Source organism: Sorex fumeus, unplaced genomic scaffold (assembly GCF_029834395.1).
Source record: "Sorex fumeus unplaced genomic scaffold, SorFum_2.1 ptg000169l, whole genome shotgun sequence".
Lineage (NCBI taxonomy): Eukaryota > Metazoa > Chordata > Mammalia > Eulipotyphla > Soricidae > Sorex > Sorex fumeus.
In genome coordinates, this window is record NW_026606226.1 from 1,396,112 (window position 1) to 1,950,780 (window position 554,669).

Below are 554,669 nucleotides of genomic sequence, written 5' to 3' on the forward strand. Positions count from 1 at the left end.
CATAAAACAACCAAAAAAATACTCTATTAAATATCTCTGTACTGTTATATAAATATCTCTATACTGGTGTGGGTGAGGGCTAACATTTGAATTGGCCATGGGGCGGGAGTGGGAGGACTGATATGATTCTACTTCCAAGTAAAGTTGATGATTATCTTTTTTTTTTCCCTCATTGATGCTTAGAGGCCCTTGTGGTTCTGGGAATTGAAACCAAACCTCCTCCATGCAAACTCACCCCTTTGAGTTTTCTCTCCCTGGCCCCATTTTAATTTTAATTTTTAATTGAATCACCATGAAAAACACAGTTACAAAGTTGTCCGTGATTGGGTTTCAGTCAAACAAATCTCTGACACCATCCCTCCAGTGTACATTTCCCACCTCCAATGTCCCCAGTTTCCCTCCTGTCATGTCCCCCCCCCCCAGCCTGCCTCTACAGCAGACTCTCCCTCCCCCACCAGCTCTCTTTCTCTTTGGGTCACACCTGGCGAAGCACAGGGGATACTCCTGGCTCTGCACTCAGGAATTACTCCTGGAAGTGCTCAGGGGACCATATAGGATGCTGGGAATTATACCCGGGTCGGCCGCATGCAAGGCAAATGCCCTACCCATATGCTGTGCTATGACTCCAGCCCCCTGCCCCCCACCCCAAGCCCTTTTGGGCATCATGGTTTGCAATACGGGTACTAAAAGCTTACCATGTTTGTCCCTTTACCTACTTTCAGCACCCAGTTCTTGCCCAGTAGTTAATCCATTTATTTCTTGAGCCAATAGACTAAATTTTTAAGCTGATAGTCTAAATAATTTAGATCAATTTCCCGGTGATCTGGGTCCCGAGATGCTGGAGTCTGGCCAGAGGTATGGTGGCGGTTTTAGAGTCTGGGAGTAAGCAGTTGTCCGGGCTCTATTTGGGCAGGTATTGAGCACTGCCCCAGACGTCTAAGCCTTAAGCAAGTGTGCGAATCCTTTTGACGGTGGTTGGTCCCTTTTGAGATTTATTTATGAGTCTCTGGAGCAAGACTGGCCGATGAGCATAGATGGTGCCGAAGATGTTAGTATTACCTTATTTTTCTGTTTGAGATCTGAATGTTTCTCCCTCCCTTCCTCTGGGACTTCCTCAGAGAGTTTTTACTCTCATTTGTCCTCAGCAGCTTCACTATGATTTTCTGGGTCTAGTTCTTGCACGAAGCGGTTGAGTTTATTAGGAGGTTTGTTCATTCACTAAGACACATGTTAGTTCCGAGCCCTCCTAGTTCCGAGCGGTGGTTAGAGTCACCTCGTCTGAGTGTCCTGTGCATGCTTGCTCTAGCTGGCTCCTTAATATTTGCTTGAAGGCCTGTTCTAGGACTAGGCAGAGCTAGCAAAGCCTGACATTTGGAAGCGCCCCTGGAGCCAAAGCAAGGGGGTCCGCAATGGTCTTGCTTTCCAAAATACTCATGTCCTCTGCCAATTCATAGATCTGGGATCAGATCACAGATCACAGATCATCCTGTTATTCGTTGATTGCCTCGAGCAGGCCCCAGTAACGTCTCCTTCATCCTAGCCCTGAGATTATATTCAAGGCTCTTTAGGAGAATGAGACCCATCATTGTTTCTGGTATTTGGCATATTGGGTACGCCACGGGGAGTTTGCCAGACTCTGCTGTGTGGGGAGGCTACATTCGGTAGATCTGGGATAATCCACAAATACAGGTTGTATTTCCAGTTGCTTCTGCCGGCAGTATCCTGTAGTTTTCAGCTTAGAAACCTCTTTGATTGAGCATTTTTTTGGTTTGTCTTTTGCCACACCTGGTAGTGCTCAGGGCTCTGCACTCAGTGATCAGAGGTGCCGGGGATTGAACGTGGGTCGGTTGTGTGCAAGGTAAACACCCTACCGGCTGTACTATTGCTCCAGCCCTTCCTTGGTTAAGTTTTATTCCTAAATATTTTTTTTACTGTGATTTTCTTTTTGGGGGGCCACAGATGACTGCTGGTTTGATGATGCTCAGGGTCACGCCCAGTGGTATTCGGGGAACCGTGTGGTGCTAAGGACGGAAGCAGGCACTCCTGCCCTTTAAGCTGTCTCCCCAGCCCCGGGAAGACTTCATTCATCTTCTTTTCAAATAATTCATGTCTAGAAATGCTGCCGAGGGCTAGCAGAGAGCATCCGGGGCTCAGCGGAGGCTCTGCGTGGGTGGGTGGGTGGGGGGCTGAGTGCCACTAGCATTGTGTGATCCACAGAGCACCACGCTGGGAGCACCCCAGGAGCACTGTCCGGCGTGGCCCCCAGAGAGGAGCAACAGCAGCAACAAACAGAAGTGCTGTGGATTTTTGCTTGTTAATTTTGTATCCTGCAGCTTTATTGAATTCACTGATGAAATCTAACTGTTTGCGTTTGGGTTGGAGTGTCAGGAGTTTTCTCTGTGTAAAATCATGCCACCAACACATGAGACAATTTTATTTCTCCCTTTACAATTCTGATGCATCTTTAATTCTTGCCTCCCACCCCCACTCCCCACCCCTCCACCCCCACACACCAACCTTACTTGATCTCTCTGGCAAGGGCTACTAGCACTCTGTGAATAGGCCAGAGGAAACACCCTTGTCTTTTTTCCTGATTTTCGAGGAAACAGTTTTAACTGTGCCCCCAGAGTCTGAGGCCTGTTGAGTCACTTTCCTTCTGCACCTCAGCTGCTGTGAGCTCTTTGCTTGCAGATATTGAACCATGACAAGGGTTTTTCAGCGTCCATTGAGACTGTCCTGATTTCTCCATTCATGTCACACTTCACGATTTTCATGTGCATCCCCAGGGTTCAGTCCCATTTGACACGGCTGTGGGAACCCTTCAGTGCATGTTGAACTCGGTTTGCTGGCATAGTGAGGATGTTCACACCCTTTTGGGGTCTAAACTTAACTTGTCTTGTTGGCCCTACACCCGGCTTTAATGTTAGGGAATGTTGGTCTTGTCTAATTTTGCACACCCTAACTATGTTTGAAAACCTCACTCAGGGGGCCAGAGCGATAGAGCAGCATGTAAGGTTCTTGCCTTGCACACTGCCGACCTGGGTTTAATCCCCAGCATCCCAGATGGTCCCCCCCCGCAAGCACCACCAGGAGGGATTCCTAAGTGCAGAGCCAGGAGTAACCCCTGGGCATCACCAGGTGTGACCCAACCAACCAAACAAACAAAAAAAGAAAATCTCACTCTGACGGTCTCTGCTGTGTGGATGAGATCTGACAGTGCGGCTGGTGCTACTCTTGGTGGGGTGAGGTGTGCCACCCGGGCGTCTTTTGAGGCAAGGCCACATCAGAGGTGGGGGTTCATGGTGCCTTGTGGCTGAGAACAGGGACAGGCCCGCTGCCTGGGGTCCCTGCCCAGGAGAGGCTGGAGGCTGGCTTCTGCAGGATGGCAGAACAGCCTGCTGTTGGCGCCCGGCCAGGCTAAGTTTCCCTGGGACATCAGGGCAAGGAGTGGACTCAAAGCTTGTGCTTGGGGACTAAAATTGAGGAAGAATAGGCACTGAGTTCCCCTGCCAGCCAGGATTCCTGGTTTCGCAGATGGTAGGGTGGGGGGTGGGGGGGGGGAGGAGGTGGAGAAGGAGCTCTTCACTGGGGGCTATGGGTTGCAGGGCCACTGGGCACCAGGGCGAGGCTGCAGTGTTGCTGGGCCCCAGGTCCAGCGATGCATTTTGTCTGAGACCTGGTTTAGACGGTGCCCACGTGTGCGGTTGGCCCTGCAGAGTGCCAGGCCCTGCCCAGTGTGTGGGACTCTGAGGGGCGCCCCCTGCTGGGAGCAGAGAGCCGGTGTTCATCCTGGAGCTCACCTAGACTGGTGAGGTGCCCTGGTGGCAAGGTCAGGGCACAACTCCGCCTCTGAACTCTAATACTGTCCATCTTGGGGTGCCTGGGACCTCACCCCCTAATTCTGGGTCAGCACTGTCCTGTCCAGGAATAGCTGCCATTGCTATAAGAGAGATCCAGGTCAGGCACGCCCCAAGCCAGCACCTTGGGGGCGTCACTCATCAGCATCTTTGTGTTGTGTGAGTTAAGCATTAAAAAAAAAAAAAAGTTTTTGACCTGAGCAATATTAATAGTGTGTAAAGCGTTTGCCTTGCATGTGGCAGGCCTGGGATTTGATCCTCACCACCCCTATATGGTCCCCCATGCCCTGCCAGGAGTGATCCCTGATTGCTGAGCCAGGAGGAAGCCCTGAGCACTGCTAGGTGTGGCCCCAAACAGATGTTTTAAAGCAGCTGGGACATGGCATGCAGGACAGGAACTAAAACCCAGAACCTCTGGGAGTAACCCTCAAGCACATTCAGTTCCACAAAAAAAATACATGTTTTTAATCATACCATGGACCTAGTTTTGTAGTTGGCTTTGCTCTTTCATATTACCTCTATGTTCCAGGGACGTCTCTATCTGTCTCATACAGTGATATATATATATATATATATATATATATATACATATATACATATATATCTATATTATATCTTTTCTTTTTTTATATTAACAGTGCCAGTTAACACTTACAGTTTGTTGAGCACTGTGTTTGTCTATTTTTTTTTAAATTAACTGCTTGCCTCATTCTCATCATATTCGTGTAGAAACTATAATTATCCTCACCTTACAGACAGGAAGTTGAGGCTTAGAAAGGTCAGCAGCTTCTCTGGGTGTCCGTGAATCTGCTGCGTCCAGCCCGGGTCCACTGCAGAACACAGGCTTTCAACTACTGTTCTTTGCCACAGTCACGTTAAGAGAAAAAACAGCTCACTTACCACCGAGAGGCATTTCCACTGAGCTGCCACATAGTGTGGTGAGTTTTGGTAGACGTGCAGTTTTGCCAGTATACTCACTTTTTCTTTTTCCCCATTTTTTTTTTTTATTTATGAAGGCACCATGATTTACAAAGTTCTTCACATCAGAGTTTCAGACACACAGTGTTCCTACCGGGCCCCACCACCAGTGCTGCCGTTACTCCGCCCATGTCTCCAAAGCCCCAACAGCTTTGAGTGTGTGTGTGTGTGGGGGGGGTTGTTAAGATGGATTGTTGTAGTTTGGGCGTGTCTCCTGCTTGCTGTGCTGTTGTTGGGATCCGTACCTGTACCTACACACCGAAGGCCCCGGGCCCCGCCTCCTCCTCTCCCGCTGCCCACCCCCCATGTCTTTCCTCGCCTGCCCTTCTCAGTCCTGTAATCCAGGGTCCGAGGTCAGTCATCTCGGTATCCCCGCTTTGATGCCTTGCATTCCCTCGCCCTGTTGTTCTGTATTCCACAGGCAACTGAGATCAGCTGGTATCTGTCCTTTATTCCGACTCACTTAACATGATACCCTGCACTTCCATCCATGGGGCTTGCCTGGCTTTATCGTTTCATGCAATCATGTCATCTTCTGTTGGACACTTACACCGCCTGAGCGGGACAGGACATGGGACTGTGGGGTGATGGGCACGGGCCCTGACGCCTACATCTCGGGCCCCCGGGTGACCTGTTGCCTGCTCACATACGCAGTCTCATCTCTACTGACGTTTGGGGGAGCCCCGAGGGGTGGCAGCCGTCCTTGTCTGTGGTCTGTTCCTTTGCTTTTCCTTCCGGTTCACAGGAATGTTCTTAGACTTGCACCGGGGGAGGAATCCCCAGGCACGTGTGGCCTTCCCCTCTGGCCCTCCCCCTGGCCTTTTCCTGGGTTTCACTTCTGCCCTCTGGGAGACAATCTCGGTTCTTCCCTTGATTTCCACCAAAACCAAAACAGAAACAGTCGTAAACTCCTCCCGCAGAAGACGCCCGGGGGCTGGAGGCTGGCGGGTTTACGGGAAGCCAGAGGGTCCCCATCACCCCCCTGATCCTGGCCATGGCTTTCGAGGCTCACAGGCCACCTTGCTTGGGGTGGGGGTGGGGGTGTCCCGAGGATTCTCCTCAAAGGTGAAACGTTTCTCTGGCTCCCCTCCCCTCCCTGCTTCTCCCCTATCTCTGTCTGCTTGGGTCACAGGTCAACATGCCTCCTTCTTGGAGACGTCCTTCCTGACAGCCCCTCCTAACCCGCCTCCTTGTCTCAGCCACTTCCTCCCGCTTCATTCCCCGCCTGAGAGCCGGTACAAGGGGTTAAGGCGATTGCCTTGCACATGCACTGTAGCTCTGTCCTCCCATTGTTCATCGATTTGCTCCAGCGGGCCCAGTAACATCTCCGTCGTGAGACTTGTTGTTACTGTGTTTGGCATATCGAATACCCCAAGGGTAGCTTGCCAGGCTTTGCCGTGCGGGCGAGATACTCTTGGTAGCTTGCCGGGCTCTCTGAGAGGGGCGGAGGAATCGAACCCTGCTCGGCCAGGCCAGTCGCGCACAAGGCAAATGCCCTACTGCTGTGCTATCACTCCAGCCCTGACCAAGTGGTCTAAGGCACCAGACTCAAGCCTTGCACGTGATCAACCGGATTTGACTCCCCGGGGCTTCATATAGTTCCCTGAGTACTGCCAGGAGTGAGGCCCGAGCGCAGAGTAAACCCTGAGCACTGCCAGATGGGACCCCAAAACCTAAAGCAAAGCGCCCCCGCCCCGCCCCGTGATTAGCCCTGGATTCTATGTTATTGTCCTTCCTCCCTTCTTTCCCGATCTCCCTCCCCCTCCCCTGCGCATGCTGGAGGCCCGGTGTCCACACACACTTGGGTGCCGAGCTGCATCCCAGACTTAGCATGGGCGGGGGTGGGGGGCGGGGGGGACAGCGCTAGGGATTGGGCTGCCGGCTCCACACCTTCAAAGCAAGAGCTAAAGCCCGAGCTCGCCCGGACACCTCCTTTGCTCTGCCCTCCGACACTGGTCACTACAGAAGTCACCTGTTAACTCCTTGTTCTGCCCACCGTTTCTCGTTTCCCTCCCCGAGTGTATCCGCTACAATAGGGCAGGACCTGCATCTGTCTGTCTGTCTGTCTGTCAACGACCTGTGTGGTCTCGGCACCCGAGTTCCCAGGTTCAGCACGGTGCCACTCAGTGTGTGAACGTATGTGGCATCTCACTGCCCTCAGCTCGCCTCGTGCTTTCACCTGGGGGCTCGGGGCCCCGCTGTTTGTCTGGGTGACTCCCCAGTGACACACCCAGAACTTCCACAGGTGGCGCTTTGGGGAGCCCAGAGATGGGGGTGCTGCCTGAGGGGGTACATGGGACAGAACAGGGAGGAATAAGACCAGGTAGGTCCAATCAGAACCCAAAGCAAGAGTTTTGACTCCAGCCCTAGGGATCCCGAGATAACCCTAGGAAAGTTGTCCTCTGCAGCCCTGGGAGAACCGAGCCCTGGAACCTTCCAGAAGTGGGCTGGGCAGCCCAGGACACAGTCATGCAGGAGGAAGGTGGGGCTGGGCCTTTGAAGAGGGAGCTGTGGGGAGCTGGGCCCGTGGGATCCTGGTTCATGGATGCAGCGTGAGGAGGGTGGAGGAAAGAGCGAGGGCAGGGGCTCAGCTCTGAGAGGGTTTGGCAGGCAGGAGCCCCGGGTCCCATCCCTGGCACAGCAGAATGTGGGTCCTCCTCCGAAACCAAACACCCAGGACTTCAGGAGCAGGGAGGTGGCTCGGCACTAGAGCACCAGGCCTTGCAGGTGGAGGGTCTGCCGCTCAGCCTGACCCCACGACGCACCAGGGAAACCCCCACGATGCACCAGGGAAACCAAAAACCGAAAACCCAAACAACAGAAAACCAAAACCGAAAACAACAAAAAACCAAAATCGAAAACCCAAACAACAAAAAAAAACGAACACCAGGTGAAACTTTCCTCAGCACGCCAGCAGGTGGCGCCCAGAGCCAAGCCGGCTAGGGCCGCCCCCGTGGGAGCTGGTTGTGCAGGCCACTTCTGGGGAAATGACTCACCAGGTGACCTCATCACTGGGGCGAGACCCAGGAGGCCTGTGTCGCCTCATCACACCGGGGTGCCGGGTGCTGTGGGGTGGGCTGTCCCTGACTCATCCTGTCATTCCTGTTATCAATATTCTGATGAGCCTCCTGGAGAGACATCACTGGTCACCCGAGCTTTCTAGTCACCGGCTCTTTCCTATTGACTTCGAGTGGGAGGGTGAGGAGTGGGGACCGAGACTAGCATCTGAGCATGGACAAGGGGGTGCGGGGTGCCCCAACCCGGCCCCCTCTGTCCTCTGGCCCTGGGCCCCCTGGTCCCTGTCCGGGCACCTCGATTCCTGTTGCCTGATCCATGGGCCCTGATTGTCTATTTATCTTGGGGGAGTGGGGGCGGGCCTGAGGGCTGCTCAGACCAGAGTGCCTGGGGAGATGGGGCTGCCCAGGCCAGGCAGAGCTCAGGGGCCACTGGGGACTCTCTGCAGAGCTGGGGGAGGAGGCATGAGGTGTTGGGAATCCCGCAAGGAAGTCTTTGTCCTGGTTCCCGGGCCACCCCCTGGAACCCTGAGTCCAGGTCCTGTCTCCCCACCCCCAACGGGGCAGTTGTGCCCACTCAGGAGTGCGTCTCGTTCAGTGCTGCCCCCAGCACTCAGCATAGTGCCCCTGTCAGGGAGTTCAGGAGCCTCTGAAGACGTGAGTAGGAGTGACTCAGCAGCCCTGTCTCGGGGGCAGGCAGCAGTGGAGGCCACTCTGCAGGACATGCCCACCATCCCATTCCCGGGCTTCCCCGCACACATAAACGCGGATGAAACACACTCCAGCCCGGGGCTCCCTGTGAACTAAACACCAGCACTTCCTGGTTTGGAACTCCCCAAGAGAGACAGGGGAGAAGGCAGGGCCTCCCCTGAGCACAGCGAGAGGCAGCAGTGACGCTGGGTTTCATTCGTTCATGCATAGCTCAGGTCTGTGCATTTATGTCCATGGGCATTCATGTGTATATGCACTCATTAATGCACACACACTCGTGTGTATGTGCACATGTATTTATGTATGATCACAATGCCCTCATGCATTTATGTGCACAGACACACGTGGATGCACAGGTGAACTCATGCATGCACCCTGCACTCGTGGACACTGGCATGTATACACATATGCACTCGTGGGCTCTTGCATTTATATGGGCACTCAAGCCCACTTGCTCACATGCACCCAGACATTTATGGACACATGCAGTCATGTACTGATGCTCTCATGCATTTGTGGAGCACCTAGCAAGTGCCAAGTGACACACCTGGCCCTGGCATTCACTGGGACAGCTGTTACATCTGGTCCTTTGAGCCCTACCAGGAATGACCCCTGAGCTCAGAGCCAGGAGCAAGTCCTGAGCACCTCTGGGTGTGAGAAAAGGAAGCAGAGAAGGAAGGAAGGAGGGACAGAGGGATGGAAGAAATGAGGAAAGAAAGGGAAACACTGTTAGAATTGTAGCATATGAATTTTCATGTGGACATGAAAACTGAAGGTTTTTTTTTTTTCAGTTCTCTTGGGCATATGCCCAGGAGTGGAATTGTTGTATCCTGTGGTAACTATGTTTAATCTTTATTCTAATTTTTTTTAATTTTGGGTCACAACTAGCTGTACTCTGGGGGTAGTCTCAGCTCAGTGATCAGGATCAGGGGTTGCTCCCAGCAGTGATTGGGGGACCATGCGGTGCCAGAGATCGAACTGGGCCTCCTGCATGCAAAGCCTGTGTCAGATCTGTGCTGCCTTCTTTTTTTTTTTTGTGCTCATCATCGTCATCATTTAACATAAATGCAGGCATTTGACAACTGTACCTCAAAGAAGACATTTGCCATCAAGGAGTTTGAGGGCCATAAGAGTTTTTGAAGGCCTAAACAGATTTTATTTATTTATTTATTATTAGTGATTCACCATGAGGTACAGTTCTGTGCTTACAAACTTTCATGCTTGCGTTTCAGTCATACAATGATCGAGTACCCATCCCTCCCCCAGTGCTCGTTCTCCACTACCAATGATCCCAGTATCCCTCCCACCACCCCCACCCAATCCCCCCCCTCCCCACCCCGCCTCTGTGGCAGGGCATTTCCTTTGGGTTCTCTCTTTCCTTTTGGGTGTTGTAGTTTGCAACAGAGGCACCGAGTGGCCATTGTGTTCGATCGAGAGTCTACATTCGGCATGCATCTCCCAGCCCGAGCGGGTCCTCTAAGCACCCTTTCCTTGGTGGTCCCTTCTCTATCTGAGCAAGGTGCAGTCTTCTAAGGAACGCTGAGCCAGGGTAGGCTGCATGAAAGGCAGAACTTTCCCTGTTGGGTCAGCTCTCCAGCCCCTTTCCTTTTGGAAAACGAGTGGATCTTTTGTGGTGGTGCTGCGGTTCACAGTTCTTTTGAGGTCGTTGTTGTATACTTGTTGAGCTTCTCCCCCAGACCCCCCACCGGTGGGTCGTGCCACTGTTGCCCTTCCTCTTGCCACACCCCCAGTTGCCTCAATTCCCCATTCTACTGATCATGTCCCAGGTTTTCTCTGCTGCGGGACCACCTGATCCCTGCACAGACAGCGTTTTCGTACTATCCCTAAAGCAAAAACAACCCAAATGCCCACCAACAGATGGATGACTATGTTTAAATGTATTCTAACCACAAGATGGAATATTATTCCCTTAAACAAAAAATGGAGGAGGCGCCCACTCAGGATAGAGCGGGGATGAACCCTGACCATCTTGTAAGTTCCAGCAGCCAGTCCACAGAGCCCACATCCTGTCCGCGTCCATGTGTAGGAGATGCCCGGAACAGATGGTTCATACCAAGACGGGAAGTGGGGCAGCGAGGGCCTCTGGCTGGGTCAGGCCAGTAGGGGGAAATGAAGAGTGACGGCTAAGGAGAAGGATATTATGGGATGGGAGCTATAGCACAGCAAGTAAGGTGCTTGCCTTGCTCATGGCCTACCCAGGTTCGATCCCCAGCATCCCATAGGGTCCCCCGAGCACCACCAGGAGTGATTCCTAGGTGCAGAGCCGGGAGTAACCCCTGAGCATCACTGGGTATGACCCAACAAGAACCAAAATGAATAGGATGCGGGGGGGGGGGGGGGTGGAGTGCCAATAAACTAAATAAACTGGGAATAAACTAAAACCATTTAATGGTACACACAAATGAATGAATGTGTAGCAGGTGAATTCTGCCTTGATGGGCCCTCTGTTGAATGGTTCTTGGTGGAACAAAAGGAAGGAATCTTCCCTCTCTAAGGACGATGGACCCCCTGCATGGTCACCAGCCTGTGGCTGGCTTGGTTTCTCTCACTCCCAGCACTCGGGTGCTCGGGCCTTCTGTCCCGGAGGTCCTCAGGACAGGACCCAGGCTCTGGTGGTCTCCTCGCCAGCTCTGCAGCTGGGGCCAAGCACACTCTTGGTCAGCGGGGCTCCGCCACCCCACCCGGGGAATCGCCCCTCCTCGGTCCCTCTGAGTGCGTCATGCGAACACATGTGTGATTAAACCGAACTTGGCCCATGACTGGGCCACATTGCCTCATACCAGCCTCGGTGCCCGATGCAAATGGGAGAACTGGTTCTTCCGGTCACAGCCCAGGCAGCCGACAGCAGAGGAAGAGGGCAGAGGGTTGGTGCTGCCCAGGAGTGCTCTCTGCACCTCCTTCCTCCTCTTCCCCAAAGGGTACCTGCAGTTGGTGGGGGAGGGCAGTGCCCACTGGGGTCAGCAGGCAGGTGGACCTTGGTAAGGGGGTTGCCCTGCAGTTTTCTATGCTGCACTGTAGCCTGTGGTTGGGGATTGGCACACTTGGGAAGCCTGCAGATTCGGAGGTGAGGACTCGGCATGGGAGGTGGGGCTGGGGGCGTCCAGGCCACTCACAGAACCCGTCTGAGCCCACCCTCCCCGCTAAGGGGCAGAGTGAAGGGCGGGATGCAGAAAGGAGGGCTTCTTTTGTGCTTCCTTCCAGTCTGGCTCCCAGTGGGGCCCAGTTCCTGGCGGAAGCACTGGTGCTCTGAAGCAACTCCTGGCTGGTGCGTGGCGGAGATGCGTTAAAGGTCTGTTGACTGACTAACTGGCAGCTTAGACGTGTGCCAGGCATCGCAAGCAGCTGCAGAGGAATCCTGCGCATTAATGAGCGCTGAGTGTGCCCTGCCGGCCACCCCCGGAGGGCAGGCTTCCTTGGATCTTGAAACGTGGGCAGCAAGCTCAGAGAGAGATGGAGCACTGTGGGGGGAGTTCCGGCAAGAGCGTGGGAGGGGAAGGAGCCCGCGAGATTCTGGGTTCCCGACGGCCCCATATACGCCACAAAATAATGCATGTCAAGGCCACGGGGCCCTGAGAAAGCCCTGACCACTGAGGACAAGCATTGGAAGGGCCCCCTCTGACTGGTCACCAAGTGCCATGTTGGAGACAAGTGACACTAAGACCCATCCAGAGGGTTTTAAGCCAATAGCAGCCATGTCCAGTGTCCTGGAAGGACTTTGGTTTCCCAAGAGCCAAGCGACTGTATCGTGTGTGCACTGAGGCAGGGAAGGCAGATGTGTCTGCTAGGGCACAGGAGCAGGCCAGACTGAGTGACCAGCCAGGGTCCCGCTTCCAGAAGTGGCCAGACTCGGTGGGTCAGGTTGCTCCATCCCCCCGGAAGAGCTTCAGGGGACATGAGGTCACAGTGGACTACTCAGGGCCTAGAGGGCTGTTTGGGGTATCCGAGATCTGTCCTGCAGCTGACGTCTATCAGCTCCAGCCCCAAACTGAACCTCGCTCAGCGTGATCGGTATGGTTTCCTGTCCTGTCTACCCAGGAACTTTGTCCTAAGGGCCAGCAGAAGTCAGCAAAGAGAAGACGCTTTGGAAATGTGGTAACTCCAAGTCTCTGTTTACTTTTGGACCATCCCTAGCCCTATTTGGGGAATGTTCCCAGCTTTGTGTGTGGGTTACTTGTGGCACTGGGTGGCAGTGGGTGGGGTGAGTGTCATTCAGTGCTGGAAATTGAACCCAGGGCTCACACATGCAAGACAAGTGTCTTCCACAGGGCCAACTCCTGTCCCCTGATTACTATCTTAGAAAAAAAAATCCTAATCTGCTTCCTAAACTAAGAATTTGTTTGAGAGCAAAAAAGGCTTCTGGAAAGACCCATGCGTTTCCGCTGAGTAACCCGCAGGAGGAATGATGCGTTCTGTTGTCGGCTCTCATGTCAACGAGATGGAGAGTCTGGCCAGCGCTGTCTCTTTCCCTTACGTATTCGTATCCAAAGAGCCAGACATTCAGAATACATAACACTTCCCTTTCACCAAGCAGAGACGGAGACGTCTGTCTCTCGGTGACAGTTGGCACAACACACGATGAAGAAGTGGGAGACCTGCTGGGGGTCCCCTCTTCACAGGGATCATCCGTGCCCGCAAAAACACAGCTGAGACAGCTGAAGGATGGAAGCGTGGGAAAGAATCGCATGCAAATAAAGCGTTTCTTTCATGAAACTCAGAGCCCTTCAAGGCTGCAGCGATGGGCCCTAACGAGAAAGCACACCAGGATGCCTGAAGCCGTGTTATCAAAACAGTGAACTGACATTAAGGGGGAGGGGGGGAATGGAACCACGACCACCTGTACTACAGCCTTGCTGTGACAACAGACCCAGTGAGGGCATGTGCAGGCAAAACTGTGGCTTTGAGACTTCTCTGTCCCGCGTGAGATGCAGACCCAGGAACCGTCTTTGGCAAAGCTTCTATGGTGCAGGTGTGTCACGAGATCACACTGCATCTGTTTTTCAAGCACGTAGGGAAGTAGTACACATCCAAGTGTTCTGCAAAGGGAAGATATGATTTTCAGTTCTTGTTACTGACTATTTCGGGGGCCTCCCTGGATGCTGGAGGAAGGCCTCCAGGGCAGTGCTCAGGGACAGTGTGGTGCCAGGGACAAGACCCGGGGCCCTGTGTATGCCAGGCATGCACTCCAATCTTTCGAGCTGCCTCCCGGCTCTTTCTTTTTCTCTTGTGGCTTTTGGGGCACACCTAGCAGTGCTCAGGTCTTACTCTCCTGGCTCTGTGCTCAGGGGTCACTCCTGGCTGTACTCAGGGGGGACCTTATGGGATTCCAGGGATCAAACCTGGGGCAACTGCATGCAAGGCCTTAGCTTCTTGCCCTCCCTTATTTGTTTCCTCTGGGGGCCCTCCCAGTGGTAGTTGCTGGATGATGCAGGCTGATGCTACAGTGCTTACCTGAAGCTACGGTGCTGGAAGGGGGTGTTGAGAGCCGGACTACCCTGTGAGGACATAGGGCCTGGACTTGGGGTCTCACATATGCCAGTCATGTGCTTCGCCCTTTGATCCTTCTCCCCAGGCGTTTCTCTCTTTCTTCCTTCTTTCCTTCCTTCCTTCCTTCCTTCCTTCCTTCCTTCCTTCCTTCCTTCCTTCCTTCCTTTCTACCATACCTGGTGAAACACATAGTTTTCACGGTTAAAAAAATTAAAAATGGGGCTGGAGCAGTAGCACAGTGGGTAAGGCATTTGCCTCATGTGGCTGACATGGCCAACCTGGGTTTGATTCCTCCGCCCCTCTCGGAGAGCCCGGCAAGCTACCGAGAGTATCTCGCCTGCACGACAAAGCCTGGCAAGCTCCCTGTGATGTATTCAATATGCCAAAAACAGTAACAACAGGTCTCACAATTTGTTGTGAGATGTTACTGGTGCCCACTTGAGCAAAGGGATGAACAACGGGAGGACAGTGCTATCTGGTGATGCTCAGGGCTCATTCCTGGTGGTGCTCAGGGGACCCTATGGGGTGCCGGGAATCAAACATGGGTCAACTGCGTGTAAGGAGAGCGCCCTACCCACTGCACTATCCCTCCAGCCCCATTTTTAATTTTTTGAACCGTGAAAACCATTTGTGTTTACATAGGCAGTTTCTTACCGTTTTCCCTGATGGTACACCACACCTTTGCTTTCTCTCTGGCTTCTGCTTGTCCTTCTGTTCTGACTTCCTGGGCACATTTCTGTGTTCCTGGCTTTGGCACATTTTCTTCTGTTCCCTCTGTCCACGTTCCTGCTTCCCATCATTGGCAAGAAGCTTCAGGTACTGGATCACCTTTGGGGACTTGTCTCTTGGGCCAGGTCTGTCCACTGAGTGGCCTGCAGGCTCCCCAGAGTGGAAAGGCACCTCAGTGTCCGAGGTGACAGGACTCACCTGTCAATGTGAGGAGTTTTGTCTTGAGGAGGTGACAGGACTAGTCCCTCAGTGTGAGGCAGGGTATCTGGGAGATGACAGTACTCTTCCCTCAGGGTGAGGAGATTTGTCCTGAGGAGGTGACAGGACTGTTCCCTCTGTATGAGGCAGAGTATCTGAGAGATGACAGAACTGTTCCCTCAGAATGAGATTTGTCCTGAGGAGGTGACAGGAATGTTCCCTCAGTGTGAGGCAGGGTATCTGGGAGATGACAGGACTGTTCTCTTGGAGTGAGGAGATTTGTCCTGAGGAGGTGACAGGACATCCTTCAGTGTGAGTCAGGGTATCTGGGAGATGACAGTACTCTTCCCTGGGAGTGAGGAGATTTGTCCTGAGGAGGTGACAGGACTGTTCCTTCAGTGTAAGGCGGGGTATCTGGGAGGTGACAGGACTGTTCCCTCAGTGTGAGGCGGGGTATCTGGGAGGTGATAGACTGTTCCCTCAGTGTTGGGAGAGTTATTTAGGAGGTGACAGGGCTGTTCTCTTGTGTTGGGAGGTTGGCCTGGGTACTGGTTTGTGACTCCTGCAGTGTGCCCCTATGGATGGACTCAAACCCCAGAAAAGGAGCAGCGGTGTCTGATCTCTGGAAACTGAGGCATTTCTCCTTCCTGCAGCCACGGTGCGCAGCTGGGCAGCTCCTGTGATGGGGGCCACAGAGAGGATGGGCTGCTTGGGTCTGGGGTCTCCTGGAGGGCAGCTGTCCGCGTTGCCCACTGACACAGCCCCTCTGCAGGGGTCTTGATCCCCTCATCGGTCCCTGGCCGCTTTGGCTGTGTCCAGCTCTTGGTCATTGTAAGTCGTCCCCCGTGGACAGAAGCAAGTGGTCACCTCCTCAGACGAGGGCTTCTCCTCCTCCGCCTGTGTTCTCGCGCGTGGGGCTTCTCCCAGCACACCTGCTTCCTTTCCTGGCTTTATTTTTCTCCAGCCCTTCCTCTTTCTATCACGTGGCCTTATTCTCCAGTCTCCTCATTTATTCTGCCGGCCGTCTGTTTCCATCTGCCTTGACCCACCACACTGAGAGCCAAAGGCAGGTTCTGGGCCCTGACCCAGAGCATGCCAGGGGCCCCCAGAACCAGTCCTGAAGGCAGGGATGAGAGCAGGAGGGAAGATAGGATGTCGCCAGGGCTGGATGCCTTCCCTGTGCCAGGCACTTGGCCAGCTCTGTCCTGGGGCAGCTACTGGCTCTGGGCTCTGTCCGCCCCATCCTAGGGTGATCTTCACACACCCCTCGTCACTCGGAAGCCCACACATCTCCACCCTGTGCCCCACTGGCTTGATCAGCAAAATTCTCCCCAAAGCTCCATCTTTGCGACCCCTAGTTCCAGCGCTGTGGGGGACGCTGGGGCTCTGCCTCTTCTTTTTTTTCTTTTGCCTTTTGGGTGACGCCCGGCGATGCTCAGGGGTTACTCCTGGCTCATGCACTCAGGAGTTACTCCTGGTGGTATTCAGGGGACCATATGGGATGCTGGGAATTGAACCCCGATTGGCCGCGTGCAAGGCAAACTCCCTCCCCACTGTACTATTGCTCCAGCCCCTCTGTCTCTTCTTTTGAGGGTGGGTGGGACTGGAGAGGGGTCCTGGCTGGGCACATGGGTGCGTCAGCCCGAGCTGCTCAGGACAGATGTTGGGATACTGCCTCCACCCAGTTCATCATTCCCGCAGAGGCCACCCAGGCAGTGCAGGAATTTTCTCAGAATTTGAAAATTTAAATTTGAAAATCAACTTTGGGGCGGGGGGGGGGGGGTGAGAGTGGTGGGAAATGTGCCAGGTGCCCGCCTGGATTGGGGATTTGGACACGTGTCACCTTGCCCTGTGGTGGGTGGCACCCGGATCCCTGCCTGGGACGCGCCCCCTCCCGGGCCAGCTCCTGCCTCCGCAGCCTGGAGAAGCGCTTGCTTTAGGGGTTCAGGGGCGCCCCACCACGGTATTCCTCACAGGGTCCGGTGCTTTCTCCCAGGAATCCCCTCGGCATGGGGAGCCCCCAGTCCCCCCGGCTGTGCTGTGGGGGCAGTTTCAGGGCTGAGCTCTTCTGGTATCTGGTATTCGCTGAGTGACTGGGATGGCCCGGGAGGAGGGCCGAGGGACAGGTCGGGCTAGTTCTGCTGTGTTGTTTATACTCGGGATTACCTCACACCTCCCAACCTGCCGCCCCGCCCCGCTGTGCCAGGGGGCTGGCCCTGGGCCCTCCAGCCCCCTTTTCCACACATGTCCGGGAAGCCGGAGTCCAACATGGACCTTCCCGTGGACACCAGCTGAGCCTGGCAGCTGAGCCTCCCTGGAGACCATGGACAGGGACAGCAGCCGGGTGAGTGGGGTCCCGAGCCTGGGCCAGGAGCAGGGTCGGGCGCTGGCTCGGGTCTGTGTGTGTGTGTGTGTGTGTGTGTGTCTTTGTGTGTCTTTGTGTGTCTGTGTGTGTATCTGTGTGTGTATCTGTGAGTGTGTCTGTGTGTCTGTGTGTGTATCTGTGTGTGTGTCTGTGTGTCTGTGTGTCTCTCTGTGTGTCTGTGTGCATGTATCTGTGTGTGTGTCTGTGTGTGTGTGTGTATGTTTGTGTCTTTGTGTGTCTGTGTGTGTATTTGTGTGTGTATCTGTGAGTGTGTCTGTGTGTCTGTGCGTGTATCTGTGTGTGTGTGTCTGTGTGTGTATCTGTGTGTCTGTGTGCATGTATCTGTGTGTGTGTGTGTGTGTGTGTGTGGTGGGGGGGAACAAATGGGCCTTTTCCAGCTGGTTTGCCTCCCTTCATGGGCTCCTAGAAGCAGGTACCCTGGGCAGGGGACTCTGGGCACTTTCAGGGCTGCCTCAGCCAAGCCTCACAGCACTCACAGAACGTTCTAGAGAAAATGGGGGCTTTGTAGGGGCGAGAGAGCTCTCCCTGTGAAGAAGGGGCGTCAGCCTCTCCCGCTCTCCTATTCAGGGGCTCACTTTTAGCCCCCAAGGACCTGCCGGGGTCAGGGTCACTGTCACCCCCTCTGTCCAGCGCAGGCAACTTCCTCTGTTCTTAGTGGTGGAAGCAGCTAGGATGTCCCCAGAGAGACCGGCCTCCCGCCAGCTGGTCTCCACAGTCTGTCCTGCTGGGCCCCGCTTTCTGCCCCCTGAGGACGTTCCTGTGGTGGCCATCAGGCTCAGGTTTCCTCTTCTGGTGCCCACTGAGCCGCGGAGGGGCTGGTGCCGGCCCTGCCACAGGCTCCGTGCTCATGCTTGCAGTTCACCCTGTGGCCCGTCCCAGCTACTCTCGTCCTGCTCTTCCCGCCCACTCTGAGGGTCTCTGCCGCCTCCCTCTGCCCTGTCCTCATCTGCCCTGGGCCCCTGGGTCCTCCTCACCCAGGCCCCTTGGCTCCAGGCCTCGGGGAGTGCGTGGAGCCCCTGCAGGCAATAAGGTGAATGCCTAAGTGGCACTGGGTGGTTGGGGCGGGGGGACCCACAGCCACAGCCAGGGACCCAACGATATGGTCCCTGTACCCGGGCCCTCTCCCTGGAGGGCACAGCCTGCTGGGGTCGGAGGGCCAGGCCTGAAGCTGGGGGTGGGGGCTTGCAGGAAAGACCCTCCCACCCCCGAAAGGCCAGGAGAGAGAAGAGGACAGACTTGATGTTATTGATGGACTCCGGGGCCTCCCACTGAACCCGTGAGCTGAGTGTCCAGGGGTGTGGGAGGAGTGCTGGGCCTTCCGGGAGCCGCTCCCGCCACAGAAGGAAAAAAGGTGGCGACAGCTGCATCCCTTTTGAGGGATCTTGAAGGCACCCCTCATCGGGGCCCCCCTCCAGTCTTGGAGCTGGGGGATGGGGAGGGAGCGGCCTTCGTTCCTGTCAGCAGCTGGGGTGTGAGCTCTGGCCTGTCCCCTGGGTCTGCAGGGAGAGGCTGCCCCTTCCTCACTTCCTTGGGCTCCAGCACCTGTGGGGATGGAGTGGGGTGGGGGCCACAGAGGGGCGAGGAAGGAGGGGCTCTGAGCGCCTCTGAGAGGAGCCGATGTGCATTGGGTGGGCGCTCAGGGGGCAAAGAACACAGAGCGAGTCCCAGGTCAGCTGTAGCTTTCGTCCCCGAGTGTTCGCATCCATGAAGGAATGAGCTGCCGTCCACCTCAGTGTTCCCAGAGGGAGACGGTTGACCACTGCGTTTGGCGCCAGCTGGACACGGCTGTCGGATACTCAGAGAATGTCCACTCTATGGGCCATGAAGGCAGCAGCAGGCACCCACTTCTGGCCCCTTCAGAGGGCTGGACCCACACTTCTGGGTCTCTGTTCGATGTGCTTCTGGAACATTCAATGTTCTGAGTGCTGAGCAGCTTCAAAGAAGTGCAGTGTTGACCAGAGCCACGAGTGGACGGGCCGAGTGGACTGCACGCCTCCAGGGGGGACTTCCCACAGTGGAGTGAGGGCTGCTCTCAGCGGCTGTCAGCGGGTCACTCCCCACAGGTCACTCTGCTGTCCCCCTGACCCCCAAGTGCAGGGAACCTCGGATCCTGGCTCCTGCCCACCTCATGTCCCTGCCCGGCTGATGCCAGGGCGCGTGGGAGTGTGTCCTGGCGGCCCTGCTGATGTAACAGGATCCACTTAGCCTAAGTGTCTTGTTTGGCCACAACAGTTTCCTCCTGGCAAGGCAACACGGGGGTGGCCGGTGCCCAGGCAGGTGGGCAGGTTGCTGGGGGGTGGAGGTGAGGTACCCAGGAAGCCGGGACAGGGAGCCCAGGGCTCTGCCAGCCAACGGGAGGCGGGTGTCCAGGCTCAGAATGTCCATGGAGACCCCAGCACGGCCCAGCCCTGAACGGCGGCCTCACCCCCGCGGGGTCAGAGAGGGACAGAGGGAGACAGTTCCTGGAACGGGCTGTGGCTTGCCCAGCACCAGAGCACCAGCTGGGGTTGAAGGACTCGGTGGGTGACCGTGAATGAATGAACAAAGGACACTCACCGGAGGTGTGTGCGACGGGCCCGCGGGGAGTCCAGAGGCCTCTGGCTGCATGGGCGCTTTGTGAGACAGGTGCCAACACCGCCGGGAGGAACTCGAGGTGGCACCATCCCGTCTGGAGAGGATTGGGGGTGAACAGTGCCTCAGCCCTGGGACTCCCCACCGGGGCTTCTCAGAGGCTGTTCCGCGGACCCCTGTGTGGAAAGAGCTGGTTCCCCCTGCCCCCCCCCCCCACTCTGTGTCCTCGTGTCCGAGGTCCGAGTGAGGCTCTGTGAGGAACGGGCCCGTGCCTTGGGCTGGAACAAGTCACACCGCGACAGTCATTCTTCTGGCCAGGCTGCCTGGAGCATGGTAGGGGACAGAACAGGGTGCTGGGAGGGTTGCCGGAAACCCATCTGCATTTGTGGGTTTCTGGGGGCACAAGGTGGGCGGCAAAGCATGCCTGGTTCCTGTAGACCGGACCCCACCTTCCTGGGCCATCATCACCTTGCTGGGGGCAGTTGGGGTGGGGGGGGGAGGGGGTTCTATAGGGCTGAGCAGTGCGGCTTTGGCTTCTGAGATTTGTGGTGGGCTTAGGTGGACGCCCCTGGCTGCAGCCTGGAGTTCCAGGTACCCCCCGACCCACCTCTATAAATTCTGGGGCTTCGTCAGGCGGAGGCAGAGACCCCGGGGAGACTCGCTCTCACACAGCCTCCATGACCCTCGCAGCCATGGTCTGGCGGGCTGGAGGCCGCAGAGCCAGGAGACCAGGGCAAGACTAGGACAGCATCCCAAGGGACCAGTGTCTGTCCCCAGACGGGAGACAGATGTCCGCTTCTCAGGGGGCTGGGACACCCCCCCCCAGCAGGGGGAACACGCCAGGTTAGGTGTCAGGGGGCTCAGGTCTGCTCTAAGGTCAACCTAGGTCACTTTGGGCCCAGCGTGTAGGGTCTGACCTCTCCTTCCTTATCTGCAAACTGAGACCAATAATCCTTATCAGGGTCGGAGGAGAGGCCAAGCCCTGACCCCGGCCCCGCCCTGTCCACCCACCTGAGGGCCCGGGGAGGGGACTGTGGGGTGTAGGTGGGTGAGGAGCCCCGGGCCCGGCCCCCGGAGGCGAGTTCCAATCCTCTGAGGGAACGGCCACTCCTGGTTCCTCAAGTCGGGAGTCGGACAGGTTCTGGTCCCGGCTCTGCCCTGTGGCTCTCGGGACCTTGAGCAAGGAAACTCCTCCCTGGATCCCTGTGTCCTGGGCGCTCTCCAGGAACCAGCCGGCAGCACCCGGGAAGGAGCTGGGGAAGGCAGCCGGGCAGAGGCCGAGAGGGCCACCGGGGACATGCTGGGGGACAGACCAGGCCTCTCTGGCGGGGCTGGCCCTCCACCCCACTCCCTCCAGTCTGGGTGGGCCTCGCACTGCCACTTCTCCATGGGGAGACCTGACCTCCCCACCATGGGCAGCATGTCAGACCCTCTCCTGGCCCCCGGCTCTGACTCCGCGGTGCTTGTCTCATGGGTGCCGACCGGAGCTGCCTGACTTAGTGGGAGCTCTGCCCTCTCAGGCCCCCAGACCCACGATTCTGCCCCCTAGCATGACCTTTCGGGGGACTCCAGAGGCCAAGGCAACTTCTACAAGTGTGGCCGGGAGTGACTCCCCATTGCCTCACTCTCTGGGTGCAGAGCCAGAGGCTCACTACAGTCTCCCCCAGACTCAGCTGACGGCCCCAGGACTGTCCTTTGCCTCCTGTCTGAAGGTTAGGGATGGCACATCTGCCTCTGGCAGAGTCAGTACCAGGCAGGACTCAGCTTTTGGGACCCCCCCGGGCTCCCTGAGCTTGCTCGACCCACCCCACTTCCTCTGCTCCCCATCCCACCCCACCTTCTCCTGTACCCCCCTTCCCCCACTGTCCTCTCTCCTCTGGGGTCAGGGGTCCTGCCTCCATGCTCAACTCAGGTTGGAATCAGGGGGTATCCCCATGAGACCCGTCATCAGTTAGGGGGTGCACTGGTTGGTTTTTGAACGCCGGTTTCATTCTCCATAAACTGGGACTTAAGTCACTTCTGCTGCCAGATGTTGCCACCTCACCGGCTGGTGGGGTGGGTGACAGCTCCCTGCAGGAAACCCCCAGGGAGGAAGGGGGGACTGTGGGTCTGGGAGGCCACTTGGTCATCTGGTTTTCCCCTTGGACACTGTGCTCAGGTCCTTGCCCTGCCCTCACCAAGAAAGAATGGGGGGTGCCCTTGGCCTCCTGGGGGTTCAAAACCCTCCCCAGCTGCCCCTGTCCTGGGCATAGTGCCCTGGGTGCTGTCACCCTGCTCCTGGGGCTTCCCAAGTGACAGGGTGGATCCCATAGGGTTCATTCCACAGGGATCCGGCCCACGGCACAGGTGAGTGGCATGGCTATCAATCACTTCCTTCCTCACCACCGTCCCTCAGAAACAGGCCTAGGGTATGCCACACATACACACCCACGCCCTGGCAGTGGCCAGCCACTTGTCCTGGTGCCCAGCACACAGCCCTCACAGATGTGTGCGTGCAAGCGGGCAACTGAGTCACCTCAGATAAGGAAACAGGCGTGAGGAGGCCCCATCTGGTGGCCGTCACCAACAGGTCATGAGCCCTGGGTCATGGGCTGGCTGCCCTGTCCCCAGGTTAAGTTCCGCAAGACAAGACAGTCCCTCAACCACTGACACTTCACAGCAGTCCTGAGCCATAGTGGCCCCCTCCCGGCTCTTGGCCCCATGTCCTGCGTGAGGCAGAACCCAGGGGCCCATTTCAGGGACAGGAACTTGGGTGACCCCAAGGTGGGGAGGGTGCTCTGTGACGCCTCAGTTTCCCCATCTGTAAGGTGGGCTTCTGAAGCCCCCAGCCGCCTAGAGATGGGACGAGCAGCAGGTCATGAGACCCCTGATGTACAATTTACATCAAATTACCCCTGGTGGAATTCTAAAGCAGTGATTTAGAATAAAAAGGTTGCCAATTGCTGGTCTTTCTAATTGGAGGTGGGGGGGTGGTTTGGGCCCCACCTGGCAGTGCTGACTCCTGGCAGGTTCAGGGGACCTGTGGGGTGCCAGGGATTGAACCTGGACCGGCTGTGAGCAGGGCGGTGCCATGGTCCTGTACCGTCTCTCCCGCGGCTTTGTCTTGCACACACAAGACAAAGTGAGCTTTTGTTGCGTTGTATTGTGTGTGCCCCCCCCCCAACTGGTCTTTGCTCATGCCCCCTGGCCGTCCGACTGGCATATCTCAGCAGGGCTGTCTCCGTGGGCTCCACAGTCGGGGACAGGGTGCGGCCACTTCCTGCCCCGTGCCAGGCCCGCACATTCTTCCTTTATCTTATCAGAGCCCCCGGGATTTTCAGCCCCAACAGTACATACTCAAGACTAGACAAGGGAAAGTGAGGCCACTGTCTGGGCACGGAGCAGGGGCCCCATCTGCCTGTGGTTCCCAAAGTGGGCAGCTGATCGGGGGGCACTGTTGCAGTTGGGGGGCACTTTCTCTGTGTTGGCATCATGAAGTTAGGTTTCCTGGAAGAGAGCACCGAGGGTTTTTTTTTCCTGAAAAGTGAGTGGCAGGCCCCATGATGGAAACTGTCCCCCCACACATCCTCCCGCTCCCTCGTGACTGCCCCCAAGTCCAGCCCTCTGGGAAGTGGCTCTGCTGGATGAACCCCATTGCCTGACCCGGGTTGTGAACTCTGGTTCAGGGGCCAGTGGCAGCTCTTGGGCTTCTGCCCCTAAGCACACGCACAGGGGGTTGTCTCTACACAGCTGGCTGGGAACAGGGGCGCCACCAGTGGGTCTCCAGGCTCTCCCCGGGCCTAGCTCTCCTGGTCCCTGCCTCTGGCACCCAAGTGGGGCCCAGACCCAAGATTCCTTGAAGTCTCCCCACCACCCCTCACCCCCCCCCCCCCCGCAAAAGCCAAGGGGTGACCAAATCCAGCACTGCTCACTCTGGGGACAAAGAATGGGCACAAACAAGTAACCCGAGCAGGAGCCGCCCCCTCCCCCAGGCCCTGTGGGCACGAAGCCCCTCTGCATCCTAGGGCCAAGCCGGGTGTCAGTGAGTGAATCGTCTGGGGGCGCCGGGCTGCTGGGTCACCCCTGGCCTCTGCCAGGAACATGCCTGGCCGGCACGGGTGCTCCTCCTCCATGTCTGTCTCTCCAGTTCCCATGTAGACGCCGTGTCCAGGCACAGAGAGTGCAGAATGTGCACATGCATCTGTGAGTGGGGAGGGGGGCAGTGGGTTGAGCACACCTGTGTGGGTGCGGGGATCACATGTACATGTATGTGCATGTGGGTGTGTGAGCACGCCTCTGTGGGTGCAGGGATTGTGTGCACATGTATGTGCGTGTGGGTGTGTGAGCACGCCTCTGCGGGTGCGGGATCACGGGCACATATGTGCATGTGGAGACGTGTGAACATGCACCTGGGTGGTGTGGGGAGTGAGTGCACACGTATGTGCGTGTGGCCTCTGCAGTGTGCGGGATGGCGTGCACGCGCCCATGAGCAGGAGCTGTGTGCGTGCGTGTGGCCTCTGCGGGCTGGGGAGTCTCCAGAGAACAAGCTACACCTGGTCTGAACTCGGGTGCAGTTGAGAGCAGGAGTCCGAGGCAGGACAGAGCTTTCCCTGAGGCTCGTCCCGTGTCATCAGTGACCAAGCCTGTGAGCACCGGGGCTTACAGTGGCCACAGCTGACCAACGTCCTTGAAAGGACAGCGGCAGGTCCGGGGACAGCAGGTGCCAAGGGGAGAGGAGGGAGGCGTGTGCCCCGTGGGGGACCCTGTCTGTTTGAGCCCCTGCCCCCTTGTCTGAGGGGCCCTGGGCACTGGCAGATGCCCCCTCCCTCTTCAGGGCCTGGTGTGGGGGGAGCTGGGCCCTGAGTGTCCATCCCAGGACGGCATCTCTGGGGACACTTTCCTTCTGGGGGCTGCTTGTCCCGGCCCTGGCCACGCTCCCTCAGGAGCTGCTTGCAGTGCTCATCCTCCGCTCTTCTTCCAGAATGGCTCCCCCGCCCGCCCGAATCCCACTCGCCCGGCCCCGGCCCGCGCTGCCCCCGTCTCGGCCCTCCCCGCCCGGACGTCGCCCTCCAGGTCATCGTCCAGCAGGTCATCGTCCACCCACTCGGCCTCCACGATGTCCTCTCCGACCAGAGCGTACCTCGTCCGAGCGACCCCCGTGGGGGCCGTGCCAGTGCGAGCAGCTTCAGCCGGGCCAGCGCCCACCCCCAGGGCCGATGGGGCAGGTGAGCTGGACTCTCTGCCCTCAGAGAAGGGGTGCGGGGAGAGGGTGCATCAGGGGCAATGAGGGAGGTAGAAAGGCGCCAACACAAGGCAGAAGAATGGGGACCCTGGCGGAGGGAGGAGCAACCGCCCCTGGGGTCAGAGTGCAGACGGGGGGCCCCGCCAGGGGAGTTGGGTTCTATGTGGGCACCAGGCCCCGGTCAGTGGGTCTGTCTGGGGGCAGCAGGAGGGGGGCCTCTCTGAGCAGGAGGGCGTGCCTCACGCTGAACACCCCAAATGGTGGCCGGAAATCAGAACTCCCCAGGGGGCCCGGGACCCTTCCCTGGTGTGAACAGTGTCCACGCCCACCCACACTGCCCTGTTGTCTCCCTGACACCACAGGGCCCAGGAAGTGGCCAGGCTCGGGCCAGGCTCACAGTCGTGCCCTCCCCGGGGGTTGAGGGGAGGCAGCCTCTGGCGGCAAGTACACTCCACTCACCAGCCACGTAACTCCGAGTGCCTTCTTTGAATATCCTTCCACGGGCCTCACTTTCCCTGTTTGTGAAATGGATGCAGGCATACCCAGTTTACTGCTGATGACCTCACGTCAGGCCTCAGGGTGAGCCTGTAATGACCACCAAGCCTCACTTTCCCCGCCTGTGAAATGGGTATAACGACGCCATTTTACTGTTCATTATCTCAGCTCCGGCTGCAGGGTGACACATGCTGAGGCCTGACCGGCTTCTGGTGGAGGCACCACCGGGAAGGAGGCCATTGGAAGCAGGGAATGGGAGTGGAACCGCACTCAGGATGCGGGGGGGGGGGGGTGCCTCCCCCCTGGGTGGCGCTGGGCTCGTTCCCTGACCGCTGCCCCTCACCCACAGGTGCCCGCGTGCCCAAGTTCAGCTGGCGCGAGGGCAAGAAGCGGCTGCCGCTCATCGGGTGTGTCCTGCTGCTCATCGCCCTGGTGGCGTCCCTCATTGTCCTTTGTGAGTGTGGCCACTGATGCCGTCGGGCAGGGTGGTTGGGGGGGGCGGGCGGTCTCCCGGTGTGCAGACGGACATTCCTGCCAGTGACCCCTGTGATCCTGGGGCTCTCGGAGGCAGGGGAAGTGGGATCTGGTGGCAGGTCGGGGACCCTCTCTGAGCACGGCTTCTGGGCCTTGGGATGGCGTCCTGCTGTGTGCCCCGGAAGGTGACAACCGCCCCTGGTCGTGAAATGGGAGAAGGGGACAGAGTGAGGTGGGGGGAGGCAGCTGCCTTAGCTGAGGCCGCCCGGGCTTGATGCCCAGCACCACATGGCCTCCAGATATCACAGATGCAGCCCTGGAAGCTTCCAGCACCCCAGGGTGGCCCAGCACCGCAGGGCCCAGTAGCTGGCACCCTCGGTGGAACATCACTGGGAAGGGCCCCAGACTCGGGGACTGCTGGGAGAGTCGGGGACGAACCCTCATCCCCAGAGGGGCGGACGGGGCCTCAGTGTTTCCGGTCAGTGGGATCAAACCCTCAGGAGCTTAGCATTCTTTTTGGGGTCAGCCATGTCCGGGAGCCACTGCCCTGGAGTCCGCTAGGAGCCAGGGTCTCGGGGGCGGGGCCTGATGGGCCAAAGGAGGTGGTTTCTGGGGACACAGGGTGGCTGTGGGAGGGAGGATGGGAGGCACAGGGAGGGGCAGGCTGGGAGCAGGCACCCGGTGAGCGGTGGGAGTGAGAGGCTAAGGGTGAGAGCACAGGAGGGCCCAGCTGGAAGGGCGAGCCGGCAAGTCGCTCCAGACAGAGAAGCTGAGCAGCTGTCCCTCCCCGGAGGACCTGGGCCAGGCTCCGCATCTGCCCCCAACAGTTGCCTGGAGGGCAGGGTCCCAGAAAGGCCGAACTTCTCACTGGATCCCCCTCCTCGTCCTGACCCTCTGGGGCCAGGAAGCTGCTCTGACACTGTGTAGTCACATGCTGGCATCACTTCCAGAACCCTGGTCCCCACCCTGGACTTCCTGTCCAGTGCTCTTCCCACTCGCCATCCAGGGGACCCTCCCACCACCGCCCCTGGCACTGCCCTACCAGGCAGCTTCTCTGGGTTTCTGAGCAAGATCCTGAGAGCACTGGGTGGCCGAGCCCAGGGTGAGGGAGGGGAAAGGCCAGGAACCGAGAGTTAGCAGCTCTGTGGGGTCACCAGGGACCAGTGGGAGAAAGGGGGGCACAGCTGAGGACTGGGGGGGTGGGAGTGAGGCCTAGAGCCTGGCCGCCCAGGACGGGGGAGGGAAGTCTTAGAAACAGGCTCCAGGGAGTGGCTTCAGGATGGGGAATCAGGCCCCTGGTGTGGTGCCTGGGAAACATTTACAGGCCTTGGGCCCAGTGAGGGGCAGAGCTGAGCCCTGGGGACACCCCCTGTCCAGAGACAATGTGTGTGGGGGGAGAAAACCCTGGTGCTCTGGGGCCCGAGGGCCCGCCAGCGGGGAGTGGGCACAGTTGCCCCTTGCCCGCCCAGGTGCCGGGAGGAGGGACTGCTGTGACCAGGGCCACCGAGACAAAGGGACCCCAGTGGGTGCCGGGCAAGGGTTCCTGGCCGGGGGAGTTGATCCTGCTCTCCTCCTCCCGCGCCCCACTTTGCTCTCAGGGTGGCCGGTGCTGCCCTGCTTGCAGGAGCCCCCCGGCACCTCCTGGAGCCCCCCTGAGCAGCTTTTCTCTCCACACAGATGGGGGACGAGAGCCCCAGAGTCCCAGAGGGATCGCAGGTCGGTGTCCGAACCCCCCAGGGCCTTGGGCTGCTCCGGTCCTGCCTCTCGGGGGGCAGGCGCTCACCCGGCTCTCGGCGTCTCTTGTTGCAGTTTATTTCTGGCGGGGCCACACGGGGATCGAGTACAAGGAGCCGGTGGAGAGCTGCCCGCGGCACGCCGTGCGCTGTGACGGGGTGGTGGACTGCAAGCTGAAGACGGACGAGCTGGGCTGCGGTGAGGGTGTGGCTGGCGCGTGCGCTGTTCGGGGTGCGCCTCTGTGCGCGGTACACGCAGGGGGTGTGCGTGTGTGGTCGGCGCATGGTACACGGGTGGTGCGCGCAGGTGCCTGTGTGCTCTATGGCAGGGGAGTGTGTGAGGGTGTATGTGTGCGTGGTACATGCCTGGTGTGTGCGTGTGTGGTCCACGGGTAGTGCATGCATACACATGAGTGTGGAGAACACGCATGGTATGTGCAGGTGTGCATAGTACAGGCATGGTGTGTGCGAGTGTGGTCCACGGGTGGTGCGTGCGTGCCCATGAGTGTGGAGAACTTGGGTGGGGTGCGCATGTGTGCATAGTACATGGTGTGTGCATGTGTGCATAGTACATGGTGTGTGCATGTGTGCATAGTACATGGTGTGTGCTTGTGTGGTTCATGCGTGCACATGAATGTGGAGAACACAGGTGGTGTGTGCATGTGTGCATGGTCTAGGTATAGTGCATGTGTGCATGGTTTCAGGTGTAGTGCATGTGTGCATGGCGCGGGCATAGTGTGTATATGTGCATGTGTGGAACGAGGGATTGCACACATATGTATACACCTGTGTACACATGTGTGGCGCATGAGTGGTGCATGCGTGATGTGTGTACCATGAAGGTTGCACACTGGAGCCGGCCCCCTTGGGAGGGAGTGGACAGAGAGTCGCAGCTTCTGCTGTGAACCCAGCTCTGAGTGTGGTGGGCCGCAGGCAGGTCACACACCTCTACGCCCCAGGCTTGTGGCCTGCGAGGCAGCCCAGTGACTCTGAGGGACGAGTCCCGCCACTCCCAATGCCAACCCACGTGGAGCTGCCGGAGCCAGGGAGGCTCCACCGCCCCACCCATGTGCCCCCCAGCGTCTGGCCCTGCCCCTCCATTGAGCCTTCCTGAAGGCGAGTCTGCAGGTGGCTGCCCAGAAGGGGCTCTCCCTGCGTGGTCTGCTCCTGGCACCGTGGCCCCTGCCCTCTGACTGGGCTGCCCAGACTGCTCCCATCTCAGGCCTTCCTCCTCATGCCCTGTGGGGAGGGTGCCCGCCCCCGGGTGCCCACTCCTTGCCGTGCTCACTATTGGTGCCTGGATGGAGGCCTCGGGCCCTTCCCAGCCCCAGCCTGCCTTTGGCTTCCCAGGCATCCGGGGCCCCTGGGCATGGCTGGCCACTCCTGGGCCTCAGTCCGAAATCCCACCTGGCCCTTCTCAGCGCTGAGGGCGCTCTCCTGCCTCTGCTTGCCCCGCAGTCAGGTTTGACTGGGACAGGTCTCTGCTCCGGGTCTACTCTGCCGCGTCCCACCAGTGGCTCCCGGTCTGCAGCGACAGCTGGAACAGCAACTACTCCGAGAGGGCCTGCCAGCAGCTGGGCTTTGAGAGGTCAGTGCCCCCCACCTGCCTCGGGCAAGTGCGGCTCAGGGTGTTTGCAAGACCCCCTCCCCCATAAGCAGACCCTCAGAACCAGAGAAATAGTGCCGGGACTAGGGCACTTGCCTGGCATGAAGCCTGCCCAGGTTGGCCCCCTGGCACCATGTATGATCCCTGAGCACCGCCAGGAGTGATCCCGCAGCTCTGCTGAGCTCTGCCGACCTTCCCAAAGATTCTCAGGGACCACCAGTGAGGTCAGAACACCCTGGAGGCTCTGAAGGGGTGTCGCCCTGGGATACCAAGGCAGGGCTGAGTAACCCCAGGATGTGGGCTCGCCTCGCATGTCCCTGTGCCCTGGCACCCTCGTGCTCCTCGTCCCTAGCTGTGGGCCCCAGGCTGGGCCGGTCTGCACGTCCCTCCAGGAATGTGCTGCAGGGCCCAGCAGATTGTTCCGTGGACCCTCACAAGCTAGGTTTGGGCCAGAATGCCCCAGTGGGGAAAGGGGGGAGGTGCTATGGATACCACTCCCCTGGACCCCAATCTAAGAAAGACGTGGAACCCAGAAACCATGACTGGCCAGTGGAGCAGGGCGGGGGCTGACAGCCGCCTCCCACTGGGATGGGTCTCGGGCACACAGGCCTTGGTGCCCAGATCCTCTCTCTGGTCTGAAGGTGTAGGTGAGGCTGTGGGGAAAAGGGCCAGGGGTCTCTCTGTAAAAGGGGTAGGTAGAAACCCAGCAGGAGGTGAGACTGGGGGCCCAGGAATGGGGGATGGTGTGGGGGATGGTGTGGGGGATGGTGTGGGGGGATGGTGTGGGGGATGGTGTGGGGGGATGCTGTAGGGGGATGGTGTGGGGGGATGGTGTGGGGGATGGTGTGGGGATGGTGTGGGGATGGTGTGGGGGATGGTGTGGGGGGATGGTGTGGGGGATGGTGTGGGGGATGGTGTGGGGGATGGTGTGGGGGATGGTGTGGGGGATGGTGTGGGGGGATGGTGTGGGGGGATGGTGTGGGGGATGGTGTGGGGGATGGTGTGGGGGATGGTGTGGGGGATGGGATGGTGTTTCGGGGATGGTGTGGGGGATGGTGGGGGGGATGGTGTGGGGGGATGGTGTGGGGGATGGTGTGGGGTGGGCACACTCTGGGGTCTGCCTGTGCCTGCAGGGGAGCAGAGAACGGAGGCGGCTTGAGGGAGAAAAACGGGGGCCTGGCGTATGCCGTGGGCTAGCAATCCGCCTGAGCATGGCTTCCCGGGTCACCCTGCCAGGGTCACCACAGCCAGAGGCTCTGGGTTTGGGGCATGGGAGCTGCCCAGTGGACACCTGGGCTGATTCTGGTGCCCATGAGCTATGAGAGCTGGGAACGAGGCTACCCCATGTCCCGAGTGGGCCCCTTGCCGGCCTCCTTCCAGTGTCCTCCGTGGGGTGCTGTTTGGAGAGATGGGGCTCAGCCACAGGACCCAGAGGTGGGCCGGAGGGCAGCAGAAGCTTCCGGCCTGTCCCTGGCTGTCCCTGCGGTCTCACGGGCTCCTCCTGCTTCCCCTCTGACCCTCCCAGCGCGTACCGGACAACCGAGGTGGCCCTCAGGGGCATGGGCATCAGTCTCTCTGTCTCGGAGTACAACACCACCATCCAGGAGAGCCTGTCCAGGTAGGACGGGGGCCCTGGGCCATCAAGGCCCCGCCCTGCTCGCAGGGACCCAGGCTCTGGGGTCTGTCGTGAATGTCAGAGGCAGCTCCGAGGCCCTCCCCCTGCCCGCCCCTCCCCTGCCTCTGGGTGCGGGGAGCACTTAGGTTGGGGTGCTCCCAGCAGAGCTGCCTGGGGCCCGAGGCTGGGTGAAGCGGCACCTCCATCCAGCTCCTGCAGAGTGAGGTGGGGTGGGGAGAGAGAGCGGGGGGTGGGGTGGGGGTAACATGCCTGCGGCAGGACGGCTGGGTCCCCTGGCCTCCTCTTGAGGGGTATCAGGAGGGTCCCGGCTCCTGCTGTGTTGGCCGTGGGGAGGGAGGAGGAAGCAAGTCAGCCCGGCCAAGATGCCCGCCCTGTGCTCAGCCATGCCCGGGGCATCCGGCCGTCACCCGGGACAATGCTGTCCTAGGTCCCCAGGGTCTGCTGCAGGAAAAGTGGGTGGTTGGGGGAAGAGTGGGCCATAGTGTGCTCTGAGCCACCAGGGCAGACAAGGCCAAAACCTGTGCCTTGGGATAAGAACCAGGGGGGATTCAAGCCAGGAGGACTTTCTGCAGGAGGCAGTAACAGTCCCTTTCCCTGTGACCCCTGCAGGTCTCTGTGCCCTTCCCAGCGATACGTCTCTCTCCAGTGCTCCCGTAAGTGGACTGTTCTTGCTGGATTATAGCCTACAGTGGGGCAGGAGATGGGGGACAGTGGGGTGGGCTTTCCTCTGGGGAAGACGGCTAGTGCTGGCAGGCTGAGCCCGGAAGAGGGGTTTAGCCTGCAGAGCTGTTTCTGGGGTCGGGGGTCCCGGAAGGCCTGGGCGCCGCTGCAGCCAGCTGTCCTCTTTCCTGACTGCTCAGGCCCGGAACCGGACTGCTGCTTCTCCAGGACCCTCAATTCTGGGCAGGGCCCAGCGGTCTGGAGAGCAACCTGGGGCCAGTTTACAGGGAACCCCATGAGACAGGGAGCTCGAACTGGAACTGATGTGGGGTCGAGGGAGAGCGAGGGGTGAAGCCCAGACTTGCTCCCCAGCACCCAACATGGTCCTCTGCAGAAGTGAGCCCTGAGCACGAGCCAGGAGTAAACCCTGAGCACCTCCAGATGTGACCCAGAACCAGAGAGACAGAGAGACAGAGAGACAGAGACAGAGAGACAGTCAGAGACAGAGAGATGCAGAGGGAAGGAGGGAGAGAGGGAAAGGGAGGGAGGGAGAGGTGCCAAGGGAGCATTTCTGAACCTCCTTGCCTCTTTGCATTCTGTGGGCAGGGGGCAGACAGATAAATCATGCAATGGGTCCCCCCTACCCTGCCCCGCCCCGCTCACCACAGAGATGGAACCGAATCCTGGCTTGAAGCCTCTTCAGAGCGCGAAGTCAGAGAGCCGGTCGCTGAGGGGCTGGTATTTGGCCTTGAGTCTGACCCCCAAGTCCTGGCTCTTAGCAAAAGCACACGTCCTGGGTTCTCAATTACAAGGGGGGGGGTAAGGGGGGGTGTCCCCTGCCCAACTCCACGGACGCCTACTTCCCCACTCATTCCCTCGAAGGGAAGACACACATGTGAACAAACTTGCTGACCCTGATTTGGGGTGGAAGGGACTCACCCCCGACCAGGCTTAGGAATGCCCCCTGGTGTGGGGTCCAAGCCCGGCTGATGAGCCCTACTGTGCATTGTGGGATTTTATTGCTCCTTCACAGGGAGGGAGGGTCTCCAGGGAGCCGTCTCAGCTCCATGGGGTGTGACCCATAGAGATAATGTCTGTTTGTCCAGGGGCTGCGGCCCTCATGCTCAGTGCAGTGCTCACATGGGGGCATTTTATTAGATTTGTGGACTCAGTGAAATAAACGGTGTGGGGGCTGGCGTTGGGGGGGCAGTGGAGTGGGGCATTTGCCTTGTATGCAGCTGGACCTGGGCTTGATCCCTGGTGCCACACAAGGTCCCCTGAGCCCTGCCAGGAATGATCCCTGAGCACAGAACTAGGGGTCAGCTCTGAGCACCCTCAGGTGTAGCTCCCAAACTGAAAACGATTGTATAAGTGAGAGAGGAGGTTGTTCTCGAACCCTCTGTCCTCCCTGTGAGTCCAGAAAGCTAAACACAGCCGGGGGAGGGCGATGCCCTTTCAGATGCAATGAGCACAGCGGGGTTCACCAGCATGGGGGGTGCCCCCCCCAGGACCCACATTCCTGACCGGTCTGTGTGCTTTGTCACAGACTGTGGCCTGCGGTCCTTGACGGGGCGCATCGTGGGAGGGGAGCTGGCCCCCGAGAAGAAGTGGCCCTGGCAGGTCAGCCTGCACTACGGCTCCTCCCACATCTGCGGGGGCACGCTCATTGACGCCCAGTGGGTGCTCACGGCCGCCCACTGCTTCTTCGTGTGAGTCTCAGGGTGGCAGTCTGGGGGGTGTGGGGTGGGGCCAGCACCAGGGCCACCAAGAAGGAGCTCACAGCCTGTCCCCGATGCCTGGGGATTCTGAGGGGAAGGAGAAAACGCCGTGGTGAGGGTCCGTAGGGAGAGGGGGTGAGCTGGAAGCAGGCGGGGCTGCTGCTGGCGATGGCGTTCACAGGAGAGTCAGAGGCATCGTCCCGGGGAACCCAGGAGGGCGGGATGTTCCCAGTGGACAGTCCAAGGCCAGTCTTGGCCTATGCTGTGGGTGGGCGCATCTGGGTCAGACCCCAGGCACATGAGCTCTACAGAATGAGTCCTAGCAGCTGCTCTGGCACCTTGGAAGCATCTGAAGTTTCGGCTGAGGGCCATACCGGGCCGTAAGCTTCCCCCATGTCTGGGACTCAGGGAGAAGCTCTTGGCAGCCGTGCTCATCCTCTTCAGTGTTAGTTATTCTTTTTTTGGGGGGGGGTGGTCACACCCGGCATTGCACAGGGGTTACTCTGGGCTCATGCACTCAGGAATTACTCCTGGCGGTGCTGGGGGACCATATGGGATGCTGGGAATCGAACCCAGATTGGCTGCCTGAAAGGCAAACGCTTTACCTGCTGTGCTATTGCTCTAGCCCCGCCTTCAGTATTATTCTCAGGCACAGTATGCAGCTCAGGTTGCCTTCCATGTCTGTCTTGGGAGTCGGGGGTGGGGGGTGGGGAGGTCGCCTCAGTCCCTGGGCTAAAATAGAGCCACCCCCAACCCAGGACTTCTCGTCTTTCTCCCGCCTCCACTCTTGTGCCAGGGCTATACCTCCTTGCCCTGGTCACTTGCAGCTGGCCGGACCTGCCTGGTGGGTAACAGACCACACTTTCTCGTGGCTCATGCAGGACCCGAGAGAAGATTCTGGAAGGCTGGAAGGTGTACGTGGGCACCAACGACCTGCAGCGGCTGCCAGAGGCCGCATCTGTCTCTCAAATAATCATCAACAGCAACTACACAGACGAGCAGGATGATTATGACATTGCCCTGCTGCGGCTCTCCAAGCCGCTGGTGCTGTCGGGTGAGCGACCCCCCACCCCCATTCCCGTGCGGGGACTCCAGAGCTTCACAGGGGGGAAGTCAAGGCCAGAGGTTGGAAATAGCTGCCACAGCCAGAGGCTGCCCCACAGTTACAGATTGCCCCCCCCCACCAGACTCACTGAGCCTCATTGATATGGATCAATTGCACCCTTTCCCTAGTATTGATTGACGAGCTCATCCCAGAGGCCAGGCGAGCTCATCCCAGCGGCCAGGCGCTGAGAAGAGGCCTTCGGGCTCTCCTGTGTCACACAGCCTTTCCCTTCCCGAGGAGGCAGGACTTTCACTGGGCCTTTATTCCCCAGGGGGTCTGAGTGATGAGGGGCAGCTTGGGGACTGGCCCCGGATGGGGCTCCAGAGTACCATTTCCATTTGGCACTTGATGGACAAATGGCTGGCACTGCAGTGGACATCAGGCAGGTCCAGCCCTTGCCGGGAGCTAAAGACCAAGAAATGCTGAGAACCTGGGAGGGGAGTGGGGGTGGCGCTGCGATGTGGCTCCATATGCTGACTCGTTAGTGCCTGGTTGCAGTTGCTCACAGGAGAGACACACAGAGGCAGTGGCGGTGGGGGGCACAAGGGGGACTTGCGAGAGAGCCAGAGGAGCTATTGGACGGGGGCCCTCGCGGCAGGCATCCCCAAGGGAGCAGAGCCAAGAAGGACAGGCAGTTCTGGAAGCCTGGGAGGGTCTCTGGTTAGTCCAGCCGTGCTAGTACTGGAGCTGCCTCAGAGCACTGAATCATCCAGGTCCTGTGAGCATGAATCAGAGCGGGCTCAGCAGAGAGCATGAGTGAACAGGGCAGAGCTTGGGGGGGCGGAGCCGGAAGTTTACCCACACTGAGCCCCGCCCATGCATGGACACGCCCACACCGTGCCCCGCCCACGCGGGACACGCCCGCACAGAGCCACGCCCACCTATGGACATGCCCTACGTGGCCACGCCCACATGGGCACGCCCACGCAGAGCCATACCATGGGGCACACCCACAGAAGGACACGCCCACACGGAGCCACGCCCACACGGAGCCACACCCCCAGTAGGCAAGCTCTAGACCTCTTCTTTCTCTTCCTCCTCCTCCTCCTCCTCCTCCTCCTCCTCCTCCTCCTCCTCCTCCTTCTCCTCCTCCCCCCTCCCCTTTGCCTCTCATGCCCACAGGAAAGGGGGCACTGGGTCTGCAGGGCCAGAGCATATAGTGAAACCTGTATCTGCTGATCCCCCAGACTGCTGGGGCCCCAGCCAGCCCCCTCGGAATCCCAGTCCTGTTGCAGGGGAGCGGAAGGTACTGCCCCTCCTGCCTGCTTTTCAGATGAGATAGCCCAGTGCCTAGACACACCAGGGCACGTGCCTGAGCGGGTCTGGTAAGCCAAGACCTGGCGGCAGTGTCAGAGAACAGCCTGTGCAAAGTCCTGATGCACTGAATTCCACCCCCCCCTCCCGGTCAGAGTCGGCTGTGTCAGTGTTAAACCTTGTGGAAGACTTCATGTCTCCGGGGTGGATGGAGACTATTTTAAGAAGTCAGACTCTGCGGCTGTTGACAACTGATGCCATCAGTCATTTGTTCTAGTTGGTTTACTTTCGAGTCAAATTTGTTAGGCAGCAGTGCTTAAGCCCTCGTTCACTGGAGAATGAATCTGCACCCTCCTTCCCTCCTCACTCCCTTCCTCCCTCTCCCTCTCCTCCCCCTTCCTTGCTCTCTGCCTTTCCCTGTGAGGAGGGCTCCCCCGACAGGAAGCCAGGAAGCCGCAGAGAGTGCAGGAAACATGCATGCAACACACCTCTCTCTTTCTCCGGGATTTTCCTCTCGAAAATTGCAGCTTTGTGGGAATGTGCTCAGCACCCCGGGACCCGGGTGGTCAGAGGTATCTGTGCAGTGGCACTTAGAAGCACCTTCTCGGTGCCCCCTGAGTGTGGGCTCAGCCAGCCAGTGCCCCCCAGTACAAGCTGGACCATGCTCTCCCCTGCTTGCCCGCCCTACCTGACCAACACGGAAGCTCTGGGTGGGGGAGTCCCCATGTCAGCTTCACACCGGGTGGCTTCTAGGCACGTACTTCTCCTCTCAGCAGCTACAGGGGCTAGAGGGTCAAGACATGGCAGTTGAGTTTCTGTCCTGTTCATGCAGAGCCCTGCAGTGTTCTGAACCATCTTGGGAGCAGGGAGGGGTCTTGCTCCTCCTCCCCCTGCACTCATCCCCCCCAATCTCTCTCCCCCGCTCCCCCGCCTCACTCCTGCTCTGATGCTGAACCCGTTGCAGCTCACATGCACCCTGCCTGCCTCCCCATGCACGGGCAGACCTTTGGCCTCAACGAGACCTGCTGGATCACAGGCTTCGGCAAGACCAAGGAGACGGATGGTGAGCAGCAGAGAATACCAACATGCGGGGTGTGAGCACACATTTATGTGCCCTGCATACATGTGTTTGTGTACGCGTGGGTGTACCTGTGTGTGCACTGTGTTTGTGCAGGCGTGTGCAGGGAGGCATGACGCGGCAGAGGTCAGAGGAGGGCTCCCAGCTGTGCACACAGAGTCACAGGCCTGGGGCTGCCCTCACCGTGACTGTGTCCTAGTGGCAGGGGAGGGGGGTTCTCAGGAGAGGGCGGGTGGGTGCTGGCTTCCCAGCCTGCCTGAGTCCCTCCCAAGTCCATGCCAGCCTGGGCAGGAGCAGGGTGGTGGAGGTCAGCGGGGCCCGTGACCCTGGCAGAAGTGCCCAAAATGTGGAGACGGGGAATGGTTCCCAGCCGCGCGTACCTCAGCCCTCGCTCTCTCACCCGAGGGACGCTGAGGCCCTCCACTCCCTGTAATGTGGCGTCCCCCCTCCTCCGCCTGACCCCCACTCCCTCTCCTGAGGGCCAGCTTCCCCCTTTCCCTTTGGAATAAGCATCCCTGGAGGTTCGCCTCGGTCTGGTCATATTGGGTTTTTCTTGGCCAGTCTGTGTAAGAGCATTTTTTTTTTACTTGAGTTACCATGAAATTACAAAGTCATTAATACTTGAGATATATTTGGATGACTGGTCCAGTCAGAGATGAGCCAGAGGGGTGGCGGTTTACCCTGCACCCCTGCAGCCTCCAGGATAATGGGGTCCTCCAGCCAAGACCCCAGGAACAGCCCAAGAAACAGCCCGAGCATGGGGGCTTCTCCCTAAGAGGCTGTTAGAAGGACCCCACCCGCAATCGGGGCCTCAGAGCATCCGAGCTATGCTGTCCTGTGGTGCAGTAGGATGCATTCAGGAACGGGGCATGTCAGGAGCAGGAACCTTTATTGTTTCTCCACGGATAACGCAGCCTGGGTTTAACGCAGCAACAGGGCGCATGTGACAGCCACCTCTCATGGCTGGGAGAAGGGGTACCAGGCACTTTGGGGTACACACACTCACTGCCTTGGTTCCCATCCGCGGGGTCTCGCTTGGCCTCACTTCCGGGCCTCACCGCGGGGCCCGATCTGGCACTGGGCCACCTCTCCAGGGGACAGACCAGGAGCACCTCACTTTGATCTTGGGCACACCCCCCTACCCCATCACCCAATTGTGCCACTATGGGGTGGTGTCTGGTCTTCAGCCTGTGGTTCCTTCCACGCGAGCCTTGGTGGCAGCTGCTCCCAGGGAGGCGGGGTGTGGTCACTTGCAAACAAAGACAGAGACCCGAGGGGACAGGTGGCCGGTGCCAGGGGTGCCCAGTAAGGGGTGCCCAGCCTGGCATGAGGCTTCTGCTCCTGGGACACCCCAGGGCTGCATGCCTCACTGGAGCTGCCGGAGTCTCACGCCACCCCATCTCCCCCAGAGAAGACGTCCCTCTTCCTGCGGGAGGTCCAGGTCAACCTCATCGACTTCCACAAGTGCAACGACTACCTGGTGTACGACAGCTACCTGACGCCCCGGATGATGTGTGCCGGGGACCTGCGTGGCGGCCGCGACTCCTGCCAGGTGAGGCCTCGGCGCGGGGTGGGGCTTGGGGGCCTGGCCCCCACCCCGCTGATAAACATCTCCCCCATAGGGTGACAGCGGGGGCCCGCTGGTGTGTGAGCAGAATAACCGCTGGTACCTCGCGGGCATCACCAGCTGGGGCACGGGCTGCGGGCAGCGGAACAAGCCAGGCGTGTACACCAAAGTGTCCGAGGTGCTCCCCTGGATCTACAGCAAGATGGAGGTGCGGGGCTGGGGGTGGGTGGGCGGTGCAGGACTGGGAGGGTGCGGGCTGAGGGCCAGGGCTCAGGGAGGCTCAGGACCCTGCTCAGAGACCTGGGAGAGGGACCGAAGCTGGCCCAGTGCGACACCCCCTTGCTCTGTGCCCCGTCTGCCCTGGGCAGCCTCTGAGCAGTAAAGGGGGGGTCTGTGCCTGCCCTTCTCTGTCTGCAGGGGGCAGGGCAGGGGGCATCTTGGGCTCCAGAGCTCCAGTGCTGGGCCCAAGGGGGCTGGCAGACCCTCCCCCACCTTTCCCATGGGCAGCACTGGGGGACGCCTGGCTGAATTTTAGGCTCTGAGCAGGGCTGGGTGCACCCACCTTCAATACTCACCCTGTTTTTCTCTCTATCTCTGTCTCTCTCTCTCTCTCTCTCTTTCTCTCTCTCCTTCTCAGAGTGAGGTGCGCTTCCGGAAGTTGTGACCGGGTCCTGCCTCTCCCTGCGAATGGACAGGCCACACGCTCCTTCCTCACGGCCACTGCCACCATTCACTGTGTCTGTGAATAAGCACATGGGTGTGTCTGTGTGTGTACCCCCCTGGTGTGTCTCTGCGGGTGTGTACACACATGCTGCTGTGCTCACACTGTGTACCTGTATAGGCGTGTGTGTGTGTGCGTGTGTGTGCATGTGTGTGTGGGTGTCCATGTCGTGCGTGGCTGCGCTCCTTACCCCTTCTGAGACCAGGTTCGCGTCAGCTCTTCACCGCCACCAGGTGCTCCCTGGGCTGGGGTGTCCTTGCTGGACGGTGGAGGCGGAGCCCTGACAGCCCAGGGAGGGCCCAGCCAGGACTCTTGCTCCCAGGAACCCACCACCGCGGGCAGCACAGCGACACTGGCCTGGCAGGGACAGACAGTTTCTGGCCAGCCCTGTGGACACGACTCCCGTCGGTCCCAGCTGCCACCTGCCACCTGCCACCCGGGCACCGCCACAAGGACGCCCTGGCCTGGTCACAGGCGGTCACCGCGTATTTTATTTTTAATTTATTTTTGTATTTAAGAAGCGGATGTGTGTGTGTTTTTTTTTTTTTTTGAAATATTCGGGAGCCCGGAAGGCTCCTCATGGTCCTGGAACTCACTTGCAAGCCCTGACTCCTGCCCTGGAGATGAGAGAGCAGAGTCCTCTGGGCACAGAGACACTCAGGGAAGCGGCAGGCCCAGCATGCTCAGAGCCACGGCAGTCGCAATGCCAGGAAGCGCCAGGCTGTCTCCCGCGGGCCGGGGGCCCTGCACGCCAGGGCTGTCCTGGGACTTCAGAGCTTCTCCTCGGCTTCCCTCGCCTCAGTTTCCCCACTGTCCTGGAAAGAGAGCACAGCTGGGAGTGCAGCTTTGGCAACGAGGCTGGCATGCGCCCAGGCCCCGCACGGCCCACAGAAGGACTGGAGACGCTTTGCCCCTGACAGGCAGCCGTGGCCCTTTCCACCTTTCTCAGGGACACCCATAGCCCCCCACCCCGTCTCCCACTTCCCTTGGACCCCTGTAGTGCCCTCTCTGACCAGCCAGCCCTGCTACCGGGTAGCTACTTGTGCCTTAGCCCCGGCAGAGCCTCTGGGGTTGGCTGGCCAGGCCGTGCCTCACGGTGCTGGGCCCCCCGAGGTGCCCCAGCAATAAAAGTTGTCTAATCCGAATATTTGGTCTTTGGATTCTTTCTGGCGATGGGCTATATTTCATAGGGGCCTCCTCCACAGTGCTGGGGTACAGCGGACCATGCGCGGGCCTGTTGGCGGGGCTCGGGGAGGGTGGAAGACACCAGGGACGCACCCCAGGGTGCTCAAGAGGTCACTGAAGGTGCCTGAAGTCCAACCCCAGCCCTTTGGGCACCCGGCCTCTGGGGAGATGCTGACAGCCCTCCTCAGGAGCCCAGGTGGCTTCAGCTGTGGGTTTGCTTATATGATCTCTCATTTACTCACTCACCAACCATATCGGTGCCTTTTCTGTACCAGGCACTTGCCCAGGAGAGACAGAGACCTCGATAGTGTCTCCAGGAACTGCCAGTTGTGACCTCCAGCAGGGGAAACTGTGACTGTGTGGGACCATCAGATTGAGGGGGCGAGGGGACGGAAGAAGCTACCAGCTGCCCTTCAAGAAGTCAGGGAAGGCTTCCTGGAGGAGGTGAGATTGGTCAAGAGGCAGGGCGAGTGAGCTGGGGCTCTGCAGGGCAGGGAGGGCGGGGCAGGACACTATCCTCCTCTTTTCTTCCTCTCACTGCCCCTGCCTTTGCCAGCTCAGCTTGTTTCCAGCCAGCTGAGTTTTCCCACCTCACGTGGGTGGCTGGCTCCAGACACATGTGTTTCTCATTCCGCCCCCCCCACCCCCCCGCCTAAGCTCTGGAAATAATGCCCGCCCCACTCTGCCCAGGATGCAGCCCCAAGGGCCCCCGGCGCCCCACAGCCCAGCTCTCCGGGCTGGACTGGAGAGATCCTCCCAGCTCTCTGGAACTGCTCCTGGCTGGGGGTGTGGACGTGCATGTCGCCCCTGGAGGTGCTTTCATACTGGGGGGTGGGGCGGGTCCCCATGAAGTCCTCCTCCTTAGGAGGCTGTGCAGAGAGCACAGAGAAATTGGTGGGCTGCCTCCTTCACGGCCCCTTACCCAGTGCTCCAAGTGCTCGGTGCACCCCTCCCCACTGCACCTCTGCCGTCAGGGGCCACTGTACGTCCCCTAGCGTCAGAGTGTGGCCAGGCGGGTGGGCGGCCACAGTGAGCATCTCCGTGTGTGTTTGCAGAAAGGGGCCGTCTGCGTCTGTCTTCCTCCCAGACCCGGAACCACAGGCTGATCTTCTGTGGAGGTGGATTTGCACCTGGGGAAGCTGAGTGGTCTGACGAAGGACAGACGGACAGGCCACAGACAGATGGACATCTCCGAGAAGTTTCTCTACGTCACGGTTCTCTGAGATGTGCCACTATACTGTCTTGCCATCCAGGGAACAAGGATAGGATCCTGTCCCCAGCCCTCCTGGTGGCCTCTGACAGCCCCATCCACAGACACCTGCGTCCTGCCCGCCCTGTCTGCAGGACCAGGTGGACAGACATGAGAATTTGTCCTTCTCTTCCTTCACCTCTTGGCCACCTTTTCTGTCAGGCATGCCCAACTCTGCCTCAGGAAACCACTTCCAGTGTGCCCAGCTCGGTGAGACCCCTCTGTCCACTCCCTGGTGACAACATGAGGGGTCCCTCCGCGAGATGCCCCCCACCCCCACCTCTCCTCTGTTGGTAAGTGCTCCCCCAGGACCTCCTCGTCCATTCTGGGGGGTTCCAGCAAACACCAAGGAGCCAGCAGGAACCCGCCCCACGTACCTGACATATCGGCCAGGACACTCCTCTCCAGCGAAGAAAGATCGAGACCCAGCTTTGAGCTGCCGCAGTCAGGCTAAAACAACACGTGTGCCCTGTCTAGTGACTTCCCTGCCCAGGTCTGCCCAGGGTCTGGCCAGCAGCCTGCTGCTACCCGGTGCCCGAGTCTCTCCCATCCGCAGGGTCCCACTCAGGCCGTTCTCCCCCCATTACCCCCAGAGGCCTGCCCCTTGCTAGCCGCTGGTGCCTATTTCAGGAACACAGCACACAGGCCTGTGCCTCCCCGGTGGGGTCAAAGCCATCCTGTGCCCATGAGATCAGTGCAGGGCAGGGATGAGGCGAAACGTGGGTAATCGCGTACGCGTCACGGCACGTCAGTCCCTGTCCTCGTTCCTCCCGGGTCAGTGTCGCCGGTGAGGCTGTAGGTTTGACTTCGCAGAAGCGTTTGGGCTCCTGGGGCCGGAGTGATGGCACAGCGGGTAGGGCGTTTGCCTTGCACGCGGATGACTTGGGTTCGATCCCCAGCATCCCATATGGTTCCCTGAGCACCGCCAGGAGTAACTCCTGAGTGCAGAGCCAAGAGTAACCCCTGAGCATCGTTGGGTATGACCCAAAAAGAAACAAAAAAGCGTTTGGGCTCCTTATCGTAAGCGGGAGGTGCCACCTGCATTCCGGTGGCTCCACGTTCAGCTGGCGTGATCACTGCTGTGTACGGTGGCCGCTCTGCCTGTGAGCGTGCAGTGGGAGCTCGCTGGCCCCGTTTGCGTTTCTCTCCTGACTGTTGAGGCAGGGAATCTCTTCCTGTTGATCTGCCCTCGGCACTTCCTCCAGTTTGCTCTCGGCACCTCCCCTCTGGGGCTGTTCATCTCCCCAAGGACGGCTTCAAGCTTTGTCCAAATTTTCCAGATACCAGTTTGAGTGTGTGAGTGCTTTGTTTTCTGGATGTTGGCTTTGTTTTTGGGTCACACCTGTCGATGCTCAGGACTTACTCCTGGCTCTGTACTCAGAAATAACTCCCGGTGGGGCTCAGGGAACTGTGTGGGATGCCGGGGATTGAACCTGGGTCAAGCCAGGTGCATGGCAAATGCCCTCCCCACCGTAGCGTCGCTCCGACCCCCAGCAGCCTGTTAGCGGGGAGAGATGTTCATGTCACCGCTGCATCTGGAGGAGTGGAGAGTGACTGGGGACTCGTCACCCTAACTCTGGGGGCTCTCTCTGCTCCCACATCAGTGCTCTGGTTCCAAAGGGAGACACGTTGCTGGTTCCGGGAGAGCAGGGGGTGTGCCCACGCCTGCAGTGGCACCAGGAAGCCGAGTGGGCTCCCCTTGGGTTGGGACCAGAGATCAGGAGAGCCCAGATTCTACTCTGCTAGACTCCCACCGCTGCGGGCACGGGTACCCCGAGAGCAGGCCCTGAGCGCCCTGGATGTGCAAAGTCAGGCCCAGGTCTCACCAGGGGCCACCTTGGTTGGAACTCTGGGGCAGCTGTATGTTAGGGGACAGTTGGAGGAGTCCAGGCGGCTTTCGGCCAGGACAGCATCCTCTGACCTCTCTAGCCTTGCGCCCAGGTGGTGGCCTTTGGCTCCCATGTGTCTATGGCAGCTGCCGAGCACGCCGGGGCCCTGTGTCGGAGAGCCCCCGGCCGGCATCTGGGGAGGAAGAAGCATCTTCAGGGCTGAATGTTTGTCTCTCTGGTTCGGTCCCAGGCTCAGGGGTTCTGGGCGCTGCTTTCCTGCCTGGACGCCCTGCTCTGTCCTCTGAGCCCCTCCTCCCCACGCAGGAGGAGATTGGCCTGGAGAGCACCAAGCAGCCTCCAGAGGCGGGTCTAAGAATGCAGAGAGGGGACAGAGGCTGCAGGAGGGTGGGGGTGTCAGACCTAGGCGTGGGGGGGGACACCCACTTCTGCTGCTGGGGACTCTTCGTGTGAGGCCCACGGGTGAGGCCCAGTGCCTGGGGCAGTCACTGGACACAGTCCAGGCCCCATGCTCACTCCCATCCGGCCCCTCCCAGAGGCCCTGTGCGGTTGGGGATTATTTGACTCCAGGTGGACGTTTGCATCTCAGCCGGCACGGCAGGAAGCCAGCTAGCTCCTCTGCTCTAGCCGCTGACCTCCCAGGCCAGGCCCGCAGGGCACTGAGCTGCTCAGAAGCTTCTGCCAGTAATGGGTGGCCAGATACATCCCCAGCTGCGCCCCGTTTCTTGCCCCAGGGAGAACGGTCACGAGGCGCCTTCTTGTTCCCAGAGAGAAATCTAACATCGTGATGGCGCAGGGAGCAGCCAGCCCGAGGTTGGGAGAGCAGAAGCGGCCCGTCTAGAGGGAAACCGCCCAAGCTTCCCCTAAATTGCAGGGGACCACGAGACCGTTTCCTGCCCATCCCTGGCTAATGGCTAATGGAGAGAGATGGGAATGGAGGGGTGGCCGAGGTTGAGGGTGTGGCAAGGTGAGAGCTGGGGTGGGGGAGGGTAGGATCCCCTCCCAGAAGGACTGGCCGTGCAGTGAGTGCCATGTACCAAGGTCACATCATGCCCCATGTCCACCCCCTGTCAGCAGGGGCTCTGCACTCAGCTTCCGGGCCGGGCTCTGCCACCCAGTTACGGAGAGACTTTGAGGAGGCTGTTTCTGTTCTTCGGCCTGGGAAGCGGGGGTGTCCTTAGACTCCCCGGGAGCTCTCCGTCGGGCGGTGGTGCGGGTCAGAGGCTTGATCTGGAATTCTGTGGCACGTGTTGGTTAAAGCTGCTGTTTCTGCATCTCCTTCTTGGAGTCTCGCCTGATTGGAGGGTCCCCCAGGTCTCCTGCTCCTCTCCCCGAGTCAGCCCAGCGATTCTGTTGAGTAGTTTGGGGCTCCCCAGAACTGGCTGGAGCAGGGTCATCCCTCTAGTGGCCGCAGAGGGACAGACGTCAGGGACCATGACTTTTCCCCGTGACCCCACAGTACCACAGACGATTTGTGACTGCAAAGGGTACCCCCCAGAGGGACCTAGAGAATGGGCACAGGTGATGCCCGGTGGACACAACTCTTGGGGCAGCGGGCAGGTACCCATGATGTCCATTTGTCTGGTTGGTTCTGGGACCAGGAGGGAACAGGTGTCCACAGCAGCTTCTGTCTCGGGCTGGCTACATGTGTGTGACCAGTCTACAAAGTCCAGACGAGAATGTTCTGGTGGCCGAGGCAGGCCCTGGGCCAGGCCTTTGTGTGTCCACTTGACTGTCTTCCCTCCATCTGGGGCCTGGACCCCTCCTGACATTCCCAGTCACACCCATTTCCTCCAAGAAATACAATCCTGGGAGAGCACAACCAAACACACTTCGGATTCAGGGCATGGATTTGGTTGGACTTTTTGCCTCTGGTGCCTTTGGCTGATGCCAAATTTTCTGCTCCCCTCACCTTCAGGTAGAAGAAGAGGGACTGGAGAAGGTCACTGGGGACTCAGTGAACAGAGGGGGAAACTGAGGCTCAGAAAAACCCACGCTGCGTCCCAGGCCCATGGAACATTCTTTTTATTTGGGGGGGGGGTGTGGAATGGGCCACTCTAGTCTGTGCTGGGGGCTACACCCGACAATGGTTGGGTCCATCATGCAGTGGCAGATATGGAGGCAGACCCCCGCCTCAAGGCCAGTGCTCAGCCCCTGAGCCGGCCCAACCTGTCCTGTGTCAGAGCGAGAGTCGGCGGCTCCCCACCTCTCCCAGAGCACAGTGCTCTGCCTCTGCTGAGCAACGAACCTGCCCTGGGCGGCTGCTCTGTTTGCTTCCTGCCCCCCCCCACCTGTCTCTCCACTGCCTGTAGCAGAGAGGGACCATGCAGGGAGGGAGCAGAAGCCAGAACCCCAGCCAGGCTCAGGGAGCATCTGCGGCACCAGCCTGGCCCCCTGGGCACCCACCAGGCCAGGCCAGGCCAGGCCACTCCCCCTCTGCCTGGGGTGGGTTGAACCAGATAGAAAGGCCAGCCCACCCGGGGCCTGGAAACTTCTCAAGCCTCATTCCTTCCCTGCAGGACATTCTGAACCTGCCAAGTCCAGCTGCCCTCGCCTCCCACACATCTCATTCCAGCCTCCAGGCCCGGCCTGCTCTTCCCTCCCCACCCCCGCCCCCAGGCCCACTCCTCCAGGAAGGCATCCCTGACTAATCTCACCTCACACTCTTTCTGCCTCCCCAACCCTCTGTGCTGGCTGAGAAAACCAGGGGTCACACACACGGGCTCAGGGCTCACACAGTGCGCTGTGGGGCTCGCAGGGCTGGAACACACTGGGTTCTTTTGTTGTGGTGCTTGTAGCAGTCGTGTGTGTGTGTGTGTGTGTGTGTGTGTGTGTGTGTGTATGGAAGCGGGTGCACACTCCCTGGTCCTGGTCAGCTATCTTGGCATTTCTGGTGCTGGCTAGAGGGGGTGCCACTGGGGATCGCAGGACGCAGGGCTGCCCAAGGCCAACGGCAAGAGCCCGGGCCAGGCCCAGCACGTGCTGGGCATCAGGGACTAAACGAACGCTCGACCTCCTGCTGGCCAGAGGAGATGTCTCCAGCTCTCACTCGGCGCCTTCTCTTACTTCGGATGCTTTTGGCCTCTCCACCTCAGTTGGGATGCTCGTTGTCAGTGCTCACGTGTTCTGTCGCTGGGTTCATACTGCAAATACTTGGGACTGGAGAGATAGGTAGCGAAAAAATGAGGGCACCGGCCTTGCTTGTGGTTGGGGTTCATCCCCGGCACCCCATGTGTTATCATAAACTCTACCCGGAGTAACCCCTGAGCTCAGAGCCAGGAGGAAGCCCTGAGCACTGCTGGATGTGGCCCCCAAACCAAAACAAAAAGACAGTGGAAAAAAAAAACAAAACGTGTCCTGCATTTGGGAAACTTTTTTCTTACTCCTCAGTTAGGACAGGGGGAGGCTGAGAGGTGGAGGGGGCCAGGCCTGGGGACTCTGTCAGCAGCCAGGAGATAGGGTCGCTGTCACGTTGGGGCCCCAGGCAAGCTCTGTGGCACGGCCCAGTCATGGTCTCCACCTTCCCATATGTGGAGGGGTCTCAGGCCATGCAGCGGTCCCATGCCTGTTGGTTTCCCTCCTCGCCCGCGCTGCTGTCACTCCCTGTCACTCCCTGTCACTCCCTGTCACTCCCTGCTCTTCCTGTGGGGCCGCTGCCGTTCTGGGGCTGCCGGATCCCGAGTGTGCCCCAGCCGGGTTCAATTTGGCCCCACGGAAGTCATGCGCTGCTCATGCACACACCTCAGCGGGAGTCCCGATACCACTTCTTGGTCCAGGGAAGGTTGGTTAAAGTGCTGAGGCCGGGGATGGAGTGATAGCACAGCGGGAAGGGCGATTGCTTTGGACATGGCCGACTCGGGTTTGATTCCCAGCATCCCATATGGTCCCCCGAGCACCGCCAGGAGTAACTCCTGAGTGCATGAGCCAGGAGGAGCCCCTGTGCATCTCCGGGTATCACACAAAAGCAAAATAATAATAATAATTGTCCTCCCGTTATTCATCGATTTTCTCGAGCAGGCCCAGTAACATCTCCATTTTAAGACTTGCTGTTACTGTGTTTGGCATATTGAATACGTCACGGGTAGCTTGCCAGGCTTTGCCATGCGGGCGAGATACTCTTGGTAGCTTGCCGGACTCTCCAAGAGGGGTGGAGGAATCGAACTCAGGTCGGCCATGTTGGCTGCGTGCAAGGCAAAAGCCCTACCCACTGTGCTATCGCTCCAGTCCAATAATAATAATAAAAATAAAATAAAATGCTAGGGCCTCGGGGTTCATCCCGGAGAAACTGACTCATGGGCCCCAGGGTGGGGTGCGGTGGGGTCTGATCACTCTGTTTCAGTCATTGTCAGGGAAAGGGGGAAACTCCCTCCCACTGGGTTCCTCTCGGGCCAGTGGCTCAGTCAAGTCAACCTTGGAGAAACTAGTAGGAACTACTAAAAATAAAATGTAGGGGCTGGAGCAGTCATACAGCAAGTAAGACGGTTGCCTTGCATGCGTCTGACCCAGTTTGATCCCTGGTCACCATATACGGTTCCCCGAGTCCTGCCAGGAATAAGCCCTGAGCATCACGGGGTATGGCCCAAAAATTAAAAAAAATAAAAGGAAAGAAAAGAAAAAGGTAGGTGCAGGACAGCACAGAAGTTAGCCCACACTAAACCCTTCGATACAAACAACTGGCAACTGGCTTCCAGGAGGAGGTGTCCCAGACACCTCGGGCTGGGTGACTGATCTCTTTGGGGCCCCCTTAGACAGTTAAGTGGTGGTTGTTCATTCCTTGTTTATGAAGCCCTGATGGAGGGGAAACACAGAGTCCCTCTCACTCACCCCAGCCCCAGCCCCAGCCCCCATGGGAGGGAGGGCCAGCTTCCCCCTCCCAGGAGCCCCAGGCTGCGAGGCCATCTTCGGGAATAGAAGTCAGCCTCCGCGAACAGTCTCCAGACCCACGTTCCGTGGTCAGGCCTGCCCACGCCTTCTTGGGAGAATGCGTTTCGTCTCGCCAGCCCTCCTCCCTGTCAAACACAGGGCAGGTGGTTTGTGCGGGAGGCAATTCTTGGTGCCAGTCTGGCACCCAGCGAAGACTCATCAAGGCATCAGCCCTGAGAGTGTACAGACAGGAGCCAGATGCCCCTCTCCATCCAGGACTGACCCTCCCTTGACCATAGCCTGGTTTCAGTCACTGCAGCCCTTGTCTCACTCAGCCGTGGAAAATTCCAGTTCCTCTCCGGAGGATGGCGGAGAGGGTCTCTCTTCGGCAGCAGGCGGGGAAGGAGTCACCATCTGTTCCCAGGTGAAATTTTTCAGGCCATCCTTGAAGTGGCACAGATGCAGCTGTGACGACCAGGGGGAGCACGTCCGTGGGCTCGGCCTCTGCTTGGGAAAGCGGTGGCACGGACTGCGTTATCCAAGAGAAGGACAGTTGGTGTGTCTATCAAGGGGCAGTAGCTGTCTGGCCATAAGCAATCTGCTGCCCGGCCCCGTGTCCCCCAGTGTCCTCAGAGATGACCCTTCTTCCCAGACAAGCCAAGTGCTGGTCCGGGCTGTGCCTCCTGGGGAGAAATCCCAGTTTGCCCACAGGAAGTGGCCAGCAGGCAGGCTTCCCCGGACCCCAGTGCTCGCCTCAAACCCAGAGCGACTGCCTCGGTGTAGGGCTGGTTGGAGGATGTGATGGGGGTGCGGCTTCGGATGTCGCCTCCTGCCTCTGCTCCGGGCCTGGTGTTGTGCTGAGGCAACCAGCAGGTGCCTCTCGGAGAGTGCTCAGGCCAGGCACGCCGGGAGGGCGGGGAGCACAGGTGTCCACTGAAACTCGCGGCGTCAGCCTGGACGCTCCTCTGGTCTTTGTCTGGGGGGCTATTGTGTGTGACATTTCCAAGGGCATTGGCTCAAAGGTCGATGATCCACCTCCTCGCTCCCATTTGTATCCACTGGGAAAAGGAAAGTCGGGGGTGCATTGGCCGAGCAGCCCGGGGTCCCCCTCATCCGTCCATCAGGCAGTCGCAGGTCCACGCTGTGGTCAGAAAGGGCCCCCTCCTTGCTCCAGCTCACTGCATGACTCCTCCTCTGGGAAAGGGGGGTCCCCGCTTCCGCCTCCGCCTTCTGCTCTTCCGGTCCAGACCCTGAGAGAAGGTGTTGACCAAGGAGTGTAAGGCCAGCTCTGACGGGACAGGTTGGTGCAGGTCTGTGTCCAGGTGCTGACTGGTACCAGGGCAGCTAGTGGGACTCAAGGTAGGGATGGGGGCCTTCTGGGGGAGGAGGGCTGGGGCAGACTTCCTGCTTCCCTCCTCGCTGCTGTCAGTTAGGGAGGTGTTAGCTGCATGGAACAGGACATCAACTCCAGGGAACTAGTGTGATGGGACTTGATAGGTTCAGGTCCCAGAAACCCTGATGGGGATGCGGGGGAGTTGGGGGGGAGGGGGTTGTCACCCTTGCAACTTTCTCGCTTCCTGCTCACCTGCCTTAGACCTAGCTTTCCTCGTGGTCACAGGATGGCGGCTTCCCTTCCAGCCATCACATCCATGTTTCTGATCAAGAAGAAAGATGAGAATGGAGGAGAGAAGGAAAAGCAGGGGAAGGAGAAGAGAAGACCGGGAGGGAAAGAGAAGAGAGGAGATAAAAAGGCATGGAAGACATGTTCTCTTGTGAGTCTCTCAGACTTCTCAGAGAGAGCAGCTTCTGTCTCCTTGGTCAGAAGGTGGCCAGAGGGCACCTGGCTCTACCAATGGGCCTGGACAGTGTGTGGTTTGAACAATACCTCGCCGCTCAGTTTGGAAAAGAGTTCTGCTGCTCAGGAAGGAGAGGAGGCCGACTCTGCAATCGCCCCCTGCCCCCACCCCAGGACCAAGGAGCACCCCGGATGCGTCCCGAGTCCTCCTTGGAGGGGAGCCTGCCCACGGGCCGCCTGGTCATGCCCTTGACTCTCCTGGAGGCCCCCACTCCCTCTGCCCATGGCTGTGTGACCCAACACATAGGCCAGGACTATTTTTGCCATTGTGGAAGGGAGCCGGGCGCTGCCGAGGGGTTAGCTGCTCACAGGAAGCACTTAGCCAGCTTAGCACACGCAGGGGGGAGGGGGAGAGGGAGACGCAGGCCTGCCCAGCCCTGCCCCCAGGTTCTTTGGGGAACCTTTATTATTGTTTGTTTGTTTGTGGGGGTCACAAAGGCGGTGTTCAGGGATTACTCCTGGCTCTGCACTCAGTGCTGGGGGCCCTTATGGGATGCTGGGGACCTAACCCGGCCAGCCACGTACAAGGTGAGCGCCCTCCCTGCTGTCCCATCTCCCGGCCCCTCCTTGGGGTCCCTTTAGAAATCCTCCCGGCCCTTTGGTCCTCTTTAGCCCAGGTCCTCTCACGGCTACCCTCTCCCTTTGCTCCTGGGGTCCCTTCCTGGGCAGCCCTGCTGGGTGGGCCCCACCCTGGCCAGGATGCTGACTGCAGGATCCCTGAGGCTCCAGCTGCCCCCAGCCCAGCCTCGTTCTTGCTTGTGGTCCTTTTCTTCATGCCCCTCAGGGGCTGCCCATCGTCCAGAGCTGGACACCGAGGAAACCTCTGGGTCCCGTGCACAAGCATCTCTGCTGTCTTCTCTTCCGGGTCTCTGCCCTCCAACCCCCCCTCCCCGCCCTGCTCTCACTGCCCTGCCCCAGGGCTTCTGCTCCTTCTATTCCTGGGACAGAACCATTTCCACCCGGCTGTCACCCCATCCCAGCTGAAAGAATGGGGCAGCTGATGACACAAGTTTCCCCAGGCCGCACATTCCAGGGGATCCGTCAGTTTTTTCCCCGCCCTGGCACTGGCTCTGGGTCCTCCCCCCCCCCCCCCCCCCCCCGTGGACCCCAAAGCCCAGCAGCAGAGCCTAGATGGGTTGTTGTTGAGTCCCTTTGAGGCCCAACCCGCCTTCGGGTGGATGCTACCACCACCCCTCACCCCCAGCAGCTGCTTCGAGGCACCAGGCAGGGGCACCTGGGAAATCATTTAGCCAAAGCCCCTGGCATCCCGGCCACAGGAACAGGTGTCTGCTGCGGGCGCTGGCTGCCAGCCTGCAGCCTGTCCTCGCCCTCAAAGCCCCGTGGAAAGTTCAACGTTCCTCAACTCAGAATATTTCCTAAGAGGGGCCAGGTGAGATTCGGGTCAACGGGGCTGGGGCATGTCTCAGGGGGACAGAGGGGCCGATGGAAGGACAGAAAAGAGGCTAGAAGGGTCCATGGGTCAGCGGGCGAGGGCTGAGGGGCACCCATCTAGTTCCTGGGTCCTTCCTGACCGGAAGTTCTCAGAGCAACAGAGGGGCCAGCGAGAGGTGGGGGTCTCTGCTCTCCCACCTAGCGGGATAGTCGTCCCCCCCCCCCACCTCATTTATAGAGGGAAGGGCAGGAAGTCCACGCCCTGCCTCTTTAGAATTACACAGTGGGCTGTCTCAGGCTGTGCCCTCAGTGCTGATGGACCCGGGGGCAGAGGAGGGGCCTTGTGCCCTTGGAGAGGGGTCCCACTGCTCAGCTGCCCCCGCCCAGGGGGCCTCCCTTCTTAGGCCACAGACAGATCCTGTCTTGGGGATCTGCGGGCCCCATTGTTTATTCTGAGGATGGCGGGGAGCCTTCTTGTCCCCAGGAAGGGCCTGGCCGCATCCTCCCGGGTCCCTGCCCAGCCAGGCAGCTCGGAGGGGGCTGGTGCCATGTTCATCTGGGGAAGGCCTGGAGTCCTCCTGCAAACACGGGGGACAGCAGGCCCCAGGCCCAGTGACAGAGCTAGTTGGGAAGCCTCAAATTTGGTTTGTCATCTTGCATGGGGCAATGTGGTGCCCTGGCATGAGGTCTCGGAAACGGGGTTCCTGCTAGCCCGGTGCCCGCAATGCCCACCCTGCCGCAGCTGGGAACTGCAGTTAACAGCAGAGCATGCAGCGCGGGCGCCCAGCAGCCTCTGAGACCGGGGGTGCACCGGGGTGCACAGTTCTCAGGCACTGCCCTGCTGGCCCCTTGCGGGGGCGGGGGGGTCTCTCCCCTCCTGTTTCCCCCGCCTGTTGCTGTCTCCAGGAGAAGCCCCCCGCGGCTTGGTGCGCGGCCGATCGGGTGTCGCTCTCCCTAGCTCTCCATCCTCACTGGCCGAGCACCCCAGGAGCAACAGCTGCCCCGGCGCGGCCGCCTCCTGTTGCTCGCGTCGGGCTGCGGGGCGGGAAAGCGGACGGACCGCGGGGGGGCAGGCGGAGGAGGCGGTGGGGGGCGCGGGGCGACCCTCCCCGCCGCGCCCCCCTGAGCGCCCGCCCCGCGCGGGAGGCGGGAAGGCGCCCAGGCCGCGCCCACCGCCCTGCCCCCGCCGCCACTCCCTGCTCGCCGCTGGACGCGCCTGGTCCAGTCCGTCGTCCCTCCGGATCGGCCCCGCAGGTGAGCGCGCGCGGCGCAGGGGGGCTCGCGGGGCTGGGGGCGGCCGGGAGCCGGGCTGGGGGGTCTGCGCGCTGCCGCCGTGGGTGTGAGCGCGGTGCCCCCGGGATGGAGCCCCGAGCGGCGGCGGGCAAGGGGCTGCTGGAACTCGGGGGGCTGGAGGAGGGCGGGGGCTACCCCTCTCGGGTGTGCGGTCCTCGGGCCGGGGCTGAGCGCGCCCTTTGTTCCTGGGGACCAGGGAGTGGGGCTTGGGGTGGGGGTGTGGCTGATGTGAGTGGGGGACAAATAAACCCTGGGGGGAGGGTGCTTGCACCCTAGGGGGTCCGGGGGGCTGCCCTGAGCAGGGTCCAAGGAGGGGGTTTGGTCAAGAAGGGCCCCCGCTCCAGGCAGGCCCAGGGGGGTGGTGCTGGGAACGCCGCCCCCTCTCCCCTCTGCTGCGTTCATCCTGTTTTCTTGGTGACTCCCATCCCGGTCCTCTGTTCCCCAGACCCCAGGCCCCCTTTCCTGGCGGGGTCTCCCCCTTTGTCTCCCGCTTCCTTGGAGACTTGGGACAGAGCCCTGAGCTTCTGGCTCTTACAAGTGGTGGCTGGCAGAGAGTCCCCCGGCTGAGGGGGCCCCAAGCTCCTGCTTGGCAGCCTGGACCCCAAGCCCAGGGGTGGGGGGGGCGCTTCAGCCCACAAATGTGGCCTCTCCCCCTTTCCTTTGTCTCTTGGCGTTGGCTGGCAGGCTGGGCCGGGGTCTCCCAGATTTAGAGCTGGAGCCGGGGCCAGCCCCTGTCCTCAATGGAAGCTCCCCGCCTTGGGGGGGACCCAGCACCCTCACATTGTGTATGTGGTTATCTGTTTCCGCAACTTAGCCTTTGGCACGTGACCTGCCTGGTGGTTGCCATGGAAACCGCTCCTTCTCGCCCTCCTCCTTTTCCTGCCCATTCCTCACCTCCTTGGTGCCTCCCCTCCCCCAACGTGGGTTGCCTAGAGACCGGTTACCCCTGGCTTCGGCGGGTGGGAGACCCTGGATGGCAGCTTCCACCCCGCCAGTCACCCGCCACCCAGCCACCCCAGCCTGTGAACCCCGGCACGTCCACACTGCACACGCCACCACGCACACACGCATCTTGCCCGTGCAGGTACCCTGGCCCCGGGGAATGCATCTGCCCTGGCCACACAGTGCAGTGATGCGCCGTCGTGGCTCACGCACACACTCAGATATACGTCAGGCACACTCAGCTGTACACAGCACACACTCCCATCCCTCACCCACACACCCCTCGTGCACACACGCAGCACATCCCCTCAGCCACACCCCCTGCAACTACACTTGCGCACACACTCACACCTGTACGCACACACAACCCGCTCCACACTCACACTCACACACACAGAGCACCCCCTTCAGGGCCACACACACCCTGCTCGGCATCTGCCTGCTCACGGAAGTAGCATGCACACTCACGCTCATACCTGCACACACGTCTATTCTCATATACTCACACACACTCATCCACACACTCTCATCCACACACAAACTCTCATCCACACACGCTCTCACACTCACTCTCATACACAAACTCACACACTCTTACACACATACACACTCATACACACACTCCTCGACACACTCTCACACACCCACACTCTCACACACTCGTACTCACACTCACACACACTCATCCATTCACACACACTCTCTCTCCTACACTCACACTCTCACACATCCACTCCCCTACTCACTCCCACTCTCTCCTACACACAGACTCATACACACACACTCACAGTTCTCTCACGCACTTACACACGCATACATTCCCATCCACTTGCACACACTCTCACAGACTCCCACCCATACACACACTCACGTACACACTGTCACACTCTCACATACTCTCACGCATCCTCACTCTCACACACTCTCACATATACTTACACTCGCTCTCACATACACTCGCACATTCACACTACTCACACACTCACACACACACACACACTCATTCAATGCTCTCACACACGCAGAGCCAGGCTCTCACAAACGCATACCCACACTTTCGCCCACACTCTCACACATGCACACTCTCACGCACACGCATACTCATGCACTCACACTCACTCTCTCTCCCTCTCTCTCTCTCTCTCTCTCTCTCTCTCTCTGCCCTTGTCTCTCTCTGAGCCTACCCAGACCCGGGCTTGAACACGCCCCTTGCCTGCAGCCCTGCAGGGCCTATGTGGGGAGCAGAGACAGCGCCTCTGCCCGGAAGCTGCCAGCAGGGAGAGTCCGTGCCTGATGCTCCCGACCTGATTCTCAGCCCCCCCCCCCCCGCCCCCCTGCAGGGTTCTCCCTGCCCAGGCCCCACGGAGCTGCTCTCTCCGGGGCGGTGCCCCAAGAAGCTGAGGCTGTGGGTGCTGCCCGGTCGGGCCGTTGGGTGCAGCATGAAGGAGGCTCCCCCTCCAGAACGCCACCCCAGGCTGTTGGGTGGCTCCTGGGCCACCTGGGGAGGGGTGGGGCGGCCGCCAGCACTTTCTGTCCCTAATGCAAAACTCTCTGGCCGAGACAAAGGCTTGGCACCTGATTTGGCGGCCTCTTCTGGGCCCTGGCCTGCCGCAGGGGAGGGCCCGGCCGGGATCATAACAAGCACAGAAACGGGCTTGTTCCAGGGAGACTCAGAGGAGGTTGGCCCGGGGCCCTGGGGACCAGGCTGGCCATGGAAATGCGGGCCAGAACATCTGATGGGGGGCGCAGGGACAGGCCCCCACGTCATTGGCATGTCCCTTCCTTTCATGCCCCCTCCCGCCCTTCTTGTGATGGGGGGTACCATCACAAGGTACTCACCGGTATCCCCGCTTGTCAGCCGTGGTGCCTGTACACACACCCCTGAGTGAGGTTGTGCTTTCCCAGAGATGCAGAGGGGCTCACACAGCTGCTTGCCGGGAGCCAGACTCTTGGCCCAGTGCTCACATGTCTCAGGGCAGCCTCTTCTTCTCACCTGGCCTGTGTATGCTCTGGGTCACTCAGTGCACGTGGGCTGCTCCGGGGACCAAACTCAGGGTCTTGGGACTCGAGACATCGTGCTGGGGTTCAGGCACTTCCTTGCATGACGCCCACCTAACCTTGATCCTCATACCCTTGAGCACCTCTGGGAGGAAAGAAAAAGAAAAAGGGAGTGAGCACAGAGCCAGGAGTAGCTCCTGAGCACTGCCAGGTATGACCCCCAAAATAGCAAAAACAGCCTGGGTCTGGAGCGATAGTACAGCGGGGCAGGTACTTGCCTTGCATGTGGCTGACCCAGGTTTGATCCCCAGCACCCCATAAGTCCCCCGAGCCCTACCAGGAGTGATCCCTGAGCACAGAGGCAGGAATAAGGCCTGAGCACCACCAGGCGTGCCCCCCACCCCAAACTTACAAACAGACCTGGGGCTCATATCGGCAGGGCTGTTGCTCTCTGCCACAAGTCTTTCCTGTTCCCCCAAACTTCCGGGCACGAATGCTGCCCAGGTTCCTGCCTGCGGCCAGACCCCCAGCCTCTCCATATCCCATTCCTGGATCCTGGGAGAGGTGAAGTGACCTATCCTCTGTGCCCTGTGCTGGCCTCAGCTCCAGCCCCCGGGAAGGTCCACACCTTCTTGGGTACTGTCTCCACTCGCCTTCCACACCCCACGCAGGCGCGGACTCACGGGTTCCCGCGTACCATCTCACCTCGCGGGTTGCTGTCTGTCACCCCAATCGCCCCGCTGAACTGCCAGCCCCTCACCCCCATCCCGCCTGCCTGCTATGGGCCCCACTGAGCTGGGTGGCCGCGTTAGGACCCTCACCCTCTGCTCCAGTTAATGGTGGTCTGGGGAGGGTAACACTTAGGCCCTCATCACACCTTTCCCTTATGGTCCGCCCCTGCAGTCTGGGATTCCTTCCCCCATCTGTGGGTGTCTTTGGCCGCACACACACACACACACACACACACACACACCATGCTCAGCTTTTAATCTGGATTCTGACGCTTGTGAGTTTTCAGAGCTCACCTGTGCCTCAGTTTCCAGTTTCCCTATCACTCAGTACCCGTGCACTTGAGGATGGAGCTATGTCCCGCCTGCGAGAACAGCCTGGCAAGTTCTTGATCAGGGAGATGCTGTTCCCAAGGGCCCAGGCCCCGTGGCCGTCCCGTACGTGCATTTCCTGCCCACTCCCTGTGGCCATGGGCTTTTCTTCTTGCCTGGGTGCTCAGAGCCTCTGAGTCCACATGCCTCGCCCCGTCACCCCAGCTCACCTCCTCGAAGGCAGAGGCCCTTTGATCTCCTGGGACGGTGCCTGACTCGGGGGAGAACGCAGGAGAGCCAGGGGAAGGCGGGAGCCACACGTGGGTGGGGAGGAACATTCTAGTCAGCAGGGCTGTCGCAGACCCTTCAGATCAGCCTGCTGCTCGTCCTGCACCCCGGGACCTCCGGGGACACACGGCTCGCTGTCCTGCCTCCTCCACTCTGCATCTCCTCTGCTCTAAACACGAAGCACGTGAGCCCCTCCGAGCTCGGGAGGTCTCTGTCACGGCCTTTCAGGATTGGGTCAATGCGGGTGCCGAGACCCTTTCCTGGTGGTGTTGGAGGGAGCCTCCTGGGTTGAGTCAGAGTTCCATCCTAGCACCGCCTGGGAGCACAAAGCCAAGAGTAGCCCTTGAGCACTGCCGGGTGTGGCACAAAAGCCAGAAAAAAGAAAATTCCACGCAGAGCTTTCGGGGGCTGCGGGGGTCCTGACACAACCTTGGTTCAGGTGCAGTGTTCGGCTTGCACGAACTGCCGCCATCCTGAGGTGCCTGGACATCCCGGTGTGGCCGGGGCATGTTGCCTGAGGAGCCGTCACTGCAGGGGCGAGGATGTAGAAGGGAGAGGGGGGAGCGAGGGTGTACAGGCAGAGAGGGCGCACGACACGTTCCCTGACACACACTGGCAGCCCAGCCCGCCAGCCCCGTACACAAGCATCGGCTCCCCCAGGAGGGCGGATCTCAGCCCTGGGTGGTCATCTGTAAGCCAGGCTCCCACCAGATTGAGCAAGCAGTGCTGTGGCCAGTCGCTGGGCTCTGATGTAGGCAGCGGGCAGCGTGGCGTGGGCCTGGCCCCGGGGCCTGGCTGGCGGCCACTCCAGATTGTTGCTGTTATGTCCCCTCAATGGGCCTTTGTGGGAGGCTCATGGGGAAGGGCCGGGGCCAGGCGGCTCTGTGCTCAGGCTTGCCGGCCGCTGTCCCTGACCTGCAGATTCTCAGGAACCAGACAAGCTCCCCAGATGCACGAGCTCGGGCCCCTATACTGGCAGCACCACATCTGGGTACCCATTCCTGGCTCACGATGGGCTCCGGGCATCACCAGCTGTGCCACTGCTGAGCGCCGAGACACTTTCCCATCTGCAGGGCTTGTCCTTCTGCGTCCCCTTCCCCGGCAGCCAGGGGTGCTCGAGTCCTGGACCTGTAGAACCAGCCAGGCAGCCCCCCTCCCCAGGGGAGGAGGGCATTGGGTGGACTTGGGGAGCGGGGGGCATCTCAGGGGCACCGGTACTGGGGCCTTCCCCAGTGTGGGCAGCGATGACCAGGCCAGAGGTGTGTCCTGCTTTGCTGCTGTCCAGTCATGCAGTGTTCCCAGCACCCGTGGACCCCTGCACCAGCTTGAGGCAAACCGGCTTCTGATCCCCCTCTTCCCTGGCCCCGCGTCCTGCCTGTCTCCGGAAGCTCTGGAGGGTCCCCCTCATTTCTAGGTAGGCTGTTAAACACGCCCCTCACTTAGTCTAGGGGGCTGGTCACAGAGCACGCAGGTGAAGGCACCTGCCTTGCATGTGACTGTCCCCCCTGCAGTTCCCAGCACGACAGAGTGTCCTGTGCACTGCCGGGAGTGAGCACAGAGCCAGGAGTAACCCTTGAGCACAGCTGGGAGTGTGTGTGTCCCCTCCCCCCAGCTGCAAATCCAGAACATAGTTCCTCCCAGTCCTCTTTCTGCCCCCAGGTCCCACTCAGGACCCCATGTCCCTTGTCCTCCCCAGCTGTGCCAGCTCCTCAGGCGCCCCTGGACTTCCGTGCCTAAGGGTGGCCTCACTGCCCAGGCATTTCGTCTATTCCCCACTTTCATGGGGCTATTTGATGTCTCTAAGCCGGGTTGGGGCTTCTGCGGTTGGTGAGGAGGAGGACGAGGAGCGGGGTTCCTTACCCCCTGGATGTGAGCTGTCAGCCGACAGCTATGCACATAGGAAGGGCTGGGGTTCCCCAGCCCCCACGCCCCACCGGTTCCAGGACTGCTAATAGGAACTGTGCTCTGTCAGAGGGGGCGCAGGCTGAGACGGCAGTGTGTGTGCGTGTGTGTGTGCATGTGTGCGTGTATGTGATGGTGCAGCTGCTGTGTGCGTGTGTGTGCTGGTGGGGGAGCAGATGGAAATCATGCAGTGTATGTAAATGTGTGTGCATCTGTGTGTGTGTGCATGTGTGTAGTGTGTGGGGGGAGCAGATGGAGACTGCAGCGTGTGTGTGCGCCTGTGTCTATGTGTGCGCGTGTATGTGCCTATCTGTGTGTGCGTGCAAGTGTCTGCGTGCGTATATGTGCACGTGTTTTAGACATGTGTCTGCATGCATGTGTGTGCGTGTGCGTGGTGTGCATGTGTATGCGTGTGTGTGTGTGTGTGTGAGTGTGTGTGTGTGTTGATGCGGGGAGCAGATGGACACTTTGCAACCCGGAGCACCTTATTATAGCATTGAAGCTGAGTGTGTTGCGTGCAGGGTGGGGGGTGACATGCCAGGCTTCTGCGTGTGGAGGGAGGCATGGAGGCCACGGCTGAGTGCCCACTGGACACGCACCTACAGAATCAGGGGGAGCTTCCCCGTCCCCGCCGCCCGGACCACACCCTCAGGACTCAGGCACAAACGGGCTTCGCTGCTTCCTGGCACTTCTAGTGGCGGGGGGACTGGTCCTGAGTAGGGTCTCCACGCGGCGCTCAGTCGCAGCTGCTCCCCGGGCCTGGCCTCAGAGTGGAGGGAAGGGAACAGACTGGACGACGAAGGCGCGGGTGGGTGGACAGCAGTGGCGGGAGACGGGAGGAGACGGGCTTGGCTGGAAGGAGAGGAAACAGTCGCATACGTGGGGGCCAGACTCGAGGACGTGTATGAGCTCCAATGGCGGGGCCTGGGAAGGGGCCGCCCAGCTTAGTGTTTGGTCCTTGGTGACGCTGATGGGAGTTTCTGGGCACCGGAGTCCCCAAGGCCCCAGGGTCCAAACATCTCCACAGTGCTGAGCAGAGCTGGGCAGTACCAGTGGGGTCTGAACAGGGCAGTCCTGGGCACTCTCTAGAGGTGGCCGGAGGGACAGGAAAGCTCATGAAGGCAGACTGCTCGGCTCCGAGGCCCCCGGCACTGCCTCCACGATGACCAAGTCCTGGCCTCGGGACCACCGTCCAGTGCTGGGTTACCAGAAGGACAGTGGCCTCCTTCTATCCAGAACCACCGCCGGTCCCCACAGCCCCTCCACAAACATAGATCTCAGCCTCCTGGACAATCTTGACTCAAGATCCACAGGGGAGGTGGATCCTCCGTGACCCTTGGCCCCTCCTTGGGTGGGTGGGGTGCCTGTGGCTGTATTTGAGACTCGGGGTGCTTTTTATCTCCCGTCTACATCCTAACTTTATTTTGTGTTGTCTAAGCAACGACGATCCCTCCACCTTGCTCGGTGGTCCCAGACACAGTGGGCTGGGGGTAGAAGCCCTGCTGTCCCTTCTCCCGTCCCCTCTCAGGCCAACTTTGCAGCTGTCCGCCCCAACCGCCTCCCCTATATCCCCCAGCTTGTCCCCCGTGGCCCCCGCAGTGAGGACAGGCCGCGGTGGGCCGTCGGTGGGGGAGATCAGTGGAGAAGGGGGGTCTCAGGGGCGCCGGCAGACAGGCTGTGATTGTCCTGGCACAAAGGCCCTTTCATCCGCGGCTCCGGGCTGACTGCTGGGACCAACGGATCTTGGCCATCTCCGAGTTCCCAGAAGCAAAGGTTCCCCGAGGTGGGGGGACCTGCCCAAGGCCGTGAGCTGTCGGTGATAGCCCAGAGGGGGCGACTGTTGCAGGTGGGGGGGGGGCGGCTGTCACCGGGGGCTCAGGTCAGGCTCCGCTTTTTCTCCAGTCTGGGCTTTGGGTGTGTCACTTGCCCTTTCTGACTCAGCGTTGCCCTCCGGATGATGGGAATGTCACTGTGTCACAGCATCACTGCCCTACCAAGGCCGCCATCCCAGACACTGTGGGAACGGGGCATGCGGCCTCTGTGGAACGGGGGCTTCGGGCCATCAGCAAGGCTTCCCCTTCACCCTCCCAAAGCAGTGGGGGGGGAATCAGGGTGTCGGGGTTCAGACGTGTGCGGGTGGAGTGGGAGTGGGAGGGGGTGGCACCTCCATATCTGTCCAAAGCTGTAGTTTCTGAACGTGAGGTGAGTGTGGAGGACCCCCCCCATCTCCAGGTGTGGCTTGGGGCAGGGGTGGAGCAGGGAGGGGCCCAGCAGGCTTCCTCCACCCCAGGCACGGAGAGCATGCGCAGCTGGGGAATCTCTGGGTCAGCCCTTCCCCCCAGACCCTGGCGCGAGGACGGGCTGGAGCAGGAGCTGGCAAGAGACTTTCGGGTGCCAGGGAGGCCTCGTAGGGGGCAAGCGGACATGCTTCAGGAAAGCATTCCAGCGCCTGTGGCCCGGAGACGTGGGGCGCCTGCCTCCCCGGGAGGGCTGACGGGGCCCGGTGCCCCGCCCATGGGTCTGTACTGTCCCCACCAGGCTGTTTTCTCAGACCTGGGCAGAAGAGACCCGTCAGGCTGGCCCCGTCTCCGGAAACCACTGATGCCACTAACCATGGGGTCTGATTCTCTTCTCCCTGGGCAACCCGGCTAAGACACGTATCCGGAACATGAGGGATAGAAACCATCCGGCACCATTAGCTTCCATCCTGGGCCTCCCTCTGTTGTCCATCCTCAGCTTGGTGGGGCCCTGCAGGCCCCCCATCTGCCAAACTCACCTCCCAAAACACAGCGGATACTCAGTGAGAGCAGAGGCACGACGGCTGTGCCTTCTGCAGACTTTTCTAGAAGGTTCCATTGCTTTCCTTCCCAGAAGCCTGTGCTGTGGCCCCCAGCACCACGTGTGTGGCCCTGGTAGTCCCAACACTTCTGGGCCAATATCCCCCAGATTCACCACACTGTTCCCCCACTGAGCCCTGCTGGGAAGACCCCTAAAAAAAAGAAACATGGGGGCCCGAGTGATAGGACCGTGGGGAGGGCACTTGCCTTACATGCAGCCAACCCGGGTTCGATCCCCATCACCCCATATGGATCCCACACACCGCCAGGAGTGATCCCCAAGTGCAGAGCCAGGAGTAAGCCCTGAGCACCACTAAGTGTGGCCCAAAAATAAAACAAAAAGCGGTTAGTGTGAGCTGTTAGCCTAAGCAGGGAGCTCCGAGATTCTGTGACCCCAGGAAAAGGATGTTCCTGGCAAAGCCTCTCTGGTCATCTTTGGGGACCTGGGCATTGGTGAGCCCTTGGGGTGAGGCAGGAAGAAGGCTGGGAGTGGAGGGGGTGAGAGGCAGGGCTTTGGGGCTGGGTAGAGCTCGGTCAGGTCGGGGGCGGGGGGCGCTGGCTGGTCTTCGAAGGACCCTGGTTTCTACTCAGTTTTTTTTTCCTGCTTTTTGGGTCACACCCAGCAATGCTCAGGGGCTACTCCTGGCTCTGCAGTCAGGCATTACCCCTGGCAGTGCTCAGGGGACCCTATGGGATGCTGGGAATCGAACCCGGGTTGGCTGCGTGCAAGGCAAACGCCCTCCCCGCTGTGCTATTGCTCCAGCCCTCTACTGAGTTTTGTGCTCACTGTGGATCTCAGCTTCTCATGGGCTGTCACTTGGCCAGAAATTGCCAGAGAGAAGCTGCCGGTGAGGTGCCTGTGACAGTGAGTGGTTCTCCAGAGCCCCCCAGTAGAGGTCCCGGCACCCCCTCCCGCAGTGGAAGTTTCTGGACTATTCCTGGGCCCCCTCTCCAGCCGGGCCGGCTGCTCCTCCTGCAGCTCCCTCCGCTTCCCCCTGCTCCTTAGATGGCCTGGAATCTAGATTCATCTCTCCAGCCGCCTCTTGGCACCCTGCTTCCTTTCTGGGAGAAAAAAATGCGTGGGGGTGAGGGGGAGGCATGGGGGTGCTGGTTCTATTAGAGTGGTGTGTATCCTCAGCCCCTCTGCTCCGGCACCAGCCCCTCCCCCCAAGATCTTTAAAAACTGGAGTGAGGGTCTCTATAGGGGCAGTGCTGGTGCTAGGAGGCAGCTGGGGGGCCGGCCGGCCAGGCTGCAGTTCACGGGAGGCCAGGGGCACCTTCACCCTGACAGGAGAGCTTCCTTTCCGTCCCCTGTTACCCCAGGAGCTCTCCCCGGGCACCAGTCGCCCCCCTCCAACCTGGATCTTGGTGCCCCCAGGCCCACCCCACCTGGTTCCAGCCACACCCCTGGGCCATCTGCACCCATAGATTTGTGAACAGGATGCCGCTTGGTGGGGGATGCTGCGGCCTCCCGGAGGGCAGCCTGCCCCCCACTCTCCCCGCTTGCCTTGCCCGAGCAACCCTCCTGCCTGCGCCTCAGAATCTCACTCCGCTCTAGGCTTCCCCCGTGGAAGCCCCCAGATTCTCTGTGTCCCCCATTCCCGTTCACCCCGGCCCGCTCTCATTCCCATGGGCCTCCAGCAGAGGCCCAGGTCCCCCGCCTGCCTCTGCGCTGGAAGTGGCCTCTTGGGGCCAAGTGGAGGGGCCGTGCAGGGGCGCAGCGTCAGAGGTAGGGGGCGCTGCGGCACAGGACCTGAAATAGGTCTCTGCGGTTCTGGTTCCGCCGGTCTTCCACAGCACAGAGATACTTAGATCTCTTTCACGGGAAATACTTACATCTCTTTCACGGGACCAACAATATCCTGAAATTCTGCAACGCCACAGAGATCAGAAGGGCCCCTGCGTGTCTCAGGAATGCCTTAGCTCATCCTTTAACTTTAGGGCTTATTAGTCTTTATTATTGGGCTGGAGCCATAGCACAGTGGTAGGGCATTTGCCTTGCACGCAGCCAGCCCGGCCGAACCGGGTTCGATTCCTCCGCCCCTCTCGGAGCCCGGCAAGCTACCGAGAGTATCTCACCCGCATGGCAAAGCCTGGCAAGCTACCCGTGACGTATTTGATATGCTAAACACAGTAATAACAAAGTCTCACAATGGAGACGTTACTGGGCCCGCTCGAGCAAATTTATGAACAACGGAAGGACAGTGACAGTGGCAGTCTTTATTATATATGCTGACTTATCCTGCCCAGATTCAGTGGCTGATAAACAACCAATTATTTATTTCTTACAAGTCTTTTTGTCTTCCTCTCCCGTCGTTTCTGCGGTGCTGGGGCTGAAAGCCGGTGTTGCAGGGATTTAGTTGGGAGATCGGCCGAGTCACGAGTCACATCTCGGCCGTGCTGACATTTCTGGGCTCTGGGAAGCCCCCAATGCAGGGGGGTGGGCAGCTTCTGTCTGACGAGGACCTCTGGGGCCCCCTTCCTAGGCCTGGGGTCACTTTCAGCCTGTGCATGGCCTAATCACCTCCAGAGCCCCCACCGCCACCCCCCACACCCCCATCTGGGACCTTTGGTTCCACATGGGTTGAATCCCACCGTAGTGGGTGGTTCCTGCCCAGTTCCAAAGGGAACCCAAAGTCTAGGAGGAGCACGTGCAGCTTCTCGACCACTAGAGGGCGAGAGTGAGTAAGGACGAACCCCAAACAAATACCAACTTCATCCTCATTTTCTCATCATGGGCGGTCACCTCCATGTACCTTATGCGGGCTTTGACCTGGTGGCAGGATTCTTCCTGGGTACGATTGCGTATCGGATCACTGTATTGTACACCCTGAGTTCTCTCTCCCTGTTACCCCAGCCGTGCAGCGCGGCAGGAAGCAGAGACACGCAGTGTCGGAACTGGGCAAGGCAGAACACTGTTCTGTGTCGTTGCCAGATGATGCCTGTGGAGAGAAAACTCAGAGGAATCAATAGGGACATTAGTAGAAATGACAATAAAATTTAGCCCGAGCACTGGATTTTTAGGTCAATGGGTCCACATCAGTTGTTTTCATTCTAGCAAAAAAAAAAAAAAAGAGAGAGAGAGAGAGAGAAAACACGAGATGGATGGCAGTTGTTTTTTTTTTCCTTTTTGGGTCACACCCAGCAATGCTCAGGGGTTACTCCTGGTTCTGCACTCAGGAATTACTCCTGGCGGTGCTCAGGGGACCATATGGGATGCTGGGAATAGAACCCAGGTCGGCCACGTGCAAGGCAAGCGCCCTACCCGCTGTGCTATCACTCCAGCCCCTAGATGGCAGTTTTTATATTAAATTGGGGGGGGCAGAATGACAGGACAGTGGGGAGGGCATTTGCTTTGCATGCAGCCGACCCAGGTTCAATCCCTGGCATCCCATATAGTCCCCTGAGCACCGCCAGGAGTGATTCCTGACTGCAGAGCCAGGAGGAACCCCTGAGCATCAGCTGGTGTGACCTGAAAAGCCAAGGAAAAAAATAAAATAAATTGTGTGTGTGTGGTTTAGGTAATGCGGTAACTGTAGTGCTTAAGTGTATCGTATCGATGGGCAGATTTATTGCAAACCACCACCACAAATTGGCCTTGGCCTCCTGCCACCATGCTGCGTCTCCTTGTTCCAATATTCATCCCCTCCATATTCCTCTGAACAGATCCATGGGTGTGAGAAGCATTTTATTCGGCGTGGGGGCCACAAACCAAATGCTCAGGGATTACTCCTGGCTCTGTGCTCAGGGACCACTCCTGGTGGCGCCAGTGGTAGAATCAGGCTTGGTCCCATGCAAGGCAGGCTCTGTGCCCGCTGTGCTATGTCTCCAGCCCAGGAAACATATTTCTGCAACGAACAGAGGGACTGGGTGAGAGAATGCTCCATGGGCTGTGCATGTGTTTTGCCTGTGGGGGGCCTGGGTTTGTTTGATCCCAACACTGCATGGTCCCAGGAATGGCCCCGCACAGAGCTGGGAGTAACTCTAGAGCACTACCAGATGTGGCTAAAAAAAAAAAAAAAGAAGAAGAAAAGGAAGAAGATGCAGCCCTGTAGTGGGGTGTCAGGGTGTCATTCGCCCCATAAGAGGAATGCTGGCGGGAGCCTGCACATAGGCCGGGTGGGATTTCCAGCCACGCCGAAAACGTGGTCCTGCTCTCACGGGTCTGCAACGTCCAGCGAAGGCTGAGGCAGAGGCAGGAAGCAGGCGGTGGCGGGGGTGTGTGTGTGTGTGTGTGTGTGTGTGTGTGTGGCATTGTAAGTGTCCAGCACTCGGTGTTTCTCTCTGGAATCAGGAACATTTGAATTCTGGAATTTGAGATAATGGGTGTGTAGCCTTGATAATGTACGAGGGCTGGGGACCAGAGCGATAGGACAGTGGGGAGGGCGTCTGCCTTGCACATGTGGCTGACCCTGGTTTGTTTCCCGGCATCCCAGAGGGTCCCCTGAGCGTTGCCAGGAGTGATTCCTGACTGAGCCAGGAGTAAGCCCAGGGCATCGCTGGGTGTGACCCTCAAACTAAAAAACAAAACAAAACAGGAGGGGGGGGAGAGAGAAACAGAGAGACAGAGAGACAGAGAGAGAGAATGTACTCGGAGGTGTGGAACTGTGTACTTTAAGAAGGTGAATCACCGAGTGATGTGGTTTAAAGCGGGGCTGTCCGGGGCTGCTGCGGTGTTTCTAGACCTGGGCACCTGCTTACGCCATTGCCCTCACCACGGGCCTCATTACACGTATGACCCACCCCCTGTGTATTCAGGAGTCTGGGGGCATCCACACAGACTCCCACACCCGCACTGTCCCCAAGGCCGCAGTGCCTTAGAGTTCCCTCCCAGCCGTGCCCAGGGGCCGCACCCGGCTTCCATGTACCCCCAGACTGTGTTTTTATATGGAAAAGTCATGTGATGCCTATGGGCAACACCAGCGTCTGTGGGTGGCCTGAGAGCAGGCGGTGGCCTTTGGGTCAGCCCGTCCCGAGTCTCCTGCAGGTTCCAGGCCTTCAAGGGGAACTCGGGGTGCTGGAGTGCCCTCTAGTGGCCGTGGCCTGGAGCGCAGCAGCTGGGGGTGGGAGGGTTTGCAATCTGGGTGGGACAAGACGATGAGGCCAAGAGATTCTGGACGGGGTCCCCACCGTGGCCAGTGTCACCCTCTGGGGCCACAGCCAGCCCTGGGCGTCCGGCCTGCGTTTCCCATTTCCTCCCAGCAGTGAAGCTCAGAGTCCTGCCAGGTTGGGACTGGCTCTGCCTCCTCCCCTATCCCCCGGCCTGTCCCCAGGCCGCTGACCCCAGGAACCAGGACTCGTGAGCTCACGAGCAGCAGTGGGGGCCCCTACCTGGAGGAGGAGTGGCGGGGTCCCACCCTCAGAGCTGGGCGCCACACCCCCGTGCTCTCCCCTGCTGCTCCCAGGACAAGTCCAGAGCCCCGGAAGGGGGCCTGTCAGAGGGGCGGCGGGGGAGGAGCCCCTTTAGGGGACACCTGTCAGCATTTGGCTCTCACCCAGAGTCTGAACAGAGCCGCACCCCTGCCCTGCACCTCTGGTTGGACCACGTGAGGGTGTGGTAGAGGGGCACTGATTCACCTGTCTGCTGTAGGTGGCAGAGGGAGCCAGCCCCAGGGGGGAGTGGGGTTCCAGCACCGTGACAAAGGAGACAGAACCAGAGAAAAGAGGGCACCCCAGAGAAGGAGGGAGCACCCCCAGAGGAGGGAGCACCCTTGGAGAAGGAGGGAGCACCCCCGGAGAAGGAGGGAGCAACCCCTGGAGAAAGAGGGAGCACCCCAGAGGAGGGCGCACCCCCAGAGAAGGAGGGAGCATCCCTGGAAAAGAAGGGAACACCCTTGGAGAAGGAGGGAGCACCCCCAGAAAAGGAGGGAGAATCCCCGGAGAAGGGGAAGAGTCCCAGAGAAGGGAGCACACCCTGAGAGGACGGGAGCACCCCCAAGAAGGAGAAGTGCCCCCAGAGAAAGGGGAGCATCCCAGAGTAGGAGGGAGCACCCCAGAGAAGGAGGGAGCACCCCCAGAAAAGGAGGGAGAACCCCCGGAGGAGGGAGCACCCCCAGAAAGGGAGGGAGAACCCCCGAAAGAGTGAGAACCCCTGGAAAAGGGGAAGAATACCAGAGAAGGGAGCACCCCCTGAGAGGAAGGGAGCACCCCGAGAGGAAGGGAGCACCCCAAAGAAGAAGTGCCCCTGGAGAAAGGGGAGCACCCCCAGAGAAGGAGGGAGCATCCCCAGAGAGGGAGCACCCCTCCAGAGAAGGGGAAGCAACCCCAGAGAAAGAGGAGCATCCTAGAGGAGGGAGCACCCCCCAGAGAGGGAGGGATCACCCCAGAGAAGGGAAAGTGCCCCCAGAGAAAGGGAACACCCCTGGAGAAGAGGAGCAGCCCACAGCCCAGGTTGTGCAGCGGGTGAGGGGGCCACTCCTGCAGGCTCCCGGGGTCCCTCACAGCCCCTCCCCTGCAGAGTGGGTGAGCACGTGCCCTGGTGGTGCCCCCCAGCTCTGGCTTCCGCTCTCGTGAATTCTGGCAGCTGCTGTGCTGGGGGCGCGGGGTGGGGAGGGGTGCCTCTCGGACTGACACTCGCTCACGGCCCGCTCTGTCCCCAGAGCCATGGAGATGGTGCTGATCTTTCTCTGCAGCCTGCTGGTCCCCGCTGCCCTGGTCAGCGGTAAGTGCCCCCTGAGGTCCTGGCCAGCCCCTCCGGAAGCGTCCTGGGAGTTTGGTGGAGTGCTCCCGTTTCTTTATGTCTGATTAGCGACTCTCCCCCCTGCCCACTCATTTAATGAACAGGGAAAGTTCTAGAAAGCGATGGCTATTCGCGGTCCCTCACTGTCCCTCCCACCGCCCCCCACGGTCTCTAGTAAAGCCCCCCTTCCACCCTCCGGCCTACTGCCCCCCTCCCCCCCCAGCCTTTGCTTCAAGCCTCGGAAGCCGGATCTGTCCAGCAGCCTGGGCCAGAGACTGCAGGGTCCCGCTCAGCGCCTGCCGTTGGCAGCTACCGGGAGGATGGGGGTGTCCCTGTGAGTCCAGGGACCCCTGGGGTGGCTGTGGCAGGCAGAAACCCCCTTTCCTCCTCCTCCTGGTCTCGCTCCCCAGGGCCCCCTCTGGGGGTGCAGGCTGAGTCCTCCCCACTGTCCCCTGCAGCTGCCGCCGAGCAGGAGAAGGAGAAAGAGAAGGACCCCTTCCACTATGGTGAGTGAGGTGGGGGAGGGGGCCAGGGGCAGGCCCGCGGGGGGGGGGGGGGGCAGTATGCACACCCTCCTCTCATCTCCCGCAGACTACCAGAGCCTGAGGATCGGGGGGCTGGTGTTCGCCGTGGTCCTCTTCCTGGTGGGGATCCTGCTTATCCTGAGTAAGTGTCCTGCTGTCCCCCCGCCCCCGCCCAGCTCCTCTCCTCAGGTCTGTGCCGGGCACGTAGTAAGTGCTCAAGAAAGCAGCAAGTCGTGCACAGCACAGGGCCTGGTGGGAGAAGCGCAGAGCAAGGGCCGGTGCTGGTCCCGAAGCCTCGGGGCTCTGGGCGGGGTCCCCACAGGCACTTCCTGGGGCTGCCCCATTGTCCCCATCCACGGGCCATCCCTGCATCGTCCCCCAGGCTCAGAGAACTGACGCCAGCCTCGGGCGCTGCGTACAACTGTGGGCGCTGTGCTGGTACCACCTCGACCCTGCACAGTCGGGCAGCTGCTGCACCACACTGGAGCATGACCCTGGGCTCCAGCGGGTGACCCTGAGCTCCAGAGGGTGACCCTGGGCTCGAGCAGGTGACCCTGGGCTCCAGTGCGTGACCCTGTCTGGTTTCTTTGCCTTTCAGGCCGCAGGTGCAAGTGCAAGTTTAATCAGAAGTCCCGGTAAGGACGCTGGGACAAGGTCCACAGTCCCGGGGGATGGGGGTGGGGGCGTTGGACATAGTGGTGAGTGGTCCCCGGGAGAAGTCTTGCCCCTGCTGCATGTGCTGGGGGGTCTGAGGGCTGCCTGGCAGTGGGGGCCTGGGATGGGGCGACCCAGGGTTCAGCATCTCTCTGCGTGTCGGACAGTGGGGGCAGAGCTGCCCCGGTCATGAGGGGACCGGTGATAAGCTCCCTGCTAGGCACCATTTCCTGGGACTTTAAAAAAGACTCCTAGTGGGGGCTGGAGCAATAGCACAGCAGGGAGGGCGTTTGCCTTGCACGCTGCCGACCCCGAGTTCGATTCCCAGCATCTCATATGGTCCCCTGAGCACCACCAGGAGTAACTCCTGAGTGCAGAGCCAGGAGTAACCCCTGTGCATCGCCGGGTGTGACCCAAAAAGCAAAAAAAAAAAAAAAAAAAAGACTCCCAGAGGCCACTCCTGACAGTGCCCAGCGCAGTTTCATGGGCCTGATGGCTGAGTGCTCAGGCCTGGCTGTGCCAGGAGCATACGGTGCCAGGGATTGAGTCCAGAGCTCACCAGGCTGTGCCCAACCAATCAAGCCTCTTCCCACCCAGGGAGGCTGAGTGAGCAGGGGCTGAGCCCCACCCCCTGCGCCCAGTGAAGTTTTCCTGTGTGTGCTGGCCACCTGCCCCTACAGGCCCTAAGTCCAGCCTAGGGTGGCACGTCACCAGGCCCCAGATGGCCCCAAAACCTGATTTTCTGGGGGCTGTGTGTCACTTGGCCCTGCTGTCCTGGCCCCCCCGTGTGACCCCACAGCCACTCCCGGGGCCAAGCCTGATGGCCTTCTTCCTGCAGGGCACCCGGAGAAGAGGAGGCGCAGGTGGAGAACCTCATCGCAGCTAATGGTAACTGTCAGGGGAGCGTGGGGGCAGGGCGTCCTCTGGGGAGGGTCTCTTAGGAGGGGAGGCAACTTCCAGGTGTGCTGACTCAGCGCCAGGGCAGGGGTCTCAGGGCCCCCACAGACCTGAGAGTGACAGTTCACAGGGCATTGCTGGGTGCTGGGAATGGGGGCTGGGCACCCCGATCCCCCTTCACTAGGACACACAGCCCGTGGTGGTGTTGGGTTCTCAGCACCCACAGGCCAGCAAGGCCTCAGGACGGTGAAGGGGGCGCCTGGGCCCAGCAGAACTGTGGTTTGTATCTGACTTAACATCCCACAGGGGTCCCCAGCACTGGGTGGGCCGTGGGGGTGGGTGAGGGGTTCACGGAGGCTCCTGCTTGTCTTTCCAGCCACCGAGCCCCAGAAGGCAGAGAATTGAGGGGTCACCGTCCTCGGGGAAGGTAGGAAGCTGCGCCCGCGTCTCCCTCCTCTGCACAGGTCCTCCTGGCTAGGGCCCCAGTGTGGAGGCATTTGGGAGGGACCTTGTGTGCAAGGCGCGACCCCCTGCATACACGCGCGCGCGCGCACACACACACACACACACACACACACACACACACACACACAGACAGCGCGCGCACAGGCGCACACGCAGTGAACCCCCCACGCAGGCAGCAGCCGCGAGTCAGCGAGCAGCTTCGGTCCAAGCAGCAAGGGGAGAGCGGCTGGGAGCGGCCTGCGGGCCGCTGTGTCCAAGGCCCTTTCCCGATTCCCGCCCCTCTGGGTGGTCCTCGCGGGGTCTCTGCCCGCGTCCTACACACGCACCCCCACCCCCTTGCAGTCAGAGTGTGGGGCTGCGCCCTCTGGTGGCCGCCCCGCCGTCCTGCAAGCACTCCCCGCGCAGTCGCCCGGCCCTGGGGACCCCCGAAGCGCAGAGCTGCTGGGACTGCCCTGCGGAGGTGCGGGGGCGATCTGGGGGTCCCGCCTCTCCCGCTGGGCTGTGCCGGGGCCCCGCTGCCGTGTTCGGGGTGGGAGTTTCCAGCCCTACCCATCGCCGCCTTCTCTGGTCCGGGCCTGGGGGGGCGCGGGGAGACGGGGCGGGCAGGGGGCTACATTGCAGCGCCCAGACGTGCTGCCCCACCCAGAGGCGGCACCGCGTCACCGATAAGCAAATGGGCTCAGGGAGAGCGCGGGGGGGGGGGAGCAGCAGCCTGACGCCTCCCACCTGCCCGGGCAGGGGGTCGCGTCGCCCCCTCCCACTCCCTTCCAGTGCAGACCGTTCGCTGCTCTTCGCTCAAATGCGCCCAGGGTGGGCCTGGCCGTCCCCCCGCCACGCCCACGAGGGCCTGCTCCCTCCCCTGCCCTCCTGCACGTCGCAGGGACCCCCGAAGGCAAGCCCCTCCGAAGGCAAGACCCTTCCAGCTGTGATTCCTCCCTCTCCCCCCCTCCAGACCCCCAGAACGGGAGCCGCTGCTGGAGCCTGGGAAGCCCCTGCAGGCGACGCTTTGGAAAACGGCCCCCCGCAGACGCCGCCTCCTGCAGCCTGCCCCTGCGCCGTCCTCATGACGTCATCGCTAACCCCGCCCCATCCCCGGGCTCGTGACGTCATCGCCGTCCTCGTGATGTCATCGCCGCCCTCGTGACGTCACCGCCGAGCCTCTGCCCTGCAGCCCCCCACCCCCGTGGCCATCCTCATGATCTCTCGCTAACCCCCACCCCCTGCAGCCCCGCCCCTTACCTTCGCCGTCCTCATGACGTCATCACTAACCCCCACCCACCTCCCTGCGGCGGCCCACGATCCCCCTGTCCTGTGCCATGTCTGTGCGCGCTGCCCCGTCTCCGTGGCTGCTTGTCCGTGGATAACGTGGTATTAGTGAATCCGGGCGCAGCTGAGCCCCGAGGCCCCCCTGCACCCCCCCAGCGCAGCCCCCACCCTGCTCTCCTCTCTGTTTGGGGGTGGGGCGGTGGGCCTCTCCTTCCGGATCCTTCTCCAGACGGCTCTGCACTCCTTGGAGGAGCCTCGCTTCCAGTGCTCACGCCACCCCACCCCTGTCCCGGGGCTTCCTCCAGGTCTCTGTCCACCCCTTTGTCCAGCCCCGTGGCAGAGCGGCGGGGTCCCGGGACCCCAGCTGCGTGGCCCTCGAATATCTTCTCAGCAATAACCCGGGGCTGCCCCTGGCCGCGGGCAGCAGCGCCCCAGCCAGGACCCGCCTCTGGTGGACGGGGCTTGGGTGGGGGAGGGGGCCCATCGCCGGGCCTGGAGGAGGAGTCAGAGGGGGAGGCCCTTGGGGGTGGTGTCCACTCTCGCCCATGGAGCGGCTCGGCGAGGGAGGGGGACCTGCCAGAGGTCAGAGTCGCAGAGTGGACGCCGGATGTCAGGCCCGCCCCTCCCGTTCCTTGTGTTCTCGTGGGAGCAGCCTGTGTGATCTCTCCTGACGCCCGGGAATAAAACGCTCGTGTTTCCTAGTGGCTCCCGCTGCCCCTCTGTGAGCACCCGAAGGTGGGGCCTCAGGGCCCAGCGCTGCGGTTCCCGCCCTCACCCCGAGACAGGGAGTCCTGGTGGCCTGATGTGGGCTCCACTAGGCTCTCCCTCTGGCCAGCCCTGAAACTTCTGCCAATGGGCGTGGGCTGTGCTTCAAGCCTTTTGTTTTGCCCCCTCCTCCGTGAAGCCCTCCTGGGTGTCAGGTCGACCACACGGTGCCCATCGGGCCCTGCCTTTTCCCCCTCACCTTGGGTATGAAGCCAGACAGGCTGCTGCTGGCAGACTTGGGAAGCCGCTGGAGGAGCAAGGGGGTGGGTAGAGGGGCCAGGGGTCCCCCCTGCAGTGCCCTCGCAAAGGGGTTGGGGAGAAGACCATGGGATCAAACAGACACAGCTGCTGGAGAGTCCCTGGAGCCAGGCCCAGCCCACAATGCTGGTTCCTGTCCGGTTCTGACCTGGAGCCCAGGAACTCTCCAGAATTTCCAGGAGCTTCCCAGAAGGGAGCGCGGCGTCCCCACCCTCCCCCCACCGCAAGACCCCTTGCGCCCTGCCCGGGCCTGTTTGCCACCTCTTCATTTGTGCGACTGGGCACGGGAGGTCCCTGCAGTGCGGGGCTGGACCGGCCCCTCCCTGCCACTTGGGGGCTTCCTGCGGGCTGAGGCTGGGAACTGGCCACGTTGTTCTTGGAAGGGAGTCAGAGGCGTGGGGTTGGGCGGGCACAGCCCGGGAACACTCAAGGTCGCCGGCCCCCCTCTCGGGTCAGGCCCCAGGCCGGGTGGGGGCACAGTTCGGCTCCGGCTGGTTCTCTCACCCTGTCCCGGAGAGAGGGAGCCTGCGCGGGGACGAGAGGCCCCCACCCCCGAAACCCCCGCCTGCAGCCCTGGGCGGTGGCGGCCGGCTGCAGCTGCCTGGCCCCGCCTGGCCGCCTAACAGCGGGCACCTGGCGAGGCCAAGCAGGTGGTGGCCAAGCAGGTGATGCTGGATCGGGTGTCCCTTGGGACTCAGGACCCGGCAGGGGAGGTCCTGCCCGGCCACACCATTTCCAGCTCCGTGAACTTGTCCACATGAGGTGTTTCTGTCCGTTTCCTCTGCAGAGCGGGCGTCTGCCTGGCCTGCAGTAACCTGGACGCTGCTCGCGCCCACGCCAGCCTCAGTTTCCCCGGCTGTGTCTTGCTCAGGGGCCACGCCCGGTGGTACTCAGAGCTGTGCCAGGCTGTCCCCGGGTCAGACGGGCCCTGTGTGTCTCCTCACCGGTGCTCCTGGGCCCGCCCTTCTGGACCCTGTCTTTGGTAGCGGGGTCCCCTTGTGTCTGGTAGACCCGGGTTCAAGTTCTGACGGGTCCACAAGTCCCCGACTCCCCCCGCCCCCCCCACACACACCTGTGTGGCCGAGTCCTGTTGAGGAGTCAGCGTTCCTGCAGGGCCCCTCTGGGTCTGTCGGAACCGGGCGCTGCTGGATGGAACGGGATTACAGGGGTAGAGTGGACCCCCGCCAGGGCCCTCCTGCTTCCAGGTGGCCTCACAAGCCACTGGGCCTGCTCTCTGAACCCCCAAAGGTGGAGGACAGGAGGCAGCAGTCCTGGGGGCTTCCTGGAGGCGGTACACCAGGATGGGGGGAGTTGTCGCTGCGGGGTGGGGGTCGGGGGACGTCTGTGGGAGCCAAACAGCCTTGTTCTCCTTCGAGCCCAGACACGCGTTCCGAGCAAGTGGAGAATGCCGTTCTCCCCGGGGCATCGGCCAGGGAGCAGGGGTCAGGCGTGCTTGCCCTTGTCCCTGCCGTAGGAACTGGGCACGGCCCCCGTCTCGGGCCCGCGCCCGCAGGTGACCTTGACAGAGAACATTGCCCTTGGGCGTCTCCCAGGCCCCAAGTGCCCTGCGCTTGGCCATCTTGAGGCTGGCACTTAAGGAACGGACCCCCCCGGACCCTCCTCCTCCCGGCCGTGCCATATAAGTCCCCCGTGACCCTGGTTCTGCGGCCACTGCAGAAGCGGCTGTACCTTGGGGTTTGGGACCTGGGCGCGGGCAGCACGGGGCCCCTGAGCCGGGATCGGGGTCCGAGGGGCTCCCCGCCTTGCTCTAGCTATGGCCAGCGAGGGGTGAGGGACTGGCCTGTAGCCGCTGTCCGGCGAAGTTTGGGGAAGCCCACCAGAGCCGGGGAGACCCCCACCTCTCGGCCTGTTACCCCAGCAGTGCCGACCCCACAGCTGCTCAGGCTCAGGAGTCGGGACGGGCGGCCTCGCTGCCCCCAGCCCTGGGCACGGCAGCGCGCTCCTCTTGGTGGGGGCCGGGACAGAGTTGGGTGCTTTCCCCCCCTGAAGCGGACAGAGTTCCTCCTCTCAGCCCAACTGGGCTGAGAGGCAGGAAGAATGGGAAATGGGGTTCCACGCCTGCTGGGCAGGGGTCCGAGGAGAGGGGAGGCTGGGGGGGTGCAGGAGGTGCCAGGGCTGTGGGGGCTGTCCCTGACCCCAGTCCAACGGGGACCCAGTGGGGATGGGCCACCCAGGGTGGGGGCTCAGCGGGAATCCGGGACCACCGTGTGCTGCTGATCCAACACTGCAAGGTAGGTGCCCTCACCCCTAATTCTAGGGAGCCCCCAGTGACCCTGTACTCCGTGCCCCCTGGGGACCCCCAGGCAGGCTCTCCTGGAGCTGTGACTCGGGCCAGGGCCAGCGTGAGCGGAGCAAACCCACTCCAGAGCTGGAGTGTACGGCCTGCGCCCTGAGGAGAGTTTAATGTGGGGCTTCCGAGCACGGGGTGGGGCGTGAGAGGGCACAGCCGGGGGTCCTGGGTCTGGGGGGACGGAGAAGGGCCACAGGAAGTCCCTGTGCTGCTGCCAAGTCAGGCTCGTCAGTTTGTTTCTGGGTCACACTTGGTGATGCTTGGGGGTCACTCTTAGCTCTGTGCTCAGGGATCACTCCCACTCTGTGCTCAGGGATCACTCCTGGCTCTGCTCAGGGATCACTCCCAGCTCTGCTCAGAGATCATTCCCACTCTGTGCTCAGGGATCACTCCCACTATTAGCTCAGGGATCACTCTCAGCTCTGCTCAGGGATCACTCCTGCTCTGTGCTCAGGGATCACTTCCACTCTGTGCTCAGGGATCACTCCTGGCTCTGCTCAGGGATCACTCCTGCTCTGTGCTCAGGGATCACTCCCAGCTCTGCTCAGAGATCATTCCCACTCTGTGCTCAGGGATCACTCCCACTATTAGCTCAGGGGTCACTCTCAGCTCTGCTCAGGGATCACTCCTGCTCTGTGCTCAGGGATCACTCCCACTCTGTGCTCAGGGATCACTCCTGGCTCTGCTCAGGGATCACTCCTCCTGCTCTGTGCTCAGGGATCACTCCCAGCTCTGCTCAGAGATCATTCCCACTCTGTGCTCAGGGATCACTCCCACTATTAGCTCAGGGATCACTCTCAGCTCTGCTCAGGGATCACTCCTGCTCTGTGCTCAGGGATCACTCCCACTCTGTGCTCAGGGATCACTCCTGGCTCTGCTCAGGGATCACTCCTGCTCTGTGCTCAGGGATCACTCCCAGCTCTGCTCAGAGATCATTCCCACTCTGTGCTCAGGGATCACTCCCACTATTAGCTCAGGGATCACTCTCAGCTCTGCTCAGGGATCACTCCTGCTCTGTGCTCAGGGATCACTTCCACTCTGTGCTTAGGAATCACTCCCAGCTCTGCTCAGGGATCACTCCTACTCTGTGCTCAGGGATCATTCCTGCTCTGTGCTTAGGGATCACTCCCAGCTATGCTCAGGGATCACTCTCACTCTGTGCTCAGGGATCACTCCTGCTCTGTGCTCAGGGATCACTCCCAGCTCTGCTCAGGGATCACTCCTACTCTGTGCTTAGGGAATCACTCCTGTTCTGTGCTCAGGGATCACTCCTGCCTCTTCTCAGGAATCACTCCCACTCTGCTCAGGGATCACTCCTGCACTGTGCTCAGGGATCAGTCAACTCTTCTTAGGGATCACTCCCACTCTGTGCTCAGGGATCACTCCCAGCTCTGCTCAGGGATCACTCTCACTCTGTGCTCAGGGATCATTCCCACTCTGTGCTCAGGGATCACTCCTGCTCTGTGCTCAGGGATCACTCCCAGCTCTGCTCAGGGATCACTTCTGGGTCTGTGCTCAGGGATCACTCCTGTGCTTAGGGATCACTCCCACTCTGTGCTCAGGGACCACTCCTACTCTGCTCTGACTCCAGGTGAACTGTGTGCATGGCAAGTGCCCTGCCCTCTGTTCTGTCTCCCTGGCCCCAGCCCAACGTTTGAGCAGGAGTGAGGGGTGCCCCTTCGTAAAGTGGGGGGCTGCATGCAGCACCTGGAAAACTTCTGGGCCTCCTCCACCGAACTAAGGGTCGGGAGGAAACTGGGGGTTTGACCCGGAGCCCCGCAAGGAACCCTGAGTTCTTCTCTGAGCTGAGCCCCGGCGCTCAGACGTCCGGCTGTGGCTGCAGGTGGACACAGGCTGTGCCCAGCAGGGGAGAGGAGGAGGGAGCCAGCTGGGTGGGGCCACAGCGCCCAGCAACCCCCCCCAACTGTCTGCCCTCCCCTGCCAGGGCGGGCACCCCAGGACATGACTTGTCACGAGTTCGGGCAGGAAGTGTAGCCTAGGAGGGACCCAGCAGAGGCGGTTGTCACCATGGTCAGCGCCTCCCCACGGAGCTTCTCTGTGTGTGTGTGGGGGGGGGGTACGTCCCCTCATGACAGCACAGGCTTCCGGCTATGACACCCCCCCCCCCACTGCTCCTCCACCTCCGGGGCCGGCCGGTCCTCAGAGACCTCATTAGGCTCCGGGTCTGACTCTGCACGGCCCTGGGTGCTGACATCACACGGAGGGGGGCCCGGGGTACCTGCTCCCTACAGGGGACCCCTACCCTGCCCGGCCCGATCACAGCAGCCAACAGGGCCCCGGCTGAGCACAGCTTCAGGGACCCACAAAGCCCGGAGTGGCGGGGTGCAGGGCTGACCTTGGCGGGGCGCTGGCCCCCCTTCCCGCCCCCTCTCACGTGGGCGGGCCTGGGCAGGCCCAGGTGGGCGGCCCCGCCTCCGGCTGCACCAGGTGAGTGCCGAGCCCAGCGCCATCATCACTGTCCACCCCCTCCTCCTCTGCAGCGTCCACCAGCTCCGCCGACGCCCGCTGCCCGGCCCTGCCATGGACAAGTGGTACCTGGGTGAGTCCCCTAGCCGCCCCAAAGGGCAGGGAGTGCCAGGGTCCTCTGCTGGGGCATCCTGGCCAGGGGGGACTCTGCATCCAGCCCTCTGGGCAGTGGGACCCGGAGGATGGCCTATCCCCCAGCTCCTCCCTGCCCGGGGCAAAGCCTGGCTCCCACTCACTGCCTGGCCCCTTCCCTCCCTCCCACACTCCCAGGAGGGGGGAGTTACACTGTGTGTAAACTGTCAACGGTGTCCAGAGCCTAGAGCTCCAAAGGCGGCCACCACCCTGCCTCTCCTCCCTGTCCACTGTCCGGCATCGCCCTGTCTCGCCGTCTGTTATTTGTACGACAGTGTCTGTTATCTGTCCGTCTTCCTCCATCCCCTCCTGCACACCTCCCTCTCTTCTTCCTCCTATGTTGCTGCCTTTTTATTACATCAGGAATCTCCCACCAAGGGGGCTGGAGCGATAGCTGGAGTGACAGAGGGGAGGGAGTTTGCCTTGCGTGCGGCCGACCTGGGTTCGATTCCCAGCATCTCATATGATCCCCTGTGCACCGCCATGAGTAATTCCTGAGTGCAGAGCCAGGAGGAACCCCTGTGCATTGCCGGGTGTGACCTAAACAGCAAAAAAAAAAAAAAAAAAAAAAAAAAATTTCCCACCACCGGCCCTGAGATTCCAAGAACATCTGCACCCCCCCCCCCCGCCCCATGACCATGAGTTGGGGGGTACCTGCCTGGCTCAGCCTGGCTTTGTCACTCACTGACGTGCCTTCCTGGCGGGGACCCTGGCTCTGCCCCAGCCATCTCTTGGGGTCCGTGTGTGTGTGTGTGTGTGTGTGTGTGCGTGGCAGGGGCTCAGCCTTAGTTTCTCTCTCTCTATAAAATGAAGCAGCCAGAGGGGCGTGTCGACAGCCCAGCGGTTGCTCTGAGCTGCCCCTTTCCCAAATGGTTGGGAGGCGGAAGGGGGTCATGGTCCTGGGTGCAGGCCGAGACTCAGGGTCAGGGCGCCCTGGCCACGGGCACGAGGGGGGCCTCTCTGTCCCCCAGTGCAAGTCTGCGGACGCCTAATGCTGCGGTTCCCCCAGCCAGCAGCGACGTGATGGGGGGTGGGGGGGGCAGCCCTGACCAGTTTTCCCATCACAGCGCCCAGGGGACATTGTGTCCCCCCTGGGCAGGCGACAAGCACGGAGCTGAAGGCAAGTGCCAGGCAGCAGTGGGGGGCCCGGAAGCGAGCCCCGTCCCCTCCCCCGTGCTCCCCACCCAGAGCGGGCCCCACGGAAAACCCCCTGCCACCGCACCTACTGCTGGCCATCGACAGGAGCCCAGCGTAGGGTCCTCGAGGCAGGGGCCACAGAGGAGAGGTGGTCCCTGGTGGGGGTGGGGTTCCCCAGCTCCCCCGCTGCAGGCAGGGGTCAGCCTTACCACGTCCCTCCGCTGAGTGACTTTGGGAAGGGGTGTCCTGCAAGTGCTGGGAGACAGCGGGAGAGAGATGTGGGGTCCCCCCACTGGATGGAGCTACCGTAGGGGGACCCCCATGGGCACAGGAATCGGGAGGGAGCCCTAAGTCAGGGAAAACGGGGTGCACGGGCGGGGAGAGGCAGGACTGGGGTGCAGGGGTGCCGGGCTGCTAGAGGCCAGCCCCGTCCATGGAGGGACAAGAGGGAGATGACCAGGCATCAGAGGTGGGGTGTGGTCATCCAGGGGGGATTCAGGAGGGCCTGAAAGCAGATCCCACAGGGGTGGCTGACCCCTCCCACATTGCGGGGGGCTGTACTGGGGCAGGGGGCCTCGTATTTCCAAGACCCCCACCCCCGGGGCAGCTGTACTTCCCAGGGGGGCTGGTTGAACACTGGTGACTGTCGCTTCCGCCCTGGAAATTTCCTCCGCGCGGGTTTGGGAGGCGGCGCCCCGCCCTGCTGCCGGCACGGCACCCGGAGCCCCTCACACACACGGGGGCTTTCTTGTGACCCGGGTAAACATTACCTGGCACGGTTAATGTTTAATGTCCCCCTGCCCCCCGCCACCCCAAGGCCGGCGCAGGCCTGGAGCCCAGGCAGAGGGCAGCAACCCATCCACGGGGGACATGGCCGGGCAGTTGGCGGGGGTTGGTGAGTGCCGGGGTGGTCTCTGCGGAGGGCTGGACCCCAGGGTCCTGGTGTGTGGGTCCCCGCCCCGCCCCTCTCAAGGAGGGTCCTGCCCGGCCCCCCAGAGAGATATGGGGGAGGGACCAGGGATGTGGGGGCCGGGTTGAGCTGCCTGGGCTTCCCTACCACCTGCCTGCTTTCGGGGCTGAGTTCAGAGCAGGTGGATGGAGTACTGGGCTGGGAGGGCTGCCCCCCAGTTACCCTCTGGGGCCTGTGACAGACACCCCCCCAGAAGCCTCCTGTGACGGGGCAGGGGGCTGCGGGCTGGGCTGTAAGCTGCTTCTTGGGAGGATGGGGAGGGGTCGAGGGGACCCCTTAGGGTCCAGTGAGTGACCTTGATGGTGACCCCGTGTGGATCTGAGGAGGCCAGCAGGAGGAGTGTACCTGGGCCATTCTGGCTGTCCTGCGCAGCCATGCACTGGCCTGGCCTATTCCCGGGCACAGTTCAGCACAGCTTGGAGGTGCCGACTTGCACATTCCTTCCCTGCTGGCCATCAGCAGCCAGGGGGGACCTGAGCAAGGCAAGGGCAGGGGCCGGCTCCTGCAGCCAAGGCCAAGGTGATGGGGCGGGGCAGAACAGCGCCACCTGCCGGCCACCGGGGGAACCACCAGGGGCAGCCTGGACTCCCAGTACTCAGGTTCAAGCCCCGGCTGGGCTCGCGCCCTGCTGTGTACCTCACTGACCACCCCCCACCCGGGTCTCACTGGGGTGAACTTTTCATGCCCCCTTTGTTGTTAGGGTTCCTCCAGAGCTGATCTTCTGTTAGGCAAGAGCATGACTGGGCTGCCTTCCACCAGAGGTGGCAACGCTGGACAGAAGGATCTAGAAACCCTGTATGGTTGTATTACTGTCATCCTGTTGTTCGTTGAGCAGGCACCAATAACGTCTCTATTCGTCCCAGCCCTGGGATTTTAGCAGCCTCTTCTTACTCGTCTTTCCCAACGATTGGAGGCTCTTTCAGGGTCAGGGGAATGAGACCTGTTATCGTTACTGTTTTTGGCTTATCAAATACGCCACAGGGAGCTTGTCAGGCTCTGCCCGTGTGGGTGGGATACTCTCGGTAGCTTGCCAGGCTCTCCGAGAGGTATACACACACACACACACACACACACACACACACACACACATACTTATGATTTGTTGCCTACTGTCTGAACCCCATCAAATATGATGTGGTAATTATGGAAAATGGGTAGGAAGTGTCTTATGATGTGTCTCTGGCCGTGTGGTCTGGAAAGCAACCTGGAGCGTGGCGGCGGTTGGGCAGTGGAGGTCGGCTGCCGGGGTGCCCCAAGTAAAAACAGCCTGGCACGGAGTCCAGAAACCCAGACGGATGATTTAGTCTGCTTCTAACTTTCACGGGGACTGTGGGAAGATCTAAAAACAGACCCCAGTTTCCTCCAGCTTTCAGGGAAGTTCAAGGTTCTAGACTGTCTCCCTCTCTCCCTTCCTTCCTTCCTTCCTTCCTTCCTCCCTTTCCGTTCCTCCCTTTCCCTCCCTCCCTCTGCCCACTCATCTATTTATCCTAAGGATGTAAGCTGGCAGTGGCTGGCCCTATGGAGACTCTGAAAATCCGAGAACGCCCCCACCCCCCAGCTCCGCCTGCCCCTGTTGTGATGCAGGAAGATCCCATGACTCCCAGAGGCCCTTGGAGCTGAACATTTTTTGGGGGGGTGGATTTTGGATCACCCCCGGCTGGATCCAGGGTGATCCCTGTGCTCTTTCCCACTGGATGCTGAGAGCCTGCCCCAGATGGCACCAGCTTGGGAGGATGTGGACTGGAGCCCTGTGCCCACCGGCCCCGGGGGATGCTGGGAGGGCAAGTGGGGCGTCCACTCTTCCTGTGCCTCCCCTCACCCTGCCTCTGGCACATTCCACAGGAGGCAGCTCCAAAGGAGAAGTGGACCCATTCCACTATGGTAAGCTGGCGGCCCCCAGTCCCTGCGCCCTGCACTCCCTTTCCCAGGCATGCCCACCCCTCTCGCCCCCTCTGTCCCTTCACAGACTATGACACTGTGCGGAAAGGGGGCCTCATCTTCGCGGGCATCGCGTTTGTGCTGGGCCTCCTCATCATCCTCAGTAAGTGGGGGCGGGGTGGGAGCGGGCGGGGCTCCCAGAAGGGACCCAAGGGGGCACCGGCTTCTCAGGCGCCCTCCAGTGGCCACAGCGGGTACTGCCGAGCCAGGCGGGGTGGGGGAGGGGGCATCCAGCCCACCCTAGATCTGGGTATGTGCTTGCCTTGAGCCACACCTCGGTTCCCAGGTGCTCTGGGCAACACTGACCTGGCCAGTGGGACGGAGCTGGGCTCAGCTGAGCGCAGGGTGCCCCTTTTCCACCCCCAGGAGCATCCTAAAGCCCCAGGTTGAGCCTGGTGGTGACCTCAACTCCTGATAACAGGGACGAGTTGCTTGCCGCCGCCGGCTGGAGAGATGGGCTGGGAGGTCCCACTGGGGGGGGGGGTTGATGTGGACACAGCTGGAGGGTACACAGACATGCCCCTCTGGGCCTGGGGTCCCCCACAGCAATGCTGCACCTCTCCGAAGTCTGCTCATGACGGGCTGCGCCTCACCCCAGCCGCCCATGGCTATGGGCAGCACCATGGGGGATGCCCAGGGGCCTGAGCACAGCCGGGGACCCCCAGCTCCGCTGCTTAGGGGTTCCATGGGAAAAAAACCCTTTCTCTCTCAAGGCAAGACGCTGCGATGTGGAGGCAAGAAGCATCGGTGAGTGTGGGGTCCTGATGGTGGGCCTGGGTCTCCCTCCCGTGGGGTCCTGATGGGGGGGCTGCCTGGGTCTCTCTCTGACCTTTTTCCTTCCTCATTGCAGGCAAGTAGACGAAGATGACCTGTAATAACAGGTACTTTGGAAGCAAGGTGGGCTCTAGGCACCGAAATCTCACTGGCCCACCCATGATGCATTTCCAGTAACGGTTGAGAGAGTGGCATTGCATGGGGTGGGGTGTGGGGGTCTCACACAGGGATTCGGGGAGCTGAGACCCCCCTCAGCCCCATCCTGCTTTGTCTTTGCAGAGCCGGCTGAGCCCTCCACCGCCCCGGGCCCCTTGGGACACCTTCCCCTGGCCATCATCCTCTGTCCCCAGCTCTGCCGGGCCCGGGCTCCCTGCCACTCTGGGTGGGCACAGCCTCTCCCCGCCTGCTCCCTCCTGCTGCCAATAAAGTCACTTCGGACCGGTCCTGCGCCCTACCTCCTTCTTCCCTGTCCCCCCACTTGGTCTGGGCTCAGCTGGTGACCAAGGTCTCACACCCAGGCCTGGACCCACCTCAAGTCCAGACTCATTGCAGCCCCAGAGGGCCAATGTCCAGATGCAGAGACTGGCCCAGAGTGAGCAGGGGACCAGAAGGTCAGAGGTCACTGCCGAGGGGGGTGTGCTGGATCCTGGGAGGACAGGGGGTCCTGGGAAAGGACAGGGGGTCCCGGGAGAACTGGGGGTCCTGGGAGAGGAGGGGGTTCTGGCTGGTGACCTCTGGACTGTACTTGGACACCTGCTCCTTGTGGTGACAGGTGATATGTGTCGGCACCTGAAACAGTGCCCTGGATGGTGGGGGAGGAAGCAGGAAGGGCAAGGCAGGGGCCCTGGGGTCCTGGAGGGGGATGGAGGGGCAGCTAGGCCCCAGGAAGCCCGGGAGAAGGAATGCGCTGGAGAGGTCCCGTTACTAGAATGTTCAGGCTGAGCCTGCCGCCCGCCCGGAGGTGCTGTCCAGCCCCGCAGCGCCCAGCAGCCCTAGGACATGATTCGTGGGTCCTGGGGCCCCCAGCGCTGGGGCGACCAGAACATTCCCAGGCCCTTACTCACACTTTCCCCTCCCGCGGGGCTGGCGGCTCCGGAGCTTTCGCTTCCCTGTGGAATTTTCCACCGTCCATGCTGGGTGGTCACCGCGCCCGGCCGGCCACCCGGGGATTGGCGGACAAAAAAAAAAAATCCCAGCCCCGAGCGGCCGGGAGGGCGGCAGGGCCCGCGGCGGCCGCCAGAGGGCGCCTGAGTCCGGGCCGCGCCCGCACGTGCTGGACCCGGCGCCGCGCCCTGGACGCAGCGTCGGGCAGCAGGTAGGGAGGGGGCAGGGGACCCCCACCCTGGGGCCTCCGAGCCCGCGGACTCGGGAGCAGCAGCTGAAAGCCGGGGTCCAGGTGTCCCGGCTCCCAGCCCGGGGCCGGCCCGGCTGTCCGAATGCCTCGGCCCACCAAGTCCAGGGCCGAAGCTCGGAGACAGCGGGGAGACGCCCCAAAGTCCACTCCCCGGGGAGGAGTGGGGCGTCCGCGAGCACTGAGCGGCCGAGCAGAGGCCCCCACGGTTGTCCTTGGGACGTGTCGCTGGCCGGGGGCAGCGCCCGGCTGGACTAGGGCAAGCCAGGGGTCACTCCAGCCTGGGGAGGACCCCCCCACTCGGCCCCCGGGGACCCCTCGACGTGACATCCGTGAATCCCCGCTTCCTCAGGACCGTTTGTGCCTGGCCGGGGGTGTCCGGGAGGCCAGTTTCTGGGTGTGGCCGTGCCCTGGCCTGGAGGGACGCTGGGTGCCCGGGAGGCTGCTTTCCCAGCTCTCATTGGTTTGTCTGGCTGTCCGTCCCCCGTGGCCTCACGTGACCTTCCGTTGTCCCGCCCCCAGATTTAGCACTGTAGTGCTGTGCTCCCGTTGTTCATCTATTTGCTCTAGCGGGCACCAGTAATGTCTCATAACAAATTGTGAGACTTACTACTGTTTTTGGCATATCGAATACGTCACGGGGAGCTTGCCAGGCTTTGCCGTGCAGGCGAGATACTCTCAGTATTTTAATTTAATTTTGTGTGTGTGTGTGTGTGTGTGTTTTTAATTAAATCGCTGGTGGGGGCTGGAGCAATAGCACAGGGGGTAGGGCGTTTGTCTTGCACGCGGCTGGCCCGGGTTCGATTCCCAGCATCCCATATGGTCCCCTGAGCACCGCCAGGAATTATTCCTGAGTGTAGAGCCAGGAGTAACCCCTGTGCATCGCCAAGTGAGACCCAAAAAGCAATAATAATAATAATAATAATAAATCGCTGGGAGATAACGAAGTTGTTCATGGTCGGGTTTGAGTCGTGCAATGCGCCAGAGCACATCTACCACCACCAACGCCTCAGTTTCCCTCCCACCGGGCACTTTTCTTCTCTTTCTCTCCCTCTCTCTCCACGGGGCATCACAGTTGGCAATACTGTTACTGACAGGTTACCCTGTGTGTCCTTTGTCTCCTTTTAGCACCCAGTTCTTGTACAGAGTGACCATTTCCTCCCCTCCCCTGCCCCCAACTTGTCGCAAATTTCTTTGATCCCTTTTCAAGGAATCTCCCAGAGGCGACTCTGAGACTGGCTTCCTCTGTGTAGCCCAGCGTGGCGGGAAGGACTCAGCTCACGCTTGGTTCTTGCCGCTTCTGGCTCAGCCTGTCCCATCTCTTCACTTGGGCTTTGGAAAGAGCAAACAGGGCAAAAATTCCAGCTGGGGGGCCCAGGCCAGGCCAATGGGAGACGGTGTCTGGCTCCCCGTTGCTCCCTGCCCCTGTGGGAGCCAAGGGGTGCAGCCTGGTACCCCACCCCCCTGGGTTCAGACAGGGATGCGGGTGCGAGACTTCATGAGCACAGGCGTGAGGTGGGGCACTTAAGGACTCATTGATGGTGCCAGCACCCAGGGGCGAACAGACCCCGCCCCCTCCTGGGCCCCTCTGCTCCACACAGCCCTGAGGAGTGGACTGGAGCCTACCCACGACCCCTGGACTTCCAGGACCCTCTCTCTTGCCTTCCTGCCTCCCCAGCCCATGCCGGGCCGAGGCTTCCTTGCCAGCAGCTGCAGGGGCACCGCCAGCCCCCACGGGAGCCATGAGGGACGGCAGCTGTGCTTCTGCCCCGGCCCGGGCTCTGTGACGGTGCCACTGGACACCAGGCTCACACCAAGGACACAGGCCAAGGCTGGGTGGGGACCCCAGATGCGACTGAGGCTTGGGCTACACCAGCCTCTTCCGGGGCCTGACCTGCCTGGGGGTGGGGCTTTCTGGAACACAAAGCACCCAGGAAAGGGTCGGGGTGCCTGAGCCCCCAGCAAAGGGGTCTCCACCAAGGGTGAAACTGCCGGGCCATCTACAAGTGACAACCGGGACCAGGCTGGGTCTCTGCATAGGCATCGGTGCGTCCACCTGTGGGGGGTTTCTCTGTGACTGCCTGTGTGAGGTTGTGCACGCTGAGGGTGTGTGTGCGCGTCTGTGTGTGCATGTGTGCCCTGTGTAGGCTTGTGCGTGCTGAATGTGTGTGTGTGTGCCTCTGTGTGTGCCTTGTGTGAGCATGTGCATGCTGGGTGTGTGTGTGTGTGTGTGTGTGTGTGTGTGTGTGTGTGTCCTGTGTGGACATGTGCATGCTGAGTGTGTGTGTGTGTGTGTGTCCTGTGTGGGCATGTACATGGATATGTGTGTCGCCAGTGTATGCATGCATGTGTGAAAGGGTTTCCCGGGATCTGTAGCTCTGCGCATGCCGAGGGGTGGACACACACACACACACACACACACATACTGTGTGAATGTTTGCACGAGTGTGCCAGTACGTGCGTGCGTCCGTGTATTTGGCACTGGGAAGCAGAGTGGGAAGCAGGGCGGTGGCTTCCCTCACACTGTCCCCCTCAGATGACATCACTGACCTTTCTGGCAGTTTCAGAGGTCGAGTGGACACAGCTGGGACACGGCGTGAACCCCAAGTACCACCTGGGGTGAAGGGCAGGAAAATTGGGCTGAGCCGCGTCGCGCATCCTTCGCCACTAGGGGGCAGCAGATACCAGGTTTCCCGGTGGCTTCTGCAGAGAAGGTCGTGGACAGTCCAGCACAGGGGAAGCAGGAGAGGGAGAGCAGAGCCAGTAGTGTGCCCAGGTCAGTGGCTGCCTTCCCAGAGTACCATGTCAGTCCCGTGAGGACCGGAAAGCTGGACAGAACAGGCAGTAGAGAGACCCCCTCAACCCTCCCGACCACCCTCACCAGCAGTTTCTGGGGCTTCTCTCTGGGCGCCACCTGCTGGCCACAATCGGTACCGCATCTCCTCTCGCCACGCTGGGCAAACTCCCAGTGGCCATCTGGAGGCTGACCGTAATGACCCACTTGACAGAGAAGGACAGTGAGGCGTAGTACAGGCACCGAGGGGCACGGTGGGACCGGGTGCAGGGGCTCCGGCCTCTTGTTCTTACCCAGGGCCAGAAGGGGATTGTTCCCATGCGGCCGGGGCTGAGGCTGGGGTGAGAGGTGCGGCCAGGGCTGGGTGCTGGCAGCTGCACCTCACCCCCGCCCCCCCCACCCGCAAGGCTGACCACCTCCTCCTGTCCTCCTTGCTAGAGGAGCTAGACTGATGGCAGGGGCTGCGGCTACAGGAAGATGGTCAGAGTAGGTTCAGAGGGGGCGTCTGGTCCGGCTCTGAGTGGCCCCAGGCATGCTGTCCCATGAGTGGGTCACCTCTGTGGGTCAGGGAGCATCAAAGAAGCCGGGCGCGTGATGCTTCCGGGCTCTGCTGGAGGGCACGGGAACAGCCCCCGTTCAGACCCATGTGCGGCGGGACCAGTCTTGAGGGTCCCTCTGTCAGGTGGGGGTGAGGGCGCGCAGCCCAGCTCATGGTCGCTTTGCGGGTGAGTAGGACCATTCGCAAGCGCAGGACCCTGGTGCCGGCCAGGACCTGGCTGGCTTGGGCACACCATCGCCACCGGCATCACTCCACGGTTGCCCCTGGTGAGTTTTGAGTCTGAGCCTCTCAGAGGGTGTGTCCCAGCCCACAGCAGGTGCCCCGACCCCAGGAGCAAGGTCCCTCCCCCAGCACTTACCAGCTGTCTGCGGAATGGGGTCACTTGGGCCATGGAAGTTTCTAGAAGAGCCTGGGATACATTGTGCCAGGTTGTGCCAAACCACCCAGTCAGTGCCAACCTGTGCCAGACAGTGCCAGTCTATGTAGCCATGGCCAACTTGTGCCACCTGGTGCTGGCAGTGCCCGTCTATGCCAGCCCATGCCAACTTGTGACAGACCGCACCAGTCTGTGCCAGTCTGTGCCACTCAGTACCAGGTAGTGCTTGACGGGTCAGGCAGTGCTAGCTTGGCCAAACCAGGTCTGTCTGTGCAAAATTTTGCAAACAGGTGCCTGCCCCAGAGTCTGGGACCATGCTGGGAGGGGCTGGGTCCCAGAAGACCAGCCTGTCCACCGCTGTGAGGCCCAGGCCTGGTGTGAGGTCAGGCCAGGCGCAGCCCAGGAAGGCCTGTGGAGCAGGGAAGTCAAGCTGGCCTCTGAGACAGCTGGGGGGGACAGGACACACACAACATGGGGAGGAGGGGGGCACCGCAGAATCCCTCCACCCCCCAGCAAAACTAAAATCGAAAAAGCGAGCAGACTGGCATAGAGGCTTTCCAGGGACACGACCCCAATTGCATGCCTGGAAGGCCACCTCAGTGGTGTCAGTCCCTGCTTCAGAGTGACCAGGGACAGAGCCAGCGCCCTGGGGGTGTGCTGCTTCCTCCCCCGAGTCTCCTGCTCCCCTGAAATAAGGCAGTTCGAGGCTTCAGCTTCCAATCCTCTGGCCTGGGGTCTTGGGGGAGGGAGAGGCAGGGGAGGGAGGCCATTCCAGAGTCTTTGCCCCTGGACAGTAGCACCCCAAGACCCGACGGAGAGGGAGGACCCTCAGGGCCTTTGCTCAGCATCAAGCATCTGTGAGAAAGGACCGGGGCTTGGTGGACCATGGAGAATTGGGGTTTCGGGAATCTCGGTGGGTGCGGTGTGGGGGTGGGGTGCAGATGTCCACTCGCCATGTCCCAGGATGTGGCGAGCCTGAGGTGCATGTGCCCATGTCTGGTGCGGACACCAGGTCTGGCGGGGTTGGTTTGTTTTGGGGTGATGCTCAGGACTTCCTCCTGCCTCTGCGCTCAGGGATCAGTCTGGGGGTGCCAGGAATGGGACCTGCGTCGGCCCCGTGCAAGGCAGCCGTCCTCCCCGCTGCGTTGTGGCTCCAGTTGTCCTGGGGACCCGTGCACGGGCATCCTGGATTCATGCCGTGTACCGCCAGGTGGGGTGGGGCTGGTCCTCTGTCCTGCCGTGCCCAGCTTGCCTCTGACCTTGGGCCGTGGCGAGCATTCGAGTGTGACTCGCAGTGACAGGTGGGGATGCTGAGGGAGGGAACCTGACCCACAGTCCCCAGATCACAAGGGCGGCTGGAGGCGGCAGAGAGACGAGAACCCAGATCAGGATGTTTCTCCAATGTGACAATGACAGTGTGACCAAAAAGGAGAGAGGGACCGGACTCTGTTTGCTTGCCTGCTCCCGCTCAGTGGGGCAGTGCCGAGGCGGCCAGGCCTAATCAGCTCCCCGGCCTCAGCCTGACGTGGGGCCGGTGACCGGGTTCCGTCTCCATCCCTTGCGGGGGCGTCTCTCCAGGCAGCCGTGCTGCGGTTTCCAGGCCCTTCTGACTGCAGAGAAAAGCAGCCAAGCTCCATAAGCTGTGGGTTGGGTTCAGCATCAGAACATCTGCCGGCCAGGGAGACCCCAAAACATCCACGATCAACCCAAACTGGCGAGGGCACATGGCACGGAGAATCCAAGCAACACCACACACTGGGTTCATCCCCACCACACGCACAGACACCCCCGCGCCCTCCACACACACCCTCATAGACTCCCACAGACCTCCATAGACCCCCAGACACACCCACACACACACATACACACCCACACACAGCCCCATACACTCACCAATACATACTCCCATCATACCCCATACACCCATACACACACACATACACACCCCCACATGCCCCCATACATACCTCCATACACCCTCCATACACACACCCACACACCCCACCATACATCCTGCCACACACACACCGATACACACACTCATACATCTCCATATACACCTCATACATGCATCACACCCATACATGTACCTCCATGCACACATACCCATACACGCACACCCCCCCTATGCACAGATGCATGTACCCCATACACTCACAGGTACCTTCACATGCACAAATACACACCCCATATATATACACCACAGCCATACACACGCCCATCATACACACACACCCGTACATGCATCACACCTGTACACACGGATACACGTACTCCCATGCACTCATGGATACCCCCGTATACACAAATACCTCCATATACTTACACCCCACACCTCTGTATACACACACATAGCTACAGAGACACACAAACCCATACACACCACACCACATCCACAACATAACACTGACACTCGTACACATACACCACATAACGCACCACACACACATACCCATACACACACCCCATACACATACATCGCAGCCCCCCGTACACACTACACAGAACACACATCTTATCTGTGCGCCATACCACATGCACACCACATACATACCACACACAGCATACACACACATATCACAGACCACACCCCACACATACATAATTCCTCTCCATCACCCCAACACTTACCTGTAAGCAGACAGGCAAGCCCCGTGGTGCCTGGCCTCACTGTGTGGGCACCCATGATGGCAGGATGTGCCCACCGGCACACTGAACACTCTCGCCTGGGTGCCTGGGCCAGGGTGGGGGGTGGGGCCCCCACAACCCTCTGTCACACGCTCTGAAAGTCCTGTCCAGAGGCCGGCGGTGCCCCCCCCCCCCCTTGGGGCTCCCTCCCAGGGTTCTTGCTGACTCGGCCCAGCCAGTGCCTCCCCCCGGGGTTAAGAGGGGATTGGGGGCACCCCAGGTCAGACCTGGATTCAGTCCAGGAAGAAGCAGGAGGCTCATTCTCCCGCTCCCCACAGCACCCCCTTTGCTCTGATGCCCCCACGTTGGGGCAGGTGGTCTGCTGGACGCGTCCCAGTGCTGTCCCCTGCCAGGTGCCTGCTGGGGCCTTGATGCTGGCTACGCTCTGGGGGCGAGGAGTACCCAGCGGCACTGCAGGCTTTGGGGTGTCAAGCTTCCGGGGGAGCTGGCCTTCCCGCCTCACCCTCGATGCCCAGACCCCCACGAATGCTGGCCTTCAGCGGGCAGCGAAGACCCTCCTCATCCTCATCCTCAGGCACCTCCCAGAATAGGGGCCCTGCGGTGTGAGCCACGTGAAAGGGTGACTCACATCGAAAAGGCCCGTCGGGGAACCAAGGAGGAGGAGCCCCTCTGCTCCCCGCAGGGGGCTCACGCAGCCTGCAGCCCCTCCGTCCCATCTGACTTAGGGCGTTATTCTGGGGCAGCCTGGCCGGGTGCTCTGGGTCAAGGGGCTTAGTTTGAGATAACTGGCTTCTCGCCTCCTCCGCAGGGGAGGGAGAGATGGGGCTGGGCGGGGCCAGGGACAATCTGACCCAACTCACTGCCCGCCAGTGACCCCCGCTTCTGGGCCTGTGACCCCCGCTTCTGGGCCTGCTCTCTGTTCCCTGTTCACAGAACAACCAGGAAAGAGGCAGCTGCTCCCGTGTGTGCATGAATGCGTGTACTCATGAGTCAGGAGACCTGGGTTCTAGTCTCTTTTGGTCTGTTTTGGGGCCACACCCAGCAGAGCTCCGGGCTTACTCCTGGCACTGTGCTCAGGGATCACTCCTGGCGGGGCTTGGGGACCCTATGGGGTACCAGGGATAGAACCCAGGTCTGCCGCATGCAGGGCCAACGCCATCCCCGTTGTCCTATGGCTCCGGCTCCTGCTCTTTTTGGGGGTGGGGTGGGGGTCACACCCGGCAATGCACAGGGGTTACTCCTGGCTCTGCACTCAGGAGTTGGTCCTGGCAGTGCTTGGGGGACCACATGGGATGCTGGGAATCAAACCCGGGTCGACCGCGTGCAAGGCAAACGCCCTCTCCGCTGTGCTACTGCTCCAGCCCCCTGGGTCCTACTCTTGATGTGAGTCCCCTGGGGGCCTTGGAGGCAGGACTTGGAGGAGACATTCAGACATTCACACGGTGTGTGTGTGTGTGTGTGTGTGTGTGTGTGTGTGTGTGTGTGTGTGGACTGCTCTTGGCCCACACCTGCTGCGTTCAGGGCTTAGTCCTGGCTCTGTCCAGAGGTCCCTCCTGGTGCTGCTGAGGGGACCTTACGAGGGGGCAGGGATGGGACAAGGGCCGGCCACAGGCGCGGCCCCACTAGCGACTCACACTCCAGTGTGACCAAATCAGCACAAGATGGCAGTGCCAGCATCAGCGTGCCAGTGGCACGTTGAATGTCTGGGATGATGGAAAGTTCTGGAAGTGAGGGTGTGTGGATGCACAAGACACTGGGTGGGCAGGTCAGAGCTGACGGAACGGTCAAGCTCATGCCTCCGTGGGTGTTTCCTCAAGTCAACACAAAGCCTGAAGCCCACCGTCACGCCTTTTTTGGGCAGCATCAGGCTGAGAGCAGGACCCCAGGCTGAGGAGTGCTCCTCGCTGCGGCCCCACCCCTGCGGGCAGGAAAGGAGGTGGGGCTGCAGCCGCCCGCTCTGTGCACCCCTTTTCTGGCCCCGTGGGGCTCTCTGTTCTGGAATGACCGCTCACGGACCTCCCATTCACAGCAGCCTCGTCACTGGCCTGACAGCCTCGCCTGATCCCGGGTGCCCACCCCTGTGCAGTTGCTCACCTCTGGGTGAGTGAGTGGGGTGTGGGGGAGGGGAGGGAAAGGAGGCAACTGCCTGGCCCTCAGGGCCCTCCCTGCCCCAGGGCCGCAAGACTGAGCTGGAGGTGTGTGTGTGTGTGTGTGTGTGTGTGTGTGTGTGTATGTGTGTGTGCGCACGCGCGCGCACGTTTGTGTATATATGTGTGACAGGATGTGTGTATGAGTACGTGTGAGTGTATATGAGTGTGGGTGTACTTGAGTGTGTATACGCATGTGTGTATGTGTGTATGTATGTGCGTGAGTGTGTGTGAGTGCACGTGCCTGTGCGTATGTGTGTATGCATGCATGCATGCGTGTGTATGAGTGTGTGTGTGTGTGAGTGCATGTGTCTGTGCGTGAGTATGTGTGTGAGTGTGTGTGAAGTCTTAGCTGGGTCTCCCCAGCAGTGCTTGGAGAAGTAACCAGGGGGTGACTAGGAGGAGCTGGGAGGGGCAGGGAGGTACCAGAGGGTCTTGGTCCGGATTTTCCTCGGAGCCGCCCGCTCCCCTAACCACGAGGTAAACTGAGTCTGAAAGAGTTGGGAAGCCTTGACCTCCCGGGTGACTGGGCCAGGAGATGGGGCGTCCTTGACCCGCGCGCTCGGAGGGGGGCCCCGGGGGTGCCAAGACCCCCACCCCCCGCATCTTGCAGCGGGGTCGCGGGCGTGGGGGGGGGGCTGCCCCGCGGCCGGCCGGGCCCCCCTCCCGCGCGCAGGGGGCGGGGAGAGCTGCCGCCTGGCCCAGCCCCGCGGATGACAGGAGCCGGGGCGCGGGAGGGAGGAGCCGCGCGGCGGAGCGCGGGGCTGGAGCAGAGAGCGCGGGGCGCCGAGTGCGGGCGGCGGGCGGTGCGGAGCGGAGCGGGGCGAGGCGGCGGCCACAGCACCACCTCCCCGGAGAAAGGGCCGCTTATGGCATGTGGCTGGTAACTTTCCTCCTGCTCCTGGACTCTTTCCGCAAAGGTGAGCGGCGCGGGCGGCGGGGCGGGCCCCGGGCGGAGTCCGCGCCTGCCCTTTGGGGGCGCGCCCGGAGGGGCGGCGGCGAGCGAGCCCCCCACCACCCCGGCCCTGCCCCAGGCCGGGGTGAGGGGCGCGCGCGGGGGTCCCCGCGGCTCCGCGCCGCGTGGCTGGGGGCAGGGCCGGGGCGCTGGGGGCCGCGGGGCCCCCCGGAGCAAGTTTGTTCCCCGCACCCCGAGGTCGCCTCCCTGGCCAGCGCCGCCCGGGCCCCAGGGCGCTCGGTCCCCGGCGGGGCTGGGCGCGGGGCCGGGGCCAGGGCCGGGTTGGGGGGCGTGTCCCGCCCCCCGGACGGCCGGCGTGGCCAGGGGTGGGTCCAGCCGGCCGGCGAGCTCGGACCTGCTGCGGGGCGCGCGCCGGGTCCCGGGGGCGGAGGCGCCGCGACGCACGGGGCTGGCCGCGGACAGGCGTTCCGGTCACCGGTCACCGGTCACCGGTCACCCGGCGCCGTCGCGGACCCAGACCGGGGCCCGGGCGCGCGCTGGGCAGGCGCCGGCGGCCAGCTCCGCGCCCCGCGCCGCGGGCACACCTGCCCAGCCGGACTCGCGCCCCTGTGCGGCCGCGAACTTTTCTCCTTCTCGCCTCGGTGCCCACCGCTCGCTGCCCACCGCTCGGTCCCGGGCCGGCCACCGCCTTCACCTCCCCCCACCCCCACCCCGGGCGTTGGGGGAAGGGCGGTCCCGCAGCGGGTGGGCGCCCCACTCGGGGTGGGGGTGGGGGCCCAGCTGGCCTTTGTAAGGGGTGACCACAAGCCCCGCGGGCCGGGACGCGTCACCTGCCCCGCTGGCCACGGGGTCTGGCGCAGCGGCCAGTGTGTGTGGGGGGGTCTGTATTTTATCTCTCAGCATCGCCCCTGAGATAGGGGCATTGCCCAGAGACCGGTCCGGTGGGTCAGCAGCGGCCTCTGGGTCCTGGACATAGTAGTTGAGTTTCTCAGACTCAGTGGGGCCCGGGGCATGCCCCTCCCAGGCCGGCCGGGCTAGGTCGGCTAACCCGGTCCCCCACCCCACCGACCCTCGTCTCACTTGGGGGCACTGGAAGCCTGCCTCCCGTCCAACCCCCACCCCACCCCCAAGTCTTCCTTCCTCTCCCCTCTCTTTCTGCCTCCCTCCACCCCCGCAGGCTGGCTGCCTCACAGCTTTAATTACATTAATATTAAAAATACATAAGGTGAGGAGAGGCAGCTCTCTCTCCCTCTCTCTCCCTCTCCCTCTCTCTCTCTCTCCACCCTCCACCCCATTTCCATTTTGTCAGGCGAGAAAGCACAGGCCAAAGTAGCCAGCATGCCCCATTGCCCTCAACGCCTTCCCCCTTCACCCCTTCTCCCTCTTGCAAAAAAAAAATAAGATTAAAAAAAGCCAGGGAGTCCCTGGAGCAGGTTCCCAGGCGGTCACCTGAGCCCCCCCCACCACCCCGTGTCCCCGGCTTTAATAAATGAAGCCTCGGCCATTTGATCCGGCGGGAGCAGATGGGGTGGGGGTGGACAGAGGCCCAGAAGGCCCCAGGACCACGGCGGAACAAAATCCTTTCCAACTCCAGAAGGAAGTTGCCACAGCCTCGGGTCTGGGGGCCAGGTGAGCGCCCCAGGGGCCTGTCCGCAGGGCTGGGCCACCCCGCCTCGCTGCCACTCGGGCATCTGTGCCCGGCGCCAGGGCGGCCCGCCAGACGGCCTTTCTTTCCCTTCATGCCTTAATTGGGTCTCAGGTGCCAGGCGGGTCCCCGGGGTCTGTTCTGATTGGGGTGGCACCGGGGCGTTGCGGGGCGGGGGGTGCTGGTAGGGAGGGCGTGCGGCGCGCCCCCAGGGAAGACGGGGTTCGGGAGAGGCGGGGAGGATGGGGTTTGGACGTGTTCTCCGTTGCCAGTCACCCCCACGGGCACCAGGGAAAATGTAGATGGGAATGTTCGAGCCGGTTACAGAAAACAATATCCTCTCGCAATAATTTGTCCGTCCATCTGTGAGGATCCGGAGGAGGCAGAGCGAGAGGGAGGGAGGGAGGGGGGAAAACCAGAAGAGATGGCGTGTCCTCGGGATGGAATTAAGCAGTTATTGGATGTGTTCTAAGCTTCTGTTATTTCCATTCCTCTTGAAATACCCTTTTTTTTTTTTTTTTTTTGGATGAAGCCAGAGCGCAGGCCGATTCCCCAGAACCAAACCGGGCAGGTGTTTTAATAATCAGTTATCAGGTCTCCAGTAACTGCCTGGTTATTGGCCAGGCGGGGCCAGGGTTGGGCAGTCGAGGGGCCCAGGCACAGCTCACCCCTCGCTCCAGCCAGCATATGCCCGCATCTGTGTCGCCCACATTTGCATTTTTACTGTGTAAAAAGAACAAGCTTCCCCGGCACTAAAATCCCTGTTTTCTAAAAGCCAAAATAATGGGTTGCATTGATTGTTTCATTTCCCACCCTAGCCTCTGATGGGGACTGGTGGTTCTTCCCTCTCGAGAAGACCAAATTAAAAGCCTTCGTCGAGCCATTAAGAAAATCTCTAACACTCTGTTCAGTGTCTAATTAAAAAGGGGGAGGAAGAGAAGCGGGGCGGGGATGGGGGGGTACGTATTTTTAAAATTGAGAAATGGCAAACAGAACCGGGGGGGTGGAGAGGAGCACCTCAAGAGAAGAGGAGGACCAGGGGCCCCGGGGTGCTAGGGAGAATCACAGAGCTGCCCCATAATCCTTCCGCCTCTCGTTTCTGGGCATCAGAGTCGCTGCCGCTAATATATCTCTGCGGTAGGATGGGGCGCTCGATTAGGAACAAAAAGCGAGTAAGCAGTTGACCCTAAGGCTTAGGTTGAGCAGGTCCGGGAGACCAGGAGAAGGGCAGGGGGTGGGGGTGGGGGTCTCGACCCCTGTTACTTAGCCAAGGAAGCAAGCGCCCGGGCTGGCAGGTGGGGGACCCCCAGACACGAGGCCAGGGTCTGCTCCGGGTCCACCACGACCGTGGGCTCTGCTTGGGGGTGCACATCCCCCGTGGCGCCCTGCGTCTTCGGGAATTTCATCCTGTGGCTCGCTCGGTTCCCCGCGTAGCCGGAAGGGGATCTTATTCGTGGATGAGTGGCAGGAAGGGTGGCAGTTCCGGAAGGCTTGCTGGGGAGGAGGGGAGAAAAGGGTACAGGTGCCAGGCTGGCAACCCCGCCTCCCCACCAGGCCATCTTGGGGGGGGCCTGTTTCCCAGGGCTCGGGGGGTCTGCCAGGAGAATGAGCCCCCCGGCCGGCTCCCGAGGCGCCTTCTCTAGCCCTGGAGGTTCCAGCCGGCACCCAGAGATGGCAGGGTGCCAGGGACCCGAGGGCAGGCCCTCGATTTGCATCGGATTTGCATACAGATTTGCATGTTCACCCAGCCAGGCCCTGGTGAAAAGCCTCCTGCTTTGGTAGCAGCCAGACCTTGGCTTTTTCCTGCCTGAAATGGGGGCCCTGCAGGAGCGGGGAGGGGGGGCGGATGTTTCACCTGTGCGGGTGTGTGTGTGTGAGTGTGTGTGTGTGTGTGTGTGTGTGTGTGTGTGTAGGGACACACCCATTTGGACCGGGCTGTGGGGAGTGGGCGCCGGGGAACCAGGGCTGGGTGTCCGGCTCTGCCACTGCCTGGCCCTTGCGGGATCGTGGGTGGGCCTGCTCAGTTCTCAGTGGGGGGGGATGGGCCAGGGCACCCTAAGCAGACCAGACTAGGGGCCGTTATCACTTCCTGTGTTGCAGGAAAGAAATGGGGGGGGGCGCGCCACACCAGTCACAGGACTCTGGGACCCACTTTAGCCCTGGGTGTGTGCACCCCCAGAATGGGGGAAAGGAAATGATTCAGGAGGTAGAGAAGCAGTGCGGAGTCACCCTCCTGGCTGGACGGTACCCCACTGAGAAGGGAGGGGCTGGGACTAAGTGGGATTAGGGGAAGAGCCCCCCCTTTTCTCGCCATTTGTCAGGTTCATGGTCCTGGGGGTGGGGGGGTGACGTCAGGGGAAAACGGGCAGGGGTCACAGCAGGAGGGAATGGGGTGGAGAAAGTGAAGGAGAGAGAACTTGGGGTCCCAATTCTGGACAGTAGGGGCATTCCTCGTCCGGCTGCTGGCTGGGGGCTGCCGTGGGAAGTAGTTTGGGGGTGCTTTGGTCTGTATTCCCAGCGTCCCCTGCAGGCAGGCACAGCTCCAGAGGGTTTTCCTGTCTTTCCGGAGGGTCCAGCTCCCCAGGCTCAGGGGCTGTGGCCTGGAGCCACGGTGGGCAGCAGTGGGCAGAGCTTCCCACTCTCAGTGTCTGTGGCCAGAACATCCCAGGTGCTGGAGCGGTGACGCCAAAGTGTACCAGCTTCGCGTGGACATTCAGAGTCCACAGTCCTCTTCCTGTGGGCCTGAAACTGAGGTTCCCCTCAGGGCTGTTGAGCCCCTTGATCTCCTCCTGGGGAACGAGTGTCCGGACAGGAGGTGATGAAGGGCTGCACGCGCCGTCCTGAGGCCCGCTTCTTTCTCTTGGAAACGCTTTCCCCTTCACCCCCTGCTCAGACCCCCGTCCTGAGCATGGGGCTGACGCTGCTGCAGGGGCGGCCAGAACAGGTGGCCACCTCCCCTTCTCTTTGTCACGGTGAGCCCACGGTGGTCCCCGATCTGTCCAAGGAGGTGGGGTCAGCTGGGATGTCACCTCCCTGGCCTCAGCTCATGACTTCCAGGGACCTGGAATTGCTTCCCCATTAGGACCGGGTCTGACGCCGGGAAGCAGCAACTGAGCAGAGACCGTGCAGAGCCCGTGGCAGGGTGGGGGTTCAAGGGGCCTGTGGGGGTGGGGAGGCTGTGGGCACAGTGCCCGGTGCCCCGTGGAGCAGTTGTTTGCCAGGGGCAGGGGCTAGCATGAGCCTGGAGTGCTACCGGGCTGCCCAGCTGCTGGTCTCATCTGCATCCAGCCTCCCTCCCTTTCTCCTTCCCCCGCGTGCCCTTGACCGTTACCAAGGTCAGCATCTTGGGGATGTGCAGTTATTCCCATGCAAGTTACAAGACATCCCAACTCGGGGTGCGTGTGTGTTGGAAAGAGCTTTGTTCGCAGGCCCAGACGTTCCGGCTCAGCCGGTCTCAGCCGACAAGTGACCTCGGGATTCTCGGCCTCCCATTGCTAATCTGTAGATGCGTGACATCTTTCCCCTCCTGGTGTTGTGAGGATGAGGGGGTGAGGCTCCGTGGGCAGAAGGCCACAGCCAGCCCGTGCCGGCTGTGTGCGTGCGTGCGTGCGTGTGTGCAGCAAGGGGACAGCTAGGCAGTGGGGCCAGGGCCAGGCTGGCCACTGTCCTCTGGGAGCTGGCTTGGGAGTAGCCCCGCCGGCCCCGCTCCCAGGATGAGTGCCTTAAAAGTGGGGTCCCTCGGATGCAGGTCATTCCGTGACTCCCCGCAGTACTCCCCCTGCAAGGACCTGATCTTTGGGGGAGAGAAGGAGACACAGGCTTGAGCTTCGGCCAGACCTCCTGGAGGTGGCACCTCAAATCCACACCCCAGGCACCCCGCTTCTGGCATGCCCCGCAGAGCCCGGGGCCGTGAGATCAGATTCCTGGCCTCCACCCCAGAGGCCCACTCTCTGCACCCCACTGCGAGCAAGCCTGGTTCCTGGTCACCCTGCGTGGTTGTAGCGCCCTCCCTGCCCTTCGGCCAGCCCCCCTCAGCTGGCCACTGGGACCCATTCCTCCTGTCCATCAGGTCACAGAGACCCAGCCAGCCCACGACCCCTGGGGAGCCATGCCCTGTCCATTCCTATGGCAGGCCCACTTCCTCCTGGTTGTCTGCCGGGCTCTTACCTCTGGCTGTCTCCGGTGCCTCTGTCACTGGGGTTTGGGGAAGGGAACAGACAGAATGGAAAGAGCCGGGGCGCTGGGGGTCTCTGGGGGTCGCTGGGGGGGCAGGGTCCTCCCGCCTCTCTTGGCCTCTTTCCTGTGTGTACGTGGAGGAGATAAAAAATAATCTCTTAAATCCCTCAAGCGTTGGCGGGTCTCAGTCTCGGCTCCTCCGCGGGGGACAACTGGGTCGCTTGAGCCTAGGCCCCAGAAGGGCCCCCTGCCTCCCAGAAGGGGCTGGAAAGTCCCGGGTCTGTCCAGCTGCTGCTTCTGGAGTTCCCGCGGTGACTCATCATCTTCCCTGGACCCCAGAGGCTCCCCGGGGCTGGCTAAAGGGGCTAGGCATCTCTCTGTTTGTTGTTGCTGGGTCACACTCGACAATGCTCAGGGGTCACTCCTGGTCGTGTTCTGGGGACCAGATACGGTGCCAGAGATCACACCTGGGTCTGCTACGTGCGAGGCAAGCGCCCTCCCTGCTGTATTAACTCTCTGGCTCCAGTGTGCTAAGAATTAAAAATAAAGTAAAAAAAAAATAATAAAACAAAGCACATCACCCCTCACTGTTCCCCCCTTCCCCCCCCCCCCCGTCTTCCTGCTGGACAAGGGAGTTGTACTTGGGTCCCAGCGTCTGGATATTGGGGGCGGAGGTGCCGCTTGGTGTTCGCCGCCTTAAGACTGAGCTGCTCTGCCTTTAGTTGGTGAGGGCACGGGTCAGTTTCCTGGGTCAGTCCTGGCCACTTCTGGGTGACCCTCCCCGCAGGGGCCCCCCTTTGTCATCTGACCCCCCTCCTGGGTCTTCCTAGGGTCAGTGGCCTCTAGAAGCATTTCCCCATGAAGGCACCAGCCAGAGAAAGCCCAACCGGGGGTGGGGTGGGGCTGGCGGCTCCAGGAGGGTGTTTGCCCCTTGGAGCTGTGGGGTCTGAATCAGGAGCCCATGTCACGGCTGATGGGGGTTTCTGGCGGGCAAGGGGCCTAAAACCAGCGCTGCAGAGAAAGGGGTTGAACAGAGCCAGGGCCAGCAAGGTCAGATGTGGAGGCGTGGGGGGGGGGGTCCCGCCTGCTCAGGCTCCAGCCGCGCCCCTGGGACCCCTTCAGGGAGACACGCGCTTCTCCCCCGCGTGCAAACTGTCCTCGCGGTGCAGACGCCTCGTCCGACGTCAGCATTGCTCCCGCAGGAGCTCCAAGCCTGGCTCCTTTCTCGGCCTACCGCTTCAGCTGTTGGACGAGGGCCAGCAGAGGCAGGAAGGACAGGACGGCCTGCGAGCCCTGGGCATGCACCCGCCGAGCTTGCAACCAGCCCCTGGTGGTGTGGAGAGGCCGGGTACAGGCCCTGGGGACTTTCTGTGGCACTCAGGGATAGGTGGCCTGGTGCAGGTGGGCAGAGTGGTGCCCGGGCCCTGCCAGCTGAGCCCAAGGGTGTGGGAGGCTCTAGGCCAGAAGGGGATGCCCAGTTCACAGTGCGGCCGGATCTCCTGCCCCTGAGAGCATTTCCTGTCTGAGGCCCGGGTGTGGGGGCGGGGCAGACTCTCGGGGTCTCAGACAAAATATCCAGGGGTTGGAGAGATAGCACCCACTCCCAGGCATCTCTGGCAATACCCCCCCCCCGCCGCAGCATTATTAAGTGTAGCCTCTGTGGTCCCTGGGCACTGCCAGGGTGGCCCTGGTGAGCCCCAGATCCTTGGCTGTCCCAGTGGACTGAGACCTGGCCCAGAGGAGCCTCCAGGTCGCCTAAGCACCCCCCCACATAGAATAAAACTCTGGGGCCAGAGAGATAGTGCAGTTAGACCCTTTGCACCTCCAGTGGGCCCCCGAGCCCACCAGGTGTGATCCCCAAGTACAGAGCCAGGAGTCAGCCCTGAGCACCGCCGGGTGTGAACCCAAACCCCAAATAAAGAAATGAAATAAGAAAGTTGTCTGGGTGAATCTTTTGAGGGTGGTAGGATGGGCCATGCCTGGGGGGTCTTCAAGAGCTCTTCTTGACTGTCTGCTCAGGGGTCGCTTCTGGTGGTACTTGGGGGGATGCGTGTGGTGCCAGGGATCAGACTGGCACACCCCAGTGCTCAGGGATCACTCCTGACGGGGCTCAGAGGACCATTGATGGCACTGGGGATCGAACCAAGGTTGGCCATGTAGAAGCCAAGCACCCTTCCCGCTGTCCCATATTTCCGGCCCTCATCCAGCTGATTCTTATCTCACATCGTACTTGAGAGTTGCTGTCGGAAGTGGCTGTTACTTTTATTGTAGGTGAGAGGTAAATATTTGTGGCGGGCACATTTATCCCGCCAATATTTACTATATGCCTGCTGCACGGATAATACGACCGCACTTAGCTGGGCACCAGGGACTCACACGCCCCAGGAATCATCCCGTGTATGTGCCCATCCAGCTACAATGCTTCAGCGGCAGTATGGTCGCCTCCAGTTTACAAGACAGGGAAACTAAGGCACGGAGCCGGGAGGACATGGAGCTAAGTGGAGCTGAGAGGCAGAGCGAGAATCCAAACCTGGCAGCAGGACGCTTGTGTCCAAGCATTTCCTTGCCGCGTTCCCCAAAGACGCCCCCCCCGTGTCCACGTGGCGGCCCCGCTGATGGGCTCTCGGAGGCTGGCTGGGGGGAGGGTGGGTTCCAGGGGCCTCAGCGAGAACACCGACCGAGGATGCAGTGAATGAGCGGAGTAAATTTTGGAGAAGAAAATGACTCACTTCTCCCGTGCAGGTGACGCGCTGCTCAGATCTCGTCCCCCCTCGGGTTGTCACAGTGATTGGAGCTGATGATGACGTGGGGTTTATCCAGGGCACCTGCGAGGGCGCCTCCCTCCAGCCAGAGACCCCCACCCCCGTTTGCGCAGCCCAGCAGGAGGGATGCCACCCCCACCCCACCCCGACCCCCGCGGCCCCTCCTGGCTGGGTCTTACACAGCGCCTTCCGGAGAGAAGTCAGTTCCAGCCGTGACCCTGGGGGCAGCCCACGTGCCTGGGGTGATTTCGGGTTTAAAAATATCTGCGCTATTTCCACGCTTGTGATCGCCCGACGATTTGGAGCCTGTTTTATGAAACACGGCACTGGGGTGGTGCTCGCTCTTCCCGGGAGCGGCGGCGAAGATTAACTGGGTTTAAGTCCCCGCGTCTGTCACTTCCGCCCAAGCCCATCACTCCCAGTCCTATTAAAAATCTGTCCCCGCCGCTTGCTTCCCTGGCCTGGGCCCGAGCAGGCTGCGTCTCGGAAGCAAGTGGACTCTCCCTGTTTGCGCGTGTCCCCCGCTCTGCCTCCGGGGGGGCTCAGGACCACGCAGGCTGCCCCGTCCCAGGACTGGGATTCCTGGGAGTGAGGGAGAAACCAGGGAGACCCCCGACTTGGAGCATGGCCGGGTGCTGGTGGGAGCCAGACAGCCCCCCTTCCCACCACCTGCCATTTCCCTCCGTTCCCCTCTGAAGGACCCGTGTCCCCGTCACCCGTTTTTTTTTTTTTCCTGGAAGTCCACCACACACAGTGCTCGATCACTGCTCGATCGCCAGCTGACTCAGGGGTCCTGGTTCTGCCCCTTGCTCTGGAGCATGGAGCGAGCTGCAGGGAACGAGAGCTTGGAGCCGGACCCCACACGAGCTCAGCGGCCTGTGTCCATCTGTCTGTATATCCGAGGCCTGACCTCTTGCTTTTCCCGAGTTTTGCAAACTCCCCCAAAGCCTTTCCGCTGCTTTCTTGCTGACCCCCTTCTGAGTCTGGACCTTAGAGCCCTCACTCCACTGTTCCACTGCTCTGGTCGGTGTTAACCCTTTCCTGCTCTCCATTGCCTTTAGGGCTCTGGAAGGCTGGGGTGGCTTGTGGGGCTGGGGTGTGGGGGGGATTCTCCCTGGTCTTTGATCTAATCCCAAACCCATGCCCAGGATCTGCGGCGCCACTGGTACTTGGAAAATGTTTTCTGGAGGCCCGATTTCTCTGTACAAGGTCCTGGGGGTTGGGGAGGGGGTGGGAGTGGAGGAGTCAGCTGAGAGGAAGGGAAGCAGGTAGGACATGGTGGCAGGGCTGTGAAAAGCTGCTCCTAGCAGTGACCTCAGATGCCCTCGGGCCCTCTCTCGGGGAGCATGATGAGAGCTGTCCCTTGTCTCTTACTCACACTTCCTCATTCTAGGGGCCCCAGGACTCACCTCCCCTGGTGAGGGCTGGGCGGCCTTGGGGGGCAGGTGAGAGAGATTGACCCCACCCTTTCACAGATGAGGACAACCAGGGCTGGAGCCACAGTCCAGCCGGCAGGGTGCCTGCCTTGTGCATGGCCGACCCTGGGTTGCCTCCCAGATGGTCCCCTGAGCATCTCCAGGAGTGATATCTGAGCACAGAGCCAGGAGTGAGCTCTGAGCTCTGCTGGGTCTACCTCCTTCTCTCCCCCCCCCCAAAAAAAATGAAAGAGGACACCCCATGTCAGAGGGACAGTGTGGCTGGCCTGGGGCCACACGGCAGGTCAGGTGTGAACTGGGAGGGTAGGTGATGCTGGAGTCCTGTGCTGGACCCCTTCACCCTCTGAGTGCCCCGGACTCACCAGGCCGCATGGGAGGGTCCCAGGGGCGAGTGCCGCCCCCAGGTCCTTGTGCTCCCTCTGTGCCTGGGGGTCACCCTCAGGAACCCCCTGCCTCACTCTCTTCCTGCTACCTGGTACCAGAGACTGGCGCGGCCTGGTCAGGTGTCTGGGCCTCAGTTTCCCTTGTGTGGGTCCGCGCACCCTTTCCTCCTGGCAGGTGGGGTGCGGCTGCCTTAATGTTTATTGAAGGGCTCCTGCGTGCCTGCTGACAGGGGCCTTGAGCTGGTAACAAACGAGCCCGCCATAAGAGCCAGCGCTATTGTTTACACCCAAGGGTGATGTTTCATGACGGCAGCGCACTGTCAGAGCTGCGGCAGAGACGAGCGCTTTGTCTGCTCCCCCCCACCCCCCTCTGCTCCCCCAGACCCAGGAGACGGTGGTTCCCGTCCAGCCACGGAAGCGAGATGAGGCTACTCACCGTCGGCGATAAATCTGCCGTTTCATCAGCCTTGACAGGTGGCCGGAGCATCCTGGCCCATTCATCAATGAAATCTCCCCCGCTCGGCGTGGCAGAGACCTCGTGTCCTTGGCTCCGGCACGACCCGTGGGCCACAGTCGGGAGGGCGGTTGTCACGGAGGCTGGCACTTCGGGCACCCGGCCAGGTGTCCCGGGGGGAAGGGGCTTCTTAGCAGACAGGAGGGTGGGAGGAGTTTGCAGCCCGGAGCGGAGGCTGGGACTGTGTGTTGGGAGGGACCAGAGGAAGAGGCCCAGCCAGGCCTGGCCTGTTTCAGGACTGACCAGTTGTGCCTGGGGCTCCCGCAATAAAATCGCTCCAGTGGGGCTCCGAGGCCTGGCCGGGTCAGTCTCCTGCCCCACAGCGTGCCTGGCTGCCGCGTGGCCGTGGAGAAGTTGGTTCCCTTTGCAGTCCTCATCGCCCCACTGGTCAGATGGGGCTAATGACAGCAGGGTTCCCTGGGCCTCCTGAGTGACGGCCTGGCCTCATTGGGGCAGCTGGCGGGGGGTGGGGTGGGGGCCAGTTATCACAGCGGCCACAGCCACCCTCAGACAAGCTCCTCGGCCTCTTCTTGCTCTGCCCCTTGGAATCAGGCAGTTCCTGGATTCCTCTCTTTCCCGGCCCTTTCTCAGGCTTCCGAGTCCATTCATTTGTCAGGCGCAATGCAGAATCCTTCCGTTCCTTGATGGGCTTTGACTCCCGGGATCCATAAAGCTGCCACGGGGAGGTTGTCTGATGAGCACCGTGGTCTTGGGGCGTGCTCAGCCCTCCAGAGGGGGCCCCCACTCCGCAGGCTGGGCTGTCGGGTGTCTGAAATGTTGCATTCCACAGGGACCCACCCAGGAGACGTGAAGTGTGTGTGTGTGTGTGTGTGTGTGTGTGTGTATTTGAGCATTGTGTGCACATGTGCACACATGCGTGTTCCTGTGTGTCTTTGTGTAGGGGGTCGATTGTGCCTGTCCATTTGTGCATGTGCAGGCTTGATTGGAGGCACGCATGCATTGTATTGCCATGCAGACATGTAGAACCGTACACAGACTCAGGTGTGCATGCACGCTCGTGCATACACATATGCACCGAACAGTATTCACACAAATTCATAGACCCGTATATATGCGTGTGTGTTCATACATGCATGCAGTTGTGTGTTGGTGTGCCCAGCTGGGTGTGCTCACAATGTGTTCCAGTGCACAAGCACACACGTTGTGCATTTGTATATTTGTGTCTGGGGATGCGTGCAATCATGAACCTGTGCGAGCTTGCAAATGTGTGTGTGAGTATATACAAACCCACATGTGTTCGTGTGAGTCTGTGAATTTGTATGAACACCGTTCAGTGCATATGTGTACGCATGAGTGTGCGTGCGCACCTGAGTCTGCGTACAGTTCTACGTGTGCATGTGTGAGTGCACACACAAGTGTATACATACTACATGCATGCCTGTGTATGGGTTTAGGTGAGAGCCACACAGACTAGAATATATTTTCATGGGGTGCACACATATGTACACATGTATGAGCGGTGAGTCCGTGTGAGCCCAGTTGTGTGCAGGTGTGTGGGTGTGGGTGTGATTCTGTGTGTGCATGATCATGTGCAAATGTTGGAACTGTTCTTGCCCAGATGCTGGGGCAGCCTGTGGCCAGGTTGTGTCCGAGGCAGGTTGTTGGATCTGGACCGTGTCCTTGGCCAGGTTGTGTCCAAGGCCATGGAAGGCACTGAATTGTGTCCAGCCTCTCAGGCCCGGACCCGCTGCCACCTCCTGCTCGCAGCCTTTACTTGCCCGGCGTGTGGCCTAGGAGTGCTTCTTTGCTCTCCCAGGCCTTGTCCCCTGTCCCGTGACTGGGATGCCAGCAGTGCCTGTCGGGGTGTTCAGAGCGGAAAGGACAGGTGTCCCCTAGCGCCCACATGGGGAAGACGCTGGGCCGATGTTTGCATCTCGGTGGGGTCAGTTCTCAGGAGTGTGGGGCTCTGGGTGAGTGGGCCCCAGAGAAGCCCTGTCCTGAGTGGCTCAGTGGTCTGAGCCTCTCCCAGCTGCTGGGTCCCTGGCCCAGCATCTGGGAGAGGGACCCTCAGGCCCCTGTGAGCTAGGCCTCCTTTGGGAGCGTCTGAACGCCCCCAGCTGCACCCCTCAGCTGCTCTCCTGACCCACAGAGCAGCTGTGCTCTGCCCATCCCCCCCCCTTACGGGCTGTCACAGGGAAGGCTGTATGTGGGCACACAGGGACAGACCTTCCTGCCATGAAGACAGTGGCCTGACGTGCCCTCCACTGTCCCTCAGTGCTGCTGCCCGGAGCCTGGCAGCAGCCTCTGATAAGAATCATTTTGAACTGTGGGGCCTGGGTGACCTCCAAGAGCTGCCGCCCCTTGTCCCTCAAGTATGGCCTTGCGCAGACCCCCACCTGCCTGTGGAAGTTTGAGGTCCAGTTGGGACCACTCTTTGACGAGATGGAGAGGGCTTGGTTTGCACCACGACCTTCCTGGTGGGGACTGGGCAGTTCCAGTAGCAGCCGGGACCAACCAGCCCCCCACATCTGGATTTTAACACGGGGGCTGGGCGTGGTCCCAGTGAGGGGGACAGGCCCTTGGAAAGAGTGGGGCGCTGGGGTCCAGCCCAGGGCTGCTCTTTGGAGGTTGGAGCCGTGCAGTCCTGCTGGCCGAGCCGTCCTGTGCTGGGCGGTGTCACCACAGCTGGTCATGCCCACACCGATATGGTCTTAGCCAAGGTGGAGAGAGGGAAGGAGGTTCCGAAGCCCAGTGCGGGGGTCTCCGAGCTGAAGCTTCTTCCACTCCAGCCCCTTTCCTGGGGCCAGACATTTTCCAAATGGACGTCCAGGGCCATGAGCCAGTTTCCTTCTGCTTCCTGGACTCGGTGTTCCGTGAGAGTACTCCCAGTCCCAAAGCTGTGAGTACTGCCCCTCACAGGGTCCTGGAACAATGAGGGGACAGCAGAGCTGTAGCTTCCGGCCAGTTGGGGGGCACTTCCTGTTTGCTCTCTTAAGGTGGTTTCCGGGGGGCGCTGAGTGATTTTATTTTTCTGGGTAAGTCTGGGAACATCTGCTCTTGGCTCATGGCCTTCCGCCTGACTTCCAAGGCAGGGTGTCTTTAACCCTCTCCACTCTCCTCACTTTTGCCCCAGACACTGTTATGTCGCCCTGGGCCAGCAGGTCAATGAAAGGAATATCAAAACCAGACATTTGCTGATGCTAAATCGTAAAGGAATGGGTTTCCTATTTGATTTTATTAGGGGGTTACACCCAGCGGTGCCCAGGGATCTTACTCCTGGCTCAGGGATCAATCCTGGAGGGGCCCCTGGGATCCTGTGGGATGCTGGGGAACAGGATTGGCCACGGGCAAGGTAAGCACCCCATCTGCTGTAGTATTGCTCTGGCTCAAGGAACTTATTTTTAAATTTTGTTTGTTTGTGGGGGTTGGAGCGATAGCACAGCGGTAGGGCGTTTGCCTTGCGCGCAGCCAGCCCGGCCGAGCCGGGTTCGATTCCTCCACCCCTCTCGGAGAGCCTGGCAAGCTACTGAGAGTATCTCGCCCGCACGGCAAAGCCTGGCAAGCTCCCGTGACGTATTCGATATGCCAAACACAGTAATAAGTCTCAAATGGAGACGTTACTGGGTCCGCTCGAGCAAATCGATGAACAACGGGAGGACAGTGACAGTGACAGGAGTATTTTGTGACTCACCCATGTAGTTTCTAGAGGTTTAATAAGCAGGTTCCGTGGTGTGCTATACAGGGCTTCGTTGGTGCCCCGTCGCCAGTTCTCGGTTCGGTCAGCGGGAGAGCTGTGACCTGCCATGGTCGATGATCTCCTCCCCCAGACAGCGCCACGCGGGTCCAGAATGCAAGCGCGGGGGCTCACCTAAGTGTCTGGCACACCCACGGCCCGGAGCAGCATCCCTGCAACCACGTGGCCCCATGAGCACTGCTGGGTGCAGCCCTCGTGGCCCACCAAGTGCTTCTGAGCCAGGACACCAAACCGTCGGGAGCATGGCAGGCTGAACTCTGGCAGTCCTGAGCACCCCTGGGGGAGGCCCTGATAAGGAGTGGGTGCTAGAAAAGAGGCGAGGTGGGGGGGGGCTGGGAGTGTCTGATCTGCTGTGTCTGGGGGAACTGGGGAACCCCACATTCTCCTCGGCAGAGCCTCTCCTGGACACAGCCGGCAGGGGAGGGGGTACCAGGTGCCTGCCTCCTCTCCCCACTCTCAGAGACTGGCCAAGCCTGGGACAGACCGGAAGTTCCTGCCAGGGCCTGGGGTGGGGGTGGGGGTGATGTGAAAGGCTGGGATTGTGTCTTGCATGTCACCCCCTGGCTCCCCAAACCCTACAGGCTGTGGCCCCCGAGGCCTCTGAGCGGGGCTGGGTCCAAGCAGTGGTGAGTTATCCTGCCTGCCGAGACTCAGTTTCCCGGGAATGCTCCCCCACACCCCCACAGCCTCCTGGGCAGTGCTTGGAGGGCCCCCTGCCTGCCCTCCAAATGGGAAATTTTGACTGAACACTGCCCTTGGGCTGGCAGGGGCTCAGTCCCCCTATGCCCGTGCCCAGCACCCTGTCTGAGCCTTGCCCCTCACCCCGCCTCCCCTGCCTCCCGCAGCCCGCCCCGAGGATGTCGGCAGCAGCCTCTACTTTGTGAATGCCTCGGTGCAGCACGTGACCTTCTCCAGCTCCGTGGGCGTGGTGGTGCCCTGCCCGGCCGCCGGCTCCCCCAGCGCGGCCCTTCGATGGTACCTGGCCACGGGGGACGACATCTACGACGTGCCGCACATCCGGCACGTGCACGCCAACGGCACGCTGCAGCTCTACCCCTTCTCGCCCTCCGCCTTCAACAGCTTCATTCACGACAATGACTACTTCTGCACCGCGGAGAATGCGGCCGGCAAGATCCGCAGCCCGGACATCCGCGTCAAAGCAGGTGGGTTCCCGGGGAGGCGGCGGCAGGGCAGCGTGTGGGGGCAGCGTGTGGGGGCAGCTGCGCTGTCCTGAGCAATCAGCCTTGAGACCTTGAGATACACAGTTGCAAAGTTGTTGCTATTGGGTTTCAGTCATCCCACTTCCCAACACTGTCCCTTCGCCAGTTGCTCATTTCCTGCCGCCAGGCCAGTGTCCGAGCAGATGAGCCGGTAAGGAAACTGGCTCAGCTGCACCCTGGAACACTGCTCAGCCGCTGGGGAAATGGAGCCATGGAATTTGCTTATATGTGGACGGACATGGGAGTGTCACGCTGAGTGACATGAGACAGAAGGAGAGGGGCAGACGTAGAATGATTCCGCACTCATTTGTGGGATATAAAAAAAATAGTAGGAGACTATTATCCATAGGTCATAGAAACGAGGGCCAGGAGGATTGGGCCGCGGAAGGACGATACGCTTCTGGGCCTCATCTGCAAACTAGATGCCAACACGGCCCTGTTCATTCCCGCTTCTGGTGGGAGCATCTGAGTCCCTCTTACCTCCCTCCTCCTTCCTTCCTCCCTCCTTCCTTCTCTTCCTCCCTCCCTTCCTATCTTCCTCCTTCCTTCCCTCCTTCCTTCCACACTCCTTCTTTTCTTCATTTCTCCTCCCTCCCTCCTCCCTCTCTCTTCTCTCCCTCCCTCCCTCCTTCCCTCCTTCCTTCCTTCCTTCCTTCCTTCCTTCCACACTCCCTCCCTCTTTTCTTCCTTTTTCCTCTCTCCTTCCCTTCCTTCCTCCCTCCCTCTCTCCCTCCACCCTCCCTCCTTTTCTTCCTTCCTTCCTTCCTTCCCTCCCTCCCCCTCCCTCCCTCCCTTCCTTCCTTCCTTCCTTCCTTCCCTCCCTCCCTTGCTTCCTTTCTTCCTTTCTTCCTTCCACACTCTCTCCCTCTTTTCTTCCTTTCTCCTCCCTCCTCCCTCTCTCCCTCTTCCTTCTCTCCCTCCCTCTCTTCTCTCCCTTCCTTCCCTTCTTTTTCCTGAAGAAAGGGGTCTGACTCTCTGGACACTCCAACCCCCAAGAAATCTCAGACCTTAGGGGCTTGACGTAGGGGCCTGCTGGGCTGGGAGGGGACAGGAAGTGTTCTTGGGGCAGCTTTCCTGGTGATGCCCAAGCAACCCCAGAGTGCGGGTCCCTGAGTGTGCCCAGGGGCTGGCCCTGCAGAATCCCTGACTGCAGGTCCCAGGGGGCAGGTGTGTGGGGGCAGGGGAGGACATGGGGTGAGAGCTTACTCAGGACTTGATGTGCACCCCTGTGCCTGGTGTGGATCTGAGCTCTGGGAAGCCAGGCTGTTTGTGGGGTCTCCCTGTGACTCCTTCCAGGGCTGGGTCCTCTGCCCTGTCCACCTCACCCATGCCAACTGCCGATCTCACACCTCGCTGGAGGTTCCTTTGGGGGTCCTGCAGGAAGCCTTAATGCCACGAGATTTCTCCTGCCTGGCCCTCGGGGTGCTGCTGAGATGCTTTCTCCTTTTTGTTTTGAACCCTACCCAGTGGTGCTCAGGGCTGACTCCTGCCTCTGTGCGCAGGGGGTCACTCCTGCTGGTGCTTTGGGCACCATACTTGGTGCCAGGGGTGGGGGCCACATGCCAGGCCAATGCCTGTCCTTGGACTCTCCGGCCCCTGTTTCTTTTTACAAATGCAGGCACTCAGCCTTCCGGTCACTTGGGGACCCGGTGAAGGGATGCCTTGTTGGATACTCGTGACCTCTGACCTCCGCAGGCTTCCTGAGTTGTTTTGGGGTGAGGGGTAAGCACCTCGATTCCAGCCCTTTTTTTTTTATTAGTGAAGCACCATGAGGTACAGTTGTAGATTTACAAATCTTTGTGCTTGGGTTTCGGTCATACAATGATCAAATACCCATCCCTCCACCAGTGCCCATTTCCTCCCACCCCCCCTCCCACCCTGCCTCTGTGGCAGGGCATTCCCCTTTGTTCTCTCTCTCCTTTTGGGTGTTGTGGTCTGCAAAAGAGGCATTGAGTGGCAAACATGTTCAGTCCATAGTCTACTTTCGACATGCATCTCCCCTCCTGGGAGGATCCTCCAAACACCCTTTATTTGGTGCTCCCTTCTCTATCTGAGCTGCCCTTTCCCCTAGAATGCCCGACTGGCCACTCAGCTATGGAGTTATCCTCCTGGTGCTGATCTCAGCTATTCTTGGGTATTAATCTCATATTTTGTTACTTTATGTCCCCCAGATGAATGCAATCTTTCTATGTCTATCCCTCTCTTTCTGACTCATTTCGCTTAGCATGATACTTTCCATGTTGTACCACTTGTATGTAAATTTCATGACTTCATCTTTTCTAAGAGCTACATAGTACTCCATTGTGTAGATGTACCAAAGTTTCTTTAACCAGTCATCTGTTCTTGGGCACTCAGGTTTCTTCCGGTTTCTGGCTATTGTAAATAGTGCTGCAATGAACAGACAAGTGCAGATGTCACTTCGACTACACATTTTTGCCTCTCTGGGGTATATTCCCAGGAGTGGTATCGTCCAGCCCTTTTTACTCCTGGGCGGCCACCTGAGCTGTCCCTGTTCATTCTGCACAGCGACATGGTGGGCACCCTCCCCCAACACACACACATACACACACACACACATCACACACATACAACTGCATCTCCTGGGCCCCGAAGATAGGCTGGTCAGGAGGCCCCCTGTGAGGCCCAGCCAATTAGCCACTCTCTTTTTTTTTTCTTTTTGGGTCACACCCATCGATGCTTGGAGGTTACTCGTGGCTCTGCACTCAGCAATTACTCCTGGTGGTGCTCGGGGGACCATATGGGATGTTGGGAATCGAACCTGGGTTGGCTGCGTGCAAGTCAAATGCCCTACCCGCTGTGCTGTCCCTCCAGCCTTCAGTTAGCCACTCTTGACTGAGCCCAACAGGTGCAGGCGCCCAGCCTGAGGGGCTGTGGGGCCCTGCATCACCCGGGCCACCCAGGCACAGCCCCAGGAGGCTGCCGAGTGGGTCTGGGTCGGTGGCCGATAGCTCTTCTCTGCAGAGGAGGGGGTCATGGGAGCTGCTGGGGGCCACGCAGAGGAGGACGAGGACTGGCAGGGCCAGGGACACTCAGAACTCCAGAAAGAGCCCCGGGACAGTGGGCGAGTGGGGTGGGGGGGCAGAGGCAAGTTGGGATCAGGAGCGGGGAGAGGGGCTGGGCAGCTGTGACCTTTATAGAGCCTGGCCCCCTTAGGGGGCCCGGGTGTGTTTGCCCAGAGACACTGTTTCTGAGACCCTGCGGCACTGTGGCCAGCTCGGAAGACGCCCAGGAAGCCATGGACGGGTCATGTGCCCCAGTTTTTAATGCCACACAATTACAGTCTCAGGGGCCCTGGACTCATGAGTTCCGGGTCTCTGGGGAGTGGAGTTCTGGTCTGGTTTCCTAGAGGACCCCTCACAGGTGCCCCGAGGTGGGGTGCACAGCCCCTGCGGCTGCAAAGGTGACAGCTTGGCCTGAGGGTCCTGCAGAAGGAAACCGTTGATTTCCAGGAGATAAAGGGGGGGGGGGGTGGGGGGCAAGGGAGGGGATGTCAGGTAGGAGAGGGAGATGGGCTGGGGAGGCTGTGGGGAGGGGCCGGGCTGCCTTCCTCGCCGCCCCCCCCCCCCCCCCCCCCGTGGCATCTCAGCTGAGCCAGCGATGCGCTTTCTCTGCAGTTTTCAGGGAACCCTACACGGTCCGGGTGGAGGATCAAAGGTCAATGCGTGGCAACGTGGCCGTCTTCAAGTGCCTCATCCCCTCCTCCGTGCAGGAATACGTGAGCGTGGTGTCCTGGGAGAAGGACACGGTCCCCATCGCCCCAGGTAAGGGGGGGGGGGCGCCGCTGCTGTGGGTGGGGGCGCTGGGGAGCAGGGGGCAGGTCTTGTCAGAGCATGACGTCGGCGCTGGTGCACGCCAGGGTGGAGCTGTGTCTCGGGGGTCCGCGCGGCCGAGACCACTGTCGCTGTGGGAAGGACAGACACCGGCGTGGAGGCGGGCGTCTCTCTCCTCCCTGGCTCCTGGGCCTTCCGGCATCTTCTCTGCAAAGCTGTCCATCTCCTGCGTGCCCCCGTGGCCTGGCCGCACCCGCATCCCCGTGGGACCCCGGCAGCCGCGGGCAGGCTGGTCGTCAGGCCCGCAGAATCCCGCCGCCCTGGCCTGCCTGCTCTTTCTTGGTTGCGATGGCGCGTCACTGTGGCGTCGAGATGCCTCACATGGCTGGTGGAGTGTTGGCGCGACCCAGATGCAGTAGCTCTGTCGGGTGGGGACTGCGGGGACCACGCCATGGGGACCGCTGAAAGGCGTGCATTGTCCAGGTGTCCTCGTTCTCTTATTGGGTAGCTGCCAGCCAGCCCTTCTCCGTCACTGCCCTGGCCCTCTGTGGGGGTGACCCTCCAGGAGTAAAGCTGACCTGGGAACCCCGAGAATAACCCCCATGTCCTCAGCACACCCCTTGGCCTCAGTTGCCACACTGGGGTTTTCCCCAGCGCTTCAGCATCCTGGAGTATTCGGGGACGCTCCCCTTTCTCCTTCCTTTTTGTCAAGCATGGGGTTTTGCTCCTATAAAATGGGGGGCCTGGCCCAGGCACTCTTCATGGGCCCCTTGACATGGCTGGGCATCAGCTCTCTCTGACAGGCTCCCGTGCTTGGGTCTGGGATGAGGGTGCAGGGTGTGAGACATCCCCCATCCCCCCTCTGTTTCTAAAGCTTTCCTGAGTCTGGGACCTCGCTGGGGGACTGGACCGGCCCTTCTGCGTCTGACAGCGAGTGCGACGGGATCCTTCCCGGACACGTTCACCCTTGCTTTGTTCTTGGTTTCTCTTTGCCTTCTCTCAGGTGGGAACCCCTAAATAGGTCCTGTGTCTGCTGGCCATGGTTCCAGGGTGCTGGCAGGTGGCTGCTCCTGCCTCCCGTGAGGCCATGAGCTGGACAGAGAGGCTGGCCAAGGCGCCGGGGTTTGAACCCAGGGTCTAGTGCACGTCAGAGCTACTGTTCAGTCCCCTCCCCCCCACAAGGTGCTGCTTTGGAGTGGGAGGGACGACCTCTGTGGGCACAGAAGGGCGGATGGCCACACGAAGCAGGTGGACCCCACAGTGGCGCTCTCTGGGGCTCGGCTTGGCGCTGAGACCGGGCTTCTTGTGTCCAAAGAATTGCGAGCAGCCCAGTCTGAGACCCAACGGGATGATGCTGGCCGGGCCGTCAGGCCGCGGAGGGTGGGAGAGAGTGGCCACCGGCTCCTCCCCGGGCTGTGCTCGTGACAGGGGAGATGGAGGCCTAGGCTGTCCACGGCGCCAAGAACACATCGGGACTCAGCATTTCTTCTGCTGCTTTGTTGTCATGGCAGGCCGGGGATCGAACCCGAGGCCTCCCGCACACGCGGCAAGTGCTCTGCCCCTGAGCTCCGGCTTCAGCCCCAGTACTGGAGCTTACGGGCCATCTCGAGGATGATGATGGTGATAGAAGAACAAACATCATTTTTTTTGTGTGCTCACGCTGTACTCCAGATACTGGACTAAGACATTCTGGCATGTGAAAAAGAGCCTCCCCCACCCCACTCCCACGCACACACGCCCCTTTGCGAAAGAGGAAACGGAGGCACAAAGCAGCGAGGTAGCTTCTAGCGTGCACGTCTGACGCTCGGCAGGCAGGGGCTCCCATGTGTTTCTGGGGCTCCAGCTTCCCACGGGGCGTCACGTACCCCAGAAGGTGTTACTCTGCGCCATGGAGACTTTGGGTGTGGGCGGCAGGGGAGGGGGGCCAACTTGCTGCCGGTTTGTCAGCGACGTTTCACGGGACCTTCTGGAGTGATTCTCCCTGTCAAATCAGATGCTGCGGCTTGGACTCGCAGCTCACCCCGTTGCTCACTAGCCAGGCCAGTCATTTCCCCCTGGCGTGGTGCCTCAGTGTCCCCGAGTGTAATCAAGTTGGGAAGATGATATCTTGGGTAATGATATCGAGCAATAATGTGTCAATATATACATATGAATCAAATTTCCACACTGCCTGGCTCGCATGAATGCAGCACTAGCTATGAATTCTTTCTTGTCAGGGCCACACCCAAGGGTGTCAGGGGGCTCCCACATGCCAAGTAGGCAGGCGGCCCCCTTCACCCGGTCGTCCCCCTGGCCCGTAGCTGCATTATCATTAGCCGGCGGCATCCTTGGCCTCCTCCTGTCTATACCCCTGGATCTGCAGTGGTGGGTACATTTCTACTTCTCACCAGGGTCCGTGTCACCTCTTGACCGTCTGTTGGGTGCCAGAAAGGGTGGCGGCAGGAGTTTGGGTGGGACAGGAAATGTGGGTGGCACAGGTCTTGCGGGGCAGGACTCGGAGGGCATGCAGTGGCCAGGAGTCGGGTCAGACGGGGGAGCAGGGAGGCTGATGGGGTCCAGGCCCACGGGGGCGGGGGGTGGGCGGGCAGCGCCCTCCCCTGCGCGGCCCTGCGCTCGGCGCTGCAGGGCTGTCTTTGATGTAGACTGGGCAGGGGCCCACCGGGCATAATTACCAGGAAGGGGCTTGGTGCTAATCCGCTGGGCTCTGTCGAGCCGGCTTCGCGGGATCCCCTTGCTTTCTTCTCGCCTTGGAGATTTTTCCCTCCCCAATCAGCCCTCCAGCCCCATCCGTAATCATTCTAGATCCTTCGATGCTACAGAGAAACAAACTCCAGAGAGGGGGCCGGGGCTCCTGCTGGCTTCTGTCAATGAGAACCCAGGATTTGGGCCCACAGGCCATATGCTTTGGGTTTTGGAAGATGCAAATTGATTGCTTTCAGAAAAATAGGATCCTTGGCCTCTGTATGCTCTACCCACGTGTGTGTGTGCATGTGGGTGTGTGTCTCCACGTCTGTGCCAGTGTGTGTATGTCAGTGCTGGCGTGTGTATGATGCATCTCTGTGGCTGTATGAGTGTGTGTATGTGTGTGTGTGTGTGTATAGTTGTCTGTGTGTGACGGTAGGAGTCAGTATAATGGTATGAATGTGTGTGAGTGTGTTTTCTGTGACTCTCTGAGTGTTTGTATGTGTGTGTGAATGTGTGTCTCTGTGACTATGTGAGTGTGTGTGTAGTTGTCTGTGTGTGACTGTATGAGTCGGTATGATGGTATGAATGTGTGTGAGTATGAATGTGTGTGTTCCTGTGTCTATATGAGTGTGTGGCTGTGTGAGTGTGTGAATGCGTGTGTCTCTGTGACTATGAGTGTGTGTGTCTCTGTGATTATATGACTGTGTGAGTGTGAGTGATTGCAGGTGTGTGTGACTATATGAGTGTGTGTGAGTGTTTGAGTGTGTGTGAGATTGTAGGAGTGTTTGTGTGTGCGTGCTGGGAGGTGAGGTGCAGCTCACTGGTACAGGTGGGAGAGAGTGATGGAGGTTGCAGGGCCCATGGGACTGGCGTCACTCCCCCGACATGAGGCAGGCCCTGGCACACGGGGGGCTGCCAACATCCCAGGCAGCTCCTCCGTGAGAGCAGGGGCTGGATGGAGGGGCATGTAGGGGGCACAGCCCCTGGGAATGTGGTGCCTGCCTTTCTATGCCCCTCTCTGGGGAGGCCAGGGCTGGGACTTGTCCAGCTGTCCCAGTGAGCCGCAGTCGCTGTGCTGGGGCCCAGGGCCACTCCCTGGCAGAGCTGGGGTGGGGTCATGTGGTTCTGGGGATCCAACCCGGGGCCTCACGCCTGCTAGGCATGTGCTCCACCACCAGAGCCAACCCCAGCCCTTGTGTGGGGTAGTTAGAGGCTGGAGGGTCGTCCGAGCGCCTGCTCTTTCCAGAGCTGCCCCCGCCCCATCTGCCTTCCCCAGAGGGTCCTCTTCTTCCGGGGACCTCATTCGGGGGCCGGAGCACAGCCCTCTCACCTGTCCTCTGCCCGGCCTTGGCCTGCTCCCCAAGCCAGGCGGGTGGGGCTGGGAGGGCAAAGGGCTTCGCACGAGCATAAATTAGAATTAAGGCCTCCAGTGAAGCCGAGATGGGTTTAATTTCCCATCCCCGCTATCCCCATTACAGAGCATGTTACTGGATATAAAGATAAATCCAGCCCTGCTCCTAATGGCTTTTCATCTCGGCAGCCCTGGTTCGATTGAGGCAGGCTCTGGGGGCGTGTTACCCCCTGCCCCCCCCACTCGGCCCCAGCTCCTCAGTGGCCCCAGCGAGGACTTGGGGTCAGAGGCTTCTGCGGGCCTGAATGGGCCAGGACGGGTGCCCCAATCCATGCAGAGGGCTTGGGGTGGTGGGGGATGGGCGGGTGGGTGCTGTCAGCCTGCCCTGGCCCAACCGGGAGTGGGCAGGGACCTCTGTGTTGGGGCAGGGGTGACACTGGCCTGAGGTGTCCTTCCTGGAAAGGCCCCCACGGAAAGAATTCCCACCCGGCAGCCTCCACCCCTGTCCACACTGGCCTTGCGTCCCAGCCTGACTAAGCCCAGGTTGTCAGGGTCTGGCATCTCTGCTGCTGGCCCATTTCCTCCTCCACCAGACTGAGGCCTGTGGGCAGAGCACCCCTCCCCTCTCTGCCTCTGCTCCTGAGAACCTTCCCTGGAGGTTGCCTGTGGCAGGTGGGGATCCAGAGAGGCTGTGTGTGTGTGTGACTGTGTGTGTGTATAAGAGTGTGGACTGTGTGTGTGTGACTGTGTGTGAGTGTGACTGTGTGTGAGTGTGTGAGTGTATAAGAGGGCATAAGTGTGTGTATTAAAGTGTGTATGTGTGTGTGACTATGTGTGAGTGTGTGACTGTGTGTAGTATGTGTGTATAAGAGTGTGTGACCGTGTGAGTGTGTATGTGACTGTGTATGAGTGTGAGTATGTGTGAGTGTGTATAAGAGGGCATAATAAGTGTGTGTATTAAAGTGTGTGTATATGTGTGTGTGACTGTCAGTGTGTAAGTGTGTGACTGTATATGAGTGTGTGTGTGAGTGTGACTGTGTGAGTGTGTATAAGAGGGCATAAGTGTGTGTATTAAAGTGTGTGAGTATGTATATGTGTGTGTGGCTGTGTGAGTGTGTGTGACTCTGTATATGAGTGTGTGTGTGTGTGTGTGTGTGTGTGTGTGTGTGCGCGCACACATGCGCACCTCTTCTGGTGGTGCTCATGCCTGGCAGTGCTGGGATGGGAGGTGGGCATGTGCCCAGGAAACGAATCCCCCGTGTTGGCCAAGCAGTGCCTGTCCCTCTGCTCAGCTCTTTGAGGGTCTGGCAGGGCACCTCCATGCTCCCAGGCTTGGAGCTGTCCTGGCCACAGGCCCGCCGTGCCCGGGTGGGGCACGTTTCCCAGCCGGTCACGGCCACCCTGCCTTGACCCAGACGCCTTCCTCCCCTGTCTGTCTGTGCCCAGCCCGGCTTTCAAAGCCTGGTTCAAAGACGGCGGCGCCTGTGATGTCTCCCCTCCGCTCTGCTCGGTGCGGCTCTCACAGCCACCCAGACCCACCTCCTCCTGGGGGACCCACTGGCAAATTCTCTTCCCGACTCTCTCAGTTCCCTGCTTGGGATGTGAGTTGCCCATGGCCCGGCCACACTTTAGATCTGCGCTTTGCTGGCCCCACGCGCACACGACCACCGCGGCAGGAGCCCGTCCATCAGACGCTCGCGTGCTCGGAGAAGGCGAGGAAGTGGTGATGAAACAGCAATGACCCTGCCCCCTGCGCATACAGTGCCATGGAGGAGAGCTGCCTGGGGTCCCCCGGGAAATGGGTATCCTCATCTCCATGTGGCTGGATGAGGGACAGACTGTGTCTGCGGGTGCAGGTGCCTGTGGGATGCCGGTTGGTTCCGGGGCAAAATTGAGGGCTCAGCGCCGGGTTGTTTAGTTGTATGGAGTGGCTGGGGTGGTTAGTGAGGGCTGACGTAGAAGGGGCCAGGGGCAGGGGTAAATGCAACACCAGGCCCTGCAGAGGGATCCCTCCAGATCAGGCCTGTCTTCCCTTAGCTTTTGCTGGCAATGGGCTGATTCTGGCCCACTCGGGGGTCTTTCCAGGCGTAGCCATGCAGCAGCCTCATGGGAGAGAGAGGCCCAAGATCAGCCTCAGACTCAGTCTCGGGCCGCGGGAATGACCGGGGCTCGTGGCTGGAGGGGTGTAGACACACATGGATGTGTGCTGAGCTCGCAAAGACATGTCCTCCAGGTCCTAACCAGGTCCAGAATAGCATAAGGGCACTGCTAATGGTGACCGGTACTCGGGGGTCACTGCATGCCACCTGGCTCTGTTCTCAGCATTTCTGCCCATTTAAGCTGCACAAGCAAAGATGCAGAGGATATGGGGTTGGCGGGGGTGGGGGGGTGGGGGAAGCAGTGGCTCCTGGCTCAGATGCACAGACTTGACACAAAGAGGCTCAGTGAGGGCCCAGGAGGTGGTTCAGTGGTCAAGTGCAGGCCTTGCATGCCTGAGATCTGGGTTCACGCCCTGGCACCACAAACAAAATAGAACAAAAATAGAAAGCAATGGAATGAAGTGTCAGTTACTTCAGACCTGCATTCAGACTCCATTATTCACGCTCCCAAGCTCCGGAACCCGGTCTTGCAAAAAATCAAATAACACATCAAATGTATTTGAGAAAACAAAACTGCAGTGAACACATTAGCAGACGTCTCCGCGCGCCTGGGAGTTGGGGGGCTGATCTGAGCAGGCACTGTCTGGACGAAGGGCAGGAGATGGCAGTGAAGCACATAAGGCGGTGGATGGTCTCTGCAGTGCCCAGGGCAAAGCCTTGGACGCCTCAGTTATTGGCCAGGTAAGTGGGGACATTGAGGCCACGGCACGTGGAACCCTCCAGCTGGAAATGCGGTTCAGAAATCTTAGCTGGGGGATGATTCGCCTAAAGGCAGCAGGGCTGGGCTCCCCGGCTTCATCACCCTCTCAGGCCTCGGCAGCTGTTCCTCTTCCCTCCCCATGGCAGCCCCAGTTCTGGGATCACAGACCCGCCAGCAGCTCCCCCCCCCCCCCCGCCAGCCCCTGGTGCTGGATGGAACCCTCAAGCATTCTAGTTATTTGATTCGATTTTGGGGGGGTTGGGTCACACCCAGCGATGCTCAGGGCTTACTCCTGGCTCTGCACTCAGGAATGACTCCTGGCAGTGTTCGGGGGACCATAAGGGAGGTCGGGGATTGAACTTGGGTCGGCTGCATGCAAGGCAAACGCCCTCCCCGCTGTGCTGCCGCTCCAGCCCCTTCTAGAACATTTTAAATTCCACCCGTCCGTGCTGATATCTAGGCTGAGAGGGGAAAAGAGCTGACTGTTGACCTGGATATAGTCCTGGCCCTTGGCTCCAATCGAAATATACCAAGGGAAGGAGCGAGGTTGGTACCGACACTTGGCACTGTGGCCTGGCGTCCCTGCAACACTGCTGTGCAGACTGAGAAAGTGCTTCCCAGGAATCCCCCTGGCGTTCCTGGTTTTACACAGCCTGACCAAGGCCTGAGAGTGTGCATGGTATGTGTGTGTGTGCGTGTGTGTGTGTTCAGCCCCTCCTTCAACTGGAGGGAGGCAGGTGATCCCCATTCTTAGGTTGGTAAGGAAATGAGGTTCAGAGAGGCCTCTGTATACCCAGGTCACACAGCTTCTCAGGGGCAGGAGGCATCAGGGCCGGAAGCCTTGTCTTCCTCTGACTGCAGAGAGAAGCACGCAGCCTTCGAAAACCACACGCTCAGAGATGCCCCGGAACGCCCAGTAGCCGCCAGACACGCAGAAAGGGGCTTTTGGTCTGGCTGCAGGGTCGGAGGGCCAGAGCCACAAGACCCTGAGAACGGGTTGACAGACATTTCCAAGTGCCTTTCATGCCTCACTTCCTGCTTGGGTGCCCTGCTCGCTGGCGGGGTGGGGGGGTAGCGCCCCTTCACGGCAGTGGAGACCGAGCCTGGAGCACTCCACCACCTGCCTGGGAGGGCACAGGTGCCCCGGGCGCCTGGTGTCTGCTCTCAGAGATGACGCGGGTGGCATTCAAGCTGTGACCCGTGGGGGTACCCACTTTGCCTTTGCGTCGTGCCTGCCAGTTTCAAAAGCTCATCCCCAGGAAGGATGGTGTCTGGCCAGCCACTGATAAGGGGGTCCGTCCACACGCAGGGAGACTGGGGCTTGGGCCGTGGTGGGGTGCATGGAATCCAAGGCCCGAGGCCTGAGCCTCAGTGCCCGCCGCCCACCGCCCCCTCCCCCCAGAGGCCCCTCCAAGTCTCCCTCGCCACGCCAGGCGCTTGCTTCCAGAACCTTCCGCCGCAGCCAAGCAAGCAGGCAAGTGGATTCGCAGGTGGCTCTGGCGGCGCGGGCATGTGTCATGTTTTGCTTTTCCATTTAGTGCCTGGCAGGCGCCGTGTTTGCCGGGCACCCACTGGGTGAATTGCGGCCGATTGGAGACAGTGGAGGCAGCGTCGCGGCCCGGGAGCTCGTGGCGGCTGTGGCTGGCTAGCAGGGCCATTGTTTGCTTAAGTTGGCCTCTCCGCGCGTTACCCTGAAATCAGAGCGGGGTTCTCTCTAGAAGGTTATCCTACACATAAATCATCATTAGGCTCCCTCATTTTTGTTTAATGCCTACCTAACTGTGCTGTAGTCGAAAAATGTGTGTTTAGGGAACTCAAGGGTTGCAGGGAAATTATAGGGTTTTCAAAAACCCATTTGCTTTGCTGGTGCTCACATCAGAATCAATCTTGCCTCTCGTTCTCCATCTCATCGCAAACACGCAGTGAGGCTCACCGAACTCTGGCGTTTCCTGTCGGGTGGCGTTTATGCAGAAGGAACCAGCGGTGCTCACAGACCGGCGGGGCTCTGCGTGCCTGGCACTGCCTGCCAAGCCGGTGACTTTCAACTCTGTCGAGTGTCAATGAGATTCTGCGGCCGGAGCCACGTGGGGACCCGGGGCTGGGGTCTGGAGCAGAGGCCCCCTGCCGGGTGGTGAGGGGGAGGTGGGCCTCTGCCCTGTCACCCCCTAGGGCGGGTCCGTGGAGGGTCCAGGGGAGAATTAGCCGGGAGCGTGACCACCGTTGAAACAGAGGGAGGGGAGGAGAATGGGGTCTGCTCAGAAAGGCCCTCGTCTGCCCACTGTTGCTTCAGATCAGCCCCACGTGCTTGGCACGCCCCTTTGGGGTGGGGACAGTCACCCAGCCAGCTGAGAGGCTGTGCTCGGGCCACCTGCTTCACATCCGGACCCTCACCTCCCCTGCTGTGTGACCCTAGGCCAGTCCTTGACCTCTCTGAGAGTCCCGGGCCTGTCTTTCAAGGATGTAGAGAGAAATGAGCACGTGGGCTTCTCTCGGGACACGTGCTTCCTGCAGTGATTCTAAACATAGAGGTTTTCCGTTTTATTCCAGGGCCCGACCAGGTTCATGGTTAACTGTCCCTGGCTTAGCCACTGTCGCCTCTGGGCCTGGAAAATCCCCGTGTGGGGGGAGTGAGGATCGGGGTGAGCACCCGGGCTCCAGGCCCACCCCCGTTACATGGGGCGTTCACCTGGCCTTCAGGCAGGGGAGCAAATGGAAGCTGTCCCGCCCTTGGCTGTCCCCCAGGATGGCTGAAGCCCCCTTCCCTGGGGGCTGTGACATGGGCCTTGAGGCTCCCCTGGGGTCTGGCTGCCATGGACACCTTGGGGAAAGGCGTTTGGGGGACAGGGAGGCTCTCAGAACAGTTTCCTTCCATGCCTGGGACTCCTTCTGGGACTCCTTCTGCTTTCTGGGCAGAGGAGTGATGTTGTGTGCCCCCAGCTTGTGGGCCACAAGAAGATTCCGGAATCTTCTGGAATCCCGGAAGCATCCGGGAAACTGAAGGCACATGGGGAGTCCCGGAGGGGGCTTCACTGGGGCGTGGGCTCCCAGGCAGCTGCTTGGCTATGGGCCGGTGGGGTCAGCTGAGGGCACCCCAGAGCACTGTCTGGTCAGTTCCAGCCTTGGGAAGTAAGTACGTCCTCCTGAGAGCCCACCATGTCCTCCCCCCCTCCCCCATTGGAGCAGTCCTTGCTAGGGAAAGGCTCTGGGGTCTGGAATTTTCCAGAGGTTCCTGCCTCTGCCATGGTCCTGGAGAGGCCAGTGCCCAGGAGGGGCCTGACTCTACCTGGGCTGTTGGGGTCTGGAATTGGTGGTGTCCTTTGTGCCTCTCATCTAAGTGACCATGTGTCCTCAGCTGCCGTGGTGGGGGCTCAAAGGGCCCCTGAGCACTGCCCATGTGCCAGGGAATGATGTTCAGTGACTCCGGGGATCTTTGCTGACCGCTCTCCAGGGCTCTGGAGACATTTCTCTCCCATCCACCCGAGAAACACACACCGTGGTTGAGGGTCCGCATGTACCGAGTGGTGGCCCTGGACGTCTTCCCTCTGACCCCCGGGCAGGGAATCTCACAGGTGTGGTCCCTCAGGCTTGGAGGTGGAGCCAGGGCCCCATGTGTGTGACTTGGGATGGTGTCCAGGGGTGTCCAAGCAAGGATCCCTGCCCTCCTCGTCTTCTGGGCTGGATGAGGTGGCCCCCGAGGACGCGTGTTGGAAGATGACACACCTGCCTGTGTTTCGGGGCCTGCATGGTGCCGAGGACTATGGGATCCCCGTGTCTGTCTGTGAGAGGGAGCTTGGGGGTTGGAGGAATGGAGGGTGCTGGCCCTGGCCTCAGTAGATCCCCCGATCTGTTCCTATCCCCCCGCACCGGCCCCGGCTGCCCTGAACTCCTTAGGCTGGGCCAGTGTGCAGTGGCGGTCAGACAGCGGGCATGGTTGAATAATGAATGCTGCTATTCGATAAGGAACGATCAGGCAGAACTCCGGGAGAGGGAGACAGCCCATCTGTGCCACCCTGGATTCTGTTTCCCGTTGCTGCGGGGGCCTGGAAGTGAAGTCAGGGACCCAGAAGGGACGGGAAGACCCCCTGCACATTGGTGGGGAGGGCCGCTGGACTCTTGCACCCCAGGAAGAGGGGCCTGCCCGCCATCTGTTCCTCTATCCCGGGGCACAGGCAGGCTGTGTGGGTGGCCAGCTAGGGAGGGACAGGGACCTGAGGACAGGTGAGGACAAGGCAGGGCTTATGAGGCCTTCAAGATTCCAATTCCAACTCAAATTTCATGAGAGAAAGAGAGGAAGGGGGAGAGAGAGAGAAGGAGAAAGAGACAGACAGACAGAAAGACAGGGGGAAGAGAGAGGGAGAGAAAGAGGGAGAGAGAAGGAAACAGAGAGGGAGAAAGAGGAAGAGAGGGAGAGAGACAGAGAGGGAGAGAGAGGGAAAGAGAGAGACAGGGAAAAAGAGGGACAGAGAAAGGGAGGGAGAGAGAGACACACAGAGAGAAAGCACATAGATTGTACCAGTGGCTAAGTTCTAGCACCCAGGAAAACCTGAGGTTAGAAAGGGGGGACAGACCCACAGAGGAGGGCAGAGAGCATCAACTGTCTCCATCTTGGAGCCTGGGAACATCTAGTTTTATCCCGGTGTACCCCCAAACAGTGACTGCTCCTGCCCGACCCTTCCTGGTTCCCCTGCCCACTCAGCCCCCTCACACGTCCAGGGTCCCTGGGATAGGAATTGACCCATCTGGGCTGGCCCTACCCCCTCTCCCCCACCTTCTCCGTATGGGCCACCCGTGGTGTGTCTGGCGGCGGGGGGTGTGTGGTGTGGGGATCGTCCCCCAGGACCGGGTACCTGCCGCAGCTTCCCAGGGACACGGCAGTCGCTAGCGTGCAGTGGGGAGCGTGGGGCTGGCATCGACGGTTCCTCGGACACCTCCAGTGAAAGGGCCTCCAGGCCAGGCGGGCACCCCAGGAGGCACGCGCCAGGCACCCTCACCCATGGCTCTCACGGGCCTTCCCGGAAACCCGCTTGGCAGCCGAGACCTGAGGCTGTGGGGGCCGAATCCTTGCAGCTGTGTTCGTGCAGGAGACACAGGCGGGAGCAGCCGGGCCCTGCTCGCTCACGCTGTGCCGCTCACAGGGGCACAAACTCCAGGTCAGGGGTCACCCCGCCGAACCCGGAAACGTCTTTATGCTCTGGTGAATGAGGCTTGGGAAAAGGGGTCCCCACAGACCACTAAGCGGAAAATGCCTTTGACACCTCGAAGACACACGGAGCGTAGGCGTGGACGGAGAAAAGGCTGTGGCACTCGGCTTCCTCTTCCCGAGGGGCCCTTTCAGCCCTTACTAGCTGTCTAAGTGTGTGTGTGTGTGGGGGGTGTGTGCGGGGGGGGGGGGGGTGTCTGTGTGTGTGCGTGTGTGTATGTGTGTGCGTGCGTGTGTGCATGTGTGTGCGTGCATGCATGTGTGCGCATGTCTGTACACATGTGCTTGTGCGTGCATGCATGTGTGTTTGCGTGTGTGTGTGTGTGTGTGTGTGTGTGTGTGTGTGTGGAGATGGAGTAGGTCTTGGTTGGAACTGAGCATAGCCTCCCTGGAGTCCTGGCCCCTGGCGAAGGGCCTGGGGCTTCTGCTTTCGAAGGAAGGTCCTGGTGGGTTGGAAAGTCCGTCAGGCTGTCCCTGGTGTGGCCGGCCTGTGGAGGTGCTCTCTCTGTCGACTGTCCTGCTCTGAGGTGGCAGGGGGTTGGAGGTCACCTGCCCATCCCCGCAGTGACGGGCTGTGCCCAGCAGCACCCACCGAGACTCGAGACTCGTGTTCCCCGCCTCCCTGCCCAGGCCCAGGTTTCTGGAACTTCACTGCCCTCTCCTACGGCATTGCTCCTTCCTCCACAAAAGAATAATCAGCCTTTTTCTACCCTCTCTGTCATTCTGATGGCCCCTGCTTCCCGGCTGTCCCTGTCATCAACAGTATCGTAAGACATGGTTCCCCCAAATAAAACGAGAAACAAAAAAAAAGGTGCAAAAACCTCCAGGGAGGTGGCCCAGTGGTGGAGTGCCGGCCTTGATCCCCAAAAAAGGTCACGACCCAAGACCTGTGGTGGCGTCCAGGGAAGGGGTCAGTGTGCCTGCACTCTGTGGGCCCACACTTTGCTGGAAGCTCCCTGTTCTGGTGTGCAGGGTGCTGAGGACTCTGATGCTCACAGAGAGGCCCTTGTCCTACTTCCTGGGGAGCCCCCGCCCCACCCAGACTTCTGCTGTGTATCCCCTGTGTGTCTGCAGGCTGCCCTGCTGGCTTCTGGGGGCAGAGACCAGGGGGCTGCCCTGCGCCCACCACCCCACAGAGGGCCACCCTCCCTGTCCCCAGCTCTGGGCTGTCCACCCAGAGCTGTTACTCCAGGGAGCCAGACGTCCCCCTCTTGCCTTTCCGGGGCAGAGTGGGAGGGAGGCAGGGGTCTTGGTGGGGGGCACACGGCACAGTTGAGGACACGGGGCAGGGGTCACCTCCTCTGGTGCTCGTCCCCATGCAGGCTGGGCAGGAGCTGTGGTTGCAGGGGCAGGAGTGGAGAGGCTTGCTAGGTGCCCCTTTGCTTCCGGGGTGTCGGGAGGCGAGTGGGGAGTTCTTGTAATCTGTGTTCTTGTGACTTAATAGAAAGGAGTGGTCAGAATTTCTTCAGCAATCCGAGAAGCTTTTTAAATAGTCTATTGTCTTTTTGGGGGGAAACTTTTTTTTTCCTTGCTGGGAAGGCTACTCCCGGATGTGGGGCCACTCCCAGTGGTGCCGGAGGGATGGGGGGGTGGAAAGGGGGTTGTCCAGGGGCTCCGCCCCAGGAGCAGGGGAGATAATGCAGGGGGGAGCGGGCTTGGTGTTGGCCTTGCATGTGGCCGGTCATCGCTCCATTCGCGCCATTGCACACGCATATGAGCGAAGCCGCCGGGAATGACCCCTGAGAGCAGAGCCGGGAGTTAAGCTTGGAGCACTGCCCTGGGTGGCAACCCCTGCCTTGCCCCCGCAAACAAAAACAACCAACACATACTCCAGCCCCCTGAGCTGTCTCCCGACCCCTCGCCTTGCATTTTGGGAGGTTAGTTTTTGGGTCTTACCTGGCAGTGGTCAGAGGTTACTCCTGGCCCTGTGTTCTGGAGTTACTCCTAGCTTGGCTTGGGGGGAGAGTTCACATGGGATGCCAGAGATTGAATCTAGATTGGGCGCATGCCAGGCAAACATCCTCCCCACCGTACTATTTCTCTGGCCCCATCTTTCTAATATTATTTATTTATTTAGTCTTTTTGGGTCATGCCCAGAGATGCACAGGGGTTACTCCTGGTTCATGCACTCAGGAATTACTCCTGGCGGTGCTCAGGGGACCCTATGGGATGTTGGGAATCGAACCTGGGTTGGCCGCATGCAAGGCAAACACCCTCCCCTCTGTGCTATCGCTCCAGCCCTTTGGCCCTGTCTTCTATTTTTGTCGACTCTGCATTGCATCCTGGTCGTGAGGAGCCGTCCCTGGGGGTCTTCCAAGGAAGGGGCCGGGGTGCAGGGGGGCGAGGGCAGGAAGCAGGCGGGGGCTGGGCCAGGTCTCCGCCGGGTCCATGCTACTGAGCTCTGAACTCCTTTCATCAAGGGGGCACAAGGAAGTGGCGGCTGGTCCACCAGGCAAGCGGCCTCTCCCAGGCCTTCCCTCCCTTCAGCAGGGGCCGAGTGACCCCTCACCCTTCCCCAGGAGGGGCAGGCCTTCCTGGAACCTACTTTCCCATCACACAGAAGCACCCTGGAATCCCTGCTCTGTCCTGGGGTCTCGAGTGCCCTCTGTGCCCATCGCTACCCTGGGGGAAAGACCTCGAATGCCGATTGGAGGACCCCGTCCCCAGCGAGGGCTTGGGGCTGGGGAGGATGTGGGTTGGCAGGGCCAGGGTCGTCCTGGGCTCAGGGTAGTGTCAGGGACCTCCCGCCCATGGGGCAATTTTTGCTCCTGGGAGACTGTGGGGAGCAGGCAGGCAGGTGACGGGCCCCTTCGGAAGCTGTGATTTTTCCGAAATTTTCTCTCCTTCCTCCATCCCACGTGACAGTCTGGTTTCAAGGAGAGCTCCCCTCCAGAGCCGTCGGCAGCCTCTTGCCCTGCTGGCTGGGGCCTGTCCGTGGGGGGCCTGTCCCTGCCCTGTCCCACACTGGGGCTGTCCCTGCAGCCCTCCACACCCCAAGTCCGGCAGGCAGGGCTCAGGCAGCCCTTTGGACATGGAGGTGGAGAAGATCAAGGAGCCCTGGCTGCCGAGGGGAGAGGATGATGGAGGCAGAGTGACGGCAGGGAGTGAATTAATTCCCTGGTGTCGGATTTAATGATGGGCTGCCTCGTGCGCGACGCCGAGAGACGTGTGGAGTGACGGGTGCGGGAGGCAGGCGGCTCCAATTAAGAGTTCCTGCACCTCCTGGGGCGGGTTGTGGGGTGGGGGGGCTCCGACTCCAGACTGGGGGGCTTCTCGGCCCCATTCAAGTCCGCACAACCTGGCTCTGGGAGTCGGGCAGCCCTGCTCCTCTTAAGGGGGACGCGTGGGGGCTCCTCGTCCTTGTCCGAGGCCCCAGCCTCTCTGCAGACAGTGTCCAGGCCCCCAGGAACGAGCCCAGGTGTGGTGGGGGCCCAGCGCCAGGAGGAAGCCTTGGAGGGTATCTTGTCCCAGGCTGGAGCCGGCCTTGGGACCAGGCGCTCACTCAGCAATGGTCTCTGGCCTCTCGCCTCTATGCAGGCCGCATCCCGGGCCCAGGCTAGACTGCGTGTATCCATCCCACGGTTGGTCACCCGCTGCCTGTCGCGCTCAGCTCAGGGAGGGGCCCTGGCCTCTAGGTGGGTCCCCGCTGAGCCCCTGGGCTGTGGCTTCATGCGCAGCCCCCCCGCCCCCCAGCGACACTGAATTTTCTCATTGGAGACTCAAGATCACTGACACTGGTAGACTCACTTCTCCAGAGTGGAGGAAGTGACACGTCCCCAGACGCAGTGGGGACCCACGGCAGAGGGAGGCCAGCACGCATGCCCGGCATTGGCAGGCCTTTCCCTCCTGCTCCTTCCTTGCCTTCCTCCTTCTCCTCCTTCTTAGTCTTTGTCCTCATCATCCCTCATCCCCATCATCCCCCTCACCCTCAGCATCCGCATCCACTTGCATCCCTGTCACCTTCACCCCACCTTCATCTCCGTCTCTCCCACCCCCCTCCCCATCATCTCCATCCTCGTCACCATCATGGCCTTCATCCCCGTCACCTTCATTGTCCCCTTCACCTCCGTCCCGTTCGTCGCCACCGCCGTCATCGTCCCCATCGAGGCCATCATTACCACCCAGCCTGCTACCTGCCTTATTGATTTCATGCCACTCAGCCCTGGCAGTGACCCCGCGGGTTGGCTTCTCTCAATCGATCCCCGTTTTGCATTTGAAGAAACGGACACTTAGAGGCGGGGGGTGTTGTTCGAGATCAAGAGCAATTCAGTGACTCCTACAGGACACGTGGCCCCTTACACGCAGTCAGCACTATGTCCCCACCGCTCCCACCACTGGCCTGGGCTCAGACAGGCGTGGGCCAAGTGATGACAGAGCTGGATGGTTCCTTCTTGCTTCCCACTGGGGCCTTGTGCTACTCTGGGGCATTTCCCAAGAGTGGAGGAGGTACACTGCCTCAGTGAGGGAAACTGAGCTCCAGGGAGAAACAGTACTCAGCAGGCTCCCAGAGTGTCCCTATCAACAGCCCTCACTCAGGGCCCGGAGCTCTGTCATTCCCCCAGACCACTCTGGAGGTTGCACGTGTCCTTGGAGGATATGCTGGACCTTGGAGGATATTCTTCTCCTTGGAGGGTGTGCTGGTCCCTTGGAGGATATGCTGGTCCCCTAGAGGATGTGCTAGTCCTTGGAGGATGTGCTGGTCCTTCTGATGCTGTGTTGGTCCCTTGAAGGATGTGCTGATCCTTTGGAGGATGTACTGGTCCTTTGGAGGGTATTTTGGTACCTTGGAGGATGTGCTGCTCCCCTGGAGGATGTGCTGATCCCTTGGAGGATATGCTGGTCCTTGGAGGACGTGCTTGTCTCTTGGAGGATGTGCTGGTCCCTTGGAGGATGTGTTGGTCCCCTGGAGGATGTGCTGGTCCCCTAAAGGATGTGCTGGTCCCCTGGAGGATGTGCTAGTCCTTGGAGGATGTGCTGGTCCTTCTGAAGCTGTGCTGGTCCCTTGGAGGATGTGCTGGTCCCCTGGAGGATATGCTGCTTCCTTGGAGGATGTGCTGGTCCTTGGAGAATGTGCTGGTCCTTAGAGGATGTGCTGGTCCCCTGAAGGATATTCTGGTCCCTTGGAGGATGTGCTGGTCCTTGGAGGATGTGCTGGTCCCCTGGAGGATGTGCTGGTCCCCTTGAAGATGTGCTGGTCCCCTGGAGGATGTGCTGGTCCCCTGGAGGATGTGCTGGTCCTTGGAGGATGTGCTGGTTCCCTGGAAGATGTGCTGGTCCCCTGGACGATGTGCTGGTCCTTGGAGGATGTGCTGGTCCCCTGAAGGATATGCTGGTCCCTTGGAGGATGTGCTGGTCTTTGGAGGATGTGCTGGTCCCCTGGAGGATGTGCTGGTCCCCTTGAAGATGTGCTGGTCCCCTGGAGGATGTGCTGGTCCTTGGACGATGTGCTGGTCCCCTGGAGGATGTGCTGGTTCCCTGGATGGTCCCTTGGAGGGTGTGCTGGTCTCTTGGAGCAGTTCAAGATTTGCAGGTAGTGAACAGTTCCCTTCGGGAACCTTTGTCTAGTGACCTGCTCCCAGCCTAGGGCTCTGCTATGCTGGCATGGAAGGATCTGGATTGAGCCCTTCCTGGTCCTCTTACTTAGCTCACCAAGGGGCGAAGATCTCTGTGATCTCTTAGATGGCACGTACCCCTGAGCCCTTCCTCTGCCCGCGGTGCCACCTGTGAATCTGGGGGAAGGCAGGAAGCACCAGGGACGGTCTCACTCTGTGCAGGACTGATGCAGTGACAGGGGAGGGACACTTCCACTTCTCTAGTCAACTCTGGGTCACGCTGGGGATGTGTGTGTGTGTGTGTGTGCGTGTGTGTGTGTGTGTGTGCATGTCACACACACAGACGCACTCACACAGAGCAGCATTATTGGATCAAACTTCCCATCATAAACCACCTCTATGGATAATTAGCCCCCCAGAGAGGGGAAACCCGGCTGGAAAGTCGGATCAGAGGCTGCCCTGGTGCTGGGCGCTGCCTCTCTGCTCCTCAAGGAAAACCTCCTGCCTGGTTCTGCTCTGGGGCAGAACTCTGGTCCTGAGTCTCTGTCTGCCGCCCCCATGGCCGTGACCTTGAGCGAACCAAGACCCCTTGCCCCTAGGAGCTGCCAGTGGCTGTGGGTGGCTACGGGAGCCGGGAGCAGAGGACACAGCCGGCTCAGTGGCCGGGAGCACCGATTGGCACAGGAGCCTCTGTGGAAGGCCAGCCCCCGCGATGCCCCGGGCTTCCGGGGAGGTGATCACCGCTTGTCTGTCTTCCTGTCCGCCCCAGAGACGGTGCCCAGGCATGTTCCACAGAGAAGTAGCTTGAGAGGGGTGAGAACCGTCTGAAATCATTCCAGCCTTCCCCAGAGACTTGGCGTGAATTTTATCTAATCACCATGGCAACAGATAAAAAAAAGGGAAAAAAGGTGTGAGCGTATCGCCTTTGCTGTGATAATTCAGATTTATATATTCAGATCAGATTGGAGTCGGAGATTTTTTTTTTAAGGGAGCAGATGCAGCGGAAGGTGTGACTGCAAAGACTGTAGCCCCAGCGCGCGACGCGCCTGCCCTTTAAGAAGCGGAGCGCGGCCTCCTGCAGTTTGCCCAGAATATAATTATTCCATCAAACCCATTGCAATGAGGACTCATTACGGGCCCGGGGAATGCAGAGTCACGTCCGTGCCAACAGCACGCCTGCGCACACACAAACACACATAAACACGCACAAACACGCATGCACGGGCGGCCCCAGCCCCCTCTCTCTGCTCCTGGCCTCCCCACCAAGGGAAACCTTGGGGACCCTCCCCCAAAGCCAGGGGCCCGAGAAGGTCGTGGATGGAGGGCCAAGAGGGGCCAACTTTGCTCCACCCTGGAAGAGGGACAGGCCCTCCCTCCCCGCCACCTGCCCATGTGAGCACTGGCTACTGTGTCCACCCGAAGGGTAGGGGCTGGGCTGGGCCCTTCCGTTGGACATCTCTGTCCCTCTCAGAGGAGTGATTCTGAAATGCCCCTTGGGTTGAGGGGTTTTGCTTCTTTGCTCCAGGACCCAGGTGACAGGCCCTGGAATCCCGACCCCCAGGCCCAGGGCTTTGCCGCTAGACTGGAACGAGGCAGAGATTGGCCACCTGTTTCCTGTCTGTGGCCTTGCTCGCAGCCTGGGGGACACTGTGATCTGACCCACACAGGCCCTGTGGGGACACTGGTCAGCAGCTGGCACTCTCCCAGGGCTTGGTCTGAAGCCCTCTGAGCTCCCCCCCACGACACCTTGCTGATGTGAGGGGTCACAGCCCCTCCAAGCCCCCCTTCCCTAGGCCTCACACAGGACTCGGCAGCCCAGCCCAGCCCTTCCCAGCTGCCCTGGCAGTGTGGGGGCAGTGCCAGGCCAGAGACCCCTGAACCCAGAGGATTTGGCACGGGGTGCCTTCTATGCTGCCTCTGCTCCTTTTTTAGGGGTGAGGGTCATACCATGTGGTGCTCAGGGATCACTCCTGGTGTATGCTCCGGGATCACTCCTGGCTCTGTGCTCAGGGATCACTCCTGGCTCTGTGCTCAGGGATCACTCCTGGTTCTGTGCTCAGGGACATTCCTGACTGTGCTCAGGGATAACTCCTGGTTCTGTAGTCAGGGATCACTCCTGACTGTGCTCCTGATTCTGCTCATGGATCACTCCTGATTCTGCTTAGGGATAACTCCTGACTCTATGCTGAGGGATCACTCCTGGCTCTGTGCTCAGGGATCACTCCTGACTGTGCCAGGGATCACTCCTGATTCTGCTTAGGGATCACTCCCGGCTCTGTGCTCAGGGATGACTCCTGGCTCTGTGCTCAGGGCTCACTCCTGACGGGGCTCAAGAGAACATATGGGTGCCAGGGACTGGACCTGGGCTCAACCACGTGCTACTCAGTGGCTTCCCCGCTGTCCTGTCGCTCTGGCCTGAGCCTCCACCTTCTGAGAGGCTCCTGTCCCTCCCAACAGGAGCCCCGGGACCACCTTTTCCCAGTGAGCACAGGAGGGAGGACCACCTGGCTTGGGGGGACAGGGAGCAGGAGCACACAGGACCTCAACCTCTCGACTCCTCTGTGCCTCCTGCCCATGAGGCCTGAGCCTGCCGTGACTCCCCAGACGTAGCCTACCCTGCTCGTGGCCCCCAGCCCCCAGACTTCCAGGATCTCCAGCTGAGGGGATGTCTTGACCCCTCCCCCCCACACACCCTCTGTGCCCCTGGGAGCTGGTTCAGCCCTTGGGAAGCCCCCATGACCGCCCTGGGTCCCTCATCTCTGGACAAGCGGGTCCTGGGGTCACAGGTCCAGCCCCCGCCAAGCCTGCCTGCAGATGCTTCCCACAGTGCTGGGGGCAGCGGCTCACCCACGTTCCCCCAGGCCCAGACACAGGTGTCCCGAGTCAGGCAGGGGTGCAAGCAGCCAAGAGCCCCAAGACTGCTCTTCTGCACCCCAGCCTGGGTCGGAGGGCTGGTGTCTCCATGAGGTCAGCAGGGCCCCAGACTGTGGGACAGAACAGCGACACCCTGGGGCCTCCAGCAGCACGGCCCAAGGACACCCCAGAGCGCCCATGAATTCAGGCCTGCTAGGTCCAGAGGGCAGTAGGGCAGGGGCCAGGGGCCACAGTGCGAGTCAGAAGAGGAGGGACACGAGTACATGGGGGAGCTGCTGGCACGTTCGCCGAGAGCTGGTGGCTGCGTTGGGCCCTACAGGTCACTGGCCATGGGGAGATAACTGGGGACAGAAGGGACTTGAGGCCTGGCCCAGCTCCTGTTGCCTCTGTGACCCCACCTGTAGTGTGTGGCTGGGTGGGGGCTAGGCTTGTTTAGCCCTCGGGAGGGCCAGAGGAGGAAGGCTGCCGTTCCCTGTCCCAGAGAATAGTAGGGTGGCCCCAGTGTCCCTGGAGGGAGTGACCAGGCTGGGGCTAAGGCGGCAGCAGACACCCCCTCCCCAAAGCCCGGTGCATGTGGTGACCTCCTGTCCTAGATGCCTGGAGGGCTGGGGGGACACACGCGGCTTGGTGGGAGTTGAGGGGATGGAAGAACAGGGGGCAAGGGGACCATCACAGGCGGCAGGTTCCTGCCCTGGCCCCTCCCAACCTTGTCCCCGCTCCCCTGGGGCGCTTGCCCTGGTTTCCTTTTCTTTTTGGGGTTTGTTTTGCACCTGTTTTTGTTGTTATTATTCATTGTTGACTTTTCAGTGAAGGATTATGGTTCATTAAGGTGCACAGGGAAGGAACTGGGTGGCGGGGGGGCTTCCCACAGTCCTGCACCTCCAAAACCTCCTCTATTGGGGTCCTCGGCTTCCCTGACCCCTGCAAGCCCCCTCGTCCCCGAGGATCCCCTTCACTCCAGATGCCGCAGCCTGGACTCACGTGCACTCTGCATGGACGCAGCACCCATCCTCTGTGTCCGCGCCTCTTCCCCCGCACCAGGTCTGGGGACCCCCGAGAAGTGGGGGTGGCCTTTGGGCCTGTGATCACCAGCTTGCCGGGTTTGGCTGGCCCTTCCATGGTGGGGTGCACGGGCCTGGGGCATAGCCGGAAGTTCAGTGTGCAGGGTGGGGAGTGGAGCTCCGAGCCCACTGCCCTGATTCTGGGATGGGCTGCGGGATCACCCCGAGTTCCAGGCACTTTCCTCCCTCCCCGCCTTTCCTACGAGTCCTCTGCCCCAGAAGGAGGCAGAGGGAGCCGGTCAGGCCAAGACACCTCAGCATGGGCTTTGGGGTCGAACCCACTGGGTCAGCAGTGCTGGGTGACCAGGAGGAAGGGACGGTGTGGCCAGTCCCAAAGGGAGACTCAGTTCTTGGCTCTCGGGAGCTGAACTGACACATGTCTGCGCGCCGTTGTGGCGCCACACGGTCTGGGTGCGGAACCTGGTCCCCCTCCCCAGCCTGGTCCATAGCTAGGGCTGCGGTTGGTGAGGCCTCTGCCCTGCTCAGCCCCTTTCTCCTGCTCCTGTCTTCGCCCTGCGTGCGGGAAACGTTCTCACTGGGACTCCCAGCTCACTGCCTCTGCCTCTGCCTCTGGATAGCCCCTAAATGCAAAAGCGGAGGGTCTAGTGCGTCCCACTCCCAGACACGTGTATCTGTGGGGGTGGGGGGTTGTGGGGGAGGATGGCCTCAGGCCACCCTCCTTCTGATTTTGCAGAACGCCTACCACATAGCGGGCTGGAGCGATAGCACAGCGCGTAGGGCGTTCGCCTTACAAGCGGTCAACATGGCCGACCCGAGTTCGATTCCTCCACCCCTCTCGGAGAGCCTGGCAAGCTACCGAGAGTATTCGATATGCCAGACACAGTAACAACAAAGTCTCCAATGGAGACGTTACTGGGCCCGCTCGAGCAAATCGACGATCAACGGGAGGGCCTACCCCATAGCAGCAGAGAGTCGGGACACACTGGGGGTGACTGCAGGGAGGGGTCTGCCGCAGGCTGGCTCCCCCACACGCCCTGTGGGGCTGGAGGCTTAAGGCTTCCGTGTTCCCTGGTCAGGGGTGTCAGACTTGCATCTGCATCTGAGTCAGTGGGTGAGTGGTTCACACGCACTCCCTGGGGCCCCCCACGCCCCCACCCTGCCGACCTGCTTCAGGAGGGACCTGAGACCTTGCATTTCTAGCAAGAAAGATCTCAGAGGATGGAGGCTCAGACCCCACTGACCTCCACGCACTCCAGGTCAGCACTGTTCAATTCCAGGATCGTCTAAGGGAGACAGGTAAAAGTCCAGCCAGTGTGGGCTCACTGGGCGAGACTCAGGGGGTCAGCCAGTAGGATGAGGGGGATGGGGGGCACAGGCAGGAAACAGGGTCCGAAGGGGCTCATCATCAGGAAAGTGGGGGTCGTGCGTACTAGGTCATAGTGCAGTGGTTGTGTCTGTTCTCAGCAGGGCTTTTCTCCCCGGGTCCTGGGGGTCACCATGTTTGCGGCCGACTCTTCTTTATTTTTCCTTCTTTTGGGGCGTGACCATACCTGGCGCCTCTTGGGGAGGAACTGTAGCAGACAGGGTGCGCCTGGTGACCATGTCCAGCCTCCCTCTGTTCACGCTCCTGTATCATAGCTTCAGACAGTACGGCCGGGGTTTCTGGGCATGACACTCGGACACACGAATGAACAGGCTAGGAGAGGTGACAGACAGTCTCTGGCTAGGGCTCCTTCCCCAGGGCACAGGGGGAGCAGCCATTGGTGAGCAGGTGGGAGAAACCTCCAGAAGTCCCACCTGAAGGCCCAAGGGCTGCCCCCAGTAAGCCAGACACAGCTCAGCAGTCCCTGGGGAACTTGGCTTCATGGACCATGGCCAACAGTGGTCCAGTACCATGAGACCTCCCAGCCAGACCTTCCCCCCGAGCCTTGAGCCCCGGAAACTGCTCTCTGAGAATCTGGGGGTCCTTGGTTCTGCAGTGGTTGTGGATGCAGCCCCCCCGGAGCCAGCTGTGACTTGAGGGTGAGCTCACAGCACCCCGGATCGGGATGGGGTCGGGGTGCAGCCGTGTTCTGAGAAGCAACCGTGTTGTGGGGGCCTGTGTGGGTGGACTCCCCTGACACACACCCAGCTGGGCTCTGGGCCTCTGCACCCTGCTTCCCGCACCTCCCTGGGTGCCCCCACACAGCGGGCACAGCCCAGCCTCTGTCTCTGCAGCGTGGCAGGGCTGGGACCGTGGGCACGGCTCCGAGCCAGCACAGGCGCTGCTCTGTCCAGGCCTCTGGCACCTTCTGAGCCGCTTTCACTGGTGCAGGGGCAGCTGGGGTGAGGGGGGGCTTGGCTCCCGGAGAAGAAGGGAGGTCTGTGCTTCCGCTCTCGCTGTGGAGGGCCAGGCTCCTCCGAGCTCGCTTTTCATGTGCTTCCGAAAGGGGTGATTGTCCCTGGAGAGCACAGCCACCCATGCACAAAGGCATCCATGTGCCCAAGCACGTACACACACGGGCACACATGCACTGTGGCACATATACACAAGGCACCCTTGTATACACACAGGCACTCATGGACACAGGAATGTACACACATAGGCACCCATGCACCCAGGCACATACACACACACTCATGCACTCTGGCACCTGTGCACACAGGCACATATACACACAGGCACACAAGCACACAGGCACCCATGTACACTGGCTTTTATACACACAGCCACCCACGCACATAGGCACATACACACACAGCACCGGTGCACACAGGCACGTGCACACACAGGCACCTATGCACCCTGGCATATATGCACACAGGCACATAGGCATGTTGTACCCAGGCACCCATGCACCCAGGCATGTACACACGCAGGTACGCAAAAGACACCCATGAACACAGGCATCCATTAACCTTGGCACATACATACACAGGTGGCACCCATGCACATAGGCATGTTGCACCCAGGCACCCATGCACACCAGCACCTATTCACACAGGCATCCATGCACACACACACAGGCACCCGTGCACACAGGTGTGCACAAGGCACCCATGCACACAGCCACCATGGACACAGGCACCATGGACACAGGCATGCACACAGGCATGTACAGGGCACCCATGCACACAGGCACACACACATAGCGCCTCCCCCTCCACCAGCGGGTGTCTGAGACCTCTGGCCTTTTGAACCCACCGCCAACAGCTTGGCAGTGTGGGGGAGGCAGAACACGCTCTGGAGAGGAAGGAAGCCCTTGGCACCTGCTATAGTCCCACAAGGCAGAGCCGGTCGGGGTCGGCTGCTCCAGCTTCTGGCTTTGCCCCGCTCCCGATGGGGCTGCCATGGAGCCCTCCCTGCCCCAGGGAGTCCCAGGGGCCAGGCCTGAGGGCTGGAGAGTGAGCTCTTCCCCCACAGCCAGTGTGGACCCCAACTCCTCCACATCTCCTGGGCCGCCTCCTCATGCCACAGGCCTTTCTGGCCCCTCTCCTGCCAGTTCACCCCGTGATGATATTCCTATTTAAAAATAAATCGCTGCGATCTTTAATTGCAGACTAAATAATTGCTTCATTTTATTTAAATGTGGCTCTCGGAGGCTCTGGGAACAATCGGAAGAAAACACGGGGCGGAGCTGGCTGCATGTTTCCAAGCATATAATCTTTTTTTTTTTTTTTATGATCATATACTGATGGTGGCAGAATCTGGAAAAAGAAAGCGCGCCCCTCCCCCATGTTAGTCATGCACAATTCCAATGCAATAATAACAATGACAGTAATAATAATAATGAGCTCTGGAGTCTTCCGGAGTCCACGCCTGGCTCCCAAGATGCAGGGCAGAGGCCGTGTGGTTTCCGGAAGGGCAGCGGGCAGACCACCCTGAGGGGCTCCAGACCCAGAGAGGACCTGCCTCAGGGTCAGTGGCCCAGGGCCCTGCACTCACTCAATACTCAGCCTGTGTGCCTGCAGCTCAGTGCTCGGGGTCGCTGAAGCACCTGCTGTGAATGGGGGTTCAGAGTTCAGCGATGCCACCCTTCCCCTCACATCCCAGCTGGTGAACGGGAGATGTGAGAGGAGAATGGGGCTCCCGGGAGGTGGAGAACTGGGTGCATGGCCTTTCCCAAGTATATCTCAGGGCTTGCCTCTTGGGGCAAGTGGTTCCCGGTCTTTGCTGATTGTGAGGAGTTAAGTGAGGAGAGACCGGGAAGGTGTCTCAGTGGGCAGAGCACAGGCTCATCCCTGGCACTGCATATTCCCCAGAGCACAGTCTTGAATGACTCCAGAGCACTGATGCGGGAGTGTCCACTGAGTACTGCTAGCATGCCCTCGAGACTACAGTGGGTAGATACCTGTCTTGTGTGCAGCCGAGCCAGAATCACTCCCTGACATCCCATAGGGTCCCCTGAGCACTGCCAGGAGTAACCCCTGAGCATCGCCAGGTGTGACCCCCCCAAACAACAGCCACCCAAAAGTGGTCAGGCGCAGATCCTGGGCAGCACAAACGTGTAATCCTGGCTTCCAAAGCCCCCCTGTCTCGAGGAGGGTTGTGGGGTGCAGCTTCTAGATGTGGGGCAAGGGCACAGTTGGGGGTGCCCACGGGAGGAGGGAAAAAGGCAGGACGAGAGCGAACCCCGGGCCTCACGAGCACCAGGCGCTTACACGCTCTCTGACTGCAGGAGTCCCTGGCCCGACGCTTCCCTTCCTCCCCGCTGGCTCAGGAGACAGAGTGGCCTTCGGGCTCTTGGATCCACTCACCGAGGCCCTCGGATGGGCCAGACACACTGGACGCCGAGGCCGCGGGGATGTCGGTAGACGTGGGCTCAGTGGCCCTGGCAGGTGCGGGCAGGCAGTGGCACCACCCTTGCGCTGCCAGAAATCCTCTGATCTAAGACTATTGTTGAATTCCCATCTCTGTCCCTGCACCTCTGGGGCTTACGTGTGGCCAGGAAGGGGGCGCCCTTGTTTGCTTGCCATGCTGGCTTTTGTTCTGGTGGGGCAGCTGGCTGGGGGGTCACTGCGGTACTCACACACACGCTCGCGGGGAGCCGGGTGGTGCTCGTGACCACACACTCTGGGATCACGCTGTCCACTGGGGGTAACGCGCTCTGCTGTGATGTTGGGGTGGGGGGTGGTCCCAGACTCGGAGCCTGGTGCGTGCGGATGATGCTGGGGACCCAACTCAGGGCCTCATGCTTGTCAGGCAGGCCCCCTCATGGCCGTTGACTCCCTCCAAACTTTGACCTAAATTTGCTTAGGTCAAGTCCACGGAAGCTCATGCCCTTAGCCACATCCCCAGACTCACGGTTGCTAGGCCTGGGAGTGTGGAACCCATGAGCAGAACCCCTCACAAGCCAAACACATCCGGAAAAGGACTTACCCTTCTCCCAGTGAACTAACAGAAAGCACCCCCAAACTGCACCCCTGTGTCCCTCCTCTATCCCTCCCATCCTTCCAGCACCTACTTTGGCAGACACCGGATTAAATGACAGGCATTGCACCTTCAGGGAACTGGGTCCCAGAGGGTACATGGAGGTTTGCAAATCGGGAGGGTCCAGAAAGTGCCCGAGTGGGATGTTGAAGGATATAATAGTTGGAGGGTGGAGATTTAGGGTTCGAGGGCGGCTGGCTGCGCAAAACGCGTCCGTGGTTCTGAAGTTCATCTTGGATTCTGAGACTAGAACCGCCAGACAGCTGTGAGGTGAGCGGGAGTCTTGATGCATGAATACCCTTGGGGGAAAGAGGTGCCGTGGGACCCCAAAGCTGGCATCTCTCTCCTGGGTCTCAAGCAGGGAAACCGAGGCAACAGAGCTGGGTCTGAGACTGCCTCCTCCTCCACCGCCAGGAGGGCCCCGAGTAGGCAGTGGAGCTGATTCTCTACCATTTTCTGCTTTGCCGGAGGTTGATTTGGGGCTTGGGGGGACCACCCCTGCTGTTGCTCAGGGTTTACTCCTGGCTCCTGTGCTCAGGATTCACTGTAGGCAGAGCTTCAGGACCTTCGCCACGTGTGCGAGAGATTGAGCCCTAGTCATTCGCAGGCAAGGCAAGCCCCTTCCCCACTGTTGTTTGGAACATTTTACTTACCTTACGATTCCATGATTCACGACTGGAGGGTGCGGTTGGAGGGGCCCCAACATGCGTTTAGTGAATGTTTCCATGATGCCAGGGATGGACTCTGGCACCTTACCCAGGGGAGACTCCTGTGCCACCCAGCCTGTCCCCGCGTCCCCGCATGCACGCTCCATCACCTTGCCTCAATTCCCGTCCACGCCATGCCTGAGGCAGACATGGGTTGGTGCCTTTCGTGGGCAGCTGCCGGAACTGGACCTGGGCAGCCTGACGCCGGCCCCGTGACATAGAAACAGAACACGGTGCCTATACCCAGTTCCCCGCCCGCCACGAGTGTGGAACCTGTTCCTGGGTGTGTATTGGCCACGTGTGGGTCTTTGAGGAAACGTCTCTTCAGATTCTTTGCCCACACTTGAAGTGGGGCCTTTGTCGTTTCATTGCTCCAAGAATCCATCCTGTATCTGAATCCCTCATAGATACTCTCTCCCGCGCGGGGGGGGGGGGTGGTCCACTGTTATTATTGTTGTTGTGGGGGGGGGCTCTACGCTGCAGTGCTCAGGGCATCCTGTGGGGCTGGGGTTCAAACCTTGGTCCCTTCAAGTAAAACTTGTGTTCAGCCATCGAGCCGTCATTCCACTTTGATGACGTCCTCCACCAGGTAGGACATGAGTCTTGGTTTAGGGTCGTACTCAGCGGTGCTCAGGGCTCACTTCTGGCAGGGGATCATGTGAGGTGCGGGGGGTTGATCCAGGGTCAGCCGTGTGTGATACAAGTGCCGTCTGTGATGTCCTTTCTCTGCCGCAACAGTGTGGACTTTGAAGGTCCGCACCCAGTACCCTCCGGGATACTCCTGGCATGCCAGCTCCCCCGGCCCATCTCTCCCCTTTCCAGCCTGGCACCGCCCCTGGACCCTACATCCTCCCTTCTCTGGTACTGGACCTGTGAAGTTCTCTTGGGCATGGGGAAGGTGGTCGGGTCCACACCGGGCTGGCTGGCTTCAGGGGTCCGGCTGCTCCAGGTCCAGCTTCCTCTGGAGGGAGTGCATCTTCTCCATCTGTACACCCATGCTCTGCCCCCTGGCCTCCCCCAGAACCTGAGGGGTCACTGCTGGCTGGTCGCTGGCTGGGCGCCTCGTTGCACCCCATATCTCTGCAGGTCGTGAGGTGTGGGCCTTTGCCAAATGCTGGCATTTGGGGGCGGGCTCTGATGGGGGTCTCTCTGCAGGTGCCTGTCCAGGTCAGACGGCTTGGGGGACCTGGGACCACTCTCCCTCCTGGCCTCAGAGGCCCCCAGGCTCCCATGAGGTGTGTGTTGGGGGTCAGCTTGGACTTGGTGCCAGTGTTAGCCCTCAATGTCCTTCGCTCTCCCGGAGTGTCAGAGGTGAAGACGGGGCCGCGGGGCTCTCCTGCCCGCCTGAGTGTGGGTCTCCCGGGTCTCAGGACAACATCGTCTGACGAGTCAGCGACCCCGCAACCCTTGGCTTGGCGTCTCCTCCTGCTGCAGGAACTGGCCGGAAGCCCTCTCCCTGCTTCTCAGATGTTTGTGTGGAAATAGTCTCTTTCCTTTTCTGGGTTAAACAAAACCCCTCCCCCCTCCCCCTGCCACTTCCCTTCTGAAGAAAAGCAGTGGGAAGCTGACGATCTTTCAGTATAAATAGTTCAGTTCAAAACCCCGAGATCTTGCCAACAGCACTGAGAGCCCAGGCTGCCAAGGTGGGGGCACGGGGGGCAGGGGCTCTGGCACGGGGTGGAGGGGTACGCTCACAAGGGCAGGGGTGATGCCGTCATGGTGTCAGCAGAGAAACAATCATATGGAAACTGCTGTTACCCATAATACCTCAATTAAAAAAATGTCAACTGATCAAACAATCAGAAGCTCAGGTCAGCCCGCAAACATGTGCTGCTTCATGTTGTGTGGGTGGGCAAAGTGTGTGCACACGTGTGCGTGTGTGCATGTGTGTGTGCATGAAGGCATGTGTCTGTGCACATGTGTGCATGCGTGTGTGTACGAGTGTGTACATATGTGTGCGTGTACAAATGTGTGCATGTACGAGGGTGTGCATGTACGAGGGTGTGTGTGTGTGCGCGTGTGTGCATGCATGTGTGCATGTATGTGTGCATGAGGGCATGTGTGCATGCATGTGTATGCACGAGTGAGTATACGTGTGTGTGTGTGTGTGTGTGTGTGTGTGCATAAATCTGTTAGGTGGGACGGCACCATCTCGATGCAGCCTTGCTTCTCTGGTTTTTTTTTTTGTACCATTGACATCTGGTCCAGAGCTGCAGCCTTCTCGGTGGGCATGGGCATCTACCTGTAGGTCTTTTGAAGATGCTGGGGATTCCAGCTCCTGAGTTTGCTCCCACTCTGACCCATTTTTGCATATGATGGGCCAGGGTGGGGGGGGTCCCTTGTCATTCTCTGGTATGCGATTGTCTGGCGCGGTTTATAGAGAGGCCCCAGCTTAGGGAGGCCTCCAGGAGCTGGGGACTTGCATCTGGGGGCTTGGGGGTCAACCTCCCCTGAGCAGGGCTCAGAAAACAGAAAACCCAAGAAAAGATTGGTCTCCCCTGGCTTCCGGCTGTTTTATTTCATGCCTTTCTGTTCCGTTCACCCCAATCTTTTTTCGATGTGTGAGGCGGCACCCCAGCAGTTCCTGGGAGACAATCTGCAGTGCCAGGGACCCGCTTGGGTTGGCCACTCACAAAGTAAGCGCCTTGCCTCTGTGCTCTCTCTAGCCCCTAAATTCAGCCTTTATTCAGTGTGACCCTGTCTCATTTCCTTCAACCTTGTAGCTGGCTTTGAAGTTGGAAAAGCCGAATTCCCCAGCTCTGCCCTCTCTCAAGAAGGTTCCGGATCTTCCGAGTCCCTTCCAGGTCCTCGTTTCTGGACCTGTCCACATCCTCAAAGGTGCCTGCTGGCCTTCCAAAGGGGACTGAGTTGGTTGCAGATGGCTGTGAAGGGCACCCCAGCAATACCCCCCCGACCCCGTCCACGGATGGTGTCCAGGCCTCGACTAAATGTCCATGAACATGGGCTGCCTCCCCTCTGAGTCCACGCCTTCGCTGAGGCGCATCAAGGCTGTTTTGTCCAGGAGCCTGTGACTGACCGTCGTTCTCTGTGGATGTATGTGAGTGGACAGCTCTGCGTGCAGAGCCCAGGCTGAAGGTCTCAAGCGCCAATGTCAGTCCCTGGGCAGGGCAGAGCAGAGGTGAGCGGGTGGTGACCAGTGCTGGTTGGCACAGCTGCAGGGTGCCAGGCACCACTGGACAGGACGAGGGGCCCAGGGCAAGGCAAGCCTGGGAGCAAGGCAGAGCCGACTGGCCAGGTCACCTCCAGCTCACCCACCTCCCTTTGTATTATTATTATTTTTTTATCAGACCTTGATCTGTTGCCTTACACAGGGTCTCAGCTGTCTCCATGCTATAGAGAACCTCCCCCGTGAACTGGGGGTCCCCGGGAGCACCCGCGACCTCAGCAGCCCCATTTGCCATGAGGGAACCGGAGGGGCCGTGTCTTAGCCCTACAGCGGCTGGCCTGCACCGACGAGGCGTTTCACTCTGGGGGTTCAACAGCTCGGCTCGGACAGGGAGAGGAAGCGGGAGAGATAAGTGGGGAATAAATCACACACCTTAATTCAGTCATAATAGCAAGGAGAGGGCGACTGCTGAGCCGGGAGCAGAGGCGCGGGGGGCAGGGCCACGGGTGGGGGTGGTCCCCTCTGTTCCGCGCCAGCAGGACGAGAAGCTGCTGTGTCCACAATGGGCAGGAATGGATGGGGGTCACTCAGAGCCTCAGGGAGCCCTGGACAGCCCTGGGGGGAAGTCCACAGAGGGTGGATGCCCAGCCGCAGTCCACCCCCTCCCCTGGGGCACCTCTCTGCTGTGCTAGGGAGAGAGGGGAGAACGTGACCCCTCTTATTATTGGGGGCCATCCTGGAGGTGCTTATTCCTGATAGGGCTCTCCTGGCCACATGGGGGGTCGGGGATGGAACCCAGCTGGGGCTGTGTGCACGGCAGGTCACCCCCCATCTCTCCGACCCCCCCCCCCTTATGTAGGGGTCACACCCAGCAGAGCTGACCAGTGCACCCATGCTGCAGCAGGCCACACCCAGGGGTGCTGGGCCGCCACCTGGGCTGACCCCGACGGTGCTGGGTGGGGATCAGGGGAAAGGGCCGGTGGTGGCGGGCATTGAACTTGGGGCCTTGCCTGAGCTGGCCACGTGCTCTCTGAGTCCCCCCTCTGGCAGCCTGGACGTTGAGGGGCATCCAGAGACATCACGTGGTCTCTCTGTCCCTAATCCCCATTCTGGGGGGACGAGCACGCGGAGGGCACCCCACCGCGTTCCCGGCCCACACCCAACTCCCACCGAAGCACTCCTGGGATACGGGCTCCAAGCAGAGCTTGGGGGAGGGCCCAGCTCCCCAGGGGGCCCGGCTCTGGCAGGTTCTGAGAGATGCTGAGCCCCTCACTGGAGCCACGATGAAACCAGACAAGCTTTCCATCACGCTGCCTGTTGTTCCTGCCTCAAGGTCGGCGAAATAAATACTGAGCAAATAAAGTTAGTCGGCAGCTGAACACTTTAATGAATAAAGAGTAGAAGAAGGGCCTGGTGGTAGCAGGAAGCTGCAGTGGGCCTGTTGGGGGTGGGGGTGGGCCGTGGGCTCCGCCACACCCACCAATCACTTCGCCTCCCCCAGACCCTCTTTCTGGGCACAGTGGGGGCCCTTCCACCCCATGTCCTGCAGTGACCACTCAGCAGGTCTCCCAGGCCTCGGTCTGTGTTCCCCCACCCACCCCACGTTTGTATCCTCAACAGCGGTCAGCTCATTGCTGACCATAGGGCCAAACCCAGAACCCTCCAGTCCCGATGGGGGGTGGGCACCGAGCCACCTGGTTCCCCCAGGCTGTCTGGGAGCCGCCCCAGATTCCCCAGGCACTGCTGGGGAGGCTTAAAATTCCCTCCAACTCTGGGGCTGGAGCAATAGCACAGCGGGTAGGGCGTTTGCCTTACACGCGACTGACCCGGGTTCGATTCCCAGCATCCTATATGGTCCCCCGAGCACCACCAGGAGTAACTCCTGAGTGCAGAGCCAGGAGTAACCCCTGAGGAGCGATAGCACAGCGATAGGGCGTTTGCCTTGCACGCAGCCGACATGGCCGACCCGAGTTCGATTCCTCCGCCCCTCTCGGAGAGCCCGGCAAGCTACCGAGAGTATCTCGCCCTCACGGCAGAGCCTGGCAAGCTACCTGTGAAGTATTAGAGATGCCAAACACAGTAACAACAAAGTCTCCAATGGAGACGTCACTGGGCCCGCTCGAGCAAATCGATGAACAACGGGAGGGCCTTTACCTTACCTTAAGTGTGACCCAAAAAGCAAAAATAAATAAATAAATAGAAATCCCTCCAACACTGCCAGATGGGGGTCCCTCCCAAAAGAACAAGCAAAAATGCCCCCCAAACGTGGTGATGGGCAATTATTGTGATTGCCGACTTCAGCATTTGAATCCGGAACCTGGCGGGTGTGTAAGTCTGAGCATTTCCCCCTTCTGAGTCTCCAGGTGTTCTCGTCTCTAAAATTGGGGTTCGAAGGTCTTTGTGGATTGGGGGTTGAGGTGGATGTCAGCTGGGGTCACCTAGGGAAGGGCCAGGGGCCCGTCTCGCCCTCCTGAGAGGCAGGAGGTGTCTCTGCGGGGACGTTTTGGCAGCAGAAGACTGCTGTGGCACGGTGCTGTGGGGCTCCCGGGGTCTCTGCTCACAGCCCCCCGCAGAGCTGCCACCAGCTTGGGCCTGCTCTGTGCCAAGCACCAGCCGGCATCCATCCCACGTTCTCCCCAAACCCTGCTGCCCACCCGTGCACAGGTCTGGACCCAGATGTGACTGGCCAGTCCGCGCCTCTGGCCGCTCGGGAACTCAGCTGATGCCTGGGAGACAGAGGTGGAGAGGAGGTGAGGGGAATTCCAGGTGCCAGGGCCTGGCCCAGCCGCCCCTCCCCCATCACCCCCCCCTACCCTGACTCGACTCGGGCCACTCTGAGCCCAGCCTCTCCCTGTCTCTCTTCGTCTCCGCGCACTGCCCGGCTGCTCTCCAGGCTGGAGGGCGTGGCACGCTCGCTGCCTGCTCAGCCCCTAATTAGAAGTTCCTGACAGCATGTTTGGGGACCTGTCAGCCTCGCTCACTCGCCGCGCACCAATAAGTGAGAAGGGAAATGACTCTGCTCTGAGCTGGGGGCCCGCGTGTCAGTCTGCGCGGCACGTGCCGGCGACCCCGCCTGCCAGCACTTCTTCCAGGCCAGCAGGCGCAACACACCGCACCTCTGGGCAGCCGGGGGTGGGGGTGGGGTGGGTCTGTCATGCCGGGGTCTCGGGGGCCCCGACACAGGAAGCTAGAGGGAGGGTCACAGCTGGGAAGGGCAGGCAGGCAGAGCTCCTCTGCCTGGGGCCAGCGGCCTCACCTTCTCCTGGCCTGTTGGGGGACCCGGGCGAGGGGGGAGGGGGCCAGGGTGTGATGCAGCATCTCATCTGCTTTTTTTTTTTTTTTTTTTTTTTTTTGCTTTTTGGGTCACACTCAGCGATGCTCAGGGGTTCCTCCTGGCTCTGCACTCAGGAATTACTCCTGGCAGTGCTCAGGGGCCCCAATGGGATTCCAGGGATTGAACCCGGGTCAGCCGCATGCAAGGCAAACGCCCTCCCCGCTGTGCTATCTGCCCTGGGAGGCAGCCCAAGGTCCCACCTGCTCTTTTCAGCCAGCACCTCCTGCCTTCCGGGGACATCCCGAGGGTCAGGCAGTTAAGACTAAGGCGTGGCCACAAGAAACCCAGGCTGGTGGGTCTGGCCCTTCTCCCCTCTGGACTCACTTGTGTCATCCGCGAAAGGGGTCGACGGCGTTGTCCTTCCTGGCACCGCCAGGATGGCCCCCAACCCTAGCACGCACTCTGGGAGCACTCTTCTCCCAAGGATCTTTATTGTGACTTTGGGGTTCTCCCAAGCAGTGCTCAGGGGGCCCGGGAGTCACCCCTGGGGATTCTCGGCTACCTGCACTGGACTGTTTGAGGCTGGGGTGCCGGGTGTGGTGCTGAGGGGCCCTCCAGGACCGCCCCCGCGATGCTCGGGGACCTGTGGTGTGCATCAGCTGCGCGTCACGCTGACTGTGGCAGGGCCAGCAACCGAATCCCGCCTCGGCTTCTGAACTCCATGTTGCGACAGTGGCCATCCCCGGTGTGGTTCTGAGAGCTGGTCACTGAGACTGCGAAGCCCCAGGCGTTTTCCAAGGGGCATCGAAGGCTGCTGTGACCCCCGTTCTGGCCATGAGCACTGCCGGCCACCAAGGCAGATTCAATCGGACCTGGACCTAGGAGGCCTTCTCTCCCATCTTTCAAATTTTCATCTTATCTATGGTTGGTCTCCCTCAACAGTGCTCATGCGGCCCAGTGTTTCCTGTGGTCCTGCACCTGGCAGCGTGGGGCTCAGTGCAGCTCAGGGGCCACGTGGTGCTGGAGAAGGACTCAGCCTCACACGTGCTGGACATGTGCTCAGCGACTCTGCCAGTGGCCTGGTGTGTGCAGCCTCTCTCCTCTGACCTTCCTTGCCCAGCCTAGTGGCCAGCCAGCTTCCATCACTTACATGCTGGGGGTGGTTGTTGGTCAGTAACTGGCCATCAGATACTGGGTGTTGTCACTGATCAGCCACTGACCATCACATGCTAGGGGTTATTATTGATTACTAGCTGACCATCTCATGCAGGGTATTGTGACTGAGTAGTAACTGCCATCAGATCCTGGGTACTGTTATTAACTAGTAACTGACCATCACATGCCGGGTGTTGTTACTGACCAGTCCCTTGTGGGGAGTGGAGGCGGACGGGAATGGGTTAACTGAGACTTAGAACCAAGGAGTTTCTCAGAGTTTCTTTTGTCCAGGGGGAGGACTTGGGGAACTTTTGGAGGCTCCATCCTGAGTATGTGTGTTTTGGGGAAGAAAGGGGGCCCCCCGCTCCTCTTTGGGGCAGCCAGACAGGCAAGCCCCCACTTCCTGTCTGCTGGGAGACATTTGGGTGCTCAGTTCAGCTTCTGATGAATTCTGCCCATGAGGAAACCAAGAGGGGTCCACTGCACCCCTCTTCCCAAGAAAGCCCTCGCCGTGCTCAGAGATAGTAGAGTGACTGAGTGGACACCAGCCAGGGTCATTGTGTTCTGTGGACGGCTTGTGGTCAGCGCGAGTGGGCCCCCCACAGTGAACAGTGCTCGGTTGACCGCTTGTGGTGGTCAGCACAAGTGGGCTCCCTGTGGGGGAGAGTTCTGGGGGCGATGTGGAGCCCCCGGGAGGCAGCCCGAGGTCCCTGAGCCCAGAGGACCTGCTCGTTCCCAGCCGTCCTGAAGACAGCCCTGCGGGGAAAGATGAGGTAGCCGCACTGCCCCACTGACCTGAGTACAAGCGGCCTATTTCCACACCATCTTTACACCGGCTCTCGACACCGCGCCACCTGCCACGGGCAGGCAGCCGTTAAAATATTAATGTCTGCCACGTGGCAAGCATTTAAACTATGCCGGAACAGGGGAGCCATTGGGCTGTGCCACTGACAGGCGCCCTCCCGGGGTACGTCTGCTCCGTGAAGGCCAAGGGGCCACTCCCAAGTGCCCCCTTTCCTGCCAGAGGCTTTGTTCCCTGAGACCCCCACTAGCAGGCTGTAGTTCTGGTTAGCAGAAGCCGTTCGAGAAGGTGGGCTCAGGACATGGGCCATCACTCACACCACACCACCCCATCCACCCGGGGATATTCCAGGCCAACGGCAGGCAGTTGACGCCGTGGTGTAGTGCCCGCCATCCTTCCAAAGTCGGAAGGTTCCAGAAGGCGCCCTCCCTGCTCCCGGGCCCAGGGTTGCCACCACTGGCCAATGGGGACCACTTTCCTCTCCTTGCTCACCCTCTGTCCCCATGCAGGAAGCCCCTCCGATCCCTCGTGACCAGCCTGTGATGAAATTGGTGCTGGGCTGGGTGAGGAGATGCACGTGGCCGAGGGAAGCGGCCGAGAGGGCTGAGGACACCGACGAAGGGGCAGGAGTGTGTCAGAGGTGAGCCCAGGCCGCCTTGCTTGGCTCTGATGGGGGCAGGGGCAGCACAGGGCTCTCCCCTCCCTAGAGGAAAAAGTGCTCGGTGAGGTTCTCCAGGACAATCTCCGTCCCACTCACTGCAGAAAGCCAGCCTCAAGCTGGTCAGATGCAAGCTGGTCAGCCTCAAGCTATGTGGACGGTCCAGGGAGTAACGCTCGGGCTTTGCAAATCAAGCCTTTTCCCACCCTGCCACAGCCACTGTGGGTGAGGTGCCAACAGGTGGGCGGGCGGTCATCTCTCTCCAGACTTGAGATTTGAGTTTCTGGTAGAATGTATGTGTCACGGAGTATCATCCTTTAGCAATCATCCCAGGTGTGGGGTGGGGGGTGCTGCCGGGTCCCACGGTGCCAGGCACGTGCTTGCCCAGGACCCTGAAAACCGTTCTCCTCTCCGGGCTAGACACACCAGCCCCTCGGATCCTGTCTGGAATCTGGACGGCGCTTCTGGCTGCTGCCGGCCCGAGGCTGCCCTCCCCCCGGCAGCTGGGCATGTGCTCTGGCCGATGATAACTGGGGTGGGGGTGGGAGGGGGGACAGAGTGCGTGTGCGTGTTGTCGGGGTACGGCGGGAGCTCTGGAGCAGGGGCAGCCGTGCCACCCAGCGCTGCACTTGCTGGAGACCTCAGGGTTGGGGAGGTCGCCTGGGGAGAAGCAGGGGCCAGGAGAAAGGCCTTGGTGCGTGCAGGGGGGGGCCCGCGGGTTAACGGCAACGGCCGTCCCGGTCATCTGCTTCCCCCGCGCCAGCGAGATAAAAGGGTCTATAGGTTAAGTGTCTCCTTGCCCCCCTGCTCCCAGCTCTGAGGATGCAACCCCCCCCCCCGCCTCGCCACCCCCGCCTTCCGGCCAGCCCTGCCCCGCATCTGTGGCCGAGCACCATACCAGCCCACAGGCCCCAGCGAGCAGAGCCGCGCGTCGGGAAGGGAGAAGCAGGCTTGATAAATTGCCACTAATGCTGCTGGGTGACGGAGATAAAGGCCTGATTGTTTGGGCAGCATAAATCAACACCCCGAGCTGGCCGGGAAATAAAGCGATAATTTAAATCTATTTTCAGGGTCTTGGGGGCTGAGTGACCAACCAGAAATTGATATCTGAGGACAGAATAACGGATGTGTGTGTATGTGTGTGTGTGGGGGGGGGGGTGCTGTTGGCATCGATGCCCTCCTTCCCCCCGCCCCCACACAGACTGTTACAAATCTGTCATTGGGCTCCAGGCAGAACCAGAACTCCCGCACTGCCCAGGAGGGACACCGCCGATGGGCCTGGGCCAGCCTCCTTCCACCATCATGCACCTGGAGGGGCTATTTCTTTGGCAGGGCTCCTGAGCACACACCGAAGAGTTGGGGGATGTGAAAAGAAAAGGTGGTGTCTCTGCTTGGCCCAGAGTAGGCGCTCAGTGGACATTTGTGTGTGTAAGTCAGGGAGGAAAGGAAGGAAGGGATGGAGGGAGGGAGGAAGGAAGGAAGGAAGGAAGGAAGGAAGGAAGGAAGGAAAGAAGGAGGGAAGGGGGGATGAAGGGAGGGAAAGAGGGAAGGAGGGAGGAAGGGAGGGAGGAAGGGAAGGAGGGAGGAAGGAAGGAAGGAAGGAGGAAGAAAAGATGAATGAGAGGGAAGAAGGGAGGGAAGAAGGAAGGGAAGGAGGGAAGAAAGGATGGGAGGAAGGAAGGAGGGAGAAAGAAAGGGAGGAAAGAAGGGGAGGGAGAAGAGAGGAAGGGAGGGAAGAAGGAAGGGAGGAAGGAAAGAAGGGAGGGAGGGAGGAAAGATGGATGAGAGGAAAGAAGGAGAGGGAGAAGAGAGGGAGGGACAGAGGAAGGAAGGAAGGGAGGGAGGGAGGGAGGGAGGGAGGGAGAGAGGGAGGAAGGGAGGAAGATTGGTCGCATGGAAAGAGAGGTAACTTTCTTTTTATTGAATCACCGTGAGAACAGTCAAAAAGCCTTTCAGTTCAAGTCTTGGTCGGTCATACAATGATCAAACACCCATCCCTTCACCAGTGCACATTTTCCACCACCAAGAACCCCAGTATACCCCCCTCCCACCCACCCCCGCCTGTGTGGCAGATTTCCACTTTACTCTCTCTCTCTCTCTCTGTTGATCACATTCAATATTATGACAAAAAACCCAATATTGTTATTTGGAATTTTCTCCAACATCCAGACCTGAGTAGCGGCAACTTTTTAATGTAATATATGAAGCTTTTCCCAGAAGGTGTGGGGCACAGTGGGCTGGGGCACGGGGTGCCGGGCAGAGAGGAGAGGCAGTGGGGGAGGGCTAAGGAGATGGAGAGGGAGGGCCTCGCTTGCTCTGTGGAGGGCACAGGTGGGCACAGGAGAGGCAGGGGCCCTTTCAGGCTGAGGGACAGCCCCAGACACAGCCTGGAGACACGTTGATGCTCTTCTAACACCAATGAGCACCAACTTTGGGAGGAAAAAAGTGATGCCAAGTCACGGGACCAGCTTCCACGGCACATTTGTCATATTTCTCTGCTTCCTGGTGGGGTTGGTGTAATCCAGGAGGGTAGGATGGTGGGCATCACTGTAGGCAGTGCAGCTCGTGGCTGGCGCAGGTCCCTTCCTATGGCTCTGGCACAGCTGGCTGCCCCTGGGTACAAGATGCCCCCAGGGAGGAGTCCGAGAGTGTCATCTCCCATTGGGGACAAAGTCATGTGGGAGGACACACACCTGCTGAAGCCAGTGCTCGGCCAGTGCAGAGACTTCAGTGGATCCTGGTGTTCGGTTGGCTGGCATAGTGTGATGATTTGTTGCTGTAGGGCAGGAATCGTGGCCCCAGGCTCCAGCCTGCTGTAGCCTGCAGGTGGATGGATGGACGGACGGATGGAAGGAAGGAAGGATGGATGGATGAATGGATGGATGGATGGATGGATGGATGGATGGATGGACGGACGGACGGACAGGTGGACGGATGGATGGACGGATGGATGGATGGATGGATGGATGGACGGACGGACGGACGGACGGACGGATGGATGGATGGGGGAGGAGCCCATGTCTTTCTTCAGAGAGAGAAAGAGGAAGTTTCCAGGAAGGACTGGCCCTGGAGGTGACTTCGAGTCACTCTCTGTGGAATACTGAGGCCGCTACAGATGGTGGGGCCCATGAGTACCATGCTCTGGGCCTCAAACTCAGACTTCTTTATTTTAATTTAAAAATTTTTCATTTAATTTAATTTTTATAAAGTCACTGTCATTGTCACTGTCCTCCTGTTGTTCATTTATTTGCTCAGCCAGGCCCAGTAACATTGTGAAACTTGTTACTGTGTTTGGCATATAGAATACATCATGGATAGCTTGCCAGGCTCTGCCATGAGGGCGAGATACTCTCAGTAGCTTGCCGGGCTCTCTGAGAGGGGCAGAGGAATTGAAATCAGGTTGGCCATGTTGGCTGTGCAAGGCAAACGCCCTACCCGCTGTGCTATCACTTCAGCTCTTTTATAAAGTAGTTCACAATATTTGATTACATTTAATATTCAAACACCAATCCCACCACCATTACACCTTCCCAACACCATATTTTGGATGTTTCCATCCAGAACCCCAATCCCTGCCCCAAAGCAGAACTGAAATAATTTATTTTGTATTGTTTGCTATGAATAAACCACGGAGAATGCTCCAAAAAAAAACTTTCCTTAGAGTGGGTGAAGATTGTTGTATTTCACCCAGGGGCCATTAAGCTTTCTATAAGAGATTACTAATATGTTGATATGGGTTGAACCTTGTGTGCTTATGTGTGTGTGTGTGTGTGTGTGTGTGTGTAAAAATGTACTTCCCTATAAGATTGGTTGCCTTCTCCTTTAAACCTCATCAAATGTGGTGCGCTACTCTTGGAGTATGAGTGGTATGAGGTATGAGATGTCCAAGGAGAGGCTTACTCATGGGTGAGGCTCGGCCCGAGCATGTGGAAAGCAGCCGTGAGCATGGTGGCGGTTCAGTTCTGGAGGTTTTCAGCTGCCAGAGCTGGGTCCCTTGGGTCAGGGAGGGGCCTTGCCTGCCCCCCTCCGGGTGCCCCGAATGAAACAGCCTGGTGTGGGGTCCAGCAGCATGGCGATGGCGTGTCATTTTATAGACTTCGGCTTCTTAAACAGTGAGCCATGTGTGTGTGTGTGTGTGTGTGTGTGTGTGTGTGTGTGTGTGGAGTGATGTGACTGAACGCGGGGGCGGGGGTGTGTCAAGAACAATTTGGCAATGGTGAGCGGCTTCTGTGTATGCAATAACCGAAAATGGTTCCAAACCCACCTACCTCCTGGATCCCAGATGTTTCTGTGACGCTTGCCCGTCTCGCATTCTTGGGCGGCCAGACTCCAGGATGGAAACCGTTCAGACCATCTTAGAGGCGCAGCAGCTCTCCAAGGTGCTCTGAGCTATTCTCTGCTCTGTGCTCTGGGTGCAGAAGCAAGCCCAAGACAGGGGCTGGGTTGCCACATAAAGCCAAGATTGGAGGAAGCGGCCCCAGAGGTGGTGTTGCTGAGCATGATGGATGTGCAGTGCGTTGTGTGGGCCGTGGGGCTGTGTGACTGTGTGGACCATGTGGCCCTTGTGGGCTATGTGAGCTCTGGGTCTGTGTGGGCTGTGTGGGTCATGTGATTATGTGGCTGGGTGGGTCTTGTGTCCATGTGGCCCGTGTGGCTATGTGGGTCAGGGGCTGTATGGATTGTGTGACTATGTGGCTGTGTGGGTCTTGTGTGTCCATGTAGCCTGTGGGGCTGTGTGGGTCATGGGACTGTGTAGGCCGTGTGGGTCATGTGACTGTGTGGCTGGGTGGATCTGTGTCTTTGTGGCTCAGGTGGGCTGTGTAGGTCATGGGGCTCTGTGGGTCACGTGATTGTGTGGCTGTGTGGGTCTTGTATCCGTGTGGCCCTGTGGCTGTGTGGGTCATGAGGCTGTGTGGCTGTGTGAGTCTTGTCGTGGTGTGGGTGGTGTGGGCTGTGTGCCCGTGTGGGCTGTGTGGGTCATGTGGCTGTGTGGGTCTTGTGTCCGGGTGGCCTCTGTGGCTGTGTGGGTCATGAGGTTATGTGGCTTGGTGGGTCTTGTTGCCATGTGGCCTGTGTGACTATGTGGGCTGTGTAGGTCATGTGGCTGTGTGAGTCTTGTGGCTGTGTGGTCCATGTGCCCATGTGGGGTGTGTAGGTCGTGTGGTTGTTAGGGCTGTGTGAGTCTTGTGGCCATGTGGCCTGTGTGCCCTTGTGGGCTCTATAGGTCATGTGGCTGTGTGAGTCTTGTGGCCGTGTGGGCTTGTAGTCGAGTAGCTGTGGGTTGTGGGCAGCAGCCTGCCGGACAGATGGCCTGGGGGTGTCTCTGGGTACTTCCCTCAGCCGCAAAGTCTGGGGTGCTGGGTCGCTCCGCCACTGCCAGCCCACGGCCATGGGCACTGGGCCTCCCAAGTAGTGATGGATGGGTTTCGGAGGCCCTGTCAGGGCCTGACATGGGGACAGGTCTGAACTGGTGATGGAGGTCGTAAATTTTGATGTTCATTATGTTTGTTTTGTTTGGTGTAATTAATGGATCCATTCAGCTTAATCAAGCCTTGACCTCTTTTTATAACCATGATAAATTAGCTCTAGTAGCTCTGGGATTGGGGAGGGGGATATCGTTCGCAGGCATTCCTAGGTGCGAGGTCTCAGAAATGAGGAGCCGGGCCAAGGGAGGGGAGGGCCTTGGGGGCCCCCAAGGAGACTGAAAGCTGTGCACAGGGCGCTGGGAAGGGAAGGGAAAGGCACCCTGGGGAAACTGAGGCTAGGAATCACGAGTGGAGGCATCTCTCCTCCCCACCCATACCCGTCATCATCCAGGGAATCTTCTGGGCACTGGGGGCTGCAGAGAAGGGTGTGGGCTGGAGCAGGGAACAGTCCCATGCCCGGGTCTCTTCACCCTAGCCAGCCGAGTGACGGAGTGTGACGGAGTGAGCTGGGCCTGTCGTCGCGGTGTTCTTCGCAGCTCTAAGGGGGGCCTAGGCCCGCCTGTTCGCGAACAATGACAATAATGATCATCAGAGAAACCACAGAATGCCATTCCTCGTCATTAACATGCAGAAGCCGCCCAGGAGCAGCTCCTGACTAATCACCAAAAATTCTTATTTCCAGAAAAAAAAACAGCACTTCAGACGCACGCCGACCCGAGCCTTTCTCTCCAGGGAAACTGGGTTTCTATGAATATAGAAATTTGGTAATTGTCCCTGAAACGGTGCTTTTTCTGTGTGAATGAATCGAGGCACTGGTTGCTGCTTATGGCCCCCAATGGAACCAGGCCCTTCACCCCTCTGGGTACCCAAGAGCAAACCCCTCCGCTCCCGCCACCAGCCCCATTAGCCCCCAAGGGTTTGAGTTTCCGGGGTAGGAGGCATTGGGAGAAGGTCTGCCAGCCAGGGCTCCGACCTCCCCAATTCTCTTCCCCTCGCTGCATTCATGCCCTTCCTGATTGCCACGTGCCTTTTTTTTTTATTCCACTGCAGTGTGATTGGAGGCTGAGGGGAGGGAATCAAATAAATGCACTATTAGATTAAAAAATATACAGCATTATATAGCTCATAATGCCACGGCAGAATTTGAACCGCTAAAAGCGTGTGCATTAAAGCAATTTTCTAAACTAATCGAGCGAGGGTCCCCCCCAAACCCGGCCCTCTGTGCTAATCGTCCTCAGCCAGAGGACAATGGTGTTAACAAATGTAATGGGAATCATGAGTGGAGATTAAAAAAGCTGCTTTTGTTTAATTTTTTTTTGTCATGCAAATCCAGATGGGGAATGATGGAGGGGGAAGGGAGGATTGGGGGGGGGGCGTGAGGGAGTTAAAAAAAAAAGAAAGAAAAAAACAACCTTATTTGAAATGAATCTTAATCCCCACTGGTGAGAGGCCAGTGGTGAACCGAAGCGCCTACATTGTAGAAGAAAAAAAATCCAGAGCCGCGTGGAGGAAGGTGATGGGGGGTGACTGGAAACGTGGATCAGTGGGATCTCGGGGATTGGAGTAGGCTTGGGGTGCGGCCTGTGTGTCCCTGATGTCCCTGTCCCTGGGCGCAGAGGCCCTAAGGCTGGCCTGGCTGGTATCAGGAGGAGGAGGGGATGGTGACAGAGGACTTGAGCAAAGAAAGGGTCTGCTCCTCTTATGGGAACCGGGCATGCCACGTGTGCACACAGCTCCTGGCCCTCCCAGCCACCTGCTCCCTCCGCCTCCTGGTTCCCGCCCTCCTCCGTGGACCCAGGCTTCCGTGCCAAACTCCCTGAGGCTCGCCAGCCCCCGGGGAAGGCTGCTGAGCTTTCTCTGAAGCAGGCCAGGACAGCAGCGCTTGAACCCCTGGAAACGCTTCTCCCCGCCAGGGAGGGCACCTGGGGGTGCAGTTTTGCCTGGTTTGGGTTCCATGACCCCGCTCCAGCAGTGCTGATGGCCGGTCCCCCGGGGCTGAGGGGCGCCTGCAGGCCTCCCCTGCCCACTGACAGAAGCTCCTTCTGGTGCCGAAGAGGTGGGAGGTTATTTTCAGGGCCTGACTTTTGGTTGGAGCGATAGCACAACGGGTAGGGCGTCTGCCTTGCACACGGCCGACCCAGGTTCGATTCCTCCGCCCCTCTCGGAGAGCCCGGCAAGCTACCGAGAGTATCTCGCCCGCCTGGCAAGCTACACGTGACATATTCGATATGCCAAACACAGTAACAACAAGTCTCACAACGTGAGACATTACTGGTGCCTACTCAAGCAAAATCGATGAACAGCGGGAGGACAGTGACAGTGACTTTTGGTTGTTCTTGTGTTGAGACTGTGGTCCCAGAACAGTGCGCAGGGCTTACTCCTGGCTCTGCTGGGGCAGGAACCCAGGTCAGCAGCACACAAGGCAAGAAGTGGACTTGCTAAAGTATCTCTCCAGCCCGTTTGAAGAGTCTGAAGATGCTCCCTCCATTCATCTGTGCGGATTGTCTTTGTTTTCCGGGGACGCTTTAAAATAACCCAGTGCAGAGCAGTGGCTGGCTTTTGATTGTGGGGTGAGGGCACTGTATACATTTTCTTCCTGAGTGTGCTCCTGGCTGTCCAGTGTGGAGGCCAGGGACCCTGTGGGGGCTGAGTTTCTGCTGTGCCGCTTTCCTAAGAGCTGCATGGAACTCATTTCATAACTCAGCACAGCCTAGCAGGGAGGTCCCATCATGTCAGATGGGGAAACTGAGTCACGGGGTGACATCACACAGGTTGGAGCTGGAAGTCAGCTTTTCTGTGACTGCTGCAGCCCAATGAGGGTCTGCAGATGCCCCCACCTCTAGCCAGGAAGCCGGAACTTGAGGACACCCCTGGGGAGGAAGGCCGCCTTCCGGGCTCGGAGGGGTCTGGCTTCGGGCAGGGCTGGCAGCGAGTGGGGGATATGATGTGCAGAGTGTGACTCGCTTCTGCGGTTTACAACTTTAATTAATCTGAAATCGCAACATAGATTTTTATGAGTCGCCGGGACGTCTCAGAGAACTGAGCAGGAGCCCCTCGGGAGGTACCGAGATGAATGTGGGAGATGAGACCCCAGTGATTTCCAAGGCGGAGTCTGGCAGGAAGACCTTCTTGGCCCCGACAAGCGGGAGAGGGGGGTTCGGAATTGATGTCAGAGGGAGAAATGCAGAGCCAAGGATGGTGTGTGTGTATGTGTGGGGGGGGCTCATAGGAGAGAGACAGACAGACAGGGGCCAGAGAGACAGAGGGGAGAAAGACAGAGACAGAGAAAGACAGACACACAGAGAGACAGAGACACAAGAAGAGAGACAGACAGAGAGACAGAGACAGGAGAGAGAGAAAGACAGAGACACAGAAAGACAGAGACACAGAGAGAGACAGAGACACAGAAGAGACAGAGATGGGGGGGGGGACTCACTCTCACTCCTCTCCTGCCTGACCCACCTTGGCCTGTCTGGAGGGGACGAGAGCTCATGACATTGACCATGAGCACCTGCTCGCTCTGGCCAGCCCCACTGGGTAGCCATCTAGCTGCACCTGGCATCATCGTCACAGCCTGGATGAGGTCCCCACCACCATCCCCATCCTGGGGAGCCCTGGCCTCAGGCAGGAGTGAGGGTTTTGCTCTCTGTGTAGGTAGAGGAAAATCAGTCCTGACCTTCGCCTGGGCGCATTGTCCAGCTCTGCGGAAGAGTTTCAGGAGAAGATGAATTGCACAATAAGATAATACGATAAGATAGTTTTGCTTGGGCTATGCGGGGGGGGGGGGAAGGTGTGTGTGTGTGTGTGTGTGTGAGAGAGAGAGAGAGAGAGAGAGAGAGAGAGAGGAGATAAGTGAGAAAAGAGAAGGGAAAAGAGAATTCTCTAGAGGGGTGGGAGGGAAAAGAAAGGAATTATACTTCCCAAATGGAGATCGTGTGTGTGTGTGTGTGTGTGTGTGTGTGTGTGTGTGTAGGGCCACAATGAGCAATGCTCAGAGCTTACTCCTGGCTCTGTGCTCAGGGATCACTCCTGGTGCGGCTTGGAGGACCATATGGGGTGCAGGGATTGAGCCCTGGTTGGCCGTGTGCAAAGCAAATGCCCTCCCTGTTGTACTGTGCTCTTGCTCGGGTCCCCAGAACTGTTGGCTCTGGGTGGTCTCCTTTCCATGTTCCTGTCCCACCGCTCCTCCTCTTGGGCCTCTCCCGATGGGTTCAGCCTTCTCTGGGGTGGGGGAGCCACTTAGGGTCCTGCCAGGTTCATTTCTGCCTCCCCACAGGACACCCTGCCCTGGGTGCAGAGTCGCTGTCACTCCTTGATGCATCTTCATTTTAGGGCCTCCGGAGACAGCGCCCAGGCTCCCAGCCTCCTGCCCACTCCAGGTGGGTGGGCCTAGCGATCGACACCACCAGCCCCCTACCCCTAGCTGCCTGGTCTCCCTCACGGCTGCTGCAGAGGCTGGCGGGTCGGGGAGCAGACCCTGGGTCCCGCCCCCGCTGGTCTGTGGCTTCCCTCTTCATTTGCTCGAGCGGGCCCAGTAACGTCTCCATTGGAGACTTTGTTGTTACTGTGTTTGGCTTCATATTATGTATTTATGCTTTGGGGCCCCTCCTGGCAGCACTCAGGGGATCTCCTTCTGGGGATCGGGGCGGGGTGGGGGGATGCTACTGCAGATGGAGCAGCCCTTTGGACCCTCTCTTCCGAGCCCAACTTCCCTCTTTAAAAGCCTCACCCTAAAGTCAACAGAAAAAAAGGAAGGGGTGCGGCGGGGTGGGGCGGAAGGCCAGAGAGGGTTGTGCTTGTCTAACCGTTTCCTTTGTGGCCAAATGAACTCAGATCCCCATTTGAGATCCCCGGCTTGCTGCTTTTATCGACTGTTGATGAAGGGGAAGAGGAAGATGAATGCCTCCACCCCTCATTGTAACTGGATGGGCAGGGGAAGTAATTCAGCCTCAATGAGGTGATGGCCTGGGCCCTCTTCCCAGGGAAACTCCGGACTCTCCACTGTCCCCGAGGCAGCCCTAGCCTCTTCATGTGCCTGGTTGTTGGCACAAGGAGGACGAGCCGCGGCTTTGGGCAGAAGGGGCTGCTCCCTGGATGGTTTCCCGAACCTCGCTGCCCACTCCTGCAGGGGCCAGGAGGCCTGGATGTGGACAGCAGCCGTCCATGTGCAGACACAACGGTTGCCTCTGATGCGCATGTCTCCCGGGGTTCCCGGACACCCACCCTCCCGGGCCTGTCTGGGTGCTGGACGTGCCCAACCCCACCACTGAATGGATGTCTGTTTCTGAGACTGAGGTCGCACAAGCTGAGATCTTGGGGTGTGACCCCCTCCATCTGCCGTTCCCTTCTTGTTTCCCGGCTCCCGGCACGTGGGACCACCTACTCATACTGAGCAGATTCTGCGGCCAGCCCTGTGTCCCTCGCCCGTCTCTGTGGATCCAGAAGCGACGTCTGGCCCTGGACGTGAGCTACAACCCCACGTCCCCATGGAGAGAGGGGAGAGGACGGCTTTTCCGGGCGCCCCGGGTTCTCACCAGGGTCCGAGCGTGCTAGGCATGAGGCGCCACCCCAGCTGGGCTTCAGGGACATGACAGGGCCCCGCGGGCAGGCTGTGAGACCCCATGCCCCCACCCCAACCCAGTGCCCTTAGCTTCTTGTGCCTGGTTGTTGGCACAAGGAGGACGAGGCCGCGGCTTTGGGCAGAAGGGGCTGCTCCCTGGATGGTTCCCTGAACCCTCGCTGCCCACTCCTGCAGGGGCCAGGAGGCCTGGATGTGGACAGCAGCCGTCCATGTGCAGACACAACGGTTGCCTCTGGTGCGCATGTCTCCCGGGGTTCCCAGGAGGTGCCCATGTCACGATGCTGACAGTGCCGGGGACGTATTAGGAGTGGAGGGTCAGGGCCATCCCTCAGGAGGGCGAGACCGTGCTCTATGATGACGGTCTCTTGGGGGCTCTCGGTCTGTTCTGGCCAGCGGTCACTCCTCCCATTGCCCCTGCAGAAGGAGAGAGAGGCGGAGCAGGGCCGAGAGAGGGACTCCAAGAGGTCGGGAGTGGGAGGGGGGTTTGTTCATTGACTGGGGTTGAGCAGGAGGTCATCAGTGGGCAACCAGGAGGTCATCAGCAGGGAGCCAGGAGTTAATCAGTGGGCAGCCAGGAGGTCATCAGAGTGCAGCTAGGAGGTCATCAGCGGGCAGCCAGGAGGTCATTGCGGGCACCAGGTCATCAGAGGGCAGCCAGGATGCTCACACTCCTTACTGTCGAAGGGGTAGCTGGGGGTCCCAGGCTGTTCCATGGTGGAAGGCCGGTCATGGGGTGGGAGATTCTCTCTGGGTGGAGACCATGTGTCCACTGTGGAATCTGGGATCACCCTACAGAGGCTTGAGGGCTCTTCTGACTCCGCAGTGACCATGGGAGCTGCATCCTGTGGGGTCGGGTTGCTGGAGGGACTCAGGTGTCCCTGTGTGCCCCTGAGGTGCTCCCTGGCGGCTGGACAGATGCCTAAGATGGCCCCTGCCCTGGGGCAGCTCAGGCCTGCCTGTGCTACCCTGGGTTAAGGGGGGGGCCTCCCGGCACCCAGGAGAGACTGGCTGGGGGCTTAGGTGGGCATGCTTGGGGGGCTCTCAGAGGCTGGACAGAGGCTGTGACCATTCGTATCTCTTCCTTTCCCAGGAAGCCCAGACACTGGTTCCATTCATGACTCCCGTTTTCTTAACATCTCCAAAGGCATTTAGGGAGACCCGTGACATGTGAGGGCTCCAGCCGGGCAGGGAGGTCACCGCCCCTGACCACAGCTTCGTACTCCCTGGCTACATATCCACTGCCACCCTCCCGCTGGTCATCAGGGGCCGCATCATTGGAGGACTTGGAGCTCTGGACCCCCTAAAATACAGACTTCACTATGGGTAACTTGTGATTACTGCTTGGTTTTGGTCTTTGGTTTGGGGCCACCCCCGGCAGTGCTCAGGGCTTACTCCTGGCTCTGCGCTCAAGGACCACTCCTGGTGGGCTCAGGGGACCCTGTGGAGTGCATCTAGGCTGGCCAGGTTCCAGGCAAACACCCACCTTGCTGACCATCGCACCCATGCTGTGTTAGGGGTAACTTAAAGCCTGCTTGGTCCATGCTAAACAAGACTGCGAGCAGACGTGGAGGGAGAGGGGGGTCTGCCCTGACCCCGGGGCACACATGGTTCATGCTTCCCACACATGGCGGGTCCCCCACACCCTTTCATCATGCAGAGGAGACAGCAGAGGCCTCGGGTTGTCACGCACTCTTCATCATCCGAGTCGCTCTGTTCCCGCTCCGCCGCTCTGGGAAGATGGAGGGTCCTGCCCGGCGCCTCAGGTTCCTGGGCTGTGTTTGAACTCCAGGGCGCTCACGGAATGTGTACAGAGGGACTGGCCCAGGGGCCCCCATGGTGGAGCCGGGGCCCAGCGCTAGAGAAAGCCCCCTTGGTGTGAGCCACCGCAGGAAACCTCAGGGACGCATGTGACCCAGGGGTTGGGGTCTAGGATGGGATCAGCCCCCGCATCCTTCGCAGCACTGGACGGCACCGAGTGAGCCAATTGGGCCCAGAAGGTCAGTCTGCCTCCCTGGCCGGGCCCCGGGGGACAGGATGCCGTGCCCCACCAGGCAATAATGAAGTGCAGTCAGGACCTCTGTGGGAGGGAGGCTGCGCCCCCCCCCACCCCCCAAGCCAGCTGCAGGGCCCCCTACAGCATGTGTTAGTTGAACAAGCTCACGCTGTTGATTTATTCTGTTTGGTGCCATCGGGGATGGACCTGGCGCCCCACGCATGACAGGCCAGTGCTCGGCCGCTGAGCCAGAACCCCCCCCCCCCCAATCCCGACGCAGGGAGCTGGGCGGCTCCGTGCCCATGAAGCAGGGGAGGGGGGCGCAGAGAGCTCCATCCCTGCGCTCTCCCCCAAGTAAAGCTCATCAGGCCCCCCAGACTGCCTCCAACTATCTATGAGATAGATTCCAGGTGCGTGCCAGCCATCGGGTCCCAGCGCGCCCCCTGCAGGCAGTGCGGGGAAGGGCTGGCTGCAGCCCTGACTGCTTCCTGCCTCCCCAGCACGGCAAGGCGTGGAGCACGCGGGTACTTAGCATTCCAGACGTCAGCACTGAGAAAATGTTCTGAGACTCCAGGAGGCGGGGGGTGGGGGGCAGGGGGGAGGGTTAGAAGATGCAGGCCTGGTGGAGATGATCTAATTCCGCTGCAGGAACGGGATACGTGGGCCGGAGGTGGGGGTAGGGGCCTGGACCCTCTTAGTCTCCTGTGCCCCCCCTCCTATCCATGGTAGCTCTAAGCCCCAGATTTGCACTTCCTGTTCATTATGGCAGAGGGGTGGAGGGGTGGTGAGAAGAGGCATTTTTAGCAAGGAAACAAAATCCCACCCACCCCCCACCTCCCCCCACCCCTGCCATCTCCAGAGGGTAAAAATGTCTTACTCCTACAAAAGAGAAAAAAAAAAGTTGCATTCTCTTAAAAAAAAAAAAAACAGTCTTCAGGCTGCATCTCGTCGTTGGCTTCTCCGTAGAACAGTCCAAGTTGCGTTCTGATTCCCAGGTAGGAGGTACCTGCCGCCAGGGTGGGTGCCGGAGCCCCCCGGAGTGCCTGAGAAGGCAAACTCATTATAACAAGAGCCTCGGCAAAAATAAAATTAGAACGAGGATGCGAGGCCCGCGGAGGAGGCAGTGCCAGTCAACGCAGAGGCACGCTATTTTTAGAGTTGGCGTTGGGGCGGGGGGGTATCAGCCGCCTTCACCGCGCGCCCACCCCCTGCAGCCCCCAGGGCTCCCGTCTCGGGCGTGGGGATGGAGTGGTGACACCCTGCACACACGTCGGGTGCACCGGGGGCCCTCACCGGAGCTCCACCCGGCTGCTCGCTGCCTCCCGCCCACCCCGGGGCCCAGGAGAATGGGGAGCCGGCCCGCTGTGCCTTGAATGAAGCCACTTTCTCTATTAGTCACCACCCGGCTGGCTGGCCCCCCGGGAGAGCACCCCGCCCCCCTGCAGTGTCAGATTAAATGGCTTCTGAGGCACCGCGGGAAATAAGCGAGACGCACACACAATTAAAACGGTTATTAATACTGGCTTTGTTCCTGGGGCGTGGGTGTGCGCACATCCACCTTTCCCTCTGGCTGGAGCAGAACAAGAGAACATATGTTCTCCCGTGGGGCTCCCCCAACCACCACCTGGGGGAGACCAGGGGTGTCAGAACCAGCCCGTCTGCCCCGCTGGGCCCCAGGCGGCCTGCACGGTGGGGCTGGATGGTCCAGTTGGAGCAGTAAGATTTTGCCAGACTTGAACTTCGCAGCCATCTAAATAAAAGTGAGGGTGGAGGGGCCGGAGCGATAGCACAGCACGGAGGGCGTTTGCCTTGCATGCGACAGACCCAGGTTCGATTCCCAGCATCCCATAGGGTCCCCCGAGCACTGCTGAGAGTAATTCCTGAGCATATGAGCCAGGAGGAACCCCTGTGCATCTCCGGGTGTGACCCCCCAAAAGCAAAAAAAAGTGGGGGTGGAGTTGGGGGCGGGGGAGAGGTAGGACAGGAGTTAAGGCACCTTCCTTGCATGCATCTGGCCTTGGTTCCATCCCTGGCATCCCATAGGGTCCCCAGAGCACCTCTAGGACTGATCCCTGAGTGCAGAGCCAGGAAGACACCCTGAGCATCGCCGGGTGTGGCCCTCAAACCAATAAGTAAATAAATGGGATTTCAGAAGTGGAAACTTAAACAAGGGGGTGTTTGCAGTGGAGCTGGTGTGTGGCTGCAGGGTCAGACAGGCTTGGCTCACCTCGTGGGGTTGTTAGGAAGAGGACGAGCAGGTGGGGAGGTGGCACGAGGCCAGTCTTGGCCCAGGCACCGCTGCATGCAGCCCTGGCAACCGCCATGCCCACAGGGGTGCCTGCCCAGCAGGCCTGGGGGGCAGTGACGCTAGGAAGAGAGAAGGAAACAGGTGTGAGAGGACAGGGGGCATCTCTGGGAGTAGTCCAAGGGATGGTGATTGTCTGCCGGCCTTCCTTCCTGCGTCTTTCTCCCTCTTTCCTTCCTTCTGTCCTTCCTTCATTCCTCACCTTTGTTCCCTCTCTCTCCCTTCTCTCCTTCCTTCTCCTTCCCCTTCCTTCTTTCCTTCCTTCCTTCTCCCTTCCATCCATCCTTCTTTCTCCTTACTTCTCTTTCTTTCCCCTTCCTCCCTTCCTCCCTTTCCCCCTTCCTCCCTTCCTCCTTCCCTCCATCCCTCCCTCCCTCCCTTCCATCCCCTCCTCCCTTTCTTCCTCCCTCTCTCCCTTTGTCCCCCTTCCTCCTTCCCTCCCTCCCTCCCTTCCTCCCTCCCTTCCTTCCTCCTTCCTTCCTTCCTTCCTTCCTTCCTTCCTTCCTTCCTTCTTCATTCCTTCTCCCTTCCATCCATCCTTCTTTCTCCTTCCTTTCTTCCCTCCCTCCCCCCTAGCTACAGAGGCCTTGCTTGCCGTCCCCCTCCCCCATCTGCCCTTGCAGAGCCCAGACTGTGGGTGGAGCCTGGCTGGGGTGTTGGGAGGGGATGGACTGGACAGGACAGTGCCCCTCCTAGTGCTTGACTGAGAGGAGAGCTAATGGCCTCGGAGCCATTTGTCACCTGGGAGCCGAGGTTTCCTGGGACCTGAAAACTAGCAACCGCACAGCGGGCCTGGCTGCAGTGTCAATATTTACTGCGGGCAGGGAGTAAACAGCCGCCTGCCAGCCTGGCCCGGGGTCCTGGAGCCCGGAGGGGGCCAGAGTACAGCCAGGGCTGGCCCTGAGGAGCAGACAGCAGCGTTTCCAGGGGACACGGGACAGACAGACAGACAACCGCATATGCACCTTCCAGCTCTCCTCTGAGGATGAGCAGGTTGCAGCCACCCTGGCGTCCCTGACAGTAGGGGGCTCCCAGCCAGGGGCCTTCCATACCCCACTCCGGCAGCTCTGGAGTCTCTGCAACCCCCGATTCACACCTTGCCGCCCCCCCCCCCCCCCCCCCGCCAGCCCCTCCGATCTCTCTGGAATGAGCCACTAGCGGGCTTCCATTTTTAGAGAAAGTGCAAGGGCGCGACACCTCCTGATTTAAGCTTCCAGGGTGGCGAGGACAGATGAGGAGGTGAGGCTGCACCCCAAGGTGAGGGCTCCAGCAGCCCCTGCTTCTCAGCTTGTGCTCGGGCACTTGTGGTGGGCCGGGGAGGGTGCTGGGGATGCATGGTTCCCCCAAGGCTCTGGGGAAATGACGGAGAAAGTTCAGGGTTCTCGGGTGCTGCCCTGGGAAATGCCGCTTGACTCACAAAAGTTCCAATGTGTTTCCGAAGGCTCGTTTCCGCCCCATCCCGAGTGCCTGCCAGGAAATGGGGTCTGAGGAAAGGCACCATTTGGAATGCAGGGAGCACGCCCGCCAGGGGAGCAGTCAGGTGGGCTTCCTGGAGAAGAGGGAATCTCCTCTTGGGTGAGTCAAGCACTCCCCAGCCAGAGAAAGAAGCTGCTCTCCTGGAGAAGGAATGTTCTGGAACATGGTGCAGGAAATGGCATATTCTTCGGGGACACTGGGAGGCAGGAGGTGGAAGGTGTGTGCGTGGGGGACAGATGAAATTGAAAAGGGTTCAGCCAAGGTCACCAGCCGAAGCTTCTTGAACTTTTCCCTAGAGGCGATGGGGGCCGTGGGCTGGTCTCAAATGCAGCGACAAGGAGAGAGGATGGGCAGGGGGGGTCAGGGGAAAAGGCAAGAAGCGGGCACAGGAGAGAGGGGGACGCTGAGGACCGAGGGGGCACCCGGCTGACGCTGCCAGCTCCCAGCTGCCATCCCTCCACCTGGCACCAGAGCGAACCTGGGCATTAGGGGGCCGGGCCCGGGAGGACACCCTCTGGAACAGGATGGGCAGGGGCTTGTGTCCACCTGGCAGCAGTGGGCGCCCCAAGGACCCGTTCGTTCAAAGAGGGCGGGAAGGGGCTGGAGTGATAGCACAGCGGGTAGAACATATGCCTTTCACACCGCCAACCTGGGTTCACTTCCCAGCATCCTATAGGGTCCCCTGAGCACTGCCAGGAGTAATTCCTGAGTGCATGAGGCAGGATTGACCCCTGTGCATTGCTGGGTGTGACCCAAAAAGCAAAATAAATCAATAAATTTAAAAAACAACAACAAAGAGGGCAGGAAGCGTTTGGAAATTGGACTGGGCTTGAGGTGGGGGGGGGTCTTCCCCACTGCCCCCCCCACCCCGCGGCGAGCAGCTCAGTTCTCCCTTCTCTCTGCCCCCCTGCCACCCCCAGACGCAGCTCCCCACTGCGTGCCGTGGCAAATATTGAACTATTTTTCCAGAAGTGTTAATTGGGATTTTTAATTGACCATAAGCGGGTTCTCAAAGCGCGATTGTCTCTGGCGGTTGTTTATTCTCCGGGGAAGCGTTTTCCTCCCGGAGTGGAATATCACTCACTCAGCCGGCACGCGCCCCCCTCCCTCGCGGGCCCCCCAGCTGCCTCACTCCTTTGAGGTTCTCCTTCCTTAAAAGGGAGAGAAAGTGGGGTGTGCGCAGTCCCCCCGGGGGAGGGGAGGGCGGGGGCGGGGCCTGCAGCACCCGTGTGAGTGAAGGCGGAACGGCTCGTCCCTGGAGCAATCTGGAACATGCTAGAAAGGGCTGCTCTGCGTCTGGCCCGGAGCAGCAGAGTCCTCATCCTCTCCAGGCTTCTGCTCCCAGTACCCATGTGGCACTGCCTGGCACCGGGGAGCCTGGCACCGTGGCCTTGTGGCGGCCTCCGTGGCTGAGGTGCCCCGCCCCACCCCTGTGCCCGAGCACCAGGCTTAAACTGGCTACTGCCAAGTGCCAAGTGGCTCATTTGCTAGCCAGGGGGCTCCACGCTGGCCCACGCCAGAGCGGCGGCCTCCCTGGGCATGGCCGCAATGCCTGGTGCTCACGAGGAGGCCAGGAGCAAGGGCTACACGTACCTGTCCGGGGGGACTTCGAGGGGTGGGTTTCCTAGGCAGGTCGAGGGTCCGGGCACTGTGGACTGAGCATCTGGGGAGAGCTGCAGGCGGCAGGCAGTGACTTTTCTGGGGACCTGCCGCGAAACCCCAGATCTCGCTGCCCAGTCCCCTCCCCAGGGCATAGAGGGGGAGGGACAGGGTCTGGTCCGGAAGGAACAGGGTCTCTGCAGGGTGCGGGTGGGAATAGAGCCCCTCTCCAACATCTGCTGGGCATGGCCAGGGCCCCCGGCTTCCAGGGTGAACACAGACAGATTCTGAACTTCTCCCGGGGGAAAACAGGGACCCTCAGGTCCTGGCAGGGCGAAGGCAGGTCCTGACTGGGCAGAGGTAGGAGAGAAGGAGAAGGAAGGAGAGGAAACCAGGAAGAACGTGTCTGTGCAAACAGGTCAGGCAGTGGCTGGGGTGGAGGGGCAGAGTGGTGAGCACAGGCCCAGGAGTCAGCTGAACCGGCCTGGAACCTCCAAGTGACTCAGTGCTGTGTGACTTTGGGCCAGTGCCTTGGCCTCTCAGAGCCTTGGGATGAAAAGGGGGAGCGACGGCCCTAGCACCCGCAGCTGCCGTGAAGCTGAATGCCTGCTGCCCATGACTGGCACCCAGCGGCCCCTGCCAGCCGCAGCCCTGGTGAACTGGGTCTGGGGTTTCTGTGCTCGGCTCTGGGGCTCATCGGCCCCGTGTCGTGTCTGGTGGCAGGAGGGAGGCTGTGCCCTTTGTGGGCGTGAGCAGGAGGCTGGTGACTGTGACACGGGGTGCTGGGTGACCAGATGACTCGGGAAGGGAAGTGCCACGTTGGTGTGGGGCGCAGGGTTGGGGAGGAGCCCGGGAGGCCGAGCCCCTGACTTCCGCTCGTCTGCAGTGAGCATCCTCAGCCCTCACGGCATCCTGGCCCTGTCTCTGGTCTGTGCTGTGCTGCCCCCACCCACCGAGGCCAAAACCCTACCCCGGAAAAGAGGGCAACCGGGATTGCCTGCCAGACCGTCCCTCCCGTCCTCTCCAACTGCTGGGGTCGCCCGCCAGTCCATCCCTCCCGTCCTCTCCATCGTTCCTCGGTGGGTCTGAGGAGCAGACCCTGAGTTGTGTGGTTTTGCTTTCATCAACATACAGAGTTTTGTTTTCTTCCAAGAGAGCTGTCCGCTCCCAACCCACTCGCCCCTTCCCTGCCTCGCTGCACACCTCCGCCGATGTTCATGGAGCGCCTGCCTCAGGTTCCCTGTGCTGGTCTTGTGTTTCTGTACCTGCGCTGATGCCCGTCTGCGTGTAGCCTCTCCCTGAGGCTCAGCGGTTCAGTGGCTCCTGCCCGTGGCTCCAGGGAAGAGCTTTCATCACTTTCATCACCGCCGACAGAATCTCCCGGGGCCCTCCCAGGGCCCTCACATCTTCAGGTCTCTGCATACCCGCTTTGTAGCTCTTGGATATGCTCCTCTGGGTGCCAGGCTGCCCCCAGCCCCCTGGGCGGGATGCATAAGCTCTTGGTGTCCCCCCAACCCCTGCTGGCTTCTTCCTGTCTCTGTCCTGAGCCGCTGTCTGGTTGTCGGTGTTCTCTTTGGCCAAGTGTCCTCATGCCTGATTCTAGCATCCCCACATGCTGATGGCTGTGAACAGACCTACTCGCCGCTTTCCCGCCTCACTGCACACCTCCGCCGACGTTCATGGAGCACTCGGGAGGGGAAGTGCCACGTTGGTGTGGGGCTCCCATGCTCGGGGGCTCTGGAAACACCCCAGGAGCCCCCCACTGCTAGCTGGAGCCGCTGCTCTTCACCTCCTGACACTGGTCAGCAGGACCAGCATCTACCCACCACACCCACCAAGCCACAGCCTCTGCGCTGACTTGCCCAGAGATGCTGGACAGCCTGGGAGGGCTGCCCAAGCTCCCCCGAGTCCACTTTCTGGACAGCTGTGGGTCCCTCCTTTCCTCCATCCCTCCCTGCGCTGGTTTAAGCCAAAGCTTATGGTCAGGGCGGTCGCGGGAGCAGCTCTCCGAGCACTTCCTGACTCCCTCCCTCCAGCCTGACCCAGCCCCAGCCCCAAGGACCTTCCCTCGAGGCCCGTCTGTTCTCTCTGAACACCCCATCTCCCCGAGAACAGGGTTTCTCATCCTGGAGCCCCTTCCTGTCCCTACTCCAGGATATTCCAAGGTGAAAATCATGTCAATGAGGAGTCGCAGCTTGAGACTGGGGAGGGGCGCACGGGAAGGAAACAAGCCCAACGGGACCACAGTTGGAAAAGGTTGGGAAATGCTCACCTCAAGCATCCTTCCCTGAGTGGGCACGGAATAACGCCGGGGAGTGGGCTAGGGGCGGGGAAGAAGCAGAATCTGGTCCCAGAGTTCGGTGTGACTCCCCACCAGAGCGGCCACACCCGCAGCCCCAAGCGCCCCAGCTAGGCCTGATGGAGCCCCGGCCGGAGGCTTGTGAGGCTTTTTGGAGAAAAGGGGAACTTCCGGTCCTCCTGCATTTCGGGGTCAGACTTGAAAAGGCGACTGCCCCCTTTCCCACCCCGCCCCCGCTCCGTGCTGAGCAGTGATGGAACCACAGGGAGAGCTCGGGTGCCGGGGGGACGTGCCTGCATGCACGAGACCCCAAGTATAACCCCCAGCCCCACAGTCCCCCCTCCCCCGCCAAGCACTGTCAGCCACCAAACCCTCAGGCCTGAACTGTTTGGAGGAGTTGTTGGCTTTGTTTTGGGTCACGCCCAGCGATGTTCAGGGGTGACTTCTGGCTCTGCACTCAGGAATCACTCCTGGCGATGCTCAGGGGACCATCGGAGGTGCCAGGGATCGAACCCGGGTTGGCCCCGTGCAAAGCAAGTGCGCTCCCCACTGTCCTGTCACTCCGGCCCCAGGCCTGAACTATTGGACTGAGCATTGCCAGGAGTAACCCCAGGGCCCCCCACCCACTCTGTTGGCTGTGGCCCTGGCATAGAAATATATATATCATGTTCCTGTATATGATAATACTTAACTGAGAGAAAGTCTGCAGCTACTCAGTGAGCACTGCTGGGGAGAGTCCACTCCCAAGTGACTCTGGTGGGGAGGGGCACTTGGGCCGCCCCTGACAGTGCTCAAGGTCTACTCCTGGCTCTGTGTTCCAAAATGACCCTTGCAGGGTTTGGGGGGACATTGTGGGGTGCTGGGGATCGGCCCAGGGTTAGCTGCATGCAAGGCAAGTGCCTCCCGCTGGACTCTCTCTCCACCTGCCCCCGCCCCCCAGTGCCTTTTATGAAGCTGAACAAAACTCGCTTATTAGCTGACATGGGAACGAGCGAAGGAACAATGTTCTTGGGGGCTCACGGGTAATTCACGCTCTCATTCAGCAGGCAACGGATACCTGCAATTTCAGCCTTCCATCCGGCCTTTTTAAACAAACCACTTTGTCAAGGCCCGAGTGATGGACAGATTCCACATGCCCGGTGCTGAATTTGAAGATGTGTCCGTCCCCGCCCCCTCCACCCACAGACCCTTCCCGCTAGTCTGCCAAGAGCTCTGCCTCCCCCTCCCCATGGCCTCCCCTAAGAGCTTTCGGAACTGGGGTGTGGGGAGTTGGGAGGGTGGGAACTGCAGTATCAAAGGGCCGGATTCCTGCCCCATCTCTCAGAACCGCCCCCCTCCCGCGTTTCAGAGGGTGCGGGTGGGGGTGGGGGGTGGCAGGCCCAAAGGGTCTCTGCTGTTCCCAGCTGCCAAGTAAGCAAGAAGGAGACAAAAGGGGCTGATTTGGTGCTGAGGAAGGGGAGCTGCAGAACGCCAGCATCCGGGGTGCGGGGAGGAGAGGCCCGGTGCTGTAGGAGCAGGGTACAGAGCCCCTGGGCTGAGGTTTGCGGGGGTTGTAGCGTGGAGACCCTCGCCTGAAGCAGAGCTGTCCTTCACAGCTTCTTGACGCTCCCCCTCGTCCCTCCAGCCCCCTCGTCTGCAGAAATGGACATGTTTATTTTTGAGAGCGACCATCCGAGGTGGCCGCGTTTTCAGACGCTGGTATACTCATAACTACTTTTCCTTCTCTCGGTCCTTGATATATTTTTTGGCAAATAACGGAACCCTTAAGAGCAGATCTGCTGGCCCAGGGTGCCTTGTTGGGGAGATCGTGCTCAGGGGCCAGACGGGGCTCAAGTGCCCCCACCCGGCCAAGCTGTCCCCCCTCCCCCACACCACCCCCCCCAAGCACCTCTGACACACACACAGTGCCTTGAGGACGGCGGCGGTTCTTAAACAATGTTACGCACACTTGTCGTCCAAGATAAAATGTTATTAAGATTAAATGCCGAGCAGGGAGCGGAATCCGACTCCGCACTGCCATATTTCAGCCCCGGTGAGTGATTGCCTTTCGGTAGCCCCCGCTCCTAAGCAGGGAAAAGGCATTATTATCATTAATAAGCCCATAATGGGGAGAGGAATTAGCAACACTTCTGCAGCACGCGGCCCCCCGTGTTAATATTTTATGAGCACACAGAGACGCCGGCAACAGAATGTAAATAGCGGAATTACATGTCACCCTAATGTAAACACGTGCAAGGGTCCAGCTTCCGTGGGAGGTGGGGGCGGAGACCGGGCAGCGTGACCCCTGGGACCCCGGGTGGGTCCCCAAAGGCAGGGGGAGGCAGCGGGGCCCCGAGGCCAGCCTCCAGCCTCCCCCACCTGGTGTGCAGGGAGCCAAGGCAACTTCCACCCCCTCATCAGCCTGGACACTGGTCCCCTGCAGCTCGCTTGCCCTGAGCATGGCCCCTCGGGGCCCTGAATGAGTTTCTTGGGGTGCTCTGGTCTGTCCACGCACGGGAGCCCCATCGCAGGAGGACCAAGCAGCGCAGAGCCCTCGGGATGCTCACTCGGGGGTGGGTTTGGGGTCTAGTTGGACTCCTGGGTGCCTTGGTTCAAATCAGCTTCAGCAGGAGCTGATCTGAGGGGCCGGGCGGGCATGCAGACAGAGTCCCATTAGTCAGCTCCCCTGATGCCTTAGGCGCTCCTCAGAGCTCCAGTGCTCTATGTGAGAGCCAGAGAAAGACCTGCATGTCCCCAGACTCGAACCCGAACCAGGTCCTGTCCTGGGGTGGAGGGGGGAAAGCACAGGCAGAGGTGCCCACCCTCAAGGCCCCAACTCTGCCATGAGCTGGAGGTTGGCTTGGGTGAGTCTCCCCCACCCCTCCTCTCCGAACCCCATTTTCTCATCTGCGAAATGAAGGAGACAATCAATGACCACGACGCCCCTTCTGATAGGGAAATCTCAGGAAATGGCCATCAGGAAAGGACCAGGTCCACTGCAGAACCTCCCGGGGGGGGGGGGGGCGATGTCATTCCCATACTACCTGGGTTGAGCACTGATGCTTCCTGGGGGAGGAAGGGTTTGGTGGGGACGCCCCCCCCCCGCTGGAGGGGTTTGCCAGGAGGGCAGGGACTGTGGTGCCCGGGGCATGCCCGGCCCCCTCAGTGCCCAAAGGGCTAGTGGGATGAGGCGCCCCCTCTGTGCCCTGGGGGATGTGCAGTGGCTGCTCTGACTTCGGCTTTTGCCGTTTTGTCTTCCTGCGGCAGCAGAGTGAGGGGCCTCACGATGACTGTGTGAGGACCAAGTCTATGCTGGTGCTGGCGGGGATGTCGAGGCAGAGCCGCGCGCTCCTCCTCGGGCCGGAAGCCCGGCGGCGTGTCCCCTCCCCCGGCCCCCCGCCTCCCTGCATTTCCCTTCGCTCCCATCATTATTTCTCTCTGCAGTTATGTTATTATTGGCCTTGGCAAAGAGTTCCAGGGGTGTCGTTTGTCTGAGCAACATTATGCAGAATTAAGTTCCAGGGTAATTTCGGATGCAAATACCTGTCCTCCCGGAGACTGTGAATTAAGTCGCGGCTCCCCGCGCAGCAGAGGCGGCAGCACTCGAATCCATGATTCCCGCACTTGGAGCCTCTGGGGGCCGCCCCCCGGCTCCTCCTCCTGGAGGGTCTCTGCCCCCCCTTCCCCAAACACACTTTCGCACCGGCTGGCAGGCTGCTTCTCTTCACGGCTAACATGCCACCTCCTTAGGGGTCCTCCTTTAATTTGGGGGGTGCTGTCTGGAGCCCCCCAACCCTGGGATCTCACTAATGCAGCTTCTGGGCGGGGCCCAGGCCTCTGCATTTCCCCCCTGCTCCTGCGCCAGGCTGCTGTGTGACGCAGTGAAGCTGTGGAAGCAGATGGTGGGAAGGCGAGAGAGGCGGCAAGAGAAGCCGAGAAACCAACACCAACTCGCCCAGCGCATCCTGGCTCGCTGATGTGCGTCCGAAGCGTTCTGCGGAGAGCCGTTACTCGGCAGAACCCCCTCTTCCGGTTCCTAGGGGCTGGCAGCGGGGAGCATGTAGCAGGGACCCTCTGTGCCAACCCGGGAGGAGGGGGTAGGGTTGGCTGGCAGGCGTCCTCCTAGGCCCACGGACCAGGCGGGCGGGTTCGTGCCCCGCTGGCATTGGGCCCATCCCGGACCACGGTCCCCCTGGCACTTCATGGTCCCGCGCTGCGAGGTTCACTTGGTGTCTCGAGCTCTGGGGGTGCCCACAGTTGGCTCAGTCACCCTCCCGCTGTGTCTCAGAGCTAGTGTGGCCACAGCCGGTGGGCATCCCCGGGGTGGAGACGGGGTGCTGGCCCAGGGCCTGCTCTTCCTGTTCACCCTGAAACACAGTACCTGTATCCTCCCCACTGCCCCTTGCGGTCAGACCCAGGCCATCACCTGTGAGCCCAATTCCCTGCTGTCACACACACTCCCCGCCCCCTCCCCCCTGCCAACCCCGGCTTGTGAATGGCTCGAACATCTGTCCATCCTGGGCTGCCGCCACCACGTCTTGCTCTGGAGAGGCAGCTTCTGCGGGAGGACTCCTCTGCCTTGCTCCCTCCCCGACGCCAACCCTGCGTGGTCCCTTGGGCGGGCGTAGGAGTACAGGAACTTGGGGAACCACCCCCATACACACACCTGCACTGCTCTCCAGAGTGATCAGTCTACCCGGCTTAGGAGGAGGGCACTGACCCTAGGACTGGCCTCAGCTGAAGGAAAAGGCCCCTGGGGGTTTCCCGTCCCAGGGAGGGTGGCTGTGTCTGACCCACTGCGTGGATGTCTGTGACTTCCTATTCCGGGGTGCCACGCTGCCCGACCCAGCACTGCTGTGCTCCGGGATACACCTCGGTGCCCCCTGCTGACTGGGCATGTGCTCCAGCCGTGAGCCGTCTCTCCCTGGCCACCGACGGAGACCTGAAACGGGCGCGTGTGGCCCAGATGCTGCTTGTCCTGTTCATGGCTGGCGGGGGGAGGACATCGCCCCCACCTCTAGGTGCCCCCGGATGGATCTTAGTGGAGACCCACAGCAGGCGAGCCCTGGAGCTCCGGGCCAGACCGCCAGTCCCACAGAGGCGGGTCTGCAGTGCCAGCCTCCTCTTTCCCAGTGTGCTGGGAGGCCTTAGGTGGTCGGGGCTCCCTCTCTGGGCATCCATACTGGACTCCCAGGAGACAGAAAGACCCATCAGGGCACTTGGATGACTTTGAAACTTGGGGAGCCAAGCGCTGCCCTCGTCTGCATGGCACAGGGGTCACATTCTTGCCGTGGGTGCTCAGGGCTCACTCCCGGCTCTGTGCTCAGGGATCACTCCCAGCTCTATGCTCAGGGATCACTCCTGACTCTGTGCTCAGGGATTACTCCCGGCTCAGTGCTCAGGACTCATACCCGGCTCTGTGCTCAGGGATATCTCCTGGCTCCGTGCTCAGGGATCACTCCCAGCCCTGTGATCAGGGATCATTCCTGGGACCATATGGGTGGTCACATACAAGGCAGGTGCCCTAACCGCTGGACTGTCCCGAAAAAGGTATTTTGTGTTGCATTTGGGGGGAGGGGTGCCCCCAACAGTGCTCATGGCTTACTCCTGGCTCTGTGCTCATTGAGGTGGGTTTTTACTAAGGCCTTCCACCACAAGCCACTACTCTGGTCTCAGGCATTTGAGTTGGAGCAAGGAGCCAGCAACCCATCCCTGCTCAGTACTCCACCTCCCCATCCTCCTTGGAGCCCACAGGCCCTCAGAGCCCCCTGCATGCAAAGACCCCACCAAGTGCTCCCTGACTCTGGTCTCTTCCCTGGCTGGGTGGGGGGGGGGGGTGGAAGGCTCAGGCTTGGTACTCCCCACGCCCCGTGCAGAGTCCAGATCCTCCTCTTAGAAAGGCAGGTTGTGGGTAGGGGGTCCCTTTCCCTGGAGCCAGAACTCTGGATCTCCCGAGAAATTTCACCCGCAGGCGTGTTCTCTCTGACCACCTGTCCTGAGCGATTTGGGTGTCAGAGCGGAGAGGAAAGGGACCGTCTCCTGGCTCAGAGCTTCGGGGCTTGCAGGGAGAAACCAAGATCCAGACAGAAGCGATCACCCCAAGAGCCCCCAAACCCAGCAAAGGGCCCAGCGGTGCTCCCTCTGCCCTGCCCCCCTGCCCTCACCTGTGGAAGTGGGACCCACCGGTCTCTGGGTCCCAGAGACTGTAACCCTGCACCCCGTGGGGTCTGTGGTGTGGGGTGCAGCCCCCAGAGTCAGCCCCCTGGGAGCCCACAGCTGCCCCAGAGACTATAAAGCAGCTGGCTCTGCCTTTGGCCCTGACTTGGGGATCCTCAGGGGGCAGAGAGGAAGGAGGACTGGGTCCAGGAACCCCCCTGCATGTGTAGCTGTGGAGGGGACCCCCATGCCTGACTGTGGAAGGGGTTCCCAGCCAAGCCCCCCTTTCTTCCCAAGTGCGCTGGGGACCGGAGTGACACCCAGGGTCCTCGTGGGTCCCAGGCTGTGAGTGGCAGGCTTCTGGCCCAATCAGAAGGCTTCTCCAGACCCAGGTGGCACTTTCTCCCGCCCACCTTGTGAGGTGGAGAGGAGAGTGCTGGGCCCTGGGGCCATAACCATCTTCCTAACACTCTGGCTTCCCACCTTGGATTTGCAAAAACCTCCCAAGCCATCTCTTCTCTGCCAGCTACTCCTGTAAGCCCCTTATGACACGGGCTTCTTTTTCTTTCTTTCTTTCTTTTTTTTGGGGGGGGTCACACCCAGTGATGCTCAGGGGTTACTCCTGGCTCTGCACTCAGGAGTTACTCCTGGCAGTGCTCAAGGGACCATATGGGATGCTGGGAATCGAACCCAGGTCGGCCGTGTAGAAGGCAAACGCCCTACCCTCTGTGCTATGGCTCCAGCCCCCTTTCTTTCTTTCTTTCTTTCTTTCTTTCTTTCTTTCTTTTTTTTTTTTTTGTTTTTGGGCCACACCCAGCAATGCTCAGGGCTTACTATCACTCCGGGCAGGGCTTGGGGGACCCAATGTGATGCCGAGAATGGAAGCTAGGTAAGCCGCATACAAGGCGAGCGCCCTCCCTGCCGTCCCACCACTCCAAACCCCACAATGGCTTGTTTTAGCTAATCAAAAGGAGCAATGATTTTTTTTTCCTCACCAGCCAATTTGGGAGCGACTATTGCCAGGCCTTTAATGGGCTCTACATTATCGTTGCAATCCTAATGAAGTTTTTTATGAGAGAAGCTGCTTTGGAACCCGTTAGGCAGCCCGCAGCTCGGAAGCTCCCTTCCCCTCTCTCCCGCCCCCCAGACCCCCACCCCTCAACCTCAGCGCTCGAGGGAGCGGCTTGGCTGGGAGAGAGCATCACTGTGACACGAGTATGACTTCATAGGCACTTTGTACTTCTTAGCAGATGGGCTGGAGCGATAGCACAGCGGTAGGGCATTTGCCTTGCGCGTAGCTGGCCCGGCCGAGCTGGGTTCGATTCCTCCGCCCCTCTCGGAGAGCCCGGCAAGCTACCGAGAGTATCTCGCCCACGCGGCAAAGCCTGGCAAGCTCCCCATGACGTATTCGAAATGCCAAACACAGTAACAACAAGTCTCACGATGGAGACGTTACTGGGCCTGCTTGAGCAAATCGATGAACAATGGGAGGACGGTGCAGTGCAGTGCAGCAGATGGAAATCCCAGGAGGGAGGGCGGGGAGCAGCCGGGCATCTGCAGGTCCATCTCAGCTGGCAGGTGGGTGGACGGACAGACTCTGCACGTGGCCTTGTACACACACAGAAGCGAAGCTGGAGGCTTCAGTTGGGGCCCCGTGGGGCAAGTGTGAGTGCCGGAGAGAGTAGCAGAGGCCGCCCCAGCTGGTGTGGTCAGCTTGGACACCTCTGCAGCTGGGAGTGGCTGGGTGGGAGGTGACAGGCTTTCCTCACTCTGCTTTATGAATGAGGAACCCAAGACACAGAGAGGGTGAGCTCTGACTCCAGGTCACACAGCAAGGAAGCATGACACAGCCAGGCCGGCCTCCCAGGCATTGACTCTGGCTTGTTCCTGGTGCCATAGCCCTCTCTGCCTGATGAGAGGCCCCCTGGTCCTTGTCAGGGCCATTTGCTCCCAGGTGTGGCTCAGAGGGGTCATCTGATTTGCCCCGGGACCCGTGGCAGGCAGCTGCAAAGACTCAGCACCAGGTGGGCGAGGTTCCTAGCGCCCTTTCCGTGACGGTCCCAAGCGTCATTCCGACCTCCAGGCCATGTGGAAGGAAGGGGGGTCCCGGGTCTGCAGCAGGCTGTTCGCGTTGGGTGGGAACAAGCTCATGGGAAGCTCGCCCCCAAGAACGAGGGCCCGTCCGTGCCCATAAGTCGGGCCCTGGCTTCGCTGGGGCCCTTGGCAGGTCTCCGTCCTCCGGAAGCGTCTATCCAGGGAACTGCTTCTGCTCCCGCCCCCACCAAGTACCCCAAGTAGCCTGTGTCCTAGAGGGGCCGGGCCCTGGCGTCTGTTCTGGAGCCTGCAGTCCCTGGGGTCAGACCTGACTGAGAAGCCTCTGGCTGCCCCCAACTCTGCTGGGGACCCTCCATAACAGATGCGGCCACACAGAGGCACGGGCGGAACACCCAGGCTGCCAGGCACCCCTCGCTCTCCTTGCCCATCTTGCACGGAGCGCCTGAGGAGCATGGACAGGAAACCGTTCTGATAGCGAGGTGCAGGGGGCTTTCGGGAACCCGAGGTGTGACAGGAAGCAAGGAAAGGGGGAGTGGGAGAGAAGACGGCGGAGTGTCGGCTCCTAACTAGACCCATTTCCCGGGGCTGACTTTCCACTCCCGGTCCGACCCACCCGTGTACACAGAGATAAGGTGATAAAGCAGTGGAACCGTGGGGCTGCAGCGGCAGCACGGCGGGGTGGGCACTTGCCTTGCACGCGGCAGACCCCGGTTCTCTCCCAGGTATCATCCCACCTGGTCCTCCAAGCCCCGCCAGAAGGAATTCCTGGGTGCAGAGCCAGAGCACCATGCCCCTGGGCATTGCCAGGTGTGACTCCCTTCCTTCATTTTTTTTTTCCCAATTTAAAAAGGAGCTACCTAGAAGGTTGGGGAGTGAATCTATGCTCTCCCCAGGCCACTGTCCGGAATGAAGTGTGAGAGTTACACAAGGTTGATAGCGTGCACACAGCTGGGTCCTGCAAACAGGGCAAGCAGCCCCCCAACCAGGGGCTCATCCTTCTTCCGATCCCCCCGCCCCCAAGCAGTGATCACAGCTGGATGGAATCCCACATCTCGGGGCTGGAGCAATAGCACAGGGGAAGGGCATTTGCCTTGCATGGATCCTCAGCATCCCGTATGGTCCCCTGAGCACCAGGAGTAATTCCTGAGTGCATGAGCCAGGGGTAACCCCAGTGCACTGCCGGGTGTGACCCAAAAAGCAAAAAAAAAAAAGAATCCCACCTCTCCCTGCAGCCCACCCAGTTGTGGGGGTGAGGGGTGTCCCAGGTAGAGATGCAAGAGGCTTCTCAGCCTGCACAGAGCACCTGAGGAATCACACCGTGACTTCCTGCCCTGGGTGTGGGGTCAGGGGCAGAAGGAGCAGGCGTGAGGACCAAGGACCCGCTCTGACCCATTTGTCCTGGGAGAAGTCCATGTGGAAAGGGCTCTGGCGAGCACTGTGGGAAGGAGGAGGAGGCCGCCCCACACCCCCGGGGGGAGCTGGCCAGCTGCAGGTTGGGGACTCCGCACGGGTTGGCTCAGGAAGGAGCTTAACGTAAACAGAAACACCCGCTCAGATCTTACAGAGGCAGAGGATCATTCAGCAGTCATTGATATTTGGCTTTGGAATGTATTGATTCTCCGCCCTGAAGATTTACCTACCTAATGCCGCTTGACTTCAGCAAGTAATAAAAATGTGTTTGCCTTTCTTGATCACATTTAGACTGGCAGCCAGGGGCAAGGGGGCTCCGGATCCCGCTGACTGGCTGGGGGTGTGTGTGGCGGGGAGGGGGGACTCCGGGCCCACACTCTGTCTGTCCGGAGCCATGGGAGAATGGGCCTGGGAAACTGCCCGCCTGGAGGGGTCACCCTGGTACATGATTGAGACAGAGGCAGATTCAACGGCCTGGGGCAGGTGGGGGCATGGGGAGGGTCCCAGGCTGCTTCCTGGTGGAGTCGCCACCTAACTTTGGAAGCCAGCAAGGAAATTTAGAGCCACATCCTTCCAACATGGTTTCCCACCTTCTGCTTCCTACCTCCAAGGGCAGGTGACTCCGAGGTCTGGTGCTCTTATGGGCCATGAAGGCTGCTCAGACTTCGTAACTGGGCCCTGTCACCTCTGTCAGGGCCCAGAGTGCTCCCAGTCCAGCCCGAGGCTCTTCCATTCAGGAGCTTCCAGTGAAGGGGATAGAGCCGTTGTACAGTGGGCAGAACATGCACCTGGCACCCCGCATGGTCCCCTGAGCCCCACCAGGAATGATCCCTGTGCACAGAGCCAGGAGCAAGCCCCGAGCACCCAAAACCAAACTAAATAGAGCTCCCAGCAACGCGACCTTTGACAAGCCCAGAGTTGGGGCTGAGAGATTTGGGAACCCTGTTCGGCTCAGATAGGGGGACAGAGATGAATAAATTGAAAGGAAATAGGAGAAGTTTATTGGGGTGCTCTTCCGGGCGAGCTCCACGAACCTTGGGTGAGGCTGGGGCAGAGCTGTGCCCTGGGAGAGACTAAGGAGGCTTTTAAGTTGTCTTGGGCAGGAAAAGAGGAGAAGGGGAACCGAGACCAGGGGAACAGGTGTGCGTGGTCTGGCCTGTTATCTGTAGGGATGGATGTGAGGAAGCACCACATGCAGCCTGGAGGCTTCCTGTCACCAGCTGGGCCATTAGTCCTGTCTTCCACGCGGGGACAGCGTGCCCCCCATTCTGGGAATGTTACTGTCTCATTCGCCGGTTGCCATTTGGTGCCGGTTTCCATTTTGTCCCAGCAAACAGTGGCCAAGAGTGCAGCCCGTGTGCTTCCTGCTCTCCTGGGTTGGCCTTAGGGTGGGGCCTTACTCCCAGCCCCCTGCCGCACCTCCCGGGATCCTCCTAGTAGCCTCCGTGTAGCATCCCCCTTCCCTTCTGCCTGAGCCAGGAGCTGCTGTTCACGGCCTCTCCATGCGCCTGTGTTGGTGGACACACCCGCTGCGGGGGGTGGGGTGGGGGGCGTGGAGAGAGAAAAAAGCAGCTCTGTGGAATGCCAGCGCGTGCCCACGATGCCAGGACAAGACTCCCACTGCCCCAGCGGACCCCAGAGCCTGTCTGCCCCTGACCAGTGGACTCCTTCTCACATTGATTCTCACCAACTGATTTCCTGGGGTCAGTTCCTCCATCCCCAGGAGCTCTGATGCCCCCCATATCTAGTACAGAGGCGTGGGGGCCGTGGAGCCCCCAGAGTTTCTTTTGACTGTGAAGTGTTGCTGTGAGCTGGTTTAGCCCCTGGCCTCAGCTTCTGCCTAATCCAGAGCCCACCTCCCCCTCCCCTCCCCCTCCCTGCCTGCCACCGCCACCCCACCTCTGTCTCTCACTCTCCCCCATTCTGAGATCTGCATCTCGCTTTTTGACTGACTGTAGGTGTAATAGAATTTGTACTTTGGCCGAATTTAATTACTCGCAGTAAACAATCAATCCATTGATTAACTACTTATCGATTCCCGCCCCCGCCCTTCCCCTCCCCCGCGGCTCCTGACATGGCCCAGAAACAGTTAGGCTGCGTTTAGAGCACAATCCTTGGGTAATTGGCTTATTCTGCCAGGCGCTCGGCCTGTGTTAAAAGGCCTTTGGGTCTGGGGAAATGGCTTTTGATCTAAGGATTTATTTCTGGGTTCCCAGGTGCTGTTGGAGACGTTTTATGTGTGCACTGGGCTTAGCAGGTAAGCCCAGAGATGTAAACACAGACTCCATAAGGCAGCTCCGTGTCTGTGCCAGGGAAGTGCCCCGCACTTGGGATCCCAGGACTAGCCCCTCCCACACACACACACCTCAGGCCACCTCTGTTCTGGAAGATGGGGGAGCCCAGACTCTTGGGGTTGCAAAGGTCTTACCTAGACTCTCACCGACTCTCACTCCCCCTTTCACAAACAGGCTCTCTTAGAGACGAGTGATTTGCATATCAAACGCCCCTGCACACACTGCAGGTTGCCTGAGCTGCCCTGTCTTAGGGGACAGTGAGGCTTTGAAGTATTGGAGTGCAGGGCCAGGCCCAGGCCAGGGGGAATAGGCCTCTGGGTTTCCAAGTGCACACACTTTCCAGGCTTTCAGAGGGCAGCCAGCTTGTGGAAAAGAGAGGGGAGGGAGGGATCGGTCCCCGCCCACCCACTTGTCCGTCCCATTGTTGCATGCCCAGGAAGGCGAATTTATCTCCCGAGCAGCCTCACAGAGCGCAGGGTAGTGGTCGTTGGCTGGCCCCTGCAGAGTGGACCAGTGCTGGACCTCAAGTCCTGGAGCAGGGCCCGTGAAAGGCAGGACGGTGGGGACGGTGGAGACTCTAGGATTGGAAGCCACCCGGTTCTTGTTCTGGTCCTGGGAAGGAGACAGACGCCTCCGGGAGAGAGGTGGGCTCCTGAACCTTCAGGGATCTGGGACTGTCGCCTCGGGGCCCCTCCTGGCGCCCTGGTACCCTAGTGCAGCTCAAAACTGTGTCTGTTCCACCCTGGTTCCTGAGAGCAGGGGCAGTGGGTCTCCAGGCACCAGAACCCAGCCCAGACTCCCCGCCGCGGGAACACACAAGCTGGACTTCCCAGGTCCAGCCACACCGGCCATTTCCCTGCTTCCCACCCCCAGCACTGAATTCCTGGGTCCTTTGCCCTGTAAGTGCCTGCCCCGTGTCCTCGGCTGCTCAACCCCACTGCAGGGAGGAAGTGAGGAGTGAGCACATTTGCTCTTGGCCAGGAAGGGAAGTGGAGGCTCCTGGAAGGGGAAGGGGGAGAGACAGAGACCCAAGAAGCCCCCTCTGCTCCCCGCTTTCTGGCTCTGGAGAACGAAGACCAGAAGATCCCTCCCCACTTGGAGAGGGTCAAATCCTGGCATAGATCTTTCACACACACACACACACACACACACACATACATACACACGCATGCACACACTCAAACACTCACATGTTAATACACACATGTTCACACATATACACATTCATACTTATACCCACTCACACTTATGCACACACGCACACTCAAACACTCACATGTTAATACACACACGCACACACACTCAAACACTCACATGTTAATACACACACGCACACACACTCAAACACTCACATGTTAATACACACACTCACATGTTCGCACATACACATTCACACTTATACACACTCATACTAACGCACGCACACACTCACTCACATGTTAATACACACATGCATGCATACACTCAAACACTCACATGTTAATACACGCACTCACATGTTCACACATATACACATTCACACGTCACACGCATACACACATGAACACACACACTCAAACACTCATGTTAATACACACACGTGCATAACACATGTTAATACACACATTTACACATACACACATTCACACTTATACACACTCATACTAACACACGCACGCACACACTCACTCACATGTTAATACACACATGCATGCACACACTCAAACACTCACATGTTAATACACGCACTCACATGTTCACACATATACACATTCACACATCACACGCATACACATGAATGCACACACTCAAACACTCATGTTAATACACACACGTGCATAACACATGTTAATACACACATTTACACATACACACATTCACACTTATATACACTCATGCTTACCCACTCACACATACACATACACTCACATGTTCATGCACACACACTCACACACATTCATACGCACTCCTACTTGCACAGACTCGCTTACACCCACACATGTGTCCCCCCCAACCCCCCCATGCCTCCCATCTGCTTCCTTGTCCTGCTCCGGGCGCCTGTGTCCTCCTGTGTCTGCCCAGCATCTCTCCTGACAGTCTGAAACAGCCCTGACCCTCTCCACCCGTCTCTCGCTGTCCTGCCTCCCGGCCCACATGCCCACTTTGGCCTTTCTCTGAGGCCCACACTCGTTGGTCTGTGAGGGCATTGGTCTGTCCCTGGGCCTGGCATGGCCTTTGTGGTCAATTCCGGAAGGGCCCGAAGAGCCCCGGGCATGTGGGACCCGCCAGCTCTCCCAGGGCTGATGCTGCCTTTGGCCATGGGCTCTGTCCCCAACCATCTGCCCGGCTCATTGCCGTCCCTGCCCCCTGGAGAACACGGCAGCAGGACAGCGGAATGCCCTCTGAGGCCTTCATTTCCCAGCGGGGGACCCTTTGGCTTTCTCCTTTTTCTGGGGGTTCGTGGCTGCTGGGTTGATGGTGATCGTTGGATTTGCATTTGGTCCACCTCAGCAAGAGGGCACAGGGGTACCTGGGCCTTTAGAAACCAGTAGGAATAAACAAACATGGGCCCTGGAGGGGGAGCTGGCAAGGAGGGGTGACCAGAGAGGAAGGGATGAGGCCACCTGAATGCCCAGCGGGCCCCCCTTCAGCCCGCCTCTCGGCTTCCCTCTGTGCTGCCCGCGCCCGGGCCGACGCCAGGCTCCATGCCCGAGTCCCCGCCTTCCTGAGCTACAGTGAAACCAAGACTGCAATTTCGAGCCTGAATGGGGCGTTTCTCTGTATCGGCTTGAGCAGGGGCTCAGGCAAGTTGTCTATTGTTGGCGGGGAGGAACTGAGCCACCGGGAGAGAACAGGTGCGGCAGGTGGGCCCTGGAGAGCAGCAGGACTTCGGGGCGGGAGGCACCCCTGCTCTGCCCGCTGGTCAAGTGGGACCCAACCAGCCCGGTCTATGGATTGGGTCAGCGCTCAACGGTTTACAAGAGGCACCTTTACGGTTCTACAGGTCCCTACCTGGGGAGCACCCCCAGCCCCCAAGCTGTCCAGCTGCCAGAGGCGGGGAGCCGATCCAGCCTGAACTGACCCCCCTGGGCTCTGGAGTCTGCTGAGCACCTTGCAGGGAGGGGTCAGGTGTGAAACCAGCACTGGGCTGAGATGGCGTGGGCATTGGCCCGCCATGTGTGGGACTCTGTTTCCCCATCTGGACCCTATGCTCTGGGGCACGTGGCTGTCTCCTTCGTGACTGTGCTCCTTCCACCTTACCTGGCAGTTTGCTGGCATTTGAAAAGATCCAAACATAAAGAAAAAAAAGAAAATGAAAGAAAGAAGGAAAGAAAGAAAGAAAGAAAGAAAGAAAGAAAGAAAGAAAGAAAGAAAGAAAGAAAGAAAGGAAGGAAGAAAGGAAGGAAGGAAGGGGAGGTCAGGGGCTGAAGCGATAGCACAGCGAGTAGGGCGTTTGCCTTGCATGTGGCTGACCCAGATTCGATTCCCGGCATCCCATATGGTCCTCCGAGAACTTCCAGGAGTAATTCCTGAGTGCAAAGCCAGGAGTAACCCCTGAGCATTTCCGGGTGTGACCCCCCCAAAAAAAAAGAAAAGAAAAGAAATGGGGGGTCAGACGGCTCCCTCCCTGGGGTTTTCTGTGAATCGAGGTTTGGAATATGTTGAGCTGTTCCCCTGCCCTCAGTGACCCACTTCCTGCCCACTCCTAGTGGCTGGCAGTTTGGTGCGACACGGCAGATCCCAGCTTTCCAGCTCTGGCAGGACCATGTGTCTCTGGCCTCAGGTGTTGCCTACCCAGGCGGGGGTGGCCCCTCCTGCAACGGGCAAGTCCGCGGGCACTGCCAGCCAGCCTGAACTATCCAGGCCGCACATCTGAGGGGCCATGTGCAGGCTGATACTTGGCGCAGGGGTTTTTTTAGTCATAGTGACATTCACAGAAAAGAGCTAGGCACTTTTCTGTTTTGCTTTGTTTGGGGACACACCCAGGGGGAATCCGGGCTTCCTCCTGGCTCTATACTCAGGAATCACTCCTGGCAGCACTCAGGGAACTATCTGGGGTGCCAGGGATCGAACCCGGGTCAGTAGGGTACGAGACAAGCACGCGTTCCTCTGTATTGTCACTCCAGTTCCAAGCTTGGCACTTCTGGTTTCGGTTTGGGGCCTATTCAGGGTTTTGTGTCAGGGATTATTCCTCACTCTGTGTCCAAGGATCCCTCCTGATGATCCCAGGGGCCAGGCTTGGGTTGGATCTTGTGCCAGGCTTGCTCCTAACCCACTGCACTCTCTCCGGCCCCGAGGCACTGCTTAACATGACCAAACAGCAGTGCTTGTGGAGTGGGTGGCATCTGCGCGCCGTCTTCTGCAGAAAAAGGGAAACTGAGTCAGAGGAATCAGGTGATTTGTCCCCCTGTACCCAGCGGGAAGGTGTCCGGGAAGCCCCAGATACACCGAGGCTCAGAGGTGCCTAAATCTGAAGGCTGGGCCCTTTCTGTCCTACTCCAAGAGGTCCACATCACAGCAGTAGGGCGTTTGCCTTGCACACGACTGACCTGGCCGACCCAGGTTCTATTCCTCTGCCCCTCTTGGAGAGCCTGGCTTGCTAGCTTGCTACCGAGAGTACCTCGCCCGCACGGCAAAGCCTGGCAAGCTTCCCGTGATATATTCGATATGCCAAACAAATATGCCAAGTCTCACAATGGAGACGTTACTGGGCCCGCTCAAGCAAATCAGTGAACAACGGGAGGACAGTGCTACAGTGGAATCTGTAGCACTGATTTCTGGTGAAGAGACACCCCCCAGGGCCTTCTGGGCATGACCAACCTGGGCCTGGGCCTCTGGCTTGATGGCCATGGAGACCCCTTCCCATTAGCCACTGCAGCCCAGAATTGGGCGAGGGGGCTCCATCCCTCCCCTCTTCCATCCCCCATCCCTTCCTGGCCACTGGCAGGCTTCACCTTTGCCGAGAGCACCGGGGAGGAGCAAATGTTTGGCATTGGCTCCTGGCGGCTGGGCTGTGCTTGCCGGGCTGGTGGAATAAATGTTTCAGTGTCGTTATAAATAATGGAGCGGGAGCAGTGGAGTGAATGTGGCTGGCGGGGGTTGCCAGGAGGTATGTTTTCTGTCTTTGTATCTGTTACCCCCTCCCCCCTGCCCCCCCCCTCGGCTCAGACCCGTGCAGATGTGCCTCCCGCGGGGATCAGAGGCAAACTCTGATCTGCTCCCCGGAAGGAGGAGATTAAACTGTTGAAACTGAACAAAACAGTCCCTGTGGACAAGGGCAGAGGGGAGGGGAGGGGGGTCGCCTGGCCTGGCCGTGCACTTGGCGGTCCTGTGGGGGTTGAGAGGTCCTTCTGGAAGAGGCTGGGCCTCATTGATTCTGCGGTGGGGTGGGAGAGGTGCGGGAAGCGAGCACTGTGGCCTGGGGGCTGCCCGGGGTGGGCCGGTGGGGTGAGTCTCACCTTCCATTTCTTTCTGAGCCTGTGAAGAGGGGGCACCCAGGGAGAGCCTAGCAACGGGCCGATGGGGGTCCCAGAGTCCAGGCTGGGGGAGTGGGAGCAGAGTCCGGATCCAGTAAGGGTGGGAGCCAGCCGGGACCCCGGGTGACCCCATGGAGGGGACTGCGAGAGACGGGCCACACTCGGCTGAGTCAGCAGTGGCCACCCGTGGGTCGTCTCAGCCTGGCTCTGAGGCCGGAAGGCGTCTCCCCTCCCATTGGCAGCTGGGGGCACAGGCGGACGGGAGGCCATCCCTGTCTCCAGGGCCAGCAGGAGTGGACGTCGAAGGCAACAGTGAGTGGCTCTTTAGGGGAACCGGAAGCGGCTCTGGGCTTCCCGCATGCGTCCCATAGGTTCGTGTCAGGGCCAGCAGGCCAGGCAGAGAGACCATCTGGGCACTTTGACTTTTTATGTATTCATTTGGGTTTGGGGACCACACCTGGTGGAGCTCAGGGATCACTCCTGGTGGGGTTTAGAGGGGGGTATACGAAGGTATCAGCAAACAAATGTGGGTCAGCTGCATGCAAGGCAAGTGCCCTCCCCCTCGTCTGTCTCTCTGGCCCCTGGGGAGCTGACTCTAAGATACGGACTTTGGGGCTGGAGTGATAGTACAGTGGGGAGGGCACTTGCCTTGCATGTGGCCAACCTGGGTTCAACCCCCAGCATCCCACAGGGTCCCCAAGAATGACTGGAAGTGATTCCTGAGTGCAGAGCCAGGAGTAACCCCTGAGCATCGCCAGTGTGGCCCCAAACCAAAATTAATTGATTGATTTAATTAGATTAAATTAAAACAGACTTCTTGGGCCAGAGAGATAGTGCAGGGTCACACATCTGCCTTGTGTATAGAGAGGCCAGCTCAGACCCCAGCGCCACATACGGTCTCCCTGAAACAGCCCCTGAACTCCACTGGGTGTGACCCCCCAACTGACCCCTGCCCCATGCCAATAAATAAGATTCAGACTCCTTGCCTCCCTCTGTTCCATCTGCATCTACTCTCTACTGCACCAGGCTGAGCCTTGAGCCATCTGCCCCAGCAGTCCCCCAGGTGACTGGCAGAATCGATGGACCCTGATAAGGCACTAGGGCTGCAAACAGGCTCCTTGGAAAAAGCCGCCCCCCCCCCAGTCTTGAAGCAGAATATTCTCCTCCCAGCAGCCTGAAAGCACTGTTCAGGCCCGTTGACGTGTGTGAGGGGCTGATGCCTGAGGCTGAGGACCTCACAGACCCTCTGCTTCCCCCACCCCACCCTCGAGAGCTTCTTCCCGGGCCCGGATGCTTCATGACCCCACTCTGAGACAGCCGCAGGCACGGCTGGCGGGATGGGGGTGTCCCAGCTCAGGCAAGCCCCCCTGAAGCCTGGCCTGTGGGAGCCATGGCTTCTGGACCCCTGTCTGCGAATATGGGGTGCCGGGCTGTCCACCCCCAGGGCGGGGCGAGGATAGACCCTGCCTCCTCTTGCCTCAGCGAGCTGCTTTGGAGAGAGAAGACACCACCACCAGATGCCCTTTGGGGGTTCAAGAAAGAAAGGAACAAGTTCTCCCTCCCCACCAACCACGCTCATGGACCCCTTTCATGGGCCAGAATCTGGTCCCAAGCTGCTGCATGCCTTGCTTCACCCAGACCGGGGAGGGCGCGCCCCTAAACCATGCCAGAAAGCACACTAGCGGCACCCTGCTGGCATGATCTGTCCCCGTGCGTCACGGTCGGTCTACTCCAGCCACCCAGGACAAAGCTACTCTTAAGCAGGGATGGGCCCTTGGGTGGAGCTGATCGCCGCAGGGTACCGTGGGCTCTGGACAGAGGTGGGAGAAGAACCAGTGGCGGTCGGGGAAGGTGATGTGTGGTGGCATTTGGAACTGATTGGACGGGGAGAGGGTGAGTCCTGCAGCCTCATTATAATCTTTACGACCTTGCAAAGTGTAACTCCACGTGGGTCATGAGCCCTGATTAGCCACCCCAAGTTGCAGTGAGTGGAGCGGGTTGGGGGTGGGGGTTCCTCCCAGAGGTCGGCACCTGCTGCCTTCTTGGGGACCCCCTCTCATGTGGCAGGAGCTCCAGGAAGACCTTCTGTCGTGTGTGCCATGTCCCGTCTCCAATTCCTAGGACCTTTGGTCCTGAGAAGACAGAACAAAACGCGAGTCCCCAGGCCAGATCCCCAAAGCCCCCACAACCCTCCTGGGGCCCTGGGAGCAGGGCCCTCTCCCTGTTTGGAAGGAAGAACAGGACCGGGGTTTGTGACTTCCTCCTGGGGTGTGACCCGGAGCAGAGTGCCACCCCTATTCTGCACGATGATCGGGGGCACAATCTCTTGCTCTGGGCCCCCAGGATGGGGTTTTATGTGACGTTCTCAGAAACAGGCCTATGGTGGGATGGGGCAAGGTGGTGGAAAGACATTTGCCTTTCACATGGCCTTCCAGTTCCAATCCCCAGCATCCCACATGGTCCCCTGAGCACCACCAGAAATGGAAAAAAAAATCTAGCCACCACATCACCTGTAGACGCACAGGTAGACACGACGTCTCCCCGGCCTGGGCCTTGCACGACAGCCAGCTCCCGTAATAGAATCCACGGGGCACCTGTCAGTGCTAATGACGGCAAGTGGGGCCCTGACCCCTCTCTGCAGCGGCCCCAGCTCGTGGGATGGTGCAAGTTTGAATGCTGACAACATTTACATTTTAATTAAAAGCCTCTTTGGACTCTGCAGAGTTGCCAGGAATCTGGCGGCCCCCAAGGCAGCCTCCGTGGAGGTTTCAGAGGACGGAGCCTCGATGAGGCCAGTGCTTCCTGCCCTCGCTGCTTCCAGGAGGACACAGCAGGGGGCCTCAGGGCAGTGCTGGGCCTTCAGGGGGCCCGGGGACAGCGCCTGGCCCTCAGAGCCCCCATCAGCCTTCGGGAGCCTGGAGCCTTCCAGAAGCCAAGGGTGGTGTCCGTCTCCCCACATGGGGGGTGGACGGGGCCTCTGAGCTCTTGCCAATGATGGTCAGTGCCTGGCAGCATCCCCCACTCGTAGGCAGTGACCATCACTTCCTACAGAGAGGAGAGGGGAGAGGTGGAGGGAGGGAGCAAGGGCGAATACTGTGCTCTGGGGGGCTCTGGGGGGCAGTGCAAGCGGGGACGGGGGCTGTGGGGGGCACTCAGGGACTAGGCCCTAAGCAGAGAGCCAAGATCTGGACTCCCTGGAACTTTCTCCCAGCAGGACCAGCCTCAGTGCACAGACCCAGGTTCCCAGGGCCTCAGAAGGGCCCAGCCATCCGGCGCCTTCCTGCCCAGGTTGGGGGCTGGCCGGGCCCAGCTGCGCTGGGGGTCCGACTCCCATCAGCAGCCACAGCTGGGGGGCTGGTCCCAGCATCCTCGTCCACTCTGGGTCTGGGCCTCCAAGGTGCCAAGGACTCAGCGCCCTGAATCCAGCAATGCCAAAACTGTCTCCCGCCCCCCTCCACGCCCACCCCTATCCCCCCTCTCCCCATCTAGCCGCGGGAGGCCCAGAGAAGGATGCATCTTGTCCACTGTCATAGAGCAGACCAGAGGGCGGGTGTCAGCCCACCCCTCCTGGTTCTTCTTTCACCCCGGCTTGCTCTCAAGACCGTTTCAGTCGTGGCTCTGCAGACAGGCCTGATGCCGGGCCCGTGTGCCGCACTGCTGGGTTCGTGGTGGGGCCGAAGGAGGGGGAGGCAGCTGGGAGGATGCAGCATCTTCTCTGAGCGGAGATGGCGCCAGCCCTAGGTCTTGCCCCCGTCCCCGCCCGTGCTGCTCCCCTGTCCCTGTGAGGGGAGTTGGACGTGGTGACCTCTGGCCTCTGGCTCCTTTCCTTGTAGTCGCAGTGATGTTTCCACGGTCCCTCTACACGGCTCCGCGTTCCCCCTTTCATGCTGCAGGTGCTCCCGAGGAGGCTGGGCGCCCTTCAGTGTATCTACTCGTTCCTCCAGGTGGGGCTGCCCCCAATAGTTCTCGTCTTCCAGAAGGACACTGTGAGCATCACCCTGTCCGGGCTTTTATGTGAACCTGGGTTTCCATTCTTCAGGATGGTTAGGGAAAGTACGAAAGGGAGTGGGGGATCAGAGCCATAGGACAGCAGGGAGGGTGTCTGCCTTGTACATGGCCAACCTGGGTTCGATCCCCGGCTTCCCATAGGGTGCCCTGAGCACTGCCAGGAGTAATGCCTGAGTGCAGAGCCAGGAGGAACCCCTGAACATCACCAGGTGTGGCCCAAAAAGAAAAAAAAAGAAGGAAGGAAGGAAGGAAGGAAGGAAGGAAGGAAGGAAGGAAGAAAGGGTGTGTCTGGGCCTGGGGCTTAGCCTTGGGAGGACCCCCCAGCCTCTCCCCCAAAGTGGGGGCCATCCGCATTCCCTCTCTTGCTGCCCAGTGGGCTGGAGGCTCTGGGGAAGGAGGCAGAGAGAGACATGGCTGGCTGGGGCAGGGCGGGCCGAGCTTTAGAAATCTCTTCTCAAAGGCAGTGTCCAGCCTTCTGGGGCATGCTGGGCCCAGGCTTGACTCCAGTTCCGAAGAGCACCCACAGGGCTGGCTGGTACCTGAGTGCCCGAGTCACTGGGTGGCCAGGGAAAGCCCCATGCTGGGTAGCCTGGCTGTGTGTGTCTGCGTTTCCCTCCCATCCACGGTGCCCGGGCTCTTGTTTGCCAGGGATGTCACCACCAGACTTCCAACGCCTAGGCTGGCTGGGGGGGTCCCCAGAGCGGGAAACCAAAGCGGGTTCATTCACATCTTGTCTGCTCACTTTCTACTTGTGAGATCAGAGGGATGCAGAGAGAAACTCACTTCACACTGAAAACAATGGAAGAGGAGGTGGCAGTGTGGAGCAGGAGTTGGGGGGTGCTCCCGTAGCAGTGGACGCGGGGGGAATGTGGGGGCAGGTCCCTCAGGAGCACTGCCCACCCTCCTCCCCCGCACATACAGGCACATGCACACACGCGAAGCAGGTAGATGGCCAGACTCCAAGGACACCTTGGTTCAAGGTTGGGGATGGCCTTCCCTCAGCTCAGACTGTCACAGGGGCTGAGGCCCCCCTATGTCACGTGGTCCTACTGGCTTTCTCTCTCTGTCTGCTTGTTCTGGAAAACTGCAAGGGAGGGCTTCTCTTCAGGGCGTTCGTATACCCAGCCAGCCATCATCCATCCATCCATCCATCCATCCATCCATCCATTCATCTGCCTATCACCCATCCATCCGCCTGTCCCCCATTCACTGTCACCTATCCATCTACCGTCACTCACCCCTCCACCTGTCACCCTTCCATCTACCCACCATTCATTCATCCACCTATCACCTGTTCAGCAACCTGTCACCTCTCCATCGACCTCACCTATCCATCCACCATAATTCAGCGGCCCATGCACCCATCTTCCATCCATCTACTCTACTCCCATCCACTAGCCAAGAGTCTTCTGGATTCCACAGGAGAAATTCATGGGGCCAGATTGCAGGCTGAGAGCCTTTAGGGCAGGACCCCCCCCTAGCTGGCTGGGCCCCCAGGGCACCCCTGACCCCACCCTATCCCTCAGGCGGCCCCGGGTGGAGCCTGGGACTTTTCCTTCCTACAGGTTCCCAGAGGAGGCCCAAGAGGAACCTTCTCTGGGGCCCAGGACATAGTCCATGCCCTGCTCCCCCAAAAGAGGAAGTGACACCCAGAGAGGATTTGTGGCATGGCCCTTGGCTGACCCTTTCCCGTGCTCATTCCGTGGTATCCTGCCAACCAGTGGGAGGAGGCATGAGCCAAGCAAGGAGCTCTGTGCAGACCACCCCGAAGGGCTGTCCAGGCGACAGCACTGTGTATCAGAGAGGCGGGTGGGAGGACTGGCCAGGGACTTTGCAGGCATGTAGGGAGCAGAAGGGAGCAAAAATGCAGGGGTGAGGATTCCATTGGCAGGAGGATGCAAGCTTCTGCAGACAGACTCACAGTAAGGGGAGAGCTGTGTGATCCCCAAGTTCGAGTTCCTTGGGGGGCAACTCAGAGCAGAGGGTGCCAGTGGGCGACAGGGGCTTCAGATGAGGAAGCCAGGCCTTGTGTGTGCCTGGTAGGGTAGGCATGTCTGCCAGGGAGTCCCTTTTTACCCAGGGCCTTCCCGCGTGACCCCAAGTTTACGGGGACAGGAAGTGGGTGCACAGATCCAACTCTGGGGCTTCACTCATGACGAACTAGATTTCGGAGCAATGTTGCAGAAGGCGCCATGACCCCCCTGGGCAGTCACGACCCCCCCCCCCCCCCCGTGTAAGAAGCTGGGCTGTAAGTGACACTTCAGGTGGTACCTGTGGGACTGGGCCTTCTCGGGGACTCTCAGGGTCAGAATCAGTTCCTCCCAACCCCCACCCCACCCTGTGCTTGGACTTTGGAAGCAGCTGCTGACTCTAGGGAGGCCCGGGGGCCCCTGGGACCCACAGTTCACCCTCCCCAACCCTTGTTTCCAGAGTGGAAATGATTCACCCCCGGGACACCCAGCTGGGCAGCACCCCCAGGCAGCCCCCAGCCTTCCAGGTCACTGCGCTCCCCCAGAGGCGAGGAGCGGATACAGATGGCACTCTGTGTGTGTGTGTGTGTGTGTGTGTGTGTGTGTGTGTGTGTGTGTGTGTGTCGGTGGGGGGGGGCACGTGCTGGAAAGGCAGAACATCCGGCCCTGGCAGGGTCCCTCAGTCTGTGCACACCCAGGGGGCGGAGAAGGGGTAGTGGGGTAGGGAAGGGAGGATGAGCAGGACAGGCCCCGCCCTGGACTCCTGGACCCCTCTCCCTTGCTGCCCGCTCTTTCTCCTGCACTCACTGTCTTTCTCGATCCATCCCCCCAGCATCTCCCCTCCTCCACCCCAGCAGCTGGGGGGGGACACTCCCAGGCACCTGTTACCCCCTTCTCTGAGCTCTTGCCTCCCTCTCACACCTCGGCTGCCCCTGATCCCCAAAAAGCAACTTTCTGTCCTGACGTTCGACTTGTGCTTTGTGGTAGTGAAGTGAACTGTGTTCAGTGAGTCCGGAAATGTCCACAGCATCATCAGCACACCAACTAGGATCTGTTTCACACACACCCACACACTCACACACACACAGCCACACACTCACACACACACACACACACTCACACACACACACACACATGCACACATGCACACACACATATGCGCACGCACGCACACACACACACGCACGCACGCACACCCCTTATGAAGAGGCTTGTGTCAGGGATTCTCCAGTTTGGAAATCTTTTTCTTTCTTTTTTCTTTAATTTTGGGGTCACACCTGGCTTTGCTTCGTGGCTACTTTTGGCTTGGTGCTCAGGGGCCATTCCTAGCAGTGTTTAGGAGACCACGTGGTGCCGGGGTTTGAACCCGGGCTTCCTGCACACAGAGCCTCGCCCTGCCCATTGGGCCTTCTTCATGGCCTGGGGACAGTTCGGAATTCAATAGCAGTGACCCCCTGGTGAGGCCCCAGCCCCGGGGTTCCAGCCCCCAAGCCCAGGGTTCCTGGAAACAGCGAAGGCTCTTTCCCCCTTATTTTTAAGTTTGATTTTATTTTTGTTCAGGGGTCACACTCTGTAGTACTCAGGGCTTACTGCTGGTTCTGCGCTCAGAGATCACTCCTGGTGGGGGGTTGGAGGCTGTTTGGGGTGTGGGGATCCAGCCCGGGTTGGCCATATACCTACCCACTGTGCTATCGATTGTTCCAGCCTATAATGTTGAGTGTCTTTTAATGAAGTCTTCCCGAGCCAAAAAATTAAATCTCGGTTATACTTTTAATAAAATGCCCTTATTAAAAGGAATAACAGCATTTTCCATTGGAAAAGAGCTAGAAAAAATTCAGCACAGCGCACAGCAGCCAATACTGTATTTGAAACTAGAAATCACTCATGTTGCTGGGATGTGTCCACCCTGGGCCACCCAGCCACAGATGTGGACTGTCGAACGGATCTTTCTGCTGCGCTACCTCTGTGAAATCACTCGCCATGCACAAGAAACGGCATAAGCAAACCTGAGCGTGGCCCTCCCGATCTCGGTCCCGTGGTCTGTCGGGTGTTGCGGCCCCCTCTGAGCTCCCCAGGAGGGCGAAAGCCATCTCGTTCATCCTGGGGCCTCAGGTGAAGAGATTCTGAGGGAGTCTCGGATGGGCAGAGACAGGAAGCAGGCCACGGAATCAGCGGGTGGTCGCCTACAACCAGCTGATCCCTGCAGCCCAGAGCCCCCCACCACTGGGGTCTGGGGCAGAGTGGGGGGGGGTGTGAAGATGGCCCTCCTCTGCTCTCGGAACGGGGTTCCCGTGCGTGGGAGGGGCGCGACTTGCTTGGTGAATGATGTCACTTTTGTGGCCGTTTGTAGAACAGCCTCGAGAGCCTGAGGCTGAGGATGGGAGCAACCGTGTCAAGTGGCAACGCCTCCAACAGATTAGTGCCCTTCCCCCAGATCCCCAAGGCTGAGTCACAGGCTGCCTAGTAAGAGCCCCCCTTCCCACCTCCCTATCCCCCCACTTAGAGTGGCAGCGACAGTTCACTTCTCACCCTGTTTCATAAACCCGGGAGCGAGTCTTGGTCTCGACTGCCCGGGAGGGTGATGGAAGTCATCACAGGGGGAGAGGAAGGAAAGTTTCTAATTGGGGTCCTTTGGGGGAAGGCAAGCCACTGGAGGGAGCGTGGGGGCGGGGGGCTGCACGCGGGGGGTGTGGGTGCAGGCATAGGGGCTCAGACATCAGCCACCCGCAGGGAGCAACTGCAACATCCCCGACGCGCCCTGGCCTGGCACCATTTGGAGAACCAGGCAGGACCCAAAGCATCGTCCTTCCCTCTGGCCTCGGGACAGCGGGGTCCGGGAGCGTCCCAGTCACCTGACCCCCTATACTGTCTCCGTCATTGGACAAGGTGTGTTTTTTGCCCGGAGCTTTTGAATGTCCTTCTTCTCTCCTGTCCACCCCCAAATTAACGGCAGCGGCGATGAATACTAAGCCCTCCCCCATTTCTTTCATTTATTTCCCCCCTCCTGCGCCACGGCCCCCTCCCCCTTCAAGGGGCCTGTTCCTTCCGAATCTCAGCTCTGAGCCTTCCAACAACTCTCCAAAGTCAACAGGAAGTTCAAGATTCTCAAAGGAGGAATCAAAGCTCAGAGACATCGGGAGTCGCCCCTCAACTCACACAGCTAGAAATGGAGGAACTGGGTCTGGGGGGGAGGGGAGGGGCAGGACCACCTGACTCAAGGCCAGGAGCTCGGGGTCCAAAGAGAGGGGTTGGGGTGTGGTTTCCTGTGGTGTCCTCCTGGGAAAGAAGAGAGTCTGGTTTTGGACGCGGGGCAGTCTGGGGCGCAGGGAGGCGACAGAGCGGGCTGGGGTGTCCCTTCGAAGGGGGAGGAAGTCTGGGAGTGCGTTCACCCCCTGCAGGGTCCCGGGCCTCAGGTGCTGGCCTCTCCTAATCCCAATACCTGGGGAATTGTTTCAGAGGATTTTTTTTCCTTTTAATTAAAATATGATAATGAAACCAGCTGCCTCCCGCTTACTAAGGAAAGCTTGGGAAGGTTCACCTAGCCCCCGGCCAGGAGAGATGGGGCACGTGATTCAGTGGGGCCGTGTGCAAGGCCCGTGCTCTCTCCCTTTCCGAACCCCCCCTCCCTCACCTGCCATGGCGGGACCCCCACCTCAGGGAGCAGGGCTGGCGGATTTGGGCATGCAGGGGACACGTGACCACCTCTGACTCGACTTGGTCTTGCTTGAGAAGGGGCGGGAGGAGAGGAAAGAGGCATGGGGGGTGGGGGACAGGGGGCTGGAATGGGGGGACACGGGGCTAGAACGGGGGTGGGGGACATGGGGTTCGACGCTTGGCCCACACGTGCACAGATCCGCCCATCCGCTACTCCTCGACTTCCCCACCTTACGGGCTTCATGGTTCTAACCCAGTTTTGGCTAAAGCCACACCCCCAGGTACCAGGAGATTTTTATTTTTTATTAGTGAGACACCATGAGGTACAGTTGTAGACTGACAAATCTTTGTGCTTGGGTTTCAATTATACAACGATCAAATACCCATGCCTCCACCAGTGCCCATTTCCCACCACACGGATCCCAGTATCCCTCTCACGCCCCAACCCCCCATCCCACCCTGCCTCTGTGGCAGGGCATTCCCTTTCGTTCTCTCTCTCCTTTTGGGTGCTGTGGTTTGCAAAAGAGGCAGTGGGTACCCGGAGATTTTGGAGGTTTTGCTACTCAGACCCCTCCTGCTTTTGTTGTTTGTGTCTCTGTGCAGCTCAGGACTGACTTCTGGCTCTGTGCAATCACTCCAGAGGGCCATAGGGGGTGCCGGGGATCGAACCCAGGTCAGGGGTGTACAAGGCAAGCGCCCTCCCCGCTGTCCTACGGCTCCGGCGCCAGATTCCTGCCCTTTTGCAGGGCAGAGGTGGGTCCACTTTTCTCTGTGGTGTTCTGCCTAGACCGCGCCCTCCCCCTGCCCCCTCCGCCCCTCCGCCCCTCTGCTCTCCCGCTTCTAGACCCTTCCTCTCCCGCATCCCCTTCTCCCTTCTGTCCAGACAGAGGCCTCCTGCCAACACACCGGCGCCCCCTCCCCTCCACCGCCCCCGGGGCACTTTGGGAATGGGTGGCTGGACAAGTGAGTCAGAGGATCTTTGTGGAAAAAAGAAAAAAGGCAAAACTGCAGTCGGTGCTGCGTGTCAACCCATAAATCCCGGCCCCAGGCGACGTAGCTTCGGCAGGATCCCTGGGATTCTGGAGAGACAGCCCACAGCTTGCGGGATTCCTGAATTCCTGACCAGTCAGGGATGAAATGATGAAGGGGAAAGTGCCTGGAAAGAAGGGGTGGGCAGCTGGGAAGGGGGCGGGGTGGGCAGCGTGCACTCTCTCTCCCTTTCTCCTCCCTCCCTCCCTCTCTCCCTCTCTTTTTCCTCTTTCTTTTCCTCTCTCCCTCCCCCTCTCCCCTTCTCTTTCTTTCCCCCTTTCTCCCTCTCTCTCCCCACTCCATCTCTCTCTCCCCCTCCCTCCCTCCCTCTCTCCCTCTCTCTCCCTCTCTCCTTCTCTCCCTCTCTTTCCTCTCTTTCTTTTCCTCTCTCTCCCTCTCCCCCTCTCTCCCCTTCTCCTTTTCCCCCTTTCTCTCTCCCTCTCTTCCCTACTCCATCTCTCTCCCTCTCTCCCCCTTCCTCTCCCCTTCTCTTCTTTCTCTCCCTCTCTCTCTTTCTCTCTCTCTCCCTCTCCCCAGCCTTTCCCTTCCTCCCCTGCTCCGCGCTTTCTGTGCACCAAACCCAGAGGGTTTGTGAGGGAGACAGCAGGACATCAAAGCACGCAAATGCTTTAAGAAGAAAATTCTGGGGTTCTGCCTTCAGAAGTAGACGCTGCCGCTTCAGGTAACCTGGTGGGAGGAGGGGCTGCACCCCTGCCTGCACCCCCAGATCCCCAAGCAGTAAGCCAGTGGCGGTGCCTGCCAGCGAGCAGAGAAGCCGTCTGATGTGGCCCTGAGCGGCCCCCGTGCCTCGCCACGGCACAGTGGCAGAGATGCGACCCGATTTCAAGGCCCGCTTGTTGTCAGAGGCCTTAGCCGCACTCAAGCTTCTCCTCCCCCCTGGGCCCCCCAAAAAGAAGACCTTAGAGGTGCAAGGCCCGCCAGGCTCCCAGCTGTGACCCCGCCCGAGAAGTCAGCCTGGTGGTTGGTGGTGGCCCCCGTGCAGGGGAGGACGCAGGAGGGCCCGGCCAGCAGGCAGGCAGAGGATTTGCAACTGGATAAGGCTTTGGGGTCCTGCTGATCCGCTTCTGCCCCCAGCATTAGAGAGAAATCACTAATGCAAATACCACGCAGCACAGTCTCCTCTGGGGCCCCCCGAGCGGCTGGACCTGAATCTCTGCCCAGGCCAGCATGTCCTCCCCCACCTCCCTGCTGGCCCTCACCCCCTCAACTCTGTCCGTTTGCCACCTCCTAAGCTCCTGCCAAGAGCCGAAAGGGGCCCTGTGGACAGCTTGTCAGGGTGGACCCAGGTCCCAACGATGGGGTCATTGTGGCCCAGAATCCTTCCCCTGCCTCCTGGTGGCACCTGGACCCTTCAGCCTCTGCAGGCATCCCAGCCTCCAGAACCGCCTGGAGGGTCTCCATCACCCACCCCCTCCACCCGCCACCCCCGGGAAACCCAGCGAAGAGAGCAGAGTCGCGGTGCCCCTCTCAGTCCCTGCTCTGCCTCTGTCCCCAGGGGCCCCGGTAAGAGGGGGATCCCCCAGCCAGGCCACACAGAGGCTCCTGCAAGGCCAGGCCTGGGCATTCGTCACTGTGGCATCCTCCCCGACCCCCGCCAGGCCGGGCCCACACAGGCAGGTGAGGAAGATACATTTGTGGAAACTCGAACCCACCGAGGAGGTTGGTGCCAATCAGGTGTGGGGCCCACCCCACGTCCCCACGTCCAGGACCTCGGCCCCCTCCTGTACTCCAGGCCAGGATGGGTGCATCACAGCCAGGGGCCCATGCCTTCCACACCACCCCCCCCGGGAGTTTCCAGCTGGCAGACATCCACGCTCCCCCGCCCCGAAACCCCTCTCCACCCCTAAGAGGGCTTTGCGTTCTTGATGGTTTTTGAAAGCAGGTTGTGTAAAATTTGCTGGGGGAAAGCCATCTTCTGCAGCGCGGAAGGACCGAGGGTCCCTAATCCCTCTCAAATCGCCCAGACGAGCCGTGTTGCCATGTCGGGAGCAGAGCTAACAAAAGGGATTAGCGAGGAGAATTCGGCTTGAAAACCTGCCCCGTGCGCCGGCTTTCGGCGCAAAGCAGATAAGGTGGGCGCCGCCGCCGAGCCATTTTTAACCCAGATTTTAGTGCTCCCAGGGTACCCGCCTGTGCCGGCTGCAGAAAGGGCTGGATTGAGCGGGTCTCCACACCCGCGTCCCCCCAGTCGCCAGGCGGGGAGACGGGGTCACAGAGCGAGCTCGCTGGAGGATGGCTGGATCCCCCCAGTGCCCTGAGCTCCCAGGATCTCACACAGTGCACATGGGGCGCCCCGAGGCAGGGGGACACCCGCTGTTCCCAGCTGCCGCCCTAATCCCAGGGGACCGAGACCTGGCTCGGGTTGTTGTCCTGTTCACACACACTCACGTGTGCCACGCCAGTACAGACATGCACCATGCACACACATGGAGGCTGAGGTCTGAGCGCGTGTCAGCATCATACACGTGTACAGTATGTGTAGCCGTGCCCATCGGCGTGCCCACACACAGTCCTCCGAAGGGCAGTTCTGGCGTGTCGCCCTCGAGGGGCACCGTCTGCCCCAGTATACGGCGGGTCTCCTGGAGCCTGTCCCAGACACCAGCTGTGGGTTCAGGGGCGAGGACACATAGCCAGGTTCCCAGGGCAGCCCTGGATGGAGAAACGGGGAGGCCAGGAGGGGCTCCCCTTTCCCCGAGCCCGTGAGCGGCTCACCAGGGTACAGATCTGCGGAGCCACAAAACTGGACCCCGCAGGACTCCCAGGAATCCACATTGGGGTTCTCCTGGGTCAGAGGATCTGCATGGGCAGGTCCGCTATCCAAGAGCTGACGTGGTGGCCGGTGGTTTTCCCAAAGGCCCCTATCTCCTTCCTGGGTACCCGTCTCCCTGGTACCCACCCCCAGCACTGCCTTGCTCACTCCTTCCTTGCAGTCCTGAGCATCCGTGTATGGCTCTGTCATGGGTACCGAGGGCCTCTTCCGGTCCCTGCCCTGCCCTCAAGGGCCTGCCATGAGGTACCAGACTCTCTAGTGCCATCTGCAGTGACCCCACAGAAAAGCCCCTCTGTGCCCCTAAAGCATCTTCAGACCCATCCTGGCGTCCTGGGACCTCAAGCAGCGATGTGCCATGCTGTGAGCTGGGGCCTTGAAGCCCCTGCCATGGGGGGCAGGATGGGGGAGAACAGAGGTTGGGCTCCTCAGGGCCCCCAGGCTGTGTCCCCTACAGAGAAGCCCCTTTGCATGAGGCGTTTGTTGGTTTGGGAGCTGTGAGGTGCGTCCGGAACCTCTGGGTGGGAGTGAGGTCCTCTGGTGCCCGCATCCATGTCTCCCGGCATCGTCTGCCCCTTTCTCCCATGGCCCTGAGTGCCCGCAAGGACTGTCTGGTTGCTGTCCCTGGGAGGTCCTGCCCAAGGCCCCAGCTGGCCATACTGCTGACCACCCCTTGCCCCAGCCCCTCAGCCCCTCAGCCTCCTGACATGAGGCTGTGAAAAGCTCCAGCTGCCCCTGGCCTGTTGGCAGTCACCACCACGCCTTCCCGTCTGTCCGTCTGTTTGTCCCCAGATCTGAGGGGTTATGTTTTAAGCCCCAATTATCGCTGATAGACCTGCCATTTCTCATTTGTATGGGAGTGTGGGGACTGCGAATGGCGTTCGGGACACCTTGGCCTAACCCGTCCCTTCCCGGAGCCTCAGTTGCCTCTGACCCTCCAAGATGAACCCAGGGCCTGCGCTTGGAGCACTCGCCTGGCCTGGGTGAGGCCCTGGGCTCGCTGTCTACTCTCGCATCAGATTAACAAAGACAGCGCAGCAGGAGAAAAGTCAGTGAGATGCATAGTGCCGCGGCCTTGCTCCAGGCCTTCCCGATCTGCTCACATGGGGTCCCACTGCCCTCAGCGAGGGGCTTCGCCCAGGGGTCAGGAGCTGGAAGCAGAAAAGGGTGTCCTTGGGGCAGTGAGCACCCCTCATTTGGCCGTATGCTCCCCATGTTGAGCAGAGGCCTCCTCAGAGCCTCCAGTCTGACCCCTGTGCCAAGGCCTGAGGGAAAAGGGAGGTGCGGTCAGGAATGACCCTCAAGGGCCCTGGGAGACACTGTTCAGGGAAGCGTCTGAGAGTGACATGGGGGGTCCGGGAACATCTGAGAGGGGCATGAGAGGGTCAGGGGACATGGGGGGCTCAGGGGGCATCTGAGAGGGGTATAGGGGTCAGGGAACATCTGAGAGGGATATGGGGGGTCAGGGGGCATCTGAGAGGGATATGGGGGTCAGAGAGCATCTAAGGGGGACATGAGGGTCGGGGAGCATCTGAGGGGCCCTGGAAGCTCAGGGAGCATCTGAGAGGGACATGAGGGGTTGGGGGACATCTGAGTCGGGCATGGAGGTATTCTCTCTCACCTCAGAAGGCTATTGGCCTGAGGAGATCAGAAGGTTTAGGGGTGCAGGGGGGTGGGAGGCCCCAGAGGGAGGGGTACTGATTTGTCCTCCTGAAAGGTGTGGCACCTACAAAAGAGATTTTCTCCTTCATCGTCCACTGTGATTCCTGTGGTGAACTCTGCCCCTAAAGGCTGTTGCCCAGAGACAAAACTTCCCGCCAGGAAGGGGCAGCGTCTCCTAACTGGACAGGCCGTTGACCAGTCGTGCTGGTAAAGGACACTTGCTCGTGGACCTCTGAGGGCCCCAGGTAGGAGAGATGTGGGGAGGGTCCTGGAGGATGGGGTATTGGATCTGAGAGGGTCCTGCCCTGCCTCCCACATGGTGGAGCCCAGCTTCTCCCCTCATGTGTGCCCAAGAAGAAAGTGCCCAGTCCAGGGACAGCTTGGCTTGCTGGTGATGGCCAGCAGGGAGGAAGGGGCAGCAGGGACCCTCCAGGGGTGTGTGGAAGTGCAGGCTCGCTCCTGAGGGGCATGAGTCTGCAGGGTGGAGGGTCCTGCCGGACGCCCAGCCTGGGCCTGGGGGGGTCACCAGAGGACCCAAGGCCTGGGCAGGGGCAGATGGTCCTGGAAGTTGCCAGCTCTCCTGTTAGCAGATAGGGGGTCCAGCAGCGGGGGGCACCACTCAGGTAGGATTATTGTCCCCTCAGACCTGAAGCTGGCCTGGGACTGTCCAGCTCGGCTCTGGGGGGGCGGGGGCAGAGCTGATTCTCACAGTCCACAGAACCCTGACCCTGTGGCATTCGGGGGACAGGTGACATCTGGGTCTATGCCACACCCACGGGCTTTGGGAACTGCCTCCAAATGCCGTGGAAGCCAGCCAGGGTCAGAGGAGACCTGTCTGGTAAGGGGTGTCCCATCTCAAAGGCCAGGCAGTGTCCAGGGGACAAGCCGCCCTCCACTCCTGTCTCCACCAACGCCCTGCTGACCAGATGGCCTCAACCAGGCCCTGCCAGCCCTCTGTGCCCTATTTCCTCTCTTCTGAGACTCAGTGACCCCTCTGCTTCCTCCCTAGCCTTCACCCCCTCTTCTCCCTCGAGCACCCCCCATGCATCAGAACCCCCTGTTCTCTGCCATCAGCCCCCTGTCTGTAATAAATACAAAGCTTTGTGCCCATGAGAGAAGCTGCAGGTGGCAGGAGTGGGGACAGGGGCTTTGAACGCCAGGGGCACATTCCCAGCACCCCCAGGCCCCCTGTTCTAACAACAGTCTCCCAGTGAAGCTGGGGCTCCCCTTCCCAAAAACACCCTGACTGGGGCTCAGGGTGTCCAGTAACTGATTCCACTGGAATTCCAGTCTCCTGTCTGAGGGGCTAACAGGTGTGTGTACATGTGTGCACATGTGTGCATGTGCGTGTGTCTGTGTCTGTGTGTCTGTGCATGCATGCGTCTGTGGGTGTGCACGTGTGTGCGTGTCTGTGCATGCATCTATGTTCGTGCATGTGTATGTGTCTGTGTGTGTCTGTGTGCTCTGTGTGTCTGTGTGCATGTGTGTGCATGTGCCTCTGTGCTCTGTAAGTTTGTGTGCATGTGTGTGCATGTGTCTACGTGCGTGTGTCTGTGCGCATGCATCTGTGTGCATGTCTGTGTGCTTGTGTCTGTGTGAGTGCTTGTGCGTGTGCATGCGTGCGCGTATATCAGTGTGCACCTGTGCGTGCAAGTGAGTGCACATTTGTACACACTCCCAACATCTGATTCGGTGTCCGGGCTCATGCTTACATTCATCATGCGCCCATCTGGCACAGGCCCCTGTGGAAATGAAGTATTGAAACCTTCGCGTCACATGTTTTAGGAGAGCACAGGGTACTGAAGTGTCTATAGTTACGATGAACTTGAATTTGACCCTGTTGGCACTCTTGCTGAGGGCATCCTGGCATCCCCTGCGGGGATCAGGCCCTAGCCACAGAGAAGCACCTGGAACTCAGTTCCCTGTGTGCAGCACGCGGCCGAGGGAGTGGGCACCCAGGGTGGGTCCGTGGAGCTATTCCGTGGGCCGTTGGTCAGGGAGACGAATTTCCAAGATGCACACACTGGGGCTTCCGGCGCTGTACCCGCCGTCTGGGGGAGCCAGGAGGGCCACTGGGAACAGCCCGCACCTGCTCTGGGCAGGCAAGTCAAAGCTGCCATCTTAGATGCTGGTCACCGGATGCTGCTGTCCTGCTAGAGAGGGGGTTTCCTGGCCAAGCCAGTGCATGTGCACAAGGCTGCCCACTCAAGTGGCAGGGCATGCAGGCCGCTGGCCTTTGAGCGTGGGAAAAACTAAATATGAAGCTGGGAGGGAAAAAATCCTCCGGGCAGATTAGTTGGCTGGGTAGGTGATTCCCATTAGGGGCTCTTCTCTTGGATTTTGGGGTCACACCCAGCGGTGCTCAGGACTTACTCCTGGCTCTGCTCAGGGATCACTCCTGGAGGGTTCAGGGAATCTTACACAATACTGGGGATTGAGCCCAGGTCGGCTGCATGTAAGGCAGGAGCCCTCCCTGCTGTATTATCACTCCCATCCTAGGGTCTCTTCCTTGAAAGGGGTCCTCACCTTGGCCAATGACTGTGCTGGTGGCAGCAGGTGACCTCGAATTTCACTCAAAGTCCTTTCACCCACCAGACTCTGGGGTAGGGTCCTGTGAGCCGCAGGCCTTGGTGCTCCTGGCCACTTACTGAGAGCCCACTTTCTAGATCAGAAAACCAAGGCTCAGGGAAGCTGCCTCTCCTCTCCCACCCATGCTCCTGGGGCTCACGGGGGACTGGGACATCTCCGTCGCCTCATCTTCCTATTCAACCTGCCCTGGGAGGTTCCTCTTCCCCAGGGAGTGGAGGAAAGGAGAAAATCTGAGTGATGCCACCTCAGCCCCCATGACAGCACCCCAAGGACTGATCCCACTTCTATTTCCATGTCTAGATTCATTGACTGAAGAACAAGATGTGGCCTTACTTGTGGATTTTAGGTTTCAGTTGGTTTTAACAACAAGGAGGAAGGCCAATAGAAATCCAGAAAGTAAAAAGGCCAGCAGATTGGGGCTGGAGAGATAGCACAGCGGGTAGGGCGTTTGCCTTGCACGCGGCGAACCTGGGTTCGATTCGATTCTCAGCATCCCATATGGTCCCCTGAGCACCGCCAGGAGTAACTCCTGAGTGCAGAGCCAGGAGTAACCCCTGTGTATCACATCGCCAGGAGTGACCCCAAAAAAGCAAAAAAAAAGCTAGCAGATTCTCTTCTAAGGCCTCACTTTCCCACCTTCCCTCTTGAAGCCCCGTCCTCTCTGCCTTCTCCTGGGGTTACGACGTGTGTGTCCAGGGGCCTGGGAGAAAGTACAGGGGTTAAGTTAAGGTGCTTCCCTTGCATGCAGCCAACTTCGGCTCTGTTCCTGGCACCACTGCGGTCCGCCAAGCACTGCCACGAGTGACTCTTGAGCACTGCCGGATGTGGCCATCAAGCAACAAACAAAAATGGAGTCCAAAAGAGCTGGCCTGTGGGCCAGACCCCAAGGACGGGTGTCATTCCGCGCTTTGCTGCTGGAAAACGGCTTTCCGCGCTGGCTTTCCGACCTCAGCCAGTGACTGTTTCTCGCCGCCTGAGGTCAGACCCTCCACCACCATCTCCCCCGATGAATGCGTTCTCTGTGGCGTCTGCGTGTGTGCTGGAACCCCGCCGGGGAGCCCCGTAAATCCGAGCATTTTGAGCAAAGAAGGTTTTCAAACGGAGGTAAAGCATGAACCGGGCTTTAAGCAGTGAACAAATAGACTCCACCCGGCAGCTGAGTGGCCCAGATGCCCTGTGCGTTCCACTTAGTGGGGCAGATGAAAGTCCTGACCCCCGGGAGGCTTTTCTATCCCTACCTCAAAAGCTCGGAGTCACGTGTGAACTGGTAATCCACCCTCAAACCTCGAGCTCGGAGACCGATACAGCACAGAGCCCTCTCGACCCTGCGTCTTCTTCCGAATGTCACTGTTACCTACAAACGTTCTTTGACGCCTCTCCTGCTGTTGGAGCCCCTTCTGTCTCAAAGCCACAGCCCAGAAAGGTTCCGTGATTTGCCCATGATGGCTCAGCAGACACGGTTCCTCTCTCTCTCTCTCTCTCTCTCTCTCTCTCTCTCTCTCTCTCTCTCTCTCTTCTCGCTGTCTATGCGCCTCTGAATGATGTGCCTCAGCCTCCCCCCTGGTCCCTGGGGCTAGGTCCCCCACCACCCCAGCCAGGTCTGAGGTGACGGGAGGGTTCCGGCCCGTCCTCGGAGACACAGGGAAGGAGTGGAAGGCCTCGAGAGGAGGTGGGGACATGGTGGGGGGGCGGGAGGAAGGGGAGGAAGGGGAGGAAGGGCTAGGGGCCAAATTGGAGCCAGCAGACAAGACTGTGTGACCAATGGCTTGGAAATCTCCCCTCTGGAGTTCATTTCAGTCCCAGTGTCTTACCTATTAAATCGAGCACTTGGTTGGCTGTAGGTGTCAGAAAGGGCTTATAAAACTAGAATCCAATCTAATCTTGGGGAGAATGATGTGTGTGTCTGTGTGTGTGCGCGCGCGCGTATGTGTGTGCGTGTGTGTGTGCGTGAAAGAGAGAGAGAGAAAGAGAGAGAGAGAGGAGGGAGGAAGGAGCAGAGGATCGAGGGGGAGCTGGCAGTGTGTGCAGGTACTGATGGGGTAAAGAGAGCAATTTGTCAGCTCCCCGCTGTTGGTGGCTGATGAGATTCAGACCTGGTTCTGGTCTGCGCGGAGAGGCAGGTCCCCACCCTCCCTTCTGCTGGTCTGAGCTGCTTCCCCGTTTCCCTCCGGCCCGCGGCCAGGGCTGCGTCTGCTGGACGGGAGGAGCCAGGATCTGGTCTTGGCTCTGCCCCTTTGGGGCCTTCACGCCCCAGGGCTGTCGCCGATCAGCTCGGTCTCTGCTCGGAGCCATTTCATCGCTGCCCATGTGCCAAGTGCGGTGCTGGATGGGTCCCACCCATGTGGGGGTCGCATTGGCATCCCATTGGCATTCTACACCTGGCTTAGGGTGCCCAGACCTGGCCCAAGGGCACACACACCCAGTCAATACAAGAATCAGGATGTGATGAGCCCCAGGGTCTGCCCGCCGGCAACTCTCTCGTCGTGCCCAGCCAGAAAAATTTGCAAGGGAAAGTGGGGGGAGAAATCGAGAGGGTCTGGGACCTGCCCCGGGTGCCCGTGCAATTAATTACCAGGGTGGACCAGCAACTCTGTTTCCCCAAGTGTGGCCTCATTTCTCAAATCCTTGTGTCTACCCCTCTAAGCAACCCTGCCACGAACCACTCAGAATGAAAACCTTCCCCATAATCCTTCTCTAGCTCGGAAGGGATGACCTACTGGCACAGGGCATAGAGACCCGCCATCTGTCCATTGTCCTTCCTGAATGTCTTACCTCGGCCCCACCCCCGTCCCCCTCTGCCCGGGATTCCCCATGCATGGGGTCCCACGGCTCCTCTGGGGCTGGGTGCCACGAGAGGCGATACCCTGGTGCCCGCGAGGCACCCCCACCAGCAGCTTTGGCTCACGGCGCACTGGCACGCATAGGCTCCGCAGCAGCCGGACCGTTTCCTAGCGACCAGGCTGGACGGAGAAGGGCTCGGACCCGGCCGGGCTGGGGGGACACAGTCCTGAACATGGGCCCTGCTTGGCAGCCCTTGTGGGAGGCATATGGAGCTGAACAGATGGGCTGGCACGGGCGCCCCGAGCTAGGACCATAAAGGCCAGCATGGCGCTGGGGAGGGAGGGTCAGGAATTGGCTGGCTGAGCCCGAGGGGCCTGGGGGCCTCTAGCTGGGGTCCTGCAGACAAAGGAACAGAGCCCAGAACTCTGTCAGCAACCCTGACTGGACAGTCTGGAAATGCGGAGAGCACTGTCCTAGCCGGGGGGGGGGGGGGGGGGGGGCGCGAGGAGTGTCGCTTACTTATCCCCAGGAGACCAGAACAAGGGGACGCGCCTGAGGCATGTAGGTACAGGCCACCCAGGGTGGCCTCCGAAGCGCCGGGTCCATTCCTCAGCCCTGCACCCTCCGACGCCCCCATTCATAGCGCTCCCCATTCTTCATTTCCTGCTGTACACTCAGAAGCTTCTATGGGCTTGCAGTGCTGATAGGTTTTTATTTTTTTTTCAACTGCAAAGAGGATCCCAGTCAAATGAGCACTTTTCTTTTTCTTCTGTTTTTGATTTTGGGCGGTGCTCAGGACTTACTCCTGGCTCTATTCAGGGATCCCTTCTGGTGGGGCTCGGCGGGGGGTGGGGGGCTTTGGGGAGGATATGGGGTGCTGGGGATCAAACCCAGGTCAGTCAGGTGCAGGCAAGTGCCCTCCCAGCCATACCTCACTCCCCCCCCCCAGCCCCTCAAACAAACACTTTAAACCCTCAGTTGCTTGAGGATGAGGAGGGTCTCCTGTTTGTACGGATGGGTTTCTGAAACGGGCTTGGAAGGGTCCAGAGGGTACCAGAACCAGATCTCACACGCCGGCAGAGGTGGGGGGAACCGGAAATGTGACTCAAAGATAGAGGCACCGGTTTACAAAAGAGACTGTTCACAGACATCTACAGGCTAGGACCAGCTGGCGGGGGCTTCCAGGCAGAGACTGGCGCTCTCCATCCCCTCTGCCTGTGGGAGGGGGGAGGCGCCCACCCCCAGTTCTGTCCTCGGAGCTGCCCCTCGGAAGGCCTCAGAAGCCGTCCAGCGTGGAAGGAGATGAAAGCCGGGCTCCCCTGCCGGGCTCCGCATGACGAGGGAAGATATCGACACGCTCAAGGAGGCGATTGAGGAAACAGCGGCTCTGGCTCGGCAATTGTCCCTTACAAATGAGAAGTCATCCTGGAGAAGGGACTGCTAGGTGGCAGAGAGCGGGGGTGGAGGCGGGGGAAAGACTTCAGGCTCTTGTGGACCTAGTTGACTAAGAGTCTTTGCCAGTTGCCCAGCCTCGCCCTGCATGGTCACCTGGGCATGGACAGTACGTCCCTCCACGAGTACCAGCAGGCTTGGGCCTGCCCCCTGTCCCCAGCCCGGTGGGGCTGAGGCTGACCAGAAGGGATCTGGGTGTGATCTGAGTCGTGGCCTGGAATCAGGACGTGTCTGGGTCACGGCATGGCGGGGGAGGCAGGGCAGGGGGGAAGCGATGCCCGTGAGCCAGGACCCAGGTCGCCGCGAGCACGCAGGGCGGCAGGCAGGACGGATCCCCGCCCACACGGCTTCACGCGCCGACGTTTGTGGCTCGTCCTCGGAACCCAAGTGTCTTTGGCGTAATTATTGTTAATTGCTCAGACTATTCGATAAACTCATCCAATTAAGAGAAAGTTATTAACTTTATAAAACATCGCAGGCATATCCCACGGTGCCATGTGTCGGTGGGGGAGCAGTTGGAGAGGCAGAACCAGCGTGAAATATCATGCAAACGAGGAGATGCAGTTACTTCTTATTTTTAAAAAGATGACAACATCCGCCCTTTGGGAACAGCTGTTGTCTCTGCTGGCCGGAACCACCTGGGCCAGGGCTCAGCCATCAGAACTCCCCAGCCCGGCCCCGTGTCTCCAGAACGCCCCAGGCTCAGAACAGTGCTCCGACTTCATAGCCGCTTCAGAACCCAGCTTCCCCACATAGAGCTGTGTGACTTTTCCCAGCTAAGCCTTCATTTCTTTTTTGGCAAAAAGAAAAAAAAGAAGAAGAAAAAGCAGGGAGTGGGCATCCCAATTGCTTGAGGGCGTGGTGTTCAAGGGGCCCAATGCACCTTTTGGGGAATTGTATCTGACATGGCATCAGCTCTGAGCTGGCCGCTGGAGCAATAGCACGGTGGGTAGGGCGTTTGCCTTGCATGCGGCTGACTCAGCCAACCTGGGTTCGATTCCTCCACCCCTCTCGAGAGCCCAGCGAGCTACCAAGAGTTTCTCACCGGCACAGCAAAGCCTGGCAAGCTCCCTGTGACTATTCGATATGCCAAACATAGTAACAACAAATCTCACAATGGATCCGTTACTGGGCCCCCTGAACAACTGGAGGACAGTGCTACAGTGTTACAGGGCTTCTGAAGCTTTTTCCATATGTGACCACCGTCCCCCCTCCCCCAGCCCTCCCCACCCTCCCCTGCTCTTGGACCAAGGAAATGCAAGCTGGTCAGGCAGAGCCTGAACTATCTCGGAGTCACTGCATGGTTGGTCAGGGGTGACTCCTGGCTCTGCACTCAGGAATTACTCCTGGTGGTGCTCGGGGGACCCTATGGGATGGATGCCAGGGAACAAACCTGGGTTGGCCATCCTACCCGCTGTAATATCGCTCCAGCCCCTTGAATTAGTTTTTGGTTGTGTTCAGAATCCTTTTCCTGTTGTCAAATATTCTGAGACGACTCCCGTTTATTTATGACACTACAGAACCGGGGACTGTATTAGCCTACTCAGACCAGTCATGGGCTGGGCTATGCTCACTGGAAAGAAACTTTGTAACCAAGCGTAACATACATGCGTCAACAGATTTCCATGGCAGCTTGAATGTGGGTGGGTGACCTCAGCGTGTCTACACAATCGTCATTTTACTCAAGAAATAGCACAAGCTTGGGACCAGAGCTGTGGAACAGTGGGGAGGGTGTTCGCCTTTCACGCGGCCAACCCAGGTTCGATCCCCAGCACCCCATGGGGTCCCATGAGCACCGCCAGGAGCAATGCCTATGTGCAGAGCCAGGAGTGAGCCCTGAGCACCACCCAGTGTGGCACCCCCAAAAGAGAGATAGCACACACCCTCCAGTTCCCTGAGCCCCCCCTCCAGCCCCTTCCAGCCGTCAACTCCCCCCTACCCCCAGCTACAAAGGAGAATGGTGCCACATGTTTTCATAGCGAGGGTGGCGGGGCTGGAGTGATAGCACAGCGGGCAGGGTGTTTGCCTTGCACGCAGCCAACCTGGGTTCGATTCCCAGCATCCCATATGGTCCCCTGAGCACCACCAGGAGTAATTCCTGAGTGCAGAGACAGGAATAACCCCTGTGCATCGCCGGGTGTGACCCAAAAAGCAAAAAAAAAGAAAATAGCGAGGGTGGGGGAGACTTAAGCTCAGTCTTCCATGGGGACAGATGCAGATGTTAAAGATGCCAGATGCGTCCTTCTGGCAGCAGCCCCTGAGGGCCATTTGAGAGGGCCCATCCGAGTGACCAGAGCTCGCACATGCAATGTGTCCATCCAGGCTGCAGATGGTGGTCCTGGGGCTTTCCCGGAGCACTGAGCCGTGCTCTGCTTCCAAAGCTCATGGCCAGTGCCTCGAAGGGGAGGGGAGAGTGAGTATCCCGATGGCACGCTGGGAATGGTACCGCCAGGAGATTCGGGCCACACAAGGCCCGTCGGTGGGGACACTGGGCCCGCATCTCTCCCTCCCCTGTGACTCTCCGTCGCAGGCTTATCATGTGTGAGCCCCAGCAGGCTGTCAGGTCCCGTCCCAGGGATGTCTCGGTTTAGCCAGGGTGATGGTGGGGGGCTGGAGTGGGATCCCCCATACGGCACAGCCAAAAGCTTCCCGGCCAGAGGTGTGTGGGCACAGGGAGAGAGAGGCCAGTGTTGGGCTCACACCCAGCACGCAGGACTTCCTGAGTCGGGTCCCCAGCGCCAAGTGGACTCGAGCACTGCTGGGTGTCTTCCTGGAGTCTCCTGAGCCCCCCAAGAGTCCCCTGTTGGGCCGGGCTCTGCTGGGTATGGTACACCCCCCACCTCCCACCCCCGGCCTGTGAGCCCACACTTGGCCATGGCTCCTCCACCCCTGCCCCCAATACGAGCTGCAGCTCTACATGTGGGGGTTCCGCTGGGGCCAGGGAATTCCCACGGGGACGGGCACCCATGCTCCTGCACGGTCTTAGCTGCCTGAAGAAGGGGCAGCCCCAGCCCCAGCTCCACCATCAAAGCCCTGCTGGCCTGGGAGGGGGCGTCTGAGAAGCCACTAAATGCGGGTGGGGGCGGGGGTAGGGGAGGGAGGCGGACTGCAGTGAGGAAGGCTGGGACTCCTCACCATCCTACCCGGAGGAGTCGCTTTAGAACCCCTCTGGGGAGCTTCCTCGAGTCAGCGAGTCAGTGAGCGCCCTACCTCGACCACCGCGCAAGAAGTCAGGCACGCAGACGCGCTCGCCTGTCCCCACTGCAGAGCTGGCAAAGCTGACCTTGGCTTCCTCGCGGACGGCACTCATGCCCCGGCTGGATGCTGCCGTGGGATGGTGGGTGGACACGCTGCCCTGTGCTTGGAGAAGTTAGTGAGGGGAATCCTCCTGCGGGGGTATAGAAATGCAGACAGAGTTGGGTGGTAGAGGAGAGAGACACACACACACACACACACACACACTCAGAAAGTTAGTTGTGCACATGCCTCTGATACATAGAACTTTTCCCCTTTCTTTGGCCTTTCGGCCATATCCGGCAGTGCTCAGAGCTGACTCTTGGTTCTGTGCTCAGGGACCACCCCTGGCAGGTCTCTCGGGACCCTGTGGGACATCAGGACTGGAACCTGTCTCTGCCACATGTAAGGCCAGCACCTTAACCCCCACCGTGCTCCTTTCTCCAGCCCCTGGTACTCTTTTCTTACCCGTGACCCCTTTCCTCTGCCTGCTCCGGGGAAGAGAAAGGTCCTCTTTTGCACCCGAAACACCCCTGCTTTATCCAGAGAGCCTCTAGGGCCCCCGCCCTGCCCCACACAGACGCGCCATGGCCAGGAGGCCTCCCCCTCGGTGCCCCGTATTTGTGACGAGAGGCACAAACTTGTACCCAAACCTCTCCTGGACCTGAACCCGCCCTGCCCCGACCCCTTCCCCAGACCTGGCAGGAGGCAGTGGGGAAGAGTGGCCTCGCTCCAGGCCCCCCGGGACGGGTTATATTTGGATGTTAAAAGTAATGACACATCTCGAGCAGCCCGCGCGCCCGCCCGGTGCCCGTGAGTCTCCTGGCAGGGAGGGGGCTGGCTTATATTTAGGTCTGGCATTCCCTGGTAGGCATCCTGTTCTGAAATGGAAATTCTTTTAATAGCCAGCCTGCCCCAAGCATTTAATGAGCTGGTGTTTGACTTTTTGATTTCTTGTTCTTGGTGGAGGGCTGTGAGCTGCCGCAGCTAATTAGCCAGCCCCCACCCCCCTCACTAAGCATCCCAATTTGGGAGCATGGAGAAGAGAGAGCACCCGGATACTTCTCCAGTGCCCTCCTTCACCTGTCCTCGGTGAGCTTCAGCCTGGCCCAAGATGTTGGCTTTTTTTGGGGGCAGAAACTCACTCACCTCCTCTAGGAAGTCTTCCCAGATTTACCCACCTGGATCCAACCATACCTTGAGTGTGACTTCGCAGGTGTCCTCGTGTGTTTACCTGGGGAGCCTGCCATGTGTCTGCAGCAAGAGCAGCACCACCGTAAGAAGGGGTGTGTCGGGACCAGTAGCACAGTGGGTAGGGTGATGGCCTTGCATGCAGCCAGCCCGGGTTCAATCCCCAGCATCCCACAGGGTCCCCAGAGCACTGCCAGGAGTAATTCCTGAGTGCAGAGCCAGGAGTGAGCCCTTAGGCACTGCCAGATCTGCCCCCCTCCCGGGTTCCATCCCCAGGGGCACAGGGCCCCCCAGAACTGCCAGCAGCGGCCCCAGAGCATTGAGCCGAAAGTCCGACTGTGGCCCCCAAACAAAACAAAAAAAATAGAAGAGGTCCCCCAGACAACTTGAGCTAAAGCCAGAAACCCCCTGCCCCGGCCTCTCGTCTCTCCTGCATACCCCAAGCCACTGCGGCTTCTCCTCCAAACCCTCCCCCCATGGCAGCCACCCTGACCCCCGTCCGAAGGATCCAGAAGAATAGGACAGAGCAGGTAGCACCGCCGGTGACAAGTGACCAAGGGCATCTTGGCACCCTGGGTCGTGTGGGTCTCGGGGCCTCTGGGCACGAAGTTGGTCCCTGTGGGCTGCAGACAAAGCTCTTAGAGTGGGGAATGGGACCCAAGGCTGGCTGATGGGGGGAGGAGGGCATGGCCACTCCAGTGTCACTCCCGGGAGACAGGTGCTGCCACGGAACAGCTCACATTGATGGAAAACTCAAGAGGTGGGTAAGGCACCCAAGAATAGCCGAGATGAATACCAGGAGGTTTACTCCATGGCTTGGAGGCCAGCCATACACTCTAGGGATAAAGGCAGCTCAGATAGAGAAGGGAGCACCAAATAAAGGGTATTGGGAAGATCTGTCCGGGATGGGAGATGCATGCTGAAAGTAGACTATAGATCGAACATGATTGCCACTCAATTCCTCTTTTGTAAACCACAGCACCCAAAAGGAGAGAGAGAACAAAAGGGAATGCCCTGCCACAGAGGCAGGATGGGATGGGGGAGAGGGGGTGGGAGGGCTACTGGGATCAGTGGTGGTGGAGAATGGACACTGGTGGAGGGATCATTGTATAACTGAAACCCAAGCACAAAACTTTGTAAGTCTACAACTGTACCTCATGGTGTTTCACTAATAAAAATTTTTTTAAAAAAGGAGGGTAAGGGAGGCGAAGAGGCAGGGGTGCTCTGTGCCTGCCATGCCCCTCCCCAGAATCACCCCGGCACATGCCAGCTGATGCCAGGCCAGCCAGCAGCTGTCCCCAGCAGCTCCATCCCAGGTCCCAGACAGACCTGGTTGCCAGGGAAAGGCAGACAGGCAGCCTGGCCTGGAGTTGGGGAGAGACCTCCTTCCGTTTCCACGTCTGACTCCTCCATCCCTGCTCTGAGACCTTCGCGAGCCTTGGGAGAGACGCTTGAAAGGGAATGAAGGGTGTTGAGAGAATCCAGCGAGGGAGATGCTGGTGGCGGGGACAAAAGTCCGGGAATCTGTGCCCTGCCTCGCCCCGTGGGCCCGCTAGCAGGAGCGAATCTCAGGTACCAGCCGGGCCAGTTTGTGATTCCTGAGCAGGACCCGCCGCCCAGAGTGGGGTCTGGGCACAGGGCGTTCCCTGGGCTTGGTTGCTGACACTAGCCTCAGTGGAGGGAGCTGGCAGGGAGGTCAGGGTAGAATCCGTGTCTGAGCAGCCCCCGCTGGAAGTTCCAGGGACCAAATTAAGGGAATCGTCTCAGAATCAAACCCTCAGCCTCCTCTTCTTCAAGGTCTGGGGCCTGCGGCCACGATGAGCCATGTGCCACCCAATGTCTAACTCATTGTCCGGGGCTCGGACTCTGCCGCCACCAACCGTACTTTTTTTTTCTTGTTTGGAGAGCGTTTGGGGCACACTCGGCTGTGCACAGGGGTCACTCCTGGCAGGACTCAGGGACTGAACAGGTCACGGCCGCATGCAAGGCAAGAAAGAGCCCGAAGCCCTGATTCTCTCCAGGCCCAGAACAGCCTCCTCTTTGCTCAGAGCGGGATGTCAGGTGACGCGGGCAGGACCTGCAGGGAGCTGGTGTCTCCCCACACCTATGGAGGGAGGCCCAGGTCGTTCTTGGAGAAGATGCCCCCTCCAGGCCACCAGGTCTGAGCAGAATACAGCTCTGTGCAGCAGCCGGCAACCTCCCCCATGATCACAGACACCCTCCACCAGACTCCCCCCGCACCCTCACAGACACCCCAGCCCACCCCACACACTCACTGACCCCATCCCCACCCCCGCACATTCATAGGTCCGCACACACACACACACACACACACACGCACACACACACATACACACGCACACACACACACACATGCACACACACACACACACATGCACACACACACACATGCACACACACACACACACACACACTCCAGCGGGGCGGGGGGGGGGGGCAGGCCCACTGCGGTGAAGTGAATATTCTGGGGCACGTGTTTATTTCAGGCACCGAGAAGGGTGGGAGACTGGAGTGGGTGGCTTCAGGTGCCTGACCGGGTTTGGACTCACACCTGGCTGTGTATGTGTGTGTGGGGGGAGCACTGGGGGCAGTGGCCTGGGGGCAGGCTCGCACATGCTCAGTTGGTATTGGTTTCATTCGGAGGCCACACCCAGGATCCCCCCACCCCAAGCTTCTGCTGACTGCGTGCTCAGGGAGGGATCATTCCTGGCGGTGCCGTGTTCGGTGTTCGGGGGACCATAAGCAGTGCTGGGGATCAAACCAGGCAGGGGGTCCATTGCATGTAAGACGAAGCACCTTAACCCCCCAAGCCCCACCGCACTGCCCCCCAGGCCGCTCCCACATGCTCCGCTGGGGGAACAGGCTGTCCGAGGGGGCCACCCGGGTGGGGGACCCGAGTCAGAGCCTCCCTTGGCTTGTGGATCCTTTCCTGTCTCTGACTGGGGCCAGAACTGCTGGGCCAGCAGCCGCAGCCTGGCGGCTCGCACATCTTCTGCGGAGTGTGTGTGTGTGTGGGGGGGGGGGGATTGTTTGCAGGGCTGCGGGGGGAGGGGGCCCGGGAACAGCTGTAGCGCCTCTGAAGGAGCAGCTGCCGCGAGCCTCCTCTGTGGGTGTGCAGGAAAATGGGGCTTTTTCGTCCTCTTCAAGGGATAATCTAGTTCAGTACATTCCAGCCGGGGAGGTGGGCTCTGCCCTCAGCTGCTCCTGCCCGCCCCCCAGACACAGCGCCCCCACACCCCCCCAGGGCTGGGTGGGGGAGGGGGGACGCAGGCTCCTCATCAATCACCTTCTCCCTGCCTGGCAGTGCCATCCCCGCAGCCGGTGGCACAGTTACCAGCCATGCCAGGAGTTAATGACAGGTTGAGCGGCTCTGCCTGGTGAGGCTGTGCATGCAGATGACTGGGCTGTGAATGGGCTTAATTGTCGCTGCTGCTGATGTGGCGGGTGTCGATGGGCCCTCCCCCCACCCCCTCAGGTGGGAGGGAAGTGGGGTGTGGGGGGGCAGGCCCGGAGGGAGATCCTGGGGCGCCTAGAGGGGCGGGCCCCCAAAGGCCAGCGGGCTCCTAGTGAGCTTGCGCGGGAGAGGGAAGCTGGCATTTCCCTCGGCCAGGCCGGCCCATGCGGGCACAGCTGCAGGCGTGCGAGTGGGGTGTGTGTCTCCCCCTCAGTATCTGGGGCGCTCGCCTCGACACCCCCACACATCCCTGTACGCATCCTGTCTCTGCTGCCAGGGCTGTCACGTGCCTGCAGGGTGTTCCATGTCACCACTCGGCCAGGGAGAGAGAGCAGGGCCACGTGGAGCCTGGATCCCCTCCCGCCTTGCAGCAGGAGCTTGGGGGTGCAGGGGCGCTGGACCCCCGTCAGGAGAAGTGGGCTAGGCCAGAAGGACGGAGTAGAGCAGCCCAGGAGCTTCTGGCATTTCCCTCAATCCCTGCTTGGCCTCTGCACCCGTCTTGCCCACTCTCTGCCATGGGGCAGGGTGACCTGGTGGTCGAGGAGAGTGAGGTGGGTGCGAAGACGCTCAGGAACCGTTGCTGACCACATGCACGGGCAGAGCCCAGACTCAAGGCGGAGTGTGGAGGGGGGCTCTGATGTTGGCTGCGTGTTCACCCGCGGATGGGCCCTTACTGGGATCCATCCTGCTGCCATGTGCCCTGAGAAGAAAATGGGGCAAAGGGTAGTGGAGATGTCTCCAACCAGGGGGCCAGGGCTGGGAAGGGCTGGCTGGGTCCCCAGGGTACACACAGGACAGAGATGGCTCTTCCTCTGGGCCCATGTTACCCAGACTTATTTGACTGACCACCCCCCTTTCAGGAAAAAATTGACTTGGTGAGTCCTGGAAAAACCACCCTCTTTTTTTTTTTTTTTTGGCTTTTTGGGTCATACCCAGCAATGCTCAGGAGTTACTCCTGGCTCTGCACTCAGGAATTACTCCTGGGGGACTATATGGGATGCTGGGAATTGAACCCAGGTCAGCCGCGTGAAAGGCAAACGCCCTACCTGCTATGCTATCGCTCTGGCCCCAAATCCACCCTCTTTAAGGGAACACATAGAAGGTGCCCCCAGTTACACCCTTGGTCCTCTTTCTACCCCATCACTCCAGCACCTTCACTGGGAGTTGCCACTTACTTTGGGACACCAAGCCAGCCCATCCCCCCCACTTCCCCATGCTAGGCTGGGCCCTGATCTCCGCACTTTTCTCTGCATGAGCGACCTATGCAAAAAGTTCTGTTTTTTTTCCTTTTTTGGTTTTGGCTTCATCCAGCTGTGCTCGGGGCTTTCTCCTGGCTCTGTGCTCGGGGATAATCCTGGCGGGATGCAGTGACCAATGCTGGGGGTGGGACCTGGTTGGACTGTGTGCAAGGCGGGCGCTCTCCCTGCTGGACTCTGGCTCCAGCCCCGCGCCAGAGGTCCTTCATTGTCTGCGCTTGAGGTCTTGAGGTCTAGGGCTCTTAAACTGTGAGCCATGACCCCACAGGGGTCTTCGGCACTCAGTGGGAGGAGGGTATGTGTGGAAAATTTGATTAAAAGGTTTCTGAATGCACCAAAAGTGAAATCAACCTCAAAACACGCTGCACCCAAGGGGGTCTCTGAGCTGCGAGTGGGAGAAGTTTCTGAGGCTCCCAGAGAAAACAGCCCCAGCGCCCCAGGGGCGGGGAAGAGTGCAGACCACACTCAGGCATCCGGGAACTGGGACTGGAGGAAGAACGTGCCTGCTGGGAGCATCCAGCACACGTGGGAGGACCTGTGACACCTCCGTGTGCCCCGAGCAGTCCTGCTCAGCTGGGGTGTTGAGGTTGAAGGGAAAGCCGCCTTCATGGAGGTCCACAGCATGAGACCAGGGGCTGGGGGAGACACTGGAAGGAAATAAGGTCGAAAGGGGGCCACCACCCAAATAAATGATTCAGAGATGGGATGAGCAATGAGGCCCTGAGAAGGTGTTTCTGGTTTTGCTGCGCACAGCACCCTCCCCACCCCAGAATTTAACTCCAAAGAAGGTGGTGTCCATTGGCCGAAGTTCTCTGTTCCTTGTGGAGTGAAATCTGTCATTCCCCTGCACCTGTGGCATCCCGCCTCACTGGGTAATGGCCCAGGGCACCTCCATTCCAAGGACAATCAGCCTTCCAAAACTTGGAGCTCTGCCAATGACATGAAAGGATACCAGGGGCTGGATAGTTCAGTAGTTATAGAGCTTGCCATGCATGCGGCCAACCAGGAATGATCCCCAGCATCCCACATGGTCCCTCGAGCCCACCAGGAGCGATCCCTGAGTGCAGAGCCCAGAGTAAGTCCTGAATATTGCCAGGTGGACATACACACACACACACACACACAGAGGCAACAAAAAAGAAAAATGAAAAACCACCCAAAACCTGCTCCAAAGGGATGCCTGGGCTCTTACTCAGACCTGAGGCTCCCCCTATGTGACTGACCACTCCTTTCCAGGAAAAAAGCACTACCAGCATACACACACACACACACACACACACACATGCATGCACACAAACACGCATGCACACACACACACACACACACACACACATACACACGAGCACCCACATAGGCACGTGCACTCACCCCTGGGTTATTCTAGCACCTCTAGGGGGCAGTATCGTCCCCTTTGGGGAGCATTGACTGCTGTCTGGGCACGTCCAGCATCACAGCAGCCCCCAGGACCCCTGTCCCTGATGTTCCCAGCAGCTCATCGAACCCCCTTCCTCTGCCCACACCTAACCCTAAAGGTCAGAGAAGGGGGCAAATGCTGGGCGTCTGGGTTTGGGAAGAGGAACTGGGATGAGTTTGGATGAGTCTGATGGAGACGGGGACCGGCAGGCCAGAATTTCTCCCCCAGAAGAAGCAATTCCCCTGGACAGAAGCTGATGTCCACCCCCATTCACCCTCGGGGCTGAGGTTGCCCACCCTGCCCCCCCAATCTGGGGTGTCTCTTCATCCTCCCCAGGTGCCCGTGGAGCCCTGTAGGGCTTGTCTGGGATTGGCCTGTCCGGAAGTGCAAGTTCCCCTCCTCGCCAGCTTTTCACTCCCAGTCTAGTTACTGAGCTCATTCACTCTCCCTCTCTCGGTGAAATCAGGAAGGATGTTCTATACATAAAATGGGGGTAAGGGGGAGGCAGGGATCTAGAGGTTCTACAAAGAGTGGGACCATTTTAATGTTCTTTCTGTTTCTTGGCAGTCTATGTTTGCTTGTGTTTTAATGTTATTAAAGGTGCCCCATAGTTGAGTTTTAGGCATACTAAGTTCCAGTACCCATGCCACTACAAGTGTCCGCTTCCCTCCACCTGGCTTCCCAGGTTCCCTCCCACCTTTCAACTCCCGTAGAAATGCACTCCACCCAAAGGCAGAGCCTTGCAGAGTCTCCAGACAGAGTGGGCCGAGAGGGGAGAGAGTCTGGCAGGAGGGAGTAGCCAAGGAGTGTCCCCACGTGTCTCATTTCCTCTCTTTGGTGGCTGGGCTGGTATTCACTATCTCCAAGAATCCTTTGACTTTTTTTTTATTATGTCTCATCCTTGGGCTGGAGTGACAGCACAGCGGTAGGTCGTTTGCCTTGAGCGCAGCCAGCCCGGCCAAGCCAGGTTCGATTCCTCCGCCCCTCTCTCGGAGAGCCCGGTGAGTTACCGAGAGTATCTCACCCTCATGGCAAAGCCCGGCAAGCTACCCGTGACTGTATTCGATATGCCAAACACAGTAACAACAAGTCTCAAAAAAATGGATACGTTACTGGGCCCGCTCGAGCAAATCAACGAACAACGGGAGGACAGTGACAGTGACAGATGTCTCGTCCCTACGAAGGGGCCAGTTTGCAGACAGGACTTGTGCTCAGCATGTCCAGGGTTGGGATGCATTTGGCTTTGATCTTTCTTCCTTAAAACAGAGACCGTACTCCAGGGCCTATGAAACAGCATAGCAGTGTCTTGCACCGTGGTCCTCAGCACCCCATTCAGTTCCCTAAGCCCCACCCGCAGTGCCCCCTGAGCACAGAACTGAGAGTGAGCCTTGAGAATAGCATGGGGTGGCCTAAATAATGAGACTATCCCAAAGAGGCAAAAAAGAAAACAAAAAAGTTAGCTGCTGCTGTTACTGTTGTTCCTTTGTGAGAAAGTTTGAGAAGATGCATTTCAGCTACAAAAAAAAAGAATTTAGGGGACAGCAGCCATGAGAAATGAAAAATTAATATGCACCGGCACCTCCTCCCAGGCTGGCAAAGGCCTGGGCCGTGGAGCTGCCCTGCCTGCCTGCCTCCTGCCTCCCCTCTTGCTGAGGCCTTCCTGGCAAGTGCCAGAAGGGGTCCCTCTGGGCACTGTCCCGAGTCCTGAAATGCCACCGTCGCCGTCTTCCTGATTAAAGTGGCTGGAGCGCTCCTCTCTCGTCAGCTGTTGTGAAGAAACTAATTTCCATATAATAACATTTTGTTATTTGTAATAAATCATACCCACAGTAAGGTGACTGGGTTATGTCATTATTTGCAAACCTACAGAATGTAATTATAATATGTCTGAAAACCTCCATGCAGAACGGCGCCGTCTCTGGCATAGCACCGTCCAATAACAATAAAAATGGATATTGTGCTTTATGTGACCGCTCATAGCCGTGACCGTGCTGCGCCACGGAAGCCGAGAGCCCACGGCAGCGAGGCGTTCTTGGCCGTGGGATCCTCATGCACGCCAAGTGGCTCCGTCCCAAACACTGATTTCCTCTGTAGACCGTCCGTGGTAACAGACGGGGTGGCCAGGTTTGCCCCTGGGGCAGGACGATCGACTTTTCAATGTTTCCCTTTTATGGGTCACGTGCGCGCATCTCCGCCTTGCTGGTGTGGGTTCTGGAAATTTGCTCTTGAACCTGAGATGCAGATTGTTCCCCTTCACTTTCTCCCTCTGTCCTTGTCCCTGCATCATCGTTTCCGCAGTAGACCTGGCCTTGTGATCACCGTGAACCTGGTCAGATAGGGCTGGGAGCCCCACTGAGGCACCGCGTGATTATTCAGCCGCGTCTGTTGCCAGAATGTTCCCGTGTGGGATTTCACGGAAGCATCGAAAATGGTTGTGGTTCGAAACGGGTTCTCCAAGGCTACCGTCTTCCCTCCAGCCTCTCGTTACTCCAAACCTTTGTCCTACTGCATGTTTGGTTCTGCTGGGTTGGGTTTTTATCATCTGAAAGCAACAACAATTTTTTTTCTAGATCGGAAGAGACTAAACTCCCAGGGTTATTGTATTTCCTGGAAATCTCCAAGAGCAGACCCCAGAACTTCAAAAGATCTGGACTTTAGCGTAGAATTTTTTCCACTCTAGTGCCTGAGATCTTTCATAAGTTGGGGGAAGGATGTCACCGCCCCCCCCCCCGACTTAGCCTCAGTCGTCTTAACTGCTGTCGCCTGTATGGTGGTGACAGATAATTTTGCTTGGCCTGTGAAACCTGCCTTCAAGCCCAGAATTGAATCCCATCCACCTTGTTCACAGGAGTGATGGGCTCGCGTGTCTGTCTCCTTCCCTGCTATGTTTGCAGTTATTGATGCTGAGTGTGGTCATTTATCATGGCCAGCGCAGAACAAAAGAGAATTTATTAATCAATTTCCTGCTCCCCGGGGATTTTTGTCTTGGCGCGTCAGACCCGACGTTTTGTTCCCTTTATCTGCATATTTCAACACCTGCCTCCCATTCCTTCCCGTGGAAGCCGTGTTGAAGGGAAGGGGCCTCGCTGGCGGTAATGGGATCCGCGCCGGAGACGGGGCTTTTGTTCCCCTCAAGGAGGTTGGCAACCATCCACCTCCAGGTGGCCTGTGTGAGGGTGGGGCTGGGGCTGGACGGCTGACCTTGGGGAACTGATCTGACAGTTCAGGGAGAGGCAGCATCCTTTGTCTCAGCGGCATTTGTGGGGACCTGGGCAGGATGGGGTGCGGGAGCCTCTCTGTACCTGTCGCAGGCGCCTGTGGAGGGAATCGTGGGGTCTTTAGAATGGTGCCTGTGACGACGAGTCCGTGACACAGAATAGAATCTCTCGTTGGTCCCGTGAGTGGGGAAAGCAGTACAGAGAGCATGACCCATTCCCACAAACAAGAGAAGATCACCAAAAAGTGTCCCCCAGGCACCAGACACATCCACTTCCGGGCGCTTGTTGGTAGGATTACAGGGGTTTTTTTTTTTTCATTTTCTTGTTTCTCCTTTTTATAAAATCCCCCGTCTTCTTCCAATTAATTCTATTTTAATCAGAAAAAGCGAATCTCTTTAAATTTAATTTTTGCTTTTCTGCAGCACTGGGGAGCCAAGCCCAGGGCCTCAGATCTGCTGAGCTGTATTTTTGAGCCCTAAAAGTTTCTTCTCCTTCAAACCCCTTCAGAAACAGTGGCTCCCTCGGCCTCCATGGGCCTATTTCAAGGATCCACGTCATCCCCATCTTCGCTTCCTTGCTAAAAGTCCCCCTAAGCCTTCCATTCCCTCCTCCCATCGGAAAAGGAGCTTAGGAAAATATCAAACTCTGCATGTGTTTGTGTGTGTGTGTATCTGTGTGTGTATATGTGTCTGTGTCTTTGTGTCTCGTGTGTGTCTGTGTATCTGTGTCTATGTCTGTGTGTGTCTGTGTGTGTCTGTGTGCCTTTGTGTGTGTGAGAGTGTGTGTGTGTGTGTGTGAGAGAGAGAGAGAGAGAGAGAGAGAGAGAGAGAGAGACAGAGTAATCATTATACCAGGAAGGAGGAGACCAGCCATAGAAATGCAAAAGAGAACAGTTGAACAGAAAGGCAAGGTGAACTGCAAAGTTCTGTCTTGATGGTGACAAAGAGGAATTAGTGCCCCCTCCCAACCTGAAGGCTGTCGGGGGCAGGGGATGACAGCAGGACAGAGTTATTAAGGAGTCTCTGGGGTAGGGATGAGGTCTGAAAATAAGATCTCCTAGGGCAGGGTGGGACTGGGCAGGGGGAGCAGGGGGAGGGCGTGATGAGACGAGAAGGGTCCATGCTGTGCTTCCCGGATGTAGATGCACGTCATGAGCCCACCGGGACACAGGAGCAGGGCCAGAGACCAGCCCCTGTTGGCAGACTGGATGGTTCCTGCAGCACCGGGAAAGGGATCCAAGGGGGTGTCAGGGCCCTGAGTGTGTTAGCAAGTCTGAGGGTCCCCCCAGTTAGTGCCACTCACCCCCACACACACACACACCTCGGGGGCCTGAGCCTGTCCGGAAGGGTAATTAGGTAGCACCAAGAGGGGTGGGGTGGGGGGGTCCTGGCTTTTAGATCATGGAGACTTGGGATAGCAGCATCCCCTTTCCCAGGCTAGGGGAGACCACCAGGTCAGGCCCCCAGTTTTGCCCTTGCTGAGAACTGGTGGGCAGAGTGCCCCTGGGGGGCTTGGAGCTGCACAAGGGGCTGAAATGTGTGAGCCTTGTCCTCTCCTGGTGCAGGAGGAGGAAGGCTGAGATCTCTTTCTTTTAGGACTCCAGCAGAGGCAGGCTGCGCTTGGGGTCAAGGACCCGAGAACCCTCCCACCAGCAGGTTCCAGCCCTGGTTGACAGGACACAGGCCTGACCTCCTCCTGAGGGGCACAACTTGGCCTTTGGCTTTGCTCAGGGAGAGGCCCACCCACCTGGGCTGTCCTGTCCGATGAGTGAGGCGGGTCGATCCATAACCCTGGAAGGATTAGGGGAGGAGAGATGGTCTTGGGTTTTCGGAGTTTGGAGGGGAAGGGGGAGGTCCCAGGTGTGCTCAGGGCGACTTAGCCTCCTCCTGGAAATACTTGGCTGGACCAGCTGCATGTGCAGTGTGAGGTCTGAGGATACAGGGTGCTGGGGAACTGCAGAGGGACCTGCAGGGATGCGGCGTTGCTTGGGGTGCTGGCGCTGGACCTGGGCTCAGGCACTCCTGCCCTGTGCAGTGCCGCAACTGGTGAGATATGCTGGCTACCCACAGCAAGCCCAGAGCCCGCTGGTGTCCTATAGTGAGACACCCACCAAGATCCAGGTCAGGGTAGACAGGAGTGGGGGCGCCTGTGCCAGACCCTCCAGGGAGTTGACCCAGGGAGGCAAACACCCAACCCTCAGGGGGCTTCTAGGGAAAGGAAGGACCCGTGTGAACATCCAAAGTGCTTCACACACACACACACACACACACACACAAAATCATCAAAAACACGTGATGTGTATGCAAACACACACCCATGCAAACGCATATGTAAGCGAGTATTCAAACACATATGCAGCACAAATACATGTGTGCATGGACACACATGCACACACATGTGTACACATGTGCGTGTGCATGTGTGTACACATGTGCATGGGCAGCAAAGACACATGCAGATGTACATGTGTTCATAGCCACAAACATCCGTGTACACGTGCCTGTGCACGCCCAAGCACGCATGCCCCTAGAAACATACATGTGTGTATATACACATGAACACATGCGTGCACACACACTATGAGATGGTAGCAGCGTGGGTGCCAGGGCTGAAGGCCCGCAGCAGCCTGTGTCCAGCCAGGAGGACACACCCAAGGAACTGGGTGCACAGGGGGACAGAGCAGGACCTGACAGAGGGGGCGATGTCGTCTCAGCCTGAGTCCCTGCCCTCTGTGCCAGTGGCCATGGCCTTAGTCCTCGCCTCTCCCCACCTCTGCCCGCTACCTCGTACCCAGGGATTCCCCACCAGCCTCCCTGTGAAGGTGGCAGCTCTGGTCAAGGGCTCCTGGCCAGACCCAGCCTAGGGAATCCAGGCCAGAGCCCACACCCCCCTCCCCATCTGTGGCCTTCCCTGGCAGGCGTCGGGGGTGCCCAGCCCCGTCTCCCCTTTGTGCCCAGTTCCTGCGGGAAACCTACAGCGCAGGGCTTAGGTGCTGGTGCGCCCCAAGGGAGGGGCCTGGATCCCCGGGGCAAGAAGGGGTCTCGGATCGGATCCCAGGCCCTGGCGGAGGCCGCCTCCCTCCCCCCAGAACGTGTGTGAACGGCCCCCTCCCCTACGCTCCGTGTCATGCGTGTAGGAGAAGGGTTCGGTGCCAGGCCCGCGCCCGCTCGAAGCCCGTCGGAGCGTGGAGGTGATTTATGAAGCGGCTTCGGAAGTGCGCGGGCAGAGCGCGGAGGCCCGGGGGGCGCGCAGCCCGGACACATAAATATGGGAAACAGCAGCGTGGGCGCGTCCCTCCGCATCCCCAGACAGGGAACATGCCAGCGCGCGGCCCGCTCAGCACGCGTCTTCCTGCAGGTCGGATCCAATCCCGTAAATGCTTTGTGACAGCAGCGGGCGGATGCCGAGCGCGGAACAGATGTCTCCTCGCACACGAGGTTTCTGGGACTTTTATCAATTATACATCACTCCTCGTTACCCAGCCGCGCTCGCGGCCGCGGGCCAGGGGCCTGTGCAGACCTCAGCCAGCCACTGGGCGCTGGGGAACCACCTTCTATCCCCCTTGCCAGAGCCCCCCTCCAGCCCCCCGTGTCTTCACACCCCTTTACCTGGACTTTAGAAGGAGCCCTGTCAAAATATCAACCACACCCGCCCCTCCACCCGTCCACAGCTCCCACAGGGATTCATATCCGCTCTCGCTGATTTCCAGGCTTCTCCCCCCCCTTCGTTCTTGGTCCCACTGAGCTTTAAAGCCAATCATAGCCTCATGGGGCCCCCACCTCAAAGTGGCGTGAAAGCAAGTGGGTGTGTTTCCGTGTAATCAGGTGGCTGTTGTCATCACTTAGGAGAGGAGCCGTCCTGGGGTGGGGGGGGCGGTTATTGGCAGGGGTGGAGAGAGCACAGCTGGACACGTGGTCCCCTCCCTGGCACTGCATTGTCCCCTCCGTATCACGAGGCTGGAGCAGACAACCTCGCCCCCTACACACACACACACACACACACACACACACACACACACACACACGCACACACACACACACTTGCACACAGAGGAGTTGACACCCCCCAGGTGTGGCTCAAAAACAAAGGATAAAAAATAGTCCTTCCCTGTCCCGACCCACACATCTGCATCGGTGGGTCCACACGTTCTGATGTAGTGATGTCCTCAGCACCCCCTCTTGCCCACCCTTATTTGAGCTTGACATGCCGTTCTGTCTGCAGTGAGTGGCTCAGGGCCACCAAAGATACGCTAGCGTTACCGTGTGGTGCTGGGAAGGACCCGGGGCTAGAACAGGCAAGGCACGTGCTCCCGCCCTGAGGGGCTGCCTGCCCTGACCCTCTGCAGCGGCCCATGCAACCAGTTCCCAGACCCTCACTGGTCACCTCCCCCTATCCTCGTGTCCTGACTCTGGGCTGCCGCAGGAACTCAACACAGAAGGCCCGGCAGGCTCCGGGAGGGCGGGAGGAGAGAGCCGTTATGGGGGGGGTGGGGGGAGCACTCGTCAGGAGCACGAACAATTGAGATGTCAGCCTGCGCCCGCGGGTGGAAGCCGGCGCTTCCCCACATGTGGTGGCTGCGCCCTCCTGCCGTACCAGGCAGCCTAGGTACAAAGCAAAGGGAGGGGGCACAGAGGCAGGCAACCCCCCCCCAAAATGTCACGTGTATTCTAATACTCATTAAAAAAATTGAGCCAGAACATCAAGCCCAGGGGTTCGTAGATATCATGGCGTTAGAGGAAGTGGTTCCAAAGAGGGGGGTGACTTAAGGTCAATGGCGGAGGGCGTTAAACAGAGACGCAAGGATGAAGCAGCAACCAAGCAAACCAAATCCCTGCATTGGCGGGGAGGAGGGCGCTGGAGAAATGGAGATGGGGTGTCATGACCAGGGTCGTTTGAATTTCACCCCAAGCTCTGTTATTCTCTCCCGTAACCTGTAACCCCCATCGCGGTCTCCTGTCCCGGTGAGATCAGGCTTCGCCTGGGCACCTGCAGGAGATAATGCCGTGTTTTTAGCAGGAAAACCTTTGGCCACAGCAGGATTTGGGGGACACTCAGAATGCGCTCGCCCATGGTGAGGTTTCTCTCTCCTGCACGTCTTCGTCCATTCCCGAGGTTCTAAGCAACCCACCAAAACCTGACCCAGCCGTGCCGATCAGCTCCCGGTGCTGCAGACCGGAAGCCTGGTCGTGGCCGTTGGCGGCGTTCATGGCGGGGTGGGGGGGTGGGGGGGTGGAGAGTATCTGTCTGCTTGCCCGTCTCTGGTGCGTGTGAAAATGCAGCGGTCTCTCGCGCCGCTTTTGTTTTACAAGAACGATTTGCCGTGTCTAAAAACCATTTCTAGAATTAATTTGCCTACTGCAAACAATTTATATTAATGAAAACACATTGAATTCGGGGAGGCGGGGTGAGGTGTGTGGGTGGGGGGGGCGCGCGGGGCGGGGGGAGATGTTCTGCCTGCAGAAAGTGTTTGCTTTGCTCACCTAGAATAAAGAGTTGGAATGCGTGTTTGTTCTGAATAAATGAATGAAATGAGTCCGGGGTAACGGGAGGCAAGGCCGTCCAGGGCATCTGATCTAACTTGGGCTCACCCTCCTCCAGCTCGGCGGATCGCAGACTGCGGGCAACGCCGACGGCTGCAGCGCTGGTCCCCTGCATTTTAATCTGCAGTGATGTCTGTCATCTGCTTCTCCACCACCCCAGCCCCCACCCCTGCCTTCTGGGCTTGTATTTGATCACTGAGGAGACAACCCCCACCATCTCCCCCCTCCCCCCCCCGCCACCTCCCCAGTCTCCTCTGAGGCTGAAAATCAGCCAAATCGGGGGCTTCTGTGCCCCCGACCCCGACCGCCCTGCCGGAACCTCCTGCATCCGCCCCTGGTTCTTTTGCCCAGGGCTTGCCCCCTGCGTGGGCTCATTTTCGTTATTTGGGTCGACGTGGCACATTTTCCTCCCTCCAGCTGGCGGCAGATTCTCCCGACCCGGCATCAGTGCTGGGTTGCGTGCGGCGGCGGGGAGGGGGGACGTTGGCGTGGGGGAGACAGGCACAGGGGTGTCCGCTTCAGGAGCCCCCACCACCCACTTGCCAACCTGCTTCCCTCTGTGCGCGTCTGAGGAGGTTGGGGTCTGAGCTCAGCGCCTCACCCACTGCCACTTCGCTTCCCCACCCGCCAGGTTCCCCGGGCCGTGTGGACCCCACTCCGGGGCGCTCGCCAGCTCCGGCAGAGGCTGTGGGCTGTGAAGCCGCTGCTCCGCCTCGCCGGCGTGCAGGGCACCAGCGGGTTTCCATAATAACGGAGGGGAGGCAGCGTGCCACCCCGTCCCCGTGCGGGGCCGGGGGAGGAGGGCTTTGCCAGCTCGGCTTTGTTTGGGAGCTGTGGTGCGTGGCAGCTGCATTGCCGCACCCTGGGGTTGGCGTGTGTTCCCCGGGCCCAGGTGGGGAGCTAGGGGTGACCCGTGGGGGTCATGTGAGCCCCGCGACTTCTGCAGTAAACCCTCTGTCCCGGAGGCAGAGGGAGGGGCTCCGTCACCAGCACCCCCTGCACACACACACACACACACACACACACACACACACCGTTCCCAGAGGCACAGGGACAGGCTCAGAGCTGGGTCCCAGTGGGGGGGGGGTCTCCCCGCCTCTGCCCTCGGTGAGCAGCCTGGTGTTCCGCCCCGGGACTCTGAGAAAGGGGTGCCTTAACCATCTGGGATACTCTGAGCTCTGCCCCGCATGGGTGGAACATCCTGGCCGCTTCGGGCTGCATGTGGATGCTGGAACGGGAACTCTCAGCGTTAGTGGCCGTGAGATGTGCAGGGTGTGTAAAGGAGGGTGTGTGAGCCAGTCTGGACCTGTCCTGGACTCCCTGACCACCCCAGTCGGCCCCGAGTTTGACGTTGGCTCCTGGCAGCAGGCTCTGGCCACCCAGAGTCCTGGCACTGGGCTTATGCCCAAGCCGGGGCAGCGGCTATGACAAGGCCCTTGCCAGGCCGGGCATGGGAGGAGAGGCCAGATGCCAGTGGACTCAAGGACAGTCTCGTCCACACCTGCTTGGGGCTCTAAAGTCATGCCAGGCCAACCCTCGGGGTCAGAGGGTTGCCCGGGCGGTGCTCATAGGGTCCCAGTGGTTGAAAACTGCACGATCTGTGTCTCGGGTTCCGGGGTGGGAGCTGGCTCAGAATCTTGCCAGCGCAGAAAGCGACAGGGAGGGGACACTGAGGTACAGAGAGTAAAGCCCAGGACCCCGAGCTCCCTGGACCTGCCCCAGCTCTGACCCCACAGAGCCACTGTGAGGCCATCCTGTCTCCTCTCCCGGTCCCTATTTCCACCCCTCTCCAGGCCACTAGGGTTCTAGAAGGGGATCATCAGGTCCAGGTCATTCAGGCTTTGTCAGTGCATAGGCTGTGGGTGTCCCCTGCTTCAGACGTGGGGGAGCACCGGTGACACCCCTACCCTCGGGGAGCTGGGGAGGGCAGGGGATTCGTGCCCGTGGAGCAACCATAGTGCTCAGAGAGCAACAAGATCCATCCCGATGGGAAACTGGTTCGGAGAGGCTTGCAGAGGAAGTGACCTTCCAACTCAGCCCCCGGGAAAGAGTGGTCCCCCCACAACCCACTGCGAGTCCCTGAGCTCCTCCTGAGGGTCACAGTCTCTGCCCCCCCTCACCAGGCCCGGCTGCTCCCTCCCATATGTCACAGCTCAGTGATGGGGGCGGGAGTGACAAGTCCACCGTGCAACTGTGCCCATGTCCCCAGGGCCTTAGGATGCTGTCCCATCAATTGCACAGAGCATGCCTGTAGGTGTCTTCGTCGAAGCTCGCCAACAGCTCATCCAGAACAACAGATAAACGCCCCCCCCCATCCAATCATCTTCATTTGATTTAAAATGCGCTTTGGAGGGGGGGGGCGCAGGAAATCTGAATCTCTAATTCCCTTTGGCTGAGCATCAAAATGAGAGGCATCACATGGTCGCCTGGAAGGGCTGTAAAGTGCAGAGTCCCTGAAGAATACAGAGATGGGGGTGCGGGGCGGGGGTTGGGGGTGGGGGGGGAGAACGTGGGCAAGGATGAGCCTGGCTGGACTCATCCCAAGGAGATGGGGGCAATGCCCAGGCCGCCCATTCGCAGCCAGCGATGTGTGCCGCAGCCCCAGGTCATGTTATAATAACAGCTGCTATTTAGGAAGCCTGCTGTGGGCCCCGCGTCCTTCGGGGCCTCCCTCCGCAGCTCCATATACACCTCCGGGCAGAGGCTGAGCTCCCGGGGCTGTCTCTGCTCCGTGCGGGGCCGGCGGCCTGTCTTGGTCTGGATGTAACGAGCGGCCCTGGGAGCCATGCTCAGAACCACTCGCCTCTCAGAGACTCCGAGCTCCCGAGAGCAGAAGGAATCTCAGGGCTGCCCAGAGCTGTCAGGCCAGAGGCTGTGACTGGGCTCAGGCTTTGGAGAGGCTCCAAGCTGGGGCCCGGCTGCTGCCCGTCCATCCGTCCATTCATCCATCCGTCCCTCGTTGGTGCTCTGCCTCATGATCACTAGCTCCAGGTGGACCCCTTCTTCCTTTTCAGCCTTCCCAAGGGGAGGCTGAAGTCGCCCAGAGAACTGGGGTGGGGAGGAGGGAAGCTGATGGTGAATCTGACCCAGCAACTGAGTTTGGGGGGACGTTGACACCAAATGGGCTGAAACTAAAGGCCTGGCCCTAACCCTGAGAGGTGAGTAGAGCATCTGAATTCCACAGATCTGGAAAAGAAGGCAACCGCCTTTCTCTTTCCCTGCTCCCCTGGAGCCCTTAGTGTGACCTGGCAGTGGGGGAGGGTCCCCACAGAGCAGACTGGGTCCTGCAGGCTCTGGGGCACTCCCCACCCCAACACTACTTTCCTTTGGCTGGACGTGCCCTCCATCCTAGCATGGTCCTTCCCAGAGAAGCGCCATGCTGACTGCTAAGTCTCGAACGGTGACTTTCAACCTCACTCTGCAGGTGTGAAAAAAATTGCAAACCACAAGTCTACCCCCGAGCTGCTTTTTATTGATCTGTTAGAGGCTCAGGGCTTCTTTGTCCTGGCTCAGATATCACCCCAGGCAGACTCGGGGGCCCATGTGGAATACTGGGGATCCAACCCGGGTGGGCTGAATGCAAGGCGAGTGCCCTCCCCACTGTCCCATCGCTCTGGCCTTAAAGTGTGGGCTGTCTGGGGTCCTGTCGCTAAATGTGTGTGTGGGGAAGGGTGTCACAACATAATTGGCAACAGTGAAAGGTGGTTTGACGGGCACCAACCCCAAATGGATTCAAACTCAGCCCCTGCGTGAATGGGGGTTTGCTGAGCACACCCTCCTGAGGTGCATTTCTCAGGCACAGTGGGTGGTACTGGGAGGGGCTCCTGTTCTGGTGGGCTGCAGCATTGGGGGACCGAGGGCCTCCACCTTTATGCCACAGTGCTCTGCACCTGCTGAGGTCTGTCAATGATGTCTTCACCTAGCTCCGTTTTTTTTTTTCCCAAGACAGTAACGCCAGCCCTGTGTCATAAAGGGCATAAAGGACTTGTGTGATCAAAAAAAATTTTTTTTTGCTTTTTGGGTCAAACCTAGCAATGCACAGGGGTTACTCCTGGCTCATGCACTCAGGAATTACTCCTGGTGGTGCTCAGGGGACCATATGGGATGCTAGGAATCGAACCTGGCTCAGCCGCGTGCAAGGCAAACGCCCTACCTGCTGTGCTATCACAACAGCCCCATGATCAAAATTTAAAAAAAAAATCAAAATTAAAAGCCCTGGTCTTACCCCCCTGGCTGTGGAGGTTGGGGGCCGTGGGGTCGGTGTTGATGGAGAAGCACCAGGCTCTGCAGGTGCCCTTGGCGGAGGGAGGGATGGAGAGTCCTACTGAGACTCGGGGTCCCAGCCAGGGTCCTGTTCTGTCACCAGCTCCCTGAAGCCTGTGCAGGGAGGCCGGCACATGCCAGAGAAGGACCCAGCAGAGGGTCATCTCTGATTGTCATGTGAGGGACTCAGAGACCCGCCCCATGGAGGGGGCCACTGCTTTGGTTCAGGAACAACGGGGCCTTGGGGACGGGGGGGATGCCATGAGCTTCCCAGGCTGCGCCGTGCCCAAAAGTGCCTCTTAGGGACGTGGGGGTGGGAGGGTGGATGTCAGGAGGTGGGGTGCCTCTGGGCAGGGGTGCTCAGGTGGGATCTGGAGAGAGGGGTGGGAAAGAGGAATGGAAGGGGGAGCAAGACAGCAGGGTGACCCCCGGGGAGGGTCTGGAGATGGAAGAGGCCCTGGACCAGGACAGGAAGGAGAGGCCTGCAGGGAGGCCCCCAGACTGACCATCCCCAGGCTGCTGTGGCCCTATGGTGGCTCCTTTCTTTCCTCTGTGTCCTCATCTGTAAAATGGGCCAACAGAGCCCACCACTCTGGGGGGGGCGGCGCAGGCGGGGGTGTCAGTGCACAGTGGAGGTAAGCCGTGAAAGAAAAGTTCTCTGAGGGCATGTGCACACTTGGAGGGCCCTCGCGTTGGGACCAGTGCAAAGGTCCACACTGGGAAATGCCTTTCTGGGGTCACCCATGCGGCAGGCCCCTCCTCAGCTGCTCAAAAGCTGCGGGGGCCCATATCACCCAGCAAAGATTCCCCCACACCCCAGCGTGGACTCAGGCACCAGACATAGCTGCCCTCCCGAGATGGAGGAGCCCACGGGCTTCTCTCTCCCCTGCTCTACCCTGGTTTCTCCTTCCGGCCTTGTTCCATCTTGTGCCCCTGCCCACCCAGCCCCGTCCTTCTGATTGGCACCCCCACGTCTCCCCCACTTATACGAGAGTCACCTGTTGTTCCCTTGGACTGTCCTGGGGCCCGCAGGGGGACCATATGGCACTGCGCTGAGAAGTGCCGGGCGAGTGAATCATCTCCGGGGTCTGCATGGCAGGCGGCAGCCTCCTCCGGTCTCCACTCAACCATGAACCCCTCTCTCCCTCCCGCCCACCCGAGTCCTTAGGCATCACCCGTTAATTTATTTATGTTTATGAAACCTCCAACTGGGTCAGTGCACTTTCCTGCACATCTTCCTAATTGTTGGGTAGAGCGGGGTGGAGTGGGGGGTGGAGGGAGAAGTGGGCCAGTGTGGGGGGGCCGGGGGAACCCGCGCGTCTCTCTCCCCCACCACTGAGGTCATCGGGGACCCAGCACCGCGCGAACAACGCCTTTGTCGGGGCGCTAATTGCTGAGTCTGTCAGTTTCCACGCTGCCTTCCCCGGCTCAGCTCAGCACTTCTCCACAGATGGGGGGGTGGGGGGAACAGTTTTGTGGTTTCCAACCACATCGCACCCCCACATCCCACCGGACTTGTAAACGGAGCCCGAAACCCACAGAGCAGCGACCGCTGAGACAAGACGAGAATCGCCAGGAACCCAGGCTGGACCCTCCTCCCCCCGGGAGTTCCGGGTGTCTGTCCTGGGTGTTGTTCCCATCACCTGAGCGCATCCCCGCACCGATCTCCTCCCCGTGCCTCCGTGGGAACGCGCTGCTGCTTCCTGTGGGCTGGGTCGGGGGATCTGGATCCAAGGGTCCCCACGGCCCGAAGGGGGTCTGCACGGGCACAGGGCGGCTTCCAGAGAGGAGGGCAGGGTCATGGCCAACACTTGGCCACGTTTGCTGATCACATTTGCCACTGCCGCCACGAACCCTGTCAGGGAGCTGATAGGTCCCAGGTTTGAGTTTTGACTCGATGACTTAGCCGCTGTGTGAGCGTAACCAAACTCACCTCTGTGAGCCTCAGCCAGAATTGCCCGGGGATAGAGAAGCATCAGCAGGTCAAATTCTCTTTCTTTTAGGTGGGAAGGGGGGTCCCCTTTGGTCCCTCTCCCAGCTGTGTGGGTCTGAGTGTCCATGCTTGGGTCCAGCAATGCTCAAGACCCACCCGGGCTACACCTGGCAAAACTGGAGGGGAGGGGGTACAGGGGCTCCCACTCGGGGTGCAGGCAGGCACGCCATCCTTCCACATCATGTACTCCACTCCAGGGAAAATCCTGAGTGTGGACATGTGTAGCCCCTCATCATCCCCGTGCCCGGGACTTGGGGATAGAAGCCAGGGGCAGAAGAAGCGCTGACGTCTGATTATTCTGCATGGCTGGCATCCCGCAAACCCCCAAGAGATGCAGTTCCCAGGGGCAGGGATTAGGGTGCCGTACCGGTGTAAAAGGGACGCAAAGAAGTTGGGCAGGGGACCCAGCAGTCAGCCCTCCCCCACCTTAGTTACAGGGGTGCTGAGAAGACCCCGGGTACGTTCCAAAGGGGTGCGTGCTTTGGGATGCCAAGTGTACCCCAAGATCGCCACCCTGCTAAGGCTGGCTGTGTCTGTGCGTGGCCCCTGGTCCTTCTCGGGAGCACCTCCTTGGGAGCACCCGTTCGTGGCAACACTCCTCACAGCTCCTCAGGGGAACCCCAGGCTGCCTCTGAGGGCATGAGCCAGGCTGTGTGTCAGGGGGGCAGAGGAGGGGGCTGTATTGATCTTCCCAGCCACTTCCAGACTGGGGCACGGGGGAGTGGCAAACCAAGGCAGTCTTTCATCTGGGGGTTGGCTCGGCTGCAGCCTGGCAGGCTGGCAGGCCTGGGCCCAGTCCTGCCACCCCCCACCCCCCGCTTAATAGCCCCTTCTCAGCTCCTCTCACTGTGCTGTAATCTGTATAATTTTAGGGCCCTGCGCGGCACCTCCGCCGTGCTCCCCGTTCCCATTAATAATCACCATCAGCACTTACCTAGGTGCTTTTCATTTTCAAAGCCCATTAATTAACACTAATTAATCCACACAGCAGTGCTGGAAGGAAGGGGAACTATCATTATCCCGGTTGCAAAAAAAAAAAAAAAAACTGCAGAGAGGAGGCAGATTCCAGGTGAGGGTCTGTGACTGGGGGGGAGACAGGGAGCTGGGGGGAGAGCCTGGGAGAGCCCCCTGCTGGCTCAGGTCCCAGCTGAAGGCCGCCACTTGTCACTCTCCTGAACAGAGCTGACCCGCGTGAACAGGGCCAGTGTGAGGGGAGTCCGGAGCGTCCTGCGTTTCCTCTGGCCATGGGCGTGCCCATCCCATGAGCACCCACGGCGTGGATTCATTCTTTTTTGCCCGCAAAGAAACGGAGACAGAGAGGGCTGGAGCAATAGCACAGCGGGGAGGGCATTTGCCTTGCACGCGGCTGACCCGGGTTCAATTCCCAGCATTCCATATGGTCCCCTGAGCACCGCTAGGGGTAGTTCCTGAGTGCAGAGCCAGGAGTGACCCCTGTGTGTCGCTGGGTGTAACCCAAAAAAGCAAAAAAAAAGAAGAAACAGAGACAGAGAGATGAACCCCCGCCCCAAGGCCCACGCCACTGCAGTTCCACCTATAGGTGCCTCCTCTGGCCACCAAAGTCCCCAAAGGCCTCCCAGATGGCCAGTGTCTGTGCCCTGCTCCCCCAGGACAAGGCAGGAACATTCTAGTGGCCACTCGGGTTCTTGTCCTCAAGAGTCCAGACTGGAAGCAAGAAACTGGAGGTCACAGGCCGAATTCAGAAGCGACACCAGGAAAGGGAATGAAAGGAAGGGAAGTGGAGGCAGGAGAGCTCCGGGTTGTGGGAGGGGTCTCCTGAAGAAGGATCCCACAGAAAGACCTTCCTCCTTTTTTGTCTTTTTATTGAAGGGGCAGAGGGAGCACTTTTTTTTTTATTATGTTCCAAGAATGTGGGCCCTGCAAACAGGGAAGAGGATGCTGAGACAATTCTCTCTCTGTCTCTCACGGCCCAGGTCATCCTCGGCCCCCCCTCGTGATGTTTATGCCTTAATTCTCTTTCTTTCTTTGTTTTTTTTTTTTTTGGCCTTTTGGGTCACAACGCTCAGGGATTGCTCTGGCTCTGCACGCAGGAATTGCTCCTGGGGTGCTCAGGAGACACTATGGGATGCTGGGGATTGAACCCAGGTTGGCTGCGTGCAAGGCAAACACCCTCTCCATTGTGCTATTGCTCCAGCCCCAATTCTCTCTCTCTTTTTTTTTTTTGGCTTTTTGTGTCACACCCGGCGATGCTCAGGGGTTACTCCTGGCTCTGCACTCAGGAATCACTCCTGGCAGTGCTCGGGGGACCATATGGGATGCTGGGAATCAAACCCAGGTTGGCCGGGTACAAGGCAAACACCCTACCCGCTGTGCTATCACTCCAGCCCCCGATTCTCTTTCTTTAGGGCCCTATTCTGAATCTTGCCCTGCCCTCTCCCCTTTCATCCCTATCATTCACCCCTTCCTCAGCTGGGGGCTCCCCCAACTATGACAGTGGAAGACGGGGCAAAGAAATCATCTGATTGTTTCTGCTAAAAGTGGTCCAAGGGTCGGTCTGCAAGGCAGAATCGCTCCGAAAGAGCCTGTCCATGTCCCTCTGTGGTGGTCAGATGAATTGTTCCATCCGGGCTGCATCTGCCGAGCGATGTCCCTGCCCCCATGGGATTCACCACGTTTTTGATGCCCGAGACATTTCCATTTCCGCTCCATTCCAATCTGCACTCCGAGGCACCAGGAAAATAAATAAATGAACAACTTAGACGCAGGATCACGGCACTGTGCAAGCCGGACAATGCCTTGTGCCTCTCAGGCCGAACAAAGACTTGCGTTTCTTCATTTCCCGAGTCAGTAGGTATGAGATGCTCGCCCGTGCCCCGCTGTGCTGGTGGCAAGTGGGCAGAGAGTCGACCACAGAAAAGCCACAGAGAGCAGCAGCCAACAAGAAGAGTATCACCATGAACCTTCAGTTCCAGCCAGTGCAAAGCATGACACACATGGGGGTGAAGGGGACTCCCTGTATATGGCACGCTGTGTGGGGGGCATGGGTGGCTGAGGCCTGATTCGCTGGAAAGAGCCGGCAGGGGGAGGAGCAGGGGAGGACCAGGACTCACACAGGGAGCACTTGGTGCAGAGCTCTGCAGAGGAAGGAGCTGGTACATACAGGGGAGGTAGTGTGGCCGGCCAGAGGACATGAGGCCTTGAGAAGCGTCCGAGAGGTGGACAGGGACTGATTCTGGAAGACGGTAAGGTCCAGGAAGGATTTTGGGTCTTTGGTGTAGTGGCATGTCCTCAGATGACAAGGTGTGTTCCTTCAGAGTGGGAAAAGGATTCCAGGAAGACGAGTGTAGGGCAGAATTGAGCTACAGAGCCTGATTAGGGAAGGACAAAGCCCCTGACCAGGTCATGGCAGCTCATTTTGGAAGGAAGTAGATGGATCTGGGATCTAGCTGGAGCTCGAGCCAACACTTGCTGCTGATTGGCTGAGAACAGAAAGGGAAAAGGCGGAATCAAGAATGATTCCTGGGGCTGGAGCAATAGCACAGTGGGTAGGGCGTTTGCCTTGCATGCGGCCAACCCAGGTTCGATCCCCAGCATTCCATAGAGTTCCCTGCCAAACTCCACCAGGAGTCATCCCTGAGTACACAGCTAGGAGGAAACGTGGCCAGTTGTGGCCCAAAACCAAAATCACACCAAAAAAGGACTGACTCCTGTCTCTGTGTCTTTGGGAGTTGGCACCTGGTGCGTCCGAATGCTCTTTGTTGGGGCTGGAAAGACAGTACGGTGGGGAAGGCATTTGCCTTGCACGTGGCTTACCCAGGTGCGATCCCCAGCATCCCATATGGTCCCCAAGCACAGCCAGGAGTGATCCCTGAGTGGAGAGCCCAGAATAACCTTTGAGCACCTCCATGTGGCCCCCAAACAAAAACAAAACAAAACAAGGCCCTCTGGGCACATGGCAGGAGAAGGTTGGAGATGATTCTGTCGGACTCGTGCTCCCTTTTACGTGACTATTGGACATGGGGGACAGGTAATGGAATTTCATCAACTTTTTTCAGGATTAGGCATTCAGGAACCCCGATTTCTCCCTGTGGCCTCCCCAGCCAGGGTTGGGGGGCAGGGGCTGCGACCTCACTTACGTCATCCTCTGGGCAAACGCACAAAGCGCCTTTGTGAGAAATCCACGCTGTGTGGGGGGCTGGATAGAAGAAGGGCTGCCCCCTCTGGGCGCCCTCACTTCCTCTCCCACCTGCCTCTCTCACCCTCTTGCCAGCAGGAGCCCATAGGGCCTACCGCCCACTCCCTCCCTCCCCTCCCCCTCTCTCCCCTGTCTCTGGCTCAACATCAGCTCCCCGGTAGTGCCCTCATCCAGGGTAGCTGCGAGGACCCTCTCTGACGGCTCTGCGTCCCCCCTGCCTCCCACTCCCAGCCCGAGCTGGACGCGGCTCCCGGGAGCTTGTCTCCAGTCCAGGCCTGGTTGCTTCCCTGTAATGAGGCTCCGATTCATTGTCTCATTTCTCCGGGGCGCCTGGCGCCCGACTGGAGCTCATTTGCCATGGGAATTGGGTCCTGCACGAGGCCGGCCGTAATCCTCACAGCTTAGCTCCTGCCCTCAGCTGCCATGTGTGGAGGCTGCCCGGTGGCTGGCACGAGACGGCATCCTGCTCCCGCTCTCTGGGGACCAGTCCCTGCCTCAGCTCAGAGCCAGGTTGGAATGACCAGTGGCATCCTTAGAGGTGCCTGCTCCCTCCCCAACACCACGGAGGGCCCGTGGCCCTGTGGCCCCTGGAACTGGTAGGAAGACGTGGCCAAGAGCTCTGCCTCCCGCCACGGGCCCCTTGAACTGCATCTGCAGACTCTGATGGCCAGCAGAAGCCCCACCCTCACTAATAGCACTGTAGCACTGTCCTTCCATTGTTCATCCATTTGCTCGAACGGGCACCAGTAACGTCTCCATTGTGAGACTTGTCGTTACTGTGTTTGGCATATCAAATACGTCACGGGTAGCTTGCCAGGCTCTGCTGTGCGAGCAAGGTACTCTCGGTAGCTTGCTGGGCTCTCCGAGAGGGGCGGAAGAATCGAACCCAGGTCAGCCACAGGCAAGGCAAACGCCCTACCCGCTGTGCTATGACTCCAGCCGACCTTCACTAATAATCAGATTAAATGTGTCTATCTTTGGCCTTTAATTCCCCCCCTCCTAAAGCCCCCTCCAGCCGCCCCGAACAGGTTTTTATTCCATCTCCCCACCTTTGAGCTCACTCCCCAGCCTGCTCCGCTCCCTAACATCAACCACCAGACACCGACACCTGGTGTCTTGGAAAGTCCCTCCTGCTTTCGTGGCTCTGCAAAACATCCCTGGCCCTCGGGTTTGTGTGGTCAGAGGGGCAGCAGACTGTCAACTGTGCCAGCCAGTTCTTAGTCATCTGCGAGTCCTGCCAGGGGCCTGACTTCAGACCTGGGGCCTGACCTTCTGTGGCGCTGTCCACTTCCGGCGGTGCTGATCAGCCTTCGTGGCGCTGTCCACCTTTCTGCGGTGCTGACCAGGCTCTGTGGCTCTGTCCACCCTCTCTGGTGCTGACTACTCCCTGGCGCTGTCCAGCTTCTGCGGCGCTGACCAGTGTACCTGGCGTTGTCTGGCTTCTGCAGTGCTGACCAGTTCTTCGGGCCTATTTCCCTTATCCACCTTTCTGCAGACCCTATAACTTTCCTTCTAGCTGCAAAAAAATAATTGCACAGGATCAAACTACAGATTCCCCCACCCCAGGACTTGCTCGGTGAAGGGCCACACCCCCTAACTCAGGAAATGGGCTAAGTACCCCAGGGTCTTGGGGCCAGCGGCTGGAGGGGAGACCAGGGAGGTTGCGGGGTGAGAAGTGAGGACAAGAAACTTGTGTTTTCTGAGTCAGGATCCGCAAACCTGGTGTCACTCCGAGGATGTAGCTATGAAGGGCCCCCCTTTTAGGAAGAAGGAACTCAAGTCGAGAAAAAATGGAAGCGCATCCCTGCTCCCTCATTCCCCAAATGTCCACCTGTGCCCACTCCTAGCTAACATCCACATCCACACCTGCGACATTCCCACCAATCCATGGTTCTAGTCTCAGGCCCTAACGGCACTCGCTGTGGCGCCAAGGACACCTACATGTCCGTGTCCCCGTGCCTGCCCACCCAAAAGATTGAACATGGGCCACCGGCTGTGAGGGTTCAGGGCACGTGACTCCGGGGCATCCGGAAGAAGCAGAGTTTGCATGGGGATGGTCCCTCACGCAGGGCTGAACTTGTGCAAGCATGAGCGAGAGGGAATGTGGTATGTCGAGGTGGTGGTATTTCTGGCTGCTGAGGACAGTGGGGCGCAGGGGGCTGCTAGGAGTTCTGTATGTCCTCCTGATTGCCCTCTGGTGTGGCAGAGTTCATGCTAGCAAGCCACTTAGCCCTGCCCTTGCCCCTTCAGTGTGTCCCAGTCAGAGTGGTCAACATTTGTCTCTGCCCCCCCACCCCACCCCCTTCCCAGTAGCAGGTCTTGCCCAAGGTCACTGTCTGGAAACCCCCTTTTGGCGCTGTTCACATCTGGACCTGCCTTCCTTGTGGTGGAGTGACTCTGTGCTCCCAGAATCCCTGGCTTGTACCCCAAGGTGCAAGAGCAGGTGTGTCCCCACTCCCGCAGTTGGGTGGGGTTTTTTTGGCTTTTTGGGTCACACCCAGCAATGCACAGGGGTTACTCCTGGCTCTATACTTACTCAGGAATTACTCCTGGCCATGCTCAGGGGACCATATGGGATGCTGGGAATCGAACCCGGGTCAGCCACGTGCAAGGCAAACGCCCTACACACTGTGCTATCACTCCAGCCTCAGGCTTTGCCCAGATGAATGCAGGGAGCTGGGTTGGGGTCCCGCCCAGCCCCTGTGCACGCAGCTGAGTAAGGGGCGGGTTGTGGGGATGGAAGCCTGGACAGGTTGCAGCTCTGTAGAAGTCCTGGGGAGGGAGGGGTGCTGGGAGGCCTCTTCCCTGGAAGTCAGGGATACTGGGGCCCTGCGCTTTCAGCTGGTCCTGGAAAGCTCCACCACTGTCCCTTGTCACAGCTGCTCCTGCCAAACTCCGGCTGGTCCCCTCCCACGAGACACCTGCTTCCCAGACATTTGACTCTGATTAAGGGATCCGGGGCAGACTGGTCTCCCCAGCATCTCCCTGCAGCCTTTAAAGGCCAAGTCTGTCTGGACAGTCTGTCCAGACCTGTCACCACCAGCCCTGCCACCACCCCAGCCGTTTCCCTGGCTGAGCGCAGGGGTTGGAAAGGGGCTGCAGGGCCCTGAGACTCTGCCCGACAGTGCCCGGAGAGCCGCTCCTCCTTCCCGATGGACAGCCTGCTCTTAGCGGGAGAAATGGGGCTCAGGGCACGCGTCAACCAGCCACACAGCTCAGCTGCACTGGTGGCCTCCTGGAAGCCATGCTGCGTGGTGACTCGTTGGGGACCAAACTGTCCTAGGTGGCCCTCCAAGGAAGAGGGAGCCCATGGGTACACGGAACCTGCTGTTTGTGGGAGATGGGAGCAAACTGCGGCTGTTTCCGTTTCGGGGAGGGTTGGGAAGGAAGGCGATAGAGAAGCAAGGAGTGAGCACCAGAGAGGAGCAGTCAGTGTCTTCCCTGTGAGCTTTGCAGGTACTTGCCTTTAGCAGAAGTCATTAGCAGGGGCTTGGCACACTGCAGAGTCGTTCTTCTACAACAGGGTGAGTGGGAGCTGGGCGTGGGGGCACTAGCTCAGCTCTGGGGGGATGCAGACGCCTTTTCCCTTCCTGTGCCTCCATCCTTCTAACTGCAAAATGGCTGCAGCAGCTCCTACCCTCACACCCATTTTCCTAGCAGGGAAAAATAAAAAGAAGAAGAAGGAAGGGGGGGTGTTTAAAAGTTTTCACCAAGAGAATTTGTCCTCCCTCCCACAGTTTCTAAAAATTTGGTAGTGTGCACATAATGCTTACCATTATAGTAAGTTTGTAAGTATGTCATGGTGGCAATGTGTGTATTCACAAGCCAACACTGCCACTGTCTCTGGGACTGTAGTCCGCATGCAAACCGGACCATACACCAGTAGACCTCTCCCCTGGAGCCCTGGAACCCATCATTCTAATTTTGGTATGGAACCTAATGTCTTCCCCCCCACCAAAAAAAAATCTCATTTCTCTGTGAATGTGAATGCTGGGAGTTACTCTGTGTGTGGGTGAATACTGCACCTGCCCTCAGTGAGGGGCCTGTCTCACTCCATACAATGTCTCGAGGATCCCACACAACCAGACGGGTCTGTTGCTCCTTTCTTTTTCAGGCTGAATTATAGGATTTTGGTTCTCGGGCCACCTCCTGTGGTGCTCAGGGGCTATTCCTGGCTCTGTGCTTAGGAGAGATGGTGGGAGGGGCTGAGAGGACCATCTGCAGCATCAGGGGTCAGACTGGGGTGGGGGGAGTGGTCAGCTGCATGCAAGACGGGCACCTCACCTCACGCTGGACCATCTCTCTGCCCCAGGCTGAGTAATTCTCTGCTGGGTGAGTGTCCCCCGCCTGGCCCACCCGTGCCCCCGGCAGCCCTGGTGTTCTCTGAGTCACAGGCTCCTGGGGGGGGAGGTTGGGGGGGGGTCAGGGATCCTGAAGCGAAACTGCTGTATCATCTGCTGGCTCGGTGCTAAACTTTTATTCTTATGTATAGCCCTTCCCTCGCCTCTGTTGCTGTCAAGCCGGTGGCATTACAGCCAAACTGGCCGGGACGGCTCTCTGCAACTGGGGTGCTGCCCCCCATTCTGGTCATGCTCACGGGGGCTGAGGGGGTGTGTTCGTATTTGCACACGCTCGGCCATGCATGCTGTAGTGCCAAGGACTCTCTCCCCGGCTCTAAAGTTGGGGGGAGGGTCTGGCCTCCCCCGGGGCCCCGTTTCTCCTGCTCTGATGCGCTACCATACCTCCCCTGAGCCCGACAGAGTTGCTGCTGCAGCAGTAACCCTGGCCACCCCCCGCCCTGCCCTGCCCTGCCTGCCCTCGCTGCTGCTGGGGTTTCTCTGGGTCACATTGGTCACTGCTGCCGTCATGGGCAGCAGTGGACGCGTCTCCTCCTGGACTTTCAAGCTGCATCTCACAGTTCCGTATCGGTACAGTTATTGGCCACTTGTGTGTCTGCTTTGGAGAAATGGCCACGCCAGCTCTGGGCCTGTTCTCCAGCTAGAGAGTTTCTGTGCCCCATGGTGAGAGTTCTCTGCGTCGCCGCAGGAGAGAGCTGGCCCCAGCCGTCCCCCCCTCCACTCTCGACTGTCCCCTCTCGACTGTTCCTTCCATCACTGTGGTCCAAGGGGTCTATTTTCTTCCCCTTTTGTTGGCATCAGTGCAGGCACCCAGTGCAAGAGATGCATACCAGTTCCGCGATGCCCCCGACGTCTTCTTCCGAGAGCTTTGCGGTTTGGGGGTCTTCTGTCTAGCTCTTTGTGCCATTTTGACGCCCTGTCCTTAGTGTTTGGAAAAGAGGCGCTTTCCTGAGCCCCTTCCCCACCCCACCCCCCAGTGAACATCAGCCAACTAGACAAACTAACCTGGAGGAACAGGAGCACAGACACTGGATAGGCCGCCTGCTCGTCACATACTGAGGGCAGGGACTGGGCTTGAACTTGACCTGAGAAAGCTCTCAAGCATCTTTGGGTCTCCACCCCGGAGGTGGCAGAACACCAAGGTGTGGGAGTGCTTTCGTGGAATGTTCCTCTGTGTCTCCTCTACCTGAGTGGCCTCATGGCCTGCCTGGGGCCCTGATCTCTCACTCCGTGGTGCCTGCCCAGGACACTTTGTCCTTCTCTGGCCCTTACCCTGGAGTTGGCGGAGGGCACCCTCTTTGCTTCACGACCTGATTTCTGGGGTCCCTTGTGCCTCTGGACCGGGCAGAGGGAGTCAGGAGTCGGGATTCACGAGGCTCCGAGGGTCCGGGACTGCAGCCCAGACTCCCTGATGTGCTTCTCCGCCTCCACTACAGAGTGGCAGCTCCAGCCCCCATGCCCTCCCACCCCCTGCCCTGTGCTAACGGCCTCCAGCTTCAAGCCCACGGGCCTCTCTTGAGGGCCCCCGTGAGTAGACAGGGCAGGATTCAAGCCTTCCTGTTTTCAAGAGGAGAAAATGGTTTAATAGTTTTTGCCCCAAAGGGCCCCCTGTGGGGAGGACCTGACCACCTGCCTTGTCCAGTCCCTGGGGGCGGGGTGGGGGGGGACAGGATCCTCCCGGGTGCCTGGACAGGAAGGTGCGTGTGAATGGATGTTGGGTGTATGATGGCCTCCATGTCAACGGGGTGACCCACCCCATCCACGAGAGACGGAAGGGATTTGGGCAGAGACCAGAGAGGCGCTGGGCCCCGCGGGTTCCTTCTGCTGTCTGTGCGCTCCCAACGACCCTCAGGGGGAGGCCTGGACCCCCACTTCCCACCCCGTCCCCCCCGGCAGACAGTCCCAGGCTTCACGTCTCAGATGCTGCCCCTGTCCCCAGCCCCCGTTGGCTGGGTTCACAGGCTCCCTCCTCTCTCCTTCCTTCTCCCGGGGGACACCCCTCCCCTCCCCCACCCCTCCCCTCCCCCTCCCCTCCCCCCTCCTTTCAGGAACATAATGAGTTTGATAAGAAATTGTCTCGTTAACAGGATTAGCCACGGGAATCTCTGGTCCCCTCCCCTTCATGCTATAATGCTCCTGTCTCCTTTCCTGTAATTTTCTTCTGCCATCACGGGCTCTGGACCACCTCGGGGAGATTAATTCCTACTTGTTCTTTGATCGTGTAACTGCTGATTTGCCTGTGGATATCTTCCACGCCTGGGCACCCTGTTTTTTTTTTGTTTTCTTTTTTTGCTGCCGCTGCTGTTTCCAGTCCCTACCCTGATACCTCCCCCCACCCCCCTACCGCACCCCTGCTTTGGCAGTGCTGGGAGTAGCAACTGCCTCCAAGCTGCATTGCCCGGAGACACACAGGGCTGAAACACGCGCTTCAAGCCAAGAAGCCAAAAAGCAACACTGGGCTGGAGAGACAGTGCAGCGGGTAAGGCCTTGCATCTGGCCAACCCGAGTCCCACTCACGGCACCCCCAGATACCCCCCCAGCCCTGCCAGGAGGGATGCCTAAGTGCTGAGCCAGAATAAGCTCTGAGCACCACTGGGTGTGACCCCGAAACAAAGTTAAAAAAAAAAACAACTGACTTTCAGACTTGGTCATGTGGGAGAGGGGTTGGGTGGGAGGCAGGGATCTGGAGGACCTTCGGAGACTTGGAATGGCCTGAGGCATGGACGGTGTGTGCGGCAGATCCCAGACACACAGGGGACAGCTAACCCCCTGAACTCTGTGTCACTGGAGAATCAGGAGTGAAATCCAGCTGGGCCTGGGGCCGGAGAGATCAGACAGGGGTTAAAGCTCTTGCTTTGCACATGACCAACCTCAGCTCAATCCCCAGAGCTCTTCCAGGAGTGATCCCTGAGCACTGAGCCAGACGTGAGCCCTGAGCACCTCCAGGTGTGGCCCCCATCAAGAAACAAATGAGTAGAACTGGGGTACAAGTGATGGAGGGGACCTCAGTGGGCACTGCCCATTCCCCAGCTGCATCCCCTAACGCCCCCAGGCCCCGAGGCTCTGGAGAGGAGCCTTGGCACTGAGGCTGGCAGGACCCAGCCCCGTGGCACCAATGCCACCTGACCCTGCAGTCAGATCCTCACTGTTCTCTGCACATCAGGGTGTGAGCACCCGTCTGCTATGTGCAGTGGCATTGAAAGGGTGCGGCCCCACTGCCAGGAGGCAGCCTGTGATAGATGCTCAATTTGTGCCTGTTACCCCTTTTAACTGAGCTGGAGCAATAGCACAGTGGTAGGGCATTTGCCTAGCACTTGGCCGGCCCAGCCGACCCGGGTTCAATTCCTCCGCCCCTCTCGGAGAGCCCGGCAAGCTACCGAGAGTATCTTGCCCGCACAGCAGAGCCTGGCAAGCTCCCCGTGACGTATTCGATATGTCAAACACAGTAACGACAAGTCTCACAATGGAGATGTTACTGGGCCCGCTCGAGCAAAACGATGAACAATGGGAGGACAGTGCTACAGTGCCCCTTTCGAAAGCTCTTCAAGACTAAAATTAGCTGGTGTGGGGGGGTCACAATTCTTCAAACTTGACCCTCTAATTTGGCTTCCACCCGGAGTGACTCTCGTCACTGTTTTTTATCAAACTGGTCCTCTCTCCTGGGCCCCTCTGACACACTCTCAGGACCTCTGCAGGGCAGGCCCTGCGGCCTTCCAGCCCCAAACATTGGTCATCAGTTGGGTAGGAAGAAGGACGCAGGCACCGAGAATCCTGCGGAAGAGGTGAGCAGGGCTGTGGCGCAGGGAGCACGACCTCCAGAAGGCTCCCAGGCTGCTCATGGCCTGGGACAGACCCGGACTCGGGGTCAACAGGGCCCGCTTGTCCAGGGCAAGGCCAATGCCTGGCGGGACTCACGATGAGATTGCTGGGGTCAGAGGAGGCGGGGCTGGAGCCTCGTGTGCAGTTTTGTGACCAACCACTTAGAAAGCATCCGAGTGAGAGGTGGGAAACTGCATTTGTTGGGGCTGGAGTGATAGCACAGCAGGTTGGGTGTTTGCCTTGCACGTGGCCGACCCGGGTTCGATTCCCAGCATCCCATATGGTCCCCTGAGCACCGCCAGGAGTAACTCCTGAGTGCATGAACCAGGAGTAACCCCTGTGCATCACTGGGTGTGACCCCAAAAGAAAGAAAGAAAGAAAGAAACTGCACTTGTCTGGTGCATGAGCTCAGAACCCCAAGTGCCACAGGGGGTGGGGAGGCAGGATTGTTCCCCGCCGGGTGGGACCAGGGCTGTACGGGGGCGGGGGGTGGGGTATGGGAGGACCCGGCTGCAGAGTGGGGCAGGATTTCCTGGGAACACACCCCCAGCACAGACCTGGGTCCCTGGGCACCTGGCTGGGGAGCTGCCCCCCGCCCAAGTCTCAGAGGATGCTTGTACCGCCGCAGATGGCTTGTGGCATCGGGGGGCTTTGGGCCTCCTGGTGAGCAGTGTGTGACAGGGGATCTGGGTTCATGTCCTGGTGGCCTTGTGTTTGAGCCAGAGACCTAGGGAGGCGTGTAACTCAGTAGGAGCCCCCCACTCCCGGCTTATCTGTCAGGGGTGCTGGGACAGTGGCCAGGGGGCTGCCCCATTCCGGGATCTGCCTTACCCGTTCGCTCCCACCTGGGCCGAACCAGGGGCTACAGAGAAAGACGGACCTAGAAGGTTCTCTTGACCCATGGGGGCTCCGGTCACTCGTGGGGGTTCTCTCCTCTCCACGGCATATGAGCAGCATGGGCGTGCACTGGACGTGCAGAGTGGGCCTGGGGGACAGCCTTGTCACCCCCTGGGCCCAGAACACCCCCCAAGCCAGTCCCCACCGTGTCCTTTAGGCCTCTCCCCTGCTGGAGACACTCAGCCGGCTCCGTCATTCACCCCTGACTCCACCCTCCCTGTCACCAGAGGGGCAGGAAAGAACGTGGCAGAGGAGTTACGAGCACTGAAAGCTGAGCACTGAAGGCCGAGCACTGAGAGATGAGCACTGAAAGCTGAGCACTAAAAGCTGCCACTGAGTGTCCAGAGCCCTCAGGGTGGGGTGGGGGGGGTCGCTCCATGCTGCCCTCCTGGTTTGGGGGCTGAGGCTGCAGGACTCCCAGCTACCGACCCGTAGGGCTACAGCGTGTCCCTGCCCCAGCCCAGGTGTCCCCACCCCGTGGCCCCCTTCCGGCCCCACTGTCTATTGGGGATACAAGAGTGGCTCCCGGAGTGCCTTAGGAATCGCCCACCACAGAGCGGGGGACAGACCCGGAGCAGGTGCCCAAACGGGCTGGAGGGGTGCTGTGGAGTCTGCGTTAGTGGCCGCTCAGGGGAGCTTCCAGAGAGACGGCCATATGGGGGGCACAGCGGAGGACACCCCAGGGTACCAGCCTGGCCCCAGCATGCCTTCGGGTGGGCTTCCTCTGAGCCAGGCTGCCTCCTCTCTTGGGAACCCGTGAGGCTGCCGCAGGGTAGGGGTCCGGCCCGAGGGCAAGCCTTAACCCCATGCCGGCGGCCCCGAGGCATTGCCCGGGGGAGGGCGGGTGCCAGGCCCTTGATGACTCGGAATCCACCTCACCCCAGGCGCATGGACTGGGCTGAGCCTGGGGGACGCCGCCACCAGAGGTGTGGACAGAGGCAGGAAGGCCGAGCTCTTGGGGACTGAGGGGACCAGCCTGGCTGGACACAGGTCATCAAGGGAGCCAAGAGAAGCGTGGTGGTCTCAGCTTGGCCCGTGTCCACTTGAGGGGACCGAGAGGCTTGTGATGACTGGGGTGGGCCACATGGACGCAGAAGGACGCCCCTTCCTCCCCCGTGTGGTTCCGAAAGCCCCCTCCCAGGGAGAGAAAGCCCTGACTTTCGCCGCAGCCTTAAGGAGCAGGAACAGGGTGGGGGGCATTCAGAGAGGGACAGAGGGGCCCCCCAGAGATGTGAGCAAAGCCAGGCTGCTGCCACCTGCACCCCAGGCCCCGGGGCCCGCTCCCCGTGACCGCCTGGCTACTGGGGGTCTGCGGAAGCCGGGCAGCTTTCCCGAATGGTGATAACAGTTATTTCCATTACCCCGGGGGCCGCTGATCCATAGAGCCAGGAGCGCCCCCAGTGAGGGAGAGAAAAGTAGGGGCGGGGGGTGAGGGGGGGCTCCTGGGAGGGCTGGAGGCGCCCGGCTGGGCTCTGCCAGGCGCTGCCATGTGCGGGGAAGAAAGAGGCCCCTTTTCAGCACCCTGTTATTATGGCGTCTTGTTTTCATAGTTTGTTCAACAAACCTCTCTCCCTCTCCCCGCCAAGCCCCTCGCTCGCTCGCTCTCTCTCTCTTTCTCTCTCTCTCTCTTTTTTTCATCTTCCTCTCTCAGCAAATCCATTTAAATGCAATTCTATTCTTAAAGCGCCCCTCTCATGCATGTCTAATGAATGTCAGGGAAACGCTATTACAATGGGGCTGAGGAGGATCCCATCCGCAGTGTGTGTACAAGTCATTTGAAAGGAAGCCTGGGAGCGCTCCAGTTTTATTACAGCATAATTAGAAATAAAATCTTGTTGCAATAGGAGAATGAGAGATGTGTGCTAATCCTGTACTAGAGAAAAGATAGAGCTGTCTTTAGAAGAAAGGAGCAGAGAGAGAAAGAGACGGGGGGGGGCCTGTCCCTCCTGCTGTGACCCCACCCTGTCCTCCTCTAGACCATCCTCCCGCCCCCCCAGACCCCACTTCCTCCTGCACAGTGCAGTACCCCTTCCAGATCTCAGGGGCCCTGGACAGTCATCCCACCCCCACTGCCAACCCGTGCCCCGGCCCCTGCTCTGAGGTCAGTCCCCGCCGGGAGGTGAGGGGCCCGTCCACACGGCTCAGCTCACAGGGGCGAGGTTGGAGCAGACCCCCGCAACTTTTTCTTATGAGAATGTGACGGTCCTGCACCCAGCAGCTCTCGAGGCCTTCACCGGATCCTCAATCTTCACCCCCGAGTGCCCACTCTGTGCTGGGCACACCTCACTCTCCCCCGCCCCCATCCCCCTGGGACAGCTCAGTTCTGGCCCCAGCAGCTGGCGGGTGTGGGCCAGTGTCCTCTGACTGCGGCGGTCTGAGCTCAGGGCTCAGGGCAGGAGCAGAGATTTGCTGGACCACAGGGTCCTGGGCGCCCAGGACCGCTTCCCAGCCCACCCATGCCCAGGTCTCTGCACCCCATGACACCCCCACCCCCATGCCTTCTCTCCTGGCCTACCTGGTGACCATCAGGGTCACCTCCCCACCTCCCCTAGGGTCCCCCATGGTTTGCCCCTATACTAGCACTTCTTTTTTTAAATTTTATTTTGGGGCCACACCCAGTGGTGCTCAGAGATCACTCTTGGCAGTGCTCGGGCACCACGGAGGAGGCTGAGGGATCCAACCAAGATCAGCCCCGGGCATGGCAAGCACCTGACCCCCTCCACTCTGCCCAAATCAAACGCCACGTGTCCTAAGAGCCTCCTTGGCTCGGCGGTGCGTCCCAGCTGGGAAGGTGCTCAGGAGTGGGTTCATCTGGGCAGGCTCCCTGGAGGAGGCACGTTCAGATCCAGGCTGAGAAACTTCTCTGCGTTGTTCCGGTTCTAACCAGCAAAACGGGGAGGAAACTGCCTTGAGGGGCCGACATGTTGTTTAGGAAATGTGTAGCGGGAACCTGACTGGGGACTGGCAAGGCTTCCCCCATGTGGCAAAATGGAAGCCCCCCCCCACATGCAACACACACACACACACACACACACACACACACACACACACACACACACACACACGCGGCGAGAGGCAGGAGCCGTAGCGCCATGAGGTCCGGAAGGCTCAGCTGGAGAAGGCTCGGCAGTCAGAGGGGAGCAGCTGACCCTGCTTCTCTCTACCCTGCACCTCCACCACCCCGCAAGCACCCTCATGTCTTCTTCTCTGGGAAAGCCGCCTCCTCCATGCAGGCCTCTGGGGTGCTCAGGAAGTGGGGGTATGTGCTCTTTCTCTCTCTGGGACCGGCATTCTGACCTCCCGGAAGAGAGACACAGTGCTGTGGCTTATGGGTCGCCTGGCGGAGCCCCCAGGTCACAGAGGTGGAGTGGGGAAGGGAGTATATTCTCTCTTCCCTGGCTGTTGGGGAGGAAGTGGGGGTAATTTGCGCCAAGTCAGATTGGGGGCAGGGGAGAGCCTCCTCACCCTTGGCCTCACGTGCCCAGAAGGGGTCACATATGGGGATTAACATGTGTGGAACTGCTTTGGGGGGGTCTCCAGCGGAACCCGGCAGCACCCCGGGACAAAGCCTCGATTGCTGGCTCCGAGTTCCGAGTTCCGGCAGGAGAAGTGCGGCCCCGAGGGGACTGTCCTGTCATCCTCACGCGCAGTGACGGGGCAGGCATGCCTTTCACCCCACTGCACCCCACCCTGATTGCACATCTCATCACCCCCAGAGCCCAAGCCGCAGCCCTCGAGGGTCTCTCCAAGACTCTCCAAGCTCTGGAGGTGACTGACGCACAGCCAGTGCTGGAAGCAAAGGCCTGAGGGTTGGGCTCCCTGCCCCCCCACTCCTCGGGAGTCGTCCCACCACTTCCGGGTCAGGCAGCGCAGGGGGAGGACTCAGCCCTCTCCACTACCTCCAGCTGCCCCGGGGCACCGCCCCAGGCTCCTCTCCCTCGAGGGACCCTCCTTTATGGGGTGTGGGGGGCTGTCCAGTGCGGACAGGGAGCCCTTGCTCTACCCTCGACAGCCCTGATGCTGCAGTGCTCAGAGCCAGCCCTGTGGGGGGACTTGGGGCCGCACCGGGGAAGGAATCGGGGTGCAGACAAGCCCGCGCTCCAGCCCCGGGAGCAACCCCTGCCCATCGGCCCTTCTGTGCCCTCTACTCTCTACTGACTCCCACCAAGCCCCCTCACCCCCTTCCCCAGACCCCCCAGTGCTGACAGTCGCTCGGGTCATCACAGAGGGTGGCGGTGAGGTGGCAGAGGCAGGGCTGAGTTCCAGGCTGGGGACGCTCCATCGTCACCGCATCCATGGGGTCCAACAGAAGCCCAAGGGGGGAGCCACCCACTCTGGGGGTGCAGGGTCCACCGCCCACGGTGCTGCTCTCCACACTCTCGGATCACTTCCGGTGGCCATACCCGCCATCCTCCAGTGGTTGGCACCACACAAGGCAGGCGCCCTTCCCACTGCAACCGCCCGCGCCCTTCCTTGAGTAGTGAAAAGCTACTGCCAGAGGCTCGGGCAGAGGCAGCCTTGTGCCCTCACGCCCTCACAGACCTCTCGGAGCATCTCTGGCTCAATCCCGAAGTACACCAGGGCCAGTCCTCTCATTAGTGGTGTTGCTCTGAGGGCTCATGTCCCCTCCCTGCACCTCGGTTCATGGTTGTTCCTCAGATTCACTCCATGGGGGGGCCGTAGGGACCGAAGGAGACTCTGGGCCTGGTACATAACAGGTGCTCAAGAAACACTGGGGTTTTCTTGAAGCGGCGGCGGTGGCCGCCCAGGGTCAGGGAGTAGAGGGTGGAGCCACACACAGCCACAGACCCCCGTTGCCATCCAACACCCTGCGCTGAGACCCCACATCTTCTGAGGCGAGCCAGGCTGCACCTCAAATCCCGCCCAGTGTCCTCGTGTGAGCACCTAAGGGACTTCCACTGGACCCCCTTTCTTGGGGACACCACAGGCAGGGAGGAGCAGTCGTCACTGACTCCAGATGGACCAAAGTCCTTCGTGCCCCGACTCCCCAGTTACGGGGTCAACCAGGGAGTGACCCCGGAGGCCCCTTTCCAAATGGGCTTGGCCATGCTGGACTTCCTCCTGCTGACCTGGGCCTCCGGGGATGGGGAGCCCCGTGGAGGGGACCCCAGGGGTGGCTCGTCCCATCAGGGTACAGTGCTGTCCCCTGCCCCCGGAATCCCCCCCCATCCGGCAACACCACTTCCCCTCACCCCGCCAGCGGCGACTCCCAGCTCCGCACAGCCCGCTGCCGCCGCTTAGGCTCCCCAGTGGGCCCCATCATCTCATCCTCATCAAACATGCAGCTCTGTTGTCACACAAGCCCCCCCAGAGGGACGCACATAATACCCCTGATTTCTCCTCCCCACCCCGCACCCCCCCAGCCCTTTGTTTCGGGAGGGGCCGTACACGGTGTCTGGAAATGTTGCTGCAATTAAATATGCACAGCGCAGGGGAGGGGGGAAATGAGGACAATGAACGAAGAGAAACATCAGATGCAGCAGCTGCTGGTTACCATGGAAACCCAGCTCCCACCACCGCCACCGGCCGCACCCCCTTCCCGGCTCCAGATGCCACTTGGGCCCCTGCGCTGAGGTCCTGGGGTGCTGGGCACCGTGCTGTCCCAGGGGCCTGGGTGCTGCTGGGCTCGGTGTGGGGGAGGGAGCTGCTTTTCCTCACGACCCCACCCCCACCCCCACTTCCTCCTGGTACTTCAGCGGAGCAGCAGCCCCCTCCACCTCACCCTGGCAGTGCCACTCCGGAAACAAAGTCCCAAGCCCTGGCACCCTTGGCTGGGCTCAGACATCTTGGCCTCAAGGCAGTTTGGAGGAGCGAAACCTTTTGGGGGGGACTTCCCTTGGATCCCCGCTGCAGGGCGTGGCTCCCACCCCTTCCACATCCAGGGGTGTCAGCACATGCCTGCATGAGTGCTGCCGGGCAGGGCAGGGGTCCTGGGTCCAGGGTCCAGGGGACCCTGGTACACACATCTGGAGCGGGGTACCCTGAAATGCACCTTAGCAAGGAGCCAGGTGTGGCCCCCGAGCTGGCCAAGAGCCTGTGTGCAGTGGGCAGAACCTGAGCTCCTTCCCCTCGGGCAGGGGCTGGACAAGGCAGCTCTGCTCGGCCAGCCAGGTAAGGGCCCCACCACTGACCACGTGCCCCCCACAACGACGTGCGGGAAGGAGGGGGAGGAATAAGTACAGACCAAGCAACGTGCGGTAGAAAGCCAGGCAGACCCCGCCTGAGGACGTTATCTGAACCCCTGTGAAGTCAATAGTGATTAAAAGTTAAAGTCGGGCTGGGGCGGATCAGAGAGATAGAACTGTGTGGAGGGCACTTGCCTTGCAGGCGACTAGCCCAGGTTGGATCCCCAGCACCCCAGGGGGTCCCCTGAGCCCACCAGGAGCGATCCCTGAGCACGATGGGTGTGTCCCCCAAACAAAGCAAAACTTCATTTAAAAATCAGGTCCATGGGGCTGGAGCAATAGCACAGCCGGTAGGGTGTTTGCCTTGCACGTGGCTGACCCAGGTTCGATTCCCAGCATCCCATATGGTCCCCCAAGCACTGTCAGGAGTAATTCCTGAGTGCAGAGCCAGGAGTAACCCCTGAGCATTGCTAGGTGTGACCCAAAAAGCAAAAATTAATTAATTAATTAATTAAAAATAAAATAAAAATCAAGTCCTGGTCCGCTTCACTCGCAAGAAAGACGGGCAGGGATGGGGTTGGCAGTGGGAGGGAGGGCGTCGGGGATGAGGGATGGAAGGTTTCCCTAGAACTCTCCACAGGGTTGGCACTGCCCCTGAGGTGGCCCAAGGAGAGCCTGGGAGGAAGTAGCAGCCCTTGGCACTGGGCTGGGGGTGAGGCTGCACGGGGCCCGTCCCTGGAGATGGTCGCAGGAAGGCCACGTGACTTTGCCAGCGTGAGGGCCATATGCTTCTTGGCCTCTGGGCGTGCCCACTTTCCAGGTGCTGAGATGGACTTGATTGGGGTGTGGTGTAAGGGAACAGAGAGGGGATTGAGGGCGGGAGGGGTCACACAGCCCAAAGGATGGATCTGAGGCGGGTGGGGCTCCCAGATGCTTCCTGCTGATGGGCTATCTGCTGATGCCATGTGTCCTGTGCGGGTGAGCACTGCCCTCTCCCCACCATCTTCCTTCCCCCTGGGTACCTCTGTGCTGACCAGTGCCCCCCACCCACAGGGGCAGTGGGAGCTGGGGGTCCCCCACACCTGCCCGGGGAGGCAGCCTGGCCCCAGAGGGTGGGCCGGGGCCTAGTTAGATTCTCGGTCTGACTAACCAGGACTTGGGAGGACCCTGCCATGGGCTCAAGCGCCCCCCGCACCCCGCTCCATGTACACATCCCTGGTTCCTGTTCAGGGTTTGGCCTGACAGAGTCTGTCCTGCCGCTGAGTGTGACACTAGGTGCTCTTCCGCACAGGGGTGCCCTCCCGCGCCCCCTGCCCACCCCCCTGTCGCAGAAACCTGGGATAGCTGAGGACAGCCAACCGGTGGGGACCCCTGGATCTCCCGGAGGGTCTTGACCTCGCCTCTGCCCACGTCCCCCAAGGGTGCCGCTTCGTCTCCTTCCTGGTTCCCCGGCACACGTGACGGTGGGGCGGGCATGACTCCGACATCACTCCTCGAACATGGATGACAGTCAAGTGGACCGGGCTGGGCTTTGGCTCCAGGGCAGAGGAAGAGCTGGGCCAGGGAGGGCCCGAGTGGGGGCTGCGAGACCTGGACAGAGGCGGGGAGGGGGCGAGTGGGGGCTGCGTGGCCTGAGCACTGCACCCGAGTCTCCACAAGCGTCTCTGCAAGGGGCAGGTGGTGGCATCAGACGCTTTCAGGACCAGCGAGCCATGGAGAGTCCCAGTGAGACTAACCATGGCCCGGGAGCACTCCATGTGGGCCAGACCGGGAGCTTTGCAGGCTAGTGCATCCCCTTCAGGGCGGATCTTCTACAGTGCCTTGCACAACTCGGGCTCGGAGAGGTCAAGTAACTCCCCCAGGAGCGCCCAGCAGGCCCGGCATAAAGCCAGCATTGTCTGTGAAGTCCTGACGCGTCTCCCTGCCCCAGCCAGGGGACTGATGGCCTGTGTCCCAATTGTGTCTCCAGAAAACAGGTTTTTTATCACTGCCCACGGCGGGCTGTACATCTCCGACGTCCAGAAGGAGGACGCCCTGTCCACCTACCGCTGCATCACCAAGCACAAGTACAGCGGGGAGACGCGGCAGAGCAACGGTGCCCGCCTCTCCGTGACAGGTAGGCCAGGATTCAGGGAACCCGGGGGGGGGGGGGGGTGGCAGCCACGGGAAGTGGGGGGGGGGGGGGGCCTGGTCCCACCTGGCGTGGCATGCAGGCGCCCATCCTCAGGGTTCTGCGTGTGTCCGCCTGGCTCCGGGAAAGACCGGAGGCCACAGATCCAACCTGCTGTGTCCATCTAGCAGTGGGCAGCTGAGACTAACCATCCACTCCCTTGGTCTCTCCTGGCCTCCAGAAGTGCCTGGGCTCAGAGGGGGAGACGGGGATGGACCCCAGGAACAGAGCTGCTAGGCTCTGTCCTGGCCCCACCTCCTGCTCCCCGCTTGGCTTGGAAACCAGGAATCAGCTGAAGCCCCCCGGGGTGGCGGGGGGCCAGGGCGGGAACTGGAGAGATGGGAAGAAGGTCGTGTGCAGCTATGCCACCGTGTCTCTGTGCCTCATGGCGGGGGAGGGCTTCACTCTTCCCCTCCGGGCCCTGGGGTGCTCGGTGAGGGATGGTGTCACGCCCAGTGGGGACTGTGCAGTGGGCCTGGTCTGGGGTTTGGTTTGAGTTTGGGCTTTTGGATCGCAGCCGGCAGGGCTCAGGGCTCGCTCCTGCCTGGGCTCAGGGGGCTCTGAACGGTGACGGGATCAAACCTGGGTCAGTCACCCGCAAAGCAGACGCCTTACCCACTGTCCATCTCTCTGATCCCAAGGGTCTGTGGTTCCCTTCTACAGGGCATCCACAGTTGGATTTCCTCGACGGTGGCCAACAAGATCCAAAGGCCACCCCAGGGCAGTCTCAGCCAGGAGCCGGGTCCCCAGGGTGCCCTGAGCCCCCAGACTGAGGGGTTTCTGGGAGGCCTCCTGCCCCCCACCCCACCCCACAGCCCTGCGCCTGGCAGTGCTGGGTCCCTGCAGGCTGTCGCCTGTGCCCGCACAGCACCCTAGTCCTGCGCCGGGTAATGAAAGAGCCTCTTTCCCTCGGAATTTAATTTCACGCCTGAGACTCGGTGATTAATCCCCTCCCCCGCCCTCCCTCGCCGCCCCATCGGCCCCTCTGCTTGTAAATTCTGCCGTGTGCCCTGGAATTTGTGTATTCTGCATCAATTAAGTGTCGCATTGAGTAATTCTTCTCTGGCACTGGGTTTGTTTATCCCAACCCTTCCCTCGAGGGGTGGGGGTGAGAGGCCGAGGAGCCGGCGGGAGCCAGCGGGCACCGGGGCCATCGTGGGCCCAGCTGCCGGGATGCTACATCCTTCAGGCACTTTGGCAGGAGGGTCTGTCGCCGTCTGCACCGCCCGCCAGTGCTGGGATCAGGAGGCAGCTCAGAGCCCCCCAAAAGTCAGGCAAGGATGCTCAGGCCTACTAGCACCCTGGCTCCCCACCCCAGAAACCCCTCCTTCTGACGTGCTCTGGGAGGTAGAGAGGGACAGAGACTTCTCGAATCTCTCGTCCAAAAAGGACAGTCTTCGCCCACGCCCCAACCAGGAAAAGTGCCTGAGGGCCCAAGAAACCGCAGGAGGGACCAGAGGCTGCTCTCAGCCTTCACTTCAGAAGGGACCAGAGGCGGCTCAGTGGTGGGGCCTGGCAGCTGTGAGGTCTGGGCTCCATCCCCAGCTCTCACAGGCATGCACACACATGCGCACACACATGCACACATGCTTACACACACGTGCACACGCTCACACACGTGCACGTGTATATACTTGCTCACTGACACGCACACTCACATGCACACACACTCCAATGCACACACTCGTACACATTCATCCACATGCTCGCACACACATAGCACGTGCTCACACATGCACACATACGCGTGCACACGCTCACACACATGCACATGCATACACTCGCACACTAACATGCACACACTCAAATGCACATGCGCGTACACATTCATGCACATGTTCGCGTGCACATAGCACGTGTGCACATATGCACATGCTCACATACGCATGCACACATGCGCACACATGCGCACACATCTGCACGGGTACACTTCCACCCCCACGCAATTTCACACACATGCGCATCCTTTCACTCGCACTCACACACCCACATTCTCCCACATGTACACAGAGTTTCACGCACCCTCGAATACATGCACTGCCACACTCACATGCTCCCGCACACACAAACCCTAGGTGTTGCTCACTCAGGGCCGCATTGCGCCTCTGCTCCTTCCTCACTTCATCCACCCAGCCCAGGCTGGATGGGGCAACTCACCTCCTCTGCCTTCCAGATCCTGCCGAGTCCGTCCCCACCATCCTGGACGGCTTCCACTCCCAGGAGGTGAGGGCCGGCCTCACAGTGGAGCTGCCCTGCACGGCCTCCGGCTACCCGCTCCCGGCCATCCGCTGGCTGAAGGACGGCCGGCCCCTCCCGGCCGACAGCCGCTGGACCAAGCGCATCACAGGGCTGAGCATCAGTGCCCTGCGGGCTGAGGACAGCGGCGCCTACATCTGCGAGGTCACCAACACCTTCGGCTCTGCCGAGGTCACCGGCACCCTCACGGTGGTCGGTGAGTGTCAGAACCCTGTCCCTGTCCGGGAAGCCCCGAAGAGCCCGGGGTGCCAGATGGGAGGCGGTGCCCACCTCTGGCCAGCCTGGTTGGCGTCCAGGGAAAAGCGAGGGCTCAGAACTGAGGCAGCTGCTTTTGAGGTCTGGTGATTGGCTCTAGGTCAAGGAGCTCAACCTGGCCATCACCGCCCTGCACCTTTTGAAACTAGGGCTCATGGTCCCCACCCCCACCCCCACCCCTGCCTACCCACCATCCTCCCAGAGGTCATAGGGTTTATTTATTTGGATTTGGGGGCCACATCTGGCAATGCTCAGGGGTTACTCCTGACTCTGCACTCAGGAATCACTCCTGGTGGTGCTTGGGGCCTAGAGCATGCTGCAGGTTGAACCTGGATCAGCTGCAGGAAAGGCAAGCACCCTACCCGCTGTACTATGGCTCCGCCCCGAGGTCACAGGGGGATGGGACCATGTGGACTCACAGGCATCATGGCCTAGTGGGGAAGCAGTGTCTGTGCTAAAGGAAGCAGCCCTGCTGTACATTCATTCACGCGGGCCTTGGGGGCCTTTAGCAATGATGGATCAACTATCCAATCAGAGCACTGACCATCAGCAAGCAGTAAGCCTTTTCTTTTGCTCCCTGCCCTGCCCCTGTGCCCCATCATCTTGGCTGGCATAGACCCGCTTCACGTGACCCTGACCCCAAAGAAGCTGAAGACGGGCATCGGCAGCACTGTCATCCTCTCGTGCGCGCTCATGGGCTCCCCAGAATTCTCCATCCGCTGGTACCGCAACACAGAGCTGCTGAGGCCTGACGAGGCCGTGTCCATCCGCGGGCTCAGCAACGAGACTCTGCTCATCGCATCTGCCCAGAAGAGCCACTCCGGGGCCTACCAGTGCTTTGCTACCCGCAAGGCCCAGACGGCCCAGGACTTCGCCATTATTGTACTGGAGGGTGAGCTGGGGTGACCAGAGTCCCATGTGGGGGTGGGCTCCAGACCCCCAGAGTCCCACCAAGAGGTGCCCGCCCAGGCTCCCCCATTTCCCCAGCTGCCGAGATGGGGAACAGTGAGGAGAATGCTGTGGTTCAGCTTGCCAGGCAAACACCTTCCTCACCTTCCCTAGTTGGAGTGGAGAGCACGGTTGGTTGGTTGCTGATTGGTTTTTGGTTATTGGTTGTTGGTGGTTGGCTGGTTTATTGATAGTTGGTTATTGATTGGTTGGTGGTTGGTTGTTGATTGGTTGGTTGGTTGTTCATTGTTTGGTTGGTTTGTTGGTTTGGTGGTTGGTTGGTTGAGTGGTTGTTTTTTCTTGGTTATTGACTCATTTATTGTTGGCTGGCTGTTTGGTTTGTTCTCTTGATGGTTGGTTGGTTGGTTGAGTAGTTGTTGATTGTTGGTTATTGGATCATTGATTGTTGGCTGGTTCTTTGATTATTTTGTTGGCTTGGTGGTTTGTTGGTGAGTGGTTGTTTGTTGTTTGTTGGTTACTGGATCATTGATTGTTGTCTGGTTATTTGGTTGGTTGGTTAGTTGGTGTGTTGGTGTTTGTTGTTGAGTGATTGGTTGTGTGGTTGGTTGTTGATGCTTGGTTGTTGTCTCGGTGGTTGGTTGGTGTTTGGTTAGTTTGTGGTTGGTTGGTGAATGGTTGGTTGTTGTGGTTGGTTCTTAAATAGTTGGTTTTTGGATGGTTAGTTGGTTAATTGGTAGGTGGTTGGTAGTTGGATTGTTGCTTGGTGGCTGGTTGATTGGCTAGTTGGTGGTTGGGTGGTTGGTTAGTTGGATTGTTGTTGGTTGGTTGGTTGGTGGATGGTTGGTTGGTGTTTGGTTAGTTGGTTTGTTGGTGGTTGGTTGTTGAGTGATTGGTTGTTGATTGGTTGGTTGTTGACTGATTTGTTGGTTGATAAGTTGATTGGTTAATTGTTATTGTTATTGTTATTAACCAATCAACTTATCAACAGATTATTTGGCTGGTTGTTTGGTGGTTGGTTGGTTGTTGGTTAGTTTGTTTATTGGTGGTTGGTTGTTGGTTATTGATTAGTTGGTTGTTGGTTGATTAGTTGGTTGGTTAATTGATTGGTTAACAGAATGTTTAACAGAGCTCTTCAGTCCTCTCCCTCTGGTTGTTGACTGGTTGGTTGTTGGTTGGTTGTTTTGTTGGATTTTGGTTAGTTGTATGGTTAGTTTGGGGTTGACTTGTTATTGAATAGAGTAGGAAAATAGGGACTGTGGGCCCTAACCCAACTGCATATCCCTGCTTCAGAGCTGCAGCCTGAATTCAGGCCTCTTAACCTTTATACTCTTGCCCCTGCCTCTGAAATTGCTAGAACGTCTCTATTAGAGGGCCCAAAGCTCAGTCCCCAGAGCTCTTCAATCCTCTCCCTCCCAGGCTTCTTCCCTTCTTCCCAGCAAACTCTGTTTCTTTTCTCTCCCTTTTCTGTTCCTTTCGTGGGGGGTGGGCACACCTGGTGATCTTTGGGAACTATTCCCAAAACAGTGCTAAGGTTAGCTCCCAGCAGTCCTCAGGAACTATGCAGTGCTAGGGACTGAGCCCAGGCCTCCCACATACATTGTACCCAAGACACCAAACCCAGGATAGGCATGGGAGTGCCCAGACTTCTATGGAGGTGTCTAGACCACCATGTGTCAACTCTCCCAGCCTGAGAGCCCCATTCTGTGAGAGATGGGATGTAGGAGCGGCACCCACCGAACCTGGGCTCCCAGCCCCACCCGAGGAGAACAGCGGCTGGCTCCACTGTTTGAAGTATGTGCTGTTCACCCTGGGGCCCTTCATCTGAACCTCGCCTCACTGAAGTCTCTCTGCTCTCGGGGCACCAGCCCTGGCCCAAGCAGCAGTGCTGCAGTCTCACAGCTCTGCTTCTGCTCTGAGCGGGAGAAAGCTGAAAGTTAGCCAGCAGGTGCAGGAACACGGGAACAGGAGGCCAGGGAGGCCACAGGGGGGCAAAGGTAGCCACACTGCAGGACTGTCCCAGTTTGGCCAGGAACCATGCTCTCCTCTGGGATGGATCTAAGGGCCCACCCCCAGTGGGGCTGGGGGCCAGCTGCCTTTGTTGTGAGCTCTTTGAGGCCAGCAGCTTCCCCGTTACTCCCCCTTCTTCCCTGGCTTCTGCCTTCACTTTTTGAACATGTAATGCCAGTCACACCCTTTACAGAGGGGGGGGGGGTCTGTCCAGTGTCCAAAGTCCACACAGGGAGGCACGGCAGGCAGTTCTGGTCAGGGTTATGGGTGATCCAGGGCTCGTGCCACCCCAGACCTTGCCACACTGACTCTAGCTTCAGATTCTGTGTCTGGGGCTGCCATTCCTCCTGGTGCTGGACTCGTGAGCCCAGATGCTGCTGGTGCGCCTCAGAGGCTGAGCGTGGCGTGCATGTGCTAATGGGGGAGGGGGAGATGGGCCAGGAGCAGGGTCGGGAGCTCCACCAGGGCCTCCTGGAGTGCAGGCATTGATTTTCCCTCATGGCCCAGTGATGAGTCAGGGGCTCACAATCCCCATTTACTCCATCCTCCAAAAACAAGAATCAAAGGCACTGGCAAGGTTAAGTAACTTACCCAAAGACACACAGCACAGGGGTCCCATCCATGGAGTCTCTGCAGCCCCACCCTGGGATGTTTGGCTGAGACTTGGAGATAGCACCGCCCTGGCTCTTTATCTAAGGGTTATTTCTATTACCGCCTCCTCCTCTGGTGGGGTGGGGGGCCTGGAGCTCGGGACAGCCTCCCCCACGCGGTCCTGATGGGGGAATCCTTGCTCCCTGCAGATGGCACGCCCCGCATCGTCTCGTCCTTCAGTGAGAAGGTGGTCAACCCTGGGGAGCAGTTCTCGCTGATGTGTGCGGCCAAGGGTGCCCCGCCCCCCACCGTCACCTGGGCGCTGGACGATGAGCCCCTGGAGCGGGACAGCAGCCACCGCACCAGCCAGTTCACCATGTCGGACGGCACCACCATCAGCCACATGAACGTCACAGGCCCCCAGATCCGTGACGGGGGCGTGTACCGGTGCACGGCGCGGAACTCGGTGGGCAGTGCTGAGTACCAGGCGCGAATAAACGTAAGAGGTGCCTGTCTACATTTGAATCTCAGAATAGGCTTTTGAGTTCCTCTGCCATCTCTGTGGTTCCATCTTTCTCGTGGTGCTTATGTTATTTTGATTTTCGTGGCAGTGTCTCCTCGCCTCCGCTCCCTCGGCGCTGCCCTCCCCAGTGCTGGCGTCTGGGTGTGTCTGTGCGCGTGCCTGTGCCTGTGTCCATGCGTGTGGCTATGCGTCCCTGTGCGTGTGTGCATATGTGTGCATGCCTGTGCCTGTGTGTCTGTGTGCTCCTGTGCACATGTACCTGTGTGTGCCTGTCTGTATACCTGTGCATGTGCTTGTGCATGTGTGCGTATGTTTGTGCATGGGCTTATGTGTGTCTGTGTCTGTGTGCCCGTGTGTAATCTGAGTGTGTGTGTCCATGTGTGTGTCTGTGCATGTGTGTCTGTGTGTGTCTGTGCATCTGTGTCCATGTGTGTGCCTGTGCATGAGTCTGTGACTGTGTGCCCCTGTGTGTCTGAGCGTGTGTGTCCATTCATGTGAGTCTGTGTTTGTGCATGTATGTTTGTGTGTGCTGTGCGTGTGTCTGTGCATGTACCTGTGCATGTGTGCATGTATTCTGTGCACGTGCATCTGTGTATGCGCACATGTGCATCTGTGTGTGTCTGCATGTGTGTCTGTGCCTGTGTGTCTGGGTGTGTGTGTATACCTGTGCATGTGTGCATATATTCTGTGTGTGCATCTGTGCGTGTGCCTGTGTGTGAGCACATGTGCGCCTGTGTGTGTCTGCATGTGTGTCTGTTTGCCTGGGCGTGTGTGTGTGCCTGTGCATGTGTGCCCTCCCCCTCCTGCATTCAGACCTGCCCCACCCCCTGACTCCTCCCTGTCACCATCTCTCTGACCCCAGGTCACTGCGCCCCTGATAGTATCCACCCAAGGACCAGGACGGAGGCCTGGGGCCAGACTTGCTCTGTGCTAGGAGTGACCCCCAGGGTCTGTGCTTGCTGTGACCCCCCCCACCCGCAGCACCATCCCCCAAAGGCTCCAGAAGCCATAGCAGCCAGTGCCCCCAACACCCGCCCCCAAGGCCTGGACCAGCAAGAGTAGGAGGCTGGAACTGGGGTGGGTGCCCCAAGTCTAGACTTTAAGAGCAGGGCTACCCCACAGCTGTGCTCCCAAAGGACAGCAGAGGGGACAGGCACATCTGGGCTCTTTGCAGCCTCTGCCTTTGCCACAGAGACACCCCTCCCCACGGCCCGTCCCAACCCCCTGAGAGTCACAGAAGCCAAACCACGGAGAAGAGTGACCCTAGGACAGCGCCAGCCGCCCGTGACTGACCGGCGCCCCTGCCCCTCCTCTGCTCCCCCCTGCCTCCTGCCCAGGACCCCCCAGCATCCGGGCGATGAGGAACATCACCGCGGTGGCCGGGCGGGACACCCTGATCAACTGCAGAGTCATCGGCTACCCCTACTACTCCATCAAGTGGTACAAGGACGCGCTGCTGCTGCCCGACAACCACCGCCAGGTGGTGTTCGAGAACGGCACCCTGAAGCTCAGCGACGTGCAGAAGGGCATGGACGAAGGCGAGTACCTGTGCAGCGTGCTCATCCAGCCCCAGCTCTCCATCAGCCAGAGCGTGCATGTGGCCGTCAAAGGTGAGACTGGGCGGCCACGGTGGGGCGGAAGAGGCGGGGACCCAGGAATGGGCCGCCCGGGGATGCTCCTGAGCTCTGCCCACCTGGGGAGGCGGGGCTTGAGTCCGTCCCTGGCTGCCGATTGGCCGACTCAACCAGAGCCAGGATTGGCTGAGGCTTCCCGCCTCTCTTGCCACTCTGGCCCCGAAAGGTCCAGCTCAGACCCTCTTCCCAGGCCCTCCATGCCGGGGGGCCGAGGGGGCCTGGATTTGGATCTGGAGGGTGGTTCTCAGAATAGTCCTGGTGCCCTGGGTCAGGCCGCAGATGTTGGGGACCCTGTGAGTGCAGGCACAGACATGCAGCAGAGAGGGAAGGGGACTTGCTGGTGATGGGGGAACCCTCGCACTGTGCCGCTGAGAGCACCCAGAGGTGCCCAAAGAGACCTTGCAGGTGGGTGGGGAGCAGTGGGGTGGAGGCGGTGTGAGGGACAGATGCGCAGTCACCAACCGGCCATGCCCAGTGGGGCGGGGGGCGCTCCCCAGCTCAGGAGGCTCAGCAGGAGGTTGTGGGCCTGCATCAAACGCCCCCGGCTCTTTCCTCAGGCAGCTCTGAGATACAGAAAACCTTTCTCTGGGATCCCCTGGGACCCGGGGAAATCCCAGGTTTAACCCTGGTGCTGTCTCAGCTCCCTGTCCCCTCCCTCCTCACTGCTGAGAGAGAGTAGGTGAGAGCCGGAGGCGGCTGGGGTGCCCTGCCCTGTCCCCCAAGGGCAGCCTGAGCAGGAAGAAAGCTCACCCAGGCTCGGGGCTCCTGGGAAGGGGGATGATGGGCTGAGCCTGGAGGGTCTGGCCCGCGGGGTCCTCGATCAGTTCCAGAGTCCTGGGGTATGAAGACAGGGAGGTGGGGATGCCTGGGGTCCAGCCCTATGCGGGTGGGAGGGGAGGAAGTAGTGGGCTGCGGCCACCAGGACCCTGACTTCTCTCCTCTCTCCATTCACCCTCACGGTCCTTGGGGTTCCTCGTCATGGGCGCCCAGCACCCCCACCCCACCCGCAGAGAGCAGAGTGTCCCCCACTGGGAGTGCGGCCTGGGTTGGACTGACTTCCCGGGGGTTTGGGGAGCCCCGTGAATGGTGGTGGGGGATCGCCTTCTTGGGCTTCTGGAGGTGGGACCCCTCTGGGTGTCCCCTCCTCTTTAGTCTCAGGCTGCTGTCAGACTCGGGGGCCAGACGCCACGAGCCTCCTGCTACCAGGAAGCTCACGCCCGGGGCCACAGCGCACAGCCCGATGGCCAGAGTGTCCCCACCACCCCACCCCAACCCACACACACACCCAGAAGCCGGCCGCCCGCCAATACGCATCTCTGCTGTGTGCAGCCAGCCGGGAGTTTACTGTGTCAACAGCACATATGAAAACATCTGACCTTTGCTCCGCTCCCCTCACCCGCCGGCCCAGCAGGCATTTGGCTGGTGTGTCACCCGAAAAAAAAAAATAAGGAAAGAACAGGACTCCAGCGGGCCCCCGAACGCGAGGAACATCCTGCGAGCTGTCTCTGCTCATCAATTATTCAGCCCATTCAGGAGACGCCTCCCAGCCACCGAATCGGCTGCTGCCGGCTCAGCCCTGAGCTGCTGCGATTACAGGAGCCCCTGGGTCCCCTGTCCGGGGAGGGTGGGGAGCGTGTGGGTGCTGTGAACAGGGGGAGGGAGTGTGCGCGTGTGTGTGTGTGTGTGTGTGTGTGTGTGTGTGTGTGCAGGAGGGAAGGAGTGTGTGTGTGTATAGGAGGGAAGGAGTGTGTGTACAAGAGGAAGAATGTGTGTATATGAGGGAAGGAGTGTGTGTGTGTGTGTGTATACGGGAGGGAAGGAGCATGTGTGTACAAGAGGAAGAAGTGTGTGTGTAAAGGAGGGAAGGCGTGTGTGTATATGTATAGGAGGAAAGGAGTGTGTGTCAACAGGCGGAAGAAGTGTGTGTATACAGGAAGGAAGGAGTGTGTGTGTGTATTTATGTACAGGAGGGGAGGAGTGTGAGGTGTGTGTGTGTGTGTGCGTGAACAGGAGGAAGGAGTGTGTATACAGGATGGAAGGTATGCATGTGTGTGTGTATGAGTGTGTATATGAGAACAGGCTGTGTGTGTGTGTGTAGAAGGAAAGGAGTGTGTGTGTACAGGAGGAAAGAGTGTGTTTGTGTGTGTGTGTGCTTATGTGTGTGAGAGCTCACAGCATAGAGAAGGCATTCATGAAGCGTGTGTGTGTGTGTGTGTGTGTGTGTGTGTGTGTGTGTGTGTGCAGGGAGACAGGCGTATGTGCCGCGCATGTGGAACACACCCACTCTTCCTCAGCCACGGGGTCCAGAAGTGCCCCCTCGAAGGGCCTGGCCCCCCTCCCTGTCCAGGCCGGGCAGCAGCAGTGTTTGGTTGGGGCCTGCGCCCGCCCGCGCCACCCCCCTCATTAGCATGCACCCCGCAGAAGCCGTCAGAGCTGATTATGAGCTGCAGCTTGATTAGCTGACGCGCTGTTCCAAGAGCGGCTCAGGGGGGTGAGGGGAGGAGCCCCGGGTGGGGAGCAAGGGCCCAGAATCTGGGGGAGGCAGGGTAGGACCCCCGCGTGCTTAGCCCACGCCAAGCAGCAGAGCAGACGGGAGGACAGAAGGGGCAGGAGGAGGTGACACTGTGACGCCACTTGGGTCCCAGCCCTGTCCCCATGGGGACATGACTTCCTGGGCAGCAGAGGGACAAGCCAGGCTGCCCCGAGCCCCTCCTCCTGGACGTGCTCATAGTCCGGTGCATTTGCCAAATGCCAAGCTAAGAGCAGAGCCCACCAACACGTGTGCGCGTGCGTGCACAGTCCTGTACACGGTGCATCCTGTGTGCGTGCATCAGCGTGTGCTACAGGCCTGTGCACACAACATGCGGGCATGAGTGGGTGCGGACCTGCTGGCACACGCCCCCATCCTTTCCCAAGCCCTGGAAGGCGGTGCCAAAGGGAATGTCGGCCCTGGGCCTACCTGGACCCAGCCAGGTCGGGGGGCTGAGGGGACAGAGGGGACACCGGCTCCCGGAGACGCTGGGCTGGGACACGCGTGACTGTCTTCTCTCACGCCCCCTTCACCCCGAGCTGCAGGGAAGGGAGCCTGCCTCTGGGTGTCCGGAGAGCTCGTTGGCAGAGAGGGAAGAGGAGCTCGCATAGATCCAACCTAGATTTGCTGTCTTTAGGGCCCCCCTGTCGCTGGAAAATAATGCTGCATAAAAGCCTCTCTGGGCACACGGGCTGAATGTTTAATTAACTACCAGGACAGCGCCGACTGCCTCCTCGGCGTGGGCTCGGTGTGGGAACGTCTCCATCTGCACATCTGAGCCCAGAGGGTCTCCGGGGTCCAGCCAGGGCTTGAGGTGCTTTCTATCCTACTCTGCGAGGCCAGGAGTCCGCGGAGGTGCCAGCTCCCTGCAGAGTGCCAGGGCAGATGACGAGTGCATGCACACACACACACACGCACACACACATGTGCACACACCCTCCCTCCTGGTGCCCATTCTCCTGCCCTCTCTGCTGTCCCCCACCTCATCACCCTCTCAGCTCCAGGCATGCTGGGGGAGCAGGGAGCCTGCAGGAGACCCTCGCTCCTTCCCACAGTGAAAGGATGAGGCGTTTCCTTGGTCTGCGGGGTTCACGGAGTCAGCCACCTGGCCACATGCCTGCTATTGGCAGGGTGGGGGGTTGGAAGGAACACGCCGGAAGTACGGGGGTGGGGAGCCACAACAGGGGGGGAGGGAACAGAATGCCCGCTGGTCCCGGGCAACGGTGCCCAAGAAGCTGCTGCGAGCAGCTTTGTTCCTCAGCAGAGAATCTGGGACGTGGCACCAACATCTCCCTACAGGGATGAGACAGATGCTGGGTTGTGATGGAGATTGCGGTCCCCGTGCTCCCTCCCACTGCATGCTCCGCCCCTCGCCCCTGGCCCAGCACCCGGCACCCGGCATCCACACAAGCCCCTGACCTCGGCACACTTCCCTGCACCTGCGGATGGAGCATCCACGACCCATCCAGAGGTTTCCTTTGTCACCGCAAGAGCAGATGCGGGCATAGTGGTGGGGGGGAGGGCTTTGCTGTCTCATTTAGTGTTTGTCATTGGAGGGGTCACACCCAGTGAGCCCGGGAGCTTGGGCTCACCCCCATATTGAGTCTGAGTTGAGGAGACTGTGGAGCCAGGCATCAAACCCAGGGTCTCGCACCTGCAACTGTGCCACCCCGAGCCTGGTTGGCAATTTATACATTTTTCTTTCTTTTTTCTATTTTTTTTTCTTTTTGGTTTTTGGTTTTGGGGCCACACCTGGCACTCAGGGCTGACTCCTGAGCTCAGGGATCACTCCTGGCAGGGTTCTGGGAACCATTTGGAATGCTGGGATCGAGCGTGGGTCACCCCTGTGCAAGGCCACTGTATTCTCCCTCCCACCCCTGTGTTTGCAAATTTAAACACAGTCCCCAGGGCAGGTCTCCTGGGAAGAGACGGTTCGTTATGTACAGGCAAGAAGTGACGCATTGTCCTGGAGTATCTGCGTACCCCCACCTGGGTCTTGACGCATGCCATTGCAGTGACTTAGTTTATCACCCCCATTTTGCAGGGGGGGCTGAGGGCTGGCTCACAGACACAGCAGGAAGCTAGCAGGAAGCCAGGGATCTCCCCGCCAACCCCACTCTGGACCTGGCTTTTGGGGGGGAACATCTTTAGGCCTTAACTCCTCTGCTACCCTGCATAGCAAATAAAATTTCCAGGTGCAGAAAAAGCCAAGCCTTAAAGCATTTCTGGGGGACTGGAGCAATAGCACAGCGGGGAGGGCGTTTGCCTTGCACGCGGCCGACCCGGGTTCGATTCCCAGCATCCCATATGGTCCCCTGAGCACCGCCAGAGGTAATTCCTGAGTGCAGAGCCAGGAGTAACCCCTGTGCATCGCCAGGTGTGACCTAAAAAGAAAAAAAAAAGCATTTCTGGGCAGAGGTGGGGTGGGGCGGGCCGTCCTCCTGCAGCTCCCTGCGAAGAGCAAAGAGCACTGTAAAGATTTAGTGGTGACCAGGCTGTGTCCCGGGAAATGCCAGGGCTCGGGGACGCCCTGCAGGCTGGGGTTCACTCTGCAGCATTGTCCCCTGAGTGAGCAATTCCTGCAGGGGCAGGCCCAGAACCCCGACCCCCAGGGCAGCTTTCCCTGGTGTAGACTCACACCTGGCTGGTGGGCGCCCCTGAGCCCTCAGCCGCCCTCACCTGCCCTCTGCAGTGCCATCACAGCTTCCCATCCTCTCCTGTTCTCCTCCCGGCCAGGAGACTCCCTCCTGTTGTTCTCCTGTGCCCTGAGGGACAGGGTTGCAGCTGTGGGATTCTGGGGGCAGCGCTGCTCCCCACCCCGCACCTCCCACCCATGCCAGAGAGCAGACTTGTCAATCACAGCATGACCCTTCCCGCCCCCTCCCAGGGATGGAAGGTGGAGGGGAGCAAGTTGCCTGCCGCACTTCTCCGGGATTGGTCTGTCTCTCATGGGTCAGGGCCTCCCCCGGGGAGCACTGGCAAGCCCAGGGGGTCCCCCAGAGAGTGGACGCTACTTTGCTTTGCTTCCATAGCCTGTCCTGGTGCTTCCTGACACCAGAGAGAATGCAGAGTAGCGGCCGTGGGCCTGTCCCTCAGCCCAGATGCTTCCTGGGCCATCCGGGTCCTTGAACTCGGGGGACTGCCAGCTCCCAACAAGGTGCCTCCAACCCGTGCCCTGAGCCGAGCTCCCTGACCCCGTCAGGGCTGGCGAGGGGGGATGCTGTTCCGACCCCTCCGAGCTCCAGGCGCCTCTCTCTGCCGCCGTCATCTCCTCTCCCCGGCCCACACGGCGCGGAGTGCCTTCCCCGGCAGGCATTTCATAAATATTAGATGAATTGGTTAATTAATGAATGAACCTGCCTGAGTCACTCGCGGGCTTCGCTAAGCCCCTCCTTGCCGAGGGAGCCGGCTGCCCCCGCCCGCCCAAGCAGAGCCTCTTCCTGCTCTCGCCCTCCCCCGCCTCCCCCCTCCCCCCTTCACCCTCAGCAGCAGGTGCTCGAAGACCCGCCTGACTCCCGGCCCTCCTGGCTGTGCCCTCGTCACCTCTGCCACCCCTCACGCCCACCCCAGTAAGCACAGTAAGGTCCTGACCCCGACCCAAGGCAGGAGCCAGGGAGAGGCCCCGCCCCCAAACTGCACCCCAGGGAGTGATGTCTGCAGCACCCCGAGGATTGGCGCACACCCCCTCTCCGCCGTTTGTGCTCCCCTACTCCCTCCTGGGTTGACTCCTCACCACCCAGGATGGTTTCTGCTGAAGCTTGGGAGGGGTTCCCTACCCTTCTCCTGGTCAGGCAACCTAGTGTCTGCCCCCAGGAGCTCCCGATTCCCAGGGGAGCGGATGGCACCATCCCCCTACCCAACCCCGCCTCCAATACCACATGACAAATGCCATGGTCTCCAGGGTGGGTGGTTAGGGGGAGGCAGGCTTCCTGGAGGAGGTGGCATGAGCACAGGGTCTGAGAAGGAAGGGTCTTAGTGGCAGCAAGCAACAGAGTAACAGGCGGGTGTCTGCCATGGCTCCATCCCCAAGTCCCAGAAGGGCAGGGGTGAGACTCCAGGGGCATCACGCCTGCCCTGCATGTCCGAGACCCTGAGGCTCGTCCCGGGCACTGCATGGGCTCACTGTACACCTCTGCATGTGGCCCTGGTGCCCCCCTCACCCCATTCAGAGCACTACCCACAGGGCTCAGCATCCCCGAGAGAGGCTCTGGGACCCCTGCTGTCCTGGGGGTGGCCCCTGCCAAGAGACAAACCTCAAAGAGGCTGCATCTGATAAGACACCAAGACAGGGCACCCCCAGCGTCGGGCAGAGGAAGCCTGGGGAGAGCTGATGCAGGCACGGAGCCGTGAGGCTCCAGATAAACCCCCGACACGTGCTTGGGACCCCGTCCTAGGAGAAGGGCCCCGGCCAGTGGGATACAGCGGTCAGAGATGGGAGAGACCACACACCACCCCTGAATCCGTGAGCACTGGAGATCAGGATTGGGGTAAGGGGTCTGAAGCCGATGGTGGAAGGGATGGAGTGGTGCCCAGCTCTGCTTCCCAGACTGGTGTCCACTCAGAACAGAGGTCCAGGTCACGGGGGTCAGCTGCATCCCGGACAAAGACAGCGCCTCTCCCAAAGGTCACTCCCCAGCCCTGGAGCAGGGTCCCCGGATGGCGGCCAGAGCTTTCGGAAGCTCACCAATAGCTTCTTCCTGACCACCCCCTACCAAGCTCCCAGAAGTGCTGGGGGAGGGGGGGTGGGCAGGGACTATGGGCATGCCCAGGACGTCACCGTCCCTTTGGGTGGGCCCCGGGTGGGGGTTCGCGGGCTCTGTGGAGCCTGGAGGCAGGCAAGGGCAGTGCCCAGCCTTGTAATTCAATTATTCGACTGCAGAAAGGACATCTCATCTACTGGGTGCTCATCCTTGTTAAACTAATTGTCTGTCTCCTTCTCCCTTCTCCCCCACTCGCGGGGGAAGCCGCCGCCGCCTAATTGAGTTATCATAAAAATAATGGCTGATGCTCCAGCCAGGGCTGGGCACCAGAATTCCACTCAGCCTGGCAGCCCGGGCTCCAGACAGGTCCCCGGGGGCTGCGATGTGGGCAGCGGGCAGGGGCCAGGGACCTCCACTCTGGGATGCTGGCCCCCGGGGTTGCTCAATTCAGGACAGGCCTGCGGCGAGCCCACCGGACAGCTGAGGGAAGAAACCTTGAACTCAGCGCAGTCTGCACCAGCTGCATCTCTTTCCTGCCCCCTCTGAGCCCTGAAAAGGGGCCCCCTTGGCTTGTATCCCCCCACCCCAGGGCCCAGGCTGGAATTCAGGGAGATGATGTGTCTGACCGGAAGAAACTTGAAGTGTCAGGAGTGTGGTTCTGCCAAACACGGGGTGATCCTAGAGTGGGCAGGTGGACGGTGGAGGCTCTGCAGAGAGAACCCCGGGGCAGCCGCTGCTTCCAGAGGAAGATTATTCTGGCAGTTCATGGGGGTCGCCCTCAGCACCCCCTGCCTCCCCACCTCTGTTGGTCCAGGGCTCCTGAGCGTGGTGAGGTGCATCGCTGGGGTGAGAGGTGGAACCACGCACAAAGGCTGTCAGGGGCATGGGCTGGGGACGGGGGTCAGGGAGAACACAGTCGCCAGGACAGGCCTGCAGGGTCCTGAGCAGAGACCGGAGCAGGCCTGGGAGGGCAAGACGGGAGCTGGGGGGGATGGCTGGGCACCCTGCGGAACCAGGTGTCCAGGTGGATGCTATTCGTGGCGAGCCCAGGGAGGCCGCACTGCTGGTCAGCGGGCGCGGGAGCCTGACCGGACCTCCCCCGGCCCCCAGTGCCCCCTCTCATCCAGCCCTTCGAGTTCCCGCCCGCCTCCATCGGCCAGCTGCTGTACATCCCCTGCGTGGTGTCCTCGGGGGACATGCCCATTCGCATCACGTGGAGAAAGGACGGCCAGGTGATCATCTCGGGCTCGGGCGTGACCATCGAGAGCAAAGAGTTCATGAGCTCCCTGCAGATCTCCAGCGTCTCCCTCAAGCACAACGGCAACTACACCTGCATCGCCAGCAACGCGGCTGCCACGGTCAGCAGGGAGCGGCAGCTGATCGTCCGAGGTGAGCCGTCCGGTCTGGGGTCCCAAGCCCCCTGCCCCAGGCCCCGCCCCTGCCCAGGCCACGCCCAGAGCCCTATCTGAGCCTTCTGCCCCAAGGCTCCACCCGAGTCAGGTCCCGCCCCCGCCCCAGGCTCTGCCCCAAATCCCACCTCGAGGCCCCTGCTCCAAGGTCCTGCCCTAGGCCGTGCCCAGAAGCCCCGCCCAGAGCCCTATCCTGAACCTTCTGCACTCCCAGGCCCCGCCCCCAGGCCCTGCCCCAGACCCCGCCCCAAGCCCAGCCTCAGGCCACGCCCCAGCCTCCCTGCCCCACCTAGAGACCCACCCCGGGCTCCCTCACCCTGAAGCCCCGCCCCATATGCCGCCCAGAGTCACGCCCCAGGCCACACCCCAAGTCCTTTCCCCAGGCCCTGCCCCAAGGCTCCGACCCAAAGCGCCTCTCCAAGACCCCTCCTTCCCCCCACCCCCCACCCCCGCCTCCTCACTACCCGTGCCACCCCCTGACACCCCACTCTGAGCCCTGCCCTGAGCCTCGGCCCAGGCTCCCCTGCCCTCTGCCTCTCGGATTTGGGAGCTACTTGTCCCCCGTTTTGAAAAGCCCCCGCGGGGCTGGTGTTGAATGCCAGGGTGGCGCCCCGGAAACTGATGAGCTCTTTTCTCCCCTCCCACCCCCTCTCTCGGCAGTGCCCCCCCGGTTTGTGGTCCAGCCCAACAACCAGGATGGCATCTATGGCAAGGCTGGGGTGCTCAACTGCTCTGTGGATGGCTACCCCCCACCCAAGGTCATGTGGAAGCATGCCAAGGGTGAGCCCCAGGGCCCAATGGGGGGCATGGGAGGGGACTGAGTCGGCCTGCTCCATAACCCCCCCACCCACGGGGAGCCCTTGTGTTGGAGTTTAGAGGGACTGGGCTCTGCCTGATGTGAAGTTACCCGCAGCCACCCCAGGGGTCTTGGTCAGAGGCAGGTGTCCTGCTTGACCGTGACCTCTTGTTCCCCCTGATGGGCCTGTCCCTCCCACCCTAGACCCCCCTCTCACCCCCCGGGCCCCAGAACACCCCACCAGACTTTCATTTCTCCATCCACCCATTCTGGGATCTCCTGGGATCCAGCATCACCCCCTTTTGGCACCAGGAAGCCGGAAGCCAGTCACTGAACCTGGGGCATGTCTGGTGCCAGCCCTGGGGAGGGGTGTCCCAGAGCCCCCAGTTTGGAGGCCTAAGACCGGGCTGGGGGCAGCTGCCCGCTGAGAAGCCCGTCTTCCCTTCGCCTGTGTGGGAAGGCTGTGTGGGCTCCCCTGTGGCCCCACCTCCCTCACCCTGCTCCTCCATCCAGGGAGCGGGAACCCCCAGCAGTATCACCCGGTGCCCCTCACCGGCCGCATCCAGGTGCTGCCCAACAGCTCGCTGCTGATCCGCCACGTCCTGGAAGAGGACATCGGCTACTACCTCTGCCAGGCCAGCAACGGCGTGGGCACGGACATCAGCAAGTCCATGTTCCTCACGGTCAAGAGTGAGTCCCGCCCCTCCCAGGGGCCCCCCGCACACACCCCCAAACCCCTCTCTGCATGCACCCTGCCCGGTGGATGGACCCCGTTCAGAGGCGTGCAGGGACCCTCAACTGGGGGTCTCCCAGGCACTTCATTTCCAACAGAGCCCTCACGCCCCAGGGTCCCTCTGTGCCCCAGTCCTGAGACACTCGTGATTTGTAGCCTTGGGTGACAATCACTGCCGTGTGTGTGTGTGTGTGTGTGTGTGTGTGTGTGTGTGTGTATGCGTTGGCATGTCACCCAGCTGCTGACCTGGAGTGCAGGGACTGACCCCGTTGGAGAAGGGGCCAGGGCAGAAACCCCCCTTCCCACCCCTCTGTCACCTCTCTGGGGTCTTGTGCTGGAGCCTCATCTCCAGCCCCCACCCTAACTCCCCCCCATCCAGGAGCTGATCACGAGGGGAGCACGCTCTGGGGGTGCTGAAAGCACAGTCACATCCGTTAGCCCTGGGGGGCTGTAACTGGGTGCAGGGCTGGCCCCCGTGGCCTGGGCGTGCTCAGGGAGCCCTGGATTCTGTCAGTCACATACGTACCATTCCTCCGCGGTGAGCCCACCCTCAGAGCGGAATGCCACCCGCTCCTTACGGGGGACACAGCATAAGGACAGTGTTCGAGTGGGCATGGAGGCCAAGTGGGTGGCATGCTGAGGCCCTCGTGTCCTTTGACCTCACTGCACCTGCCTTCCCAAAGTGAGGCCGACTCTCGCCATCGTGGCTGTTAGGTTCGGTGTCAGGACCAAGTCAGCAGGGGCTGGCAGGGTGACCCGTCCGGGTCCCTGGCCCCCCAGTGGCCGTTCTGTGCTTCTCCGTGGTTGACCGCCAGTGTGGGCACGTGGGGACAAGGCAGCCGGGCGCGGGGCCCGCGTGTTGTGGTCTGCCTGCGCTCGGCTCAGCCCAGCCGCAGCAGCCGGGGAAGCCGGCGATCGATGCTCCGGGAGCTCGCGCCGGAATCCCCGCCCTGGGGAGCCGCTCCCCTCACACTATCAAAAAGCACTTTGTCCTTAATAAAACCAGGCAATCAATCTACATCCTTCCGCCGGGGAGAGCGCTGCTAATTCGCCCGCGTGCGGTAGGAGGCCTCGGAGGCACCGCGCGGGTGTGGAGCCGTGCTCGGAATCCACTCCATGTTCTCCGGCCTGCGGGGGAGCGGCCCACACCTCCCCACACTCCTCTGGGTCTCAGGGTTGCCACTGGGCTCGGGGGCAGGGCTTTGGCACGTGGTTTCCCTGGGGAGCTGTTCCTGGCATCCTGGGGTCCCGGCTGCATCACATCCCCGCCCCAGACCGGCGTGTTCCCATCTGTCCACACCTTTCCACCAGGCAGCAGCTACGAGCTCCCGTGTCGGGGGAAGCTTGATTTGTGAATGCGGGCAGCCTGGTGAGCATGCGTGCCACAGACCCCACGGTCTCAGACACCACTCGCAGACGCACTCAGACACACACACACACACACACACACACACACACTCTCAGACACGCACACACATACACGCTCAGACACACACAGACACACACGGATACATGCAAGCAGGAACACACTCGCACACACACATATCTCATCCATACACACACGCTCTCATATGTTCACACACACTCACACAGACACACACTTGCACATCGCAACCTCTCAAATATCCACACTCCTACATGCGCTCACACAGACTCACACACTCAGTCACACGCACTCTCACTCAGAGTGACACACTCACACTCAGACACACACATAGACACACACATTGATACTCGCAAGCAGGAACACACTTGCACACACACATATCTCATCCATGCACACATGATCTCATATGTTCACACACACACAGACATACACTTGCACATCGCACCCTCTCATACATCCACACTCCTACATGCGCTCACACAGACTCACACTCAGTCACACACACTCTCACTCAGAGTGACACACTTACACTCAGACACACTCTCACGCAGACACACATCCACTCACACACTCTCTCACACGCAGCCTCATACCCACTCACACGTGCGTACACACTAACCACTCACACATCCACACACGCGGTGGTGTTAGCCTGGCCTCACTTCTCCCCAGGGACGGGTCCCCAGCAGCCCAGGGCCCTGAGCCCCCCGGCCCCGCCCCTATCCCAGCCACCTGTCTGTCCGCTCTCCCTCCTGACTTCTGTCTGCTCGTCGCACAAACGTCTCAGGTTCTCTTTCCCCTCACTCAGTGTCCCTCAGCACTCCCCCCTCCAGCCCGCCATCTCCCAACTGTGGCCACTACCCTCAGGCTCTCCAGCCGCAGGCTCGCGCTCCCTCCCACGTTCCGACCTCACCCCCTTTCTCCGTCCCAGCCCCACCATGCAGCTGGCCAGTCTGTCAGCCAGAGGGAGTTTGGTGAGAGAAGAGCCAGGGCGGGGCCCCGGTGTTGAAGGGTGGGAGTGCGCACGGGATGCTCCTGGCCTTCTGGAACATTCCAGAATGTTCTGAAATGTTCTGGAATGTTCCAGAATGTTCTGGAATATTCTGGAACATCTGCTCAGCTGCTCCAAGCCCCTCCCCACACACCAGCCTTCTCTGACCTTTACCTCCCCTCTCCCCCTAATCCCATCCTCCATGCTGCCTTCCCATGCGAGAGCAAAGGGAAGTGGGGACCTGCCCTCAGGATCGGTTTGGGGGCCAGCAATGGCACTACCAGGGCCAGGCCAGGCATCCCCATCATCGCCCAATTCAGACCTGGCGCTCACCCTTTTGTGAGGCAACTGGGGTCGTGTGTCACGTTCGCCAAGCGCATAAATATGGCAGAGGGGCACGCCTCGTGAAGGGCAGTCGGGCTGGAGTAGATGTCTGTGGCTGCCCTGCTGGAGAGTGACCCCCCTCCTCACGGTGTCCAGTGCTGGCTCAGCAGAAACTCCTGAGCACTGCACACGCAGATCTCAGGGCCCAGGCTTGGAACCAGACAAAGGGAACCCGATTCACCATTGAACTTTGACAGGAAGTGGGGTGAGGGGGAGGGCACCCAGCCTGAGACCTGAACTCTCAAACTCTCCCTGGCACTGCGGCACCGGAATCCTTGTTACTCGCTGGCACCGTTGCAGTGACGCCGTGTCCAGGGAGAGCACCGTAGCGGGCTTCGCTCACCTGCCTTGGAAGCCTGGAGTGGGCTTTGAGTTCAGTCCCCTGCCCCGCCACCCATGCCCCGAATAACTGTGACCCCTGCCCTAAGCTCTGCTGTCTGGGTCCATCCTGGCACCGTGGCAGAGCATGTTCCTAAGAATGGCAGCTCTGCCGCCCTCAGCAGAACCACAGAACCACAGCCACCGTAAAGACAGACACAGGGCAGGGAGGACCGAGGTTTTACCATCCTCTCCTTTGAAATGTCACTGTTGGGCCACACGTGGTGGCACTGAGGACTTCCTCCCGGCTCTATGCTCAGGAATCACTCCTGGCGGTGCTCAGGAGACCCTATGGGATGCCGGGGATCGAATCTCCTCCCGGAGGTCACAGGCAAACACCCTCCCCACTGGACTATTATTCCGGCTTTCTTTTTGGAATCTTTAATTTTTCGCGTCAGCGGGCGATGCGCTTATGCCAATGAATTCAGTGTTCGTCCCAGAAATACACGCGCCCCGGCGCTGTTCGCGGCCGCTCCTTTGAGGTGCGGCAGAGCCGCTGCTGAGGGCGGCAGAGCTGCCATTCTTGGGAACACGCGCGTCTCGAGAGGAGTGAGACGTGCCCCAGACAGCTGTGACGCCCCAGATGCCGGGTGACTGAGGAAGCGAGAAAGCAGGCGACAGGATGACTCGGGCTGGCGTGAACCCGAACGTCGGGACCAGGAGAAAAGTCACACGAAGGCTCTTGTGTCTGAGGAGGGCCTGGAGGGGTGAGGAGGGTGGTGATGAGCTCCGGCAGGGGGTGACAGAGCCCGGGAAGGGCGGGAGGTGTGGGGGCACGGGGACTCAGGGTGTCTGCTGAGGGTGACGGAGGGGGAGCAGGGGGGGATGGAGCGAGAGCTGGGGGCTTCTGCTGCTGAGCACTCTTGATAGAGCGTGTTTGTGTGACCTGCAATGCTGCTGATCGAATTGGCCCCACGTGCAAAGCGTTTGCTCCCTGTCTGAGCGTTTTCTATCCTGATGCCAAGCCCCAGTACCGTGCCTGAAGCTTAGAGAGTTGGGGGAGTCAGGGCTGCAGGCAGTGTGGACTCTTCCATGGCGTGCCAAGTCGCCCAGGGTATGTCAGAGCAGAGACGTGGCTTTCCACCCTGGTACACGCTTGCTGGCGGCCAAGCAGTCCTGACTGCACCCCCACACACACACCAAAAAAAAAAAAAATTCCTTCTGCCCACTGAGCCCAGGAGAGCCTGGGGTCAGCCCAGTTTTGACCCCCATCCCTGCCAGTGCCCCCACACACACTTGGCCAAGTGCTTCAGACCTTACCTGAGAGGTTGGCCCCTTCTGGGGCAGCCCTGGGTGGTCCCTTCCTAGCTGGGACCAAAAGTGGCTTCTATAGATTGAGCGTTTGTGGGGAGGCTGAGGGGGGAGAAACGGAAGCTGGTCGTGGTTCTGTGACGTACCAGCTGAGTGTTGCCACCTCTGGGCCTTGGTTTCCCCGTCTGAGTGAGAGCAGGCCCAAAGGAGAGTGTGACCCACAGTCCACTGAGTCCTGTCCATCCATCTGATTCCAGCAGTGTGACCAGGTCAAAGCAGGGCACCAGACCGCCTTCTAGAGCCAGGCTGAAAAATCAGGGTAATTAGCAGCAGAAACAACCACTTCCCCAGAACTGCCTTTTCCCTCCCTTTTCAACTGAATCAGACACATAATGACCCGTTGGAGGTGGCAGCAACTTCGCCCCCCCGACCCGTGGAGAGAATGGGAACCTCTTTGGAGTGAATCCCCACCCAGGGCCCCTGTGTGCAGAGGTCACACGATTGGACCGGCCCATTTGGCCCCCACCGTGCCTGGGCCCAGCGTAGCCCGTGGCCAGTCAAACCCAGAAGGACTCTTTGTTTGATCTGAGTTTCGATGTGTTTGTTTAGCAAAATGTCAGGCCAATTAGAATCAGCTCCAGTGTGCTACAGGAGCCGCTCAGCCTCACCCTGGAAGGCGGCCAGGGAACTGGGGGCCTAGACGTGTGAGGGATGCCCCTAGCCCGAGAGCCCTGGTCCCTGAGTCCAGCTGACCATCAGCACCATCTTCATACAGAACCTCGGAAAAGCCACTGTGCTTATCTGAAGCCCCGAGGTGGGCCTGCAGGGAGCAGAGAGGGCCCCTGGAGCTCTGGTGTGGGGGTTTCTCTCCCATGGGCATCTCTGCTGACCCACCAGGCCACCCAGAGCCCACAAATCCCTCTCTAGACCACACCCAGATACCCAAAAAATAGTCTTGACCCAAGGTCCTGAGCTTGACTTCTAAAATCTTCCCCAGTCTAGCTTCCCAAGGGTCTTGCCACCAGCACGGGGTGGGGTGGGGGTTGGCAGGGGTGAAGTGAGAGAGTCTAGAGGTGGTAGGGTGCCAACACGCACACTCACACCCAGTGGCCAGTGCACAGAGCTGCCTCATGGGGCCACGGCCCTATGGAAAGGCTGTTAACAGTACCTAGGGGCACGTGGACTGGGGCAGTTCCATGACCAAACCCAGGACTCCCACAGGCAATGCATGTGCTCTACCCCCTTCTCCAGTCCCCAGCCATGTCTCAGGGTCTTAGAGACAAACAGAAATGCCAGAAGCGCCCCCAAGAGTGACTCAGAGGCTGGAGTGGTGCTGGGGGTTGACAGGAGAGTAAGCGCCCAGGCCTGTGAGATCCTCTAGACTCTGGAAGCAGAGACGTCTCCTTTCTACTCGCCCACACCCTCCCCTACCTGGTGGGAACCCAGCGGGCAGCCTCGCCCCTCCGGAGCGTGCGGTCCCAGGGACTGGCCGGTGGCCCCCAGGCCAGCCACGCCCATCTGCACGGGCTGTGCCCCCTGCCATGGTGGAGTGCCATGGCCCCCTGCAAAGTCCCCGCTCAGCACCGTTCACCTCTTCGTGCAGAGTTGGCACCACACGGGCTGGACCAGCCTCACAGGGACTCAAGAGGTGGAAGACCACCAGGCTGGGGTGCTTGCAGCCAGACCCCCCCCCTTGAATGCTTCCAGTTAAGCAGAGGAACAGCATTCCCTGCTGCTTCTACTCGCCCAGGGGATTCTGGTGTGGTGGTGGGCAGGGCCTTCACTGTTGAGTGTTACCTCTATAATAGGCCCAGACATATCCCCCGCCCCCCCGACTAATGCATACGTGTTGGGGGTGGTTCATGCCATGATTCATGGAGAACGACCAGGGCACATGCATCTTACAGCTTTTGCTGACTCTTCACTGTTTTAGGACTCGTGTTTTCTAGCATCCTGGAGTGGGGGTGCAGGGAGTGAAAGCCGGAAAAGGAGGAAGAGGGAGGGGCGAACATGGTGCCCCCTCTCGCCCCCCGGAAGCTGGACTCCTTGGCAAGCAGATTGGAGAATAGGCTCACCCCAATTTGTAGCGGGAGAAACGAGGCGTGGCATGCCAGTCTCAGCTGGGACCCACCACGTCACCAAGTCTTCAGCCCTCTGCCCCGAGGGCCTGATGTTCTCCTGCTCCCCCCCCCCACTCACCCCGGCAGCCCCCACTCCCCACATGGCCAGTGGCCAGTTCGGCCCCCGAGCCCCCAGCTCCCTGGGCACTGCCCACCCGCTCCCGGTGCCCAGGCAGATTGCTGCCCTGCAATTTGAATTAATCTCAGGCTTTGGGTGGAGTTTGGCTAATCAGAGGAGACAAGCCGGAGTGGGTGTAATCGAATTAACAATGCCACAGCCCCGATTTCAGACGGTAGGAAGGGAGCGGGCACCAGACGGCCGTCCCCCACCCCCCCACCCCCCGCCAGCCTTCCCTGGGGGAGCCCCGCGCCGCGGCGTGGACTGAGCTGCCCCCCACGGCCCCACGGCCCACCGCCCCACGTGCCAACAGTGTCCCTTTGTGGCGGCTTATCTCCCACTGCCAAACACGGCTCTGTGCCTGTCGGGATCTTGTTAACAAGGAGCGGAGCCATAAGCCTGGGGAGTGGAGGGGGCAGGTGGGCTGGGCGGGGGAGGGCCCCGCCCGCACCTCTAAGGGATGCGTGTAATCCGCACACCAAAACAAAGGGTTTCGCCCGTTCTTCCCACAGAGGGGGTTTCTCTTCGGCGAGGGCGAGGACGCCACCAGGGAAGGCCCTCCCGGTTCCTGTCCATGCACACGTGTTCAGGCAGGCTCCTGATGAGTGTTCCAAGATGGAGGGCTTCCTGGAGAGTCCAGTTGCCTCCCCTGGGACCCAAGGGGAAGAGCCCCCAGCCCACTTGCCACCCTTCTTCCATCCTGACAGCTTTGAGGCAGGGAGGGACCCGAGGTGCCGATGCACGGGCAGGCTGAGGGGGAAACGGGGCTTTCCACCCTGCTTCTCCCCCAACCTAGAACCATGGAGCCAGTTCTGGAGCTGGAGAGATAGCACAGTGGGGAGGGCGCTTGTCTTACACGTGGCTAGCCAGGTTCCATCCCTGACACCCCGCATGGTCCCCCAAGCCCTCCAGGAGTAATCCTGAGCCCAGAACCAGGAGAGAGCCCCAAGCACTGCTGACTGAGGCCAAAAAAACAAACAAAAAGGAAATGGAAGAGAGCCTGGAGAGATGGCTGAAGGACTGGAGCTCAGAGCTTTGCAGTGGGGGCCTCGGGTTTGATCCCTGGTGCCAGAGAGAGGGGAGAACCCTGTTAGGCAGTATGAGGTCAGGAGTTAGGGGGCACGGGCAGCACGAGGCTGACCTAGATTCCATCCCCCGCACCACCTGACACTCCTGAAGGTGTCCTAGCACCCTCGGGGCTGACCCAGGTCATCCCGGGTGACGCAGATATCAGCATGGCCTGCAGTGACCCGCCAGCCTAGGGGGCCCTGGAGTCTCCAGGCACCGCTTTGGGAGGTCCCCACACATGCACAAAATAAAGGGCAGAAGAAAGGAATTCTGCACCCAGAGAGACAGGGCAGCGTGCCCGCAGCAGTGAGGGCTCACTCAGAGGCTGCCCCGTGTCCTTGGGGCGAAGCTTCCTCCCCACGCCTCTCCGCCCTCTCAGCCCGCCTCTCCCAGCCACACTGGCTGTCCTGTGCCACTTCCTGCAAGTACTGCACACCCCATACACGTGCACACATGCACACATACACATATGCATACACACACATGCACACACATACATACACATGCACACGCATGCACACTTATATACACACATGCACACACATACACATGCATACACACACATACATACACACAAGTGGGCACGCACACATATTCACACATACACACATGTTACATACACACATGCACACATATACCCACATACACACACGCATACACATGCACACATACACACTCACGCACACATACACACGCGCGCACGCTCGCACACACACACACACACACACGGCTTCCTCCTGTGGGAATTCAGAGCCGCGGCTTTCTTCTTGGCCACTTAGGGACTTGTCGTAAACAGCAGCTGAGTTCCACTCCCCAGGCGCAGACTTGGGGGTGCAGACAGGCGGACCCTCCCGCCCCCCGCCCCGCCCCCTGGCCCTGCTAGCTGGCTCGTCCCCTCCTGCTTCCCCCCAGGACCCATCCACACCCTCTCCCCCACCCCCCCGCCGGCTGGGCAGAGTCCAGGCTAAGAGCAGAGGACACGGAGCCAGGGCCGTGGGTCAGTCTGCTTCCTGCCACCCACCAGCTGTGTGACCTAAGACACATGCTGAGCCTCTCTGAGCCATGAAGTGGGGGGGACAGTCCCCAGGGCACCTCCCTGGCAAGAATGAAGGCCCTGGCCACAGACTTTGAGGAGAAGCCTAGGAGCTGGGGCCCCCAGAGAAGTGGGGGTGGCAGGTGCAAAGGTCAGGATCCCTGGGGCAGGCTCTGGGCTCCCCGAAGCTCATTTTCAAGCCTGGGGTGGTGCTCAGGGGCCTGCGGCTACCACAGGCGAGAAAGGAGCGGATACCTCTCTGGGTGTTTTAAAGTCTATCAGCCTCTCATTTCAAATTAAAATGTAACTAGCAGCTGGTCCGGGTGGACCTCAGGGGACAGGAGCTGGCCTGCGAGTCGGTGCACAGACGGGACGGTCATGGGATGGTGACAGCCGTCTTTTCTCTGGAATGGATTTCCTCTGCCGTCCGCGGGGAGATGGAGGTGCCGGGAGGTGGCCCGCTCTGGCCCTCTGGGCGCCTTCCCCCGGGTGAGCCAGGCCTGGTCCTGGGCCGGGCCAGGCTGGCCAGGGCACTGACACAGTAACCACAGTCCGGAGCTCTGTCCCGGCAGACGAATCCCTGGAGAGTCCGGGAAGCCTGGTGCCCGCACTGTGGTTCCAGGGAGACCCTTTGGCCTCTGTTGTTGACCTATTTGGCCACGCCTGGTGACAAGCGCTAGGAGTGAGGGTTGGCTTCCCCTCTGGGGCCACACCTGCTATTGCTCAGGAGCTGCTATTGGCCCGGCCAGTGCTCAGGGGCCTGTCCATGGTGCCAGGGATCACCTGACCTCCTGCATGTGAAGTGTGTGCCGGAGCCTGTCGAGCTAGCTCTGACCTGGGGGCTTCCCGAAAGCCCCCGGGTGACCCCTTCTCTCCTAAGAAAGGCAGCACAGAGCCAGCACAGCCAGGAACGCCTCGGGTCCATTCTGGGGGGAGTGTTACAAGTTTTGGTTGTCGTTCGTTCGGATATAACTTTACTGGTTGGAGAGATGCAGGAGTCCATCCCTGGCACTGCAGGGCCCTCAAGTATCGCCTGTGTAGCCCTTGGGGCGACAGAGCACCACTGCAGGAGGCTGTGGTCGCCCAAGAGTCTGCTGTGGTGGGCCTGGTGGCCGCAGCGTGACAGGGCAAGCAGCCCCCTCCCCTCAGGCCCTAACATTGAATGGCCCAACCCAGGAGTCATTATCACGGTGGCCTCAGAGAACCGCTGGGAGGTCTACCTTCCCCCCATCCCCAAATAGGAAAACATAACCTGCCCAATCTCCCACTGTGTCCACATTCCGTCTTGGGGCTCTCTGTGGAGTCGCCACCTATGGCCAAGAAGCAGGACTTGGGCCGGAAGGAGAGAATTGCCGGTAGGGCACTCGCCTCACACACAGCCAACCCTGATTCTATCCCCAGCACCTCATATGGTCCCTTTGCCCCACCAGGAGTGACCCTCCCTCCCTCTCTGAGCACAGAGCCAGGAGTCAGCCCTGAGCACCACCAGGTGTGACCCTCCCTCCCCCCTCCGCCAATAAAAACAGCAGCGAGGCTTGAATGGAGGCCAATGAGTGACCAGGTGAAGGCGTGGGACAGAGCATCTGCTCTGCTGGGGGAGACCCCGATTAATCCCTGGCGCCAGCTGCATGGCCCCTGCAAAGCAGGGAGTGACCCCCCCAGCACTGATCCCCCAAATATCGAGCCTCCCCTAGGTGTGGTGCAAACAACAGAAAAGGCAGGGCCGGAGCGATAGTACAGCGGGGAGGGCGTTTACGTTGCAAGCAGACAATCCAGGTTCGATCCCCGGCATCCCATATGGTCCCCCAAGCACTGCCAGGAGTAATTCCTGAGTGCAGAGCCAGGAATAACCCCTAGAATCACTGGCTGTGGCCCCAAAAGACCCCCAAAAAAACACACGCAGAGAAGGCAGCCAGGTGGGTTCACCCCAGGCCTCCAGGGGTCCTCTGGGGCACCCCACCTCCAGGGACTGTGCCGGAAGGAGGGTGGGGCAGGTGACTCACTCACTTGGGTCTCCTCGATGCCCGCGCCCTGACTGACACTCCCCGTTCCCAGGTCCCCGGAGAATCTCTCCCCCACACACCCCTGTGCCCCGCTTTGTAAAAAGAAATTAGGTTTCCCAGGCTGTTAATTGAATTACACGGCAGGAGCGTGGAACAGAGGCTCATTAGAGCCTCCTGTGTCCTATTGGAGCACAGAGTTGCCTTTGCAGCTGCCATTAGCATTTGTCATTCCATTCCCCATCAGCCTCCCGGGGGCCATGCCCTCCCTTCTCGGGGTCCCTCACCAGCACCCCTAAAGCTGCAGTCCCCAAGCCCTGTCCAGCTGAGGCCGCCCTCCCCACCCGGAGAAGTCCCAGCTTTGCAGGCACGGCCCCTTCCCCAATGCAGAGACCGTGCGTGCCGGGGCCAGCTGACAGATGGCAGCAGGGGACAGTCCTTGCCAACACGGTAGCTTGGGCAGCAGACGGGGAGAAGGGCCACCCGGGCACCCCCGCCCTTCTTCGTTTGAAGAATTAGGGGCCCAGCCAGCTGATGTTCCGAGGCGCTGCTCGTGGTCGGAGAGATCACTTAGCCCAAAGGGGAAGCGTCCCCCACCAGGCATCAGGGCACCGGGCTTGGTAAGAGACGCCTCATCCTGAGGGTCAGGAACAGTGACCCTTCCTGTGCCCTGAAGTCATGCCTAGAGAATGCCAGGCACCGCTGGATGTGGCGTGTGCCACAGTCCTGGGCAGAAGAGACCACGTGCTGCTGTGTGTGTGTGTGCATGTGCGTGTGTGCATGTATGTCATTGTATATGTGTGTATGGATATGTGAGTATCTGTACGTGTGTGTGCACGTGCATATGTGCATGCATGTCATTGTGCATGTGTGTATGGATATGTGAGTATCTATATGTGTGAGTGTGTGCATGTGTGTGTGTGCATGTATGTCATTGTATATATGTGTATGGATATATGAGTGTCTGTATGTGTGAGTGTGTGTGTGTACAAGTGTGAATACGAGCGTGGGTGGGCGAATATGTGTATATGCGGGGAAGGTGCACAGAGGTCCGGCAGGACTGCAGGTCCCCCTCACTGGGCACTGCCCCACAGTGACCATCAGAACCTGTGAGTGTCTGCAGTGAGGATGTGACAGCGTCATAACAGGTCACGGTATGGGACATGCAAGGCCAGTGCCCCTCCCCGCTGTGCTGTTGTTCCGGCCACACTGTCCACTTTTGAGCAACCCAACCGTCTGCCAGGAGGATGACCTTGGGCCCACCCCTGCTCTGGGCCCCTCAGCGCCTTCGTGTGTGAGTTGGCGTCTGGGGCAGCCCCATACCGGTGTTAGGCCGCACCAACGAACTTAGCTGCGGGTGGAGTCTAAACTCTTCCTTGTCCCAGATCTGAGCGTCCCAAGGACCCAACGAGATTCATGAGGGTGAGCTGAAACGTTCAGTTTACTGTGGGCGCCCTCGGGCGGTCAGGCCTCTGGCCCGTGGCATACCCCTGCTGAGCCTGCCACGTTTCCGGAGCCCATGAGGCTCTGTGGCTGTCAGCTTGAATGTGACCGGAGCCGACTCTGTGATTCTTGAACTCTGTGTCTGTGGCATGGCCTGGCACCGCCAGGCTTGCAGTGTGTGTGTGTGTGTGTGTGTGTGTGTGTGTGTGTGTATGTTTGAACAGGAGAGAAGCAGGAGAACCAGCAGCATTTCTTGAGCTATGCTCTCTCTGTTGTTCTCTCTTTCTCTCTCATTGCTGTTTTGCACAGGGCCGATCCGAGTTCGATCCCCCGCACCCCCGTATGGTCCCTTGAGAACCACCAGGATTGATCCCTGAGCACAGAGCCGGGAATAAGCCCTGAGCATCTCTGGGTGTGTTCCCCCACCAAAAGAAAAAAGAAAAGAATTTCCTTTCCTTCTTTCCTACCTTGCCCTGTGTTCTGGTTCCACCCCACACCCTCTTTCTCTGCGCACCCCCAAAGCCCGCGTCTCTCTGCTCCTGTGTGGCCTCGGCCCAAAGCTTGGGGCTCTGCCCCTCCGGGGTACCCAGCACCCCCATCGCTGACACTGAGTGGGGCGTGGGTGCCCGTGTGTGCCTCTCTCCCCCCGCCCCAGTCCCCACTCAGCCCCCAGGAAGCAGCGGCGGGGCTGGGCCGTGCGCCCCGACTTGTTGGTGTGAAACATCACTCTATATTCCGCCCAGGTTCCTCCGAGTGAATTATGCAAATCCTTGATGGAAAACCAGTCCTCGGCACATCCTTGAGAGTGTAAAACCTTAGTCAATAATTCATACTCGGATGTCTCTGACTGCGGGCGTTTCTTCATTATAACTTGCACCTCGTTATTTGTCTTGCGTGTTTTATTGTATACGGCTGGTGTAATGCCGTGCATTATAAAATTTATCTGCTTCATTATTGGACGAGCTGGGGCTGGGGGTGTGGGCCAGGGCTGCCCCTGGGACCGAGCCACGCATGGCAGGCAGGCTGCTGGGGGCGTCGCTGCAGGGACCCCGGCCGGCATCCCCACACCGGCTCCCGAGGTCTCGCCCACGCTTCTTATGTCGCTCTTGCGCATGCGTGCTCTCTCTCCCTCGCCCCTCTCTCTCTCTTTCTCCCTCTCCTGCTCCCCAGAGGAGGCTGGGACCCTGTCTCTGTCCCCTGTGTCTCCCAAGCCTGGCGCAGACTCTCACAATGGCAGGGAGGCTCCATTTTGGGAGAGGGGGACCTGGACTTTTTGCAGTCATGCCCCCTCCCCCATTCCCCAGCCCCTCCCCCAGTGCCTACAGAGCCTGATGGTGCCTAGGTGGCTTCTGGCTTGTTCTCTCCATCCTGCAGGTGGGGAACCTGTGTGACTGAGGGATGTGGGGAGACCAGGAGGAACAGCCGAGGGAGCGTTGTTGCATTTTGCGGGTTTCACAGCCTCCCGGAGGGCGCAAAGCCAGAGACTCAAAGCTCTGGGACTGTAGGGCCAGGTCGGACCATAGAACCCAGAGACCCCCAGGCTGTGGGGAGCCCATGCGGCATTCTAGGGTTGTGGGTGAGGGGGCAGCCCCTCTTGCTTCCCACCAACCTCTAGCTCAGATTCCACACTTAGCCATGACCAGTTCGAGCACCCACTGTGTGGTGGTCCATCCAGCCCATGAATTTCCACAGCCCAGCCGTGAGCCATGGGCTGTGGGCCGTGGGCCATGGGCCGTGGACCGTGGGCTGTGGGTTGCAGGCTGTGGGGCATGGGCTATGGGCTGTGGACTGTGGGGTGTGGGCTGTGGGGACCCGCTGGTCACTGAGCAGACCTGCTCACATGTGTGCTCACTTCACAAAGAGCCCCGAGAGGCAACAGAGAGACAGGACGGGGGGAAGGAGGACTGAGGTTCAATTCCCGACATCCTAGAGGACCCTTTTAGCCCACCAGGAGTGATCCCTGAGCACGGAGCAGGAGTAAACCCTGAGCACCACCAGGTGTGGCCCAAAAACCAGAACTAAACAAACAGAAGCATAGGAAAAGCGTGCGACAGGAAGGGCAGTGGACGGGAAAGGCAGTGGACAGGAAGGGTGGTGGGCAGGAGGCGGTGGGCAGTAGGGTGGTGAACAGTAGTTGGGGTCAGTAAGCGATGGACAGTAGGTGGTGGGAAATAGAGCGGTGGGCAATAGAGTAGTGGGCAGTAGGGCAGTGGACAGTAGGCCCTGGGCAGTGTGGTGACCCACGCTGCTCGTGCCCTTGTTCCTGGGTCACACTCCATGTCCCGCATCTTGAGAAACCCAGGGAAGGCCACCTGGGTCCCCTCGAGGGCCTGGGGTCTCGGAGCTGGTGAGGAGGGACTGTTGGTCAGGGGCACAGCAGGAGACCAGGGCTTCAGGCAGCCCTTGGCCCTCCACAGACCACCCCCAGGGGAGCCTGCTCTGGGGACGGGGCGGGCAGGGACCCCCAGATCACAGTCCCCCCTCTCCCCTGCAGTCCCGGCCATGATCACGTCCCATCCCAACACCACCATCGCCATCAAGGGCCAGGCCAAGGAGCTGAACTGCACGGCGCGCGGTGAGCGGCCCATCATCATCCGCTGGGAGAAGGGGGACACGGTCATCGACCCCGACCGCGTCATGCGCTACGCCATTGCCACCAAGGACAATGGCGACGAGGTGGTGTCCACGCTGAAGGTGAGCCCGCCTTGGGAAGGGGGTGCCAGCCGCCATAGCCTTGGCAGCCCCAGGAGTCGATGAGGACCCTGGGGCGCTGCCCTGGTGCCCCTCCCCAGGGCCTGCCCAGCCTTGCTGCTCCTCTCATGGCCACGGTCAACACCTGACTCAGTAGTGGGAGCCTGGGCTCAGTTCCTCCGGACCCCTCAGCTCTCCTGTGGGCCACTCAGCCCCCTGCAGACCCTTCAGGCCCCTGCAGACCCTCAGCACCCCTGAAGCCCCCCTGCAGACCCCTTAGGCCCCTGCAGACCCCTCAGCCCCCTGCAGACCCCTCAGCCCCCTACAGACCTCTCAGCCCCCCCCCGCAGACCCCTCAGCCCCCTGCAGACCCCTCATCCCCCCTGAAGCCCCCTCAGCACCCTCTGGACTCTGCAGCCCCACTGCGGGCCTCTCAGCCCCCTTTGGACCCCTTAGCTCCCACCTGGACTGTTCTACCTTCTGCCTCTGCAGAGCCTTTGACAAGGCCCAGGACTCACCAGCCCCCCACCCCCAGGTAGAGCCCCCCACCCCGCTGCCTCGCTAAAGGTCTCCCCTCCTCCCTCCCCTCCCCCTGTGTTTCCCCAGCTCCAGCCGGCGGACCGCGGGGATTCCGTGTTCTTCAGCTGCCATGCCATCAACTCCTACGGGGAGGATCGGGGCCTGATCCAGCTCACCGTCCAAGGTAGGCGCCCCCCTAGGTGTGTGCTTCCAGGGCTGACCCCCAGCACAAAAGCTTCACCTGCCCCCCACCCCCCGCGTTGGTAGCCAGCACCTGGCTGCTGGAGGCTCAGGACAGGAGGATAGGGCCAGCTCGGAAAAACTGGGGCATGTCTTCTCCCACCGAAGAGAGAGGACAAGGCAGCTCCCCGGCGGGGGGGGGGAGGGCGTCCACAGGTGACCCCAGCCCCTGGAGGCCAGGCTCCCTGCTGCCACCCTCACATGGCCTCCCGCTACCCCCCCCAGAGCCCCCCGACCCCCCGGAGCTGGAGATCCGGGAGGTGAAGGCCCGGAGCATGAACTTGCGCTGGACGCAGCGTTTCGACGGGAACAGCATCATCACTGGTTTTGACATTGAGTACAAGAACAAGTCAGGTGGGTTCACATGCGCCCCGCGCCCACTGCCCTGGGCTGTCACAGCTCCACCTGGGCACGGGTCCCTGCTTTTTCCCCAGTGGTGTCCCGGGTCCAGCTAGATACCGAGGGGGGTTGGTGGAGGGATCCCAATGGCAGGCAGAGGGAGCCAGCCCCTTCCTTCCCTGAGCTCAGGAAATGGGGTCTGGGTTCCCGCTGATGCCCACATGCTCAGGCGCTGCAGAGCCAGGGATGGGGAAGGGGCAGGGGGAATGCTGGTGTCGGTGATTAGAGCCCGCCCAGGGCAGGCTGGGACGTGTGCTCTCCAGGCTCAGGGCTGTGGAGTCCTCGCTGAGGCCTGAAGCTGCTGAGAATGGACCCCCAGGGGATGGACCCCCTTAGGAAGCTACTCTGGGGGTTTCCTCCTTCCTGTGCCTCCCCAAGGGCTCCAACTCTGGCCTCAAGACTGAGTGAAGCCCAGTGGGTTCCCCTGAGAGACCCCTGGGAGAAGCCCAGGGTGACGGCGCTTCAGTGGCCAGGCAAGATCTATGGCCCATGGATAGATTGTGCTTGTTTGAGGGCCACACCCAGCCATGCTCTGAAGGCACTTTCCTGGGAATTGAGCTCTGGAGGTGCTCAGGGGGCTTTGTGTCACCCAGCCTCTACTTGGCCCCCTGCGCTGTGTCCGCGGCCCTCTTTCACGCCTTTTGAAATCAAGTCCATGAGCCTTTTGCAATCATTGTCGAAGACTACACAAAAAACGGGGGGTCTGGAAAACGCAGACCTGCTGGCCTCTCCTAGCCCCCAACTCGTTTGCGGGAAGCAGCTCAGAATCTCAGTTCCCTCCTTATCTTGTGCTCCCTGGAAGCTTCCAGAACCTCCTGCCCTCTTTCTCCCAGTGCCTGGCTGGTGGACGGGTGTCTCATTCCCAAGCTGACTGAGCCCCACCCTGCTGGTTTCCAGAACAAGCCAACGATGGACCTCTGCAGCAAGAAAGCTGTTGGTTTTGTTGGGTGGGCAGGGACAGTGCCTGGAATCAAACCCAGGACCTCAGCCACGCAAAGGCAGGTGCTGTCCTTGGAGCCCACATCCCCGGCCCCTGGCACTGGGAGCCAGTGAGACAGAGTGGCCAGCCAGGCTGTAGGGGGTCCGTCGCTCCTCTTCCTGGGCTTCTCCAACATCAGGCGCTCCCCACGGTCTAGTGGGGGAGAAGGGTCGGGGTCCAGACTTCACCCTGGATGCAGGAGGGGGGACCTCTTTGGTCCCCGGCAGGCGCATTGTGACTACCGGGAGCCGGGTCCTGAAAGGGGCCCAGCCCACAGGGTAGGATGGGACAGTGTCCTGGGGCTCAGAGGGGTCTCCTGACGGGGGCGCAGGAAGCAAGTGTTGCTGAGAGCTTGAGAGCTGCTGAGAGCCTCTGTGAGGCCCGCAAAGACTTGGGGAATATGGAGGAGCCCATTGTCGGGGAAGAAGGAGGGTGTCTGGGGGAGCGAGGCTACTGCATCCCCCCTGCAGGGAGAGAGCAGAGGGGTCCGGGGCACAGTGGGGGTGCCAGAACTCCAGAGCCTCCCCCCTGCTCCCAGTCACTGCCCCATGGGTGCTACACACACACACACACAGATGCACACACAGGCACACACACGCACAGGCACACATATGCACACACGCACAGGCACACACATGCACACACACACAGAAGCACACACAGGCACACACGCACAAGCACACACATGCAAACACACGCACACACAGGCACACACGCACAGGCACACATATGTACACACAGGTGCACAGACACACACATGCACACAGACACACAATCACACATGCCAGACACACACTCACCTGCATGCACACACACACACACACCACATTGGGGCTCGTGTGAGCACAGCTTTCCTGGGGGCTCCTGCTCAGCCGGGCAAAGTAAGAACATCGCACATCTGGGCAGCTGTGTGGAGGGAGAGGCTGCGGGCAAGAGGCGCTTTTCAGAGCATGGCCACGTTGTCTCCCACCCCTGCCCCTGCCACTCTGGCTCCTGCTGGTTGGAGGAACTGCCGCAGCCCAGCCCAGGGCCAGCAGGGTCCAGCCTGGCTGGGCAGGGAGGGAGCAGAGCCCAGCCCTTAACTCACCCTCGTGCACGACTCTGCACCCAGAAAATAAATCCCAGGGACAGGAGCGCTGAGGGCCAGCCGCTCCCTCTGTGGCCCTTGGTGGTGGACCTGGAGGGCCCTCCAGGCTGGCCTCATGCACGGAGTCTCCCAGGGTGTGAGCAGGGGTTGGGCCAGGGCGTGAGCACAGCGCCACTGCCCTGCCTGGGAGCCGGGGACAAGGGTGGCCTCACCTGACTTGTCTCGTGCCTGGGTTCGAGGATTGCAGAGAAAGGCTCTAGCGGGTGGGGGGGGGGGGTGACCGCCGCTAGCCACTGTAAGTTTCTCTCCCCTCTCTCAATCAAATCCCTCAAGCGGCAGCTGCTGACGGTCCCACGGGACCTGCCGGCATAAATACACGCACGATCCGTCTGTCTGTTTGCAGCGTCGGGCACAGCCATGTGTCAAGGGAGAGAAAAAGAAACGGGAGACAGAGGCTCGCCCTTGGAGCGTCCCATGGGGCTGGTGCAAAGACAGGCGGGCACCCACATGCACACACATGCATACATGCACATACCACATGCTCTCACACAGCACACACGTACAACACGCACACACATGCTCTCATACAGCACACGCGTGCAACATGCACACATGCATGTATGTACTCTCCTCCCCATGGAAGCATGCCCAGTGCTGTCTTGCCACGTGAATGTGCCATAAACTGGATTGTGTGAGGCTGGACTCAGGGTCCACGGGGCGCGGGTGGGTGTCCTGAAAGGAGGAGGGTGGGGGCAGCGAGGGGTTGCACGGTCACGTGCCCCTTCCTGCTCACAGCAGACCAATACCATTGTCAAAGCAGAAGATTGGGCTTCAGGGGGTCCCAAATGTATCTGACCCACCGCCCCCCTCCTGGAACGCTACAGTCTTTAAGTAAACCAACCAGCACCCCCAGATTCACCGAGCCTGCCACCTACCATACCCCATCGCTGCAGCACCCCCCCGTGGGGGAGACGTTGCCCAGTTGGGGAAGATGCGGGGTTGGCCAAGTGATGGAGCCTGTGTGCTCCCCCTTTACGTGGCACATGGACCGACACCCACATCTTTCCGGGTGCGGTGGGAAGGCTGACCGCACCGGATGCCTCACTTGGCGTGGTGGAGACGCGCACGGGAATCCTGCTCCATCCAGACGCTCCAAGCGCCCCCTCCTCATCCCCTCCTCCCCCATCCTGGCCCGCCCGGACCGTCTGCTCCCTGACCCCGCTCGCTCTTTGCCCCAACTGTGTCTCTGCCAGGTTGTTCGCCATGTTGCTCCTTGTACTAATTTTCCGAGGGAAATTACGCCGTCTGCCCTTTCGGAGCCATCCGCTCCCGCTCACTCCTCCTGGCCCCAGGCAGCAGAGTAATAATACATGAATGCTGAATGATAAATAGCACGGTCCCCACAAATCTCTCAGACGGCGCTGCGCCGCTTTAAAAATGCAGACTCCGGGCTCCCCCAGACCAGTGCAGGGAGGGTACCCGGAGATCACACCTCAGAGCCCGGGATGCAGCTCAGAGCCCGGGATGCCTGCCACCCTGGCATGTGCCAGCCCGGGGTGGTGCGGTGGTTGGTGAGAGCCGGGGTACAGATGCTTAGGGGAACCGGTGCGGGGATAGGGTGCCCAGTGGGTGTGACCCCGGGAATCTCTTCTTGATGCGGCAGCCGTGGGACCCTCGGAGACAGCTGGTATTGGCAGGAAGCTGCGTGCTGCAGCCATGGCTGGGCTCCAAGCTGCTCCCCTCCACAGCAAAAGGGGCTCCTGAAAAAAATAAAATAAAATACCCCAAAGGCTCTCAGGCCGCTCCCAGCAAGCAGGGGAAGGGGGGCGAGACTCCCCACCCAGGGGTCCCCGCGCCTTTATTTTTTTTTAAAGAAGAACACTTTGCATCCTCAAACCTTTGATGAAGAAAGGCAGAGCGAACCCTTAATGAAATATGTTAATCTGGCTAAGCCGGGCTCGTATGAAAGGGAATATTAAAAGAGACAATATTCGCCTGCGCCAGCTTGGTGCTCTAAGCTGGAAGGGAAGAAGCCAGGATTGCCCCCTCCACACCCCCCCGCCTTCCCCCAAACTTCAGTTCTCTGGGCCACAGGGAGCAAGTCTAGAAAATTCACCCGATGCCGTCAGATTTCACTCCTGCACGTTAGCCTGCAAGGGTGGTGGGCCAAGGGCTATTTGGTGCCGACTCAAGAGGTGATTTGGGAACCCACGGTCACGTCCACCTGAAAAATCCTCCGCAGAAGCAGCATAAAAGCAAGGAGAGGGGGGTCGATTTCTAGGACAGCCCCCATTGTCTTGTGACTGACAGCTGAGTCAGGCCAAGAGGGACTAGGTGGAAGATGTATAGGACTCAACACAGAGGAAGTCCCAAAGCTAAGGCCAAAACGTGGTTTTGAGGGCCAGAGTGATAGTACAGCGGGTAGGCCGTTTTGCCTTGCACGCAGCCAACCCGGGTTCAATCTCCAACATCCCATATCGTCTCCCCAGCACTGCCAGGAGTAATTCCTGAGTGCAGAACCAGGAGTAACCCCAGCATCGCTGGGTGTGACCCAAAAAGAAAAAAAAAGTGGCTCTGAGCTCAAATTAACCATCAGGTTTAAGTGCCCAGTGCTCGCTGGCACAGGAAGTGCCGCCTCTGGGACGGGCTCCTGCCATCACAGGGCTGGGCTGCTCCCTGTGTGGGTGCCACCCGGCCCGTAAGTCACAGCATAGGGAAGAGGGGCTCTGAGCACCATGGAAGCACAAGGACCGAGCAGGGAGGGGGCCCCGGCAGTGACGCTTATGCCACATGCTGTGGGCCCTGAGAGAGGCTGAGAAATGCTGTGCGCAGGGGAGTTTTGTGTGCGGGATGCACATGAGGGTCACACGCACACGGACCATGCCAAGACCTTCGGCATTATGGGAGAACCTCAGATCCGTGTGGAGAAGGCATGGGGGCCATGGGGAGGGCCACGTGAAAGCTGGTTCAGCTGTTCCATACCAGCCAGGTGAGGGGTGCCAGAGGCTAGACCTGGCATGTGGATGAAAGAGAGGGATGGATGAGCTACAGAAGCTCTGGAACCAGAGGCTGGACAATAAATAGCACAGCGAGTAGAGCGTTTGCCTTGCACGCAGCCAACCCGGGTTCGATTCCCAGCATCCCATAGGGTCCCCTGAGCACCGCCAGGAGTGATTCCTGAGTGCAGAGCCAGGAGCAACCCCTGAGCATCACCAGGTATGACCCAAAAAGCTAAAGAAAAAAAAACTCTGGAACCAGAGCGTCAGACGGGAGGAGGAGACAGGGGCAAAAGGGGGAGAGAGGGGAAGAATCGGGATGCCAACACCTTTGGCCTGAGCTGCCAGCAGAGAAGAGGGTGGGCATACAGGGGGCATGGGGAAGACATCAGTCTGGACACGGGGAACGTAATGTGACTTGGGGACAACCAGGGGGAGACCCGCTGGCTCCAAGGGTCTGGATTTGCAAAACACCTGGTAGTGCCCGTGTCCAAAGGGAACTCGTCGGAGCCTGGCTGGGAAAAGTGTGAGGCGGGAGAGAAGAACCTGGGCGGGGTGGGGGGGAACCCTTTGAGCAGGAGGGAGGGAGGAGGCACCTGGAGAGAAGGAAGAAATGGTCTGCGAGATTGGAGCGAAGCCAGAAAGCGTTCAGCCGGGGAAGCGGGCTTCCAGAGGCGGGAACCCTGCTGAGAAATCGGTTTTGCCCACCTGGCTCATCCCCAGTGGCTGGCAGATCTCAGCACCTCTTCTCTCTGGCCTCCATCATTGTATGCACATCCTGGAGGGGGGAGCGGCATGGTACGTTTGGGGGGGTGGGGGGCTGCTCTTTCTGCCCACGCTTATTAGACCACACCGTGGCGCGTGATCATGGGGGGGGCCTGCATGCACCCACCCAGGGTCACTTGTCAGCTGCCCCCCTCCACCTGCCCTCTCGAGGTCAGCCCGGTCTCTCCTGGACCCGGCAGTGTCCCCAGCTGGTAGGAGCCTCTGTGTCTGCACGCAGCCCGGGCTCAGCCCGCCAGCCGCAAAGTGGCACTCCGGGTGGCCCGGGTGATTTAAAAGACAAGGAGAAAATAATGTGTTGTGGGAGCAGCCACTGCCTGCCATGCGTGACTTTGGCTCCCGGAACCGAAGAATTAAATGCGGAACTGCAGATGGGGAGCTGGGCCCGTGCCCTTCGGGGAGGCTGAGGCTGGCGCAGCTCAAAGGGCTGTTTTTGAAAAAACATCAAGACCCCAGGATCTGGGGAACTGGGGAACAGGGGTCCTCTTTCCTGGGGAACCGATTGCCCCGATGGATCAGACAGCAGCTTTAAAAAGAAAAGAAAAAAAGAAAGAAAAAGTCTTCCTACAAATCTTTCTAGAAGGCGCCAGCCTCCTTCCCCGATTTGGGGATTAAACGGGAGTGAATACAATTTAATCTTTTCTACTGAGGATCTTCAGGGTCCTCTCTGTGGGTTTAGTGGCATGGAAATGAGGCTGAATGGCGGAGTGAGGCGTGCGGGGGGAGACTTGTGGGCGCCCTCCAAGCTTGCTTTCTGCTTCTCCTTTTCTTCTTGAAGTGAAGAACCAGCAGCCTGGTCAGGGGTTCTGGTCTCCACTGAAGCTGCTGTCACCGTCCCCACGCCACATGGCCCTGTGCCCCCAGTGGGTGGAGAGCAGGGTGACCAGATTTCCTGGGGATAACCATGTGGGGAGGGGGAGGGAGTACGGTCCTGATAGCCCTGCGTGACCTTTACAGGGTCTGGGTTCTCATCACCTTCTGCACCTTCTGCAGCTTTTCTGAACATTTCCCTGGGAGGGGCTGTTAGTGTCCCCTGGTAGAACAGGAACATTTCGGACCCTCAAGAGCCAGAGATTTATGTCCTGCTGGTACGAGGAAGGCAGGGGTAGGCAGGTGTCTCTGGGTCTTGGTCTTCAGGCCCGCTGAGGACCACCACACTCCCACGTGGAGGGAGGGAGGAAGGGGCCAGGATCAAGGGGTGTGTGGCCCATAGTGGATAGGGCAGCTCACAGCCAGAGCAGGCCAGGGGAGGGGGCTCCGGCCAGTCCGGGGTTCAGGAGCTCTGAATTCCCAATGATTCTGGGAGGGCCCTGAGGAAGAGCTCAGTGGAACCCATGTGAGGCTGGAGCTCCCAAGTTTGGCCAGATCTGGGGCGAGGGGCGCTCCAAACACTCAGGGCGAGTGTCACTTGCCCCTCCCCTCCCAAGAATTCCCTGGGTCTCTTCGGGGTTGGTTGGTTGGTTTTTGAGTTTTGACCCCCAGCCATCTGTGCTTAAGCCTTACTCCCGGCTCAGTGCTCACTCCAGCAGGTGCCAGGGATGGAAACTGGTTCTGCAGCGTGCGAGGGGCCCTGGAGAACAAGCAGCAGCCCCATTGGCTGTGTTTTCCGTGGGGGCGGGGCCGGTGGGACTGGGGCGCTGTGGTTGGGCGGCGGCGCGTGGGGGCGGGGCCTGGCTCAGGCTCGGCAGTGGTTTGCAGGGCGGGGCACTGTCTTCACTGCAGATTCCTGGGACTTCAAGCAGTCCACGCGCAACATCTCCCCCACCATCAACCAGGCCAACATCGTGGACTTGCACCCGGCGTCCGTGTACAGCATCCGCATGTACTCCTTCAACAAGATCGGCCGCAGCGAGCCGAGCAAGGAGCTCACCGTCAGCACGGAGGAGGCAGGTGAGCACCTGGAAGGGAGCGGAGTGGGGGGCGGGGGGTGGAGGCTGGCAGGGTCCAAGGGGAGGGAGACCCCCCCCGCGTGGTTACCCTCCAAGCCAGGGTCATCTGGGACTTCCCCGGGGGTCTCGGCCAAAGGCAGGTGCTACCCCCTGGCACCAGCCCCTCCGGAAAGCTCAGAGGTGCTAGAACAGATGGGGTGTCACTGCCCAGGGCAGTGGTGGCAGTTTTAGACAAGACTCCTTTGGTAGTATTTTCTTTTATTCCTTCTGTGGAATATGAGCTCTTCACACAATTCTGTACTGTCAGAGGTGCAGTATTAAAACAACAACAACAAAACAAAACAAAAGAAAAACAGTAAAGATTGGAAACTAGAGCACAAGCTGACCCGGAGGTGAGGGTGGCCAGCACGAGTTGGCGAGGACACCAGAAGCATCTGTGCTACTGGGACCCCCTGAAGGGGCCTGGGTCCAGTGCTCTTGCTTTCTTGAATCCCCCCACCTTGGCCTTGGCCAACACAAGTATGTTTTGCTCTCTGTCCAGTGGGAGGCATTGAGAAGTCCCACTTTGGGGGAAGTCCTACTTTGTTGGTTTTTTGTTTTTTTTTCTTTTTGGGTCACACCCGGTGATGCTCAGGAGTCACTACTGGCTCATGTACTCAGGAATTGCTCCTGGCAGTGCTCGGGGGACCATGTGGGATGCTGGGAATCGAACCCGGGTCAGCTGCATACAAGGCAAACACCTTCCCCGCTGTGCTATCACTCCAGCCCAGAAGTCGCACTTTGGGGGCCGGAGTGGTAGTACAGCAAATCGGGCACTTGCCTGGCATGCAGCTGAACTGATTCCATCCCCAACACCCTGGACGCACCAGGCGTGATCTCTAAGCCAGAAGTTAAGGCCTAAGCACTGCTGGGGGGTGGCCAAAAATATAAAACAAGTGAAAAAGACACTTTGTCTTCTTTGGCGTGCTCCTGGTTGAGCTCATCTCCGACTGCTGTTTTTCCCGGTGAGGGCCATGGGGCCTTGTCTCCCACACAGCGTGGCTTGGCCATTTGACCACAGGGGAATCATGGGCACGCAGGTCGGGGTGCATACAGCTGGAGGCCGCGAGTCTGTGCTGGTAACTGGGCTCATGAGTATGTCAAGACAGTATAAACTGGGGCGGCTCGAGCGATAGCACAACGGGTAGGGTGTTTCCCTTGCATTCGGCCGACCCCTGTTTGATTTTCAGCATCCCATATGATTCCCGATCACTTCCAGGAGTAATTCCTGAGTGCAGAGCCAGGAGTAACCCAAGCATTGCTGGGTGTGACCCAAAAAGCAAAAAAAAAAAAAAAAAAGTGTAAACCATGAGTACTCATCCTATATGCACCCTCAAGCCTCTAGTCAAGGGGACTGGAGAGGTAGCACAGCGGGTAAGGCATTTGCCTTGCGTGCAGCCAACCCGGGTTCGATTCCCAGCATCCCATATGGTCCCCTGAGCAGCGTCAGGAGTAACTCCTGAGTACAGAGCCAGGAGTAACCCCTGTGCATCGCCAGGTGTGACCCAAAAAGAAAAAAAAAAGTCAAACAGGAAAAATAATGCTGCAGCCTTGTGCCCATTTGCTCTCCGGGGATCAGTACTGAATTATGTCCCTCCACACCCCCCCGCCTGCACATGCTGTGTCTGCAGACCTGGGCATGGAACAGTCAGTATGTCCTGATTTCCTGGGCATGGACAGTGGAGGCTGGGATGGTCTTGGAGACTCCAAGCACGCTCTCTGCTTCCCCCAGGAGCTGGTCCTTCTTACCCACATGTGCCAGCTGAGTAGGTTCCAAACAAGAACACAAGACTCTTCTCTGAGAGTCTCGTGCTGAGATCTCATGCCGCCCAGTACAGCTGGCCAGGGCACTGAGAACACGAGCTGCTTGTTCTCTCTCATCTTGTTTCCCCCACCTCCCCTCAGCTCCTGATGGCCCCCCCATGGATGTCACCTTGCAGCCAGTGACGTCACAGAGTATCCAGGTGACCTGGAAGGTAAGTGGGCTCCATGGCCGTTATCTGACATGCCTCCCTGCCTCCTCTGTCCAGGATCAAAGGGCCCAGGATGCACTGGCCTCTGATTTCTGATGCCCATTGGCTAATCTAGCGAAGCTGGAGGGGTGGAAATCGAGGGGGCATAAAGGCAGGTGGCCCCCCAGCCTGCCACTGTCCCAGGGTGGGACAGAGACCCGTGTCATGCTGGGGAGAGGAGGGGTTTTCCTCACACTGGCCCCACATGGTGGAGGGGGGCAGGGTTGGGTTTGATGGATACAGAGGTCAAGGACCCCCAGGTGATGGGCTGCGGCTGGGAGGTGATGGCCTCACCCTGGCCTGAAATGGGAACTGGGCGGCAGGAGGAGACCATGCCCATTGTCTCAGCCACCCATGGCCAGGGGTCTACCAGGTCTCCATGGAGGACAGACAGAACTAATCTCCTCCCTCCCTGCCTCTGGTGCGTCCTGAGCAAGGCCAGGAAGGGCTTCCCTGGGGTAACTCAGGCCTTTGCTGGGGTGCTAATAGCTTTAGAATCTGGTGGGTCACACTGCCCCCCCAACGCGTTCTCTTTCCTTTGCTACATTTTCTCTACTTTGTAGCTGTTGTATTAGCTGAGGGTGGGGTGGGGGGCGCTGAGGGCTGCTCCCTGCAGTACTTGGTTAAGGGACCAGACAGCTCAGTGCCTGGGTCAGCGGTTGGGGGGGCCCCAGGCCTACTCAGCAATTCTGGGACAGGGATTGGAAGTATTTGGTGCCCAGGGTCGAGCTTGGAGTCACCTCCCCGCACTTTTGTGTGTTTCTCGCCCCACCTGATCCCACCCTCTGCTCCTGTGGTCCGGTCACATCTTTTATATCCTCGCCCCCTGGAGAAGGCCACTCGTGTGATGTCCCCGGCCCGGTCAGCAGTGATGGGGCAGGACTCAGCACCCAGTCTTGCATCCCTACCACAGCCCCTCACAGAGTTTGGGGACCGAAGGTTTCTGTAAAGCTCAGCTCGGGTCTTCTTGGAACTTCCCACAGTGGGGTTTGCACCCATCTGCATCCAGGTCAAATGTCAGAGTCATTCTCTGTCTGACCCAGGATGGGGGACTAAACCCTAATGCTTTCATATTCCCTTTGGGCTCCTTGAAATGGGAGACTCAGAAGGACCAGGGGGATCATCACCCCAAGGACAGCACAGAGAGAGCTGCACCCCAACAGGGCTGGCTTTCTCCCTCCCCAGGAACGGCCAGCAGGGACAGGGCAGGGCCTAGTACTGGACCCTTCCTGAGACCAGCCCCCAGGAGGGGCCAGAGCTTCATTTTCCCTCCAGTCTCACCTCTGGACTCCCACTAGAGTGCTCAGAGAGGGGCAGTGGAACCCAGAATCCCCTTCCAAAAGCCCGGCTCCTGGCCCATCAGAGGAAGCCAGAGGCAGCGGGGATGGATGAGTATGTAGCAGGCAGGACCCTCGACAGCCAGCTCTGACCCGGAGGTCGATAAAAATTCAGAATCAGATTTATCTCTCCAAAGTCTCATAATGAAAAATAAAATTGATTAGAAAGTTAGAACTTCAGAATGAACCAGCCCGTCAATAAATTTTGGACTGACTTCTCGGGGGATTTTTTTTTAGCACCGAGAAACAGATTAATGAAAAATAAAGATTCACTTGAAAGATAAGTCACTTCATTTTAAGACTCTTTCCACGAGATGGATCACCCCTGCTTTATGACATAAATTTGCAATCAGCCCTATTGATTTCTTAATGCTTCAGAGAAATATTGTTAAGATTGATTTAAATCCTAAATGCGCCTGTTGGGGAGAAACAGACAGTGAGAGAAGGAAATGGAAAGAAAAAGGAAGGATGGAGGAATGAAGTTTTTGATAAACATGCATATAAGTATGCAGGCGCCTGCACCCGCGGACATGTGTGTGCGCACGTGCGTGCATGTGTGTGTGTGTGTGTGTGTGTGTGTGTGTGTGGTCAGGAGTTCCCAGATGTTCCCTCCATGGCCCCTCTATATACTGATGAGAATGAAAGTTGTGTTTTCACATCTGAATCACGCAACGACATCTCTGGGATGGCCTTAGACATGATGTAAAGCTCTGTCTGCCTCAGTGTGTGTCTCTACATCTGTGTGCGTGAAATATGAGTGCATGGGCTCAGTGTGGACAAAGGGGTGTCAGGTTCTGGAATGTTCCTCTTGTCTCAGATCAATGTCTGTATAAGCACTCAAAGATAGCCCCTGAAATGTGCCCACTTACAAACCAGCAAATCGGCCAAGCGCAAAGAGGAACGTTATTCAGACATTAACGAAGTGGAGTCAATTAAATACACTGACACACACACACACACGCACACACACACACACACACCTATTCTGCGAGCTCAACACAATTACGTTAAATGAAAAAACTTCATTTTATTGAGTTAATAGTGAGCTTTAAAATGCAATTCGTTTAAAACATTCATTGAATTAAGAAAAAAAAGAAAGAAAAGGTATCAGGGCTGTTTTTCCTAACTTAATTGTTTTTGATCTCACTATGTTTTCCTATAATAAAAGGTGGGCTCTTAAATTAACTCCATTGTCTTTAAAATCCCCAATCAAGCTGCTTTTCAAAGCTCAGGGGTGGGTGTGCAGGTCCCCCCTCATTCGAAGAGCCATTTCTAACTGTGGGTCTTAATGTACCTGCCAGCGGGCCAAAGTGTGGGCGGCCGGCGTAATGTGTGTTTGCAGCCCCAGAAGTGAGAGGATCCCTCAAGACTGTATGTGTGAGAGAACCAGAGTCCAGGCCTGAGATGCCGGTTGTGTCTCTGAGCTGAGCAGATGCCCCCCTTCACGGAGTACACAGGCAGTTTCTCTCCAGGGCACCTGGGACCAGCCCTTCTCTCCTGGCATCCTCTGCCAAGCCCTAAAATGTTCCTTCTCAGTCTGTGTCCTTGAGCATCAGCCCCACTGAGGGCCTCGCTTCAGGCCTCCACCCTCAATACACCCCAAGACCCAGCTCCGGGAACCCCAGGGCAGTGGGGCTCCATTGCCCCCGGAGGATCGTGGCACACTGAAGGATGCTGTTTCCTTTGTCACTGTGAAAATGCACATTGTTTGCCTTTGTGTTTTGGTTTGGGGGATACATAGGTTGTGCTCAGGAGGGCATCACTGGGTACCAAGGATGGACCTTGGGACTCCTGCATGCCAAGGATGTGCTCCAGCCTCTCGCGCCAGCCATCCCCCAGTGTGAACTCCAGCCTTCTGAGTCAGCCATTTCCCTGCATGGGCTGCAGCCCCCCTGAGCTGTCTCCCGGGCCCTACGTTTGTTGTTTGAATATCCACTAAGAGCACGCTTGGTGTCATCAAGCATGGTGGAACCGTCACCACCATCCACTTCCAGAACTTTGCCCTCGTTAAACACTGACCCTCTTTCCCCACTTCCCAGCCCCTGGCAACTTCTTGTCCTTCTCTCTGCCATTCCGGTTTTGCCTCTTCCTGCCACTTCAGAAACCGTCTCCTACAATCCCGTCTCCCGTGGGTGACTTCCCTGGGCACGGTGTGTTCGGGGGAGCAGGAAGGCTGTCAGAATTTCCTTCCTTTTCAAGACACATGCTTTTCCAGGGCCTGGATGGAATGATGCACTTCTTTGTCTCCCCATCAATCGGGGGGTCCCTTGGGTGCTTTCCTCTTTTGTCTAATGTGAAGAGTACTGCTGGGAATTGGGCGGTGCGGGTGTCTGTGCAGACTCCTGCTTTCAGCGTCCTGACTTCTGAATCTGTGGCAGGTCAGTGCTGGACTCGGCAGCCGCCCCCCCGTGGGTGCACCCCCAAGCTGCTGTGGTGCTGAGCCCCTCCCTACACCCTGTTGTCAGGGTTGGAGAAGACCCAGCCTGGTGGTGTGAGGTGGCATCTCAGCGCTCTTCATACTCACGCTGCTGCTCCCACCCTGTCTGTCTGGTTCCTTTTCGCCTGCTGCTGTTTCCCTCAGCCCCTGAGCCCATGCCAGATGATATACCCACCCACTCACTGATCTGTCCATGTACCACACACCTGACCAGTGCCCCCCACCCTCCATCCACCCACCCATCCATCCACCCACCCACCCACCCGTCCACCCACCCATCTGTCCATCCACCCACCCATCCACCTACCCATCCATCCATCCACCCTCCCACCCATCCGCCCATACATGCACCCACCCATCTATTCCTCCATTCACCCACTCATCCATCCACCCACCCACCCACACATACACTCACCAATCTATCCATCCACCCGTCCATTCATTCACCCATCCACCCACCCATCTATCCACCCCCCACCCATCCACCCATACATCCACCCTCCTATTCATCCATCCATACATCCACCCACCCACCCATCCATACATTCACCCATCTATCCATCCACTCACCCATAATTCCACCCACCCACTGAGAGCCCACTACCTGCCCAGCACTGCCTGGATGCTCACATCTTGCAGTAAACAGACAAGCCTTATCCTCGTGGTGCTTCCCCCCGACGGGAATAGGTTCCTAGATGAAATGTATGGGATGAGAGGGTCCAGAGCGATAGTACAGTGGGTAGGGCATTTGTCTTGCACAAGGCCACTGGGGTTCGATCCCCAGCACCCCACGTGCTCCCCCAAGCCTGACATGAGTGATCCCTGAGTGCAGAGCCAGGAATAAGCGCTGAGTACCTCCGGGTGTGGCCGAAACTTCCCACCTCACAAAAAAAAAAAAATAGAAATTATGGGATGGGAGCTGACGCTAACAATGGTGGAGGACACGGTTAAAAATAAGTATTGGTAAAGGGAAATGTGTTTGATACTTACATGACTGAGACCTAAACCCGAAAGCTCTGTAACTTTTCCCACAGTGATTCAATAAAGAAATAAACTATTAAAAAAAAAAAAGAATGGTGGAGGAAAGTCCAGTCCTGGGAACTGAGAGGCTGGGGCTCCAGGAAGCTGCAGAGAGGCCTCAAAAGGGGGTGTTTCCTGGACAAGATCTGAGTGTTAAAAGTAGGTAAAGGGATATACCTGATGACCTTTCGGTATCTGTATTGCAAACCACAATACTGAGAGAGAGAGAGAGAGAGAGAGAGAGAGAGAGAGAGAGAGAGAGGCGCCTGATATAGAGGCAGGCTGGGGGTGGGGGTGGGGGTGATGGGAGGGAACCTGGGGACACTGGTGCTCCACTGTACACTGGTGGAGGGATGGGTGTTGGAACACTGTATGACTGAAATTCAGTCATGAACAGCTTTGTAATGGTCTGTCTCACAGTGATTCGATTTAAAAAAAAAATTTAAGAAAGAAATAGGTGTTTCAGCAACTGCAGAGGGGAAGTAAGTTGTGGGAGGGCTCTCTGAGGAGAGGGTGGTCCCCCTGAGATGGGGATGTGGTGCCTGGTGTAACAGCAGGGAGGTGATTGGCAGGACCTGGGGGCAGGGGGCAATGAAGAAAAGAGGCGCTCAAGAGACCCTCTGGGTCAAGCCTGAGGTTTTTATCAGGGCGGGGCGGGGGGCACACCCAGCAGTGCTCAGGTCACACCTGGCGCTCTGCTTAGGGATGATTCCCAGGGGTGCTCAGGGAAAATGCCAGGGAACCTGGGTAGGCTGCATACAAGGCATATGCCCTAACCACTGTACTATCTCTCTGGCCCCCAAGTTTAGTTTTAAGAATATCATCTCAAGGGCCAGAGTTCAAGATACAAATGTTGTCTGCACCGGACCCCAGTCTGATCCCAGGTACCGCAGGGCCCCCAGAACATCTCTGGGCGTGGTGTGCCGGTCGGTCCCTGGCAGCACCCCATCCTTGGACCCTCTCCTTGAACTTGCTCCCAGTTGGCCAAACATCACCAAAATGGCCTCTGGGGCCCCAGAGCACTGCTTGAGAGCCCCCCACTATTATTCCAGGGTCACCCTGTCTGTCTCCCCTCCTCCCACCCATCCCCACAGGCCCCCAAGAAGGAGCTGCAGAACGGCGTGATCCGGGGCTACCAGATTGGCTACCGGGAGAACAGCCCTGGCAGCAACGGGCAGTACAGCATCGTGGAGATGAAGGCCACAGGGGACAGCGAGGTCTACACCCTGGACAACCTCAAGAAGTTCGCCCAGTATGGGGTGGTGGTCCAGGCCTTCAACCGGGCCGGCACGGGGCCCTCATCCAGCGAGATCAATGCCACCACGCTGGAGGACGGTGAGGGCGCCCACTGGGGCAAGGGGGGCAGTAGCGCCAGGCGTTGGGCAGAGCAGGGCTGCCATGGGAGGGGGCCCCTTGCACACCCCACCGTCCTGCCCCAGACCCTCCGTCTCTGCTTAGTCCACTGAGAACTGCAGCCTATTCAGTCAGCCCCTCCGGCCTGCCATCCAGCCTTCGTTCAGTGTCCCTGCCCTGATGACCGTCACCTGTCTGGCTGGACTCCTGGCCGAGCCAGCTGGACCTCTAATTCCTGTTCCGCTTCCCCTGCCTCCAGCAGTTCCATCCTCTGCTCCTGAGCCCTCCCTCCTGCCACCCACTGGAAGCTGAGCAGAAATCGGTTCCCCGGGCCACCTTGGGACACCGGGCTCCTGCTCACCGGGACATCAGGTTTCTCTGATGAGGAGTTCGGGGTCCAGGTCGGCAGGGGAAGGTGGGACAGAGAGGAGATGACCGCGAGGCCAGCTCACACGCTAGGTCCTGCCCCGGGAAAGAGGCCACAGCTCACGGGAGCCAGTACCTCTTAGAGGGGAGCCCAGCTGGGGACACCCAGGACCAAGGTCCTTGCAGGTGGAACGCTATAGGGTACCAGCATTCCAGAATCCCCCGTGTCTACCCAGGGCACCAGCCCAGCCTGCCTGAACTGTCGCTGATGCCCACGGCTCTGGCGGGCTGCGAATCTCCATCCCGGAGACCAGGGCCCCGCTGCTGAGTCATTTTTTCAGAACAAAGGAGGAGACGGGAAGAAAGTTTCCCGTGGCATGCGCTCCGCAGTTTTTCATACTTAATTAAGGCCCTCGTTAGCCTGTCAGCTCCTGATGGTTCCCTGGCAATATTAGCACTCCTCCCGGGGTATTCAAGGCCCCTGCTCTCGCAATAGTGTCTTTTCCATAATTATATTACCTTCATTTTGTTCGAACGGGCGATCTGTATTAGTTTATTACACTGGGTCCCTAATTACATGGTGCTTATATTTTTACACCTAAGTAATATGAAACAATAATCATTCTCAAAGAGGGTCGTTAGGATGATGTATTATCATTTAAATGCTCGTAAAAATTAGACTTGCCTCTCGTGGGGCGATGGGATCTAATTACCTTCCACCCAGCCCGGCCCTCCTCTCTCCCCCTCTGAGCCGAGCGGCCACGGCCTCTCCCGTGGCCTCTCCCGTGGCCTCTCCTCCTATGGCTGCTGGCTCCAGCGGGAAACCCGTGAAGTTCTCCCCGTGGGCAGATGTTCCAGCGCTGGTCCCGCCCCTGTCCCGTTCTGCCTTGCTTGGGTGGAGATCAGCGGAAGGTGGGGTCAGGCGGACCCCTCTGCTGGCCTTTGGGAGTATTCCCCCCCCGCCCACGGTTCGAGGCAGGCTGTTGTGTTCGCAGGTGGGGACTGAGGATGAGGGGGTGATCGTCTTGCAAGTCCTGAGGGAGTGTGGGACCACCCCTCACCATCACTGGGGTTCATTGAGACCCTCAACCTTCAGATTGGTCCAGGACGCCAAAGGTCCCCAGAGTCAGGCTTTTAGCCCAGAGCCCCAGGTCGGCTGGCATGGAAGGGCTGGCAGGGATGGGAAGAGATGATCCATCATGGGGACCTGCAGGCACTACCCAGGCTAGTGGGCCCAGGTGGTCTCTACCCCTGTGTGACCCCCACTATGCACCGAGAACCAGGAATGTGGGGCCAAGAAGGTGTCTCTCTCTCTCTCTCTCTCTCTCTCTCTCTCTCTCTCTCTCTCTCTCTCTCTCAGAGAGGACCACACCCAGTGGTGCTCAAGGATCCTCTCAGCTCTGTGCTCCACATGTGCTCCCAGCAGTGCTCAAGGACCTCACGGTGCTGGGGATGGAGCCTGGGCTCCTCGCATGAGAGCCTGCACTTGGGCTGAGCAATCCCTCCTACTCCACATCTCTGTTTTCCCTAAATCCCAGGGAAGGGAGACTTGGCTGCATCGGCCCATCCTCCAGGGGCTTCCTGAGTCTTCCTGGGGTCCTTTCACTGTCTCCCCTGAAGTTCTCCTGGCCGGGCAGCAGGGACACGGAGCTTGGGACCTGCCAGCCACTGAGCTGGCCCTTTGGTTCTCCCCACACTGCAGTGCCCAGTCAGCCCCCCGAGAACGTGCGAGCCCTGTCCATCACCTCCGATGTGGCCGTGATCTCGTGGTCGGAGCCCCCGCGCAGCACCCTCAATGGCGTCCTCAAAGGATACAGGGTCATCTTCTGGTCCCTCTACGTGGACGGTGGTGAGTCTGCCGGGACGGGGGCTGCATCCACACTCGAGAGCCGAGCATCTCCCAATGGGGGTTGCGTGGGAAGACACATCCCAACACATGGTCCCAGCCAGAGTCACGGGCCCTTCTGGTCACCCCCCAGGCACTCAGCTCTTGTGGGCGAGTGTGTTTGGGAGGTGAGGAGCAGATTGACCTTTCACATGGGACGTCTTGAACTTCAGCCTTTGTGCATCCCAGCAGGGGGCAGCTGGCAGGAGTCCCCATAGGGGCACGGGTGGGACCAGCACCAGCAGGGTCCGGAGGCCCTGTGCCCCCAGAGCCCGGGGAGGGAAGAGGGGGTGTCACCCAGCAGAGACGCAGTGGAGCGCCGAGCTCAGCAGTGTGTTGGACTCTGAATTCAGGCCTGGGTTCCCTCGAGCACCCCCACATCACTGGGAACGGCTTCAGGTCCCGTGAGCCCTGCTGGACTTTGCCTCTATAAAAATCGAAGGAAAAGGGAAAACTGAAGAAACAAACACTCAGGGCAGCTGTGGAAACTGGAGTGAAGCAGGCCACAGCCCGTGCACTAGATACCTCCTTCCTCTGTGCTGCACCCTCCAGGCTCCTGTGCCCCCCACAGCCTGCCCCAATGACCAGACACCCAGCATCCCTAATACAGGGATGTTCTCTGGAACCTTTCAGACCCCACAAACCCCATGGGCTGGAAGGAATTTGCTTCCTCCGAGGCTGAACTTCCTGCCACAGCCCTGGGGCTTCTTCCTTCTGCCCTGCAGGACACCAAACCCCAGCTCGAGGTCCCCTCTGAAGGCCAGCTGCCCACTCCTGGGACTCTGCACAGTCCTGCAGGAAGTGCTGTCCACTGCCATCAGCTCACTGTCCTCTACAGAGCTCAGGGCTTGGTCTAAGGCCTAGTACCAAACACCTGGTCCCTAATACCTGTCTCAAATACCTGGTCCCTAACTATCGGTCGCTAACACCTAGTCCCTAACTCCTGTCCCTTAGGCTGGGTCCCTAACACCTGGTCCCTAACTCCTGGTCTCTAACACCTGGTCCCTAAGGCTGGGTCCCTAATGCCCAGCCCCTAACACAGGGCCCCTAAGGTGGGTGCCTAATGCCTGGTCCCTAATACCTGGTCCCTAAGGTGGGTCCCTGACACCTGGTCTCTAGTACCTAGTCCCTAAGGCTGGGTTCCTAATGCCCAGTCCCTAACACCTGGTCCTTCGATCTGGGTCTCTAATACCAGTCACTGTGAGACCAGGCCCCAAGGAGTTATGCTGCCAGGCTGGGGTGGGTGGCCCCACATTTCCAGGAGGGCTTCCTCTCTCTGAATCTGGGGGCTGCTCTGGCCCCTCAGGTAGGAACCCCAAAAGTGGCCATGGGGTGGAAGTTGATTTAGAAGCAGCTGGAGGCTGAGTACTTGCCTCTCACCTTTGAGGGTCACTTGAAGAACGGATGACCTCTCATTGTCCCCCCAGGGCACCTTGAAATTGGGGGATTCCCTAGTCTCTAGACGGGAGTAGTCTGAGCGAGCAGAGCAGAGTCAGGGGGGATGCAGGGATGGCAGGAGTGGGCCCGGGGCGCGGGGGGGGGGGGGGAGGGGGGCGAGACATGCAAAGGGGATATGTGGGGGTGTGGCCGGTGGGCCGAATCAGTGTTTGGGGCGGGGCTGGTGGGTGGGGCAGGTTTCTGGGGCAGGACTGGTGGGCGGGGCCAAGGCAGGGGTGGGGCCAGGGTTCAGGGCGGGACCAGGGGCTGGGTGGGACCTGAGCTCAGGATAGGTTCGGTGGGCGGGGCCAGGACTTGGGGCGGGGCTAGGACTCAGGGCGGGGCCGGAGGGCGGGGCCAGGGCGCGCGCGGAACCGTGGGCGGGGCCTCCAGGCTGCCTGGCCCAGAGCACTGAGTCCGCGTTACCCTCCGCAGAATGGGGAGAGATGCAGAACATCACCACGACGCGGGAGCGGGTGGAGCTGCGGGGCATGGAGAAGTTCACCAACTACAGCGTCCAGGTGCTGGCCTACACGCAGGCGGGCGATGGAGTGCGCAGCGGGGTCCTCTACATCCAGACCAAGGAGGACGGTGAGTCCCCAGCTCATCCGGGAGCACGGCTGGGTGTCTGGACCCGCTCCCCTCAGAGGCGAGAGACCCGTGGCCTGCATGACTCTGTGGCTGGCCCTGAGCACCCCAGCCAGCGGGGACAGAAGATGGGGTGCTCCCCCCCAAAAAAAATCTTTGGTTCGTGTTATCCTGCTCCCGGATAGTGAGAAAGCCCGAGGGTGTGAGTCACACACTACAGAACAAAACTGAAGGCACGAACTACAGAACAAAACTGAAGGTCCTGAGAGGCAGCTCGAGGAGTTTGCTCTCCCCTCCGCCATCTCTGGCTCATCAGCACCCTTGCCCATGCCTGCAAGAGGGGCCAGCTCCGGGCAGCACCCCAGACATCTTTGGGGGTTCCCGAGCAATGCTGTCTCCTCCTGTGGGCCTCCCTCTCTGGGGAGAGACATACAACACACAGCCACGTAGCCTCACTTCCCATTGACCGTGGTGGCCTCTGGCTGAACCAATCACCCGAAAAGGAGTGCCATTGCCATGGTGACATCCCAGCGGGCACCTGAACATAGAAGAAGGTACCAAAGTAGCAGAAGGGAGGGTGAAGGGAGGAACAGGGTTAGAGGGACATTCTAGGGAAGTTTCATCTCCAGAAATGGGGCACTAGGTCACCCAAGCCCACCCTCCCTTCCAAGAACACTAATCTGGATAAAATATTATTTAAAACACCTGCCCAGGCTGGAGAGATTGTACAGGGATTAAAGGCGCTTGCCCTGTAGGCAGCTGACCCCGCTTGAATCCCTGGCAAGTGCATATGGTCCCCCAAGCACCACCCAGGACCCCTCCTGAGCACTGCCAGGTGTGGCCCAAAGTCAAAACAAAAGAACACCTGCCTGAAGGCCTGGGAGAGCTGGCGGGAGAGTTGGACAGTGAATGGGAGGCCTGGGAGCTCGTCCTGGGGTGTGGAACTTTTCTGCTCGGGGCATTTCTTGAGCTCCGGGGAGAGCAGCTGAGATACGATGAAACAGCACCTGGAAGCCGTGTGTTGGAGCCCACCCTACCAGGGCGAGAGAGATGGGCCTGGTGACCCCTGCCCTGTGCTCTGGACCCTTGCAGGACAGCTCAGCTTCAGCTCAGCACACTCCTAGAATCAGACTCAAGCAACCACAGTCTGGAAACGCTCCAGAGGGCAGATGCCTGTCAGAAGCAAACGCGAACCATCTCTTGAGTAACATGAACGCCAGGGCCAGGGCAGGGTTTAAGGAACTTCCCTTGCACTGGCTCGATCCCTGGCCATAGGCTCTCCTGAGCACTGCCAAGGGTGGCCCAAACACACACACACACACACACACACCAAAAAGAAAATTAACATCATCTCAGGTCTCTCAAATTATTTATTTTCATAATTCCAATTCTTTTTGTGTACGTATGAGCATACGATCTGCATGTGTGAGGCCCTGGCATCATGTGTGTGCCCCCACCCCACAAAATAAGAACTATAGCACAACCAGAGAAGGAAAAAAGAGATTACCAGTCAAGAAACATCAATTCAGTTGCCAGGTACCATCAAAAACAACAGATTCCAGAAAACACAGCAATATTATATGTAAAGTGTACAGAGAAAAATAGTTATCAACCTGTGATTTTATACTTATCAAAATTACTCTTATTTTCTAGAGAGATATTGTAGCATTTAAGGGGCTTGCTTTGCATGTAGTCAACCCCAGTTCAGTCCCTGGTAACACCAGGCGTGACCCTGAGCACAGAACCAGGACAAAGCCCTAAGCACTGCCGGGGCGGGGGGGGGAAACATCAAAAATCTTGTCAAGATTAAAATGAAAAAAAGACATTTTCAGGACTGGAGCGATAGCACAGCGAGTAGGGCGTTTGCCTTGCATGCGGCAGACCCGAGTTCAATTCCCAGCATCCCATATGGTCCCCCAAGCACCTCCAAGAGTAATTTCTGAGTGCAGAGACAGGAGTAACCCCTGAGTATCTCCAGGTGTGACCCCAAAAAGCAAAAAAATAGACATTTTCAAGGAAACCAAACTTGAATTGTCCACATTTCTGCCTCCCCCCCACGAGAAATATTAAAGGGTCTTCTGGAGCTCAAAGGAATATAAAATCAGGTGATGCAAGAAGAGATTATTACAGGTAAATGTGACTGTGAATCCACTGAAACTAATGATGACTACAGAAAAGGATGAGCTTTTCATCCTCAGGTAGAATTGAAAATACACACAGCACTAAAATATGCAGTAGTGGCTGATGAGTTAGGAGAGGGTGAGTGCATCCGAAATCTGCATTGTCTGAGAAGTGCCATTTAATGATATCAGACTGTGGTAAGCTAACGATTCCTTTTGTAATCTGTTGAGTAAACACTAAAAGTAGTGACAGACTGTCTAACAGGCAGACTAAAAGAGAGGGGGGGAAACAGAGGTGTTTTTTTGTGTTTTTTTTTTTAATTCTCAACCCAGAAGAAGGCATAAAAAGGAAAGGGGAAAAAAAAAACAACAGAATAGATGGAACAAGTAGAAAGTATTGAGACAGGTGGATTATTGAAACCAAATGTATCTGTAATCATATTAAAGATAAATGGACTTGATTCTCTGATTAAAAACTAAAAACTGGGGGGTTGGAGAGATAGTTCAGCATGGAGGGCATTTGCCTTGCCCACGGCTGACCTGGGTTCGATCCCCAGCATCCCATATGGTCCCCCAAACATTGCCAGGAGTGATTTCTGACCACAGAGCCAGCAATAACCCCTAGACACTGGCAGGTGCGACTTCAAAACCAAAAAATAAAAATAAAAACTGTCAAAACGGCCATCAGGTAAACAATACCAGCTATTTCCAGGAGGCTGCGAAAACATGAAGCATCCCAGAAGTCCAACACGAAAAGAATGGGACAAGATAAAAGACATCGTTTGCCAAACTGCCTAAGAGGAAACTGCAAAGTTAAAATCAGGTGCCAGGGACTTTCAGGCCAAAAGTATGACTGGAAGCAAAGAAGCCTTTATTACGATGCATGTTTTCACAAAGCGCCTCTTCAGTTTACTAGGCAAATAAAAGTTCTGAATATGTGTAAATCGAATAACACGCCTGCAAAACAGGTACAAGCAAAACCCAGCAGTTCCACGACGGACGGTGGCCCCAGTCCTCGTGGGAGATTCCCACGTGCCGGATGGGGGAGGTCTGAGGCCACTGCAGACCCACACCCCACAGCTGCAGGGGTGCCAGGAGCGGGTGCAGGAGGGCGGTGGGGTAGGAGAGTCTCAGGCCTAACTGACAGCCGCTGCTTCTGAACCCAGTGATCCCCTTAACTCAGAAACTGGTTTGGGGCCACACCCAGCCGGCGCTCAGGGCTTCCTCCTGGCTCGGCACTCAGGAATCACTCTTGGCGGGCTCAAGGTGCTGGGGATCGAACTTGGGTCCGCTGCATGCAAGGCAAGTGCCCACCCACCGCTCCAGCCTCTTACCTCGGAGTATGGATCCCTTGGAAGATTTTCAGAAGTGGTAGAAGCCAAGCGAGGAGGAGGAGGCCAAACGGAGTCCCTGGTGAAGATAATGGCGACATCTCCAGCGCACAAGCACTGGGTGGGAGCCCGTGGCTGGCCTCAGAGGAGACGGCAGCTCCTCTGCAAGGGAAGTGAGAGCTGGAGGTCCCAGCTCTCCCGGGCAGAGCCCTGAGGTCCCAGCTAAGCCAGGCAGGCCGCAAGATGAAGTTTGGGATGCTCAGAGTCGCCGAGAGGGGAAGTCTGTTCCAGGTGGGGTCCCGGGTCATCCTACAGTAGAATTTCCCACCTCACGGTAGGAGGGCCCAGGGCATCGCTGGGGGACACACGGCTGGGAGCGTGGTCAGCCTGGCCCACCTGCGTTTCTGACCTCCAGGTGGGCTCTCCTGAGAGTCCTTGGGCCTGACAAGCTGCCCAGAGATCAGATGTTTGTTTGGTCCGAATGCAGGTTTCTAGTCAGTCGGGGATGGGGGCCGGGGGCCAGCCGGGTCCTGCAGACCCTGATCAGTGCTTTCTGGATGCTGTTTCTCTCTGAGCAAGCCCAGAGCTGGCCATGGCCAACACCTTCCTCACGGGAGACTCTGTGGGGTCGGAGCCGGGTGGGGCATTTGCCTTGCACACAGCCAACCCAAGTTCGATCCCGGCATTTCATATGGTCCCCTGAACACCACCAGGAATGATTCCCTAGTGCAGAACCAGAAGTAAGCCCTGAGCATCGCCAGGTGTGACAGCCAGTAGCCCCCCCACCCCTCACACACACACACAAAAAAAAACACAAAAAACTTTGTTTCAAGCCCAAGGACTTTGTCTCACCTCCTCCAGGGAGCCCTCCCAAGTTGACCTGCCTTGCCCCTCCACTCCCCAGCACCCCAGGCCTCCCCAGAGGCTGTGCTCCCCCCCCCCCCGTCTCCGCTGACCTCCCCTCCTCCCGGATCAGTTCCAGGTCCCCCCGCCGGCATCAAAGCCGTCCCTTCATCCGCCAGCAGCGTGGTGGTCTCCTGGCTGCCGCCCGCCAAGCCCAACGGGGTCATCCGCAAGTACACCATCTTCTGCTCCAGCCCCGGCTCTGGCCAGCCGGTAAGTGACGGGGACGGGCCCAGGGCAGAGTCTCTGGCATGGGTGGTATCCAACCGTACCCTTGGGTTTCTCACACCTGTTTCCGCCTGGACGCTCAGAATGGGCCGGATGCTGGGGGGTGGCAGCAGACTGACCAGGGGCCTCTGGGGGCAGCCTCTGGCCCTCTGAGGACCAGGCCTGTGCTCCTCTGGCCAGGCTGACCACAAGAGCCCCGGGCAGGCCCTGCAGAATTGGGCCAGACCCCAGCTGGCCCGTGGCCCTGGAAATAAATCCCAACTAAGTGGTGCCCCTGGGGTCAACCCCGAGTGACCTCACAAGCTGGGAGTAGCCGAGAGAAGGTTCTGGGCCTCTGTCCCCAGGTCACCCTGTCAGGACAGGTCTAAGCAGGACGCAGCTTTTCCCCTGAGTGTGGGCGGGGATGGGAGCACAGAGAGGGGAGGGGGCAAGACGGGGCCCGTGTCCCCCTCTGTGACATGTGCGAGTCACTCGTTCCTGACCATTCCCATCCATGTGCAGGGGCGGTGTACACAGAGCTGCCGGGGTCCCCGTCTGCTTGTGGGGGGCAGAGAGGCACCGTGAGGTCAGGTGGGAGCTGCGCTGGGGATAGGGGTGCAGGAGGACCCCAGCTTCCCCCTCCCTCAGGGCTCCATGTCTGCAGTGGGGAGAGTCGCCCCAAAATTGCTTGGGGGGCTTCTTCACCATCTCCCGGCCCGCTGCCGCCTGTGGGGTCTCTCCGTCACTTTCCATCTCAGAAGAAACTGGGGGACTCGGCACCCCACACCACTCACGGCACCCTGTTAGCTGCACGCACAGGGCTGCCAACAGGGGACAGAGTCGCACCCCACGAACCACCCCCCCAGGCCCTGCCCTCCCCACCGGGACACCCACACCCCCCAGAGGGAGCCGGCCCCTCCCTCCCTTCTGCTCGGCTGCCAGGTTTGGGGTTCATGGGCTGCAATCCGGCCATGTGCTGTCCCTTAAGTGCTGCCCCCAGCCGGGTCCGTCCGTCTCTGCTTATCCATCCCTAGTGTTGTCCATGGACGCATTCAGGAACTTCTCCGCGTAGTGTGGTGACCACGACCATGGGTAACAAGAGGCTTCTGCAGATGGCCTGGGGAGAGAGTACGGGGGTCCGTGCGTTCGCTGTGATCCCCAGCAACACATAAGGTGGCCTGAACTCTGCCGAGCATCAGGAGCACAGAGGCAGGACAGCCCCTGGGCACTGCTGGGTGTGGGAGAGCAGGAAGGGAGGAGGGAGAGACAGAGGGAAGGAGGGAGAGGAGGGAGGAGGAAGGGAGGGAGGGAAGATGGAAAAGAAGGGAGGGAGGAAGGGAGGGAAGGCAAGGAAGGGGGAGGGATGGAAGGAGGGAGGGAGAGGCTGAGGGAAGGAGGGAGAAGAGGGGGGAAAGAAGGGAGGGAGGGAAGGAAGGAGAATAGATGGAGGGAGAGGGGAAAAGAGGGAAGGGAGAGGCTGAGGGAAGGAAAAAGAGAAGGGAGGGAGGGAGGGAGAGAGGGAGGGAAGGAAGAAATGGGGAGGGAGGGGAGAGGAGGGGAGGGAGAAGCTGAGGGAAGGAGAGAGGCGGGGGAGGGAAGGAGAGGAAGGGAAGGAGGAGAGAGGAAAGGAGAGAAGGAGGAAAGGAAGGGGAGAAGGAGAGAAGGAAGGAGGGGGAGGGGAAGGGAGGAGAAAGGTCCTATCTGGCCGGCCAGTCCCCTGAGCACTGCCCGGGGACTTTTCCTTCCATAGAAAAATCACTTTAGTCTCTTTCTCTGAAAGCTGGCGAGGCTTCGGGCTGTGGCCCCCGGGTCTGCCCTGTGCGTGTTTTAGGGCGCCTTGGGGAAGGTCGAGCCCCATGCCCTGCACTCCCCCTCCAGGGGCCGCTGAGATAGATGGGGTCTGCACTCAGCCGGGGGGCCACAGTCCCGCTGGGTACCCGCGGCTGAAGCCACACAGGACTTGTGGGTCCAGGGCTTGGGGACAGCAGCTCCTTCCCTGCACCTGCTGTCAGTGCTCACCGTTACGCTGTAGGGGGTGTTCTTCACAGAACCTGATGCACATGCTGTCCTCCCTAGGGGGCAGTGGGCATCCGGGGTCACAGGAGTCTGGGCTTGCCCTGGCTCTGCTCCTGCATTTGCCGGTCAGCCTCCAGGATGCCCTCGCCAGCAGCAGGGCGAATGCTGCCCACCAGGTGTGCAGGGTGCATCTGCCCGCGTGTATCTAAGGCGTCAGGCATCTGTCGTTGTGCCACTTGGGTTTTGTGGTCATTATTGTCACTGTCGGGGCGGCCGTGGAGTTGGGGGGGGGGGGGCTTACCCCTGTAAGGTGTATCCTCCACCACTGAGCCCATCAGTTGGACCTCCTCTAATAGTTTCCTCAGTTACTTTTCTTCCATCTATCGCTATGTATTCGACTGGATTTTTTTTCTTGAATAATTGTTGATTCATGTTCATTATCAATTGTTTCTTAGTGATTTGTGAATGCTCTTTACATATGAAGAAAAGCGACACCACTGATTACAAGTATTTGCCCCATTCATTGCCAGCCTTTTTATTCTCACTTTTAATGGCCCCTGATTTTCTTTAAATGTAATTCAAATTTATCAATCCCTTAATTAGAAGCCTTTATTTTTGTGGTTGGAACTTAAGATTCAGGAACTTACGAGACAGGACAGCAGGGAGGGCATTTGCTTTGCATGTGGCGGACCTGGGTTCAATCCCTGGCATCCCACAGGGTTCTCTGAGCCTGCCAGGAATTAGCCTTGAGTGCAGAACAGGAGCAACTCCTAAGCACCACCAAGTGGGGGGTCCCCCCCCAAAAAATAGAAATTAGGGGACCTGAAGTGATAGCACAGCGGGTAGGGCATTTGCCTTGCACACGGTGGGTTTGATCCCTGGAATCCCATATGGTCCCCCCAGCACTGCCAGGAGTAATTCCTGAGTGCAGAGCCAGGAGTAGTCCCTGAGCGTTTCCAGGTATGACCCCCCCAAAAAACAAACAAAAAATAGAAATTAGATCCTGGGGCCAGAGAGATGCAGTGCAGGAGTAAGGCACTGGCCTTGCACATACTCAACCCAGGTTCCATCCCTGGCACCACTTATGGTTCCCTGAACCCACAGGAGTGATCCTTGAGCACCCGAGGGTGTGGGAGAGGAGAGGGGAGGGGAGGAGAAGAGGGGGGAGGGAAGGGGAAGGGGAGGGAAGGTAGATTTGATCCTGTAGCTTAAGTTTCTTCTTTGCTGTTTACCTTTTTGTTTTGTTTTGTTTTTGTGACCCTTGATGACTGGGATTTTATTTGGGAGTGTGATCGTGGAGTATTTTTTTTCCTTGTTTTTTGCTGTTACAGTCACCGTGGTCCCATCATTTCACAGTCAATGACGGGGTTTTGTGCATTCTCCACTCCCACCCCCCACCAGAGTGTTTCCTCCGTCTTCACCAGAGTCCCATGCTCTCCTCAACACCCCCAATTCCCTCCCACCCACATTTCCGTAGGCTAGTTTAGATTCTCTTTCTTTCTTTCTTTCTTTCTTTCTCTTGGCTTTTTGGGTCACACTCAGTGATGCTCAGGGGTTCCTCCTGGGTCTGCACTCAGGAATCACTCCTGTTGGTGATTCCTCGGAGACCCTATGGCATGCCTGGGATCGAACCCAAGTTGGCCACATGCAAGGCCAATGCCTTCCCCGCTGTCCTGTCGCTCCAGCCCCAGATTCTGTTTCGTTGGGCACCTGTTTCCTCCCCGCACTTCTTCCTAGCTCCCACCTGAGAGATCAGTGCGTGTCCGCCCGCCACCTCCTGCCTAACTTCCCTCAGAGGAGACTCTCCAGGGCCATCCACGTAGTGGCACTTGATTCCACGTTTTCTTGTAGCCAAGTAGATTCCATTTGCACCTGCACCCGTTCCTCTATCCGCTCATCTGTGCCGAGACACCGGGCTTTTCCCAGAGTCTTGCTGTTACGAGCCACAGTGAACAGAGGAGCGCAGATGTTTTTTCGGGATGGAGCTTTTGTTCCTTGGGGTGCGTGCCCAGAAGCAGGATAGCAAAAAAACAACACAAAACAGTAAAAAGAAGAAAAAAACTAAAATTTTTTTTTCTTTTAGGTGGGATTGCTGGGCCATATAGTTTCTAATTTGGGAGGCTTCTTTTGTTTTGGGAAGACCACACCCAACGATGCTCAGGGGTTACTCCTGGCTCTGCACTCATAAGTTACCCCCTGACAATGCTCGGGGGACCATATGGGATGCCGGGGATCGAACCCAGGCTGGCCACATCTCCGCTGTACTCTGCACCCTGGCCTCTCAATTCCTAGTGTTTTGAGAAGCGTCCGTATTGTTTCCTAAGAAAGCTCAAACCGCCAACAGCAGTGAATGAGGCTCCTTCTCCCCACGTCCCACCAATGCTGGTGGTTTGCGTTCTTCATGGCTCGCGGGTGCCAGTCTCCGTGATCTCACTGTTGATTTGATTCTCATCTCCCTGATGGTCAGGGAGGCAGAACAGCTTTCCGTTGGCCATCCGTGTGTCTTCTTTGGGGAAGACTCTACTCGACTCTCATTTTTGATGTGGGTGGCTTTTCCCCCCTTAATTTTACCTGGGCTTGCTCTATCTTGGAGATGAACCCTCTGTGGGAAGAGTGTGGACAGAGAATCCTCAATCTGTGAGGTGGGTCGCCAGGCACCTTTTTACCTTTTTATACTATTCGTTAGGGCTGGAGCAATAGCACAGCGGTAGGGCGCTTGCCTTGTGCGCAGCCAGCCCGGCCGAGCCGGGTTCGATTCCTCCGCCCCTCTCGGAAAGCCTAGCAAGCTACCGAGAGTATTCAATATGCCAAACACAGTTACAAGAAGTCTCACAGTGGATACGTTACTGGGCCCGCTTGAACAAATCGAACAACGGGAGGACAGTGTGTTTGTTTTGTACTATTCATTGTTCCTTTTGTGCTGCAGAAGCTTCCTTGGTTTGAGGGCACCCTGTCTATTCATCTTGGTGTCTGTTTGCCTGGCTGGGGGCATGAAATCATCGAAGGCGCCTCTAGATTCAGTGCCATGGAGGGTCTCAGTGTATCTTCTCCCACATGCTTTATGGGTTCAGGTGGTAGCAAGGCCTTCCATCCACTTTGGGTCGGCCGTGGGGTGTGACAAGGGGCTGAGATCATCTGTCACCAGTGACCAGCCACTTTCCCGCACTGTTTGTGGTCGCGGATGCCTGTTTACCTGCGAGACTGTCTCCGGGCTTGGTTCTGTTGGTTGCGTGGCTTTGAAAGGGATTTCAGGATAAAGAACATTACTGGGATATGGGTCCAGTCCTCGAAGAGAAAACTGACCCTTCCTGTCCCGTGTACACTCAGGTACACACTCACACATACACTCACACTCTGTCACATACTCTCACATTTAAACACACACACACACACTCACATACTCATTCACACATGATTGCACAGTCACATTCTCACACTCGGCTCACACGTTCACACATTCAGACATGTACACAAACTCATTCACACATGATCACACACTGTCACACACAGTAACACACACACACTCAAACATATACTCTTGCACACATATTCCCCACAGGCACACCGTGACTGTGCACACACACACACACACATACACACACACACACACACATACACAGTCCCAGGAAGAACTGCATGGAACAGGCAGTGATGCCCGTGCTCTGTGCATGGTGCTCTGTTCCCAGTGCTCTGTACCACTGCTTTGTGCCCAGTGCTCTGCCCAGTGAGGATGTCCTGCCCTGGAAGCCACTTTCCTCCTGCTCTGAGGCAGGGTGGCACCCACCAGTGTCTGTACTCGGGAACATGTCCCCGCGTCCCGCTCCTGGGTCGGGGCCTGTCTCAGCAGCGTGCCCGGCGTGAGCGGGAGAGAAGCATCTCTCCACCCTCTGGCCTCAGGGCTCCACAGCAGCCTCTCACTCAGCGGACCGGACACTCCGGCCACAGGGACAGGGACGGGCGGGCCTGGGGTCTGCGCTCTGGCGCTTCTCGAAAACGGCTGCTCCGATTCATTTCAATATCTGAGCCCCTGGTTTCCAAGGCAACCTAATCTTTTCATCAAAGCGACTGGTAAAACCTCTGGGGCCCGATATTGTTTTGTTGGCAACTTGTCAAAACTGTCATTTGGTTAGGGGGAAAAATTTGGAGATTGTGATAACCTACAAATACGTTGGAGATCTGTAGCACTAATAATCATTAATCGAGCGTTGCCAGAGTCCGTCGGGGGGTGGGGGGAAGGGCGGCAAGAGGACCTTCTGTCCAGCGGTGGTAATTAGCGGGTGGCCGTGACGCTCAGAGCCTCCCACTGGGCAGTCCAGCTGTCCCCTCGCCTAAGGGGCCTGAGCTCTCCCTCGCTTGAGATTTCCCTGGGACCCTCTCACCCCCTTTCCCTCCCCTGCGGCCGCCCTCTGCCCGTCACCCACCCCAGCACATGGCCTGGCCTGCAGCCACGGGTGTCTGCTGGGTGGACGAGGTCAGTTAAGGCTGGCCAGGAGCACCCTGAGGAGGCGCAGGGGCACCCAGGGTTGAGCTGGTGCAATTCTGCTGTTGCCCAGAAAAGGTCACCCTGGCCAGCCCCTCCTCCATGCCCGCCCGGGGCCTCTGTCCCCCACTGACAACCATCTCCTCCATGTCCACCCAGGGGCCTCTGTCCCCCACTGGCTACCCTCTCCTCCACGCCCACACGGACGGCCTCTGCCCTCTGCCCAGTCCCCCCTTCACGCCCAGGGCCCCAGGAAGGGCAGAGGCCTCACGCCTGACCCCTGGCCCTTCCCTGCCGGCCCCGCAGGCGCCCAGCGAGTACGAGACCAGCCCAGAGCAACTGTTCTATCGCATCGCGCACCTGAACCGCGGGCAGCAGTACCTGCTGTGGGTGGCCGCCGTCACCTCGGCCGGCCGGGGCAACAGCAGCGACAAGGTCACCATCGAGCCCGCTGGCAAGGGTGAGGATCGTGGGCGGGAGTTTCCGGAAGTTGCTCATAGCTGCCCGGAGCCCCTCCTAGAAGTCCGGTTTCCCCCACGCGGGTCTATGATCCAGCTGTGGTCAGTCCACTGCCCTCCTGCGCCCACAAGATTTGGCCTCTGCCGCCCCCTGGTGGCCATGGGTCGTCACAGCAGCTGCACCTCTCGCACCTCTCGCACCTCGAATTAAGGAGTAGACGCCTCCCGCCTTGTCCCAGGGCCTGACACCCCCAGATACTGTCAGGCAGCCCCTGACTCTCCCACTGACTCCCCTGCTGTCCCTCTGTCCCTTCTCCAGTACCACTCGGACCCTAAATCCCAGCAGCCCTCCCCAGATTCCCAACTTCCTGCCCAAGACCTGCCTCCCCCCCGTCATGCCCCTGCCTGCGTCCCTCAGGTCCCAAACCTCCTCAGAGGCAGGCTGGGACGACCCGGAAGTCATATGCGTGCGTCTGTGTGTGTGTGCCTGTGTCTATGTGTGTGTCTGTGCATCTGTATCTCTGTGTGTCTGTGCCTGTGTCTGTGTGTGTTTGTCTATGTGTCTGTGTCTGTGTGTATGTATGTGTCTGTCTGTGCATCACTGTGTATGTGTGTGTGTGTTTGTGCCTGTGTCTGTCTCTGTGTGTCTGTTGTGTGTGTTCACGTGTGTCCATGTGTGTCTATGTGTGTCTGTGTGTCCGTGTGTGTCTGTTTGAGTGTGTATCCATGTCTGTGTGTCTGTGTGTGTCCATGTGGGTCTGAATGTATGTCCATGTCTGTGTGTGTCTGTGTGTCTGTGTGTGTGCCTGTGTGTCTGTCTGTCTCTGTGTTTCTGTGTGTGTCTGTGTGTGTGTATGTGCCTGTGTGTATGTGTCTGTGTGAGTGTGAGCGAAAGACAGGAGAGTGAGTCGGGGTTAAACCCACACTTGCCAGGCATCTGCTCCATCAATAAACCAAATTCCTCGCCCTTAAAACCCCATGTTGAACACATCCTTGTGGGGACTCCTCCTGACTGATGGAGGAAGTCTGGCCTCCTTGACCAAGAAGTTAAGCCCCCGGTACTTCTCTTCTTCCAGCCCTGCTGTGCCCAGCACCCCACACCCTCTTATCCCCCTAAGTTTCTGCCTGTGGCTCCCAGCCTCGCCTCAGTGCTGCCCCCTCCTGGCAGGCCCGCCTCTCTGCAGCAGCAATGCCTCCCCTGAGAGTCGGGACTCAAGACCCAACTCCCCACGGCCTCCTGCCCACAGACACCCAGCCCCGCAGCCCCATTCCCGCATGCGCCGAGCCATGTGGGAGACCCGGGAGACAGTGAGAGATACAGCGCTTGCCTTGCACGCAGCTGACCCCAGTCCAACACCCGACAGCACGTGTGGTTCCCCCCCCCACAAGTGTGACCCCAAGTCCCCCGAGGGACAGAGCGTGTCCACGCTGAGTCCAGTGGTGGCCGGCCCATGCAGGGAGCTGGGAAACGGGTTGACAACTCACAGCCGAGGTCCTAGGCAGCTACACAGGGAAGGGGCTGAGGTGCTACCCCAGGTCCCACGGGGTCCTCACCCGCTCTGCCCGCAGCCCCTGCCAAGATCATCTCGTTCGGGGGCACCGTGACGACGCCGTGGATGAGAGACGTGCGGCTTCCCTGCAACTCGGTGGGCGACCCGGCGCCTGCTGTGAAGTGGACCAAGGACAGGTGTGCGAGACTGCCTCCCAGTGCCCCCAACTGGACCCGGCTCCCGGGAACAGGGGTGCTGGAAAGTCACGGTGCTGGGGTGCCCCCAGGAAGAGCCCAGGGAAGCCTCATCCCATGGGGGAGGGTCCTGAGCTGAGTCTGCACCAGACTGGCTGAGCCCTAACCACGCCTGCCCCGCCCACAGCGAGCACCTGCCCATCCCCACATCCATGGACGGGCACCGGCTCATCCACACCAACGGCACGTTGCTGCTGCGTGCGGTGAGGGCCGAGGACTCGGGCTACTACACCTGCACCGCCACCAACACCGGCGGCTTCGACACCATCATCGTCAACCTCCTGGTGCAGGGTGAGAACCCCAGCAGGGCATGGGGGCACGACTGTGCGCAGGGAGACGGCTGTTTGCAGGGGCGCAGGGGGGCAGCCGTTTGCAGGAGTGCAGGAGGACGGCTCTGTGCAGGGGTGCAAGGAGGACGGCTGTGTGCAGGGATGCAAGGGGAACAGCTGTGCTCGGGAGTACAGAGAGGGGGGTGGCTTGTGCAGGGGTGCAGAGGGGGAGAGAACCCTGTGCAGGGGTGAGAAAAGGGGAGAGAGCTGTGTGCGGGAGGCAGGGGGTGAGGAGACTGGAGAGAGCTGTAGGGAGTGAAGAGAGGGGAGAGAGCTGTGGGGGGTGAGGAGAGGGGAGAGGGCTGTGTGCAGGGGTGAGGAGAAGGGAGAGGGCTGTGCAGGGGCAGAGAGGGAGACAGCCATGCATGGCACAGCCAGATGGAGAGGGGTGACGGGGATGTGCTTCCCAGGCGGGAGAGTGAGCGGGAGGGCGGGGGCAGCACCCTTAGGCAGGACAAGCCTGTCCCTTGGCTGCATCTGGCTGGGGCAGCCTCAGGCCCTGCAGCCTCAGAGGTGACAGCTGGTGGCTGTCCCTTCCCAGTGCCCCCCGACCAGCCCCGCCTCACGGTCTCCAAGACCTCCGCCTCGTCCATCACCCTGACCTGGATCCCTGGGGACAACGGCGGCAGCTCCATCCGCGGTGAGCGGGGCCGGCACGGGGACCTGGGGACCAGGGACAGTCACCTCCATTACACCCAGGACTGGGTGGTGGGGGGTCTGGGATACTGAAGCCCCCCACTAGCTGATGGTGAACTGTGAGAACCGCCCCAGGTCTGAGTCCTGGCCAAGCATCAGGCACGTGTGCTACCGGGGGTGCCCGGGGGACCCTGCGAGGGCACTTGGGGGTCTCGTAGGAAGCAAGTCTGGGGTGTATGCTGAGAACTTGAGCAGTGGTGAGGAGGGGGCGGGGTCTAGGCAGGACCCCCCACCCACCCCGGAGCCTCACCCCTCAGCTTCTCAGCCCTGAGCGCTGGGGGGACCGGCATGGGCGGGGCGCTGACCCGCGCTGCCCGCAGGCTTCGTGCTGCAATACTCGGTGGACAACAGCGAGGAGTGGAAGGACGTGTTCATCAGCTCGGGCGAGCGGGCCTTCAAGCTGGACGGCCTGCAGTGTGGCACGTGGTACAAGGTGAAGCTGGCCGCCAAGAACAGCGTGGGCTCGGGCCGGATCAGCGAGATCATCGAGGCCAAGACCCACGGGCGGGGTGAGCCACAGCACCTGGTGCCGGCGCAGCCCCTGTGGGTGGCACGTGGGACCCCCGTCTCTTTTGCCTTGACTTTATTTTATTTTTGCTTGGGGGCCACACTGGGCCACACCGGGGACCAAACCCTCTGCCTCCGGGGGTGTTAGTCCATCCCGCGTCCCCCTCCTCCCTGGCCGAGTCCTGCCCCCTCTCCCTCCTCCCCAGCCTGTGCCCCGGGCCCCCACCCCGCAGCGAGCCCCCCGGCAGACGCTCTCTCCTCCCCCAGAGCCCTCCTTCAGCAAGGACCAGCACCTCTTCACGCACATCAACTCCACGCACGCCCGCCTCAACCTGCAGGGCTGGAACAACGGCGGCTGCCCCATCACGGCCATCACGCTCGAGTTCCGGCCCAAGGGCGCCTGGGCCTGGCAGGGGCTGCGGGCCAACAGCTCGGCCGAGGTCTTCCTCACCGAGCTGCGCGAGGCCACGTGGTACGAGCTGCGCATGCGGGCCTGCAACAGCGCGGGCTGCGGCAACGAGACGGCCCAGTTCGCCACGCTGGACTACGACGGCAGTGAGTGGGCACGGGCGGAAGAGGGACAGACACCCCCGGAGGCAGAGGGACAGACACCCACCAAGGCAGAGGGACAGACATCCTGGAGGCAGAGGGACAGACTTCCGAAAGCAGAGGGACAGACACCCACCAAGGCAGAGGGACAGACATCCCGGAGGCAGAGGGACAGACACCCACCAAGGCAGAGGGACAGACACCCCCGGAGGCAGAGGGACAGGCACCCCCGGAGGCAGAGGGACAGACATCCTGGAGGCAGAGGGACAGACGTCCGAAAGCAGAGGGACAGACACCCACCAAGGCAGAGGGACAGACACCCACCAAGGCAGAGGGACAGACACCCACCAAGGCAGAGGGACAGACACCCACCAAGGCAGAGGGACAGACATCCCGGAGGCAGAGGGACAGACACCCCCCAAGGCAGAGGGACAGACACCCCCAGAGGAAGAGGGACAGACAGCCCAGAGGCAAAGGGACAGACATCTCAGAGGCAGAGGGACAGACACCCCCGAAAGCAGAGGGACAGACACCCACCAAGGCAGAGGGACAGACATCCTGGAGGCAGAGGGACAGACATCCGAAAGCAGAGGGACAGACACCCACCAAGGCAGAGGGACAGACATCCCGGAGGCAGAGGGACAGACACCCCCAGAGGCAGAGGGACAGACATCCCGGAGGCAGAGGGACAGACACCCCCGGAGGCAGAGGGACAGACATTTGAAGGCAGAGGGCCAGACATCCCAGAGGCAGAGGGACAGACACCCCCCAAGGCAGAGGGACAGACACCCCCAGAAGAAGAGGGACAGACAGCCCAGAGGCAAAGGGACAGACATCTCGGAGGCAGAGGGACAGACACCCCCCAAGGCAGAGGGACAGACACTCCCAGAGGCAGAAGGACAGACATCCCAGAGGCAGAGGGACAGACACCCCCCAAGGCAGAGAGTGTGTGAGCTCCAGTGAAGGCTTGAGGAAGCCCAGGTTCAAGGGCCCCGGGATGCGCTGACCCCGGGGGAGGGGAGGCGGGGGGGGGGGGGGAGGAGAAAGGAGGTGGAGTCAGTGGCCAGAGGTGGTGGCTCCAACGTGGGTGAGGCCTTGACACAGGAAGGGCCAGGGCAGGGCAGGCAGAGTCCCCAGAGGCTGCTGCTTTGGATGGGGGCTCTCAGGGAGAAATACAGGGTGCTGGGGGCTCCATCTCCGTGTGGGGACCCCCAGCTTCTCCCCATTATTCCAGGAAAACCCCAAGCATCCTATCGCGTCATGAACACGGCACATCTGTGCCGGGCGGACCTGGGGGTGGGGGCCAGGATTGGGGGCCACAGAGGAGAGAGAGGGTCAGGAATGTGCACCTGGAGAAAAAGGTTTGGGTGAGACCTAGAGTGGCAAGAGGTCAAAGGGCCCTAGGGTGGGGCTCACACGACCCGTGTGGGCCAGGCCCTGGGTTCGAGCCTTGAATGTCCCCTTCGTGAACACCTCCAGGCGAGCCCCCCGCCCCAGCCGTGCAAACCCTGAGCCTCTCCTCCCCTTCCAGGCACCATCCCCCCCATCAAGTCTGCCCAAGGGGAGGGGGACGACGTGAAGAAGCTCTTCACCATCGGCTGCCCGGTCATCCTGGCCACGCTGGGGGTGGCCCTGCTCTTCATCGTCCGCAAGAAGAGGAAGGAGAAGAGGCTCAAGCGGCTCCGAGGTGCAGGGCCTTCCTGCGGACGTCCAGCGGGCATCCTCTGGGCTTCCTCTGGACATCCAGCAGGCCTCCAGTGGGCCTCCTGTGGGTGTCTGTAGGCTTCCTGCAGGTGTCCTGGGGGCATCCTGCAGGTGTCCAGCGGGCAACTTGCAGGCATCCTCTGGGCTTCCTCTGGGCATCCATCAGGCCTCCTGTGGGCCTCCTGCAAGCATCCTGGGAGGACACCAGTCTCTGCCCGTGGCACCTGGTCTGGACCGAGCAGGGCCTTGTGTCCTGAGGCAGTGGGTAGCCTCTATGCCCCTGGCTGTCCACTGCTTCCTCCTCCCCCACTGGAATTTGGTGGCTGCCCAGTGGAGCTGTACTAAGCTGGCTCAGTTGCTGCTTGAAATTCAAACTTTTCCTGCTGATGAGCAGATGCTGCTGCCGTCAGCCCTGGGGTCTACCAGACTTGAAATCCTCTTTTTGGGGGGAGGGCGTGGGAGGGACACACCCGATGGTGCTCAAGGGTTACTCATGGTTCTGTGCTCAGGAATCACTCCTGGCAGGCTCGAGAGACCATTTGGGATGCCAGGGATCAAGCCCAGATCAAGGCACGCACCCTACCCACTGGACTGTCCTCTCCTCTTTGGATTGGACCTTCCTATGAGACAAAATCTGGGGAAAGGGGCCCGGGAGATAGAACAGGGATGGAGGCATTTTCCTGGCACACAACCAACCTGGGTTCAATCCCTGGTACCGCATATGGTCCCCAGGAGTGTCCTGCCAGGAGTGACCCTTGAGGGGGGGATGCTTGCCCTGTTCGCATCCAACCAGGGTGTGATTCCCGGCATCCCCTCAGGATTAATTCTTGAGTGCAGAGCCAGGAGTGACCCCTGAGCAATCTCTGGGTATGACCCCAAAAAGCAAAAAAAAAAAAAGAAAAGAAAAAGTAACTTTTGAGCGGAGTCCAGCGGGTAGGGCGTTTGCCTTGCACACAGCTGACCCGGCTGACCTGAGTTTGATTCCTCCGCCCCTCTCGGAGAGCCCGTCAAGCTACCGAGAGTATCTCACACGCACAGCAAAGCCTGGCAAGCTCCCCGTGGTGTATTCGATATGCCAAACACAGTAACAACAAAGTCTCCAATGGAGACGTTACTGGGCCCGCTCGAGCAAATCGATGATCAATGGGAGGCCAGTAGATGGTGGAACTCTTGAGCATTGCTGCTGTGCCTCTCCCCCTGATTATTTTTCAATCTGAGGAAACAGTGACCACACAGCATTTGCCTTACACACAGCCAACCCAGGTTCAATCCCCAGGGCCCCATGTGGTCCCTGGAGCACCTCCAGGAGGACTCCCTGAGCACAGAGCCAGGAGTAAACCCTGAGCCTCACAGGGGGTGGCCCCCAAACCAAATAAATCAATAAATCAGGTGACAGGAGGGGCGGGGAAGGCTCAGAAGTCTGCAGCGAGTGTCTCAGTGTCCGACTCACGCAAGCACCCGGGTTTGATCCCCGACACGAGGGGTGGCCCTGGCGGCCTCAGCACCCCCACACCTGAGCAGGGCCTCCTGGCCAGGCCCCCGGCATGCGGCCCGTGCTATGCCCCCAGGCCTGCTGAGTCCCCCACAGACACTGAGGAAGGCCAGTGCCCTGCCCTGAACCCTGGGATCTTCCCACCTCACTGTCCCGGGGTGTCCCCAGAACCCGATTCCAGGGGTTCTCCCTGCTGGCTCCCCGGGTCCATGCTAGGCCCCCTGCCCCCCGCGCCGACCGTTCTCACCCTGGGTCCCCTTCTCTCCTCTTTTGCAGATGCCAAGAGTTTGGCAGAAATGCTGATCAGGTGAGTGTTGCCTGGTGCTGCCCCTCCCTCCCCTGCAGGGCACAGGCACCTGAGTCCCCCCTCATCCCGCCCCCCGCCTCTGCGGTGCACCCCCCACGGCTGAGGGTCACCCACCTCCAGCTCTCCCCCCCATAGCAAGAACAACCGGAGCTTCGACACCCCCGTGAAGGGGCCGCCGCAGGGGCCTCGGCTACACATCGACATCCCCCGGGTCCAGCTGCTCATCGAGGACAAGGAGGGCATCAAGCAGCTGGGTGAGCGCGGGCGCCCCCGCCCCAGCCCACCCTGCACCCAGCCCCCGTCTACCATGCCCCCGCACCCACCCCAGCTCACCCTGCACCCACACTCATACCCCAGTCTACCCCACACCCATCCCTCAGTCTACCCAGACCCACCCCCACACCTGCCCCCACACCCACACCCATACCCCAGTCTCCCCTGCCCCTGCACCCCAGCTCACCCGGCACCTGCCCCCTCCCCCACACCCCAGCCGACACACCCACAAACCCCAGCTCACACCCCAGCCCACCCCACACCCCAGTCCCCCCCACATACATGCCCCCCACTCCAGCACCCCCCCAGGGCTTTCTGTGTTGCCAAAATCAGAAAAAGACGGAGGGAGCAATAGCACAGCGGGTAGGGCGTTTGCCTTGCACACGGCCGACCTGGGTTCGATTCCCAGCATCCCATATGGTCCCCTGAGCCCTGCCAGGAGTAATTCCTGAGTGCAGAGCCAGGAGTAACCCCTGTGCATTGCTGGGTGTGACCCAAAAAGCCAAAATAAATATAAATAAAATTGAGGCATTCAGGGGGCTGGAGCAATAGTACAGCGGGTAGGGCGTTTGCCTTGCACACGGCTGACCTGGGTTTGATTCCCAGCACTGCCAGGAGTGATTCCTGAGTGCAGAGCCGGGGTAACCCCTGTGCATCGCTGGGTGTGACCCAAAAAGCAAAAAAGCAAAAAAAAAGAAAAATGAAAAGGACAGAAGCATCCAGGTCCTGAAGGCCGCACCCCGGGAATGGGCTCCTGTGACTCCCTTCTCTCCCCAGGAGACGACAAGGCCACCATCCCCGTGACCGACGCCGAGTTCAGCCAGGCCGTCAACCCGCAGAGTTTCTGCACAGGGGTGTCGCTGCACCACCCGGCCCTCATCCAGAGCTCAGGGCCCCTCATCGACATGTCGGACATCCGGCCGGGCACCAGTTCGTACCGAGACCCGGTGGGGGGCGGGTGGGAAGGACCCCAGGCAGCGGCAGGGAGGGGAGTGCCAGGGAGGCTGCGCCCCTCTGGCTGGGCCCCTCACTTTCTCACCCAGAGATGCTGGGGTGGAGGTCCCTGGTACCTTAGAGTCACACGAGGGGAGAATGCGGCAGTCTGGGGGCTAGCCACCTGGATGGCCAGACAGCCCCCCTCCTCCCTTGCTGGCCAGTGCCCACTGCCCACACCAGGGGGTCCCTCAGCTGGGGGGGTACCAGCTCCGCTTCCCTCTGCGCAGACCCGGTGTCCAGGAAGAACGTGAAGTCCACACACAGCACCCGGAACCGCTACTCCAGCCAGTGGACGCTGACCAAGTGCCAGGCGTCCACCCCCGCCCGCACCCTTGCCTCTGACTGGCGCACGGTGGGCTCTCAGCACGGGGTGACCGTCACTGAGAGTGACAGCTACAGCGCCAGCCTCTCGCAGGACACGGGTGAGCCCAGAGCCCTTGGTGACCGACTCCTGCTGGCGGCCCTTTGCCCAAACCCCCGGGGCACCCATGCCTGCGTCCCGGGCCAGTCCCCCGGCTCGCCAGACACTCGGCCGCCCTGATTTGTGCTTGACCGAGAATCTCATTTTGCTCCCCATCATTCCCCACACACACAAAAACATGGCCCACGTGACATCTGCCAGGGAAAGGGCTGCCCTTTCCTGGGGAGTGTCTGTGTGCCAAGGATGAAGGCAGCTGGGCTGGGGAGGGAGGGGTGGTGGTAAAGCAATCATCTTGCATGCACGCGGCCCTGGGTTCGAGCCCAGGCATTAGAGGGAAAGAGGAGAACAGAGAGAGGGGCTGAACACGTGCCCGCATACAACAACCCAGCCTCTCTCCTCAGCACCGCAGGGTCCCTGGAGAGACCCCCAAGAACCACTAGGCATGGCCCCCAAACCCAAAGGGCAGAATGCTGGCTCTAAGCCACTTCCGCCCCACGCTCCCGGCAGTGGGCGAATGGCACCTTCTGAGCCTGCCGGGGTCAGGGCTGGGCCTCCCCCCGCTAACCATCCCGCTTGTGTCCATCTCGCTCGCCCAGACAAGGGACGGAACAGCATGGTGTCCACCGAGAGCGCGTCCTCCACCTACGAGGAGCTGGCGCGGGCGTACGAGCACGCCAAGCTGGAGGAGCAGCTGCAGCACGCCAAGTTCGAGATCACCGAGTGCTTCGTCTCCGACAGCTCCTCGGACCAGATGACCACGGGCACCAACGAGAACGCCGACAGCATGACGTCTGTCAGCACGCCCTCCGAGCCGGGCATCTGCCGCTTCACCGCCTCCCCGCCCAAACCGCAGGACGCCGACCGGGGCAAGAACGTGGCTGTGCCCATCCCTCACCGGGCCAACAAGAGTGAGTGGGCACACCACCTCCCCGGCAGGGGTGGGGGGCCCTGTGCCCCATCCCCAGTCCCAGCGGGCACCCTGGGGAAGTCAGGATCCCAGGGGGCTGACAGCTTAGCTCTGCTCCATTCACCGCTGTCACAGACCCACTGGCCGGCCGGCTGGCCACACATGCACATCTTGTCCGTACGTGACAAATGAGAGAAAGAGTTTCTCACTGATGTCCCCTAAGACCATGCATGCCCCAAATGCAGAGTGGACTCTCCGAAAACAATGCCCAGGGGCTGGAGCAATAGCACAGTGGGTAGGGCGTTTGCCTTGCACACGGCCGACCCGGGTCTGATTCTCAGCACTGCCAGGGGTGATTCCTGAGCACAGAGCCAGGAATAACCCCTGTGCATCACCAGGTGTGACCCAAAAAGCAAAAAAAAAAAAAAAAATAACAATGCCATCTGCTGTTTTCTAACTGTGCCCATTAAGAAATAACCAAAGGGTAAAATAAAAAAAAAGAAAACAGTGCCCAGTCCCTTACTTGGAAGCAAGTCCAGCCCGGAAGGAGGACCCAAAGGCCACTGGTCATCATCATATAGCCTGGCTTTGTCCAGGCCCAGAGGAGTCAGACCTCATCCTGGCTGGTGGCCCTGAGCCCTGCCCATTGGCATCTGACAACCAGGAAGTTCCCAGGGCTGTTTATTTGGCAGACACTTTGAACCAGGGTGGGCGGGGGGCTCCCAGGGCAGAGCATCCAGGAGGTGGGGTTCCAGCAATGACAAGGGGCCAAGGAGACAGGAAGGGTCCGTGGAGGCCCTGCAGCAAACTCAGGCTCCATTTGAAGAGGGACCGTCCTCTCTCAGGGGAGTAAAAAGCCTTGATGGAGCAGGGCTGAAGCGCTGGCTTTGCTGGAGGAAGCCAGGGTTCAATCGCTGGCACCACATGGCACCCCAGAGCACTGCCAGAAGTGACCACCCACCCCCACAAAAAAAAGTAAGGTCTTAATAGCCACGGAAAATCCTTAATAGTCCCCATGTGGGGTAAGCTCCAAGCGATTGGTGCTGCCTGGCCTGTGGGCCACGTGGAGCAACAAGGGACAGTGCACAGAGCAGCCGTGGTGGCAACGGCAGACATCACCACGTTCCCCTTGGCTCCTCTCCCCAGCTGGGGAGCAGCTGAGGCCCCCCAGCACAGATCTGGGAGTGAGAGGCCCATACAGGCCCGGGAGGGGCTCCTTTAACAGGCCGGTGAGAAGCCGCGGGGCCCGGAGCGATAGGGCAGTGGGGAAGGCACTTGCCTTGCACATGGCCATCCCAAGTTTGATCCCCAGCATCCCCCTCTGGTCCCCTGAACACTTCTAGGAGTGAGCCTGAGCACTGAGCCAGGAGTCACTGCTGAGTATCACAATAACAGCACTGTAGCACTGTCCAAACAGTAGCACTGCCCTCCCGGTGTTCATTGATCTGCTCGAATGGGCACCAGTAATGTCTCACAACAAATTGTGAAACTTGTTACTGTGTTTGGCCTATCGAATACGTCACGGGGAGCTTGTCAGGCTCTGCCGTGCGGGCGAGATACTCTCGGTAGCTTGCCGAGCTCTTCGAGAGGGGCAGAAGAATCAAACCCGGGTCTACCATGTGGGCCGCATACAAGGCAAAACGCCTTACCCGCGGTGCTATCGCTCCAGCCCAAGTATCACAATAGTACTGTAGCACTGTCCTCCCGTTGTTCATCAATTTGCTCCAGCGAGCCCACTCACGTCTCCATTGTGAGACTTGTTGTTACTGTGTTTGGCATATCGATTACGTCAGGGGTAGCTTGCCAGGCTTTGCCGTGCTGGCAAGATATTCTCGGTGGCTTGCCGGGCTCTCTGAGCGGGGTGAAGGAATCGAACCCAGCTCAGCCGGTTCGGCCGCGCGCAAGGCAAATGCCCTGCCGCTGTGCTATCCAGTATCACAATAACAGAGTGGGGGGTGGGGAGGGGAGAAGAGGCCGGCCCTGATGCGTCTGCTTCGTTTCCAGGCGAGTACTGCAACCTCCCGCTCTACCCCAAGTCCGAGGCCTTCTTCCGGAAGAGCGAGGCGCGTGAGCCCTGCCCGCTGCTGCCGCCCCGGGAGGCCTCCGTGCGGAACCTGCCTCGCCCCTACCACCCCCCGGCCCGCCACCTCACCCTGGACACTGCCAGCAAGCCCCTGGGCCTCCCGCACGCCGGGGCGCCCGCGGCCGCCTCCACGGCCACCTTACCTCAGAGGACTCTGGCCATGCCCGCGCCCCCCTCCGGCACGGCCCCCCCCAGCCCCCGGCCCCGCCCCCGCCGAGCCCCCTCCAGCCCCCAGCGCTGCCCCTCCGGCCCCCAGCACCGAGCCCCCGCGGCCGGGGGGTCCCCACACCAAAATGGGGGGTTCCAGGGACTCGCTTCTCGAGATGAGCACGTCAGGGGTGGGGAGGTCGCAGAAGCAGGGGGCCGGGGCCTACTCGAAATCCTACACCCTGGTGTAGGGGCGCCTTGAGAGAAGCTGACCCCCACCCCCCGCCCTGCTCCCCCAGGCCGGCAGACACTTCTGGGCTGTGTGTTTCTGCAGTTTGACCCGACAGACAGGAAAGGACCCCACCCCCACCCCGTCCCCCCAAACGTCATGAAACGCCTGTACATAGGACTCTTTTGTACAAATGAAACTATTTTCTTCTTCATGAAGCCAGGGCACAAGAATCGGACGGTCCGCGTCGACCCCCGCCCCCACCGTCAGCGTCGAGAGATGCACCCGTGTTCGGAAGGACGCGTCTGCATCTCTCCCGCCTGACCCAGACAGAGGCACAAAACTCAGCACCTTCCTTCCCCTCCCACCCCTCACCCACCCCCACCACCCCCATTCTAGGTGGTTTTCAGAGACCGAGATTCCAACTCAGAGACACTGCATGCAATTTTACTGTCCCGAGAAAACCAGGATTTGCTTCACTTTGCAGATGCTTATGTGTTAATACCTTTTTCTATGAAAAAAAGACCCAGTGCCGTGTGCAATAAAGGCTATGTTTCTACGGCTGCCTCTTTCCCACCGGCCCAGGGCCCCGGGGGGGACCTGAGGGGTATGAAGAGCATGTTGATGAGTTGAGTGGTCCAGGGACATCGGCCTGTCCTGTTCTCCCACCTATGCTGTGTGGCTTTGAGCCAGCTCCTAACCCCCTCTGTGCCACATTGCCTGGTCTGCAGGACACACACACTTTGGGGAGTCTGGAAGGGATGGGATTGAAGGTGGGGTGTCTACTCGTTTCAGACCCACCGGGGATGGAGTGACAATACAGCAGGTGGGGTGTTTGCCTTGCACACAGTCAACCTGACATCCCAGAGGGGGGCCCCCAAGCACTGCCAGAAGTGATCTCTGAGCACAGAGCCGAGAATATGCCCTGAGCACTGCTGGGTGTGACCCAAAGCCAAACCCACCAGTGATCGAGGGCTGGGTTCGGTCTTATTTGTTGGGGAAGTGGGGGTGGGGGTGGGGCACACCTGGGTGTGCTCAGGCCTAACTCCTAACTCTGCATTCAGGGCTGACTCCTGGTAGGGTGGGATGGAGTTTGAGGCCAGAAGCACTCAAGACAAGCGCCGTACCTGCTGCAACACCTCTCTCCAGTCCTGGGCTGGTTTTTTCAGCCAATAAAACTGCTGGGAGAGAGAGAGAGAGTCCTTCGGGGCTGGAGTGATAGCAGAGCAGGCAGGGCATTTGCCTTGCACATGGCCAACCCAGGTTCAATTCCCAGCATCCCGTATGGTCCCCCAAGTACCGCCAGGAGTAATTCCTGAGTGCAGAGCCAGGAGTAACCCCTGGGCATCGGCGGGTGTGACCCAAAAAGAAAAAAAAAAAGTTTCTTTTCAGGAGTGGTGGCACAGTCTAGGGTTGCAGCAAAGGAGTGGGCGTCTGTGTTGGGGGACTGTTAAGATGAGGCAGGGTCAGGCCGGGTGGGCTGGCAGAGCCCCATATGTGCTTGGGGACGGCGCAGCTGGAGGGAATCAGTCTGGGGGCCTGGCCTGGCAGGGGCTGCCAATTAGCAGGCGGGAGGAGGGCGCATGTGCCCTTGCGCGGAGCTGCCCGTGCCCCCCCGCCCCCACCCCTGAGCCCGGGAGCAGGACCAGTAGCCGGCTCCTGGTTGGGAAGGAAGGGCACCTGGGCAGCGCCCCGAGTCACGGCGGAGATCCGGAAGACGGTGAGTGCTGGGAGAGTGGGCGGTGGGGTCCATACGGACACGCCCAGCACATCTGCGGCTGGGAGGACACAGAGGGAGCGGCCAAGCTCAGCTCTGTAAAGGGCAAGAAGCAGACCAAGTCTGGAACTGGAAATCCGCCTCCACCCCAGGACCTACTCCCCCCACCCCCCCGGGACCCCGACCCCACCACCCACCCGTAGGAGACAATCATGAGATCCTAGACACCTGTTCCAGGTGCAGGAGCCTGACGCCCCCTGCAGGTCGCCTGCCAAACTACAGGCGAAAAGCTCCATCCCAGGCGTGCTGAGACCCAACTGCAGCGCCCTCCTGCTGGACCCTGGAATCGAATTAGCGAGGGTGGGGAGAGAACAAGCCCCCAGGGGCTCGAGAGGAATGGGGACAACCCCTCCCCGGCTTCCGCATCATGAAAATGCATTGGGGGGGTCTTTTACTCCATGCCAGGGGCAGAGCTAAGAAGGGTGCCCAGGGACCGAGGTTCCACGTTCCCAGTGGGACCATCTCACTCCTGGAACTCGAGCCCCAGCTGGGTGGAAGTGGGGTCTCTGCTGTGCTGGCAGGGGTGGGGCGAAAGGGGGAGTCAGCGGAAGGGTCTGGGGTTAGAGGAGCAAAAAGGCATGAGGCCGTTTCATTGTGCTCAGCTGAGCTTAATCCCAAAGCTCGTGGGAAGGGATGCGGCAGATGGTGCAGGACCCACAGTTTTATCCGCAAATACCATCCGACCTCCCTGTGTTCCTGGGTGGGGCAAGGGGCGCACCCAGCAGTGCTCAGGGGCTACTCCCCTGGGGTCCTTTGGGGGACCACTGTGCTGAGGATAGAATTGGGGGCCCCTGCATGTAAAACCGTGCTCCAGGCCTCTCTCTGTCCCCAAGCTGAGCCTTGCCCGCCTCCCAGAAGGGTCTGAAAGCTGCTTCACCGCCACCTGTGCGCCTCTCACTCAGCCTGCCCGGGTCATCACCAAGCTCTGATTCCGGAAACTTCGTCCTTCGCAGCTCCTTGCTCCTCCCAGGCCCACCACAGACAGGTGACCACACAAAAGACCAGTGGTGCCAGGAGCACTCTCCTAGCTAGTAGTTGTTAGAAATGCACAGTGCTCAGCTGGGGACATGCTGATGAAGGGTCAGGGTTGGAACATTATCTAAGCAAATTTGTAACTGTGTATCTCACAGTGTAAAGTAAAAGTAAGTAAAGGCCCTCCCGTTGATCATCGATTTGCTCGAGCGGGCCCAGTAACGTCTCCATTGGAGACTTTGTTGTTACTGTGTCTGGCATATCGAATACTCTCGGTAGCTTGCCGGGCTCTCCGAGAGGGGCGGAGGAATCGAACTCGGGTCGGCCATGTTGGCTGCGTGCAAGGCAAACGCCCTACCCGCTGTGCTATCGCTCCAGCCAGTGATTCAATTAAAAAAATTTTTTCAAGAAATACAAGTGCTATTGGGACTGGAACTGCATCAGGTTAAGGCGCTTGCCTGGCACTTAGCACTTGCCTGACCCTTTCACTGACACCCCATACGGTCCCCTGAGCACCACCCGGAGTAATTCCTGAGTGCAGAGCCAGGAGTAACCCCTGAGACTTGCTAGGTGGGTGACTCCCCCAAAACCATCGCCCCCCCCAAAAAAAAAGAAACATAGGTTCTGGGGTTGGAGCAATGCTCTTGCCTTGGGCAACTGATTCAGATTCCATCCCTGGCATCCATATGGACCCTTGAATCCCCCCAGCACCAATTCCTGAGAACCAAGTTAGGAGTAAGCCCTAGGCAACGTTGGGTGTGGCCCCCCCATTCCAAAAAAAAAAATATGTGTTTAGGCCTCTGGCAGCACACGCATACACTCGAGTGTGTGCAGGTACGCACACGCGCGCGCACACACACACACACACAAATCTACAGTGTAGTAACATCAAACTCCTCCCCCCCCCTTAGCCTTGGCCAACAACCTGAGCAACACTGATGGGTCCAATTTACTTGAAATCACATTCACCCGAGGAGTGGTAGTTGAGCACACAAGCCCAGATCTCTTGCCTGCCTCTGAATTTCTACTGGGGGGTGTTGCAGCTGGGACATTGGTGTTGTGGGAATTTCAGTTCTGGTCTGAAGGCTACACAACATAAAACGCACCTCGGGAGCCAGAGAGAGACCCAGAGGTCAAGGTGCCCGTCTGGCACACAGCCAACCCCAGCATCACGCACTGTCCCCTGGGTACCAGCAGGAGTCATCCCTGAGTACCCCCAGGCATGCATCTTCCTGCTGCCCACCCCACCCCCCTCAAAAACAAAAAAAAAAACAACGCAATCATTGCCAGATCCAAGTCAAGGAACTTTCTTCCTATATTTTTCCCCCCCTTGGAATCCGATGCCTTAGGTTTAAGTCTTTATCCCATATCATAAGTGGTCGAAGATGGGATAGAGCTTCATCCCTTACACGTTCAACTATTCTAGCACCAGTTTGGAAGGAGACTTGTCTGCCCGGCCAAACAGTATGTGACTGCAGCAGCTGGGCTTGTTCCTGGACTCCTGACTCCGTCAGGCTGCTCTGCTTTCAGGCCATTTAATGTCCGCAGCTTTATAGTAGAACTTGAGGATATGCGAGGCCTCTGGTATTTTGTTGTTGTTGTGTTGTTGTTCTATTGAAAATTGCTTTGACTGTTCCAGTGTTGGGCTGGAGTAATATCACAGTGGTAGGGCGTTTGCCTTGCGTGCAGCTGGCCCGGCCCAGCCGGGTTCTATTCCTCCACCCCTCTTGGAGAGCCTGGCAAGCTACCGAGAATATTTCGCCCACATGGCAAAGCCTGGCAAGCTACCCGTGACGCGTATTCAATATGCCAAACACAGTAACATCAAGTCTCACAATGGAGACGTTACTGGGCCCGCTCGAGCAAATCGATGAACAACGGGAGGACAGTGTTTGTTCCAGTGTTAAGACCCGGGACTGCGGGTTTCCAAGTGGTAAGATGGACAGAGGCACAAACAAGATAATGCAAGAGCAAAAGGAGTTTATTCCAGTTAACTGGGGTCAATGATCTCACCCAGTGAGTGGTCTCTTGATAGAGACCCCAACGCCGAGTAGTTTACAGAGGTTTTAAAGTTTCAAAGTTAGGCCAGCACTATGGTAACAGTGGTCGTCAGGCAACAGTTATGCAATAGTTTCCAGTAACAGTTTATGGTTACATTCTCTGTGTTTCTGTCACATTGTGACTGATTGGCTTCAGGTTGGCTGGTTACATATTATTTGATTTCTGGGAAACTAAAACTGTTTCAGTTTCAGGAACTAAACCCGAGGCCTAACCTGATTTTTCTCATTTCTGCGCCTCTCATGGCGTCAGTTTTGCCCTTACTCCCGGTCTTTCCTGGTTCCAAGTTGGAGATTGTTTCTTCTACTTGCGAAGAATTAAAAAGGCCTTGGCATCTGAGTGAGATCAAACTGAGCTTAGAGGTTACTAGATGGATATTATCCCAGTCTGTGAGCACAGGATACAGTATCTTCTTTGATTTCCTTTTTTTCTCTGTCTTGTAGTTCCCAGATTGGGATCCTTCACCTTCTTGGTCAAGTTTACTCCTTTGAGGGGCCGGAGCGATAGTACAGCAGGGAGGGTGTTTGCCTCGCACATGGCCATCTCAAGTTTGATCCCCAACATCCCCTAGGGTCCCTCCAGCCTGCCAGGAGTGATTTCTGAATGATCCCAGAGCCAGGAATCAGGCCTGAGCACCACCAGATATGACCAGAAGTAAGAAAAAGAGATAAAAAGGATTATTTCTAAGAGTTGTACTATATTTTCCTTCTAACAGGCATACCCATTGGTGCCTGGGGGAGAAAGCCAGGATAAGACCAATGATCCCAGCCCCTCTAGGCAATTCAGAAGTTTCTGTGTTCAGACTTGGGGCTTGGATGCTTGAAATCACGTACTGCTTGGGGTCTCAGGAACCACAGTCTGTGGTGCTCAGAGGACACCAGGGATAGAATCTGGGAACTTTGACAGGCACGGGGACTTTGCCAGGCTTGCACCCCACTCCTCACCCTGGAAGTTCATTGTTTGTTGATGCTGTTGTGAAAGGGAGCTTCCCCTCCCCCCCCCCACACACACACCTCCACATCGCTGGAGAGAAATGCTGATCTTTGTATGTGAATTTAAGAGAGGTTTTGTTGTCTTTAGGATTTCCCTGTATAAAATCTCACAGGCAGGGACACAGATTCCATCCCTGGCACCCCATATGGTCCCCGAGACCTGCCAGGAGTGATCCCTGTGTGCAGAGCCAGGAGTGAGCCCTGAGCCCAGCTGGTGTGGTGAAAAAAAATAATAAAATGCCACTCACAGGGGCTGGAGAGATAGGACAGAGGGAAAACACTGGTTCAATCCCCAATACCAAAGGGTCCCCCAACCATCACCAGGAGTGACCCCCCGCGTGCAGAGCCAGGAGTAAGCCCTCGGCACAGCTGTGGTGTGGCCCAAAAGACAGGAGGGGTAAAGCCACCTGCAAATAGCTTCTTCGTCAATTTCTGATACTTCTTACCTGACTAAGCTCCACGCTGGGTCATGGTATACAAGGATGAGCACTCTGGTTTGGGTTTTGGTTGTTTTTGTTTGTTTTGATTTTTGTTTGTTTGTTTTGCTTTCTGGGTCACACCCAGCAATGCTTAGGGGTTACTCCTGGCTCTGCACTGAGGAATCACTCCTGGCAGTGGTTGGGGGACCATATAGATACTGGGGATCGAACTCAGGCCAGTGCAAGGCAAACACCCTACCCGCTGTACTATCGCTCCAGCCCTAGCACTCTGGTCTTACCTTGATCTTAGAGGAGGGAATGATGCTTCCAGTCTTTTACCACTGAGCAATGTGTGAGTTGTGGGACTTGATTTGGCCTTTGTTCCTTCTATGCATCATTTTTGAGTGTTTTCTATGGGTGAATGTTGGATTTGCCAGATGTTTTTTTCTGCAACTATGGAACTACAATTCCTCCTCTCCCTCTTCTTTTCCCCTTTGTCTTCCTCCTCCCCCTCTCCCTCCCCTCGTCCTTTCCCCCCCCTCTTCCTCCTCCCTCTCTTCCCCACTTCCCCCTCACCCTCATCTTCCTCCTTCTTGTTGGGGATCAAGCCCAGATTCTGGTGCACATGAGACATGCATGCCACCACATGCATTTATTTCCTTCTCTTAATGTAACATATCCCAATTAATTTGCATGTGTTGAACCATCCTTGCATGCCGGAGTAAGTGCCACCTGACCTCAGTGATCAGTCCTTTGGACGTGCCATGAAATTTGGGTCACTAATATTTTACTAAGAATAAAGCCTGCCTCTACATTCCTCAGGGATATTGGTGTGTTTTTTGCTTTTCTGGTACCATCACTTCCTGAGTTTGAGATCAGGCAAAAACTGGCCTTGTAAGAGTTTGTGTTTCCCTCCTGTCCCATTTTTTTTGTTTGTTTGTTTTGGGGCCAGACCTGGCAATGCTCAGGCCTTACTCCTGTCTCTGCACTCAGAAATCAGTCCAGGTGCTCAGGGGACCATATGGGATGCCAAGGATTGAAACCAGGTAGGCAGCGTGCAAGGCAAGAGTACTATCACTCTGGCAAAAATCGTATTGATTTTAGGTCCTCTTTTTCCCTTGACAACTCAATTCAATTCTGTTTGGAATTTTTCCAAAAGTCAACTCTTTTTCTCTCAGAGTTGTTCACAGTAATTGATTTTATTCAATATTTCAACACCAATCCCACCATTATACCTTCACACCACCTTTGAGTTTTCCCACCACCACCAAAGCCTGCCCCAAAGACAGATGCTAAGTAACTAGCAATTATTGCTTGTTATGAATAATTGACTAAAAGTGATCCAAAAATGTTTTCTTAGAGGAAAGTCGTGAAAAATGTTGTAGCTCATCTTGGTGCCATTAAGCCCCTGATTTAGAGGTTATTAATGTGTTGTTAGAGTTTGAGTTAAAAATCAACTCAAGTTTGGTTTGTCTGTTGTTTTCCTGTTTCTGCTCTAACTTTTAAACTAGTTCCTTCCTCTGCTGACTCTGAACTTGGTTGTTACTAGTTCCTTAAGGCATAGGGTCAGGTTATTTCCTTAGGACCTTCTTACATAAGTTTTTATTTTTTAAATAATATCTTTATTATTTTTTTTTGGAGGGGTCACAGCCAGGATGCTCAGGAGTTACTTCTGGCTCTGCATTCAGGAATTACTCCTGGTAGTGCTCAGGGGACTATATGGGATGCCAGGGATCGAACCCGGGTTGGCTGCATGCAAGGCAAACGCCCTCCCCACTGTACTATTACTATGGCTCCTCATAGGAATTTTTTATGATGGACTTTGCCATTGGAATGCTTCTGCTCACCCCACTACCTAGGGTATATTGTTCTTATTTTGGGGGCTGGACACTTTATTTCCCCTTTAATGTCTTCTTTGGTTGGTCCATGGAAAATTTTAAAGAATATTGTTTCACTTTCATGTATTTGTAAATTTTCCACTTCTTTTTGATTTCTAATTGCATACCATTGTGGTCAGAAAAAATGATTTGATAGGGACTAGAGCAATAGTATAGCGGGCAGGGGGCTTGCCTTACACAGGATCCCCTGCATCCCATTTGCACTCAGTGACCCTTGAGTGCAGAGCCAGGAGGAAGTCCTGGGCACTGCCAGGTATGGCCCCAAATCAAAATAAAACAAAAAAAAATACAATTAAGTACTGTTTTGGGGAGGTCAGAGAGATAGTACAGCACCCTCTATGGTCCCCTGAATACTGCCAGGAGTGACACCTAAGCACAGAGCCAGGTATAAGACCTGAGCACTGTTGGGTTGGCAAAAAAAAAAAAAATAGCAAATGGAGCTGATTCCTAGTACCCCATAGGATCCCCTGAGCACAGAGCCAGGGGTAGGCCCTAATCACTGCCAGGTGAGGCCCAAAAAACAAAACCAAAGAGAGATAGAGGGTCCAGAGTGATAGTACAGTGGGGAGGGCATTTGCCTTGCACGCAGCCGACCTGGGTTCAATATCCAGCATCCCATACGGTCCCACAAGGACTGTCAGGAGTGATTCCTGGGTGCAGAGCCAGGAGTTACCTGTGAGCATCTCCCTTCCTCTTCTAGTTGGGGTGTGCTGTCAGCCTGGGTTGTGGCTCCATGGAGGGCACCTGCCTTGCATGGGTGGCAGGAAGGGATCCAGGGAGTCACTTACCTTGTGTGTGGCCCACTGGGGTCAGTTCTTGAGCCCCCCTGGGTGTGGCCTAAGTCCCCACCCCAGACCCAGGAAAACAAAACTGATAACAGAATGTTCAACTTTTCTTGGTTACTGTTTGGGGTGGGGGCTGCTCCCAGCAGTGCTTGGGGACCCCAAGGGCTACCCCCTGGGTGCTATAGTGGGGGGGGGGAGTAATGCTGGAGACGGGACCAGGCTCGTCACTCCACACTGAGCCCAGCCTTGCGTTCATCAGTCTGCCCCTCTCCCTCTGTACTTCCCATGGTGGGGATGTTGCTGGTGTCACTGCATCTGTCCCTCCCTGTCTGGACACTCGCACACCTGCCCTCCAGGTCCCCAATGCTTCCCTCCAAGTGGCTGCATCTGCTCTGGAAGTTACTGAGAAACAGTACGATGAGCTGAGTGCAGGCATAGTCTTCTGAGCACTGTGCTGGGAGGATCACGGGATGGGGCGCCCCTCCCCTGGCCACTGGAAGCTACTGTTTCTTCAGTTCTTACGTTTCCAGCCCTAGAATTCAGCTATTATTATTTTTCCTATTATTAGGTGTAGGGCCACTCCCTGGCGGTGCTCAGGGCTGACTCCTGACTCATGCTTAGGGGGCCATACGGGGTGCTGGGGACAGAAGCCACCTGCGATGTGCCTTACCCACTGTGCTCTCTCCAGCCCCTAGAATTATACTGTGGTGGTTTTTTTTGTTTGTTTGTTTGTTTTCTAATGGCTTCTACTTCCTTCTTGAACTCCCGTTTGGCTCATGTGCTGTTTCCCTGGTTCCACTGAGTCTCCGCATTCTTACTGCTCACTGACTGTCTGAGGAGTCTTCTGGAATTCCTGGTGAATTCGGTTCTGAATCTGACAGTTCCTGTCTCATCTCTCAGGACTGGGTTGTTTCCGCGGGTCTGGCTCTGCCCCGGGTCCCTTCTGTGGGTGGCCGCACCAAGGACAGGGTCCCCTCTTCTACACTCTGCCCTTGCCCGGTCAGTGACAGCACTCCACCTAGTGGGCACTCAAGTCTCTGCAGGCGAGGGCTGGTTACGGTCAACAGGGAGCCAAGCTCCATTGTCAGGGGCTGGTGAGGGATGCTCCACCGGGTGGGGGGGGGGGGGGGGGGAGTGGGTGGAACTGGGACTTGGTCCACTGCCCAAGTGAGGGTGCAGGGGAGTTCCACCGTGGGGAGCCCCTGGGAGTGGGCACAGCCAGAACCGGGCAGCCTTGGGGGGGGGGCAATGGGGAGACGATGCATTCCAAGTGGGCACCCCGGCAAATTGAGGCCCCCTTTGACAGCCTCACTGGGAAGCATTAAAGGCCACACGGGATGTCAGCGCCGAGTCAGCCCAGGTGTGTGGGGGGGTGTCACCTAAGAAGGTGCGGTGGGGGCAGGCAGACCAGCTTCCGCTTCTGGTGATAGCAAGGCACAGTCGTGGGCCCAGAGACCCCAAGACGGCTGAGCAGGGACCCTCTGTGATGCACGAATGAGTCCCCTACCATTCCCCCAAAGCTGCAGGTGGGCTATGTGCCCCCCCAGCCCAGTGGGGGGATTTCCAGCCTCCCCACCCACGGGAGCACCCCCAGCACTCCCGCCCCCCACGCCTCAGGCTGCCCAGCAAACGGGGACTCCCACCCAGCAGGGCGCACTAGGTCCCCACTTTCTCCCAGCGGGATGTCAGAGCTGAAAGTCAACCCAGGAGCCCCAAGGCTTGTCCTTTTCCTCCCCCCACACGGCCACTTCACGGGGTCCATGACCGGGACATGTCAGTGACGCCAGGGGGCTGGGACCACCTCCCAAATAACAGGCACAGGGCGGCGGCTGAGGGTGACTGGGCACCGGGGGTCGCGGGGCCTTGCCCACAGCTGACTCCCCTCTCCCGCCTGTGGGGTAGACGCTGCTCACGCGGGTTTGTCTGAAGCCCGAGAGCCACGGTCACCTTTGTGGCCATGTGCGGGGAAATTCACCTCACTGGCCAGCTCAGAGCCACTCCAGCTGGCTGGGGGTCCTGGTCACAAATGATCAGCTCAGACACTTTATCTCGGGGTACATGTATGCGAATACAGGCATAGTCCATACCCCCCACGCAACACACACACACACGAGTGTCTCGTAGAAAACAGACCTGCAGAGATTTAATGGCTGTAGAAAACACAGCACAGCGTGGGCACTGCTGGCAAAGCCGTGGACCGAGCCAGCGGCGAGGAGGCTGGGGCCTGTGTGGGAGCCGCACCCGCCGGGCACCGGGGCGAGAAAGATGCTTGGCTCTTTCTGGACCCGGGACGAGAGAGGGGAGGGATGGGGCAGAGAAGGGGGGGGTCCACATGTCAGACGGAAAAATAAAGAGACCTTTCAAGAGGGGCAGGTAGCGACGGCCCTGGGGCCCCTCAACCCCCCAGCACCCGCCCCCCTTCAGAGGTGGCTCTGGTGAGGGAGACAGCTGTGGACACACGTGGCACCAGGCCGGGAGGGGATCCAGGCGGGCGGGAAAGAGCGCCAGAGGGGGGCCCGCCGGTCACCCTGTCCTTTGGGTGGTGTGTGGCTTCCTGAGAATTGGGCCAGGAGGGCAGGGGGGGCTACACCCCACCCCCCGGCAGGGCTCTGCAGATGAGCCGGATCCTGAGAGAGAAGGCAGGGGGTTGTGGGACAGAAAAGGTCGTGGCCTCACTCCCTGCGAGGCTGAGGTATCGGTGAGGAGAGCCTGGGCCCTGCGTGGACTGGAGTCGGGACCCGGCATCTTCAGGAGGGGCATCCCCGCCCCCCACCGGCTGATGCCACCCCTTCCCCCTGCAGGCGCCCCGTGTCTGCACTGAGACCCAGGATAGCCAGGTCCTGTGGCCACCAGAGAGAGCAGCGCCTCCTGTCCAGCCAGGGAGGAGAGAGCCGGGCCCCGGGCCTCAGAAATAATGCACGTTCAGTCTGTTCTGCGGGTCCAGGCCCAGCTGCAGGAGGCTCGCGGAGCCCGGGGGCTTGGGCATGGAGAAGAGCTGCCTGGACGTCAGGTCAAGGAGAGCGGGTCATGGGAAGCTCCTCCGTCCCCCAGGACCCCCCAGCACGGCCGCAGCTGCAGGGAGCAGGAACAGGGGGGCTGGGGCCTCCCCCTCCCCCCTGTACCTCCCTCTTACCACCCCCCCTTGAGGGAGCAGGGCCGGACGCAGGAGGATACGACTTGGGGTCATTCCTGTACCTCCGCAGCCACTTCCGGTTAGCCTCCAGCAAGCTCTCGAAGCTGCTGCTGCCGCCCACCCCAGGGGGCACTTGGGAGTGGGGTCGCTGCAGGAGGCGGAGCTGCTCGCTGGGGGTGGGGGGGAGATGAAGGGAACAGGGCTGTGGCCCCAGTCCGCACACCCTGCTGCCCCCCTCTGGGTCTCCCGCTACTCAGAGCTCCACCCCTGATCCTGCCAGCAAGCTCCCAGCAGGAATGGGCTCACCCCCTGAAACCTCCGCCCACTGCAGGAAACCAGTCAGGGGCTCCTGTGACCCCCACCTCCACCCCAGCCTCACTCCAGATGCTCTGTGGACAGGGGGCACCAGGAGTGTGGGAAGCAAACAGGCTTCTTGGGGGGCCCCTAAGCCCTGCCCACCGGGGACCCCACGGCCAGATTTTCTCCAGGCTGGGCACCCCAGCCGTAGGCAGTGGGTACCCGCGTGCCCGCACAAGCTTACCTGGCAGACACGTAACCCAGCCGGTTGCTCAGCGGAGGGGAGCCGCAGTTGAAGAACGGGACCCCAGCTGCAGAGAGGGAGAGAGCTGGGAAGGGCAGCGTGGGTCCCCCAGCTCGGGGTCTCAGCAGGGGGTGACCGATGGCAGGAGCAGGGCAGGACCTTCCCTAACTCCGACCCGCCTTCCCTTGGGCTCGCCGCAGGTAGGCCGGGAACTGCCTGCCTTTCCCGCCCCTCTGCAGTAGGGGATGCTGGGGGCAGGGAACTTGGGGGTAGCGGTGCTTCAGGCAAGGGCGCTGAAGGCCGGGGTACTCCAGCCCAGGGGTGCCAGCAAACCTACTCCAGGCCCAGGCGAGTGCCGCCCCCTCGGGGTAACGTCAGAACTGTCCAGGGCCTGCAGGGCCTGCGGCCCTTCAGTCTGGGACCCTCGCAGGACCCTCCCCCACCCGGCCCTCTGGCGGTGGGGACCCCCCCCCACTCCCCGGGGGGACTTACTGGGGAAGTATTTGCGCCACTTCTCCACCAGGAAATCGTCCACGGTCTGCGTCACAGAGGCAAGAGGGGGGCCCGGGGCCCAGGCCCACTGGGAGGCCAGGGTGGAGGCTGTGGACGAGGAGGTGGACAGCGGGGCGGGGTAGGTAGCCCTGGGGGTGCCGGGCTGCAGGGGCGAGGCCGTGAGCAGTGGCAGGGGCGGCCGCGGGTCCGGGCTGGCCAGCAGACCCAGCATGCCGCTGAGCTGCCTGCTGACGCGCTGGAGGTCGCTGTGCAGGGACTGGTATCGGTGGTGGGGGGACCGCTGGGACGGGGGCGCTGTGCGGGGTGAGTGCGCAGAGCTCAGAGCCCCGCCTGCTCAGGACTGGGGGCTTCCCCACTGCGCCCCCCACACACACACCAGGCCCCTTCCCCCACTCACGCTGAGCCCGTGAGGACTCGGAAGTGTCGGTGCTCGAGTCATCGGTGTCGCTGAGGTCGAAGGTCACTGACTTCTTCGTGGGGGTCCCCCCCTGGCTGCCTCTGGAGGGCTGCTGGGAGGAAGTGGCCTTTCCCTCTGCCTCCTGCCCACTGCCCTGGGGCCAGTCTCCTCCCATCCTCAGGCAGGATGCTGGGAGGCAGCGGGTGAGCCAGGACCGGCATCTCCCGGACCCCACCGCCACCTGGACACCAGCCGCCGGCTCACTCAGCCCATCCTCCTCGAAGCTTCTGCCCTGACCGATGTCGACACCCGCAGACGCTGGGGTGCAGAGACACAGACACTCCGACAGCGGGGCCTCACCTCCTTCAGCACCTGGTCCGTGTCCCCAGTGGCCTTGCTGCCCGGCAGGTGGGTGGCCGCGTCCTGCACGCTCGTCGGCTCGTGGCACCAGCGCTGGTGTGCGGCCCTCAGGGCCGACTGGCGGCGCCGCATGGAGCGCTTCTGGCGTACCAGGAACTCCCTGGCGTTGCGAAGCGCCTCGCCCTCGGCTGAGAGGTAGTGCTGGGCGCTGCGGGGGCAGCTGGCTGTCAGGGGCCGCCTCGGATCCCCGACGGCCCTTCCTCCGCCCTCTCCTTTTCCCAGGGCGGCTCACCTGTTCAGGGACCGACCCGGTTCCTCGTCGGGAGCGGAGGCGCCGTCTTTGCTCTGGTTCTAGGGACACAAGTGGGCGATACGCTGAGCCGGGCGCCCCTGCCAGCCGCCGCGTGTGCCCAGCGTATGGGTGCCCGGGCGCAGGGACTCACCAAGCCCAGGGAATTCCGCAGGTCCTCCAGGCGGAGGCTGGGCTCAAAGTGGGCCGCGGGGGTGCCCTCCTGGGTGGCCTGCTCCGTCAGGGCCGCCTGCTTCCTCTGCACTTCGGCCTCCAGGTCGCTGCGGGGAGAGGGCGGCCGGCGGGGTCCCACGGGGTCGACCGGGACCTCCAGCCCTCCACGGTTGTGAACTCAGGGACGGGGCGCAGCGGGCCATGCAGGCACGCATCCGCCTGGAGTCTGGGGGACACAGTGGGCCGTGTAGGCGCCCACCCGCCTGAGGTCTGTGGGGTGCGCATCGGGCCATGCAGGCACGCATTCGCCTGGGGTCCGGGGGCGCAGCAGTCAGTGCAGGCGCGCACCTGCCTGGGGTGGGGTGGGGTGGGGTGGGGGGGCGCATCTGGCACTGCAGGCGCACACCTGCCTGGGGTCCAGGGGCGCAGCCCGTCGTACAGGTGTTCACCCACCGGGGTTCCAGGGGGCGCAGTGGGCCGTGCAGGCGCCCACCCGGGGTCTGGGTGGCGGGGCACATCGGGCCCTGCAAGTGCGTACCCCGCCTGGGGTCTGGTGGGACGCAGTGGGCCGTGCAGGCGCGCATCCACCTGGGGTCCGGGAGCGCAGCAGGCATTGCAAGCGCGCATGGCGGGTGGGGGGCACAGCGGGTCGTGCAGGCGCACACCCGCCTGGAATGGGGGGAGGGGGGCACAGGGGGCCATGCAGGCGCGCACCCGCCCGGGGTCCGGCGGGGGCGCAGCGGGCCGGGCACGCACCTGACTTGCTTCTGCAGCCTCTGGCTCTGACCCCGCAGCAGGTCCACCTGGGTCTCCAGCTCGAACTTGCAGGCGCGGAGCTCCTCGAGGGTGCGGCGCAGCTGCCGGCTGGACTCCAGCAGGTGGGCGTGCTCCGTCCGGGCCTCGTCCAGGCGCTGGTGGGCCGAGTGGGCTTCCTGGGGAGAGGACAGGAGCCCTGGAGCCGGGGCCACCCCCGCGGCGGGGCTCCACCCTCGGGCCGCACTGGTGGGGTGGGGGGCAGCCACACCTCACTCTCCAGCGCTGCCTGCCTCTGCGCGCTCAGGAACTGCTGCTTCTCTCTCCGGGCCGCTGCCTCCTGCGGGACAGGCCCAGATCTGAGGCTCCACAGGAGAGAAATCGATCCCGCCCTGGGGGCAAGAAAGACCCCCCCCACCCCATCTCGCGCGTGCGCTCACTCCCACCCTCACCTGGATGTCCAGCTCGGCCAGCCTGGCCTTGACGTCCTTGGACCTGCTCTCGAGCTCCGCCTCGAGGTCCTTGAGCTTCCTTTCCTGCGCAGACGTGGAGGTGGGGTATGGGCCTGGGTTGCGGCGTCCCCCGGCCCCTTCCTCAGCCCCGTTCTTGCCCCCCACCTGCTCCCGGCAGCTGCGCCGCGTGTCCTCCAGCAGCCGCTCCTGCTCCCGCCGCACCAGATCCAGCTCCCGCTCGTGGGCGCGGTGCAGCCGGTCCAGCTCCCCCGTGAGGTGGCCCAGGAGCTCCGTCCTCTGCTTCCTCTCCTGCAGGGAGGCCGGCTCGCAGGAAGGCACTCCCACTGCCCCCCATCACGTGGTCCCCCCCATCCACCCATAGAGCGGGCCACAGACAGTCACCACGCTCCCCCCACCCCCGCGAGGCCACCTGTGGTTTGGGAAGAGACAACATTCCATCATGGAATGGGAGAGTTTTCCGGGGGCCAGAGCAGTGGCCTGGGCATGTGCCACCCCCACTGTTTCCCACCCCACCCCCAGCCCCGTGTGGTGCCTCAGGAACACGTGACCTCCCCATCAAGCTGCGACTGGGCAGAGGGTGTCCACGCCGAGAGAGGCCGGGGAGAGGGCTAAGCATGGAGGGGAGGCCCTGGCTGCCATCCCCAGCACCACAAAAAATAAATGCCAAGGGGCTGGAGCAATTGCACAGCGGGTAGGGCATTTGCCTTGCACATGGACGACCCGGGTTCGATTCCCAGCATCCCATATGGTCCCCTGAGCACCACCAGGGGTAATTCCTGAGTTCAGAGTCAGGAGTAACCCTTGTGCATCGCCGGGTGTGACCCAAGAAGAAAAAAAATAAAAATAAATAAATAAATGCTGAGGGCTGGAGCCATAGCACAGCGGGGAGGGAGTTTGCCTTGCACACGGCCAACCTGGGTTTGATTCCCAGGCATCCCATAGGGTCCCCCGAGAACCACCAGGAGTAATTCCTGAGTAGTGCTTGAGCCAGGAGTAACCCCTGAGCAGCGCCGGGTGTGACCCAAAAAGCAAAATAAATAAATCAATCTCGTTCGGCTGTTGCCAGTCTCTTTCCTGGCACCCCGGAGTTGCCCCCAATCCCTGTGGCACAGAGCCAGGCTTTGCACGCAGACGGCCGGGCTCCACCCCGGTCACCTCATGGTCCCACCGAGCACCAAGCTGGGAGCAGCCCCAAAGTCAGAAGCACGCAGCCGGTCAACTGGGGCTTGGAGTCCTGCTCTCTGGGTGGCCCGGCGGCTGCAGGGAGCCCTGGTCCTGCATCACAGTGAGCGCAGGACTCAAGTGCCCACCGGGATGGGTGCTGCCCCCCTACAGAAGGAACCGCTCCTCTGCAGATGCTTCCTCAAGGCTGAGGGATACAGCCCCCGACAGCGTCCATGGCCCCGTGGGGACAGGCCACCGGCTCACCTGTGCCTCGTACTGCTCTCTGGCGTCAGCCAGCGCCCGCTGGTGTTCCTGCTTCAGCCGGTCCATCCTCCGCTCGTGCTCCCGTTCCACTTCCTGCCGCTTCTCTTGCAGGAGGGCGCTGAGCTGTGGGGCGGGTGGCAGGCGGGAGGGGACAGAAGCACAGGGGTCACCCACACACGGGTGCAGGCAGGCAGCCCCCCTCCCCCCAATGCCCAGCTCTGCAGCCGCGCTCACCTCGTGCTCATACTCGCGTGCGTGCTGAGCCTTCTGCCGGGCCAGCAGCTCGGCGCACCCCAGGCTCTCCTGCCACGGGCCCCCCTGTCCTGGCTCCATTTCCTCCAAAGGCTTCTGGAGGCCTGGGGCCACCTGCGGAGGAGGCCACACCTGCAGAGAGCCGGCCCTTCTGAGGACCCAGCGCCCACCCCGCTGTGGGAGGCAAACGGGGCAGGGCTGGAGTTGGGCGGCGGCCAGCTGCCCGTCATGCCTGGGACCCCGACAGCTCACCTGCTGGTGCTCAGACTCCCAGGAGCCAGCCAGCTGCTGCAGCTCGGCCTGGTGCGCCTTCTCCAGGGCTGCGGCTGCCTGACCAGGGACAAGGGCCCTGTGTGTGTCGGGGGTGGGGTCTTGCCCTGGGGCAAGGGGGAGCCAGGAAGACCCCACCCCACCCCGCCAGCTCAGCCCTGACCCAGAAAAGGGTCCAAGAGAATGCTGACTCTCGTCCCGCCCCCTCCAGGCGACACCCCTGCCTATGGGCAGGGCCACGACGACGAGAGGGATGGTCACTACCTCTGGACCACTGGTGGCCACTCCTCCTCCCAGACTATGAGCATCATCAGCCCCATCAGCCTCACCCAAGAAGCCCACTGGACATCACGGACAGGCCGTCAGAAGTGGACCCAGGAGAGACCCCTGACTTCCGTCCCGGGGCCGAAACGCAGGGTGCCCTGTCTCAGGACCCCCGGGGACCCCCGCGCCACTCACTTCTCTCCGCTCCCCTTCCAGCCGCTCCCGGAGCTGCCCCAGCGCCTGCTCCTTCTCGGCGCTCAGGGAGGCCCGTTGGCGCCGCGCCGCCGCCTCCAGCTCCTCCTGCAGCTGCTCCAGCGCCTGCCGGTGCCCCTGCTCCAGGCGGGCCCGCTGGGCCTCCAGCTCCTCCCGCAGCTGCTGCAGGGCCGCCTCCTGCTGGGCTCTGGGGTACACGGAAGGTGGGGCTGGGCTGGGTGCAGGGGGAGCCGGGCGGCCGGGCCGCGACCCGCATGCACACATGCACACTCGCACCTGAGCTGCCTCTCGTCCGCGGCCGTGCTGGACTGGACCTGGGCCCGCAGCTGCGCCAGCCTCTGGCCTTCCTCCTCCCGCAGCCGCTCCTCCTCCTCCCGGGCCGCTCGCTGCAGCTGCTCCTTCAGGGAGCTGCGGACACAAGGTTCCTGGGGACCCCCGCAACTCTCTCTGCACAACCCTCACTCGAGGCTGCCCCTGGCCGGGGCCACTCACGCTACCTGCCCTAGGCCCCAGGAAACAGAGGCCAGGCCACTGGACCCCAGAACCCCCCCAAGCACAGCCTGTCCCCACCCTCGGCCCCCCGACTCAGCCACGTCCTGGCCCAGTTGCTCCCTTCCCCAACCGATGGACCCTGGCCACGTGATCCCCAGCTCCCTCCCAGCAGGAGTCCCGGCTCTGCACTAACCCCTGAGCCTTCCTGCTCCCCTCCCCGGCATATGTAGACCCGCAGGCCCACCAGACCCCGCTTTTCCACAGGCCTGGGGAGCGGCCCCGCCAGCCCTGGGCCTTCTCTGATCAACCAACCTCTAAGTGGATGCCTCTGCGGACACTCACGGACACAGGCCCAGCCCAAGAGCCGAGCAGCACTTGAGGGCAGGAGCCGAGATGGAAACTTCTCGTCCGGGGGCCAGGGGCACTGTGCACAGGGTGGTCTGCATCGCCCACCCCCCTCAATCCCCCAAATCCCCCCCCCAACCTGTCTCACAGACCCTCACTCCCGGGACATGAGAAACAGGCGCCAGGGCCGGGGTGCCCAGGGCTCAGCACAGGCTCTGCATGTGGGAGCCCAGGCTTCGATTCCCGGTCCCGCATAGTCCCCACCAAAAATAAAAGACGAGAAGGGCATCGGGGATCAAGTGCTGTGTAGACGGGGCCCCTGAGCCAGCCGTTTCTCCCGCACACCCCTGGGCCCTGCAGCCCCGGCCTGGCCACACGGGGGCGCACCTGAGCGACTTCTCCTGCTGCTGCCGCAGCTGCCGCCTCTCCTCCTCCTCCTCCTGCCGCAGCTTCTCTCGCAGCTGCTGCAGCTTCCCGCGCTGGAGCCCCAGCAGCCGCTGCTCCTCCTGCGCGAGTGCCTGCAGCCCCGCCGCCTCGGGGGCCGGGGGCGTGGCCTCTGGGGGCTGCTGTAGGGGCGCCACCGGCAGCGCCGTGGGCTGCCTGCAGGAGAGGGTCCACAATGCACCGGGACCACACCCGAGTTATAACCCGGGGCGGAGGCAGGGTGGGGGTCTTGGGATCGAGCTCAGGGTCGGGCCGTGCTTGGCTGGAGCGCTACCCGCTGAGCTTTCTGGCTTCTCCGGCTTGGAGCCAACACAGTCAGGCCGACACTGCATGCCCCCGAAGCCGCCCGGACCCCCCGCCCCCCCAACTGGACGAGCACGGGCATTTGGGGCGGGAGCACTGCCCAGGGCTACGATAATGCTCCCGCCTGCACCGCCCTGACTTGTCTACTGCTCGGTGCACCTGAGACGCGGTCGGGGAAAGAGGGAGCCAGGCCGGGCACAGTCCTTGTGTGGTCAGGCCTCAGTCCGAGCCCTGGCACTGCCCACACCCGCCCCCAACACCAATGAGCCCGAGCTCTGAGTCATCCAGCCAGAAGAGACCAAAAACAGCTGGGACAAGAGAGCCAAAAAGAAAAGTGTTTGGGGGCTGGAGCGATAGCACAGCGGGTAGGGCATTTGCCTTACACGCGACCAGGGTTCGATTCCCGGCATCCCATATGGTCCCCCCAGCATTGCCAGGAGTGATTCCTGAGTGCAGAGCCAGGAGTAACCCCTGAGCATTGCCGGGTGTGACCCAAAAAGAAAAAAAAAATGTTATAAGAGGATCCAGAGGCTAGAGAGACAGTACAACGGGTAGGGCGCTTGCCTTGCACACGGCCAACCCGGGTTCGGTTCCCAGCACTCCATATGGTGCCCAGAGCCCCACCGGAAGTGATGCCCGAGCACATGCAGGTGTGGCCGTAAAGAGAAAGCAGGCCCAGGGCTGACACTCAGCAGCACAACCTCCGCCTCAGAGGAGGCCCCGAGCCCTCCCCCAGGACCACACAAGATGAAAGGGGAAGATGGGGCCCCTCACTCCCCTGGGTCCCGGCCCCGAGCCCGGCCTCAGGGTCTCGCTTCCTGGGGCTCTCCAGGCTGCTGGGCACTCAGGGAGCCCCCAGGACGGGCCCTACCCCCCGGGACAGAACACGGCAACTGGCGCTTACGCCTCGAGTGACGCTGGGAGGCTGGGGCGGGCTGGCCCCCTCTCGGGCTTCTCCACCTGCCCTTGCTGCTCCTGGCCCCGTGTCGGGGTGCCCGGTGGGCTGGGGGTCTCTTCCTCCCTTCAGAACAAGGAGGAAGCTGTGGTGGTAAGGCCAGTGGGAAGGTGAGGGGCTCCCTGGGGTCGGAGTGTGACGGGGGCCAGGTAGGGGCCCCACTGACCCCCCAGCTGTGAGCTTCACCTACAGTGGGCCCAGCTCCCCTCAAGTACCCGGTGGGGGAGGAACCACAAGCACCCAAGGGGGACCCCCCGCCTCCCCCCCACACATACATCTGCACCCCAGGGGGTGCCGGGGCGAGCAGGCCTGAAGAGGGGTGTCCCCATGCTTGAGGTTCTACGGCCCCCGGATCTGGAACATGGCGGGGTCCCTTGGTCCCCGGCCCCAGCAGCGGGACTGTGGGGGGCGCGTGGAAACCGTGGTGGCTGCTGCTGAGGCCGCAAGCCTGTCCGTATCCCCAGCATGCCAGCGGCTGCACGCAGACCCCCACCCCCGCCTCCAGCTCCCCCTCCCACCGCACCTCTGCAGGGAGGCCTGGAGGAGGGGGCTGCCTGCGTCGTCCTGGGGACCCCCGGCCTCCTCCTGCTCCAGCGACCCTTCCTTGGGGCCCGGGCGGCGGAGGGGACTCAGCAGCCGAGACTCTGACCTAGGACCAGAGCAGCCCGTCAGCCCCGCGATGGGGGTGGGGGGGGCGGGGGAGGGGGGGAGTCGGAAAGAGCCTCGGGAACTGGACACCTGCCCCAAGCCACAGCCAGGCACAGCCAGGTCTCAGCACCCAAGCCTGGCAGCACCTGAGAGCAGGGCATGGGGTGCACACTCAGGACCACGCAGGGCTGCAACCGGAAACGGAGAAACTGAGGCACACTGGGGCCAGACTGCAGAAGCAGCACAGGCTTCTGGGAGGCTTTTCAAGGGAGGACGACGACCCTGCCCCTTCCGAAGGGGGCTTCTCCTCTCCCCAGCTCAGACAGTGGAGCTGGGAGGCGGGCACACGCACACGCACATACACACACATGTGTGTACATACATGTACCTAAGCACACACGCTCACGCAGGTATGATGTTCATGCACATGCACACATGTACACATGCATACACACGTGTGTGCACAGTGCACTTACACACGTGCGCAAATGCAGGCACTCACGTGCACTTGAGCAACCCCCCAGGCCCCCACACGCGCACACAGCACGCCTCACACGACGGGGCCTCTGGCGGGGGTGCAGCACCCTTCCCTCAGGCGAGTCCAGCCACGGGGGCCAGGACCAGGCACACACACACGGCTATGCCGAGCCCCAGCAATCGCTCCCGCGGGACCTAAGCCCCGGTCAGCACATGTGTGTACAGATGCATGCACACATGTGCAGCGACAGAAGGACACGCAGACCCGGCCAAGCCAGCCCGTCAGCCACACACGGAGCCAGGCCCTCTGCCACGTCCACCCATGAGCCAAGTCCAAGCTCAAGTCTACGGCAAGGAGCCACGCCCCTAGCCACAGGCACGGCCACGCCCACAGCACCAGCACGGCCCCGCCCACAGCACCAGCACGGCCACGCCCACAGCACCAGCACGGCCCCGCCCACAGCACCAGCACGGCCACGCCCCCTCATACCTCTCAGAGCCTCCGGTTGGCTGGCTCTGCCACTCCTCCCAGCCGGACTGGCCGCTGTCCTTGTCTCCTCTTCCCACCCTCTGGGCCTGGAGGTGAAATGCCCGGAAAGGATGGCCCAGGGAGTGTCTTTACTGGAGACTCGCAAATCCCCTACTGCTCCCAGGCTCCTGCGGTGCTCAGGAGCTGCACGGGGCCAGGGTTAGCAGCAGGACAGTAACGCCCCCAGGTCCCAGGGTCAGTCTCACATGGTCACTGCATGGAGCCAGGAGCCCGGGGCCGGGGGAAGTCAGGCAGAAACCCCGCTCCTGCCCCGCCCCCCCCCCCAGACGTTCATGGAGCCCTTGTCCCCGGGACCCGCAGCCTCCAGGCCAGGAGCAAAGGACAGAGGCGGGAGGAGGGGAAGGCCTGCGGCTCAGGCCCCAGTTTGACCCCTAGAGCCACACAACTGCCCTAGGGAGCCCCCAGCCCCTCAGGGCCTGAGGACGGAGCCATCCAAGCCTGTGGGGTTAGGCCGAGCACCACCAGAAGTGGCCCCGAGCACTGCTTGGGAGGCACTGCCTACCTCCCCCCCTCCCCTACCTCCTCCCCCTCCCCGCACACAGGCCGGTGACAAAGACAGACACAGTGCCAAGATGACATCCCAGCAGACGGGACCCTCAGGCAGCTGAAGCCACGTGGGGCTGAACAGCAAACAGGGCCACTGAGGCCCCAGCACAGGCTGAAGAGTCCTGGGGCCTTTTCAGGGAAGCGACACCCCCCACCCCTTCAGGAGGGGCTTCTCCTCTCCCCAGCTCAGCAGTGGAGCTGACCCCACACCCCGATAAGGACTGGACTGTCCATGTGGACAGCAGGCCACAGGCGGCCCAGGTCAGCAGAGGCAAGACACGGCGGGCAGGAGTGAGTGGGTGGATCAGCCGTCCTGCAGGGTATAGGCACCGCCTGGCTGGACCCAGCCAGGTTCTAGCCCTTTCTACCATGGAGCCTGTCGCCGCCTCTGTCGCACACAGAGGGGCTGGCACAGTACCCAGACCCCACCATCCAGACCCACCTCCCAGCCGCCTCCATTCAGCACCGGGGAAAGCTCGTTGACGTCCAGCAGGTGTTCTGAGATCCGGCTGCGGAAGCCCAAGTCCTGGAGACAAGGCAGATGGGGTGGACAGGTCAGGTATGGGGGCACAGTCACACGGCAGGGGAGGGGGGCCACCAGGTCAGGGGGTCACCAGAGACTGGGGTCAAGGTCAGGTGCAGGTGGGGTCAAGGTCTCACTGCCCACAAGGATCTCTCCCACTCCCCCTGGACTCCAGACTTCCGGAAGGGCACGGAGCCGCACCGTGACCAGACTGCCCAGGGTCCCGCCTGAGCAGGGAGAAGTGGGTTTCCAGAGAGCTCCAGCGTCTCTACAGCAGCACAGGCAGCGACACCTGGGAGCGGGAGGCCCTGCGCCCCTCCCACGGGGACAGGCAGGTGTGGCAACGGGCTGGGAGGTCAGGGGCACCCTGCGCTAGGGTCCAGGCCCCAGCCTTGGCCAGTGGGCAGCAGGGAGGCGCCTGCAGTGGGCAGCAGGGAGGTGCCTACAGGCACAGCAAGTGCTGGCCTCTGGCTGCCCCAGGACCCCGACGGGCACCCCCTCGGGCACCCCCACGATGGCGTCGCTGAGCCGGACCTGGCCCCCCACACTCCCCAGAACGATACCACCAACGGTGCGTTTCTTTCTTGACGTCCCGAGGCCCAGCCATCAACGGTCCTGCTGGCACTGACTCTTGGCCTCCCTCCCTTGCCCGGGGTTCTTCTTCACTTAGTGCAGCTTCCATCTGCCTCCTCAGCCCACAGCTAACGAGGGGCGAGAGCACGCAGCCCCCAACCCCCGACGCAGTCCCACTCCGCCCTTCCCCAAACAGACGGAGCAGGGTGGTAAGGACAGCCTGGAGGGGCACCGGGAGTGGTCACCCAACCAGCAGGTCAGGGGGCACGGTCTTGACAGCCTCGGTGTGAGTCAAAACTCAGGGACCACCCAGCCCAGCCATGGTCTCTCACAGCTGGGCGACGACACAGCCACACAAGCACACACTCCTGCACACACACACACACACACACACACACTCCCCATACACCCACGTACGCACATTCCCACACACACGCACATACTCCCACACGCACCTACACACATGCAGACTCCTGCACACACATTCCCACACACATATTCCCCCACACACTCTCACACACACACATGCTACCCCCCCACAGACACTCTCACACACACTCCCGCACACACATACATTCCTTGCACACACGCACACTCCTGCACACACGCACACACACAGGCGCACTCCCACACATGCACGCTCCCGCACGCACACACGCTCACATACTCCCAACACACATGCACTCTGAACACTCACTTGCTCACATTCATGCACACACTTGCTCATACTTCTGCACACTCACACCAACGCACTCATACACGCCCGCACGCATGCACACACCCATGCACACTCCACATTGACTGTTCGCTTGCACACTCATGCATACCTACCCACACTCACATGCACATGCAGTCATGCACTCGCATACGCTCACCAGCACCCATGCAACACACACCCCTACACTCACATGCATACTCACAATCACCCTCAATGCACATGCACTTCCACACCACACACATACACTACTCACACAAATACTCAAGCACAAACTCACCCACATGCATGCACTCACATACTCTCGCACACACTTGTACATGCACACTTACACAGCACTCACAGCGGACGTGTACATACACACACGTACACTCACACACACACATACACCTCCTATAGTCACGCAGTTCTCGCTAGCACCCTTGGCAATGGCCTTGTGCTCTCACAGGTTCGGTTTCCCCCAGGTGTGAGTCATAAGAGCAGATGTCCACTTGACACTTCTCTAACAGTGACATTTTCTTTCCCTTTGGTGGCAGTGCCAGCGGTGACACCCGAGCACACACATGCAGGGCAAGTGCTCTGCTGTGAGCCCCAGGCCCAGCCCTGCCGGTGACGTTCTCGACGTTCTCACTGTTCACCGTTTGGGGGTCATACAGAGTGGTGCTGGGGTGAGTGTGGCGGTGGTTCTGGGGGTGGGGTCTGGGGGTGGAGTCTGGGGGTGGGGTCTGGGAGGTGGCTACTGGCCTGGGATCCTCGTTCAGCTCCTTGGCAGGGTGCTGTGCCAGCCCCTTGTCCCGCTGCCCCTCTTGTCCTGGCCTGAGCTCTCCAAAGGTGTGTGTGCCCCCACCTTGGGCAGGAGTTGGGGCTCACGGTCAGGGTCTGATGGACACACACCCTGTTGCCACATGTACTGTCCCGTGGGACAGAGACGGCGACAGGCTCCCAGGTGGAAAGTGCTAGAACCTGGCTGGGTCTGGCCAGGGGCTGCCTATAACCCTGCAGTGTGACCTGCCCACTCTCCCCTACCCGCGATGTATTGCCTTTGCTGACCTGGGTCACCTGTGGCCTGCTCGGTGGCGCCCTCAGCCTCGCTCTTCCCTCGGCAATGAAAGAGGGAGCAGAGCTCCACCAGGGCCCCACGGGCAGGCCGAGCCAGCAGGGTGAGGCACACCACGGTGGGAGCAAGCCCCACTCCACGGGCCACCAAGGAGAGGACACACACGCACGCACATGCCCGCGCCTGTCCCCACCCCGCACTCACCAGGCCCAGGAAGGACTTGGAGTCGGAGGAGTCGCCCGACAGCCGGAGCCTCTCCACGTGCTCGCTGAGGTCCAAGTCCTGGGGAGAGACACGGCCATCAGAGGGACCCCCGCCAGGGTCCGGTACAAGGGTGCACCCCAGCCAGATTCCACCTCTTCAGGAAAAGGGAGAGGCATGGAGACCCCCAACCACGCTGAGTCAGAAGACAAGGGATCCCCTCCGGGCACCCGCCTCCATTCATCATGTCATCAGCCTAGTCTTGCCAAAGCAAGGTCCTGTCCTGGGTGGGCTCAGAGAACTGCGGGCATCCTTGGGGGGGGGGGTCCCCTGAGAGCTGAGCAAGGGAGGCAGCCCCTGGCCCTTGGCCCTCACACTCCCCGACTACTCACACTGGCCAGCGTCCTCTGAGGACAGGGAGCGCCCAGGGGAGCAACACACTCACCCGCGGGCGCGCACACACACACACACACACACATTCATTCACTCACCTGTACGCATACACACATTCACTCACCCGTTCGCACACGCACACACACACACACACACACACACTCATGCATTCACTCACCTATACACCTACACACTCATGCACATTTACTCAAGGGTACTCACGCACATACTATGCATTCACACAAACTTACTCATGTTCATTCAATCATGTGCACTCACACACATGCATTCATGTGCACACATACACACGCATGCTCATGCATGCACTCCCACATGCACTCCCACACTTTTCCTCAGTCATACACACTCTTATGTGCACACATGCTCGCACAAACCCATGTGCATACATGCTCATACACACACAAGCACTTACTCATGCTCACATCCATATGATCACTCATTCACATGCCTTTACTCACACATGCACTCACATACACACTCACACACCCAAGCAAATAACACATGCAATCACACTATCACACACACGCACTCACATACACAGATACACTCAAGCACATACTCACACACAGCAATCACTCTATCACACATGCACACACGTGCCCTCACACAAAAACTCATACACTCACACACATTCCCATGCTGTCCTAGGCACAAAGACACACACTCACGTATGCTCTCATACTGTCATGCATCCACACATTCACACCATCACACACACAAACGCACATCCACACGTGCACTCAGGCTAGCACACAGACACTCACATACACACATGAGCTCCCACTATCACAGACATGCACCCACATACATATACACACATGCACACACTCACACATGAGGAAGGAAGTGCAAGAGAACAAGCGGGCCTCTGACAAAGCCCCCCTGCTCGGCCTGGGGGCAGGCGGCACCTCACTGCGGGCGGTGTCTTACTGCCATGGGGTCTGGCGTACGGGTCCCCATGAAGGGACCTGGCTGGAGGCCTGCATGACACTACGTCTGCTTCAAGGATGAGGATGTGGGGACAGTCCCCTGCAGGAGGCCTGGAGATGAGGGGTGAGGCAGGGGTGGGGAGCAGCACCTCACCTCGCTTACATCCGACAAGCTCGCTCTCAGGCGGGAAGGCTCCTTTGCTTCCTCTTCCTTTCTGGAACCTTCCTTCCCCACATCCCGGGGGCCCTCTGGGATCTCTCTGGTGCTGGCTTTGGCAGGCTGAGGGCCCCCGGGGTCTGGCTGGGGACTCTTCAGATTCCTGAGGGGGTGGGGCTCATTCTTCTCACACCGCTCTTTCTCGGGGGTGTGGGCACTCTCCTCTCTTCCCGGGCCACCTCTGCTGCCTTTGCCGCTGCCCAGACTGCTGTCCGCCCCGTGGCTAGAGAGCTTGCCAGCAGAAGGGGGGCCGGCGGCCTCGGAGCCCCGAGACGGGTCCCTCCTCTCGAGCTGGCTCGTTGGCGGAGACTCCTGCAGGGGGGAAGCCACAGCCCCATGGGGAAGGGCTGGGGGGGCCGACCACAGCACCTGCCCAGTGCCCACAGCACCAGACACCCCAACGCAGCGGCTCATGCAAACCACCAGCACCTGGCGACGGGCTCTGAACCCCCACATTGCTGGGGGGGAAAGCCCCCGCCTGTGCCGGCCATCGAGGGGGCTCTACACCCCACATCAAGGAAGAAACGGTCCCGCTCCAATGCCTACCGCAGTCACACGGAAAGGACACAGGCTCTGGCAGTGGATAGAGCCCAGACGGAAGGTTCCACCATTCCTAGCTTGGGTGTTCTGTGTATATGTGTGCATGTGTGTGTATGAGTGTGCATGTGTGTATACATGTGTGCATGTGTGTGCACACGTGTGTGTGTGTGTGTGTGTGTGTGTGTGTGTGTGTGTGTGTGTGTACCCACCCATCCCGGAGAGAGCGGAGAGCTGCCAGTCTGCTGCCCCCTTCTGGTTGCACAGGAAAGTGACAGAGTGAACCCAGCCCAGCCAGAGCACCCAATACCCGCCTTGGGGACAAAAGTGGGTCCCAGAGCCTGGGAAGCTAGTACAGGGAATGGGGCACAGGCAAGGCGATCCCGGTTGGATGCCCAACACCACATGACTGTCCAAACACTGCTGAGTGTTCTCTGGGGCCCCAGAACAGCCAGGGTGGCCCCTGGGGTCCCTGGCACTGCCGGGTCCGAGGAGGACAGCATCCTCGGGCCCCAGCACCAAACTACAGCCCCAGCTGGCAGAGTGTCACCGGGAATGGGCTCTCAGCACCCTGAGCCGAGCTTGGAAGTCTCCCAAAAGGGGGTGGGAGAATAAAGCTGGTCCCAATACTGAGCACTTCTGGGTGTGGTTTAAAAAAAAAAAAAGGAATTTCTGGGGGTGACGCTGAGGGATTAATTTTCCTTGGAAAACAGAGCAGCACCCAAATAGGCTTGGGGTGCCTCTGTTTCACCCAGCCAGGCCAGGAGACCGCACCCCGCTCAGAAGTAGCTGTCTCAAAGCTGACCCACACCAGGCCCACAGTCAGGACAGAGAGGATGGACACCGATTGGAAACGCAGGAAGTGATGGTCACGACCAGAACAGCTCCAAACTGGGACAGTTCCGAAGGGAGGAAAACCGAACTTTAAAGAGGGAACCTGGGGGTCCCGGGGAGGGCTTAGCGGCTGAATCGTCTCCCTTGCAAACGTGAGGCCATGAGGGGCTGGAGCAATAGTACAGCAGGCAGGGCGCTTGCCTTACCAGGCATTTCACCTAGATTTGCACCCAGAAGGTTCCCTGAGCCCTGCCAGGAGTGATCCCTGGGCACTGCTGTTAGTGGCCCCAAAACAAAAAAAGAAAATAAGGACATGAGATTAAACCCGGGGGCCGGAGCTATAGTACCACAGCTAAGCCCTGCACGTGACTGACCTAGCTTCAATCCCTGGTCCCCCAGATGGTCCCTTGAGCCCTGCCAGAGATCCCTGGGTACAGAGCCAGAAGAGAGCCCTGAGCACCACTAAGGGTGGTCCCCTTCCCAAAAATCCATGCCACAGGCCCTTTTCCGAGTGAAGTGACATCCTGGTAAAATGTGAGGGATCTGTCGCATTCAATGTGCATAAAGTATTTAAGAGAACTTGATATAGTACGCTTGTGAAAGGTTTAATTACGTCTGCAATCAATATTTAAAGGCTTGAGAAAATCTACGTTGACTTCAGGATTTATTGCTTGCACGAGTACTCGGGAATTCTTAGAGAAAGGATAATTGCTAAAGATTAATAAACCAGGGGCCAGAGAGACTGTACAGAGGACAAACACTTGCCTTACACGTGGCCAAACTGGGTTTGATTCCTGGCACCACAAATGGTCCCTGAGCACTGTGAGAGGTAAACCCTGAGCTGGTTATGGCCGCAAAACAAACAAACACAAAGTGGGGAGAGAGGGAAGATTGAAAAATCAGGCGCCAGGGGCTGGAGCGATAGCACAGCGGGTAGGGCGTCTGTCTTGCACGCAGCCAACCCAGGTTCGATTCCCAGCATCCCATATGGTCCCCTGAGCAGCGCCAGGGGTAATTCCTGAGTGCAGAGCCAGGTGTGACCCAAAAAGCATCGCTGGGTGTGACCCAAAAAGCAAAAAATAAATAAATAAAACATATAAGATATTTTTTTAAAAAAAGAAAAAGATCAGGCACCAGACAGTGAGCACAGCAGAGGGGGAGATTCCGGTCCAGGCACATCTGGGGTTTCTAGTCTCGTGCCTACATGGTCAGTTTGGGGTTCGGTGGTTCTGGGGCTGCTGCTTTCTGCTGTTTGAGAGAATGTGGTGGGGGCCGGGAAGGACAGACCATGCCCAGGAGAAGGCTCTGTGCTGGCTCTGGCCTCACAGGTGTGTGGTCCTGGGACCAAGCCCCGTCTCAGTCAGTACTAAAAGCAACAAGGCCTGGTGGGGAAAGATTCTGGAAGCCACTTCCAGCCACGTTCTGCATCCAACAGCACTCGGGCCTCACACAGGACGCCCGCCTGCCAATCTAGCCCTCACCGCTCAATGTCCAAAACCATGTCCACGTGACTGTATCTGGAACCATGTGCAGGTGACTCCGTGTCCAAAGACACGTCCACGTCACTCCTTGTCCTCCCTCCCCACCCCCACAGTCCTTCCACCCACAGCCCTTCCACCCACAGTCCCTAAACTTCTAAGTCAAGTCAAAACCTCCAAGTTTTAGAAAATAATCTGGGGTTAAGCAATAGCACAGCGGGTAGGACATTTGCCTTGCACGTGGCCAACCCGGGTTCGATTCCCAGCATCTCATATGGTCCCCCAAGCACCGCCAGGAGTAATTCCTGACTGCAGAGCCGGGAGTAACCCCTGAGCATCACCAGGTGTGACCCAAAAAGAAAAAAAAATCTACCACCTGCTTTAAAAAATAAATAAATAAAAAATCGCTCAGCGCACCCCTGGAAATCTCCCTTCTGTAAACAAACTTGTAGCTGAGGTTACTACCGGCCCCCCCCCGGGTCATTCCTGTCCACTCTGGGAGACTCTGGTCAATCCAGACAGTCGCTCCCCCAGATCTGCTCCCAGGGCCTTGCTATGCCCTGTCACACCTGGCTCTCCTACATGACGGCCCACCCCAGTCACCAGTGACTGGCAGGCTCGGACAGCTCAGTCCTCCCTCCTTCTCCCTCTCCCCCCTCCCCCTGCTCTTCTCTCCCCTCCCCCTTCCCTTCCTCTTTCTCACTCTCCTTCTCCATCCCTCTCCCTTTCTCCCACTTCCTGTCTCTCCCTGTCTCCCCCCCTCCGTCTCCCACCCTCCCCCTCCCCCTCCCTCTCTCCCGCCCTCCTCCACCCCATGCCTGGCCCCACATCCCTCTCACCAGACAGTGTGGCCCTGGCAGAGCACAGGGTGAGCGCCACCGCAGAGCAGGACCCGGGAACCGGAGCGCCAGTACCCAACAACCCCCCTGCAGAAACACGTCCCCACCATCCTGAGGCAGGGCAGGCGGGCGGGAAGAAGGCTCATACCTCGTAGGCAAAGGCCGCGGTGAGCGCCCCAACGTCCAGGTGCAGGTCCTTCAAGAGCTCGCTGGAGCTGCAGACACTCTGCAAACGTGCACGCGTGAGTGCAGGGTCCAGGGAAGGCCCGATGCACAAAGGGCCAATACCAAACAGGGAGAAAACGTGGCTCAAAGGGAGGTGCTCAGGGTCCACCTGCAGGGCACATGGGCTCCCCACAGAGGCCCATACCTGGTGGTCACTGTCCGCCGCTTCCTCCTGGGGGGCCTCCCCCCGCAGACCCAGGAGGCCGAGGGTGTTCCTGTCCTCATGGATGGAGCCCTGCAGCCCCTTGGGGTCGGCTGGAGTCTTGAGAGTCTGTGGCGGCTGCAGGAGAGAGGACAGGGTGGGCTCAGTGCATGCAGACCCCGGCCACGGCCCAGTTGTGAGACAGGGACACGCACGCACAGACCTAGGCAGGGTCTGATGGCTCAGAGCTCTGGCCGCAGGGGCCCCGCCACTAACCGAGGGGCTTGGGGGCCCGGCTGTGCCCTCCCCTCGCCCGCAGAGCCATGAGAGCTGGGCACGGGACACGGGGAGCAGGACTCACCAGCGGGAGGTCTCCAAGCTGCCCCGACTCGGCCGAGCTGCCCAGGCTCCGGCTCTGTGTCCGTCCGAGCGCGGCAGGCGCGCCGTCCACCAGCCCTCGAAGTGGGGCCAGGCCCCCCGGGGGGACGTGCGTGGGGGCGAGGGGGGCTCCCGGGGCCTGGAGACAGAAAACATCATGTTACACACCCCAGGCCCCATGGGGGCTGAGTGGGGGGGGGTCGGAGATGGGGACAAAAAACACACCTTTTGAGTCCCACCCCAGTGAAGCCCACCTCCGCTCCAGAGAGGATGGGCGGGAGGTCTTCTCTGCCCCCATCCCCTGCCGCTGTCCGGGGGCTGCGCTTCCGCCAGCAGGAGGGAACCCTCAGCTACCAGAAGCCCGCTCTGGGGTCAGGCCCCAAACAGAGGGATCTAAAAAAGGGCCTGAGCACGAACCGGGTCCCCTCACTGCTGCCTCTGCGGCGCGACCTAACCTGACAGCGCGGGTGTGAGATGCTGCCCGGGACAGACTCAGGCAGGGGGCCGAGAAAGGCTGGAGCAGAGTTTTGCATGGGGGATCCCCAGGCCCCATCTCTGGTACCCCACGCCCCCTGAGCACCACCAGGAGACCCCCCCCAAACAGTACAGCAGGAGTGGTTTTGCCTACCCACCCCCAGCACTGCCAGGCAGGGCCCCCGAGTCACAATGAACATCAGTTATGAAAAAAATATATTGATGAGGGGCCAAAGAAATGGCACGGAGGTAAGGAGCCCGCCGTGCATGTGGCCGACCCCCATTGGATCTCCAGAACCATATGATGCCTCCCCTCAAAAAAAAAAAAATATATATATATATAACACACTCTTCACTGGCTGTAGCCCTGAAGGCCCCTGGCATGGCCAGGGTGGGTGAGAACCCACCTCCCAGGACCGCAGGCCCAGGCTGACTGCACCCTCGGGCCCCACTGCAGTTGCCCAGCTGGGGGGTCCTGGGCCTCCCGGGCACCTCTTGGGAGACCTCCAGTAGATGCGTTAAAAGGAAAAGCATGTACAAGCCACAGAAGAATGCCCGGGCCTCTCCCTGGGGAAGAGGCCAACAGGGCACTTGTGGCCTTGGGTCTGCAGCTCTGAGCGCAAAGCAGGCAGAAGCACGTGGGGCCATCGGGCCCCACCACACTGCCCAGGCCAGTGGCAAACACCCTGGGAACGATTTACCAGGCTCTGCCCAATTCGCATCTCTCACGACCTCCAAAGGGCCCCCCAGGCCCCGGCCACAGCCCAGGGCCCAGACTGTGGGTTGCTTCTGCGCGTGGGTGCTCGGCCCCCTGGACACTCAGCCGAGTGCCCCTGGTCCTGCCAAGAGAAGCTGGTGGGCACCCACGCGGCAAACACCTCACATGCGACACCTCACATGTGACACCTCATTTCAGCCCCACCTCCAGCCCCCAGGAACCAACAGGGATCATGAGGTCAGCGCCCCGAAGGTCACAGCCGGCAGGGACCGGCCCCTCAGACAGGCACCCCGCAAGGGCAGAGGTGGCCAGAACAGGCTCTGGGAAACGGGGTGCACACCCCCACCTCCTCCTGCCTGCCCCCACACCAGTGACACCCAGCAAGGCTCCCCGGCCTATGTACTTTGGGGGGGATGATCTGTGCTTGGTAGGCAGAGGTCTCCGGGGGTCCCCCACATGTCCCACTGTGCCTTCCCCACTTGGCCGTTCGCTAACTAGGGCCGCTGTAATGTCTATCCTCTGGGGCTGACCACCCTGCTGCCACTGTTCGATTAAAAGCTGGGGACAAGGGCCAGAAAGATGGCACAGCAGGTAGGGCACTTGGCCTTGCACATGGTCGACCCGGGTTTGATTCCCGGCATCCCATATGGTCCCCCAAGCACTCCCAGGAGTAATTCCTGAGTCAGAGCCAGGAGGAACCCCTGAGCATCACTGGGTGGGACCCCAAAAGTAAAAGAAAAGAAAAGCTGGGGATGAAACCACAGCTTGACCAGCATTCACAGGCCACCACAGCAGTCAGAGCTGGTGGAGAAGCAGTGGGCAACGGCCACGGGAGGAAGACTCGGCTGTGGGGAGACTGAGCTGGGCAGGCACCCCCAGGATGCCCCCAAGTCCCCACTGCCCCGTGCTGCCAGGTGGAGCCGAGGTGTGAGTCTGCCAAAGGATGAAAGGTCGAGGTGACGGGGAGTGTGGGGGGCCAGGTCCTGCAGGGGAGCAGGGGGGCACATGGAGTCCACACCAGCCTGAGATTGGCAGAGAGTCAGACCCAGGGTGAAAGAGAACAGGCTTGGGGCTGGAGTGATAGCACAGTGGGTAGGGCGCTTGCCTTGCACGCGGTCAACCCAGGTTCGATCCCCGGCATCTGATATGGTCCCTCAAGCACCACCAGGAGTAATTCCTGAGTGCAGAGCCAGGAGTAACCCCTGAGCATCGCCAGATGTGACCAAAAAAAAAAAAAAAAAAAGCAAAAGGAAAAAAAAGAAGAAAGAGAGCAGGCCTCTGCCTCGCCGGATCCCAGAGGGACGCAGTTAGGAACCTCGGAGGCCCCCGATGACTGCAGGACAGTTCCCTGGACACTGCCTCTCCCAACCCCATCTTCACAGCCCGTGGGCCACCCCGTGCTTTCCCGAAAGGAGCCTCGATCTAACTCAAGCATCCCAGCTGGGGGTGGGGGTGGCCCAGAGTAAATTCATGTCTAAAGACCAGAACAGAGCGACCCACTTCATCCTCTGGTGTGCGGGCGGGCAGACAGTGGGCAGACCGGGGCAGTGTGGCCGCCATGCAGGGGAGTGGCCTACCTGGTCGCACGGCTGCTGCCCGCCTGGTGCTAGGACAAGCCCTCGGCCGGCACCCGGCTCAGCCAGCCCCTGCCCAAGCATGCCGCGACTCGGCTGGACACGGGCGGGCTGCGGCAGCTCCGGCCCCCAGGGAAGACCAGGCACATCCCCGTCCACGGCCAGCAGGGCCTCGCGCTCGCCCTCACTCCAGGTGTGCGGCGACTGGGCCGCCAGGCAGCTGACCATGCTGGCCAGGTCCCGGCACGGCGGCTCCTGCGCGCCCTCCAGGTGCCGGGACATCTTGACCATCTGCAGGATTTGCCGGTAGAACCTCTGGTCCTCGGAATAGTCCTCGCTCTCTGATTGCTCGTCGGCCGAGCTCTGCGGGGGCGACAGGCCGGGCGCCAGGCGCAGCTGGAAGGGGACCCTGCCCGGGGCCACGCCAGCACCACTGTCCAGGGTCCACCGCTCACCTCGCCCAGGCCAGAGGCCCGGCTGTTGCTGCCGCTGTTGCTATTGTCCGAGTAGGGCCCCAACAGACGAGGCCTCCCGTCTCCTTTGGAGAGCCCCTGGGACCCTGGTCTCCTCTGGCTAGGTGCTGACCCTGGAGCACCCCCAAAGGAGGCAAGGAGAGCTGGTTCGAAGGCCAAGGTGGCAGGTGACATTAGAGAAATTCCGGGGGGCAAGGCTGAGACCCCGGGGCCCCCCCGCAGAAGGGGTCCGGCCTGCGTGCAGCCCTCTAGGAGGTCCCTGTTGACTAGCCTGGACACCTGTCCTGCCCACAGGCCTGAGGGCTCCGTCTTCCTCCTCCCCCAGGGCCCAGCGCCCCCACACAGGACCTGCCACCTCAGGTCTTCGGGGGCGCCGCCTGGCAGCTTCTTCTCCCGGGTGGGCAGCGAGCAGTCGGAGGAGCAGGGCGAGCGGGAGGGTGCCTCCTCGGGCAGCGGCACCGAGACGGGGCTCTGGCCCTTGTCACCCTCGGGGCCGGTGGCGCTGAGCCGGGCCAGGCCCCAGCTACGTGGCTCCCCCTTCGGCGGGAGGCCGCTCCCAGAGGCGCCGGGCGGTTTGCTGGGGACGGAGGCCGGGCTCCAGGTCTCGGCGCTCCCCTGTCCGTTCGGGAGGGGCCGGCCGGGCCCGGCACCCGGCACCTGGGGTTTCCGCGACCTGCCCCCCAGCTCCATCTCTTCCATCTCGGGGTCCGAGAACCCCAGGAGGAGCTGCTCTACGAACTTCTGCGGCTGCTCCCCAGCTTCTGCCCTGCCCACGGCTCTCCCCAGGCCGGCCAAGCCCTGGTGGCCCCTGGCGAGGGGCTGCAGCCTGCCGGGCAGGGTGCCCAGGAGGGGCTGCGGGGGCTTCCCTTTCTGCGGGGCGCCCTCGCTGTCAGTGGCAGGGAGAGGGGACGGGCCACGGAGGGAGGCGAGTGTCAGCGGCCCCGAGTCAGGCTGTGCTTCCTAGAGGGGCGGATAAACGGGCAGAGAGAACCGAGACGGAGCGCTTCTGGGTTATCCTGTTCTGCGGAGACCCACCCGCCCAGCCAAGGAGAAGCAGGGAGGGGACCAAGGTGGGGGGGAGGGCCTCAAAGGGCAGCTCACGGTCCCCCCAACCATCACCGTCCCCCCAACCATGACCAGTGCAGCTCACGGACTCCCCCAAGCATCACCAGGCATGGGTAACCAAAACAGAGATGAAACACAAATCCATTAGGGCTGGAGTGATAGCACAGCGGGTAGGGTGTTTGCCTTGTATGTGGCCAGCCCGGGTTCGATTCCCAGCATCCCATATGGTCCCCAGAGCACCGCCAGGAGTAATACCTGAGTGTCTGAACCAGGAGTAACCCCTGTGCATCACTGGGTGTGACCCAAAAAGCAAAAAAAAGAAACACAAACCCACACGGGGCGACCCAGCATCAAGCTCCCACAGGCTGTGCGTGCTGGACTCTGGGCCCAGGACCCCTCATTCAACTGGGGGGCCTTGGTGAGAGTTTACCAAGCCTGCTTCATGGAACCCAGGGACGGGGGGCTGCTCGTGCACATGGCGGGCAAGGGGAGGCCCCGCCCTCAGGTCCACCTCGGCACTGCCGGGCCTGCTGATGGGCAAAGGGGCGTGTCCCCCCGCCCCACTCCACCCCAGCCACCGCCTCCCTAAGTTCCTGTCACAGATGCAGCCTGGACCTTCCAGAGGCCAGGCAAGAAGCCCGTGGGCTCCTCCCAAGGACACCCCACGACCATGTGCAGACACGGCATCCTGGAAACGGTCAGCCGCCCGCTGGCCAGCCTGCGAGAGCGTGGCCCCCGGAACACACAGCACCCTACCCTGGTCACCCACCAGTTCTCTCGGGACAGACTGAGGCCCAAGGGATAGCTGGTGGCCTCCCACACTGTGCCCCTACGCCTGGGTCCTGTGGCCTCAGACAGGGTTATCCCGGAGCCCCCAACGTCCCCCGGCACCCCAACTCTATTCTTGCCATCACCACCAGCCAGCCCAGAGGCTGGGCCACGCGTGAAAGGAGCCACCTGGGCACAGGCTGCACCCGGGCTCAGACCTTTCCCCCTCTCCCTTCCCCAGCACGCATGCGAGCGCGCACACACACACATACACACACACACACACACACACACACACACACACAATTCGGGGTGAGGCGGGACACGCCTCGCCACCAGCCAGGGGACTGTGGTGCTGGAGAAACAAGAGGATTACGCGAGTGGGACAGGGGCGGGTAGAGCGTCTGCCTGGCACGCAGCCAACTGGTTCAATCCCAGCATCCCATATTGTCCCCTAAGCACCCCCAGGAGAGATCCCTGAGCGCAGAGCCTGGAGGAACCCCTGACACCCAGGCCCCTGGGACCAGTGAAAAGCCAGGCCAGGGGGACAGAGACGCCCCCCAGCCTCCACCCACCACTCACGGGCCCCCGCTCTCGGGATGAGAGAGCCCAGGGGAGCATCACCACACCTGTCAGCAGATCTCGCCCACCCCACGTGACCACGCACTTCCCGGGGGTCAGGGGGACCTGCCAGGACATGCAAATGACTTCTAGACACGGCAGGAACACTTGAACGAGCCAGAACACAGGAAGTACTTTAGGCCTCATATTCACGGCGGGTGTCCCCCACCCACCCTGGGCTCAGCCCCGGCCCCTGAGGGGACCCCGTGATCCAGGGGCTCACCAGGGCACTCTTGGCGGCCTCTTTGTCCTTCTTGTCCTTCTTGTCCTTTTTCTTTTTCTTGTCTTTCTTCTTGGTGGCGGTGGGTGCCGACAGCTTGCCCCGCTCCTGGACCACCAGGCTCCGGTAGTGCTCATCACATGGGTGGTCCCACATGGACTGCCCGTTGGAGAAGTTGAAGTAGTAAATGTCACCTGTGATGTCCTGGCTGGGAGGAGCGGAGGGCAGGCATTAGTCCCTGTCCACAACCCCGACAGAAAATCGGGTGGGGGGAGGAGGAAGAGGAAGGGGCGAAAAGGGAGGCGGGAGAGAGAAGCCAGAGAAGAGACGGGAGAGGCGTGAGGAGGGTCCACACAGGACTGAGGGCACTCTCGGGCAAGACCGAGGAGGCGGGGCTGGAGCAACAGCATAGCAGGTAGGACATTTGCCTTGCATGTGGCCGACCCGGGTTCGATTCCCAGCAACCCACAGGGTCCCCCGAGCACTGCCAGGAGTAATTCCTGAGTGCAGAGCCAGGAGTAACCCCTCTGCATCGACGGGTGTGACCCAAAAAGCAAATAAATTAGTAAATAAAGACCCAAGAGGTTTCTCAGGTTGCAGGTGCAGGTGATTCCTAAAGATTCCTAAAGACTCCTCCCGGGGGGTGGGGGGGGGGGTTGGAGTGATAGCACAGCAGGTAGGGCGTTTGCCTTGCACGCGGCTGACCCGAGTTCGATTCCCAGCATCCCATATGGTCCCCGAGCACTGCCAGGAATAATTCCTGAGTACAGAGCCAGGAGTAACCCCTGAGCATCGCTGGGTGTGACCCAAACAAAAAAAAAAGATTCCTCCCAGGAAGATGGAGATCACTGGGCTTCCAGGGGACTCACTGCTAACCACAGAGAACAGATTGTGCGGTCCCACTCACGGGTTCAGTGACACGATGCTATAGCTTGGACATGAACGCAAGGGTAAACACCGATCGGGGGGCTGAGGGAGACAGGGGCCTGGTGGAAGCTCTGGTCTTGCAGAAACCTCTAACCTGGAGCGAGAGCACCGTCCAAGCCGGCAGGGTGAGCAGCAGGAGATGGAGGTGAGCTGTGGGAACCTGGGCTTGGGGGCTGCAGAGCTCACCCAGAGGGCAGGGAGCTTGCCCGCCAACCCGGGCTCCACCCCCAGCACCCTGTATGGTCCCCCAAGCCCCACCAGTAGCAACCCTGAGCGCAGAGCCAGGAATAAGCCCTGAGTGCCTCCAGGAATGGCCCAAGACACAAAGACTCTGGGCTTCTTTTTGAGGAGTGAAGGGCCGCCCCGCAGTGCTCAGGGTCTACTCATTCTGTCCTCAGGGGTCACACGGGGTGGTGCTTGGGGGACCAGATGCAGTGCCAAGATTCAAACCAGGACTGGTTGCATGCAAGACACGTGACTTACCCCAGTACTAGCTCTCTGGCCTGCTTTTTTTTTTTTTTTTTTTTTTTTGCTCTTTGGGTCACACCTGGCAGTGCCCCGGGGTTACTTCTGGCTCATGCACTCAGGAATTACTCCTGGCAGTGTTTGGGGGACCATATGGGATGCCAGGGATTGAACCCAGGTCGGCCACATGCAAGGCAAACACCCTACCCACTGTACAACTGCTCTTGCCCCTGAAGTTTGGCTATTCTGCCATATACCCTGCTCGCTTTTCTTTTTTTACTTTTTTGGGTCACACCCGGCGATGAGCAGGGGTTATTCCTGGCTCTTCACTCAGGAGTTACTCCTGGTGGTGCTCAGGGGATCATATGAAATGCTGGGAATCGATCCCGGGTCAACCGCGTGCAAGGCAAAAGCCCTACCCGCTGTGCTATCTCTCCAGCGCCCCCTGCTCACTTTTAATCCCGACGAGAGAGCTGATAATCTATTTCACTGCCAGAGTCCTTTCATGCTCATCCACAGACACGAAATGTGGCCTCCAGCCCTCGTGCCCCCAGAGACCAGAAACAAGAAACCTGGGAAACATTCGGGGTCCTCAGAACTTAGCCAGTCCCGGGAACAAGTCACCTGTGCTAGGTGAACACCTGAAACACAGGCCAAGACAGGAAACTGATTTGTAGCCCAGACCCATTGCCGCTCCCCTGGGGAGAAGCCCCGGGGCACCCAGGAAGGAGGAATTCAGAGAAACTTAAAGGCATTTTCCCGGGGAGAGTGACAAGAGGGAGTTCCTGGCACAGGGAGGAGGAGAACCAGCACAAAGACTGGGAGGAAGTGGATCAAAAGGAAACCTAGAGCTTCCAAAGTGCTGGTCTTGCAGGCAGCTGACCCTGGTTCCATCCCTGCCCCGCGCACGGGCTCCACAGCCTGCTGGTAGGGCCCCCCGACCCCCTCATCAAAAGGAGAGAAAACTGAAAATGACGATGTCTGAAATCTTTGTGGGGAGCTAGAGAGAAAGTAGAAGGGGATCGAGCTTGGGTTCCCTTCCTGGTACCACATGTGTCTCCCAGTACTGCCTCCCCCCCCCCACTGCCCCCCCATCCCCCATTCCCTCCCCTCCCTACCCTCCTCCCTCCTCCCCACCCCTTACATCACTGAATGCCCCCCGGAGGAAATCCCGGGTATGGCAAGGCCAGAGCAGCAAGCAAGGTCAAGGGACCTCTGAGTGTGAAACAGAAGACAAGAGTCCCCAGGGGTGGAAAGAAGAAGATCCAGTTTCTAGTAAGATTTCCAGGAAAGGGATGTGATAAGGGGACTTTCCAAACTCAAAGAGACACCTGCGTTCTCAGAGTAAGGAAGCACCCCCAAATGCCGACACGGTGAATAAAAATAAACCCAGACCTCAGCTTCTTGTGGGTTTTTTTTTGTTTTGTTTTAGGCCACACCCGGCAGTGCTCAGGGCTAATCCCTAGCTCTGTGCTTAGGGATCACCCACAACCATCCAGAGAACAGAACCTAAAGGCGCCCCCTTCTGCCCAAATGCAGAACAGCACTGCTCAGCTGGGACACTTCTGCCTGGACGCCACTGTGGAATGGGGGGCTTTGAATCCGTCATATTTTAACTACTAATATTTTAATATTGCTATTTAAAAAGTACGTGATCTTCTTTTGAATTTTTTTGGGGGGTCACACCCGGAGATGCATAAGGGTTTCTCCTGGCTCTGCACTCAGGAACTACTCCTGGCGGTGCTGGAGGATCATACGAGACATGGGGATCGAGGGATCGAACCCAGGTCGGCTGTGTGCAAGGCAAAAGCCCTCCCTGCTGAACTATCGCTCCTGCCTCGTGATTTCAATTTCTTATCCATCACTGAGGAAACACCTTGAAGCCAAAAGACAGAACCACACCCACAAAAATTAAAAAAAAAAAAAAAAGACAACGTGGGATGGGGGAGGTGGTTTGAAGGGCTGGAGCACTTGGCCACAAGCCCGATACTGACTGCAGCAATACAGAGTCTTCAAAGCAGCCTTCAAAGAGAGATGGTGCAAGGGGCAGGCTCAGGCGTGCCTAAGGGAAGTCAGGGCTCAATACCAGCAACGGGTGGTCCCCTGAGCACTGAAAAAGGAGGAGCCCGAGGAGGCCTGAAAACACCCAGATTCTGTCTACATTACCCCTTCAAACTATGACGTGGTGGAGGGGATTATTTAAATCCAAATTCTAGAAAATCAAATTTAATAATATGGATTCACTGTAGACCTAGAGGCATTTACCCCAGGAATATAAAGTCAGTTTCGCATAAAGACTATCAAAGCAGTATCACTAAGCAGATTCAAAAACAAAACATCTTGGGGCAGAGAGAGAGTACAGTGGATTGGGCGCTGGCCTTGCAAGTGGCCAGCCTGAGTTCGATCCCCGGCATTCCCTGCAGTCCCCTGAGCACACCAGGAGTTATCCCTGAGCACAGAGCCCAAAGGACCATCAGGTGTGGCCCAAATCACTCCCCCCCCCAAAAAAAAAAGCAATTTTATTTCAACAAAATGGAATAAACTAGAAATTCAGCATTTCTCAATAGAACAGTGACAGAAGCAGCAAAACTATGAACTAAGATGGGAACAGCACAGTGGTGAGGGCTCAAACCTGGCATAGGCCCAGCCCAGATTCGATTCCCGGTAACACCTAGTCCCCCAGCATCACGAGGGGCAGCCCTGGAGGTCCCAGCATGCCGGGGTGGCCTGGGGACCCTTGGGCACAGCAGAGCCCAGTGGAATCAATGCCTCAGGCCCTTGCACTGAACCAATGGTGCCATTGGCCAGGAATCACCAGGTGGGCTCCCCACAAGTACACCTGGGAAGCCCCCCCCCCAAAAAGTCTATAGAATAAAATTAATTAAATCTGACAAAGGATGGGCAAGGCATGCATCTAAGAGCTACAAGACCAATCTTAGAGGCATTAAAAAGAAACAAAACCTGCTTTGGGGCCACAGTGATAGCACACTGGGGAGGGCACTTGCCTTGCAGGCAGCCAACCCAGGTTCGATCCCCGACATTCCATCTGGTCCCCTGAGTACCGCCAGGAGTAATTCCTAAGTATTGAGCCAGGAGTTACCTCTAAGCATCACTGAGCATAGCCCAAAAGACAGACAAAGAAAGTTGAATCTAAAATTCATCTAGAGGGGGGGATGCTGGGACCCATGGGGATGGATGACGGGCACTGGTGGAGGGATGGGCACTTGATCATTGTATAACTGAAACCCAAGCACAAAATTTGTAAGCCTATAACTGTACCTCATGGTTTTTCACTAATAAAAAAAGAAAAATAAATAAATACTAAATAGCTATTAAAAAAAATAAATAAAAATAAAAAAAAAATAAAATTAATCTAGAGGGGATGGAGTGATAGTACAGCGGCTAGGGTATCTGCCCTGTACCTGGTCAACTCAGGTTCCATCCCCGGAATCCCATATGGTCCCCAGAGCCTGCCAGGAGTAATTCCTGAGAGCAGAGCCAGGTGTAATCCCTGAGCACTGTCAGATCTGACCTGCTCCTACATGCACACAGAAAACAACAGACAACAACAACCAAAAAAAAAAAAAACCTACATAAATATGGACAGTGCAATTCCAATCAAACTCCTAACAGGAAATTTGTAGGGAAAACAAGAGTTGAATCTAGGGTGTGAGAGATAATACAGCAGATAGGGCACTTGCCTTGCACACAGCTGACTGGGGTTCAATCCCCAACATCCCCATGGGGTTCCCTGAGACACAAGTAATTCCTGAGTGCAGAGCCAGGGGTAACCTCTAAGCACCGCTGAGCGTGGCCCAAAAAATGAAGCCCAAGAAGTTGAATCTGAAATTCATCTAGAGAGGATGGAGGGATAAGACAGCAGGAAGGGCTTTGGCCTTGTACATGGCCAACTCAGGTTCGATCCCTGGCATCCCATAGGGTCCCCTGAACCTGCCAAGTGTGATTCCTGAGTACAGAGCCACGAGGAACCCCTGAGCATCACCGGATGTGGTCCCCAAACAGAGAGAGAGAGAGAGAGAGAGAGAGAGAGAGCAGCCTGGCAGGCTGCAGAGATGGCCAAGGCCCTTACCACGGCTTCCACTCCACGGGCAGCGGGGCCACGATGCCCTCCCGCGCCAGCCACATCAGCTCTGGCTCCTTGATGGGATCGATGCCAATCTCTCGGGCAAACTCCAGAATCTCTGCGGGGAGGGTGGGGAAGGGGGGAAGCAGCACAGTGAGCCGGGGGCTGGCCCCGAGACCCCCTCCCTGCTCCTGCTCAGTCCGACCCCAAGGCCTGCGCCACGCTGACGAAGCCTGGGGGTCTCCCTGCGTCTCACTGGAAGGTCTTGGTGTGTTTCAGTTGGGGGCCACACCTGATGGTGCTCGGGATCACACTAGGTGGGTCTCAGGGGGCCCTGTGGGGTGCCAGGGATGGAACCTTAGGCAGCCACTTGCAAAACAAGCCCCCCTGCACTCCCCGCTGTCCAATCCCTAAGGCCCCTTTTTTGTCTCAATGAGGCGGCTCAGGGTGGGCCCCGCAGGGTCTCATGGGCTGGTGGCCACTGAGACCAAGCCATGACTGCTTCCCCTCATCCTCCAGAGAGAGGAGAGGGGGCAGGACATGGGTCAGAACCCATCACCCCTGCAGGACAGGCCTCCTCCAGGAAACTCCTAAACCACCGGGCTGAGGGGCGCAGAGGGTACTGGGTCCAGCACGAGTGCGTGGGTGTTGGATATCAACCCTGTGTTTTAGGCTTCACCAGTGAATTGCCTCTTCCTCCCTCCTAGAGAAGTTTAACATGCCCTTGCTAACATTCCTAATTCGACCTTCCCTTTGTGTTGGATATTGACCCTAGGCTACATCCGAGAATTGCCCCCTTCTTCCTCCCAGAGAAGTTTAACATGCCCTTGCTAGCATCCCTAACTTAGTTAAAGTTTATCTTTATCCCTAACTTAGTTAAAGTTTAGTTAACTTTAACTTAGTTAAACTTAGTTAAACTTAGTTAAACTTAGTTAAAGTTTATCCCTTGTATTTTACCTCTCATTGTCACAGTTCCCCGAGTCAGTCCTGGTTACTTGTCACTTAATCACTTAATCACTTAACTTCCCGTTAGTCGTTGATTTGCTCGAGCGGGTGCCAGTAACGTCTCCATTTGTCCCTGTCGCGTGCTAGTGTAGCCCAATGGCATCTGTTCGCTCCAGGAACATGAAGGGCCTCAAACTGATCGTTCATGATCTTGACGAAGAAGTCTGACCATCTGGTAGGTGGGCGGCCACGCGGTCTCTTGACATCCCGTGGAATCCAATCAATAACAGCTCTAGTCCAACGGTCGTCTTTAAATCTCATTACATGACCAGCCCATCTGATTTTCGACACCTTGGCAAATGAGACAGCGTCCCTGATCCTTGATCGTCCACGGATGTCAGAACTCCGGATTCGTTCTCTCATTTGAGTGAAACGTGATATTCCAAGCATAGCTCTTTCTATTCTTCTTTGGGAGACCTGAATGGCGTTCTCATCTTGTTTGCGTAGGGCCCAGGTCTCTGAGGCATATGTTAATGCAGGAAGAACAGTGGAATCAAAGAGATGTGCCCGGAGCCGGAGGTACCATATTTGATATATCGTACCATATTTGATAGGGTTCAAATATGGTAACACCTACAAGGGTGGTTAGAGGTCACCCCAAAAGCCTCTATCCCTCTCGGAAAGACTGGCAAGCTACCGAGAGTATTCCGGTTACTTGTAAGCCAAAACTTTCTGGTAATTCTGAACTTGTATTTGTACTGCTTTGTATGTGAAGTGCTATATATTTGTACCTGCTTTTCTCTCCCCCAATAGCCTCTTTATAGTTTACTATAGAGCAATGTTCTTTGGTTAAACACAGAAAGACCATTAATGCTATGCTCCGACCTTTGGGAGTTGATTGACTCTGAATTATATCTGCTCCTGGGCATAATTACTTGGTCATAATTACTTGACTCGGGCTCCAGTTTCTGACACCCCAAAAGGGAGGTCCCGCCATGGGACTAGGATGGACCCGGGGCGAGTGGCAAAGCTAGCCGGCATCGAAATGGGACATCCTAGAAAGCATAAACGCATGGTCTTGATGCAAACTGCTACGACCTAAGAGACAGGACCCCCATGGGGAAGGACAAGCTGAACTGGCCTGAGGACTTAGTCTGGGATTTATGGTGAAAACCTTGCTTGCTCTCAGCCCAGAGAACTAAGTGTTGGGATGTTTTTCTCTTACTGTGTTTATCCAAACAACTGCAAGTATTGATAACATAAACAACTGGAGGGAAAGATAAAAGCAATGTAGGTGTCCCTGGGAGACAGAGTGTCTTCTTGCGTTGATCTCCCCAAGAGAATTTCCACTGCCAAATGTTTATCTATGTAAATGACCGATCACACCTGGCCTTACCTCAATCCCCCTTCAGATGTTCTATAAGTCTGCTAGCAACTCTGCATTAGACGGGCCATTTTCACCATCAGGCTGTGACCCCCAGCCTCCCCGTCTTTCTGTGTCTCTGTTGGGGAGCCCTGGGGATGTGGGGAAGTGGCTCAGGGCCACTGAACCCACACACACAGGCACATCGCAGCAGCAGCCCCGGAGGATTACTTTGTGAACTTACAGGTGAGGACAGCAGCTCCTGCCCTGGGATCCCCCTAGGCCCTCACCCATGTGTCGCTTCCCACACTGGCCACCTTCATCACACCCTCTGCCACAGCTTCAGTCTGTGAAAATGGGCCCAGGCCTCCCTGACCAGACCCGAGGCAGGTGTTACGGGAACCCTGGGGTGCCAGGGTGCATCTCGGACACAGGAGACATGAACTGGAGTCATGTTCTGCGGGATCAGATGCTAACATCAGAATTGCTGATGGCAGAATGGCGCCGAATTCATCAGTGAATGTTTTCTGGGGAAGCAGGCGGGCAGGAAACATACCCCAGCCCGCACCTGAGTCACGCATGTGGAGGGCGAGGAGATTCGGCCCAAACTCCCTTGTTGTACTTTGACTTATTCCCCGAATTTCTTCATGGCACTGGTGTTATTTCTCTGTGAGCTGTTCTCTTAAATTGGCTTCTGTCTGTGTGTGACAAGAGGGAGGATCTCCCAAGTGGTGCCCAGGAGGCCCAAGGAGACCCCTCCTAGCGATGCCACCCCCATGGGATGCCAGGGACAGAAATGGGACCAGCCACCTGCAAGACAAGTACCTTCACCCCTGGTTTCTTTTTGTTTTGAGACCACACCTGGAGATGCTCAGGGCTTACTCCTGGCTCTGCACTCAGGAATCACTCCTGACAGGGCTTGCGGAACCCTATGGGGTGCCAGGAATTGAACGCGGGTTGGCTGCATGCAAAGCAAGCATCTTACCCGCTGTCCTATGAATCCAGCCCCCTAAATGTCACCCCTGAACGTCACCCACCCACTGTCATCAAATCCAAGAACGTCATCTGCCGCCAAGCGGGACAAAACCAAAAAGAAACGGGAACACTCAGGCTCTCGCCGGCCTTAGCAGGAAGCCCAACACCCAGAGCCCAAGCGCCCCACAGGTAACACCTGCCCAGGACACACACGCTCGGCTGTGACACCTGATAAACACACAGACTGAGGCTGATGAAGCCCCGGGGACCTAACCAGCAGGGGACGGGCCGCCAGGCGGTGACGCACGGTCGGAGAGCCACAGGGTGCCACGGGAGCAGAGATGGGTGGGGGGTCCCTGAGCTGGATGGGGGGGGGTGGGCCTGCTTCCCCACGCTTCCCCCCATGCTCCCTGCGGGGGTCTCCGTTAGTGCCCAACACTTTGGGGACCCTCTCAGAACCGAGGCCCTAAGGGAGCCTTGGCCTGAAATCTGGAGGAAACAGGGAGACGTGGAGTCGGAATGAGCCCACCTGGCAGAGGAAGGGCAGATAAATGAGGGGATCCCCGGGAACAGGCCCCTGGCCCCCGAGGGAGGATGAAAGCAAGACCGAGGGACCAATAGGGCTGGAGGGCACCGCCAAACTGGGTGCCTGGGACATAACTGGGTCCCGGGGACAACACAGATGGGGAGAGATAAGGCACCTTCTCAAGGACAGGAGCCCCTGAGCATTGCCTAGTGTGACCCACAACAACAACAACAAAAAAAAACCCATGGAAATAAGCTTCCATGAGCCTTGAGGCACTATTTTTATGATCTATCCTGATCTATCCCACTAAATTTTCATTAAAAACTAGAACAAAGAAGAGGCCCACTCCTCTCTGCAAAGAAAGATGGCGGCCGCACGGGAGCCTTGTGGACAGCAGGTTTGAGCCGGGGGCGGGGGGCGGCAGGGGCCTCATGGGAAGGGGGGCGTTCTGGGCCGTCCTTCACGCCGGACCGAGGTCACCAGCTGCCCCCCACGAGTGGCTCTCCGGCACGGCCACGACTCCAGAGCACAGAAACCAATCTCTTAACTATCTAACTTTTAATAGAAATACTTCCAGGGTTAATAAGTAAAACAGCAGAAATCCAAAACCGCGCGGCATCATTTTATTCTTAAACCAAGTTGTAGAAAGCAAATCATTTCACAACGCTGTTTCAGCATATATGATTGGGGGGGGTCATAAACTCTAAACAATAATTGTGCATCTTCTATCGAAACAATGTTATCTAGTCAAAGTAGATAGAGTATTAACTAGAACTCATCTGCCACACAGGAATTGGGAGGGGTGGCAGGTGGGGTTCTATTGGGGTTCACGGTTAAAAATAAGTATTGGTAAAGGGAAATGTGTTTGATACTTACATGACTGAGACCTAAACCCAAAAGCTCTGTAACTTTTCCCACAGTGATTCAATAAAGAAATAAATTATTTAAAAAAAAAAAAACTAGAACAAAGAAGAAAACTGGCTGGAGGGCCCCACAGCCCCCGGAGAATGCTCCAGGTCCCAAACAGAGCCGATATCACTGGGAGGTCCCAGATGGGGTAGGTGCTGCTGTCCCGCCTTCTCCAGATGGAACGCTGGTGACCATGAGCTTCTACAAGCATAGCTCTGGCATGCGGGTACCAGGACATTTTTTCCAAACCGCGTGGCCGCTTATGCGGCTTATGCGGTCGTACGACGTTTCCTTATATACAAAGTGATCAATGGAAAGTAAATCATCGAACATTTCTCCCTGAAAATCAGGCTTAACTCTTTTGCAAACCACAACACCCAAAAGGAGAGAATAGAGGGGAATTCCCTGCCACAAAGGCAGGGGGGGAATGAGGGGGATGGGCGATGGGAGGGATACTGGGATCCGTGGTGGTGGGAAATGGACACTGGTGGAGGGATGGGTATTTAAAAAATAAATAAATTTCTTTTAAAAAAATAAATTTTCATTAAAAACTAATCAATGGGGGCTGGAGTGATAGTACAGCGGGTAGAGCATTTGCCTTGCACAAGGTTGACCCAGGTTGATTCCCAGCATCCCAGATGGTCCCCTGAGCACCGTCAGGAGTAATAACTGAGTAATAACCCCTGTGCATAACCAGGTGTAGTCCAAAAAGCAAAAAGAAACAACTAATCAATAGGGCCAGAGAGATAGGACAGAGGTCAGGGAGCTTATTTATGCTTTTGGCTGACCCTGGTCTGATTCCTGAGCACCACCAGATGTGAAGCCCCACACTCACCACCACCCCCAGCCCCCGCCCCACCAAAAAATAAAAAAGAATCACTGATGTAACCCAAGACCCACAGACATCCTTGCAAGGGGTAAGAGTATTGGGGTTCTGCGGGACAACAGTACCGAGATCTCTGAGGGTTACAGGGTCCCCCAGGTGAGGGCAGGCGCTGAGGGTCCAGTCTACGGGGCACCATTCACAGAAGCAGGTGAGGGCTGGGTTAGGCCAGGGCTGACCAGGCTGCATCTCCCCCGACAGGTGCCAGGTGGCCTGGGCAGCTCCGTACTTTGCTCGGGAGGACGGACCCCACCCTCAGGGGCCCCGGCAGCTCTTACCCTGCTCACTGGGGATGTAGGTCTCATCATAGTCTTCCTCCAGAACCAGCTGGTCTCCTATGCGGATAGGTCTTCCGGCCATGATGGGTCTGGGCTCGCGCGCCTGCACCCCAGAGAGAGAAACCAGCCAGCGGGTCAGGAGGAAATGTCAGGGCCAGCTCGGTGGCATCGGGTCCGACCAGGCCCTGCAAAGCCTGGGGAGGGAGAGTTCCAGATACCAGAGACAGCACAGGGGGCGGCCAGGAGCCAGGACTCAGGCCTCCCTCTGCTCGGTGGTGGGCAAGAACATCTGGGGGCAAATTCACCCTCAGGGAGAAGGGACACCCCAGGAGGGGGAGACAAAGGCACGATCATGCTGACGGGGGAACGGGTCCCGCAGACAGTGCCCCCCCCCACCGTGCACCACCACTGACTCGGTATTGGGGCGCTGGACGCCCACCGGCAGTGCTCAGCCAGGCCCAGGGTCAGGAGTGGGCTCAGACCCTAGAGTTGAGCTTCGTGAGCGGGACTCTGAGGTTAAGCCCTGGAACCTCATGGTCGCCCCCCACTACCCAGGCTGTCCCGGGAACAGCCCCCCAGCACTGCCTGATGGGCCCCCAAACAAATGAAAGCCCAGGGGCTGGGCACGGAGCCTGGGGGCGTGCTGACCGTTGGACTCTGCAGCAAGGACAGTGGCAAGGAGAGTACCGCAGGGACCATCCTTCTGGGGGTTCCCAGGGGAGGGAGACCTGCCCTGTGTGTATGCCCACCCCCACGTGGCAGCCAGCCTCCAGATTCCACTGAAAAGCTCGCTCTGACCCTTGGGAGCAGAGAGCTACAGAGGCCGGGCGGGGGCCGAGGAGGAGGAAGAGGGGTTGCAGGGGGTGGAGGGGAGGCAGCCCTGAGGTCAGTCCCAGGGTCCCTCCATGGCCCCCTGCCTGAGAGGCGCGGGTCAACCCAGATGTGGCTCCCGAGTGCCAATGCCTGATGAGCCCCACCTGCCCCCACATCACAACCCCCCCCCCCCATCTTCAGACCCTGCCAGTCCCCAGGTGTGGACAGGCTGGAAAACCACTGGTCTAACGTTGTGGTCCCATGGCCGGTCCATGGAGCCATGTGCTGACCAGGTGTGTGTCCACAAGTGAGACCACAGCTCCAGGAGCCCACCCCCCCCCACCCGCCCAAGTGCAGAAGGGGCCACCTCATGTCCCTCCCAGAATCTAGCAAAATGGACAACCTGGGATCCTCCTCCTCCAGGAAGTCCTCCCTGGTTAGCTGCTCCCAAGCCAGGCTGCTTGAGTTCACAGGCAGAGCCCTCTCAATGTTCTCAGTATCATCAGACCGCCCCGCCTCTCCTGGCAAACTCTGGAGCTCCACTCCTCCTCCTCCCTCTGTGTTCCTCCCCGCAGGCCTGTGTGAAGTTCCGTGAGTGGAAGGCCCGAGGCTATGGGCTGTCCTCAATACAAGCCCTGGAGGGGACCTCTCCAGCACTGCCTGTGGGCACTCTCTCTGCTGTGGCCAAGTGCCAACACAGGATCAAAGCACCAGCGCTGAGGCCACAGGCCGCTGGGTTCAGACCCGGCTATCCCAAGGGCCCCCCACTCACCCGCGGGCACTACAGACCATCACCCTGAGCTAGGGCACCTGATGGGCAGCAGCAGAGGCCTGCTGGGAGGGGGGGCAGAGGGGTGCCACTGTGTTTGGCTCACAGAGGCTTCAGAACCACGAGAGACACAAATGCAGCTGCAGCGACACTGCTGTTGCCACTGGTTCCTTAGTCAGGGCGTCAGGGCCAACCTGACAAGGAAAAGGCACTCGGCTTTCGGCCTGTTTGGGGGCCACACCCCGCGGTGCTCAAGGATCCACATGGGCTGCCAGGGATTGAACCTGGGGGAGCCACATACAAGGCAAGCGCCCTCCCTGCTATGCTGCACTCTGGACCCAGGCACTCGGCTTTGAGGAAACATCCTACCTGGTGGGTGTCCAGTTCCTCCCTCCAAACCTCCGAGAGCCCCAAAGCTCCTCCGCACCAAGCTAGGAACTCCAGGGTCCCTTCCACTCAGGATGTGTCTACGTGCCAGTCCCTGGGCAGATGGGGGCTAGAACTGTGCCAGGAGCCACAGAGCCCCCACGTTTTGCAGGCCCCCCTGAATAGTCCATCCACCTGCCCCACCTCAGTGATCACAACATCCATCAGCAACCAGGACCAGGAGCTGGGGGGGAAACGGGCCAACGGGGAGGGCATTTGACTTCCACGTAGCCAACCAGGTTTGACTCCTGGCATCCCCAAGCACCGTCAGGAGTGGTTTCTGAGTGCAGAGCCAGGAGTAACCCCTGAACATCACCAGGTGTGACCCAAAAAGCAAAAAAAAAAAAAAAAGTTGGTGAAGCGGCAGAGTAGGGGATTACGGGGCTGGGACATTCTCCATTTGGAACCCCAACTCTGTACTTTGCCAGCTGGGCCAGCTGCATATGCTCCCTCCTCCAGAAATGGGGGTGACGCCTGTCCCAAAGACCTGTGGGGCATGCTAGGGTGAAAGGGAGCTCAGAGAGAGAAGGGAGCACCAAATAAAGGGTGTTGGGAGGATCCTCCCAGGATGGAGAAGCAAGCTGAAAGTAGACTATAGACCAAACATGATTGCCACTCAATGCCTCTTTTGCAAACCACAGCACCCAAAAGGAGAGAGAGAACAAAGGGGAATGCCCTGCCACAGAGGCAGGGTGGAATGTGGGGATGAGGGGTGGGAGGGTTACTGGGATCCGTGGTGGTGGGAAATGGGCACTGGTGGAGGGATGGGTGTTTGATCATTGTATAATTGAAACCCAAGCACAAAAATTTGTAAGTCTACAACTGTACCTCATGATGTCTCACTAATAAAAATTTTTTTAATTAAAAAAATAATAAATCTAAAAGAAAAAAAAAGACCCGTGGAGATTTAGTAATCCAATGCATGTGAAATACACGAAGCAAAATGTTGATGGAGCAAGAGCTGCACCCATGGTCCCTGTGGCAGTCAAGATTATCCCCATCTTTGAAGAGCTTCAGCCTACACTGTTCCTGGGGGAGCCCCCCAGGCATCAACAACCACTCTTTCTTCACCTGCTAAAGATCAGGTGCTGGGGTAAGAAACAGAGCCACACGCCTGGTTACACCTGGCCCCGACCTCAGCCTTGCTGGGAAGCTCCCCTGGAAACATCTGATTCATCTAATGCATTGAGCACATTAGGGAGAGGGTCAGGGGGACGACGAAGAGAGATAGTACAGGGGTTAAGGTGTTGCCCTTGCTTGTGGCCGACACAGGTTCGAGTCCTGGTACCGCAAAAGTGCACCCCCCAAAAAACAAACAAAAAAAAAACCCTTCTGTGCCGCCTGATGTTGGCTCAAAACAAACCAGAAAAATTTCAGAAGAGACAGTGGATGGAAGCAGAAGGAAGAGCAATGGTCCCTCCCCCATCAGATGAGGGAAGCAGCTCTCTCTGATTAACCGTGCTGCACAGCAAAAGGGAGGCAGGGCACATGAGCCACGAAGAACAGTGTGAACAGAGGCAGAGACAGATGAGAGGGGGCCAGAGGGCAGGCTTTGCATCCTAGCTGCATTCCCAGCAGCACACGGTCCCCCTGCCCCTGAGCCAGGAGTGAATCCTGAGCACCACCACGTGGGACCCCCAAACAAACAAAAACAGGGAGGTACAGAGACTCGGAATGGCCTCACGCTGATTCACTGAGCATGTCCATCCGTCTGTCTGGCACCCCGGCAGCAGAGCTACATTTGACTCGGATCAGCCTCTGGGCCGACGATGGGCTCCACCTTCCAAAGGATCAAAGTCAAGCTCTTCTGGGCAGGGCAAAATCAAAACACCTGCCGAGGTCTCAGGGCCAACCAGGCTCACATGTCTCAACCCAGAGCCTGGGGACTTGCCCCCGCCCTGCCCCACAAGTGAGGGGCGATGGAGAGGGGTGGCCAGGGAGAGATGGGCACAGAAGGCTAGCGGCACATTCCAGGGGGCTGTCCCGAGCCGGCTCAGGCTGTGACAGATTCCACACAGAGGCTGGGGGGCTACAGGGGTCCTTCGGTTGTGGCAGCTGTGTAAGGCAGAAGGGCAAGAGCAAGGCTGAGGGGCTGGAGCGATAGCACAGCGGGTAGGGCGTTTGCCTTGCACGCGGTCGACCTGGGTTCGATCCCCAGCATCCCATATGGTCCCTCGAGCACCACCAGGAGTGATTCCTGAGTGCAGAGCCAGAAGGAACCCCTGAGCATCGCTGGGTGTGACCCAAAAAGAAAAAAAAAAGAAAAGAAAGAAAGAGCGAGGCTGAGGAAGTACAGAGGGAGCTGTCCAGAATGAAAGGGGCGGGGGAATGAGGAACTCAGTTGGCAGCTGTGAGAGCAGAGAGCAAAGGCCAGATTCTCGCGGGATCCGAGGCAAGATGAAGGTTGCGCTCTTTGGGCACTGTGGATATGGCTCAGTCTGAATGATGGAGCACAGATTTCTTATGCTGGAGCCTAAGCTTGTTTGGTAGTTTGTTTGGGGGGTGGGGCACACCTGCCAGTGCTCAGCGCTTACTCCTGGCTCTGCGCTCGGGGAGCACTCCCAGTGATGCTCAGGGGACCAAATGGGGTGCCAGGGATTGAACCCCGGTTTGCTGCGTGCAAGGCAAGAGTCCTACCTGCTATACTATTGCTCTGACCCCAGCGCCACTAGGAGAAGCTCCCAAGGACTGCTGGGAGCTTTGCCCAGTCCCTGCTCCCCCATAAATGAAGTAAAGGATTTGCTCTCCGCAGCAAGGGAGGGGGAGGGAGGAGAGCCATCAGGGTTACCTGTTCGCCCCCTCACACACTCGTCCTGCCTGATCACAGACTGCCTGAAAGAAGCAGGTGCCCCTGCTGCGTGTTCTAGATGCAAGAATTCCAGAGGCCCCCCAGTGAACGGAGTCCGCCGGGACAGGAAGCGGCAGAGGGAAGGGGACGGAAGCGTGGAGCTGGGCGGGCAGTTTGGATGCGCAGGACCGCGCTCTCGGGAGAGGTGCCGCTGGCCAGCTCTGGCGAGGCACCGCGACGCAGCCGCGAGCTAAACTGGGGTGAAATGGCCCAGAGGAGGGAGTGATGGGGAGAGGCCGAAGGGCCGAGTGCTGCGCCCCGGAGCTGGTACTCACGGCCGGCCGCTTCGCAGGCGGTGCAGACGCGGGTTGGCACCCACAGATCGACCGCCCGGGTTCTAACTGCCTGGGGAGCGGAGCCGGGAGCAGGGCAGGAGTTTAAAAAGGCCGAAGGACGCTGAGTTCGAGGACCGCGAGAAAGACCGCGGGGGGGAAAGTGGTCTCCAAGTTTCTCCCCCCACCCAAGGCACGTTAACCACAAACCCGAAGCGCTCCCCGACGCCGAGGGGCACCGGGGCACCGTGCCCGCGCCCTGATGCACCCGGGGAGCTCGCAGGCCGGCCCGGCCCGGCCCGATCCGGCCGGCCAAGCGCCCGGCCAGCTCCTCGGCCAGCGCCACGCCTGCACCCGGGGCCGGGACGGGCACTCCGGGACCCACGCAGCCCGAGTCCAGCTCCTCGCCCCACTTCTGCGCCGCTTTCCCGCCCACCCGCCCGCGGGCACACGAGCATGCCCGACCCTCCCGCGGCCGCCGTCCACCGCCTCCCCTCCCTCGGGGGGCTCCTCACCTGTCCCCCACCCGCGGAGGCTCAGGGCGCTGGCTCCGGGCTCTGCGCAGCTTCCCCAGCACCACCCCGGCTCCCCGCTTCCAGGGACGCCGGGGTGTTGCCCTGCAGCGGCCAGCAACCACTTCCGGAAAGGGTACCAACCTAGCAACTGAAAGTCCCGCCTCTACCAGAAGCCAATAGGCCGCCGGATGAGAGCGCTAGCATTGGATTGGTTAGAAGGCCCGTCGGCTTGCAGAAGCGGGCGGCTCGTTTCCCGTTGCATGATGGGAGTTGTAGTCCAAAATTGTACCGAAGAGGGTTAGAGTAAATGTCAGAGAGCTCTGGATTGAGAAACGAGGGGCTTTGGGTTTGGGTTTGTTTGTTTGTTTTGTGGCCACACCCGCCAATGCTTAGGGGTTACTCCTGGCTCTGCACTCAAGAATTACTCCTGGCGGTGCACAGAGGACCATATGGTATATTGGGGATCGAACTCGCGACGCCGACATGCAAGCCAAACTCCTTTTTTTTTTTTTTTGCTTTTGGCTTACACCCGGCGATGCACAGATGCACAGGGGTTACTCCTGGTTCATGCACTCAGGAATTACTCCTGGCGGTGCTCGGGGAACCATATGGGATGCTGGAAATCGAACCCGGGTCGGCAGCATGCAAGGCAAACGTCCTACCTGCTGTGCTATCGCTCCAGCCACCGCCAAATTCCTTAACACACTGTACTATCGATCCAGTCCCGAGATGAGAATTTTTTTTTTCTTTTTGGGTCACACCCGGCGATGCACAGGGGTTACTCCTGGCTCTGCACTCAGGAGTTACTCCTGGCGGTGCTCAGGGGACCATATGGGATGCTGGGAATCAAACCTCGGTCGGCCGCGTGCAAGGCAAATGCCCTACCCGCTGTGCTATTGCTCCAGCCCCGAGATGAGAATTTCTTATCCCAGCAGGAAAGGATCATTCACAATCCTTTATAGTGATGTGAGCTAACTTAAGAAGATTAGTTGCTCATGATTTTAGTAGTATGATTAATATCAAGTAATATAGATTGATCTTCATCATCCACCCATCACACCATTAATAAAAGAAATGTAAATGTAAGATAATGGAGAACCTGAAAAAAACTTAAAAGCTGATACTTTTGTGCTCTTCTTGCTTCAACTAGACACTTTATCAGGAGTTAGTTAAAGGATCCAGCTTCTGCAATCCAGCTTTTCATAAACGTGGGGCTTATGTTTCTAGGACAATATCTATTATAAATAGTTCAGAGCTGGGCCAGAGAGATATTACAGAGGATAGGGTACTTGACTTCCACGCAGCTGACCTGAGTTTGATACCAGGTATCCCCTATTTTTCCCCCGAAAAATGCCAAAAGTGATTTCTGAATGCAGAGCAAGGAGTAACCCCATCACATTGCTGGATGTGACTAAATAAATAAATAATTTTAATAGAGTCTGCTTAGGAAGAAAAACAGCTGAGATCAGAAGATAGCACAGTAATTAGGGTGTATGACTCAGATTTCCAGCACCACATGGTCCTCTGATTGGGACCAGATGTTGCTGGCCCCAAAGGCCCCCAGTACTGCCAGGGATGACCTGTCATCAAAGGTCCTGAGCATCATTACATCCCTGTGCCTTTGCATTGAACTGCCATCCAGGTTAGTCCAGAATTGCCAGTGGGGCCCCTGAACCTCCTGAGCACCACTTGAAAGACCCCCAAAAAATGTAAAAGAGGAAAAACAGTGACACAATGAGTATTCCCTTCACATACCTATTGGGTTTGGTTTTTTTGGTTTTTTGGTTTTTTGGGGGTTTTTTTTGCTTTTTGGGTCACACCCAGCGATGCTCAGGGGTTACTCCTGGCTTATGCACTCAGGAATTGCTCCTGGCAGTGCTCTGGGTCCATATGGGATGCTGGGAATTGAACCTGTGTCGGCCATGTTGGCTGTGTACAAGGAAAACACCCTACCTGCTGTGCTATCGCTCCAGCCCCCCTATTGGGTTTGTTTGTTTGCTTTGTTTTTGCTTTTTGGGTCACACCCAGCGATACACAGGGATTACTCCTGGCTCATGCACTCAAGAATTACTCCTGGTAGTGCTCAGGGGACCATATGGGATGCTGGGAATCGAACCAGGGTTGGCTGCATGAAAGGCAAACACCCTACCAGTTGTGGTATCACTCCAGCCCCACACACCTATTGGCAAAAGAATTGCTTCTAATTTCAAAAAGCATTAGCTTTGCTGGGTCCGGAGGGATAGTACAGTGGACAGGACATTTGTCTTGCACGCAGCTGACTTGGGTTGGCTCCCCACATCCCATATGGTCCCCAGATCCCAGCCAGGAGTAATTCCTGAGTGCAGAGCCAGGAGTAACCACTGAGCACAGCTGGGTGTGGCCCAAAGACATATAAACAGACAAAGAAAGAGATGGTTCCATATGAATCTGTTGAATGAAAGTCTCCTTCCCCTGTTGATGACCATGTATTTTGTTTCCAAAACTTTGATACTGTACACAATGCCATATACTGTTTCTGTTGTGGGATAGGAAACAAAACACTCCTTGTAAGCTTAAAGAATTTACTTTTTGAATTTCAATACACATTGCCAAATTTCTCTCTAAAAATAAAACTAGAGGGGCCAGACAGTAGTACAGCTGGTGGGATGCTTGTCTTGCACACAGCTGACCGGGGTTGGATTCCCAGCATCCCAGATGGTCCCCCATGCACTGCCAGGAGCAATTCCTAAGTGCAGAGTCAGGAGTAACCTCTGAGCATTGCTGGATGTGACCCTAAAAACAAAATAAATAAAAATAATAAAAATGGAATAATTTGTTGTCCAAGCACCACCTTCACCGACACCAAATATTACTGATGTAAAAGACATAAAATGTGATGACAGTGGTATCTATAAATATTTTCACTTAGAAACTGACTTGTAGAAGTTCTTTATATAGAATTTTCTTCCTAAATTTTTGGGCGACATCCAGTAAAGCTAGGGGCCAGTTTTTTTTCTTTTTTTGCTTTTTTGGTCATACCCGAAGATGCTTAGGGGTTATTCCTGGTTCTGCACTCAGGAATTACCCCTGGCAGTGCTGGGGAACCATATGGGATGCCAGGGACTGGACCTGGGTCAGATGCAGACAAGGCAAACACTCTATCCACTATCCTATCTCTCTGGCCCCTAGGGGCCACTTCTTGTTTTGTTTTGTTTTGGGGTCACACCCGGCGATGCACAGGGGTTACTCCTGACTCATGCACTCAGGAATTACTCCTGGCCGTGCTTGTGGGACCATATGGGATGCTGGGAATTGAACCCGGGTCGGCTGCGTGCAAGGCAAACACCCTACCCTCTGTGCTATTGCTCCAGTCCCGGTTTTTTTGTGGCCACTTCTAAGAGGGATGATTTGGTACTGGAGGTTGAATCCAAGACTCTCACATGCAAAACCTGAGCTCTGGCTTGCTGAGCCCCATTCCCCAAATGACAAAATTAAGGCACAGAACGACTAAGTGCTGTTGGTACTTGCATTCTCCCTCCCACTAGGTGGGAGAGCCAGAAATGGATTCCTGGGAGTCTGATTCGACAGAAGTCTTGTAAATTTAAGTACTAAGTACTCCAGGACCCCAGGGATAGTTCAGTGGTAGGGTCTCTGCCTTGCAGCCGCGAGGCTCCAAGCTTTATACCCGGCTGCCCCCACATGCTGCCTATGATCCCCCGGCTCTGCTCTTGGGGATCCTCAGCACCGCTACAACCTGTGTGATCCCTGGCACACACGACAACCAGGTACGAGACCCTGGGAAGCAGCAGAACGGAAGTGCATGTGAGCACAACCCAGTGTGTGAACCCTGAGCCCCCGTGTGGGTCACCCGTCCTGTCATCACCACGACAAGCAGCAAAGGGAAGGAAACAGCAACAAAACAAAAATACATGACACTCAGACACAGCATTTTGAATTATAAACAAGATTTTCAAATTATTCTTCTGGTTTTGGTTTTGGTTTCTGGACCACACCCAGAGATGCTCAGGGATTACTCCTGGCTCTGCACTCAGGAGTTACTCCTGGCAGTGCTTGCGGGACCATATGGGATGCCAGGGATCGAACCCAGGTTGGGTACACACAAAGCAAGTGCCCTACCTGCTATAATATGTTCCGGTCCCTATTTGGGTTTGGGGGATTTTTTGTTTGTTTGTTTGTTTGTTTTTTGCGTCACATCTGGCGATGCACAGGGGTTACTCCTGGCTCTGCACTCAGGAATCACTCCTGGCAGTGCTCGGGGGACCGTATGGGATGCTAGGAATCGAACCCGGGTCAGCCGCTTGCAAGGCAAACGCCCTACCCGCTGTGCTATGCTCCAGTCCTGGGTTTTGTTGTTGTTGTTGTTGTTTTGAGATGGGTTTTTGGCCCAAACTTAGCTGTGTCACATTTGAGGGGTGTGGGAGGTCATGCAGTGCCCAGGACGGAATCCCACATGCAAAGCATGTATGTGCTTAATCCTTTGAGCTTTCTCTCCTGGCCTCAAGAATATCCTTCTGGGGGGTTGGAGCAATAGCACAGTGGGTGGGACATTTGCCTTGCACTCGGCCGACCTGGGTTCGATTCTCAGCATCCCATATGGTCCCCTGAGCACCGCCCGGGGTAATTTCTGAGTGCAGAGCCAGGAGTAACCCCTGTGCATTGCCAGGTGTGACCTAAAAAGCGAAAAAAAAAAAAAGATTATCCTTTTTTTGTTTTGTTTTTTTGGGTCACATTCAGCAGAGTTCAGGGCTTACTCCTGTCTCTGTGTTCAAGGATTATTTCTGGTGGCTCAAGGGACCATATGGGGTGCCAGGATTGAATCCAGGTTGTGTGCAATACAAATGCCCTATACACTGTACAATCTCTCTGACCCCATGCCTATCCATTCTTTAAATGTATCTTCTTAGAGATAGAGAAAGTACAGAGTACGGCACATAGGAGATGGATAGATAGATAAATAGACAGATAAATATAGAGAGATAGATTATATAAAACTGGAGCGATAGCACAGAGGGTAGGGCGTCTGCCTTGCACGCAGCCAACATGGCTGACCCGAGTTCGATTCCTCCGCCCCTCTTGGAGAGCCCGGCAAGCTACCGAGAGTATTCGATATGCCAGACACAGTAACAACAAAGTCTCCAATGGAGACGTTACTGGGCCCGCTCGAGCAAATTGATGATCAACGGGAGGGCCTTTACTTACTTTTAATTATATAAATAAGAGAGAAAGAGATCTGAATTTTTATTTCTTTGGTGGGGTACGGGCCGGAGCGATAACACGGGGGTAGAGTGTTTGCTTTGCATGCGATGGACCCGGGTTTGATTTCTTCTTCCCTCTCAGAGAGCCCGGCAAGCTACTGAGAGTATCCCACCCGCACAGCAGAGCCTGGCAAGCTCCCCGTGACATATTCGATATGCCAAAAACAGCAACAACAAATCTCACAATGGAGATGTTACTGGTGCCCACTCGAGCAAATCGATGAACAATGGGAGGACAGTACTAGGTCAATGCGGATGGTCCTCTGGGGTATTCTGAAGTTCTGGGAATTGAATCTGGACAACCTGTATATTAGGCATGCACTCTAGATCTCCCCCATCCTATTTTAATTTTTTGTTACTGTTTTTGAGCCATATCCAGCAATTTCAGGGCTTACTCATAGCTCTTTGCCCAGGAAGTACTCCTGGAACGGTTCAGGAGACCCTATTGGGGTGTTGGGGATTGAATCTGGGTTGCCCACACGCATGGCAAGCACCTTCCCTCTATATTATCTCTCTGTCCCCCTATTTTAATTTTAATTTTTTATTAAGACACCACGATGTTCATAACAGAGTTTCAGGTCTACAATGTTCCAGCACCAAACCACCACCAGTGTAAATTTTCCTTGATTACGTTTTTGGGGGTGAGGGGGACATACCCATCAGTGTTTATTCCTGGCTCTGCACTCAGGGATCACTACTGGTGGGCTTGGGGGGCCATCTGGACTGCCAGGGATCAAACCCAGGTTGACTGCATGCAAGGCAAGCACCCTGCCTGACGTACCTATCATCACTATTTTTTAATTTTAATTTGTGTGCAACCAGCTTATTGGTTAGGATTCCTAGCCACATCATACAGTGATGCTTTGCTTCCCCGATGCTCCTTTTCTTGTTTTACTGAGCGAGCAACACAACTGTCCTGGACTGTGGGGTAAGAAGGGTGCTGACGGTTCTTTCTCTTTCCCCTACCTGGCTTTCACAGAAGCACTTCCAGCCATTTCCTGTTGCGTTTTCTAAGACTTTCTGTGGTCTCCTTTAAAGTTTCCCATTTTTAGCATAATGACAACTGAATTTTGTCAACTGCCTTCCATGTTTGATAAAGAGCCCAGTGATACATCACAATCATTTGGCTGTTCTCCGTGACTGACTGTGCTCTAAAGCTTTTTGTTTTGTGTTCCTACCCGAGAAGACACAGATTCTTCTTGGACTGATAACACCTCAGCTGACAACTGCCATCTATCCTGGGTGTGAGTGATGGCACGGGAATCCAGAGTGTTTCAGGATTTGGGGCATCTTCCAAGGGAAGAACATCAAAGACTCAAGATAGTCCAGAGGGGAGGGCTTTGGCCTTGCACGCAGCCGACCCAGTTTCATCTGCAGCTTCCCACGCCTGAGCACCGCCAGGAGTGATTCCTGAGTGCAGAAGCAGGAGTCAGCCTTGAATATCGCCTGGTGTGACCCCCACCCAAAAAGCAAGCAAGCAAACAAACAAGACAGAGGAAGATGTAGAGAGCAAAGCCATCCCACCCGGCCCGGCCTCCAGACTGCCGACCCCAGCCAGAATAGAAAAGGCCCCTGACCTTTCCCTTCTGCAGCCGCAGAGCACCGTGAATAAGCTTCAAGGCCCTTTATCTTGTTCTCCACCATCTCTGCTCGTGGAAACCTTACCCATTCTGTGTGTGTGTGTGTGTCTGTGTGTGTGTGTCTGTGTGTGTGTGTGCGTATCATACCTGGAAGTGCTCAGAGCTTACTCCAGGCTATGAGCTCAGGGGCACCTCTTTGCAGTGTGTGTATGTGTGTGTGTGGTGTATCACAGCTGGAAGTGCTCAGAGCTTACTCCTGCCTCTGTGCTCAGGGACCCCTCTTTGTCTTGTGTGTGTGTGTGTGTGTGTGTGTGTGTGTGGTGTATCATACCTGGAAGTGCTCAGAGCTTACTCCTGACTCTGCAAAGGGACCCCTCTTTGCCGTGTGCGCGCGCGCGCGTGGTGTGTCACACCTGGAAGTACTCAGAGCTTACTCCTGCCTCTATGCTCAGGGATCCCTCTTTGACTTGTGTGTGTGTATGTGTGTGTGTGTGTGTGTGTGTGTGTGTGTGGTGTATCACACCTGGAAGTGCCCAGAGCTTACTCCTGGCTTTGTGCGCAGGGACCCCTCTTTGCCTTGTGTGTTTATGTGGTATATCACACTTGGAAGTGCTCAGAGCTTACTCCTGGCTCTGTGCGCAGGGACCCCTCTTTGCCTTGTGTGTGTGCGTGCGCGCGCGCGCGCGTGTGTGCGTGTGTATCACACCTGGAAGTGCTCAGAGCTTACACCTGGCTCAGTGCTCAGGCATCCCTCTTGGCCTTGCTCAGGCGACCATACGCCCGCCGTGCCAGGGATGGGGATGGAAACCCGGGTCTGCTGCGTGCCAGGCGAGCGCCTGACCCTCCGGCCCCGATCCTACCCATCCCTTCGGGGGTCACACGAAAGACCGCGGGGTCCCCTGCGGGCTCCCCAGCCGGGGCTGCAGGGCGGCCGGGGCTCGGCAGGGGGCAGCGCGCCCCCTGCCCAGGCCGGAAGCGGGGTGGCCGCGTGGGAAGACTACACTTCCCAGCGGTCCCGGGCAGCGCGCACCCCTTCGGCTTTGACAGCCGCCGCCGGCAGCCGCCTTGGCGCCGCCCCAGCCTGCCCGCCCGCCCGCGAGCCGGGCGCTGGATCCCCGGGCCCGGGCCCCGCCGCCGGCCATGCGCGCCCCTCCCCGCGCCGCGGGGGCCCGCGCCCGCCTCCCGCCGCCCGCGGCCCGGGCCGGGCCGGCCGGGCACGAGTAGCCGCGTCCCCGCCGCGCGCCGCGGACCCGCCCGGGGCCTGCGCGCCCCGTCGCCGCCGCCGCCGCCGCCGCCGCCGCCGCTGCTGCCGCTGCCGCCGCCGCCCGCACCCGGGGCCGGGGCCCGCGCCCGCGCCCAGCCATGGCCCTCGCCCTGCCCTGGCTGCTGCTCTGGGTGGGCGCCGGGGTGCTGCCCGTGCGCGGCGCGCGGCCCGGAATCCGGCTGCCCCTGCGGAGCGGAGCGGGGGGCGCCCCCCTGGGACTGCGGCTGCCCCGCGAGACGGACGGGGAGCAAGAGGAGCCCGCGCGGAGGGGCAGCTTCGTGGAGATGGTGGACAACCTGCGGGGCAAGTCCGGCCAGGGCTACTACGTGGAGATGACCGTGGGCAGCCCCCCGCAGACGGTGAGGTCCTGCCCTGCGTCGGGGGGGAGGGGGGAAGAGGGCTGGGGGGTGCGGGAGGGGACGGGAGCCGGCCGGGGTGGGGGTGGGGTGGGCTGCAGGCTCAGGGGAGGCGGGGGCGGGGAGGTCAGTGGCCTGGAGTGCATCGGGCTGAGCCCACGGCTCTGGACCCCCTTGGCCTCTCCGTGCCCACAGAGGAGCCAGCCTTTGGGACACCGATCATCCCCAGAGCGGGCGCTCCCCGCCCTTCTATAAAGCAGCTTCTAACCCACCCCCCAAGCTCAGAACCGCCCCCCCCAAGGGCGGGAGCCGCGGGGGGCGCTGTGAACAGGTGTCAGCCCAGCCCTGCTGCTCTGTTGGTGTTCGGGGTAACCAAGGTCTGACTGGGACCCCCCCCAGAGCTTTGAGGGTGTTGTGATGGGTCCCTCTCCAGGCCTAGGCTCCATGGGGACAGCAGAGTGAGGGTTCCCTGCAACTCCCGAGCTCCCCCAGCAGCCCCAAGGCCTGGGCGGGTCTCTGGGCCTCTCACCCTCACTCTGGTCCCCCTTTTGCATGCTGCAAACCCACTGCTGCCCACCTGGTGCTGGGGGTAGAACCTCCAGGGCAGCTGGGCCTGCTCTGCACCTCTGAGTGGAAGGAACAGCCTGGGCTGACCTCTGTGTGCACTGGCCAGGGAGGGGGAGACTCTGAGGGACGAAGGACAGAGGTGTGTGTCACCCCCACTCCTCACTCTGGGGTCAGAGGCCTGTCCTTGGGAGGGGCTGTGAAGGTGGGGTGCCTTCTGGGGTGCCACTTCCCAGATGGCCACACGTGAGCCCTGGGGGAGAGGCCAACCTCCACCTCCAGCCTCCCTGGGGCCCTGGTGCCCATCCCGGTCCCATCCCCCCCGTCCTTCCTGTGCCCCATGACGTCCCCGAGTCACCCAGGCTGGACCCAGGCCCCCCCGGCAGCCTGAGACAGAAGCACAATGCCAGGTATTGTCTCGGAGCAGAGAGGCTGCGTCCTGCACCTTCTCCCGTTTCTGCCACAGATGGGGCCTGGGGACAAGGACATGGGACGAGGCAGTGGCACCAGCAAGGACTTTGGGGTCAGACAGACCAGGGACTGCAGCTCTGCAGCCCAGAGCCTGGCCTTTCCCGTGTGCTCTGAGTCCCCCGGGCTGTGGCCTGACATGAGGCTTCTCTGCCGGGCGACTGTGAGGAGTGAAACTGTGGAGGGAGCCTGTGGACCACCACGTACCCGGGCATTTCTGGTGTCCCTGACTTCCGATCACCGTGTAGTCCCTTCTCTCCCTCCTTCTGGCCTCCTCAACCTCCTGCGGGACTAGGTCTCTGTTTCACATGGGTAGACTTGGGGGATCCATGCCCCCACCCCCAGGCCACAAACGGACAGAAATTGTACAAGAGGTGGCCTCTCCTTCCCAGGAACGGGGCATGTTCCGGGGTGACCCACTGCAGAACCTGAACTTCCGCCCATCCCCCCACCCCACCACAATCTACAAGAAAGTCGCCCCTTCTGCCTCCCTTGGGGCTGGGTGAACCTCCCCTCCCTCCATCCGGGGAGTCTGGGGGAATTCTGTGAAATGGGGCAGCACATCTTACGGGCCCAGGTCCTAATGGGTGGGCCCTTGGGACTGCCACACTGCACGACGGCCTTTCCTGCCCTGCAGAAGTGCTCACATCCCATGATACGGCACAGAGGGCCCGGAAGTGCGGCTCCCTGGGGCTTTGTCATCACGGTCCGATCTTGTGTCCATCCACTGGCCCTCCCCAGGCCTCCAAAATTGGAATCTCCAGCCCCTGTGGGAGAAGCCCAGAGGGGCTGTGTACAGAGCGTGAGGCTTGGGGGGCTGGGGGGGTGGCTGGAACGGGCAGAGCTCACCCAGAAGCTGTGGTGCTGTGGGTGCAGCCTGTGTATGTCCCGCCCCCTGCTCCCTCGGATCCCCAGGAGTGAGGATGAGGATGGGCTCAGGTATCTGGAGGGAGACTGTGAGAAAGGCCCCAGGGTTAGCTTCTGAGCCAGCACCACGTGAGCTCTCCCGGCTTACACCCAAGCCTGAGGGAATAAAGGGGAGATGGACTTTCTGGGTGCAGGGGAAACGGTAGGAGAAATGCAGCCTTCCAGGGGGACACGTGTGCCTTTTAGCAGGAATGGGACTGGGAGAGAGAGCTGTTGCGGGAAGCTGTCCCAAGTGAGATACAGTGACAAGGATGGCCGTGAGGCTGGAGATCGGGAAAGGTGGGAGGCAGGGGGCCTGGGACCTGCCCCATGCAGGGCTGGGGAGGGGCGGGAGCGGCTGTTCGAGAGGATCCTGAGGGCTGGATGGGGCCAGTTGCAGGCAGACAGACCGTTTTGTGAGGATGGTGGCACTGGCGGCAGTGACAGCTGAGTGGCACCAGCAGGCAGAAACCTGCATGGATGGTGCCGTCACGAGGCCATGTGCCGTGCATGTGGTTAGATTCCCACCACCAGGGTCATCTTTGAGCACAGAGCCAGGAGTGCGCCCCGAGCACTGCCAGGTGTGGCCCACTGCCTGTCCCCGTTCCCAAAGAAATCTACACTGATGAGGGGAGGTGACAAACATGTTATGTTCTGTGTCAGTTTGTTCGTCGTGGTCATTCCTGCAACTTGGATCTACAAAATCTCACCATTTTCAGCCCCTCGCAGAACAGGGCAGGCTTGGGTTTATCAAGGGCTGGCCAGGTAGACAGCCACTGGGCTGAGGTCCGTGTCCTACCGTGTGTCTTGGGGAGAAGAGCACAGATGAGGAGCACCTCTCTCTCCCCTCCTCCCCAGCATCCGTGAAGACCCCCCCCATGACCCTGTGCACCCCCTCAGGCCTCAAGCTCTTGGGTTTTTCACATTCTTATTTGTCCCTTTTTTTTTTTTCTGGTGTCTTAGGTTAGGGGGTTGCATACCCAGCTGTGTTTAGGGTTTGAGAACTGAGCCAGCAATGGCCCCTGAGCACTTCCGGGTGACTCCAATTTTTTTTTTGAAGAATGAAGGAAAGGGGCAGAAGCAAGGAAAGGAACCTGAAAGATGGCACGGTTTTTTCAGCAAGAGGCCTAGATAGGATCCTCGGCCCCTTGCGGTCCCCCACTCACTGTCGGGAATGACCCCTGAGCGCTGGGAGGAGCCCCTGGATATTATAGGATGTGGCCCAAAACCAAATTTTAAAAAAAAGGACTAAGGACTAAATTCTGGTTGAATGTCCACGACAGCTCCTGAAGCCCACAACTGCCTTCTCTGTCCATGGGGCCTGGGCAGGGTGAATTTGAGATCTCAGCCGTTGGGACACACGCAGGGGCTATGTGACCCCCAAGGGCCCTCTGCTGTCGGTGTCTGAGCTGGCCAGGTGCCCTGGGGGGTGAGGGGGAATGAGGAATTCATATTTCTGGGGTGCCAAACTGGACGGGCCACTAACCCCAACTCTCCCCAACCACTGTCTGCCACCCTCTCTACACCCACCGTGCCCACTGGGTCCTGGCTACACGTCGGGCTTGGGCTTGGTGAGCCCCATCAAGGACCCCGTCCTGTCCTGGTCATAGGAGGAAGCTGGCAAGGCCTGTCTGAGTGCCCCCTGGGCACTCTCAGCTGGCGTCAGAGTAGGCAGCAGGCCAAAGCCCCGAGACCGGGTGAGATTGAGGGGTCGAGAAGTCAGGCAGGAAAGGCCGATGGCATCTCTTGGCGGGCAGGGGGCTTTCTCTGGAGCTCATGACACCTTCAGTGTCCCCCAGGGAGTCAGGAGAGGACAGGAAGTGACACTTCTCTTTCCAAGGGGACTAATCAGGCTCCTGTGTAAGATTAGAGAAAGGTACTGTCAGGGGGCCAGAGCAATAGTATAGCAGGTAGGGCATTTGCCTTGCACACGGCCGACCCCGGTTCAATCCCCAGCATCCCATATGGTCCCCCAAGCACCGCCAGGTGTAATTCCCGAGTGCAGAGCCAGGAGTAATGCCTGAGCATCGCCGGTTGTGACCCAAAGAGCAAAAAAAAAAAAAAAGGTGCTGTCAGAGCGATAGGACAGCGGGTAGGGCTATTGTCTTCAACGCAGCTGAACCTGGTTCAATCCCCGGGATCCCATATGGTCCTCTGAGAACCACCAGGAGTAAGTCCTGAGCATCTGGGTTTGCCCACTCACACCCCGCCCCTCAAGCCAAGGAAAAGGAAAAGGGGCAACAATCTAAAAAAAGTACAAAAAACATAATCAAGATGTGCCCTTTAAAAGCAGAGGTGGCATGGGAAGGGGGGCGTTTCGGTCGGCCCTTCACGCCCTACCGAGGCCACCAGTTGCCCCCCACTAGCGGCTCTCCAGCACGGCCACGACTCCAGAGCACAGAAACCAATTTCTTAACTATCTGACTTTCAGTAGAAATACTTCCAGGGTCAATAAGTAAAATAGCAGAAATCCAAAACCAACATGTAATTCTTGAACCCAGCTGTAGAAAGCAAATCACTTCACAATGCTTTTTCAGCATGTCTGATTTGGGGGGGGTAAACTTTAAATAATAGTGGTGAATCTTTTATTGAAACAATGAATCTAATCAAAGCAGATAGAGTGTTAACTAGAATTCATCTGCCCCACAGGGACTGGGAGGGGTGGGGGGTGGGGTTTTATTGGGGTTCTTCATGGTAAAAAATAAGTTTTGGTAAAGGGAAATGTGTTTGATATTTGCATGACTGAGACCTAAACCTGAAAGCTTTGTAACCTTTCCCATGGTGATTCAATAAATAAATAAATAAATTTAAAAAAAAAAAAGCAGAGGTGGTAGGGGCCAAAGCAATGGTACAGCAGGTAAGGCCTTTGCCTTGCATGTGGCTGACCAGGGTTCGATCCCCAGCGTCCCATGTGGTTCTCCCAAGCACTGCTAAGAGTCATTCCTGAGTGCAGAGCCAGGAGTAACCCCTGAGCATCACTGGGTGTGACCCAAAAAAGAAAGAAAAAGGTCAAAGAACAGATGTGCTAGGACTGGACAGATAGTGCAGGGGCCAGGGCAAGTGACCAACCAGATTTATCCCCAGCACCCCATTTGGTCCCCAACCCCCACCAGAGCCAGGACTAAGCCCTTAAGCACCAACAGATATGTTCCCCCCTCACCAAAAATATGGAACAGAGATGCCTGGATGGTGGCGGGGAGGGCTGGAGCAGGCTTTGCATGCTGGAACCCAGGTCCAAGCCTCAGCACTGCACTCTAGCCCCCCGAAACAACTCAAAACCGGAAAAAGAGGGGACTGGAGCGATAGGACAGTGGATAGGGCATTTGCCTTGCATGTGGCCGACCTGGGTTTGATCCCCGGCATCCCATAGGGTTCCCTGAGTACCGCCAGAGTAAGCCCTGAGCGTTGTCAGGTGTGAACCAAAAAGCAAAAAAAAAAAAAAAAAAAACAAAAAGAACAGGTGAAACGAAGACGGACTTGAGGGCGGAGAGAGAGTACAGCAGGTAGAGAGTAGTGTGTTTGCTTTGCACTAGGGTTCAATCCCTGACCCGAGTTCGATCCCCTGCATCCCTTAGAGTCGCCTGAACACCACCAGGAGTGATTCCTGAGTGCAGATCCAGGAGTAACCCCTAAACCTTGCCCTGTTACAAAACAGAAAAAAAGGATGTTACAAAACAACAGCAAAAAAAGAATAGGTGAAAAGAATACAGATTTGCTCCCTGCCCTTAGGCGAAAGGGATGTTTATTTTTTATTTATTTATTTGCTTTTTGGGTCACACCCGGCGATGCACAGGGGTTACTCCTGCTTCTTCACTCAGGAGTTACTCCTGGCGGTGCTCAGGGGACCATATGGGATGCGGGGAATCGAACCTGGGTCGGCCGCGTGCAAGGCAAACGCCCTACCCGCTGTGCTATCTCTCCAGCCCCAGAAAGGGATGTTTAAACTCCAATTTGAAAGCCAAGAAGAGAGAGTCATGGGGAGAGAACTTTGCAGGCACCTATGGAAACGTCTAATGCAGAGGTGTGGAGGCAGCAGGGAGTGACAAAAGTTCCCCAGGTCAAGGATCTGTGCAGACCATTTGATGCTCCTTATAAGACGCTCCACAAAATCTGCTGGGGCTGAGAACGTGGGCCGTTGTGTGGTTCGGGGCGTGTGTTCACTCTTTCTGCAGCTCTTACCTGGATCAGCTCCTGGAGCCAGCAGGGCTTACGGGAAAGCAAATGTCCCAAAGGAACAGTCCCCGAAACACCAGTCTCACCCTGTGACTGTCTACAATGTCCCACGGGTCACCCCCAGCTGCATGGCACAGTTCAGTGACTGTCAGAGGGACACACAGACACTTGGACCCGGGTCGGGGGTGCGGTGCTTCCATTGGACCCCTCCATCTCGTACTTCCTGTCCAGGGAAAGAGACAAGAAGGTCCAGGAGCTGAATGTCCAGTTTGGGGGTGCAGAGAATCCCTGGGTTCCCCCGTGCAGTGGTGTCATGCACAGACTCGGCCTTCCCTGGAGAGTGGACAGTGGGGGCAAAATTGGGGCCTCCGGGCTGGTCCGCGTGGGCTCCCTCTTTCTGTGGGGCTGTGGAGCCTGTCCATACTGCAGGGATGCCAGCCTCTCCCGTTTTCATCTGGAAGCATCTAAGCGCCAACCCCTCTGCACGAGTTGGGGGGCAGGGGGCCATGACAGGTGGGCACAAAGAGCTGGCCCTGGGCACCCATCATCCCTTCTGTCTCATCAGCCCAGGAGGCTCAGAGAGCCTGGCCTGGGGGCGGGGCCGGGCGGTGTCTTCTGTTCCCCTGTGGCTTGTTAGTACCTCCCCTGCCTCCGAGGGCCACTAGGGGCACATTTGTTTGCTAAGTGATTGGGCTGACCGTACCCTGACCCCAGGCTGGGGTCTCCTGGGCACCTGAGTCAGTGAGGAGCTGGGGGTGGCCGCCTGAAGAGACAGCTCCCTGGGGTGCGAGCCTGTGCAGAGGCAGGTAGAAGCCACACCTGCCTCTGATACCCCGATTCCTATCTGCGTCCTGACAGCTGAATCCACACACCCCCACTCCTTCCTCTCTCCCTTGGTAGAATTCAGGAAATACCCAGTGCCCGGCACTGTTAGACTCGTGAAGGGGACAAGTGTGAATTATAATAATAATAATAATGGCTGGAGCGATAGCACAGCGGTAGGGCGTTTGCCTTGCGCGCGGTCGACCCAGCTGAGCTGGATTCGATTCCTCCACCCCTCTCAGAGAGACCTGCAAGCTACCGAGAGTACCTCACCGTCACGGCAGAGCCTGGCAAGCTATCCATGACGTATTCGATATGCCAAACACAGTAACAACAAGTCTCACAATGGAGACGTTACTGGGCCCGCTCGAGCAAATCGATGAACAACGGGAGGACAGTGCTACAGCATAATAATAATAGTAATAATAATAATAATCAGGCTGGAGCGATAGTAGAGTGGGTAGGGTGTTTGCCTTGCATGCGGCTGAACCCCGGCATCCCATATGGTCCCCCCCAAGCACTGCCAGGAGTAACTTCTGAGTGCAGAACCAGGAGTGATCCCTGAGGATCACTAGGTGTGACCCAAAAAGCAAAATCATCATCATTTTCATCATCATCATCATCATCCAAGGTAGGGGGAATTGGAGGTGAAATGACAGTGCCCCCGGGGAAGCACTGGGCATTGGGGGGACAGCATTTACCTTTTCTTATGCTTCCGTTTGAGTCGTGCCCTGAAATACCAAGCTCAGAGCAGGCGGCCTTGGTTTTAGAGGCTGGAAATGGACAGAGGGACAGAGGGCTAGAAGAATGAGCAGGGGGCCTGGAGCAATAGTACAGCGGGTAGGGTGTTTGCCTTGCACGTGGCTGACCTGGGTTCGATTCCCAGCATCCCATATGGTCCCCTGAGCACCGCCAGGAGTAATTCCTGAGTGCATGAGCCAGGAGTAACCCCTGAGCATCGCCAGGTGGGACCCAAAAAGACAAAAAAAAAAAGGATGAGCCGTTGATAGGCTGGGCACTGGAGGGTCACGTGAGACATTCATGCACTCTGGGCATTCAAGTCTGTCTCTAGACTTGAGGCCACTTGTGTGGTATAAACCAACCCGAGGGAGGGAGAGGCAGAAATAAAACTTCTGGTGGCAAGTGGAGGAAGACCTCAGTTCTGGTTCTTGTGGAAGCTGTTTGCGGGGAGGTGGGGGTACCCCCAGTGGGGACTCGGGGGCTACTCCTGGCTCTGTGCTCGAGTGAGTCTGGCAGTACAGGGGATAGAACTGGGATTAGCCACGTGCAAAGCAAGTGTCCTATCCGCTGCGTGCTCTTTCCAGCCAGGGGGGCGACATTGAAGAAGATGGGGTGGGCACACTTGGTACGCTGGGCTGGGTGGAGATGTGACCCTGTGACCCATTTAATCTGTCCGCAGCAGGGAGTAGGGGGCAGGGCAGATGGCAAGGTTGGGCAGTGCGTGAGAACTGAGAACAGTGGGAGGGGAGCAGGGTTGGAGCTCAGGTCTGGAGCCGGTGACGGACTGGGGTGGGTGATGCGCAGGGAAGAGGGTCTCAAAGTGGAGGTGGGGGCTTGGTGGGAGAGGCGAACAGGGGAGCTGGCGGGCCCCAGACAGCAGCCTGGTAGTAAGGCTGCGTGAGGGTGGAGCGGGAGGCGGGTGGGGTGCGACGCCGTCTCGGAACGGGCTGAGGGGTGAGTGGGAGGTGAAGACGGGGAGGCAGCTTGGCTGAGAGCTTGGGCTGCGAAGGGAGAGGAGTGAGAGAGGAGGAGGAGGCGGGTGTGAGATGGAAGAGGTTTATTTTATGAGGAGACGCGCGCATTTGTAAATGCCAGTAGCAAGAATCCAGACTGGAGTGGGGGGTTGGGGTGAGGGTGTTGGGGGGACGGTTGAATCCGCCTGATGGAAGGATCCAGAACGGGAGGGGGGCTGGGCTGAAGCCCCCTCACCCCACCTGGTTACCCCACTCCTGGCAGGATAGAACTCTGCCCTGGCCTTGGCCCCCTGGAGAGCAGGAGGGGGTGGTGAGGACCCCCAGGCCGCCTGGCTGGGTCGGGGGAGGACAGCAGCGCCCACTCCCAGTTCACTTTATGGGGGAAAGGGAGGGGGGTCAGAGGTAGTGGGGCAGGAAGCAGATGGGGAGAGACAGACAGGAAGAGCCCCTGGAGTGACAGCAGGGACCTCGAACCAGGAGCCAGCCTGGAGGATGGGCGGGTCCTAGGAGGGTGAAGGGAGCCGCCTGTCAATCACTGGCCATTTGGCCCAAACCTGAGCTCTTTACTTGTGCCAAGCCCTGGATTCTGGGGAGAACCAGGGGGCAAGTGGGGAAGGGGCTGGGGTCAAAGTGGATTCACTGGAGCAATAGCACAGCGGGTAGGGCATTTGCCTTGCACACGCCTGATCCGGGTTCAATTCCCAGCATCCCATATGGTCGCCCCAGGCCCCGTCAGGAGTAATTCCTGAGTGCATGAACCAGGAGTAATCCCTGTGCGTTGCTGGGTGTGACCCAAAAAGAAAAAATGGGGGGGCTGGAGCAACAGCACAGCGGGTAGGGCGTTTGCCTTGCACGTGGCCAACCTGGGTTCGATTCCCAGCATCCCATATGGTTCCCCAGGCACCGCCAGGAGTAATTCCTGATTGCATGAGCCAGAAGTAACCCCTGAGCATTGCCGAGTGTGACCCAAAAAGCAAAAAAAAAAAAAAGTGGATCCATTATCTTTTTATTCTTGTTTTGGAACTACACCTGGCAGTGCTCAGGGCTTACTCCTGGCTCTGTGCTCAGGGGTCACTCCTGGAGGTGCCCTGGGGACAATATGGGATGCCAGGGATCGAATCCGATTTGGCTATGTGCGAGGCAAACGCCCTACCCACTGTGCTATTGCTCCGGCCCCAGAATCTTGGGGAATGCGGGAGGCCAGGAAGCCTCCAGGGTTGCAGGGGTGGGGTTGGAGGTTTAGAAAGGAGGATGTCCCAGGGAGGGGAACCCTGACGCCCCCGGGGATGCAGTCAGAGCCATCTCCAAGTGCTGAGGACAGAAGGTATGGCAGTGTGGGGCCCCGAGGTCAGAGAGAAGTGGGGCACAATTGCTTTACAGAGGTGTGCAGAGAGGGGGCCCTGCGGCTGGCTCTGCACAAGCTCGGGGGCTCCGTGCTAGAACAGGGGTCTTCCCAGCAGTCCTTGCTGTGCTGTTTCTAGCACGGAGCCCCCGAGCCTAATGTTGGTTGTGCAGAGAATCAGAAAGAGCGGGGTCGGATCAATAGTACAACCGGTAGGGCGTTTGCCTTGCACGCGGCTGACCCAAGTTCATTTCCCGGCATCCCATAGGGTCCCCCGAGCACTGCCAGGAGTAATTCCTGAGTGCATGAGCCAGGAATAACTCCTGAGCATCACTGGGTGTAACCCAAAAAGCAAAATTAAAAAATCTAAGAAATGGGCCGCTGGGCTGGCCACTGAGAAGACCCAGGTCCAGGTCCAGTTCAGTGGTCCTGGCACAAGCAGCAAGCAGCTTGCTCAGCCCAGGGTCACGGTTCACTCTGATGTACAAAGGGCCGGGGGTGGGGTGGTGGGATGAGGAAGGGGCGAAGGCAGTGCCCAGCTGTGACAATCTCCCTCTCTCTCCTTCAGCTCAACATCCTGGTGGACACAGGTAGCAGTAACTTCGCCGTGGGCGCTGCCCCCCATCCTTTTCTGCACCGTTACTACCAGAGGCAGCTGTGAGTCTGGGAGTGGGGACAGGCGGGAGGAACGGAGCCCTTCTGGTCACCCTCAGGTTCAGGAGGGGGGAAGGAGGCGGTGGGTGCTGAATGGTGGACGCCAGTGGTGGACCCAGTGAGCAGGGGGCAGTCACGAGGTTCTTTAGGATTGAGACGCAGCCCCGGGGCCAGGGGGGACCAGTCAAGGCTCCAAGAAGGTCTCAGGGTCTCACTCCATCTGCCTGATGGGAGGTAGGGGCTTCATTCCTCACCCACAGGGTCTGTCTAAGCTGCAAGCCAGCCCCCTGCTGCGCCCACTTTGGGGGGACCACGGGCTGTGTCTTGGCGAGTTCAAGGAGGTGGAGTGAGCCTTGGGTCAGCCCCAGGGCCTGCCCAGCGCAGGAACCTGTCCTCTGCTCCACCCCGTGCCCAGCAGGCCCACTTCCTGCTGCTGGGAGCAGGGTCAAGGTGCAAGAGTGACCAGGAATAAAAGTAGGAAGCTGGGCTGGAGTGATAGTACAGCGGGAAGGGCGTTTGCCTTGCATGAGGCTGACCCAGGTTCAATTCCCAGCATCCCAAATGGTCTCCTGAGCACTGCCAGGAGTAATTCCTGAGTGTAAAGCCAGGAGTAAACCCTGAGCATCGCCGGGTGTGACCCAAAAAGCCAAGAAAGAAAGAAAGAAAGAAAGAAGGAAGGAAGGAAGGAAGGAAGGAAGGAAGGAAGGAAGGAAGAAAGAAAGAAAGTAGGAAGCAGCAGCAGGATTTCTAATGTGTGTGGTGACCGCTGTGTAGAAAGGGTCGGATCATGTGCCAGAAGATGAAGCCAGGACCCCGGCCCCATCTCCTGCATCTTCAGACCCTTCCCCTTTAAGGTGCCAGTCCAAAGGAGGCATTGGGACCTGAGAGATAGGGGGAGAAGCACTTGCCTCATATCGGCCCATCCTGGTTCCATTCCTGCTACCACAGGATCCCCTGAGCACAGAGCCACAAATAGCCTCGAAGGACAGCCCAAAGCCCCCAAATATTTTTTAAGAGAAGGAATTAAGGGCCAGAGTGATAACACAGTGGGGAGGGTGTTTGCCTTGCAGACAGTTGACCCTGGTTCAATCCCCAGCATCCCCAGTGGTCCCCTGAACCAGCAAAGAGTGATTCCCTGAGCACACAGGGCCAGGAGAAAGCCCTGAGCATTGTCGGACGCGGCCAAAAAGGACAGTGTCAGGAATCCACCTGACCAGTGCCCTCAGCCCATGCGTACACATATGCACAGGTACACATATACATGCACACAAGCACATAAACACACACACACACCTTCACACAGGCACACACACATGCACATGCACAAACACGTATAAAGGCACACACATGCATATACACACAGGCACAAAAATACAGGCACACACACGCATACAGGCAAACACACAGGCACACACGCATACAGGCACACAGGCACAAAAATACAGGTACACACATGCTTACAAGCAAACACATGCACACAGGCACATGCAAGTACACAGGCATACACACATACACAGAGGCACGCACACACTTGTGTGCAGATACGAGTGGTAATTAAACCCAGGGATCGGCTCGTGTGTTGGTGAGCCCGCTGTACACACGTGTGCACCCCACCCATCGGCTGACACACTTGGCTAGGGCCCTCCTCTGGGTAGCCCCGTGCCTTCTGCCTGGCACCGAGCACATCCCTCAGATGGTGCCACCAGGTCCCAAGGCAGAGGAGAGTCAAAGGGTCCTTTTCTCTGGCGCTTCGGAGTGGGGCCGGTGCGGGCTGTCCCTGCAGCCACATCCCCGGCACACAAAGCCCCATTCTGTTCCGCAAGCATCGGGGACGGGGCGCTCTGGAGACGGGACAGCGAGCCCCAGCCAGAGGCGATCTGTTTACAAGCTCCCTTGGCAGGCGGTGCCCAAGGAGCCACATGGGGAAGGGCCGTGGAGCGGCCTGAGCAGCCCCCAGCTTCTGTGGGGCACTCCTGGGAGAAGGGTTGGCACTGGGAACCACCTGGGATTGGACCCCAGTACCGGCCACGTGCCCAGACCTCTGCCTCCTGCCCACAGATCCAGCACGTACCGGGACCTCCGCAAGGGCGTGTACGTGCCCTACACCCAGGGCAAGTGGGAAGGGGAGCTGGGCACGGACCTGGTGAGCATCCCCCACGGCCCCAACGTCACCGTGCGTGCCAACATCGCCGCCATCACTGAGTCAGACAAGTTTTTCATCAACGGCTCCAACTGGGAGGGCATCCTGGGGCTGGCCTACGCCGAGATCGCCAGGGTGAGGGGCCCGGGTGTGGTGGGCGCGGGGTCCCCAGGGACGGGGGCTGTGAGAGGCCCGCCACATGGGGCGGCGGGGAGGAGGACGGAGGGGACAGGCCGAGGGAAAACGATCCCTTAAGAGGAACTTTGCCTGAGGGGAGAGGGTGGCAGTCGCATGACACGCCCACGGAGGCACCCCTCTCCTGAGGGACACTGTGGGTGACCACAGGAGTGAAGATGCTTTCGATTTACTCTCAGACCTACAAGGGTAAGAGGGGCCTGGACACGGTGCAAGGAGGGTTCAGGTGCTTGCTCTGCACACAGCCTGGCCTGCTTCCATCCTTGGCACTCCGTGACCTGCAAGCACTGGTGGGAGGGAGCCCGAGCACAGAGCCCAACGTAGCCCCTGAAAACAACTGGGTGCGGTCCCCCCAAAAAGAGAATCAGAGGTTAGTCCCTGTGCCTCCCCTCAAATATCTGAAACAGGGGCCAGAGAGATCGTACAGTGGGTAGGGCACTTGCCTTACCTGCCGTCGACCTGCGTTCGATCCCTGGCATCCCGAGCACCTCCAGGAATGATTCCTGAGTGCAGAGCCAGGAGTAACCCCTGGGTAATGCCAAGTGTGACCCCTATTTCCACCCCCACCAAAAAAAGCCCACAAAGATCTAAACCATTAGTACAGTGAGTAGGGCACTTGCCTTGCATGCGACCAAACCCGGGTTTGATCCTCATCCCCCCATATGGTACCCCAAGCCTGCCAGAAGTGATCCCTGAGCACAGAGCCAAAAGCAAGTCCTGAGCACCACTGGGTGTTCCCTCCCTCCAAACAAAACAAAACACAGAAAAATACAAAGATCTGAAACAGGCTTGCACATGGTGGTCAGGGAATTTAGGGGTGTCTGGACCCACCTCTGCGGCCGCTGACCTCCCGTGCTGGGCGGTGTCTCTCCTGGGGACCATCCCCAGCAGTTTCCTCGGGCAGTGGCCGGGCCTCTTCCGTTACAGTCCCTCCTTGTCTCTTCCTGCCACAGCCCGACGACTCCCTGGAGCCTTTCTTTGACTCACTGGTCAAGCAGACGCACGTCCCCAACCTCTTCTCCCTGCAGCTCTGTGGCACTGGCTTCCCCCTCAACCAGTCGGAGGCGCTGGCCTCCGTGGGCGGGAGCATGGTGAGTGGGCCCTGCAGAGGGGGGATCCCTGCCAGCTGGGGGCTGCCTGTCTCCGTGCCCTCCTGGGCTCCCAATTAGAATCCACAGACACATCTTCCAGTTTCTCCTCAGCTCCCCCAACACCCCCGTTTCTGTTCCCATCCTGTTTTCCCCGGCATTATTATAGAGAGAGAATTCCTGAGAGATGTACGGTTATAGATGACCAGGAAAATTTCAAAGGAAATGAAAGTGAGGGGCTGGAGCCATAGAACAGACAGTAAGGTGTTTGCTTTTGCACGAAGCTGACCTGGGTTTCAATCTCCAGCATCCCTTATGGTCCCCTGAGCATCCCTTATGGTCCACCGAGCACCACTGGGAGTGACTCCTGAGTGCAGAGCTAGAAGTAACCTCTGTACCATTGGGTGTGGCCCCCCAAAAAAAGGAAAGAAAAAAAATGAGACTTATTAAATCAAGATTATTTAGACTGAGACTGGGGAGATAGCTTAAAGCAGCTTCAGTCCATAGTACCGAGTTAGTTTCCCAAACACCACCAGGAGATATCCCCAAACACTGAGTCAGGAGTATCCCCTAAGCACTGCTGAGTATGACCCCAAAACAAAAAGATTGTTGGGTCTTATGATCAGAAGACAGAATTCTAAAGTCTCTTAAATTAAGGGCCAGACAGATAATACAGTGCATAGGGCACTTGCCTTGCATGTAGTGGGCCCGGGTTCAATTCCCGGCACCCCATCTGGTTCCCCAAGCCTAGGAGAGATCCCTGAGTGCAGAGCCAGGAGTCAGCCCTGAGAATGGCCCAGTGTGGTCCAACTGCCCGCCTCCCCCAGCCAAAAAAACAAGGTCTATTGATCAGGAGAAATGGTGACAGATTCCCCTTTTTAAAAAGGCAGAGGGGCTGGAGTGATAGCACCGCAGGTAGGGCGTTTGCCTTGCACGCGGCTGACCCGGGTTCGATTCCCAACATCCCATATGATCCCCTGAGCACTGCCAGGAGTAATTCCTGAGTGCAGAGCCAGGAATAACCCCTGAGCATCGCTGGGTGTGACCCAAAAAGCAAATAAATAAAGCAGAGAAGAGAGAACTTAGGGTCCAAGTGTCTGCCCAGTTTGTATTGCTGGAACACATAAGGCATATTGGAAGTTTTCAATGTTCAGTGTGAAATGTTTCCATAGCAAGGATTGCTTGGTTCAGAAACCATGAAAACTCCCGCAGTGTCTCGGCCGTGGGCCCTTCTGAGCAGGCGTGAGGTGGGAAGAGGGGGGTGGGGTGGCCAGGGCCTGCCCCTTCTGCCCCTGGGTCCTCACTGCCCCGTCTGTGCCTCTCCTCTCCCCAGATCATCGGGGGCATTGACCCGGCCCTGTACTCGGGCAGCCTCTGGTACACGCCCATCCGGCGTGAGTGGTACTACGAAGTGATCATTGTGCGCGTGGAGATCAACGGGCAGGACCTGAGAATGGACTGCAAGGAAGTGAGAAGGGGTGTGGGGGGTGCATGGCTAGGCCCCCCGGAGTGAGGAGTGGGTGGGGCAGCGGCTCAGGGCTGCAGAGCCTCAGTCAGTGCCTGGGAGCTGGGCGCTTGCTGGGGCCACGGGGTGGTGGGGAACTGGATGTGGGGGTACAGGCATGGCCGTGGGGAAGAGTGTCAGGCGGTGGGGAAAAGTGTCCACAACTCTGGAAGCTGCCTGAGCCCGGCTCCCCGAGTGGCACTCTGACAGGTCAAGGTTGTGTTCTGGTTTGCTCATCTGCAAACGCAAAGTGAGAAGATTTTTTTCCCAAAGATCGCAGTGAAGGGAGTGGAAGTGAAGAGCGCTCTCCCAGAATGCAGTGCATAGCAGGACCTGGTGGTTGAACGCCAGCCAACCCGTCTGGGCTGACCTCACCTAGAAAGCCAGTGTCTGCTACCGGAGGAAGGGCCGGAGGGACAGGACAGCAAGGGAGGGTTGCTGACCTCGCACACCATTGTCCCATCACTGGCAACCCAGATTAGTCCCCCAGCCCACCAGGAGGGATCCAAGTGCAGAGCCAGGGGTCAGCCCCGAACAACCCTCCCAAAAGGGAGATACAAAAGGAGCGATAGTACAGTGGTTAGGGCATTCGTCTTGCATACAGCCAACCCAGGTTCGATCCCCGGCACTCCATTATCCCTTGAACACCGCCCTACGTAATTCCTGAGTGCAGAGCCAGGAGGAATCCCTGAGCATCGCCGGGTGTGTCCCCCACACCAAACCAAAAAACAGAATAAGAAATGTTGAAAGCCGCCCCCTCCCCCACCCCCACGCCCCATAGTTTATTTTCAAGTTCCGGACAGTGTCTGTCCACGCTGAGCCCTCAGCATTTCCTGAATGCCCCTCATGTCCGGCCCCGCCCAAGTGGGACAAGCCTGTTGATTCATTTGACTCTTACAGTAATTCCACGATACAAACTATTATTATCCTTACTGTAGAGACGAGGAAATGGGGCACACATGTTCACTCAGTCGCCTGTGGGGAGCCCTCAAGAAGTGGCAGCAGCAGAATGCCCCCGCAACCACCCCAGCCAGCCTCACCCCCACCCCAGTCCTGAGCGCTCAGTGCTGGCTTCTTGGACTGGAGCCTGAGCGGCACTGGGTATGCACTCCTCGCCACCACCCGCCCCCAATCAAAGTTCTCTGACCTTTCTGCCCCCGTCTTCCCGCTCTTAGTACAACTACGACAAGAGCATCGTGGACAGTGGCACCACCAATCTCCGCCTGCCCAAGAAGGTGTTTGAGGCTGCCGTGAAGTCCATTAAGGCCGCCTCCTCGGTGAGTGGCCTGTGGGGGGCTGGGCAGGCGGCTCCCCCAACCCTGCTGCCGTGGAGTGCCCGGAGCTCCTCTCCCTGGGGCCTCCGTTTTCTCTCACACAGCTGACCCTTCCCCATGTCCCCCAGCCCCCGTGCATGTCTGTTCTTCTACAGACAAGCAGAGGGCCGGGACAGGTCTGGCAACGAGGCTCAGAGTGTGTCTCGCTGTTGAGGCGCTCCGGGTTCCCTCCCTGGCATGCCCCCTACACACACACATGTGCATGGACACACACATGCATGCACACACACCCATGCACGCACATACACACATGCACTTATGCACATGCATGCACGCATATACATGCACTAACACGTGCATGCGCACACGTGCAGGGGCTTGTGTGCAGGGAGGGAAGGGAGAAGGCGGGAGCTGCTTCCTCACTGGGAGCCCCTCCCCACACACAGACAGAGAAGTTTCCGGATGGCTTCTGGCTCGGGGAGCAGCTGGTGTGTTGGCAGGCAGGCACCACCCCCTGGAACATCTTCCCGGTCATCTCGCTCTATCTGATGGGCGAGGTCACCAACCAGTCCTTCCGCATCACCATCCTGCCACAGGTAGGTCCCCACCAGCGTCGGGGGTCTCAGGAAGAGGGCTCTAGAGAACCCAGCTGGCTCCCACAGCGGCGAGGGACAGGGAGGGCAAAGGACAGGACGGCCGCAGGACCCCTCGGAGGCAGGGACAGGGCAGAGAAGCAGCAACATGGCCAAGGGTCTGCCTTGGACGCGGAGACCTAGGGGCGACCCCCAGACCAATTTCCCCAGAATCAGTCGAGATGGGGTGAAGGACGGTGGAGGCAGACAGACCGCCCTGACTGGCTTCTCCGCAGCAATACCTGCGGCCAGTGGAGGACGTGGCCACGTCGCAGGACGACTGTTACAAGTTTGCCGTGTCCCAGTCATCCACGGGCACTGTCATGGGGGCCGTCATCATGGAGGGCTTCTACGTGGTCTTCGACCGTGCCCGGAAACGCATCGGCTTTGCTGTCAGCACGTGCCACGGTGAGCCCCCCTGGGTCAGCGTGCCAGGGAGCGGGGAGCTGGGCGGGAGCATTCCTGCCCCGCCTGCTGTGTGAGAGTGCGTGTCCATGCCATGCCGTGTCATGCCATGCTGTGTGGGGGTGCAGCCGGGGACGGCCTGCACTGGTCACCTGGCGAAAGGCCCCGAGCGGGAACAGCCTGCGCATGCCCCAGATCCCAGGGCAGCACTGACCCTCCGGTGCCCATCAACTCCCACGTGGCCCGGGGGCTGGTGCAGCAGCCGTGGGGGCAGTCACAGGGGGCTTGGGTGCCCCCCCCAACCTGCTCTCTGGCTCTGACCCCCCCTCCCTGCTCCATCCCCCACAGTGCACGATGAGTTCCGGACGGCGGCCGTGGAGGGCCCCTTTGTCACGGCGGACATGGAGGACTGCGGCTACAACATCCCCCAGACGGACGAGTCCACGCTGATGACCATCGCCTACGTCATGGCGGCCATCTGCGCCCTCTTCATGCTGCCGCTCTGCCTCATGCTGTGCCAGTGGCGCTGTCTGCGCTGCCTGCGCCAGCAGCAGGACGACTTCGCCGACGACATCTCCCTGCTCAAGTGAGGCGGGCGGTGGGCACGCGGCCAGCGGGGGCCCACCCCGGCTGCCCTGCTGGAGGAGACCGGGTGGCGTGCGGGGGTGCGCTGGGGGCCTGGACGGCTCCGGGTCACCTCAGACAGGAGCTGAGGAACCTGCTGCTCGGAACCTCACCCCGCACCTGCCGGCCGCCCTGGCCCTCTGCCCTGTGGCCCCTCGCGGGAGGAGGCGGGTCGTGCCCACACCGTCGCCGACCTCAGGGTCGCGGGGAGTCTGCGATGGCTTTGGCCAGGGACGGTTGCTGAGTTACCCCCGGAACTGAACTGAGACCGCCAGGCAGGATCCTGGGACCGATGGTGCGGCCCACGGAGGACTCGAGGACAAAGGAGAGGCCGAAGCAGGGTGGACCGGCTGCGTCTCAGGCGGCAGCTCCTGGACTGAATCGGCCAGTGAGACCTGGGCTCTCTGGACGCCTGACCGGATGTCGGGTGGGAGGGCGGCCCTGGGGAGTCCCTGGCTCTCTTCAGCTCTCTGTAAAGTGCCCACTGAGAAGTTCCACTCGAGCAGTGGATTCCTCCCTCAGCTGCCCCCACCCCCAGATCCCCCAGCCCTGCACTCCTCTCCACCCAGCAGCGCTGACCCACCACACCCCTGCACCCCAGGTCCTTGGGGACGCGGCAGGGGTGCTCCGTCTTCCTGGTCGCTTGTCTCCTCCTGTGCGCCATCCTTACCCCTCTGGAGCTTTGCAGTCGAGGTGCCACGAGGCAAGGCCAGGAGACCCCTCCTGCCCAGCGGGCAGGGGCGTGGTGCCGGGCTGAGCCCGAGCGGCCACTGCCAGGGCTCCCCCGCGGGGCCGGAGTGAGGAGTGTGCAGACCAGCCCGGCCGCTGTCTCGTTGCCTTCTCCCCCTCTCCCTGGCCCTGGCCTTGGCTGGAGCGGGGCAGAACCGGGCCCCTTCCCTGCTCTTCCCCACGCCCGGAAGCGGGCCGGGTGGTGGGACCGTGTCTCAGCTGACCCGATGCCAGCGTTAGTGGGAACAGCTGCGTTTGCCAAGCAGGCCCGCGGACCCCCTGTGCCTATCGGGTGAGGATGGGGCCTGGAGCTGGGGGTTCACCTGGTGAGGGGGGAGGGACGCCCACAAGCCATAAACTAATAAAACGAGAATCATGAGTCCGTTTTTTTTTTTTTTTAAATCTGGGTTCTTTTCATTCCCAACGCGCCTGGTGCTGCTCGGGCTGCTGGGACGCCGAACCCCCCGGGAGCCACGTGGCCGGCCGGGCAGGAAGGCTGGACACTGTCTACTTCCAGCCCAGGACTTCCTGTGTAAATAAACTTCCACAATTGCTACGTGACACGAAAATGCCGTCGGATCTGTAATTTCTACCCACGCCGGCTTCTTGTGGGACACACGACCCGCCCTCGCCGCTACCAACTCCCACCATCCTGGGGGGTCTTTACATTTCTCCTTACAAGGGCGTCATTTCCTGCTGGCCCCGGAGCTGTAGGAACTCTTTAAGTGTAAAAAAGAAAAAAGCTTGACAACAGCTTCTGCTTGTAAAAATATGTATTATATCTCTATTTGTAAATTCTACTCCAGAACAGATGTTGCGTCTCCTCTCGCTGCTTCTGGGACCGTCCCCACAGGGTGGGGGTAGGCCCGTGCCCCTCCCCGCAGGCCCACGTGCAGAAGGGAGAGGGAGGAGGGAGGAAGAGGAAGAGGGGCTCCCTAAGCCTTGCTTTGTGACTGATGCTGAATGGGAAGGAGCAAGGGCAGCCGGGGGAGGCACCCGCCCCTCCTACCGTGACCCTGGCCTCAAGGACCGAGAGAAGCACCCCCAATTCATTCCCCCAATTCATTCCGTACTTTCTTCCTTCCACTGGCTCCAAAGATTGGTGGGAAAGAAACACGTTTTGGTTTTTTTTGGTTTTTGGGTCACACCTGGCGATGCACAGGGGCTACTCCTGGCTCATGCACTCAGGAATTACTCCTGGCAGTGCTCAGAGGACCCTATGGGATGCTGGGGATCGAACCCAGGTCGGCCGCGTGCAAGGCAAACGCCCTACCCGCTGTGCTATCGCTCGTGCCCCAGAAACACACGTCTGATGTGAGTATACAAATTCTTAAAACCTGCCAGGTCAGATGAAACACACTGCAGGCAGCCCAAAGGCTGCCCGCGGGTACGGAGAGAGAGAATCTGCAGACTGCAAAGAAAAGAACGCCCTCCACCCGCACCCCTGCAGGAGCAACGGGCAGAGGCGCCAGTCTTCCATTTGGCCACGTGTGACAGCTCAGGAGTCACAGAGCTCCCGTGAGCCAGGAGGGAGGGCCACAGACGTCTCCAGAGGGGCTGCTGGGGACGCTTCAGTCTCTACAACATGCCAAGGAAGCCCCCGAGTCCAGCTCCTTCAACTGGCGCTAACAAGCCGGAGCCCCGAGGGGCAGAGAAGAGAAGAGGTGCCTGTGATGGGCCAGGGAACAAAAAAGGCCGGGTGGAGCAGAGAAGGCAGCCGGGAAGGAGGAAAGAGCAGACAGGAGCCGAGAGGTCGGGCAGGGAAGGTCCGAGCAGCCCTGGGGGCGGGCCACGGGGTCAGGAAGCCTCTGCAGGCCCGGAGGAGAGAAATGTCATAGCTGAGAGGATGGATGCCCTTGCCCTGGAGCTAATTTTGCTCTATTAACACTTAATTTTTATTGAATTCCAGGAGTGAAGGGAGTGGAAGCCATTTCCTCTAGGAGCAAAGACCAAAGGGCAGAACTGAGGCTGGGAAGCTCAGACCCGCAGCGCTCCACCGGCGTCCCTGCGAGCTCACAGCGGCCCAGGGACAGACTGGATGGCCCCATATCCCTCAGTCGCCAGCTCCCCGGGACAGCCTGCTTAGCTTCCTGTTTCAAAAGTCAGAAGCTCAGGACCCCAAGGTGATTGAGAGAGTAATCTTGCACAGACCTCTCCTCCCCCGAGAGTCCCGCAACAGCTCACGCGAGCCCCCCACCCAACACACACCTGGCCTTGACCTTCAGCGGGAGAGGGGCTCCTGAGCTGAGAGCAGAGGCCATGGAGAGAGGGAGAGGGGGCCGCGAACCCACAGACTGTAGTGAGGCCAGTCCCTAGAGAGAAGAGGACCTAGGGCCTCGAGTGGGCAGGGCCGGGGAAGAGGGTAGTGGGGGGCTGGGGGGACGGAGCCTGGCTCTGTGAGTTTTGCTGATGTCAGACTCGTGTGGGCCGCATGTCTCAGTACAGAGAATGAACATCGGCATGGGAAAAGAGCCGATAAGGAGACAAACTCGTGGGCGACAGGTTTGTCCTCAGCTGGTCTCGTTTTCTCTGCTGGGAGTGGACTGAGGCTCCTGGGGGCTCCCAGCAGGCAAAGCCTCCGGCTGGACAGCAAGTGAGCACCAGGGTTCACAGGAGCCTGAAGAACGGGGAAGGGCCCGGAGCAATGGCAGCCGCCCAGAGGGGCTGTCCATGGGTCTGGGACAGCCCGAGGCAAGGGTGGCAGGGCGTGAGGACAAGCGACCTCACCTGTCAAATGCTCGGAAGCCCCCAGCCCCCCCCACCCCTCCGCTGGGACTGCGGGTGGAGGGGGACCGACCATTTCTGCATGATATACACACTTTCATTTCACAAACATCGGAATACAGACTTTCTATACACACGTTACCTATATAATAGAAATGTACATGGCATGAGGATATGTTGCTGTATAAATATAGAGTCTTAGAAATCTTGAACCCGCGCTTCACATCAGTCTCTCCTTGGCGTCCTCCCCTGTCGGCTCCGTCATTTAAGAGTTGGACAAAAGGGACAAGTGTCATTTGTGTTGGTCTGGGCCCAGAATTTGATACACTGAAAAGAAAGACAGACAGACAGGGCTCAGGTTTATAGGGGGAGACTGGAGGGAAGGAGGGAGCGAGCGCCTGGCCTAGAGACTCGAAAGGCTGCAGACTGCAGAACGCGTGCTGAGTCAGCAAACCATTACCCGGGGCGGGAGGGGCCATTCTGTCGGCTTTTACTCCTCAAGAAACTTGAGAGCAGCTGAGCCTGTTTTGGAGAAGACAAGCGCAGCAGCAAACAGCAGTGATGACTCCCTCTCTGCATGGCTCGTGCCTCCTCAGGACCCACCGGTCTCTCCTCTCCACCTTCCAACGCCCATCACCCTCAACTTATTGCTTTTTTGGGGGGTGGGGCAGGGCACACCCAGCGATGCTCAGGGGTTACTCCTGGCTCTGCACTCAGGAATCACTCCTGGTGATACTGGGGGGAGGGGGACGATGACCATCTGGGGTGCCTGAGTTTGAACTCAGGTTGGCAACGTGCAAGGGAAACGCCCTCCCTGCTGTACTATCTCTCTAGGCCCTCACCTTCAAATCTTACTCAGGACATTCCCTCACCAAAAATTTAGTTATAAATTCGATTTCTACTTCACTGGGAAAGCGTGCACGCGCGCGCACACACACTCTCACACACACACACACACACACCCCAAACTGAAATAATCAAGGTGGCCTCAGCCCTGCCGCTAAGAGACTTAACTCTATCTGGTAATAGGAGCAGGGAAGGAATAACCCAGCAGCTGCTGAACATAATCTCGAACAGACCTTCAAGCAAGTTACTGACTACTAGATTCCTGATTCCACTCCTCTTTTCTAAGCAACCAATGCAGTGGTGCTAAGTTAACATGGACAGACACGCGACACGCGCATCTTACTGTCAATTTGCAATGACTGTGCTGAGCACTGCGGTGTAGCTGGGCAGGAACAGGGCACTGGCCTTGCGTGTGTGGGGCCCTAGGTCCAACCCCTGGTGAGTGGGAGGAGTGGGGAGACTCAAAGGAAAAAAATGGCACATCACTGCTCTGAGATGGTTTTCCCATCCGGTCCCCAGAAGGGAAGAGAGTAAAAGGAAATAGCGCGGTGCCAGTGACCTTTATGCCTAAAGACCGGAGATGACGGAGCGTCTGAGCCGTGGCACGGGGCCCGGCTTCCAGAGTGGACTGTGAGGTGGGGGCGGCACTGACCTCCTTGTGCAGCACGTGGGAACACGCCATGGGGTGCAGCTCGCTGGGTTGGACCAGTTTCTGGCACATCAGACACAGCTTACAGGTGGCCGGAGCCTGCGGGGCAGAGAGGACAGTGGAGAAGGCAGGGCCGGCGGGCGCCTCGCTCCTGCCCAGGAGCTCACAGCGAGTGTAAGCTCACAGAACCTTCGCACCAAGTCAAAAGTGTTTGCGTCGCAAGAAATAAAAGTTCAACAGAGTCTTGTGTTGGAAAAGTACTTGTGTTCCCCTACCCGCCCCCCGCCTGCTCGGGGGCTGCCGACACCCCAGCGGATGAGAAGGCCCCTCCTGAGCGCCACCTGTGCGCCCTCACCCTCCGGCCTCGCCGGGTCCCTTTCAAGAAAGTCTTACATGTGGAGACCTCCCAGGGTAGGAGACTTGGGCAGAAGGCAAGAACACCGGAGTATTGATTTGGGCCAGTGGAGCCGGGAACAAGGCCCGGATGCGACCGAGCGGCTGTGGGCAGAAAGAGAAGATGACCAGAGTTCAGGGCGAGAGCGGAGCACAGAGCAGGTGACGCGGGTCACTTTCCCGAAGGCAGGGCATGGAGCCGACAGCCCGGCTTCCCACCCTCAGTTCCTACGGCGCTCCCTCGAGCTTGTGGCTACCCCGACTTCCTGCCATCGCAGAGGGGCCGTCTTACCTGGGAGCTCGCAGCGACCCCCCCACCTCCTGCCATCCCAGCGGGGCCCACCTGGGAGCTCGCTGCTATCCGCTCATGCTCCGTCAGGCGAGCAGCCACCAGCTGTATCAGCTCCTCCATGGTCAGGCCGGCCATGGTGCTACGAGCCGTCTTAATCTGCTGAAGAATGTTGGTCATCTGGGCCCTGGGAAGGGAGAAACGTCACAGGAGGGAGAATTCACGCTAGACTCGAGGGACTGGCAGGGAACATCTGGAACCCACGGACCCACTCCGGGTGACAAGCCCGTTTCACGCTGACCCTGGGCCCTACGTACTTATTGCATTGTGGGAACCGCGCCAGCAGCTTCTCCAGAATCTTCTCCAGTTTGTCGACTGGCTGGGGCCGGGGAGTTTCAGCAGAAGCCTTAACACCGCCCAGGCCTGGGGGAGGCGGGACGGAGGCGGCAGGGGGCATGTGTGGGCCGTGGGGGCCGACCAGGGAACCCAAGCCTGGGCTAGTTCTCCCGTGGGATCCGGGAAGGGGCGGGGAGGGCTGGCCGGGCTGGGAGAGGGCGGGGTTCAGGATCGGGAAAGACAAGGGCCGGGGATCTGCACTGGGCATGACCATGGGCACTGTGACCTGCCCAAGAGAGAAGGGCATCCGAGGAGCCAGGGAGGGGCTGGGCTGGAACACCTGAAGCAGGAAGTCTGTCTGCAGGGGCAGGAGAGGGGGACAAGGCGGGAGGAAACGCGAGTTTAGGAAGCTGGAGCAGAAACCCAGGAGCCACTTACACCAGATCAAGGTGCTCCCGCCCCCTCTTCCCCCCCACGCCTCCCGCCCGTGCACCTACCTCTGAGGGGGGTGGAGGGAGCGTGGGGGTGGGGATCTGAGGAAGGCTGCTCAGCTTGGCCCCGTTCCTCACGAGCTGGATGTGGCTATTGAACTGGTCCTAGAGAGAGAGAGAGAGAGAGAGAGAGAGGCAGGCGCCCTTGGCGCGGAGCTGAGTGGAGAGCACCATCCGGGGCCAGGAGGCCCTGGGAGGCGGCAGCCCCACCGGGCAATGCCAACAGCGGCTGTGGGGGTGCCACAGGGCCCGCACGGAGCAGCCCCGCCGCCAGGCCGCCCACTCCTAGGCTCACCCGAACGTTCTTCTTCATGATCCGAACTCCGTTCAGCCTGGTCTCCCACTCCTGTTTGGACCGAGCTGTGTCTAGTGTCGGGGGTGTCGACCTTCCAAGGAACCAAGAGTCATTTTCAGAGTGAAAGTCTCCAGGATGACCAAGCAGGCTGGGGGGGGGTAGTGGGGGGTGGAGCAGGTGCGGGCAGGAGGGCCCGGCTCTGAGGGTCTGCCTCGCTGGCTCCCACTCTAGCACCGCCTCGGCTGGTACCGGGCCGGTACTGGAGAGCAAGGGCAAGCCTGGAAGCAGGTCGCCGCCTGCCTGAGCACGCACTCTCAGAAAGAGAAGCGACTACGGGAATCAAATCCCCAGGCATCTGTTCTGCTTTTTCTGGGGTTCTGTTGTTGTTGTTGTTTTTGTTTTGGGGCCACACCCAGCCATGCTCAGGGGTTACTCCGGCTCTGCACGCAGGTGGTGCTCGGGGGACCAGAAGGATGCCGGGGATCGAACCTGGGTCGGCTGTGTGCAGGGCAAACGCTCTCCCTGCTGCACTGTTGCTCCAGCCCACCCGACATCTGTTATGCTTTTACTGGCATAAAAGATAAAGCGTACGCAACTGGAAATGAGACCAAGACACAGATGCAGTAAGAAAACTGGAAGGGAGAGAGAGGACGTGTCCGTGACTCACAGGGCTTAGAGGGAAAGTGACCACTCAGTCCCGGTGGTTCTCAGCTGCCAGTCCACGGGGGAAAAGGGTTGGAAAGCCGTGCCTGAGATCCTAGCTTTAGGCTGAAGGGCACATAAGTGAATGCGGATGTTGCCCCCAAACTGGGCAGCGGTAATGAGTTATGTTGAACTCGCAATGACCTGCACCTATTCCAAATCAACTGCCATGTATTTCTGGCATTTCTCAAGGAAGTTAAGAAGCCCTGTTTCATAGGAGAGCAAGAGAAATCACAGAACAACTATTAATGCAATTACAGACGTCTTGACGAAAGGCCAGAGCAACAGGTTCAGGGATAAATTGAAGAAACGCCTCTCAGAACGGGAAGGTACTCACTTGAGGTAAGTAAGGTGCAATTCTGCTTCTTTTTCTGCTTCTTCTAATTTCAACACCAGCAATTCTTTCCGACTCTCCAGTGATAAGATCTAAGGAAACCGCGAGCACACACACACACACACACACACACACACACACACGTATTATTAACTGCACATACACAAGGCTCCCGCTAGATAACTAAAGCAGAAGGTGCGAGGCTGTATGGTAAATACTTCCGAGGCTAATGGTGCCACGCAGGACCGAGAGCACGTCCCATCTAGGAGACCAAGACCGGGGCCTCAGCACGCAGTCGACTCACCTCTGCCTTCCATGCCCGCTCTGTCTCTTCCAGAACGTTCCGATTTATTTCACCATCCTGATTCTTGAGTCGATCCAGCTCCATTTCCCACACCTCTCTGGAAGGCAAGAAACCCAGAACACTGAGGAGAGGAAAGGCAAGGGCCTGAGCACCAGACCGGCTGTGTCCCAGGATGACGAAGGACTCAGCCAACGAAGGGTTCGAGTTATCCGGACCAGAGGAGGGAAGCACTGAGCTGGGGTTCCCGTCACACCTGATTCCTCCCCATCAGACTTCACAAAAGGGCAGCAGGGCAGTCCGGGGAGGAAGAGATCACTCCCTGAGCAGATCAGAGAGGGCATCTGCTCTGCATGCAGGTGGGTACGATCCCCAGCTGGTCCCTTAAGCAATGCCAGGAGTGATCCTTGAGCACTTCTGGGTATGGCCCACAAACCAAAAAATCTAATTTCTTATCACTGTCACTGTCACTATCCTCCCGTTGTTCATCGATTTTCTTGAGTGGGCCCAGCAAAAAATGAATATATTTATATATTTATATATAGGCAACTTGCAAATTTCAATATATATACTTTTCAAACAAAAACCTTTCCTCTTATTTTTACAGCCTAATGCACCTGTCCATCTTCTTAAAAATGTGATCTTAAAAATAACTTTCCATAGTACATATACAGCAGTATTTATTTAGGTGTCCCAGTTATTTCCACTTTCACAATTATCAATAATGCTATCGTAAGCACCGGGACATGGGCAGTACCTCAGGCTAATGAGGATACTGGACTGAAGTTGAGGGGAAAGCTGCTTATCGTGGTTGAGAGCAAAGCCACCGAGTTATCCCAGTCGCTGCCTTTAAATCCAGACCTAATTTCTCTCTTGCAACAACTGTTAGCACATGACTGACTCTTTCCGTGCCCCATTTTTCTGAAGTAAAATACGAGTAAGAGAAGAATACATCTCTCACAGAACCGTTATGAGCCATCTTCATAACACCAATGACCGCCTGTGGCACACACGAAATGACAGCCTATGGCACACACGAGAGCTCAATACGCATTAATTACCCGGCACATCACAACCCTTCCTTCACAGAAGCTAAAACTGATAGGCCTGTGTCCTCCCAAGGTGAAAACTGGGTGATTTTCATGGAGAATGGCAGACACTCAAGACTGAGAAACAGGCCGCAGAGATGCCACGGGACCCTGCACCAGGCTGTCTCATCCGGGAACGTGGAGCGGAGCAGGCGAGTCCCACCACTGCCCCAACAAGCCCCAGCAGCCAGAAACCCCCAGAACCCCATCACCACCTTCTCACAGCCCACCTCCACAGGTTCAGACGAGCCTCCTCCATGAATGAATCTGATGAAAAACCCATGTACGCGGGACTTGTGACCAAAATCTCCAGGCTCCCACAAAGTCGGGAATGGGCTACCTCCCCCCACCTCCCTGTGCTTCCCACGGCCTGGCAGTCACGCCCACAAACTGCCTCTGGTGCAATTACAGCTCATTAACTGCCATGAGCCAGAGACTCACAAATGAACCTTGGAAGAGGAAGAGAGCAACACACCACAGAAATGCCTGGGGACCCCAAAGTCACCATCAGTGAAAACATTTAATTCTAACTCTATCACCCTATTTAAAATCTTAAAATTCCTGGAGTGTGCGGCCACAAATGTGGCTGTGTGACATCTTCTACTCTATACAAGGGCTTAATCGCTCCAGGGTGATGTAACAATCTTCACACATTTTCCTCTAAGGAAACTTTTCCCAATAATCTTTAGCCTATTGTTCATAACAAGCAGTACAAAATAAATTATCTAGATTCTGCTTTGGGGGAAGGCTTTGGGGATCGAAGTGGAATAATTTGAAACATGGTGGTGGGAAAGTGTAATGGTGGTGGGATTGGTGTTGGGAGCATTGAATGTAATCAAATTATTGTGAACAACTTTATAAAAGTAAATTTTAAAAATTTTTACAAAATAAAATCAACATATTGCTTCAAAAACAAAATCAAAACAAAAACGAGTAACAACCAAAAAAAGACTCAAAGAAATAGAAACTAAATATTAAGATATAGGGGCTGGAGCAATAGCACAGCGGGTAGGGCGTTTGCCATGCACACGGCTGACCCGGGTTCGATTCCCAGCATCCCATATGGTCCCCTGAGCATCACCAGGAGTAATTCTGAGTGCAAAACCAGGAGTAACCCCTCTGCATCACCGGGTGTGACCCAAAAGCAATAAATATACAAATATTAAGATATAAACCCTCATGCCAAGCACCTTCCTCTCAGAACATGTTAGTAAGCCAGGCAAAAAGTAATAAAACAAATCCTGCTGGCTGAGTTACGGGAGTACCTCTCCTGAATCTGAGGTCGGCTGTGAAACCCTTTGCTCTGAACGAAAGCTAATACAAACCAACGTAGAATGAGTGAGATCAGACATGAACAGAAAGAAATTCCATCAGCAGAATGGCAAACATACTGTTTAGGAGGCTAGAATCCCCCCGGGCAGCCAACAGGCAGCCCTCCTGCTAACAGCCAAGGCCACAAAGTTCCCAGCCCCAGGGCGCTCACAGTCCAGCCCTGTCAGGGCAGCAAAAGAAATAAGGAAGTCTGGGGGCTGGAGCAATAGCACAGGAGGTAGGGCGTCTGCCTTGCACATGGCCAACCCAGGTTCGATTCCCCAGCATCCCATATGGTCCCCAGAGCACCGCCAGGAGTGATTCCTGAGTGCAGAGCCAGGAGTAACCCCTGTGCATCACCAGGTGTGACCCAAAAAGAAAAAAAAAAAGAAGAAATGAGGAAGTCTGGGTAGACCATAATAGTCCGTGCGGGACAAGAACGTGGCCCCCGCTGGGTGGAGCCAGCAAATGGTAATCCTGACACTGCAAGTCCCTGTCCCCAGCATCACCAGGCCTGGTCCACCAGGTGGTCCTCAAGAACTGCTGAGCACATACCCCTGCACAATACAACGGTCAGGAAGCACACGCAAGAAACAGAGCAGATGTGAGCAGTGAGCCTCGGCAGTGGCAGGGCAGTTCAGTGGGGAGAGCAGAGACGGGACAGTAGCAAGGCCGCAGGACTCGTTTGGAAAAGCTGCTTACGGTGCCGCAAGTCTTCAGAGGGCATGGTCTACAGAGCACACACTCATCTCGCGAGACCCCGAGTCCTCACTTCACACTGTCGACGAGGTCTTCAAAGTGACATGGGACGCGACCAGGCCCTGAACGATGCCAGTTTGGCCAGGCCGGCTGCGACACTGACCCCCACAGCATTACCTGCGCACCTGCTGCCCGCACTGGTGTGTCTCCCACCACTTTCCAGAGCCGAAGCACTCTGCTCAGCACTTTAGAACCTTGGTTCTTACTGACCGGCTTACACTACCCACACTGTGACCAAGCACACACCTCTATGCAACTCAGACTGTCGGACTTCAGAGTTCTCCGGACACCTGGGCAGACACCAGCACATTTTATGATTCTGCAATGAAACATTTTTGTTTTAATCTATTTTTAGGTCCCCTGTGGTGATGCTCTGGGGCTACTTGCAGCAGAGCCTGTGGGGGGGATGGTACAGGGCAGGGACGGAACCAGGAACGCCTGGACACGAAGCCTGTGTCCCCCCATGCGCACGAATGCCCCGGCCCTGCAACAGGACCTTGGAAACGGCACCATGGGTTTGTACTATAGCGAGTCGGCAAGGATGTGGCTGGAACGCGGACGATCTCGTCTCTGAAACTGTCATCTGACACACAGATAAATCTATAGATGGGGGAGACTTGCTATTTTGATCACAGTCGTTTAGTACTGGCACCAGCGAGTCATTTGAGATGACGCTGAGTGTGAATTCTTAGCAGCAAACATACCAGATGCTCACATCACCCAAGCGAATTTCAAGGTTCAGTTGGATTCTGTGAGCTCTGAACCCCTCCTCCCGCTCTCTGTGAAGCAAGATAGTTTTTTGTTGAAACTTACCTAGAAAGATGAGAGGAGAGAGAAAGACAGAAGCATATGTTTAAGAGCAAACAAGGGCTCTTCAGAGTGGAAATAGGCCAAAAAAAAAAAAAAAAAAAAAAACCAGAGACAAAGGAGTGAGACAGGGGTTTGAGGGAAGCACGGGCTAAGCCAGTCCTGAATCTCTTTTTGACCCTTTTGGTTTATCCCACAACAAATGCATTCATAAGGGCCCGATGGCCGGAATAGTGGGTAGGATGCTTGCCTTGCATACAGCCAACCTGGGTTCAACCCCTGGCATCTCACATGGTTCCCTGAGCTAGGAGTAATTCCTGCATGCAGAGCCAGGAGTAACCCCTAAGTCCCCAAACAAAAACAAAAGTAAGTCATTTTTCTGCTTTTTCCTGTCCTAATCCTTAAATTAATCAGACACTGGTTCCTCTGGAATTCATTTCTGCCTCTCCATCTCCCCACCACGAGCCTCAGAACGTTCTTTCCAAACCCTCTCCATGAGAAATGTAGTGGCTGACGTCCCAGCCGCTCCCTGTAATTCATCTAGCATATTTCTAACAAATCTCCAATTATGCATCTCCTGTGTCTAGGACTTTCATGCGTTCTGTTTCTAAAAGAAACTATTATCACGTGCTAAGCAGGGAGAGTAAAAGAGGAGGCAGTACTTGTGGTATCAAACTGCACACATGGGCGCCTCCCTACGAACCAGGTCTCTGGGCTCCGGTTCTCTGTCGTCCCACTCTCCCGACACCACACTGGCCTGTGACATATTTTTGCCAGTGGAATCCCCACAAAGCAGCACTGTTCCTGTTCGAAGCCCACGCATGCCTGGAGTCCGCCTGGCAACGCCTTTCCAGCCTTCTTGGAAGCTCTGAGTGACAACGTAGGAAACCCGGCACCCAGGCCAGGAAGACTACCCGGAGGGGACAAAAGCACCCAGACAGCCTGGAGGGAGGGCAAGAAGGGCCTGACCCCTCCAGGTCACTCCTCGAGACATCCCTGCCAAGCACGAGAACTCCAGAACGACTCCAGGGTATGCGCAGGACTGTCCAGTGAGAATGGACCAGGCCAAAAAGGTGCAAGCCATCATTCCTGTCTGAACACTTAACGTTTTTAAGGGATCTTTTCAAATACACCCAACAGATCACCAGAGCATGTGTCCTCTCGGGGCTGCCTCAGCAGTGGAGGCAGCGGCTGGAGTGTAAATATGAAAACAGAATGACGGCGGCAGAGTGATGGTACAGCAGGTAGGGCATTTGCCTTGCACACAGCTGACCTGGGTTCAATCTCTGGCATCCCATAGGGCCCCCCAAGCACTGCATAGCACCCCCCACACACCGCCAAGAGTGATTCCTGAGTGCAGAGCCAGGAGTAACCCCTGAGCATCACTGGGTGTGACCAAAAAAAAAAGACAGAGGGACAGACACAAGCACGGTGCATACAACAGACCAGAGGTCGGCTCTAAGGGGTGTGTGGAGCCTTCAGAAAGTGCTAGCGTCACACACAGGGAGACAGAAACGAGGACAGAGAAAGGGAGTCAGCATGTCTGCTGATCATTAGGAAATTCAAAGACACTTTTCTGGATAACCTCTGTTTTTTCAATGAAATAAAAGGCAAGATCCCCTGCCACGAATGACAGAGGGAAGCAGGATACGAGAGGCTTCGAGGGGGGAAGGGGCCTTTAGACAGACATAAGGGGCGGTTCCAAGGGCAGAGCACAGGCTTTGCCTATAAGAGGTCCCCTTCCGCCCCCACCCCCAGTCTGGGTCCCCTCTTGGTCCCAGCTTCTCATCGACTGTCAGGAGTGACCCTCAGTCGCCAGGCTATGCGGAGCACTTCCGGGTGTGGCCCCCAAACAAAACAAACCAACTGAAAAAGAGATGCGAGTATGGGACAGCCCACAGGGGCAGAGGGGGCCCAGGGATCCAGCCAGTGTTACACAACTTCCACTGACCCTGGGATACACAAGCTTATCAGCAGGCCAGGCAGGAGCAGAGCAGGGATGGGGGAAGCCGCGCCAGGGCAGAACCACGGGGAAAGGAAAAGGAAGGGTTGGGGAAGGGTCAAAGGTTGCAGTGCGTGCTGTGCAGGCAGAGTCCTGGGTTTACCCCCAGCAAGACACGGGAACTGCTGGGGGAAGCCTCCGAGCACTGCCGGGTGAGTCCCACACCGTCCCCACTCCCCCCCCCCCCCGGGGAAAAGAGAGAGAGAGAGAGAGACAGAAAACTGACAATGGTCAAGGAATAATTCAGGTGTCAGATCCAGAATCTAGGCTGGGCATTCAAGGAGCTGCAAGAGTGGTGGGAAATGAGTTCACTCAACCCAACACAGGGCCGACGGCGGGGGCTACCGTGCAGGTCTACCAGAACGGACCAGGGAGTCAAGAGGGACGGCTCCGGCCGAAAGCCGGGATGCGGGAGGGGGTCGGCAGCTCTGCACGCAGGAGTCTCGGGTCTGATCCCTGGCACCGTGTATGGCTCCCTGAGCACTGCTGGAAATGACTCCCGAGCAGAGCCAGGAGCGGCCTCTGAGCTGCCCTAGGCGTGGCCCAACCCTGCTTCCCTTAAAAACAAGCTCAAGCAGGGCGGAGAGACAGTGCAGCAGGACAGAGGGGAAGGGCACGTGCTTTGCACCCGGCACACTGCTGGTTCAATCCTCCTCACCCCAGATGGGCTGCGAGCCCTCCAGGAGTAATCACTGAGCACAGAGCCAAGAGCACTGCCAGGTGTGGCTCAAAGACCAAAACGACGAGCCACACCAAAAATAACAAACTCCGAGAGGTCGAGAGATAGTATAGGGTTAAGGTGCTTGGCTTGCATCCCACTGACCCCAGCTGGAGTCCTGGTACCATACGTGGCACCCCAGGGTCACCAGGAGTCACTCCTGGGCAAAGAACCAGGAACAAGCACTGAGCACCCCACGGGGTGAGGCCCACAAAAGCCCCCTCCAAATGAGAATACAAGGACCAGAACAATAGTACAGTGGGGAGAGCGTTTGCCTTGCAGGTGCCCTACCAGGGGTTGATCCCTGGCGTCCCATATGGTCCCCTGAGCCCCGCAAGGAGTGATTCCTAAGTGCAGCGCCAGGAGTAACCCAAAGCAAAAAAAAAAAAAAAAAAAAAAGCATATATATTATATATTATTTGCTCGAGCGGGCCCAGCAACGTCTCCATTGTGAGACTTCTTGTTACTGTGTTTGGCATATTGAATACTCTTGGTAGCTTGCCAGGCTCTCCAAGAGGGGTGGAGGAATCGAACCCGGCTCGGCCGGGCTGGCTGCGCGCAAGGCAAATGCCCTACTGCTGTGCTATCACTCCAGCCCTATTATATATTATATATTATAAAGGTAAAGGTAAAGGCCCTCCTGTTGTTCATCGATTTGCTCGAGTGGGCCCAGTAACGTCTCCATTGGAGACTTTGTTGTTACTGTGTCTGGCATATCGAATACGTCACGGGGAGCTTGCCGGGCTCTGCCATGCGGGCAAGATACTCTCGGTAGCTTGCCGGGCTCTCCGAGAGGGGCGGAGGAATCGAACTTGGGTCGGCCATGTTGGCCACTTGTAAGGCAAATGCCCTACCACTGTGCTATCGCTCCGTTCCTGTATACATTTTATACACACACACACACACACACACACACACACACACACTTACACACTTGCTTTATACATAGCCAATCCGGGTCCAAACCCCCAGCACTGCATAAGGTCTCAAGTCCCACCAGGAGTGATCCCTGGGCACAGAGCCAGAAGAAAACCCTGAGCATCGCAGGATGTGGCCCAAAACCCCAAAAGACAAACAATAAAATTACGTCAAAAGAAAAGAATCCAGCAGAACAAACAGGCCTATTCCCGTAGGAAAAACGCACACGCGTGCGCGCACACACACACACACACACACACACACAATTACGGAATATTTTTAACAGAATCATTTACCTTCTGCCTTTCTCGCAAAGCTTCTCAATTTCTGCTTTCAGATCTTGCTCCTTCTGTAAAAACTCCTTCTTCTCTTTCTCTATCTTCTTCTTTGTTTCTTCCCGCTTTATCGTTACATCCTGGATAGCCTTCAATATCTCCTGAGTCCCAGCAATCACAGTAACACACAAAGGAGGAAATACATTATTCGCTCTTATTTTCAATGTTATTTTCAACTATCACAAACTTCCATTCTGACTTAGTGAATTCAAATGAACTGAAGGAACCTGGCTGATGAGTAGCTCCGAGAGCCGGGATGCCAATGGGAATGGGAACATTAAATAAAGCCGATCTCAACTCAACAGGAGGACAAGTTTCTAACAATCACAGCTATTCCGAAATGAAAACTGCCTGCCTTGCAGAGCACCAAACTCTCCATTTCTGGTGCTCAAACGAGGCTGAAGGCACACCTGTCAGAGATGCTGACAGACTGTCTTGCACAGGGTGGGGTCTGATCTGCCAACAAATATGGTCGTGTTTTGCTTTGTTATGGTTCTACTTAGTTACGTGTGAGGTTATTATATTCTGCTCTATTTTCACCTTTTAAATGCATATGTACATAAACTACTTCTACTATTTATGTATATACGCACATACATGCTTCACACACATACATGAATCAAAGAATATGGGCAGAGATATAGATCCGTTAAGTACATACAAGCCTTGTATGAAGTCTCGGATTTTAGTTTTGGCATTAGCCCATACCTCCCCCACCAAAATAAATTAAATTTAACAAGCATTAAGATTAAAGCATCCTCTCCCTTAATTCAACTTCAATTCCACCTTTTATAAAATTATCAATATGTGGGTTATTTTTAAAATTATCATTATTTTAATTTTCGACCATACCTGGCAATGCTCAGGAGTTACTCCTGGCTCTGCACTCAAGAAGGGGCAAGGCCCTACCCACTGTACTACCTCTCCAGCCCCACGTTAATTCACTTTCTAAGATACTGTCTGCATCTGCCTTTGGTCTTTTGCAAGGTCAACGTGGTCTGGCTGCTCTCCTCCCCCACCCCTGCTTCTATTCTTCCGTCATCACCTGTGCCCCGAGAGCAAACAGCTTCTTTAGTCCTGTGGGTCTCTCGAGCAAACGCAACCTGTCGGGGGTAGGGATGTGGGCTTTATGGCCAGTCGGTCAGAAGGCCAGGTAGTGACTACCCGGGCTTCCAGCTGGTGTCTGCAGTCTGGGGGAAGAGCCCACGTCAGCCACACCACTGACCACCTGGGCCTGTGACTGCATCACAATGGGTGAGGTGCTGGGGTCACACGCAGCCACTTTCCGGGGGTCACGCAGTTGCCAGGAAGCCAATGTCAGAACTGGGCTCAGTCAGGGCAATTCTCAGACGCCTTGATGGCGTCTGCTTGGCAGCTATGGGGCAGCCTCCACACCCCTGTGCGGAAACTGGGGTCCACACACCCCACACACTCCTGCTCATTCAGAAACAACATCCCAAGCGTGAGCCAGGCCGAGTACCTGATGATTCTTCATCTCTTCTTCCCTCCGCTGCTGGAGCTGCTTTAATTGAACCTGAAGCTGGTTCTCCACTTGCCTCTGCTTGTCCAGGACCTCTCGGTAGCGCTCCTTCAGTAAGGTTCTCTCGGTCATCATTTTACCCTTTCGGTGACAAGAGCAGAAAAGTCAGACTCCACGACTGAAATGCAGGAAACATATTCCTATCCTGGCTCCTGGGCAGAGTGCTCTGACCAGCACTGCAGCCACCAGCCACAAGTGCCACAGACGCTGCAACAGATGAAATTAAGAATGTGTATACGTGTGTGTGTGGACCCGCCACAAGTGCCACAGACAATAAGAACATGTGGTGGTGGTGTGTGTGTGTGTGTATGTGTGTGTTTGTGTGTGTACTGGCCAAAATGCCACGGACAATGAAATGGACGAAAATAACGTGTGTATGGGAGGGGGGCGGGGGAAGAGAGAGAAAGTGACGACACCACCCCAAAGTGGCACATTCATTTAATTTTAATAAGAACACGTGTGTGTGTGTGTGTGTGTGTGTGTGTGTGTGTGTGAGAGAGATGCAGGGATTGGAACACGGGCTTTATACACACAAGGCAAACACTCGAAACTGCTAAACCACATCCCCTGCCAAGGAACCAAACTGCTTAACACCTGCCACGTTTCACTGCCTTTTGAAGAGCATGTGGAACGCATGCCACCCAGGAGAACAGAAGCCAAACAAAATACCAGCCCGGGCCCTTGCTAGCCAGCAGCTGGCCAATTTCCACCCTGCTGCTAAGCTAAGAGCTAACACTGATAACTTTGTAGTTGGCCCCACCCTTTGCTGTCCATTCCTCTGGCTATTTTTGGAGGGGAGACTGGGAGCTGTCGGTTCTGGAGCCGCAGGTAACAATGCGTGGAGTCACGCCCTGTGGCCTTGGGGGAGGGACCACACAGAGCCGGTGCTCCAGACGGCTGAGCTTCCTCTGGCCGCAACTCTCTCTCTATTCTACTGAAATGCACCTGATACTTGCAGGGAGGGGCTGGAGCGATAGCACAGCGGTAGGGTGTTTGCCTTGCGCGTGGCTGGCCCGGCAGAGCCCGGTTCGATTCCTCCACCCTTCTCGGAGAGCCCGGCAAGGTACTGAGAGTATCTCGCCCGCACGGCAAAGCCTGGCAAGCTACCCGTGAGTATTCAATATGCCAAACACAGTAGAAACAAAGTCTCAAGATGGAGACTTTACTAGGCCCGCTGCTCGAGAACATCGACAGTGACTTGCAGGGACAAAGGGACAACTACGTAGTCTGCGTACTTTTCCCATCACCAGCATCTCAATCAGGGTTTATTAAAAAAAATAGGGGCCATGCCAATCCGGGTTTGATCCCCAGCACCCCATATGGTCCCTAACCGTAGAGTCTGGAGCACACCCTGAGCATGGTCAGGTGTGTCCCCAAAACCAAAAACAACAACAAATAAGCTAACCCCACCCCCACCCCACCCCCACCCCCTTATCCCCCAGAGGCCAGAGGGATGGTACAGGAGGTAAGTCTGCACACAGCAGACTTGGGTGCAAGCTCCGACACTGCAAGGTCCCCTGAGCATGGTCGAGGGTAACCACCAAGCACTGAGCCAGGAGCAGCCCCGAGCACAGTCAGGTGCGGCCCCAAATCCAGAAATCAAAGCCTGCTGAGTTGACACGCTGGCTCCAGAAATGTTTTATTGCCCTCCATGATTAATGCGGGCCAACAACACACTTCTTTCCAGCAGTCCTGTTCAAGGTATACCAAACACCCAATTGAGCGAGTGCCAACAAGCACTTTTCCCGCCCCTTTCCACTCAGTTAACACATCTTAAGGCCTAAAGATCTCGCATGATCTGCCAGGACCAGGCAGCAAGCCGACCCTCTGTCGGGCCAGGACCACACTCGCCAGAGGGGCTGTGACCTTCTCATTAACGGTCTCAGAGGCCCGCAGGAGCCTTTCCATCACTTACCAGATTCTTCTCAATGTCTTGATCTGTGTTTACCTCTGAGTCCGCCGTCTTAAAGTCAGTCTATAAAGGAAAACAACAAGATTCACAAATGCCCAGAGACACCTTACGAGACGCAATCGCGTGAGGCCCACATTCAGACAAGAGCGAGCTCTCTGCTGTCTGCCTCTCACTGACCATCCGGGTTCTGGCAAAGGGCCTCAAATGTCCCTCATGCACTAAACATCCAACATCCCCCACTCCAAAGACCCTCGGGAAACCCTGCAGTAGCTGGAGAGCCAGCCTACAGTTGAGGCCAGCGGTCAGCGCCTCCCTGCTCCCAACAGTGCCCATCCTTCCTGGTGCGGCAGAGCCGGCCAGCCGAACGCCCTGGAGAGAGCCAACAAGCGTTGCTCCCCACACCCCCATGCATCTGTGACTCCGCCATCACACATGACAAAGTCCCAAGTCACCGCTGGCCCCGGATTGCACTATGTTAGGGGCCACGGAGTCAGCTGTGTGCCACTGACCACAGGGAACCATGACACCTCTCCTAACCACGGCCCAAGCACGTGACAGATCAACTAGCCGCAGTGCACACGCACGCACACGCACACATGCACACAGGCACGCACCAGAGGAGTAGAAACTTGATACTCGACCTGGACGGCAATGTTCTGAGAAAGCTTCGGGGAAGCACTGTCCTGATCCGCTCGGCCTCCTTCCATGCCAGAGGCAGGAGGCACTATAGGGTGGGTGTCCAGGCCTGCGTCTCGGCCCCCTTCCTTCTGGATGGAGGCTGCTGGGGACTGGTCTGCAGGGCCATTCCCAGAGGCAGGCTGCTGGGGAGGGGCCCCGGCCTTCGGAGAGGCCGGCCGGAGACTCTCGGGCATGTGGCGCTCCCCCTCCTCTCCTGCCTTGCCAGCCGCGTCCTTCAAAGCAGACTGAGACCCACCGGCAGAAAGACCAGGGGCTGCGGCCAGTGAGTTGCCTTCTAGAGCCGCCCGGCGCGCAGCTGGAGTGTCGTCTGCTGGGGAACCAGGATCCTGCTCTGTCTGCTCCAAATGCACATTTCTGTTATTCTCCTTGGTTACCGCCGGACTACTTACACTGGACAGAGGAGAGCTCTTGTGCTTCTCGGCAGGGTCTTTGGGGCTAGCAAAGACACAAGAGGAAAAGGTTCTTTCTTTAACTCCCTATCTGAAAGAGGACCAAACATGCAGTCACTCAAACAGCCGCCAGCAGGACAGACACGGACAGAAAAACATGCCCACCGCCAGAATGAATAGGTACAAGCCTGTCTGTGGTCTGTACCCGACAGGCAGGGAGCACAGTCTGGTGGGGAAGAAATGGGGTTCAGGAGACACTTCTCAATAAGGGACCAACAGAAATCACTCTCATGATCAAAAAAAAAAAAGCAGAATTTTGGTTTTTGTTTTTGGGTGGGCTGGAGCGACAGCACAGCGGGTAGGGCATTTATTTGCCTTGCATGAGGCCGACCTGGTTGACCTGAGTTCGATTCCTCTGCGCCTCTCGGAGAGCCCAGCAAGTTACCGAGAGTATCTCGCCTGCACAGCAAAGCCTGGCAAGCTCCCCGTGACATATTCGATATGCCAAACACAGTAACAACAAGTCTCACAATGGAGACGTTACCGGGCCCGTGCGAGCAAATCGATGAACAACGGGAGGACAGGGCTACAGTGCTACAGTTTTGGGTGATACCTACCCATGCGTGGGGGCTCTCAATAACTACTCTCGTGGGTTAAAAAAAAAAAAAAGATGAGGGCTGGAGTAATAGTACAGCAGAGAGAGCATCTGCCTTGCATGCGACCAACCCGAGTTCAATCCCCAGCATTTCATAGGGTTCCCCAAGCACTGCCAGGAGGAATTCCTAAGTGCAGAGCCAGGAGTAACCCCTGAGGATCATGGGGTGTGACCCAAAAAGCCAAAAAAAAAAGAAAGAAAGAAAGAAAGAAAGAAAGTAAGTGGGGGGAGAGTCATACCTGGCAGAGCTTAGAGCCTACTCCTAGCTCAGGTGTCAGTCCCTTGGGGGAGTGCATGAGGGGTTGGGGATTAAACCCAACTCGGCTGCATGCAAGGCAAGTGCCCTATCCACTCCACTGTATCTCCCCAGCCCCAGAAATATTGTTTTACCCCACTCGTATTTCACAAAAATCATTATTCAGGAGCCAGAGGACAGGGGAGGGTGCTTGCCTTGTACGCAGATGATCTGGGTTCTATTCCCCCCCCCCAACAGGAGAGATTCCAGAGTGCAGAGTCAGGAGTAAGTCTTCTGGGCTTCGCTAGGTGTGGCCCAAAAATTAAAAACCAAAAAATCCTCTTCCTTCAGGGCTGAATGGCAAAACACACATCTGAGACCCTGGCGCCACAAAAAAAAATAAATCAATCATCATCTTCTTTCATCTTTATGCAGATCTTTGACCAGACACATTTTTTCTTCCTTTTTTGCAGTTGGGGGGTAGAAGCCAGGTCAGCAGCTCTCCGTCCTGAGCCACCTCCCCAGCCCCAAAGTCACTTTTACATCCACTTCCTCAAAGTGTAGCCTACGCAGCTATTCCCTTAAGGGCAAAAGGCTGGTGAGAGCTTTTGTTGATTTGGGGGCCACACCTGGCAGTGCTCAGGGGACTATATGCTGTGTCAGGATCAGTCCCAGGTCGGCCTCAAGCTAGGCAAGCGCCTTACCGGGTACTGTCCCCCCAGCCCACTTCAAACAACTCTGAATCCAAAACGGAAGCTGCCGGTAGGAAATCCATCTCCTCCTGACAAACGTGTAACAGGACACTTTATCAATCCTCATGGCCATTCTACCTACTTATTAAAGAGATCTTTAGAACCTACTTATGATAGCATCCAACATACACAACTCTGAAGTCTTTCATCTATGAATGAATAAATCTATGTTAATTATCTTTGTTGGGGGGAGGCAGGTGGGAGGGAAACTGGGGACTTTGGTGGCAGAAAATGTGCACTGATGAAAGTACTGGTTTGAAACACTGTGTGACTAAAAAAACTATGAACAACTTTGTAACTGTTTATACCAGAGTGATTCAATAAAAACTAAAATTTAAAAGTATTTTTGTTCTTTTTATTTTTATCAGATGCTGTCAAATGTACCTTATAAGCACCCCACGCTAGTATTGACGGGGAACGTTGGTTGATCAAAGAATTTTTCTTTCCTCATTACTGCCAGTCCAAACTGAGATCATTCTGTGATACAAAATTTCTTTTTCTATTTTAGGTTTTGGGACACATCCAGCAGTGCTCAGGGCTTACTCCTGGCTCTGCTAAGCGCAGGGATTACTCCTGGTGGGCTCTGGTGACCATATGGGGTGCCAGAAACCAAACCCAGTCAGCGACAAGGAAAGGACTCTGCCCGCTATACTACGGCTCTGGCCCTGAAATTTCTTTATATAAACTGAAATTAGAAAAACTCATTTTCTTTATTATAAAAAACTTAGGGGCTGAAAAGATACAGTGGGTAAGGTGCTTGTCAATCCAGGGTTTGATCCCCGGCATCCCATATGATCCCCTGAGCACCTCCAGGAGTGATTCCTGAGTGCAGAACCAGGAGTCAGCTCTGAGCATCTCTGGGTGTGGTCCCAAAACCAAAAAACAAAAAATATAAATTAAAAATTGAATTCACCCTTGCGGAGGTGAATTCCTTATAAAATAAATCATATATAATCTATAAATATACATAAAATTATTATAAATTATTCCTTATAAATAAATTGGGCATATAAGGTACCCGAGTGTAGATCCTGCCTCTCCCTTTTGTGTGACCCTGGACAGGTGACTAAGCTTATTTGTACAACATCACCCAGCTGAGGCTCAGTGTGAGGATTACCTGTGATGATGCAAGGCAGCGCCGGGTTTAGGACCTGGCACCAGGCAAACAGTCCCTACGCTTTATTGTGAGAGTCACTACCTGCAGGAAATGGCTAATTTTTATCTACAAGATGAAACACACGTTCACAGTTAGAGATACTTCACAATGTTTCTCTCCATTCATTTCCCAACAAACCTCTTGTCACAGAAACAAATATTTACTGAGGACTCTGGAGTCAGACAAGCCTCAGTTCCAAGTTGGCCCTACCAGAGCTTGGTAACCTTGAGCAAGTTCCTAACTCTGCCGCTCGCTTCCTGCACCTGTGAGCGGGGATTACACGTTAGCATCCCCCTCCTGGAGTTACTGTGAGGATCCAATACAGCAAAACATATAAAGCTCTTCATTCCGTATTTTCCACTGTGTTAGGGCTCAGGGATTCTCCCATAGGCAAAATACCCAGTTCAGTACCATGCCGTGTCTGGCAACATTATTTTTCTCGTATTTAACAACTTCTTAACTGCTCTCAGATGCAAGGTTAGTTAAGTATAATTCCTGCACTCAAGGGTTGAAATGGGAGCCAGGGAAGCTCATGGGTAGAATATATACCTTAAACATAGGAGGCCCTGGGTCTGATCCCCAGCACCCCCCACCCCCCAAAAAAAAGTTTACATGGAAGGCAAAATATATGTGTAATGAGAAGGCACATTACCAAGGCTATCTGTTATAATAGAGACAAATACAAGAACACAGTTAGAGTAGCATGTGTAGGACTATCTCTACATCTATGCAATAAAGATAGCAAGGATGCATCTACATGTATGAAACACACCATCCATGGAGAAAAAGGCAGGTAAGAATTTGCATTTGAGGGTAAATTGGACCCCTCCTGTATTCTCACCTAGCTACACTGTAAACACCTGCTTCCGATAAGAGGTTGTGTCAGGGACCAGAAACATAAATACAGACCAGAGAGCTCGTATTCGCTTCCCTTCCTTGAAACAGACTTTTGATTTTTGTTTTGGGGCCAGCAACGCTCTGGGGTTACTCCTGACTCTGCACTCAGAAATTACTCTTGAGCAATGCTCAGAAGACCACATGGGATGCTGGGGATTGAACCCGGGTGGGCCATGTGCAAGGTCAGAGGACTTCCCGCGGTTACGATCACTCAGCCCCATACCATTATTACAAGTTTCCGGTCAGTGCCAGGAGAACTCAAGGGGAAAGTTCGGCCAGAGGGTCCTACAGAATCGCACAGACTGCGAAGCCTCCCCAGGCGGGATGGGACTCCTTACCTTAGACCATCGGGAAAGCCTTCCTCGGATTTGGAAGCACATAAACTAGAGGAGGATTCGGGAGGGTCGGGGGCACTGGCTGCTACACCAGCCACCTCAGGCGCCGCCATCTGCTCTGTGCCTGCAGGAGGAAACCGGGTGATGAGTTTGAAATGACCAAAGCAAACACATCTCTCCCTCCAGCATGGCCCGATCAGACTGGCTCCCAGGACACACTACACCGTCAGTGCTGGTAGGACGCATTCGAATGCCTGAAGGTCTGCAAGAAACCACGTCCACTAGGCTCCCCAGTCTCAGGAATCCCATCTGGGTAAAAAACACCCCAGCCCGAGCCTGGAAACTAGTCTCGCTCCTGAGAATCTTCCATACTCACCTCGTCCAAAACCACTTCCAAAGGCTGTTATTTGGGGGCCTAAAAGCATTAGTATCTCAGGTTTTGAAATCCCTTTACGAGAGCTGGAAACCTAAGGCATTATTAGCCTGGCACACAACCACCTTAGCCTGATCCCTGGGACCCCAGTTAGCCCCCCAAGCCCCTCCTAGAGGGATTCCTGAGCCCAGAGCCAGGAGGAAGCTCTGCTCTGTGGTACGTAACCCCAAATCCCCTCAATTAAAAAAAAAAACAAAATTCCTTTCGGCTGTTAAGACTGAAAAAGCACCGTCTGGGCAGGGACAATACTCGGGGTGAGGCATTTGCACTGACCAGTGTTCAATCCCGGGTACCCATACGGTCCCCAAGTCAGCCAGGAGTGATCCCTGACAATATCCAGGTGTGCCCCGCCAAATCCAAAAATTAAAATTTGAAAAACAAAACGAAACAAAGGAAACACCCAATAATAAAAGCACTCTCCATGAGCTTCCTCTGGAGGTGCTTGCGAGGAGCAGTGCTTCTCCGTGGGGCGTTTTCCAAGTTTCTTTTCCCCAGATGGGAAAAGTTGGGAGAAACCGGGTCTGAGCAAAAAGTACAGCTGCGGAGAGTGGCTGCGTTGCCGCGAGTCGAGGAACTAGCCAACGCCAGGACAGGGGGTGCCCCACAGGAGGGGCCCGGCCGGCCGCCCTGCGGGGGTCACAAGCTGTCCTCTAGCTGTTGGGACAACCCCCGAGGCCCTCTGCCCTGGAAGGAAAAACAAGGCGACGGGGGGAGCCCTGGAGGGGCCGAGAGGAACGCGGGGCTCGTCCCGAGTCTCCTTTTTTAATGCAATAATAACCTCAGCTGGACACCCGCACAGGGACGGTGGCGACTGGGCTGTGTCCACCACGCACACCCGCCCCTGCAAAACAAGACAAAAAAACCCTCCGCGTGCCTCAGTTTCCCCCGACTGCACCAAGCTGCAGCGAGAAAGCGGGGACCCCGCAGCCCAGCTCCGACTTCCGAGCGCTCCCCGCGGGCTCGGGTCGGGGCTTGGCCCGCGCGCAGGGCCGAGGCGGCGCGGGGGGTCGCGCGCGGCGGGCGGGCGGGCGGGCGGGGCCGAGCGGACGGGGCAGCCGAGTGGCCGCCCCGCGGGGACAATGGGGGGAAGCGGCGCGCCGGGCCGGGCCCCCTCCCCCCGCGCGCGCGCGCGCGGCCGGCGGCGGGGCCGGCGCTGCCCCCGGGCCCGCTCCAGACCGAGCGCCCCCACCCCCCACCCCGGGCCGCGCGCGCGGGCCCCCTCCACGCCCCCCGCCCCGCCCCCGGCCCCGCGCCGCCGCCGCCCCCGGCCCGCACGCACCGCCCGCGCCGCGCCCCCGGGAGGGCCGTGGGGGAGGGACGGACGCACCTGAGCGGGCGGCGCGGGGGAGGGGGCGGCCGAGCTGGGGCAGGGGGCGGGCGCCGGCCCGCGGGCTCCTCCCACTTCCGGCGGCGCGGGCCCCGGGGCCCGGGAGAGGAGCGGCCGCCGCGGCCCCGCGCCCGCCCCCGACGGCGCCCCCTGGCGGCCGGAGCCGGCGCGGCCCGGGGGAGCGCGGCCCGCGGACGCCGCCGCAGGAGCCGCCGCCGCCGCCGCCGCCGCCGGGACCCGAGTCGGGGGAGGCGGCTGGGACCCGGCGCGGAGGAAGGAGCCGGGCAGGGACGGGACGGGCCCCTGGAGGAAGGGCAGCGGGACAGTCGGGGCCATGGCGCTCGGAGGGAGACGGGGCGCCGGGGAGGTGGGGGAGGGTCCCAGGGCGTCCCCGAGCGGCGCCCCCCAGGAGGCCCGCACGACGGGCGGGGGCGGCGCTTAGCACACGCCCCGCGCCGCTGATTGGCTGCGCCGCCGGGCGGAAGTGACGCGCCTGTCACCGGCTCCCGGGGCGCCCGGGCAGCCGCGAGTTTCCGCAGGGAGGCGGCGGCGGCAGCTGCGGCCGGCCGGTGAGTTGGGCAGTCGGCGGGGACGGGGGGCGCCGAGCGCGGGGGGGCCGCGGGAGCTGGCCGGGGGGCCTGGAGAGGCGGGAGCGGCGCCGGCACGGGGATGGGCGGCGGGAGCTCGGACCCCCGCGCCGTCCTGCTGCCTCCGGAGAGAGGTGGCCCGGGAGGGGCGAGGCGGTGGCACTGACCCCCTGTCCGCAGCCTGCGGTCTAGCGGCCCGGGGGGGAGGCGGCGAGCAGGGCAGCCTCTGGGGAACAGATCCCGGCCCGATTGGCCCTCCGCCCCCGACTCCAAAGTCCTGGAAAGCTCCTCCTAAGCGGTGGGGTGAAGTTGAGATCCGCGTCCAGAGATCCGGGGGTCCCTACTCCGACGCCCCGGGCGGGGACAAGAGGGCACCTGGACGCTCCGCTGGAGGGAGAGCAGGAAGTGGCCCTTTGGTTCCACTTACTCGGACCGGGACCGTCCAGGCTGCTGGAGGAGGGTGGGGTTTGCGGGACCCTGTTCCTGGGAACCAGAGAGAAAGAAGTGGAGGAGGAAGGCAGAGTTGGAGAATGTTGTGTTATCCATCTTTTGGGGAGCGTCCCTCTCCCCTTCCAGACGGGTTTTTCAGCCATGGTTCCAGTTCCATTCATTGGAGTCTGTGTGTGGCTTCGAAAGGTGCCTGGCCACTGATCGGTACCCACATGTTCTGCGACACATTGGCCTGTTCCCATCCCCGGGGCTTCCCACCCGAAGGTCCCCGCCTGGCCATCCTACACTTGCAGCCTGAGCCCTCACTTCCAGGCAAACTGTGCTTGAGCTCGCAACGCTTTGAGTCATGTCTCAGTTCCCAGTTGCCCCAGTGCCCTTAGTACCTGTTCAGTGAATCCCCTTGGCCCTGGGGCTTGTCTGCGGCCAGACTGCTCTGGGCTCCCTGGCCCACTTCAGAGCTACAGACATCCGGACAGCTACAGACATTTTCGAAACAACTCTCTGCCCTTTCCCAGAGGGTTTCCAGAAACAGTTCGATGTTTTCAGGGAGGGAGCCGAAGAGGGTGGGTGGTGGGATAGTCAGGCCGGGATGTGTGCTGCTGTGACCTGGCTCTACCCATTACGTGCTGGGCTGGGACCCACTAGAACTACGTGAAGAACATTGGACCACAGCCAGATTCTTTTTCTTTATTTTCTTGGGGGTGGGGTGGGGGCGGGGAACCTACCAGGCAGGGAGCCACCCAGCGGCACTGCTCAGTGCTGGAGGATGGTGCTGGGGGTAGGGGCGGACCATGCACAGGAGACGCCACAGGCCCATGTCTGTGGCCACCTGGCCTGGAATTCACCGGCCTCGGTTGCTCCCTCTGGGTTCTGGAGGACAAAGACACGGGTTCTTCTTTCCTGGGGTGCCCAGGTCTGTCGTGTGCACCTGTGGCCAGCACCGCTGACCATGCCTTTTCTCCAGCTGTACAAGATGAGCGTGAGGTGGTCAGCCAGGCCAGGAGCTCACCCCCGTGGAGAGTCCAGGTAGGAATGGCCCCGGAGAACGGGGTGGGGGGGCCGAGGGAGGCAGCCTGAACAGGCAGCGGGGGTGGGGGGGGTGGGGGGAGATTTATGGCCCCGCAAAATCAGGGCAGGGGGAGTCAGCACTCACCATGCCGGTCATTGGGAGAGCCAGCCAGCGCCCGTCAGCAGCTAGGACATTGGGTAGCTGATGACTGTCCCCGGGGCTGGCCCGTACTCTCTCTGGCGGCTTCTTCCCGTGGGTGCGGGGATAGTTGAAGGGAATAAAGTGGGTCCACTCTGCAGGGCTGGAGGGTGAGCTGGTGACTCCCAAGGGGCTCCGTGTCCCCCAGAAGCACGGGGGTCACTGACACCATCCCCCTCTCTGCTTGCAGCCCGCTGCTCTGATGCCGGTGGAGAGGCAGAAGGTGCTGCAGGAGAATGCGCCCCTGGGCCTGCCCACCCCCCTCTGGCTGCAGTTAGCCGGATTCATCCTACTGGCTCCCTGGGGCATGGGCTTGGCAGGGCCCAGCGGGCCTGAGGGCCAGGGGCCTGGGGCGCTAAGCTGGGCCGTGCACCTGGACAGCCCGGGCGGCCCTGGGCAGGAGACTCTGGAGCAGTGGGCAGACACCCTGGCGCAGGCGGCCGGGCTGGTGAATGCCGGCCGCATCGGGGAGCTCCGGGGTCACTACCTCTTTGTCCAGCCCGCCGGGTCCCAGCAGGCCCAGCAAGCGGAAACCGTGCGGCAGCAGGCGGAGGCCGTGCTGGGCGCGCATGAGGCCGTGCGCTGGCACTCGGAGCAGAGGCTGCTGAGACGGACCAAGCGCAGCCTGAACTTCAACGACCCCAAGTTCCCGCAGCAGTGGCACCTGGTGAGTGTGGCCCGAGCTGTGACGAGGCCCGGGCTGTGACGAGGATGGGGGCCCTGGAACCAGACTGTTGAAACACCGGGCCTCGGTTTCCTCTTCTGGGATCCCAGGGTTTATCCCGCCACTCATGGGAGAATCAGAAATGGACCCTAATCTCCGGCAACACTTCATAGTGGCTGCGAACATTTGATTCTAGGATATTTGTGTCGTCTGGGGCTGAGAAATAGTTCCAGGGCTAAGGGGACTGCCTGGTACACCGCTGACCCCAGTTCAGGGATCCCCTGAGCGCAGAGCCAGGGGAAAAACCTAGGCATCCTAGATGGTGCTCAAAAACTAAACCAAACCAAAAGAAAGTCCCTGTGGGCTGGAGCGACAGTACTGCGGGTAGGGTGTTTGCCTTGCATGTGGCCAACCTGGGTTCGATTCCCAGCATCCCAGATGGTCTCCCGAGCACCGCCAAGAGTAATTCCTGAGTGTGTGAGCCAGGAGTAACCCTTGAGCATCGCCAGGTGTGACCCGAAAAGGAAAAAAAAGAAAGAAAGTTCCCGAGATATATATGTTTTTTCAACTTGCTACCTGTGCCATTCAGCTGCGAACCCCAGTTCCTAGGGGGCTCTCTGGGACCCGGCAACGGCATCAAGCCTCCCTGCAGAGCAGAGGCTGGGATTTGGCATGCAACACTGCTGGCCCACAGCTGCCTTGTTCTCTGATGAGGGCCCAGAGTGAGGGCCAGCAGGAAGTCCTCCCCCGGGTCCCACCGAGGCCAGGCCGTGTGTCCAGGGCTTTAAGAAAAAAATCCTGGACCCCCGTCTGTCCTACAGAACAACCGACGGAGCCCCGGCAGGGACATCAACGTGACAGGCGTGTGGGAGCGCAACGTCACGGGGCGTGGGGTGACCGTGGTGGTGGTGGATGATGGAGTGGAGCATACAGTGCTGGACATCGCCCCCAACTACGTGAGTGACCCAGAACCTCATCTCTGCGATGTGCTCACGCCAGCCCCTTATGGAGGTCTCGGGGGTCCAACATAGCAGGCAGTGGGCTGTGTTCTTCCTGTTCCCCTTTATCCTAGTGGGCACCCAGCCTGGCATCAAGGGCACAGGGAGCGGCCCAGGTATACTTCCTGGTTCCGGTCTCTGCTCCCTGGGAGGAGAGAGGGACTCCTGGCAGCCACTCCCCTCTCCAGCCAAGTTCCAGCACTTTCCTCCCTGCAGGCCACCCTGGGGGCCTTGAGAGGCCTGGAGGGAGGGCTGAGCACATTCCTTGCAGGCAGAAGGCAGGTCCATCCTCACCAGCTGGTTCCCCAAGCACCTGCTGGGGGGGCCTCAGAGCAGAGCTGGGAGTAGCCCCTAATCACTGCCGGGTGTGGCCTCCAAACACACAGTCTGATAGTACATTGCCTTGCACGTGACTGCCCTGGGTTCAATCTCCGGAGTTCAATATGACATAATGGTCCCCCCAATACTGCCAGGAGTAATTCATGAGTGCAGAGCCAGGAGTAGCCCCTGAGCGTTGCTGGGTGTGATCCCAAAATTTAAAAAATGTAAATTTACAGGGCTGGAGCAATAGCACAGCCGGTAGGGCGTTTGCCTTGCACACAGCTGAGCCGGGTTCGATTCCAAGCATCCCATATGGTCCCCTGCGCACCTCCTGAGTGCAGAGCCAGGAGTAACCCCTGTGCATCACCAGGCGTGATGCAAAAAATAATAATAATAATAATTTAAATTCATTGTATCACTGTCATCCTGTTGTTCGTGGATTGCCTCGAGCAGGCCCCAGTAATGTCTCTTTCGTCCTAGCCCTGAGATTTTAAAAAGTGCCACATTCGAGGCTCTTTCAGGGTCAGGAGAATAAGACCCACATTGTTACGGGTTTTTGGCATATTGACTACATCACGGGGAGTTTGCCAGACTCTGGCGTGTGGGCAGGATACTAATTTAATTTAAATTAAATTAAATTTAAGTTAAAAAGTCCTAAGAGAGGGCTGGAATGATAGCACAGCAGGTAGGGCATTTGCCTTGCACGCGGCCGACCCAGGTTCGATTCCCAGCACCCCATATGCTCCCTGAGCACCGCCAGGAGTAATTCCTGAGTGCATGAACCAGGAGTCACCCCTGTGCATTGCTGGGTGTGACCCAAAAAGCAAAAAAAAAAAAAAAAGTCCTAAGAGAGCCACTGAGAAGGGCACTTGCCTTGCACACAGCCGACCTGGGTTGGATCCCAGGTCCATAGGGTCCCTTGTCGGGGGCTGGAGTGATAGCACACTGGGGAGGGCATTTGCCTTGCACGCAACTGACCTGGGTTCAACTCCCAGCATCAAATGTGGTCCCCCTAGCACCTCCAGGAGTAATTCCTGAGTGCACAGCCAGGAGTAACCCTTGAGCATCGCTGGGTGTGACCCCCCCCAAAAAAAAGCATAGGGTTCCTTGCCAGATGTGGACCAAAAGCCACACACACACACACACACACACACACACACACTCACAATAATAGTCATGGTAAAGGCCTGTGTTCTTATCCCAGGTTTCCCAACCTTGTGGGGTTCGGGCCTCCAGGTCTACCCAGAGCCCCCCTTCCCCGCCAGCGCCCAAGGCCCTCTCTGAGCCCACGTGGCGCCCATCCCCTCTTTCAGAGCCCCGAGGGCAGCTACGACCTCAACTCCAACGACCCGGACCCCATGCCGCACCCGGACGTGGAGAACGGGAACCACCACGGCACGCGCTGCGCAGGCGAGATCGCTGCAGTCCCCAACAACAGCTTCTGCGCCGTGGGCGTGGCCTACGGGAGCCGCATTGCAGGTCTGTGCGCCCCCCCATGGGACCTGGGGTCCCGGGCCAGGGGTGGGGGGATGTCTGCCCTCACCTCTGGGCAGTGTGGGCAGACCCTCACTCTTACGAAGTCGGGTAGGACCCTCCCTCTTACCTAGTGCCGGCAGGACCCTCCCTCTCATCTAGTGCTAGCTGGACCCTCACTCTTACTAGTATGGGTTGGACCCTCCCTCTTACCTAGTACAGGGTGTGGCAGGACCCTCACTTTTACCTAGTTGCTTCTCACCGTCAGACCCGGCACCCCGTGTGCTGCCCGCCCGTCTTGCCCCCTCTCCCGCTCCCAGACCTTCAAATGGCCTCAGCACCCCCCACGTCCTGGCACTGCCAGGAACACTGGACGCTGGACGGCGGGTGTTCCAGGGTCCCTGGCTGGACCCCAGGAGACCACTCAGTTCCGACCAGTGAGCCAGGCGGCTGTGTCTCCATGCCCCGGCAGGGGGCAGCAGAGGGCAGCAGTCCCTTAGGCGACCCTGGGTGATCCTCAGCCACTTGTCCCTTCACAGGGCCAGATCTGTGGTTCTGGGGGCTGGTCCTTGCGGGTGCCCCTCTCGAGCGGCCAGAGGGTGAGCACAGACCCCGCGGGGCCTGGAAGGGCTGTGAGTGCCACTTACAGAACACTTCCCTTGTTTGGGTCTCGCGGGTCTCAGGGGCTGCTGGCTCTTCTAGGCAGTGGGGGATTGGGGGGACTGTGGGTGCCAGACCCAGCCCGGGCCTCCTGCATACGCGGCCTGCACTGGGACCCTGTGAGCTCCTTCCCCACCTCTGGGATGCTTGCTAGGCCCAGCACGAGGCAGAAATGCTGGCGGTTTTCAGGTACAGATAAGAAAGGAGCCTTGGGGCTGGAGTGATAGCACAGTGGGTAGGGCGTTTGCCTTGCACGTGGCCAACCGGGGTTCAATTCCCAGCATACCATATGGTCCCCCGAGCACCGCCAGGAGTAATTCCTGAGTGCAGAGCCAGGAGTCACCCCTGTGCAACGCCGGGATGTCTTTTCAAAAAGAAAAAAAAAGGGGGGACTCTTGGGGATCCGGAGCTGTACGTAACACAGCTGGGAGGGCATTTGCCTTGCACGGGGCCAACCCAGGTTTGATCTCCGGCATCCCATATGATTCCCCGAGTACTGCCAGGAGTAATTCAGAGGAACCCCTGAGCATCGCCAGGTGTGACCCAAAACGCCAGAAAGGAAAAAGGAAGGGACCTTTGGTTCCCTGCAGTCTATCCTGTACCTTCTCCAACCCACAGAGGCAGCATATTTTAATTTTATTTGGTTTTGGGGCCACACCCAGCGGGGCTCAGGGCTTACTCTTTGCTCTGCACTCAGGAATCACTCCTGGCGGGCTCTGGAGACTATCTGGGATGCCAGGGGTCAAACCCAGGTTGGCTGCGTGCAAGGCAGACACCTTGCCCACTCGACTATTTCTGCCCCCCACAAAATCAGCATTTTAGCATTGCTAAAAACAAAATTTTTTTTTTCTTGGTAGGACCTGAGCAATGGTACAGTGGGTAGGGAGTTTGCCAGAGTTCAACCTGAGTTCAATTCCTGGCATCCCATAAGGTTCCCTGAGCCTGCCAGGAGTGGTCCCTCCGTGAAGAGCCAGTAATAAGCCAATAACAAGCACTGCCAGTTGTACCCCCAGCCCCCCTCCCAAAATAAACCCCTATAAAAAAAAAACCATTTCTTGGTGGGGGCGGGAGCTGAGAGATGGTAACGGGCAAGAGGTTTGCCTTACACACGGCTGACCCAGGTTCCGTCCCAGGCACCACACAAGATCCCCTGAGCCCCACCAGGAGTGATCCCTGAGTGCGGAGCCAGGGGTAGGCCCTGAGCACAGTGGGGTGAAGGTCAAACAACAAGAAAAGTAAAACATTTCTTGGGCCAGAGAGAGAGAGCTCAAAGGATGAGTGCAGTCTGCATGGGTTTGATCCCCAGCACCACCAGGTGTGAACCCTGCCCACAACCCCCACCCCAAAAGAAAGGAGCAACACCATTTCCTGCTTATATTATACCTGGCACAAGAGGGCTAAGAGAGCTTAAAGGGACAGTGAGGCCCGTGTGCGCCCGTCCCGTCCCATCTGGAGCCCAGCGGTACTGAGGAGTGGGGTTCACTGCCTAGGTATCCGGGTACTGGACGGTCCCCTCACCGACAGCATGGAGGCCGTGGCGTTCAACAAGCACTATCAGATCAACGACATCTACAGCTGTAGGTGAGCACGCGGGCAGAAGCACCTGGGGCAGGGGGTGGGGGGCCCCCAGAACCTCACTCAGCTTCCAAGCCCACCACTCTGGCGTCTCTGGCCCCTTGGCACTGGACTCGGCCTTAACTCGGGTCCCTCCAGCAACTGACCCCCACTGTCAGCAGCGTACCCTCAACCCTCTACCCAGGGGGTGTTATTTGTTTAATAAAGTTGTGTTTGTTTGGGGCCACACATGGCAGTGCCCAGGGGTTCCTCCTGACTCTGCACTCGGGGATCACTCCTGGCGGCCCTCCAGGACCATATGGGATGCTGGGAGCATCCAACCCAGATCAGCCAAATGCCAGGCAAGCGCCCTCCCCGCTGGACTAGCTGGACTATGGCTCCGCACTCTGTCACTGTCACTGTCCTCCCGTTGTTCATCGATTTGCTCGAGCGGGCCCAGTAACATTGTGAGACGTGTTACTGTATTTGGCATATCGAATATGTCACAGGTAGCTTGCCAGGCTTTGCTGTGCAGGCGAGATACTCTTGGTAGCTTGCCCGGCTCTCCGAGAGGGGCAGAGGAATCGAACTCGGGTTGGCCGTGTCGGCCACGTGCAAGGCAAACGCCCTACCCACTGTGCTATCGCTCCAGCCCATGGCTCCGCACCCTAAACTCTTTATTTTTTGAAACATTAAACAGTTTTGTAAATAAAAATAAATTTGAAATAGAAGATCCTAAGGGCTCCAGGAGAAAAGTGAAGTCTTTGGGGCCACACCCTTCGATGCTCAGGAGTCACTCCTGGCTCTGTGCTTTGGAATCACTCCTGGAGGTGCGTGAGGGAGCCTATGGTTTGCCAGGGATCGAACCCGGGTCCGCTGTGGTTCGCCTTACTCACTAGACTCACTCGGGCCCTGAAAGGGAACTTTTCTCTTTCTGAGCTGGCTGGGCAATGCCAATCCCTGCTACCTGCCACATGACTATGCCACTTGATGGTTTCCATGGTGGTTCAGAGTGGACGGGGGGAGTTGGGGCTGGGATCTCGAGGCCAGGCTGTCCCTTGGCTCTGGTGGCATCTGCTTCCCCCCTCTAGTGCTCCCATAAAGTTGCACCTCCATTCCTGGTGCTTGGCTGTTGGGAGAACCTGTTAGAGCTCTCGACCTCGCCCAGGACACAGTGGGTTGGTGCGGCCAGGTCGTTCTGGGCGCTTAGCCCTACATCCTCGTTTCTTACCCACGGGGCACTTGCTTATGCTCCCTGGGTGTGAGAAAGAACTTTAGCAGCTAAGCGTGGGGCTGGAGCGATGGCACATTAGGAAGGGTGTTTGCCTTGTACGCGGCCGACCCGGATTCGGTTCCCAGCACCCCATATGGTCCCCTGAGCACCGCCAGGAGTAATTCCTTAGTACATGAGCCAGGAGTAACCCCTGAGCATCGCTGGGTGTGACCCAAAAAGCAAAAAAAAAAAAAAAAAAGAATGCTAAGTGTGGGCCCAAAGAGAGAGATCAGGAGGTTAGGTGCCAACCTGGCACACCATTGGCCCTGGGTCCATCTCTGGCATTACATTGGGTCCCTCCAAGCACTTTCAGGAAGAATCCCTGAGTGCCACCAAGCGTGGCCCTGAAACAAAGAAACAGAAAGATAATGCGAAGGGGCTGGAAACCCAGGGGCGTGTTCCTTGCACATGCTGGGCCTCTGGTTCCCAGCGCCTCATGGACCCCCACCCTGAGCACCATGGGAGACGCCCCCAAGCACAGCGGGGTGTTCCCAGCTCCCCTCCCCCTCAGGAAGAAAGATTGCACTCCATTGCAGAGTCTGCCTAGGGGAAGACCCTCATGTGGGTCTTCTCGGCTGATACTCCCCCCGTGTGTGTCAGCGGAGACCCCAGAACCCTGGGAGCATGGCAGGGCCCGGGCAGAGGGGGTGGCCGGCCCAGCCCAGCTCTTTCTGCTGGCATTTCTCCACAGCTGGGGTCCAGACGATGATGGGAAGACGGTGGACGGCCCCCACCAGCTAGGGAAGGTAACTGGGTGTGAAGACCCTGGGGAACCCAGCTGTGCCAGGCCGCAGGAGGGGCCAAGCCTCCTTTCTAGAATAATTCCATGGAGAGAAACGTGGCATCATCTGGGGAGTGTTGCCCATTGGTTCTGTGTGGGCTCCCCAGCCCAGGCCCCCACACATCCGTCCACTTTCTGCCCTCCAGGCCTCCTTCCTCCCAGACACCCCTATCCTGGCAGCTCTTCCTTCTAGAAGGGGAGGGACCCGGAGGGAGGGTTTTTGGGGGCACCCCCAGCAGATTTCTTTGCTCCCCAGGCTGCCTTGCAACACGGGGTGATCGCCGGCCGCAAGGGCTTTGGGAGCATCTTCGTGGTGGCCAGTGGCAATGGGGGTCAGCACAATGACAACTGCAACTATGACGGCTACGCCAACTCCATCTACACAGTCACCATCGGTGCGGCTGCCTCTGCATGCACGGGGCCGGGGTAGCCATGGGACTGCGTCAGGAGTGTCCGGGTGCGCCGTGTGAGGGCGTGTACACAAGGAGAGTGTGAGGGTGTGGGGAGAGTGTGTAGGAAAGGAGAGTGATGTGTGTGAGGAGAGTGTGAATGTGTATGTGAGGAGAGTGTGTGTGTGTGTCTGTGAGGAGAGTGTGTGAGTGTCTGCAAGTGAGGAGAGTGTGAGTGTGTGACTACGCCTGTATATGGAGTGTGAGTGTCAGGGGTGTGTGAATATGTACATGTGAGGAATATGCATGGCTGTGTGTGTTAGGGGTGTGGTATCTGTCCGTCTGTCTGAGGTGGTCCCAGCCCAGTGACCATGCCTAAGTGTGTGAGCCCCATCTTCAGATGCTTTGGGTCCTCGGGGATCTGAGGACTCCCTCTCATGTCAGGGGTGATCCTGGGAACCCTTCTGTCCCGTCACCTGGAGCATTTGTCGCCCATTTGTGTTTGACCCTGCTCCTTCCTGGGCCACGGGCCCCAGCAGTTAGCCCTGAGCTTTCCTGCGCCTGTCATCGGTGTGACTCCCTAAAACACGCACAAGCCAGGGTCAGGGCTGGGACTCAGAGGGGAACTCTGCCTCACCAGACGCAGGCCCTGGGCTCAGTCCCCAGACAAACCAGACAGGCGGACATGAGGACCAGGCTGGTGGAGGGAGTGTCCCCACTTATCCCCAGCACAGACTCCCTCTGCCAGGGGGGCCCTTCCCGGGGTGGGGGAGCCACTTTGCTTCTTTGGTTTTTTGTTTTTTGGGGGTTTTTTTTTTGCTCTTTGGGTCACACCCAGCAATGCACAGGGGTTACTCCTGGTTCATGCACTCAGGAATTACTCCTGGCGGTGCTCAGGGGACCATATGAGATGCTGGGAATCAAACCTGGATTGGCCGTGGGCAAGGCAAACGCCCTACCCACTGTGCTATTGCTCCAGCCCCAACTTTGCCTCTTTGAGGCCCAGCTTGACTCCCGGATGCTGAGCCATCAGTGGTGCCACCCAGGTCCTCACCTCATCCCCCCCCCCCGCCCCCGGCCCCCACTGCCAGGTGCCGTGGACGAGGAGGGCCGGATGCCCTTCTACGCCGAGGAGTGTGCCTCCATGCTGGCCGTTACCTTCAGCGGCGGGGACAAGATGCTTCGGGGCATTGTGAGTGCCCCTCCAATCCCATCCCCTCCCACCCCATCCCCCACAGATCTCACCCCCGGGACCCCACTACTGCCTGGGGAACAGCTGTGGGGCGGCACCCTGGTCCTCACTGGCAGTGATGCCATGGCCGCAGCAGCCCCGAGGAGTCAGCCCGTGGGAAGATCCGCCTTGGGTGGGTTCCAGCTCCAGCCGCCAGGCCCAAGTGCTGGTCCTGAGCCTTGGTTGCTCACTAGGACCCCGAGCCGTTCACAGGGGCGACTGCATGGCCGTCCTGGTCTGAGGGGCAGGCCTGCAGCCCAGAGACGCAGGAAACAGTTGACAGCGGAATGTGCCAGGGAGTGGGCAGGACCCGGTGCCGGGCCTGTCCCTGCCACTGCAGACCCCGACCGGCTGAGAGGGCGGAAGAGGCAGAGGCAGAGGGGCGGTTGGGGGTGGGTAAGGAAATTCTGCGGCTTTGGGCTGGGAGCCGGCTGGGGAGGCCTCTCTGGGGTCTTTGGCAACGAGGCTGCTTTGTCTTCCTGCTGGTCAAGCTCCTTTTCCCCAAAACCAAAGCGCCTTGCCAATAAGACGATTTCTGGTCAACACCGTGTTCCAGGGCGCCGAGCCAGCCAGCCCCCGGGGAGAAGAAGGAGTGGAGGGCTATGGGGGGGGTGGCCCTGTGGGGGACCAGGCTGGGGTCCGGGTGCAGAGGGCACCCCCTCCCAGGCCAGGGTGAGAACAGGCTGTGCTCTGCAAGCCCCAGGGGGGGCACAGGGATTAGGAGGCTCCTGGCACAGCCGACCAGGCGCTCCTCCCCCCACACCCCCCACTTCCAGCCCAGCAGCAATGAAGAGAGCCTCCTTTGCCAAATCCCCATCTTTGGGATGCGTGCAGCGGCCTGTCTCTGCTGCCGTCTGTCCCCCTGAGGCGGGGGCCTGGGGGGCCCCTTCTTTCTCCTGCTTCCTTGGGAGTTCCGGCATGAGGCAGTCTCCTTAATGGGACGAGCCCCATCTGCTAGCCGGCCCGCGTTGCCGCCCTGGTCTTCCGGGAGTCTGGGCCGTGCTTACATCTGGTGGCAGCTGCTGCTGCTGCTGTGACCGACCGCGGGCGGGAGGCGGGGACGTGGAGAAAGGGCAGCTCTTGGCACAAGCGTGCACCCTGGTGTCTGACCCAGGCCAGCAGGGCAGGAGGGAGGTGGCATGGAGGAATGACCACCAGCACAGGAAAAGGAGAAAGACAACGGGGCCAGAAAGGGGGCGGGGGCGGGTTCCATTCCCCCTGAGCACCGCCAGGACTGACCCCCACCCCCAAGCGCTGCCAGGAGTGACTCAGAACAAAAGGGACAAAGAAAATTCAGTGGCAACACCATGTGATGAAGCTGATGACTGGGGGACCGGTAGGGAAGGGAGGGTGGTCCCTCGGCTTAGCCCATCACTCCCGCAGCCCAGGCTTAGTGAGAGCAGAGAAGGGGGCCCAGACTCCACCCCCCCAATCTCCCAGCCACAGGGGATGAGGGGCCCCTGGAGCCAGGTAGCTGCTTGTCTGGGGGACAAGCAGCAATGTAGACACAGCCCAGGGCGGAAAGAGGGGGCTCAGGAGGGACCCCCTGACCTGGCACCGCTTTGCTTCGTCTGCGCCAACAGCACCATGGTCCCCCACCCGGAGCCGCCTGTCGGCTGCCCTGACACCACTGTCCCCCTGCTGTCCCTGCTCTCTGGCCTTGGGGTGGGGGGTTGGTGAGACCTGGGCCCTGTGCTGGCTGCGGGACCCCCAGCTCCTCCCCTGACCACCAGCATTGCCAGTGGCCCAGGTCCATGCCCTGCCTCCGTCCTGCCGCAGGTGACCACCGACTGGGACCTCCAGAAGGGCACGGGCTGCACCGAGGGCCACACCGGCACGTCGGCCGCGGCGCCCCTGGCAGCGGGCATGATCGCGCTGATGCTGCAGGCGCGGCCCTGCCTCACCTGGAGAGACGTGCAGCACATCATCGTCTTCACGGCTGCCCAGGTGAGCCCTGCCACCGTCTCCCAGCTGCTGGGGGCCCCAGTACCATCTCCCATGCTCCTGGGGGCCCCAACACCTTGTCCTGGGCTCCTGGGGGTCTCAGCACTGTCTCCCGGTAGCCCCAGCACCGTCTCCCGTGCTCCTGGGGGTCTCAGCACCGTCTCCTGTGGGCCCCAGCACCGTCTCCCAGGCTCCTGGGTTCCCAGGCACCTGGGGAGCCCCCCCCATACCATCTGTTGTTGGCCCAGAGCCCCTGCTGCTCCCCAGGGCCTCAGCCCTGCCCCTATGCTGTCCTCCTACTGCTGACCGCTGGGCTGGAGCCTCCCTCTGGATCTTCTTGGGGCCCTGTCGCCCGGGGACATGACATCACAGGGCTCCGACCTTTCGTCCCAGCTTTCCCGGGGGATGGGGTGGGAGACCCTTGGGTCTTCTCGGGGGCGGCCTATGCCGGCTCAGCCCACAGGATGCACAGGAACCCGGACGGAGGTCGCCGGTGGCCTTAGCTGGCCTGTCTGGTCCTGTCTCCGCAGTACGAGGACCGTCGGGCCGACTGGGTCACCAACAAGGCCGGCTTCAGACACAGCCACCAGCACGGCTTCGGCCTGCTCAACGCCTGGAGGCTCGTGAACGCGGCCAAGGTGACTGCACGTGGGGGCTAGAGCTATAGTACAGCCGGGAGGGCGTTGGCCTTGCACGCAGCCAACCCAAGTTCGATCCCCGGCATCCCATACTGTCTCCCAAGCACCGCCAGGAGTAATTCCTGAGTGCAGAGCCAGGCGTAACCCCTGAGTATCGCCTGCGTGACACAAAAAGAAAAGAAAAAAATCAAAAAACAAAGGTGACCGTGCGGGGTGGACGCTGGGTGGGCACGGTGAGAGGGAGTCTCTCAGAGCCTCTGTCCTCACCCTGCTCACGGGCCTGCTCTGCCCTGTCCTTCCCTCCTGGGCCCAGTGAGCACACTGAGTCTGGGATGCGGCTCCCCGGGGGCCATTCCAGCAACGCCAGCAGGAGACCCCCCGGAGGAGAGGCGTGCGAGCTGGCCTGCCCACCGGTGGCGGGGCCCCTCACGCGCCCCTGTCCCGTGCAGGTCTGGACCTCCGTCCCGTACCTCGCCTCCTACGCCAGCCCCGTGCTGAAGGAGAACCGGGCCATCCCCCTGGCCCCACAAACCCTGGAGGTGAGCTGGAATGGTAAGTCAGCAGGAAGGGGTTAATCTCGAGCCCGGACGGGGGCAGGCTGAGGCACTGGCTGCTCAGCCTCCCCCAGGCTGCTCGGCCTCCCCCAGGGCCCTGGCCACTGGCCGCTGGCCGGGCCGGCGTCTGCCCCCTTCCCTCGCTGAGTTCCTGCCAAACCTGGGGAGTTTGCTTTGACCATTTTAGGGCATGTTGCTGCTTCTGATTTGGCTGTCGAAACCCGCCAGCCCTTTCTCCCGCTGCTCCGAGGGGAGCGGACTGGAAAGGGGCTCGGCCCTCCCTTGGGGGGGGCTGCAGGGGGTGCGGGGGGAGGGGCAGGCAGCGCTGGCCAGGACGCTGTCCCTCTCCCAGTCAGGCCTGGCTGTACCAAGTCAGGAACCCATCAAGGAGCCAGAGCTTTCTCCTCGGATTCACGGGCTTGTCCCACTTCAGATGGGGGGCCAGGGGGGGCAGCTCTCCCTCTGTCCCGGGTCACAGGGCTTGGCTGATGGCCGTGTCCAGCACAAAGGGCAACCCCCTCCAGAGCAGAGGGTGAGGCTGGAATCCCCTTGGTTGATACCTGATGGGTCCCGAGGCTCATCTCTCTGTAGGTTTCAGGGAGCTACAGTTGAATGCCAGGTTCCGAGCCAAGGAAGGTTGGGTGGGGGGTGGGCTGAAGTCAGGGACGCTGAGGAGGCTGACCAGCTGCCCGGGGCTGGAGGTTCCCTGCGGAACCTTCTATGGTGCCCGTCCATCCATGGGAGGCAGGCGGCCCAGCCCGGGGGCAGCTCACGGCACGCTCCCTGAAAGGAATGCCATCTGGGAAGGCCACGTTCCCAGGAATGCGGCCACCCCTGACCCCAGCTCCGACTCACACTCGGGGCTCGGGGCTTCTGACTGGCCCAGGCGCGGGCCGAGGCAGGAGCGGCCTGAGAAGTGACCATGTTTCTTCCTGGCTGTGCTGCTCTCCCCTGGCTTCCCACTCAGCGGCGGGGGGGGCGGGGGCGGGGGGCGGGGATCCCCCAGCGCATCTGCCAAGCTGGTCTTGGCTGCCAGACCCGTGGCATCTGCTGGCTTGCCCTTCGGATGTGAGGAGGAGGAGGGCAGATGTCCCGCTGGGTGTGGGGGCAGGAAGGGGGCCTGTGGGGTGGGGCGGGGAGGCATCTCGCCGGCCCGGAGCCCCCGATGGTCCTGTCCTACGCCCCTCACCCCATCCCAGCCTGCTGACTCGCTGTCAGACTTGGTGGAAAGTGTCCGAGATGAAGGACGTGGACAGCGGTGAGATTCTAGGGCGTGGCTGCTTTCTCTGCCGTGGAATGTTCCCTGACATTCCACCAACTCGGAGACCACTGAGGAGCGATGAGGATGGTCTCCACAACTGAGAAATTTGATTTTCTTTTCTCTTTTTTTTTTTTGTGAGGCAAGATAGTTTTTATTGAATGAAACTTATTGAATGTGAGTGGGGACCTGGAGCCATAGTACAGGGGCAGGGCACTCACCTTGCATGCAGCCAACTGGGGTTCGATCCCCAGCACCCCAGATGGTCCCCTGAGCACCGCCAGGAGCCATCCCTGAGTGCAGAGCCAATACTAAGACTGAGCAGCGCCAGGTGTGGCCCCAAAACCAAAAAAAAAGAAAAGAACCACACTCCCAGGTCTCAAGGATGCTTCAGGGTGGAATGGCCTCCAGGGCTTAGGGAGTCTTCCTGTTCCATGTGTTTCTAGAACAGGCCAGAATTCTCTGTCCAGCCCCTTGTCTGCGTTCATTTACTTGTTTGTCTCACATATGGGGGTTTCCCAGTTCTCAGCTTGGGCAGCTGATAAACTGGCGATGCTGGGAAATCAGCAAGGGAGTGGGAGGAGGAAGAGGTTGGGGCATGATCACCCTGTGCGGAGCACAGAGACCAAGAGCAGTGGTGAGGCTGGGACAGCGGCTCCATGCAGCCCGCTGGGATTTTCTCTGGAAAGCCGGGTCCTGGCTGGAGGCAGTGGTCTAGGGGCCGGGGGGAGGGAGAGCCCTGGGACTTGTCGGGGGACAACCTGACTGAAGAGGAGGCAGAGGAAAGGTGCCTCTCCAGAAAAGCCTGAGAGGACAGAGCAGGCCATGACGCTTCCAGGCCCAAGGCCCTGGGCTTAATGGCCCTGCCAACAACCTTGACATCATTTCACTGTCTCCACGGGGCCAAAGCTGGATAGCGACCACCTGAACTTGGGGACAGATTTCTGGCTAAAGATGGCAAGTGTGGAGGGACATTGAGATGGCTCAAGGCGGGAGCCCTGGGTTTGGTCCCAAGCACAGCACCAGAAGTAGCCGCGCCCCTACCCCAAGCACATCAGGGATGATGCCATTAAAAAAAAAAAAAAGACAGTAAGTGGAGCACTTTAGTTTGTATTGGGGGGCTCTTGGCTCTGTGCTCAGGGATGCTCTGGGCTCCTCTGGGCCCATAGGGCCTCTCTGTCCCTCAGGCCTGGCCTCCCCGTCTGTCTTCCTTATCTGGTTCAGCTACAAGAGCAGGCACTAAGGGTCCTTTCCAAGTTGGCATTTTTGCCTTTGGCAGAATTTCACGGAAGTTTGGTTCCTCCTCTGGAGTCTTCTGCCTGGTCTTACCCAGCTGGAACTTTGTTCTTTTTCCCTCTTTCTTTCTTTCAATAGAAGGGTTATTTGTTGGGGCCACACTCGTGCACTCCGGGTTTGGGGGTCACTCCCGGTGCTGCTCAGGGGACGTGCCAGAGATTGGCGGGGGCGGGGGGAGGCGGGCGACACGCAGGGCAGTTACCGTAACCTTCCCACAGAACCTTTGGCCGCGCCCTTCCGCTCCCTGCCTCCCTCTGCTGCGTGCCAGGCCCCAGCTGGCCCCATATGGCTTGGCTCGTGAGACCCCCTCTGTCCCTTCCCACCTGCGGGCAGCGGCCAGGCCACGGACAGCTCTCTGCAGCTCCCAGCAGCTGCTACAGAGCCTGCACGCAGGAGGCTCTCTGGGAAGTTGGGGAGGGCTGGCGGGCCTGTGTCGAGCCCAGCAGCTGCACGGCCCTCAGACATCTGCGAGCAGCCTCAGGAATGCACATGTGCCTGTGTGTGTGTGTGTGTGTGTGTGTGCCTGTGTGTGTGTGCACACCTCTGTGTATGTCTGTGTGTGTGTCTGTGTGTATATGCCTCTGTGTGTGCGCACCTTGTGTGTATCTGTGTGTGTCTCTGTGTGTGTACCTTAGTGTATGTGCCTCTGTTGTTGTATCTGTGTGTATACCTCTGTGTGTGTTTGTGTGTATGTACCTCTGTGTGTCTGTGTGTATGCATGTGCCTCTGTATGTGCCTCTGTGTGTGTGCCTCTGATGTGTGTGCTTCTGTGTGTTGCTTTGTGTGTGCCTCTCTGTGTGTGCCTCTCAGTGTGTATCTGTGTATGTGCCTCTGTGTGTGTGTCTCTGTGTGTGTATGTGCCTCTGTGTGTGTCTGTGTGTGTACCTCTGTGTGTCTGTGTGTATGTATGTGCCTCTGTGTCTGTGTGTATGCCTGTGTGTGTGTATTCCTCTGGTGCGTGTGCCTCTGTGAGTTGCTTTGTGTGTGCCTCTGTGTGTGTATGTGCCTCTTGCCTCTGTGTGTGTACCTCTGTGTGTATGCCTGTCTGTGTATGCCTCTATGTGTGCTTCTCTGTGTGTATCTGTGTATGTGCCTCTGTGTATGTGTGCGCGCTTCTGTGTGTGTGTCTCTGTGTGTGTATGTGCCTCTGTGTTGTGTCTATGTGTATACTTCTATGTGTGTCTGTGTGTATGTATGTACCTCTGCATGTGTGCCTCTGGTGTGTGTGCCTCTCTGTGTGTATCTGTGTATGTGCCTCTGTGTGTGTGTGTGTGTGTCTGTGTGTCTGTGTGTGTGTATGGTGGTGGTGGGCTGGGATGGGGGGAACCCTGGGCGTCAGTCTGGAGGCTGCTGGCCCAGCCTGACTCCCCACAGTCAGCAGGACGGACCTGGAGATGTCGGGGCTGAAGACCCTGGAGCACGTGGCCGTGACCGTGTCCATCACGCACCCCCGGCGTGGCAGCCTGGAGCTGCGGCTCTTCTGCCCCAGCGGCATGATGTCCCTCATCGGCGCCCCCCGCAGCATGGACTCGTAAGTACCAGCGGGCGAGGCTGGAAGAGGGGCCTTCGGGACCAGCCTGGCCAGACCAGCCAGCAGCGGCCACGGCTACGCTCTGTTCAAGCATGTCCACGCTCTTAGCACGGTGCCCGCCACACCTCACATCTCCCTGCTGTGCCCTTACAAGGACCCTGCGGAGGGGGCTCGGGAGAGCGAGTCCCAGGGCTGGAAGTGCCTGGGGAAGTCCGACTAGGACTGTCCCTGCCCGTCCCCATCTGTGCTCGGGCTCATCCCCAGCCCAAGCGCCCCCTCGCCCCATGAGAACTCAGGGCAAGAGAGGACTTGAGGGGCCAGAGCCATAGCACAGCAGTCTGGGCATTGTCCTTGCACGTGGCCGACCCGGGTTCGATCCCCGGCATCCCGTATGCCCCCCCCCTCAAGCAGTTACTGCCAGGAGTGATTCCTGAGCACAGAGCCAGGAGTAACCCCCTGAACATCACTGGATATGACCCACAAAAACACAAAGAAAAGAAAGAGAGGATTTGAAGCTCCTTCCTGGCATCCTTCCCTAGCTGAGACCCCTACCTGCTGTGTTTTCACACCTTTTCCAGAAAAAAAGTCTCTGGGGATAGAGCCCCGCCCTGCTCTTCCCTTTCTCTGCTCCGTCTTTTTGTTCTGGTTGGGTTTTTCCGGAGGCGTCACAGCCAGCCCTGCTCAGGACTGAACGCCAGGCTCAGCACTCAGGAATCGCTCCTGGGGGTATTCAGGGGACCTCGGAATGCGGGTCGGCCATGTGCTGGGCAAATGCCCTCCCTGCCGTCCGCTCACTCCGGCCCCTCTCTGCTCTCCTTCCCAGGGACCCCAACGGCTTCAATGACTGGACCTTCTCCACCGTGCGGTGCTGGGGGGAGATAGCGAAGGGGACCTACAGACTGGTCATCAGGGATGTGGGTAAGTGGCCCCCTGCCACCGGCCCCCAGCTGATCTCAGCCTTCCGAGGTCGACCCCCAGGGGCTCCGGGAGACACAGGGCGGCCATGGCAGCTGCAAGGGCAGTTGCTCAGCCTGGGCCCCTCCCCCTTCAGGGCCTCAGGGGGGCGTGCGTGAGTCTCCGTTTCCTCTCGCACTCCTTGGAGAAGTGACTGACCCGTTTTTCCTCAGGGTAGCACCACAAATTCCTTGTTGAAACCACATTTCAAGTCCTTTCCTATAAAACCGTCCTTCGGCCAGCCCTGGTAGGCAGGTAAGGGCTGGACAAACGTTTGCCATTTCTTTTGGAAAAGCTGAGACCCCAAGATGAGGTGTGAAGCGTGTGAGGCCCCCCGAAAGGCAGGGCGGACCCCAGCCCCGGATTTCCGGTCCCTCGCAAAGGCCCTGAGGCCTGTGGAGGTCAAGCCTCTCTTTAGGGCTTTTTCTTTTTTCCAAGCCAGCGCCCAGCTGACACCCCCAGTCAGAGCGAGCTGGAGAGGCACCATCCCTGCTCTCAGCCCCCCTCCCCCTACTCCTCAGGGCCCCCCCCCCCCCCGGGGGCACAGCACAGAACCCTGGGGCGGAAGGCAACCTTCGCGCTGTCAGGGGTGGGGTGGATAGGACGTGGGCGCTGGGCCTGGCTCCCGGACACCCCGTTGCTGCCCTAGGAGACGAGGTGGCGCCCGCGGGCGTCCTGCTGCATTGGCGACTGACCCTCTACGGCTCCATGTGGAGCCCCAAAGACATCCAGGAGAGACAGAGGTGGGTGCGGCCGCTGCAGCGCATCTCAGAGGGGAGGGGAGGCGACTTGGGGGGGGAGGTGCGAGGGGGGAAGTGGGGGCTGCTTTGGGGGTTCAGCCCCTGCCTCCCCGCTCCAGACCGCAGTCGGGAGCTGGAGCGAGGGGAACCCACGGGCGCGTCCGCTCACTGGCCCTCTCCATGCTGCTCCCCCACAGTCTGCTGGAGAATGCCATGAGCGGCAAATACCTGCACGACGGCTTCTCCCTGCCCTGCCCCCCTGGGCTGGAGATCCCCCCGGAAGACGGCCACACCCTCACGCCCAACACCCTCAAGGTACCAGGCTCAAGCCGCAGGCGGGCAGGAGCGTTGGGGGGGCACTCCGGGGAACATGGGGAAGGGGGTCCCAAGGGCTCTAGGGTGGGCAGCGCCCCGGGAGGCCCCTGACGCGGCGGTGGTGGCTTTTCCGCAGACCCTGGTGCTGGTGGGCTGCTTCACCATCTTCTGGACCATCTACTACCTGCTGGAGGTGTACCTGAGCCACCGGAGCGTGCCGTGCAGGGGCCGGCCCTGCCGCTGGCGCCCGCGTGGCCGCAGGGCCCGGGAGGAGGGCACGGAACTGGAGTCCACGCCGCTCTGCAACGGCAAAGACGCAGATGGGCCGGAGCTGGAGGGTCCGCCCAGCACGGCGTCTCTGCTGGCCCCCGACGGGCTTATCCCCCAGGCCCCGAACCTGCTGCAGGGGGCCGAGGAGATTTGCTGAGCGAGGGCCGAGGCGCTTCTCCGGACCCCAGCACAAGGCGGCCTGCTGCTCCCCAGCCCCCACCCCCCCGGAACCAGAACCCGAACCGGATTCCGAACGGGAGGCACTCAGGGAGGCCTCGGGGCCTGGACGTGCCCCAGGGCCCTGCTCCCAAGGAGCACTGCTGGGGTGGCGCTCAGCCCTGGGCATGGGACCCAGCCCGAGAAGGGGGTGCGGCCTGGAGACTGTGAGGCCCCATGCATCCCGCCCGAGGCCCGCAGAGTCGAGACGTCCCGCCTCAGCCACACTGGGACACACAGGTGTGGCCAGCCCAGAGCCGTCCCAGGTGCGAGGAGCCGCTGCTCCTCCACCTGCCGCCACCTCCTCCTGAAGGTCACCGTGATGCTCCGGATCAGGTGTGGGCCTGCCAGGCCCAGGCTGCGGCAGGGCCGGGCCCACTATGGGCCCCCCTGCGTCCATCTGTCTTCCTTCCACCGTGCTCAGGGACATGTCCTCCCCCGAGGCAGCTGCCCGCCCGGCCGGGGCATCGTGGTGGACTCGAATTGTTTTTTTTAACGCTTATGAGTGGATTTCCTCTTTTCACAGCAACTTTTGTTGGGTTTTTCTCTGCACAGCTTTTCCAAAATAAAAACCTTGCACTCAGCCACTGTGCCCCAACTCCGCTCCTCAGCACCCTGCCTCCCATGACGCCGCCCCTCCTCACCCTCCCCCTCCCACCCCCCCCAACACGAGGGTGCCCCGCCCGCCCCTTGCACCCACACAGAAGAGACATGCCACGTTGCCAGCCAGGCCTGAGAAACAACTGTATCTATATTTTTTTTCTCTTTTGAATTTCAAGCCCTCCCCCAAAAAAAAATTCCAGCAAAAAAATAGTAGGGGGGAGGTCGAGTCGGGTCTTCTTCAGCGGGTACTTGGCAGCCAAGGACAGTGGACTTGCTCCGGCCAGGCGGCCCCCCGCCCGTCCCTGCCGAGCCCAGGAGGGAGAGAGGCAGCGGGCGTGGGGGGGCTGGGGGGAGCCGGCGCAGTGCTGGGGGAGGACTTGGGGGTGCGGCGCTGCCAGGTGCAGTTGTCACCTTTGCCCGGTGACTAGCCTCAAGCTCGGCCTCGGCTGCGGAGGTTGTGGGTGAGGCGGCGGCGGGCGCGGCGGCCAGCTGGGCTCTAGCTGATGATCTGGCGTGGCCGGCCGTAGCCCGTCATGCCCGCCTGCGAGGCGCCCCGGTTGCTGCCCATCTGCAGGCCGATGACGTGCTTGCCCTCCTGCAGCTGGCTCTCTGTGAACTCGCGCTTGTGCTCCTGCGCCTTCCTGCGGAGCCAGGGTGCCCGTCAGCCCTGCCCCGACAGCCCTAAGCCCGACAGCCCTTTCCTGACAGGCCTGCCCGGGACAACCCTGACCCCAACAGCCCTGAGCCCGACCGCTCTGAGCCCGACAGCTCTGAGCCTGACAGTCCTGCCCGGGACAACCCTGACTCCAACAGCCCTGAACCTGACAGCCCTGAGCCCGACAGCCCTGGGTCCCCTACAGTCCTGACCTTGTTGGTCCTGATCACCGATCACTCCTGATCTGACCCCCATCACTCCTGACCCCTTGTCAGTCCTGACCCCCATCACTCCTGACCCCGTGTTCGTCCTGATTCCTTGACTCTCCAACCCCACCCCTGGCCCCACTGTACTGGCCAGAAGGAGCCCCTGAGGACCCAAAGGGAAGGGGTGGGGGCATTCGGGGTCTGTTGCCCCGCCCCCAGCCTCGTTTACCCTCTAGGCTCTGTTCCCCACAGCCCAGACCTGCCTCCCTCAGGCAAAAGCCCCCTTCCCTGAGTGCCACTTTTTTTTTTTTTTTTTTTTTGCGGGTGGTGCTCAGGGCTGTGTACTGAGCCTAATTGTAACCTCATCCTACTCCTGTTCTGCATGCAGGTCACTCCTGGTGGTGCTCAGGGGACCACCCAGGAGGTCTGGGCATATGGCCCAGGATCTGCCAGCTCCCATAACTGCCCTCACCCGGGCCCCCACTTACTTCATGAACCAGCTGGGGTCCCCGCGGTAGTGTCCGTCATTCTTGGTCACTGCCAGGCTGCCCAGTGCCATCAGAGTCCTCTGCACGGCTGCCATGTCTTTGCCTGGTGGAGGAACGGGGTCGGATAACCAGGACTCGGAGACGGGGCCGCCCAACTCCTCCCGGAAAAGAGACCCAGTGCGGGCCAGAGCGCACAGCATCCCAGGCACCCTGACAGCATGTACGGCCTCCCCCCCCCACCGGCTGCTCTCCCACAGACCCCCATCTCACACCTTCGTAGAGATCCACCGTCTGGAACATGTCGGTCTTGGTCACCCCATAGTCTTCCGCGGCCTTCAGGAACTGTGCCACTTGCTCCATCTGCTTGAAGACCATGGACGGGGGGTTCTCGGGCACCTTCACAGGTTTGGCGCCATCAGGGTACAGGCTGTTGACCAGCTTGCTCAGGATCTGCCGACACAGCTTGCAGGTGGGCACTGGGCTCCCCGGCCTGACCCGGCCCCTCTCCCCACCAGGCAGACCCCCACTCACCACACCATTCTTCAGCCAGACCTGGAAACCCAGGCGCCCGCGGTCGGGGCGGCCCACATCAGAGCCGCACTGCGCAAGGACCCACTCCACCAGCCGCTCCTCCAGCTCCTCGTCGTACTTCTTCTCGATCTTGGACTGCACTTCGCGGCTCATGCCATACGAGGGGCCCTTGTTGGCCATGTTGGGGAGAGCTACGGCCGAGACAGGAGAAGAGCTCAGAGAGTGGCCCTGGCCTGGAGTGGCACAGCAGGGAGGGCGTTTGCCTTGCACAAAGCCAACCTGAGTTCGATCCCCGGCATCCCATAAGGTCCCCGGAGCACTGCCAGGAGTAATTCCTGAGTGCAGAGCCAGGAGGAATTTGACCCCCACCCAAAAAATAAAGGCCAAAAAGGGGCCAGAGAGATAGTACAGCAGGTAAGGCATTTGCCTTGTATGCAGCCGACCCATGTTCGATCCCCAGCATCCCATAGGGTCCCCAGTGCACCGCCAGAAATGACTCCTGAGTGAAGAACTGGGAGGAACCCCTAAGCATCGCTGAGTGTGACCCAAAAAAAGCAAAATAATAATAATACTAATAATACTACTACTACTAATAATTTTTTAAGCAAAAAAAAAAGAGACAGAAAGAGAGAGTGTCCCCGCCGGCCTGATCCCACCAGATATGTGTCTCCCCTCCACAGGCCTCCCTGTGCTCTCCTGCCATGGCCTCCTTTGGGGACGCCCTCAGATGTGGGGCCGGGGAAGGACCTCTCTGGTAGCCTGGAGCAGGACTCAGCACACACGGTTCACAGACGACTCAACAGCATGTCTTGGGGCGGAGCCATAGGACAGTGGGGAGCGGTCGACCCGGGTTCGATACCCAGCATCCCAGAGGGTCCCTGAGCATGGCAAGGAGTGATCCCTGAGTGCAGAGCCAGGAGTAACCCCTGAGCACTTCTAGGTGTGGCCCCCAAACAAATAAAAAGCCAAGAACACATGTTTCTGGGCTTGAGGGTACAGGGAACAGACCCCTCGCACCCACAGAGAAGCGCCTCCATCAAAATTCCATTTACTGGACGGGCAGCAGGTGGCCTTTGGCCTCTGGACTAGGCTCGCCACCCTGATCTAGAAGATTCTTTGCCATACTGGCCACAGAGGTCCTGCACAGGGCTTTTAGAAGAGGTCACATTGTCTGTCCAGGTCAGCCCTACCCTGACCCTCCAGCCCAGATGCCCATGACCCCAGGTCAGCCACAGCTGAGGCGCCTCAGACCAAGCCCCTGACAGGGCTGAGGCCATGGCGCTGCCTCTCCTCAGAGGAGCCGCACAGAGGCCTGGCCGGGCCCCCATCTGTCACTGCAGTAGCTGAGTCACCCCGAGGCAGGATCCTCCAAGCACCCTGTGAGGTCTCAGCCCCGCTCTCCCGGGCTGGTGAGATGCTGCCTGGTCACGACTGCAGAGCTTGCTGCTGGGAACACAGGGCCGCTGGGGGCTGAGGGGCAGGCGTGGACTCTCTGGGATCCCCTGAGGTGGCCCTTAGAGGGAGACCCAGGGAGGCCATCCCCTGGCCTCGGAGGTCCCAGGGTGGGAGGGAGCAAGTGACTGAGGATGGGGGTTGTCCTCCAGTGCCGACCCCCTGCACCCCTGCAAACATCATGGCCCAAAGGGCCCCGCGCCCACCTTCCGGTGTGTGGACAGTGGGCAGCAGAGAATGGACAGTGGACAGTGCTGAGCTCTGCTCCCACCAGCTGAGGACAGTGCTCTCTACCACAAGTAGGGCCAGCTGAGGCCTGTCCTTTAGCAGTGCCCCTCAGAACACTAGCCCTTTGACCCCGAGTGCAGAGGGGGGTCCTGGGGATGTGGGAGCTGGCCTTGCCATGGGCCCATCCCATCCACCTCTATCCCTTTCTAGCACATTCCCTGGTTGAGGACACTGAAAGTCTCCCAAGACATGGTGTCACATCTATCCTCACATCGGGCAGGGCTGGCCGGGGGCAGGGCTGGCCGGGGTCCGCGGATACCGCTCTCTCAGCAGCCCATGGGGTCTCACCCTCCCTCTCCAGCCATCCCAGGACTCCCCTATACATCAGCTGGCACCAGCCCCCCGCCTGGCCCGCACTCCTGGGGGCATGAAGGTGGGTATGGAAGAGGGTACCACCCACAGCACAGCCAGGGCTGGGGGCGGCTCAGGGCACTGCGTGTGGGAGCCCCAAGCTGGACCCCAGCACAAGCCACGGGACTCCTGGCCTGTACCCCTCCCCCAAGAAAACAGACAGCAAAGACTCTTGGGTCAGTTGCTGGGAAGTCAGCTGGAGAGACCCTGAGTGCGAGTGTGAGGCTCTGGGCTCTGTCCCCTGCAAGGAGTCCCCCAGAAACACAGTTGGGGGACCCTGGTGGAGACATGCAGGAGGAGCAGCAGCCCCCATCCCAGTGGGCCCCAGGGGAAATAAGAGGAATCTGGTGGAGCAAGGTGGGTGGGTGGAATGTCCCTCCCACGCAAGGCTCCATCTGGAGCCAGTCTGACAGTGGAGGCAATTGCTGAGGAAGACCTCCCCAGCCACCTGAGCTGCAGGGGAGCAGGGTGGGGCAGGGAAGGGGGGTGCCATTCATGGCCCCAGGTGGGACTCCAGGGACAGCCTGAGCCCTGCGCCATCCGCTGGAGACCAGCTGCAAACAGGCACTGGGCACCGAGCAGCAGGAAACGCCCCCAGTAGGGCTGGGCCCTCAGCAAGAGAACCTCAAGCTCAGGCTCGGGGACAAAGAGCGCCCCACTCACTGGGACCCCCCCGGAAGAGATCCTCAAGGAGGGACAGAGGTAGTCACATCCTGTCCAGACTGCCCCGCCACCACTCCAAAGCGCCTCCCTGGAGTGACCCCTTCATCGTGTCCAGAATGGGGGACCACACCCTCCCCCGGTAACCCCATCCCCGGCCCCCGTGGACTCCAGGGAAAGGTATCCCTGGGTTTCCATCCCTGGTGGTTCAACCCCTTGGCCATCCTCCCAGAGGAGGACCACCTCCGGCCCGACACGCATACACAAACATGTACACACACTCATGCACACCTACACGCACACACATGCGTGCACACAAAGCCACACTTTGGTGTGGACTGGCAGCAAAGTCTCCCTCTTGCCCACCGGCACCAGCCTTCAGCCTTCATTCTGGGGTGCCAGCCCTCCCGGCCAGGCCAGGCAGGAGGAGTCCCTCCCGTCCAGCTGGGGCTAGCCCTGCAAGTGGGGGCGGGGGGCGTCCATCTGCAGATGGGGAATGCTGAGAGGGTCCCAGAGCGCCCGCTGACACCCGGTCACCCAGCCGGGCTGTCAGCCCGCGGACAGAGGCACTTACAAGGCTGCTTGGGTGCTGCGGAGAAGAGGCGCGTTGTCTGGGACGCAGACGCCGGACGGGACGGGCGCTGGCCGGCGGGGGTGAGGGGTTTAAAGGGCTGCGCGCGGTGATGTCAGCCTCCCCCGCGCGCGCGCCCCGCGGCCCCCGCCCGGCCGGAGGAACCGGACCCCGTTCTCCGCCCCCCGCCCCCCAGGGGCTCCGCACAGGCTCCATATTTGGGGAAAGACACCAAGTTGGAGCTGCCGGCCCGGGGCGGCCCGAGACATTCCCTGCATGCTTTGGGGATGCAGCGGGCCGGGGCGGGGCGCGCCGGCGGCGGGAACGGCGCGGGAAAGGCCTTTTAAGGGCAGGACCACGACGGCTTCCCCGGCGCGCGCGCGCTTGGGGCTGCTCCTTCACCCCTGTTCCCTGCCCCTGGGGTTCAGGGGAGGGGAGAGGGCTAGGGGCCGGGGGACGTGGCCCCGAGGCGTGGCGCTGGACACCCTGGCCACGCTCCCACGACGGCTTCCCCGGCGCGCGCGCGCGCGCTTGGGGCTGCTCCTTCACCCCCGTTCCCTGCCCATGGGGTTCAGGGGAGGGGAGAAGGCCACGGGCCCGGGGATGTGGCCCTGAGGCTTGGCGCTGGACACCCCGGCCACGCTCCCGTCCTGGACCTTTAGCTCTAGGAAGTCGGGACCCATCTATTCGAAGAGATGCCACGTGCCAGCCACCTGGCCAATGTCCTCTCGGACTCACAGCTCGGGGGGTCAAGGCAATAATAGCACAGCCCGTGGTGGTGATGGCTTGCAATGGATCCTGGCTGGATCCCTCTGCCTCCCATAGGGTCCCCGAGTCGGCCAGGAGTGTCCTGCCTGCAGGGACAGAGTAAGCCCTGAGCATGGCCAGGTATGACCCCCCCCAAACAGAACAAAACAAAACAAAAAAACAGACTCAGCTCTGGGGAACAGTAGGGTTTGCACACGGCAGACCCGGGTTCAATCCCTAGCCCTGCTGGGAGTGATGCTTGAGCACAGAGCCAGGAAGACATCCTGAGCACTGTGGGTGTGGCCTCCCAAACAAACAAAAAGGTTACAACGGATAGAGAGAGAGAGAGAGAGAGAGAGAGAGAGAGAGAGAGAGAGAGAGAGAGAGAGAGTGAGTCCTGGAGTACATTGAATAGGGTATAGGGTATTTGCCTTGCATGCAGCTGACCCAGGTTCGATCCCCAGCGTCCCAGATGGTCACTTAAGCCCCACCAAGAGTAATTCTCTGAATGCAGTGCCAGGAGTAACCTCTGAGCATCACTGGGTGCGACCCAAAAAATGCAAAAAAATAAAATGTGTGAGTGCAGTGACTGTACCCACTTGCCATATTAAAAAAAAATTGAGGCTCAGGGGTCCTCAGTCAAGTGGCAGGGGTCTGGACACCCCCATGGGAAAGGCTGTCACACTCCCAGCTGTACCCTGCGCAGTTGACTTGCTTTAGCTGAGGTGGGGTTTGAGGAACTGGGAGCACCTCCCCACCTAGAGGGGCTCCAGGGTAGTTTTTCCCAAGGTGGGTAACACCACTCCCTAGGGGACGCTAAGAGCATAGCACGGCAGGACTAGCCTCAGAGAGGCAGATTGGCATGGGAGAGGCAGTCCTGGGGCGCAGGGACCTGAGGCCCTCCCTCCTCCCTCCAAGAAGAGCTCCCACTGCCCTGGACTCCAACACCCAGGTAGGAAACGCTCCACCATCTTCTACCTGGATCCAGAGATTTACCGGGTAAAGGGGGCGTCTCTGAGCCGCCTGTGCTGGCACACACCCACACGCATACCATCTCACACTCACACCATCTCCCACACACCCACACTCACACCCATCTCCCCCCCACACACACCCATCTCCCACACACGCACACCCACACCCATCTCACACACACACACACATCTCATACACACCTCCCATTTCACTCACACCCCACACCCATTTCACACACCCATTCACACATATCCCCACATGCACACACACACACCCATCTTACATGCCCACATGTACACTCACCCATCTCACATACACACCCACACCCACCTCACACCCATCTCACATATATACCCATTTCACACACATACATACTCACACCCATCTCACACACATACACCCATCTCACAATACACACCCACCACACACACACACACACAACACACGTGGGGGGGGGGGGGAGTCCCCAGAAAGGAAACGCCCTTGCCAGGTTTAGCACTTTGCTTCGGTGGCCAGGCAGGCGCAAAGAACTATGGTGCCCCCTAGTGGCAGCTGCGGAGGAAGCCGGAAAGGGAGCTGGGTCCTGGGTTCACCGCCTTCCTGGCCTCCCCCAAAATGTTCTCCCGTTGAGCTCGCTGAATCCTCAAGGTTTATTCCACAACGCCGCCTTCTTGGGGCTGGGAGCCAGCGCAAGACGCTGGCATGCACATGGCCCTGAGTTTGCTCTCTCCCATGCTGACGTGGAGCAACGAAGGTCCAGGTGGTCCCCAGCCCCTGGGGGGACCGGCGGGCTGTGTATCTCCAAAAGTGGCTGGAGCAGTGCCTGGGAGCATGCTCTCACCCCACAGGGGGGAAAAGCAAACACCGAAACCAATCGTTTTTGGAGACTGCCTGCTCTGTGCCCTCGACTCACTGGCTGCAGTCCACAGCAGGGGCACAGGGCAGCAGGGTTCTTCCAACACCCCCACCAGAAAGGCAGAGCAAACGAGCGGCCCAGAAATGCACCTGGTTGCTTCTTTAATTGAATGCAGACTCATTCGTAGAAAACGCAGATGCGCCCGTAGCATGAGCAGAGTTCCGAGGGGGAATCCAGACCCACCTCCTCTCCCTGCCCCAGGGAGTGCGATAAAAACACATGGGGGGGGAATAAAACACATGGAGGCAGAGGCCCCCTCCCCCCCGCCCCCGCCTTGGCATCTGGAACGGACCAGGAGGGGCCCGTTCTGGTGGGACGCCCAGAACTCAGGCCAGTCCATGTAAACTCCGAAGTTCTGTGTGTGCGCGCGCACGTGGCTGCCCCAGAAACTGGCGGAAAATCCGAGACGGCGGGAGCCAGCCCTGGTCCTCGCGGGAGGCCGCCCAGGGCCTGCAGCTCCGCACTCCTTCCTCAGACAGGCACTGGGTGCCTTTGGCCGTGGGGGCTGCCGCAGGGCTGGGCCCCCTTGCAGGCCCCAGCTCTTGTCACCTGAACCTTCCTGGGCAGCGTCAATGGCACTGAGAGGCCCCCTGCTGGGGCTTGGCAGGACTAACGGTCTTGAGAGAAAAAGGAAGGAAAAGGGTGAGTTGTTCTCCCCTCTGGCTCTGAGGAAGATGACCTCTGAATCCAGCCCCTTGCTCTCGGAGGCTAGCTGGAGCCCCCTCTGCTGATCTGAGTGGGGGGGCTGCACTGCCCGGGGCCCCTCGCAGACCTTAGCACCAATAGGCTGGCACCAGCTGGCTGGTCCCCACTGACCAACGCCTCCCGCCATCCTGGCGAGCTGGAGTGGGCAACGGTGGAAGCCAGGCATGCCCAGATGAGCGGGACAGGCTCACAGGTGCCAGGGCAGGGTTTTGGAGTCCAGGAAGAAGAAAGGGCTGGGGGTCTCTGGCTGAAGGCCAGGGCGAGGAGGGGCAGCATGTGAGCCGTGAGACAGGCAGGGCGACACTTCCCTCCTTCCCATGCAGAAGGGCCAGAGAGAGGCCGCAGAGGGGACCTAGGGTCCCAACACTGAGAAGACAGCAGCAATGTAGCCAGTGGCTGGGGCTCGAGGGACCAGGCTCCTCCCTGTCCAGGGGCAGCTGCGAGGCCCCAGTCCCTGCTCAGAAAGTGTCCCGGGTCGAGCCACACCACCACCAGCAGCTGGCAGCAGGCCGGGAGGCACAGTCCTTGCCTTGCTCCGCCGCCGAGGTTCTGGGCGGGAGGCAGTGGGGCCCGTAGGCCCCAGGAGTAAAGCGCGGCCACCCCAGCTAGAACACGTAGATCTTGTCCCGCTGCACCGTGTCCAGGTCGTCGTCCAGAGTCAGTAACACCTGGCAGGAGAACATCGAGTCAGGTCTGGGACGCGTCGACCCGCCACCTCGACCCCAACCCTACCGTGCCTACCAGGAAGGACCCAAACATGGCTATGGAGGAGAGGAAGTGCCAGATGTCGTGGTCGTCAAAGAAGTCCAGTAGGATGCAGTCGCGGTTGTGCTCCCGGGACTCGGCGGGGGTTTTCTGAGGAGGAGGTGGAGAGGGGCTGAGTGGCCCAGCCCTGGCCCTTTCCTCCTGGCCCCCTTCACGGCGCCCACCACCTTAAGATTTGGACTTTGTGGGGCTGGCTGGAGCGATAGCACAGCAGGTAGGGCGTTTGCCTTGCATGAGGCGACTCGGGTTCGATTCCCAGCATCCCATATGGTCCCCCCCGAGCACCGCCAGGAGTAATTTCTGAGTGCATGAGCCAGGAGTAATCCCTGTGCATCGCCAGGTGTGAAGCCCAAAAAGCAAAAGAAAAGACTTGGACTTTGGTTCCAGATCTCTTGCAGAGACTGCAGCTGTCGGCCCCGCCTCCTCCTAGCGCCCCACCCCTCCAGCCAGCCCCGCCTATCACCAACCTCCTACCACCGCCCCGCCCCTTTCCATAAGCCCCACCCCTCCACAGGGCCCGCCCCCACCACTGCCCTACCCCTCCCTCTAGCCACGCCTCCTCCTTCCTGCAGTCCTTTCTTTACAAAGCGGAGACTCCAGGGGACAGGCTCCTGGGACTCTGCCCTCTGCTGGTGACAAAGGCCATAACAAAGGAGACTCAGGTCCTCCAACTTGGCCCAGGCCACCGAGATGACCAGACTGACATGCCCACCACCAGCAAGCTCAGTCTAAACTGGCTCATGCACTCTAGCTAAACCTGCCTCATCTGTTTTTCTCTCTCCTCTCAGGTCACAGTATCTGGAATTTTCCCTCTCACCCAAGGCTCAAAGGCCATGAGCAAGGCTGCCTCCTCCAGAAAGCCTCCCTGACTCACAGATACCACTTCAGCACTGGCCTCCTGAGTGGCCCCTTCCCCTCTCCTTGATGTCCTCTATCCTCCTGTAACCGGCAAGTCCAGAACCAGTCTCCCCTCCAGCTACGTGAGCAGCACCGCACAGGGAGACACTATACTAGACTTAGGCCCGTTCACAGGACAGAGGCCTGTCCCCAGGGGCAAGGGCACCCAGTAACATGTCCGGCTGCAAAGCTCAACTGTGCCACTCACGGTCCAGCTGCCCCAGGCACCCACGGCTGTCTGGGAAGCCGATGCAGGCCTGTGCCTGAGCACTGAGCCCTCGAGGAGAGGCAGGCAGGGTTGCACACAGGAGGTGGGGCCTTCCGCTGAGTGGCGGCCACTCACCTGCCAGGTGCTGAGTCCCTGGAAGAAGAAGAAGAGCGCGAAGCCCCAGACGACGGAGGTGCAGATGATGCAGAGCAGAGGGATGAGTTTGATCCTTTCCCCGCTCCGGAGCTGCAGGAGGATGGGGAGCAGCCTGAGGGCTGAGCCTTGGCCTCGAGTCTGGCCAGCCCCAGTGCCTAGCACCCCAGGTATCCTGCACGGCTGCCTCCAGCCCCTCGGGGATGCGCCCCACCGTCTGCCGCCCATGGCCAGCGTCAGCTTGTGCGTGTGCCAGCAGCCTGGGCCTGCCACCAGAGAGGGCTGCACCGGGGCTTCCTCTCACCCCAGAAAACATGGGGGTTCTCAGGGAACACCCGGCCCCCCGAAGCATCCACCACCACCATCTCCTTTCAACCCTTCCCGACTGAACCTGAATGGCCCCAGGTCTCTGGGGCTTGTCTCGGAGTGCGGAAGGGCTCTGGGGTGCAGCTGGCTCCAGGGAGCAGCCCCCCCCCCACCTGCTCCACCCACTTCACCACTATAGGCAGATGTGCAGAAAACTTCTCACTGAGCTGTGCCAGGCAGGCAGTGCCCTCTCCCTCCCGCCCCCCCCAGAGAGTGGGCGTGCACCCAGGCCCCCCCCTACCTTCATAATAATGTAGAAGGCAAAGTAAAGCAGCAGGTTGCAGATGCCGATGGCCAACAGGTAGGAGGCGAAGTCATTGGGGCGCATGATCAGTCCGTAGGCAGCCCTGGGTAGAAGGGCCTGGTGAAGTGGGGATGGGCTGAGAGCAGGATGCGCTCTCCTCATCTCGACCATATTTTAATAGGATGCAGGGCCTCATTCGGAGGCCCTCAGAATGCTCTAGAACCCCGGGTGCTTACACCTCTCCTTGTCAGCAGCTCTCCCCCCGAACCTATTTCTCAAGCCTGCTGCTCAGAAGCCCCCCAAGCAGCCAGCAGCTGGCCTCGTCCCCAGCTATCCAACCCGCCAGGCTACGAGAGACAACGGCCAGACTCACAGTGACCAGTTGATGATGTTACCCATGACCAGCAGCACCATGCGGTCCTGGAGGGAAGCAGAGACACGAGGACTGAGAGGGGGAGAGACAGGGAGAGAAGTGGAAGAAGGCCCGAGTCAGCCGATCCCCACCCCCATCCTGGGCGCCAGCTCTAACAGGCGGAAACAGAGCGGCCGGAGGCGGGAGGGCTGGGGAGCTGGGCAGGTACCACGTAGAGGGGCCCGCTGCACTGCCGGATGCAGTCTGTGTAGAGCACGTGCAGGATGCGCCGGCAGATGCCTGAGTCTGTAAGAGAGGGTGGTGCTGAAGAGCGTGGGAACCATCACTCCAGTCTGCTGACCAGAGCACGTCAGGGGGAGGGCACGCCTACCCCCAGGACAAGGGGGGGGGCTGAAGCCCAAAGTCTCGTGTGGGTGCGCATCTCCCCATCCCCAGCCTCAATGCCAGTCAGCCCCTCCCTGGCCGTCACCCTGGGCAGGCCCTCACCCAGCTTCCAGCGGCCCATGTAATAGAGCTGAATGCTCAGCAGCAGGGTGGCGATGATGTGGATGACCGAGAAGACGATCCAGAATGCCATGTTCCCTTTGCCAAAGACCTGGGTATGGGGCAGGGGGGGAGGGGGAGGGGAGGTGTTGGGGGGAGGGAGGGCAGGAAGTGAGGAGGAGCTGAGGCAGCTGTTCCCACAGCACCTCCTTCCTCTCCAGAGGTCAAGGCCATGCTGGGGCACCCAGGGCTCAGGGAGGGAACAGAACAGGGATCTCGACTGCAGATGAAAAGGGGTGTGTCAGTGAGCAAGGCGAGAGGGGCCTCACCACGCCCAGCACGGAGAAGAAGATGACGATGGCCAGGCAGGCGTAGGCGCTGTAGGCACTGGCGTTGATGTCCGGGTGCCGCTTCTGGTAGAGTTTCAGCATGCACAGCCCAGCAATCATGTACATGAACGAGGTGTCTAGAATAGGGAATAGGGAATGTGGCTGTGAGCTGTAGGGACGCCCACTGAGGCTAGGATGGACAGAGCCATAAGGCACACTCCCTGAGCCTTAGAATGGGGCGTGGCCAGAGCTGCAGGCACGCCCACTGAGCCTAGGATGGGGGCGTGGCCAGAGCTGCAGGCACGCCCACCGAGTCTAGGATGGGGGCGCGGCCAGAGCTACAGGCACACCCACAGAGCCTCGGATGGGGCGTGGCCAGAGCTGCAGGTACGCCCACAGAGCCTAGGATGGGGGCGTGGCCAGAGCTACAGGCACGCCCACAGAGCCTAGGATGGGGCGTGGCCAGAGCTGCAGGTACGGCCAGAGCTGCAGGTACGCCCAGAGCCTAGGATGGGGGCGTGGCCAGAGCTGCAGGCACGCCCACTGAGCCTAGGATGGGGGCGTGGCCAGAGCTACAGGCACGCCCACTGAGTCTAGGATGGGGGCGTGGCCAGAGCTACAGGCACGCCCACTGAGCCTAGGATGGGGCGTGGCCAGAGATGCAGGCACGCCCACTGGGCCTAGGATGGGGGCGTGGCCAGAGCTGCAGGCACGCCCACTGAGCCTAGGATGGGGCGTGGCCAGAGCTACAGACACGCCCAGAGCCTAGGATGGGGCGTGGCAGAACAGCAGGCACGCCCACTCAGGCTGAGTCTGGGATTGCACGCATGGACATAGCTGCTAACAGGACAAGTATCCTAAGTCTCAGCAGGGAACTACAGAGCAGGACAGAGTCCAAGAGAGGCCTGGCCAAACTCCTGGGCAGCCAAAAGCAGCTGGCAGGCTGGCAGTCACTTCTGAGTCCCTGATACCCCTGTGCTCAATACCTAGGGTTTGCCCCAGACACAGGAAGTGAGTTCAGGATGCCTCTCACCCTCCACCTCCCACCACCCCCACGGAGAGGGTGTCAGACTCAGGCCGGCTTCTCACCGAACTGGAAGTTGGTGTAGTTGGGGCAGACGTGGTAGCAGGCACTGAGCAGCCCTTCCATCATCAGGGCAGTGCCCATGGCATAGAACAGGCCGAAGTGTTTGGGAATCCCACATTCCTGTCGGGGAGGAAGGGCGGGAGAGAGAGTGGTGAGAAAGCGGGGAGGAAGGAGGGACCCCGCAGGGGTCCGTGAGGGGGTTGCGGGGCGGCGCGGGGCTGGGGACGGGGGTCGAGGCCGCACAGCGCACCAGCGCGTAGAGGTCGTTGCGCAGCAGCGCCCGGTTGTGGTTGATCTCCCGCTGCAGGATGATAAGCAGGAAGAGCAGCCCCAGCAGGATGTACCCCAGGTTGCTGAGGATGTTGTTGAAGGCGCTGCAGGGGGCAAGAGGGGACACATGGCCTCCTTCCCACCTAGGCGGGCGCCCACAGAGCCCCTGGCCTCCGCACCCCCCTCCCCCGCAGCTCACAGGGGTGGGGGGACGCCCCCACCTGAGATTGCCCAGCGGGTGGGCACAGAGGAAGTTGTAATAGCAGATGTCCTGGTTCCCCGTGACATTCACCACCTGCAGCGGGGGCGGGGGCAGGGACAGGGAGGGGGTTGCTGAAGGCCACTGTCCCTGCCACCCACGCCGCCCTCCCCACTCTCCCCTGGGTCCCCTGCTCCTTCGAGCACAATCACTGCCCGCCCCACATTTGCTGAAAACCCTGGCGCCTGCCCTGGTGGGGAAAGAGAAAAGAGAAGGGAAACCAAGACTCGAAGTGTGAGAACTTTCGGTTCCCGTTATCGGGTCGAGCACCCTGGGAAGGCCCCGTCCAGGGCCTGGCCGCAGGCTGGTCTTGGGCTCAGGGACAGAGAGGGACACGCTGAAGGTCACCCAGCTGTGCCGGCAGAGTGGGGTCTGGACCCAGGCCGCCGACCCTGGGGCAGTGCTGGTTCCGGAGCCCCAGGAGGAGGTTCTGGGGGGTGTCCCAGAACCTGACAGGGAAGGGGAAGACCACCCAGCCCTGTGTCCTCACCGTCTGGTACGTGATCACCAGCTGCACCACAGGAAGTGCGTAGAAGACAGCGATGGTGGCAATATTCCTGGGGAAAAGGGGGGGGTGCAGGTGAGCAGGTGAGGGTGCAGCGCAGGACCTCAGGAGGTCCTGGGGGCAGTACCAGGCGGGCAGTCCCGCCCCAGTCCTCACCAAAAGTAGATCTGGTATTTCTTCCGCAGGACGCGCTTGTCTTTGCGTGCCAGATCGGCGACGTAAAGGTATTGCTGAGGAGAAGCTGGAGTGAGCCCCATGCTGGGGGCCGCTGGGGGGTGGGGGGGGACAAGGGGGCTCTCCCCCCTGCAGGCCAGAACTTGGTGGGGCAGGGGCTGGCCCACCGCCCCCCACCCCAGCACGCCAGCGGGCCCACCTTGGTGCGGATGACGTTCTTGTCGGAATCGATGTCGGTCAGCGTGTCGTAGTCATCCTCTTCCACGGAGCTCATGGAGTCCAGGCGGGGTCGCGTGCCCACGGGGTCCGGGGAGCGCTCTGGGTGGGGGGGGTGCGGCGGGGGGAAGAAAGGGCTGCCTGATGGGCACAGATCCCACGTCCGTTCCCTCCCCCAGGCCCCCCGGCAGTTGTCACAATTACTAGGCAACAGGAAGAGGCCAACTGTGCGCTCCGGCTGGGGTCGGAGGTGAGCTCAGGCCCTGGGAGGAGGGTGCAGGACTCTGCCAGGCCCTCCGAGCCTTGCTCCGACCTTGCCTCCCCGCACCGAGCAGGGGTGTGCAGGGCACCGCGCACACCCCGGCCCGGGAATAAGCAGCAGGACTGGATTGAGACTAAGGCTGATTAGGAGGGCGCAGCCCTGTGGGTTCTGAGAAGACTTGGGCAGAGCCCCGGGGCGCCAGCAGGGCAGCCAGGCAGAGATGATTCCTGGAAGACGGCCCCGCGGCCCGGGCCCTGTTCTGGTCTTGAGCTTCCAGAAGTTTCCTTCTGTGAGCCTTCCTGACCAAAGGCCCCAAGGCCCAAGGGGGCAGAGCACGGCGCCCCGACCCGCAGGCCCTACCGCCAGAGGCCAGGCTGGGAGGGTGCCACAGAACCCTCCCACACATCTGGTCTGGGGGCGGCCGGGTCGCTGGGCTTGGGGCCTGCTTCTCAGAAGACACAGAACTGGCAATTACTGGCATTAGACGGGGAAGCCATGCACAAAGCAGCCTTTGGCCCTGGAGCCTTCTTGGCCCCAGTCACCGGCCCTGGCAGGAGCTGATTGGCAGAGCGGCCCGCACCCCCACCCCACATCTACCCATGGCAATGCACAGCTGCCGCATCTGGCCAAAGGGGAGGCGCCGCTTGAACTGGTCGTGCCCTTCAAAGGAAAGGGAAAGTTACCAGGGACGTGGGGCCGGGGAGGGGTGGGGAGGGAGGAGAAGGGGGGGAAGACCACAGCAGGCCCGACCCTGCTTCCAGCGTCCGGCAGAAGAGGCAGCTGCCCACCAGGGTCACCAGTCAGCACCCGCTCCACAGCGCGCCTGCACTGGCCTGCCCGCTCACCCGGGTAACTGTAGGACAGGTCCCCGCTGCCCGTGCTGTCCACCAGCCCGTCCGTGGATCCAGACCCGTTCTCTGCACGGGGAAGGGGTGGTGAGGGGCGGGACTGCAGGAAAGGGGCCAGCTGACCCACGCCTGGGGAACCGCCCACCACTTAGAGCTGGGCCATCAGCCAGGGCTCGTGGGTGCTGCCCCAAAGGTCAGTGAGGCCACCACCCGCCACCGGCCTTGACACCTACCGAAGGAGCCGTAGTTGTAAGCTTCGTAGGGGGAACTTCCGGGAAAGGAATCGGCCAGGACCCGGGGGTGACCTGTGAGGAGAAGCCCAGATTTCCTGAGTCCTGGGGATGGAGAGAGGCTGAGAGTCCAAAGGCGGCGGAGAATCCAGACAGGAGACAGAGCACAGAGCAAGCCTGCCTCCCCGGCCCAGATCCCTCCCACCACCCCTCCCCAGGGCCGTCCCCAGCGCCCTGGTCAAGGATGCATGAGCCTGCCCAGACAGCCCCGAGTTTCCTCCCTCCCCCCTCTGGACTCCTCGGGGGGCCTTGCGCCCCGCACCTCAGCTTACCAAGGAGAGAGGCTGAGAGACAAGGTCCCAAGCGGAGGGAAGACAGAGAGAGAAGGCAGGAGGGAGGGCAGGAGGGAGAGAGAGAATGCAAAGTTAATGATCCCCGAGACCCCCAGAAGGCAGTGGCACTAGCCCAGGGCAAATGCAGGTGGCCCGGGAGGGCGCTCCACAGCTGGCTGGCGGCCACCGGGAGAGGTGCTGCCCATCTGAACTGTCCACCAGGTCCAGCTTCCTCCTCCAACCCCGAAGGGAGCAAGCTACAACTGTGCATCCCACGTGCTGTTTCCCCTCCTTAAACACAGCATAAGCACATGGCCCTGCCCCCCACCCTACAACCCCCTAAGTACCGCTTTCTGGGCAGGCTCGGTCCATGGCCACCAGAAGGGTCTTCTTCCTCTGCCTGTGGGGACAGAATCCAGAGGAAACCAGAGGTGGGGATGGTACGAATGACCTGTGCTCCCCGTTCTGCCCAGGCCCCTGTCTCCCATTCGTGGTTCTGGCATTCCTCCCCTAAAGCCACAGAGGCCAGGGCTGGAGTGATAGCACAGCGGGTAGGGCGTTCGCCTTGCATGCAGCCGACCAGGGTTCGATCCCCAGCATCTCCTAGGGCGCCCCCTTAAGCACCGCCAGGAGTAATTCCTGAGTGCAGGGCCATGAGGAACCCCTGAGCATCGCTGGGTGTGACCCCAAAAGCAAAAACAAACAAACAAAACCAGCTAGGAGGGCCGAGGGGGTTCCCAGCCAGACTCTGCCCTGTGGGTCATGTGGGAAACAAAGCCGGCCCCCCTCAGAGACTGCCAAGGAAGGCCTCGCCCCACAGCCCCTCACCGAGGGGGCCACGGTTCCACTTTACCTCCAGTTCTCCCAACAGGCCAGGAGGATAGTCAGCAGGTAGAAGGAGAGAAATATGCCCAGGCAGAAGAGCATCCCGCCGACGTAGGCCTCAGCTGTGGGCAGGGGACGGGAAGGTGAGTCAGGCGGGGCTTCTCTGCCCTGCCCGCAACCACGCTGGCCTTGGACACCCACTCTCTGTTAGAGCCTTCCCCGGTCCTCCCATCCCAAATTCTCCATCCTGACCTAACCTTCCGCCCCTCTCAGAGAGCTTGGCAAGCTACCGAGAGTATCATGCCTGCACGGCAGAGCCTGGCAAGCTCCCTGTGACGTATTCGATATGCCAGACACAGTAACAACAAGTTTCACAATGGAGAGGTTACTGGGCCTGCTCGAGCAAATCGATGAACAACGGGAGGACAGTGACAGTGACAGTGACCTAACCTTCCATCACAGCTCAGGGACAGGTTGCCTAGGAAGCCTTCTCTGTCCTACGCCTGTGACCTGTCCACTGCTTTGCACATGTCCCCCCGCCGCCTCTTGTACCCCTCTGGAGCTCCCCGGGGACCACAGCTTCAGCATAGCACCCAAGCATACACAGAAGGTGCTTGGCCAATATTTGCTGAATAAATAATTCAAGAAAAGGAAACTTCTTTCCTCCGCCCATCACGGTCCTTTATTTTTATATTTTACTTTCCAGTTTACAAAAGGCTCCCTTTAGCCACTTAGTAAATATTTACTGAGCGTGGCTGAGGGGCCTAGAACTTTCCTATAAATTTTACACCAAACCTTACAGCCTAGAGAGACTCATGGGCCAGACTCTCTTGCCCTGTTCTAGAGCAGAGCAAACAGGCCCCAGGAGGTCACACTCTTAAAACTGGCAGAGAGAAACTGGAGCGATAGTACAGTGGGTAGGGCGCTTGCCTTGCATGCAGCCAACCCGGATTCGATCCCCAACATCCCATATAGTCTCCTGAATCTGCCAAGAGTGATTCCTGAGTGCAGAGACAGGAGTAACCCCTGAGCATCGCTGGGTGTGGCCCCGAAACCAAAATAAAACCCAAAAAAGCAGTAGAGGAAGACCTAAAACAGTCACGGCTTCCTGCACCCCTGAACTCTCCTCGGGGCCTTCCGGGGTGAAGCAGAACACCCCTTCCCGCTCAGACCACACCTCCCCCAGACACGGGACATGGCACAGAGAGGAAAGGCCCGAGGCTAGTGCCCGCCACCCAGCCGCCCACACTCACACGTGACTGCCCGCGAGACCAGCACTGACAGGGTTTTCTGGCGGTGTCCTTGATCAACCGGTTCATCTGGAAGCGAAATGTCAAATGGACTGAGGAAGTGGCCGCGTGGAGTCAGTCGTTCGTAGCTTGGCTCGAGTCGGTGGGATCGGGCCAGGGAGAGTCCAAGGCCGAACCCCCGAACCCCCCAGGTCCACCTGTCATCAAGGAAGGCTCTCGTGCTACCCAGAGGCCTCCAGGCCAGGCCCCAGAAGTTCCTCCTACCCACCAGGGGGAGAGCCCAGCGGGGCTGGAGCACAGGCCCTGCACGCGGAACCCCAGGGGTCCAGGCTTGGCATTGCCTGGTGTGCAGCTGCCACCCCCTTCGAAACAGAGAAAAAAACGCTGTACCTTCCACAAAGGGGTAGTAAGGCAGGGAACCCCCACATGCCAGGTCTTCCGTCTTCACCACCACCACCACATAAAAACTGTTGCTGGGGAAGTCTTTGCGCTGGGGGAGGGGGGGACGGGAAGGTGAGCACCAGCCACGGGCCTTCTTGGGGCCCAGAGAGGACGCTGCGCAGGCTCCTCCCTCCCCCACCCCCCGCATATTATCTGACTTAATGGTTCACCCCACAGCATCTCTGGATGATTCCTAAGGAAGTCTCCAGGGCCCACTTAGCACCAGGCAGTTGGGGGGGAGGGGGGGCAGGCAGAGCAGGGATCATCTGGGGTCAGGGCTCGAACCTTCAGCCCATACTGCCGGCAAGTAAGCAGGTGTATGTGTGTCCCCTATCATGGAACCAACAGGGACCCCCCCCACCCAACACACAGGGGTGCTGGGAGGGAAACACGTAACCCCAGCCTGGAGCCCGATTCAGCCTTCACCCAGGGCGTGTCCAGGTCCCTCCAGTGAGCTGAAGTGAGTGGAATGGCCCAGCCAGAGGGGGGCTGCCTTGTGCGCCCATCATCCCGGAGGATCTCAGGGAACAGGAGCAAGACTCAAGCCCGGCTGCGTGGAGAATGAGAAGTGACAGCACTCTGCCACCCCCCCCACCCTGCCCTGCACCCCCGGGGGCCCAGAGCAGGTGCGCTGCCCACCTGCACGGTGATGGCCGCCTTCTTGGTCATGGTCTGGTACATGCCGATGAAGGCGACGTTGTTGTCCAGATCGTAGACAGGGCACTACAGGGGGAGCGGGAGGCAGGTGGGCAAGGGCCCTGGCCCTTCCCGGCAGCCACCCTGCTCCCTCGCGGGGGACCGGCCCGCTTACCAGGATGTCTTGGATGGAGATGACAGAGCAGGGGAAGGCCGTGTTGGAGGTCACTTTGACGATCACCGAGTCCACGCCCTCCGGGAACTCATACTTGAAGAACTGAGGGTAAAGGAGGGGTGCGTGGGGGAAAGTCCTGAGGGCATGGGCACTGGCCCTCCCAAAAGGGGCCCGTGTGGCCTGTGAAGGCGGGGAGGTGGAGGCAGGGGTGGGGGTTTATGGGGGGAGGGGAGGCCTGGGCCAGGGCAGCGCCATTTCTGGTACAGTCCGTGCACTGTCCCCCATGTCCTGGCCCCAGTGCTGACCTGCGGCTGGGCGGCGGTTGTATTGAAGCTGAACTGTTCTCCAGTCCTGGGGGCAGTGAGCAGAGAGGCACCCCGGTAACTCCAGGGCAGGGGGGGAAGAAGCCCATCCTGGGGTCCCCGGGCACTCCCCTACCCATGGGCAGACCTGAGCACAAAGTCATCGATCCGGCTGACCCGAAGCTGGTACGTCGTGTTGATGGGAGACAGTGTGGACACGTCCACATAGAAGAACTGGACCTCAGACTCGTTCTTGGTTGGGGGCTGACACAGCGTCCGTTCCACCTTTTGGTAGAGGTACTTGCGCTGATATCTATGGGTCGGGATGAAGCCGGGAGTCAGGACGGGGTGACTGTCCTGACCAGCATCTCCCCCCACCCCTCCCATCTCCACCACCTCCCCTGGTCCTGCCCCATTCATTCGGCCCCACAGCTCTAAGCCGGCTGGCCTGGCCTTCTGGCTGGATCCCACCGCTGGGTTCAGGGAAGGAGGGTGAAAAAAACCCTGCTGGGGGCGCTGACCCCTGGATCCTTCCTACTCACAGCCCTCGCAGGATTAGGGGCGCCTGGAAGGACACCACCGCTTCCTTCTGGCGGACCACGAGGAGCAGAGGCGCACCCCTCTGCTTGTTCAGGACGTTCACCGACACTCGCACGCCCTCCGTCTGCAGAGAGACAGAGCCATAGCCCGGGGGCCGCGGTGACACTGCCTCTGCCCTGGCCACCCACAGTCGCGGGGTGCTGCCCCCATCCTGCCTGATCAGCTCTCTCTCCTGCAGGAGGGACAGTTAGCGGGGCAGACAGGTGGCAGAACGTGGCTCCAGGGTGGCAGGGCTGACCCAGGCCAGGGCAGGAAGCACGTTGGGGCTTCCCCATCCCTCCCAGCCATGTCCAGGGAGCTGTGTATAAACAGGGTGGCAGACTGTACTGCCAGCCGGCCTTCCTTGAGCGCCAGGAAGCTCCTATCAAAAGGATGCAGAGGCCAGAACCTGGGAGTGATGGCAGAGGAATTGTTGAGCGCTACATTGTAGCCTTACAGGCCCAACTTATTTTGGGGGTGGGGGGGCTGCTTCAAGGGGAGGGGGGACTCATGCAGGGCGCATGGAGGGCTTGTGCAGAGCACAGCATGGGAAGGAGACCCCTCAGTGAGGCCTGGGGTGCATCTCCCACGGAGCGGAGGCTGCAATCACAGCATGCCCCAATATAGGGGAAAGGAAGAAAGGACACCCCTCCTTGAAAAATCTCATTTCCACCTGTCCTCCTCAGTGAGAGCTGGGGTACAAGGTTTGACTCAGCCTCAGCTCAGCTAGCTTGCGCTGCAGAGAGTCCCAGCCCCAGCAAGCAGGGTGGCATCAGGAGGTGGGGAGGGGGGAAGAGAGATAAGAAATGCGGGACAATCTGCATGGTTCACAAACTCCCCTTCTCCTCCCACAGGCTTGGAAGGGGCCTTATCTCTGCCCCAAGGCCAGCTGGCCTTCTGGGGCTGGAAGTGCCCAGGTCTGGGAGCTCCCTGGGGACACTTCCCGGGGGAGTCCCCCCCCCCTTGGCTCTAACATGCCAGGGCAGAGCCTTTCCAAGTTGCAACCTGTTTCATTCCCCAGGGGGGTTCTGGGCCAGCCCAGGAGCAAGCCTCTTCCCGTGCACCCCGGCAGGGGAGGGAGGGGGCTAGCAATTCTGGGTGCTGGGCAGGGCGGGCGGGAGGGTGGGGTGGGGTGGGGGGGCAGTCCCGTCCCGTGGGAGCAGACAGAGGCGGGGTGCAGCGGGGCTCTGAGCGAGAGCGTGGGAACGAGACCACTTAAGAAGGGTCCGGAGGAAGCTCCGGAAAGGTCTGGTCCGGAGGTTCCTGCGCGCGCCCCGCCGCTGGAAAACGAAAGCTGGGGTGGGGGTGGGGGCCAGGGCTCCCGCGAGGCGAGCGCGGGTCCGAGCCCGGGCCCGAGCCCGAGCCCCCACCCCCGACCCCCGCACCGGCCCGCCGCGTCCCTCACCCGGTTGCGGGTCACGGTGTGGTTGAAGGTGTAGATGTTGACCAGCTCGCTGTTGACCTCGTCCGTGTAGGTGTGCTCGAACTCGGCGTCCTTCTGCGAGACGTTCTTGGGCCCCAGGGACCCCAGATGGCCCTGGACCGAGGCCACCAGGAGCGCCACGAGGGGCAAGGCCGGCGCGAACATGGCCCTGCCCGGGCGGCGGGGGCGGCGGCGGCGGCGGCGGGCAGCTGGACACCTCCGGGGCGGCTGGCGGCTCCGGCCGCGGCTTCCAGCATCTCACCCGGGACCAGAACTTTAACCCCGGACCGAGATTAGGAAACGTCCACTCCCAGGAGCCGCTCCCAGGGGCGGGGAGCCGGGCCCCGCCGAGGGTCCGGCGGCGGCGCGGGGGCCCCCGGCCCGCCCGCCCGCAGCCCCTGCGGCCGCTGCCCCCGGGGGCCGCGCGGGCGGGGGGCGGCCGGTGGCCGGGCGCCCGGGGGACGCCGCGGCGCGGGGAGCGGCGGGAGGGCGCGCGGGCGCGGGCGCGGGGCGCGCGGGCAGGGCCGAGTGTCCGCGCCGAGGGGCGTGCGCGCGGGGGTGAGCGCCCGCAGCCGCGCCGCGCGGGCTCTCGGGGCGACGGGCCCTTTAAGGCTCGGGGGCTCCGGCCGCGGGCGGGCGTGCGGCGCCGCGGGGCGGTAAACAGCGGGGCGGCCGCCACGCCCACTGACGTCAGCGAAACTGACACGCATTTAAAGGGCCAGGCCCGGGGCTGCCCCTTAAAGGGGCTGCGGCCGGCCGAGCGGCGCGGGCCGGCGAGAGGCGGCTTCCACCGCCTCCCCCGGTCGCTCTGGGAAACTCCAGAGACCGACCTTGTCCGACGTTGCTTCCTAAAGGCGCTCTCAACTTAGTTAGGAGTGTAGACACACACACACACACACACGCATGCACATGCACACATACACACGCACACACTTGTACCCGCCCACCCCCCCGCATGCTCCTCCCTCCACTCTCCTCCTCCCCCCCCCACGCCCCCAAGACCACCAACATCCTTCTGAAAATTATGGGTCTCTCCAAGGGTGGGTTCTTAGTGCTGACAGACACAGACACACAGGAGCCTACCCCCCCCTGGCCAGAGCAGCAGCTGAGGCGGAACTGCCCGAGGAACCTGCGGGCAGTGCAGTGGCCACTCAGCAACTTCTGAGGCTTATCTCGCCTTTTCGTGGCAGAGGCAGCTACAAAGCTCATTGAAACACAGTGACTTTTCATCCCGCGCACCACACACACACACACACACACACACACACGTAAGAAAAGAAACGCATTTGGGCCAGAGAGGTAGATAGGTCAGCGAACTGAGCACTCGCTTTGCACTAGGGAGGCCTGGTGAGTCCTGGCACTGCATGAGTAAACCAGGAGCTCAGAGCCGGGAGAGGCCTCTGGGCACACAATAAATAAATAAAATGTCTGGGCAGGGTCAGAGATGGCTCAGAGGGCTGGAGCACCAGCTTTGCCTGTAGGAAGCTCAGGTTCAATCCCTGGTATGATATGAGTCCCACCACCACCAGTCCACACTGAGTGTGGCCCCAAACAAGCGAACAAGTAAAAGATCAGTTGGGATGCAATACTATAGCAGGAATACACTTGCTGAGTTCAATCTCTGTGCCCGATAGGGTCCCCCAACAGTTCCAGGAGTGATGCCTGACCTCAGAGCCAGGACTAACCCTGAGCACCACGGGATATTGCCCAAAGACCAAAGGAAACAATTTTTTTTTTTTAAACTGAGGAATAGGGGCCAGAGTGACAGTAGAGTGGGTGAGGCAATTGTTGAGTCCCAGCACTCCATCTGATTCCTGAGCACAACAGGAGAGATCACAGAGCCAGGAGTAAGCCCTGAGCATGGCCTGATATAATCCAAAACACAAAGACAAAATAAAATTAAAAAATGTACTTGAAGAGGAGCTGGTGTATTATTGCAGTAGGTAGGGTAGGGTGTTCACCTGGATTGGATCCCCGGCTTCCCCCACCCCATCCTCACCCACCAGCACCATCATGAGTAATTCCTGAGTTCAGAGCAGAGAGTGACCCCTGACATTGCGGGTTGTGGCCCCAAAACAAAAGAAACAAACAAACAAGAAAGACTTGAATAAGAGAAAAAGAGAGAGATACATGTTCAAAAGAACACAGGCTAGGGGGCTGGAGCGATAGCACAGCAGGTAGGGCATTTGCCTTGTATGCAGCCTACCCAGGTTCGATTCCCAGCATCCCATATGGTCCCCTAAGCGCCACTAGGAATGATTCTTGAGTGTAAAGTAACCCCTGAGGATCGCCGGGTGTTACCCAAAAAGCAAAAAATAAATAAATAAATAAATAAATAACCCCACAGGCTTTTCCTGAGGGGACACCAAGACCATATCCAGTAGTGCTGGAGTGCGTGATTTAGTTTAGGGGCTCAGTCTCTACACCTGAATATCTCCCTGCCCTCTATGAATTCCTTTCATAAAACAAATGAGATTTGTTTGCTTCTGTTATTTAGTTTTGCAGTGCTGGGTATCAGACTCAGGGTCTCATGTGCAGGACAGTCATCCTCCTTGAGCCTCGTCCCTGGCCCAAATGAGATCTCTCTAAAGCAGGGCTGAGAATGTCTGCCTCCTAGGCCACAGAAGGCCCAGAAAAATCATGGTGTCTGGCCCTGGTTCACGACAAGATAGACGTGTATGCTTCTTATCAGTTACCTGGCCTGTCTGCCTATATTTTATGGCTCAGAATGATGTTATAAATATCCAAACGGTCCCTGGCAGAAAAAAAGTTCCCCACCCTTGTTTTAAAGGAAAAGAAACAGAACAAGTCTACTTCTTTTTTTTTTTTTTTTTTCGGCTTTTTGGGATGACACCTGGCGATGCTCAGGGCCTACTCCTGGCTCTGCACTTAGGAATCACTCCTGGCAGTGCTCAAGGGACCATATGGAATGCCGAGGATTGAACCCAGATCAGCTATGTGCAAGGCAAATGCCCTCCCCACTGTACTATTGCTCCAGCCCCAATAAGCCCACTTCTCTTTTCTTTTTCTTTTTTTATTGAATCACTGTGAGATAGACCCTTACAAAGCTGTTCATGATTAGGTTTCAGTCATACGGTATTCCCAAACCCTTTCTTCCACCATTGTATATTTCCCAGCACCAGACAAGTCCACATTTTTTTTGCTTTTTGGGTCACACCCGGCGGTGCACAGGGGTTACTCCTGGCTCTCACTCTGAAATTACTCGTGGTGGTGCTTGGGAGACCATATGGGATGCTGGGAATCGAACCTGGGTTGGCCGAGTGCAAGGCAAATGCCCTACCCACTGTGCTCCAGTCCCACAACTCCACTTCTAAGGCTGCTCCAGCCCCTGATGAGTCATTCCGGCCGTGGTTTATCAGTTATGTTTTGGCACCCTCAGCTCTGCCTTACTACTCAGACACTGTTCCAACGACAGCATTTCACCTTACTTTTGGTGATCAGTTATAAATAGTTATTCCTTCCTAGAATCAGTTTTTAATAGGCAGTTACTATGTGCAGAAACAATTCAAGTTATACTGGATAAATGGCGAGTGGGTAAGAATCAAACTTGATACCAGCCCAAACACCCATCCTGAGAGTAAGGACCAGAGCAGGGCCAGAAAAACATCTCTGAGAGTTGAGTATGTGCTTTTCTTTTTTTCTTTTTTCTTCTTCCCCCCCCCCCGCCCCAGCTACGCTTACTCCTGACTCTATGCTCGGGGATCACTCTTGGCGGGGCTTGGAGGGACCCTATGGGATGTCAGGGATTCAACCTGGGTCAGCCATGTGCAAGGCAAATGCCCTACCCACTGTACTATCTTTCCTGTTCTTGACCATATGCTTTCATGCAGGAGGCCTGGATTCCATCTCTGGTCCCATATAATCACACCCCAGCATTGTCAGGTGTGACCCCCGGCCCCTAGAAGAAATAAAATCAAAAGACCAGAAACAGGAGATGGGTAAGTCAGACCAGAGAACCTTAATGAACTTGTGAGCCAATAGATGTTTACTGATAGAAAGAGGGAAGCCCAGAAAAGCTCAGCACATTGGCAGTTCACTAGACTGAAGCTATCTGTACCCTAAACCATCTAAACAACACTCTAAACCATCTTGATAAACCTGACCCTCAGGATTATTAGAGATGTTTCAGGGGACAGAGTGACAGTACAGCAGGTAGGGCATTTGCCTTGGATGCGGCCAACCCAGGTTCCATTCCTGGCAATCCATTTGATCCTCCAAGCACTACCAGGAGGAGTAATTCCTGAGTGCAGAGCCAGGAGTAACCTCTGAGCATCACCGGATGTGGCCCAAAAAGCAAAAATTTAAAATAAAAAAGGAGAGGGATGTTTCATCATCATGAGACCTCAATGCAGTCCGCAGCCAAGCTGGGAGAGTCAGTGTAAGATTTCCACATTCAAACTGGCAACCAGACTTCACTTTCTTTTATTTTGTTTGTTTTTGGTCCACACCCAGCAGTGCCAGGGATAACTCCTGACTCTGCACTCAGAAATCACTCCTGGCAGGCTCGGGAACATATGGGATGCCGGGGATGGAACCCAGATTAGAAATGTGCAAGGCAAAAGCCCTCCCCACTGAACTCTGGCTCGGACCCCACGGAACTTCACTTTCTCAAAGTCATTCCCTTTCTAATCAGCAAGCCCTCAGGAAACTCCCTTTCTCAGCTGGAGTTCCCCACTCATAGACTGGTCTGCCATGTGCCCGGAGCTTTCTTGGAGTTCATGAGAACCCCGGATGGAGGATGGAGACGTTTGGGTCTAGAGAGGCTGGTCTGAACTATGGCTGCATTGAATAAGCCCCAGCATGGGGTATGGCGGGTAGAGGCAGAAAGAAACAGTCTAAATGGACCTCTTGGACCTGAGAGGCAGGTCAAACAGGCCGAGTGCGGGGTTTGAATCCCAGGTTCCTCCCTTCCCTGCTACCACCTGGTCTCCTGAGCACTGCCGGAAACAACCCCTGAAAGCCCAGATGAAAACACGACCGAGTGAGGCCCCCAAACAAACAAACAGCAAAACCAAGTGGGCCTCTTAGGCTTTGGGGCCAAATGTGGGCCCAAAAGTCTGTTTGAAGTACATATCCAGGGACTGGAGAGAGAGCACAGTGGGTCGAGCGCCTGCCAACTTTGTACACGCCCGACCTCCCACATGGTCCCCTGTGCACTGCCAAAAGTAATTGCTGAGTGCGGAGCCAGGAGTAAGCCCTGAGCATCGCTGGGCGTGGCCCCCCAACCAAAACTAAACAAAATAATAATAATAAAGTGCACACATCCAGTGCTGGACAGATAATGCAGGCCCTAAGATGCTTGCTTTGCAATCATGCCTGCCACTGCAAGGGCCCTCCAGTCCTGGCAGGAATAAGAACCCGAGTATTGTGGGGTGCGGCCTAAAACACAAGAGCACACATCCAGATCTTACATTATGGATCAAAAGCCGCTGGAGGTGGAGCCCAAGAATCTACACAGCAATAAGCACGCTGGAAGTGAGCTGCAGAATCGCATTGCGGCCCAAGTGCCCCATCAGTGTGGACTACTGCCGCTCACCCTCTCTCCTGGCGATCTCGGAGGGGGAGATTGGCTCCAGCAGACCCAGAGGGGCTCCATCCCCCTTCTCTGCAGGATCCCAGGAGCTCTACCTCCTCCGTGCACACCGGCCCCAAGTTCAGCCAAGGTAAGAGGGGGCTGTCAGTTTTCTCTCGCGGTTCTCAGGTCTGCAGCACTTGTGCCTCACCCCACCTCGGGAGGGACCAGCACCAGCCGGTGATGAATAGGCCCTTTCTGAGGCCCGGCAGCCTGGGGAGCAGAGAAGCCCTTTTGTTGGCTGACATAAAAGAAGGGCAGTGCTGGGTGACAGCGCCAGACTTGGGAGCACAGAGAGGGCATGTCAGGGCCTCCGCACGGCGCCCCCGGCCCTCTGCACAGGTCCAGCGTGTTCTGCCATGTTCTCAAGCCCACGGGGTGGGAATGTGGGGTTACAGGACTCAGATGCCCCTGCTGTGCGCTGTGAGGGTGCCCTCCCCAGCCCAAGCGCGGGAAGGACAGAGGAATGAGAGGGATGAGGACTCTTTCCTAGGTGGCTTCGGGGGGCCGAGCCCCATTTCAGTCAGAGGAGTTTGGGGCTGGAAGCATTCCTGAGCAGTGAGCCAGGAGGAGTCCCAGAGCACCGCAGGGTGTGGCCCCAAAATAAACAAATAAACCATGAGGGTTGGAGCAAGACACAGGAAGGGAGCTTCAGGTCACTTTGGGTTAAAATACCCATCGTCCCCTTCCCTAGCCTTCCCAACACCATCAGGAGCTGACCACAACCCCCAACACACACACACAAACACACACACACACACACACACACACACAGAGCAAAGGGAGTAGCCCCTGAGTACCACAGGGTGTGCCCCCCCCCAAACAAAACCAAACAAAAACTACACCCGGATTTCAGAGTTGGAGCAGGACACCGGAAGAGAGAGCTGTCATGAATTAACTGAATCTGGGAGGTGGCAGAATCGAAAACAGACTTGAGAATGAAGTAATTGCACAACTTTAGCCCAGAAAGATTGCAAAACCAGCCGGGCTGAAGGAAAGGGCTTGGAAGTTCCCTGTTTTCGCTGTGTCCATAACAGGACTCAGCGCCAGCCAGAGAGGCACAGCAGGGGTGAGTGCTGCGCGCAGCTAAATCCAGTTCCACCCCTGGCACCTCGCATGGTCTCCTGAGCACTGTCAGGAGTGACTCCTGAGCACTGGGCCAGAAAGAACTAGCCCTGGGGCTGGAGCCATAGCACAGCGGGGAGGGCGTTTCCCTTGCATGCAGCCAACCTAGGTTCGATTCCCAGCATCCCATAGGGCCCCCCGAGCACCGCCAGGAGTAATTCCTAAGTGCATGAGCCAGGAGTAATCCCCGTGTCTCACCAGGTATGACCCAAAAAGAAACAACAACAACAACGACAACAACAAAACCCAGCAATAACTAGTCCTAGAGCACCTCTGTGCCCCCCCTCCCAGCCCCTCCAAAGAAAGGTCTCAGTGGAAGAGCACAAGCCTCCCAGATATGAGACCCTGGGTTTGATCCCCGACACACAGCAGAAAGAGCAGGGGTGGTAGGGCACAGTGGGGAAAGCTCAAAGAGAACTGTGGGGGACACGAAGCCTTGGTAGAGAGAGGACATGCTTCTGCCCAGCATGTCCTGCTGCTCCTTCTGGCACCGTCCTCCTGCGTCCACCTCTCTTGGACACGCGGAACTGGTTCACGTGAGACCATGGGGTCAGTTACAGGCTTCAGCACATCACCATCCTGGGAGAAAGGCCAACGCTTCCTGGTGTCCAGGAGGAAGTGAGGACTCTGCTATCACCAAGTCTACTTAAAACCCCCACTTTTGGGGACTGGAGTGATAGCACAGCGGGGAGGGTGTTTGTCTTGCCTGCGGCCGACCTGGGTTCGATTCCCAGCATCCCATATGGTCCCTCAAGCACTGCCAGGAGTGCTGACTGTAAAGCCAGGAGCAACCCCTGAGCATTGCCAGGTGTGACCCAAAAAGCAAAATAAAATAAAATAAACCCGCTGTTAGTTGTTACCAGTAAATCAAACTTTCTGAGCAGTCTGAGATGTGCTTGGCGGCATTCTCCGTGGGATGGAAAGTCTCGCTGTTGTGTGTTTTCGTGTTGGGGGTCACGGCTCTGCAGTGCTGGGGATGGAACCCAGGCCCTGCACACACAGAGCTGCCCGCCAGCCCCGTGGAATGCCACCAGCCCCTGCCTCCCCAGCTCTACTCTAATGAGCAAGAGGGACGTCAAGGAAAAGCAGCTTTGACCTACTGGGCAGAACTTTCCGCTGGAGATAAAGAAGCTCTGGGTGGGGGGGTGGGGTGCTGGAGAGAAACTGGGGACATTGGTGGTGGAAAATGTGCAGGGGTGAAGAGACACGTGTTAGAACATTGCTTGACTGAAACCCGGTCATGAACAACTTTGTAACTGTGTATCTCACTTCTGTGATTCAATTAAAAAAAAATTTATGAAAGGGCCAGAGTGACAGTACAGCAGGTAGGGCATTTGCATCGCATGAGGCCGACGGAGTTCAATCCCTGACATCCCATATGGCCCCCCAAGCATTGCCAGGAGTAATTCCTGAGTGCAGAGCTAGGAATAACCCCTGAACATTGCTGGGTGTGGCCCAAAAAGCAAAAAAAAAAAAAAAAAAAAAAATTTTAAAAGAAGCCACTTTTGGGGCTGGAGCAATAGCACAGCGGGTAGGGCGTTTGCCTTGCACGCAGCCAACATGGCCGACACAGGTTCGATTCCCAGCATCCCATATGGTCCCCTGAGCACCGCCAGGAGCAATTCCTGAGTGCATGAGCCAGGAGTAACCCCTGAGCATCGCCGGGTGTGACCCAAAAAGCAAAATAAAAAAAAAAAAAAGAAGCCATTTTTTACTTTTTTTTGGTGGAGGGGCAGGGCTCTGGGTTTATTCCTGGCTCTGTTCTCAGGGATCACTCCTGATAGGGCTTGAGGGATCTGCCCCGTGCAAGGCAAGCCTTCTACCCACTATACTATCTCTCCAGCCCAAAGAAACCAATCTTCCTCCTTCCTTCCCTCCTTCCCTGACCTCCCATCTCCTCCCCTCTCCGCTTTGGAGCCAGGGATAGGACCCAGGGTTTCATAAGCAAGGCGTGCATGGATTCTGATACTGACCACATTCCTGGCTATCAGTCAGCCATTTTTCCTTTCCCCCACGTGGTACCAGGGGTCCCTGTATACAAGACATGTGCTCCAGGCGACCCCCACCCCAGCCCCATGATAGGTGGGGAAAGGGCAGGATACACACACAGCCTGTATCTGCTTCCTGCCGCCAGTCTCGAAGCTTTCCAGGAAATGAGGCTACAGCATCAGGTTGTTGGAAACAAGTGTTTAAATAATTGATCGGCTCAAATCTGTGTCTCTGAAGATCACTGATAAAAGGGAGTCAGTTATCCAATTTCAAGAGCGCCTTGGATTCTGAGAAGTCGGCCCATGCAGTTAAAGAACCTTTTAATGGTCTCTGGTTACTTTGTAATTTGTTTTGTCTGGGAGACTGCCCCATGATGCTGGGGGTGATCACCTGGCTCCTGGCAGTGCCAGGGGACCAGGCGGTGCCAGGGATCGAAGCCGGAGTCCTGTGCATGCCAGCCGAGCTCTCGGCCTCTCTCTGGCTGTATTTAATAGATTGGATCCAATTCCATAATAGAGTGTCCCCCTGTCCACTCACTCTGGCTCGGATGCAGAGTACAGCCGCACCTCCCTGCATTACTTCACTGTCCTAGAAGCTAGTACCTAGAGGTACTTTGCTCATTCCTGGACCACATGTGTTCAGGAACTGAGTGAGAACCATGCACTCGTGTGGGTTATTTAAGGTATTGCATTGTAAAATTTAGGGACTGGAGAGACAGTACAGTGGGCAGGGTTCTTGCCTTGCACACAGCTGACCCCGGTTCGATCCCTGGGGCCCTATAGAGTGCCCTGAGCCCCACCAGGAGTGATCCCTGAACGCAGAGCCAGGAATATGTCCTGAGCACTGCTGGGTGTGCCTCAAAACAAAACAAATACTGAAAACTTAAGTAGTAGATAGTTTTGGTTTTGGTTTGGGGGGGGGTTAGCATACTTGGCAGTCTGTTGCCATAGATCTGGCCTTTGTATTATTGATTATCAGAAAATCATCAGAGGGCTGGAGAGATAGCACAGCGGGTAGGGCGTTTGCCTCGCATGTGGCTAACCCGGGTTCGATTCCCAGCATCCCATATGGTCCCCTGAGCACCGCCAGGAGTAACTCCTGAGTGCAGAGCCAGAAGTAACCCCTGTGCATTGCTGGGTGTGGCCAAAAAGAAAAAAAAATAGAAAATCATCAGTCTCTTTCTTTCTCTTATTATTTCAAGAACTAGACTGATCTCAAAATAGGACAGAACTAAGATAATGCTTCAATATTGCCGATCATCAGGCAAGGAACTGAATTTTCTTTGAGGTGGATTATTTTGAACATTTTGGAATTCTTGTAGTCTTTTTTTTTTTATTAGTGAAACACTAAGAGGTACAGTTGTAGGCTTAAAATTTTTGTTCTCAGATGACTGGTTAAAGAAACTTTGGTACATCTACACAATGGAGTACTATGTAGCTCTTAGAAAAGATGAAGTCATGAACTTTACATACAAGTGGTACAATATGGAAAGTATCATGCTAAGCGAAATGAGTCAGAAAGAGAGGGATAGACATAGAAAGATTGCATTCATCTGGGGCACATAAAGTAACAAAATATGAGATTAATACCCAAGAATAGCTGAGATCAACACCAGGAGAATTACTCCATAACTTAGAGGCCAGCCGGGTATTCTAGGGGAAAGGACAATTCAGATAGAAAGGGGAACACCAAGTGGAGGGTGTTTGGAGGATCCTCCCAGGAGGGGAGATGCAGGTTGAAAGTAGACTGGACTGAACATGTTCGCCACTCAATGCCTCTTTTGCTGATCACAACACCCAAAAGGAGAGAGAGAACAAAAGGGAATGCCTTGCCACAGTGGCAGGGGGGGATGGGAGGATGGGGGGATGGGGGGGGAAGGATATTATCCTGGTGGTGGAAAATGGGCACTGGTGGAGGGATGGGTATTTGATCGTGGTATGACCGAGATCCAAGCACAAAAATTTGTAAATCTACAACTGTACCTCATGGTGTTTCACTAATAATAAAAAATAAATAAATAAATGAAAAAAAAATTTTTGTTCTCGAGTTTCAATTATCCAATGTTCGAGTACCCATCCCTTCACCAGTACCCATTTTCCACCACCACTGATCCCAGTATCCCTCCCAATTCTTGTAGTCTTGAGGTTCATAAGGGTCTAACTGGAACTGAGTGAGTAGAACAGTTCTCGAGTAGGAGGATTTGGGGAGAGAGGAGGGTGGTTTTGGTTCAGACCTGGTGGTGCTGTGGAGGGACAATGCAGAGCTGGGGACCTAACAGAGGTTGGTCGCATGTGCATTTTGGCATTTGCCAGGAACTGCACACCTTCGGGGCGTTGGTTTCAGCACATAGGAGACCCCATATGCTTTTGTGGGGTTGGAGATCTCTGAATGGCAGAGATGTAGGGCCACACTCAGCGCTTAGGACAGTGCCTAGGACCAAACATGCACTGGAGCTGGCACTGCCTGTCAACAAGGCAAGGGCTGTCCCACCAACTGAGCAATTCCCAGGTTCCTCACAATCTACTTTTTTTTTTTTTTGCATCACATCCGGTGATGCTCAAGGGTTACTCCTGGCTCTGCACTCAGGTGGTGCTCGGGGGACCATGTGGGATGCTGGGAATCGAACCCAATGCCCTACCCACTGTGCTATCGCTCCAGCCCCTCAATCTACTTTTTAAAAGGCTGTATCATTGGTCAAGTTCTGAGAACACTTTCTTGAGAGGATGAGCTTCATATTTTTTGTTTGGGGCTCACACAAGGTAGTGCTCAGGGATTTTACTCCTGACTCTATCCTCAGGGATCACTCCTGGAAGGCTAAGAGGATCATTTGGGGTGCCGGGGATCAAACCCGAGTCAGTCACATACAAGGCAGACTCCCTTATCTCTCCAACTCGGCGTCAGATTTTTTTCTCTTTGGGTCACACTCAGCGATGCTCAGGGTTTACTCCTGGCTCTGCACTCAGGAAACACTCCTGGCAGTGCTCGGGGGACCCTATGGGATGTCAGGGATTCAATCCCAGTAGGCCACGCAAGGCAAATGCTGCATTCTCACCCCCTCTGGCCCTGGTTTCAGATTACTGAGTCCTGCTCAGAGATTTGTCTTCCCAGGTGAATCTTTCTTTTTTTGTTGTTGTTGCTTTTTGAGTCACACCGGCAAAGCACAGGGGTTACTCCTGGCTCTGCACTCAGGAACTACTCCTGGCGGTGCTCAGGGGACCATATGGGATGCTGGGAATCGAACCTGGGTTGGCTGCACGCAAGGCAAATGCCCTACCCACTGTGCTATCGCTCTGGGCCCCCTAGGCAAAACTTTCCAAAATATTGTGACAATCCTCTCTTGTCACACCCAGTCCAGTGGTGCTCAGGCATACTGCCAGCTCTGCACTCAGGGACCACTTCTTCGAGGGGGCGGGGGGACCATATAGGGTGCTGGGGATTGAGTCTGCGTTGGCTGCATACAAGGCAAGTGCCTTCCCTGCTGAACTAGCGCTCTGGGCCCTCCACTGAGTAGTCAGAAACGGGTTTCACCAGCATGGAGGAGAAGGTGCCTTTGGTGGTGGAGGTTCCTGTGGTGGCTGTCTGGCAGTCGGAGGCTTATGTCCCCACCACACCATCTAGACACAGACAGGAAACACAGGTGAGTGTCCTTCCCATGAACCAGATAAACTTTCTCCATCTGTGATCCAAAATGTGGATTGGTCAATGCCCCCGAAGCGTTATCTGTTATGTGACAGAACAAAAACATGACATGAGTAGATCTACTAAATATTAACATGGCACACAGATTCGGCAGGCCTCTGTGGCATTTGGGGTCTCCTGAAGAGGCCATTGGAACTCTGCCGCCATGCCCCTTTAGGGGGACACTTTTGCTCACTTACAGAGATTTTACTGTTGAGTCAGAAACGGCCTTTCTGGTAAATGAAGAGGAAGAGGGTTTTGAAACGTTTTTTATTTTGGACCACACCCATTGGTGCTCTCAGCTTATTCCTGGCAGTGCTCAGGGGACCATATGGGATGCTGGAGATCAAACTTGGGTCAACTACATGTAAGGCAAATGCCCTACCCACTGTCCTATTGCTCTGGCCCTGGCTTTTGAAACTTTTGTTGAGCCCTAGTTGAGAATCAATTGTTATAATTGGAAATTTATTATTTGGGTGGCCTGAATTTCCAAGTCGATAGATTGAGCCACTTTTTCCATTATATAGGATGTGATCATTGATTTACCAAATTAAAGTTCTGGAGGGTTTGTGTGTGTGTGTGTGTGTGTGTGTGTGTGTGTGTGTGTGTGTGTGAGAGAGAGAGAGAGAGAGAGAGAGAGAGAGTGGGTGGTGGGAGGAGTGTCTTTTATAGTTTGTTTCACCATAGTCCAATCAAGTTTTCCTTTTCTTAAAATTATTTTCTGGGGGTTACAGCTGGTGGTACTCCTATGGTGGAGTTACAGCCAGTGATAACTCATGCATGGTGTAAAGGTTACTCCTGGCTCTGCACTTAGGAATTATGCCTGGAAATGCTTGGGGGATCATATGGGATGCCGGGAATTGAACCTGGGTTGGCCTGCCTTCCCTGCTGTACTATTGCTCCGTGCCCACAAGGCATGTTTTGAAAGGTGAGTCAAAGACTGTTTCATATAACATTTAAGACCTTTGCCTTCGACTATGAAAGGTAGGTTCCACCCCACCATGGCTGGAATGAGCTGGATCCTCCTAGCTTGGTTCAGTCTGTCCTGCGCCATCCCGCCCCTTGCAGTAGATGGTGAGGAAGCTTTCCCTTCGAACACAGCACTCTCTCTTCCACTTGCCTGGCTGTGAAAGAGGCTGGATCACAAATTTTTTAAATTTTTTTGGTGAGAAAAACTAAAGTGAGGGTCTAACATGCATACAGCATGTACTCTGATGAGCACATAGTGGCCCACACGTGGTAGAGTGCATACGGACATCAAAGCCTATGGTACTCGGGATACAGACCTCAGAGCATAGGATACTCCCAATACAGAACCCGGGGCCATGGGGTACTCCGGATACAGACCTCGGGGCATAGGCTACTAATACAGACCTCAGGGCCAAGGGGTACTTGGAATACACACCTCAGGGCCTAAGGGTATCCCAGAAAAAAAACCTCGGGGCCATGGGGTACTCTGGATACAGACCTGGGGGCATAGGGTACTCCCAATGCAGACTCCCGGGCTGTGGGGTATTCTAGATACTGACCTGGGGTCTGTACTCCCATTACAGACCTCACACCCTCGTTCTCAGCTGCTCTCATTGCTGCTTCGCTCACTGCAGAAATGTGTGGGACTGACCAAGGTCAGGCTACTAGACAGGGGTCCTCAGAGAGGAATTCTGTGTGACTAGATACAGGGAAGGGGAAAGTGAAAACCAAAAATGATCTCCTTTAATCCAAATTTGATCTAGTAGGATAATGTCATTTCATCCCACAGTCATCACTGTGAAGTCTTCTGCTTTAGGAACTTTCAGTTACTAAGGCATGTTATATTGGTCTACTGGTTGACTGTCATTAGGGCAGATGTGGTTGGTAGCAAGTCAGCTGACAGGCAGAACAGGCCGGTTGAGTAACTGATGCTTGTTCTAGCCTGGTGGCATAAGGCAGTTCTAGGCAGGGGGGTATGGAGTGAAAAATGGGAAGTGCCTGAGCTCAGGTTTCCTGTCCTATACCTGACGGTTATACTGGAGGTCACTGAAACTGATGCCACTCATCCAGCAGATGCCCAGCCCGGGGCACCTGGACAGCCTCTGGTCTCTTGTGTGAGTGTACTTCCGGGGAGCAGCTGTGCTTCACAACACGCACTCAACATTTCAGTAAGTTGCAACGGGCTTCTCATCCCCACCCCAGGGCAGGTAAAAGTTGGCAACTCCGATTTTAATCAATTTAACACTTTTCTGTTTTTCAGATTTTAAAATCTTATCTCATATAAGTGGCATGTTTTCATCTGAACTCACTGACATGTTAACATGACAAGTCTTTTATTGGTGGAGGGAGTTTTGGGGACCATAAGTGGTGTTGGGGATCAAAGCAGTCAACTGCACGCAAGGCAAGTAACTCACCCCTTCCTCTGCTCGATACCCTACCCACGGAGCCTTTTAACTCTCCATGGGAATCAACAAAAATTCTTGCTCCATAAACTTAAATCCTTTTGGGGAGGTTGAAGCTGAGGGTACCACACCTAGTGATGCTGATTACTCCCTGCTCTGTGCTCAGGGGTTACTCTTGGTGGTGCTTTCAGGTAGGAAATAAATTATTAGGTGGGGGAGGATAGTAGATAAGAAATATCATCATTGGGTTTTTCACTCCAGATGGCACACATAAAGAGAATTAAGTCCAACGAATATGAAACATTCACTCAAGCAGGAGCCAACAGTGGGGAAATTATTTCCAAGCCTGAGAAAAGGCAGCTGGAGGTAGTCCAGCAGGCAGGGTGCTTAGCCTGCATGCAGATGCTGGTCCCCGGCATCCCATTCGGTTCCTGGAGCACAGCCATTCCTGAGCACCACTGGGTGTGGCCCAACAGCCAAAATTAAAAAAAAAAAATACTAACAGTCTACAGTGAGAATCAGGATTAAAATTAAGCGAGTAACTGGTTTAAAGGAGGAGTTTCATGGTTTGAGAGCTGGTTTATTTTAAACTACCAGAGACTCTTGCCAAATCTGAAACATTTCCTTCCACAAGTTTCTCGTTCTATCTACTTTGGACGCTTTTCTATCTGCTCATCCCTACCAGCCTACAGCCCTGAGGTGGAAAGTGATGAAGATTAGCTCGGTACACACAGTTCCACAGAAAAGCAGTAGGATGATTCAAGTATCCAATTGGCCCTACAAGGAATGGGGGGGAGGGTGTGGGGGGGGAACCAAACTTTTTTTTTTTTAAATAATCTCTGGAATTCCAACTACGATAAAGGAGACAAAAACATAGCACGTTTGAGTGAAATGTTTACATTTATATTGAAATATGCACTAAGACAGAATGAGTCCTACGAGTCAATGAAACTTTGCCAAAGCAGAATCACAAACGTCCTCTGGGGAGGTCCAGTCAACTAGCAGCAGCGGTCCCCACGCAGAGCCTGAGAGAAGCCACCCCGCAATCCCTCCTTCCAGAAACCCCGCTCGCGTCTCCCACGTGCACCCACACGGATTCAGGAGCCTGGTCCTGCTCCTCATCACATACACTTTGAGTCTCTTCTTCACTGCAATAAATATAAAATTTGCAATGTTCACACACCACAGCACAGACAATATCTCAGGCTTTAGCATACAACTGTAAACAGTGACTAGGTTCAAGAAAAATAAAAAAGTTGGAATTTGCTTTTAACAGAGAGAATTTAAGAGCAGGGCATGAGCTATGTAAGATTTGTTGCTTTTTTTTTGGGGAGGGGGAGTGTGGGGGTGGGGGTGCGGTGGAGTGAAGTTTAAGGTTCTTGACAGTCGAGTCAGGTGCAGCGTTGGCCCTCAACAGTCCAAATGTGCTTTGGGCGGTGGCCAGAGTACTCCTGAGCACCGAAGTCTAGACTACGCAGCCACCACATCCCTAGGACACTTGACAGTTCAGCTTCAAGCTTCTGCTGACCCGAGGACACCTCAGCTTGGCAGCATGGCTGCCATCTGCTGTGGAAAACATGGGTGGGCAGAAGAATCCGTTCCTGCTGGAAGAGAAACTGTAACTCCCTCTGCTAGCTGCCGGCAAGGCTGGCCCTGCATCGCAACGGATGGGGACGTTTCACGGGGACGATGCATCACATGTATAGCGACCTTGCTATGCGGAGGGACAGAAATCCAAAGAGGGATGAGAAGAGGAAGTTTCGGTGACGGCCATCAAGAAAGAGAGTCACGGGTTATTTTTTTGCCTCAAGCAGAGCAAACAGAACGAAACAGAAAAAAGCTGGAAAGAAATGCAAGCGGACTCAGTATCTGCACATCAGCAACAGGGCAGACTTTATTGAAGAGGCTAGGGGTCCAAAGGCTACCAGTGGGGTAACTCTATCCGTGACGCCGAAGTTTCTGCACGTAAGCACAGGAGCCGGAGGATGGCTAGTGAGGGGTCATTTAACGCTCAGCCAAAGGACGTGTAAAGCGCATGCTGCAGGAGTGGCCTTAGGGGCTGATTCAGACCAAATTCCCACCCGCCGACAAACGAAACACCCGGGCAGGAAACTGTCTTTTCACACACACAATTCTGGCTTCATTAATTCTCCTCCCTAGAACTATGCCTCAGCTAAGGAGTGGAGGGGAAAAAAAATCGGTCTTGAAACTCAAGAACCGGGCTACTAAAAATATAAAAGGAATTTTAATATCGTAAACAAGTTCGGTAAACACTGTATTTTCTGTTGCTAATGAAGACATGATACATTCAGAAAAGGATGTATTTAAGACAAAAAAAAAAAATCCTAGGAAGAGGCTTGAAAAGGAAAAAGAGCAGCCCCGCCTTCTACCCTTCTGAAAAGGTGGTTCCCGGCACAGACGGGAAGTCCCCTCCAGCATAATGCCACTTGCCTTCCAAGCAGAACAGGAGACGAGCGCCTTAGGAAAGAAACTGGAAACGTGTAGCAGAGCCACTGCGAAGCACATCTGGATGGGTCACTGTGATACCCACCTGGTCCAGCTCAAAATGCGTGTGTGGATCCAGTTGTACATGTTCCATGGTTTACTGAACTGTCCCATCGAAGCGGTAGCTCCTGCAGCTCAAGTAAACCGTGAGGAACGCGCACTCTTGAAAGAAATCCCCGTGAAGATACACGGAGGAGAAACCCTGAACGTTACACTGACGAGTTCTTTGTTTCACAACAGCGGTGGGGTAAATGCAGAACGACTGTTCCGAAGAGCAGCTTTTCGTGGATCCCTATGAGAGAAGGCCAAAAATTTCTGGACTGATAATTTAAAAACCAGACCAATCGAAGGGGAAAAAAAAATATGTGTGTGTGTGTATACATAGACCTATATGTATACACACACACCTTAAGATACTCTAAAGCTGGAAATAACGCCAGGGCTTGCGGAGTAGGTAGGAAATGAGAGTTCCGGGAGATTGTTCCCATGGCCCCCTTGGCTCCAAAACAGGAACTGTGACCGGGATGAGGGGCAGAACAAACAAACAAGAACTCGGTAGATGGGAGCACTGCACAGACTCGAGAGCACAGAACACCAAGCAACAATGAGCTATACATCAATCAGCACAGGCTTGGAGGGCAACCGGCCGGGGACTCAGACTTCCAGAGCGCCCAGGTGAAAGATGCATTAAAAAATCTGCGATGGCAACGAAGAGCAGCCCCCCAAAAGGGAAGGAGGACAGCGCGGAAGGGCTGCGCGCGCAGGTCTATCACAGGCGCGAGAGTCAGCAGCACGGACACAGGGCCCTCCGGGGTCCCCCGCGTGGGAACGAGACCCCCTACCACCAAGACGGAGCGGGAAAGACCGAGAGCAGAACCAACGTCACTCCAGCATCTCCACATCCAAGCAGATGCTGTCAACACACACAGATAAAGCGAAATAAAAACAAAAGGCTAAATCGTGAACCTTAAAACTGGAAAGAAATGCTGGGTTTAAAGCCAAGTAGGTGTGATTCTGACGATCATACATGACATAATCCACAGAAAGAAGGGCCCAGAGAAGGATCTTCGTTCTGCTCAGCTCAGGCTGGATGCTGTCCCAGTGGGAACCGAACGTGTCACACACATCACTCGAGAGTCCCCTTCCGGTTTCAACTGAATTCAAACAATCTTCCTTGGCAACTTTTCCTCCCGTGTCAGACCAGACCAACCTTCTATGTACAAGCCTAGATCCCTCCTCCCCTCCCAACACTAAACATGGGAACATCCGGAACATTCTACAATGCAAAGTGCCTTAAGAAAGAGAAGGATTCTGTAGTGCCAGTGACAGAACTGATCAGAGGAAGCTAGAACTCTGCCGGGGCCGGTCAGGCGATGATGGTTTGTTTCTCTTCGGGAGTTTCCTCCAACAGCTGCATGATCAGTTCATGGAGTGGTTTGCAGATCTTGGCGTAGCCCCCGCCTGTGAGATGCAGGAAATCGAACATGTCGTGGCAGGAGATGGCACCGTCCGAGTGCACGAAGCCCCCGTCGGTATCCAGGAGCTGGACGTTGGCAAGCTTCGGCAGAGAAACCTTGAGGAGCTGGTTCACCCTGGCATTCTTTTGCCTCAAAGGGTTGGGCTTCTCCCCTCGAGGTAGCAAACCCTGGGGTGGAGCAGAGAAGAGGTAAGAAGAGGGACAACAACAACAACAAAACCCACCAAACCACAAAAAAACACCACCTGGTTTTGCAGTGATTTTTTATTTATGATCTCAAGGCGTTTCTGAGACGCTTGCTACATCTTGTGCTTGTCACACCTTTCGAATGTGGAGCCCCACTTAGGGTGGTTTTAGTGACGATTCCCTGAGAATGCCTTCCCAGTATCTCCTTGCTGTCCCTGAACTGCTCGGCTCTGTCTTCCCACTCTCAACTAAGGCTCTGGCATCGTCCCTGATTTGTCTGAACTGTACGCTGAACGCCCAGTAAGAACCAGTTCCGGGGGTCCCCAATGTGTGTTCTTCCCCCAAACTAGGCGCCTTCTGATTGTTCCAACGCTCCAGTCTCTCGTCCCACGTATCATGTCTACCTTTCAATCACTTGGCTTTTGCATCATTAGTACTTTCCCAGATCTTTCTTTTCAATTTTTTGGCTTTTGGGGTGACAATGTTCAGGGGGTACTCCTGGCGGGGCACGGGGGATCCATACAGGATGCTGGGGATCGAACCCGGATCAGCCGCATGCAAGGTAAAGGCCCTCCCTGCTGGACTATCGCTCCGGCCCCTCCCTATCATTCTGCATTGTGAATTCAGACAGTGACACGGTTAGCGAACTTATCACCAGTCAGCTCAATGAATGCAAACTGCAGGACTTCCCACCCCAAGGGCTGCTCTTCCCTTCAAGTCCTCCTCTACGCCAGACACCCATCTACTTTTGAATCTGCACAAGGACAATCTGTTCTGCTATACACACACGAGAGAGTGGGGACAAATGCTGTTTTAATGAACCAGAGCCACATCAAATCTGGTGCAAAACACAGATGGATTCTAATTTTGTTCTTCACTTTCTCCATGTGGTAATTCTCAGAAAAACCAGAGGCCCGGCCCTCTAGTAAACAAAGCCTACTCCATGCCGGCAATCACCTCGCATCATTTCAACCGACCCGACAAATAGTCCCGTAACTGTGACTCGTGATGCCATCCAAGTTAGCTGCACCGGCAAAACCCTTTCAACCCTTTCCCCCATTCTTGCTCGGACAGGGCCTTATTTCCTAGTAAGATTTTCTATGGATATCTGAACAAAAAATTGGGCCAGAGAGATAGGATAGGGGATCGGGCTCTGGCCTCCCACCAGAGAGGTGGACTCTGGTTCGGTCCAGCACTGCAAATGGTACCCTGAGCACAGAGCCGGGAGTGATTCCAGAGCATTTCCTCAGTGTGACCCAAAGTCGGCTCCCCGCAAACACACTGAAAAATGAGGACCTTTTCAGATTTACGTTGAACTTTTCCAGCAATTGGCCTTGGCCAATTTGCTGCGACTGTACAGTTCCAAGAAAGAACCAGAGATCTGTCACACTGTTGGTTGGACCAACTCTAGCTATTCTAGTATGTCAGGTGCGTCCAGCACTTCACAAATGAGCTCAATCTCAAACCCTAGCTCATATGTCTTAAAAAAAAGAAAAAGAAAAAAACAGTATGGGTACAGGGGATGGAGCGACAGTACAGCAGGCAGGGCATCTGCTTTGCACACGGCCGACCCAGCTTCAATCCCCGGCATCCCATATGGTTCCCGAGCACTGCCAGGACTAACCTGGGTTCAATCCCAGGTTTGCATCCCCAAACAGTCCCTCATGTCCTGCCAGTAGTGATTCCTGAGCACAGAACCAGGAATAAGCCCCAAGCACAGTTAGGTGTGGTCCAAAAGTCAAAAGCGTGGAGTTCATGCCTAATTCAATCAGCCTAATTAGTGGCTGAATAAATAGCAGTACTCCTACATAAAAAAAAATGTCAAAAGCAAAAACAGGGTTTAGTTGAAACAAATTGTTTATAAAGAATTTATATAGCAACTTCATGCAATAATCAACTATAAAGTACCAGATACCATAGTTCAAAGGGAGACTATTACCAATAAGGGAGACTATTACCAATACAACCCTTTGTGGAGCTAGGGATTAAGGTCAAGGCCTCACATATGAATTCCAAGTATATTACCACTCAGCCACACTCCTAATGCTTTATAATCCTTTCTGGAGTAAGGCAGGATGCAAAGAAATACATAAATAGGATGTAATTAAAAAGGTTAAGTCTTGGCATCTAAGAATCAAATCCAAACACAAGGTCTGGAGAGTGGGCTACAGGGGCTAAGGCCTTGCTTTATTTTATTTATTTTTTTTTCTTTTTGGGTCACACCCAGCAATGCACAGGGGTTACTCTGGCTCTGCGCTCAGGAATTACCCCTGGCAGTGCTCAGGGAACCATATGGGATGCTGGGAATCGAACCCGGGTTGGCCTCGTGCAAGGAAAACACTCTACCTGCTATGTGATTGCTCCAGTTCACTAAGGCCTTGCTTTATATCCATGGCACTAGCAGTGAGTCCTGAGCACTGTTGGGAGTGGCCCCCAAACACACAAACAAAACCAACACTGACACACACTTGTTCCTTCTGTCTATGCAGGATGTTGACAATGCGTGAACACAGCGACCCTTTACTACTCACTAAATAAATGGTCCTCCTGTGCAAATGCTGGGGTCCCACTGAGAGTCTCACACATGCGAAGCATGAAGCATGCGCTTTACCATTGAGCTACATACTTTACCCCAAAGAACTGAATCCTTATCAGATTTCACAATCTGCAGTTGACAAAAACTATCTACAGGGTCAACTTTTTTTTTTTTTTTTTTTTTTTTGCTTTTTGGGTCACACCCGGCGATGCACAGGGGTCACTCCTGGCTCTGCACTCAGGAATTATCCCTGGCGGTGCTCAGGGGAACCATCGGGGATGCTGGCAGTTGAACCCGGGTTGGCCCGAGTGCAAGGCAAACCAAACGCCCTACCCGCTGTGCTATTGTTCCAGCCCATAGGGTCAACTTTTAAACTCAAATGAAACACTCAGTGACTAGAGATAATGCAGTAAGTACAGTGCTTTGCCTTGCATGCAGCCAGCCTGGGTTCCATCCCGGCAACCCCAGCATGCCTGAGATCCACCAGAAGTGATCCCTGAATACAGAGCCAGAAGTAAGCCTGGATACCACTGAGTGTGACTCCCCTCCCGCCAAGGAACAAACTAACAAAAAACCATCTGAGACCAGAAAGACTTCGTGCTTTTTTTTTTTTTGGCTTTTTGGGTCACACCCAGATATGCACAGGGGTTACTCCTGGCTCATGGACTCAGGCATTACTCCTGGCGGTGCTCGGGGGATCATATGGGATGCTGGGAATCGAACCCGGGTCAGCTGCGTGCAAGGCAAACGCCCTACCCGCTGTGCTATCGCTCCAGCCCCCAAGACTTCATGCTTTTAACTCTATAAAAAGTTACTTTCTTGCTGTAACAAGAGAACAGTGGGTAGGACATTTGCCTTGTGCACGGCAGTGACATGGGTTCAATTTCCAGCATCCTTTATGGTTCCCCGAGAACCGCCAGGAGTAATTCCTGAGTGAAGAGCCAGGAGCAACCCCTGAGCATCTGTACATCGCCAGGTATGACCCAAAATGCCAAAAACAAACAAACAAAAAAAAAAAACCCTTTCTGGGGTTGGAGACATAATACAGTGGGTAAAGCTCCTGCTCTGCATGCGGCCAATCTGGGTTCGATCCCTGGCATCCCATATGCTCCCTGAACACCTTCACGAATGACTCCTGAGTGCAAAGCCAGGAGTAACCTCAAGCATCACCAGATGTGGCCCCAAACCAAAACAAACAAAAAGAGTACTTTCCCTCCAGACTGAGGTTAACAAAGAAAGCAACTCATCTGCTGGTGGAAAGGATATCTGAGGTCTCAGGCAGTCTAAATGGATCACTGTAACATCAGTAACAGCGCAACAGAACAACATATCCAAGCCAGCTCCAAACCCAAGTCTAATAAAACGAGACTCAGGACTAGGATATGGCCTGAGGAAAAGCCTAAAATTAATAGTAGGGCCGGAGAGACAGAGCTGCTGCTAGGGTACTTGCCTTGCATGCAGCTGACCTGGCCCCCCTGTATCCCCTATGGTCCCTCAAGCACTGTCGGGGATAATTCCTGAGTGCAGAGCCAGGATTATGCCCAGAACATCACTGGGTGTGTCCCAACAAACCAAAAGTAAATAAACAGGAATAAGAATAGCAAGGCTACCTAAGTCTAGAAAGAGGACTTCCCCTTCTAAACGTGGATGACCAGATGAAAGAGGACCCCACAGCTAGCGTGGGAAATGCTGAGACCGCTCAGACAACGGGATATGGGATGTATCAGCCAAGAGCTTCCAAGAATCATGTTTCCACCCAAAGGCTGTCTTTCAGTAACTTCGTTTTTGGAGAATCCTCACCTGACCTTCTGACAGGGGGTGTCATGTCCACCCCCTCAAGACTACCTACCAACACGATGATTTTGGCCTGTGGTTGCCTTGTGTTGATGAGCTGCACAATGGCCTCGATCCCACCGGCTACTTCCTCCGCAGTGTTTTCATGGTTGTTTGTGCCTACCCAGACGACAATGACCTACGATCAAGCGGGAAAGAGATGAAGACCCAGCTAATAACAGGGTGTCCAACATTTACATGGAAATCCCACTTTAAAAAAAATCAAGAATAGGGGTTTGAGCTATGACAGTACAGCAGGTAGGGCGTTTGCCTTGCACGCAGCCGACCCGGGTTTGATTCCCAGTAGGCATCCCATATGATCCCCCAAGTACCACGAGTAATTCCTCAGGAGTAATCCCTGTGCATCGCCGGGTGTGATCCCAAAATGCAAAAATAAGTAAATAAAATTTAAAAACGAAAGAAAATGAAAAATCAAGGATGAACACCTCAAACTGCATGACCAAACTTCAACTGGGCAGTTATCTTAAAATCCGGATTTGTGCCTCATACTTATCAGGCCAATTATTATAATAAAGAGATTAACACTTCAGTAGGAAAATTCAACTTGGGAAAACTAAAGAATCCTTTCATTGTGGTGGACCTACAAGCAAATCCCTTGAACACAGAAATTAAACAGAAGTGATAATAAAAGGGCAAGAGACATGGCTTATAGGATGGAGCTTCATATGCAGGAGGGCCACGTTTGATCCCCAGTACTGAATGGCCCCCTGAACACCATCAGGGACAAATCCCAGGCACGAGTCAGAAGAAGTCATGGAGCACTGTCCCAAGAGGCAACTCCCCCACACCTCTAAAAGAAAAAAAAAAGGTAATGAGACAAGCTAGAAAAATACTATATAAAAAAAAAAAACACTACAAAAAAAAAGCCTGGGGGCTAGAGAGACAGCACAGCGGGTAGGGCGTTTGCCTTGCACGCGGCCGGCCCAGGTTCGATTCCCAGCATCCCATATGGTCCCCTGAGCACTGCCAGGAGTAATTTCTGAGCACAGAGCCAGGAGTAACCCCTGTGCATCGCCAGGTGTGACCCAAAAGCAAAAAAAAAACAAAGCCTCAACATGTCAAGAGTTGTCAGAGAGATAATACAGGGTTAAGGTGCTTCCCTTCCCTGTCTCAGTCCTGGGCAGAGTCCTCGGGGTACCAGAGTCCTCAGAGCTCTGGCAGGACAGACTCCTGAGCACGGAGTCAGGAGCAGCCCTTAAGCACTATTAAGGTATGGCTCAAAACCAAACTATTTTTTTCCTTTTTGGGTCACACCCGCGATGCACAGGGGGTTACTCCTGGCTCATGCACTCAGGAGTTACTCCTGGCGGTGCTCAGGTGACCATATGGGATGCTAGGAATCGAACCAGGGTCGGCTGCTTGCAAGGCAAACGCCCTACCCACTGTGCTATCTCTCCAGCCCCTCAAAAACCAAACTTTGTAAGTGAAATCTAAGAGGACCAGGAGAAAATATTTGCTCTATGAATTGGGCTATCTCCCGAGCCCAAATTTTCACTGAGATTAAAAAAAAATTAAAAAACTCAGTGCGACACGGTACTGGGGGCACGTGTGTATGTAGATGCATGTGCCCAGATGCTCCGGATTTCATGCAGACAGACTTGGACGGCTTGACAACTCATTTGCTAAGGGGTTAAACAAACAGAAAAGTCCTTCCTGCGGGGAATGCGGCACCGCTGGGCAGTTTCCTGCCCTCACAGACTCACGGCCACAGTACACTAGACCCCATCAGTGGAATGTTCCCTGCAAAGACGAGTCTCACAGCTGCACTGCCACCCCGACACGCAGCACACTGATGGCTTGATCAAACCTATCTATTTGCAATGTCTGTAAGCAGCAACAGTACTGTTTATTTTCAAAAAGGCAGGAAGCAAAAGAGTGAGAGTGAGAAAGAGCTTTAAAGATGCACTTTTTTTCTTTGATTATAAAAATTTTTTACATTTATTTTTGGCTTTTTGGGTCACACCCGGTGATGCACAGGGGTTATTCCTGGCTCTGCACACAGGAATTACCCCTGGTGGTGCTTGGGGGACCATATGGGATGCTGGGGATAGAACCCGGGTTGGCCGCGTGTGAGACAAATGCCCTCCCCGCTGTGGCTCTACTTTGATTTTAAATTAGAGACAATTTCCCTCTCAAAAAAGTCTCAAGATTAATGATATTCTTTAAGAATTAAGTTCAGGGCCAGAAAACAAAGTTCAGGCCCTGGAATACCAAACAGAGGTTAAGGTGACTTGTGCGTGACCAACCCTGGCTGGATCACTGGCACATATGGTCCTGAGCACCAACAGGCGTGACCTCAGACCACTGAGCACAGAGGGAAAAGTAAGCCCTGAGCACCACCAGATGTGGCCCTAAAACAAAACAAAAAAAAATACAAAATTTAATTCCACCTTCGGTTTAATATTCTCCAGTTCGCCGTTCTTTAGTCTCCATAAAACATGTCTTGTTGTGTCTCCCCCAATTCCAAAATTCAGTGCATGAAGTGGGGAAAACAGCTCCCGCCATATCTAGAAAGAGGAAATTTCATTAAAGCCAAAATTAGTGGGAAATAAAATCCGTCAATTGTAATGGGTTGGTGAGGAACTTGAAATAAACCGTTATCTCCATTCAAACACAACAAAGCAAAGAGTGAGATACTTCCTATCTAAAAGGACATGAAAATGACACTGGTCACCTCTATTTTTTTTTAACTGAATCACTGTGAGATACAGTTACAAAGCTTTCATGATTGAATTTCAGTCACACAATCATCGAACACCCATCCCTCCACCAGTGCACATTTCCCACCACCATAAAGCAGCATCAGATCTCTGCTCAAAAAAAAAACAAGTCAATCAACCTAACGACCTTAACGAAGCATCAACATTTAGAGTGAAGTTGTCAACTCAATAAATTCTCCCTTTATTCAACTATTTAAAAAAATAAAGAGGGGGCCGAAGTGATGATGCAGTGGGTAGGGCGCTTGACTTGCGTGTGGTCAATCCAAGTCCAATCCTCGGCACCCCCAAGCACTGCCAAAAGTGATTCTTGAGCCCACATCCAAAAGAACAAAAGCAACCGGTATTGGTGCGGATGTGGGGAGAAAGGGACCCTCCTTCACTGCTGGTGGGAATGCCGACTGGTTTAGCCCTTTTGGAAAACAGTATGGACTATTCTCAAAAAAATTAGAAATTGAGCTCCCATTTGACCCAGCAATACCACTCCTAGGAATATATCCCAGAGAGGCAAAAAAGTATAGTCGAAGTGACATCTGTACTTGTTTGTTCATTGCAGCACTATTTACAATAGCCACTGTCATCCCATTGTTCATCGATCTACTCGAGCGGACACCAGTAACGTCTCCATTTGTCCCAGTCCCGAGATTTTATCAGCCTCTCCTTAGTCGTCTTTCCCAACGCTGCCGTATTGGAGGCTCTTTCAGGGTGAGGGGAAAGAGACCCATCATTACAAAATTACATGTCAGCAGAGCCTGGCAAGCTACCTGTGGCATACTCGATATGCCAAAAACAGTACAATAGCCAGAATCTGGAAAAAACCTGAGTGCCCGAGAAGAGATGACTGGTTAAAGAAACTTTGGGACATCTACAGAATGGAGTACTATGTAGCTGTTAGAAAAGATGAAATCGTGAAATTTACATACAAGTGGTACTCCATGGAAAGTATCATACTAAGCGAAATGAGTCAGAAAGAGAGGGACAGACACAGAAAGATTGCATTCATCTGGGGAACATAAAGTAACAAAATAGGAGACTAACACCCAAGAATAGCCGAGATTAAGTACCAGGAGGTTCACTCCATGGCTTGGAGGCCAGCCACACATGCTAGGGGAAAAGGCAGCTCAGATAGAGAAGGGAGCACCAAGTAAAGGGTGTTGGGAGGATCCTCCCAGGATGGGAGAAGCAAGCTGAAAGTAGACTATAGACCAAACATGATTGCCACTCAATGCCTCTTTTGTAAACCACAGCACCCAAAAGGAGAGAGAGAACAAAGGGGAATGCCCTGTCACAGAGGCAGGGTGGGATTGGGGGATGGGGGGTGGGAGGGATACTGGGATCAGTGGTGGTGGGAAATGGGCACTGGTGGAGGGATGGGTATTTGATCATTGTATAACTGAAACCCAAGCACAAAAATTTGTAAGTCTACAACTGTACTCCATGGTGTTTCACTAATAAAAATTTTTAAAAAAAAAGTGATTCTTGAGTGCAGAGCTGGGAGTGATCCCAGGGCATTCCTGGGTGCTCCCCTCCCCCAACCCCACAAAAGGAAAAACTGCACCGTGGACCTGCCACAGTTACCTCATACCGCCCCATCAGCTGTACCACAGAGCCCCCCACCTACCTCATACTGCTGCATGAGCTGTACCATGGAGTCCCCCACAAACAAGACGTCAGGCTCTTTGTCTTTACAGTCCAGGACAAATCTGTTGTGCTGATTTGGGGGGAATAAAAAAGAACAATTAAAACTTAACAGTTCTCTCCCTATAAGATTTGTTTGTTTAGGGGCTACATCCGGCAGTTCGCAAGGGAACACGTGAGGTACACGTAGGCCAACACGTAGGTTGGCCAGAGCAAGGCAAGTGCCCTACCCGCTGTGCTCTCTCTGGCCACGCCTGACCCCTGTGAGATCTCTATGGCCTAACCAGTTAAGCAGTGTGTGGTTAAACATTCTACCTGTTCTGGTTCTAAGTTTTGTCCTCTTTTCTGGGGGGGAAGGGGGGCAGGGAGGACATAAGGGGTGTTATAGTGCTTTGAGGCTGCTCCCGGCTCTGTGCTCGTGGGAGCACGGGGTACTGAGATCAAAGCTGCCCCTCACATGCACTCAGCTCCTGGAGCCATCTCTGCGGCCAAGTCCTCACGTCTACAGTCAATCACACCTGCAACCTTGCTAGAACTTTCTTTCCACCCATAACATATTGATTAGTCGGGCATGTTCAAGAAAATTGGGAGTCTACTGAACCAGAACAGAAAAATACACTTCCACGGTTGTTTCGGGGGAGTTTCAGGAGTCATTTGGCTGGGCTGCAGAATCACGGCCAAACTAGAGGCTCTTAGGTGCACAGCTCACATTCCGCCCACCGGGTTATGTCTCTGGTCTTGAAGTTTATCTTTCCCTCTTTCCTGTTTTGGTTTGGAGCCATGCCCGGAGGGACTCAGGGGACCAAGTGTTCCTGGGGATCACACCTGGGCCTCCGCATGTGAAACGCTGCTGATCTAGGCTCTTCCTTTATTTGGGAGGGCCACACCCAGCAGTGCTGAGGGCTTATTACCCTGCTCTGTGGGTAGGTATGTACTGCCAGATTAGAGCCAGAGTCCAACAAGCAAGGCACACACCTTAATCCCTGGACTGTCTGGTTTTTGGTTTTTGTGCCACAGATGGTGGTGCTCAGGGATCACTCCTGGCATGCTCTAAGGACCACATGGGGTGCCGGGGATCAAACCCGGGTTGGTGGTGTGCAACGCAAGCGCCCTGCTCCCAGTACTATCGCTCTGGCACCAGACTCTGAAGAGTTTATCGTTTATTCTTACATACTTATTCTGTGCAAAGAAGATGTTTAAAAAAATTTTCCTTTGGGTCCAGAGTGATAGGACAGTGGGTAGGGCGTTTGCCTTGCACGCGGCTGACCCGGGTTCGATTCCCAGCATCCCATATGGTCCCCTGAGCACTGCCAGGGGTAATTCCTAAATGCAGAGCCAGGAATAACCCCTGTGCATTGCTGGGTGTGACCCTCCCCCCCCCAAAAAATAAAAACTCTTTTGGAGGAGCTGGGATGGAAACTGCATGCACGGTGTGTTGGAGGCACCAACTTTCTGCACTGCAGCTTCCTAAGTAGCACCAGGAGTGACACCCCCACTCCCCCACTCCTACCTCCACGAGCACCAGCCTCAAAGAAGCTCCTGGGCACAGCTGTATGTGATGTGAAACCCACGAAGAGTCACTACTACTGGGGCCGAGGGGGCAGCTCAGCGCCTAAAAAGGGCCTTCCTTGCAAGCATGTGGTCACGAGTTCCATACTCGGTGCCATCCACACACACCAAGGCTGGTCCGGGCAGCTCTGGGGCTGGGACAGTCAGGTATGAAATGTGAGACACTGTCAACTAATGATGTGAAAGGACTGTGCCAGCAAGAAAACGCACAAACACCAGAACCACGTGTGTGAGTACCACATCACAGCATATACGACCTCAGAGCACTGTGCCACGAGCAGCCAGAGCACACAGCTCCACTCCATTTCTATAGAGGGATGGAAACTAGAAGAAATAAAAAGGAGAGAGTGGGGCTGGAGTGATAGCACAGCGGGTAGGGCGTTTGCCTTGCATGCGGCCCAACCCGGGGTTCAATTCCCAGCATCCCATATGGTCCCCTGAGCACCGCCAGGAGTAACTCCTGAGTGCAGAGCCAGGAGTAACCCCTGAGCATCGCTGGGTGTGACCCAAAAAGCAAAATAAATAAATAAAATAAAATAAAAAGGAGAAAGAAAAACTGATTATATGGGGGGGCTGGAGAAGGTGTTTGCCTAGCACATCGTCTACCTGGGTCCAATCCCAGGCACCTCACAGGGACCCCCTGAACCGGCGAGGAGTGATCCCTAGGCAGAGCCATAAAGTGTGTCCCACCCCTACTCCCAGGAGAGTAAAAGATCAGACTCAGGCCAGAGGCTGGAGGCGGCTCTTTCTCGCCTCAATTCAGGACAGGCCACTTCACCCTATGAGCCCTGGGTCCACCAAGCCCACTCTCCGAGGGTGCCTGCTGACCAGCACCACACACGGTCCCATGGGCCAGAAGTGGTCCCTCAGCACACGGGGGGGGGATCCCCCGTTCATGTTAAATAACCACAGAGAACAGTTGGGGGATTGTGAGCGGGTGGGGAGAAGGGGCAGAGTTCAGGGCTTACTCCTGGCTTTGCACTCAGGGACCAAGCCGGGTGGGGTTAGCGACCATATGGGTGCCGGGGATCAAACCTGGGATGGCTGTGTGCCAAGCAAGCGCCTTACCCACTGTGCTCTCTCTCCAGCACTAGAAAATTTCCTTAGAAAGCATGATGGGAGGCCGGAACGATAGTACAGTGGGTAGGGTGTTTGCCTTGCATGCGGCCAACCCAGGTTCAACCCCTGGACCCCATCTGGTCCCCCATGCGCCACCAGGAGTGATTCCTGAGAGCAGAGTCAGGAGTAAACCCTTAGCATTGCTGGGTGTGACCCAAAAGAAAAAAAAAGAAAAAAGAAAGCACGATGGGTGACAAATATGACTGCCAACTACTATTAAATAGAAACAGTGCATATGAAAGGTCCACTGGCATGCGGATAAACAGGCGAGCCGACAGAGTGGGCAGAAGTGACCACTGTTCCTGAAGACAAGGCAAGTAGAAGGGTAGAATTCGCAACACCTTTTTAACATGCAATTTTGAAATTACTTCGAAATTTAGAAAACCTGAAAGAAAAACTGTGGGCTGCCCAGACCATAGATCCAGAACTGTCTGGACTTTGTGGCCGTACCTCCTGAAGCGACAAAAAGCTCAAAAATAAATTCTTAGTCCAGCACTTAGCAACCCTGCGACCAGGTACAACAATGTTGACATAATTTTTTAGCTCTAACCCGCAAAAAAAAAAAAGTTTTAGATCTATTGATCTTAATGTTGCACCTTGTTACCTAATTAATCTGAATCCTCAATAAAAAGCTAATTGGTGGGGCTGGAGCGATAGCGCAGTGGGTAGGGCGTTTGCCTTGCACACGGCTGACCCGGATTCAATTCCCAGCATCCCACATGGTCCCCTGAGCACCACCAGGGGTAATTCCTGAGCACAGAGCCAGGAGTGACCCCCCTCCCCACAAAAAAAGCGCTAATTGGTAATGAGGAAAAAAAAAAAAGGGAAGAAACACCGTGGGCCCAGGCTCAGAGGTAAAGCACTGTCTTGGTTGGGTGAAGCTGCAGATTTGATCACACACCACGCTAAAAACAACACAAAGACCTGTAGGGCCTTATGATCTAAGAATGATAAAGGCAACATCCAGGCTTTCTAGGCATTCCTTAGTTCCAACACTGGACTGGTTAGAGTGTGACTTTTTTTTTTCTTTTTGGGTCACACCCAGAGATGTTCAGGGGTTATTCCTGGCTCTGCACTCAGGAATCACTCCTGGCGGTGCTTGGGTGACTATAGAGGATGCCAGGGATTGAACCCTGGTCGGCCGCACGCAAGGCAAATGCCCTACCTGCTGTGTTATTGCTCTGGCCCTGGTTGTAACATTTTTAAGTTTGATTTTTATTTGTTGTAACAAATTCCAGCTGACCATTAACATCCTTCCCCTGCCTCTTCAGGCAAACCCTGAAGTGACTCCTCTTAGTGAATAAACACGTGTACTTCCTACCTGAGACATCCACCTGTCATCTCCTTGAATATCTTCGGCCGCATGTGGAATAGCTGCTGGGTTGGAGTCTCCTTGGCTCATTCTACACCTGAGGGGGGAAATGTATGTTCTGGTTCATTCATTATTCATCACCATTTACTTAAGTATTATAGCAGGTCAGGTTTTAAATAACAATTTTTTTTTTTTTTTGCTTTTTGGGTGACACCCAGCGATGCTCTGGGGTTATTCCTGGTTCTACACTCAGGAATTACTCCTGGAGGTGCTCGCGGGACCATATGGGATGCCGGGGACTGAACCCAGGTCAGCTGTGTGCAAGGCAAACATCCTACCCACTGTACTATTGCTCTGGCCCCACAATTTTTTTCCTTTTTTTTTTTTTTGTCACACCCAGCAATGCTCAGGGGTTACTCCTGGCTCTGCACTCAGGAATCACTCCTGGCGGTGCTCAGGGAACCATTGGGATGCTGGGAATAGAACCCAGGTCGGCCACGTGCAAGGCAAACGCCCAATCCGCTGTACTATCGCTCCAGCCCCACTAAATAACAATTTAAATAACAAGAGTCCTTCTGTCTATAAACTAAACAACTGGCTGTATTTTCAGCAGAACACCGTTCCAGGACCTGATTACTATATTCAGCTGCACTGAACTTCCGGATGCATCTGAATACTCATCTAGGAAGAGTGCACGGCATTCCCTAGGCCTGCTCCAAGGACACACTCTGCATTGATATTAATAGCACAAAGTTACATGCCATTGTCAGTACTAAATGGCACTAGGAATTAAGACACTCAGTCCAATGGCATCAACTTTAAGGCCTTTTGGTCTATTTAGAGTTACAGACTGGAGAACCGCCACAGCGGTGATTAGAATCCACCAGTTACAAAATACCAGGACAAAGGTACTATGGAATGCGGCAAAAGGAAAGAAAAAACAAAAAGGTGAGCCTGATTGGGAGCCACACCCAGAAGTGCTCAGCGATCACTCCTGGCGGCTCTGGGGACCACACGTGGTGCCAGGGATGGAATCTGGGTAGGCCATGTGCAAAGCAAATGCCCAACCTCACTGCACACTATCACTCCCGTCCCACTAAGCCCGTTTTTCCGACTGAAAAATAGGATCCACAGCCCAGGTCCATATTTTTTTGTTTTCAGGGCCACACTTGTGGCTCAGGGGTCTCTCCTGGTGATGCATTCATGTGGCTCGCCCATATTCGATCCCTGGCACTGCATATGGTTCGCAGAGCCTGCCAGGGGTGATCCCTGAGAGCAGCCAGGTATGGCCCCTCCCCATTTTTCTAAAGAAAAAATAGGGTAGGTTTTCCCCTCTTGTTTGGGGGATGAAACTCAGGCTTCCTGGATGCAAAGCATGCATTAACCACTAGGTATCTTCCTGGTCCCCTTCAGCAGGGAATATATCAGTGTTTCCCAAAGTAGGGATATCAGAACAAGGGCGGGGCAGGGCGGTGAACAGCCTGAAGTACAACTGTGAAACATTGCTTCTTTTCCTAAAAAGGTACATTTGGGGCTGGAGAGTGGCAGTAAGGTGCTTGCCTTGCACATGGTCAAGCCGGGTTCCATCCCCGGCATCCCATATTGCCCCCCAAGCTCCTCCAAGGAGTGATCCCTGAGGGCAGAGCCAGGAATAAGCTGAGTACTGCAGGGTGGGACCCAAAAAAATTAACAGGTACATTTGGTGGAATGGAAAGATGACAGCCTATTATGTCTTGTGTCTGTGTATGTTAGTGTGTAGGGGGCTCACCTTGCAGGGGGCTGACCCTGGTCCCACCCACCAGAAGTGATCCCTGAGAATAGACAGGAGTAAGCCCTGAGTGAGTGTGACCCAAAACAGTAACCAAAAAAAGGTAAGATTGGGAGTAGGGCACAGAGTGGTTTTTGGGGGTGGTGGGGTGTGGAAGGGGCAGGGAGGCCAAATCAGCCAGGGACCTCTGACCGCTACATAAACTAGACAATCTCTTTAGACCAGGGCTGCTTAAACTCCCACTCACCATCTCTTTTGGCCTGAGATACCAGAAATACCTCGGGTTCATTATGCAGCTGATTTTGAATAATTTTGGCAGTTGTGCCTTCAGAAACCTTGTTCTGTCGCCAAAATTTTTTTTTCATGACTCCCACATTCAGATACCATCTGGGGTTGTGACCTGATTTAAGAAGCTAGGCATGGGGGTTAGAGCGATAGTACAGTGGGTAGGGCATTTGCCTTGCATGCTGCCAACCGGATTCAATCCCTGGCATCCCATATGGTCCCCACCGTCAGGAATAATTCTTAAGTGCAGAGCCAGGAGTACCCTCTGAGTATTGCCACTGTGGCCCAAAAAGGCCCCCCAGCCTCCCGCAAAGCGTTAGATCTATGATTCAGTTTGGAGATGTGGATTTTCAGAGAGATTTCAACAGATGAACTACTGAAATAATCACTGCAACTGGGAATTTAAAAATCAACCAAAGAGTAACATTACTTGCCCATTAAGTATGAAGGCCCAAGCACAATCTCTGGTACTACAAAAATAAATAATTTGCCAGACAGTGTTAAGTGCTCTGCTAATCATTTAGTTTTGGTTTTAGGGCCACACCCAACATTGCTGAGGGATTACACTTGAACAAGAGTGCTCAGGTTCTACATAGAAGATAACAATATGAAACAGGACAGATTCTCATGAATTCCATTGATTTAGAAGTTCCATTAGTGCTACCCAAATTTCCTTTTTTACCCAGCAGTGATGGGGATCAAAGCCAGGTCCTTCACTGGCTTAAAGCATTCACGCCTGTCGGAGCTCTCACCCTGGACTTAACAGCGTCTGATACACTTTCATCTGCTCTTAAATTTCTTCACAAGGGGCTGGAGCCATAGCACAGCAGGTAGGGCGTTTGCCTTGCACATGGCCAACCTGGGTTCGATTCCCGCATCCCATATGGTCCCCCAAGCACCGCCAGGAGAAATTCCTTGGTGTAGAGCCAGGAGCAACCCCTGAACATCGCTGGGTGTGACCCAAAAAAGCAAAGACAAAAACATCAAGTTCTCCACGGGCAAAAGGAAAAAGTTATACAGATAAGCTTGAGAAACAGAATTTGTCCCTTTCCTGGAGACTACCAGGCAGGTAGGACTCGGAGAACTGCGGATCCCAGCTGGCTTTTTTTCCTCTAATGTGAATACAAGGTCACCCTTCACGCTCTACAAGGGCAGAGCCTCTGAACACAAAATTTGTTTCTTTGTGCACTCAAAACACTTGGATTTTTTATTAGTTGGCCAAATCAAAACCTGACAATACAAAGTAGCTTTCACAGTCAGTCTCACTGATGCCTGAGACTCGCAACACTTTTGAACAGTAAAGCAAACTGAGCCTAGAGACAAGGCGGCCATGGTGGCCTGTTCATCCTACAAAGGATGAGGGGAGGGAGGAAGGGCAGGGGAGAGTGTCATGGGCTGGAGGAGAGAGGGGAAGAGGGGGGAGGACCTCTGGGTAGAGAGAGCTGGTGGGGAGAGATAAACCCTTTCAATCTCCTCTTCCACAACCAGGCTAGGAATGTACAACCTCAGGAACTGTGCCTTTAGCGGGGTCAAATCATCTCAGAGTTAGGGAAACTATTTTTTTATTGCGGGGGCCGTGCCATGCCCCAGCATGTTCAGGGCTTGAAACTATGATATTGACAATAAAAATGGATACAGCAAATATTTTTTTTAAAATCAATAAATCAGGAGTCATCCAGGGAGCTACCCGTTGGTCAGCAATACACACTCTGGGTTTCCTTCTTTAGACAGTAATACTGGAACAGCAGTAACTGGAGTGGGAAGGGCTGGCGCTGCTCACCCATCACCAGGCTGAGGCACTGAGCACCTGCGGGCACTTGGGGCCTTGCAAGTACCACCTGGGGCGGTCCCAGGGCGCCTGGGCATTGCCTGGGCACTCCCCCACCAAGACCACCAGTAATTATGTATCAGTAACAAAAAAACTAAAAGGAAAACAAAACAAGGAGGGGGCATACTCCCATCGCCCCATTAATCACTCATTTCTCCTCACTGGGCGACTGATTTCTAACTGCAAAAAAAAAAAAAAAAACCCAAAAACCTGGATGGGAGTGATAGCACAGAGAGAAGGGGTTTGTCTTGCAGGCGCTGACCTCAGTCGGATCTCCGGCATCCCATAGGGTCGCCCCACAAGCTAGGCCAGGAGAGATTCCTGAGTGCAGAGCCAGGAGTGTAAACCCCCACCATGAGCATTGCAACAGAAAAAAAAAATGATAAAAAGACCCGCACCCTGAGCATCGCCGGGTGTGGACCCCTCCAAATAGAAAAGTAAAAAAATACCCCCCCCACAAGAATACCCTGCAGCTAGAGAAAGGAGATCAGGGCTGAGCATGTGCTTTTGCATGTGGCAGGCCCGGTTCCATCCCAAGGACCACTGGGACTGACTCCCAAGCACCCAGCTGGCTGTGCCCCCCCACTCCGGCGGACCCCCTCCCCCAACCCAAACAACAGGCTCCGGTGGAAAAACCCAACAGCTAAATAAATGACTCTGCTCCGGGGGCAGCTGTGCGGGGCGGGTGCTCGGGAAAGCCGGGGCGCGCGCCCGGGGCTGAGCATCTCCGGGTTTCCCACCCGCCTCTCCCTCCCGGGCCAGCACCAGAACCTCCAGATGCTTCGGCGAGCGAGCGGGGCGGGACCACTAAATATAAATTTATCCTCCCTCACCCTGCGCCGGCGGCCGCTTTACTCTCACCAGGAAAGAGAGGGAGGGGGAGAGCGGCAGCAGGTCGGGGAGGATCTGGAATGTTCCCAGCGGCCCTAAATAATGAAAAAAAAACAAAAAACAAAAACCACCTTTTCTCCTTTTTTTTTTTTTGCTTTTTATTTTGGGGGGGGGAGCTCTAGGCCGGCGCTGGCCTCGGCGGTGCTGCGATCCCGCTGCTCGGCGCATCCATAATTTATTATCCCAGGCCCACGCCAAGAAGAAATTAAAGCGGCGCGAGGGCTGGCTCCTCCCCTGCTCCCCCCCACCCCAAGGAGCAACCTTTATGTCAGCACAATGCACCCGGAGGAGGCTCCAGCGGCACCCGGGCATCTCCCCGGGGCGCTCGCGGCAACCCCCCGGACCCCCCAGCCGGGCCCTGCACCTGGCGCGGCTGCAGGCGGGGGCCCCCCTTTCCGCACGGGCCCGCGGCGCAGGGATGTCCCGGCCGCGCCCCGAGGCCACGAGGCCCGTGCCCGCGCGGGCTGGCCTCGACCCCCGGCGTCCGGGGGCGTCCGGGGGTGCGGGTCCCCGCCGCGCCCCCGGGGGGCAGCCGCGGGGGGCCGCGCGGGTGGGGGAGGGGAGGCGGCGGCCGCTCCCACCCGGCCCCGCCCGCGCGGCTCCCCGCCGGCCGCGACGCACTCACTCGGGCGTTGGGTCCGTTGCGGGCCCCGGGCGGCTGCGGCGTCGGCGAGAGGCGCGTGTATCGCTCGCTCCGTCCCTGCGGCCCCGCTCCGGCGCGTCCCTCCCGGGCCCGGCGGCGGCGGCGGCGGCGGCAGCAACGGCAGCAGCAGCAGTAGCGGCGGCGGCAGCGGCGGCGGCGGCGGCGGCGGCAGCAGCGCCCCCACTTCCGGTGCCCAGCCACTCAGGCGCAGCCTCCCCCGGAAGTCCCGCCCCCGCCCGGCTCCCGGCGCGGCGCGCGACTCCCCTCGGCCCGGCTCCCCGCGGCCGCCTGCAGGTGGCGCCCGCGCGGGTCGCCCGCTTTGTTCTCCGGCCCGGCCGCCTGGCCCCGGAGCCTCAGCGCAGCGCGGAGGGCGCCCGTCTGGCATGAGGCTGACCCGGGTTCGATTCCCCGGCCCCGCCCGGAGTGCAGAGCCGGGAGTGTCACCTCCCGTGAGCATCGCCGGGTGTGACCCAAAACAGAAAAAAAAAATAATACAAAGACCCGCACACGGAGCGGCTCTTGGGAAGACGGGGCTGGGAGCGCGGGGACCCGCGAGCCTTGCACGCCGCTGACTTGAGTTCAATTCCCCAAGACCCCATAAGGACCCCAGAACCCCTCTAGGAGTGACCCTGAGCACAAAGCCAGGAATAAGCCCTGGGCACCACGGGGTTATGGCCCCCAAAACAAAAAATGTGTGCTCTACCACTAAGCAGTATTCTCAGCCTCCCATTCATCTTTTTTTTAAGACTTAAAAAAAATTTTTTTTTTTCCTTTTTTGGGTCACATCTGGCGATGCTCAGAGGTTACTCCTGGCTCATGCACTCAGGAATCACCCCTGGCGGTGCTCAGGGGACCATATGGCATGCTGGGAATCGGACCTGGGTCAGTCGAGTGCAAGTCAAACGCCCTACCCGCCTGTGCTATTGCTCCAACCCCAAGAATTTTTTTTTTGAAGGTCTACACCTAGCAGAACTCAAACCACTCCTGGCACAGTGTTTGGAGGCCACTCATGGCAGGCTTCAGGGGCCATACGGTGCCAGGAGCAAGCCTGGGGTTCCTGTACACAAAGCAAGCACTCCAACTCTTTGATCCATCTCTCTGGCCCCTAAAAGAGGTTTTTTTTTTTTTTTGGTTAGGTTTACAGCAAAATGAGAAAAGCAGAGACAGGCCCACACATCTCCCTCTCCCACTAGTGCATAGTTCCCCCATTGCCAACAGTCCTCCTAGAAAGTTACTTGTCGGGACTGGAGAGATAGCACAGCGGGTAGGGCGTTTGCCTTGCACGCGGCCAACCCAGGTTCGATTCCCAGCATCCCATATGGTCCCCTGAGCACCGCCAGGAGTAACTCCTGAGTGCAGAGCCAGGAGTAACCCCTGTGCATTGCCGGATGTGACCCAAAAAGCAAAAAGAAAAAAAAAAGAAAGTTACTTGTCACCACCTATAAACTTATGAAGACACATCATAACTGCTTCTAACTTCAGATAGGGTTCACTTTGGTTATTGTACACCCCACGGGTCTGCACAAATGTACAAATATACTTATCCCTTTACCTCAAACTCTTGTAATCACCAATTTTTTTTCATGCCAGGGGTAAAACCTTCACAGGCAAGGCAAGCATTTTGCCACTGAGCTGCTTCCACTGCCTAATTACTGATTCATTGATTTAAGTTTTGGGGGCACACTCGGCAGTGCTCATGGCTCAGTCCTGACTCGGAGCTCAGGAATCAGTCCTAGTGGGTTCGGGGGACCCTAAGGGATACCAGGGATGGAACCGAGGTTGGCTGTCTGCAAGGCAAGCCCCTTACTCACTGTACTATCTCTCTGGCTCATCGTTTGGATAAATCTAAGAAGCAACATTGCTGGATCATGTGATAAGAGCATATTTGGTTTTGTAAAAAACAGGTTTTTTTTTTTTCTTTTTGTTTTTGGGCCACACCCAGCCATGCTCAGAGATTACTTCTGGCTCTATGCTCAGCAAATACTCCTGGCAGTGTTCAAGGAACCATAGAGGTTGCTGGGGACCAAACCTGAGTTGTCGAGGTGCAAGGCTGACACCCTACCCACTGTGCTACCTCTCTGGCCCCTGCTTCCTGTTTGCTGAAGAGGCTGCACTATCTGGCACCCCTCCAGACAGAGTCCCTCTTGCTCCACGTGCTAGCTAGCACTGGCAGTATCAGGTTTTTCTTTTTTGGGGGGCAGTTCTGGGGCTGTAGCTTGCAGTGCTCAGGGGCTACTCCTGGCTCTGTGCTCCGGGACAATTTCTGCCAGTGTTCCAGGGGTCCTGTGTGTGCTGGGGATTCAGCCTGGCCCTCCCAAGGCCGAGAGCCTGCTCTCAGTCCTTTGAGACCCTCATAGTTATCATTTGCATTTCTCTGTGGACAAAAGTTGTAGGAGCTTCTTTTCATATGCGTATTTGCCATCTGTCTATATTCTTTGATGAGAAGTCTGGTGAGGTCTTGGTCCCTTTTTATTGTGAATTTTGAGAGTTCTTTGTATATTTTGAATAAATAGCCTTGTGCCTTCTGAAAATATTTTCTCCCATTCTGTGGCTGGACTGCTCATACTCTTGATGTTGTTGCTGGCAGAGCAGATGTTTTGGGTTTCGTTTCTGTTTTGTGTTTTAGGGCCTCTCAGCAGCGCCTGGCAGGGTGGAGTTAGGGTACTACTCTTGACTCTATGTTCGGGGATCAATTCTGGCGGCTGAGCAGATGTTTTTAATGTCAGTGAAGTATAGCTTACTACCAATTTTTTAAAATTTGGTTTTTGTTTTGAAGCCACACTTGGTGGTGCTCAGGCTTACTCCTGGCTCTGGACTTAAGAATTGCTCCTATGGGGGAGATTGTCTGCCATAGAGGCAAGGGGAGGGGTGGGATTGGGGGGATACTGGAACCTTGGTGGTGGAAGATGTGTACTGGTGGAGGTGATTGATCACTGTATGACTGAAACTCAAACAGGAAAGCTTTGTAACTGCATCTCACGAAGATTAAAAGTAATAATAATAAAATAAAATTAACATCCTGAATTAAAAAAAGTAATGCCCAATTCAATCAGCTTAATCAATGACTGAATAAATAGCAGTACTCCTACATTGAAAAAAGAAAAATTACTCCTGGCGGTGCTCAAGGGGAAATGAAGGCAAGCCCTATCCCTGCTGTATTATCTCTCAGGCCCCACCACCATTTTTTTTTGTTTATTTTATAGTCTGTGATTTTAGGGTTATATATCTAAAAACTTTCTGACACACCCTAGGCAATCTAGGTTTTCTTCTGATATATCTTTTAGCAGGGTTATAGTTCTGCATTTTTTTTTATCTTGGACTTTCTTGAAAGAACATGTCTTGAAAGGATGTCCCCAGATATATAATTTTATTTTTATTTTCATTTTATTTTTTTAAATAAATCACCGTGAGAAACAGTTCCAGACTTACAAACTTCCGTGTTTGCGTTTCAGTCATACAATGATCGAGTACCCATCCCTCCACCAGTGCCCATTCTCCATCACCAATGTTCCCAGTATCCCTCCTGCCACCCCCACCCCATCCCCACCCCTGGCAGATATACAATGTTTTGTGGTTTTCTCTAGAATTTATTCTGGTTGCTGTTCCCTGTGCTTTCTGCATCTGTGAAGTGATATCTGATAGTCATTTGGAGAACAACTAATTATTTTTTTTCTTTCTTTCTTTTATTGCTCAAAATTTCTCAGTTTTGGTCACTGGAAGAACATCATTGTTGCCTCCTGTAAACTTGAAATGAGCCCCATCATCTTTTTTCGCAGTTACTTATTTTTTCAGAATCATCAGAAGTTTCAGCTTTTGATAGCACAGCGGGTAGGGCGTCTGCCTTGCACGCAGCCAACATGACCGACCCGAGTTCGATTCCTCCGCCCCTCTCGGAGAGCCCGGCAAGCTACCGAGAGTATTCGATATGCCAGACACAGTAACAACAAAGTCTCCAATGGAGACGTTATTGGGCCCGCTCGAGCAAATCGATGATCAACGGGAGGGCCTTTACTTTTACTACTACTTTACTGTGAAACACCATGACTTACAGTTGTAGACTTACAAATTTTTGTGCTTGGGTTTCGATTATACAATGATCAAATACCCATCCCTCCACCAGTGCCCATTTCCCACCACCATGGATCCCAGTATCCCTCCCACCCCCCATCCCCCCACCATCCCACCCTGCCTCTGTGGCAGGGCATTCCCTTTTGTTTTCTCTCTCCTTTTAGGTGTTGAGAACAACTAATTATTGTTTCAAATCTTTCTTTTTTTTTTTTTTTTGATTTTTGAGTCTCACCTGGCGATGCACAGGGGTTACTTCTGTCTTTGCACTCAGGAGTTACTCGTGGCGGTGCTCAGGGGACCATATGGGATGCTGGGAATCGAACTCAGGTGCTCTCTCCAGCCCCGCGTTTCAAATCTTTCTTCTGTTTCTTCTTAGGCTTCCTTTATGGCTGCACTGTACCTTTCGTAAGTGTCCCACACAGAACATAAGTGGGCCAAACAGAAATGTCTGCAAAGCTGCCAAATAACAATTGCATGGGCCAGAGAGAAGGGTCTTTAGATAGGAGCATATATGGTACATTTATGTGACCTGGACTGGAGCGATAGTACAGCGGGTAGGACATTTGCCTTGCACACAGCCGACCAGGGTTCAATTCCTCAGCCCCTCTCGGAGAGCCCAGCAAGATGCCAAGAGCATCCCGCCCACACCGTAAAGCCTGGCAAGCTCCCCATGACGTATTCAATATGCCAAAAACAGTAACAAGTCGCACAATGGAGACATTACTGGTGCCCGCTCGAGCAAATCGATGAACAACGGAAGGACAGTGCTACAGTGCCTTACTAGGAGACCCAGGATCCATCCCTAGAACCACATGATTCCTTGAGCACTGGCCCGAGGGAGTGAGGGAGTAGGTATGTGCCGGTGGCCTGCATGCGGCTGACCCGGTTCAATCCCTGGCACCCCAGATGGTGCCCCAAGCCTAGCAGGAGTGAGCCCTGAGCACAAACAAGTGTGCCCCCCACTAAAAAAAAAAAAAAAAAAACCAAGATGATAATTTTCTAATGACAGGGTATCACTTTTTTTTTTTTTTTTTTTTTTTTGCTTTTTGGGTCACACCCGGCGATGCTCAGGGGTTGCTCCTGGCTCTGCACTCAGGACTTACTCCTGGCGGTGCTCAGGGGACCATATGGGATGCTGGGAATTGAACCCGGGTTGGCCGCGTGCAAGGCAAACGCCCTACCCGCTGTGCTATCTCTCCAGCCCCGGTATCACTCTTTTATCAGAGAATCACTACACAAACATAGCTGAGCTGGGCTCACCCTTACCCTGTGAAAAAATTAAAATTGCCACAAATCATGGTTAGATCTGTTGCCACAAACTTTACCACCACTAGTACTATTACGAAATAGACCACCAGAACAATCTGTTATTGTGTAAATAAATATAAAATAATTGTAGTGTGTATACATGTGTGTGTATAAACAGGTATGATTAAAAATTTTAAAAAATTTAAAATTTAGGGGGCTGGAGCAATAGCACAGCAGGTAGGGCATTTGCCTTGCATGCGGCCAACCTGGGTTCGATTCCCAGCATCCCATATGGTCCCCTGAGCACCGCCAGGGGTAATTCCTGAGTGCAGAGCCAGGAATAACCCCTGTACATCACTGGGCATGATCCAAAAAGAAAAAAAAAATTTAAACTTAAAATTTTTGCAAATTTTTTTTTCCTTTGGTTTTTGGACCCCACCCAGAGTGCTCAGGGCTCACTCCTGGAGGGTTTGGTGCACGATATGGGGTGTTAGGATTGAACTCGGGTCAGCCATATGCAAGGCAACTGCCTTACCTGCTGTACTATCTTTCCAGCCACCCCCCCAATTTTATAAGTTTGTTTTGGGGCCACACCTGGCTGGGACTTAGTCCTAGCTTTGTGTTTAGGGATCATTCCTGGCAGGGTTTGAGAGGCATGTTTGGTGCCGAGGGTCAAACCCATGTCTGCTTTGGGCAAAGGTGTGCTCTACCCACTGACTCTCTGCCCCAAAACTTCACAAATTAAAAGCACTGCACACTGTCCTTCTGTTGTTCATCGATTTGCTCGAGCGGGCCCAGTAACGTCTCCACTGTGAGACTTGTTGTTACTGTGTTTGGCATATCGAATACATCAAGGGTAGCTTGCCAGGCTTTGCCGTGTGGGCGAGATACCCTCGGGCTCTCCAAGAGGGGCGGAGGACTCAAACTCGGGTTGGCCGGGTTAGCCGTGTGCAAGGCAAACACTCCAGCTATCGCTCCAGCCCCACAAATTAAAAATCATATTTTTCTACTTGGTTCTCCCAAAGTACTGTTATTATTTATACTATTGTAAGTGAACAAATAGCTATGAAGAGATTTCTGCTATTCATGTAACAGTTATTAAGCACAAAATATGCTGACCACTTCAGAGCTATAAAATAATAAAATTTGGAGCTAGAAGCATCTTTTTGTTCTGTTCTCTCATTTTACAAGCATACATTAGCAAAGTCATACTTTTTGGCCCTGCCTGCTGATTCCATGACTCTCGAAGAGTCTAGAGTAGAGGACCAATATTATTTAACCCCTTTTCAGAAAACAAAACAAAACAATTATCATTCCTAGCAAATCTATCTTCTTCCTTTTTTTTTCTTTTTGGATCACACCCGGGGATGCACAGAGGTTACTCCTGGCTCTGCACTCAAGAATTACTCCTGGCGGTGCTTGGGGGACTATATGGGATGCTGGGAATCGAACCCAGGTCATCTGCGTGCAAGGCAAATGCCCAACCTGCTGTGCTATTGCTCCAGCCCCAAATCTATTTTCTTTAAGCAAAAGCATCCCCCAAGCTACCACCTCCCTGGATGGATTTAGTGCCCCAGGACTGTTGATGCTTATTTTGGGAAACAGTGAAGACAAAATAAAAACGTGGAACTATTCAAAAGAATCAGAGGTCTAAGTCATAGTACAGAAGCTAAGGTGCTTGCCTTGTACATAGGCTGATCCTTGTTCAATCCCTGGCACCACATGGTTCCCTGAGTATCTTAGAAGCAAACCCTGAGCATGGAGCTGGGAGTAGTCCTGAATGTTGCACAAAAATCCAAAACCAGGGACCAGAGCGATAGTACAGCAGGTACACACTTGCATTGCACATGGATGACCTGGGTTTGATCCCCGGCACCACATATGGGCTCCCAAGTCACCCAGGGGTGATCCTTGAGTGCAGAGCCGGAAGTAACCCCTGAGCATCACTGGCTGTGTCCCCCTGCCCCCCCCCAAAAAAATCCAAAACCAAAAATATGCTCTCAGGGTACTAAAACCTCTGAGCTCTGCTTGGGAGGGTCACAAAGCAAAGGAAGACAAAAAAAGGAAAACCCCAGAAATTTGTAAACTAAAAAGGGACAGTAATAATCTAATCTGAACGGTTTCTATATAAATATTGTAATATTTACAACATAAAACATTTGTGGAAGCTGTGAAGATGGCTTAGTGGAGTGCCGGCTTTAAATCTGGGGACTGGGGCTGGAGCAATAGTTCAGCGGGTAGGGCGTTTGCCTTGCACGCGGCCAACCCAGGTTCGATTCCTAGCATCCCATATGGTCCCCTGAGCACTGCTAGGGGTAATTCCTGAATGCAGAGCTAGGAAGAACCCCTGTGCATTGCCGGGTGTGACCCAAAAAGCAAAAATAAATAAATAAAATAAAATAAATCTGGGGGCTCAGGTTTGACACTCAGTACCATATGGCCCCCAGCACTGCTGAATGTGCCCCCCAAAAGAGCTATGCCAATTGGTTGGTTTGTTTGTCTGGGTGGTTTTGTTTTTTTTTTTTTCGCTTTTTGGATCACTCCTAGTGATACCTGGCTCTGTGCTCAGGAATTACTCCTGGCGGTGCTTCGGGGACCATATGGGATGCCAGGGATCGAATTGGGCCGGCATCATAGAATGATAGTACTCCCTACATGCTGTACTATCACTCCAGCCTGAGCTATGCCTATCAGATACAGAGGTGTAGTTCAGTTAGAGAGCACACGCCCTGCATGTGTGAGTTCTCCGTTTGGTCCCCAGCAATGCCTGCACACAGACACACGCACACAGAATACTATGAATAGAGAATCCAGATACAAGTGATGTTATTTCAAAATACCACCAGGATTTGTTAGAGAAAATATGGTATATTTAATAAACTGTGCTAGAACAATTGGTTGTCTATATATAGATAAAATTAAGTGGGTTTTTTTTTTTTTTTTGCTGTGGGGTAGGGGGAGGTGTCACAGCCAGCAGTGCTCAGGGCTTATTTCTGACTGTTTTTTTTTTTTTGCTGTGGGGTGGGGGGAGGTGTCACAGCCAGCAGTGCTCAGGGCTTATTTCTGACTGTGAACTCAGGGGTCACTGAGGGACTCTGAGGGGAGGCTCAGGCGACCATATGGAGTACCAGGGATTGAACCCAGGCTGGCCACGTGCAAGATAAGTGCCCTACCTACTGTACTATTGATCTTGTCCCAAGAAAGTAAAGTTTGATCATTACTTCACACCATATGCAAAAAAATATTTTTCAAGGGCCAGAGAGATAGTACAGAAGTCAAGACACTGACTTTATTTCAATTTTTTTATTTTATAAAGTAGCACTGTCCTCCCGTTGTTCATCAATTTGCTCGAGTGGGCCCAGTAACGTCTCCATTATGAGACTTGTTATTACTGTGTTTGGCATATCGAATACGCCACGGGTAGCTTGCCAGGCTTTGCCGTGTGGGCGGGATACTCTAGGTAGCTTGCCGGGCTCTCTGAGAGGGCCAGATGAATCAAACCTGGGTCGGCAGCGTGCAAGGCAAATGCCCTGCCTGCAGATTTTATAAAGTAATTAATAATATTTGATTACATTTAATATTCAAACACCAATCCCAGCACAATTGCACTTTTCCTCTTTTTTTTTTTATAATGTAGGAGCACTGCTATTTATTCAGCCATTGATTAAGCTCATTAAATTGGGCATGAACTCCACCATTACACCTTCCCACCACCATATTTCGAATGTTTCCATCCCAAACCCCAATCCCCGCCCCAGAGCAGAACTGAAATAATACATTTTGTATTGCTTGTTATGAAAAACCACTGAAAATTCTACAAAAAAGTATCTTGGAGGAAAGAGTGTGAAGATCATTGTATTTCACCCAGTGGCCATTAAGCCCTTCTATAAGTCTGTTAAAAAAAGAAATTCCCTCTAAGGTTGGTTGCCTCCTACTTTGAACTGCATCAAATGTGATGGCGCTACTCTTGGAGTATGAGTAGTGTGAGGTATGAGATATCACGTGATCCAGGGATAGGTTCACTCATGAGTGAGGCCCGGCCCGAACGCGTGGAGAGCGGTTGTGAGCATGGTGGCAGTTGAGTTCTGGAGATTTTCGACTGCCGAGGTTGGGTCCCTTGGGGTGGGAAGACACTGATGTTAGTTGTTGGGCCACATCTGCTGTACTCAGGGTCTATTTCTGGCATGGTGTTTGGGAATCATTCTTGGGGGTCACTCCCATAGGTGTTTGGAGGACCATGTGATACCTCCTGCAGCAAAACATGCCCTGCAGTCCTCTGAGCTATCTTACTGGCCCGAACAAAAACTTTTTTTTTTCTTTTTGGGTCACAACCAGCTATAAACAGGGGTTACTCCTGGCTCATGCACTCAGAAATCACTCCTGGCGGTGCTTGGGGGAACCATGTGGGATGCTGGGAATCAAACCTGGGCCGCCCGCATGCAAGGCAAACCCACTGTGCTGTTGCTTTAGCCTCCAACAGAAACTTTTTACTGTTTTTTGCTTTTTGGGTCACACACCCGGCGATGCTCAGGTGTTACTCCTGGCTCATGCACTCAGAAATTACTCCTGGTGGTGCTCAGGGGACCATATGGGATGCTGGGAATCGAACCTGTATCAGCCATGTTGGCTGCGTGCAAGGCAAACGCCCTACCCGCTGTGCTATCGCTCCAGCCCCATAACAAAAACTTTTAAGGGGAAAAAAATGCCATAAACAAAGTCCTAAGGCTGCTAATATGTTAGAAAACGTTTTGTAATACCAGATCTGTATAAGGGCTAAGAACTATAAAATGCTGAGATTTTACTATTTGGTAACAGGCAACACACAGAGAAGTTGACTAGGGGCCAGAGAGATAGTACAGTGGGTAGGGCATTTATCTTGCACACAACCAACCTAGATTCGATCCCCAGCATCCCATACGGTAGGAGTAATTAGTGAGTGCAGAGCCAGAAGTAAGCCCTGAGCATTGTCAGGTGTTGTATTCCCCCGAACCTTAAAAAAAGAAAAGTGGACTAAATAAATGGACAAGTCAGAGAAATGCCAATCCAAAGAGCCAGAAAACATAATTGTGGGACCAGAGTGATTGAACAGCAGGGAGGGCGTTTGCGTTGCACAGGGCTGATCTGCTTCGTATCTCCGGCATCCCATGTGGTCCCCCAAGCACCGTCAGGAGTGATTCCTGAGTATAGAGACAGGAGTAAACCCTGAGCATTGCTGGGTGTAATCCAAAAAGAAAAAAAAAGAACACATAAATGTCCATTGTCCCAGCAGTCAGAGAAATGCAAATTCAGGCGCAAGGCTATCATTCATACCTATCAAATGGGAAAAATTCAAGAGTGATCATGTGTACTGCTGACAGAGAAAGGCCACCGGTGCTGGGAAAAATATGAATCTTGATGACTTTTGGGGATGTAAGAATTTTTTTTCTCATTTTGGGGTCACACTCAGTGATTCTTGGGGCTACTGCTTGATTGTTATTCCAGGGTTGTTCCCAGTATTGCGTGGGGAATGACCATGCAGTACCGGGATTGAACCGTGGCTGCCTGCATGCAAAGGAAGCCTCTCAGCCGGCCAAGTTGGCTCTCAGACTAGTTGGCGACCATTCTGAAAGCAACCCAGAAAGATTGCTTAAAACCTTTAACTACACATGTGAGGGCCTGGGAGATGACTCAAAGGACTGGAGCACGTGTTAGGCATGTAGGAGCCCTGGGTTTGATTCCTAGCACCACTCAGAATGACTCCTGAGCACTATGCTGGAGTAATCCTTGAGTACTTCCGGGTGTGGCCCAATCCACCCCCAACACATCATTTTATTTATCTATTTATTTATTTATTTATTTTTTCTTTTTGGGTCACACCCGGCACAGGGGTTACTCCTGGTTTATGCACTCAGGTATTACTCCTGGCGGTGCTCAGGGGACCATATGGGATGCTGGGAATCAAACCCAGGTTGGCCTCATGTAAGGCAAACACCTTACCCGTTGTGCTATCATTCCAGCCCCAACACTTCATTTTAAATAATCCCAAATTCCACTAGAACCAGGAAGGTAACTCAAAGGGCTTATGCATATGCTTTGCGTACAGGAGCCCTGGGTTTGATCCCTGGCACTTAATGGTCCTCAGGGTATGATCTGTGGGCTACACACTGGCAATAGAGTCTGGGCACTGCCAGATATGGCCCCCAAACAAATAAATAAAATACATGTACCCTTCAACCAAGCTACTGTACTGTGAGGACTCTCTCCTTTAAGACTGAGGATCCTAGTCACTGAGTATTTGTTTTGTATGCATTCAGTTTAGTACTCAATACTGCGTTATCTCATTAAATCCTCACAACATCCCAGTGAGCTTGGTACAACTTTTCTTTCTGGTTTCACAGAGATTTAGGAGAAATCTGGTACAGAAGCAACAGGTGACTTGCTCAGGGTGATGCAAGATGATAAGTGAAGAGTTAAGCTTCAAATCTAAGTTGCCTAAAGGTCCCCGGATATGGCTCAGTGTTCTGGTACCAGTCTTATGTGTGCAAGACTGTGAGTTTGACCCCCTTTGGTCCTGCATTGTTGAACTACAAGACGTACGTGAGCCTCACCTGTAAAGAACATGTTAATAATCTCATGTTCAAGAGCTTAATGTCTCCAGGATAAGATACAACATACTTCCCTCTAAGGAAACTTTTTGTGGATCATTTTCAGAGGATTATTCATAACAATAATGAATATTGTTATTGAATAACAATAAAAACAATAATATCACTGGAGCGATACACAGTGGATAGGGCATTTGCTTTGTGTACAGCCAGCCTGGTCGAGCCGGGTTCAATTCCTCCACCCCTCTCAGAGAGCCCGGCAAGCCACCGGGAGTATCTTGCCCGCACGGCAAAGCCTGGCAAGCTACCCATGATGTATTCGATATGCTAAACACAGTAACAGCAAGTCTCATGATAGAGACGTTACTGGGCCTGCTCGAGCAAAAAAATTGATGAACAAAAATATTCATAACAAGCAATACAAAATAAATTATTTAGGATCTGCCTTTGGGGCAGGGTTGGGTGGGTGGTGGTGGGAATATTCGAAATAATGGTGGTGGAAATGTGTAATGGTGGTGGGATTGATGTTGGAATATTGAATGCAATTATTGTGAGCAATTCTATGAAAATAAAAAATTAAAATAAAAGTATGCGAGCCTTGGACAATCTCAACAATGACGATAACAACCACCCAAACAACAAAGGGGAAGGAAGGCAGGAAAGGCAATAAACGGAGGCTGGCTGAATCCAGAGCTTGTCCCCATGGTTATGACTGACTGAATCCTTTCATGACTGAAACAAAAGCTCCAGTGTGAGTGTGACACAAGGCCATGCATTGCGGCATTGATGTTAGGTAAGGCTATTGTGGCGTAGCCAAGCACAGGCCGACTGCAGGCTGATTAAACAACAAAGTAATATGCAGCCATGAAAAAGAGTGTGTGAGGCCCATACCAGCTGATTCGCAGAGATTTCACAATGCAGAAAGTGAGAAAAACAAGCTGGGGTGGGGGGAAGTATCATATGACCTCTCTCTCTCTCTCTCCCTCTCTCTCTCTCTTTCTCTCTCTCCCCCTCTCTCTGAGGGGTGCCATACCCAATGGTGCTTGGTGCTACCCCTGGCTCTATGCTTGGGGCTAATGAGGTTCCTGGAATCAAGCACCGGTGTCCTGCACGCAAAGCACGCACTCTTGGGCCAGAGAGAGAGAGGGAGAGGGAGAGGGAGGGAAGGGAGAAGAGGAGGGGAGGGGGACAGGGAGACGAAGAGGGTAATGTGGTTGAAACACTTGTTTTGTATGTGGCTGACCCCCTTCTGATCCCTGACACCCCATACAGCTCCTGAGAACCACGAAGAGTGACCTCTGAGGACCAAGCCAGGTGTAGTCCTTGAGCACTGCTGGACGTGGCTCAGAACACACAATCAAGCAGGTCAGAGGGCTAGTAGAGAGGACAGGGGAATTGCCTAGCATGTTGTTGCCCTGTGTTTGATCTTGGGCACTCCACTTGGCTATAAAACCCAGCTCCCGGAAGAGAACAGCGCAGAGTCTCCTGCCCCCACGCCTGGCTGTCCTCGCCGGGGCCCCTTGGAGGGGAGCGGGTTGAGTTTCCCTCCCCATCCCGACCAGGGCTCCGGCAGCCGAAGACCTCCAGAACCAGCCACCACCATGCTGAGACCACTCTCTACGCGCATGAAGGTACCGGCAGAGGAACAAAGGCATGCAGGTCCTGGGGCTGAGATCTCCAAGCCTGCTTGGATCGGGGCTGAGCATCCTCCACCCAGATCCTCCATATTCTAGTAGGCAGGGGTCACACCCACCAACTGGGCCCCTGCCGCTGTGTAATCCCATCAACGGCCAAGACCCAGAGACTATAAAACCCAGCTCCCGGAAGCGTGCAGCCGGCCGCATTTGTGGCCGCATTTGTGGCCATGCGACATTTTATTATCTCATTCTTACTTTGGAGAACCTGGCAGGCTACCGAATGTAACCTGCCCAGACGGCAGAGTCTGGCAAACTCCCCGTGACGTACCCAATATGCCAAATACCAGTAACAATGATGGGTCTCATTCTCCTAACCCTGAAAGAGCCTTGAATATGGTACTTTTTAAAAAACCTCAGGGCTAGGATGAAGGAGACGTTACTGGGGCCTGCTCGAGGCAATCGACAAACAACAGGACGGTCGTGATCATGAACGTTGTTGCCCTGTGTTTGATCTTGGGCACTCTACTTGGCTCCCAGCACTGCCAGGAGTGATATCTGAGCATAGAGCGAGGTGTAATCCCTGAGCACTACTGGGTGTGGTTCAGAAACCTAAAACCAAACAAGAAACCAAGTTCTAGGTCCCTGGAACTATTTTGCCTGCATGATCTCATTTTTGGGTTTGTTTTTCTGTTTTGTTCTTGGGCCACACCCAACAGTGCTCAGGGTTGACTCTTGGCTCTGTGCTCAGGGTTCACTTCCAGCAAGGCTCAAGGGACCATATGGGGTACTGGGGGGTGGAACCCAGGTCATGCCTTTCCTGCTCTGGTCCCATGATGTCATTGAGGAGTGGGGGAATCACTCATGGCAGTGGTCATCATGGCAGTGGTCAGGGGACCCTATGCAGTGCTGTGCAAAGAACTGGGGTTGGCCACATGCATGGCAAGTAAACCCTTCAGTTAATTCTCTAGTCCTGCATGATCTCTCTTCTATTTTTGTGGGGGTGGGGTGGAGGGAGATGCAGGTGGTCATACCCAGCAGTGTCCCAGGATTGTATGTGGTGTCATGTGGCCAGGTTGGCCTCGTGCAAGGCAAGCACCTTTTTTTTTTCCTTTTCGGGTCATACCCAGCGATGCTCAGGGATTACTCCTGGCTCTGCACCCAGGAATCACTCTTGGCGGTACTTGGGGGGGAGCATATGGGATATTGGGGATAGAACCCTGGTCAGCCACATGCAAGGCAAACGCCCTACCCGCTGTACTATTGCTCCATCCCCAAGGCAAGCTCCTTGACCTCTGTGTTTTCTCTCCAGTCCCATGATCTCATTTAATGTGTGTGTTTTTCAAGGCAGGGAGGGGGCCGTGAGCCTCACCCAGCCATGCTCAGTGCTTGCTCCTGACTTTGTGCTTAGTGATCACTGCTGGTGGGGCTTGGCGGATCATATGTGTTGTGGGGATCAAACCTGGGTCAGCTGAGTGCCAGGCAAGTGCCTTAACTGCTGTACTATTTCTTCACTTCCTGCCCCACCCATGATTTCATTTTATAAAACAAAACAAAAGCTTTGTCATTCGTTCTTTCTACTTCCTGAGGTCCTTGTGTCTTTCTGGAGCAGCAATCTGGTGCATCTTTTCTTTCCTCTGCCTCTTAATAACATTTCTCCATTTCACTATGAAAATAAATAATAAAGTCCCTTCATCTACACAAACACAACCCAGTTTGAATACGGGCGAAAGGGGGACCTGAAGACAGAGAATGGGAGGAAGACACTCACCTTACTTGTAATAGGCCCTGATTTAGTTCCTGGCATCGCATAGTTCCCCCAGCATCACTCGGAGTGACCCCCAACCATCAAGCTGGGAGCCGCCCCTGAGTACCACAAGGTGTGTCTGAGAAAACAGAAGCTCGCCCACATCCTTATGGGAATCCTATATTGTGTCCTGCATGTCAGTAAATATTAGCACTAGGTGGGGTGCTTCCTGGCGGAAATGCATCTAGGTGGTTTGGGGTTTTGTTTAGTGGGGGGGGGGGTTGGTCACATACTGCAATTCTTAGGGAGGACTCCCAGGTCTGTGCAGGGAAATCATGTGGTGGCCAGGATCAAATCCAGGAAGGCTGCGCTCAACTCACTAAGTTATTCTCTGGCTCTCGGAAATGCATCTTTTTTGGGTGGGGGTATGGCAGGGGGGAGGGGTGGGTCACAGCTGGTGATGCTCAGGGTTTACTCCTGGCTCTGTGTTAAAGGGTCACTCCTGGTGGTACTTCGGGCTGGGGATCAAACTGGGGTCTCTGCATATAATACTTTTTTTCCTGTTCTATGTCTTAGGCTCCATCCCACAACTTTATTTTTTGGGGGTGCAGTTTGGGCTACACCTCGCCTTGTCTAGGTCTATTCCTAGCTTCGTGCTCAGGAGTGACCCCTAGAGATGCTCCTGGGACCCTGTTTGGTGACAAATTTGAACCAGGGTCTGCCACATAGAATGCAAGCCCCTTAATCCCTGGACCATCTCTCAGGTCAGTTTTTGTTTGGTTTTGAGTTACATTCAGCAGTGCTCAGGACTTACTCTTGGCTTTGTGCTTGGGGATCAGCCTTGGCAGGGCTTGGGAGACTATTTGGGATGCTGGTGATCTTGAACCGGGATTGGTTGTGTGCAAGGCAAGTGCCCTATCTCTGTGACCCCAGAAACATTGTTTATTTATTTATTTATCTTATTTATTTATTTTTTGCTTTTTGGGGTCACACCCAGCGATGCACAGAGGTTACTCCTGGCTCTGCACTAAGGAATCACTCCTGGCAGTGCTCTGGGGACCATATGGGATGCTGGGAATCGAACCCGGGTCGGCTGTGTGCAAGGCAAATGCCCTACCCACTGTGCCAGCCTTGGAGAAACATTTTTTTTAATAGGCACATTGGGTAAGAACTCATTGAGAATGATCTAACATTCTGGAATGGGAGATGTACATTATTTATCACAGGGTTAGCCTGTACAGAATTGTTCTCCACATACTAAAAGCTAGTGCAACAGGGTTCTTACAGTAGATTATAATTCTTTGCTTACTGGAGTCTTTATTAGTTGTTGTATTTGGGGGCCATCCCCAGTGATGCTCAGGTGTTACTCCTGGTGGGCTCTGGGGACTATATGGACCATGAGTTGGCCATGTGCCAGGCAAGTGCTTTAGCTGCTATACAATCTTTTTATCTCTACGGTCTTTATTTTTACCATTTTTATTGAGATACCACAATCCACAATATGACTGAGTCTTTGATCCATATTAGACTTGGCATCAAGTGCTTTGCTCTCCCTCTGCCCATCCTATAGCCCTTTCATTTTTTTTTTCTTTTTGGGTCACACCTGGCTATGCACAGGGGATCCTCCTGGCTCTGCGCTCAGGAATCACCCCTGGCAGTGCTCAGGGGACCATCTGGGATGCTGGGAATCGAACCCGGGTTGGCCGCGTGCAAGGCAAACGCCCTACCCGCTGTGCTATTGCTCCAGCCCCAGCCCTTTACATTTTAACCATCATTAAGTTTCCTTTGGTGATTTCTGTGGCTAGCCATCAGGTCATGAGATTGCTGGGTAATGTCTCTCCCCCAGCTCAGGAGACTGGAAACTCCTTTTACCTTAAGAACCCTCCCCCCCTCCCGAAAGGATTCTGTGTCCAATTCAATCTCTGAAACTAATTTAGAATTAGTAACAATCAGTTTTTCTCCCTGTCCCCAGAGCTTCATCCCCGATGTGTTAAAGATGCAGGAGAACACCTGTCTCTTGTTTTTGGGGACGGCAGAGTGTTGCCTATGGCAACCAGCCTACCACTGGAGATTTACAGCTGCAGGTTCCCTCAGCAACACTGGCAACCCCCTTCGCTGGGGCTCTGAAGCAGGAGACTCAGGACCATCTAGGCCCATTGCCTCCCCTGCCGCCACCAGCTCTGATTTGTCTCAGGAGACTTAAGGGACTTGGAATAATCTTCTCTGTCTGCTTCCAGGTCCCTGAGGGCAAGGATGAAAACAGATAAGACATTTTTTTTTCTTTTTGGGTCACACCCAGCAGTGCTCAGGGGTTACTTCTGGCTCTGCACTCAGGAATTACTCCTGGTCGTGCTGGGGGGACCATATGGGATGCTGGGGATTGAACCCAGGTCGGCTGCGTGCGAGGCAAACGCCCTATCCGCTACACCGTCGCTCTGTCGCTCTGGCCCCACATTTTTTTTTTCTCACAAAAATCAGAAGCAAGGATTGCTCTGCATATAGGCAAAGGGCAAGATGTACCTGCCCGGAAGCTGATGACCCAGCACTTCGTGATTCAGTGATTAACGGGCTCTGGGAACTGCTGTCTGCAGTGAGGGGGTGGAGAATTAGTAGCTGGGTGTTTACTCTGGTTTTTTTTGGGGGGGGTCACACCCAGCGATGCACAGGGGTTACTCCTGGCTCTTCACTCAGGAATTACTCCTGGAGGCACTCAGGGGACCATAATCGAACCTGGGTCGGCCACGTGCAAGGGAAACGCCCTACCTGCTGTACTATCACTCCAGCCCCTAGAAACTGTTTTTTTTTTTTAATTCATTAGGCCCTATGCCAAAAAAGTTCCTCATATGAGAGTATATTATCATTCACAACTTGAAATCAAGTACAAGTTAAAAAAGGGAAAAAAAAGTGGGGGTCCCTTTCATGAGTGGTCAGGCCCTACAGAAATTGGGGTATTTGTGGACTCATGTGGTGTCAGGGATGAAACCCAGGGCTTCACACATGCAACTTATGTTTTCTACCACTTGAACCATATATTCATATTTTTTTTTTTAATGTTCACGTCCAGCGATACTCAGGGGTTACTCCTGGCTCTGAACTCAGGAATTTTTTCTGGCAGTGCTTGGGAGACTTAAATGGGATGTCCAGGATTGAACTCAGGTCAGCTGCGTGCAAGGCAAGTGCTTTACCCACTGTACTATTTCTCTGGCCCCATTCTCTTACTTTTTTGAAAGGGGAGATTAGGCTGCGTCCTGTGATGCTCAGGGCTTTCTCCTGGCTCTGTCAGCAGGAATCGGGGGACCATCTGGGATGGCGGGGATTGAACCCAGGTGAGTCACATGCAAGGCAAGAGCATGGCCAGCTATACTATTTCTCTAGTCATTCCTTATCATTTATTTTGGTTTTGGGGCTGCACCCAGTGGTGTCCAGGGGTGTGGTCAGGAGTCACCCTGGTGCTTGGGGGACAAAATGGGGGTGCCGTGGATCAAACCAGGGTTCACTGCCTGCAAGACAAGTGCCTTATTAACCCCTGCACTATCTCTCCATCCATAACTGTTAGGTTTTATAACTCGAAATTGGGTAGTCTGTCTGCTTTTGTTTTGTTTCAGTTCTTTGCTTCTTTTTCCACTCTTTAAAAAATCTTTTTTCTTCTCCAGGGAGATAAACAATCCCCGGACCATGGGGTCAGCACAGCAGTACTTCAGGTAGGGAGCTTGCCTGCCACTCAGCTGCTCTGGGTTCAATCCTGGCTCCATGTCTGGTCTTCTGAGCCCCACCAAGAGTGATGGTCCTTGAGCGCAGACCCAGGAGTCAGCCTGAGCACTGCTGGGTGTGGCAAAATACAAAACCAACGTAATTCTTGGGGATCTAATGGTGAAGACTTGGAATAAGCAAAAGCTACCTGGAATAGCTCTTCTCTTTCTTAGTAGCTTTAGTTTTTTTTTTTTTTTGATAACAGTAAAACATCACAGATTACCTGAAACCCCTTCAAGTATAACTTGACCCTCCTTCCTTCCACATTTAATTGCTTAATAGTTTGAAGAAACTATTGGAAATGGGCATTTTATATAATATTGTATGGCTTTAAATATTACTCATGAGCTCAAAGGAAAATGAGGTTTATGTGGGTCTGTCAGATGTGACTGTGGAAAGATATTACAGTAGTTTTGACACTGCTGTTATTACCTTTAAAATAATTTACCCAATAAAAAGTTAAAACTGAAAAAAAATAAAAACAAAATAAAACAAAACAGAAAAAAGCAAACTAAAAACAATGCCCAGCATGGTATGGGTCCCCTGAGCACTACAGGGTGCACACAGCGTCCCCATAAAACAAAAGCAAACAAAGTTCTTCCACCCTCTATGGAAATGGAAATTTCCTAATAGAAACGGGGAAGCAGGCAGACCATTCTCCTAGGGAGACCCAGGGAGCTTTTGTTTGGCTCTACCAGGGGTGGGAGATAGAGCTGAAGTTCATTCTAGTTCTTTCTTCAACTCAGAACTCAGACTGATATAAGTAAACACAGCGTCGCTGGAAATAATTCAGCCCCTGAGACTGCCTTCAAAATGAGACTGCAGTTGACAACCCGGGAGGTCACATCAACAAGGGACAGATAAGAAATAGACATTTCTGCTGCCTGGGAACCAGGAGAGCTTTTTATAACCAGGAGGGATTCTTCGGAGACTCCAGGGCCAGGCTGTGACAGCCCGGGGACTCTGGGATCAGCTGGGGGTTCTATTTAAATCTTTGCCACTGGGGTTGTATCTCCCAGTGCGCGTGGTCAGTGAAACAGACGGATGAAAATAGGAAGCAGTTCTGCCTCTCTTCCTTGTGTGAAAGATTACTTCCCCGAGATCTTTTCTTTTTTTCTTAAATTTCTTTTCCCATCCCGAGCTCAATCCCCGGCATCCCTTAGGGTCCCCCAAGCACTGCCAGGAGTAATTCCTGAGTGCAGAACCAGGAGTATCCCCTGAGTGTCGCTGGTGTGACCCAAAAAAGAAAAAAAAATTTTTTTTTCCTTTTCCCATCTTTTTGTTGGTTCTGGTGTCGCTCCGGGGTCGCTGGCCCACGTGCTCGCCAGGGGGCGCTCTCTGGCTCTCTGGCGCTGTGATGCTCCCTGCACGTCTTGGGTTTCCGTACTGGTCAGGACCACCCTGCAGGACAAATGTCCTACATGCTGTGCTAATCCCTCCAGCTGCCTCTGATGAGTTTTAAAATTTTTTGGGGGGCGGAGGGTCACACTGGCGATGCACAGGGGTGATGTCTCATGCACTCAGGAATTACTTCTGGCGGTGCACAGGGGACCATGCAGGATGCTGGGAATCAAACCCGGGTCGGCTGCGTGCAAGGCAAACGCCCGACCCCCTGTGCTATTGCTCCAGCCCCTCTAATGAGTTTTTAAGTATACGATCTTACCACCTTTTTGGACATATAATTAACAGCTCATAAAATTCACCTATTTAGGGTAAGTTCCCAGACTGCAAGTACATTTCAGATATTTCTCTTACCTGGAGAGAAAATCTGGAGCATCACCAATACTCACAGAACATTCTTCCCTGTCTCCCAACCCCACCCAATCACTGGTCTTTTGATGGTTTTGCCTATTCTAGACATTTTAATTTTTATTTTGTTTTTGGGCCAGATCCGGTGATGCTCTGGGGTAACTCCTGGCTCTGCACTCAGGAATCAGCCCTGGCAGTGCTCAGGGGACCGTAAGTGATACTGGAAATCAAACCTGGGCAGGGCACAAGGCAAGTGTCCTGCCGTTGTTGTATAGCTCTAGCCTGTATTCTGGGCATTTTTACTAACAGATCCTAAAATATACGCCTTTGTGTCTGACTTCCTTTTTTGTTTGTTTGTTTTTGTTTTTGTTTTGGGATCACACCCAGTGATCTTCGGGGCTTACTCCTGGCTCTGCACTCAAGAATCACTCCTGGTGGTGCTCAGGGGAACCATATGGAATGCCAGGAATTGAATCCGGCATCCCATATGGTCTTTTGCAAGGCAAATGCCCTACCCGCTGTACTATCGCTATGGCCCCTGTGTCTGACTTTCATTGTAGCCTATTATTTATGTATTTATTTACTTACTTGCTTATTTTGGCTTGGGGGCTACCCACCCAGCTGTGCTCAGGGCTTGCTCCTGGCTCTGAGCTCAGAGACCCCTCCTCATAGGTCCAAGGGACCATAAAGTGTGTGGGGACTGAACCCCACAGATCAGCTGTATTCAAGGCAAATTCTTTTCCTGCTGTACAATTTCTCCCACAACCTGTCTTTTTTATTGTTTAATAATCGGTTGTGTTGTTGTCCCAGACATAGCATTAAGTGGTGGCTGGAGAGCAGTGTGTTCAACAGAGATGCTTCCTGTCTGTTTGGAGATTGCAGTCTAATTAGACAGAGTCCTATGTATATAATAAGCTAAACTGTTAAAGATGCAGTAGCAGGCCAAAGCGACTGCTCATAGGGCCGGGTGTGGTCCTGGCACATAGGATTCTAAGGTTTGGGCCCAGCGCTTCATGGTTCCTGAGCACAGAGATACAAGCAGCCTCCTGGCACCACCAGGAATGACTCCAAAACCCCTCTAAAGAAAGCAAGAATAGGGGCCGGAGCGATAGCACAGCGGGTAGGGCGATTGCCTTGCACGTGGCCAACCTGGGTTCGATTCCCAACATCCCATATAGTCCCCAGAGCACCGCCAGGGGTAATTACTGCGTGCAAATGCCGGGTGTGATACCCCCAAAAATAAAAGAAAAACTGTCAAATGCTGTCCTCCCCTCCATTTTGAAACTTGTTGTTACTGTGTTTGGCATAAAAGAAAAAAAAGCAAGCAAAAATAGATGAACAACAACAGTATTTGTGGGGGTTGGAGTTTGAACCACACTCTGCAGTGCTCAGTGCTTGTTCCTAGCTCTGTGCTCAGGGAACCCCCACCTAGTGAGACTCAGAGAGCACATGGTGCTAGGTACTGAACCGGCATCCAGTGTGTGCAAGGCAAATGCCTCCACCCCTGCATTGTTTCTTCAGCTGGAATCAAATTTTTTTTTTTTTTTACTTTTTGGATCACACCCGGCAATGCTCAGGGGTTATTCCTGGCTCTGCACTCAGGAATTACTCCTGGTAGTGCTCAGGGGACCATATGGGATGCTGGGGATCGAACCCGGGTTGGCCGCGTGCAAGGCAACCGCCCTACCCGCTGTACTATTGCTCCAGCCCTGGAATCAGAATTTTTATAGGCCAAACTCAGCAAGGCTCTGGCCCTCCAGTGCTCTGGAGCGAGCAGTGCCAGGGGCCACCAGGTTCACCCGACACCTTTTTGGGAACACCAGAGCTGTGTGTATTCTTGTCAGGGGTTGATGTCGTGCTGGGGCTGTACATCCCAGGCATATGTCCCACCCCTCTGAGCTTGCTCCCTGACCCAATAAATAGTCAGTTTAGCAGTCATCTAAAGGGGCCAAAACGATAGGACTAGTGGGTAACACAATTGCCTGGCATGCAGCTGACCCAGTTCAATCCTTGGGATCCCATTTGGTCCTCTGAGCACTGCCAGAATTAATTCCTGAGTGCAGGAACTCCTAATTATTTTTAGGAATAATTCCTGAATGTGGAGCCAGGCATAACCACTGAGCATTGCCAAGTGTGACCCCAAAAAAAAAAAAGTAGTCACTTACAAAGCACTAATTATGTGCCAGGTAGCGCTATTGTGAGTACTTAATATGTGGTAATTTATTCAGTTCTCCCAACACTCCCATGAGGGAGATGCTGTTATCATACCCATTTTTCAGTGGAAGAAGAACTGAGGATAGAAAAGCACACTCATTTTCTTAAGATCACTCAGTCATAGAGGCAGTCTGGGTTAGTAGGTCAGTTTATTTATTTGACCTGTGGGTCATGCCCAGGAGTACTCAGGACTCGCTCCTGGCTCTATGCTCAGTGCTCAATCTTGGCAGTGCTGGTGGAGGGTTATGTGTGGTTTCAAGATTAGAGTCCTGGGGCTGGAGCGATAGCACAGCAGGTAGGGCATTTGCCTTGCACGTGGCCGACCCGGGTTCGATTCGCAGCATCCCATAGGGTCCCCCAAGCACTGCCAGGAGTAATTCCTGAGTGCAGAGCCAGTAGTAACCCCTGTGAATTGCTGGGTATGACCCAAAAAGCAAAAAAAAATAAAAGATTAGAGTCCTGGACTCTTGCATTTAAATCATAAGCTCCAGCACTTTGAGGTAACTCCTAACTTATTTATTAATTTATTTTTGTAAATAAATTCTAACTTATTTATTAATTTATTTTTGTAAATAAATTCTAACTTATTTATTAATTGATTTTTGTAGTGCCAGGGATTAGACGCAGACATGCAAAGCTTGCACAGTCATCTCAAATTTTAATTAATAAATCAATTTTGAGCTCAAATTTTATTTTATTTTTTTCCTTTTTGGGGTCACATCCAGCAATGCTCAGGGGTTACTCCTGGCTTTGCACTCAGGAATTACTCCTGGCAGTGCTCAGGGGACCATATGGGATGCCGGGGATCGAACCCGGGTCGGCCGCGTGCAAGGCAAATGCCCTACCCGCTGTGCTATCGCTCCTGTCCCTTGTGCTCAAATTTTAAAAGGAGTTACCCTCCACACTTGCCAGGAGTTTAAACTATGAGAGTTCAATAGCACAGCGGGTAGGGCTCCTTACTTGCACGTGGTGGACCCCGGCTCAATCCTTGGCATGTCATATGGCTCCCCAAGTCTGCCACCAGTGATCCCCGAACGCATCAAGGAGAGGATGGAAGCACAGTCCCTCATCATGTGGTTCAGAACTTTGACCAGCAGGTGTCTCTGTAGACAAGCAAGAGATTTCCTTTGGGCCTTGAGGAGGAAGAGGCTTCTTTAAAGGGAGGAAATTGGCAGGAAAGAAACACAAGGTAGTTTTCTTCAGCTCTGCAAAAATCATTTCAGGAGTGTACCATGCTCCGAGGCCACAGTTGGAAGGGCTGGTTGGAAGCCTAAGCAAACCCCATCTAGATGGCAGGAAGATTCTGTAAAATCGTGTCTATCCCATCTTCCAGAAACTTCCAGCGTGTTTGAAGGTGAGGACTTAAATCCGGAGGGGGACTCTTGAGGCTCCTGAGTCAGAGCAGAGGTGGGAATGATGAGGAGATGAAAGTAGAACATCAGGGACTGGAGGGATAGCACAGCGGGCAGGGCGATTGCCTTGCATGGGGCCGATCCGGGTTCAATCCCCCGCATCCCATATGGTCCCTGAGCACTACCAGGAGTAATTCCAAGTGCAGAGTCAGGTGTGACCCAAAAGGAAAAGAAGAAAAAGAAGAAAGTAGAACACTGAAGCAAGCCTTTATGTTCTGTGAAATACCACAAATTCCTGGAACTTTAGATTCAGACCTACATATACCCAAGAGTGGGAAGAAGACGCAACTATATCCAAACTCTTAATTCCTATGGATTGAGTCCCATTCTCCTCATTTAGGAGAAAGAGGCTAATTGTAAGAAAATTGAATTAGGGAATTAATATCACGAAATAAAATGTCCCTCACTTTAAGGAACATAAGCTTTGTCGTAAAAAAAGAAAAACAGTAATAGGGGCCTGGATGAAAGTACAGCAGGTAGGACATTTATCTTGTACATGTCTGACCTGGGTTCAATCCCTGAGCACCATTAAGAGTGATTCCTGAGCTCAGAGCTAGAAGAAAGCCCTGAGCATCACTAGGTGTGGCCCAATCTTCACCCCCCCCCCCCAAAGTAGCACTGTAGCACTGTCCTCCCGTTGTTCATCGATTTGCTCGAGCGGGCCCAGTAAGGTCTCCATTGTGAGACTTGTTGTTACTGTGTTTGGCATATCAAATACATCACAGGTAGCTTGCCAGGCTTTGCCGTGCGGGAGAGATACTCTCGGTAGCTTGCCGGGCCCCCCAAAGTAATCTGGATGAATTATTTTCCTGTACTATAAGTATTACCTTATTGATTTTTCTTATAAAATCCAAAGTCTAGTTACCTGAGGAAAATATTGATTTACCTGAGGAAAATACTGATTCCCATATGATAATACTGTCATATTGAAAAAATCCAGAAAACTTTTAAAAATCAGATTCAAATGATTTTAAGGATGTCAGGTGATTTAAAAGATAACTATTATTTAAGTAAGAATCTCAAAATGCTTCTATCTGGCCCTTGTACATCTGCAGAGTAGTTTGGGGGGGGGTTATGTTTTGCGTGATAACTTGAATAGTTTCATGAAAAAGGAGAAATTTACACAAACTGAGCAGGACATCTTTGACTGAAAGCTCCTTGACTTCTCATAAGCCCCTTCCCAGATATTTGAGACACCCATTCCCCTTGAAAAATAAAAGAGGCCACAGAGATCTTACAGGGAGGGGTTAAGGTATGCCACGCATGTGCTATTCCTACTTGGATCCCTGGCATCACATAAGGGGATTGGACATAAGGTTCCCGCAAGTACCACCAGGGCTTAACACCTAAGCACAAAGCCAGGAATGATCCCTGAGCACCACCAGGCATGTTTCGTCCTATCACTGCATCCTCTATTTCCCCCCCAAAAGAGAAGATGCAAGATGCATCAGTAGCAGAAGATGCATTTCCTTTGGTGGCCCAGACCTGAATCTGGGTCCCAGAGGGAAACATTTGGACCTGACTAGCTTGATCTGGGAGGGAGGGAGGGAGGAGAGGGAGGACCACACAGCTGAAAATGCAGCTGGCGGGGGTGGTCTGGGCTTCCCAGGGAAGCAGGGCATGTGGGCACTGTGCCAATGAGAGCCAGGTTGGTCTGGTGGCAGAACTGACAGCTGGCGAAAGGACCTCGTTGTTGTTTTTGGATGGTGGTGCTGCCTTTCTGCGCAGTTTCTGAAAGGCGCTTTCGTCTCCACAGCACGCTCCTGCTCTGCTGGGCGGCTGGGAAGTGAGGGCTGGGCTGTCTTCAAGGTGTGGAGTTGCGAATGCAGGCTGTAGTTTTCTCCCCATTGCTGTTGTTGGTACCCTTCCTGCTCCTTCCTTCACTCCTGGGCAGACCTAAGATTCTCAGAGGGCCTGTGTCCTCTCTGTAAGTGTGCGAGGGATGGGATGTCTTTTTTAAAAATTGATTATTTTTTTGCTTTTTGGGTCACACCTGGTGATGCTCAGGGGTTACTCTCGGCTTTGCACTCAGGAATCACTCCTGGCGGTGCTCAGAGAACCATATAGGATGCGAGGAATTGAACTCGGGTCAGCTACATGCAAGGCAAATGCCCTACCCGCTGTGCTATTGCTCCAGCCTGGGATGGGATGTCTTCGTTTGCCCACTTCAGATTCTAGAAACAAGATACCTCACTTAGAAAGATGGCTCCTTTGCGTCTTGCAATCAACCTTTTGCTTGTTTTCTAGAGAAATGCTCTCCAAACACGATTGCAGCTATTTGTAGCTTTTAGGGTCAGAAAAAGTGCATGAAGTTTGGCTCAGTTTTGTAGTCCTTGGATTTTTTGGAGGGGTGCGTGCTTAGGTGTTGGTTCTGTCTCTGCACCCGGGGGACCTTATGGGGTGCTGGGAATAAGACCTGGGACGGCCTTGTGCCAGGAACAAGAGTGTCATGTCCCTCCCCACCCCCCCTACACACACACACCGTATACTGTCTCCCCAGCCCCACATGGATGTTTGTTTTGTCTTGTTTGGGAGCTACCCCAGGTGATGCTTGTGGACTGGCCACTTCTGGTACAGTGTTTTAGGGGTCGTGATCCTGGAGGTGCTGGGGGAGGGGGGATCTTGTGGGGCTCCTGTCTGCAAAATACATGCTCCAATCCTCTGAGCCAACTCCCCGGTCCTTTCTTCCCAGGCTCTAACCTGAGTTGTTTTCTCTTTTGAGAATTGACATTTTGGATTAGTTCCTATTTTGATCCTGGGCCCTTGATCTGGTTAAGGCCCCTGATTGTCCCTGGGGGCCAGATCTCAGTCTCCAGGGCTGTCTGGTATAGGCACTTCCTAGTGGAATGGTATCAGCCAGTTCTCTCTTACCCTCTATTCCACCTCCTTTTTTTTTTTTTGAGGGGGTTACACCTGGGGGTGCTCCAGGGGTCTCTCCTGGCAGTACTTGTGGGATTAAGCACTCCAAGAAGATTGTTGAGAATTTATTTATTTTTTATTTTTTTTGCTTTTAGGATCATACCTGGCGATGCACAGAGGTTACCCCTGGCTCATGCACTCAGGAATTACTCCTGGCGGCGCTCAGGGGACCATATGGGATGCTGGGACTTGAAACCGGGTCGGCTGCGTGCAAGGCAAATGCTCTACTGGCCCAGCCCCAGATTGTAGAGAATTTAGGGTTCACTTTGGTCCATTTAGTAGAGCATCCTGCAACTAGGGCTGTCCCTCACTCCCTCTCCCCCGAAATCTACCTCCTTGGTGCTCAATCAATCCTTATTTAATGCCTCCAGGAACTGGGGCGAGCACTCAGAGGCTAGCTACAGGTTTTGCATGCCCGAGTCCTGGGTTCAATCCCCAGTACTGCGTGTTCCCTCACTCCCGTACCCCTCAGCACCAGGACTGGGTCCCCTCAAATGATTTCCAAATCAATGCACACATTCCAACCATTTCCCTTTTCTCTTGGTGGTGTTTGATCACCCCCTTCCTTTTCTGGTGGTGCTGGGGGACCATATTGGGTGCTAGGGATTGGATCAAGGCAAAGGTCCTCCCCGCTGTACTATTGCTCCGGCCCCTCCTCTTCCTTTCCTATGTCCTTCTCAGCGAAGACGACCCTTCAGGGGCTCTCGAGCAAAGCCTGTGTGGGTGTCTCCAGGACTGCCCTCACTCCAGCGGTGCAGGGAGCAGCCTGCAAGAACACCCAGCAGGCTGGGGCTGTCATTATCAGGGATGGGACACACCTGCGACTTGCCCTTGGCAATGGGCCCGCTGTGTTTTCTAATTGCTCCCCAGGGCAGTGCGGGGACACCCTGCCAAGCAAGGCAGAGGTTGGTCTCCGAGAGTAGAGGAGAAACTAGGAAACCCTTTTGGTGACAGAGGTTTCTGTGTTCAGAATTTCAGGGTGAAAGATTTCATGGGCTGTGGTGGGACAGGGGCGAGAGATAGTACAGTGGGGAAGGTGCTCGCCTTGCATGTGGCTGGCCTGGGTTCGATCCCCAATTCCCCATATGGTCCCCTGAGCCCTGCCAGGAGGAAGCCCAGAACACAGCCCGGTGTGGCCCCAAAACAAATGCTCAGGGAACTCATCCTGGCTCTGTGCTCAGGAGTGACCCCTGGCAGTGCCAGGCAGAGCCTGGGATCTGAGCAGGAGGGGAGCAGGAGGGGACCATCATCCTCCTGTCCTGGGCTTTTGTTTTCTTGCCATACTAGCCGACTCGGTTGCTTTCATCTTTCCAGTCCCGGCCCGATGAGATGGTTGAAAAGGGACCCAAGTTTATGACTCACTCCTGCTGGAGGGAGGTGATCCTGGGTCACAGAGTGGAGCGAGAGGTCAGCCATGCCCACACGCTCGCCAGGATTTGAAAGAGTTGGACCGCGATGAGAGCTCAGGCGTTGCAAGGAGCCCGGGTCCACGTCACCCTGACTCGCTCGCGGAGGAGCCAGCCAGTGTTAATTGTGTTGGGAGTTTGGAACCACCACCGGGAATTGATGCAAGACTCCTGTGGATGGACCCCTCTGTCCTTTTCCCTGCCATTACTCAGAGTCAGGTGGGGCGTCTGAGGGCCTGTCAAGCTGACCAGCAAGCACGAGTCTCTTCTCACCTGGCTCCCAGGCCCAGATTTGGGTGGTGTGTCTTCAGGGAGTGATATGGACTTTTCTTTGATTTTGTTTTTGGGGCCACACCCAGAGGTGCATAGGACAGACTCCAGTGCTCAGGAAACACTCCTGGAAGGGCTCAAGGGACCATATGGGGTGCCAGGGACCGAACCCAGGTCAACTGCCTGGGAGGCAAGAACCTTACCTGTATTACTGTGGCTCCAGCCGCATGACGTGTAATTCAGCGGCATTTTATAGTCCTGCTACACACACACACACACATACGCACAAACAGACACACAGACAAACAGACACACAGACAGACAGACAGACACACACACACACTTTGGATGGGACTGGACTCAAGGAACCTGACTGTACTGGGGGCTTAATCTTAGCTCTGCACTCGGGGAACATTCCTGGTGTGTGTCAGGGGGACTATATTGGGTGTCACGGGTCCACCTACCCACCGTACTATCTTTGACCCCTCATTTTTTAAAAAATTTTTATTAGTGAGACACCATGAGATACAGATGTAGACTTACAAATTTTTGTGCTTGGGTTTCAATTATTGCTCAAGCGGACCCAGTAACGTCTCCATTGGAGACTTCGTTGTTACTGTGTCTGGCATA

The 554,669-nt window shown here is 58.1% G+C and overlaps 11 protein-coding genes across 15 annotated transcripts; 6 read left to right on the forward strand and 5 right to left on the reverse strand.

Moving 5' to 3' along the window:
- The first annotated feature begins 17,315 nt into the window (after nt 1-17,315).
- On the forward strand, nt 17,316-39,160 carry TMPRSS13 (transmembrane serine protease 13). The gene is made up of 13 exons (XM_056107536.1): nt 17,316-17,336; nt 24,910-25,153; nt 26,015-26,119; nt 27,949-28,071; nt 29,331-29,460; nt 31,004-31,096; nt 31,724-31,767; nt 33,321-33,483; nt 34,374-34,546; nt 36,816-36,914; nt 38,339-38,481; nt 38,552-38,704; nt 39,134-39,160. The coding sequence occupies exons 1-13, from the start codon at nt 17,316-17,318 to the stop codon at nt 39,158-39,160; spliced, it is 1,518 nt and encodes a 505-aa protein (XP_055963511.1).
- A 29,351-nt stretch (nt 39,161-68,511) lies between these two features.
- On the forward strand, nt 68,512-72,131 carry FXYD6 (FXYD domain containing ion transport regulator 6). The gene is made up of 7 exons (XM_056107675.1): nt 68,512-68,569; nt 69,046-69,093; nt 69,179-69,253; nt 69,710-69,746; nt 70,604-70,653; nt 71,039-71,089; nt 72,080-72,131. The coding sequence occupies exons 1-6, from the start codon at nt 68,512-68,514 to the stop codon at nt 71,065-71,067; spliced, it is 297 nt and encodes a 98-aa protein (XP_055963650.1). The 3' UTR covers nt 71,068-71,089; nt 72,080-72,131.
- A 10,055-nt stretch (nt 72,132-82,186) lies between these two features.
- Nucleotides 82,187-83,520, forward strand: FXYD2 (FXYD domain containing ion transport regulator 2). The gene is made up of 5 exons (XM_056107537.1): nt 82,187-82,334; nt 82,420-82,494; nt 83,105-83,138; nt 83,242-83,272; nt 83,445-83,520. Exons 1-4 carry the CDS (start codon nt 82,187-82,189, stop codon nt 83,264-83,266), a joined length of 282 nt encoding a protein of 93 aa, XP_055963512.1. The 3' UTR covers nt 83,267-83,272; nt 83,445-83,520.
- A 10,274-nt stretch (nt 83,521-93,794) lies between these two features.
- DSCAML1 (DS cell adhesion molecule like 1) lies at nt 93,795-335,910 on the forward strand. Its single transcript, XM_056107577.1, is given in 34 exon segments — nt 93,795-93,961; nt 109,434-109,751; nt 113,444-113,590; nt 257,185-257,331; nt 259,559-259,837; nt 260,513-260,788; nt 263,613-263,909; nt 265,264-265,536; nt 273,901-274,179; nt 274,860-274,979; nt 275,509-275,685; nt 290,396-290,595; nt 291,199-291,295; nt 291,577-291,705; nt 299,318-299,485; nt 301,429-301,499; nt 307,424-307,664; nt 309,751-309,897; nt 311,806-311,961; nt 316,386-316,525; nt 323,322-323,475; nt 325,043-325,160; nt 325,345-325,508; nt 326,088-326,186; nt 326,563-326,751; nt 327,017-327,304; nt 328,830-328,985; nt 330,771-330,801; nt 330,937-331,055; nt 331,852-332,004; nt 332,298-332,492; nt 333,088-333,399; nt 335,403-335,668; nt 335,670-335,910. Coding segments are annotated over 34 exon segments (6,162 nt in total). The 5' UTR covers nt 93,795-93,915; the 3' UTR covers nt 335,880-335,910.
- An 11,720-nt stretch (nt 335,911-347,630) lies between these two features.
- CEP164 (centrosomal protein 164) lies at nt 347,631-390,664 on the reverse strand. Its single transcript, XM_056107538.1, has 31 exons — nt 390,552-390,664; nt 384,909-385,011; nt 379,036-379,147; nt 373,557-373,761; nt 367,624-367,779; nt 367,266-367,400; nt 367,044-367,121; nt 363,145-363,519; nt 361,651-361,728; nt 359,021-359,104; nt 357,903-358,058; nt 357,096-357,193; nt 356,881-357,006; nt 355,043-355,255; nt 354,095-354,226; nt 353,801-354,005; nt 353,324-353,401; nt 353,054-353,185; nt 352,820-352,942; nt 351,536-351,679; nt 351,371-351,454; nt 351,190-351,258; nt 350,922-351,097; nt 350,146-350,272; nt 349,995-350,053; nt 349,703-349,910; nt 349,343-349,454; nt 348,925-349,239; nt 348,433-348,499; nt 347,933-348,061; nt 347,631-347,757 (listed from the first exon to the last, which is right to left on the reverse strand). Exons 2-31 carry the CDS (start codon nt 384,988-384,990, stop codon nt 347,664-347,666), a joined length of 4,152 nt encoding a protein of 1,383 aa, XP_055963513.1. The 5' UTR covers nt 384,991-385,011; nt 390,552-390,664; the 3' UTR covers nt 347,631-347,663.
- An 8,046-nt stretch (nt 390,665-398,710) lies between these two features.
- On the forward strand, nt 398,711-418,802 carry BACE1 (beta-secretase 1). The gene is made up of 9 exons (XM_056107520.1): nt 398,711-399,009; nt 409,565-409,653; nt 411,709-411,925; nt 412,939-413,076; nt 414,407-414,541; nt 415,753-415,854; nt 416,298-416,447; nt 416,720-416,891; nt 417,237-418,802. The coding sequence occupies exons 1-9, from the start codon at nt 398,749-398,751 to the stop codon at nt 417,476-417,478; spliced, it is 1,506 nt and encodes a 501-aa protein (XP_055963495.1). The 5' UTR covers nt 398,711-398,748; the 3' UTR covers nt 417,479-418,802.
- Nucleotides 418,803-420,973: 2,171 nt separating this feature from the next.
- RNF214 (ring finger protein 214) lies at nt 420,974-444,015 on the reverse strand. 2 transcript variants are annotated; one of them, XM_056107564.1, is made up of 15 exons: nt 443,870-444,015; nt 442,113-442,233; nt 437,633-438,125; nt 436,995-437,054; nt 435,020-435,160; nt 433,501-433,640; nt 425,605-425,701; nt 425,304-425,392; nt 424,265-424,355; nt 423,976-424,074; nt 423,460-423,836; nt 423,197-423,329; nt 422,854-422,958; nt 422,464-422,559; nt 420,974-421,292 (listed from the first exon to the last, which is right to left on the reverse strand). In XM_056107564.1, exons 2-15 carry the CDS (start codon nt 442,220-442,222, stop codon nt 421,227-421,229), a joined length of 2,097 nt encoding a protein of 698 aa, XP_055963539.1. In that variant the 5' UTR covers nt 442,223-442,233; nt 443,870-444,015; the 3' UTR covers nt 420,974-421,226. The 2 variants fall into 2 exon arrangements, with proteins under 2 accessions (XP_055963539.1, XP_055963540.1); XM_056107565.1 differs by lacking the exon at nt 443,870-444,015 and adding an exon at nt 443,822-443,847.
- A 1,773-nt stretch (nt 444,016-445,788) lies between these two features.
- PCSK7 (proprotein convertase subtilisin/kexin type 7) lies at nt 445,789-465,756 on the forward strand. Of its 2 annotated transcripts, XM_056107521.1 has the most exons (16): nt 445,789-445,932; nt 446,304-446,780; nt 447,599-447,733; nt 449,410-449,575; nt 451,720-451,810; nt 453,748-453,802; nt 454,094-454,232; nt 455,318-455,418; nt 457,237-457,404; nt 457,932-458,039; nt 458,489-458,591; nt 462,522-462,678; nt 463,502-463,596; nt 464,282-464,375; nt 464,570-464,687; nt 464,824-465,756. In XM_056107521.1, the coding sequence occupies exons 2-16, from the start codon at nt 446,316-446,318 to the stop codon at nt 465,112-465,114; spliced, it is 2,286 nt and encodes a 761-aa protein (XP_055963496.1). In that variant the 5' UTR covers nt 445,789-445,932; nt 446,304-446,315; the 3' UTR covers nt 465,115-465,756. The 2 variants fall into 2 exon arrangements, with proteins under 2 accessions (XP_055963496.1, XP_055963497.1); XM_056107522.1 differs by lacking the exons at nt 454,094-454,232; nt 455,318-455,418.
- A 155-nt stretch (nt 465,757-465,911) lies between these two features.
- TAGLN (transgelin) lies at nt 465,912-467,841 on the reverse strand. Its single transcript, XM_056107621.1, has 4 exons — nt 467,657-467,841; nt 467,398-467,575; nt 467,126-467,228; nt 465,912-466,417 (listed from the first exon to the last, which is right to left on the reverse strand). The coding sequence occupies exons 1-4, from the start codon at nt 467,834-467,836 to the stop codon at nt 466,273-466,275; spliced, it is 606 nt and encodes a 201-aa protein (XP_055963596.1). The 5' UTR covers nt 467,837-467,841; the 3' UTR covers nt 465,912-466,272.
- A 5,859-nt stretch (nt 467,842-473,700) lies between these two features.
- On the reverse strand, nt 473,701-488,311 carry SIDT2 (SID1 transmembrane family member 2). Of its 3 annotated transcripts, XM_056107598.1 has the most exons (27): nt 487,936-488,311; nt 486,494-486,615; nt 486,100-486,264; nt 485,955-486,000; nt 485,650-485,751; nt 485,478-485,561; nt 484,788-484,887; nt 484,401-484,466; nt 483,176-483,269; nt 482,670-482,722; nt 481,994-482,065; nt 481,758-481,829; nt 481,510-481,572; nt 480,634-480,752; nt 480,417-480,490; nt 480,246-480,312; nt 479,718-479,791; nt 479,477-479,600; nt 479,229-479,346; nt 478,140-478,276; nt 477,814-477,922; nt 477,536-477,612; nt 477,328-477,374; nt 476,952-477,057; nt 476,327-476,437; nt 475,063-475,176; nt 473,701-474,989 (listed from the first exon to the last, which is right to left on the reverse strand). In XM_056107598.1, the coding sequence occupies exons 1-27, from the start codon at nt 488,116-488,118 to the stop codon at nt 474,927-474,929; spliced, it is 2,562 nt and encodes an 853-aa protein (XP_055963573.1). In that variant the 5' UTR covers nt 488,119-488,311; the 3' UTR covers nt 473,701-474,926. The 3 variants fall into 3 exon arrangements, 2 of the variants coding, with proteins under 2 accessions (XP_055963573.1, XP_055963574.1); XM_056107599.1 differs by lacking the exon at nt 481,510-481,572; XR_008791281.1 differs by lacking the exons at nt 473,701-474,989; nt 475,063-475,176 and having other exon boundaries at nt 476,412-476,437; nt 477,328-477,399.
- Nucleotides 488,312-506,113: 17,802 nt separating this feature from the next.
- PAFAH1B2 (platelet activating factor acetylhydrolase 1b catalytic subunit 2) lies at nt 506,114-519,720 on the reverse strand. The gene is made up of 5 exons (XM_056107698.1): nt 519,633-519,720; nt 515,607-515,696; nt 513,659-513,775; nt 511,264-511,386; nt 506,114-506,860 (listed from the first exon to the last, which is right to left on the reverse strand). Exons 1-5 carry the CDS (start codon nt 519,711-519,713, stop codon nt 506,582-506,584), a joined length of 690 nt encoding a protein of 229 aa, XP_055963673.1. The 5' UTR covers nt 519,714-519,720; the 3' UTR covers nt 506,114-506,581.
- Nucleotides 519,721-554,669: the final 34,949 nt, after the last annotated feature.

Bases quoted from the DNA above. Each gene is read 5' to 3' on its own strand.
- TMPRSS13 (XM_056107536.1), top strand. From the start codon at position 17,316: ATGGACAGGGACAGCAGCCGG. The intron at 17,337-24,909 runs GTGAGTGGGGTC...CTCTTCTTCCAG, and splicing joins TGGACAGGGACAGCAGCCGG to AATGGCTCCCCCGCCCGCCC. The intron at 28,072-29,330 runs GTGAGGGTGTGG...CTTGCCCCGCAG, and splicing joins GACGGACGAGCTGGGCTGCG to TCAGGTTTGACTGGGACAGG.
- FXYD6 (XM_056107675.1), top strand. From the start codon at position 68,512: ATGGAGATGGTGCTGATCTTTCTCTGCAGCCTGCTGGTCCCCGCTGCC. The intron at 68,570-69,045 runs GTAAGTGCCCCC...TGTCCCCTGCAG, and splicing joins CCCCGCTGCCCTGGTCAGCG to CTGCCGCCGAGCAGGAGAAG. The intron at 70,654-71,038 runs GTAACTGTCAGG...TTGTCTTTCCAG, and splicing joins GAACCTCATCGCAGCTAATG to CCACCGAGCCCCAGAAGGCA.
- FXYD2 (XM_056107537.1), top strand. From the start codon at position 82,187: ATGTGGACTGGAGCCCTGTGCCCACCGGCCCCGGGGGATGCTGGGAGG. The intron at 82,335-82,419 runs GTAAGCTGGCGG...GTCCCTTCACAG, and splicing joins AGTGGACCCATTCCACTATG to ACTATGACACTGTGCGGAAA. The intron at 82,495-83,104 runs GTAAGTGGGGGC...TTCTCTCTCAAG, and splicing joins GGGCCTCCTCATCATCCTCA to GCAAGACGCTGCGATGTGGA.
- CEP164 (XM_056107538.1), bottom strand. From the start codon at position 384,990: ATGGCCGGAAGACCTATCCGCATAGGAGACCAGCTGGTTCTGGAGGAA. The intron at 351,098-351,189 runs GTGTGGCTGCCC...TCCTCTCCCCAG, and splicing joins AGGCAGCGCTGGAGAGTGAG to GAAGCCCACTCGGCCCACCA. The intron at 348,500-348,924 runs GTAAGTCCCCCC...CCCTCTCTGCAG, and splicing joins GTGGCGCAAATACTTCCCCA to CTGGGGTCCCGTTCTTCAAC.
- BACE1 (XM_056107520.1), top strand. From the start codon at position 398,749: ATGGCCCTCGCCCTGCCCTGGCTGCTGCTCTGGGTGGGCGCCGGGGTG. The intron at 409,654-411,708 runs GTGAGTCTGGGA...TCCTGCCCACAG, and splicing joins CGTTACTACCAGAGGCAGCT to ATCCAGCACGTACCGGGACC. The intron at 411,926-412,938 runs GTGAGGGGCCCG...TTCCTGCCACAG, and splicing joins CCTACGCCGAGATCGCCAGG to CCCGACGACTCCCTGGAGCC.
- RNF214 (XM_056107564.1), bottom strand. From the start codon at position 442,222: ATGGCGGCGCCTGAGGTGGCTGGTGTAGCAGCCAGTGCCCCCGACCCT. The intron at 422,959-423,196 runs GTGGGCCCCGCT...TTCTGCCCACAG, and splicing joins GGATAGCAGCGAGCTCCCAG to CCGCTCGGTCGCATCCGGGC. The intron at 422,560-422,853 runs GTAAGACTTTCT...TCTGCCCCGCAG, and splicing joins ACCCTGGGAGGTCTCCACAT to GCTCCGGCCACCTGTAAGCT.
- PCSK7 (XM_056107521.1), top strand. From the start codon at position 446,316: ATGCCGGTGGAGAGGCAGAAGGTGCTGCAGGAGAATGCGCCCCTGGGC. The intron at 451,811-453,747 runs GTGAGCACGCGG...ATTTCTCCACAG, and splicing joins AACGACATCTACAGCTGTAG to CTGGGGTCCAGACGATGATG. The intron at 457,405-457,931 runs GTGAGCCCTGCC...CTGTCTCCGCAG, and splicing joins TCGTCTTCACGGCTGCCCAG to TACGAGGACCGTCGGGCCGA.
- TAGLN (XM_056107621.1), bottom strand. From the start codon at position 467,836: ATGGCCAACAAGGGCCCCTCGTATGGCATGAGCCGCGAAGTGCAGTCC. The intron at 467,576-467,656 runs GTGAGTGGGGGT...CTGTGTCGGCAG, and splicing joins TCTGGCTGAAGAATGGTGTG to ATCCTGAGCAAGCTGGTCAA. The intron at 467,229-467,397 runs GTGTGAGATGGG...TTCCTCCACCAG, and splicing joins GACGGTGGATCTCTACGAAG to GCAAAGACATGGCAGCCGTG.
- SIDT2 (XM_056107598.1), bottom strand. From the start codon at position 488,118: ATGTTCGCGCCGGCCTTGCCCCTCGTGGCGCTCCTGGTGGCCTCGGTC. The intron at 477,613-477,813 runs GTGAGGGCCTGC...CCTCTCTTACAG, and splicing joins CATGGGCCGCTGGAAGCTGG to ACTCAGGCATCTGCCGGCGC. The intron at 474,990-475,062 runs GTAGGCACGGTA...TTCTCCTGCCAG, and splicing joins CCATGTTTGGGTCCTTCCTG to GTGTTACTGACTCTGGACGA.
- PAFAH1B2 (XM_056107698.1), bottom strand. From the start codon at position 519,713: ATGAGCCAAGGAGACTCCAACCCAGCAGCTATTCCACATGCGGCCGAA. The intron at 515,697-519,632 runs GTAGGAAGTACA...CCCCCAAATCAG, and splicing joins ATGACAGGTGGATGTCTCAG to CACAACAGATTTGTCCTGGA. The intron at 506,861-511,263 runs GTAGGTAGTCTT...GCTCCACCCCAG, and splicing joins AGGCCAAAATCATCGTGTTG to GGTTTGCTACCTCGAGGGGA.